The 481,779-nt window shown below is 38.2% G+C and overlaps 1 protein-coding gene and 2 pseudogenes across 32 annotated transcripts; 1 reads left to right on the top strand and 2 right to left on the bottom strand.

The window, feature by feature from the left end:
* The first annotated feature begins 4,853 nt into the window (after positions 1-4,853).
* Positions 4,854-465,000, top strand: KDM4C (lysine demethylase 4C). Of its 32 annotated transcripts, XM_072728375.1 has the most exons (25): positions 40,584-41,562; positions 50,455-50,544; positions 50,653-50,804; positions 82,820-82,979; positions 89,283-89,458; positions 100,353-100,467; positions 128,128-128,321; positions 143,683-143,732; positions 164,081-164,184; positions 168,084-168,221; positions 274,818-275,011; positions 278,312-278,550; positions 280,916-281,229; positions 286,487-286,595; positions 316,701-316,882; positions 318,526-318,739; positions 320,756-320,832; positions 344,967-345,022; positions 347,169-347,277; positions 403,554-403,739; positions 422,460-422,510; positions 424,790-424,960; positions 455,923-456,042; positions 459,274-459,366; positions 463,919-465,000. In XM_072728375.1, the coding sequence occupies exons 4-25, from the start codon at positions 82,836-82,838 to the stop codon at positions 464,093-464,095; spliced, it is 3,213 nt and encodes a 1,070-aa protein (XP_072584476.1). In that variant the 5' UTR covers positions 40,584-41,562; positions 50,455-50,544; positions 50,653-50,804; positions 82,820-82,835; the 3' UTR covers positions 464,096-465,000. The 32 variants fall into 32 exon arrangements, with proteins under 32 accessions (XP_072584487.1, XP_072584484.1, XP_072584477.1 ...); XM_072728383.1 differs by lacking the exons at positions 40,584-41,562; positions 50,653-50,804; positions 422,460-422,510 and adding exons at positions 4,970-6,168; positions 14,982-15,068; XM_072728385.1 differs by lacking the exons at positions 40,584-41,562; positions 422,460-422,510 and adding an exon at positions 5,077-6,168.
* On the bottom strand, positions 90,384-91,632 carry LOC112921899 (prolyl hydroxylase EGLN2 pseudogene; annotated as a pseudogene).
* Positions 327,270-327,843, bottom strand: LOC112921981 (proteasome maturation protein pseudogene; annotated as a pseudogene).
* Positions 465,001-481,779: the final 16,779 nt, after the last annotated feature.

Here is a 481,779-nt window from a genome sequence, read left to right as displayed (position 1 = left end):
TGTGTGTGTGTGTGTGTGAGAGAGAGAGAGAGAGAGAGAGAGAGTACAAGCAGTGTGAAGGGCAGAGAGAGAAGCAGACTTCCTGCTGAGTAGGGAGCCTGATGCAGGGCTCAGTCCTGAGACTCTGGGGTCATGACCTGAGCCAAAGGCAGACACTCAAACAACTGAGCCACTCAGGTGCCCTCATGAGTGAGGTTTGGAAAAAACAGCTATTAGTTGATAATGTTGCAGTAGGATGGGAATAGAATGGCAAGGGCTGGTAGGGAAGAATGCCAGTGGGATCCCCAAGCAGTAGACATTCCAGACAGCAAGAGGGATGAGTGTTCAAATAGCGGGCAGGCTTTTGGGGAGCAAAGAAGATATTATGATGAAGTGACAATAAACATGAGTATTAAGCTGGGAAGAAATAAGGACAGGTGGCTAGATCCAAAGACTAAACAGAGATGTCTTGTAGCAGAAGGAACACCTGTCACCTGTTATAGGTGATTGGTTTAGAAAGGCTTTTGCCTTATCTAGATACTTGAAGAGCCATTAAGGGGACAAAGAAAAGAAAGCTTACTGACACTATTACTAAATCATACTTAAATTTAAAAACATAGGCTTTTTCATTCTTATATTTAAAAGTGCACATTTCAAAAGCTTACATTGTTCACCAGTCTCATTGTCTCATGGGTAATGGGCCTAATAAATAATCCTAAATTTCTTCAGTCAGAATTGTTGGCTTCTGTTTCTTTAAGTATACGGCTTAATATTTCATCACTTGGAAATCACAAAAAAGAACACGTGGAAGTTCACAATTGAAGTAGCAGTTTTTAGAGGATAATTTAGGTCATGCTCAAATAGAGCTCTGCAAATTTCTTATTGCACTTTTTCTCATTTGAGAAAAAAACTAGTTACATAAACATGAAACAAACCCGAAATCTTGAGTTTCATAGAGCTTCATTGACCCAAATAAATGCATTTATTATTCATATCATTTAATGTAGTAATATGTTTTGAGTTATACAAAACAGTCTTCTGAATATCTACAGTGTAGCAGTTATTTCTAATCATTTACTCCTGGAAATTCACAGGGATGAGCAAACATATTTTGCATGCTGTAGGATTTTTAAAAACCATCTTGGCAAAACTAAAATAAAACCAAGTGAGGTAATCATTTCACGGTATATACATATGTCAAATTACTGTTCTACACCTCAGATGAATACAGATTTCTATGTTGATTATATCTCAATAAGAAAAAATAAATGAGGGCTTAGGAGTATAGTTGGAAAACACTGTAAAGATCCTGGAACTAGGGACGCCTGGGTGGCTCAGAGGTTGAGCATCTGCCTTTGGCTCAGGGCGTGATCCCAGGTCCTGGGATCCAGTCCCACATCAGGCTCCCTGCATGGAGCCTGCTTCTCCCTCTGCCTGTGTCTCTGTCTCTCTGTGTGTCTCTCATGAATAAATAAATAAAATCTTTTCTAAAAAAAAAAAAAAAGAGATCCTGGAACTAAAAATCATATAATTTTCCTAGCTAAGTGTTTAGTCTGTCTTGGCATAACTACCATGAAACACTCTAATATTAACATCAGTAAATCATATTCCAAGAATATAGTAGCTAATGGTAAATGGAGCTGGAAGTTCATCACAGGCAGAGATTTTTACCAAATCAATTAAAAAGTGTCAGTTTGGGATGCCTGGGTGGCTCAGCGTTTGAGCGTCTGCCTTCTGCCCAGGGCGTGATCCTGGAGTCCAGGGATCGAGTCCCGCATCGAGCTCCCTGTATGGAGCTTCCTTCTCCCTCTGCCTGTGTCTCTGCCTCTCTCTCTCTCTGTGTCTCTCATGAATGAATAAATAAATAAAATCTTAAAAAAAAAAAAGAGTGTCAAAGTTCTGTTTTTCTAGAAACATCAAAAACTATCATAATGTGTTGAATATTGACAGTGGTTCCTGAAAAATGTTTAGAAGTTAAATTCCCTGGTTCTTTAATGTAATTGTATGTAGAATATTGTGGAGTTACTGAAGAGAATCTTCTCACATCAAAAGCAGATTTTCCCCAAATCTACCTTAGTTCCTTAAGGACCCTGACATCCTAACTAAAAGCAGGGAGAAAGGGGTGCCTGGGTGGCTCAGTTGGTTAAACATATGACTCTTGATTTCAGCTCAGGTCATGATCTCAGGATCATGGATTCAACCCCTACATCGGGCTCCATGCTCAGCAGTCTACTTGAGATTCTCTCTCTTCCTCTCCCACTGCCCCTTCCCTACTCATGCTTTCTCTCTTAATTGAAATAATTAAATAAAATCTTTAAACAAAAAGCAAAGGAGAAAATATACAGGGTCATTTCTTCTCCAGAGATTAAAATATATCAACTGAAGGCAGAATATGAGAATTTATTACTCTTCTGTAATATTTGTGTGCTAAGACATCTATCAGAGTTAGATAACAAGCTGTCATTTAATGATGCACAATACTTTTCCATGTCAGCTGGGATTAACATTCACAATTGTAAACTAGGGAGGAGCAGAGATTGTGGTCATAGGCATAGTGCAGTGTAACTGTTACAACTCCTTTGGAAACAACAGAAAACCCAACACAAACTGGCTTAAGAAAAATAATTTATTGGTTCACATAATGCAAAATTATTTTTAACAAGAAATAGTTTTTAAAAATAAATGATTACTGTTTCAATGTCTATTTTCCAGAGTCCAGTGGACTTCAAAACATTAAAACCTGACTCTGTAATTTGCTATTAGTATTATGAGTAACTGAGAAACTTTTTTTTTTTTTTTTAATGGCCAAAGAGTCATATGCTCTACCAACTGAGTCAATCAGGTGCCCCCCAAATTTTTTGTTTTTGAGAAACTCCTTTTTTACAAGTAGTAGTGTCTCTGAGGTAATTTCAGAGGTAATTCATCTACATGATAGGCTTCAAAATGATCACACCTACCCTGCAAATATAGTTCATTATCAGAACTAAATGAATTATTCTATCTGGCAATAATATTGTTAATTTTAATTACAATTCAAATTTAATGGTAATTCTACTTCAGGGACATATTACAGTTGTCTGGATCATAATTTAGTTAATTTCCTAATTGGCCTACTTAAATAGTCAAGACTGAAACAAGTACAGTATATAACATGTTATATTTCATATAGTGTTGAAAATGCTCCCATTTTTAAAAAACATTGTGTTTGATGTGCATAACAATTCAAGGAGTTCAACACAACTGGTGTAGCACCTTCAATTTTCAGGTAAGGAAACAGAGACTCAGCTATACTTTGTTGAGCAGTTGTAACTTTATTTTTTTATTTTTATTTTATTATTATTATTTTTTAATGATAGTCACAGAGAGAGAGAGAGAGGCAGAGACCCAGGCAGAGAGAGAAGCAGGCTCCATGCACCGGGAGCCCGATGTGGGATTCGATCCCGGGTCTCCAAGATCGCGCCCTGGGCCAAAGGCAGGCGCCAAACCGCTGCGCCACCCAGGGATCCCCAGTTGTAACTTTATAAACAGCACACAACTGGTAAATAGTGGAGATGGGTCCTGAATAGGCCTTTGGACTTCCAGTGGTTTCCCATTACACCAAGTGTGAAGAGTACCACTTCAGAGGGCAGGTCCTGGCCCATGTGACTTGGAGCAAATTAATCTCACCATGCCACAGTTTATCTGGAAAATGGGAGTAATAGCATGTACTTCACTGAAGATAAAAGGTGCTTATCTTGCACAGCACCTGCAACAGTGTCTGGCAAATAACAAGCCCTGTATAAATGTTAGCAATTCTACCACTATCGCCTTAACTCCTAATGAGATGGAGGTCTCATACACTTTATTAATAATACACCCAGAGGGGATCCCTGGGTCGTTCACGGTTTAGCACCTGCCTTCCGCCCAGGGCGTGATCCTGGAGTCCCGAGATCGAGTCCCAAGATCGAGTCCCAAGATCGAGTCCCGCATCGGGCTCCCTTCATGGGGCCTGCCTGTGTCTCTGCCTCTCTCTCTCATGAATACAGTCTTTAAAAAAAAATACACCCAGAGATTTTGTAAGTGTGGTTAAGAGAGCAAACTGTATTTTTTACTTCCAATATTCCCACTATTTTTGGTTTAATTATATTCCCACAGTGTCTTTATAACCAAGTAAACGTGGCAAACCTGTGTTAGAACACTTCCCTGGGATGGAGACCACCAAGACCCCGAGTTACTAAAGGAGCTGCAATCAAGGGGACACACCGATCAACGTGTGATCACTTTAACGTGGAAGATGCTGGGTGAAAGCGCCGGCGAGACCTAGCTGCAACACTGCAGACTGCAGGGTTTCAATCCTGCTGAACTGCTCCATGGTCTGTCTCCGCAGGTCTGGGCACCGGGACTGGGCAGAGCTTAGTGCAGCAGGCTAGCCTTGGCCCGTCGCCGGGACCAGGAGCCACCCCCAGTTCTAGTCACGCCGGTGCAGGCCAAACCTGGCGCCGCCTCCGCGTTCCTGACCAACCCCCGCCCGGTTTCCCCAGGGGCGTCAACCGGGCCTGGCGATCTAAAGTCTCCAACAGCGGGGGCCGGACGCTCTCCGCGCTCCCCCGTTCAGGGCAGAATAAGGGCAATTTCCCCAACAAACGCAGCCATTGCTGCCAAGTCCGGGATAAGGGGCGGGCGGAACCTCGGTCTTACCGCTTGGGCAGGAGGACCCCAAGTGGAAGGCCGAGCGGGAGGCCACCGCACGCGCTGAGCCGCAGGCCAGGCCGCGGGCCGCCCGGCGCCGGGGGTGGGGCTAGGCCGGCCCCGCCCACTGCGGCGGTTCTGACGTCACCGGCTCGGGCATCCCGGCTGTGGCGTCACTGCGTCTGGCGTCGCGGCTCCGCCGGAGTAGGCGCGGCCCGGGGAGCGCGCGGGTCAGCCGCGTCGGGTCCCGCCCGCCGGGTGGGGCGTCCGTGGACGCGCTTCCCGTCGGTTCCTCACCTGGGCGGGAGCCAGCGCTTCTTACGTCCCGGCGCTGGGCTCCGTGGAGCGCGGACACGGCGGCGTTGGACGGAGGACGTGCCCGGAATCCTGTAGGCCGCGGAGGCTCCCGTGGCCCGAGGACCTGGGCCCGGCGCTCGCCGCTGCGGTGGCGCGTCCGGCCGTGCGGCCCCCGTGCTCGGCCCACCGCAGGCCGCCGGCCGCGCGGAGGACGCCGCCGCGGGGGATGCTTCCGAAGCTGGCCGCGGCCTGGCCGTTGGCACCTGCAGTGCCCGCACGGTGGCCAGTCGCCATTTCAGCCCGAGTCTCGGCCGGGCCTTCCAGAGAATCGCTGCTGGGGTGGGTGGGGTGCGGGCGTGGAGGAGGCCTCAGGACAGTTTCTGAAGCCGACGACCTTCCCAGAGTCTGGGGGCGTCCGCAGAGAGGCGGCCCCCCAGCGCCCTCCACCCCTGGGACCCGGCTGCTGGCCGGAGCTTCCAGGAGGCCATTACCCTCCTGCTAGTAAGACTTCGCGGTGTTGCGTGGCACTTAGTGTGGCCCACCTCCGCCGCTAGGACAGCTCCCCGAGCTGAAATCCTCCTTCCATCTCCTTTTCCACGAGGCAGGCTTTAGGCTGATTAAAACACACACACACACACACACACACACACCTAGGTTCTTAAAGTTTAGTGGAGAAGCTGAGTTCAAAATTAAATTTGGAATATTTCAGGTGGCTTAAAAAATATTTGAGCAGTGTAGACATTGTGTAGTGAGGGTTGGTGCAGTTGGTAAGATAAATCTTGATACCCTATGAAAGTGTCTGTGTATCTTCAGTGGTTTTTGACAGCTGTGCAGTCACACTTGTGATTGATGAGAGCCATGTACTTTTGGACTCTTGGATCCTGCAGGGCAAGAAAATTTGACAGAATAACCTCTCATCTATTCACAAACATATATTTCCAGGAGAATATAGTGTATTATTTAGCAGTCCTATCTTTTGAAAATGCAAAAGAAAAGTGGGTACCTAACGATAGTTCTCCATTGTTGGAACTGGAACAATATTGGGAAGCTTGCCAAAGACACTTAGAAACCGCTCACTGCGCAGACCGCTGAAGCGCTGGTCTGTGACCTGAAGGCTGTGGAATGTGTGAAGTGTTCTGCATTCACACAGAAAAACGTGAAGGACGCATTTGACAAAGCACTGTTGGCTGCCTTGTAGCCCCTAGAACCGAGAAATAGCTGCAGGTGAGTACTGCTCTGAAAGTACCTCCCAGCACTTTCTGCACCATTATCATCAGACTAAAAGCAACATATAAATCAAATTAAAATTTAAGATTAACATATAAATTCAAATTTCAATTTTGCGGGGCCTGCCTGGCTCAGTTGGATGAGCGTGTGACTCTTAATCTTAGGGCTGTGAGTTTGAGCCCCACGTTGGGTGTAGAGATTACTTAAATAGATTATTTTATTTTTTTTTAAGTTTTTTTATTTATTCATGAGAGACACAGAGAAAAAGAGAGAGGCAGAAACAGGCAGAGGCAGAAGCAGGCGCCTGACGGGCTGGATCCCAGGTCTCTAGGATCACACCCTGGGCTGAAGGTGGCGCTAAACCATTCCCCACCAGGGCTGCCCAAATATTTTTAAAAATAAAATCTATTTTTGAAGTTACAGGGGGAGCTGCTCCATGTTGGTTCCCTAATGACCTTATACCGTTTGTTACTCTGTCAGCCTTACTTGACACTTTTGGCATCCAACCTGGGGCTGCTAAGGTTAGGAAGCCTTTGAAAGAAGGAGCTACTTGGGCCAGGGTAAGGGCTATCCTAAGGCTCCCTGGAATGTATACTATTGTCTAAGTGATGGACAAGAGGGGAAGATGAGCCTCTTCCCTGCTCTTGTCATACTTGTCTATAAACTGTTGTGTGTTGGGTGAAGTCATAGGAGAAGACTCTCCAGGATATGATAGTATATGTTTCCCGTTAGTGAGTATTTGGAGGCTCAGAGAGGTGTCTGAATAGTGCCTTAATTGTTCATTTGTTGAAACTGAGTGGACAGCCACTTAAATCTGAAAGTAAGTACAAACCTGTGTTTACTGTGTTTGCTTCCTCGTGCACCTTCATCTCTCCCTCCCTCTTACCCTGATCTCTACTGCTCTCAGAAAGTTCTGACCTGCACTCTCTGCCCATTGTCTTTGGGCAGCTGTAATAACCCCTGAAGTGCCTGTGTTTAACTCTTTGGTTTCTGTTTCTCTAAAAAGTATCTGAATTCAGCTGATAGGGTTTGGATGAAACTTAAAAAAGATGAAAAAGCTAATAAGTGAGTGCTCTCAGCCAATTCACTGTACCATTGTGAAAATATAATTTAAATGATATATTACTCTCTCATAGTATGGATGCATATAAATGGTTAGGGAGAAAAATGTTCTGATATCCAAAGTTTCGACTGTGTATATAATGTGTCTATTGGTTGACAAATCAAAAGTTTCTGCGTTCTGTTAGCAGATGCTTGCCAGCATGTGTGAGTAATAAACCCTTACAAAATTCTGGGCCTGCTTACCGTAATGTTTGGGGCCTGTGGGGGTGAATTTACCACAGTGCCTTCTAGCAGTCAAAGAAAAAATGCTTCTCACAAAGTAAAGGACTGTATGATTCTGTGAAGCTGCCATGTCCTGTCAAATTTGTAAGTCCTGCTAGTAGTTGACCTGCCTATTTGGTAAAAGAATTCATATTGTTTTGGCCTTTGAAACTTGCCTATGTAATATCTTATTCAGTGAACAGTTCACACACCCAAGTGGTTCTAATTGATAACTTCTGGATTATACAGTGGGAACAGATGTGTATGTGTAATACTTCTCTTGAAGTAAGGAATATTCCCATTGGGGAAATGCCACAAATAGAATGGCACTAGTGGGACAAATATATAAGCAGGAGCACCCCTGGATCTTTCAGCCTAGGTCTGAGATGCTAGTACACTAGTAGAGCAGGATAGGATGCCAGGTGAAGGGAGGAGGGGGGTGAGGACATCGCTATACTGATTAAGGAGCTAGTAGAAAGAGGATACATGAGGAAACTATCCCGCAGAATGTACAGACTGCCCTTCAGCTTGGGCTGCTTTGTTCTAATTTGCCATGTGAGCTCTAAGTGATTGACAGTTACATAGACTAGGCGGTGGCACTGGCCCGCAGTGCCCACTCAGGGTTTGGACACAGCAGTGGCTTGACATTGCTGCCTGGTATACTCCATTTGAGGGGCAGTTACTGGCATGTTATTGAGTGCTGGTAGACACTGAGAAGGTAACAAGCCATAGCAGATGTTATTATATTCCGATGTGCCCATTCTGGAATGAGTTAAAAATGAAAACACCAACAAAGTGAATGTTGCCTAGCAAGGATGCATTATAAAATGGAAATAGTGTATCTAGGAAAGAAGGAAGCTTCCTATTCCTGCTATAATAAGTAACCCCAATTTAGTGGCTTCAAACAACACAAATTTGTTGGCTTATGGCTCTGAAACCCAGAAGTCAGAAATGGATTTCAGTAGGCTGAAATCAAGTGTTGGTGGAGTTGCCCTCCCTCCAGAGGCTCTAATGAAGGATCTGTTTCCTTGCCTTTTCCAGTTTTTGGAGAGTCTCCTCATTCCTTGGCTCATGACCCCTTCCTCACATTCTAACCTCTGGCTTCCATCATCCTATCTCCTACTCCCTCTTCTAGTCAAATCTCCCTCTGGCCTCTTTATGTAAGGATACTTGTAATTGCTTGTGATTACATTTAGGGTCCACACGGATAATCCAGGTTAATCCTCCCCTTTAGATCCAGTTCGCTGTGTGTTTTTTTGGCTATGCTACAACTAAAGTGAAGGGGAATAGGTACAACCTGATGATACCCTTTTTTGGTCCCTCCTCCAGGTGGGAGGAGGAAATTTCCAAAGGTGAGCCTAAGAGGGCCCCAAATATTAAAAGTTTATATTGGTATTTCCTCCAAGTGGGAGGGGAAAATGTTAGATCAGTTCTTAGGGTTGGAGTAAAGCAAATCAGAGGGGGGAAAAGGGGAAAAAAAAACACTCCAGCTATTTCTTCAGTTTAGTTGCTATCAGTATTTGTTAGCCATAACCCCCACCCATTCCAGCCGATTCTTCCTCAGTAGCTGGTAATGCTAATCCTGTAAATGTTAAAGTTCACTGGTAGAGGGTTGAAAAAATTCCATTTAGAAGCATGAGAGGGCAGATCTTTTAAAACGTAGCTATGTGTTTTGTGGCTGTTGCATCTGATGGAGTATAAAAATCGATGTACAATGTTATGCTTATAATTTCATAAGTGCTAGAAGGATCATCCCAATCAGGGAAAGCTGCAAAGAAAAAGTGTTACTGGGACACATAGATAATTGCTTTTGGTCACTGGTGGGTGGGTTGAAATTAAAAATTTTTGAGTATTTAAAACTAAAATAAATTCCTATAACTGAAGATATTTACTTTATTTTTTGCCTATTGGAACCTCTGGATAAAAGGAAACAACATGAAAAGAGAGGCACTCTTTTACAAAGCAGATTGTAGATGCTAATGAGCTTTTGTCACATCAGATGTCTGATTTGTAAAGGCTGATGATTTTCCAAAGTGATATGCATTTTTTAAAGGTTTCGTTTATTTATTCATGAGAGAGAGAGAGAGAGAGAGAGAGGCAGAGACATAGGCAGAGGGAGAAGCAGGCTCCTCACAGGCAGCCCAATGTGGGACTTGATCCCCAAACTGGGATCACACCCTGAACCAAAGGCAGACGCTCAACTGCTGAGCCACCCAGGCGTCCCTGATAATGCATATTTTTGAGTGGTTCTGTTTGGATTCTAAGCCTGATATAATAATAAGGGTCTAAGAAAGGCTTGCTTGTCTGACTTGGAACATAGCAGTTTGGCCTTACAGCATCTCAGCTTTGCTGTTGGCTCTTTTGGGATGCTATTTACTGACTCCAACCTGAAACCCGATACTTCTGGCTTGAGCTATTTCAACCTCAGGCCAGCTTTGCCAAAGTAGAATCTGACAAAGTTGCTCTGCTTAAAAACAAAACCCAGGCTCTGGGACAGTTGCGGATTCAGGACATCACTCTGTGGACTAAATCGCAGACACATCTTGGATGCTGGGTGGACCATCTGGGTCATAAACACCCAGAGAAAATGTCTTATTTCTGATGGGACGATCTGAAATTGAACTCCTGCATTGGCAGCATAAATCTGACACTGAGACTGGACTGTGGTCTTAATTTACAATTACTACAAAAGCTGCAAATTGGGAGAAGGGCACATCACAGGGAGTGTGACCCCGTACTCAAGACTGACAGATGAAACCCCGCACTGCGTCTCAGGCCTATTTCACTGCTGTTGACTTGTTTTGGCTTTACAGATTAGTTACATTTTGCAACAGTGATCTGATAGCCTGACTCTGCATTCCTCACCTTTCTTTTGGTACATACACCTTCGTAAGGCAGTTCATTTATTAAATGCAGCTGTCCCTAGAAAGGGATTGATGTTTTCTAGGCTTCTCCTTAGATAAATGATCAGGACAAAGAAAGGATGGGAGGTTTTATAAACTCATGAAAAAGAATTTTTTTAATTCAAAATTTCATTCTGGACAAGTCTGAATATGATGTCTTTCTGGTTCTTTTTAGTTAAATCATATAAAAATAATTTTGTGAAAATGCTTTTGTGTCTCTTGCATGCAGCCCTTCCAAATGAAAGTCTAGATGAGAATAGGGGATGATTGAAAAAAAAGTTATTATTGCTGAAAAGGACACACATAGTTTGTAATAATGGAAGAAAAAAAAATCCCAGGACCTGGGGTGTGGGGTGGGGGAAGGGCATAATGTTTTTATGTCTCTGTTTTTCGGCAATGTTCCTGCAAGCTTTGCCGTCTTCCTTTTTTTTTTTTTTTTAAATTAATTTTTATTGGTGTTCAATTTACCAACATACAGAAAAACACCCGGTGCTCATCCCGTCAAGTGTCCACCTCAGTGCCCGTCACCCATTCCCTTCCAACACCCACCCTCCTCCCCTTCCACCACCCCTAATTCGTTTCCCCGAGTTAGGAGTCTTTATGTTCTGTCTCCCTTCCTGATATTTCCCAGCATTTCTTTTCCCTTCCTTTATATTCCCTTTCACTATTATTTATATTCCCCAAATGAATGAGAACATACACTGTTTGTCCTTCTCCGATTGACTTATTTCACTCAGCATAATACCCTCCAGTTCCATCCACGTTGAAGCAAATGGTGGGTATTTGTCGTTTCTAATTCTTTGCCGTCTTCCTAAGGGAAAACTGTGTGCCTTTTCAAGCTGTGAGCCCTTTGAATTCTAACTTCTTGTGGATCCTAGCTTCAAACTTGACCAGCACCGACCATGAGATGGCAGGGGGGTGATCCCAATACCAGCACTTTCCTGCAAAATACCTGCCAATGTTCAGGTTGAACTGATGTTATAGACACATAAAACTGTAACTGGCTGCCTCAGGTAGTCCCTCTGAAACCATGGACTGAACTGCATGATTTGGACTAGACTGAGAACCTAGAGTGGGAGGCCCCACAGTGGAAGGCCATGTTGGGAGCTCTGTTGATCTGTCCTGCCTGGTATGTCTGCTTAGCATACCCCAAGAGTTGAAAATTCTTTGTTTCCATGCATACCACATGCATCCTCTAGAATTGTGTTTCTTGTTTGTGTGCCCTTACCTATCATAAAATTGACTCAGCCCTGGAAGGCTTTCAGGTCAGCTTTAATTTATTGGCTATGCCTGAATTGATGCCTTGGTCCAAGTTAAAAAAAAAATTAAAACAAACTTAAGGATGAAACCATTTGGCTTTCTCAGATCTGTATAGTTAATGGGATTTGTTTTCACTGGTTAAATAAAGGACCTCTAAATTTAGGGCATAATTGAGATCAATATTGCAGGTTGCTTTTAAGGGCCTACTGATAATAGTTTTGCTCTAAAGGTGCCTTGGCAAAAAGCCTTCTTATTCTTAGAAAGTCCTGCTTACAAGGTTGGCCTTTGGCTAGGTGTCTGAAAACTGTGTTTTGGAAGGGTTCCCACCATTTGCAGGGCTGATAAGAGTGACTCACTGTTCCTAAACTGTGCAACCAGTCTGGTTTATGCTATATACCTGCTTTCCTCCTGGAGTCTGGAATTTTGTTACATGGGAGGCAGGGTGCCTACGTGACCAGCCCCTGATAAAAACCTTGGGCACAGAGTCTCTAATGAGCTTCCCTGCTAGACAACATTTCACAGATGTTGTCACAGCTGGTTGATGCGGGAAATAAGCATGTCCTGTGTGACTGTACTGGGAGAAGACCCTTGGAAACTTGTGCATGGTTTCTTCTAGACTTCAGCCCATTGTGCCTTTTCCATTTGCTGACTTTGTTTTGTATTCTTGCACTGTAATAAAGCTTAGCTGTGAGTACAACTAACCACATGTTGAGTGTTTTCTGTTCTCCTAGTGGTGGGTGGTTTTGGGTTCCCCTACCTACCTACACAGGATTGAACTATGATGTTGTAGCTGCACAGCTCTAATGAAAACTATGCATGACAAAGGGAACTCTGCTCACTGGGCACAGACAGGTGTGAGTTGTGGTGCTTGCTCTAAGAATGCCTCCCAAATGATACGTTTTCATTGAGTCATGACATTAGTCAGTAGGCTAGCAGTGTAGTCTCGGACATGACGTAATTGGATGATCAGGTCTCAGGCTTTGTGGGACCATACATTATGCAGAAAATTGCACAAGACCCATACCCTCTGTTCATAACCTATGTGGACGCCTATGGAAAAGGACTGCTGGAGGATAAACATACATGGAATCAACAAACTGATTTGACCTGAACTTCTCAAGTGGGGATTATAGCCACCTGGATACACTGTCACACGGGGCATGACAATCCATCTACAAGTGAGGGCTGGGCCTAAAAATAAACTCCAGTGATTCTAACACCCAAGACCAAGGAAGCCTAGCACCCAAGCCCAAACTGCTAAACGACACACTCAAGTAGCCAATGGAACTCATGGACACATAATCTGTGGCAGTGGTCTTGGCAAATGGACTATGTAATTAACCCTCTCTTCTTTTTTTCCCTTCTATGTATGCCTCCTGGAGAACTGGGGTACTAGGATTTGTGAATAGCAAAGAAGAGCCAGGGGATGGAAGAGTCTTACTTAGTGTCTGTTTTCTTTTGCTGCCAAGCTAAGCTTGCAGGATTTGGGATGTTATTGGATGATGATAATGATCATGGATATGACATGAAAACTCTAAAGTGCACCTAATCTGGACCAGAAGATGGGAGATACTCTAAGGTGTTAAATGGTGGACAATGAAGAAACTGCTGAGCTACCTAGAAATGAACCTGGGCGTGTAGTGTGAGTAGGATGTGGGGAGCACTGGGTGACATTATTGCTGTGGGGACTAATACTGAGCAACTATCATGGCTGCAAGGGAGGGTTAGGGTTGGCGAGGGACAGACTCCCTCAGTTCTAGTCTACAGAGTATCTGGCCAATTCAATGCTGACTGTCACTGCCACCCTCAACTTGACCAATGGCCAATGGGGAATCTTAATCTGAGAACTTTCGGACACCTCCGAGTAGCTGCTGACCTCAGGAGGTAACGACCTGTCCTCAAGACAACAAGATCAGCTTCCTGGACTACTTCATGATTTCCATTAGTCTCCTCCTATTTACATACTATTGTACCTGCTTTATATTTAACTCTTTGTTGAATCTACATGGCCTGTTAGGATATCTGACGGGGTGGCCTATATTGTAGAGTTCTTGGTTGGTGATGTGAAAGGATAGGGGGTAGAATTGTATGGAAACCGCTCTGTGCAAGTGTCCTTTACACAAGGCCACAGACAAGGCTTACTCTCACTTCAGTTAAATTTTAGTAAAGTCCCCGTCATCCTCTTAGAATCTGTCAAAGAATAAGAAGAATGGCAGGCTTGTGAGGAACACAGCCATTTTTTACCTACCTCTTTATCTTCCCTGGAGGCAATGAGACAATTTCTCATTGCCTTCCAGGTTCTAGTAAGGCATAAGGGTTTCTGCCTCAAAATTCTCCTCTTCCCCTTACTTTAAGGTACAGATGGATGCTATAATACTCCAAACTGCTGTGTATGAAATTGGATCCTCAGAAACAGAGCTCCCCATTGCTTATGTTGCGTTGTTATCTGACCTCTTTTGTTTTGGTGGTGTCTGGTGGGGCAAGGGACATAGAGAGCTGGCACCTTAGCTGATCTTACTATTGCTGTCTGTGTAAGAAATAAACTGCCTCATCTAAAAAGGGTTCATTGTTTCTTTACCAGCCAAATCTCTCAGCCTTGCTTGACAGCAATCATGACAAATGCTCTGTACCCACTTATATGCACTTGTGTGAGAAAAGGTCCAAGGCCTATATGTATGGCTTCTTTCCGCCTCCCATCTCAGTTTAAACACTAGTTAGACTGAGTAATTATGTCAAAAAAGTGATCAGATTTAGTTCTGGTTTTTATTGTTACAAAAATTTTTTGTGTTTAAAAGTAAGGCATGCTCATGATGACTTTTCAACAGACTAATTCTAGGCCCCAAGTTTTGAAGCTGCTCACCAGTTCCTGTCTGGAGAATAATCTGGGACATCTTAGTGTTTAATTTTTCTTTTTTGGCAGTGTGTGTGCTGTTTTATTGTTGTTCTTAAATCTTGTTTTTTCATTCATTAACCAGTGAGCAGCTTCTAAGTGGAGGATAGATTGATTCCATTTCCTAGGTTTAGTTAAGAAAACACAGGCCTCACTTGATTCTCTTGGAAGGAGATTACAAATGCCTTCTTTAATAACATACACTGTTGGGGCCTGAGTGGTACAGCCAGTTACCTGTCAGACTCTTGATTTTGGTTCAGGTCATGATCTCAGGATCTTGAGATTGAGTCCCTCACCGGGATCTGAGCTCAGTAGGGAGTGTGCTGGAGCTTTTCTTTCTCTTCCTCTTCTCCTCCCTGTGCAATCTTTAAAAATAATAATAATAACATACACTATTTTTTTGAAATTTGCCTTTTCTCTCCATCTTTGAATAGGTATTTGATGAAACTCATGAAAGTGAGTGGAACCTGACTTGTCCCCTTTTTCTAGGATGCAGTGCAGAAGTGATTGTGACTTTCAAGGTAATTTGTTTGCTATTTCCTTATTTCTTTGTTTGCTATTTCCTTATTTCTTTGAAGTGAATTTCTAACTTTGTAAATTGATAATGAAGAAAAATATTAACCTTTTGAAATGTACCAAATGAATTTTTTTAAGTGTTATTTATTTAAATAATCTCTACACCCATCATGGGGCTCAAACTCATGACCCTGAGATCAAGAGTCAGTCGTATATTCTTCTGACTGAGCCAGTCAGGTGCCCCAAATGAACTGACTTTTTAATTTATTTTTATTTTTATTTATGATAGTCACACACAGAGAGAGAGAGAGAGAGAGAGAGAGAGAGAGAGGCAGAGACACAGGCAGAGGGAGAAGCAGGCTCCATGCACCGGGAGCCCGATGTGGGATTCGATCCCAGGTCTCCAGGATCGTGCCCTGGGCCAAAGGCAGGCGCCAAACCTCTGCGCCACCCAGGGATCCCTGAACTGACTTTTTAATTTAAAAAGTTTTTCCTTGTCAAAAGAAAAGTAGATGTAGCAACCATTCTATAGTTCCCAAATGTATGTATTTGTATATTAATTAAAATTCTGTGAGCACACACAAGAAACTAGTAATAGAGGTGAGGGAATTGATTGGTGAAGCTAGAGTAGGAACAGGGTATATGTAACAAGACTATAGAGTTCAGAGGAAACAACCAGATTGGACAATGTCTATGTATATCATTTTATAGTTTAAGTTTTTTCAAATGGAAATTGTAACTCACAGTGTTGCAGCCACCTGCCCCTTGTTCTTATGTAAGAGTCTAACATCCACAGAGTTTAGGCAGAAGGAAAAGTCTATAGGGTGGGAGGACTTTGCTGTCTAAAGTTGGTGCTTCAAAGGAACCACTTCTACCCCCACAGTCCATAAGCAAGGGGCCACTCCTGACCTTGCCTCTCGACCTTGTCACCTACCATTCTTCCCTTTCCTCACTCTGCCCTAGTCCTCATGATCAAGCTATTCTTGGATCTGCAATTCAGGGCAATGTATTTCTAAGTTTTATCTATGGACCAAAGATCAAAGTATTCAGTTAAGGCCCAGGTTCACATTATGTTACTATTTCAGTGTGGCCAGACTTATTTTGCTCCCTGTAAAATCTAGCTAACGAGTTTTCTTACCAATAGCTTCATGACTACTTGCTCATTCAGGACACATGGTCGCCCTTTTACCATCAACATTCATCTCTGTCAACCAAATCAGTTGGAAGAAGACCATTTGAGGGTTGTGGAAATTCAAGGTCTTTGGGATTGGGCACTAGTCAGAGGTCACACTGAAGAGAGCACTAAACACATCCCAGACATGTGAGGGCTGATCCTGGTAGTATTAGGAACAGGCAGCCTAAGGCTGTGGCTCATGTAGTAATGAGCCACAGAAAAGTTTATGGAGACAGTGATTAGTCCAGTGTTGTTGTTCATCTATAAAACTCCATTTTTAAGACACAGTGGCGAGGCTAGGGTTTTGAATCTTACTTCTTCCCTAGTTTATCATTCTCCAGTTGCTGGCTACTATTTATTGAGCACTTACTAGGTTTCAGGCACTGTGCTAAGCACTCAACTGGCCCTGTCCTATTAAATCATCACAAGCTGCTATTCTATAGAGAAGAAAACTGAGGCTCATGGAAGGGCTGTATGATCAAGTTTCCACAATTCACAAGGAGTAGAACTGGGATGTGAACCCAGGTCTGTCTGACATCAGGTCTGTTATTTTAACCAGTCTGTTCTATTAGAAACTACAGAGGAACCCCAGAGGAGCTCATAATCTGATAGGGAATTCAAGGGAGGCCTAAGTTAAGGCATAAGTATGAGGCATGGCCTCCATTTAATTCGTGTTGGCACTTATTGTTTGGAGCAGGCCTACCGTAAGAGCTAAAAACTATGGGTTGAAAAGAAATGATACACGTTGGTATCAGCATTCTGAGGGCTTGGTATGTTTACCTCAGTGACTTTGGTGGATGTATTGTGATGCAGAAGCAGCAGGGGAAGCTGGTACACCAAGGTCACGTGGAGAGATTCTAGAAATAATCTTCAGATGTACTGACACAGGTTTCACCCTTCTGTAGATTTCACTGCTGCTCTTTTGTTGCCCTCTCTTAGGAAGTGTTTATGGGCCTGAGAACCTAGGATCAATGTACAGGCAGCCCCATTGCAGTCAGCCTGGTTGCTGCAATTCTCTCGCCTCCATGTGTCTGTCCCTGCTGTGCCTGGATGTCTCCTTCCTGCCTTCCCAGTGTATTACAATTCTTCTATCTCACAATGAACATACACAATGCTTCTGTTTCTTAAAAACACCCTAAGTCATTTTCAAAAATAAAAACAGCACTCTCACCTTCAGTTTTAGAGGCAAATAGACCTGGGTTCACTCCTGGATTTTTCTGCTTCCTATCAGGAAACTTGCCAAGTTTATTTATCTCCCCTAAGACTCAGTTACTGTTCTCAATAAAGGGGTATCTAACATAGTAAAGGTGATATGAAATTAAATTATGTGTGTAAACCACTTAGGTCATTACCTGCCATATAGTTATTCCTTAATATATGTCACTTCCTTCCCTTTTCACTACTCATCCCGGAATGAGATAATCCTCTCTTTTACATCTGTTAAAACTTCACATATTTCATTTTCTACCTGCACCGTGGCATTTCTGTAGTCTTATTTTCCCCTTAAGACTACGGTGTCCTTAAGAAGAAAGGGTTGCTTCGAATGCATGACCCATTCCCCACTCCCCTACATCCACCTCCCTCACCCGCCATTTACACAAAGTTCTTTGTACACACTGTGTTCTTGTGAAAGACTTATTGAAAACATGGTTAAAATAAAAGGAAGAAAAAAATGAAAAGATACGAGACAGTTGCATTAAAAAATTGATTGAAAGCATAAAAATGATTTAGAAAGAGTTTTTAAAAGATTCCTAATTAATATATCCTCTCTCCCAAATTTCAATGATAAAATATAGTATATACCTTTTTTTTTTTAAGAAAATAAAAAATTCTGCAGAATGGATCTGGCTGAATTTCAGTGATTGGTATGTATTTGTTCCTTTTCTCCCCCTACCAAAATCTTCATAGATACTTGCCTCTTCTAATTTGGTTACCTGGCAAGGAAGTTTCCAAATACCTCAACTTTCATCTTAATTATCACCTACAAAGAGGAAATCAGAATTCTGTTCAACTGGCTAGGCTGCAGAATTGTAGAAAAACCCTAATTCATTTATGAGCCAGAAAATCCTGTCTAATATCTGCCACCTAGTGTGGGTTTTGTAAAATTACGCATATTGGACACTGTTTTTTTAGATTTTATTTATTTATTCATGAGAGACACACAGAGAGAGAAACAGAGACAAAGGCAGAGGGAGTAGCAGGCTCCACACAGGGAGCGCAATGTGGGACTCGATCTCTGGACCGCAGGATTATGACGTGAGCTGAAGGTGGATAGATGCTCAACTGCAGAGCCACCCAGGCGTCCCATTTTTGGACACATTAATCCCATGGTTATCAGTTCCCTCATGGACACAGGATTTGAAATTTTTATTTTTTATTTTTATTTTTTTAAATTTTTATTTATTTATGATAGTCACAGAGAGAGAGAGAGAGAGAGAGAGAGGCAGAGACACAGGCAGAGGGAGAAGCGGGCTCCATGCACCGGGAGCCCGATGTGGGATTCGATCCCAGGTCTCCAGGATCGCGCCCTGGGCCAAAGGCAGGCGCCAAACCGCTGCGCCACCCAGGGATCCCCGGATTTGAAATTTTTAAATTACCAAACAAAATGATTAATAGTAGCATTAAATTTGGTTTCCCATTTGGTTTTAATCTTAGTTATATATATAGAGAGATAGAGACAGAGACAGAGATGCTGGATAGATATATTGATATGCAAAGTAGAGCTTTTGATCAGCATGGCAAGGTGGTACAGGAAGCCTTTAAACATTAAAATTATCTAATAATGAATTTTTATAATTGGTAATAAAAGCGAGGAAATAAATTCCCTCTGTTTCTTTATTGAGAAATATCATTCCTACTATGAAAGAGTGAGTAGAAAAGTATCAGTTGTTGAGTACATTCTGTTGTTCCAGGCTCTTTATCTACTTTAATTTTATTTAAACCTCATCTTTTGGTCTTTGAGTTAAAATATTATAATACCTGGGGCACCTGGGTGGCTCAGTCGGTTAAGCATCCGACTCCTGGTTTCAGCTCAGATTGTGATCTCAGGGTGGTGGGATTCAGCGCAGAGTCTACTTGAGAGTCTGTCTCTCCCTCTGCGCCTTCTGCCCTGCTCATGCACTCTCTCTGTCTTACTCTCCAAAATAAATACGTAAATCCTTAAAAAATATGTTACATGTCCATTTTACATATAAGAAAATTGAGACCTAGAAAGTTAAGTAATTGGCTGTATATCACAGCTGGTTAACAAAAGCACTAGGATTTGTAACCATGTGTGTCAACTCCAAAACTCATACTTTTTCCATACTGCCGTTGCACTAGAAATGCCAAAAATAGTGTAAAAACCTCCATTCTATAGTGGTAATCCTCTTTCATTTCTGAGATTGGTAATTCCTGTGTTTTTTCTTTTTCAATCTTGATATGTTTATCAGTTTTTTAAAATTTTTTTCAAAGAACTACCTTTTGGTTATATTATCTGTATTTTTCGGTTTTCAATTTTCTTTCTGCTCTTATTTTTCCTTTTCTTCTGATTGGTTCGAAATTATTTTGTTCTTTTTCTGTTTTTTTTTTTTTTTTTTTTAAGAATTTCAGGTCTTTCTTTCTTTTTTTTTTTTTTAAAGATTTTATTTATTTATTCATGACAGACACACACACACACAGAGAGGCAGAGACACAGGCAGAGGGAGAAGCAGGCTCCATCCAGGGAGCCTGATGTAGGACTCGATCCCGGGTCTCCAGGATCATGCTCTGGGCCAAAAGCAGCACTAAACCACTGACACACCCAGGCTGCCTGCATTCTGCAAATTTTGTCATATATTTTCATTTTCATTATTTTAAAATACTTTCCAGTTTCATTCAAATTTCATTTTCATTCAAATTAAAATCTTAACTTGAGATTTCTTCTTTGATACATGAATTATTTAGAACTATGTTGTTTAGGGCAGCCCGGGTGGCCTAGTGGTTTTTAGTGCCACCTTCAGCCCAGGGTGTGATCTTGGAGACCCGGGATCAAGTCCCGCGTCAGGCCCCCCTGCATGGAGCCTACTTTTCCCTCTGCCTGTGTCTCTGCCTCTCTCTCTGTGTGTGTCTCTTATGAATAACTAAATAAAATCTTAAAAAAAAAGTATCTTGTTTAATATACAAGTGTTTAGAGAATTTTCTGTTTTCTGTTACCAATTTCAAGTTTAATTCCATTATGGTTAGAGAACATACTTTGAATGATTCAAACTCCTTCACATTTATTAAGATTTAGGAGCAGGGAAGGTGTGGGGGAAATTTTATTAAGATTTATTTTATCACACACATGCACACAAATTTGTTTGATCACAAATCTTATGTCTTGATGGATGTTTCACTTACACATGAAAGTACTCTGCTGTTGATGGCTAGAGTATTCTATAAACATCAATTAAATCCAGTTTAATAGTGTTCAGTTCTTCAGTATCCTTGCTGAACAACTGTTTACTGGTTCTATCAATTAATAAGATAGGAATGGTGACATTTCCAACTATAGTTGTTTATTTTTCTATTTTTTCCTTCCACTTTTGTCATTTTTTACTTCATATATTTTGGAGCTCTGTTGTTAGGTATACCCACACTTTGGGTTGTCATGTCTTCTTATTGAATTGAGTCTTTTATGACTATGTAATGTTCCTCAGTCGGGCCCAACACCTGAAACGGCTCCTAATGATTCCCACCTCCTGTTGCTGGCACACTTATATAATTCCCTCCCCTTTGAATATTGGCTGGACCTGTGATTCACTTCTAATGAACAGAGTATGGCAGAAATGATGGGCCATCACTTCCAAGATTAGTTTTTTTTGTTTTTTAAAGATTTTATTTATTCATGAGAGGCACAGAGAGAGAGAGAGAGGCAGAGACACAGGCAGAGGGAGAAGCAGGCTCCATGCAGGGAGCCTGACATGAGACTCGATCCTGGGTCTCCAGAATCACACCCTGGGCTGAAGGTGGCTCTAAACCGCTGAGCCACCTGGGCTGCCCCCAAGATTAGTTTTATAAAATATTGGTACTTTTTCTTGCTTGCACTTTCTCTCTGGGTTTTTTGTTTTTGTTTTGTGATGCATTTTTGTGAGCACCCTTATGGAAAGGCCCATATGGCAAGGAGTTGAGAGTGTCTGGCCTCTGGCAGACAGCCAGTGAGGAACTGAGGCCTGGGAACAAGGGAATCCTGCCAACAACATCATGAGTGAGTTCGGAAGCAGGTCCTTATTTGGTTAATGCTTCAAGTGAGGGGATCCCTGGGTGGCTCAGTGGTTTAGCACCTGCCTTTGGCCCAGGGCATGATCCTGGAGTCCCAGGATTGAGTCCTGCATCGGACTCCGGGCATGGAGCCTGCTTGTCCCTCTGCCTATGTCTCTGCCTCTCTCTCTCTCTCTCTCTGTCTCTCATGAATAAATAAATAAAATCTTAAAAAAAAAAAAAGCTTCAAGTGAGGTCACAGCCCTAGTTGCATTTTGCAACAGCCTTGTGAGAGACCCTAAAGCACAGAATTTAGCTAATCCATACTGAGATTCCCGACCAACAGAAATTGTGGGTTAATAAATGTGTATTGTTTTAAGCCAATAATTTTGGAAGCAATTTGATACAAAGCAAGAGGTAACTAATGTACCCACTTGGTAATTTTCTTTGTTCTGAAGTCTAGTTTTGACATGAATATAGCTATTTCAGCTTCCTTTAGTATTAGTATTTACATTTTTTCCACCCTTTAAATTTTAACATACCTGTATCATTATATTTGAAATGACTTTCCAATAGACAGTGTATAGTTGGGTCATGCTTATTTATTTACTTATTTATTACATTAAAAATTTTTTAAAAAGATTTTATTTATTTATTCATGAGAGAGAGAGAAAGAAAGAGAGAGAGAGGCAGAGACGCAGGCAGAGGGAGAAGCAGGCTCCTGCAGGGAGCCCAATGTGGGACTCTGTGGGTCTGCAGGATCAGGCCCTGGACTGAAGGTGGCGCTAAACCGCTGCGCCACCCGGGCTGCCCACATTTTTAAAATTTAAATTCAATTTGCCAACATATAACACCCAGTGCTCATCCCATCAAGTTGAGTCATTTTTTAAAAAAAAGATTTTATTTATTTATTCATAAGAGACACAAGAAGGCAGAGAGAGATACAGGAGAGGGAATAGCAGGCTCCATGCTGGAAGCCCCATGTGGGACTCCATCCTGGGCCTCCCGGATCATGCCTTGAGCCAAAGGCAGACACTCAATCACTGAGCCACTCAGATGTCCCTGGGTCATGTTTTTAAATCCATTATGACAGTCTGTATCTTTTAGTTGATATGTTGGTAGCACTTAGAGTCATATGATTATTGATATTTAAATTTCAACTCTTTATCAGTTTATTATTTGTTTTCTGTTTATTTTCTTTGTTTTTTATTCAACTCTCATCCCTTTCCTATTGTCATTTGAAAAATGAGAAGTTTTTGGTATTCCATTTTAATTTACTGATTGCATTTTTAGCTATATCTTTTTGTACAGTTCTATAGAGTGGTTGCTCCAGAGACTATGATGTATATATTTTTCAGTTTCCTTAGAATCAGTATTTTATCATTGCAAATGGACTCACCATTTACATTCTTTTACCTTTCCTCTTTTATGTTATGGTTATCTCATATATTACATCTACATATATTGAAAACTCATTAAGACAATGTTTTAATTATTGCTTTCAACCACCAAATATGTGTTTATTTATTTATTTAGTTAGTTTTTAAAGATTTTATTTATTTATGAGAGACACAGAGAGAGAGGCAGAGATATAGGCAGAGACATAGGCAGAGAGAGAAGAGGGCTCCATGCAGAGAGCCCAATGAGGGACTGGATCCTGGGACTCCAGGATCATGCCCTGAGCCAAAGGCAGACACTCAACCACTTGAGCCACCCAGATGCCCCCCAAACATATTTTATAATTACTTTGTTTTTTTAAAGATTTTTAATTTTTTTATTCATGAGAGACAGAGAGAGAGAGAGAGAGGCAGAGACACAGGCAAAGGGAGAAGCAAGCTTTATGCAGGGAGCCTGACATGGGACTCAGTCCTGGGTCTCCAGGATCACACCTTGGGCTGAAGGTGGCACCAAACCGCTGAGCCACCCAGGCTGCCCTATAATTATTTTTAAATATTTTATTTATTTATTTATTTATTTATTTATTTATTTATTTATCTATTTATTTATTTATTTATTTATTTATTTATTTATTTATGAGAGAGAGCAACTCAGTCAGCATCTCTGACTGGCAGAGAAGGGCAGAAGAAAAGGGAGAAGTAGGCTCCCCACTGAGCAGAGAGCCCAACATGGGGCTCAATCCCAGGACCCTGAGATCATGAACTGAGCCAAAAGCAGATGCTTAACTAACTGTGCCACTCGGGTGCTTCCACCAGACATATTTTAAAAAAATTAAGAAGAAAGTAATAATATATTCTATTTACACTTATGTTATTTTTCCTTTATTTCTGATGTTCCCAGTTCCCATTTGATATTATTTTCCTTATGTCTGAACTTCCTTCAGAAATTTTTTAGAACAGAGATGCCTTCTTGATGGCTCACTTGCTTAAGCATCTGATTTAAGATTTCAGCTCAGGTCATGATCTCAGGGTGGTGGGATTGAGTCCTGTGTCTGCTCTGCCCTGGGCATGGAGCCTGCTTAATATTCTCTCTCCCTGTCCCTCTGCCACCCCCTCCCTCATACAAGCTCATTTTTTATCTCTAAAACGAAAGAAAGAAAAAGAAAGAAAGGAAAGAAAGAAATTTTCAGAGCTGTTTTTTTTTTTTTTTTTTTTGTGCAACAAATTCTTTTAGTTTCCTTTATCTGAGTAAGTCTGTGTTTCATCTCTATTCCTGAAGGATGTTTTCACTTGATACAGAATTCTGAGTTGACACATCTGTTTTCTTTTTTTTTTATTCCTGGCACTTTAAAAATCTTATACTTCCTTCTGCCTCCAGAGTCGTTTGAATCTTTGTTTATCTGTTAGCAATGCATTATTATTAGTCTCTGACTATTTTCAAGATTGTCTTTAGTTTTCAACAATTAGATTGTAATGTATTTGAATTCATTTTCATTTCTTTTTTTAAATTTTTTTAATTTATTATTTATGATAGTCACAGAGAGAGAGAGAGAGAGAGAGAGAGAGAGAGGCAGAGACACAGGCAGAGGGAGAAGCGGGCTCCATGCACCAGGAACCCGACGTGGGATTCGATCCCGGGTCTCCAGGATCGTGCCCTGAGCCAAAGGCAGGCGCCAAACCGCTGCGCCACCCAGGGATCCCCATATTCATTTCTATTTTCCTGTTTAGGGTTTGCTCATCTTGTTGAATCTGTAGGTTCTTGTCTTTTGCCAAATTTGGTAAATCGTATATAGTAGTGCAGTTTTTCTCTTCTTTTTCTAAAACCCAATGATGTGAATGTTAGTCCTTTTGGTACTGTTCATGGCCCATGTACTGTAATGTATTTTCGTTTGTTTAAGTTATTGTATTTTCAGTTTTCAAAAATTTTTTAACATTTTACCTAATTTGTTTAAAGGATGGTACTATCTTCTAGTATATATAGTTTTTTTCTTTCAGTAACTAGGTTTGAAATGCCAGTTTCTCTTTCTCCTTATGTCTTATGACCCATTTCCACTACCCAAGTTGGGCGGATGCATAATTGTCTGCCAGCCATAGCTGGTGTTAGCTATGGCAAAGTACGTGCTAAAGTGAAATATCAAATACTAAATAATTTACCCCAAGCTTCCCCTGATTTCTGTAAATTTTCACCTCTTCTGAAATGTATACTCAGACATGTTTCTTCCGAAAGTTTATTTTTTTAAATATTTTATTTATTTATTCACGAGACACACACAGAGAGGCAGAAACTTGGGCAGAGGGAGAAGCAGGCCCCATGCAGGGAACCTGATGCAGGACTTGATCATGCCCTGAGCCTAAGGCAGACACTCAACCATTGAGCCACCTGGGTGCCCCTCTTCTGAAAGTTTAAATCTCTCTTCTGACATGTTTAAATATAGGTATTTCATTAGGGCAGTTTAAACTTTGGGGGGAATGTTTCAGTTTTACTTCAAATTTCATTATATGTTATCAGGAGCCTTAATTCTCATTTTTGAAATAAATTATAACTCTTTTACATTTGAATGTTGGGGCTTTTGCTCTCTGGTTATGAGGGTGACTGGGAAATGATAGCTTTTCAAGAGAACCTGCTAAAAGTATCCTCTTCATCTTTTTTTTTTCTTTTTTATTGAGATATAAGTGACATATTGTGTAAGTTTAAGGTGTATAATGTGTTGATTTCATAGTGGGTATATATTGCAATACGATTATCACTATAGCATTAGCTAACAGCTCCATTATGCAACATAATTATCTTTTTTTCTTTGTGGTGAGAGCATTTAAGATTTAATCTTTTAGCAAGTATATGGCACAAAATTGTTAACTACAACCACAGTACTATGTATTAGACCCCCAGAACTTATTCAGCTTCAAATTGCAAGTTTGTGCCCTTTGACCAACATCTCCTCAATTTCATTGCCTTCTTCCCAAATCTTCCTCCCCAAATTTTTATTTGACACATGTTTATATCTTTTATTTCTTTGCTGGTAGTTTCTGCCTTTCCATTCAAGTTTGTTGGCAAACTTTTTAACAATAGCTGCTTTAGAGTCTTTGTCAGATAACTCCAACATCTGTATAATCTCAGTTTTGGCATATATTCATTGTCATTTCCTATGTAAATTGATATTTTCATGATTCTTTTTTTAAGATTTTATTTATTTACTCATGAGAGACACATAGAAAGAGAGAGAGAGAGAGAGAGAGAGAGAGGGGCAGAGACACAGGCAGAGGGAGAAGCAGGCTTCATGCAGGGAGCCTGACGCCGGACTCGATCCCAGGTCTCCGGGATCACGACCCGGGCGAAGGCGGTGCTAAACCGCTGAGCCACCCGGGCTACCCTTCATGATTCTTTATATGTCAAGTAAGTTTAGTTTGTATCCTCTACATTTTGAATGTAACATTGAAACTTTGTGTCTTATTTCAACTATATAGTATGTTGATATTTTTGTTTTAGTGGGCAATTAACCCAGTTTTGTTCAAACACAAGTTCTATCTAGTCTTCTATGGGTTATAGTTTCTCTCTCTTTTTTTAATGTTTAATTTAGTTTATATTTTTATTTTATTTAAGTAAGCTCTACATCCAAAGTGGGATTTGAACTCAGCTCCAAGATCCAGAGTTGCATGCTCTACCAGCTGAGCCAGCCAGGTGCCCCTGTGGGTTATAGTTTCTAGGCCATTTCCATTTTCAAAGTCTTTGCAGTGCAGTTTGGATTTGTCCTGCATGTGACCAGTATGAAGACTGTTATTTACTTTAGTTGTCAAAGATTTTGGCATGCTTTTGACATGCTAGGATCAGATCCATGCCTATGCAACTCGGGGGTGAGCTCAAGAGTTCAGACACACTTTTGGGGGTCACTTTTCCAAAATCTTCCTCTTCTGTGATCTCTTCAGTATTTTTCAGTTGCCTAGGCTCCGCTGTGGTCTTCTCACCAGGAAGCAGGGCTTTATTTATCTTACTCTGCTGCATACTTTCTCTGAGCTATCCAGAATCAATTGCTGGCAAGAGAGGGGTGGGGGGCCAATAGTGGTTTGCTTTACTCTATTAGGATCACATATCATCCAATCAGATAGCATGTTTTTCCCTCTTTCAGAGTTTTAGGTGCTTGTTGCAACTTGTCATTATTAAGAGAGCTCTCTCCCTTTTCATCAGCTGAAACTAGAGGACCTTTAGAGCTATCTTTGTCCACATAGATGTGTCCCTCCTGGTTTTGCTGTGTTGAGACTAGGCTGCATGGGATACAATAGTAGGGGCTGGGAGGGGCAAGCGATGGCAGACTCAACTCAGTTCTCTGGTACTGATTTCTGTTCTTCCCTAATTCCTGCTATTATTTACTTTTCATAGTCTTCAGACTATTCTACACATTCTATCTAGGTTTTCTAGTTGGATCAGTGGAAAAGACATAGTAGAGTGTACTTACTTACTCCTTGAATCTGAACTCATGGTGTCTTTTTTATACAAATAAACTTGATACAAATTTGTTGAACATCTATTACTTTGTGAAATGAGCATTAATTTAATACTTTTTCCCCTAAACCCAACACTACATCATTAAATGTGTGAAGCAGGGGGATCCCTGGGTGGCTCAGCAGTTTGGCACCTGCCTTTGGCCCAGGTCGCGATCCTGGGATCCCCGGATCGAGTCCCACATCGGGCTCCTGGCATGGAGCCTGTTTCTCCCTCCTCCTGTGTCTCTGCCTCTCTCTCTTTCTCTCTCATAAATAAATAAATAAATAAATAAATAAATAAATATTTTTAAAAAATGTGAAGCATGAAACCACTGTATGAATTTCCATATCATAGAGTATAATGGAGATAAAATTTTTTCTAATCACCAATGTAATATATATGGAATTCAAAGATTTTGAAAAGTAAAAAAAAAAAAAAAAAGCACAATTTTTTTTTTCATTTTTATTTTTTAAGGATTGTATTTATTTGTTGAGAGAGAGAGTAAGCACAATGTGGGGAGTGGCAGAGGGAGAGGGACAAGCAGACTCCTCACTGAGCAGGGAGCTTGATATGGGGTTCGATCCCAGGACCCCTGGACCATAACCTAAGGCAAAGGCAGACAGAAAAGTACAAATTTAAAATGAAACATAAATCTCTGTAATCTCAGTACATAAGAGGAACCATTGTTAAAATTTGGATATATGTGTTACTAAGATTTAGTTCTTTGTAAAGATATAAATTTTAAATAAGGGTAGAAATATAGATGTTGTTTTGTTACTTTTTCTTTAACATAACAATATATTGCCCAGTGTTTTCTTTGACAATAAATTTATACTATAGCAAGCTTTTTAATGGCAGCATGGAATTCTATAATTTATTTAGCCAGAACAAAACTATGAATACTTAGTGTTTAAAAATTTTAGCTATCGGGGTACCTGGGTGGCTCAGTCAGTTAAGCGGCCAACTCTTGATTTCAGTTTATGTAATGATCTCTCAGGGTCCTGGGATCGAACCCCACATGGGGGGGGGGGTCTGCACTCAGCAGGGAGTCTGCTTGATGATTCCCTCTCTCCCTCTGCTCCTCCCTCCTCAAATAAATAAATCTTTAAAAAAATATGTAGCTATTAAAATAATGAGAGGGGATCCCTGGGTGGCGCAGCGGTTTGGCGCCTGCCTTTGGCCCAGGGCGCGATCCTGGAGACCCAGGATTGAATCCCACATCAGGCTCCCGGTGCATGGAGCCTGCTTCTCCCTCTGCCTATGTCTCTGCCTCTCTCTCTCTCTCTCTCTCTGTGACTATCATAAATAAATAAAAATTAAAAAAAAATAAAATAATGAGAGGATAAGGTCTCATACACATAAATGACTCTTACCTTGATTACTAGCAAAAAATGCCTAAAGTAGAATTGCTGGTTTGGAGGCAATGCACATTTTTAAGGATTTTGATACATATATCCAAGTGCTTTCTAGAAGAAGTTTGGAATGTAAATTGATATATATCTTATTAGGTGGGTTTTTCCCAGCTTTTTTATTTTTAAATTTTTATTTGTTTTTAAGATTTTTATTCATTTATTTGAGAGAGAGAGTGAGAGAGAGAGCACGTGCACGTGCATGAACAGAAGGGGCAGAAGGAGAGGGAGAGAGAATCTCAAGTAGACTCCCTACTGAGCCAGGAGGCTGATACGGACTCAATCTCAGGACCCATGAGATCATGACCTGAGCTAAAATCACCAGTTGGATACTCAACTGACTGAGCCACTGAGAGGCCTGCCTCTCCCTTTTAAAAAAAATTAATTTTAGGGCAGCCCCGGTGGCACAGTGGTTTAGCGCCGCCTGCAGCCCAGGGCCTGATCCGTGGAGACCCGAGATCGAGTCCCACGTCGGGCTCTCTGCGTGGTGCCTGCTTCTGCCTCTGCCTGTGTCTCTGCCTCTGTGTGTCTCAATAAATACATAAAAAATCTTTAAAAAAATAAAAATAAAAATTAATTTTAAACTTACAGAAAAGTTGCAAGACTAGAGCAAAGGACTCTTATATATCTTTTAGATTTACCTTTTTTGACATTTTGCTATATTTGCTGTATCTCTCTCTCCTCTCTCTTTCTCTACACACACACACACACACACACATTTATACTTTTTCAACTATTTGAGGCTGGGTTGTGTATGTCATGTTTCCTCCCCCCTGAAAAATTTAGTGTATTTCTAAGAAAAAGAATATTCTCCTACATAAATACAGTATAATTCTCAAACTTAGGAAATTTAGCATTGATAAAATACTTTAATTTTATCAATGCTCTACAGTTTTATCTGCTCTACAGTTTATATTCCAGTTTCTTTAATTGTCCAAATAATGTCCATTATAGCATTTATTTGTTTATTTATTTATCAGTCCAGGACCACATATTGTATTTAGTTGTCATATCTTTTCATCTTCCTTTGATTTGGAATACTTCTCTAGTCTTTCTTAGTCTTTCATGACATTAGCATTTTTGTAGCATACAGCCTAGTGGTTTTATAGAATGTCTCTCAGTTTGAGCTTGTGATATTCTTCAATAGGATGCTATATCCAGGTCTAAAAAAGATAAATGAAGCTGAAATAGCATCAAATGTGGATATAGCTTTCATCAAGAGACATTCTTGTAATAAAAAATGGTGCTGACAAAGGATTACTCAATATGAAAATAACAAGGGATCAAGAGGACTAAACAATATAGCTGCTAGATAATTAATCCTCTTATCTTAAGTATAGCTAATGAAATTAGGTTGACAAAAATGGTTTCATCAGCAGTAGGGGCTCTTGCCTTTTCAATGGCATCACTGCGGTACTTTGTTCAGGCAAAGCCATACTACCTTATATGCAACTATCACAGGCATCTTGGCAATTTAATGTATATCCATTTACTGAGTTAATGGGTGAAAAGCATTACCTAGAGTCTGTGTCTTTAGTGTTATGGTTATTTTATTTTGTTGTTTGTTTGCTCTCTTTACTAACAGGAAGCTAGAATGAAAGAAAATACAAGATTTTTTTTTTGAAGATTTTATTTTATTCATTCATGAGAGACCGAGAGGGAGAGGCAGAGACACAGGCAGAGGGAGAAGCAGGCTCCCTGTGGGGAGCCCAATTCGGGACTTGATCCTAGGACCCCCCTGGGATCACAACCTGAGCCAAAAGCAGAAGCTCAACCACTGAGCCACAAAGGTATCCCAAATTTTCTGCATTCTATATGGAATCTGTAGCTAATCTTTCTTCATTTGACTTGTGGAGGAATACCTAATAGTTAAGAGGCTCACTAACATGAATTCCTCTCCAAGTCTGATCTAAATGAACGGCTTTACCAGACAAATTATGTTGTCTCTAGGAAGAATGAGTGGGGAAGCAGGCCAACTTGGGCAGTCTCAAAAGGGACAGTTGTTAGGGGGTGCCTGGGTGGCTCAGTTGGTTAAGCATCTGCCTTAAGCTTCAGGTCATGATCTCAGGGTCCTGGGATTGAGCCCTGTGTCAGGCTTCCTGCTCAACAGAGAGTCAGCTTCTCCCTCTCCCTCTGCCTGCCGCTCTGCCTACTTGTGCTCTCCCTCTCTTTCTCTCTTAAATAAATAAAATCTTAAAAAAAACCTTATTTGCAAACAGAAGAACTCATTATCTAGTTCACATTTGACCTTCTTTTATTTTTTTAAGATTAAAAAAAAACCTATTTATTTAGAGAGAGAGACAGGCAGAGGGAGAAGCAGGCACCATGCAGGGAGCCTGAAGCCGGGACTTGATCCCAGGTCTCTAGGATCACAACCTGGGCTGCAGGTGGCAGCTAAACTGCTGCACCACCAGGGTTGCCCCACATGTGACCTACTTGAAAGACCAGGAGAAGCTTAACTTTTGCCAAGCAAGAGATCAATGGAGATTTTTTGGCAAAAGATCTGGCAAACATGAAGAGGGGTGCAGGAAAATGGAAGAAATTGAAGTGTGAAGCGTCTGTCAGTCTCTTCTGCTATAAGTGTGCTTTGTTTCTTTGTGTGTCTGTGTGTGCTTTGTTTCCTTAGCAAAGGTTAGCTCATAGGCCATTGATAAATAGGCCTATGCCAGTATAATAATAGTGGGTTCAAGTGGAATTTTTCTCTGCATGTCAATATTTGGGAGCAATTAAGGAAAAAAATATATAATGTAGGAGGACCTTAAGAAAAAGTTGAAAATTCTACGGAAGCCCTCTTTTTGGTGAAAAAAGTGGCTGCATTAGTTATATTTTTAGAGATCCACTAAGAGATTCGAGATCCCCTCAGAGTGCCCACCACACACTTCAGGGGAATTTTAACTGCTCCAGTAGCATGATTGTTAGCACTTTGGATAGGTTCTAAGTGGTCTCTTGCAATCCTATTTGCCCCCAAAGTCCTCAGTTGCACAGAATTTGAGATTGTTTTTGGAACGCATATTTGGAGTTACGTCTGAAACACCTGCAATTAGAAAGGCTACCTCTCAGTTTCTATTTTACTAAAACTCAGCAGACCCACTTTATCACCTCCCCCCGCCCAACCCCCCCCCAACCCCCCCCCAAGGCTATCCCTAGTGTCCACGAGGGCGGGATAGGCATACAGACCCTAGGAGCCACCATGCTCCAGGGAAGGGGTGGGAGAGGTAGAGGGAAGCCCGAGGGGCTTTGAGGCCTGGGGTCAGCAGCAGGGAGAAGGTGAAGCCCTAGGGCCCTGTGCTCTGGCTCAAGGCCGGGAGAAGGAGCAGGGCCTGCCCCCGCTGCTGCTCTGCCTTGGACCCACTGGTGTCCTGGAGCAGGGACGCTGGCGATGCCAGTTCCTCACATGTCAAACACCCAAGGGAGGGAAAGTCGCCTCAAGGAGGGACCTACTAGTAGTTTGGAGGAGTATCCCAAGAGTCGAGGGCTAAAGGAAATTTAGTCTTTTTTATGATATATGTTTATTCTCTCATATGGCATTTAAGGTTTTTGGTCACAGGAGACCCTTCACACTCTTGAAAACTGAGTATATCTGTCAATTAGATTTTAAATATTAGATTTTAAAACTAAAATTTTAAACACGGTAATACAGAAACCTACATTCCATTAGCCTTCACAACAGAAGTGAAATCACTCCTAATTGTAGCCTTAGAAAGTTCCCCAGGGAGTAAGAGTGAATAATGTGGGAAAGGCAAATAAAATCTTAGTTTTATTAAGAAAATATTTTTAGGTGAATCTGGTTGGCTCAGTCAGAAGACCATGTGACTCTTGATCTCAGAGTCCTGAATTTAAGCCCCACATTGAGTGTAGAGATTACTAAAAAGAAAAAAAGAAAAAATAATAAATTAAAAAAAGACAGTAGAATAAAATGTTTTATAATCTTGCTGATTCCTGAGAAGCTTTGCTCTCAACTTTAAGAACCACTGCTTTAAAAAATTACAGCTTAGGAACAGGGCCTTCATCTCTTCGACAATGTAGGCCTGTGGAACCCAGAGCAGGATCTGCATGGTTGGAGGAATCTAGGAGGGACCTGTGCAATTTACAAGGAGTGCTCTGGGATGTTGTCTTTGTCACTTGTCACTATAACATTTGCCCTTGGGTCTGTTCTTTCCAAAAAAAAAAAAAAAAAAAAAAAAAAGAGCAGAACATACCAAGTAACTAAACATTAATTGCTGAGAAGAATAAACTTAATTGAAAGGAAAAAAATTCCTGAAGAGGTGTCAGAATATCAACAAAAGCTTCACAAACCAAGAATTCACTTGAAGAGAACAGCCAACAAAATAGGAATGCATTTGTTTAATGAAGGACTGGCTAAAATCAGGAAACATTAAAAAAATAATATAAAGCCAGTGGGCAAAAATACTTATTATGGTATAAACTAAGAAGAAAATGTAAAGAAATGTAGGAAAGCTTTTTGAGTTTATAGAAAAAGAAGTAAGAATTCAGTAAACCTCTTAGAGATAGATAGCTCTTAGTGAAGCTATTAACCATTGAAGAGAAAGCTGAGTGTGGTCTCTGTCATACTACAGGAAGAGGAAGCTCAGGAAAACCTGAAAGTCTATTATAGGTCTCCAAAACACAGGAAATAATCTCTTGATTATAAAAGTTGTGATGCTAAAGTTTTGAATGATTGTCTTGAGCTGATTGATTCTGAGACTGAGGGAGAAAGTAATAGGAATGAAATTGTATTTTCTATTTTTTCTTTAAAAATTTATTTATTTATTTGAGGGAGGGGGAGAGAGAGAGAGAGAGAGAGAGAGAGAATGAACAGCAGAAGGGGAGGAAGAGAATCTCAAGTAGACTGTGTGCAAAGCTTGTACCTCAACGTAGGGCTTGATCTTGTGACTTGAGCTGAAACCAAGAGTTGGATGCCTAACTGATTGAGCTACTCAGGAGCTTCAAAATTGTATTTTCTGAATTAGATGAGGGAGAGCCTGGGAATCACCAAGGTGAGAAAGTGAAGAAGACAGTTCTATCAGGTATCTGTTGCTGTATATTAACCCCAAAACTTAATGGTTTAAAACATTGATGATTTATAGTTTTTTCATGATTTTCTGGGTTGGCTGACAGTTAATCTGCTGGTGTTGCATGCATTCAACTGGAAGGTGGTTGGTTTGGAAGGCCATAGGGGCCTCACTCATATGTCTGGCATATGGTACTGGCTGTCCATTGTGAGATTTAGTTCTTTTACACATGACCTCCTATTCTCTAGTAAGCTAAACTGGCATCCTTATATGATAATGTCAGGGCAGCATCATAAGATGAAAGTAGAAGCTGCAGTGTCCCTTAAGACTTGGCTTTGGAAGTCGCATAACATCACTCCTGCCACATTCTGTTGACCAAAGCAGGTCATAAGATCAGCCCAAATTCTGGGAAATAGACAACCTCTTGCTGGGAAGAAGAGTAATGTCACATTGCATAGGATCATGGGAGGACTTTGTGGTCATGTTTTGCATTTTATCACAACAGTAAATGGATATGACAAAGGCTCAAGCTACCTTAACTAGTTCAAGGAGAGAAACCATTTACAACTTTAGCTGAGTTACAGATGTCAATTATGCATGATTGAAAGAGAACTTAAGAAGGTGGAAAAGGATACTTGTTAGTTATAGTCAGTGCAAGAAAGTGTATCACAAAGCTGAGAAGTAAAAAAAAAACAACAAAAAACAAAACAAAGCTGAGAAGTGAACTCATTCATCAGACGATACGGTACTGACAGAATGTAAGCAGAAAAGAAGGATTAGGAGTAGTCAGGTACAGAGAACGGGAAACATTAAAATCAGGAAAATCAACAAAATAGAGGTGAATTGTAGTATGGGAAAATATACAGCAACATTTTATTTTGCACATGAATATCCATGATAATTAGATTCTTGTTTGTGATACAGAGAGCGATTGCTGGAGAGATGAAACAAGCCAGACAGGATTTATTTATTTTTTTAATTTTTTTAAATTTTTTTTTTTTTTTTTTAAGATTTTACCCATTTATTCATGACAGACAGAGAGTGACAGAGAGAGAGAGAGGCAGAGACACAGGCAGAGGAGAAGCAGGCTCCATGCAGGGACCCGATGTGGGACTTGATCCCGGGTCTCCAGGGTCATGCCCCAGGCTGAAGGCGGCGCTAAACCACTGGGCCACCAGGGCTGCCCCAGACAGGATTTATTTTTATTTTTATTTAAAAAAAATTTTTTTTTTTATTATTTACGATGGTCACACACACACACACACACAGAGAGGCAGAGACATAGGCAGAGGGAGAAGCAGGCTCCATGCACCAGGAGCCTGATGTGGGATTCGATCCCGGGTCTCCAGGATCGCGCCCTGGGCCAAAGGCAGGCGCCAAATCGCTGCGCCACCCAGGGATCCCCCAGACAGGATTTAATAAGAAACAAGTATAAAGAAGTTAGTAATACTCTGAAAATGAAGGATTGTTAAAGAAACTCCAAGATGACATTTTGTGGTCTCTTTCCAACTAATACATTAATTTCATTTCTAAGATATCAAGTGCTTTGTTTCCTATTGTAAGCAGAGACTAAACAGACTTTATAAAAAGTAGCAATACAACAGCTCCTGTCTCCCTCAGTGAAGGGATCTTTTAAGCTCATTGCCTAAGGGTGGAGAGGTATAGTACCCCTTGGTGGTGAAGGATAGCTTATGAAATTACAGGTACTCTATGACCATTAATAGAAGAGATGTGCTTAGACTGGGACCCGGATGCATTATTAATCAGTATCCACAAAAATTCCTCCCCATCTACCACAATGGTTAGCTTGGTTGACTCTTGTACAAATCCCAATCCTTCTCAGGTATGCCCATCACAAACTACCACCAGCAGGACTTCTATCTCCTCTTGGTCAGTTTGAACCACCTTTCCTAAAACTTTAGGAGCATAAAACTTTACTTCTATCCTTATTCATGGAAGGCCTCTACTGCAGGCCAAAGATAAACATACCTGGCCTCTACCTGAAATAATGGCCTTGTTCTATGGTTATTAAAGTTATAAACATTGACCTTTTATCTTTAGTAACATGTTTTTGATAATTACAAAGAATGCTTCTCTCAATATGTATTTTGATGTATATAGACATGCATTTCTGTTGGGTATAATACCTAGGAGAGAAATTACTAGATCACAGGGTATGTATATGTTCAATTTGAGCAAGTAATGCCAGTTTTCCAAAATGTAGTAAGTACTTAAAAGATATATAAACACATAAACAATAGCACCCTGTCTTTCATATAATATTAACTTGCTGAATATCCCAAACAATTTTTTATGGGAAATAAGAATTAACCTTCGAAAAAAATGAAACAAAGTATATGCATATATCAAAAAACCATTAGAATTTGTTTTGATTCTGATTGGGATGAATTCACAATAATTCCTCCACCAAATAAACCTTTTCTTTCTACAATACATATGAGAATACTATTTCCTAGCACATTTCAATAAAAGTTGAATGAAGTAATTAATAGGTTTTCTCCATAGATTGGTTTAGTACTCTGGAGTCTGTTGGTTCAACACACTGGAAATTATATGGTGTTTAATGGTTAGATATATGATAAGATAGACTTATTACTCTGGATAATTTTGTCATGGGGCTTCAGTGTAAGCCAATATATTTCCCCACTAAACCCTTTAAGTAAGTAAGTCTACAGACTAACACAGTTGGTTAACACACAGATGGCCTTATCATATGCTGTCATAAATGGACCTGCTGCCTTGTTTACTATCTGAAATGATTTCAGCAAGCTAAGGTAAGAAAATATTTACAAAATAATATTTAAAAAAATTTAACATATTCTTAGCCTGCAACTGAAAAGGGTTTGAAATATGAGTATGTTTACAACATATCTGGAAAAGCTAAAGAAATTACTTTTGTTAACAAAATTATTGTAATGGAGTGCTATATTTCTTTCTGATTTATTGACAACTCTGATTGAAAAAAGGAAATTATCTACATAAAAAAGAGTTAAAAAAAGAAAAATAAAATCCTTTACCCACTGAAATTCTTCTTCCTTTTTTTTTTTTTCTCCTGTTACTTAAAATCTTAGGAGTCAATAGGACCGAAAGGAAAAGAGGAGCTCAGTTTGCCATCCACTTGTTTTTGTCTTTAAGTTTTCCCCTTTTAATACAACAAAAATTGTTATGGAAAAGAAAGGGGAAGTTTTACCTTTTAATTTATCAAGTTAAATCAACCTAAGTGGTCCATTTGTCACAAGGTGTGTAAGAAAGTTGATATAAGAAATACACAAAAAAAAATTTAAAAAAGAAATGCACAATAATTAACATACTAAATGTTTAAAAAGTCCTTTTATTTTTTATTTTTAAAGATTTTATTCATGAGAGATACAGAGAGAGGCAGAGACATAGGCAGAGGGAGAAGCAGGCTCCCTGTGGGGTGCCTGATGCAGGACTCCCTCCGAGAACTTTGGGATCATGCCCTGAGCAGAAGGCAGACACTCAACTGCTGAGCCACCTAAAATCTTTATTTTAATTTTTTAAATAAAATCTTTTTAAAAAATGTCACACATATAAAAGTACACACATCGTAAGTATACAGCTTGATGAATTATCATGATTACTGTCACCAAGGTAAAAAAAAAAAAAAGCACATAACCAGCATCTCAGAGGTTCCTCACCTCTTCCCTCCCAGCTGCTCTGCCCCCTTTCTCCTCCTCAAATGCAGCCATTACTTTGACTTTTAACACCATAGAATAGTTTTATCTATTTTAAGCTGTTTTTTAAAAAATATTATTTATTTATTTGAGACACAGAGAGAGAGAGAGAGAGAGAGAGAAACAGGCTCCATGCAAGGAGCCTGACGTGGGACTCAATCCCGGGTCTCCAGGATCACACCCTGGGCAGAAGGTGGCGCTAAACCGCTAAGCCACTGGGGCTGCCCTTTATCTATTTTAAAATGTTATATAAATGGAATCTTATAGCATGTATTCTTTTGTGTCTAGCTTCTTTCACTTTACACTGTTTTTGTGAGATGTAGCCATTATCTTTCAGATAGCAGTAGTTCATTTATTTTCTTGTTGTTTAGTTTCTATTGTATAAATATACCAACATTTATACCTTCATTCTGTTGATGGCTATTTGGGTTGTTTCCAGTTTGAGACTTCACAAATAATGCTGCTACAAATTTTCTTCTCTGTGTCTTAGTGCATATGTATCTGTATTTCTATTGGTGTTTTTGCCACATAATCATCAATGTTTGTCTTTTTCTTTTTAGCCATGTTTTTGGTTGTGTATTATTGGTTCTCATTGTAGCTTGACTGTGTGCTCAATGAAGGCAAGGCCAGGTCTGTCCTGTACATAGCTGTATCACTATTCATAAAACATAGTACAAATAATAAAAAATGGCAATAATAATAAAAATCAGGATTGATTGAAACTAACATCTATGCTCAAAATTTGCAACTTCAGCTTATAGTTTTGTTAAAATGAATAGTTTCTAAATTGTGTTATGATTCAGGTATCATAAATCATTTCCAATGTTTTCCTTGATATGAAAACCATAAACTACTCACTCACCTATTCCCCTGACACCCACCCTCCCTAACACACACATGTATAAATTTAGGGCCATGGCCCAGGGACAACTAGATATATCTCCCCTTTAATTTTATCCAGATGTTTTGATAGGAAAATTAAATAATTTAATTAATAACTTTAAGTAATTTTAGGTATGTTTTTTATACTAAAACACGCACAAATATAATGGTATCCAAACTGATTGAATACTGTATTTACATAGGAAGCTTGAGCCACTTCAAAGTCTATCTGTATACCCTTGGCCACCATACTCTTCTCAGCTAAGTCTGAAAAGCTTTCATAATAGGAATTAATGAAGTGTTTCAATTGGATAGAATTATGGTTCAGTTTTTACATTAGGAGGATAATTTTGGCTTGCACTATAGAAGATGAATTGGAGGGGGAAGAGGAGGTGAGTGAAGAAGCACTGGAGGTAGAGATAGCATTAGGAGAATTATGTAATATTAATCCATTATATTATAATTGTTCATTATACTATAATAACCCATGTAAGAGACAAATTGACCTAAACTTCAAAGCACAGAACACAGAGAACAGGCACCAAAATTTCTAATTTTATTAGGTACTTTCATGTTCACTATGATTCTTTAAATCATCATCTAAACATCTAATTATTGGTTGTGGTTTGTATTATACCTGTATATACAACATACATATGTGATAGGATAAATATAAATGTTAATGAGCATTACTGATATTTAATTCCTTATATTTGCAAAAGTCGAATGAACTTCAATTCATCCAAAATTAGAGATTTAGTAGTTTATCAATTTACTTCATTATACATAAGGAAATTTACAACTGCTGTCACTGAAGTGATCTAAATAGTTCACGTAACATACGTGCTTCAAGGGAAATCTTTGTATCCATTATATAACTCCATCTTATTGCAACTGGAATTTTTAATTGGACCTAAGTAAATTCATCTACGATGTGGCTAAAGTGTTCATTACTGTGATTCACAATATATTGGTATTTGATACTTTAGGGACTCAACACTGCCACAAATCCATCTGAATTCCACTTCAATTTCCAAAACTGTAGAGTCATTAATAAATTCTCAATGCCTTCCAGCTTTTGAAGTGTTTTGGCATTTCCATTATTCTCTTTGATGTTCAACATGCTTGAAGTCAGCAAGGCTGGTATGCCACCCTACTTTTTCAGGTTAAAAAAGCTCTGAGATTCGATTTACTGTGTTCAACAAATGTTATTGGTGTAACATCATCCATCTGCAAACTGTTAAAGGGACCGGGATTCAGATTTCCAGTCTTTTTATTCTGGTGTACCAGGTTGCCAGTCTAATATAGCATATGGCTTCCTGGGGACCCTGATTTTTAGTAGCTATTTGACAAATTTCTTCACCAGTATACTTCAGTTTTCATATCTAGAATAAGGATATAGGGTGATCTGGGTGGCTCAGTCAGCTAAATGTCTGCCTTAGGCTCAGGTCATGATCCTGGGGTCCTGAGGTGAGTGCCGCATGGGGCTCCCTGTTCCAGAGCCTGCTTTTCCCTCCCTCTGCCACTCTCCCTGCTTGTGCTCTATCAAATAAATAAAATCTTTAAAAAAATAAAATAATACGTAGTCATTGAATTATTTTAAGGGTTAATTTAGCTAATATTTATGAAGCACTTGAAAAGTGTCAAGCTCTAAATAAACGTTGGGTTATGTATTGTTCTAGCGTATCTAACTGACTTGTAAGGAGGGTTGGGATTCCACATAGTTTACACATTTGAAAATTCCCAGTTGAATGTACATACTGGGCAAGCGCAGACGTGTATATCGGTAGTAGAGCATAAACCTTGTTTCTAATTTAATAACTAAAATGCGGTGGCCCAATAATCCCATTAGCCTTAGTACTTAACCACATTTCATCTGACCTCGATATGCTCTTCCCAGAGATAAAGGACTTCAAGGGTGTGGCAAGTGGACCCTTGAGATGTTTTTAAAAAGTAGACATCAGTGGATTCTAATAGGAAACTCAGAAGGGTAGACAGCCCGAGTGTGCTCCGAAGTGTCGCGGTCCGTCTGGGCTTAGCTGAGAGGACATTAGGGGAAACGCTAGGAGGGACCCAGCTGGGCACTCTGCAGGAAGTTAAAAAAAAAAAAAAATTGTTGAGCTCTGCAAAACATGTGGTGTTAGCCATCTGTCTTGGGCAGTACAAGGGCTTAAGGGCTGTGGGGCTCCTTCTGACACCGCGGGAGGCGGAGTTACAGCGCAAAAGTAACTGGTAGTAGCGGGTAATCGAAGTACGTTCCCGGGGTCCGGAGACACTCGCACTTCCTGGTACTACAATTGAGGTCAAACTGCTGCCGTTGCCGTTTTTGAGCACTTCCCCAGCCTCGGTTCCTGGTGTTGCCACCCTTGGGTGCCCTCAGCTCCCGCGCATCCCCGGGCGGGGCGGGCCGCGCCGCGCTCCACCGAGGTGCTGGAATCTGGGATGGTTTCGCTCTTCTAGCCGGAGGACACGTCTCCTGCCTGAAAGCTCCCGGCGGGAAGGTCGGCAGGTGGACCCCTCGGCCCCCTCGGGATCTCCCGTTGCTGTCAGGAGGCGCAGGAGCCCCGCCCGGCCAGGAAGCCGCTGTCACGGCCGCCCCGCCACGACCCGCGGGGCATCCGGAGGCCCCACCCACGGCGACGCTGCGCTGACGTCCGCGCGCCCGAGGCAGCCATAGGCCCGCGTCCGGCCCCGGACGACGTGTGGCGCGTGGACTCCGTCAGGTCCAGCCCCGCGGAGCCCGGCAGGCACTTCCGGGCGAGGTTCTGTGCACCTGTTCCTTCCTGCTGCTTAAGTGTCTGCCCCTCTGGGGAAAAGTGGGCATGTCCGTCCCCAGAGAACAAGATGCACCACAGCGAACCTAGATTGACAGAGGCACGGAAGACCAACCCCGAAGCTAGAAGGTGCTGCGCATCCTTAAGCGGTGTGGGAGTTCACGTGACTTCAAGTGCCGGGCCCGGCGGTCACGTGACGGCGCGCGCGCCCTCGCGCGGGGAGAGCCGGCCGGCGCTGTGCGCGCGCCTTCGCCGCTGCCTCCCTACCCCTCGACGGGAGGGTGAGGAGCGGCGGAGTCATCGGGCGTCCGGGCCGCTGCGCGTGCGCGGCGAACAGCTGTCACCCAGTGCGGAACAAGTCTTCCAAATTCCCCAAATCTCCCCGGGCCGGAGGCTGCCGTCTTCCTCCTCATCTTCCTCCTCTGGGCCGTGTCCCCGTCCCCACCCGCGCGCCAGGTAACCGCTTTTCCGACGTCCGGGCGGCAGGGGCGGCGGGGGAGGGGGAGGGGGAGGGGGAGGGGCCGGGCGGTCTTCTCGCCGCTGCCCCCGCCTGCCCGGGGCCGCCGCGGTGCCGGGGCCGGGCCGGCGGAGACGCTAGCCGGGAGGCGCTAGGTCCCCGCCGCCGCGGCTATCACGCCGGGGGAGGGCGGCCGGCCGCGTCGCGGCGGAGGGAGGCGGGAGCCAGTGACAGTCCGCCCCGGCCCTCTGGGGGTTCGGTCCCCGCGCTCGCCCTTCTCCCGGGGGCCGAGGTCTGGGGCAGAGGAGCGCGCGGGCGGTCCGGGGATGCCGGCTCCTTAACGTGCCGCTTCCAGCCGGGTCTGCGGCGGACCCCGGGGAGGCACGGCCTGCTGCTCCCCCCGGGGCCGGCTCTTCTCCGGACGGTCAGGACCCTGGGGGTGCGCGCGGGGGCCTCCTCGCCGGAGCACCTCGCCCCAGGCCGGCAGCCTCTCCCCGGGGTCGTCCTCAGCCCCGGTACTGCCCTTTTGGTTTTTCCGGCAAGGGGCCATTTCCTCCTGCAGAGCCTGAAGCCGCGATGCGGTGTAGACAGTGGGTGCTTAATAGGTGAGTGGGACGGCTTGGCGTGGAATGCCAGGCACGCAGGGGACGTGGCGTAGGTGGCAGTGTGGAGGAGGGCGTCCGGCAGGCGGGCCAGGGCTCGGGGTTCGAGCTTGGGTGTTTCCTCCCGCTTGGCCAATGAGCCCAGCGGGGCTCGAGCCCGACGCTCGCCGGGCGAGCTCAGAGCCAGTCTTCCCCTCGACTGCGCAGGCTGGCCTTGGTTGTGGCGATGCCCGGGGGGTTCTGGATGCCTGCTGCGCCTGGAGAAGAGAGGGCAAACTTCTTAAGGACCTGGTAAGCGACCCCTCGAGGCGGTTTATCAAGACCTGCTTTGGAAATGTAGGTTAGAAGTTGGCGTTGGTTCGCCCTTATCTCGGTGAAAGTTTCTGGTAGGCTCAGTTCCACCTAGGTTCGCACCGAGTTTTGCCCTGTTTCACCCACTTGAATTCGCTGTAATTTTTATTTTTAATCTTGGGAAATTCGGCTTCACTGTTTCTATGGTAACAGTCACTAATATAATTTCGAAGTGTTGTGGTTGAAAATTAGTGGCTTTAACTCTTAAAGGTCCATTTTTGCTTTGAAGCGCTTGGCTCTCCTTTACGATCATTACTCAGATTCTGCCTTGCTGGTCTCCTCCCAACCCCCAGTGCTTTGTTTTGGAATGCATAACAGGGCTGTTCCGGTTTTTTAGGCCCTCTTTCTCCCAATTTAAAGCGTTATGAAAAGTTTGCACACAATCTTTACTGCATTCAACCAACTGGAATAGTACAATTTATATTGGAGACTTGTTTCGTTTTATTAACAGGTTTTAATTGGTTGCTTTTCTAAAGTTAAAAATAAATGTTTTAAGCCTTGTAGGTACACAAATGCTTTTAAAAAATCCATTAACCTTTCTACAAGAATGGAGATTATTTTTTTTAAAGATTTATTTATTTATTTATCATAGACAGAGAGAGAGAGAGAGAGAGAGAGGCAGAGACACAGGAGGGAGAAGCAGGCTTCATGCCGGGAGCCTGACGTGAGACTCGATCCCGGGACTCCAGGATCCCGCCCTGGGCCAAAGGCAGGCGCCAAACCGCTGGGCCACCCAGGGATCCCCAGGCACATGATTTTTAAAAAGTTATTTAGATTTAAATTTCAAATTCAGGATGAAAATCTGGTATTTTGAGTTCTCTACTTGACACTTTCTGAATCACCCGGGACTAAGGTGCCTAACTAACCTTGAGTAGTCTGAATCCTTTTCTTTCTTTTTCTCATTGTTTTGTCATTACATCTTGATTGTTCTCCCCCCCCCCCCCTTAGGTTCTATGGGTTTTTTGCCTTTGCTGTATTTCTAACAATTTACCATAATGCCTGGCGGTGCTAGAAATATCCTCTCTCTTTTTAAATAACAGCTTTATGAAGATATAACTCACATACCATATAGTCCACCCATTTAAAGTGTATAATCCAGTGGTTTTAGTACCTGCATGAAATTGTGCAACTCTCACCAGAATCAATTTAGAACATTTTTAGCACCTCCAGAGAAACCCTGTTCCCATTAGCAGTCTCCAACTCTCATGCCTTCTAGCCACAAGCAATGACTAGTCTGCATTCTACCTCAATAGATTTGTCTATTCTGGATATTTCATATAAATATAACCATATAATTGGATTTGGGAGACTGGATTCTTTCACTTAGCATAATGTTTTCAAGGTTCATCCATCGTATACCATCTATCAGTACTTATTCCTTTTTATGGCTGACTTATATTCTGTCATATGGATATATCACTTTTTGTTTACTCAATTAGTTGATGGGCATTTGGGTTTCTACTTTTTGGCTATTTTGAATAATGTGCTATGAACATTGGCAAACTAGTTTTAGTGTGTATGGGTGTTTTCTTTACTCTTGGTTATGTACCTCATAGTGGAATTGCTGGGTTAAACCTTTTTTTGAGTGGGGATGAAGGAGGGATAGTTAGTTTTGAGGACCTCTTCTGCTCCACTACGAAGTCCATTTCTCCAGAGGCCAGAAATCTCTGTGTGGGACTTTGCCCTGTGGAGAGTGGTGTGTTTTTCTTGTCTGGAGGTCTTTGAGATCATCCCTTTATGTTAGCTCAGTTTTTCTTCATTTCTTGGATACTAATTTGTTATATATTTATCAGAGATGTGATAAAGCAGGTGTATTGCATACTATCATTAAACTCTGTCTAGTGCAGACTTTTGGTCTTTTAAAATTTGTGTTTTCTTCTGTTGTTATAAATTCAATACTCCTTTAGTATGAATTTCTTGGGAGTTGTGCAAGGGTTAAAGTCACTGTTTTTCTTCATTTGCTACCAATCTAGAAGGTTTTGTGGAACCTAAAATATAAATTTAAAATATTATTGTAAATAGTATAATTTATTATTTTCCTTAAAATATTGTATTGCACACCCCTAAAGATTCTCATTTCCCCACCCTCCACGCCCTTTGGAAGAAGATGCTGATCACAGCAGTCTGCACTTGCAGGGCTTAACACTTTTCTCCCTTAAGCATTTGGAACATTCCCATCCTTCTTTCCCTGAGGATCAAGTCCTCTCAGCTCTTTCAGTGAGGCTTTGCCCAGCCAATCTTCTTCCACCAAACTTTTCCCCCCATTTCCTCACTCGGTAGGGCCTGTGCCCTCCTCACATTCTTCTGTGCCCTCTGACCTGTGCTTCTTTGTCTGGTTAGTTCCATTTCATCCTTTAGATAGCTTACTTAGCTCAGTAGTTACTTCTAGCTAGTCTTCCCTCAATACTGTACCAACCATAGCAGTATTCTGTAATTTCCTTCATCATCTCAAACAATTAGACCATTAGCTGTGGATCACTGTTTTATTTTCTATCCCCATGTATGCACAGAAAAAGTTCTGTGGAAAAAAAAAAGTTCTGTGCAAATGTTGAAAGTGGTTAATTACTTCTGGGTGGTGGATTTATGGGTAATTTTTCTCTTTCATGTCTGTGTGCATTTTGTGAATTTTCTCCCATGTATTGGTATGACATTTGTGAACAGGGGAATAAAGAAAAATCATCAGTAATTGCCGTTTTTATTTTATTTTATTTTATTTTTTTTGCCATTTTTATTTTAATAAAATTCCTTCTAATCTTTTTGTTTTGTTTTAATAACCTAGGTGAGATTTTTTTTTACTATAGCTTCAAACATCAAACTTTTATTACATTTTAATTCTTTATCATATCTTGGAATAGTAGGGAATGATGACCATATTTAACCATTGGTTGTCTAGGGATGAAATTTCTTGTATTGAAATTAAGCTGATTTTAGGAACAGAATCTAGCTCTGATACTATGAGCATATGATAGTGTAAATAACTCAGTTTCCTTTTTCCCTGAGAAGTGTCCTTGCTATGAAACATCATAGTACGGAGTTTTTCCTTGCACAGTTGCTTGTTTGCATTCTTTATCTTATTTTTGCTAGGTGGTTTGTTCTGCCCAGTAGTGAGTATATTCAATAGATATTTTAACACCTGCTATGTGTCATGTGCAATGTTAGGTGTGGAGCATACAGCAAGTGAACACAATAGACAAGTGATTCTCTACCATTTCCTGGAAGAGGATTGTTTTGAGTATGAATGTGTAGTTACACTGTTGCTCTATATTTTCAGATACACAATGGCTTCAGCTACTGTGGTTATTTGTGAACTATTGCTCCATAGAATCTTAAAAATTTATTTTAGATTTTCTTGGGTTTGTAGTATGTATTGTTGAGGGTAAAGTTTAAGGGGCAGACCCTACATACGTAGGCTCTTCAAATGTGTGATATGGAGGAGGACATCCGTGTAATCACTCAATGTTAGTTGTAGTAAGTTCTACTATTGCGACCTCCCGTTTAGAAGCAAAGGCTTCCCAGATTATAAAGATTATAAGTATCACTGCTGTAAGTGAGATGAATGAGCCTATAGATGAGACGGTATTTCAAGTGGTGTACGCATCTGGGTAGTCAGAATATCGACGGGGCATACCCGATAGTCCTAGGAAGTGTTGGGGGAAGAAAGTTATGTTCACCCCTACGAATATAATTGTAAAGTGGATTTTTGCTCAGGTGTCATTTAGAGTGTAGCCTGAGAATAGGGGGAATCAGTGGGCAAACCCGCCTATAATAGCAAATACTGCTCCTATTGAGAGAACGTAGTGGAAATGAGCTACGACGTAGTACGTGTCATGATGTCATGTGTCATCAAAATCTCTTTGATGCTTACTTTTTGTATATCTCCATCCAGTTCTAGTTATTAATTTGACATCTCTACTTGTTAACTGTAACTAAGCGAACTGGAATCTTTCCTCTCAGCTCTGCTCCTCTGGGTTTCTCATGCATCTCATCCCGTTTTACTGCTCAACTGGGGAAACTTGCGAGTTATCCCAGGTAGCCTATGGTTTTTCAGCCCTCGTATCACATCCAGACTATTGCCAAACCTTGTCATTTCTGTTTCCAAAATATGTATTAGATCAGTCTAGTCTCTCCTTGGCATCATCTCAGTAGCCACTCCAGCCTCCTTCCTACTTCTGTTCCACTCATGATTTTTTTTTGTATATTTTTTTAATTGGAGTTCGATTTGCCAAACATATAACGTAACACCCAGTGCTCATCCCATCAAGTGCCCCTCTCAGTGCCCGTCACCACTCATGATCTTTTAAAATGCAAATTGGATCATTCTCATTGCTCTCAGGAGACTTAAAATTCCTGCATTATCTCTTCCTATCTGAAGCAACCCCCAAACTTTACTTAGATGGTTTTAGTTTTCCTAACTGCTCACTGGCTTTTCTTTTTCTCAAACTGTACAGGCCCTTTCCCAAAGTGTTGTTGCCAGGTTTTCTTCGCACTTTCTTTTTGGTACATCATTCTAGTCTTTGCTTGAACGTACTTCCTCAGAGAATCCTGACCTGTCATCCCCACCTCTTCCCCAATCTAAATCAGCTTTCCTCATGATAATCTACCTTAATTCCCTAATTGTTTCCTTCCGTATCATTTAGGCATACAGCAATGAACACAATAGATAAGTGATTTCCAACATTTCATGAAAAAGGATCATTTTGAGTGTGAATGTTTAGTTACACTGTTGCTCTATATTTATGTGATTATTTGATTGTTCCTAAACTGTAAGAATTCTACAAAGGGAGAGACCCAAGTATTTTTACTCACTTGTATCATACCAGGATACTGTTGTCTTAACACTATAGTATACTTCCTCAATAAACATTTGTTGTACAAATTAATGACTTCTGTATATATGAAAAAAATCAAGGAAATAAAACTAGGGCACACAGTAGGAAGTAATTTTACCCAACCTGACCCCACACACATACACAAAACTGAAACAAAAATTTCATGAAACAATATTTTCCCACCTGTGCTGTACTCCCATATTTTCTATTTTGCTCAATATCACATATAAATATTGATATAATCCAACAAATGGGGTAGGATTGCAGGCTGGGGTCCCAATAACACAGCTCTAAGGCTATACAAAGAAAATGCTTTGTTTACATTAGCCCCTGTCCCCCTTTTGAAACACAATTGCTATTTTCTAGTTTTTGTCTGATGGGAAGTCCAAATGTGTATAGCTTTTATGTACCATCCCCCTATCCTCCACCATTCCTATTAAAAGAAAAGACTCTTTTCTACTTTAAGAAAAGTAGAAAGCTAGTTCTACTTAGAAGTTCTGGTCTGATTTCAAAGGAGAGTTACTTAAGGTCAGATTGAGAAAAATCTGTATTGGACTTTATTTAGGTCTTAATCTCTAGGTTTCACTGGGCCGCTAATAGCCAATACTCTTCTACTGTTTGGCTAAGCTCATTGCAGATGTGCGGTATGAACTTCAAGGTTGGCCTGTCATCACTTTTATTTTCTCAGTTTGTTACAAATCAAACAAAATTCTGAAAATGATGGTAAGGGGATGAAGGCAAACGAGTATTTGTGAAGGTATGAATTAAGGAGCCTGGCTTGGTAAGGATGTCATGTTCAATGGATCATCAGAAGTGATCGCTAGAGCTGTGATTCTTTTTTACTCACTTTAACAGAGCCTTTGCAAGAAAGGCTTGGTGCTCTTTGGTCCCCATCAATGCAGTATTGATCTCTTATCTATTTTGCTAACAAAATATTAGAAATAACCTAAATATCTTGCATAAGGGCTATTTTAACTGCACACTGTGATGTGATATTTATAAGTTGTATGAATATTTTAAAATGTTAGAGTTACTCCAAACCTGTTTAATGAAAGAAAGCATTATAGAAAATTATATATTTCAAATGAGCCCAGTTGTGTTTAAACGTGTTTATAAGTGTACATATGTTAGAAAAAATACACTGGAATGCTAATTTGATGGTGGGATCACTGATAATTTTGATTTTCCTTCCTCAAATTTCTTTAGAATGAACATTGTTGCGTTTATAATCAGACTTCGTTGAAAATCCTGTACATTAACTTAGGCATTTGCAAATAGTAAAAATAATATCTTTATTAAGTGGTGGATAGAACCCTGGTTTCTGGTAGCTATGTTTTGGGGACCCCATTCAGGTGGGATGTACATTTTACCTTCACAATATGTAGTCTTGCACAGTGATGCATATTTCTTCTCTTAGCCTGTGAGTTTTTTTTTTCCTTTCCTGTCTACATTATTAAAGCCTGCCTTGTTTTTCTTTTTTGTTAAAATAGAATTCGATCTCTTCATGACCTACTTATGCATGTTGATAATGAACGTGTGTTTCACTGATGGTTGCCCATAGCATGACAATTTCAAAAGTTCTTTTTTTTTTTTTTTTTTTAATTTTTATTTATTTATGATAGTCACAGAGAGAGAGAGAGAAAGGCAGAGACACAGGCAGAGGGAGAAGCAGGCTCCATGCACCGGGAGCCTGATGTGGGATTCGATCCTGGAGACCCGGGATCGGGTCCCTGAGCCAAAGGCAGGCGCTAAGCCGCTGCGCCACCCAGGGATCCCAATTTCAAAAGTTCTAATATCCTTTATTAAATCCTGCTGTGTGGCATGAGTTAAAGTGATAGGATTTTGGATAACTAGGGATTATACAAGGATGTCTTCTTTCTGTTGAATTTGTCTAGTTATAGTAGGATTTAACAAATAAAATTGAAGGAAACGTATAGTGATAGTTTAAATGTATAATCATCACGTCAGTAAATTTTTCCAAACCTGTGTTTGAAATTGTTTAGTCTTTAAGCATTCATTCATACCTTAGTAGATTATGTATTTGAAAATATATTTGATAGCCATATAAGATAGGTATACTAAATATTTTTTTTTAAATTTAATTTTATTTATTTATGATAGGCACACAGTGAGAGAGAGAGAGAGGCAGAGACACAGGCAGAGGGAGAAGCAGGCTCCATGCACCAGGAGCCTGACGTGGGATTCGATCCCGAGTCTCCAGGATCGCGCCCTGGGCCAAAGGCAGGCGCCAAACCGCTGCGCCACCCAGGGATCCCGGGATACTAAATATTGATTTACTATTTTCAAGAGAAGGAATTGGAAACTTTAGAAATTGGAGAGAAATGTCAAAGTATGGACAGTTGGCTGGACCGATAGGACCTTTGGGGGTTGTGTGCATGTGAGACAGCACTTTTAGGAGATTTCATAGTTCTGTTCTCATATTTAGTATGACAGGGTCAGAAATCTGAACTTTCCCAGTTGATCTAGAGTATGCAGGCATTGGAGGACTAATGTCCTCAGAGTCACTCTCTAATTAGACTCATAAGAAGAACTAGGACCTGGATACAAAGCATGGTTGTTCCTTCTTCAGGGCTCTTTCTAGGAAATTTTGCTTCTTGGGAAAGCACATTGTTTAGTGACAGGCAGATTTCAGCAGATGGACATGGGTAGTGTTTTGAGGAGTAACCTAAACTGTATTTTTTATCTGCTGGGCTTCTCTGACCCTCCAGAGTATTCACCTTTCTCATCAGAACATTCTTCCTGCAGATACATTTTCTCCTGTTGAATGAGGTTAAAGAAGAAGTCAAATTTTTCCCTTTGGCTCTGTCTTTATCCCCATTTTTAAACTAGTTTTTCATGTCCTTATCCCCATTTTTAAACTAGTTTTTCATTTGTTTAAATTCCAGTCCTAAGGATATTTGTATCTGATTCAACATTAGTCTTGTTGCTTCTGTTCTGTTCTGAGAATGCAGCAGATACTTAGGACACCTCAGGATACCTTAGGTGTCTCTTTGAGGGGAAGACTGATGGTACAGAATTTTTTTTTCTTTTTCTTTTGCAGGCTGTATATCTCACCCATTTTGTTTTTATCTGTTTTTACTTTCAAAAGGAACCATCACCTGAAATTTGGACACTTTACTGAGAACTGTCAACATTCAGGGCAGCTTTCATTAGCAGGAGGAATTTGGACCTGACATAGGTAAACTCATTCTTTTTTGATAATTTAACTTATTAAAGATCATTATAGTATAAACGTATGTAAATAAATTTTATTTATTTATTTAGATTTTATTTATTTATTTGACAGAGAGAGCACAAGCAGGGAGAGTGACAGGTTCTGCAGGGAGCCCGATGCGGTGCTCAATCCCAGGACCCTGGCTGGGATCATGACCTGAGCCGAAGGCAGATGCTTAACTAACTGAGTCACCCAGATGCCCCAGTAAATATTACTTTAAATAGGTAATGCAACAAGGTATACAATTCAAAAGATATAAATGGGGGTGGGGTGCTTGGGTGGCTCAGTCTTGGTTAAGCAGCTGACTCTTGATTTCACCCTCCAAGAGATCAAGCCCTACATGGGGCTGTAGGTTTGCTAAGCAGAGAGTCTGCTTGAGATTCTTTCCCTTTGCGCCCTCCTGTCCTCCCCCCCACCATGAGTTTGCACTCTTTCTCAAATAAATAAATCTTAAAAAAAGAGAAGATATAAATGGGTAAAAAGTACATATTCTCACTTTTGCCATCAGCTAGCCAGTTTCCTCCTTTTGGTTAACCATTGTTCTACAGTTTCTTTTAGGACTTTTCAGAGATATTCTATACAGAATACTCTGTAAAGCTTATATATGTATATGTATACATTTTATTTTATTTATTTATTTTTTTTAAATTTTTATTTATTTATGATAGTCACACAGAGAGAGAGAGAGGCAGAGATACAGGCAGAGGGAGAAGCAGGCTCCATGCACCGGGAGCCTGACGTGGGATTCGATCCCGGGTCTCCAGGATCGCACCCTGGGCCAAAGGCAGGCGCCAAACCTCTGCGCCACCAAGGGATCCCATATGTATACATTTTAAAATGTAAATCATAGTATCTATACTTGCTGTTCTGAATATTTTTTAATTTAACACTAACTTGAATGTGATTTTTAAATTATGAGAACATGGGCAGCCCTGGTGGCACAGCGGTTTGGCGCCGCCTGCAGCCTGGGGTGTGATCCTGGAGACCAGGGATCGAGTCCCATATTGGGCTCCCTGCATGGAGCCTGCTTCTCCCTCTCCGTCTGCCTGTGTCTCTGCCTCTCTCTCTCTGTGTCTATGAATAAATAAATAAAATCTTAAAAAAAAAAATTATGAGAACATATGGAGCTCCCTCTTTTTATTTTTTATTTTTTTTAAAGATTTTATTTATTTATTCATGAGAGACAGAGAGAGAGAGGCAGGGACACAGGCAGAGGGAGAAACAGGCTCCATGCAGGAAGCCTGACACGGGACTCGATCCCGGGTCTCCAGGGTCACGCCCTGGACTGAAGGCGGCACTAAACTGCTGAGCCACCTGGGCTGCCTGAGCTCCCTCTTTTTAAAATCATTGCATGGTATTACATTTCGTACATGTACAGTAATTTATTTAACCAGTGCAATATTAAAAGTCATTTAGGTTGATTCTATTTCTATATATTGATCTATTTATATACCATTATCTCAATGTTTTATTTTTTTCCAAGACTCTTTTTTATTAAAAAAAAATTTATTTATTCATGAGAGACTCACACAGAGAGAGGGAGAAACACAGGCAGAGGGAGGAGAAGCAGGCTCCATGCAAGGAGCCTGATGAGGGCTTGATCCCGGGAATCTGGGATCAGGCCCTGAACTAAAGGCAGACACTTAACCGCTGAGCCACCCAGGCGTCCCACCTCAATGTTTTAATTGTTGTAGATTTATAACATGTTTTCAGAACTTTTCAGGCGATGCTTGTTTATTTTTATTTTTTTATAAATTTGTTTTTTATTGGTGTTCAATTTGCCAACATACGGAATAACACCCAGTGCTCATCCCATCAAGTGCCTCCCTCAGTGCCCGCCACCCAGTCACCCCCACACCCTGCCCACCTCCCCTTCCACCACCCCTAGTTCGTTTCCCAGAGTTAGGAGTCTCTCATGTTCTGTCTCCCTCTGATATTTCCCACTCATTTTTTCTCCTTTCCCCTTTATTCCCTTTCACTATTTTTTATATTCCCCAAATGAATGAGTCCATATAATGTTTGTCCTTCTCCAATTGACTTATTTCACTCAGCATAATACCCTCCAGTTCCATCCACGTTGAAGCAAATGGTGGGTATTTGTCATTTCTAACGGCTGAATAATATTTTTCTCTCATTATATTTGACTTTAGAATCGATATGTCAAGTTCCAAAAACCTATTGATAGTTTTATTGGGAATGTCTTTAGTTTATGGACTAATAGAGAAATATCTTTCAGATGTTGACTTTTCTCGCCTAGACATATGGTATGCCTTTCCATTTAAATGTTTTTTATAAGTCCTTGGAAAGGACATTTTAAAAATGTTTTTACACAGATCTTACAAATTTTCTTTAATTTTATTCCTTTTTATTTTATGTTAAAAATAATTTTCCTGTTTTACTTGGGACAATCTCAAACTTTTAGAAAGGTTGCAATTATAGTACAAAGAACTTTTACATCCCTGAAAAGTCTTTTACATTGCCTTCATGCCCCATTGCTTCTCAATACTTGTGTGTATTTCCTGAAAAGTCAGTTTCGTATGTAACCATAGTATTTCCATCAAAATATAAAAGTAACCATTGATAATTACTTTCATCGAATCTTTAGACTTTTTATATATTATCATTTGTAACAGTGACGTTCTTTGTAGCAAAGATATCCAGTCCAGAATAATGCATTGCATATTATTGTTTTTAGATCTTTTAAGCATCCTTTCAGTCTCAAATAGTCCTTAATCTTTCCTTGATTTTTGTAATATTGACACCTTTGAGGATTACAGGCCAATTGTTTTATAGACTCTTCCTTAATTTTTGTTTTTTGATATTTCCTTGTCATTAGATTCTTGATGCAGGAATATCACAGAGGTGGAACTGTATTCTTTTCATTACGTCTTATTAGGTGGTACACAATTTCATTTTGTTCTGCTACTGGTAATGTTTACTTTGATTGCTTAATATCTCCTATGGTAGAGTCTTCCATGCTTCTCCACTCTAAATTTTTTTGTTTTGGTTTGACAAACTATGTGAATACTTTATTAAGCTTTCAATTTATTTTTATTTATTAGGACTTATGGTTTCCTGTTCTAGTCAGTGAGTTATAATCTGTTAATATTATTATTTCTATTGATGCTTAAATTGTCAAAAGTTTGGCCCCCTGGGAATTCTTTATGCTGGTTCTGTGTCCTTCTGACATGTCCCAACATTCTTTGAGCATTCCTTCCCTTTTGGGCACAGTAAGATATGCAAGCTCATCCTGAACTTTTCCTACCCCATATATTTAGGAGCCAAGACCTAGGTGGTTATTGATATTGGGATGTTGCAGTGAACTGAGCTAGAAAATATGTGTATATCCAGATGTACACTTATGCATATTTATCGTACGTACACATGCACACACACAAAAGTTATATAACAAATGTATTAATATTGGAACATTGTTATACTCTGGAATGACTTTTTAGTCGTGGTTTATTATTTTAATGTACTCTTGGATTTTACTCCCTCATTTTTTTAAAAGAATTTTTTTTTTTAATAATTTTCATCAATGCTCATAAATAAAATTGTGCTGCACTTTTCTTGGGCTGTTTTGCAAGTTTTGTTACCCATTTAGGCTTGCTTTATAAAGAGTTCTAAAGCTTTTCTTTTTCTTGTGCTCAGAACTAGCTTAAATAGCATTGGATCATATTTCTTAAAAATTGGGCGTAATTCTGTGAAACCATCTGGGCTAAGAGCTGCAAGTTTATTCTTAATTTAATGGGCTTTTGGTTTTTTTTTTTTTTTTCTTGGTTGATTTTGTTTTTTGTTTTTTGTTTTTTGTTTTTTTGTGATAGCTGAAGAGCCTAGCAAAGAGGTCAGTTATATTTGGGGTCTGGATCTCGGGGCTACAAAATGTGTGGTCAATTCATTGCACCCTCTTATTGTTTGACTTCAAGAGAGTGATTTCCATTTCTGAGTGTTAGTTTCATCATCTCTCAAATGGGAATAATTGCAGCTGGCTAATAGCACAGAAAACTTTTAAGAATGAAAACGAAGTATTGTATGTTACAGCACAGTATAGAACCAAACAAATGCAAGTTTTTTTTTTTTTTTTTTAAGATTCATTTTAATAAGATTTCAGTGTTCAAAGAGTTGTCAATGTGGATAGTCTTTAGTATAAGTCTGTTGAAGGAGTTTGTTGCAGATGGCCCATATCACTCTGCAAAAGACCAGGCTATCCACAACAAAGAAAAATTATGAGTCCGTGAAACATAATGTGTTTATTTTTGTGAACATTAATGAGGGTTTGGTCTTGTATTTATTAAAACCATATTTTAAATCAAATAGAAGCATTAGGTAACAGGTTATGATTTTCCTTTGTGCTTGTATCATGTTTATATTTGTGATTTTTATAGTTTGGTTAAATATTTGAGATTTTAAAGAAACTTAAACTCATCTAGGTAAACATTGGAAATGTTTTCATGTATTTAGATGCGTTTACATGCTAAAGAAACCCTGTATTGATATTAAGATTAAGACTAAATGAAAAAAAAAAAAGACTAAATGATTTACAAATACCTGTGCAAGGTACTATGCCAACATTGCATACAGGATGAGAATATAGTAAATCCTTTTCTTGCAAGCTTGGTTTTTTGGACAGGTAGTTACCAAAAAATGTCCAAATTGCCATGGTTTTTAAATATAGTATTCCTGGGACTCCTGGGAGGTTCAGTCAGTTAAGCATCTGCCTTGGGCTCAGGTCATGATCCCAGGGTTTTGGGATTGAGTCCTGCATCAGGCTCCTTGCTCAGTGGGGAGCCTGCTTCTTCCTCTGCCTGCTGCTCCCCCTGCTTGTGCTCTCTCTTTCCTCCTTCTCTGACAAATAAATAAAATCTTAAAAAGAAAAAAGTAAAACAGTGTTTCTTGCATTCATTAATACTGGAATAGGCAAGGACAGTTCAGAGTGTCTGACATTTTCCAGCCGTTTTTTTTCTCCCCACTGGGTATAGCTGATAACGTGTATGGCTTATATGATTGTGAATCTTTAGAAATAATTTAAAAGTTTGCATACAAAATTACATTTAAATGTTTTCAAAATATTTCAGATTTTAGACGTTTAGATGTTAAGACATCTGTTAGTTTGAAACTAATAATAAGTGATTTACTTGGCTTCTCATAAGTTCTTCTGATAGGCCTAAATAGTTTAGGTAATTTCATTTGTAAATGTGAAATGTGCTTCACTGTGGAGCTGGTGGTAGTGATACGGGTTCCACCCCAGGCACTGAGCTGATCTGCTCCAGACTTTGTGCAGGTATTGCAGTCCGTAAGTCAGTGAGGGACTGGCCAGTACTCCTGCCAGGGTGCCGGGTGCTCAGGGGGCCATGCAGGCTTTTGGTTGTCACGATGCTGCAACAGGTGGCTCGGGTCTGGGTGGGCATTGGGACCTGGGCGACTTGGGTAGGTCTTCTTGCCTATGCCAGGGAGCATTTCCTTTTCCCAGGTCTTCTGATGGAGGAGATGATCCAAGCCCAGCAAACTATCTAGTTGGAATTCACAATTATGTGCAACGCAAGTTTTGGAAACTTGAAATCGCTTTATTTTCTTTTGCTGTTTTGTGTGTCCTTATTAATCCCCCTGCATAATAATAGGGATTTAGAAAGCGAATCAGGTTTCTAAATTCACGGTCATAGGAGAACAATCCTTTTTTTTTTTATGCATGCAGAAATGTTAGTTGGCATTGATTACATATTTTTTGCTCCTGTCTGGACCCATATTTTAGGTGTAGTTTTGTGGATTTTCCTAAAGTTGGCATTAGCAGAGAATTAGGTTTTTATTTTTTTTAAACTTGTATTTTAAAAAACTTCAGTTTCTCTTTTTAGCCCTTTTCATAAAGGTCATGAATCTCAGATACAAATTTTCATGTTTTATTTTTTATTTATTTATTTTTTAAATTTTATTTATTTATTTATTTATTTATTTATTTATTTATTTATTTATTTATTTATGATAGTCACACAGAGAGAGAGAGAAAGGCAGAGACATAGGCAGAGGGAGAAGCAAGCTCCATGCACCGGGAGCCCGACATGGGATTCGATCCCGGGTCTCCAGGATCGCGCCCTGGGCCAAAGGCAGGCACTAAACCGCTGCGCCACCCAGGGATCCCAATTTGCATGTTTTAAAAATGATTTTTACATTTTTCATAACTTTTAAAGCATTTTTTGTTCCATGCTTAGATGTTTTAGAGATTATGTTTGGCTTTAAATTTAAAATAGTAGATTTAGAAGGAGTCCAGCAGTAAAGAAAATGTTGGTCATTTTTAATTAGTATTTTCCATTCTTAAAAAATAAACAACGGCAAGATGATGCTTTCTTTGCCTTGTGATCATTGTCTATCAGATAATTTACTATTAAATGTAGTACCCATATTACTTTAGAATATATTTTTTACTTTCTTCAAAGGATTTAGCATTGTGTCTACATTTATACTTACTGAGTTTTTTCTTTTCTTTGACTCTATTCTCTTTACCTTGACCAATTGAATTGTAAGATCTGATGTGACATTTTCCTGCATTGCAATGTGAGAAATTGCTTTTATGAAACAGTACAAACTACTTCCTAGATAAAAAGATTTATTATTTAGAATTACTGCTGTTTGTAAACTTTCTTTTCCTCTGCTATTAATGATGCATTTATGTCCAAATTTTCTCCCAGATCAAAGGGTATTGGTAGGATACATAGTTCATATAGCTAGAAAAGATTATCTGAGTTCCTAGTGTACAAATGATTTTTTTACACAAATTACCTTTTAATGCCAAAATCATTGTTGATGTTATAGTTGATGATTATATAAAATTCGGTTATTTAGCCACTTGATTGTTCATTCAATCTGTAAATTTAAAAGTATTTGTAGTGTGTTGTGGGTTGTATAACAGTGAGACTAAGGGAAGGAGACCCAGGCAATTTATTGCCATCTTAAGTTTTTTTTTTTTTTTTTTCATTTTAAGTATTTGAATACAACTACATAACCCAATCACCGACTTTTCAATTTAAAAAATGTCACAAAAGATAGTTAGAAAGCACCTTAAAGCCCTGTGTTGAGATCTTTATTAGCCATGCAGATTTTAATTTAAAGTATATTTCAATTTTCTAGGTATTTTCAGAAACGTATCATTGGTATTCGTTGTTTCATCAATTTAAAAAAGGTTTTATGTAATGAGGTGTGCAAAAGACATGGTATAGTCCTATGAATTCACCCAGATATAATTGTGTAATTCTCTTGTATTCCATCTGCTTTCCTTTAGCAATCTTGTCCTGAATTTTGTGTTCAGTATTCCCTTGCTTTATCTCTGTATGTGTGTGTGGGGGGGTGTTTTAAGATTTAAAAGAATCCTTGTATATGAGGAGAGGGGCAAAAGGGGGCGAAAGAGGATCCCAATCAGATTCTCTACTGAACACAGAGCCTGATGCAGGGCTTGAGCCTCACATAAAGATTTTTGTTTTTTTTTTAAACTCTAAGCCCAATGTGGAGCTTGAACTCACAACCTGGAGGTTAAGAGTCATATGCTATACCAACTGAGCCAGCTGGGTACCCCAGTATTCTCTTGTTTTAAAAAGATGGATTTATTTTATATGCGTTTATCATTAAAGAAGAAATTTTTATTTTTTACATTTGTAAAAATAGACATACGGTTTGAATAGTCCAAGACTTAACTTTCTGAGGTACATATGTATGTTGTTGGGAGTAGCTTTGGTTTGTTCGTTTTCACAACCATATTCCATTGGTTGAGTATATTCTTCTCTATTGATTCTACTATAAATGGACATTTTAGTTGCTTTCAATTTTTAGCTATTACAAAAATGCTACTGTGAACATTATCATAAAATGTTTGTTATTGAACATATGCTATAGTTTCTTTAAGCTCCATAGCAGGGTTTTTTTTTTTTTTTTTTAAAGATTTTATTTATTCATGAAAGACGGGGGTGGGGGTGTGGGGGGTGTGGGGGGGGTGGGCGGAGACATAGGCAGAGGGGGAAGCAGGCTTCCTGCTAGGAGCCTGATGTGGGACTCAATCCTGAATCTCAGGATCACACCCTGAGCCAAAGGCAGACGCTCAACTGCTGAGCCACCCAGGTGTCCCGATAGCAGGGTTTTTGAACTTCTACACACTTGACATTTGGGGCTGATAATTCTTTGTTGTGGGTGCCTTTTTATGCTTTGTATGTTTAGCAGTGTCCCTAGCCTATACCCACTAGGTGCTACTAGCACTTCTCCAGTTGTGACAAATAAAAATAACTGCTGACATTGCTAGTTTCCCCTGGGGATAAAAATCACCTCTGGTTGGGAACCATTGTTACTTTTGACTAATGAACAATTAAAAATTATCTTAAAAATTTCATACATGGGGATTTTATCTTTTGATTTAAAATTTATCTTATAATTTATAACTTAAAAAAATTATAATTTATAATTTAAAAATTTATCTTTGAATTTTATAATTTATAAATTAAAAAATTCCTCTTTTTTTTTTTTTTTTTTTTTGGTAAGCATATATCCCACATAAAAGCTCTTATTGTTGGGTCCCTTGGTAATTTTTTTTTTTTTTTAAGTAGGCTCTACACCCAGTGTGGAGCCCAACACGGGGCTTAACTTACCCTGAGATCAAGATCTGAGCTGAGATCTAACCCACTGAGCCACCCAGATGTCCCAAGTTTGTTATCTTTTTGATTGATACACTGATAAATTTTAAAAGTATAAAAGAGTCCTCAGACTAAAAAGTTTGAGTAAACTGTTCTAGGCTTCCAAATTCCTTACTTACAGAGTAGGGTTAATAATAATACTTACCTTGTTAGGCCTCTTGGGAAGACTAAATGGGTGACTGTTTCCTATGTTAGTGGTGTTGTTTGCTACCTATTTCCTATAGAAGGATAGTTTACCTTTTTTTTTTTTTTTTTTTGATTCAAATGGCATTTATTTTCAAGGTCCATCTCACATTCACCTCTTCACTATGCTCTTCCCCACTGTGCCCAGTTTTTCTTTTCTCTAGAATCTCCTAGAGCATTTATATTATATACTCTGAAGTACATACTGCCTTGTATTGCCAACTTTGCTAGTATTCCTTAGCCTTCTGAATTTTCAGTTTCTGACAAAGGGGAAGAAATTCCTGGTCACTTGTCCAATCTTTCTTACTGTTGTTTTCCTTCTGATTTTGGTCAAGGTAGGCAGTTATCCTGGGAGGAATTCTTTTTACTATTGGATTCTGTACCCAGAGCTAGGTGGAAGCATATTTCAAGCACCCAAATCTCCCTTTTTCCCTCCTTGTCTATTTAATTTCTATAGTAAAATCTCAATTATACCTATAATTATCTTTTCAAAACTCTTTGACCTTGAGTCAGTTTGTTATCTTTTTAAAAAATTCATTTTAGGGAGAAAGAGAGTGCACGCACCCACAAACACTCACATGCAAGCAGGGGGAGTGGCAAAGGGAAGGAGAGAAAAGCAGATTCTTCACTGAGGGTGGAGCCCACCCTGAAGCTGGGCTCCATCTCCTGACCTGAGTCGAAATCAAGAGTCCGACACTTAATTGAGCCATCTAGGTGCTCCAAGTTTGTTATCTTTTTGATTGATATATTAAGTGCTGCCTCTGCCATTAAAAATGCAGAGATTCTTCCTTTTGCTTTGACTTGGATACTTCTTTAGGGATTCATCGGCAGAGTTAGGATCACTTTGTGGTCTTTTCTGTTATCTTTTCTGTAGCGGGTGTAGCTCTTTCAGTAGTCAGTGCCTGTGTTTTGCATTTTTGAGATGGCTCTCTTATTTTAACCTAAGATAAGACAGTTGTTTTTTCTTCCTTCTTATTCCCTCCAGGTCCTTGAAGTTAAGTAATTTTATCAGACAGATTCCTTGATTAATCTTTGTACTTAGCTATAGAAAGAGAACAATCACTTGAAGGAATGAATGGTTTAGGAGGGATAGGTAGTGAGATCTGAAAATCTCTATGCTTTGGAGGAAAATGATGGGACTAGTTATCTTACGTGTCAAGCTTTGAAGTTAGGTGATTTGCAATCGGAAGCCATTTTTACTAAGAGAATGGTTCAGTAAGAATGTTACCTTTGGAAGATTTATCTATTCAAGTAGAAGTTGGGGGTATTGTGGAGTTAAAAGCTTGGGAATCAAAAAGGTATTGATTAAATAGGGACTTGAACTTAACTAAGTTACTTGATTTTGGTTAATGCAAATAATTAGTGTCTTTCATCTCTTTGCACTTTGTTCCTTCCTCTCTTACATATAACATTGGGGCCATAAAAGACTTAGATACTGGTTCCCAGACTTCTGGATTTGAAAAAATAAGTTGGACTGACATAGGCCTTTCTTTCCTTTTTTTGGGTCAACTTTTAATTTTCTAAAATAAAAAGTATCAAAGAAAGCTTATTATCTATTGTTACTGTCCAAAAAATATCAAGAAAGTAGAAAGGATTCTTTAAGAATAAAAGCTGGAACTGTATGAAAAATCAGAGCACTTTCATTCCTATTTTTTGGAGGACTGGTTCACCAGCATTTAGGAACATAGAATTTGTTCAATTTCCAAAATTTAAGGGTTACTAAGACTTAACATGAACAAAGGTGTAGTGCTTAGGTGAAGTCACACTTCTAGGTATTGATGGAGGCATAGTTCAGCTGACTTCTGTGGCTGTGATCTAATCCACTGGTTCTTAACTATTTTTTGGGGTCATGTGTGATGTATTTTTGAGAGTGATAGGAACTTGTAGATCCTTATGATGGGGAAGGAGGGGGGACAAAGGACAAGAATAATATGAAGACTGAAGAGAGTACAGATGAAACTAGAAAAACAGGCATATGCATTTGAATGGACAGTTTTCCAGAAAAGTGTACATTTTAAAAACAGATTCTAGAAGCAGTAGAAATATTGTGACAGATGGTAACTACACTTATAGTAAGCATTTTATATTGTATATATTAAGGTGCAATCAATATTTTGTACACCTGAAACAAATACAATATTGGATGTCAGCTCTACTTCAGTTAAAAAAAAACACATTAGAACATGCAAAAAGAAGTAGTAGAAATATACCATTTAAGAGAATTGAATCTCTTCAATTATAGTTATATGTCTTATGTAGTTATATGTCTTACCCCAAAGAAAATGCCAGGTTTGATGGTTTTGCAGGCTAGTTCTATAAAGCATTCCAATAATTCTTAACTCTAACCCTTACAAAGTCAGAGTTTCTCTCAGGAACACTCCCTGGCTTATTTTTTCTTAGGTAGTAAATTTTAATGCTATCATTAGACAAGGACAGTGTGAATAGGAATAAGGAAAATTACAAGCCAACCTCACTTGTGAAAATTGTTTATGAAACCTTAAATGTATTATTAGCACGGATAATTTCAGTGTGTAGTTCTGATAATACAGCCTCAGGTTGTAATACAGGTTAGTTCAACATTAGAATCATATTTAATTGAAATAATAGATAAAAGTAGAAAACTTATTGCAACAGATAAAATATAACATTTATTTGTAACTTAAAAACAACAACAACAACAACAACAAAAACCTCCTAGAAAAAGGAACCAAGTAGAACTTTTGTAACCTGCTAAAGGGTACCTATACAGAGTAAATATTCTGAAGATAAAGGTTAGAAGCATTCCCTGTATATTAAGGCAGTCCACTGTCACTACTACTCTGGAGCACTAGGATGTCGTAGGTCAATAAGATGAGGAAGAGCAATGAAATAGAATAAGTATTGTGAAGGAAACAACAAAAAAGCACCATTCTCAGATATTTTTCATATGATAGTCTAGATAGAATCATTAATGAATCTATAGACGAATTATTGAAAATGAGATTATAAGTAGGTGATTGGGTATGAGATTAATTTAGAAATTAATGACATTTTTATATGCCAGCAACAAAAGGAAAAACTTGTAGCTTAAAAAACACCAAAATGAAAAATGTTATATTTAAAACAAATGCACACCCTATTTAAATGTTAAAACAAAGATAACTGAATTCTTAAAAAATTAAAGACAGGCTCTGGAAATATCCCATAGGAAAGGCTACTAAGGAGACTTGACAGCTACATGCATTTTCTTTTTTTTCCCCCACACAATTTCTAATTCTAGACTGAATCCCTTACTAGAGGGAAAATAAAGGTATGAAGTATATTATTCAGTTGCTTGAAAAAATTGGAACACAGAAAAAATTGGAACACAGAAAGTGTTGTATCTTCCTAAACTTACCAGAGTTGAAAATTTTATTGTCTCTATGCAAGAGAAGATCCCTGTTCTTAGGACATACACACTAAAGTTTTTAGGGGTAACGGACCACAATATTATGCAACTTACTCTCAAATGCTTTAGAAAAAAAGTTGTGTGTGGGTGATAAATATATGGAGAGAATACAAATTAATAAGGCAGCAAATAGGGTAAAAGATTAATAGATGAATGTGGGTAAAATGTATACAGGCTTTTTCTTTTTTTCTGTTCCAGCAATTTTTCTGTAAATTTGAAGTTTTTTTTTTTTTTTTTTTAAGATTTTTACTTATTTATTAGAGAGTGAGTGTGCATGTACATGTGTGCAAGCCTGGGGGTGAGGGTGGGGTAGGGACAGAGGGAGAGGGAGAGAGAAAATCTGAGGTAGACTCTATACTGAGGGTAGAGCCTAATGCTGGGCTTGATCCCACCACACTGAGATCATGACCTGAGCCCAAACCAAGAGTTGGATGCTTAATTGACTGAGCCACCCAGGTGCCCTTGAAGTTATTTTTATTTTTATTTTTATTTTTTGTTTGTTTGAAGTTATTTTTAAAGAGAAAGTTAGAAAAGATAACAATATCAACAAATATAAGAATAAATCCATAAAGCTTTGTGTTTTTCTTTAACTCGGAGTATAATCTGGCAATGTGGAAGAGAGAAAGGTAATAGCTGTGTTTAGTTGCATGGAAAGACTTAGACAATTTCTGACTTTTCATTATTATAAGACACAGACTGGTTCTTTCCTAAGGTATTGAGTAGTTTTTATTTTCATTAAAGATGTAAATAATAAAAAAAGATGTATACATCTATTTTATTTCTACTTAAAACTTACACAATCATTTGCCTATCTTTTGTTGTAGGGTAGAGCCTTTTCTTTGAGTAAGGGTTGGAGTCCTGCATTTCCTCTTTGGCATAAACTACACCCACAATACAGAATCTGCCACTTTCAGTTTCTGTTTTTTTTCTTTTCTTTTCTTTTCTTTTCTTTTCTTTTCTTTTCTTTTCTTTTAAGAGTGAGAGTTAAATTCTTAAGGTATTATGAGCTGGAATCCTAGATTTTACAAATCCCTCTACCCCCTAATCTTTTATGTTGCAGTTCCCATACTTCATTTGACATCACCTTTCCCTTTTTTTCTCTCCTTCCCTTTTTAAAAAATCATTTCATCTTTACTGGATCATTCCAAAAGATTCAACTTAAATCTTATAGAAACAATACCATTGTTGTATTCACACGTCATCTATTTAATTATTTCAGATAATTGGCACAACTGGCATAAACTGGATTGGAAATAAACACTTGATTGCTCAGCTTACAAATCAGCTGGTATTTAGACATAATAAACATAGTCTACTAGTCTCTAGTATACAGTGTTTTTTGTATACTAGAAAAAACTAGTGTTTTTTGTATACTAGTGGTGTTTTTCAGAGATAATATAGTATGTTTCCTTTATCTGGTAAATCTGTTAAGTAGAAGGTTATTGGGAGCTTCTACTCTAGTAGGCCAGTTAAGAGTAAGTAACTGGGTATCTAGCTAGTTTGTTTAATGGCTCAATTTCTAATTTATACTAAATATTACAAAATGAATTTTGAGTCATTAAAGTTAATTTCATTTAGATACACCAAGGAACCGATTGTTGGGAAGGATTACTCGTAAAAGGCAAACAGGTATGAATAAAACCTTCATTTGATTTACATCTGGTATTTGTATACCAGATTTCTTTTCCATTCATCATTGTTATCAGTTTATATTTGGTAATTTATCAGCCATGATTCAATTACAGGTAATGGCTACCCCCCTGGTTAACTTCAGCAGAAAGGGATTTGATACTGGAGCTGTTGAAGGTTGGAGAGCAGACTCTTAGCTGGGTCCCCAGGGACACATCCTCTGGAGTGTCTCCCAGAAAACCACTGCTGGAGGTGCTGCCAAAGGAACTGCCATTTCTGCTACAAATAGAGAATTGAAGAATCAGAATTGGGGATCATAGTACTGCAAATGAAATCTGGGGAGCAAGAGGTTGCTGCCGCATTTGTTGAACATGAACATGCCATCTCAGTTGGCATCTCTTCATACAGAGATCAGGAATAGTGCTAGGACTTGTTCTTAAGAGCTACATTACCTGTGCTAGCTCTCTTCCAGCCAGAAAAATGCCTTGTAGTCTCCAATTCTTTCCACACTTTCCCCAGTTCTGAATTCAAGTCTCCTCATACTAGAAGAATTTAAATCGTATCTGGAATGCCTGTTGCAATGTAGATTTCAGCTCTTCAGATTATCCAGTCTCTTGAAGGTGCAGACTCTTCAGGTGTTTACCCTATGACCTGCATTATGCCTAGGATGACTGAGGCTTGTTTTTTTTTTTTTTTTTTTTTTTTTGTTGTTGTTGTTTTAGGCTTGGTTTTTTTCCCCTTCAAATCTTTCTCTGGGGCTGTACGTACTCTTTATTGTGCTTCTCTCTGCTAATGTCCTTCCTTGGTCATTCTCTGTTTATGCAAAAGGAAGATCGTGGCTGCCCCAGCCCTTCATAGCTTCATCTGTTCCCCAGTTCTGAGTTTCTGGAGGAGTTATTGAGCTAGTGCAGGCCAATTACAGTATGAAGGATTGATTGCCTGGATTCATTGGTATGAGTGGGAGACATTCTTGAGGGGAGGAGAAGAAGATGGTTTCCATGGGCTGAGGGGTGGGAGTTTTTTATGAATGGTCTCATTACAAGGGCTAAGATATAATTGATTCTCATTATTTTCCATAAAGTAGTTATTTTCTATAAAGTCACTGAGAATGATGAATTAGTGAGTACTGAACCATTGCTCTGAGGGGAAATATAAGGTTAGATTCCCATGAAGCTTTCAACACACATTTTTTTCAACTGATCTATATATCACCTTACTTTATGTGTATTTTTTTAAAGACACCTTACTTAGTATATAATTATTGATTCATTAACATTAAACTCATGCCAGGAGCCCTATAACTGGTGCATAAAGTTATATAAGAAGTATGTTTGTCATAGGGCACATCATAGTTTTCTTGCACTTTGAAACTTGGGGGCTATTTTAAGCAGCTAAATCACCAATAAGAGCACAAAAATGCAAAAACTACTGGCACTAAATAGACTGCAAAAGTATGTTTGTTTATAGTTTGAAGGCTGAAATGAGGGAGTATTGCCCTGTTGGACCTCCGCTGAAGGGATGTGCCTGTTGGGTGATTCAGATATTTCATCATTATGCATGTCTGTGAATGACCATACAGGTGTCACAAGTATTGGTTTGGGGATTACAAATAAATTCTGGAAAATAGGTGAATTTGCTAATGCTGAATCAGGGATGATTGTATATATGCAGTGAAGGTGAGGAGAGCATTAAAAAATGACACTGTCAATTGGTAGGGAGTGTTGCCAGGAAAGCCTTCACAGTCTACATGTCAGACAAACTTTGAAAGATGGATTTTGCACTATTTCCTTAGCTCTTGCTATGGGACCTTATGCAAGTATTTTAATCTTCATCATTGGTGAAATAGAGACATTCATGGTTATTTTCAATGGAACTATTAGATTATTTATTTATTTATTTTTGAGCTTTTAGGTTTAAATAAAATACATGAATGTATTTTGCAGGTATATAGCTCACAGGACGTACTCAGTAATGTCGTACATGTGACGTGCATGTTTAGATGCAGTACACTGAAGGAGGGAAATAGCTTGGCACTATTGGGAACTTTGATTAGAATGAAACAAAGATTTCAGGCAGGCTAAAGGGATCTTTGAGACTGGGGGAGAAGGCAGGAGCTAGATCATGGAGGTTGCATCCATGCTGATAGGATACTGAGCTATCAAGGGATTTAAAAAAGGTTGGTATGGGGAGCCTGGGTGGCACAGTTGGTTAAGCGTCTGCCTTCAGCTCAGATCATGATACTGGGATCAAGCCTCACATTGGGCTCTCTGCTTGGCAGGGAGCCTGCTTCGCCTTCTGCCTCTCCCCTGCTGTGCTCTGTCTCAAATAAATAAGTTCTTTAAAAAAAATAAAATAAGGATGGCACGATCACTTTTGTGTTAAGAAATTTTGTTCTATGTTTTTGTGGATATATTAAAGAGCATTTAAGGAGTTGAACTAAAGATGAGTAAATCGGCAAAGACTTTTGGAGTAGTTTAGGAAAGAAAGGAGGACCAAAGCTTGATTTAGGATAGTAACTTTGGGAATAAAGACCAGAGAATGGATATAAAAGATGTTCAGGAAGTCAAATAGATAATAATTGGTACCCATATGGATGTGGAAAGGCAGGGCTGAAGATGGCTCCTGGGATTCTGATGTGGGCCTTACATTGGAGGGCAGGGCTTGTGGAGGGAATGCTCTCCTTTTCTGCTTCCCCCTCTACCCTGTTAAAGGTTTGGATTCTGCTGTTCTTGTTCTAAAGGCCCTGGTCGTGATCTGTGTTTCCCTTTATTGTAGTACCTTGCCTTTGTTATTAGAGCCTGGCTGGCTCTAAAGGCTCTGGTCGTGATCTGTGTTTCCCTTTATTGTAGTACCTTGCCTGTGTTATTAGAGCCATCTGTGTACTTGTTCCCTCTTGCACTTGTAAGTTCTTTGAGGATTGGTCCTGGTCAGAAAAAGGCAAGCAGGACTGTGGATGGATTGAATGACCCAAAATTGGGACTGTTGGGTTGAGAAACAGATTTTGGAGGAAAGATTGCTTTTTATCCCTATTAAGTTTTGAATTCAGTTTTGTCTCTGTTGAGTTTGAGGATCATCTCCAAATGGCTGTGCCTAGTAAGCACTTAGATTTACTGGACTTGGATTCAGGGGAGAGAGGTCTTTGTTTGCATTTCTGAAGCATTGGTAAGGATAGTTGGATGAAATTTCCCATGGTGTCTGTGTCTGATGGAAAGGGAAGACAACCACAGAAAGAATCTTATAGTATACCAGTAGTGAAGGGTTTAGCTTGGGAGGAACACAGAAAAGAGTTTGGGGTGGAGAGTGGAGTTAACCATAAAAGAGTCAGTGGAGGATGGTGTATGTGTGTGTGCCACCCCCCCCCCCCCCCCCAGGTCTGCAGAAGCTGTACAGTTTTAAAGGCTCCAAAGAGACTGGTAAACCTGCAGCCAGTTTTAAAGGCTCCAAAGAGACTGGTAAACCTGCAGCCAGTTTTAAAGGCTGCAAAGAGACTGGTAAGAGGACTAAAGATAACATATAGCATATAGCATATAGCAGCTAGAAGGGCACAGGCAAACTTTTCCAGGGTGATTTCAATGCACTGGTGGCTGGAGATGTCAGATTGTAGTGGGATTGATGATTGAATAGATGAAGTGGACAAAATGAGTTTAGACTGTTAGAACAGTTTAGACTGTTCTTTGTTGGGGTTTGCCTATGAGGGGTTGGAGAGAGAAGGCTGTAGCTGAAGTCTTTCTAGGAAGAGAGAGATGGTGTATAGAGAACCTTTAAAAATTACATGGGAAGGACACCTCGATGGCTTAGTGGGTCAGGTGGCTGACTCTTGGTTTTTGGCTCAGGTTGTGATCTTGCCCTCTGTCCACCATCCCCACCCCTGCACATGTGCTTGTGCACACTCTCTCTCGAAAACATAAAATCTTTTTAAAAAATTACATGGGAGAGATTTGAGAATGTGTATAGGTGGTGGTGGGTAAGAAGATAATAAAAGGTACTTAATTTGATTAATTTTTTTAAAGCCACCATGCCGACGTCTATGTGCTTACTATATAATGTAGTAGACTCTTCTATTTAGCTGCCCCATCACAATGCTGTAGAGGAGAAGTGGTTGGGAAACAGAGGTTTTAGTTTAAATAACTTTCCAGAGATCATGTAGTCATTAAGTAGGGGAGACAGGAGGGATTAGAATCCGTTCTGGGGGAGCCTTTGTTGCTCAGTCTGTAGGGCATGCATCTTTCAGTCTGAGGGTCATGAGTTCAAGCCCCACGTTGGGCATGGTGCCTACTTTAAAAAAAAACGAAAACCAATTCCATGGGGCTCTAAGTATGATCTTGCCTCTACCTGGCTGCATCTTACATGAGATAATCATAATTTGAAAGAAATAAACAAGGTGATTTACTTCAACTCCTATTCTAATAGTAATTGTTTTTAAAGATTTATTTATTTGAGAGAGAGAGAAAGAGAGAGAGAGGGAGGGAGGGAGGGTAAGGCAGAGGGAGAGAGAGAATCCTTAGCAAACTCCCTGCTTAGCATAGAGCCCAGTGCAGAGCTCAATCTCATGACCCGGAGTCAAAATCAGGAGTCGGACGCTTAACCAACTGAGCTACCCAGGCACCCCAATAGTAGTTTTTTGAAAATATTTTATGTATTTATTCATGACACAGAGAGAGATAGAGAGGCAGAGACACAGGCAGAGGGAGAAACAGGCTCCATGGAGGGAGCCTGACGTGGGACTCGATCCCAGGTCTCCAGGATCACGCCCTGGGCTGAAGGCGGCATTAATCCTCTGGGCCATCAGGGCTGCCCATGTTACTGCTCTTTTAATCTTCTTTTTTTTCTTCTTTCTTAACATTATTGTCTCTTGCTTTTCTGTGAAAACTTCCGGTGACCAGTTGTTGACACATATAGTTTTTACTCGTATGTATGATGCTCGTATGTATGATGTCCTTTTATTCTGTTACAATCCTTGTTCCCAACCTCTGTCCCACTCTCCTATCTTCTTCTTTCTTTTCTTTCTTTCTTTTTCTTTCTTTCTTTCTTTCTTTCTTTCTTTCTTTCTTTCTTTCTTTCTTTTTCTCTTTCTTTCTTTCTTTCTTTCTTTCTTTCTTTCTTTCTTTCTTTCTTTCTTTTTCTTTCTTTCTTTCTTTCTTTCTTTCTTTCTTTCTTTCTTTCTTTCTTTCTTTCCTTTCTTTCTTCTTCTTTCTTTTTCTTTCTTCCTCCTCCTCGTCATCGTCGTCGTCGTCTTCTTCTTCTTCTTCTTTTTATTTATTTATTTATTCATGAGAGACACAGAGTGAGAGGCAGAGACACAGGCAGAGGGAGAAGCAGACTCCATGTGAGAGCCCGATGCGGGATTTGATCCTGGGACTCCAGGATCATGCCCTGCGCAGAAGGGAGGTACTTAAGCACTGAGCCACCCCGGTGTCCCCCCACCCTCCTTTCCCACTGGCATTTGGAATGAAGAGTGTCTCACAGTTAGGATATGGTACATTGCTTTCTTATGTGGTATTTATTTTGTTCCTCTGGCCCCTTATTTCCTGACAACTGGTTTAATGGCTTGGTTTGGATTCAGATTTACTTTTTTTTTTTTTTAAGATTTTATTTATTTATTCATGAGAGACACAGAGAGAGGCAGAGACATAGGCAGGAGGAGAAGCAGGCTCCCTGCGGGGAGCTCGAAGTGGGACTCAATCGCAGGACCCTGGGATCATGACCTGAGCCAAAAACAGATGCTCAACCACTGAGCCACCCAGGTGCCCTCAGATTTGCTTTTTTTAGATAAAAACAATTAATAGGTGAGACTCTATATATTCCATTGCTTCAAATCATATCTGCTTATTCCAGTGATAATAATGAGATTGACTCCTCCATTATAAAACTTCCTGTTAACTTGTCACCTTGTGATTTTAGCATCCATTGATGATGTTTCCCTAGATTATTTATATTACTAAGGATTGTAAAAAAAAAATAGTGATTGTATAATTCTGTTATTTTTTCTATATTTATTAGTTGGAACTTTTCTATAAAGAAAAACTTTCTGCTATCAATTCTTTGCTTACCCTGAAACCCATTTGTTCTGGAAAAAGCAAGACAAGGGCTTGATTCCTTCTCTTTATTTATTAAGTTTTGGGGTAATATGTTGATATATTCCAATGGTGATTGATGCTTTTTAAAAAGGAATATTATATACTTATGGATTTAATAATTTTTTTTAAAGAATTTATTCATTCATGAGAGACAGAGAGAGAGAGAGAGGCAGAGACACAGAGGGAGAAGCAGGCTCCACGCAGGGAGCCCAATGTGGATGGATTTAATAATTTTTTTTTTTTTTAATTTATTTATGATAGTCACAGAGAGAGAGAGAGAGAGAGAGAGAGAGAGGCAGAGACACAGGCAGAGGGAGAAGCAGGCTCCATGCACCGGGAGCCCGATGTGGGACTCGATCCTGGGTCTCCAGGATCGCGCCCTGGGCCAAAGGCAGGCGCCAAACCGCTGCGCCACCCAGGGATCCCAAGATTTAATAATTTTTTTTAAAGAATTTATTCATTCATGAGAGACAGAGAGAGAGAGAGAGGCAGAGACACAGACAGAGGGAGAAGCAGGCTCCACGCAGGGAGCCCAATGCGGAACTCGATCCCGGGTCTCCAGGATCACATCCTAGGCCGCAGGCAGGTACTAAACCACTGAGCCACCCAGGGATCCCCCAGCTTAATAATATTTTTTAGTATATTTACTTCACTATGGACTCATAGTTTCTTACTTAATTGATTATAGTTCATTATTTATTTTGATGCTCAATTTCCCCCAGATTTAGCCAATGGAAGTCCTTTTAAGTTGGCTTTTATGTCCTTTTGACATGTCCCCCTTTGTTTTTTGGAGTGTTTCTTTACTTTCTGGCACACAACAAGATGTTCTTGGCCTACCTTGTGCTTTTTCTTCCCCTGCCCTGGAATCAGTCCAAGAACCCCTGCATCATTTTAGTGGGCAGTGGTATTTAGAAACCAAGATTTGAGAGCTCATTGCTGCTGTGGTATTACAGCTTCTAAGGCCTCTCAGTGGGGCAGAGCTAAGAAAGTATTTATACATAGACATGTATGTATACACATTCACACATACCCACAAACATTATATACACACTGTGAGCTTACACTGGTGCTCCCAAATTCTCTATTACTGAAGGTCATCTCTAGTTTCCTCCCACTCCATATATGTAAATTCCTTTATCCAACAGGGAGAACTTGGCTCCCGTTATTGGCTAGTGTATATCTAGTCTCCTGTCATTGCTGCTGCTGTGCTTGCAGGATGTTCTCTTCAGCCAGCCAGGCTCTGACATCCTGCCTGGTGCCATTGTGACTGTCTTCTCTAAAGTTCCCATGTCCTTTTGACATGACTCTCATCAGTTGTTGTTTTCATAACTTTTTATTTGGAAATAAACTCAGACTTACAGAAAAATTGCCTAAAGGAGAGCAAGCAAGATATTCCCCATACCCTTCAGACTTCTTAAGTGTTATAGTTGCTCTGTGCTTATCATTTACTTGTTTTTACTCTGTATGTGCGTGTGTGTATATGCATAATGTTTTCTGAACCATTTGAGAGTAACTTGTAATGCCCCTCTAACTGTAAACACATCATTATATACACCTAAAAACAAGGACATTCTCCAGCCAATTGCAGTTATTTCCTCATGATTAGATTTAGGTTATTTAACTTTTGGTAGGATAGTCATATAAGTGATGTTGTATCCTTCTTAGTACATCTTATCAGGAGGCACTTGATAACTAATTTTCTTAGTGATACTAGTTTTGAAGTGATATGTACTTTCATAGTCTTTGATAGCTTGCTTTCTTTTTGGAACAACATGTTTTAGTCACTTACACATTTCTTTGGTTCTTTTTATTGAGGTATGGTATTTAGAAACCATAATTTTTGTGTAGTGTGTAATTTTTGCTACTGTTTTGTTACTGTTTCCATGCCTTTTTAAGTGGGCGGTACTAGGAGATAAACATTTTAAGAGAAAACAAATCGTGAGTTCATATTGGTATTTCAAATTCTAGTGGTAGACTAAATTCTTATTTATTTATTTATTTATTTAATTAATTTATTTTTTTAAAGATTATATTTATTCATGAGAGACACAGAAAGAGAGAGAGGCAGAGACACAGGCAGAGGGAGAAGCAGGCTCCATGCAGGGAGCCTGATGTGGGACTCGATTCTGGGACTCCAGGATCACACCCTGGGCCAAAGGGAGGCGCCCAGCCCGTGAGCCACCCAGGCATCCCGAGATTAAATTTTTATGAAATTAAAGGATTTTGTATGATATCTATTTCTAATGAAAATCTTGATCCCTAATGACATTAGCATTATTACCTATTTGCTGTATTTTGTAGCATACTTGTCATAGTTAAAAAAAACCAACACCAATGTTACTACTAACAATCTGACAAATAAATACAATTTATATATATTTTAAAAACTGCTCTTTATTCCAGAGTACGACTTTTTAGGATCTACAGCCTAAATACTGTAATTCAGAGTTACTTAAGCGATTCTTTCCTTTTTTGCTTATGCCACTGACTTATTACACAGTTTAATTTTTCAGTTTTTAGGCCTGGCTTTTCTTTTTAATTTTGTTTTTAATTTATAAATCATTTACATGATTTCAGAGTTAAAACTACATATAGAGCTATTCTCACAAAAGTTTTGCTTCCATACCTGTCTCATTTCCCTATAGATAACCATTTTTATGGGTTTGATCTTGCTTCCTGTACAAAAAGTAGAATATTATAAACTCTGTTCTACATTCTGCTTTTTTAACAGTGTAGTTTGGAAATCACTCCAGATCTGTACTTAGAGATCTTTCTCATTCTTTTTATGTTGCCTGTACTGTGTTGTTGGAGGTAACATACTGATTTAACCAGACCTCTATTGATGGATACTTATGGAGGCATAAGAGATAGAGGAAGAAAAAACAAGAAATGACAGATGTAATTAATATCTGTGCCTTTGAAAAATTGATATAAGACTGAAATGGACATTAAAAATTAGATGTTATATGTTGTAAGATTTAGTGCTGGGAAGAAGTTTGGAGTCTGCAACTAGAATCAATTACACTGTGAGCATTTCATGTAAGGAAAATTGCTTTTCCTGACCCACTGAAATCTAGACCTGGCTATAATCTTTTTTTTTTTTTTTATTTCAAAATAAAAACTGTATTTTTGTTTTTCCTTTTTTCAGTTGTTTTTTGTACAAGAATTCATAATTATCATATAATAACTTATACACAATGGGATCGATCTCTGCTCTCCTTTCCTGTGTCACTTCAAGTCCACATGTTCAGGCTACAGTCCCCAGCATCATTTTTGGATAAATGTATTACCACAGTTTGATCTAAATATAGATACATTATATAATACTTGTCTCTGGGAAAAATCAGATTTTAATATTCAAACTTTTATTTATATAATACAGAAATGGAGAAAACTATAAGAGACACACAACCTAATTATGATTTGTAGATGACGATTTCTAGATACTCTCCTACTATAAATGAATAAAATAGTCTTAAGATTTTATTTATATGTGCACTTGTGTCCACCTTATCCCATATACTGTACACGTCTAATGACAATCTGGGAATTTAAAGGTGCAGCCCTCAAATTGTTAAATCACTAAAAAAAAGAAAAAACTTAGGCCCTATTGAACAAGGAAAAAACTCACAAAATTTCCAATTTTAAATTTATCAGTAGGAAAATATTAAAAATAATTTTCTGTATATACATATGGGTATATGTATATATTGTATATATTGAATTACACACATGTCTCACATATCAATACAATTCAAGTGGAGACATTTTGGTGAGTTATTTTCCCATTAAATGACAACTATGTCAAAATTTAAAAATATCTTATTACATCATTAAAATAATTCACTTACCATTTCAACAGCTTACACTGTTGTTGTTGTTGTTGTTTAATTTTTAACTCTTCGTAACTAAATTCCCTGATCCCTAGTATTATATCCCCTATTTATTTATTTATTTTTTTTAGATTTTAGTTTTTTTTTTTAATTTTTATTTATTTATGATAGTCACACACACACACACAGAGAGAGAGAGAGAGAGAGAGAGAGAGAGAGAGAGGCAGAGACACAGGCAGAGGGAGAAGCAGGCTCCATGCACCAGGAGCCCGACGTGGGATTCGATCCCGGGTCTCCAGGATCGCACCCTGGGCCAAAGGCAGGCACCAAACCGCTGCGCCACCCAGGGATCCCTATATCCCCTATTTAAATTAAAATCTGGTGCTCTGTTACTCAGGAACTGATGGATAAAATCACATCTACTTCAAAATTCCATCAATCAAATAAATTTTATTACCTGATTTATCAGAGAAATATCTCAACTCTGAGCTTGTGTACCTAAATTACCCTCCCTATAATAAATAGGTGAGGAAATATCATAAAATATATGGAGGTAACTTACATGATGTCATAGCACATATAATACACGATGATTAAGTGTCTGATATAAACCTTTCAGAGACACCTGAAAACTCACTTTAGAAACTAACTTTAGAAACAAACCATTTAGGGATCCCTGGGTGGCGCAGCGGTTTGGCGCCTGCCTTTGGCCCAGGGCGCGATCCTGGAGACCCGGGATCGAATCCCACGTCGGGCTCCCTGTGTATGGAGCCTGCTTCTCCCTCTGCCTATGTCTCTGCCTCTCTCTCTCTCTCTGTGTGACTATCATAAAAAAAAAAAAAAAAAAAAAAAAAGAAACCATTTATTTTTCACTCTAATATAAATTAATATGTATGTACTTACATACATACACGTACATATATAAAACAAAATTGTCTTGTGTTAATTTGCTGTTTGTGAGTGAAAAAATGGTTACAAATTGATTCATTAGCTTAATTTTGTACTTAACAATTCCATCATTTTGGGGGTACAAACAAAGTCAGTGCATTTGTAGACTCCATAGAGTCAGAGACTCAGGCATACACTTTAAAAAAGAACCCTCCTCAACATCACAGGCATTGTACAGCAAGAATATATGGACTCTGATGCAATCCCTAACTCCATAAGCAGGCTAGACAGCACTTGGCTTACTTTTAAAATAGCTTCTTAAAAGAAATCTATAAAGAAATGCATGTTTGCTAAAAGTCTTTTAAAATTACATCAAAACAACATTAAAACTTGTTCATTGAGAAGAGCCTATTGAATTGAATTCCTGTTTGAAATGCCTAGTTAACAGTTCAGAATATTGCCTTGTGAGGTTTGACTAGAGATGTGGTTGATGTGAAGACCCAGACAGAGTACACGGCTCCAATCCCCATAGTCCTCTGATCGGCTGTTTGATGGAAATGGATCCCCTTTAAAATTGCTATACACCTTAAAATGATCTGTAATAAACAGTTCCCCAATTACCATTATTAGTTGTAAATTGAAATGCATTGATCATTCAGAAAAGATTTCTTGCAAAATATATAAATAAATGTAACTGCATATTCTGTAAATATACTTAACATTGCTAGACCAGACCGTCAATGACGGGCTGCTGTATTTCAGTACTGTGTGTCAAATTTATTAGAAATTTAAAAAGAAAAATTTCCGAGGGACTCAGCTGCCTTCATTAGTTGGCTTTAAAATGTGTAATAAAATGGGAGACAATATCTTCTCGTAAATACATGGAATCAATATGGAAAAGTAAACTATACAGCAGACAAGATTAAAGAACACCAGAGTGTACCAGAGTGGTCACCGAGTGAAATATCTTGACCTGGCTATAATCTGACCCAGGAAAGGAATGTCTTACTGAGTGGAGCCAGGGGTGAATACTTAGTAATTTTAATGGTTCCATCACCCTCTTCTGCTTACTTAATTCTGAGAAGATGACAGCCTGAGTGCTCTAGTATCTGTTAATCTTGCCAGAACTTTGGCAAACGAGAGGAGAAGCCATGCTCAGTTTGCCTAGTAGGGTGACTTCTGCCTGTTCCCATTCACACAGGGTGGAAGAGGGGTGTGATCAAGATTGTGATTTGGTTGGTATAGATTGTTGGAGAGAATTTCCATGTTTACTTGGATCACCTCTCTTTAGGTACCTTCTTCTGGGGCCCATCCTATTATCTGTGCAGGAAAAGAAACTTTTGCAAAGATTGATTTGTTACCTTGGCTCTTCCATCCCAGATCTATCTCCCTGAGTCCAGCTTCCCGTTCTTACTTCTGGTCTCTTTAGGCTGGTGGAAGAAGGCGGACTGTTGATATAAACGGGACCAAGATGATTAAAGAAGAGCTGCCTGGGTCTCTGGGAGAGGATTGAGGCCTGGCTCAGGCAAAAAAATGATTAATAGGCTGAGAGCTTTTCTTTGCTATCCTGCTTTCCATTTAGGGCTCCAGGCCCCTGTCCTGGGATGACAGAAAAGGGCAGACTTTAAAGCCGGATGTCCTTGTTGTGGTTCAGTTCCTGGGTAGACATGCTGATGGCTAATGTGGCATTTTCTGGGTGTCCTGCCACTTTAACACCCATTTGACAAAGATGCAGGAGTCAGATAGGAGGTATTACAGACTTTACTATTGGTGAAGCTGGGATTGGAGAATGTGGCAGTCTACTCTGTCCCCATCAGTCCTGATGCCTGTATTAGTTTTCTAGGGCTGCCATGACAAATTATCACAAACTTGGATGGCTTAAAATGAGAGAAATTTATTCTTTCAGAGTTCTAGAGGGTAGAAAGCCAAAATCAAAGTGTCATTATGGCCATGCTTTCTCTAAAGGATCTGGGGATATCTGTGCCTTTGTCTTAGCTTTGTGTATTTGCTGGCATTCCTTGGTTTGCAGCTGTGTGACTCCAGTCTTCCTCCATCTTCACATGGTATTCTTCCCTCTTTTTCTGGCTCTTCTCCTTTTATAAGGCATCGGTCATATTGTACTAGGGTTCACCCTAATCAAACATGATCTCATCTTAGTTCATTACATCTGCAAAACTGTTTCCAAATAAGGTCACATTCACAGGTATTAGGGGTTAGGTTCTACTAAATCTTTTTTTTTTTGGGGGGGGGGCACAATTCAACTCAAAACAATGCCTGACTAAGCAGTGTGTAAGTAAAAGCTTACTTGGTTCACTGTGAGACCAAACTGGGTGAGCTGCAGTGTTGGAATGGAAATGTTAGCCTTCCAGCTATCTCAGGCAAGGCCTAAACCGTGCCTCTGGTGGACTTGGCACTTGAGAACTGAAGTAGAGCAGGGTAGACATAGCTGTTCCATCTGGACCTTGACTGCTCAGTTTTTTTTTTTTTAAATCTCACTATAGGGAAGGATGAGTGAGTGAGAACTGGAAAGGATGGTCTCCAGGGTTCCAGAGGCTCCACATGAAGAACTATGGGTGAATGTTCTCTTCTAACACTGGCATAGTTAGTAATTGTGCCTTGGTTCATTCTCTTTTTAGCTTTATGCATTATTTACTCAAAAGGTGAGTGTTTATCTCCCAGGGTTGCACTTTAAAGAGATCTTTAAGTGTTCTCTTCAGAGGTGGTTAGCAGTGCAGACTAGTTCTGTGGCAGACGTTGTCTAAGAAATTAATATTCCTAAGATAAGAATCATCTTTTTAATGCTTTCCACAGAATTGCTTAAATAAGAGAGCACAACTTGGAAATACAGGTGTACACAGGAAAGCTATATAGGATATAGATTTAAATTTAGCAGGAAAGCATCGGCCTGGCCTCAGTTTCTTTTTTATTGCCATATAAGATATACAGTTAAAATAAGAAGAGCAGGGGATCCCTGGGTGGCTCAGCGGTTTAGCGCCTGCCTTCGGCCCAGGGCGGGATCCTGGAGTCCCAGGATCGAGTCCTGCGTCAGACTCCCGGCATGGAGCCTGCTTCTCCCTCTGCCTGTGTCTCTGCCTCTCTCTCTCTCTCTCTCTCTCTATCATGAATAAATAAGTCTTAAAAAATAAAAAAAATAAAATAAGAGCAGATGTTTTTCCTTCATGATATAGTAAAAGTTTTCAGAAAGAGGCTTGGGAAAGTTATATAAGTTTGAATTAGTATTACACTTTTTTTCACTTGCTGAAAAATATCTTTAGCTCATTAAGAAACATTCTTAGTATAAATATGGCCATTTGTTTTAGGTGCTCTAAAAAACATTGAAGGCTAGGTCTGTGGAAGCAAAACAACAAAGTTGTCATTACAGCTATTGCTGCCACTCTTTTGGGGGACTCAGTCTCTAAGAGGTGTAGTATTAAAAGAAATGATTCTTGTATTATCATTATTGCTGAAAATCATAGGCATATTGTCCCCAAAGTATTTCTCTGAGTAGGAACCATTGCAAGAGCATTTTAAAACTACTTTTCGGGATCCCTGGGTGGCGCAGCGGTTTGGCGCCTGCCTTTGGCCCAGGGCGCGATCCTGGAGACCCGGGATCGAATCCCACATCAGGCTCCCGGTGCATGGAGCCTGCTTCTCCCTCCGCCTGTGTCTCTGCCTCTCTCTCTCTCTCTGTGACTATCATAAATAAATAAAAAATTAAAAAAAAATAAAACTACTTTTCTGCTTGGTTTAGAATAATAAAGGTAAAAGAGAAAGAGGGGTGACTGGGAATTTGATTTTAGCAGTCTGATTAGGTTTAATAGTGATAAATGTGAATTAGGAAAAACTCAAGGAAAAGAAAACTTATAAACTACCTTTTAAGGGTAAAGAATGTAAGGAAGCAACCCAAAAGTGAAGTGAAAATGGTTTTTAATGTCCCCAAATGGTCAGTATCACTAGTAATAAAGAAAATGAAACTTAACACCAGACTTTTTTGCCTGTCATGTTGGCAAAGGTTTGTGTAGTGGGATTAACATAAAGTAGGTCTGTATGTACCTGGTTTGTAGGTAGAACTAGGTTTGTGTAATCAGCAAATAGTGACACCGGGAGGAGGCAAAGTATCTTTCTTTCTTCTTTCTTTCTTTCTTTCTTTCTTTCTTTCTTTCTTTCTTTCTTTTTTTTTTTTGCAAAGTATGTTTCATAGGCGAGTTAGCAAACTAGGTCAAGCAATTCTGATTGCTGCATATCTTTTTTTTTTTAAGGATTTTATTAATTTATTCACGAGAGACAGAGAAAGAGAGAGGCAGAAACATAGGCAGAGAGGGAGAAGCAGGCTCCATGCAGGAAGCCCAAAGTGGGACTCAATCTTGGGACTCCAGGATCATGCCCTGAGCCTAAGGCAGACACTCAACCACTGAGCCACCCAGGTGTCCCATCGTTCTGTATTTTAGACCAAAAATCTTGACTTGTCTCTCTCACTTCCATTAGGAAATTTTATTCTGAATATATCTGTAATCTGACCACTTCTCACTGCCCACCACTGGTCCAGGTCACCATTTTATTTTGCCTGGATTGGTGTAAATTGCCTCTGTGCTTCCAACCTTGTCTTTGTTTGATACAGCAGCCAGAATGATGAGCCTGCTCACTGCTCTGCATAAAATCCTCCAGAAGAGTTACCTGAGAACAGTGTCATCTTGAATGGAAATATATTTTAGAGTATCAAGAATGGGAATGTACAAGAAGGGGAAGAGCACCAGATTACTTCCCCCAAACTCTTTTTTCCTTGTCTCCCCTCTCATCACTGTCTCTTGCTTTATGACTTCCAGGCACGCTCACATCCTTGTTATTCCATGAAGAGCCCAAGAGGCTCCTTGCTGTTGCCTTAGTCCAAAATGCTTTTCTTTCAGATATCTGCATGATTTATTCCCTCCTTCAGGCGTGTGAAATACCTTCCCTCACCTACCCTGTCTAAAATAGCTACTCCCTGGTTTCTTCTTCAGAGTGTTTATGACTTATTGTTTACTTCATTCTGCTCCTGTTAGGGTTTCTCTTCATTCCTTCCTGTATGCCTACTCAGCGGTTAGGCATTCAGTGCTGTTCACTGAGTGGCCAGATTTTGAGTTTCTTTCTTAGTGGCTTTTCCTCTGCTGGAGACCTGTGCATGTGACTCTTGTTCTTTGGCAAAAGTAAGGCTGCTTCCAGGTACCACATGTTCTACAAAGATAATCTGGGAACTTCTTCCCCTTTCTCACTGCTCGGATGTGTGTATTATATTATGCTTTACCTGTCAAGCAACTTGAATCTGTTTTCTAAGTAACTTTCCTGTGTATGAGATCAGTACTTTGCTTTCTCCTGCATTTGGTATTGTTTTGTGTAAATACTTTAACATTTTGGCATTTATTCCTTCATTCAATTAACAAATAATTATCATAGCAGATGTTACAAACCAGGCTGGATCCCAGACTGGAAGTTAGGGCTTAAAGAGACAGAGAGGGCAGCTGGGGTGACTCAGCGGTGGCTCAGCGGTTTAGCGCCGCCTTCTGCCCGGGGTGTGATCCTGGAGTCCCGAGATCGAGTCCCACATCAGCCTCCCTGCACGGAGCCTGCTTCTCCCTCTGCCTGTGTCTCTGCCTCTCTCTCTCTCTCTCTGTGTCTCTCATGAATAAATAAAAATCTTAAAAAGTGAGAGAGAGAGAGAGAGAGAGAGAGCCTTCTTTTCCTTTGAGGGTTTTAGAGTTCAGTGTATGATCATAAGTGCCAACCATTGGGACAGGCAGCTACTATAAGGAATGAAGAGAGGGTGGTCAAAACACACAGGATGGTTCACTTAGGCCTTCTTGAGAAAGGTTGAGAATCTTGACAGTGGCCAGGAGTTTGCCAGGTGAGGAAACAAGTAAAGGCTGCTCTGATGGGAGGGGAAGATTTAGGCAGCCTTCCCCTCCCATAAGAGCAGCCTTTAGTTTTTAGAGAAGCACAAATCAATGAGTATTGTTGGGCCTTAAAGTATAATGCAAGCCGTGGTGATGGACAAGCTCATGATAGTTAAGTAAACATTTGATCTAGGCGCTTCTAAGGGATTATGTGTGTCTTGTATAGAGGTTAAGCTTTCATCTTGCAGCCCATGGATTTGGGCATGTACATCTGTATAGGTGTGAAGGGAAGTGGTTGGGGAAGTAGCCTGGAAGGTTTTTCTTTTGCATGCCTCATCTCTGAGGCAAAGAGAATATAGAATATTTTCTGTCATGTATTAATATATCTGTATTCATGCAGATTATTTTCTCCCTTATATTTAAGTTCCCAATGGGTGGTAGGGATTCTCCTCACAGATACTTTGTGAGATAGATGTTTGTTTAAACCTTTAGTGAATGATGATCACATCTTCATCAGTAGTCCTCATCTGTTTATCTACTTACTATCCCGTAACATGTTTTTATCTTTATCTATTCCATCTTTTCCTAATTTTTCTTTTTGTCAGACAAATTAAGTTTATTAAAAAAAAAAAAGGAAAGCTTTGTTCTGAGAGTATTTGTTGTTTGGGTTGTTAGATGCTGGGCACTAATTGCTTCTGGAAGTGGAATGGGAATAAGACTCCTTTTTGAGGCAGGCAGGCCAGTGCTTCTTACTTATCTTTGCATTCTGTGTGTATTAGGTGTCCAGTACATGTTGAGGGCATCATCCTGATTATTGTCAGCAAGATTAAGTTTATATTTTTGTAGCACAGTCTGCTGCCTACTTTTTTCCTTTGATAGCCTGTAATCTTTTCTTTCTAAGCTCCAGGCATACTAAACTCTCTTTCTTTTTGCAATACTTGTAGATACTTTCACTGCTTGGAATGTTCTTTCTCTCATCTGGCCGACCTGTACTCCTCCTAATAAGTCTTAACTCTGAAGTCATTTCTGAGTAATTTAGGTGAAGTTAGTTACCCGTGCCTGTGTAGTTTTGTATTGAGGTCTGTTCCACCTCTAGATAGTGTGTTTGGATTTGCAGACAAATCTTACCCTTTTCTCTGTCTCCAGTACGTTAGCCCTGTGCTTGGTACTTCTGCTGAATGGGTAGTTTGTAAATTATTATAGGAAAGCATGGCAGACAAGTGGAAGCACACCTAAAATATACTGGAGATGCTGAGCATTGTCCATTCACTACTCATCCTAGGTTAGGCCTTTATACAGGTGCATCTATGAGAGTGTCTGTTTCAGAATTGGTACTTAGGAGAAACACCTTTCGTAAACTTGCAAAGTTAGAAAAATCATTCTTACTAGGAAAGATTTTAAGGAGGTGAGCAGTACAGTCAGGTCAGTGTTTGAATGCAAGGAATAGGAACTTGGGAGTTGCTGAGTAGAGGCAACTCTCCCTTTCCCTCCAGGGAGAGATGGGAAAGTCTCCCTAATGGGGTGGTAGAGGGAATGGTAAGTAACTAAAAGAAAAGAGTTTCTGATGGTGGGTGTTGCGGGGGCTCACATGCTATTTGGGGGAAATGACCACCAACCTTAAGCCCACAATAATTCAGTGCTGATGACTGCATCATCTCCTCTGCAGACACTGCCCAGCCATCATGGAGGTGGCCGAGGTGGAGAGTCCTTTGAACCCCAGCTGTAAGATCATGACCTTCAGACCCTCCATGGAGGAGTTCCGGGAGTTCAACAAATACCTTGCATTCATGGAGTCTAAAGGAGCCCATCGAGCAGGTCTTGCAAAGGTGATTATCTTCAGATCCTTTAAACTAAAACCAATCACTTGGCTTTTCATTTATGCTCTTAGTCTTCATGATATGGGAAATTGTTTATTCCAGAGGAAGATATTTGCAAAATTTGTTCTTGTTAATCCACACAGAATATTTGATTTCTTCAAAGAGTAATTGTCTTATTTTTCTTTAAACTATTTATGCTAGGTTGTGTTTTAGGGCTTTTTTTTAAACAAAACACGTGTGGCTCCTAGAAACCAAAAAGACCCATGTATGGGCTTTAGAGAGAGGTATGAAAGTATTCATAGATTTCATCACTTTTTAAGAGGACCATTATTAACCTGAAGCTTAACTACCCTGCTCACCTCCCTCCCCCATCCCTCCTCTTTTTCTTCTGTTTTTTCTTTCTCTCTTTCCCCTTTTACAGATATAACAGATTTATTGAGGTATGATTCATATACCATACAATTTGGCCATTTAAGTGTGTAAGCCACTGGTACCCATTGGCACTCATTCTCTATTCCCTGCTATCCCCTCACCTGTAGATGACTACTAATCTACTTTCTTTCTCTGTAGATTTGCCTATTCTGTTTTCTTTTCAAATACTTGCTTATCAAGTGTGGAGAGTACCTACCACTTTCCAGGTGCTAGGGTTGTGTTTAGGGGAAATGAGATAGTAGAGACCACATTTCTTCTCCTGATGACCTTATATTCTAGTGGTAGCCTCTTAGCATGGTAAGATAAGGACACTTAAGCAGAGACCCAAAGGATATAAAGAAATCAGCTTGTTCAAGATGTGGGGACAGAAAGAATAGTAAGTCCAGAGGCCTAGAGGCTGACCTGAGCTTCATGTGTGGAAGGAATAGGAAGGTGGTCTGTGGAGTTGGGTCTCAGTGAGCAGAGGGAGAGGTTGGCAAGTAAGGTAAGAACCCTGGAAGGGGCCAGATTGTACTGGGGTTATCTGGCCTTAGTAAGGATTGGGATTTGTGGAACTGCAGGGATTGGTATTCAAATCCTCCTGCATCTATCTGGACGCTCCTGCTTGTAACTCAGTTTGTGGATTGTGCTGGTATCTATCCCCTGAGGTCTATCATTTTGTTGTATATGGTTCAGGTCCCTCCTAGAAAAGATTTAAAATGTTGGGGATGAAAGTTTATTAGGGGTGGGTGAGAGAAAAGGAAGATAAAGAGAAAACAAAGAGAAAAGTAAAGAGATTTATAATGAATTTCTCCTGAGGAATTCTTAGTTTAACCTATTTATTAGTTCTTAAAAACACCCCATTTTGGGACCTCAGCACTTCAGATTATCTTTGATCTGGAGAAAAATCATCCTCCCCACCACCCCCTTCGAGAAAAATCATTCTTGAGTAGAAGAGAATATGATTTCAGAATTATTTGACACATAGTTTTGATCATAAACTAGCAGGGTTAACAAGGATTTGGGCTTTATTTGAGGAAGATTGGGGGTGACTGGTTGTCCCCTTCTCTAGGCTTTGAATGCAGCCCTTTGTCCTACTTTTCTCTTCCTTTTGTTCCTTGAAAACATAGATCTTGCTGTGTTCCACTGAGATTAGTGAGTGTCCTGTGGTAGGGTGGCACATTTAGTAACATGAGAAGAGGAAGCACCACACACCCTCATAAGGGAGTTGCAGGCTCACAGGGTACCCCTGTGCTGCTGTTGGCATTCTGTAGCAGAATGAAGTTAATGAGAACCACAATTAGTTTTCTGAATGTTGAACAAAACACACCTGAGTCTAGGGTTTTTTTTTTTTTTTTTGAGTGAGGTTTATAGATAGATACTCATTTATTCAGTATTGTGATAATTTTCTTTTATTTCTAGGAATGCAAGGAACCAATTTTTTTTGTGTGAGTTTTTTGGCCATTTTTGTTATCTTTTACATCATGTCACATAAAGTCAGTTTCACCTGCTTGCCTTTTTTTCCTGGAAGTTGTAGCAATAGCAAATGTGTAAAATTACACCAAATCAAGTTGTAAAAACCAAAACTGTATTAATGCTGCTAGTTTGCTTTGAGGGCAAGCCCTGGGGACAGAGTTACCCATAAGATTCTTTGTTAATGCACCATTTAATGAATTGGTCTTATTTTATGATTTGGAGAAAAAGGTTGAGTAGTTCCAGTAGTAGTAACTTTGGCCTTAGGTTATAGTCTGTCTTGGGTTTTTCTTTTATCGACATTTTTTAGATTTATACTTTAGATTTAACCCTTATTTCCAAAGTGAGAGATTTTACCTTGACTAACTTTCTTTCTTCTTTTTTTCTTTCTTTCTCCTTCCTTCCTTCCTTCCTTCCTTCCTTCCTTCCTTCCTTCCTTCCTTCCTTTCTTTCTCTCTCTCTCTCTTTCTTTCTCTCTCTTTCTTTCTTTTTTAAGATTTCATTTATTCATGAGAGACACACAGAGGCAGAGATATAGAGAGAGGATTATGATGAACCTTTATTACATATGAAGTGGGTGAAATTACTCCACAACAGTGATCTGGACATAGACTATCCTGAGCCACAGGCTATGCACATTACATAGTTTTGTGAATAGCTTGGAGAGTACAGATAGGAATCTGTCTTCAAGGTGTAAAGAAAGATTGTAAGACGCATTGCTCTTCCTCTTCCTGCTTCTTCCTTAGTAGGTAGGCAGTGATAATAGTGTATTTCAAGGTAAGTAGTCCAAATACAGATTTCAGTCAGAAATTATCTTTTGAGTATAGATTGCAGGCTGGGATTGGGGAAATGGTGATATAAAATAAAATGTATGTTTTTATTTTGTTATAATCAAGGTAAATTTTAGGAGGAATGGGTTTCTTTCCATTAGATTGATTGGATGTAAAAATTTAACTTTAGAATCTTTTAAAGTCCTAAATATGTTGTCTTTCCATTTCCTGCCATTTCATATGTAAGAAAACCTAATGTGTTGAGATTTAAAATAACAGTTCAAAAATAAGATATTTGTTATAGACCTGAATTTAAAAAATTCTAAAGTTCTGTGTGAACACTTACATCAAAAGTAAAGTTCTGTGTGAACACTTACAGACGCAAAATATTTATAAGATCAAGACCTGAGTGGAAAGCAGATGCTTAACCAGCTGAGCCACATAGAAATTCATCAGAATTTCATAGATTTTTTTCATCATCAGACTATTTCATCAGAAATAAGTATTTCTGATGAACAGAAAGTTAGTATTTACAACCCTTTCCCCTTTCAATATGTTATGAAGACAATTTGGTATGTTTATCCATATGCATTTGGTACAATTGTCCTTATTCTTTTAAAGTATTGAGTATGGGGCAGCCCAGGTGGCTCAGCGGTTTAGCGCCGCCTTCAGCCCAGAGTGTGATCCTGGAGACCCGGGATCGAGTCCCACATCGGGCTTCCTGCATGGAGCCTGTTTCTCCCTCTGCCTGTGTCTCTGCCTCTCTCTCTCAGTGTCTCTCATGAATAAATTAATAAAATCTTAAAAAAAAAAAAAGTATTGAGTATGTGTTTTCAATAGCATATAATATGTGGGGTGTCTATTCTCATTTTAAACTAACATATCTTGGAGGAAATAAAATGTGAAATATCTCTGTATTGCTGATGAAAATTAAATTAACCTTAGATTTGATAGCTCACTTTTGATTTTGGCCAGGGTGGGGGGATCAATCCTGTCATTTACCAGCTGGTATATTGGACAAATCACTCATTCTTCTACCCTGAGTGTTCTCATCTGATGAAGCTTGACCTAGGCCTTTTACAGAGGTACATTGTAGATGTGAATATGAAAGGCAAAACCTTAAAGCTCTTAGAATATAAAATAGAATGTCTTTATGCCCCAGAGTAGGAAAAAAAATTTTGTTTAAACCAAAGATCAAAGCAGTACCCATAAAGGTAAAAATGAACAGACTGGATTACCTTAAGATTAAGGATTTATGTTTATTAAAAGATGCCCTTAAGAAGGTTGGAGAGCACTTTACAGGTTAGGAGAAGATATTTGATACATATACACATATACGTATAGCTATTTACAAGTGTATACACACACACACACACACACACACACACACACACATCAAAGAATAACCAGGCTGTATAAAGAATCCCTAAACATTAATAAAAAGACCAACAATGCAATAGTAGAATGGGTAAGAGACTTGAATAAACACTTTACAATAGGAAATATTCAGGGAGTCAGTGAATATGTGAAAAAGTTTCTTAAGAAATTAAGAATGCAAATAAAATGCACAGTTGACTACTATTACACAACCTATAAGAAAGACTAAAATTGAAAAATGATCAACAATACAAAGTGATGATGAAGATGGGGAGCAACAGGAACTCTGCATACATTCCTGGTGAGAGTGTGAAATGGTACAACCACTTTGGCAAACATTTAGTAATAACTGTTAAATTTGATCTATACATATCTAATGTCCCAGTAATTTCACAAAATGTGTTTATTTTAGAGAACTGTGTGCTCATATGCAGCAGAAAGATGAACATAATGATAAAGCAGTGCAATTTGCTACAGTGTAAAAGCCAATGTAGACAGAAAAACAAGGAACACTTAGTGTTCTCCATTTATAAATAAATATTTATATGAAGGAGTACTGAGTAGGAATGAACATCAGTGAACTTCAGCTATGTAGACCATCATATTTGAATCTCACAAAAATATTGAGTGAAATACAAAATATAAACCTCAGAAAAGATCTGTATATATGGATGATTATATTTCCAAACATTTCAAAAACCAGTGCTAGGGATGCATACTCAGCATAAAATTATGAACCCCCCAGCAAGGAAATGCTGTGATAGTGGTTACCTTTTGGGCAAGAGAGAAATGTGTTAGAAGGATACTTGGAGATATATTTGCTTTATAATAATTTATAGTTACGTATTTGCAATTACACATTTATTAATGTGTGCTATCTATATTTTGCAATTGATTTTTAAAAGTTTATCCTAAAAAATTAAAACAATTTCTAAAGGTGAATAAATTCCAGCTATAAATCATGACTTAGTAACTTTGTCCCTTCTAATTTTTAATCATATGTATATATGTTATTGGTGTTATTGTTTACTGATCTTTTCACTGTTAGTAGTTTTTTTTTTTTTTACGATTTTATTTTATTATTTATTCATGAGAGACACAGAGAAAGAGAGAGGCAGAGACACAGGCAGAGGGAGAAGCAGGCTCCAAGCAGGGAGCCTGATGCGGGACTTGATCCCGGGACTCCAGGATCATGCCCTGGGCTGAAGGCAGGCACTAAACCGCTGAACCACCCAGGGATCCCCAGTAATTGTTTAAATACTTTTGGAAAAGAGTGATGTGTTGAACAGCCGCATACAGGAATATAAAAATTGATAAGACACAATTCTTTTCAACTTCATGTTCGGTGACATCATGTTGGTGAGCTCAAATTAGCCATGGTGGGTGTAGTTACATCATGGAAATTGGCAAGAGCTGCCAACAGGGTTTTCTCCACTTTCCAAGAAAACTGATTGTACAACATTTACTTGCACACTACTCTGCTATTTGGCATATTGTGTGAGAAATATTAAAGAAAGTAATACTGACTAAACATTTACCTATTTTTATCATATTAATATAAGCATTATTTGAACTTCAAATTATTTTGCTTCTATGCATCTCTGAATTTTACTCTTAAAATTGAGAGGGTTAATAGTAGGGATGTGTGGGAGGCTCAGTTGGTTAAGCTTCTGCCTTCGGCTCAGGTCATGATCTCAGGTTGCTGGGATCAGCCCCACATTGGGCTCTCTGCTCAGCAGGGGGTCTGCTTCTCTCACCCTTTGTGTGTTCATGCGCTCTCTCTCTCTCTCTCTCAAATAAAGTCTTTTAAAAAAAGAGGTTAATACCATCAACTAAAAATAGTTAATAAATGTATAGTATTTGGTTTAGAAGTTCTGTTTGGTATAATGCTCAATAAATTTTGCTGTTTAAAAAAATCGATAAAGTGAATATTTAGATTTTTAAAAAGATTTTATTTATTTATTAATGAGAGAGAGAGAGAGAGGCAGAGACACAGGCAGAGGGAGAAGCAGGCTCCCTGCAGGGAGCCTGATGTGGGACTCAATCCCTGGACTCCAGGATCATGCCCTGGGCCGAAGGCCAGGTGCTAAACTGCTGAGCCATAAGGTGAATATTTAGGAGAATGCAAGCATTTCCCTAATCTGAATCTTCACAGTTCTTTTATACATTTGTTATAGAAATGCTGAGTTGTTCTTCACTAGTATTCTGTTTGAATATAAAAACTAAATAACTACCTGGAATATTTTTCAGATAATGTTTTATTTTATTATTTTATTTTTAGGTGATTCCTCCTCGGGAATGGAAGCCAAGGCAGTGCTATGATGACATTGATAATTTGCTTATTCCAGCACCAATTCAGCAGATGGTCACAGGACAATCGGGACTGTTCACTCAATACAACATCCAGAAAAAAGCCATGACAGTGAAGGAGTTCAGGCAGTTGGCTAACAGTGGCAAGTGAGTGTATGCAATTTGCTATTTTTATTGTTTTCAAAGATATACACGAACGTGGTAAGAAACCAAGTAGACAGAAGAGCTTGTGATGCAAAGTGGGAGTCTCCTGCACATCCTCTTTCAGTTTTCATTTAATTGTTTCTGTTTTCTGTTCTTCAGGTTGTTGCTTGCTTACATTTCGTTTACTGCTAAAGAAATTGTTTCTCATCATCTTATTCATTATATCTGTAAATGGTTTTTTCTATTTTTTAGTATAGAGTGATTCTACACATGATTCATATTTGTTAGGCTTATTTTCTTCTTTGCGTGACAGTGTTTAAGTCTTTTTTTTTTTTTTTTCCAGCTCTGAGGTACCCTTTTGTTTTTCTTAGCTGAAAGGACTTTTTACACCCATGCGCCTCCTAGCACCATTTATCCTGCTCACACAGTGGCAGCATAGTCTAAAAGGTGCCATGGCCATAGGGGTTGGGGAGTTACTTCACATTCCTGGCTGGAGGAGTGAGGGGCTTGGGAATACTCCCCACCAACAAACCTTTACCAGCAGGAGGCCATGACATCCCAACCCCCAAGCCTGTGTTCTGGTTGGAGGTGGAAATGCCTCCTTCTAGCTCTCCGCACTTGAGAGGAGCAGGACCAGACGGTAAGTCGCCAGGCCCCTGGCTCCAGTGATGGTAGCTCCCAACCCTGTCCCCTGCCCAGGTCACAACCCTAGCTCCATCCCAGGACAGCAGAGGTCTCTTCTCCTTGGTCCTCAGTGTCGGACAGAGCCCTCTATACTAGTCAGGACAGAGGCAAAGCTGGAAGCAGCAGCAGTGGCAGAAAAGGAGCAGGCATCAAAACTGGTAGGTTGTGGGGCCAGCAGCATGGGGCCAGAGGCTCTCTTGAAGTCAGGACAAGCTGTCTGTCTTTTCAACTCTGGGGCTGGTCACTATGTGGGTGTAATTGGCTGTAACACAGGTATTTGAACACCTTTCTCTCTGGATAGTAGCTGATAAACTTGCTGCTGCCCACTTCTTGGCATCAAAATACCAGATAGTGATGGCATACCTGTGGTATAGGCTGGTGCCACCTCATGGGGGTTCTACTGGTCAGACCAGAAAATGAGCAACCCATCAAAAAGTGGCTTGATGTTGGTTATCATGGGCCAGCCCTCAGGGAGATCTACAACAGGCTGCCATGCACCTTGATGTCCCAGTTCTGATTCAGGTAATAGATAGAGGTGATACAGTGCCCATTGCTGTGGGGATTGTCCATATGCCTTATGCACTCCAGCCTATTGCCTGAGTAAGATACCACCATGGCCTTGGTGTGCCTGCTGATGATACGGCCACCCAGTACTCCGTGCAGTGGTGGATTACCACGTCCACATGGGCTATGAGGACCCCAATGCTTTGGCAGCTGGGCTCGTGACCTTCTACCTAGGCAGTCTGGCCCTGCAGATGCTATGTGGTGGGATAGCCTGCTGGCTCCCTATCTGCCTGTCACACCAGTGCCCAGGCCACTTCAGGGTCTCTACCTTGGCCAGCACATGGCCACCCAGTGCCACCCTCAGGAAGCTGTCCTTGACACAGATGCTGTAGTACAGCATACAGAGCACAATATAGTCCAGGGCCGGGTGCTTGAATGCAGTAAGCAGCACTCTCTCCTTTAGCCCCACACTGACTTCACCATTGCCACTGCTGCAGCCCATGGTGTCCTCCCCTTTGGCCTCTGCCTCCTGGTTCTATTGCCCGGGACAAGGGTTGCTTGCTTAGGTGCAGGGGCATCCCCACCATCCTCTGTCCATTTCCATTTGGGAACCTCAGGCCTGGTACCAGTTGCTAGCACCCCTTCATGACTAGTGTTGCAATGCCCTTACTCTACAGTGGTTGCAACTCACCATCCTCCTGCCTACTGAAGCCCTAGCACAGGGGGCTGGCTATGGTGGAAGTGGCTGTGGCCTTGGGGGTCCCACTGCCTGCCGAGGCCTTAGTAGGTACTCCTGGTTGGTTGTAGGAGGATACTAGGGAATAGGGCAGGTAATTCTCCATTCCAGTTCTGGCCCAGCCAGGATCCCACGGTGGTGACACAGGATTTGGCAACTAAGGGAGAGCCTGACTTAGGGGCTGTGGCTGCTGGGCTGTCCTTGGCAGTAGCATCTTCATCTCCCGGGCGTGGTAGGTACAGCTGAGGCCCATGATGCTAGCTACCCTCCTCTGCCTTCTCATCTTCCACTTGAAGCTGAGGTTGGGGCAGGTGTGCCTGGCATGGGGCAGGGTGAGGCAGAGCAGGCATCAGAGGCTCTTCTTGTACCTTGGGAGTGCCCACTGGTCGCCAAGCCTTGCTGCCCCTAGGGGCTTAGGAAAGGACTCGTCAGGGTGGTAAGCTTTTTCCTCTGCCTTCCACACCATATCCCTGACAGTGTTTAAGTCTAAGATGATAAATTATATATTTAGAAGATGAGTAATTTAAAAAGGAAGCCCTTAAATGATTTGAAGGGCCACCACTATTGTATTAGCATTAGTGTAATTATACCTATTGCTGTGTTACAAGTTATCCCAAACCTTATAGCTTAAATCAACAAGCATTTATTTAATAGCTCAGTTTCTCTGGTCAGTAATCCGAGAGTGACTTAGGTGGCTGTGGCTCAGGGTCTCTTATGAGATTGCAGTCAAGATGTTAGGTGGGGCTGTTATCATCTGAAGGCTTGACTGTGACTGGAAGATCTTCTTCCGAGATTGTTCCCCTTACATGGCTGCTGGCTAGAGTCCTGAGTTCCTTGCCACATGGACTGCTTCTCATGTTGTGGCAGCTGGCTTCTCCCAGAGCAGGTGAACCAAGAGAGTAACCAAGATGGAAGCCACATTATCTCTTTATCATCTGTTTCTTGACTGTCCCTTCTGCCATATTCTTTTTGTTATAAGCCAGTTGCAAAGTGCAGCCCATAATCGAGGAGGAAAATTAAGCTGTACTTCTTAAAGGGAGGAATTTTAAAGAATTTGAATATATTTAGAAACCATCATGGTTATAATTATTAAATTATCTTTTTTAAGATTTATTTATTTATTTTTAGAGAGAATGCATAAGTCCAGGGAGGAGGAGAGGGCGAGAGGGAAAGAGGGAGAGAAGTAGACTCCCGCTGAACACAGAGCCCAATGGAGGGCTTGATCCCAGGACCCTGAGATCATGACCTGAGCCAAACCAAGAGTCAGATGCCTAACCAAATAAGCCACTCAGGCACCCTTTTAAATTACCTTTTTAAAAGTTTCTGATACTCGGTGTCCATCGAAAGATGAATGGATAAAGAAGATGTGGTTTATGTATACAATGGAATATTACTCAGCAATTAGAAACGACAAATACCCACCATTTGCTTCAACGTGGATGGAACTGGAGGGTATTATGCTGAGTGAAATAAGTCAATCGGAGAAGGACAAACAGTGTATGTTCTCACTCATTTGGGGAATATGAATAATAGTGAAAGGGAATATAAAGGAAGGGAAAAGAAATGTTGGGAAATATCAGGAAGGGAGACAGAACATAAAGACTCCTAACTCGGGGAAACGAACTAGGGGTGGTGGAAGGGGAGGAGGGCGGGTGTTGGAGGGGAATGGGTGATGGGCACTGAGGTGGACACTTGACGGGATGAGCACTGGGTGTTTTTCTGTATGTTGGTAAATTGAACACCAATAAAAATTAATTAAAAAAAATAAAAACTGCAACAACAACAAAAAAATTATTCACCATGACCAAGTAGGATTTATCCCCGGGACACAAGGCTGGTTCAACACTTGTAAAACAATCAATGTGATTCATCATATCAGCAAGAGAAAAACCAAGAACCATACGATCCTCTTATTAGATGCAGAGAAAGCATTTGACAAAATACAGCATCCATTCCTGATCAAAACTCTTCGGAGTGTAGGGATAGAGGGAACATTCCTCAACATCTTAAAAGCCATCTACGAAAAGCCCACAGCAAATATAATTCTCAATGGGAAAGCACTGGGAGCCTTTCCCCTAAGATCAGGAACAAGACAGGGATGTCCACTCTCACCACTGCTATTCAACATAGTACTGAAAGTCCTCGCCTCAGCAATCAGACAACAAAAAGACATGGAAGGCATTCATATTGGCAAAGAAGAAGTCAAACTCTCCCTCTTCGCCGATGACATGATACTCTACATAGAAAACCCAAAAGCCTCCACCCCAAGATTGCTAGAACTCATACAGCAATTTGGTAGCGTGGCAGGATACAAAATCAATGCCCAGAAATCAGTGGCATTTCTATACACTAACAATGAGACTGAAGAAAGAGAAATTAAGGAATCAAACCCATTTACAATTGCACCCAAAAGCATAAGATACCCAGGAATAAACCTAACCAAAGAGGTAAAGGATCTATACCCTAAAAACTATAGAACACTTCTGAAAGAAATTGAGGAAGACACAAAGAGATGGAAAAATATTCCATGCTCATGGATTGGCAGAATTAATATTGTGAAAATGTCAATGTTACCCAGGGCAATTTACACGTTTAATGCAATCCCTATCAAAATACCATGGACTTTCTTCAGAGAGTTAGAACAAATTATTTTAAGATTTGTGTGGAATCAGAAAAGACCCCGAATAGCCAGGGGAATTTTAAAAAAAGAAAACCATAGCTGGGGGCATCACAATGCCAGATTTCAGGTTGTACTACAAAGCTGTGGTCATCAAGACAGTGTGGTACTGGCACAAAAACAGACACATAGATCAGTGGAACAGAATAGAGAACTCAGAAGTGGACCCTGAACTGTATGGTCAACTAATATTCGATAAAGGCGGAAAGACTATCCACTGGAAGAAAGACAGTCTCTTCAATAAATGGTGTTGGGAAAATTGGACATCCACATGCAGAAGAATGAAACTGGACCACTCTCTTTCACCATACACAAAGATAAACTCAAAATGGATGAAAGATCTAAATGGGAGACAAGATTCCATCAAAATCCTAGAGGAGAACACAGGCAACACCCTTTTTGAACTCGGCCACAGTAACTTCTTGCAAGATACATCCACAAAGGCAAAAGAAACAAAAGCAAAAATGAACTATTGGGACTTCATCAAGATAAGAAGCTTTTGCACAGCAAAGGATACAGTCAACAAAACTCAAAGACAACCTACAGAATGGGAGAGGATATTTGCAAATGACATATCAGATAAAGGGCTAGTTTCCAAGATCTATAAAGAACTTATTAAACTCAACACCAAAGAAACAAACAATCCAATCATGAAATGGGCAAAAGACATGAAGAGAAATCTCACAGAGGAAGACACAGACATGGCCAACATGCACATGAGAAAATGCTCCGCATCACTTGCCATCAGGGAAATACAAATCAAAACCACAATGAGATCCCACCTCACACCAGTGAAAATGGGGAAAATTAACAAGGTAGGAAACCACAAATGTTGGAGAGGATGCGGAGAAAAGGGAACCCTCTTACACTGTTGGTGGGAATGTGAACTGGTGCAGCCACTCTGGAAAACTGTGTGGAGGTTCCTGAAAGAGTTAAAAATAGACCTGCCCTACGACCCAGCAATTGCACTGCTGGGGATTTACCCCAAAGATACAGATGCAGTGAAACGCTGGGACACCTGCACCCCGATGTTTCTAGCAGCAATGTTCACAATAGCCAAACTGTGGAAGGAGCTTCGGTGTCCATCGAAAGATGAATGGATAAAGAAGATGTGGTTTATGTATACAATGGAATATTCCTCAGCCATTAGAAACGACAAATACCCACCATTTGCTTCAACGTGGATGGAACTGGAGGGTATTATGCTGAGTGAAGTAAGTCAATCGGAGAAGGACGAACAGTGTATGTTTTCATTTATTTGGGGAATATAAATAATAGTGAAAGGGAATATAAGGGAAGGGGGAAGAAGTGTGTAGGAAATATCAGAAAGGGAGACAGAACATGAGAGACTCCTAACTCTGGGTAATGAACTAAGAGTGGTGGAAGGGGAGGAGGGCGGGGGTGGGGGTGAATGGGTGACGGGCACTGAGGGTGGCACTTGACGGGATGAGCACTGGGTGTTATTCTGTATGTTGGTAAATTGAATACCAATAAAAAATAAATTTATTTAAAAAAAATAAAAGTTTCTGATATGGTAGTTAAGGCCATAGACCAAAATATTAATTTGAAGAAAAAATTATAACCTCAAACCAGCCAACCAATCAACCAACCAACCAAAAAACAACATTGTCTAAATTCTCTGGGTAGGTGTGTGTGTGTGAAATTAAGCTCTTTGGGTGAATTTAGTTGATCTCTTTTTAAAATTTAAAATTTATATTTGACATAGCACTGATGGTGCTTAAAGAATCTTAATTCTGTGTGTAAAGTTCCAGCTATGGAGCATTGTGGCTATTCCAAAGGAATTGAAATTTTGTATTTAATGTGAGTCCCTTCTTTTGAATTTTTGGTAGGCATTAGTAAAGTCTCATTGGTTCAGATCTCATTAATTGAGAATGTGAAATTTTTTATCATAGACTGGACTGGTTTGCATTCAAACTCTTTAAGGACTCTTTTAACAATTTTATGTGCAATGCTATTGAAACAAGATTATGGAAGCAAATTTACCCAGCTTTTTATATGTATTGTTATCATCTAATACCCCTTTCCAGAGTCATTCTTAAAGGGTTAATTAAATACATTAGTTCATTTAGTGGAACATCTGCTTGACTACTTTGGTATTTTGGGAGAGAATTTGTACTTGCAAGTAATCAGATTATACTTATTAGAAAATGTTTGTCAATACTTTAACAATCATAATTACCATAGGAGAAGTGCAAAGTACCGTGGGGTTTCAAAGGAAAATAAGACTTCTGCGGTTGTTAATCAGGAAATGAGTAATTTCATTTAGTAGGTGCTGTTGAGATAGATTTTGAAGGACAGAAATGCTTTTATCAGTTATAAAAGTAATACATGCTTATTTGAAAATTCAGACGTTATAGAAATACATAATTTTAACTCCCAGAGATGATCATTGTTAATAATACTATGGTAATTCAAAATATTAATGAGAACAGAGCTTTGAAGACCTTTTTTTCTTATCAAAGAGAAACTTCGATCGTCATTTCTAGCCCATGTGATTATTCTAGCATAGTATCAGTTTTCTATTTAGAGGCAATTTATTTTACTAGGCACTTATTTTGTTCGTATATCTGTTCAATTTTTACTCTTGTGGCTTAGTTGTAGATGAACTTTTCCTGGAAATAGCCATTTAGGTTACATTGTTTGTTTTCTGTACCAGTGCCTGGTACAGTATCTGATGTATATAGTATGGGCTGTTTCAGTATCTGTTGATTGAATAGTGTCATGAAAGCTAAGATATACTTGAAGTGGTACAAATTATTGGACATATTGCAATGATTTATTTAACAACATAAATTTCTTGATTTTCTGAGGTTTAAGAATGATTTTAAAAAATAATTGGCTCTTTTTTTAGTTTTGAAATATCTATTATGATATTGCATGACAGGTCTGTATTAAACAGGTCCGTATTAAATTTTATTTTTTGAGTTGGATTAATTTCATTATAATTGTTACAATATTAAAATACCTTTGGTGGGAATGCAAACTGGTACCTCCAACTCTGGAAAACAGGATGGAGGTTCCTCAAAAAATTAAAAATAGAGCGCCTGGGTTGTTCAGTTGTCTTAGCCTCTGATTTTTGGTTTCAGATTAGGTCATGATATTATGGTTATGTGGTCGAGTACCACGTCGGGCTCTGCATTGAGTGTGGAGCCTGCTTAAGGTTCTCTCTCTCCTCTCCCTCTGCTCCTCCCTTTAGTGCACATGCAGTCTCTCTCTCTCTCTCTCTGTCTCAAAAAAATTCTTAAAATTTAAAAGTAGAACTACCGTAGGATCCAGCAATTAAACTACTAGGTGTTTACCCAAAGGATATAAATATACACCCTGAAATTTATAGTAACGTTATTGACAGTAGCCTAACTCTGGAGTACATTGAGTGCTGAATGGATAAAGACACAGACACACACACACACACACACACAGGAATATTACTCAGCCATCAAAAAGGTGAAATCTTGCCATTTGCAAAGAGTGAATGGAGCTAGAGTGTATTATGCTAAGCGAAATAAGTCAGAGAGAGGCAAATACCATATGATTTCACTCATGTGGAATTTACGAAACAAGACAGATGAACATATGGGAAGGGAAAAAAAAAGAGGGAAGCAAACCATAAGAGACTCTTTAATGTTAGAGAACAAACTGATGGTTGATGGAAGGGAGTGGGTGGAGGATGCACTAGGTGGGTTATGGGTATTAAGGAGGGCATTTGTTATGATGAGCACTGGGTGTTGTATGTAAGTGATGAATCACTGAATTCTACTCCTGAAACCAATATTACATTCATTATGTGTAAACTAACTAGAGTTTAAAGTTTGAAGAGAAAAATAAAATTAGGATTCCTAGGAAAAAAAATACATTTGAAAATTCTCTTTTATATATTTTTATATTTCCTCTGCCAATTCCATGTGGGAAAGATGCCAGTGAAATGGGCTTCTAAGCCTTAATCCAAGGCTTTTGCTTGTTCACTTATAGCTGTACTCAGGTCAAATGGTGTGCATAATGGTAATGGGGTGGTCCTGAGATGGGGTTAGTTTTCACGGGAGGTGGGAGGCATTTTCCTAGTTTTTCTGTTCATCTGTTTTCCTTCATTCAGTACATGCCCTTGCTTAGGTGCACAGTCATAATGTGTTTGGTGTAAACAGTAGACAGGATAACATGCTCATTTGGTTAGTAACACAACTTAATCTGGAGAAAATCTAGAGACCTCCAACATAGTTCTACTATAAAGCTTTATAGAGGTGAGTAATACGCTCTCTTGTATTACATTATTGATCTATATTTTCTTCTAGGCTTGAAGCTGTGTGCTTTACATAATTATGTGCTGGAGTCCTCACAATAACTCAACTGTTATTATTCCTTTTTTATCGAGGAATAACTGAGGTCCAGAGAAATTCAGTCAACTGCCCAGGGTTACATAGCTTATACATGGTAGGCAGGCTGGTCCTGGAGACTCATCTTTTAATAATTGTAATACAGTGAATAAATGGTTCTGGAAAAAAGGAATGGTTGGATTGCTTTTGAGCAAATTGATACTGAATTTGTGGGACAGCTGTGATTGTTTGACAGTCCATTAGGGTAGGAATCTGTAGCTAGGCTTCTTTAGAATTGGGCACCAACAGAGTGAACTGGTCACTTTTCTCAAGTTTAGAATCATTGTTTCAAATATTCACAGATCTTATAATTTAACCTCAGTAGCCAACACTGAACCGTGTTTCTTTTTTAGAGTTATAGATTGTTAAAAATTGATCATGATTGAGTAGTATATAGTGATAGATTGTTTAGGTCTATTATAGTGAAAGACAATTTAGTTCTTTAGTATCCAAAATCCAACAAATATCTCTAAGTCATAATAAACCGTATCTCCGTTATCTTTTTTTTTTATCTGTCACCTGAGACTGACCTGTGGTTAGCTTGCCTAGAATTCTTATTACTTTTGGAACTTACTAATCAAAGTGGTGGAATATAGTGGAGTTAATGATGCTTTCATGCCTCTTCTTTTTATTTTTGGCTGTCCTGTTGAGATTCTAATGTTTTAGATAAATCGGCAAATTATTCTATATTTAAAATACAGTTGTTAATTTGGTATGCTTGCATACTGCTTGGGTAACTAACTATTTTGGGCATTTGGACATTGATTTGGGCATTGATTTTGATTGTTCTACAGCTATTAAATCTAAAATAAAATGTCAGTTGGCTTTATAGGGATTGCTGCTACTAAATACTCTTTTTACTGCTAAAAAGACTTTCATTACTTTGTTGATTTTTTTCACGTAGAAATACTGATATTTTTTGGTGTATGTATTAATATAAGATTATTTGTTCACAATCCAAATAATATGGAGAAGTAAATGCCTTTTGTAATTTCAATGTGAAAATTAATCATTAATAATATAGTATATATTTCTTTTTGACAATGTGTGCAATTACAGATATTTTTATATAATATTATCCTAATATATTCACCATTCTATAACATGCTTAATTCACTATGGAAAGATATTAATGTTAATATATAGAAAGATCTATCTTATTTTGTATTTTGTATTTTATTTAACTAAGCCTTTGTTGGACAACATTAAGTTTGAGTTTTCAGTTAATGTTGCAGCAAACATCCTAGCTCATGTTTCATTGTGTACATCTCTGCATTGTTAGATTGAATTTCCAGAGTTGGATTTTAGGGTTGAAGATACACATTTTTTAAAGGTTTTGATATTTACATTATACTCTGAGAAGTTTGTACTACTTTATACTTTCACTGCATCTGTGTAAGGGAAGTCTCATTCTTTCCTACCATTAATATATTGTGTTTGCCAATCTAATGGTTGCAAAGTATCTTATTTTGGTTTTGCTTTCTTGGATTTTTAGTGAAATTGTTTTTTTTTTTTTTTGGTCAATTTTTCTAGATGTTTTGTCTTTTTCATGTAAGTCTGTAAAATTTACTAGTATAATATAATTGGGTGAAGATTTTAGAAAACATTTTGAGAGATAATATAATGAGTTTTTAACTCTTCTATATTGGATACTTTCATCAGAGTATTTTCCTTACTAGTTAAAAATATGAAGTTATTATATAGAATTATTTAGGAATCTTAAGGGTATCCAGAGATCCATGAAAAATACATTTGTATATTACTTGTTAGATTTGATAAGATGAGGACAACATAAGTTGCATTGTTTTCATTTTGATAAAATTTTTAGAATATGATTTAAGTCATATGGGTGGGGAAAATCTTGTAATCATCATATTGATTTGTGCTCTTTTCATTTACCTTTTGCAGATATTGTACTCCAAGATACTTGGATTATGAAGATTTGGAGCGCAAGTACTGGAAGAACTTAACTTTTGTGGCACCTATCTACGGCGCAGACATTAATGGGAGCATATATGATGAGGTATATTTATACTGTAATGGGTTTTGTAAAGGGCACATTTCCTATTTTTGTTACCATTTTAGGTACTTGAGAAGTAGTACTTTGTGTGATCTGTAATTCCTCATAGGATAAGAGGAAATAATACATCAGTAGGATTTCTGCTCCTGGTATTTTTCAGATTGAAACCAGCTAATGGAGGGCAGCCCGGGTGGCTCAGCAGTTTAGCGCTGCCTTCAGTCCAGGGCCTGATCCTGGAGACCCGGGATCGAGTCCCACATTGGGCTCCCTGCATGGAGCTTGCTTCTTCTCCCTCTGCCTGTGTCTCTGCCTCTGTGTGTGTGTGTGTGTGTGTGTGATGAATAAGTAAATAAAATCTTAAAAAAAAAAAAAAAGAAACCAGCTAATGGTACAAATAACTGAAATTGGTCAACAGTAATATATATTTTGGAAAACACGAAGTACTATCCATAATACTACCACCTGAAGGCAAAAACGGTATTTTTTTTTTTAAAGATTTATTTCTTTATTCATTCAGAGAGAGCGAAGAGAGAGGCAGAGACACAGGCAGAGGGAGAAGCAGGCTCCATGCAGGAAGCCCGATGTGGGACTCGATCCTGGGTCTCCAGGATCACACCCCGGGCTGCAGGCGGCGCTAAACCGCTGCGCCATTGGGGCTGCCCCAAAAACGGTGTTTTAATACACATTCTTCTAGTAGCTCTCCTTTAGTCATTTAAAAAGTTATATTTGAACAGACTTATTCTCCTTTTTTCTGCAAATTGTGAAAAATTTTCTATTTTTAATCTAAATTTTTAAAAAGATTTATTAATTTTAGAGAGAGAATGCATACACGCATGCTAGGGGGCTAGGAGGGGAGGGAGAGGGAGAGAGAATCCTAGGCAGATTCTCTACTGAGCCTGGAACCTATGGGAGGTGGTGGTAGTGATGGGGACTAGATCTCAGGACCTGAGCCACCCAGGCACCCCGAGTTTTCTCTTTTTTAAAAAGTACATATTATAGTCTTTCTAGTTATTTTTCATAAGACCATAATACACTGGAACTAATCCAGTTCTTTTTGCCTCCTCCTAATACATGTCTTTTGTTGCTGTTGTTATTCTTCCTTTTTGAAACCTTTTATTTCCCTCTCTCATTGTTTTATTTTGGGAAATGTCTTACTGAAAGATTGAAGTAGTGCAGTGAATACTTGGTTACTCTTCACCTAGATTCACCAGTTGTTAATATTTGCCTTATTTCATTCATTTTTCCGTTGCCTTGCCATTGTCTGTCTCTTTCTCTATTTCTCTGCTGTAACATTTGAAAGTAGGTTGCAGACATTATGATAATTCTCCTTTAATTATTTCAGTATATCTGTTTTAATAACAAGGCAATATAACATTTGTATATCACTTAACATACAGATCATAGTCATAGGATCCTACTTTTGTTAATAATATATATAGATTGATTTTTTCCCCCAGTCTGAATGATCTAGTCAAGGATTTTTCTTTATAATTAATAACTGCTTTATAGGGTGATGGTTAGAGACTAGACGACTATTCTGTATCCTAACAGCCTTTCATCCATTGACTGTATATGCATTGATAATCTTTGCCGGAATCTATTATTATAGTATTTTTAAACTTCTTTTGTTTTGAAATATAAAGCAAGCTAGAAAATGCATAAAACAACTTAAAGCTGCATAAATTATTGCAAGGTAAACATCTGTGTATCATCACTGATCTCAAAGTTTACTAGCACCCTGAAGTTCACCTACATACCTCCTTCACTGAACATGGTCTCCCCTTTTTTTCTCCAAAGATAATTACTATTCTGACTTTATGGAAATCATTTCCTTCTTTTCTTTAAAGATATAGTTCATTATATCCTCTTTCTGAATTTTGTATAACTAGAAGAATCATTCAGTGTGTATCCTTTTATGTCTGGATTCTTTCATGTCTTATAAACATTTCTAAGCCTTTTCTTTTTTTTTTTTTAAGATTTTATTTATTTATTCATGAGAGACACAGTGAGAGAGAGAAGCAGAGACACAGGCAGAGGGAGAAGCAGGCTTCATGCAGGGAGCCTGACGTGACAAATCCACTGGTTTGTAATTACTGATCCTGGATCTCCAGGATCAGGCCCTGGGCTGAAGGCAGTGCTAAAACCACTGACCCACCTGGGCTGCCCTCTAAGCTTTTTCTGTACTGTAGCTATAGTTAATTCATTTTCTTTACTGTATGTTATTCTATTGTATGACTCTTACACATTGTATTTATTGTTCTGCTAACCTTCATGTTGGTTGCTTCTAGTTTTAGCTTTTATGCACAACACTCTTATGAATATTCTGCATATATTTATCTGGGCATGGAAGCATATGTTTATATTGGGTGTTTGCCTAGTAGTGGTTATAGGGTATGCACATGATTAGCTTTAGAAGAAAACCTTTTTCAGTTTGTACCTTCAGTAGCAGTGTTTTTGAATTCCCATTGCTCTGTATCCTGCCTAATACTTGGTATTGTCATTTTTTTAAATTTAGCCATTCTGTTGGGTGTGTGGTTTTAAATTGCATTATGATTTCTTTTTCCTTATGTTCATTGGCTGTTTGGATTTTCCCTTTTCTTGAGATGCCTTTTTAAGCCTCTTGAATATTTTTCTTTTGTATCATGCTTTTCATGGATATGTGGTAGTGGCACAATTTAAACTTTTCTAGATGCATTTCTTTTTTTTTTTTTTTAAGACTTATTATAGAGAGGGCGGGGGAGAGAGGAAGTGGGAGGGTAGGGGGTGGCACAGGGAGAGGGAGAGAGAAACTTAAGCAGACTCTGTGCTGGGCATGGAACCTGACATGGGGGCTTGATCTCATGACCCTGAGACCACAACCTGAGCCCAAAGCAAGAGCCAGGCACTCAATTGACTACACCACCCAGGTGCCCCAATAACAAATCTGTTTTTACATGTTCTGGTTACTTATATTTGGAGAAATGAGTGCCATTAACAGGCTTCCTTACAGAATATGGCATCTTGTCTTAAACCACTTTTGTGGGATTTCCATTGGAATGGGTAAGGTAGAGTAAATTCTGTTGGCATTTTATGCTTGGGACCTAGGGAGATACTAGGCTAGTTGAGAGGCTGCCAGGTACTCCTATCTTCATACCAGCTTTAAGGAAGCAATTGTGTATTGTTAATCTCATAGTTGTAGAAATGTGTAAACTAGGTTGTTGTCAAGTACAAAGTTCCCCTGAGCTGATGGTTTATTTTGTGCCATCTCTCTGGTTTCTTCTGTGTGGGATACTTGCAAGTTTTCAGGCTTCTAGGAGGAAAATTGAGCTGAGGAGTCATCTAGATTCTGGGCTGAGAGGTTGTATGTCTTAGTGTTCTAAAATAAAATAAAACTCAGTTTAAGTTATTTTTTTTAAACCATCCTTTGGGATTGTTCATGTCTTTGTTCCTTTTTGCATATATAATTAAGAGTTAGGAGCAGCATATTTAGAACAGTTTCCAGAACAATTAATATAAAAGTGTCCTGAACTAGCCTTCCATATTTGATAGTAAAATACAGTAATTATTGATGGCATAGAAGAGGCTGATGGACTTTTGTTTGCTTTGCTTATCAACTTAGTGCTTGTATTTGAAAACCAGTTATACATTGGCATTGCTTCAAGGGAACATTGACTTTAGACTTCAGATTTGAGTAACTTTAGTTATTAAAATCCAATGAAGAAAATCCACTGGTTTGTAAACATGCAGTTTTAAAGCATCATCATCGTTTCCACATTCTGAAGTCAGCAATCTGTCATTTTGGTAGGACCTACAAGGCATAGTGTTTTACGGAATTTGTGTAGGCTCTGTAGAAACATTTAGTAGCTCCAGAGTTGAGCTGACATTTTAAAAGCTTTTGTAGCATAAAGAGAGATAAGAGAGATGTTGTAAACTGCTACTGGTAAACAAAACCAATCACAGTCACGATACCTTAATTCAAACAAGTGAAAACAACTTGTTTTTGCCCCCTGAGGTAGATGGAGAGTAACAGGAGAAAGAGTACATTAAAGAAAGTGATGAAGAGTGAGTGTACTAATAACCCACAATTGTCAACAGCATTTGAAATCATCACAATGAATGTGCATTGAAAAAGCTCATGTATTGTTTTGCTCTTTACTGTTGTGCCCTTGAATTGTTTAACTGTTTGGCTCAATATTTAAATTGTATTGGGCAATGGAATATTACTCAGCCATTAGAAATGACAAATACCCACCATTTGCTTCAACGTGGATGGAACTGGAGGGTATTATGCTGAGTGAAGTAAGTCAGTCGGAGAAGGACAAACATTATATGGTCTCATTCATTTGGGGAATATAAATAATAGTGAAAGGGAATAGAAGGGAAGGGAGAAGAAATGGATAGGAAATATCAGAAAGGGAGACAGAACATAAAGACTCCTAACTCTGGGAAATGAACTAGGGGTGGTGGGAGGGGAGGAGGGCGGGAGGTGGGGGTGAATGGGTGACGGTCACTGAGAGGGGCACTTGACAGGATGAGCACTGGGTGTTATTCTGTATGTTGGCAAATTGAACACCAATAAAAAATAAATTTATTAATAAAAATAAAAGAATTAAATTGTATTGGGAACTGGTTTGGTATGGTTAATGGCATTATTTTGGAAGGAATTACAGTCATCAAATTGTAGTTCATTTCTCCTTCTAATTTCTAGTTATGGCAATTTCCTTTAAATTTGGTAGAATGAAAAACTATAACTTTTTTTGGTGAGACTGGGAGTTTTTGGAGAGGGTGTGCAGACATAAGAGAAACAGTTTGTGCAAGGTACAGAGATGAATAAGAATCCTCATTCTTAAGTAATTCTGTACGCTTAGAGGGAAATAAAGTGTAATGAGCTTGGCCATAAAGGCAAGTGTAGGGTTCTAGGGAGCCTGGAGAAGAGACACTTAAAGCACACTTGGCACTGAAGGAACACTTGCTGGAGGAGAGAGGACATCTGAACTTGGCCTAGATGAGTAAGTTTAAGTCAGGTAAAGGAGGCAGAAAGGAGGATGGGGCAGGAGCTAGGCAAATTTGAGGGTAAGACCAGTCTCTGTATTTTTACTGAATTCTGAGGCTTTTCTCTGAGCACCTTCTTGAGGAGGGTGAGACTGACCTGGAATATTGGGATCCAAGGGGAAGGGATTTGCCCCAAAGTAGAGACAGGGCTGTGGGTTTGGGCCAGATCTGTGGTGGCTATAGTGGCCCCTCCTGCTCTGATGTTTGTCTTGCAGCACCAGGCAAATCTCTTTCAGTGGCAAAGGAGGCACCATTTTAGTGATGAACAGGTTTGGATTCAACGCAGGAATTAGGGGCGAGGGTGTTCATGAAGGACTTGTTGAGAATAGTCAGCCCTAATAGTAAAGGGAGAAGGGCTTAGAGATCCCAAGGCATGAGTCTTGGCTCCTCTTTCATTCTGCTGCTTCTTTCAGAGTTTGATTTCCTTACGATATACTAAAGGATATCAGTCTGTACCATGGGCAGTAGCTTGTGGCAGTAGTAACAGTCAAATGATTTAAGCAAGTTACTATTTTTTAAATTGAAATACTAAGACTATCAAAGGCAGATGTATTATGTATTATGGCTTTCTTATTCTACAGTGGCAGAGTTAAGTAATTGTGATAGATATTGTATGGCCTACAAAAGCTAAAATATTTATTGTCTGGCCTTTTGCAGAAAAAGTCTGCCGACCCCTAATACAGAAGAATAATTATGTACTCGGGGAAGGATGCTCAAAAACCTTTTTAGATTGATGGTATATAAATAAAATTCTGATTGTTCTCAGGAGAATGAGATTCATATATATTGGCTACACTGATACCTTGAGACAATGAAATTGAGGTGTTTAGTTATGTCAGGAACTTTCTGTAATTTAAGATCTTCCTGAACTTTGAAATAGAGCAACTTGTGTGCTTGGGTGGCCGTAGATGACTCCTTGGTAACAGTAACATAAGCTTAAGAGTCCTAAGATCTGAATTTTTGTTGTTATACTTTACTAAGGGCTTGTCCATTATAAAGAAAGTTTTATCTAGCCTTTGCTAACTCTACATTTAAAAAGTTAGCTTTCTGTTAAAATAAGTATGAGAGTTTCTTCAGAAAACAAACACACAAAGAAGAAAAGATATAAAGAGAGAAGAGGAACAGGGAGAAAATATCTTGTAACTGTGTGGGATGATTCAACTTCGCTAAGGGACATGAAAGTCAACAGGTATCTGTAGGAAAGGCAGAAACTAGAACATATCTGTGATAGCCAATAGCCAAGTGTACTTCCATAGACCTTTGAAGACAAAATGCATCTCCTTGTTGTGTGTGAGAGTGAAGCACAGGTATCAACATTAATTATACTAGGACAGTGAGAGCAAGACAGTCAGGCTTGTGTTCTGTGCTATTTAGGGCTATGTTTCTAGCAACACCTATCATATAGTATAATGGTAATTGTCTTAATGATGGTAATGGTTCATTAAATAGAGGTTTAAAATGAAGTTCTGTATGCTTTGTGTAAGCTGGCTATATTATCTTCATAATTTGTGACACTAGAAGGATCCCCAAGAATATTGTCTGTTTTTAAAAGAGTCCTCTTTGCAAGATTTTCCCTTTGTTGAATGGTGACATATGGCTTTGTCCCTAAACCTCATCCACTTCCTCCTTTGCCCAGGTTTTCCGATTCTAATGTCTCATATCATCACAGGCAGTGCAGTTACAGTGGCCCCTTTGAGCTGATATCAGAGTGGTGTACCAGCAAGGACCTTAGCTTATCCACATTGTTATAGTTCTCAAGAGCAAGTTAGCTTTCTTTGGATGCTTTACATCCAGGTGCTTCTTTGTTCTGATATAAACCTATGATGATTTAACTTTAAGATGGACAATTTCCTTTGTGTGCCACCATTTTTAATGGTAGTTCTCTGCAGTTCACTGGAGGAAGATAGCTCATGTCAGTGTGAAGGGAAACTGCTTCACCTGTGACCTACAGCTTGTGCTGTCAGTGTTCATGAATTTCTCAGACGTGCTTTGAAATTCAGTTCCTCACCAAATCATGTTCTTCCCCCACTTGCAGCTGCTTCCAGAGCTTTGAAGGTGTCTGCTACCCACTCCTCTATCAGCCTGGTACTTAGTGGTCTCCTACACTGAGAGTGGCAGTCAGCCCACTGTACAAGGAGTTTCTCTAGTTTCTCAAATATTGTATTGGCTTAATTAGCTACAGTTAAAATTTCCAACACTGATATGTTTAGTAGATAAGGACATGTTGAGATCATGCCTAATGTGCTTCCTACCCTCAGTATGCACTATCACTCCCAACTCTTTCTGATGTCTGGGCTTTTCTAAGTTTCTTATGCTCACTTATTTTTTAGTTTGGCATTTCTACTTTCTCAGAAGATATTTTCATTAATAATGATGGGATGATGATAGCATTGATGCTCAGGACATTTAATATGGGCACAAGGCATAATTGGCATAATCTTTTAGGGAGAACAGTTGAGATACAACTGAACTGTTATCCACATTCCCTTACCTGGATTTGTATACAACCAAAGTGATTCTGTTGGAGGACATTCATTGTCATTATAGAGAGTTTTTGATGTGGATAGTGAATTTTGGGTAAAAAATATATATGCGGGTGGCACGGGTGGCTCAGCAGTTTAACGATGCCTTCAGCCCAGGGCCTGATCCTGGAGACCCAGGATTGAGTCCCGTGTCAGGTTCCCTGCATGGAGCCTGCTTCTCCCTCTGCCTGTGTCTCTGCCTCTCTCTCTCTCTCTCTCTCTCTCTCTGTCATTAATAAATAAAATCTAAAAAAAAAAATGCCTATAGCATATTTGGAAAATAAGTGTAGAAAATTATGGATACCTGTATTTGTGTGAATATTTCTTCCTCAGTAGACTCTTAGTCCAGTGATGGCAAGTTTAATTTCTCATAGACTCTCCAGTCCTAGCCCCTATCATAGTGTCTGCTGCTCATAATGCATTGGAATAGTTGTACAATTGATGAGTATATGACTTTTAAAAAATAGTGTGAGGACAAATCATGGAGTTTCTTGTATGTTTTTGGTTATCACTCTGTAGGTCTTGAACTGTTTGAGATTATTTTAGTAGGGAAATGATAGGATCAGAATCATGCTTTAGGAACTGTGATCAGATAATGGTCTATAAGATGGACTGATCACAGCAAGAGGTTTGGAAAGTACTTTGAAGAGGAAGAAGAAGGATGGGTTAGAGTAATCCTCCCCAGTATGTGTTTTTCTGAACACTAATACTCTGAGGCAGTGGTTTTCAAAATTTTGGTCTCAGGTCTCCTTTATACTTCTGATAGTTTATTGTGGACCTTAAATAGCTTTTCTTTGTGTAGGTTATATCTATCCTTGTTTATTTTATAAGAAATTAAAACTGAGAATATTTAACAGTATTTAATTCATTAAGAATAATCCATTATATAATAACACATATTTTTATTAAAAAATGATTATACTTTCCAAAACAAGAAATTTGGTGAAAGAGGTAGTAGCATTATTTTATATTTTTCAAAACTCTAACATCTAGCATAATATAAGCTCTCTGGATTCATATACTTGCATCTACATTTAGTGTGGTGATGTTAGGTAGCCTCTAGAAAACTTGACCCTCATCTCATGAAATGAGAAGAGAGTCACAATGAGAGTGAAATGGCAAATACTGTGTTGGTATAATTATGAAGTTTTGATGCCACAGACCTTAATGGGTTGTGGATGTTTCCCAGTGGTCCCCAGACAGCACTTGAAAACTGTGACCTTAAGATATTAGCTAAAGGGGTGCCTGGCTCCCCTAGTCTCTCTAGAGACAGTTGGTTGGGCGTCTGTCTTTGACTCAGGTCATGATCCCAGGGTCCTGGGATTTAGTCCTGAGTTGGGCTCTCTGCTCAGTGGAGAGCCTGCTTCGCCCTCTCCCTTTCACCCTCCCCCCTGCTCATGCTTTCTCTGTCAAATAAATAAATAAAATCTTAAAAAGATACTTAGCAAAAATTCCTTCTCTGACTTCAGTCTATATAGATGATGCAGGGATCTTGAGACAAAATAACGGTGTTCCATTCTTGTTACTGACCTTCAGGTAACTGTGTTTCTGATATATACTTCAAAGACCTAATCACATTAGGAGACAATGATGGTTCTTAACCTGGAAGCCATGGAGTTCTTTGGGGGAACATCATCGCATATATTTTGTCATATAACTCAGGCAAAATTTTACAAGTAGAACACAGACTTAGGGTGTGAACTCACGTCCTTAAGTCTCAAGATATATAAAATATTTTAAAGAAATTATATTTCTAAGGTTTGTTAGTCATCCAGGTATTTCTTTCTTTCTTTTTTTTTTCTTTTTTAAAGATTTTATTTATTTATTCATGAGAGACATAGAGAGAGAGAGAGAGAGAGAGGCAGAGACGCAGGCAGAGGGAGAAGCAGGCTCCATGCAGGAAGCCCGACATGGGACTCAGTCCCGGGTCCCCAGGGTCAGGCCCGGGACCGAAGGTGGCACTAAACTGTTGAGCCACCCAGGCCACCCCAGGTATTTCTTAATATAGAATTGGTAGAAAATTCAAAACATTTTGGAAAATTGTGGTAAGCCTTAAGACAAAAATATAGCATCTTATACGGTATATTTCTTCTTCAGAGCTGGGGAAATTTTTTCCTCCTGCTATTTTATGTATTGGGTGAATGGATGTGTGTTTGGGGCCCTTTTCCGATTTCTTTTGCCCGTTTTCTTTATCATCTGTGAGTATAAATATATAAAGGTTTTAGGTAAAAGTATCTTTTTGTTGATATTAATGTTAAAAATAAATGTAGAGGGGATCCCTGGGTGGCGCAGCGGTTTGGCGCCTGCCTTTGGCCCAGGGCCAGATCCTGGAGACCCGGGATCGAATCCCACATCAGGCTCCCGGTGCATGGAGCCTGCTTCTCCCTCTGCCTGTGTCTCTGCCTCTCTCTCTCTCTCTCTGTGACTATCATAAATAAAAAAAATAAATAAATAAATGTAGAAAGCATCATATAAGAGAAAAAAATTGCAATCACTTATAATCCTGGCATTCATAGACACTAATTGCCAAAAACATTTAGTGTATTTCTTTTGAATATTATTATTATTATTTTTTATGATAGTCACGCACAGAGAGAGAGAGAGAGGCAGAGACACAGGCAGAGGGAGAAGCAGGCTCCATGCACCGGGAGCCTGATGTGGGATTCGATCCCGGGTCTCCAGGATCACGCCCTGGGCCAAAGGCAGGCGCCAAACCGCTGCGCCACCCAGGGATCCCTCTTTTCAATATTTTTTCTCCACTTAATGCTTGAGAACTGTGTTTACTTGTTTGTATTTTTTACAGATACGATATCATAGTGAACATATTTGGTGTTTTTTTTCCTTTCCCATTTTAACACATGGTGAACTCTTTCCAATGTTAGATGTTCTTCAGGGTGATTTAATATTTATTTTATTTGTCTTATATTTATTGGTAGGATGGTTTTATTGGGTACAGGAGGGAAACATGAATCTAATAGAATGAAGAGAGTTGCATGCAGGCTCTGGAGGCCAGGAGGGTATGACAACTCCTGATCTCACAGAGGTCATTGTGGGGGTAGGCAACAGTCCACAGTGAGGTGGCCAGATTATTGTCAATGCAAGAGAATGGCACTTTGCCACAGACATTGGCTACTTCATTTCCTGCCTTTCCTGCATAGCATCTTGGAATAGAAGGCCATATTAAACTAGAATATTTGACCTATTTACTTACTTAGCCTGCTATTCCTAGCTGTGAATTTCAGGAAAGCTCTGTCTTTGCCTTAGAGTTTTCTTCTGTAAAGGGAAGTGATTGAATTACCTGTTCTCTGAGGTTCCTCCCATATTAAAAATGTTTATTTCATCATGAGCAACATTTCTTCAAGAAGGTGAACTGGATTCTTTGATAATGAAGTTTTATGAGCTCTAGATTTCTTCTGGTATTATATTTTTGTCAAGAGTCTCTGTATGAGAAATCTTTTGGCTAAAGCATGGGAATCTTTACATACTAAGATTTTATTTTTAATGGCATCTTTAGCCATATAATGATATATATATTTTTTCTTCTCACAATGGGGGAGCTTAAATACATTTATCCACCAGGTGGTGCACTTGGACAACAAATTTATCTAAGGCTGAGGGGTTTCCAAATGAGTTTAAATGGTTTAAACTGAGTCACTAATAGTTTCTTTCCATTTTGTATTTGTATCATGTCAGTATATCATTTTTCTTGAAATAAATAATTTGAAGTCAGAAGAACACACTATGTGTGTATTTTTTACATCCAAGGTAAAATGTTATCTTTCCAGAGTTTTGGTGCAGAGAGAGATACTGGCTTATAGGATTGTGGCTTTCGTATTTTAGTTTTGTGAAAGAAGGTTTCTAGTTAATCAAAACTCATTATCTGCCAGCATATTATGGCTGATCTTCAGTAAATGAAGTCTTAGCCTGCATGATCCCATCTTATGCCACCCAGACAGGAGAGGTGATAATACTTTCAATTCAGTAGTCATATTGCATCTAGAATGTTCCATCAGTTCTGGGAAGTATCTTTTTAGAGAGCTATTGCCAGACAAGCATGTCAGGATTATACAAAAACTGACGATAGAAGAGAGTTAAAGCCCAGATGCAGGGTGACCTCAGCATACACAGCCACTGCCCTCAAGTGTATTGCATGTGAGAGGGTTAGGTGGAACTGTGGGAACATCAGTTTTGTCTCTGGAAGAACTTTCTGAGGAACTCAATTGCCCCAGAGCAGACTAGGCTGGCACTTGACATAGTAGCTACTGATCTCAGCCATGTTTGTGGGAAAAACTGTCTTATCTTATTTTGGAAATGATTTTTGAGTTGGATAGGATTTGGATAGAATCAGTCATTTTTCTTTAAGTCTTTTCTTTATGACTCAACTGTTAAACTTCACAATTAAAGTATACTTTACTTACATATTCAGTACAGTGCAAAATTTATAAATCAGCAAATAGAGTGAGAGTCCCATGCAGCTGAGTGGTTTGTGGAAGTGTGAGAAGTGTCAGGATAGCAGATCTTTGCCAGTGTAAGGTGCTTACTACTAGTTAGTTGAAGGGTCTGCCCAAGGGATAAATAACATATATAGTGGAAACTAGGTTCCCCAAGGTTGGCATGAATACTATGTACCTTAAGATTAAAAAGAAATTAAGCTTCCTGAGGGTGGATGTGATCCCTGAGATTATGGTGAGAATTAAGGTATAGTGGCCATTAGACATATGAACCACTTTGAGGGATGAAGATACTAAGCATTCTGTGGGTACTAGATGATCAGTAGGCTCAGAAGGGCAGATATCTATTGGGAAAGTATTAGTGAAGCAGCAATAGGAATTACTGAAGGGGTAAGAACATGAAGCCCAGAGGTGAAAAACCAGAGTTTTATTGCTGAATTTGGTGATCATAAAATCATTGATGATTTCACCTAGAAGGAGTCATGGAAATCATCTGATGCAGCCAGCATTTTTAGATGAAGAACCTTAGGGTGAACTAGTATTTATCCAAGATTACACCTACTTAACTGGTAGAGTTGAGGCTCCTTTCCCCATTTTCTTTCTACTCTACACTGTTACCAGAAAGGATGATTAGAATTTTGAACTAAGTTCTGTACTCTAGACCTCTTCCTCTCTTTGGTTAATATCTTCCAGGATCTTCACTGGGTATTTAGTATCTTCAGAAACAAGCTTCTTCTGTTCCCATGGCAGCCCTGGCCTTGCCTGCAGTTTTATAAAATACCTTGATAAGGCATGTCCATTTGAAACTCCATTCCTACTTTGGCTCCATTTGTTCCCATTAAAAAAAAATGAAGATGAATCTAATCTAGATTTCATCTTTATTATGGCTTTTAAAGACATGGAAGCAGGTTTTTTTTTTTTTTTTTTAAAGAGGGATTTTATAAAGAATGGATTCATGTAATTTTACTGTGGAAAAGGAACTATTGATCCACACCTCTGCTTCTAGAATCTGTTTTAGAAATATGGGTCAGTGTTTATCAAAATTATTTTCCAGTGTTTGAAAAAATTATAGTAAAGAATGTAAAACAATGTGTATGTTACAAATGAAAATAACAATACAAACTGTTATAGACATGAAGTAATATATACAATAGAATAGGTGTTAGGAAAATGTTCATAATTTAATGGTGAGTGAATAAACCAAGGTTACTGTGTATACTCCGAGATAGATGCTGCAAAGGTGGTCCCAAGAGGGAAGTATATAGCAACACAGGCCTTCCTCAAGGAGCAAGAAAAGTCTCAAATACACAACCTAACCTTATACCTAAAGGAGCTGGAGAAAGAACAGCAAATAAAGCCTAAATCTAGCAGGAGAAGAGAAATATAAAGATTAGAGCAGAAATCAATGATATAAAAATAAAAAAATGGTAGAACAGATGAACGAAACTAGGAGCTGGTTCTTTGAAAGAATTAATAAGATTGATAAACCCCTAGCCAGACTTACCAAAAAGAAAAGAGAAAGGACCCAAATAAATAAAATCATGAATGAAAGAGAAAAGATCACAACCAATGCCAGGGAAATACAAATGATTATAAGAGAATATCATAAGCAATTATATGCCAACAAATTAGGCAGTCTGGAAGAAATTGGTAAATTCCTAGAGACATGTAAAGTACCAAAACTGAAACAGGAAGAACTAGAAAAGCTGAACAGACCCATGTCCAGCAAAGAAATTGAATCAATAATCAAAAATCTTCCAACAAACAAGAGTCCAGGGCCAGATAGCTTCCCAGGGGAATTCTACCAACCATTTAAAGAAGAATTAATACCTGTTCTTCTGAAACTGTTCCAGAAAATAGAACTGGAAGGAAAACATTCTCATTCTATGAGGCCAGCATTGCCTTGATCTCAAAACCAGACAAAGACCCCACTAGAAAGGAGAATTACAGACCAGTATCCCTGATGAACATGGATGCAAAAATTCTCATCAAAGTACTAGCTAATAGGATCCAACAGTACATTGATCAAGTGGGATTTATTCCTGAGTTGCAAGGGCAGTTCAGCATCTGCAAATCAGTGTGATATGCCACATTAATAAAAGTAAGGACAAGAACCATACGATGCTTTCAATTGATGCAGAAAAGGCATTTGACAAAATACAGCATTCTTAATAAAAAACCCTCCACCATGTAGGGGTAGAGGAACACACCTCAACATCAAAAAAGCCACATGTGAAAGACCCACAGTGAATATCATCTTTAATGGGGAAAAACTGAGAGCTTTTTCCCTAAGGTCAGGAATAGGACAGGGATGCCCACTCTCACCACTGCTGTTCAACATACTACTAGAAGTCCTAGCCTCAGCAATCAGACAGCAAAAAGAAATAAAAGGCATCCAGATTGGTGAAAAAATCAAACTTTCACTTTTTGCAGACGACATGATACTCTATCTAGATAACCCAAACCTGAAAATTGCTAGAACTGATATAGGAATTCAGCAAAGTTGCAGAATATAAAATCAATGCAGAGAAGCCAGTTGTATTTCTATACATTAACAATGAAGCAGCAGAAAAAAATCAAGAAATTGATCTCATTAACGATTGCACTAAAAACCATTAGATATCTAGAAGTTAACCTAACTAAAGAGGTAAAAGATCTGTACTCTGAAAACTATAGAAAACTTACGAAAAAAATTGAGGAAGACACAAAGAAATGGAAAAACATTCCATGCTCATGAATTGGAAGAATAAATATTGTGAAAATGTCTGTGCTACCCAGAGCAATGTACACATTCAATGAAATCCCTATCAAAATACCATCAGCATTTTGCACAGAGCTGGAACAAACCTAAAATGTGTATAGAACAAGAATAGATAGACTCCAAATAACCAAAATCATGTTGAGAGAAAAAAGCAAAGCTGGAGGCATCACAATTCAGGACTTCAAGCCGTAATACAAAGTTGTGGTCATCAAGACAGTACAATATTGGCACAAAAACAGACACATAGATCAATGGAATGTAGAACCCAGAAGTGGGCCCTCAGCTCTATAGTCAATTAATCTTCCACAAAGCAGGAAAGAATATTCAATGGAAAAAAGACAGTCTCTTCAACAATTGGTGTTGAGAAAATTGGACAGCCATGTGCAGAAGAATGAAATTGGACCATTCTCTTACACCAGACACAAAGATAAACTCAAAATGGTTGAAAGATCTAAATGTGAGATAGGAATCCATCAAAATCCTGTAGAGAAGAATAGAGGCAGCAATCTTTGTGACCTTGGCTGCAGCAGCTTCTTGCTAGACCTGTCTCTAGAGGCAAGGGGAAAAAAAGCAAAAATGAACTATTGGGTTTTCATCAGGATAAACAGCTTTTTGCACAGCAAAGGAAACCATCAACAAAATTAAAAGGCACCCTATGGAATGGGAGTAAATATTCACAAATGATATATCAGATAAAGGACTTGTATCCAAAATATATAAAGAACTTATCAGACTCAACGTCCAAAACCAAAAAAAAAAAAAAAAAAAAATTCCAGCAAAGAAATGGACAGAAGACATGAACAGACATTTCTCCAGAGAAGACCTACAAATGGCTAATAGACAATGAAAAAATGCTCAGCATCACTTGGCGTCAGGGAAATACAAATCGAAACCACAGTGAGATACCACCTCACACTAGTTGGAATGGCTAAAATTAACGACTCAGGAAAGAACAGATGTTGGCAAGGATGTGGAGAAAGGGGAACATTCTTATCAGTTGGTGGGAATACATATTGGTACTCTAGAAAACAGTATGGAGGATCCTCAAAAAGTTAAAAATAGAACTACCCCATGACCCAGCAATTGCACTTCTAGGTATTTATCCAAAAGATACAAACATAGTGATTTGAAGGGGCACATGCACCCCAATATTTATAGCAGCAGTATCCACAATAGCCAAAATACGGAAAGAGCCCAGAAGTACATTGACAGATGAATGGATAAAGAAGAAGTGGTATTTATATTACTCAGCCATCAAAAGGAATGAAATCTTGCCATTTGCAACGACATGGATGGAAGTAGACATGTTAAGCGAAATAAGTCAGTCAGACAAAGACAAATACCATATGATTTCACTCACATGTGAAATTTAAGAAACAAAATAGATGAACATAAGGGAAGGGAAGGAAAAATAAATTAGGATGAAAACAGGTGGAGGCAAACCATAAGAGACTCATATCTATAGGAGACAAACTGAGGGCTGCTGGAGGGGAGATGCGTGAGGGAATGGGGTCATTAGGTGATGGACATTAAAGAGGGCACTTGATGTAATGAGCACTGGGTGTTATATGCAACTGATGAATCACTAAATTCTATTCTTGAAATTAATAATACCCTATATGTTACTAAATTGAATTTAAATAAAAATTTAAAAAAGATGTATCCTGAAGATCTTGAAATGCCCACATTGGGATTCTAGCATTGTGTAGCATTCCCGTTGTAAATCATTCATTTGACCATGGGCAGAGAGGGACTAGTCTGGCTGAAATGGGGAGGTTGGGGAGCTGCTCCCACATATCAGCCTCCTAGAATGGGTTCCTCAAAGTGAGTCACTACCTGTCAGTGGGCTTTTGGGGTCACTGGAACAGAATCAGAGCAACTAAAACAAGAGTCTGATTTTAATTACATTCTAATTTAAAATATTTCTTTTTAGAGAAAGATATAACCAAGATTATATAATGGTTTTCTCTTATTTGCAGATTTTTTTTTTTTTTAATGATAGTCACAGAGAGAGAGAGAGGCAGAGACACAGGCAGAGGGAGAAGCAGGCTCCATGCACTGGGAGCCCGATGTGGGATTCGATCCTGGGTCTCCAGGATCGCGCCCTGGGCCAAAGGCAGGCGCCAAACCGCTGCACCACCCAGGGATCCCTCTTATTTGCAGATTTATAAGTAAGTTTGATTTCCAGATGTTCTGTAGTGAGAAAATGTAGTTTAATATTCTGGAAATATATTGTTCTTCCATTTTCATTGAAGGAATAATGTTGAGCCTGTGTATATGATCCACAATTTTACTCTGTGAAGAATGAAGATGAGATCATTGGAAATGCCTTTGCCTATTTTTATTTATGAATAATTAGAGGGAAACTCAAGAGTTCCAGCCCTCTGCCAAGAGTTATGAGAGTGTATTAAATCTAAAATTGCTTTAAGTGAGAAATTGCAGGGAGAGAAATGAAGCAAGGTGGAAAAGACAAACAATTGGGAGACACAGAAGGAAAGGTAGATAGAATTTCTATAGAAGAACTAGAAGAGACAGATTATCTAAATTGGGATTTTCCTGGAGTTAGTAATAAGTAGTAAAGAAGATGAAAATAGGTACTAAGTACTTAGGTATGCCCTGTCATAAAAGTTTATTATAGGATGCAAAGATTTTAAATACTGTGTTACGTTGCAGTATAATACACTTTAAAGAGTTGAGTAAGACTAGGGCTTGTTTAATCTGGAAAGTATGAATACATTAGTAAGTACTATTGTTTTTAATATCCCAAATGAAAAGTAACTTGTCAGGATCTGAGTATGGGATTTTACTGTTTTATTAAATATGGAGACATTTGATCATCTTTAAAGGAGAACAAGGCTTCATACGGTTCTGGTTCCTGTTAGGATTTTCTGCAAGGGCCATGTGTAAATGTGTAAAATAAATGTGAGAATTCTGTTTATTATTTCTGTGATTTTTTTTTTAAGAGAATGAAGATCTTTAAGTAAATGTATTAGTCCTGCTCTTGGCCTAAGGCAGTGTTTCTAAATCATCTTCTTGACAGGTAGCTCTTAAAAAAAAAAAAAGTAAAAAGCATAATCACCAAATTACTAACCTTCCTTTCCAGTTATTGGAGATAGAGGGAAGTTTTTCCCTCCTTGATTATATAAAACTAGGCTTTTTAGAGTTGACTTTCTGGCTCATTGTTTGGCTGTACGGCTTGTCTTCAGACTAGTTGAGCCATTGTGGGTCAAAGTTTTTATTCTTGCTCTTGAATGGCAGCTCCATGATTATGAGCTGTAAGATGATGGGCAAGTTATCTGATCTCTCTTTGCAGCAGTTTCCTCATCTATAAAATGGGACTGGTAGTAGATGCTTTTAGTGTCTGTTGCATAGGATAAAAATAACAAATGAAACACCTCAAGGCTGGCTCCACAGTAAATACTGAATAAATGTTAGCTGCTGTTGGTGGCAGTATTACAGCAAAACAAGAAAAAGATTCTGGGTCTTTATGAGATATTCAGTAGCTGATTCCAAGAGGGTTGGGAAGAATTCTGTTCTGCAGTTGTCAGTTAGAAAGTGAGCAGCAAGAGTGAAATACTTATCTTTATATATATAAATATAAATATAAATATAAATAAATATAAATATTTATATATATAATATAAATATGTATATATATACACACACACAAGATATGCTGTGAAAGCATATTGGTTTATAAATGTAAAAATATTTGGCAACTTTTGATTAGAAAATAATGAATAAAGGTGTATAGCAAAAAAATTTAATCATTGCTGACCTTGGAGAGACCAATTCCATATTTTATTACTTCAAAAAATGTTTAGCCTTTTTAAAAAATTTTTTTAAAAAGATTTTATTTATTTATTCATGAGAGACACAGAGAGAGACAGAGAGAGGTACAGACATAGGCAGAGAGAGAAGCAGGCTCCACGCAGGGAGCCCGACATGGGACTTGATCCCAGGTCTCCAGGATCACACCCTGGGCCAAAGGCGGCACTAAACCGCCGAGCCACCCGGGCTGCCCTGTTTAGCCTTTTTGAATCCCTTATGTAGAAATACTTGAACAGAGAGAATATATTTATTTTTACTCTCAACATGGCTGTGAAAAGTTAAATGAAAAATGAAGAACTTTGGGGCACCTGGATGGGACAGTCTAAGCGTCTGCCTTCGGCTCAGGTCATGATGCCAGGGTCCTGGGATCGAGCTCTGCATTGGGCTCCCTGCTCAGTGGGGCGGGTAGTCTGTTTCTTTCTGTCTCCCTCTGCCCCTCCGCACCGCTTATTCTCTCTTTCTCTCAAATAAATAAATAATATCTTAAATGAAGAACATTAAGTTCAGAAAAGGCTCATGTATTTGGTCATAGAATATTATCTTCAAGAGCAGGTGTAATAATGAAGGCTTTATAAACAGTTTTTAATCCTTAAATACAATAGGCATTTTGGTATTTTGGCCATTTGGAAAGTAAGAGCTGCAGTATCAGTAAAGATCTGAGATGTCTCAGTTTTGTAGATTCAGTTCAAATAGTTTATTTTACGAGCTTGTCTTTGCAATTCCATATTTTATTTCTTCAAATATTTCATGTTCTTTAATGTCTCTCCAGTAATTTTAATGTCAACAGCCCTTGCTGGGGGATGGTTTTAAATGTTTTGTCAGCTTTTTTTTTTTTTTTTTTTTTAAGATTTCATTTATTTATTCATGAGAGACACACGGAGAGAGGCAGAGACACAGGCAGAGGGAGAAGCAGGCTCCATGCAGGGAGCCTGATGTGGGACTGGATCCTGGGACTCCAGGATCACCCCTGGGCCGAAGGCAGGTGCTTAAATGCTGAGCCACCCAGGTTTCCCTGTCAGCTATTTTTTATAGCTTTGTCCATTGTTGCTTTGCCTCCCTGTATGTATGGTGATCTTTTGTTGTATGCTATGACTTGATCTTAATTTGTGAGAAATGTATATATGTCTAAATGGAGGATGCTTTTCTCCTAGGAGGACTGGGATTGCTTCTGCCTGAAGCCAGGGACACATTAACTTAACCTCAAACCCTTAATAGTCTAGACTTAGTGCAGGAGTTCTAAGCTCTCTGCAATCTTTTATTTGGCTGGGCATTTCTACCTTTTTCTTCTCTGCCCTTTTTCTTTTCATACTTATAATTACCTTTTTAAGGTGAACGGTCTTTTTTATGGCACTTTTTTGAAGAATTTTTTGTTTCTTTCAAAACTTGTTCTAAATTGGTTGTTTAGACTTTTTGAAAGAAAAGGCACTGCTATAAAATTGTAGATATTTTGGTGTATGAAAGATAAGAGGGAAAAGAGATCTATTCTATTTTTATTTATTTTATTAAAAAATTAAAAAATATGTAAATTTCAGTTAGTTAACATACAGTGTAATATTAGTTTCAGGTGTACAATACAGTGAGTCAGCACTTACATACAACACCTGGTGCTCACGTATCAAGTGCACTCCTTAGTCCCCTTCACCTGTTTTACTCATCTCCTATCTACCTCCCCTCTGGTAACCATCAGTTTGTTCTCTATAGTTAAGGGTGTTTCTTGGTTTGCCTTGCTCTCCTTTTTTTCTTCCTTTGCTCATTTGTTTTGTTTCTTAAATTCGCAGATGAGTGAAATCATATGGTATTTCTTTCTTTTTTTTTTTTCATATGGTATTTCTTACTCTTTTTCACTTAGCATTATACCCTCTAGTTCGTTTATGTCATTGCAAATGTCAAGATTTCATTCTTTTTTTATGGCTGGGTAATATTCCATGTGTATATATACCACACCTTCTTTATTCATTCATCACTTGATAGCCACTTGATGGACACTTGGATAATTTGGCTCTTGTAGATAATGCTGCTCTAACCATCAGGATGCATGTATCCCTTTGAATTAGTATTCTTTATTCTTTGGTTAAATACCTAGAAGTGCAATTGCTGGATCATTGAGTAGTTCTATTTTTAACTTCTTGAGGAAATGAGGTCTGTTTTAAACCTAAAAAGTTCAGAGAATGTGAGAGATTTTTATGGAAGGAAAGAAACAGAAAAGTCTATCATGTCACATTGTAGTTAACTTTAAAGCAAAATGAATTTGACATGTGTCTAATTATATTTATTTTGTAAAGATCTATAGGGAATTCTTAGTCTGTTTTAAAATGTGGACCAGAGCTTTCATTTTAGTTATAGAAAGGTACAATTTTCACACATTACTGTGTAAAATGGGTTGAATCTTGAAGTCTTTTAATGCACTAACCAAGTTTTTTGTTTGTCCATGTGCATTACCTTTGAGACTTCAAGGGCTTGTTAAAGCCATATAAATTAGTAGCACTAATTTATAGTAGCCTAGCTCTAAGTGCCCAGTGAATTAGTGGAGATTGGTGCATGGTCTTTTTATTAGGTGCTGGCTGGGCTGTGGCAGGGTCATTATAAGGGATGGTAGAAGCCAAATGAGAAAAAACGTATTCTTTTAAAAAATACTTAAAAATTAGTTTTTTTTATTTTATTAGTTTAAGTATAAAAATACCTAAAATATTTAAAAATACTGCATGGTACTGTGATAATGAGAAATACCATGTCATAATACTGAGTTATAAAAATGGAACCAGCTCCAGTATTTCTTAAGGAATTGATTACGAAGAACTACGATTTGTTAGACAATATATTTGCTACTGAGGAGACTGACTGCTCTATTCAAATAAGGAGGCTTAAACAAACAAACAAACAAACAAACAAGGAGGCTTGTTAAATTACTGAGCATCTTACCTCCATCTGTAAAATGAAGGTGTTTTGCTAGCATGGGGATTTCCTCAGTGCATGTTAAGTCTTTGCATTAATAAAATAATTACCAAGTATCTGCACAGTTTCAAGACTTGGTACTAGTTTTTTGGTAGATATCAGATATAAAGAAAATATTTTTCTTTTTTCAAAGCTTGTTTACTAATTTTTAAAAGATTTTTTGCATACATCACTTTGTTTCTTCTTCATAATCTGATGGGGGATGCAAATCTTGTTATTAGGTCTAAGAGTGGTCCCCAATTCTACACTTGATAGGCTTTGGGCAGCCCCGGTGGCCCAGCGGTTTGGCGCTGCCCTCGGCCCGGCGTGTGATCCTGGAGACCCGGGATCGAGTTCTGTGTTGGGCTCCCTGGGTGGAGCCTGCTTCTCTCTCTATCTCTGTCTCTGTCTCTGTCATGAATAAATAAATAAAATCTTAAAAAAAAAAAACATTTACAGTTGATAGGCTTTGAGAAAGGCAATTTAAATAGGTGCTAGCTCTGTCAGTTCTTGTAAAGACCAAGAGCACAACATCCGATTATAACTCAATGACAACATTTCTGTTAGAAGAAATAGCATAATTTGGCTTATCTGTATTTTTTTTATAACCTCATTTGAATCAGGGACAGACCTGAAAACTTTAGAGCCTTTAATAATTTCAGTATTTGCTTAGAGTCTTATAGCATCTAGATGGTGGATCTTCTTTTTTTTAATAATTAGATTTTCTGATGAAATGATGTTTTCCTCTTAGAATTCTTACATTTCAGAAATTTTTTGTTGGTTATTATGAGTCCAGCTTAGATCTGGGGATGTGCCACTGAAACTCAGGAGAGAGATTGGGAGCTCATAACATTGGAAAGTAGCCCCATGGGGATAAATAACATTGAAGGTGCTGAGGATGATGGCAGGAAATGGTGCTGAGGATGATGGCAGGAAATGGGGATGATGGCATTGAAACATGTGGTTGGATGTTGACAGTGTTGAGGATAGAATATAGAGTGATGACAATAAAGACGTGGAAAGCCCGAAGTTGAGAGAGTGATAGATTATTGATTTAGAACTAATTTTAGAGAACAAGAGCCATATAGATTCTTTTACTGTATGAAAGGTATCATAAAAATTTAATAAGAGAGTGTGTCAGTTTATCCAGTACTGTTCTGTAGCCACACATCTTTTGTTTGAAGAAAATGAGAAAGCAGTCTCTGAAATATGTAAAATAGAGTGAAGAAATTCTTGATCGGTTTGAGTCTTCAGTTAGAAGTGTTTCAGTGGTCATCCAGGGCTTTTTTTCACATGACTGTTGATATTGTAGCAATCTTGCATTTATAGGCAAGTGATTTTAGCTATTCTACTTTGTGGGCAAGCAGAATGTAAAGTCAGGTCGACTTTGGTGCATTATAGCTCACAGAATTGCCACCTGTGGATTTGGCAGGTGTGCATGGTGTGGCTAAATTCTTCCACTGCCTCCTTTTGCCCTCTTTTCATTCTTATCTTGGCTGTTGCTTCACAGAGGCTTGTCTGAAAAAGTTACATAGCTTTGTTTAGGACTGTTTTACCTAAACCTGTGTGCTACATCCCACTTGTCTGCAGTTGGTTATTCAGTTTTCTGAATTACTGTAATTACTTTGCATTTTCCCATTTTACTTTGTGTCTTTCTATTCATTTGCATTTTGGATTTCTCTATGTAATGGGAGGAAAACATGTATATAGCGAGTAGATTCCTGTAATGCCATTTGCACAGTCTCACTCTAGTTACCGGACATGTTTATAGAATACCCAACATAGTGTTGGGCAAATGTATGATTAGTTTTAAAAGTCTGAGCAGGGCAGCCCCGGTGGCTCAGCGGTTTAGCTCTGCCTTCAGCTCAGGGCGTGATCCTGGAGACCGGGGATCGAGTCCCACATCAGGCTCCCTGGCTGGAGCCTGCTTCTCCCTCTGCCTGTGTCTCTGATTCTCTCTCTCTCTCTCTGTCTCTCATGAATAAATAAATAAAATCTTAAAAAAAAAAAAGTCTGAGCAGTGTCTCTGCCCCAAGCTCATAATCACTAACTTTCTGTTTATTATAGCCTATGTCCAAAACTCCTTCCTTCTTCATCACTTTTAAATTATGGCAATAAATGTGAACTCTTTCATGCCTGCTATCTTTTTGCAGAAGTGGCCAGAGATGTATTTTGTTTGATCCACATGATTTTAAAAGTCGGTTAATATCACAAAAATTTGGATTTGCCAGATCAGGTTTGGCAGATCTAGCGCCTGAAATAGATAGGAGCTGAGTAATGGCTGTCCTTGTTAGACAGCACAGCATAGTAGATGTCCCCAGGTGGGTAGGGTCTCCCCATTTGGGAGGGTAGGGTCCCCAAATGGTCTCCCCTCCTTGGCTTACACTTGGCTGCTTCACTCACTAAGTTATCTGTTGGACTCTGGTTATGGTAATGAAGGTTTAAGAATTCTTTCAAACTGCCATCTGATTCCTGATAGGTGGAAGATACAGAGTTTGAAAGGAAAAATCCTTCATAAATTCTCAATTATGCAAATATGCACAAATCATGGACCAATTTTGAATTATTTTAGAAAACCTGACAGATACTGGGTAAATAGGTCCAGAATACTGAATGGGTGAATGCAGTGAAGGGAGTGCCACCTGGCAGGAAACATGTGCCCAGGCGAAGTCAGGTGAATTACAAATACTGCTCAAGTACCTATTGAAAGACATGTGGGAGAGAGAGCTTTATTTGAGGGGATAGAATCTGGGAAGAGCCATTTGTCTATGAACTTGGGCTGGTGTGCAGACTTTCTGCTAAGACTCAATGGCTGTAAGCTTTGAATATTTTGGTAAATTCTGACCTGTCTTTGTGGGGCTTGTTTGTAGATAGGGTCTTTGTGGAGACTGCTTTTACACTAAATGAATTTTGTTACCTCCCCCACAAGTAAAGCAGGCTTGCATTTTAAGCTTTTCCGGTGTTTGTTTAGGATGGCTGTACCTATGGGTGGGAAGAATGTGGGAACTTTATGTTTGCCTGTCCTAAATTTTAACTCCTTGGATCTTTGTTGAAAAGGCTGAGAAAAGACAATACATTTTAAGATGTTCAGAACTGGGAGCATAGAGTTTAGGCTCAGGAATCAGACTTAGGTTTATCTTTGCCACCTACAAGCTAGGTATATTAGTTTTTCCATTTGCTCTTTGGGTATAATGTTACCTATTTTACAGGATTGTTTTGAATAGGTTTAGTATGTATGTGTATTGGACTGGGGTAGAGTATGGTATAATAATTCATCTAAATGACAGACTAGATGTACTCCTTATCTAAATCTGTGAGGGTGACCTGGCTCTTCAGTGTTTGAGCAGAGCAGTTAGGTAGTTCATTCAATAGTATAGAAGTATAGAACACAAATAGGAGAAGGAATTTTGAAACAGTAATATTTATTTTTAGTCTGTTATGTCAGTTATTCTTAATATTTTAATAACTTCTTTAGTTGAAATGATATGACTTTTTATTTTATTAAAAGTTTAAAATTAAGTTTCAGCATCATGGCAACCATGGCTCTGTCCAGAAGAAAGTACTGCAGATATGCTACCTGCCCATTAATGAACCAGTAGTGAATTTCACAGGACTTCCCCCCCCCCTCCAGGACTTTATTATCACTTATCTCATTGTTTGGGGAGGCTTTTCAGTAATATTTATTAGAGAATAGTGGAAATGTTTATTTCATGGGTTCTAAGAAATAGTAGGTGTTATTTTCCAAAGATTTTGTGTCCATTAGTCTATTCAGTAGTCTGAGCAAATCTGAAAGATGCAGGAAGATACTGTTGCTCTCATGTTTTCATGAAGAAAGACTGGAAGCTCAGAAAGCCTCAGAGATTTTTGCCCTGGTCCGTGGCAGACCTGAGGCTGTAATCTAGGTCTTCTCTCAGCACTCTTACTTCCCTACCTTCTTCCCTTTAGAGCTGCAGGTCAAAGGATGTCAAGGGATTCATTCTCAGTTATTTCTGAAAGATAATGTCAGTCAGAAATAAAGATAAGAATTCTCCAAATGTAGGAATTTAGAGGAATAGTTTGTTCCTAAATTCTCAAGCTCATTCGGTTTAAAATGATTCCTATAATATGGTGCTCATTTATTACTTTAGACTCATTGCCTCAGTAATGACTTTCAAATAGGACTCTATTATTAGAGTGATTGGACGGAGATCTGATTGGACTAGAGTTAAGAGACTGCATTGCTATATATAGAGTGAGATAAAAACATTTTATAGAATTTGATTTAATTTTTTATGAGGTTTCACAAGTTGGAACCTAGGATCTTCTATAAAAAAGATACTACTTTGATCAATTTCCAAATAGCAAACTTGCCATTGTGGGGTTTAAGTTGTAGATAGAGTGGCTACGTAGGGGAATTTGGGAATTAAGTTATTCCCCCTGAGACTTTTAATTATGTTACCTGAGGCAGAGCTTCACTAACTGCTGCATCAAAAATTTTCTTAACCCAAATCTTGAGGAAGTACAATTAGTACTGATGAGAGAATCATCTAGAGACCAAAATGAAAACAGAACAACCCTGGAAGTTTTTAGTGTATAAGGGAAATATTAGATGTGGTCGTCTTTGTGGTCATTGGTGTAGTCATTGGAAAAAGCCTTATCGGTATACAGGAACACATTTAATGCCCCTCTTTAATAGTACCGCAAGGAGATTGAAGTCGATTTAAAGACATTGCAGTTTCCTCATGATTACATAGGAATGGGCCTAATTCCTAATGTTTATGTTTCATTATGAAAAGGTATGTAGGAAAAATACTCAGTTTGTAAAACTCTTAAGCAGTTGTGAGTTATGATTGAATAATTAGTAAGTTCTAATAAAACCAGAATCTTGGGGATCCCTGGGTGGCGCAGCGGTTTGGCGCCTGCCTTTGGCCCCAGGGCGCGATCCTGGAGACCCGGGATCGAATCCCACGTCAGGCTCCCGGTGCATGGAGCCTGCTTCTCCCTCTGCCTATGTCTCTGCCTCTCTCTCTCTCTCTCTCTCTCTCTCTCTGTATGACTCTCATAAATAAATAATAAAAAAATTAAAAAAAAATCCAGAATCTTTTCCTATCACCATAACTTTAGTATCAGTGACTCCATCCTTTTCTGTCATCACCATTATTGCTATAAAACTACATTGTTAGGGCAGCCCAGGTGGCTTAGCGGTTTGGCGCTGTGTTCAGCCCAGGGTGTGATCCTGGAGATCGGGGATCGAGTCCCATGTCACGCTCCCTGCATGGAGCCTGCTTCGCCCTTTGCCTGTGTCTCTGCCTCTCTCTCTCTGGGTCTCTCATGAATAGATGGAATCTTTAAAAAAAAAAATAGATAAATCCATGATCCCTTTAAAAAAAAAAAACTATATTGTTCCAGCAATTTTACTAAAGCTTGGATAAGTATTTTTTTATCAGTTATTTTGTTTTTAAAATTTCCCAGCAACATAAGAATATTTAGTTGAAGGAATAGTAAAAGTATAATGACCTGTGGTTTAAAAGAATGCTAAGAGTTTTTCCTATAATTAGAGGTAGAATTTTTAGGAAATGATATATCACATGCTAAAATTGAAATGGGGATGGATGCGGTGGGAGTGCATAAGATATATTTTGCCATTGGTATCTTGAAATGATCAGTCCAATGTTGAACATGACTTCTAAACTAATGTACAAATAAACTAAAAAACAAAAAAATACCTCCCCCCTCAAATAAAAGGCGTGCTGAAGATGGAAAGCATATACTCCTAGTCATACTCTTTCAATCAGTGATTTTTTGCTAATAGCACATGAGGGTGGGGCCTTAACCTGCACTTCCATTTGGAGTTGGTATGGTTTTGGTATACTTTCATATTAATGTTCACACAGAACCACATAATGCCAATAGTAATCTTGGATAATTACTGATTTATATATATAAATATAAATATATATAAATATATATATATATATATATATATATATATATATATATATATATATCACCTGAGTAATGATTACTTTATTTTTCATTTCTCCGTGAATTAAAATATACAGTGATAGTTTTGGCACATGATAGATTGATTAGTAAATGTTATTGTTATTAGTTTATTAATGTTTGATTTTTTTTCCTCTCTCTCTCTTGGTTCCAGGATGTGGATGAATGGAACATAGCTCGCCTAAATACAGTCTTGGATGTGGTTGAGGAAGAGTGCGGTATTTCTATAGAGGGTGTAAATACTCCTTATCTCTATTTTGGCATGTGGAAAACCACATTCGCGTGGCACACCGAGGATATGGACCTCTACAGCATTAATTATCTCCACTTTGGAGAGCCCAAGTCTTGGCAAGTTACATATTTAATATTCATTTGCTTAGGAGTTCTAAATTTGGGCAATATGAACCTATTGATGAGGATTTTCTTCCCTTTATCTGGTGAATTCAGATTTATATGAAATTTATATGAAAGTTTTTAATATAATTTATATGAAATTTATATGAAAGTTTTTCAGTGTAATAATTGATTGTCTTCCATTCTGCCCATGGTTTTGCTCAAAACCATAAAGCTAGTAGTTGACTGGTATGTCTAAAGTGGCTTGCCGACCATTTTATGGGCCATGGATTGATAGATATTGTAGTCCTAAAGAATTTGTTAGTCATTTTTACTTCTTTGAGCATTTGTTTGGAAGGTATGCTGGAAATAGTTAAGAGTGAAAGTTGACCTCATGTATGTAGAGTATTAGGTAATAGTAATGATCTGTGGTCCAGCCTCTTTTAAATAAATGACAAGTGTAGGAGAGAAGGGATGAATCAGGAGGCCTGTTACTGCTCTTTGGGTGATGGGCATGGCAAAAAGAATGTTATTGTTAACACGTGTTCTTAACTTGTAACTTCCTGTGTTTCTGAGCCTCTTTCCTCATCTTTCTGAGCCATGACTTAAAGATGCACCGCTTTGTATAATACATCATGTAGTACATTATTATGTACTTGTTAGTACATTTAACATATGTAATTGTTAGTTATCCTGGTATCCTTTGTAGTTAACCAGTTTCATGTTTTAAACTTGTTTTTGGTGGGTTTTAGTCTTAGGGAAATTTAAGTATCAATTAATTCTATTTTCTGTAATGCATGTATGTGCAGGGAAACACAGACAGAAGCTTATGCAAAGCATCACCTGGACCAGAAAGATGATATTTCAGTTGGATGTGAACATGATAGGATGCTCTTCAGGTGCTTGTGTCAGCCCAGTAGCTTTCTTGCCTCCAAGTTAAAAATAGTAGCTCTTTTTCCAAGTTCTCATGCTGATTAGGTGTTGAGGTACAGCAATTTGGGGATAATCTCCATCTCCATTTTGCCATTATTACTTGCTCTTGGGATTTTATCATGTGAGATGTAAAGTTGTAAATTTTCTCTAAAATTTCAAATTTGGCAAAGTTCCTAATCAAAAATGACTCTTACACTGTTGGTGGGAATGTGAACTGGTGCAGCCACTCTGGAAAACTATGTGGAAGTTCCTCAAAGAGTTAAAATAGATCTGCCGGGCAGCCCGGGTGGCTCAGCGGTTTAGCGCTGCCTTCAGCCCAGGGTGTGATCCTGGTGACCCAGGATCGAGTCCCATGTCGGGCTCCCTGCATGGAGCCTGCTTCTCCCTCTGCCTGTGTCTCTGCGTTTCTCTCTCTATGTGTGTCTCTCATGAATAAATAAATAAAATATTAAAAAAAATAGATTTGCCCTATGACCCAGCAATTGCACTGCTGGGGATTTACCCCAAAGATACAGATGCAGTGAAACGCCGGGACACCTGCACCCCGATGTTTATAGCAGCAATGTCCACAATAGCCAAACTGGGGAAGAAGCCTCGGTGTCCATCGAAAGATGAATGGATAAAGATGTGGTTTATGTATACAATGGAATATTACTCAGCCATTAGAAACGACAGATACCCACCATTTGCTTCAACATGGATGGAACTGGAGGGTATTATGCTGAGTGAAGTAAGTCAATCGGAGAAGGACAAACATTATATGGTCTCATTCATTTGGGGAATATAAAAAATAGTGAAAGGGAATAAAGGGGAAAGGAGAAAAAATGAGTGGGAAATGTCAGAGAGGGAGACAGAACATGAGAGACTCCTAACTCTGGGAAACGAACTAGGGGTAGTGGAAGGGGAGGTGGGCGGGGGGGTGAGGGTGACTGGGTGACGGGCACTGAGGGGGGCACTTGATGGGATGAGCCCTGGGTGTTATTCTATATGTTGGCAAATTGAACATCAATAAAAAATAAATTTATAAAAAATGATATTTAGTTGGAAGGCAAGTTTTAGGTGGAAGAGCAAAGTTCTTAGGACCTACAAGAAAAATCCAGGCAGCTCTCATTTCTTTTTTTTTTATTTTTTAAAGATTTTATTTATTTATTCATGAGAGACACACACAGAGAGGGGCGAGACATAGGCAGAGGGAGAAGCAGGCTCCTCACAGGGAGCCAGATGTGGGACTCGATCCTCGGATACTGGGATCATGCCCTGAGCCAAAGGCAGATGCTCAACCACTGAGCTACTCAGGCATCCCCAGGCAGTTCTCATTTCATAGGGAGTTGTGTGATCTAAAAAAATTAGGGGAAAATTAACTTATTTTAAAGGTGTTTTACTTGCACATTCTATTTGATAAATTCTTAACATTCTGCTCTCTTAATGGAATAAATAAAAATTACGCATTTTTAGTAGGTGGTTTAGGACTCAGAGAGGCTTTTGTGACAGAATGGTATGGCGGGACTATTCATTACATAGGTGTTTACTGGGGGCCAGTTTTGAGCACACACTTTAGGCCCCGTGGGTCTCCGTCATGTTTCTACAACACCACTGTAACATCTGTTGGAATGTCATCCTTTAGTAGTTTTGGGACTTAACTTTGAGAGACTTAGAGAAATATTTTAAGCAATCCATAGGCACCTGGGCAGTTTCTCAGCTGTGTAATTACCTACCTGCTCTTCTGACATTCAGTTTCAGTGTGAACAAAATTAAATGAATTGGGTAAATTCAACATGTTGGTAAAATCTAGTATATAGGCAACTATATACTATATTTTCCTTAAAAAATCTGAAAAGTTAGTAGCAGAACTTTCCTGGAGGTGTTTTAGAAGTCAGCTAATGAGAATGCCTGGGACAATAATTTGAGATTATAGTATTAGAGAGGTTAATTTTATTTTTTTCCCTTTATCCCCCACTATCAGAGGAGTTTATATGGTGTCTCTACTTTCTTATCAAGAAAGATGATCCTCCCCACTCCCCCCCAACAGAATTATGTTATCTCCTAAAGATCACTTAAGGTACAGCATTCTAGTCAGGGAAAAGACTGATTCTTGAGTCTTGTGGCTTTGTGAAAGAGTACCACTATTCATGAATGAGAATAATTATGCCCATTTTCAAAGAATTTCTTTCTGCTAGCATCTATATTTTCTGTAGTTAATTACTCTATTAGTTATTATAGACATATAGACTTAATTATATGCATTAATGGTAGATTTATAATATCACTATTATCTTTAACCTTGACCATTATTTATAATGATAAAATAATAAAACCCAGCAGTGAGTTATGACCACTAATCTACATTCCACCTTCTAAGATAACTACTGTAGGATAAGAATGATATAAATGACTCTAAGTATATTTCCCAGTAGATTTATGAAAGATTATATTAGTTCAGCATAAATAATTTGGAGATAAATTCTATTATCATTAAAATTCATTTTAGTACTCATCATAATATATTTTAAGTGAGCTTTGAAAGGTGGTAGAGGCAATACAAATTCATGTAAATACTGGGAGGTAGGCAGTGTCTGGTAGCATAGCTTAGATTCAAGGGACCAGCAATCTGGGCTCTACTCCTTATTCTGCTACTAGTGTTTGTGGCTTTGGACAAATAACTGTACTTCTTTGTTTTTAAATATTTTATTTATTTATTTTAGAGGAGGAGTTGGGGGAGAGGGAGATTATCCTTAACCAACTCCATTCCAGGACCCTGAGATCATAACCTGAGCTGAAACCAAGAGTCAGATGCTCAATGGACTGAGCCATCCAGATGCCCCAGTAACTATACTTTTTTGGACTCTGGTTTCCTCACCCACAAATGACAAAGTTAATCGGGATGATCTCTAATGTTCTAATTCTGTGATTTGTAATCAGAACCACAGGAATATTTTTACTTACTCTGTCTACAAAATGGGAAGATGAGGAGGCAACATAAGATTTTCTATGTGCATGCATATATATATATATATATGCACTGGTTTCCTTTTATGCTGTCTTCTCCTTGTTGAGTTGTATGTGGGATAGTTGCCTTTACATTTCTCCAGGGGTGACCTCGCCTGTGCTTGACATCTCTGACCCTAGCAATGTGTCTTTTCCTTCTAGTCTTATAGGTCGGTGTTGAACTTCAACAACTTCTTCTTCAATTCTACCCTCAGGTATCAAGTTTGGATATCATTTCAAAACTGACTAAGTCTATGGTGCTCTCTGCTGTTCTCTGCCAGTGTATTCCTTATTTTTTGCCCAAGGCTTTCTGAACCATATGCTGCCCATATTTTTGCACCTCTCAGGTGCTTCTGACTACCTCCTCACCCTTTCCTGTGTCTGTCTTGAAGTTAGGGTTTCTGTCTGCGTTTGAATTATCAGCACTTAACATAGGTCCTGGTTATAGGACTGAGGCTTTGTAAATAATTCTTGTTGAATCAGGAGAGTTTGGTTTGGAACAGTCTGTTTAAGGGCAGACAAGGAAATATATAGAGCACTTTATAAAGATTTTTATCTATAGTGTAGCTATTAAGAACGTTCATTTTCTTCCTGAGAACATTCATTTTTTTCTTTTAATCTCTTTCTGAAATTTCTGAGTAGCTACAGGTGCACATCTCCACGTAGAAGCCCTGAGACATATTTTTCTGGGCACTGAGTGTGGCAGATTTTGCTAAATAAGTGTTCATGAACACAGAGTTGTACTGAAGAGATTTTAGAAGAGGTTATGATTTATTTAAACATTTCTGGCATAAAGGTTTAGGGGAGAAAGAATGCTTTAAATAAGCAGCTAGAAAACTGCCTTAATAGTCAGTGGTAAAATGTTTATTTTCTTGGAATGAACATTGACTTTGAAGCTAGAAGACCTGTTTTAAAATCTATCACCAGCTGAATGACTTAGACCAAATCACTATACTTCTTTCATCATGATTTTAACTGCCAAATGGAGGTGTGATTTATTCTCTGTCTCCTTATGGGATTGCTAAGAGGGTCCAGGGATATACTTTGTGTAAAAGTGCTTTGTAAACTGTAAAGTACTAGAGGAATATTTCCAGTTACTATTATTTTAACAATCTCATGAAAATAAATCATTTTTCAAGCAATGACTTGAAGCCTGAACTTGGCATGATACATCTGCATATAATAGACTAGGGGTTTCAAGGATACATAAAATATAATTCTCCCTTTCAGGTGTTATATGTGTTAGTGGTTAACTGCTGGGAGACACAGAATTTAGATGGTACCTTGAATCCTTCTTCCTGAAACTGTGTCTGAACACAGTGATTTATTTGCTAGAGAATGAAAAAGGTGAGATTTAAGAGGACATGTCTTAAGCTATGAAAAGTTCTAAAATCAGGAAAGAAGTTTCTCCTGGATGTTTTTAGAAAAATTAAGAATGGGTTATAGTATTTTGGACTTGGTTTAATTTTATTTAGCTGTGAGATTTTGTAGAAGTATACTAAGAAGTGTCAGATTATTCAAGATAGGTAGTTAAACTTAGTTTGATGCTTTTTTCATTAGGCATGCAGTGTTGTGTGGTATTTAAGGGCATGAGTTTTTTATACCTGAGTCTTGTGTTTTGAGTTCTGGCAATATTTTTCTGAGCATGTGACCTGGGTAATTATAAACTCCATGCCTCAATTTCCTCTCCTAAAACACTCTGATAGTTCTAAGGTACTTGTGTGGATCAGATAAAATACAATATACAAGCATGTACCACAGCTTCTGATGCATCATAAGTGCTCAATCAATAACATTGATTGATATACATACAATTCACTTAATAAATATATATTGCATGTATTACATTTAAGACCTCATAGATCTTGTATTTATAAGGATTCTTGGCTCCCAGTTGAAATAGAAGGATATTTGCTAGTGTATATGGTTGGGATAAGCTAGAAGCATGGCTCAATCCAGAGATCAGATTCTCCTATTGGGTGTTTATCTTAGTCTTTCTGTGCATGTTTCCCTCTCTATGTCATAGTTTACCAATTACTTTGCCTAGCTTATCTTTTCTCCCCCATATTTCTTCCCTCCTTTTCAGTTTTAATTTTACTGTTTAGAAAGCATTTTGTAGAAAATACGTATTACTTAATATTTGTTTTGCCAAAATTATTCTTTGACTTGAGCATATAGGAAGAAGGTGTGTGTGTGTGTGTGTGTGTGTGTGTGTGTGTGTGTGTGTGTGACTGACTGCATATCTACAGATAGGCTTATAAATTGATTTATCTCTTACTTCTAAGATCTCAAATGTCTTCATGCTTTGTAAGCTTGTATTTTAAGGAGTAGGGCTTGACTACGGTAGTGAAGTATGTTTTGTTTGTTTTTGGTGACAACATTCTATTTAGTGAAGTCCCTTTTTTTAAGATTTATTTATTTTAGAGAGAGAGAACTCAAACACATGATGGGGGAAGGGGCAAAGGTAGAGGGAGAGAATCTCAAGGAGACTTCAACACAGGGCTCAGTCCCAGGACTCCAAGATCATCTCTTGAGCTGAAATCGAGTCAGATGCTTAAATAACTGAGCCACCCAGGTGCCCCTTAGAGAAGTCGTTTTACATGTGCTAGGCACTATGCTAATCACTTTAAGAAAACAGAAGTTTTCAGACTTTCTGAAAATTTCTTTAGAAGGTCAATATATAAAACTGAAAATGAAGGAAGAGCTGACCTGGCTGAAATGTGTTTGATGGGACACTCTCTCTCAGGAACCCCTTTCCTTAAGCACTTTTATCAAGAAATACTGGGTCCCAGATGGAGGATGGGGGGAGGCATAGAAAACAGTTTGAAAATCACTCATTTGATCCTCTAGTATTAGAAACATCATTTTACTGCTTACTGTGTTATCTCTTGAGTATTTTAGAGAAGTTAGTATTAAGGAGTAAATATTTCTTTTATGTTGCCTATAGTTGACATCAACTAATAATTCATAGTATCTTTTTCTTTTCAGGGAAAAAAAACCCCACCAGTATTGTGTAAGACACACTTAGAACTTAGAAATATTTCAGTGGATTAAGTAACACAAAAATATATTCTTTCTTGAAAATCAAGTTTTGTGCAGTTATTGTTTTTACTAAGTTCTAAAATGATTTAAGACAAAAAGTTACTTGATTTTTATGATTGCTTAGGATATTAATTTACATGTGTGTGGATACTGAACTGTATTTTGAATCCCAGATGAAAAAGAGTTGCTTACATTTTTTATTCTAAGATTTTATTTATTTGACACAGGGAGAAAGAGTGTAGTCATAAGCAGGGGGAGCAGCAGGCAGAGGGAGAGGGAGAAGCAGGCTCACTACAGAGCAGGGAGCCTGATGCGGGGCTCATGTGGGGCTCAATCCTAGGACCCCAGGATCATGACCTGAGCCAAAGACAGATGCTTAACTGACTGGCTACCCAAGTGCTCAAGTTGCTTACATTTTTTTTTTTTTTAAGATTTTATTTATTTATTCATGAGAATACACAGAGAAGAGAGAGAAGCAGAGACACAGGCAGAGGGAGAAGCAGGCTCCATGCAGGGATCCCGACATGGGACTCAATCCCTGGTCTCCAGGATCACTCCCCAGGCTGAAGGCAGTGCTATACCACTGAGCCACCTGGGCTGCCCAGTTGCTTACTTTTTTTTTTTTTTTTTTTTTTTTTAGTTGCTTACATTTTTAATGCTCAGCTATTTACTGAAACTTCTTTGTTAGGAATTTTTTTTTCCCTGCAGTTTCCCGACTTACAACTGTCTGTAGATGTGGCTGGTATTTTTCATTTAATTATTCTGTTAAGAAACAGGCTCTAAGATAGAATAAGGGTGGGGCTAAGCTCTTCCTTTGCTCAGGGGCTCTTTTAAAGTCTTGTAGGGCCTCAGCTCAAATACTTTGTTCTTTAGGCCATGCTTTTAGATGCCTGGCTTTAAGTGCCACCTCCTTACAGACATATTCATTGTAACTCAGGTTGCTCAGGAAGCCTACTTTGAAACTCAGATTTGTGTGCCAAATTGGACAATACCTGTGAGGGTGATAGAAGGCAGGACTGAGCGTCAAGGGAAGTTAAGTTGCAGTAGAGCCATGGGCAGATCACACAGGCAGGCACTGGAGCTGGCAAGTCCCTTCAGAATTGCTCCAGGATAAGGCAAGAGGATCAGGCTTTTACTTTCATGTATGGATCATTCCTTGGATATGGACCACTACTGCCTCCTGTTCCAGGGACCATGATATTTAGGGAGGGAACATGATTTTGGGTAAGTGTGAGGGCGTGAGGAGTCTTCCTTTGGAGAATGCAGTGAGGGCCTTATCTGGAAGGGGTAGCCTGGCACTTCTGTTTCTCACATACTTCTTTTTTTTTTTTTTTAAGATTTTATTTATTTATTAGAGACAGAGAGGGGGGTGGGGTGGGGGGCAGAGGGAGAAGCAGGCTCCACGCAGGGAGCCTGACGTGGGACTCGATCCCAAGTCTTCAGGATCACACCCTGGGCTGAAGGCGGCGCTAAACCGCTGAGCCACAAGGGCTGCCCCATACTTTTGTTTTTAAGAACTGCAAATGAAGTAAGCGACCTTCTGTTTTCCACAATTAACTAATAGGACTTTATAATTTAAAATATGAACACTTAAACTTTAATAAATGCACAATATTAAAACTTGTTAGCTTCATCAGTAATGTGAAAATGTAACATAATCACACATATAAAATCCACAGTTGTGCAGCCTTCTTTTTGACACAACTAGGAATATGCCATGACTGAAAAGCATATTGTAAAGTAACCACTTCGGAAATATTGAGTTTTGTGAAATATAAATAGGTACTTTACTTTTTGATTCATGAAGTTCTTTGTAAGAAGAATCAAAGGAAAACTTAGTAGTGGCTTAACGGCTTTGTTCTTTATATCTATATTTTATTTAAAATGCTTTTGTCTTAAAATGCTTTTGGTTGGTGCACATTGTAATTTTAGTTTGAGATCTCAGTGATTTTTTTGTTTCCAATTGTGAGCTTTAAAAATGGATAGAGGTAGGAAGGGTAGCTGAGAGAATTACTCTGTGTGAATATTGGCATTTGTTTTGTTAGCAGCCGGCAGAAGACTTTTTCTTCCAAAATTTGGATTACCCTCCAATAATTGCAATAGTCATTGTATATGTCCTTGGAGAGAGAGGGGTTTATTAGGCCCCTCACTTCATTCTGGTTGGCATCTTTGTGGTGATTGGTCCGGAAACAGGAATGGAATATGGGCCTGGAAAGCATATTTTAGGCTTTGGAGTCACATTGGTCTGGCCTTGGATGTCACCTCTGTTACCCTTCTTACTCAAGTAGATTAATCCTTCTAAGCCTTGTTTTCCTCATCAGTAAAGTGGAGGTGGTAGCAGTAGAACTTGGATTACAGGATCTTAGCACCAGGTCTGGTGTTATAAATGCTCGATAAATGGTGGCTGTGATGAACTGTTACAGTATTTATTGGTCAGTTAATCTTTTCACTGAGTTTTCCAGCCCTTAGTAACTGTAGAGAACAAGTCATGTAAAAGTGGGGAGGATCAATTTAGACTAGTTGTCTGTCAGAAAACTGTCCTTGGGGATGTGAGCTTGATTCTTTTTGGGAGATGACTGTAAGAGAAACAGCAAGAAGAAATGTAAACAAAAGAGGAACAAAGGGCTATATCACATACAGCCTTAGTTAAGGGAAGGGAGTAAAGAGCAGCCCTTTGTTTTAGGGCTGATTTGCCCGAGCATGGCATGGACCTGGAAGAGGTTTTGCCCTCTGTGTTCTGGGCTTGATAAGACTGCTGTGGATGTTACAGGAGGTGCCAGTAGCATGTTAGTGAGACTGATGGAGGGACTCAGGCGGCTATCTATGTCAGACAGCACAGTGACAGAGGTATGGGTGGAGCAGGTGGGGGAGCCTGAGAACATTTCTTTCTAAGCACATTAGTGACATCCCCAGGGTCCCCCTCCCTTCCCCCCACCAAGTTAGGGAGACTTACAGGGAGTGATCTGAAAAGTAGGAGTTTCTCTTTGAGAAGTGCTGGTAAATGAGCTTCTGATGGACTTACGGACTGAGCATATCTTGAAAAGAAATAGAGTGACCACTTCATAAGGAAAACCTGAATCAGACAAATGGACCTATTACATTTTGAAAAATACAGCCTTGCCTACTGACAGTTTGAAAGGTCAGCCTTATATTGTTCATCCAAGATCGTGTTTTATTACACCCATCAGGATAACATCACTTTAGGTGTCTTCTTTGAGTAAACCACCCAAAGATGTGCTTAGAGGGATTATGATATTTTCCTTGGCCCTCAAATTATATTTTTAATTCATAAAATTAGTTTTAAATAAAACATCATCCTGTAAATATCTAATTAGTGTGTTTGTAGTTCATTAGTGATTCATACTTTCTTAATATTAGCAGAATTGTTGGCAGTATTATTTTTGAAACAAAAACACTGTCTTAAAGGTTAAATGAACAATTAATAATTTCAACACACCAGTAAGTACTTGAGGGTATACAATGGTAGACATCTTATTTGGTGGGTTTCAAAGAATACAAAGAAGGGCAAGACACATTCATATCCTCAAAGAATGAAGTATTAGCTGCATAACCAAGCAATTGTACATAGTAGAGTGCCTGGTTATGAACTGGGTACTCACTATACAAGGTACATTAAAAAGGATAACTCTTGAAAATTTCTGGGTCATGGTAGGCATTCTCTCCCTCATAGAACTCAGTGGGTATCCAGTCAAAAGTGATTTATGCACACTGAACGGCAGCTGGCTTTGTAAAGTAGTAGATGATAAATATTACATGAAAAATATAACAGAAGGATGCTGGGATAAAGAAAAGGGTGAGATTGCTGAGATTTATAATGGTCAGTGAAAACTTCAAGGAGGTGGAATCTGGGCTTGGAAGGCTGGGATTTGAAGTGGAATGGAAGGGGCTGTTTGAAGCAAGGAGTGAGGTCAAAACCCATGTGAGTGATAGAATAATTCATAGTCCAACCTACTGAGAACAGACTATTTGATATTTAAGGCTAGAGCTAAATTGTGTGTGTGTGTGTGTGTGTGTGTGTGTGTTGAGGGTGTCCTTGAAAGATAGGCAATAAGTAATAAAAGTTCGGAATACTCTGGCTGCCCAGAGAGGTGCCGGCAGAAAGTTCAGTTATAGTGGGCTGGTTGGGGGCAAATCAAGGTTGAAATTGACGTGATGCTACAGGATGGATATGAGGTTTTGTGTATAGAGTGGATAGAATTTGTGACTGGCAGTGGAGACAGAGAGATTGAGAAATAAGGGAGAGTTGGCTGACAGTTCTAGTTTGGAAGGCTAAGGGAAAATGGAGTTAGGAACTGAAATAGGAATGTTGGGAGACAGAACCATTTTAAAGAGGGAGTCATGAATTTGATCTTGTGTTTTTGAGACTTCTAAACTGGGCCCTGGAACTAGAACTCCTCACTGAGGTCATTCATTGTAGTAAACCCCTCTGCGTCTGGGTCCTCCAACTTGCCTCTATTTAGTTACAAGTTTCTATTGTTACATAGATTTTAAAGAGGGAAGGAAAGTGACACGATCTGATTGGGCTACGTGGACTAGAGAGGGCAAGGCTAGAGGCAAGGTAATTAAGATACAGCAGTACTATGTCTGATAGAGCATGGTGGCCTGGATCAAGGTGGTGGTAGTGGGGATAGAGAAATAAAGGCATGGGATTCATGAGGTCTCTCTTGAACAGGTACAAGGCAGAACACATAAAGCTTGGGGATTGGTTGAATAAGGGGAGTACAACCACAGACAACTCCCACATTTTGGACAGTTGGTTGGATGGGGAACTGGAGGAGAAGCAGGTCTGCCAAGAAGATGTTGGAAATTAAGCTTTGGACAAATTGTGTTTGGGGGCTGCCAAATGGATTTGTTGAATAGCTGGTTCATTGTAGAGTTTCAGAGCTCACGAGAGATGCTTAAAATGGAGTTGTGGTTCAGCACCGCACAAGGAAGATTTTAAAGCCTTGAGTGAAGGTGGTTCCCTCAGGGAAAAATGTGGAAGCACTAAAACATGGAGTTGTAGAGAATGTCACTCTGAGGTTCGGCAAGAGCACGAGGTAGAAAATCCTTGGAAATTAGTTGGATTCATGAAAGCCAAAGGAAGTGAGTGTTTCAAGGATCTGGTCAAAAATTTCAGAGAGGACCAAGCAGGTAAGGACTGGAAAATGTGGCAACTTTTGTCCAAGCACTTATATCACGAATGATAAAAATAGGATTCAGGTTGCAATGGATTCCCGGGTGAATGGAAATGAAAAATGTGGGAGTATTTTTCTTTTGCCCATATCCTTCCTTTCCTCCACACCTGCTATTCTGGAGGATCAGGAATATGATTCATCACTTGAGAGTGGCAAAAAGTCAGGAAACACTGAGCATCCGCTTAACTGGTGCTTTGTTTTAGGGAAAGGACACTGGCCCTTGCCACTAAGGAGCTTGAGAGGTGACTGGGAGGCAAAAAGTTAAAAAAAAAGAATAAATTCTGAGTGTCATGGTAGAGGTAATACAGCAAAAGAGGAAGAGGGAAGATCTCCCTGGGGTCACTTAGCCTTAGCTTGGAAAAAGGAATGTGTATTTTCATTGACTGGACAAAGTTGAGGGCATGTAAAGCCAAGAAGTAGGGAATGGAAAATAGTGGAGATGTGAAAAAGCAAGGGCACTGGAAAGAACTTTAAATGATTTGTTAAAGCCAAAGAGCAAGTTTGATTGGAACATCAGAAAAGTGATCAAGATTGTGGCAGGCCTGTGTGTCCTTTAGAGCAGTTTGTCTTCTGTCCTTCAAGTTGCAGTCAGCTCTCAGAGGTCCAGGGCTTTGTCATGATCAGCTGTAGTTTGCAGAGATGACTATAGCACACTATAGTCATCTCTGGAGGGTAGTTTGGAAGAGTATGGGGAACAAACATGTAATGGTCATTTACACCTTAGTGGTTTTTAAAGGGTAAGCTGCATCAAGGGGACACACTTAATGCCTTATGGTCATGTATCCAGTGTAAAGAATGTTTGTTACATGTGTAATATATGGAGAGAATCTTTCTGATCATTAGCCTCTAGAGAAGTTTCATAAATATCCTTTTAGAAGATGACTTTACTCTAAGTGTTGGCTATGTGATTTTCATTGTTGTCTTGTAGACTAACTGGAAGACTATGTCGAAGCTATTCTTTATTCTTATGTGTATGCTTATACTTATGTTTATATTTACATTGGTATATATGTTTATATTTTCTTTAAGTAGATGGTTGAATCTCAGATTAATGAGCTTTAACTTGGATGCCAATTGTCAGAAAAGTGATTCTGGATGTGTATCTCCATCTGTGTCCAACCATTTTTGGGCAAGCATATATCCATTCCATGTGTGCAAGTGTGTGTATGTGTGTGTACTGCACACGTGTGTTTATGTTATGGGGAACATGACCCTCTTGTCTGGGGCGTGTATACACACACACACACACACACACACACACACACACACACATATATATCCCTTTTCTGGGTATATAAGATGACGTAAACTGGGGATTAAAAACTGGTAAGAAGTGGCCAGTGAATAAATAAATTGGATGATTGTCATTAGCTTATGCTAAAATTTTATCTCCCCAATTCAGTTGGAATAATTTCATTAACAGTGCCTTAAGGAGCAGATATATGGTTGAATTTTCTTTTAGAAAATTGCCTAGTTATATCGGATCCAATTAAGTTTTGCATATGTTATCAGTGGCATTAAATGCAACCAAGTGTGGTGTTAAGTAAAATGAGAAAAATTATTTTAGGAAAAAGTAACTTGTACTTAATATATATTGAGCTAGTTAAACATAGCAAATGTAGGTCTTAAGAATAACATCATTTTTACTTAAAACATGAAATGATCACTTTAACTTTATTTTTAGTATCCTTACATTTCCTCATTAAACTGCCCATAATATTTATTATTTGTGTAATAAATCGAGTGTTTTTTTTTTTTTTTTTTTAAGAGAGTGAGTGAGCAGGAGAGGGAGAGGGAGAATCTTTTTTTTTTTTATTCATGGTAGACATAGAGACATACACACACACACACACGGGAAGAGGGAGAAGCAGGCTCTGTGCAGGGAGCCTGATGTGAGACTCGATCCTGGAACTCCAGGATCGTGCCCTGGGCCAAAGGCAAGCACCAAACCGCTGAGCCACCCAGGGATCCCCTGAGAGAGAGAGAGAGAGAGAATCTTAAGCAGGCTCCACACAGAGCTACCTAGGTGCCCCATGAGACTGTTGTTTTAAAATATGTTAGTTCCCAGTAGATAAGTTCAGCTCTTTCACTTTTGAAAATATCAGGAACTAGAAATGAGTATTTCTGTTTAAGGGTGAGCATTTTTTTTTTCTATAATCAAGATTTTAAAAGTCATAAAATCAGGGGCGCCCGAGTGACTCAGTTGGTTAAGTGTCTACACTTGGCTCAGGTCATGATCTCGGGGTCCTGGGATTGACTTCTTTTGAGACTGCATCAGGTGCCCTGCTCAGCGGGGAGTCTGCTTCTCCCTCTCCCTCTGCTCTTCCCTCCACTCTTGTGCACACACTCTCTCTCTCCTAAATAAATAAATCTTAAAAAAAATTTTTTTTAAAGTCATAAAAGTCACAAACACTGCTCTCTTATCTCTAGTAAATTTTAATTTAAAATCTATCTGAGGGGTGCCTGGGTGGCTCAGTCACTTACGCTTCCGACTCTTGATTTTGGCTCAGGTCATGATCTCAGGGTCCTGGGAGCAAGCCCTGAGCCAGACTCTGTGTTTAGCGGGGAGTCTGCTTGAGGATTTATTTTCCCTCTCCCTCTGCCCCTCCCCCTGCTGTGCTCTTTCTCTCTGTCTCTGAAATAAATCTTAAAAAAAAAAAAAATCTATTGGAAAAGTATAATGTTCTTAGAAATGTTTGGTGGAAATGTGAATATTGGTATAATACTTTTCTGTTCTGTCTTGCTTGTCAATAAAAACATTTTAAAAGGTTAAAAAAAAGCACAACAACCTAGATTTTCTTAAAAACAAAGGCAAAACTAACCAACAGCAAAACATAAAACATACAACTAACAATAGCCCTGGATTTCTAGTGTGCTGTGAGTGTTAGAAAAGGAGGTCTGGTCTCCCTGCTATGGCTAGCTGCTTCCCTTGTCCCAGTAGTTTACTGGCCTTAGGCCTTTGTTCCCTAATCTGTAAAATGTCGTTGGGATGGTGAACTGGGGCACTGAAATAGGTGATTTCCAGTTTGTTTTTCTTCGGTTTAGTGTCCAAGGGATATGACTCTGCTATTGGTTTTCTAATCTCTGTTCATTTCGTTTAAGTGGAATTTGATGCCTTTTTTTTTTTTTTTAGTACAACATTATCTTAGGATACTAGTTGAGCAGTTATAAACCTAAAATTTTTATTTATGTTTAAAATTTTATGTTTACAATTTTAGGTATGCGATACCCCCGGAACATGGAAAACGACTCGAAAGACTAGCTCAAGGTAAACTTGCTTTCTGTGTTTTTCATCTGGGTAGATTCTTTGTTTTTGAGGTATTTTTACTTTAATGTCACTGTTAGTTTTACTCTTTTCAAGTTAATGACTTTTGAATGTTTTTCTAATAGAACAATTAATTTCTTTTTCACATTACCCTGTGAATATTCTTCCTAATAGGCTTCATGATTATTTTATTTTGGCTCCTTAGTATTTCATCAAGTGATTGTGCTTAACCTATTTTGATTATTTCCAATTTTTCCCTTTTATATAACTTTTGTGTATATAAAACTTTTATTTAACATTGTTGGGCTAATATTTTTCTTTCTTTCTTTTTTTTTTAAGATTTTATTTACCTATTCATGAGAGACACACACACACACAGAGAGAGGCAGAGACACAGGCAGAGGGAGAAGCAGGCTCCATGCAGGGAGCCCAATGTGGGACTCGATCCCGGGACCCCAGGACCATGCCCTGGGCCAAAGGCAGATGCTCAACCACTGAGCCACCCAGGGATCCCATTTTCCTTTCTTTTAAGTTACACTCGAAATAAATTCCAAAGAGTATTGATGCTGCATCTCAGGGTGCAGGTATTTTATGAATACTTTTCATGCTGTCATATCATTTCACCAAAGCGTTGTGTTAAATCTCCTTCTGACTCCTAGTTTGGCCCCTGGCCTTGGGATTGCTCTTATGGAAGTATTAAGATGACTGTCCCCAGATAACCAAATAAACAGAGTGTATGCTTTCTTAGACTGGTAAATTTAAATATACCTTACTGGAACTTGAATTTTAATTTTTTGTGGTTTTGTCTATCTTCATAAGGGCTAGAATGAAAGACTCTATTAATGGTTTGATTCTATACCTACTTGTATCTGCAGAAACTGCCTTCCTCTTTTCTGTCTTTTTTTTTTTTAAATTAATTTTTATTGGTGTTCAATTTACCAACATACAGAAAACCACCCAGTGCTCATCCCATCAAGTGTCCACCTCAGTGCCCGTCACCCATTCCCCTCCAACACCCGCCCTCCTCCCCCCTTCCACCACCCCTAGTTCGTTTCCCCGAGTTAGGAGTCTTTATGTTCTGTCTCCCTTCCTGATATTTCCCAACATTTCTTCTCCCTTCCTTTATATTCCCTTTCACTATTATTTATATTCCCCAAATGAATGAGAACGTACACTGTTTGTCCTTCTCCGATTGACTTATTTCACTCAGCATAATACCCTCCAGTTCCATCCACGTTGAAGCAAATGGTGGGTATTTGTCATTTCTAATTGCTGAGTAATATTCCATTGTATACATAAATCACATCTTCTTTATCCATTCATCTTTCGATGGACACCGAGGCTCCTTCCACAGTTTGGCTATTGTGGCCATTGCTGCTAGAAACATCGGGATGCAGGTGTCCCGACGTTTCATTGCATCTGAATCTTTGGGGTAAATCCCCAACAGTGCAATTGCTGGGTCGTAGGGCAGGTCTATTTTTAACTCTTTGAGGAACCTCCACACAGTTTTCCAGAGTGGCTGCACCAGTTCACATTCCCACCAACAGTGTAAGAGGGTTCCCCTTTCTCCGCATCCTCTCCAACATTTGTTGTTTCCTGCCTTGTTAATTTTCCCCATTCTCACTGGTGTGAGGTGGTATCTCATTGTGGTTTTGATTTGTATTTCCCTGATGGCAAGTGATGCAGAGCATTTTCTCATGTGCCTGTTGGCCATGTCCATGTCTTCCTCTGTGAGATTTCTCTTCATGTCTTTTGCCCATTTCATGATTGGATTGTTTGTTTCTTTGGTGTTGAGTTTAATAAGTTCTTTATAGATTTTGGAAACTAGCCCTTTATCTGATATGTCGTTTGCAAATATCTTCTCCCATTCTGTAGGTTGTCTTTTAGTTTTGTTGACTCTATCCTTTGCTGTGCAAAAGCTTCTTATCTTGATGAAGTCCCAATAGTTCATTTTTGCTTTTGTTTCTTTTGCCTTTGTGGATGTATCTTGCAAGAAGTTACTGTGGCCGAGTTCAAAAAGGGTGTTGCCTGTGTTCTCCTCTAGGATTTTGATGGACTCTTGTCTCACATTTAGATCTCTCATCCATTTTGAGTTTATCTTTGTGTATGGTGAAAGAGAGTGGTCCAGTTTCATTCTTCTGCATGTGGATGTCCAATTTTCCCAGCACCATTTATTGAAGAGACTGTCTTTCTTCCAATGGATAGTCTTTCCTCCTTTATCGAATATTAGATGACCATACATTTCAGGGTCCACTTCTGGGTTCTCTATTCTGTTCCATTGATCTATGTGTCTGTTTTTGTGCCAGTACCACACTGTCTTGATGACCACAGCTTTGTAGTACAACCTGAAATCTGGCATTGTGATGCCCCCAGCTATGGTTTTCTTTTTTTAAAATTCCCCTGGCTATTCAGGGTCTTTTCTGATTCCACACAAATCTTAAAATAATTTGTTCTAACTCTCTGAAGAAAGTCCATGGTATTTTGATAGGGATTGCATTAAACGTGTAAATTGCCCTGGGTAACATTGACATTTTCACAATATTAATTCTGCCAATCCATGAGCATGGAATATTTTTCCATCTCTATGTGTCTTCCTCAATTTCTTTCAGAAGTGTTCTATAGTTTTTAGGGTATAGATCCTTCACCTCTTTGGTTAGGTTTATTCCTAGGTATCTTATGCTTTTGGGTTCAATTGTAAATGGGATTGACTCCTTAATTTCTCTTTCTTCAGTCTCATTGTTAGTGTATAGAAATGCCATTGATTTCTGGGCATTGATTTTGTATCCTGCCACGCTACCAAATTGCTGTATGAGTTCTAGCAATCTTGGGGTGGAGGCTTTTGGGTTTTCTATGTAGAGTATCGTGTCATCAGCGAAGAGGGAGAGTTTGTTTTCTGTCTTTAATATGCAGAAGACAACCTTGCCATATCTGTTTATGCAAGGCAGAATCCGATTCACCCCTTGCCAATCTCATCTGTTTTGTTAGCCACCCTTACCAGGGAAGTAGTAGGCTGGTAGTGACTTATTTCTAAGGGAAAGTGAAGTTCCATCTGAGTGACAACTAGTGTAAAACCTTCTGCTTTTATCCAGGATCAAATCCTCAAGTGACCATTGTCCTTTTAGTCAGGTGCTGATCTATTTTATTGATGCTGTTAGGTTTGCCTTTTATTAGGAAAGGATTTTTGTTTCTGACTTACGTATGCTTTCATTTAATAATGAAATGGGGACACCGGAAAACTCCTTTCATTGACTTGACAGTTCTGAACAGAAATTGTTAATGATATCTAAAAGTTACTTTCCCCCAAATTATAGAAGAGTATTAGAAGGAACAGTTACAGTATCACATTTGTTAGAAGCATTATTATAATTTTGGCAGGCTAATGACTATAAAGTCTTAGTGTTTTTATAATCTAATACATTGTAATAATAATAACAATGTAATTGTAATCTTGAACTTTGTTAGGGACCATTTTTATGAATATTAAGGTGGATGAATCCTGGTTCTGAAGAATAGAACACAGCTGAGAAAATGATTACCATAATCCTTAAATACACAGGCATTGAACTTTATGCTAAATCTATATACTGAACTATCATCTTCTCTGTAATAATTATTCCACCATTTTCTATTTGCCTTACCACCAGAGAACTGGAGCTAATGTAAACTTTATAGTATAGAGCCACACACTAAAATTTCTTTATTTTTTAAAATATTTTGTTTATTTATTCATGAGAGACACACAGAGAGAGGGGCAGAGACACAGGCAGAGGGAGAAGCAGGCTCCATGCAGGGAGCCCGATGCGGGACTCGATCCCAGGACCTTGGGATCATGACCTGAGCTGAAGGCAGACACTCAACCACTGAACTACCCAGGCGTCCCTACACTAAAATTCCTACTATAAATTGTCTGCAAAAGCTTTGACATAAACTGTCTGAAAATGACAACACTCTAGGAAAATGGGTGCCATTTGTTTAATCAGTAAGTTGATAAACTTGAAGGATGTACAAGAACTTCAAATCGCACGTTTATTCAAAACTGTTTTGCAGGATTATTTTGAGAAATGACACAGGGAAAAGACCTATGAGACAGTAGAGGATTCCCATCCTGACTGAGCAGATGCCAGCCAAATTAATTGAATTCTGCTAAATAATTAAAATGATAAAATAATGCAGTAAATGTGATAGAACATTATAGGATGTCTAGGTCAAGGCAGCACTTGATACAGAAAATGAAAAGCAGCCTAGGATATTTTCCATTATCTTGTCTGCACATCATAATTATCACACTTGCCTTTTATGCATGAATGCTTTCATCTTTAGTTTCTATTGAAATCTTGATTGACTGTGGCACCTACAAATATTTTATCTAAAAGACATTAGGCTTGCATCTAATAAAGCTAGGAGTTTGATTTTGCCCTTCAGCTGCTTTCTCATTTATATAGGGTTTTTTTTTTTCAATATTGTATAGACATAAGTGTAATAAAAAACTCAAGTGAATTGTACCAATTTTTATACTTGTTATGTTTGCCTATAATGTCATTATATTCTTTCTAATTTTGGCTTGATACAATTGAATGGAAAGTATAAGGGAGAATAGAGGTATAATATTAAATCATGAATGACAGTTTTGAACATTTTCACTTTTTAGAATGTCTAAAATTCATCTGTTTTAGAAAGAAGACAGTATCTTTGCTGTTCTATTGAGTTAAGCAAAGTATGGATTAAAGTAAATTGGGGAACAACTAAAATGTTTTGCCAAGGACTGTATTCTATTAGTCTTTTACTGTGGATAAAATACCATCCAATATTAAAAAAATTGAAGATGATTTGCTGTGGTCAAAATTTTGGTTACTGGGAAAAGAATATATGTATTAGGGCTTTGTGCAGCTGAGTTTGGAAGTGTGAATAATCATTGAGAATTTTGTTTCAGATGGCAGTAAGGGAAGTGAATTCTTATACTTAGCAAGTATTTTAGTTGTGACTTATTTTAAAACAACATTTCACAAAATCAGAACAGAAGAGTCATGATTATGAAGGATTAATTCAGTTTTTAAAATAGTTTTGGGGTATGTGTATGTGTTTTATGACTAGTAGTCTTTTTTTTTTTTAATTAATTTTTATTGGTGTTCAATTTACCAACATACAGAAAAACACCCAGTGCTCATCCCGTCAAGTGTCCACCTCAGTGCCCGTCACCCATTCCCCTCCAACACCCGCCCTCCTCCCCCCTTCCACCACCCCTAGTTCGTTTCCCCGAGTTAGGAGTCTTTATGTTCTGTCTCCCTTCCTGATATTTCCCAACATTTCTTCTCCCTTCCTTTATATTCCCTTTCACTATTATTTATATTCCCCAAATGAATGAGAACATACACTGCTTGTCCTTCTCCGATTGACTTATTTCACTCAGCATAATACCCTCCAGTTCCATCCACGTTGAAGCAAATGGTGGGTATTTGTCGTTTCTAATCGCTGAGTAATATTCCATTGTATACATAAATCACATCTTCTTTATCCATTCATCTTTCGATGGACACCGAGGCTCCTTCCACAGTTTGGCTATTGTGGCCATTGCTGATAGAAACATCGGGGTGCAGGTGTCCCGACGTTTCGTTGCATCTGAATCTTTGGGGTAAATCCCCAACAGTGCAATTGCTGGGTCGTAGGGCAGGTCTATTTTTAACTCTTTGAGGAACCTCCACACAGTTTTCCAGAGTGGCTGCACCAGTTCACATTCCCACCAACAGTGTAAGAGGGTTCCCTTTTCTCCGCATCCTCTCCAACATTTGTTGTTTCCTGCCTTGTTAATTTTCCCCATTCTCACTGGTGTGAGGTGGTATCTCATTGTGGTTTTGATTTGTATTTCCCTGATGGCAAGTGATGCAGAGCATTTTCTCATGTGCATGTTGGCCATGTCCATGTCTTCCTCTGTGAGATTTCTCTTCATGTCTTTTGCCCATTTCATGATTGGATTGTTTGTTTCTTTGGTGTTGAGTTTAATAAGTTCTTTATAGATTTTGGAAACTAGCCCTTTATCTGATATGTCGTTTGCAAATATCCTCTCCCATTCTGTAGGTTGTCTTTTAGTTTTTTTGACTGTATCCTTTGCTGTGCAAAAGCTTCTTATCTTGATGAAGTCCCAATAGTTCATTTTTGCTTTTGTTTCTTTTGCCTTTGTGGATGTATCTTGCAAGAAGTTACTGTGGCCGAGTTCAAAAAGGGTGTTGCCTGTGTTCTCCTCTAGGATTTTGATGGACTCTTGTCTCACATTTAGATCTCTCATCCATTTTGAGTTTATCTTTGTGTATGGTGAAAGAGAGTGGTCCAGTTTCATTCTTCTGCATGTGGATGTCCAATTTTCCCAACACCATTTATTGAAGAGACTGTCTTTCTTCCAATGGATAGTCTTTCCTCCTTTATCGAATATTAGATGACCATACATTTCAGGGTCCACTTCTGGGTTCTCTATTCTGTTCCATTGATCTATGTGTCTATTTTTGTGCCAGTACCACACTGTCTTGATGACCACAGCTTTGTAGTACAACCTGAAATCTGGCATTGTGATGCCCCCAGCTATGGTTTTCTTTTTTAAAATTCCCCTGGCTATTCGGGGTCTTTTCTGATTCCACACAAATCTTAAAATAATTTGTTCCAACTCTCTGAAGAAAGTCCACGGTATTTTGATAGGGATTGCATTAAACGTGTAAATTGCCCTGGGTAACATTGACATTTTCACAATATTAATTCTGCCAATCCATGAGCATGGAATATTTTTCCATCTCTTTGTGTCTTCCTCAATTTCTTTCAGAAGTGTTCTATAGTTTTTAGGGTATAGATCCTTCACCTCCTTGGTAAGGTTTATTCCTAGGTATCTTATGCTTTTGGGTGCAATTGTAAATGGGATTGACTCCTTAATTTCTCTTTCTTCAGTCTCATTGTTAGTGTATAGAAATGCCATTGATTTCTGGGCATTGATTTTGTATCCTGCCACGCTACCAAATTGCTGTATGAGTTCTAGCAATCTTGGGGTGGAGGCTTTTGGGTTTTCTATGTAGAGTATCATGTCATCAGCGAAGAGGGAGAGTTTGACTTCTTCTTTGCCAATTTGAATGCCTTTTATGTCTTTTTGTTGTCTGATTGCTGAGGCGAGGACTTCCAGAACTATGTTGAACAGCAGTGGTGAGAGTGGACATCCCTGTCTTGTTCCTGATCTTAGGGGAAAGGCTCCCAGTGCTTCCCCATTGAGAATGATATTTGCTGTGGGCTTTTCGTAAATGGCTTTTAAGATGTCGAGGAAAGTTCCCTCTATCCCAACACTCTGAAGTGTTTTGATCAGGAATGGATGCTGTATTTTGTCAAATGCTTTCTCTGCATCCAATGAGAGGATCATATGGTTCTTGGTTTTTCTCTTGCTGATATGATGAATCACATTGATGGTTTTACGAGTGTTGAACCAGCCTTGTGTCCCAGGGATAAATCCTACTTGGTCATGGTGAATAATTTTCTTAATGTGTTGTTGGATCCTATTGGCTAGTATCTTGTTGAGAATTTTTGCATCCATGTTCATCAGGGATATTGGTCTGTAATTCTCCTTTTTGGTGGGGTCTTTGTCTGGTTTCGGAATTAAGGTGATGCTGGCGTCATAGAACGAATTTGGCAGTACTCCATCTCTTTCTATCTTTCCAAACAGCTTTAGTAGAATAGGTATGATTTCTTCTTTAAACGTTTGATAGAATTCCCCTGGGAAGCCATCTGGCCCTGGAGTCTTGTGTCTCGGGAGGTTTTTGATGACTGCTTCAATTTCCTCCCTGGTTATTGGCCTGTTCAGGTTTTCTATTTCTTCCTGCTCCAGTTTTGGTAGTTTGTGGCTTTCCAGGAATGCATCCATTTCTTCTAGATTTCCTAATTTATTGGCATACAGCTGTTCATAATATGTTTTTAGAATCGTTTGTATTTCCTTGGTGTTGGTAGTGATCTCTCCTTTCTCATTCATGATTTTATTAATTTGAGTCTTCTCTCTCTTCTTTTTAATAAGGTTCGCTAATGGTTTATCTATCTTATTAATTCTTTCAAAGAACCAACTCCTGGTTCTGTTGATCTGTTCCACAGTTCTTTTGGTCTCGATATCATTTAGTTCTGCTCGAATTTTAATTAACTGTCTTCTTCTGCTGGGGGTGGGGTCCATTTGTTGCTTTTTCTCTAGTTCCTTTATGTGTAAGGTGAGCTTTTGAATTTGAGTTCTTTCCAGTTTTTGAATGGATGCTTGTATTGCGATGTATTTCCCCCTCAGGACTGCTTTTGCTGCGTCCCAAAGATTTTGAACGGTTGTATCTTCATTCTCATTAGTTTCCATGAATCTTCTCAATTCTTCCTTAATTTCCTGGTTGACCTTTTCATCTTTTAGCAGGATGGTCCTTAACCTCCATGTGTTTGTGGTCCTTCCAAACTTCTTGTTGTGATTAAGTTCTAATTTCAAGGCATTATGGTCTGAGAATATACAGGGGACTATCCCGATCTTTTGGTATCGGTTCAGACCCGATTTGTGACCCAGTATGTGGTCTATTCTGGAGAAAGTTCCATGTGCACTTGAGAAGAATGTGTATTCAGTTGAGTTTGGATGTAAAGTTCTGTAGATATCTGTGAAATCCATCTGGTCCAGTGTATCATTTAAAGCTCTCGTTTCTTTGGATATGTTGTGCTTAGAAGACCTATCTAGTATAGAAAGAGCTAGATTGAAATCACCAAGTATAAGTGTATTATTATCAAAGTATTTCTTCAGTTTGGTTATTAATTGGTTTAAATATTTGGCAGCTCCCACATTTGGGGCATATATATTGAGAATTGTTAAGTCTTCTTGTTGGATAGATCCTTTGAGTATGAGATAGTGTCCCTCTTCATCTCTCACTATAGTCTTCAGGGTAAATTTTAATTTATCTGATATAAGGATGGCTACCCCTGCTTTCTTTTGAGGACCATTTGAATGGTAAATGGTTCTCCAACCTTTTATTTTCAGGTTGTAGGTGTCCTTCTGTCTAAAATGAGTCTCTTGTAGACAGCAAATAGATGGGTCCTGCTTTTTAATCCAGTCTGAAACCCTGCGCCTTTTGATGGGGTCATTAAGCCCATTCACGTTCAGAGTTACTATTGATAGATATGAGTTTAGTGTCATCATATCTATTCAGTCCTTGTTTTTGTGGATTGTTCCACTGAACTTCTTCTTAAAGGTGAATTTTAAGAGTCCCCCTTAAAATTTCTTGCAGAGCTGGTTTGGAGGTTACATATTCTTTCAGTTCCTGCCTGTCTTGGAAGCTCTTTATCTCTCCTTCCATTTTGAATGAAAGCCTTGCTGGATAGAGTATTCTTGGTTGCATGTTCTTCTCATTTAGGACCCTGAATATATCCTGCCAGCCCTTTCTGGCCTGCCAGGTCTCTGTGGAGAGGTCTGCTGTTACCCTAATATTCCTCCCCATAAAAGTCAGGGACTTTTTTTCTCTTGCTGCTTTAAGGATCTTCTCCTTATCTTTGGAATTTGCAAGCTTCACTATTAAATGTCGAGGTGTTGATCGGGTTTTGTTGATTTTAGGGGGGGATCTCTCTATTTCCTGGATCTGAATGCCTCTTTCCCTTCCCAGATTCGGAAAGTTTTCAGCTAGGATTTGTTCAAATACATATTCTGGCCCTCTGTCCCTTTCGGCGCCCTCGGGAACCCCAATTAAACGTAGGTTTTTCTTCCTCAGGCTGTCATTTATTTCCCTTAATCTATCCTCATGGTCTTTTAATTGCCTGTCTCTTTTTTCCTCAGTTTCCCTCTTTGCCATCAGCTTGTCTTCTATGTCACTCACTCGTTCTTCCACCTCGTCAAGCCTCGTCGTTAGGACTTCTAGCTTGGATTGTATCTCATTTAATTGATTTTTAATTTCTGCCTGATTGGATCTCAATTCTGCAGTCATGAAGTCTCTTGAGTCCTTTATGGTTTTTTCTAGAGCCACCAGTAGCTGTATAATAGTGCTTCTGAATTGGCTTTCTGACATTGAATTGTAATCCATATTTTGTAACTCTGTGGGAGAGAGGGCTGTTTCTGATTCTTTTTTTTGAGGTGAGGTTTTCCTTCTAGTCATTTTGCTCAGTGCAGAGTGGCCAAAAACAAGTTGTATTGGGAAAAGGAGAAAAAGAGAGAGAAGGAAAGAAAAGAGAAAAAGAAAAAAGAGAAAGAAGAAAAAAAAGGGGGGGGGAAAGAGAAGAAAAAGAAAGAAAGAAGAAAAAAGAAAAAAAAGGGGGGGTGGGGGACGCAATCAGAAATCAAGAAGAAAGAGAGAAAAGAAAAAAAAAAAGCACAAACAAAACAAAACAACAAAAAAAACAAAACAAAAAAAACACGGGGGAGTATCTTCCGATTCTGTGTTCTTTAAGTCCCTTGACTTCCCTTGGAACTTGTCCCTCTAGCTGGTCTTCTGGGGGAGGGGCCTGCTGTGCTGATTCTCAGGTGTTAGCACTTGGGGGAGCTGCTCTGCCCCTGCCTGGTGCAGGGCTCAGTGGGGGTTGTTCACCCCGTGAGGCCCCGGGAGGAAGCCACAGTGGCGGGGGCAGCTCTGGGACCCTGAAGTCAGCCCCCGCAGTAGCTCCGGGGCTCTCCGTCTGCAGGGCCTGGAGGCTCCCAGGCGGGGCCGCTGATCTGCTCAGTTCCAGGCAGGAGCGTCCTCGCTGTCCTGGGCCCTCCCGGCCTCTGCCTGTCCCGGGGGGAGGCCGGATCCTGGGCTGTGTCCCGGCGCCCTGTGCTCCGGGGCCTGCGCTGTTGGATTCGCGCTCCCGGCGGTGCAGCCTCCTCCGCGGAGCCGCCGCCCGAGCCCCTCCGAGCTGTTCCCGGAGTCGCGCCGCCCCCTCCGGGCTGAGCTTCTTCCTCCGCCCGAGCCGCCGCTGCCGAGCTGTTCCCGGAGCCGCGCAGCCCCCTCCGCGGAGCCGCCGCCCGAGCCCCTCCGAGCTGCTCCGGGTCCCGCCGAGCGCTGCAGCCCTTAGGGAGCTCGGCGCACTCTCCGGGGCGCAGTTCCTCTGTTACTGTCCCAGGGAGCCTGAGGGCATCCCCGCCTTTCTGGGGATCCTGCTCCAAGTCCCCGGGAGGCCTTTCCCCCGGGAAGGTCGGTGCAGCTCCTGCTCCTCCGGGACGGGGCTCTCCTGTCCTGGGGACACTTGCCCCGGCCTCAGCCCGGCTCCTCGCGGGGCCCCTCCCCCTTGGAGGCCTTTTGTGTCTTTATTTCTTTTTCCCCGTCTTCCTACCTTGATAGAAGCGCGAACTCTTCTCACTGTAGCGTTCCAGCTGGTCTCTCTTTAAATCTCAGGCCGAATTCGTAGATTTTCAGGATGATTTGAATGTTTTCTAGGTAATTTGTTGAGGACAAGTGACTTGGAGACCCTACTCTGCCGCCATCTTGCCCCTCCCCCGAAACAAGAGCCGACTAGTAGTCTTTAATTTAAGCCTGTAGAACAGAGATTCTTAGCCTAATTTGAAGAGGTTCCTGTTCCAGGAGGTGGACAAGGGTCTGTGGGTGTCTGTGGACTTCTGAAATTATATTCAGAATTGGTCATAGATGTGGATTTCTGGGAAGCCATCTTCAAATCTCTTCAGGGGTTTGACCTAATAGGGATTGTAAACCTGCTATCAAGAGACTAGAAGAGCAGCAATAAATAACAAGTCATTTTAATTTTATGAACAGATTCTAAATCGACCTGTTCTTATACCTCTGTCTTGGAATTAAGAAAATGTACTTTTATCTGCTCTCCAAATGATAAATACCTTATTCCCTTAAGCATTCATTTAGTTGATGGTCTGAAAATATTATATTAAAATGCCTGGTTTTGAAAGGCTAATAAATAAAAATATCCATGATATAAATAATCAATTTAAGGGGTCCTCTAGGCCATAAAAAGTGAAGAAGTTCAATGATATATTCTCTACCTTCATGTCTAACTTATTCCTTAGGCATGGAGATCAATGTGTGGTATGTCAGGATGTGTTTTTTTTTTTTTTTTTTATCTTTCTATCAGATGAGTTGCATTAAGAATTGTACAACAATCCCTAAGCTTACTTTCCTCAAAATTTAGTGTCAGATACCACTTTCCATGTTTAAATATATCGAATATTTTATGTCTGGCTATGTTCCTACTAGGATTTTATACACTGCTCAGTAATACATAACATAAACCAAGCTAGTGTAATGTAGGGTGAAAGACAGTTCTGAGAAGTGACAGTAGAGAATGTTAAGGAAGAATTCAGGAAGGGAATATCAGCAAGCAGGGAGGAATTACTATGGAGGGAAATTAAGAGTACTTTGATTCTGCGGATGGAAACTGAACCAGGAAAATTCTGGTTAGCTTGACCATGACCTATTTGAGCCCAAAGTATTTGGCCTGGGGAGTCTATGATCTATGCCTGTGTGGTCCATGTGTCATGTCAAGGGGGAAGAAGTGGGCTCTGAGACAAAGTGGTGTTAGGGATGCAGTGAAAAACCATATGTAATGACCCATACACTTGTTAAATTGGGTGGAAATTTTAGCTATAAATGTTCTCCCAGCTAGCTTGAAATGGAAAAATACTTGACCATTACATAGTATACAGTGTTCAGGAGATAAAATAAAGCAGTCGTTTAGGAGAACCACCATCCTTCTCTAGACCACAGTCTGTGAATTTCTCCTGGTGCTCCTCTGGAGTGCTCCATGGAGCTCTGTCTCAACTAGTAGTGATATTGATGGATCATGGGACACTTAGCGGAGTGAAGTCTGTTTTGATAGCCTATGGGACACTTAGAGTTGAGTGAAACTTGCAGTTTAATAATTTTCTATGCATTCCTGAGTAACTAATTGAGCATGAGTGGTAGGATGCACAGAGAGGTCAACTATAACTAACTTAAATCTCTAAAGTTGACATCTTAAGTAGGGATGTGGATAAAAATTAGTAGGTTTCTCCCCACATATTGTAGCTTATTGGTTCTTTTCATTAATAAGCTTGTTAAGAAATTTCATGTGTAAATTTAATACATCTATCTAGAGGCATTTCCCACAGAAGCAATCCTACCTCATCCTTTTTCCGTGTTCTTTTCCTTACCGTTTGTATGGTTGCTATACATTTTTAAGCCTGTTAGTCATATGAATATTGCAAAAACCAATATAAAAACTGTATCAAGGCATACTAGGGTAAATTTCAATTCTGTTGAAATGAAATTGCCTTAAAATCTATTGCTAATGTGGACATGTATTCTACATGTCTGATTTCTTCATCTTTCCTACTCCTTTCTTTACGTCTTTCCTAAGTGACTAATAACTAATTTAAGCTTCTCAAAACTGGTGTTCACAGATCCATAGAAATAATTACTAAACTTTGATATGTAACCTTTTACCAAGGCTGAAACTTTGGAGATTTAATGGCAACAGCATGTGTTTGTCATATGAGATCAGGATTTAAGAGGAATTCCTTAGTGGGCATCTGGGTGGCTCAGTTGGTGAAGGGTCCAACTCTTGATCTCAGCTCAGGTCTTGATCTCAGGGTTGTGAGTGAGTTCAAGCCCTTTGTTGAGCTCCACATTGGGCATGGAGCCTACTTAAAAAAAATTAAAGGAATTCCTTATTAACAGTTAAAATATTAGAAAATGTAAACCAGTTGATAGTTTGGAGAGATTTTTATCTGAAGGAAAAAACACATTTTTAGAGCGTATCTCCTCTACATCTAACATAACAGTTTAAAAGCATTTAATGATTATTTTGGGAGGTTAGAATAATTGAGGTATAATATACTTACAGTAAAATCCACCCCTTTTAAATATACAGTTCAGTGAATTTTGACAAAACTGCACAGTGGTGGAACTACCAACCTCATCAAAATATAGAACATTTCCTTGAAGAGGTGCTTTTGTTGGTGTTTCTCAGTTATTCCCTCCACATAGCTGTTGGCAACCTGTAATCTAATTTCTATTCCTAGAGTGTCATAAAAATAGGATATTACAGTATGTAGACTTTTGTGTCCTTTTTACTTATAAGAATGCTTCTTGCTTATGATCACTTTTCCATTGGATACAGGACATGCACCTGTATTTAGTGGATGCAGCTGGTCCTTGAGAGTGCTTATGGGATTCTATACTTCCCATGTTGCACAACTCCTAGCAGTACTTTGCTAGTCTTAACAAAGGTTATTATGGGGTACTTTTAGGACTTCGGAGCTCTTTTGGGATGTCTGGAGTACATGCTTTTTATCATGCTAGCTTTTCATCCTCTCTCATGTTGTTTGGATTGGAAGAATGGTTCCAAAGATCATCCTTCTTGCTTACCATTGTATAATATCTTAAAAAACAAACAAAAATATTGTCTTTAGTTAAGGAATTGGCAGCTTGGCAGTGCCTATCATTGTAGATAGTATAAATGAGGTATAGACTAAAAATTGAGTTACCTAAGCAGCCTATTATAAGTTTTTATTATTGCTTTTCCTTTTTCTTGGATTATTTAGTATATAAACTGTTTTGCTCCTTGGATCCTGTGTAGTATTGCAATTTGTTCTAATTTTGAGTATTTGTTAAAACAGATCATGTATTTTTATGATTTAACAGTTTAGTAGAAACATAGATTGTTTTTCCAAACTATTCCTTCAGGTTTCCCACTTCCAAATCAGATACCATTTCATTGAGAGTTCATTAATTTACTTGTCACAGAAACCCTAATGTGTTAACTTGTGGGGAAGAGTTGGTATAAAGGGAATTAAGTTGTAAAGTGGTGTCGTTACCAGTATCCATTGCTTGGAGTATGAAAGAAGGGATTAAGTTTGGGCCTTTTTACATTGAGTCCAATTGTAAGTGATAATTTGGAATCCAGGCTGAATTTTGATATTTAATTTTAAAACAATCAAGTTAGAGAACAGATGGAAGAATCTACAGGTGAATACAAGGTTGAAAATAAATCTATAGAGTTTAACTTAAGTTGTGCTTGACTGTTAGAACTCCTTTTTGGGGGAGAAGTTTGTTACTTGTGACTGGAACTGTTAGGTTTAGGTCAGAAGGCCCAAGGGAATGAAGCAGTTTTTAAGGCTTGGTGACAGCACCCTGAAGCTTTCTGGGTCTCTTGGGATTGTGATACCCCTTCTCAGCTAACAGGCTACAGAGATAGTGGAAAAGGAAGATCCATTGAACTGACATAATGGTCAATATGGTGGAAATGAATAACAGGGGTAAAAAGAATGGTTACTATTTACTGAAATTTACTTTGTGTCAAGTATACCAGCAAGGTTTTTTGTTTTGTTTTGTTTTGTTTTAATAGAGGTAAAATTCATATAACATAAAATAAGCTGTTAAACATTTTGAAGTGTACAATTCAGTGGCATTTAGTATATTCTTATAGTGCACATCACCTCTATCAAGTTCCAAGAGAATTTCATCACCTTGTATCTGTTCATTAGTCCCTCTCTTTTTCCTCCTACTTCTCCCCAGTCCCTGACAGCTGCTGATGTGCTTTCTCTCTAGGTATTTACCTATTCAGGATATTTCAGTATACATGGAATCATACAATAGGTGACCCACCTTTTGCCTCTGGCTTTTACTTTTCATGTTTTCCATTTTATAATATATATCAGTATTTCATTCTTTTTTATGGCTGAATAATATTTCATTTTGTGGATTATATCACATCTTGTTCATCCATTTATCAGTTGCTGGACATTTATGTTGCTTCCACCTTTGACTGTGGCTAAGTTTGTTGTACATTATCTTGTTGGATCCCCATAATGATCCAGTAAGGATAGCTACTATGAAACACAGTATGGAGTTTTTTCAAAAAATTAAATAATAACTACTGTATTATCTGACCACTCCTCTTCTGAATGTATACCAAAGGGGAAACTAAATCATTATCTAGAAGAGATATATGCACTCTCATGTTCATTGCAGCATTATTCACAGTAGCCAAGACTTAGAAACAGCTGAAGTGTCCATTGACATTTGAATGGATAAAACAAATGTTTTATATATGAAGACAGTGTAATATTATTCAGCCATAAGAAGCCATAACAACTGTAATGAATCTTGGGTACATTATACTAAGTGAAATGTGTCAGACAGAGAAAGACAAATACTGTGTGATCTCACATGTGGAATCTAAAAAAACTGAATGTACAGATACAGAGAACAAGTTGGTGGTTGCCAGAGTTGGTGGATAAAGGTGGAAAGGAAATGGGTAAAGGCAGTCAAAAGGTACAAACTTACGTTATAAGAAAGTTAAGTTCTGGGGATGTACTGTACAGTATTGTGGCTACAATTAATACTGTATTGTATATGTCAAAGTTGCCAAGGGAGTAGATTTTAAAAGTTCTTATGCACACAAAGAATTTTAACTATGTGAGATGATGGATGTTAAATAAACTTATTATGGTAGTTATTTCATACACAATATGTACATGAATCAAATTCTTACTCTGTATTTCTTAAACTTGTACAATGTTACATGCCAGTTATATCTCAAAAAAGCTGGAAAAAGAGAATCCATTAAGGAAGATAATTTTAGCAGCTTAACTATACAGATGAGGAAACTGAGGAGCTGAGAGATCACATGACTAGTCAGAGCTACATAAGTGTTGGAATTGTGTTTGGAATCCATGTCTCAGCAAGGCTCAACAAATTCTTAACAACTATTATTCTCTCTTGTTTTGCTGGCCATATGGGCAGGGTGAGGGTGGCTTTAAATATTTCAGACAATTAGGTCTTTAGTCTAAAACTTAGCTCTGCTATTTATACCAATGAAAAGGTGTGTGTTTGTCAAGTATGGTAAAGGAGTGAGGAAAGTTGGTGCTCAAGTAAGCATGTGTGTTAAGCACCAGTTAAGAGAAGATTGAGTAAGATTTATACAGGGTCCCAAAGCATAGTTTATACCTTGTAGTTTGCCTCTCACATGCTCCTACCAAAGTATCCCTACAGAATATGGGATTGAGGGTGCCTGGGTGACTTAGTCAAGTGTCTGCCTTGGGCTCAGGTCATCATCTCGGATCGTGATCATGATCAAGAGAGCAAATATTAGAGTAGGAAAAAACGATTCTGAAAGGTATATTTTAAAGAAGTAACTTGCCAAAATTTTAACACATACTATTTTCTTCTTTTTTTGTTGGTGACTCTGATTGTCTTAAGTTGAATTTTTACTTAAATATTATCTTTTCTATTAGAGTTACTTTTGTTGTTTTTTATGCAAGTGACTCCAAAATTGATTTTTTACTTATTATGAAAGACACTAACATTTCTTCAGTCAGTATAGGTCTGAGTTTTAAAAAATATTTTGTATCTAATAGTATTCTGGATACATTGGGTTGCTTATATGTTGAATAAGATACTTTTCATAGATGGTGGAGTGAGGGTGAATATGAGCCATGTATTCCTGCAGATATTTTGAGGTAAAATTCATTTTGAGACACATGCTTTGAACAGAATTTGTGCTGTTTATGAGGTGTTTTCCAGCAATGTAAAATACAATTCTGATAGCCTATTGTAAATATAAATTCTAAACCAAAGTTTTTAATAGATTGCAAATTATCTTCCTTCAGTGGTTTTCCAATTTAAATTAACTTATGACCAGTCACCATATTGTTCAGGTCCTGATTACAAATCCACATCAAAAGAAAATTAAATAGATGCCTCTTTCTTCATGGATTTTAATTTAAAACTCAATTCATTTAGGATGCACAGAGTTACAGATTTGAAAAGTTTGATAAATCCACTTGAATTGTAATATTAAAATGTTTCCATGGATTGTGTGTTTGCGGACCACCCTACTGTGCCTTAGTCTCCATGGTGGAAGACTCAGGACATCTTACTGTGTAGATATGACTATTACATTAGTGTGATATTTTTTCTCCATTCACTAAAATCTGCATTTAAAAAAATAGGGTTACTTATTTGGTATAATGTTTTATTTTCTGTTAATGTATAATATAAATGTTAACCATATACAGAGGGCTGCATCAAATGACCACTTAGGGCAAAATGATTCCTTTTATTCCCATTGGTATTGTAAGGAATGACAGACAGTATTTCTTTTTCTTTTCTTTTTTTAGAGAGAGTGCATGCGAGTATGGAAGTGGGGTGGGGATGGGAGGGCCAGAGGAAGAGGGGGAGAGAGAATCTTAAGCAGGTTCTATGCCCAGCACAGAGCCCACTTTCACAACCCTGAGATCATGACCTGACTGAAATTGAGAGTTAGACACTTAACCGTCTGAGCCACCGAGGCGCCCCTGGAATGATAGTATTTCTGTTGTTTCCTTTAGCATGTACTTTTAAAATTTCCAGCTATTTAGAAAATTCAGATGCAGATGCTTAAGCAGAACATACCCTTTTTTTTTTTTTTTTTTTTGCAGATGGTTTCTTATACCCTAATGGTTCTTTCCTGGCTGGTTGATTTGTTCTCTTCTGATGATCACATACTCCAATAAAATCTTGTTAACTTTAAAAATATTCTTGTGAAACACTTTTTTGAGGTTAAAATGGTTCATGGTTAGTTAATGAGTACTGGTAATCCTTTTGTCAGATTGGTCACATGCTTGAGCTATTTGGAGATAGTGAGCTACAGAGTTAGATAAGTAACATTTCCATTGGCTTTCTCTTCATTTTAAATAGTATCTCTGCTTCTTCCTGCTTTATTTATGTGTATCCCATTGTTTTGCTGGTGAGCTCTGTTCTCCTCCTGGATTCTCTTTCTAGGATTTTCCTCTTTAACATCTCTCTCTCTTTAAAAAAAAAAAAAAAAAAAAAAAAGATTTTGTTTATTTATTCATGAGAGACACACAGAGAGAGAGGCAGAGACACAGGTAGAGGGAGAAGCAGGCTCCCTGTGGGGAGCCCGATGTGGAAATGGATCCCAGGACCCCAGGATCATGTCCTGAGCCAAAGGCAGATGCTCAACCACTGAGCCATCCAGGTGTCCCTTCCATGTGTCACTTTCCTTTCTTGCTTTCTCTCTTGCTTTGGCACACTACTGTTTCTCTCTGAGTGAATAAGGTGAATAGCAGGGCATCATGTATGTTCATTTTCCTGTAGCCTCCATAGCTGAATTAATGAGTCCCCCAGACAAAACTGCAGGGATGAAGTCAGTGGTGGAGAAAAACGACTGTGTTTTGGTCCATGATATGTACTGTTGAGTGAAAGGGTTGCTGCATGTTAAGCTTCCTCATTTAAAGGACTCCTTAAAACACTGCTCCTACACAGACTGGTGGGACAGGTTTCCAAGCATTTGACGTGAGCTGGCCAGGAATTTGGTTCAGGAAATTGGTAGCAGTTAACCTATTTTTTTTTTAAAGTTTTTATTTAAATTTCAGTTAACATATAGTGTAATATTAGTTTCAGGTGTACAGTATAGTGATCCAGCATGTCCACCAGTGCTCATCACAACAAATGTACTCTCCTTAGTCCCCATCACCTATTTCACCCATCCCCCTTACCCATCTCCCCTTTGGTAACCATTAGTTTGTTTTCTATAGTTAAGAGTCTGTTCTTGGTTTGTCTCTCCCCACCCCCTTTTGCTTGCTTGTTTTGTTTGTTAAATTCCATATATGAGTGAAACATACCCAAAGAATACAAAAATGCTAATTCAAAGGGATACATGCACCCCTATGTTTATAGCAGCATTATCTACAGTAGCAATTAAGTGTATTAAATTGATCAGAAAGAAACATATAAAGGTGGGAAACTGCTGTTTTTTTCTCTTTGCCAGGCTTTGGGGACAAGTACATCTGGAATGATCACTTTTAGGAATCTTTTTAAAATGAGAAATTTCTTTATTCAAAAGTTTATTTACCTTTCCTAACCATCTTTATTATTTTATCCATTTATCAGATATTAGGCAGATTTTTTTTTTTTTATGATAGTCACACACAGAGAGAGAGAGAGAGAGAGAGAGAGGCAGAGACATAGGCAGAGGGAGAACCAGGCTCCATGCACCGGGAGCCCGACGTGGGACTCGATCCCGGGTCTCCAGGATCGTGCCCTGGGCCAAAGGCAGGCGCCAAACCGCTGCGCCACCCAGGGATCCCGATATTAGGCAGATTTAATTAAAATTTATTAGTTGAAATTTGTAAGGCTTATTAATTTTATATGTCATGAAAACAATTCTTGGTAGCTCTTTTTTTATAATAAAGGTCGGCCTTTAGTGATATAAATATGTATCCCATAGCTTTTAAGAATTCTGACTCTAATTTTTAGTACCAGGTTTTTTTTTCTGATGTTGGAGTTGGTCTATATTTGCATAAAACTGTCGTTCTGTGAGAATACTAGAATATAAGCTTTAAAACTCTCTGAAATTTTATCATAATTGGCACATTACTACTTATATTTATTGTTTCCATTTAGGTTTTTTCCCAAGCAGTTCTCAAGGGTGTGATGCATTTCTTCGCCACAAGATGACACTAATATCTCCCTCAGTATTGAAGAAGTATGGTATTCCCTTTGACAAGGTATATTAGTGTTATTCTTTAACATTCATTTTGTGTGTGTAGTATTTATATGTAAGACAAATTGTAAGACAAATTTAACACAAGCCAATATATCCTTGACTTCAAGTAGGATTTTTAGGATGTGGGAAGAAAAATTCAGATTCATGTTTTATAATGTAACAAGTAATAAAATTACTTTTATTTCAGGAAACATTTACTATAATTTTATGCTGGTAATAGTTCACTTGTAACAGTCCTAAGAGAAAAATGCAGGACACTCAACAAACTAAGAGGTAGCTCATCTACATTGAAGTCTTTTATATGAACAGTGTAATTTATGTATATGATCTCTTTTTTTAAAAGAATTCAGAACAGGGATGCCTGGGTGGCTCAGTCGGTTAAGTGTTTGGCTTTGGCTCACTCTTGTCAAGATCTTAGAGTCCTGGGATTGAGTCCCTCAGTGGGCTCTGTGCTCAGTGGGGAGTCTCCTTGTCCTTCTGCCCCTCCCCGCACATGTAATACTCTCAAATAAAATAAATCTTAAAAAAAAAAAAAAAAGAACTCAGAACAATTATCATTAGTTTGGTGTTTTAGAGTCAGTGATTATGATGCCAGAATGTTGCTTCTAAACACATTCAGACATAATACAATTGAGATTTCATTATGGGTAAAATTGCCTGATGATTTAATAATCAGATATTGCTGCTTTGGAATATTTCTGAAGATTAGGTTCTGTAAGATTCAGTACATACCAAGTTCCTCTTTCTTTGTGCTCATGGGTGGATATTGGGTCAGAATTATTATGGAGCATGAGAACTTTTATGTGAGGATGCTAAAATGAAGAAAAGCTTTTGACCAGATAAATAAAAGCTCTCTCTTAAAGGAGGATTTAGTAATTAGCTACTTGTAGAAACATTGAAAAATAGCTGTACTCTCTTCCTTTCTTTTTTTCTCATTTTTAATTTGACTTTCTTCCCATAATCTTGTGCTGTTTTTCACCTCAGAAGTTTTTCACCTGTGACTAAATTTTTGCCTCTTCTTAATCTCAGTCCCTTAAAGTACATCCCATCTCCCACCCCCAACTTTGTTCAAAGTGGAATTTTTGCAAAGACCAAGAGTCATTCTCTAACTTCGGGTAATCCCTGCTCACTCACAAACTGTCTTTGCTGTATTCATGCATGAGATGAGACATATTTGTCTTGTGTGACAGGGATGCTCTTACCACTGTTTTACTCACATAGTCTTAGCTACCACAAAAAGTGTGCCTTTGAGACATGTACTGTGGGAGATGTGCTTGTGTATGGAGAGAAGCTGATGGTGAACTGTAGCATGTCACGGTACAGAGGTAAGGAGCTGTGTCCCCTAGATGAGCCACTGCCACTGTGGGGCGCTGTCTTACTTGCTGATACCTCTGGGAACTGGACTTTTAAGTGTCAGACACATCATTAGTGAGTGTTTCTTTTACTTTTAGGTGTTAGTTTGATTAGACACTTTAAGTTGGAATTTTAGAAATGAGTGGACTAGAGTCTCCCATGGACAGGAAATCCTTTATGATTTCAAGGCTGGTGATAGATATTGATCAAGCTGGTCTTTGGGAGAGGGGATAATGTGATCTAGCGTATGGTGGGATTGTTTCATTTCCCCAGGTTGGAGGCCTTTGGAGCTTGTACCTCCTTTCCAATCTTTGGGGAGAAGGAAGCAGGTGCCTTTCATCCCATTCTGGGCTGTGGCTTCTCCATACTACTTGGTAAATCACCAGATGTACGAGGCTTTCCTTTGGTCTCTTGAGGGTGAGACATTTCATGGCTTCTGAAGATGCCAATGCCTCACCATCTGATTGGCCATTGCAGTTTTTCTTTTCTTTCTCTTTTTTCTTTCTTTCTTTCTTTCTTTCTTTCTTTCTTTCTTTCTTTCTTTCTTTCATTTTATTTTATTTTATTTTTTATTTTTATTTTTATTTTTTGGCAATTGCAGTTTTTCATGTGAAATATTGCCACTTCCTCTTCCGTGTTGATGAAGGATGTGTGATAACTCTGTGCTCCTCAAGAAGCTTATTGTCTGATGATGATAATGTACCATGGGAGAGAGTAGCATAGACTTCCAAATTAAACTTACATGTTCATTCCTGATTCTGTCATTTAGACAAATTATGTAATTTTTCTGAGCTTCCATTTCTTTAGCTGGAAAATGATGATAATAATAGTACTTAATAGGGCTAATTATGAGGATGAAAAAAGATGATCTGTAAGAGGGCTTTATAAGAACACATTCTTTCTCTTCAGTTTGACCCTCTTTTAGGCAATCATTTTACAGTAACATTATTTTCCTCCTCCTTTCAATGTATTTTCATATTATTGTGTGTATATATGTGTGTGTGTGTGTGTATGAAAAAGTATGTTTAATTGATAATGTCTGCTTTTAATTATGTGTACTTTCCTTTTCAACTTCTTTTATGACATGGAATTGTGATTATTTGGTCTTATAATAAAAGGGACTTGTTCTTTTCTGTTACTGTGCTTTCTTATCGATGTGTTACACAGAAGTAGTATAACCAACTTATATTTTGGCTAACTGGGATGGACTGTTGCTAGAAGTTACATGGAAACAAAACTTAGAGTCATTTTCAATGGGAACAGGTGCTCTTTTTCAACATGGTAAGAGCAGGATTTTTTAGGCAGAGTAGAGAAGGATTGTGGGTGGGATTCAATGGAGCAGTGAAGATATTTTCCTTACCTCAGTGGCAGCAGCCCTAGTTTCTTCACCTGTCTGTGTAGGGTTAGAAACAGTTGACCAGGTGAGTTTTATCACATAGTACAGGGAAGTGTGGCTCAGAGTGATGGAACTGGAACGATGTTGGACATTGATGAGCCATTCTTTGTGGGCCAGGTGGCAGTGGAGTTGCTGCCAGGTGTTCAGTAGAACACCTCCTGGGCTGGGGGAGAGGGTGATGAGATAAATTTCAGACATGTTGTGAAAGAAAATACGTCCATACACAACATTTTAGCATACCTAAAATGGCAACTGAATTGCATTTAGTACCTCTGTCTTTACACAGTATGTTTCCTGTATATTTATATTATATACCCATGCCCAGCCACATACTCATTTCTCAGCATTTCAGGACTGAAACCCGAACCATACATAATAAATTTGATAATCTGTTGTAGAAGAGGTAAATTAAAAACACAGAAAAATTTTGCTGTATTATTTTTTTATAGCTCAAGGTGTATTTTGTGTGTTTTGGTGATTATAAAAAGCCAAATATGTTTAACCTAAAAAATAGGAATGGGGTAAATATATTTTTCATGTTTGCTTTTAAATTCTAGCTGATATACCCCAGTTTAATTATATGCACTCACACATACCTATTTGAATAATTCTTTGATAGAAATTTTACTATTAAATGGAATAGAGTTAATTGAATGTTTTCTGAATATTATGAAAGAATAATTTGGTGAATACTACCAATTCTTTAGCAGTGGAATTCATAGTAAAGCCTATTGAGCATGTATTATTGGGGTTTTTATAGCTCTAGCTTTGAAAACATCAGTCAAAATAGGTCCTATTATAGGCCCTATTATATAACTCCAATAATCTGAATTTTTAAAATATTAAATATGTACATTGATTGCTAACATGAACAAATTTTCTTAGATAAAGATACTTTTGAATAAAATATAGCATCTTTGATTATGGATTCAATGATTGAACAACATTGCCAGAGGGTCACACCCTATTTAGAAAAGTCTTTAAAGTTTCCTGAAGAACTATTAATGGATTGGGTAAAGATCTGGGCTACTTCTTTTCTATTAGATAGCTCTGCTAGCATGGTACTTTTTTTGTAGGAAATATATTTTAATTGTATTTGCAATTTGGAAAGTCTTATAATTGGAAAATATTATATGTTTTCTACCCTACAGATCACTCAGGAGGCTGGAGAATTTATGATCACTTTTCCATATGGCTACCATGCTGGTTTTAATCATGGTTTCAACTGTGCAGAATCTACAAATTTTGCTACAGTCAGATGGATTGACTATGGGAAAGTTGCTAAATTGGTAAGTTATGCCTTAAGAATAAAGCATAAATTAAATGTGTATTCTGGTTATTGTAGAAAATCTAAGATCACATGTAACACTTTTTCTCTCATTGATATTGTGTGCTTCTCACCTCAATAATTTATTTGACTAGATATATTTATTTTACATTACCTATATTATCATTTGTAGTTATAGTTTTCTGTTTTGAGATTAATGTGGAACAGAGGTAATTTTCTACAACTGATGTTTGCTTTCTTTCTTACAGCCACCATTTCTTTTTTTTGTGAGATTTTCTAGTGGCTCCCTGTGGCTCCATGTTAGGTAGACTTGGCTCTCTCCATATTGAGTTTAGTCTATGGCTCAGAAAACAACAATGAAAGTGTATGTTAAAACTCTAGTAAGAGATGGAGGGATGAAGTAGGAAGACATGATTAAAACTGCCTTTAGTGCAAAAATGAGTTTCTTGAAAGTAATGTAGAACATACTTTAACAAGAAATATATCTTTATGTTAAATTTGGTATAAAATTTTGCATCTCCTGCTCAGTATATTTAATTTAGTTCACATACTGTACATTTTCATTCAAAAGCTACTTCTATTAAATTTAATCAGCCCTCCCCTGCAGTGTTAAATAGAGGACATCTTTAAAGAGGTGGTAGCTTCCATTAGGTTGCTTTCTTTTCTGTGGCTTTGAAGGCAGAAGTACAGGCTGGCAGAGGGCTACTTCTAAGTGAAACTAGGTTTTACAGAGTATGTAAAATTGACACAGATTTAGTGGAAAATGACACATACAATTTATGTGGCTGTATCTTGGCCACTGCATGGTATAGTGAGTATTATTCACTCTACATTGATAAAACTTGCATGTGGAACTATTGGGTGAACTTGGATAGAAATATATTCAGGAAAGAGAACACTAGGTTTAATTTATATGTGTATATAGAAAATTATATAATATATTAAAATAAAATATAGCCATCCCTTTGGCCTCCTGGGAAGCATTTGTATGAACTTGTAAAAAAGGAAAGCTCTTGCTATTAGAAGACTTTTTCTGTTCTGAGTAATTTCTATTTATGAGGGGTAATTTAGAAAGGAACAGAGCTGAACTACTTCTTCCTATTATGCATCTTACATATTATAATAAACCTAAAAAAAAAAAAGAAAACTCAGGGTATGTGCCTTGGCCAGCTACTTGGAGTCCTTTCACAGAAAGGTAATGCTTGTATCTGCATTGGAATAGAGGCATAGACCCATAGTTATAACCAGATATATTATTTTATGATTCATATCTTTAATCAGTGACATAATTAATCAGCTATCACAGCTGTTCAGTACCAGAAAAATTAGTTGGTGCTTTTTTACCATGGGTTTCAGATCTAATTCATGATATTGGCTAGACTAACTTCTCCCCAAAGCTAAAATTTCCTGGGTGGGTTTCCACATTTCTTTGTGGTTATAGAGTGGGACTGGGGTGTGGACCAAGGAAGAGAGGTTGGGTAGTGGTCCTCTCTGAAGTCATAGTGACAGCTGAGGATTATGGGACTGTTAAGCACACTATGCTGGAGGAGGAGGCAGGGATCTAAAGTCTAACTTTTCTTCTAGCTAGTCATATATCCTTAGGAAAGTCATTTGTTTATTTTGTTTGTTTCTATCTGTATGGATTAGAAATACCTCTCCACCCCAATAGATATGTTATGAGGGAGAAAAACCTTAGGTATGTGGATATCCACTCATGCTGTGTGGATTTATGTCATTCAATTTAGTTAAGGAATATGACTGTCTGGGTTCTTGTGTTTTGCTAGGTACAAAATTGTTCAATGACCAAAATGCAGTTTTTACTAGTTAATTAAAAATTGTCTTAATTGCATGTGTTTGAGATATTTTTAGGTGTTTTTACATTTTTTTATTTTTTGAGATATTTTTAGATGTTATCTCCAGGCTTTCCTTTCTTTTTGGTATGTGGTGCTGCTCTGAGAATGTATTTGTTTTCTATTGCTGCTGAAGCAAATGACCATAAAAGTAGTAGTTTAAAACAATACCACTTACATCTTATGGTTCTGTAAGTTTTAAGTTGCTATTAGTCTTACCAAGCAAAAATCAAGATGTTTGCAGGGCTGCATTTCTTACTGGAGATGCTCAGTCAGGTGATTGGCTGAATTCAGTTCCTTGCAGTTGTAGCACTGAGTCCATCTTCTTGCTACCTGTCATCCAGATCTTTGCTCCTAGAGGCATCTCTCAGGTCCTTCCATGTGATCTCCTACGTGTCAGAACAAGCGATCCACAAAATCCCTTTTGTCATGTGAGGTGACATATTCACAGATTGCAGGAATTAGGACATGGGTATCTTTCTTATTGGGAGTAGGAAGGTAAGGGCAGTGTTCTGTCTACCACAGAGAGTTCCAGGTAATAACTGACATGGGTATATATTAAGAATCTGCTTTGAGTAGATGTAACTAATTTCAGTTATTCTGTACAAAAATTGGAAACTAAATTTTAATGGGTACAGTTTTGAATGTCTCACTAAAACATACTTATGCTTTCTTACATTATATCCCTCAATTTTAATATTTTCTTGGCTATTAGTACATAAGTTCTCTTATTTTGTAGGGTGCTGTGATGACATTTTTGTGCCTATTTTGGTGTTTTTATCAGTTATTTGACACATTTTTATTGATCTCCAAGGCTATTTCTTAATTTGTGATTGGGCAGTTAGTTTTTCTGTTTTGCTGGGGACAGATGTATAATGGATTCATTATGAACTGCACTTGAAAGACTTTTAGCTTTGAGGATACCTGAATTAATTCTTAAGCTAACAAATTTTAGCCTTAATTTTTTGCCTTACTCAGTTAATTCTAAGTGATAGCTATTGGAATAGTAATTATTCACAAGTGATGATGACTTATGCTTTTAGGGGGGACATAATTTAAAAGATAATAGCATGCTGTTTCATAGTAGTTGAAGCAGTAGAGGGAATGAGATGTCCTTTATCTGTCCCATGGGGTTGATAGGAGTATGTAAAAGCTCCCAAGACAATGCCACTTTATGGAACAGAATTAACGTGGTACACAATGTAGCGGTCTCTACTTGTTATATTTTACTTATTACAGACCAATATTTCTAATTCAATGACTGAGAAAAGAGCTTTACGAAAGCCTATTTTTGAATTGAAAAAAAAAAAACACCAAAACATTAGATTTTGAAAAGATAACCCCAGGTTCATTGATAATATTGGAGATATTGGTGATTTTTTTTTAAGATTTTATTTATTTATTCATGAGAGACACAGAGAGACAGAGGCAGAGGGAGAAGTAGGCTCCCTGTGGGGAGCCTAATGTGGGACTCCACCACATGACCTCAGTTCACGCCCTGAGCCAAAGGCAGATGCTCAACCACTGAGCCACCCTGGTGCCCCGATATTGGTGATTTTTATTCAGAAAAATCCTGTATGATACTCCAGAATACAACGGCCTTGCCTTTAAGAGAACTCACCTACCTAAGAAGGGGGTTATGTAATTTCCCATTTCATTAATCAGAGATAAGATTTTCACTGAAGAAAAACTGAGAGGAATGTTCTAGGTAGCTACATGCCCGTTTGCCGATTGGGTTAGGCAGAGTTCAGCTGAAGAGAGTGCTTAGTGAATTCCTCCTTTGCAGTAGGAATTGTGTTACATGTTTGTACAAAGAAGAAAGATGTGTTTTCTTTGTCCTCAAGGAGCTTTTATAAAGAGCAGAAGGGCTTTTAATAAATCTCCATTTTCAAAACTGTAGTATGAGTGGAACATACTATCTAGTTATTTATTTTAGGCATCTTTATAGCTTTGAGCATCAGAGTAATGTAGAATGAAATGCTCTGTTTTTTTCTGATAGAGATTTAAAACTAGGTAACACTTTACAATTGAAATAAGATACTGGTGCATATTTGAGATGAATGTTTTCCATTTCTGGAGCATTCTCTCCTTCTGTTGTGAAATGGAGTCCATGATTACTTCTGTGCAGCAGCTGTGGCACTCACAGGTCTGCTTCCTGGCTAGGTTGGATCAAAGAGCTGGCCTGCAGGTTGTATTTCATTTTTCCGTTTGGTAGGATGAAGTGCAGTTGTTTTGATGTTGGGTTTGATGGATTTGTTTGCCACTGCATTCATTAGCTTCACATCAAAAAATTGACAGGCTGTTAAATGAAACTTTGGCTTAGATTTTCAGCTTGACTGTTTGGAGACATTTGTGAAGATATTTTGTTTTTGTGTCGCAGCAGCCTCAAGCACTGTGATTGTCTCGAAGGGAAGAAAAGTTATTTACTGTACTGATTTTCTTGAGTAAAAAGAATCATTGTCTTGGGGACAGTCATATCTAGCCTACACCATCAGAAGTAGTGTATTTATGACCATGTGTGCAGTGTGAAAGACTTATTGATGGCACTATAAATAATGTTATCTTCCTGGAAGAAAAGGTAGTGCTTGGTGGCTCTAAAATGATACCTCTATTTTGCATTAATTTTATTTTAAGTTATAATCTATTAACATGATATGCCAGAAAGTTGAAATATTGTACTGCAGAGCTGGGAATGTTCTCTAATGAACTTCAGGAGAGTTATTTCAGAATATAATTTTAAAGCATTCTGACATCTGAATCCTTAAATGTTTGAACAAGTTTAGAAATTAGAATTTTGAAATTGATTTCCTTTTAATGTAGAATGGATTTCAATTATTAAATTGTCTTGCATACAAAAGCTGTGATATAGCTTCATTCCATTTTATGTTTTAATTCTTTTCTAGAATTAGACTTTGTTATTCTTAAATCAGGTAGCACCCTTTCAAAAAAATCTTTAATCTTGGACAGTTTTTAAAAAAAGAATCAGGAATCATTTTAATGATGAGTCCCTATGTTATATTTTAATATGCTTTTAGATCACAGAATTTCTCTATTGTTAGAGCATGTGAAAGAAAGGAAATGTCGACTAATAGTCCTGCATTCTGGTTTTGAGTGTCTGATGTGGCATATGTAATATGAACTTTTATATTTATATGAGATATTTATATGAGATATATTAAATGAGATATTTTATAGTCTCATTTTCTCTTTTTACCTCTACTTTGTTTCTATTTCTTGGGTGCTGGTGGTACAACATAGAGTACAAAATACCACATAGAGAAACAGAAGCATATGAAGTCATGTCCTTTGGAGCTTGTACTCTAACTGAGGATTTAGTAGTTATATACCTGGAGAGGTATTAAGAAAGAAAATATTCATATTATATCCCCATTTTATTCTAATAAAGTATTAAATTGTGGGATTCAGAAAATCTGAGACTTCAAGTCATGTAGTAGAAAGCCAGTTGATCAGTATATATTGTGTCTGCAGGACAGATATTGGGGGCTCAAGTCCTCAGAGCTGGGGAGCCCAATTTTATTTATTGCTAAGTTAAATTTGCTGGATTTTAGGATTTGAGTTATATGGTTTATGACACTGATATTTAGTTGCTAAACTGAAATCAAGGTAATATCTGTTTTTGAGGCTTTAAGTCAGTGCCTTAAGAAAAAGTAAATTGGCTTCTTTGAATAACTTACATACTCTAATAAGAAAAAATTAATTTAAGTTATTTTGCTTTCATATACTTTGGTAGTAATGATTGCTGAGATTGTTCATAATATGCTAGGCCTTGTCCAGGGCATGTTATCCATATTACTTCATGGCATTTCTGTGATGGTGCCAGTTAAGAGATAATCTGATGCCTTCTGCCCTCTACCACCTCTTTTCTCAAATGAGGGGGAAGGAGAAGAGGAATGATGCATAAAATGAGGATGATGAGGCTGGGATCAGAGGCAGAAGGTTGACCCCTAGGGTGCTATTCTTTTCTGGACTCATCTCCCTGGATACATTGGATTAAATAGGTGCCAGTCCGCTACATGATTTGTGGGATCACTTTCGAGATTCTTGAGTTGTAAGTTGTGAGGGGGAGCTTATACCCTAACTGGGGAGTTAGAACAAAATTGAGGGCACATCTACCTTTTCTTACGATTACCAAGGAACCAGATTCTATTGCAGGACTTTTGAAACTTTGGGATTTTTTTTTTTTAACCATCTTTTACCTTTTCTGTATTTATTCAATGTTTATAGTAGTAAATACATAGCAAAAAAAATCTACAGAAGACTGTCCCAGATAGGTATTTGGAAAAGAGAGGGAAAGTTGGGGATGTGTATTCTAGCTAGTGGTGACCCAGAAAGAGAGGTGTGGGAAGCATACCTGGGGATGTTTGAGGGAAGCAAGCTAGCCAGCCCCTTGCAGGAGGAAAGGGATGATGGGAGAATCAGCTGGGCTTTGGGTACCGCCAGAATTTATAGCAGTCAGATAGCCTGGTTCCCAACAGCTTTCATTCTTTCCCATGCAGCGTTTCCTGCATCCCTCCACCCACATCCACAGCTACCACTGATGAAACAAATAGTGGTTCATCTAGTAGAGTGTTGTTACCTTCCTTGAGGGATCCCAGGGTTGATGTAACTGCTCAGCAGTGTCCTGAAGTCCCCTGCTCTTCCTGTTCTTCTGTTTAGTGATCTTTGTTTTATTTTTAAAGATTTTATTTATTTATTCATGAGAGACACAGAAAGAGAGGGGGAGAGAGAGGCAGAGACACAGGCAGAGGGAGAAGCAGGCTCCATGCAGGGAGCCTGATGCGGCACTCAATCCTGGGTCTCCAGGATCACGCCCTGAGCTGAAGGCAGACGCTCAACCGATGAGCCACTCAGGCTTTCCTGTCTTACTGATTTTTGTGGGAGGGTGTTCACTAGTGTTTACTCCAGGCATGTTCTCTCCAAGGACAGGAAGGAAGAAGACAGTATGAGAAGGTGGCTCATCCACCTTCCTCTCTTGGGGAGGAAAATATTTCCTTGAAGTCCACCTGAAAACTTCCTTTTATATTCTGTGGCCAGCCATAACTGTAAGGAAGGCTGGGAAATTAAGTAAATGACAAGTTCCTGGCATGTTTAAGTCCTGTTTGTGCTGGGTGGGCCCTGTGCTATGGTTAAGGAAGTAAATAATACAAGTGTGATCTCTGTCTCTTGGAGCTAAGAGTCTGTAGGAGCTTTTCTTAACCCTGTGGGGCTTTGGCCCCACCCAGACCAGTAGGATAATGATATCTCTGGTGAGTAGATATAAGTATTTGAATTTTAAAAATCCCCCTAGCAGAATCTGGTAGATGCTTTGGGTTGAAAATCTCAGGTCTTTAGTGAATTACATAGACCTTTGTTGTTTGGATTGAGGTCCTTCAACATCATATAATATTTTTTTTTTATCTACTGAAAGATATTTTAGGTTCTAAACCATCAATGTAGAATCCATTTGTAAATTGGAGATGTATAATAATTTTCAAGTATATTATTAATAGTCCTTTTTCTATAAGAATTAATAGGTATTTTGGGCATATCTAGAATTGGCTGTTTCACGGATTTTGTTTGATTGTGCCCTTCAGCATTTTTAGAGGAAAGAAGAAAGTATGTTGGAAAAGATCTCAGAGGAGGATGAGTGTTAAAGGTAAAAGACTACTGTATATAGCTATTTCTAAGATTAACTTACGAGCTTTTTTCTAGTGTACTGGATTTATAACTATTTTGGAAATTCTTTTTTTAATCCCCTCTTAGTTTTTCCCACTTTTTTCCATTATGTAAAAATAGTATAAAATAAACTCTTTATCTCTAATAATAATATGATTATACAGTAGTGTATTTGGGTTATCAAAGCTGAATATAAATTATCAGAGAGGTAAATACTCTATTTAAAATAATATGGAAACAATTTTATCTTACTCCCTCCTTCCATAATCCTTGTATCTCTTTTAAGCTTTATTTTCTTCTTACTACTCTCTGGCATACTGTGTATAATATCCTAATTTGTTTGTCTCCCTTGCAGTAGAATAAGAGCTCTGTAAGGGTAGGGAGTAAAAAAATTATTAGTACCAAAAATATTATTAGTATCATTTTGTCTTCTCTACTCAGCACCTACTTGGTGCACAAGAAATAATTTGTTGAGTGATTAAGTGACTTCTTGCCCAAGGCCATTTAGTTAAGAACATCATTACCAGGATTCAAACATAGGAATCTTGTCTATATTTTGTTTTTTTCTTATGTAGACATTGTTGTCTTTTTCACATTTTAGCTAACATTCATTGACTGCTCTGTTACACAGTTCAAAATGATTACAAATGTAATGTATAAATTTATTACATTTAAAAATTTTCCTCTTGAGAACTTATAGCTTTCCAGTTTGTATCTGAAATCCATTTTCTCTCCTTCACTTATCACATCAATTCAGATGGTAAAGCCTAAGATATCATGACAGAAAAGGAAATGGTTTGCAAAGCTTGGGCATAATGCAAGAAAAAAAAAAAAACATGGACCATTTGAATATAGTCAATCCTCCCTCTGCCACCGATAATCACTCTACCTTGTTGAGACTATCATCTTAAAGTAGTGGTTCTGTTCCTAACTTTATTTAAAATCTGTAGTTAGACATATGATCACACATGAGGTGGGAGGCAGCTAATATCAGTACTATAGTATGACCAATGAATAAACGAGGAGGAACACCATTTGTAGCTTGTGGGGTTGGATTTGAATATAGGCACTGCTGTTTGCCAATGACTGACCCTCTTGCTGGTGGTTTGATTCACTTGATAACTTTATGATCTGGTTGCTGACTGTTTGCTCTTACATAATGGCTATCTTCAAAGGATCTTTGTAGTCTCTTGATAAAATGTGGTAACTTAAAGAAAAAGCTAGTTAAAGGAGTACTTGGGAAGAATTCTTCCACTGGGGTCTGAGCCCTTAGCCCAGCTACATACTGATTTTTCTTTCCTGATGGAAGAGCTAAATATGAATTAGGAATTCTTTTCTTTTCTTTTCTTTCTTTTCTTTTCCTTCTTCTTTTCTTTCTTTTCTTTTTTCTTTTCTTTCTTTCTTTTCTTTTCTTTCTTTTCTTTTCTTTTCTTTTCTTTTCTTTTTTTCTCTTCTCTTCTCTTCTCTTCTCTTCTCTTCTCTTCTCTTCTTTCTTTCTTTTTTTTCTTCTTTTCTTTTTGAGAGAGAAAGTGTGCCTGTGAGTAGGAGTTGGGGGAGGTACAGAGAGAAAGGGAGAAGAATAAGCAGACTCTGCTGAGCGAGGACACATAGCTCCTGGGCAAGGACGCATGGCTCAGTCCCAGGACCCTAAATTTGTAACCTCAGCCAAAGTCTGATGCTTAACCAACTGAGCCATTCAGGTGCCCCCATGAATTAGGACTTCTTAAATAAGGCATACCAGCCAAAGTCATTGTTCCCTTTCCTTTGAGATACTCTTCTCTGCTGATACAGTAAGAGTAACATGTGTAGATGTTTCATTTGAAGCTTTGATATTGGAGTCTTGCTTACTTGATCATTTGATAGGACCTCTTTGAATCAAAAGAAAGTTTTAATGGGATTTCACTGAGGGTCAGTGGCTATAATTAGACTCTCATCTGTAAATACATAAATCTATCTTTCCTCTGCTCTGAGCAAGGTAATAGAACACACCTCTTTAGAACTGCTTGTCATAACTATACCCTGGAAATTCCCCACAAAGGCTGTAACCCTGGGAGCACTTTCTGTCAGCAGTAGGGACCATACTCAGGCAGAAAGCTGAAAGTAATGAAGGTATATAGCTGGACAAGGTTTTGATATTTAAATATCAAAGGAAATAAAGAATGGGTGATGGAACCCATGATTACTCTTTATTACTGTTCTAATAGTGCTGCACCTTTGTAATGAGAAGAATCAGAGTGTTAGCCAATTCATAGAGGAAAGGTGGCCCCAGTTAGGCAGACCCTGAAATAGGATCATGTAATATAGAAGCTCAGTACTTAGTTCTCTCCTTTTTTTTTTTTTTTAAGATTTTATTTGTTTATTCATGGGAGACACACAGAGAGGCAGAGACACAGGCAGAGGGAGAAGCAGGCTCCAGGCAGGGAGCCTGATGCGGGACTTGATCCCGGGACTCCAGGATCACACCCTGGGCCGAAGGCAGGCGCTAAACCACTGTGCCACCCAGGGGTCCCCTAGTTCTCTCCTTTGTTTAGCTATGCCTGTTATTTTTAATTTACTATAATTTTATCCCCTGTAAGTTGTGGCCGGTAATAGTTTTTTGCTTCTTTTTAAAACAAGAAAGGCAAAACAAAAGTGTCTTCTGAACACTCTGGATTCTATGGAGGGATGATTTCCAACATGACAGCTTAAAGCACTAATGAATTCTTTGTGGCACTATCTACCAAATTGAGTGCTTACAGTTGATTGTTCCAGGCATTATTTTTTGACTTCTATTTGTATTGGTTAATTTGCATTTTTTCATATGCTGCCTTTAAGTGAGGACAGTATCAATACTTGTATGCCTTGTTGCTTCTTGGGTGTAGCATTTATGATGGTTTTATCTGTCTCTTTTGGTTTCTGTTTAATATTTTTATTTTTATTCTACTTGAGTATGAGCAATGAATAAATGGTTAAGGGAAATTTCAACTTAGAGTTATATGGTCATTTAAAAATATGAAGAAATGAGGGCTCCACAGTAGGCGTGGAGCCTACTTAAAAAATATGAAGAAATGAAATCTTAATATTGGAGAATCATCTGTTGGATAATCAGACATACTAGTATTTTGAGGGGTTGGGGATGAAGATTGCATATGTACATATATTTATTATTATTGCTATTATTTTATAAGCTTTTAGGAAAAGGCTAGAAAAACATTTTAAAGAAGAAGAATTTAGCATGTGTTAAGTTCTACATGTAATATCAAAGTTAGTTTTATAAAATTAATTATAACTTGCTTCTCCTTTCAATATACTTAATTAGAAATAGAACTCAAACAGTTATTTAGGTTCTGTGATTGGGTAGGAGTGCTGTGTGAATCACACTAAAGGGAATGACGCAGGGTGTGGACCTGGTAGACCCTCTGGAGAGTAATATACTTTGTCTTGAATCTCAGGCTGTGTATGTAATTACGCGGAACTTCATTTTCCTCCTGTAGAAGGGAAGCATAGTTGTGTAGTGGTGACGGGATGCAAGTTCAAGGTTTAGTCGGACTGATTGAAATTCTGACTTTTACTTTTACTAGCTTTGTGATTGGAGTGAGTACTTAACTCACCTGTTCAAATTTCCCTTTTCTCATATGTAAAATGGAGATTATAGCCTCTTTATAGTTGTTATGAGAAGTAAATGCAATTGAATTTGTAAAGAGCCTTGAAAAGTTGTGATGAGAACTGAGTAGATATATGTGCATCTTTCTTCCAGAATTCCAGGTCTGACTGGTCTAAGGGAAATCTATCTGTTTCTTTTTCCAGTGAAGATGGGTCAGTTCAGTTGGCCAATTGCTGGCCTTAAAGGAAGGAGGGTTGGTTGGGTTCATGGGGATGGAGGAAAACGCTAGCTTGCCTCTGAGAGTGTTTGGAAGCTCATCTCTCTAGATGGCCATGAGACAGCATTGACGCGTGCAGCCTGCAGTCATAAGGGGACTGCTGATCTTAAAGATCAGAGAGCTGAAACAGTTCTGGTTAAAATCTAAGTCTAGAGAAAGCCGGCTTTGTCTCAGAGTTATTTATCATAACTTCGTCAGAGATATAAGTGTTCATTTCTCCATCTCTGTTATAATTCCTTCTCTAATAAGAGTTTTGATGGCAAATTCTTTTTATTAATAATAAATTTATTTTTTATGGCTGTTCAATTTGCCAGCATACAGAATAACACCCTGTGCTCATCCCCTCAAGTGCCCCACTCAGTGCCCGTCACCCATTCACCCCCACCCCCCGCCCTCCTCTCCTTCCACCACTCCTAGTTCGTTTCCCAGAGTTAGGAGTCTTCATGTTCTGTCTCCCTTTCTGATATTTCCTACCCATTTCTTCTCCCTTCCCTTCTATTCCCTTTCACTATTATTTATATTCCCCAAATGAATGAGACCATATCATGTTTGTCCTTCTCTGATTGATTCATTTCACTCAGCATAATACCCTCCAGTTCCATCCACATTGAAGCAAATGGTGGGTATTTGTCATTTCTAATGGCTGAATAATATTCCATTGTATACATAAACCACATCTTCTTTATCCATTCTTGATGGCAAATTCAAGTGCTGGTAAACAAAATCCAACTCAGTGACACAGACATGTGTTAGAATTCTGGTTCTGTGTTGGGCTACTGTGTAACCTGCCTCTGTGAGCCTCCGTTTTCCTATCTGTAGGGAGGGCTTTCACCCTTGTCTCATCAACCTGTGGTGAGGATGGCAGCCATAGCTGGTGCAGTCATTTAGCAACATGCCTCTTTCAGCATTTAAAAAAGCGATCCATCATGGGTCATTTCTAAGGCAGGGAACTCCCTGATACTAATTTGGAGAAGGTTGGCAGAGTTCAGGCCTGAGGTGCTGAGAAACTGTGGCTGTGGGGATAGTATTTGCAGGATGAATGGTAACAGCAGTCTGGGCAGATGGATTGCTTTATATATTTCTACTGATTTCTCACATTCATTCAACTCTTACTTTCTGCCAACACGAGGGCAATATGAAAAGAAAAGAAGTGACATCACCCAGCAGTAGCACTTGGGCTTCTGTGGGACAGACTGCTAAGGGGAGATATTTGGAGGGGCTGTTGCTTATGTCTTCAAAAGCATACTCTAGCTCTGGAGCCCTGTGGTGAATCTGAAAAATCATGTGTTGTAAATCCCTGGAAAGAAAACCATCATGGATATTAGAGATTTCTGTTAAGATTGACTCTAGTCCACACATGGCTTTCATATACTCCAGGTTTTTATTTGAGTTACAATACAAAAGTAGGTAGTTTCCAGCAACTTTCTAAATTTTCCTAACAGATGTTTTTATAAGGCCTAGTAATAATTCCAGTGATTCATGGTAGAGTATTTCCAGTTTTTGGGAATGTATATTCTGGGTCAGTATTAATGTAAGTATTAATTTTTATAAATCAAATTGTTCTGATGATTTTCAAAACCTGTTTCTTTGCAGGTAAATAAAATTAAAAAATTGTTTAAACCTCAGTATTATTCAAAGTAATAGTGAAGGATTTCTTTTTTTTATATTAGTAAAGATAAAAGGAAAATTCCCATTGCTCATGAGAATGTAGTTGCTAGAGTGGGCACTCTGCACTTCTGTTAAGTGGCAGTGTAATTGGTATAAGCATCCTAAAAAGCATGTAGGTAGTATGTATCAATAGCCCTTGACATCTCATGCCCTTGACCTATTCTGACACTCCTAGGAAATAATCAGAAATGCAGGAAAAATTTCACTGACAAAAATGATTGTTGTAGTACAATCGTATCAGCAAAAATTGAATTATAACTAAAATGTCCAGTGATAACTGGGACTCATTGAGTAAATTATGGTGTGTCCATGTATTAGAATCCTTTTAATTTTACAGAAAATCATTTGAAAGGAAATAACTATGGCCCTTAATATTATTACCCAAATACTCATTGTTAAAATGTATAAAGATAAAAGAAAAAATTAATGTGTCCATATATTTTTAAAAAACATTTATTATTTATTCATTTATTTATGATAGACATAGAGAGAGAGAGAGAGAGGCAGAGACACAGGAGGAGGGAGAAGCAGGCTCCATGCAGGGAGCCTGACGTGGGACTCGATCCCAGGACTCCAGGATCATGCCCCGGGCCAAAGGCAGGCGCCAAACCACTGAGCCACCCAGGGATCCCCAATGTGTCCATATATTAAAAAACAATTAGAGTACAGAAAAATATCTAATGACACCCCTTCCAGTCCCTTCCCTAGAAGTAAAGCTTGTGAATAACTTGTATATCCCTTCAAGAATATCAGTATAAGTCTATATATATCTTTTAAAAAATCTACACAAAGTTGATTAATATTGTAAACATTGGTTTCTAAAGTCTTTTAACATTTTTTCCTTTTAATGTATCTTTCATTTATACCAGTAAAACATTTTTAGAGTATAGACATTTATTAGGAAAATCTTCTGGCTTGTCCCCGTAGAGTATGACAGGTGGTTTGTGGTGGATTTTTTTTCTGAGGGGCATCGTAGAACTACAGTAGTGCATGAGAGTTCATTGCACAGATCTTGTTAACAAATCAGGACTTCAAAAATGAAAGTCTTCGTTCTTTGCTCAATTTCATTCCCTCCATGCAGAGCAGATGGCTATGTGGACCTGGTGCACTTGCACGTTTCCAGTCCTGTCTTTGTTGATGAGCCCTGCCTGCACTGGCCATCTCAGTGTATTTCACCACAGTTCATACTGGAAGATAGTTAATGCCATCATTGTTTTATCGAATAACAGCATTCTTAACTGAGTTCTCAGATTTGAAGGATTAGATTGGTCATAAAAATTTTAATGTTTCTTTAGAATTGTATTTCTTTGGCCTCATAAAGGATTCTCCCAGTGAATTTGGAATACATGACAGGAAAAAGTAACTAAATAGCTTTTGTCAACAGTTCTGTGATAATGGGAAGTTGAAATAGGAATGATGCTAAGTGGGGATAAACCCAGCCTGGTTTCTAAATATACACATAGGCAAAAAGAGCTACAAAAAATAAGAAAATACCAACTGCAATAATCATAAAGGAGACTCTGATTTAAAACATGCACATGACGTATAACAATCAGGAAATTATTGCCCATTGTTGCAAGAGAGCAGATGGTGCTTAAAATACCCCTTAATTTTATGTCATTCTTAAAATCAAACAACCAAAGAGCATATACCATCTATATTTAAAAAGTCTACTGCAAACTTTTCTATTTTGGGGGGTATGCTAGAGTTGAGTTAAAGAACAACAAATGCAGCATTAATTTGTTTATTATTGGAGGCTGTCTTGGCAGGGATTGAAGGGATAGATGAAAGGAAAGATTTCTAAGAAAGCACTATTCCAAACCCTCCTTGCTCCGTGTGAAACTTTTCTCTGTTACATATTTTCCCCCTATGTGGCTGTGGTAAGTTACTTGATGCTGAATATTGAAAGTTCTGAAATGTCTAGATTATGTCTCTAAAATGGCATCCATTTCGATACATGGTTATAATTTTTAGAAAATGTATTTCATGCTTTAGTATTTCACATTTGATTAGAAAGAATGTTGGAGAGGTTTTCCTGAGTTTTGGTGCTGCTAATACCCAAGACCTTCATAATTAATGCTGAATCCTAAGCCCTAAAATGTTTAGTTTGAATAGGCATGATCAAGATATCTTACTAGATAAGCTGCTGTTCTTAGGTTTGTGCATAGGTTTATACTATAGTGTAAATGTTAATGGAATGCTTCTTAGAAGGCATTTCTGTGGTATAGATTCTTTATGATCAATTAGTTCATGGTATATTTTTGCCCGGTTACTATACAGATGTGTTTGCCAGTCCTATTGAGATGAATGGTGTCTGTGGCAAAGCTAAATCAGTCTGTGATTTATGCAGCTACTCAGTGCTGGACTGAAAAATATTAATGCTGAGCACAGATTCTTGTTCAGTTCCTGTTACACTTTACTTTTTGATCATATTGGCGATCTTGCTAGTCAGATAGCATATGCAAAAATGAAGAAAAGGAGTTGGAAGTGCAGATCCAGATTACTGAAAGTATCCACTTTCTGACTTGTGCAGTGGAGAACCTGAAGTCTAAGTACTGAGTAACTGATGTGATTACTTATAAGATAATTTGGACTGTGTAATTCATTGCACTTTCAGAGGAACAGTGTGAGGTTGGGAAAATTTATAAACCTAGAGTTTCAGTGGGCATATGAAGAGTTTAGTTTTATTAGACTTATATAATGTAGTTTGTGTTGATTTCATTATAACAGAGCCTCACCCTCCTCCACACCCCCCTTTCTTTTCTTCAGTTACCTTCTGGAACTGATGGACACCATAGCAGATTGAATCAAATGTATTTTCTGAGACTTTATGATTATTTAGTTTTGAAGTAAATAAACGGTGCTTCTTATTTATGGAAACTCCATAGGTTAAATCCAAAAAGGCACAACTATGGAAGGAATTTTTTTTCAGTGAATGTCATGTGTCCAGCTCCCAGCCACCTGTTGTCTCAATTACTCAGTAGAGTCTGTGGACAAAGTGGTCCTCAGTGGGTAAATTAGCAGTTCTAGATCTTCTGCTTTCATGGGTTTGTCTCTGAAGCAAAGACAGAGAAAATGTTTCTTTGCCTGCCATTCCCAGATAGGTTTGAAACCAAATCCATATGAAACACAATGGTTTTGACTTGAATCAAAAGCTGGAAAACCAAAGGGTGAGGAAACCAGTCTTGGGGAGATAGACATAGGACACAGAGGGAAACAGGACGCAGAGGGAAACAGGGCGCAGAGGGAAACAGGACACAGAGGGAAATAGGCACTCAACAGAAAGTCAAGACCAGCGATAGATTAAATATTCATTCGTTCACTGAACTATACTTTTAACAGAGGATGATAGACTTTTGGGACTGGGCAGTTTGTAAGCAGGGAAAACTTATTAAAAATCAGTTTCAATCTGCAGGTCTGTGGTTTTACAAAGCAGGTGTGTGGAGATGTGCAGACATTAGAGCATGTGCTTCAGTAAATTTAACAGGAAGGAACCTGATGACAGCTAGGGTGTTTGTGATTGTGCTGTTCATTAATAAACCTTCAGAGTAAATTTATAACAAAGTGAAGGGAGGAAATATCTAGCCTATTTTATGCCATTTGTATCTTATGGTTTAAGCCCACAGAAGAACTAATCATAGAGTTGTATGGATTACTGAACACAAATGAGGAAGGTTGAACTTGAAAATGTGCTATTTATAGAGTTATTTGTATTTTCAGTTGGGGATTTTAATTGTGGTATAAAGAGTCATATAAAGAAGAAAGATCGATGGGATGCTGTATGGTTTAAGTGTGTTGTTCTTAGGGTGACATGCTCACTATTTCCGTGAGGTTTCAATGGTTCTTTAATGGAGGGTGAATGTTTTTAAATAGGCAAAAACATAAATACTCACATAATGTTTTTCGCAAATATATGGTGTTCATTTTTCCTCTGTATAGGTATGTTTAGCTTTTGATTTTTAATGATTTCTCTCTGAGTCACTGAAGAATTACCTATTTTTATATAGTTATCGTGTATAGTTGTAGACTCATGTGAATTTTAAAATCAAGTTGCGTCTAGATGTTAGCTTGGCATACTTTTATAAAAACAATACTGCATAGTAGTTGTTGGTATGTGTGATATGTGTATTTTATTTCAGGGAGACAATATGAGATTTATGATAAAGGTCAAGAATTCTAGAAACCGTTCTTGTAGCCAATTAAACAAAGATATTAATAGCACTCCCCTTATTTCCCTAGTTTGAAAGTATTGTTACTAACAGTAGAGGATCAGTTCGATTTTTGGAAAATCCCTACTATATAGCTGTTATAAACAATGGTTAAATCTATATGTACTGATGTGACAAAGATCTTCAAAATATATTGTAAAGTAAAATCAAGGTGATAAGTATTCTGTGTAGTGTGAAGTGAACCTTTTAAAAAACTATTTTAAAAACATACAAAAACAAATGGAAAGATACAAATGGTTAACTATGACGGCCTGTAGACAGTGGAATGAATTCAAGGTGTATAATGCAGGGACACTCATCTTTTATGTACTCATGTTGGAATTGTCTTTTTACAAGGCTGTTTTTATGTATTATTCTGTGCTATTTAAATCTAATAAAATTATCTTTATAGTTTTCAATAGTGTTTATATAAAGGGGTCTAAATATATCTTACAGGTATGTGGTACAGATGTCCTGAAATTTATCTACTTCAAGATAGTAGATAGCCAAAACTTGTAACCAAAATTTCACTGTAGGGGTGATAAATATGTGCCTGTACATGCTCATAGTACTTTTAAGGCATTTAAAACTTTATCCTGTAGTTATTGAATGATCTGTAGGGTGATATTCATCATTGATTCTAAAATGAAAATAAACAGCATTGATATACATTATTTAAAAAATTGCTGGGGCGCCTGTGTGGCTCAGTCAGTTAAATGTCTGCCTCAAGATCCTAGAGTTCTGAGATTGAGCCCCATGTTGGGCTTCCTGCTCACAGGGAGCCTACCTCTCCCTCTCTTTCCTGCATGTGCACATGCACACTCTCTGTCTCTCTCAAATAAATAAAATAAATAAAAAATTGGTGAAAGAATGAATATGGAAATTTGCTTTGAAACCATTTGCAGATTGAATGTAATGTTCTGTATTTGTTGTAGTAAAAGCCTGAAATTGTATATTAGCTCTTGCTAAGACATGTACAATGTGTGTGTTTATCATTCCCGTATAACCAAAACTCACTATTAGACTCTGTAAATTGTATCGTGGACCACGGTGCTTAAATATTAATGTCTTTCATTACTTTTGTTGTCAAATGAGAGATTCATGGACAGTGTGTATCATTAACCAGCAGAGGGCAGTGTCTCTTCACAAATATTTTCCTGCTAAGTCTTTTGACAAGAGTGAGTTTCCCTAATAGCATTTGACCTAATTTGACATATGGAGGCTTTGGAGATATTCATGGATTATAAATCTGTAATTGATATGTTTCATATGAATAGAATGTGATAAAAATGAATGTAACTTAATGTAGTAAGAGATATTTGTACTATTTATAATCGTTCTAGATTAGTTTCTTAAATGTTCATTTTATGTGTAGGAAGTGTGTGCATTTAGCCTAAAATATCATCAAATTGAAGTACTTTTCTTTGTGAAATAAATTTATAATACGCCTAAGTCTTTTGCAAGCTGTTCATGGGTTTGGTCCTTACATGTTATAGAGTGCAGCTGCTGTGCAAAGGAGCAGTGTGTGCTCACACACACACAGCACAAAAATAAAATAAAATTTATTGGTGGAAACTTGCAAGATGACAAATAGCAGTGTGTGCAGGACCGCCCCCCCCCCCCCCCCCCACGTCTCATTTCTTCCACAGTGAGGTGGACTTGAATGGGATATAGCTGGGAAAGGGCTTCAGTGGAAGGACCCAACCTAGACCCCATCATGTCAGGCACTTCTTATTTATAAGGAAGTGGGGGCAGAACACATCAGTGAGCCTCCTGGGTGAGGAAGTAGTCTTTTTAGAAATGGGAGCTTTACCAAACATTTAGGGACAGAGTATTCTCCTGAGATAACTCAGACCTGTGGGGCTTGCTCTTTTGCTAATAAGCTTTTGGAAGGTGAAGAGTGTAAGGAGCTTAGTTGGGGACATTAAGTAGGATTTACTTGTGAAGAATAGACATTTAATTTAGACAGTTTGAGCTTGAATCCTGGGTTGGTCAATTATAGGTAGTATCATTTTAAGCAAGATTTCTGTAAGTTGGTATAATAATACTACATTATAGATTAGTTGTAAGGACTAAATAAGATAATTATTATAGTTACTGGATTAGTGACTCCTACGTGTCAAGTAATAAGTTTGTTTCTTCTCTCTCTCCTGAAGTGTTGACATTTATTAAACTTTTAAAATCAGTTTGGCATCCCTATCATTTGAAATTGTGCTGTGGCAGTACGTCAGTACATTCCAGCATTTATCTTCCCAGATGTGTCCCAGGAACTAGTTGTAAGCCAATACTCCTGTTCCATAATGACACTTCTGGTGCAGATCCGATGTCCTATCACTGTTGGGCAGCTACGACTGATATACATACCAGCCATGCTATTAACTGTCCTTCAGAATACAACTATGGAAGTACCCAGTGGGGGAATGCATTCTTATCATCTGGGTTCAGATGGACTTTAAATAGGTCAAAATATTTATTCTTTGGTTTTCATTTGGGCTGTGTCCAGAGCACACTAATGGACTGTAGTTCTGGAATAAATTTTTATTGAGTCAGTTGTACAAGAGAGACAGAAACTGTACTACTGGGAGATAAGTTCAAATGCTGAGACAGCTGTTCTAAAATATCCCATGTTCTGTTCTTTTTTTTTTTTTAATTGACCTCCTTCTTTGTAAAATAAAGCAAGAAATGAAACATTTTTGAAAATGCAAAAAGCTTGAATGTATTTGTAAGTAAAAAAATATAATTCTTTAATATGCTGGGTATGTACACACAAAGGAAAAGAGTTTGCTCTTTGTCCAACCCTAGCTTTGCACTTATGGAAGGGGATGTCCTTAATTCTGTGGCTGTGACTAAGAGAATAGATATACATATGCATGTAGGAAAGAGGGCACAGAGAGCTGCAAAGATCAGTACTGGCTCTCTCTAACGTAGACCAGAAAGACTTGAGATATCAACACATTTCTTTACTCCTGCAGCTCACCAACCTGTCCATGTCATAACTATCTGATCTAGTACATCCACTGGCATTGATGTGTAATGGGGATAGAAATTTTATTTTACAAATTCAAGCTATTCAGTAATGGCTATGAAAAATCACCAGAGATGTAGATGGAGCTTTGCCACTGTCAGGTATTTCAAAGATTTCTTCTATTAAATGCTGTACCCAGAATTATAGAATATTCTTCAGTTTTTTATATAAAAATACCTTAAATATAATTTTAATTAAAAATAGCATGTAAATAAAAATGAGGTAAAGACCTTAGGAAAATTATGTAAGATGAAATAGAAACATAAATTGGAATAAAAAGAAAGGCTTTGAAATAAAATAAAAATCATTCCAGGAAAAAATAAAGAAAATTAAAACTCGGGTGCCTGGCTGTCAGTTGGGAGAGCATGCAACTCTTGAAATTGGGGTTTTAAGTTTGAGCCCCATATTAGGTGTAGAGATTACTTAAAATCTTAAAAAAATTAAAACTCAAAAGTATGTTTTCATTTGGATTTTTAATATAGCAGTAAATCATTTAATGAAACAGGTAGATAAATATGTGCTCACTTTTTACAAACTTCAGTATTTTAGGGTTTGACAGAGCAAGAGGATGAAGGTGGATGGCAAGTAAAGGGAAATAAATTGAGATTTCTGTCACATTACAACAAAGTTTTACACGGCTAATATATCATGTTAAACATATTAGAAGAAAATATAGGAGAATGTTTATCTGATCCTTGGGTTGTGGAGGACTTTCTAAGTGGGGTACCATTGGTAGATACCATGAAGGAAAAGACTGTGAGATTTGAATTGCATTTTGAAAAATTGCAAACAAAATATATAAGTACTAAATACCACTTGCATTACATGAGAGATAGTGGGTTAATATTTAGCTGTAGTTGTACTACTTAAACTACTTATTAAGCTGCAGTTGTAATTAATTCCTAAATGTTATTTAAGTAAATTAATTGAAAACCTATTTAGTCAAATATTACTATAATTTGGGGCAGAATGTAAAATTTACAAGAATATTTAAAATAAAACTGGATATTTTAAGGAAACTTGGCACACCTGAGATGGTGATTAGTGTTTACTTTTATATGCATGGGGCGAGTGTTTCTTTGCCACTCAGTGTATTTTATTTAGTGGTCAGGTTTGAGAAGCAGTGCCATTGAGTATATGAAGAACCTCTTGGGGGTGCCTGGGTTGCTCAGTCAGTTAAGTGTTGGACTCTTGGTATGGGTCAGGTCCTGATCTCAGGGTGGTGGGATCTGCTCCTTATGGGCCTTCCTGCTGAGTGTGGAGTCTCTCTGAGATTCTTTCCTCCTGCCTTCCCCCATTTGTTTCCCTGCCCCTACGCTCCTCACTGCTCCCCCAACATGTGTATGCACTTTCTCTCTAAAACAAACAAAATCTTAAAAAAAACCCTCAATTTTTAAAAAAGATATATTTATTTTAGAGAGAGAGAGAGAGAATGAGGGGGAGGGATAGAAGGGGACAGAGAGAGAATCTCTGAGCAGACTCTACTCTGAGCACAAGCTGGAGGCAGAGCTCAGTTCCATCACCCTGAGATCAGGACCCTAAGGCAAACCAAAAGTCAGGTGCTCAACCAGCTGTGCCACCCAGGCACCCCAGGAACCTTTCAATCTTAATTCATTGGTAATTACCATAGTTAAAATTCAGTGAGTCTTTACTTTGTGTCATGTATAAATCTTTACTTACACAGATTCATCTAATTTTTACAACTCTTTTATAAGAGTAGTAGTATTACTACCCCCATCTTGTAGAGGAGAGATATGAGATGCAATTGAGGGTCAGCCCACATTTAAATTAGAAAAATTGGGGATGCCTGGGTGTCTTGGTCAGTTGGGCTTCCCATTTCAGTCATGATCAGGGGGTGTAGGAAGTAGCCCCATGTGGGGCTCTGTGGGGTGGAGGTGGGGGGTGGGGCTTGCTTGGGATTCTCTCTCTTTCCCTTTTCCTCTGCCCCTCTTCCACTTGCTTGCTTGCCTGTATGTGGGCTCTCCTCTCAAAAAAAAAAAAAAGAAAAAAAAAGAAAAAAAAACTGAGTAAAAGGCAATTCATCATAGAAGAAATATAGCAGCTAATAATCACATAAGCTTAATCTAATGTTATTAGTATTCATAGAAATGCAGAAAGGTGGGTGTTGTTTCTAACCTCTCACTGGCAAAGGAGACAGATGGAAACATCCAGTGTTGTTAATGCCTGTGCAAATTAATACAGCTGCCAGGATGTGCAGGCCATCAGCCTTGGAAATAAGTGTGTCCTATGATCTTGCACTTCACATCTGGGAATATATCCTGTGGAAAAAGAGAAAGTTGTACCAGGATGTGCTTATTTGGATAGTCCTTACAGTGTTGATTATGAAACTGAAAAAATGATAGTAAGTAAAAGTCCAACACTGATGGATGGTTGAATAAATTACGGTACATCCATCCATGATGTGCTGATATGCATAAAAAATGATATAGTTGTGTAATTATTGATATAGATATGTGTTTATCATATACTATCAAGGATTAAAAGCAGATTACAAAGTTGAATATTTTCCTTTTTATGTTTAAAAGTACACACATAACTTGGCACCTAGTTGGCTCAGTCGAGTGTCTGACTCTTGATCTCAGCACAGGTCTTGATCTCAGGGTAGTGAGTACAAGGCCTATATTGGGCTGTGTGCTGGACATGGAGGCTACTTGAAAAAAAAAAAGAGGGATGCCTGGGTGGCTCAGTGGTTGAGCATCTGCCTTTGACTCAGATCATGATCCTGGGATCTGGGATTGAGTCCCACATTGGGCTTCCTGGGGGGAGCCTGCTTCTCCATCTGCCTGTGTCTCTGCCCCCTTCACCCCCCCCCCCCCGCCCATCTCTCTCATGAATAAATAAGTAAAATCTTTAAAAAAAAATAAAAAAAGAAGAAAGCGCACATATATTATAAATTATAGAAAGATATTCATTGAGTTTTAACATCATTTTGAGGGGATTGCAATTTTATTATATTTCTATAGCAACTATTACATTGTGCAACTAAAAAATTGAAAGTTTGTTTATAAAAAGAAAACATTGTATTTTTAATGTAGCTATAGATTTCAAAGTATGAATTTACTTAAAATTAAGTGTAGATCTGCTGGTGAAATGCTTTTAAAATGGAGGCAAAAAGACAAGAGCAGTAACTTAGGAAAATAAGATGAAGAATTTAACAGATCAGTGTATACATAATTGGCTAGATTTGAGGCTTTGGGGTAAATTACCTGTCTTCAGCTTCAAAGAGAAGTGTAACTATCAATAGTCCCTGAGTGCATAACTGTATCTAATATTTATAGTGATGACTGTGAGCTGTTAAGTTAATGATTTTGATGTATTGCAAATCCTGATTAAGAAAGTAAACAAGTATATTAGGGGATGTTAGAATTAATAGTGTCACATAGTTGAAATTCATGCCCATCTTCTCATGGTACATTTTACTTCCTACCTGTGCTAGATAAATCAGGCATGTTTAATAATGTTAGCAATTGAATACAAATATTCATATTTCAAGCAAAAGCAGGGATTTGACAAATCTGGATCTCTAAAATAATTTATTGTATCTGGAATCTTAATTAAATTTTTTGTTGTTGTGGAGCTTTTTTTTTTTGCGATATTTGAAAGGTAACTGTGTGTCCTAGCTGGCTGCTGCTTGTCCTGCTCATAGGCGCTGAACTAGGGAGGTGGCAGGGGCCTGATACTGCCCCTGGGAGAGAGGAAACCTCAACCCAACCCCTCTCACCATCTCTGAGCTCTTAGGTTGATATAACTAACTCTTCTTCAGCGCCTTTCCCCAGCTTTTGTCTGAAGCTTTGGGTCAGGTTCCTAGTTTAAAAGTCTGTGAATGAGTAAGGTGGAAACCTGGTTCTGAAATTCCTTGCTGGCCAATCCTTCTTTTTTCACGGGTTTCTCCAGGAAGTTGGGGCAGAATGGGCAGGTGAAAGGTGACCTTTAGGAATAGGTTTTCTCAAGGCACAGGCAGAGTAGGGAAGTGCCGGCACAATGCTTTCCTGTGACCTGCCAGCCTTATTCCTCCTCCTGCTCCACCACAACTCTTCCCTTCCTGCCATCCCTCACTTCTTTATAGCCCTTTTCTGGGAATTGTGCTGCTCCTTCCCTGTTTGATGAACACTGTACTGCAGAGCTCAGCTATGGCAGTCAGCATTCTTGATCCCTCATGTGCAGGTTAATAGGCCTATTTGTCTTTCGGGGTTATTCTGCAGATTACATGCAAACAGGTAGTACTTGCATTCCTCACAATGTCCTGTGAGCTGCTGTTTTCTGAGGCAGAGTTATGGGAGCCCACATAGTCCTGGAGTTCACTGCAGAAGGAAAACAGATACCTTGGCCAAGCACAGCACATCAGAATAGAAATGCAGTTTAATGTATGTGAATGGAGTAGGTTGAAGGTGCAGAAAACTTGTGTACAACATAGGTCTCTCTCTCTCTCTCTCTTTTTAAAAAATATTTATTTTATTCATGAGAGACACACATAGAGAGAGGCAGAGACTCAGGCAGAGGGAAAAGCAGGCTCCAATGCAGGGAGCTCGATGTGGGACTTGATTTTGAGACTCCAGGATCACACCCTGAGCTGAAGGGAGACGCTCAGCCACTGAGCCACCAGGCCTGCCCATTGTTCCCTTTTTTATCTGAAGGATATTATGTTTGGGCATACCTTTACCAGTGGTGTATACTGAGACACTGAGTGTATATATTGACAGCTTTGTGTGTTAACTAATTTTTGTTTGCAGTAGTCCAAAGACATTTCTGCTTAGGGGAGGAGGTGTTTCTTTCCCCATTAACTTGATTCTAACCAGGATAACATATAGTATGTTCTGAACTGCTAGCAACCCTCAGAGGTATGTGGGTGTGTTCCCTGTGAGATGCAGTGGGATTTTAACCTTTCTTTTTGTACTGATTTGATTTAGAAATAAGAAGAAAAGAATACATTTTCTTTTTTTTTTCTTCAAGATTTTATTTATTCATGAGAGACAGAGAGAGAGAGGCAGAGACACAGGCAGAGGAAGAAGTAGGTTCCCCACGGGGAGCCCAATGTGGGACTCGAAACCAGGACCTCGGGATCACGATCTGAGCCAAAGGCAGATGCTCAACCACTGAGCCGCTCAGGCACCCCAAGAATACATTTTCTTACCAACATTTCTACTACTAATGTTTTAAGAATTATGAAGTTCTGCTCTTGGAGTTTTTTCATTGGATAACTTTTCTATTTGTTGCAAACTAGTGGATATTTTCAGTATATTGAGAAATTTAACAAAACCGTAAAAACCAAACACAATACTGGCTATTTCAGTCCTTCTTCTGAAAAGAAATGGAATGTGAAGATTGAAATACTTGAGATATAGAAGTAGTTTAGTTTAGTAACTGACAATTTCATTTCTCTGTTGTTTTATTGTTTTAAAGATCTCCCCTACCTGCCTTCCTTTCTCCTTTCTAGAGAGTGGGCCCCATAAACAGAGGGAGGGGCAGGGGGAGAGGGAGATTGAGAATCTCAGGTGGATCCTGTGCTGAGCCCCACTTGGGGCTCAATTTCATTACCATGAGATCATGACGTGAACCAAAATCGAGTTGGATGTTCAACCCATCAAGCCACCCAGGCGCCCTACTTCTGTGTTTTCAAATAAACAAGACATCAGCACTCATACTAGGAAAAGTAAATGTTCAGATTTCGTAGTAGGTAATACAATTTGATTGTATTCTTTTAAAGTTAGGTGCCGCAAGGGATATGAATTGAAAAATAAAAATTCTTACATGAAAATGTTTCCCTAGTATTAAAATTTAAATGCAAGCAAATTGGTTTAAACTTTAAAAAAACTCCAACTGTTTAGGTATGCTTCAAGCATATAGTGAAACACACACATTTTTTTGTAATGGAATGTAACGTTTATGGAATCTAATGCACTGTCTTAGGCTCATGTTTGCAAAATGGATTTTTATGAAGTATATTCTTTTTTAGTCCATGCTTTGTTCTAGCTGGGGATGAGTATATATGATCATATTCAAAATGCTTTCCAGTGGGGTTGATGAGAGGTAGGTAAAGTTATTTGGCACCTCCTCTTCCATATATGATCATTGGAGCTCACCTTCCCTCATGGCTAGGCAGAGGCTCCTTTTAGGGGAGCTATCTCAGCTCCATTGGTGCTCTCATAACCTGTCTTGGTGCCTGCTTGTCTGTCTGCCTGCCATCCTTTCTTCTTTTCTCCCTTTCCTTCCTTCTTATCAGTGAAGCTAACACTTGGGAAAAATTGGGCAACATTTACTGTATTATGATAACATATAGAAGCAGAATTGAAAATTCATGCAGTTACTATTAAAAAACAAACAGCTGTATTTGACATCCCTTGAGGCCTGCTGATATCAATTTTGTGCAATTTTAATTGAGACATACTACTTGTTAAATGTAGAGAAAAAAGATAGCATAATACTTGTATACAGGTAATAAATTAAAGGTTGAGATGCAAAGAACTTTTTTAGGAATGAAAACATTTTCTCCTTTTCCATTTGAATTTTGTTACATCGTCTTTATTTGCAATTCAAAGCCCAGTTCTGATCTTTGTTTATGACACTTATTTTCCTATTCTAAATAGGTTTGTCTAAGAAAGTAAGAAAAGAGTGTGTTGTTTCCTGGCCCCCTGTAATAATACCTTTATGGTGTGCCACCTACTTTTAATAAAATTACTGTTTATAATGAGGAATGCAGAGGTATTGGACTAATTTTTGACTGCCCTTTAACATTAAGAAACAAAATTATTCAGGCTTCTTTTTGTGTCTTTTTGAGTTTGCTGCTTAACTTATTTTTCTGTGTTGTAAAGATTTTTATTTATGAGCATAGACCACAAATATGAAATTCTGGAATTAATTTAACATTCTGAAATCATCTAGAATGGTAGGATTTTTTTTATGAAGTGCTTTTTAGTTTAGGGAAGTTATAAACTTTTTTTATTGTTTTTAAGATACATCATCTTATTAATTTTCTAGAGTACATCATTTCTTATTTTTTTTCTTCTGGCAAGAAGCATATTATCTATTCCTGCTGTTTAGATTTTACAAAAGAGGCGTTCTTTCATCCACCTATGGAGCATGTGTTAGGGTCTTTGCATCTTTGTTAGGGGGTTAGGGGATTGCATGGTAAAAGGGGTAGGAAACAAAAGAAATTGACCTTCCTTTGAAGCAGTCATGTTCTGTGTATTCTTTTAGCTATGGCCATTATGAAGAATTGGAGATGCTTGCCACTTTGAGGTTGGGGATTAAATTCCCTTTCAATTCAAAAGAGATAGAAAATGATTGTTATATTCTGGTCATTAAGAAGCCATTGTCCTCATTGTACTTGGCATTTTTTTATGCTGTTTCATTGCCAAGATTTGATTGTTTTTAACTCTTTTAAAGATTTATTTATTTGTTTTAGGGAGAGAGAGAGAGAAAGTGCAAGAACCCACATGTATGAATGGGGGGAGGGGTGAAGGGAGAGAATCTTTAAGCAGGTTCCCTGCTGAGCTCAGAGCCTCAATAGGGGTTCAGTCCCAGGACCCATGAGATCATGACCTGAGCTGAAACCAAGAGTCAGATGCTTAACCATCTGAGCCACTCAGGCATCCTGCATTGTTTTTGACTCTCAAGAAAACAACAATATATGGGAAAAATCCATTTGTCTCAAGAATAAAGAGACCTCTTGATTATTTTCTTTCCTTGAATGGTGCAGCAAGTTACACATCTTCCTTGGACCTTATTTTAGCTTTAATCTTGGTAGTTATACATTGCATTCAAGGTATAGCTCTTGAAGAACAAGGAAAGGGCCAAACATGTTCAGCCTCCATTCTAAGCTGTTGGTTAATAGAGCTTATGATAGTGACAGGATCTATGCTGGGTGTGAGAAACCACAAAGATAGCTTTTTAGCATTCGAATATGTAACAGGCTGGGCTGCTTATCACTGATTAATGCTATAACAAAGGCACAAGGTAATACAGGGAATGCTGGATGGGGCAAGTTTAATTCCAACATGGCAGGGATCTGGAATGTTTCACGAGAGAGCTAATATTTGAGCTGGTGGAGATTGGATGAGATTTTTCAAGTAGTGTTAGGTCAGACGTATGTGTCTGAAAGAGGTAATCAGCAGCTTGAGTAAAGTCATGGTAGGATGTTTTTGACAGTTCTCTCTCTGTGGTTTGAGATATAAGTACTTTTAGAATGGTAGGAATAGCCAGGCTATGAAATACTTTGAATATTATATAGAGAATTTAGACCTTTTTATTCTGTGTGATGGGGAGCCATTGACCATTTTTGAGAAAAGTTTCAATATGAACCCTTTATGAAACACAACGGTAAAAATACAACAATAGGTATGTTTACAATTTTAAAAGAGAGTTTTTCTTTTTTCGCTAGTTCTTTTGGCCAAATAACGTTTTGACATTTATTCAGCAAATAAGTACTAAGTTCCAGTTACATGTAAGGTAATTTATATATGGGAATAAAACATGAATAAAACCAGATCTGGCCCATGAAGAGCTTTTAGCAGGATGGTTCACTTTATTTTAAGCATTGAATATTACATGCCTATTAAGAAGACTGTTTTAAAATAAGGCTGTATTTAGAAACAGGCCCATAAATACAGAGAACAGACTGTATTGGTTGCCAGATGGGAGGAAGATAGAGGGATGGACAAAATGGATGGGAGATACAGGCTTTCAGTTATGAAATGAGTAAGTCACAGGGATGAAAGGAACAACATAGGGAATATAGTCAATGGTATTGTCATGGCATTGTATGGTAACAGATGGCAGTTACATTTGTGGCTAGCATATTGTAGTATATAGAGTTGTCAAATCACTGTATTGTATATCTAAAACTAATGTAATATTGTTTGCTGACTATTCTTTAATTAAAATAACTAAAATCTGCATTTTTAACAAACTTTGATCACCTTTGAATATTTTCGGTTTTGGCCAAAGGACTTTATTTTTTTTTTTTTAATTTTTTATTTATTTATGATAGTCACACAGAGAGAGAGAGAGGCAGAGATACAGGCAGAGGGAGAAGCAGGCTCCATGCACCGGGAGCCTGACGTGGGATTCGATCCCGGGTCTCCAGGATCGCGCCCTGGGCCAAAGGCAGGCCCCAAACCGCTGCGCCACCCAGGGATCCCTGGCCAAAGGACTTTAAAGCCGTGTGTTTTCCTATGCTTGGTGGGTGGCCAAATGATTGTGGATTACAGTGGTAACATCCCAGTTCCATTTATTTTTTCTCTGATTTTTGGGATATGATATAATTGGAGTATTCATATATCATCCATTGGAGAGATTAGTTAGGGCATCAAGTTTTTATTTGTTTAATGCAAGATGGTTAAATCATTCACGGTAATACGAGTTATTTTCATTGGTTGAAGTGACTTGGAGATGTGAGAGATTAGGAGTGAAGTGGAGGACTATGGGAAAGCTGTTCAGAAAGGTGTGAAGTCATTGCTGGAAAGCTCCTGCCTTGACTTCCTCTCTTCCAGTGATCTTGTCGCCATCCTACCTTGGTTAGTCATTCTTGTAGTCTTACTATATTCCCTGTCTTGTATTCCCAGTTTCAGGCATCTCATCCTGTGACATCCACCCCTTGTCTCTTCAGCTCATTCCTCCCAAAAATCATTCTTATTATCCTAGTAACTGTTATTTCTCCTATCTGTAAGACTCTTGTAATCCCTTTTCTCATTATACTTATTACCCCTATTCTTTGCTTCCCTTTTGTTTTTTAAATTTTATTTATTCACAAGAGACACATTGAGAAAGAGAGAGAGAGGAAGAGGCAGACACAAGCAGATTGAGAAGCAGGCTCCATGCAGGGAGCCTGATGCAGGACTCGATCCCGGACCTCCAGGATCAGGCCCTGGGCCAAAGGCAGGAGCTAAACCGCTGAGCCACCCAGGCTGCCCTAAATTGTGTTATTCTTTAATTCGCACATCACCTAACCTATTAGCAGCATTTGATACAATTATGTTTTGTTCTCCTTGAAGTATTTTTTTCCCCTGGTTTCTGAGGACACTGTACATTTCTGATTTTCCTTCACATTACTCAGTTTTTTCTTCTCAGTGTCTTTTGTTGATTTCCTCTCTCTCTCAAACATCATAACATTAAAGAACTCTAGGGTTTAGTCCTTAGGTTTCTCTCTTCTGTCTTTACTTGCTCCCTTATGATTGAATTCAGTCTTGCAATTTTAAATATCATCCATATGCTGATTTCTGCTCACTACTAAATTTATACCAGTAGCCTGGGCTTTTCCTATGAACCCACAAACTCCTGCCAAGTAATCCAAGCTGATTACTCTATTTGAGTGTCTAATAGGCTTCACAGACTTAAACAAATCCAGTAACTGCTCTTACTGGTTTCTATATCTTATTTAATCACAACTCTGTTCCTCTGTTGCTCAGACCCAAAACTCTGGAGTCTTTATTGAATAGTATTTCTTTCTCTTTGGTACATATCCATTATCTCCATAATTCTCTACCTTCCAAATCTATCTAAAAGTGACCACTTCTGACCACTCTAATCATTACTACTCTGGTCCAACACTATTATCATTGGCCTGTATTATCCCAGTGATTCTCAAAGTCTCCCTGCTCCTGTCAATTCTTAATTTAGAGGCCAGAGGGATGCCTTTAAAAACCTTTGTTCAGGTTGTACACTTCTCTGCTTAAAATCCCTTTTCCGTGACTTCCATTTCACTTATATTCATATTTAAAGATGTTACCAGGTACACAAATGCTACATGATCACTCTTTAGCCAATATACTGTGTCTCCAGACACAAGTAGTCCTTACCTCTCTGACTCCTCTACTACTTCTCTGCTTCTTGAATGGTAAGCCCCATGCTTCTGTACCAAGGAGCAGGCGTGAGGGTAGGGCTGGGATGAGAATGGAATGAGAATGAGGACCCTGTGAGAGCAGTTGCTTCAGACCATCCCTCCAGGTAGTCTCCTTTGGATTCTGGTAATTGTTCCCTTCTCAAGGCATTTGAGACCTAGCTTTAGTGAAAATTCTGCTGTTATCTAGCCCCAGGTCCTACTCTGTCTCTTCTGTTTTTCTATGCCCTGCCTACACCTGTTCTGTCCCTTAATTCAGTCCTTCTCAAATTATTCCAATGTTTAACATTTTACCTGTTTTCTGCTGGGGCCAACTCATACTGTGTTGACCCAGAAAACTCTTGTGGATTTTGTGAGGGGGGTTTTTATTAAACATAAAAACTAAAAATATTTTTCCTAAGAACTATTCTTTCTTTTGGTCTCTGATTCTGCTTTGCCATTAACAGACACAAGATAGGTTGTATACTGTATCTATTTTTTTAATTAAAGGTTATGGGTGGTAGAGAATTTTGTTAATCAGGGTAAGGCCTTCAGCTCATACTAATGTGTCTGGTCTTAGTTATTTCTCTTTAAAAACATATTTTGGTACCCAAGTGGGAAAGTTGATGTTTTGTGTTAGTGAGTCTTAGGCATCCTACTTTTGAAGTTCTGAAATGAACCAGGGATATGACAATGAGCAAGCAAGGAAACCTGTATTCTTTTTACTATTTAACTTTCTAAACCTTTTCTTGAGGGTTCAGTATTCCATTTTGAAGCTTGTGAAGTATAAGTTCTTGATGACAGACCATTCATTGTTTCTTCTTTAAATTCTTCCCTGGATGCCCAAGTTGTGCTTCTCTGGGACTTATTATGATCATATGTCAACACTGCAGGGCTGTCGCTGTTGGTGGCACTTCTCATATGATAGCCATAGAAGGGCTTCTGATGGAATAAAATTGTGATATGAATAGTACTGTAGGATGTGGTTACCATAGAAAAATATGTGGATCAAATAAAAGAGATACAAACTTTAATAATTAGGCTTACTTGTTTTCTTTTACCTAGGATAAGCTCCTATTCTAGAACTCTCTTGACCTAGTATAGTGAAATGGTGATTTATCATGGGTTCCTTCACTGTTGGGAAAATTGCTATTATAAAACATGTTTTAAAATAAATTTTTACAGTGGGTCATTGTAGTTCCTTATCTCCCAATTGCTTATCTTCTTATTCTCCCCAATTATCATGCAAATTATTTGTTTTTTACTGAGAATCAGATCTCATTTGAGATTTGAGATTTCTTTAGTTGCTGTTCAAGTTTAAAGTCAGGTTTTGTTTTTGTTTTTGATTTTGTGGTAGTTGAAATGATATAGTACTACTTATTGATAAACTTAAAGTTTATATTTGATAAAAGGGTGTTAGGATGTGGAAAGGTGCTGTTTTTAAGTTGAGCTGCAGTCAGCCTGGGGTATTGGGATTACCAGTCACTGAAGTGGAACTTTGCAGATGGATCCTTAATGGACCCTGAATTTCCCTTCTCTGGATAACTGTGAGCAGTTTTTAAGACCAGCCATTGTGAATGATAAAATCTTGTGGTTAGAGACAACTGTATGGGTAGCATGTCTTCATTTTGCTTTTACAAATGACCTTGTGACCAGCTGATGACAGTAAAAATAAAGTCCTTTTCCTTGATGGTGATTTGTTGATAAACCAGGTTTCTCATCCTTGTGAGCAAATTACCCAGTGCAGGTGGGTATTAGACATTGGGTTTTACAAGAAAATATTTCTCAAAGCTGTAGGCTTCAGCTGGGAGAGGTGTCTGTGGTGGTAGAGACAAAATAAAACTGGCCTTGTCAGAATTTGATAGACAGTTCCAATCATGTCTTTCAGCTTCAATTTTCCCATTGCTTATATGTGAATGTCTGTAAAATGTGTTGGTATGGAATTAAATGAACAAATATAAGGGGTTTATAAAACTGAACAAGTATGAGATGGTATTAGAGAAGGAGATGTAGAGAGAAAATCAACAGAGATATCAAAATAAAAATGAAGGAGAGGGAAATACTAGATGAAAGGTGGAATCTTATTCTTTGAATGTTTGCTTTGAGTTTTTGCTTTGGTAAGATTTTGTAGCCATGGTCAATTTTTGCATAACCAAAGTTATTTCATGAGTGGCTCATAACAACATTTACAATAGGAAGCTGATTATTTACCCCTCAGGGAGAAGCCACAGGATCTTTCCAGTATTAACTTAAACCCTCCTTTATGTCTCATTCTGCACTGTAGGGGTGAATAGATCTGGTGCTAGAACACATGCTGGGAAAAACAAATCAAATGCCTCCAAACATTCTTTGTCACAGACGCAGATTAAAGAAATGGATGTTTAGAACTGTAAAACAATTGGGGTATGTTCAGTAGTTCGCAAATTATTAGAAGGTGCTCCTAATGTTGCGACTTACCTGAGAGACTATATTATAGGGATTTAGAATTTGTAATTTAGCATTGTAAACCCTTTTTAGATGATCTGGTCATTTTCAGTTGTATTGTTGCCTCTTAATTGTTGCTCAATTTTGTATTCATAACATGCCAGTATTATTGGTACATGCAAATAAATATATGGGTGTTCATTTTTCTTAATTATTATTTATATAATTGATGGGAACTATATTGGGTGACTAGTTTTTTGGTAAAGTCAGGGCAGAATTTTTTACCATTACCACTAGAAGAAAATAAACTCTTTAGGCTTTATACTTAAGAACACCCCTCATCATTTTTACCCAGACTCTAAGGTGATGGTGATAGAAGAACACATTTTCTTCTGTCTGATGACAGCTGACATTAATTAGAATATGAGATCTATCACCTTTACCCCCAAAGCAAGAAGCTTGCTTTTGAGGTGGCCATCCATCCTCTCTGGGGGCTTCCTGGCCCTCACTAGGCATTTTTTTTTCTTTTAAAGATTATTTATTTATTCATGAGAGACACAGAGAGAGAGGAGCAAAGACACAGGCAGAGGGGGAAGCAGGCCCCAGGCAGAGAGCCCAACATGGGACTTGATCCTGGGTCTTCAGGACAGGTCCTGGGCTGAAGGCGGCACTAAACCACTGAGCCACCCAGGCTGTCCCTCTCAAGACATTCTGATTGTTATTTTGTCTGACTACTCCATTGAAACTGCTGGAGTTATTGGCCTGTACCTTACCCAAACCCAATATTAGTCTTTGTTCTCATTTTACTTGACTTTTCAATAGCACAGGACCGCTCTTCCCATCTTGAAAAACTACCTCATCTTGGCACCCATACCCTCACATTCTTGGAAAGAGTTGCAATACTTACTGTCTCTATATCCTCACCTCATAACTGCATCTTTAGCACACTCACACCAGGCTGTCAGCACAGTTTCCATTAAGGTCTTCTCTGGGCCTGAGCTGTCAGTTCCACATCCTCATTTTATCTAATCCCTCCATCCTTGAAACATGATCTTCTTTTCTCCTCATAACACCATACTTACCTGGTTTTCTTCCAATTCTCTGGCTATTTCTCAGCCTCCTTTATCAGGCCTCTAAATATTAGAAGGTCACAGAATTCTGCCCTTGGCCCTATTCTTTGTCTTTAAGGTCTTTATCGATTTAGTTGTCTTACCTATACTAGAAGGTAAGCCCCTCGTGAGCAGACACTTTTGTTTGTCTTGTTTGTGCTATATCTCCTGTGCCCAGAAAAAGCAGAGATAGTCCAGGCTGGCTGATTGGCTAAACTTTTCATCACTCCTTTCATAATGTGGATTTGAGTGTCCTAGTTCCCTATAGTTTCCCAAAGATTGTAGTCAGTACTTCTGTGATCATCCTGAGCATTACTTCAGGATCTTGGAATACCATTCGTACCTCACTTACCCATGTTCTGTTTTTTCTTTTCTTTTCTTTTCTTTTCTTTTCTTTTCTTTTCTTTTCTTTTCTTTTCTTTTCTTTTCTTTTCTTTCCTTTCCTTTCCTTTCCTTTCCTTTCCTTTCCTTTCCTTTCTCTTTTCTTTTTTTCTTTTCTTTTCTCTTTTCTTTCTCTTTCTTTCTTTTCATTCATTCATTCATTCATTCATTCATTTTTTATTTATTCATGAGAGATATATAGAGAGAGGCAGAGACACAGGCAGAGGAAGAAGCAGGCTCTATGCAGGGAGCCTGATGTGGGACTCAATCCCAGAACTCCAGGGTCACACCCTGAGCCAAAGGCAGATGCTCAACCACTGAGCCACCCAGGCATCCCCCATGTTCTGTTTTTCATTAAGGATATTATCTCTTTGTGGCAGGCAAACGCTTGGGTCTTTTGCTGTGTTGTTGGTGCCTCTTTCACGTCCCCCGTGATTAGTTACTTTGATTGTTGCATTGTTGCCTACCCATTTCTTTCCAAAAATTCACCTTTAACCACTTTGGAGTTTGATGATTACCCTTGGCCTACTTAAAATCTGTCAGATTATTCTGAGAATATGAAACTCTGAAATTCCTTTGTGAAAGGATTTTGAGCAAGGAAGCTTAACTGCCAGCATTCTTTAAGTCTCTGTTTCCTGAGACACGTATTCAGGGCCCTCCAGAGCTTGTTTCTAGCCCATTTTCCAGATTGTTGGCCCAGCGCTACCTATACCCTGTGCTTTAGCAGAAGTGAGTTACCTTATACCCCACACCTGTGCTGCTTTATCTCTACTTTGCCTTGTGCTGTTACCTAAAATATGTTCTTTATCCAAATTCTATATACTTCAAGGCCATTTCAATTGCTTCATTTTTGTGAAGATTTATCTGCTTACCCTAAGCTTGAAGTAATCTCTCTCTACTGTGAAATCCCTAGTTATCTTTACCTTAATTACAGTGCTTAGACTTTTCTCTCTTGTATTTGCTTATGTCTAATATCCCTTGTAGGTCATTGAAGACAAATGCATGGCCCTTGCCTTTTGTTCAATAAATATTGAAGGGATGAAAGAGACTTGAACTCATTTAAAGAAACTAAATGCCCTTTTACTATTTACTTACATATCCTGAGTGTCAGATCTCTTTTAATTGTGTTTATTCTTCCATTTCCAAGTTAATAACAGCTAACATTTGAGTGTACTGCTTTACTTTTCACAAAAAAGTGTACATATTATCCTGTTTGACTCCTCCTCCCACCCCCTACAACAGTTCAGTAAGGAGATAGTGTACATAAGCTATAGAATAAGATGGAAATTGAGATATAGAGGCTGTTCCTTTAGTTAAGTGGCTACTTTGGCTACTCTGCCCCAGTCATTGGTCCAGAAATTTATCCCTTCTATTTAGTTGATTCTTCGTAGCGGCTCCATTTTATGGGGAAAGAAACTGAAGCCCAGGAGTTACCTGTTTCGAAATTAACCAGCTGATATCTCAGATTTGCAACCCAAATTTAAGGTATGTAAGAAGGAAGGGTATTTTGTGGATGCCAAAAAATATATAAGAAGTCCATCTTTACTATTGTAAGTTGTAGAGATTTTCTTTCAGATGTTTTCTTTAGTTTTTAAGGATTAAAATAGACTTGATTTCACAACCCTCTGCCACTTCTTTCTTTTATGGCTCATATGAGTCCCATTTCTGAAATGTCATTAATTTTACTGGCCCCTGAAGAATGTTACTCACTCTTAATGAGTCCTGAGGGTTTTTGGCATATTAGTCTCATTTTAACTCTTCCTGGTATAATTGGATCAATGTGATGCTTTTGACTTAATTGGTTTCAGTTTGTCAGAGGAGAAAGACATTTTCCTTGGTGCTTTGCTAAAGTATCTGTGTCTCCCAAAACTCCTCACAGAAGTAAAATTATTCAGAGTCAGCAGTTCTTGGGATCTCCTACAGGCCAGATACAGCTACTAAGGGGAAGTACTCCAAGGCAGCCAGAGGTAGGTTTTTGGGGATATGTGTGTTGAATTTTCACATCCTCAAAATAACTTCTGCCTCATTCTTTCAGTGTTTACAGAATTGTCTGCACAATATCCTTTCATTTTTTTTTTTTTATTGAGCACCTAATACAGAGAATGCCTGGAAGATAAATCATAAATCGGCTATTTGGTTTAATGGCATTTATTAAAAATATATTTTAAAGGGATCTACACAGTATAATTACTTATATGTCTTAGGCAGTTAGTATTCCTTTCCTGTAAAAAGATGATAAACCTAATCCAGTAGTTCTTTCACTTTCATGTACAGAAGAAACCTGGAGTACCTATAAAAAATGTAGAAGTTGGCTTCCACTCTCTATATCTGCATTTCGTAGCAAGCATCTTAGAGTATTCTGATGCCTGCAGTTCTCTGAATATGTATTGAGATACGCCTCTGCAGTTTTGTCCTTTGCCTGTGACTACTGTCTTATGCCAGAATCTTTCAGGATAACACTGGCAATTACAGTTTCCTGACTCTGCAGGTGTTTAGATTACTTTGTCTCTTCTTTTGTTGTCCCCTCCACCCCCACCATTCCCCCTTACACACGCTTTGGGCCTTGATCCTCTGTAATGAGTGCAGCAGGCATTGCTGGATACTTACCTTCTTTTTCCATATAGTACACCTCCACCCTTCTTCTTGCCACCTCCAGTGTGAAACTACCATTACCTCATGATGGTGAGGTTTATAGTTGCTTAAAGTGGACAAAATAATTTTCATGAGAAATATGTTGGTTAACAGTTAGTGATACACAACAAATAGAGTTTAGGATTTAAAGTTAAAAAAAAAAGGTCACAGTTGTAGTGCTTTATTAAGAAATAAAATTGGTTAATAAAGATACTTTTATGCACTCAATAAATAGCCCTCAAGTAAACATTCATGCTTAATTTCCTCCATATTAGTGAATACTGTTCTTGAATATTAGCCTTCTTGGGGTGTCAATAAGCACTGCTCATATCTTAATGGAAGTCTTATCTGGGAAAAATGTTTACTGTGGAGCTATATATAAGAGTTATATCAGTCTTTAAGAAAATGGCCAATTAATTCTCTGAAGGTGCTGCCAATTACAAAGAAATCTTAAGGGATAATGTGACCAGGGCCCTGGCTCAATACTGCTGGGTAGACAGAGATGCATGAGGACAGAAAAGGTACCTGAGGGGTTAGCAAGGAAACAAGTTCCCATATGTATAGCCATCATTATTAAATCACTCATGCCCTGAAGAAGAGTACAAGTACTATGAGAGAGATTCTGCCATGGTGTTTGGGGATTGGGTAAGAGGGATGGGTTGGATGCCACTAGGAAAATACTTCATGAAATATGTTGGATTCTAACAGATATGTAGGTACTCAAGTGGTGGGGTCAAGTTGTCCATCAGACAAAAGCTATAGCCAGAGTATGGAGAGGGGAAAGTATGGGATGTGCCAGTGAGCAAGTGGACCCTCCTGGTTCTCTGATGCATAGACTGGAAAATAAGATTTGGGATCATATTCTTATGGCCTACAATACTGGGCTTCAGGAAGAATCACTGAGTAATCCATAAACCTAGGAATGCCCTATCCCTCATTTTTTTTTTTTAATCTCTCAGTTTAGGGCCCTCAGGAGAAAGTTTGTTGAAAAAGTGTACATTTGGGGAGAGGTGGGGTTGATGGCAGCAGAGTAGGAGGACTGCTCATCTCATCCCACAAATACAACTAGCTACCTATCAAATCATCCTAAATGCCCCAGAAATTGACTTGAAGACTGGCAGAAAAAAGCCTCCACAGTTAAAAGGTAGAGGAGACTCCACATTAAGAAGATAAGAAGTGTGGAGATGCAATTTGGGAGAGAGATGGATTGTGGCCACTGGGAAGGGGAGGGGAGGGACCCACAGTCACAGAGAAGGGTTAGAGACAGACTAGTTCACAGGGGAGTGCACAGGGAAAATAAATCCCCATAGTAATTGGATTGGAAAGTGAGAAGGACCAAATTTTTTGAGTTCTACCAACTAGTGGTCCTAAAAGCCTAGAATTCTAAAGGTCACTGGGCTTGCCTTGGGAAGAACATGGAGGGCATTGGGAATGCTCTTGGAAAAAAGGCAAGCGAACAACTCATGGACATATAGTGTGGAAATAGTGATCTGAAGAGCTCATGGGTCACACAGTGGGGAGGTTATTTGCTCATATTAGAGCATGTCCCAGAAAGGCAGTTTTCACAGATCTCTCCAGGAGCAGAGGAACAAGCAAGTGCCGTTTTCCTTCCCCATCACTCAGCGTAAGCACTTGCTACCTAACTTGCTTACTCCAAGCCTCCCTTACCCCCCTTACCCTCCCACTTTGGTGGAACTGCCCTTCCCAGCCAGCTTGCCTCAGTCCCAGTGCAGCGATCCTCTCTCTGAGAAGAACAGCCCAAACCCCCACCAAAACCCTGTCTCATGACCTGAGAACTTTATGGACCCTCAGTTTCAGTGGTGGTGGCAATAGGTCTCATTTCACAAGCAGACTAGAGCACACCTGATTAAAACATGCTACATTCAGGCCAGGGACCAAATACTGCCCACAACAAGCAAAGAGTCCTAAAGGATAAAATGACCAGGACAAAACAGCAGAGCGCATGTAGCATACATTGGAGACACTACTGGAAGTGCCAGGCACTGTGGAACAGGGGACACTCCACAGCAGGGTACAATAGGACATCTTCATAAGGCCATTGCCATCAAGAACAGGAGATGTAGCTGACTTTCTAAACACAGAGAAACAGGCACAGAGACATAGACAAAAAGAGAAGACAGAGGAATTTGTCCCAAATGAACAGGACAAGGCCATAGCCAGAGATCTAAATGAAACATATAAGTAACACGCTTGATGGAGTATTTAAAGCCATGATCACAAGGATACACACTGGATTTGAGAACAAAGTGGAAGACATCAGTGAGACCCTTAACACAGAGGTAAAAAAGAACCAATTAGAGATATAGAGTGCAAAAAGTGAGATAAAATGAATAGCAAGCTGTAAGAAGCAGAGGAACAAATTAATGATTTAGAAGACAGAGTGATGGAGAGTAATCAAGTTGAAAAAAAGAGAAAAAAGAGTTATGCAAAATGAGAATAGACTTAGGCAGCTCAGTGATTCCATCAAACAAACATTTGAATTGTAGGAAGCCTGGAAGAAGGAGAGAAAAGGGGAAGAAATTTTATTTCAAGAAATAATAGCTGAAAACTTTCCTTATCTGGGAAAGGAAACAGATATCCAGATCTAGGAGGCACAGCAAACCCCCAACAAAATCAACAAAAGTAGATCCACACCAAGATATATTGTAACTAAATTGTGTTGTATATAGTTACAAAAAAAAATTTTTTTTTAAAGCAGCAAGACAAAAGAAGATAGTAACATACAAAGGAAATGCCATAAGGCTATCGGGATTTTTCAGTAGAAACTTCCCCAGCCAGGAGAGAGTGGCATATTCAAAGTGCTGAATGGGAAAAATCTGCAGCCACAAATACTCTATCCATTAAGGCTGTCATTCAGAATAGAAGGAGAGATAAAGAATTCTCAAAAATTTAAAGGAGTTCATGACCTCTAAACTAGCTGTGCAAGAAATATTAAAGGAGACTCTGAGTAGAAAGGAGAGACCAAAAGTGACAGTATGAAGGTAGGAAGCAGAAAAGCAGTAAAAATGAGTATTTCTGTAAAACACCTGTCAAGGAACTCAGAAATAAAAGGGACAACATATCCTTGACACATGGGGAGGAGAGGAGTAAAGAATGGGTTCAAACTAAATGATCATCAACTTAATATAGACCGCTATATGCAGAAGAAATTATTATATAAACCTAATAGTAACCATATCAAAAGCCACTAACATGCAAAGAATAAATAGAAAGAAATCCATATATATATATATATATATATATATATATATATATATATATATATAATCACTAAAGAAAATCATCAAACTGAAAGAAAGGATCAGAGAATATTGTCAGAAACAACCACACAAAAAAAAATAAAATGACAATAAAAATAAATCAATAATTACTTTGACTATAAATGGAGGAAAGGCTCCAATCAAAAGACAAGGTGACAGAATAGACTAAAACAAAAACAAGATACATCTATATGGCCTTCTACAAGAGACTCATTTTAGACCTAATCTGCGGATTGAAAGTGAAGGGGCAGAGGGGTGGCACAGTTGGTTAAGTGCATTTTCGTTTTGACTCAGGTTGTGATCTTAAGCCCTGTTGGGCTCCACATTCATCATGGAGCCTGCTTAGGATTGATTCTCCCTCTGCTCTCCTGCCATGCTCATGCATTCTCTCTCTCTCTCTCTCAAATAAATAAATCTTAAAAAGAAAATGAGAGAATGGAGAAACATCTATCATGCAAATGACGTCAAAAGAAACCTGGGGCTAGCAATATTTATATTGTACAAATTAGACTTTAAAACATAACAAGAGACAAAGAAGGACACTATGTCATAATAAAAGGGATTATCCAACAAGAAGATAAAACAATTATAAATATTTACGCACCCAACTTAGGAGCACCCAAATACGTAAAATAGTTAATAACAACAGAATTGATTAATGATACAATAATATTAAGGGAGTTTAACATCCAACTTACATCAGTGGACAAATCATCTAAACAAAATCAACAAGGAAACAATGGTTTTGAATGACACATTGGACTAAATGGACTTAACATATTTTCAGAAAATTCCATCTTAGCACAGAATACATATTCATTTCAAATGCACATGAAACATTATCCAGAATAGATCATATATTAGGGCACAAAACCAGCCTCAAAAAGTAGTTGAAGTCCTACTTACTATGCATCTTTTCTGACCACAATGCTATGAACCTAGAAGTCAATCACAGGAAAAAATCTAGAGAGATCACAAATACATAGAGGGTAAATAACCTGCTACTATACTGTGAATGGATCAACCAGGAAATAAAAGAAATTGAAAAGTACATAGAAACATGAAAGTGAAAACACAATGGTCCCAAACCTCTGGGATGCAGCAAAAGCAGTTCTAAGAGGGAAATTTATAGCAATATAGAACATCAAGAAGCAAGAAAAATCTCAAACAACCTAACCTCACACCTGAAAGACTTAGAAAAAGAACAACAAACAATACCTAAAACCAAGAGAAGGAAGGGGAATAATAATGATTAGGGTGGAAATAAATGGTATAGAAACCAAAAATACAGTAGAACAGATCAATGAAACCAGGAACTGTTTCATTGAAAAACAGTAAAACTGAATAACCTTCAGCCAGACTTATCAAGACAAAAAGAGAAAGGATCCAAATAAAGAAAATTATAAATGAAAGAGGAGAAAACACAACCAACACCACAGAAAATACAAATAATTATAAGGGAATATTATGGAAAACTATAAGCCAACAGATTTGACAACCTAGAAGAAATGGGTAAATTCCTAGAAACATATAAACCACCAAAACAAACAGGAAAAAATAGAAGATTTGGACAGACCAATAACCAGCAAACAAATTAAATCAGTAATAAAAACTCGCAACAAACAAAAGTCAGGGTCAGATAGCTTCCCAGGTGAATTCTACCAAACATTTAAAAAGTTAATGCCGGGATCCCTGGGTGGCGCAGCGGTTTGGCGCCTGCCTTTGGCCCGGGGCGCGATCCTGGAGACCCGGGATCGAATCCCACATCGGGCTCCCGGTGCATGGAGCCTGGTTCTCCCTCTGCCTGTCTCTGCCTCTCTCTCTCTCTCTCTGTGTGACTATCATGAATAAATAAATAAAATCTTAAAAAAAAAAAAAGTTAATGCCTATTCTATTCAAACTAATCCAAAAAATAGAAGAGGGAGGAAAAATTCCAAATTCATTCTATGAGGCCAGCATTACCTTGATACCCAAACTATATGAAGACACCAGAAAAAAAAGAACTACAGGCCAATATCTCTGATGAACATAGATGGAAAATCCTCAACAAAATAGCAGTAAACTGTATCTAATAATACATTTAAAAACCATTCATCACAATCAAGTGGGATGTATTCCTGGGTTGCAAGGGTAGTTCAGTATTCACAAATAATCAACATGATACATCATCACATCAATGAAAGAAAAGATAGGAATTATATGATAATTTCTATAGATACACAAAAAATATTCAACAAAATATAACATCCATTCATGATAAAACTGTCAACAAAGTAGTTTTAGAGAGAACATATCTCAACATAGTAAAGGTCATCTGTAAAAAATCCACAGCTAATATCATTCTCAATGGGAAGAAATGGAGAGCCTTTTCCCTAAGGTCAGGAACAAGACAGGGATATCCAGTCTCACCACTTTTATTCAACATAGTACTGAAAGTCCTAACCATAGCAATCAGACAACAAAGAGAATAAATGGCATCCAAATTGGCAAGGAAAAAGTCAAACTTTCATTATTGGCAGAACACTATAGACTCCACTAAAAAGTACTAGAACTGATGGATGAATTTAGTAAAGCCGTAGGACACAATTGGTAACAAAATCTGTTACACATCAATACAGTAATAATGAAGTATTGGAAAGAGAAATTAATAGTCTCCTTTACAATTGCACTAAAAATAATAAGATATCTAAGAATAAACCTAACCAAAGAGGTGATAGACCTGTACTCTGAAAACTATAATAAATACTGATGAAAGAAATTGAAGATAACACAAAGAAATGGAATGGTATTCCATGCTTGTGGATCGGAAGAAGAAGTATTGTTAAGATGTCTATACTACCCAAAGCAATCTACATGTTTAATGCAATCCCTACCAAAATACCAACAGCATTTTACATGGAGCTAGAACAAACAATCCTATAATGTGTATGGAACCACATAAGACCCCAAATAGCTAAAGCAATTTTGAAAAAGAAAAGCAAAGCTGGAGGCATCACAGTTCTGGATTTCAAGTTATAGTACAAAGCTGTAGTGATCAAAACCATATGATACTGGCACAAAAATAGATACAGATATTAGGGGCAGCCCCGGTGGCACAGCGGTTTAGTGCCGCCTGTGGCCTGGGGTGTGATCCTGGAGACCCGGGATGAGTCCCGCATCGGGCTTCCCGCGTGGGGCCTGCTTCTCCCTCTGCCTGTGTCTCTGCCTCTCTCACTCTCTCTGAATGAATAAATAAATAAATCTTAAAAAAAAAAGATACAGAGATTAGTAGAAAAGAATAGAAAGCTCATAAACACACAATTATATAGTCAATCAATGTTTGACAAAGCAGGAAAGAATATCAAATGGGAAGAAGTCTCTTCAGCAAGTGGTGTTGGGAAAACTGGACAGCAACATCCAAAAGAAAGAAACTGGACCACTTTCTTGCATCATACACACAAATAAATTAAAAATGGATTAGACCCCTACATGTGAGAATTGAACCCATAAAAATCCTAGAAGAACACAGGCAGTAACTCTTTGACATCAGCCGGAGCCACTTTTTTCTAGATTATGTCTCCGGAGGCAAGGGAAACAAAAGTACAAATAAATTATTGGGACTACATCAAAATAAAAGTTTTTGCATAGTATGGAAACAATCAACAAAAAACTAAAGGGCATCCTGCAGAGTGGAAGATATTTTCAAGTGACCTATCCAACATAGAGTTAATATCCAAAATATATGAAGAACTTCTAAAATTCACCACCCAATTAAACACACACACAATTAAAACACACACACAATTAAAAATTGGCAGAAGACTATGAACAGACATTTCTCCAAAGAGTACATATAGACACATGAAAAGATGCTTATCACTTACTATCAGGAAAATGCAAATCAAAACTACAATGAAATACCACCTCACACCCTAGAATGGCTAAAATTAACCAGACAGGAAATAGAAGTTGGCAAGGATGCAGAGAAGGGGAACCCTCTTACACTGCTGTTGCAAATGCAAACTGGTGCATCCACTGTGGAAAAGAGCATGTGGGTTCCTCAAAAAGTTAAAAATAGAGCTACTCTGTGATCTAGCAATTGCACCACTTGGTATTTACCAAAAGAATACAAAAACAGGAATTCAAAGTGATACATGCACCCATGTGTTTATTGCAGGCTTATTTTCAATAGCCAAATTATGAAGCAGCCCAGGTGTCCATTGATAAATAGATAAAGAAGAGGTGATATATACACAGACACACACACAGACACATTAGAATATTACTCCACCATTGAAAAGAATGAAATCTTGCCATTTTTAACAATATGGGTGGAGTTAGAGTGTATTATGCTCAGTGAATTATGCTAGAGAAAGACAAATACTGTATGACTTCACTCATATGTGGAATTTAAGAAACAAAACAAATGAACAAAATGAAAAAAAAAAAAAAAGGGACAAACCAAGAAACAGACTCTTAACTAGAGAACAAAGCAATGATTACCAGAGGGGAGGTTGTTGGAGGGATTGGTGAAACAGCTGATGGTGATTAAGGAGTGCACTTTTTTTTAAAAAAATTATTTATTCATCACACACACACACACACACACACACACACACACACAGGCAGAGACACAGGCAGAGGGAGAAGCAGGTTCCATGCAGGGAGCCCGATGTGGGACTCGATCCCGGGTCTCCAGGATCACACCCTGGGCTGAAGGTGACGCTAAACCGCTGAGCCACCTGGGCTGCCCCGGAGTGCACTTTTGATGAGCACCAGGTGATGTATGGAAGTTGAATCAGTATATTCCACACCTGAAACTAATATCACACTATATGTTTACTAACTAGAATTATGATAAATGCTTTTTAAAAATGGCACAGGGAGTCTAAAGTAGAGAGAGATGCTACAAAGTATACAATGGAGACAGTCCTGTCAGTTGCTGTAATCATCTTCAGTCTTCTTATTTAATCCTTGTATCACTTGTTTGAGGTTAGAGGCAACTGAGGCAAGGAGGTGAAATGTCTCCCCCTGGTTGATGCACACCCAAAGGAACAGATCCAAACTGCAGCTTGTTTGTAGCCATTTCCACTAAGTCATTTGTTCTAAATCTTGGAATGATTTTGTCTGTAGAGGACATTTAACAATGTCTAGGGACATTTTTTAATGTCTCGAGTGGGGAAGTGCTACTGGCATCTAGTGAAAAGAGGCCATGGGTGCTGCAAAGCATCATTTGATGCCTAGGACAGTGCCCTCCATCAAAGTATTATCTGGCCCCCAAATGTCAACTGTGCAGTGATGGTATTAACTCTACCACCACACTTCATAACCACTCTTCATCCAGACTTGTCTTAAGTTTCTGTCTTAGCTAAAGAGCTAATTTAAGAAAAAGACAGTTTATCTTATTCTTTTTTTTTAAATTGTACAATATATGTAGTGAGTTCATTTACATACATTTTCAGTAATAAAATATCAAAGTATTTTAATTCCATAAGATATGTGTATCTCATATACTAATACTATATTTAAAGGCAGCCCCAGTGGCGCAGTGGTTTAGTGCTGCCTGCAGCCTGGGGTTTGATCCTGGGGACTCTGGATCGAATCCCACGTCGGGCTCCCTGCATGGAGCCTGCTTTTCCCTCTGCCTGTGCCTCTGCCCCCCCTCCCTGTGTCTCTATGAATAAATAAATAAAATCTTAAAAAAAAGTAAATGAAAGGCATAGCAGCATAAATTGAATCAGCTCTTCTAAAGCACATTTTGGAATTTTCCTATGGAAACAGTAGGCATTAGGATGTTAAATTTAGAAAGTCCTTAGTAGATTCTGACAGATAATTATGTCAACAGGTTCTAAATCCCTTGGTTTCCTTAATTCTGCTGATGGTGCCTAAGGGAAAGATAAATATCAGCATTACCTATTTGAAGCATGCTACTTGTGCTGCTGGAGGAGGAGCATAGCTATCAATGGTTGACATTAAACAGATTTAAGAAAGGAATGGCTTGGACCACATTCAGGGTTGACTTTCCTTATGGAAAAAAGTGATTCTGATGAACAGTGTTCTTCCTCTGGGAACTTGGTTCTGTAAATAACTTTTAGGCTAAAGTTTCATGAACAAATTTTACAAAGAATGCTACATTAATAATAAACTTTAAAAGGGGAAATAAATTCCCTGCCAGTGCAATTGACTTTGATGGTAATTCGCTTAATATTTACTTATGTATAGTTTTAATGGACATGTGAGGCAGTGTATAAATCTCAAAAGAAAGAAACATTTTGGTCATGAACTCAAAAGCTTAGCAGTAAGGTAAAGATAGAAGTGATGGCAAGGATTTTTGCATGTTTGTTTTTAGAGTGAATGGTACTGTGAATTATAATTTTTTCAGATCTTCCCTATTGTAAAGTTCATTGTTAAAACCAGAGTTGGATAAGTTTTTTCTAAAATTAAAATTTCAATACTGGTATATTTGAAATTTTTATAGAGAACTATAGAGAACTATAATTGATTATGACCTGATCCTTTTCTAGAATTTAAGATTTTATGACCAAGTTGAGGCTAATTGTTAACATTCAAGATTTTTAAAAATAATATTTTAAATATTTGAAGTGTGCTTGTTTTCCTACTTGAATTTCTTTTAATTACAGTTTTTTATTCCAAAAATCATCCAGGACTTCATTTATTTTTTTTAAACAACTGTGGTATAAAACAAAAGAGATTATAAAAGGGCCATTAAATATATTGCATTAATGTATCTCTCTGTAGTTTGTGTTACTTCTCAGCATAAGTTCTTATAGGTAATTACTTGCTGGACAGGAAAGAAAAGTCTTGATTCCTGCCAATAAGGAATGTATATTCCAGATATAAAGCTTGAATTTTTGATGATATTATGAAAAGTGGATAAATAATAATGATTTTCAAAATCTCAGCTTCTTGTTTAATAAAACCTATTGAATTACATTGGCAGACAAGTATACTTACGTTTAAGATTTCACATATTTTATTTGGATTAAAAAATAAATTTAATTTTTTTGGCTTTGAAATGAAAACTAGAATTACTTAGAGCCAGAAGGTAGCTCCAAAACATGATGTTTATTCAAATCCTAGAGAGAAAGGAAATAAACCCATAAACAAGCAACATTAGAAAAAGATACTTTGTGATTTCAAGCTATCCAGATATGTGTTTGTGTGTTTTCTTTTAAAAGTCCATCACTCACTAAACTGGTGCTTTTACTTAAGTTAGAAAGATTCCCCTTAGTTATGTAACTTTGTATCTATTTTTAAGACTGTATATGTTGTAAAAATTGGAGACTTGTGGGTATGTGTATACATGTGTATGTATAAGCAGTAATGCTTCATTTGATTTTGATTTGCTAAACAGTGCATAGATACATTTATCCATAGATAACAGGGTGTGAGAAAAAGACATTACCACCGGATATTTAGTATTTTCACTTTTTATTTCAATGATGTCATCATCTCTTTTGAGATGATGTTGAGATAATAGCATCTTAGGATAAACTGAAGGTTTCCCAGCTGAAATTACTTGGCCCATTCTGTTGCGTTTTCTTGCATTGCTGCTGGTGCTGTAGTTGACTGGTTTAGGTTGAACACTCAAGCCTTCTCTGATGGTTGAGAATGACTCTTGTCTTGACTATTTGGAGAATGAGAGGGTCTATTCGCTGGAAGCCAGTTTGTAGAAAGTCTCTGTGGGGGAACAGTATTTTGGAAGGCACAGAGTGTTAGTGATTATGAGCAAAGGCTTTGGAGTAACTCCTATTTCTGCCACCTGCTCATTGTGTGGCCTTATTCAGGTACTTACCTGTTTTGTGCTTTAGTTTCCTTATCTGAGGTAATAATACCTGTTTCACAGGGTTATTGTGGGAGGTACCTATGTAAGAGTTTTAGCACAGTGTGCAGCATATAGCAATGAGGAAATTTTAATTAAATGCTTGTTATTATTGATCTGATGTCAGGTACAGATTCTAGACCCAGATCTCCACAGTTACTTAAAATCATTTGTCCATTTTGCTATGTAGACTCTATGGAGATCATAGCTCCTTTAATCAGAGAAATCAAAAAAGCAGAATACTGTAGCTAATTTATTATCATAGTAGGAAAGAGTAGAATGAAAAGTTTGTTGATGTTTATTGTATTTACAAGACTTAATGGTCTCTTAACTACCTAGCTTTCAGAGTTAAAAAAAGAAACAAAAGGTTTCTGGGTTTTAAGAAGAAACATTGCAGGTTTTTGAAAAGAATCCTCCTCCTTCTCCTCCTCCTCCTCCTCATCAGCAGCAGCTAGAGTTATTCCGGCAAAGGCAGTAACATCTGTAATTTCTTTTTATCAAAAGTCTCTTGGGACGCCTGGGTGGCTTAGCGGTTGAGCATCTGCCTTTGGCTCAGGGCATGATCCTGGGGTCTTGGGATTGAGTTCCACATCAGGCTCTCTGCATGGAGCCTGCTTCTCCTCTCTCTTTCTGTGTCTCTGCCTCTCTCTCTGTCTCTCATGAATAAATAAATAAAATCTTTAAAAAAAAACCAAAACCCCAAACTCCCAAAAGGCTCTTGCTAGCCTTCTGGTTCAAAATACCTTTTAGGGAGATAATTTTTGTAGATCACACTTGTAAACGTAATGAGTTTAACATTGATCAGAAAAAGTAGAATTTAAGTGGAAGACTGTAACCCTGATTTTGTGTTTCTAAGTGTACTAAATATTAAAATGTATTTGTTTGACTTAGAAATTCTACATTAGTAATTGAAGATCAATTTTTTTTTGTGTGTCTGATTTTTTTTTTTTAAATTTTGAATCTCAACAAGGCAGTTTAAATTTAGGTGCTGTCATGAAGGGAGGAGTACAAGACCCTGAGATTTTCATGGGAGGTGAGGAGGAGAGACTCTCTAAAAACAGCCAAAAGGATGGGACCTAAGGAAGTTGGAACTGGCAATCTGCACATAGTTTTTCATATTTCCCCTTATTGTGTGTGTGCTTTTTCATTTTTTTAGTTGAGTTTCAGAGTTAAAGTTTGAAAGTCTGAAAACAAAAAATGCAAATCAGCTTTTAAAAATACATGGTCCTTGGTTGGTAGAAAGGTAAATAGTTGAACAGTGCCTAAGAAATTCTCCTTTATATTGTACATAGCAGTATACTCCTGAGGAGGTATTTATCTTGCAGGGTTACTTAGCACATTCAGGTTTTGCTTTGGGGATAATGCCAAATATTTCATCTTATTTGTAACATAGTAGGCTTATTCTTGTGACTGAAAACAATTTTCCTGTAGTCCTCAATGTCATTGGGTATTGTTCTCTCTTGTAGCAGAGCCAGCATGTTATCATTTTAGTTTCTTTCAACATTTTTACGAATTGCCAACATATCTCATCTACATTAAACAAAACAGAGTAATTTATCCTAGTTACATACATAGGGTGTTCTCCAGATCTCTTCTGCCAAACCTCTAGCCAGAGGTTTCCATGTTTGCTTGAATGATGTGTATGTATGTGTAGGTATATATAATTTATTTATTTTTAATTCTTTTTTTTAAAGATTTTATTTATTTATTCATGAGAGACAGAGAGAGAGAAAGAGAGAGAGGCAGAGACACAGGCAGAGGGAGAAGCAGGCTCCATGCGGGAGCCTGACGTGGGACTCCAGGATCCTGGGTCTCCAGGATCAGGCCCTGGGCTAAACCACTGAGCCACCCAGGCTGCCTATGTATATATAATTTAATACGCAGTTGACCTTTGAACAACATGGGGGTTAGGGGTGCAATCCCCTGAGCAGTTGAAAATAAATGTATTTATTTTATTTCCATGCCATAACGCCCATTTTAAGAGTTACTTATAATCCAAAGAATACTGCAGCTAGAAAAGAAAGGCTATGCTTTTTCGAAGAGAGTAAAACTCAGGTCTAAAAGTTTTTCAGGAGAACAAAATGAAACAGTAAGTCTTTTGTTCTTTTGTAAAGGAAGTTAATATTTTCTTTGCTCTTTCTATCTAAAGGCTGAAAAGATAGCTTAACAATGTCAAAGAAGGGGAAAATTGAAACCAACCGTACAAAGCTGTTTTGGGAAAGTACTTTAAATGAGAACAGTCATCCAAAACTCCACTGATTTTTTAGTTGGCTAAGCCAAAGCTGGCTCTGTCTTAAGTCTGCCTGATTTTTATAGCTTCCCCTTGGGAAGCCAGAAAACTCCAAGTCATCACAGCACTGCAGAGCCTTTTGAAGAGCTGTGTGTGGCTTAGAAGTTTATTTTTTAATCTTCTATCATATATTTGGGATGGTTTTACTTTACAGAACTTGTGCTTTTTTTTTTTAATTATTTAATGGAGAGACAGAGAACACATGCAAGAGTGGCAGGAAGGGCAGAGGGAGAGAATCTCAGGCAGAGTCTCCGCTGAACCTGAAGCTGATGAAGAGCTTGATCCCATGATCTACAGATAACGACCTGAGTTGAAATCAAGAGTTAGGTGCTTAACTGAGCCACGCAGGTGCCCCACAAAACTTGTGTTTTTATAAATTTTTGGAAGAAGGAGAGTCTGAGTAAAGAAGAAGGATAGTTAAAATTGTTTTTCTTATATACACTTTTATTTTCCAGATATACCAACAATAAAATGGTAGCTATTTCATTGGAGTTAACTTACTCATGTTTCATTTAATTAGAATACTACATAAACCTGTTACTCAAAGTGAAATTGTATTATATTTTTCAGTTTTGTCATTAGCTTCTTTCATTCTTATGTAAAATTTAGTGTTGTTACAGTTTTATTATAAACATTCTTTAGAGGGTGTTGATGTTAAATTTATTTATACCTCATTACATTGAGTATAGTTTCCCAGAAACAGAATAGATATTTTAAAGGTGATGCATAGGCATCAGTGTGTTTCTAGCAGATGAATGTTCCTTGATGTTTTAAAAGTTAATCATATTTTTAAAGATAGATTTGAATATTAGTATGTGACAGTCAACAAGTGACTCCCATCACTTCCTGTTCTCTCTCTCTCTTTCTCTCTCTTTCTCACACACACACACACACACACACACGCACAAACTCTGAGGAGGAGATTTAGGTTTTATCCTCTGATGAGAGATCACATTTCTTGTTCCTGTCACATGTGCTCTAAACCTAGAGATAACAGTTCTCAATCTGAGTATCATTTGAGCTTCAAAATGTGAGCAATTACTACCCATCATTGTCACTATGGAGAACAAGATGAGTATAACTTTTAAATGTTTTTGTGGGAATCATGACAATTTTCAGTTCCACCCCCACAAAAATAGGACCCAAATGCTGGAGAATTAATACTAATGCAATAAATATTTGAATGTGAGAGACTTTTTAAAAAAATTTTTTTTTATTTGTTTATGATAGTCAGAGAGAGAGAGAGAGGCAGAGACACAGGCAGAGGGAGAAGCAGGCTCCATGCACCGGGAGCCCGACGTGGGACTCGATCCCGGGTCTCCAGGACCGCGTCCTGGGCCAAAGGCAGGCACGAAACCGCTGCGCCACCCAGGGATCCCTGAATGTGAGAGACTTAAAATCATCTGCAAGGCAGAAATATTATTTAAGTCATTACACCTTTAAAATTTCATAATTACATTGAAATAATGGGGAAAAAGCATAGCCAACATTTAAATACTTGAGTTTTCATTTCTGTTATATATTTTACCAGCATCTTGGTTAAATGAAATATTCATTTTTCTAGGCATATAAATATCCATACATCACTAAATATATAACTGTACCACTTTTCTTCCCCAGAAATTATTTTATTATCTTTTTGGTTTCTCTTTGGCTCTCATCATTAGGTGAGCTTTATATAGTACTTCATATCTTACTTGATTTGAAACTTCAAAATATTTATCCTGTTCAGACTGATAGATACCCTCATGCCTGAGAGGAGAGAACGGAGATTTCTTTCCAAACTGAGTCATATATTCTCAATGTCTTTCCCCACCCCATTTTCTTGATCTTCACCTGTGGAGTTTCTTACTCTCTCTCCATAAGCACATCTGGGCTTAGTTTCCAAATGGTCTTCAGCTCTGAAACCAATCCTGTACATGTTCATTAATAGTGGGTTTCTCTCCTCAGATGACCCATATTATTTCCTCACAGAAATTAGTTTATTGCCTTGTGATATTGCTGTTCAGTACATGATTTAAAATTTTAATTCCATGATAAAGTTTTTTTTATGTTGAGTTAAATTATAGTATAATTAATTAATTAATTTGATGTAGTAAGGATGAAAGTACTTTTCCCTTCTCTACTGGACAGTGATCAGTAATTTGTAGGACTTGAAAGGAACTAATATAATGAAGATGTGAATGTAGATTTTATTCTTCTTTCTCTGATGAATGGTGTCATAGACAGCTAAGAAAATGCGTTCCTATTTTAGATGAGACTGATGAAGAATGAAGTTACTTTATTTCTGTGAATTTTATCCTAAAATATAGGTTGGGTATAATTTCTTGTTCTGTGGACAGATCCCTAAAGGAAGAATACTTTATCTTTTTATTTCAAGATTAGGATGTGTAAAATTTTGCTGTTTTGGTGTAGCATGGGTCCAGCATAAGATACTAGATACATTTTCTATATTCTATTTGCAGTATCTGCTATGCAAAATTGTTTTGTTTTGTGATAGTTAATTTTGCCTCTGCTTCTTTTTGTAAGGTTGTCCTTGCTGTCTTCAAGAATAGTTTTCTCTGCTTCCTGTGACTTAATTTTATATTTAAAATACTATTTTCAAAAGCATTTATTTTTAGAAGTAAAAGTACAATAGCTTAAACTATGTAAAACAAATTCGTTATGATGTTAATGGGACATATTCATGGAGCAATAGAACACAGGAACTTAAAAAAAAACTACATGTTTCATGGGACAATAATCTAATTTTTTTTTCCCTTGGGTGTTATCAGGAAAGCAGAATATGCTTGTAGCTAAGAGAAGCAAAAGAGAGAGAAATGGAATAACATTATCAGATGTATCACCGTTACCCTCATATTCATCCTTGTGGCAGCAGAGCCAGAGATGGCTGACTACTCCTTGCCATGATCATTCTCAACCTGAAATCACAGCAGATTCACCAGGAGCCCGGCAATCAGTACCTAACAGTTATAGGCCATGATGAAGTATGTATATGCACAAGAGAGGTTCACAGTGTTTTAGAAATGTTTGAATCGCATATATTGTCAATGTTTAAATTATCAGGAGGTTTCACATAAAACTGGAGTTACAGGTTCACTGGAAAACTGGGATGATTGGAAAATACTGCTCTGATACTCCTGGGCAGTATTTGCCAGGAGCCAAGCAGAGGCTGTCTTCTTCAGACCATGCAAGCCTTCTCCAGTCCCCCACTTCTCAGCTTGCTCTTCTCCAGTCAGACACAGAGGTATTTCGGGCCCTACTGCTTCTAGTGTCTGCCCAGGTATTTGGTGGATGCCCTGGCCTGCTGCATTTATTTACGTTACCTGCCTGGTTCTGTGGCTATTTGAATTTGCTCCCTTCCAACTTTGGTGCTCCTTCTATCAACTAGATAGTTAAATACAGGTGTTTTGGACTGTTAATGAAATCTCATTCTTTGAAAATTGATTTTCTGTGTTTTGGACATGTGATAGTAAGCAGTTGGGATTAAACTAAAAAAGCCTATACAAGAAACAACAAATGTTGGCAAGGTTGTGGAGAAAAAGGAACCCTCATTCACTGTTGGTGGGAATGCAAACTGGTGCAGCCATTACAGGAAAACAGTATGGAGGTTCCACAGAAAATTAAAAATAAGAGTATCATATGATCCAGTAATTCCACTAGTGGGTATTTACCCAAAGAATATGAAAACACTAATTCGGAAAGATATATGTGTCCCTGTGTTTAGAGCAACATTATTTTCAATAGCCAAATTATGGAAGCAGTGCAGGTGTCCATCAATTGATGAATGGATAAAGAAGTAGTGGTGTATACATATGTATATACATATATATACAAGGAAATATTATTTAGCCATCAAAAATAATGAAATCTTTCCATTTGCGACAACATGGATGGATCTACAGAGTATAATGCTAAGTGAAATAAGTCAGTCAAAGGAAGACAAATAACAGGATTTCATTCATATATGGAATTTAAGACATAAATGGATAAAATAAGACAAACCAAGAAACAGACTCTTAAATATAGAGAATAAAGTGATGGCTACCAAAGGGGAGGTGAGTAGGGGGCTTAAGAATATACTTATCATGATGAGCACTGAGTGTTTGAATTGTTGAATCACTGTATTGTACACCTGAAACTATAACACACTGTATGTTAATTCTACTGAAATTAAAATATAAATAAATAAATAAGCAAATAAGCCTCTACTGAACACCTGTGTGCATAAGATATCTGTGTGCATAATAAAGCTTTCCAAGTTCCAAGGAAATTAAGAAATGATGAAAATTCTAATTATCTTTCCTTAGAATTTCTGGAAGGAGAACTCATTATAATGAAGTTGAATATTAGTGTGTATACATAGAAGTTTGTTCTTTTTGCTTTGATGCTGCTGATGGATTTGCCTTCCTGACTTGCACACGGATCTCCTTCCTATGTTCTTCTTATCTGCAATGGAGTGAGCTTGGCAGTGTGGCACAATGCTGCTCTGAACCTGTGTGACCCCTGTTCCTTTACAGCCTCGAATCCGGGTGACAGCATCCCTTTAAAGGGATTGTGGATATTAATTTGCAGAGTAGTTATTCTGAATGTATATGCTTTCATCTCCTTTAGGACAGGTTTGGCCATATTGTGTTTCAGGGAAATATTAATTACCTAAAAGTTGCAGAGAAATAGTAAACTAATTCTTAAAGATGAAGCTGCTTTCTTGTAATTTAGCAAAAATATATCTACATTTGGTTTCCTTTTCCCTTTATTATGTTTGTTTGCTGTATTAATTTTTCTCATTTTTTAGACCTAGAGCCTTTTTTTTCCTTCTGTAATTATCCCCACCGCTAGTAGCCACTAAAACTTTTGGAATCGGGGATCCCTGGGTGGCTCAGTAGTTTGGCCCCTGCCTTCCGCCCAGGGCGTGATCCTGGAGTCCCGGGATCGAGTCCCACGTCGGGCTCCCTGCAGGGAGCCTGCTTCCCCCTCTGCCTGTGTCTCTGCTCTCTCTCTCTCTCTCTCTCTCTCTCATGAATAAATAAATAAAATATTAAAAAATAAAACTTTTGTAATCTTGGTTAGGTACAGAATCTTATGGCTACTTCTTTTACATAAGACGGTATCCATTTACATTTCATGTGTCCTGAACTTCATTGAATTTCACTCTGCCATTAGTCTTAGCATAAACTGTGGCTCATTGTGCTTTTCCCTCAGTTATATTTCTTTTTTAGAATTTGTGAACTCATGACTACTTTTTCCTTTGTTTTAGATCTGTGGATTTTATTATTAATTGATTACTTTTGTAAGTGAAAGTCTACCTCTGGTGACAATCTACTTTCTTGTGACAATTTTACCCTGTTATTCTATATAGTGAAATCAAGTTCAAGATGAGGAACATAGAAGCATAGGGGGGAAAAAGAATATTCTAAAATACTATGCAGTGATTACCTATGTGATAGAATTTCAGGAGATTTTTAATCTTTTTTTTTTTTTTTTAAGATTGTATTTGAGAGAGAGAGTGCGCACACAAGCACAGGTAGGGGGCATAGGGAGAGGGAAGAACAGACTCCTCACTGAGCAGAAATCCTGATGAGAGGGTTGATGTCAGGACCTTGAGATTGTGACCTGAGCAGACACTTAACTGACTGAGCCACCTAGGCACCCTAGGAGTTAACAAAGTATTTTGGTACTCATTGTCATTGTGAAAATTCTGTTCTTTTTCCTCTAAAACATGTGGGTTACTTTTGGATAAGAAAATTAACTTGGATATATTTTCTGTAGATGCCCTCTAAACCAAACCATCAGGAACAAGCTCATAGTCAAATAAAGTAGAATCTTTTGCCTCTTGCACAACATGGGGAATTATGTATACTTAGTAGAGGCTTACTGTCGGATTTGGGATTGTTTAGGTGATTTGAGGGAGTTCAGTGGAAGAGTGGTCTCCAAATAATTAAACAAATCATTTTTACCTGACACTCTAGCTGTGAAAATGTATGTATAAATATTATTTTGGGCAGCATAAACTCAAAGTGATTTTGAGATTGCAAAGCATCTAAAAGTACCATTGGTGTGTTTTGTATTGATACTCATTTGCCTAAGTGTTTTTTGAACTCAGGATTAAGAGGAAAATGGTGTCAGATTAAATTAGCTAACTTAATTTTAACAAAGTCATTACCTTTTAAGTAAGATTTACTTGCTACGATTAGTGATGTGCCTATTAAATTTATTAATCTGAAATTAGATGGTTTTGAATGCTCCTTGGAAATGATAGATATATGTTTAATTATCTTTTCAGATTTTCCATATGGCTTAATCTTCTATTAAATAGAGTGAGTTTTAATCTAAGATATATACTAATATTTCTTGAAGATCGCAAAAAAGAAAAAGCAAAAAAAAGTTTTCACATGTTATGGTCTTGAATCAGGCAAAATGTGTTCTTATATTTGCTTTCAGGGATATTAAATACATTGAAAAGGAGATTTTCCTGGTCTATGTAAGGGAATAGAGTATCTAAATGTACTTAATGTCATTTAAGTCAGAAGCATCACAAGTGGAACCAACAGATTTTAAGATATTTTTGATAGACATATCTTTTCTATTAGTATTAAATGGCAAAATTTACATCATTCAAATGAGAATTTGTGGCAAATGAATGATTTTTTAATGAATTTCTTAGTACAAATGAATTATGTCTACTTATTTGCCATTGGATGAGCATGATCTTACTGTGTTGCTCCTGTTACCAGCAGTGCAAGTCATTACTAATGCTTGGAAAATCATGAGGTAGTTGTAATTAATACTGTTGGTACAGCAGTTTTAATAATCTATCTTTAAAGAATGAGCCTAGTGGCTCAGTTGGTTAAGCATTCTACTCTTGGTTCTGGCTCAGGGCATGATCTCAGGGTGAGGCTGATCCCTGCACCAGAGAGATTTTCTCTCTCTCTCTCTCTCTCTCCTTCTCTCTCCCTCTCTCCCTCCCCACCATGTGCTCTCTTTCTCTCTAAAATAAATAAAATAAATCTTTAAAAGAAAAAAACCACACATTTCTTTTGTCACAACATGTTATTCATAATATAATGATAGGCAGATTTTTAGGATTGATGCCCAGATTTGGGATAAACCTCTTTCATTTTTCTTTCATATGCAAGCTGTAATATTTCCAGGTTTTTCCAGGTCTTTGTGAACGTGCATGTATACATGAATAAATACATATTGAATATATATTTTTTGAATTGGTGACACTCATTAACCAATGTGTCACTGAAGAGTTACATTATGTGTTATACTTTAAAAAAAAAGATTATTATTTTTATTTGACAGAGATAGAGAGCACAAGCAGGGGGAGCAGAGGCAGAAGGAGGAGGAGAAGCAGGCTCCCTGCCAGGACTTGATCCTAGGACCCTGGGATCACGACCTGAGCCGGAGGCAGATGCTTAACTCACTGAGCCATCCAGGCACCCCTAGTTTTACTTTTTTGTTGTTGTTGATGACAGTATTTCATGTTCAATCAGAAAACTTATATTTTTCATTCTTTCTCATTAAATGTATTACCAGGTAATCCTAAAGGTTTTTCACTACTTTTATTTAAAATTTTACCTCTCATCTCAAATTAAATGCATCTCAACTTGGCTCCTCTTGACCAGATCCCAGTTTTCCAGCAACTACTCTACTGCCAACTGATATAATGTAAAGTGAGGAGGAGGAAACTTAAATGGAGGAGGGCGCATTGCCTTTAACAGAAGCAAATGAAAATCTTTTACTATTGTAAATTAACAAACATAAAACCATGGGAATGCATTTCTAGGTTTTTCCCAGGACAATCTCTGGAAGATGTTTATATTCACTGTGTTGGGCAAGTTTTCTCTCAAGAATGTCAATTTATAATTTCTGCAGCTATATTTCTTTATGTCTGTTGCTCTGTACCCTTAAATAGCTTTGGGTATGAACACTATTTTTTTTTTCTAATTTTATTGAGAAAAAATGGAAATTGCTTCCATTTGCATTTCTTCAGTTCTATAAGAGATTGAACATTTTCATCTTTATTCATAATTTTATGTTTTAAGAAAATTCCTCCTGTTTGTCCTTTACATTCTATTTTCTTGTTAGTGCTTTCTTGCTGTTATATGAGTTTTGTATTTAATTAGGGAAGGTCATATCTGCCTGTTTTCATTTTTAACCCATATGTTCAACATTTGATGTTTTGCTCAAAAAGGCTTTCCTTACTTAGACTATTATAGCCACAGTCATTTAGATTATCATTTATTAATTTTATAATTTCTTTTCTAGACTTGATTTCATTGTATCGTGTGAGGCAGAGAGCAAATAATTTTTTTTAAAAGATTTATCTACTTATTTGAGAGAGGGGGAGGAAGAGAGAGCATGCATACAACAGGGGAGAGGCAGAGGGAGAGAGAGCCTTAAGCAGACTCTTGGGAGTCTAGCACTGGCAGTGTCTCACAACCCTGAGATCATGACCTTAGTCAAAACCAAGGGTCAGGCATTTAACTGACTGTACCATAAAGGTGTCCTGCAAACTTAATTTTTTTCCATGTCTTTTTGTTTCATATTGTTTACTTGAAATTGTGTTTTAAGATAATTTTTAACCAGTTTATCTCTAATCTATTTATCATCTTCTAATATGGAGGTTTGTTAGAATCACTTGGAGAATTTTTAATCAGTATTGGGACCTCATCCCAGGATAAGAAAGTCTGAATCTCTGGGTGGGTGGACTATTAATTGGTATTTTTTACAAACTTTTTAGGAAATTATATGTGTCAGGACTGACAGTCACTGCTGTACACTTTTATAATAATTTGCATTTGTGTGGGGGTTTTCATTGTTTTTATTGGTCTCTCCATCCCATACTTGTTACTTATTCATTATAAATTTACTCATTCTTATGCTTCCAATTATAATTTGATTTCCTTTTTATTCTAGGAGAGGTGCTATAGCATGTCTTATTCAATTGAGCTTGAATTCAGCTTTATAAAATAAATATCCATTTTTATGGTTACCTCTGAAAGGAAGTAAGGTTACCTGATATTAATTGCAGTATCAGCCTTTTGAATTTGTAATCTTAAGAGTTACCAATTGGCTGCATTAAAGAAAGTTAACTGTTTTATGACTTACACAGAAATTTATTTCTTTTTAATATGAGTAACTTTGCAAAACTGCCTGAGTTCTGTAGCAATTATTTGTTGGCATTCATTAGCTTCAGCTAACTCCTTGGAAGAGATGCAGCAGTGGTAGTAATTTCTTATAGTAGATTATTTGATAATGTAAACAGTAGAATTTATGTTTCATTTGTCGCTGGAAGTCAGCTTTCTTTTTTTAAAGATTTTGTTTATTTATTTACGAGAGATACACAGAGAGGCAGAGACACAGGCAGAGGGAGAAGCAGGCACCATGCAGGGAGCGCAACATGGACTCATCCAGGGTCTCCAGGATCATGCCCTGGGCCAAAGGTGGTGCTAAACTTCTGAGCCACTCAGGGCTGCCCCTCAGTCAGCTTTCTAAGAACTTGAGGAATGTCTTGGGAACTGAGTGGGGTCAACAATGCGTATTTATGGTGGAGGCTGTTGAGTATCTTTTATAACCAGAATTGACCCATTTTAGTTGAGTGCTATATGTCATTATGATGGGGCAGTGACACATAGGCATACAATTTAGAAATAACGTTGTTATTCTAAAACACTACATTAAGAATTTGACTATCATTCGCATATTTTATACATTTAAGATTAAATAAGTGTGTAGTGTAGAGATGCTCAAATTCATTTACAAATAAAAACATTAGTGTGATTTACTTAAATTTAGCACTTTAAAAAAAGATTTTATTTATTTTGAGAGAGAGAGCGCGAGCCCGCGCGCTTTCTCGGTTGCATGAGTGGGGGAGGGGCAGAGGGAAAGGGACAAGCTGGCTCTCTGCTAAGCAGGGAGCAATGTAGAGCTCAGTCCCAGAAACCTGAGATCTTGACCCGAGCCAAAGGCAGCCACTTAACCAGTTAACCGACTGAGCCACCCTGGTGCTCCTTAAATTTAGTACTTTGCGTGTACTTTGTGTATAAATTGGGAGTAAAGTTATAAAAGCAGGAACTAGCAATATTATTTAAATGGTTTTTGTGTTATTACACAGTTTATGAAAATTGACATTTTGTCATTTTAAGCATATATGTTTCCTTGTCTTTATCCTTTTAGTATTAGCAGTAAGGTAATACGATTTTATGCTATTATTTAGTTTATATTTTAAGAAATATAACTATAAAGATGAAAATTGGCTTAAGACACATATTGCTGGTGATTGGTCTGATCTTATGAAAGGAAATTTGAGAAAATGTTTGAAAAACTTAAAAAAACGTACATTCTCTATGATCTGGTATTTTACTTCTAAGAATTTGAGGTAAGGAAATAGGAAGAAATAGGTACAGATAAATGCAAGATTTTATTTGTAATTAAAACAGCAAAACAAAACCACCTGACAGCTGACAGTGTCTAGCAGTAGGGGATTAGTGACATAAATTATGGTGCAGTTACCTAGAATACTATGGAACCATTCAGCAGTGTTGTTAGGTGAATATTTAGTGCCATGGGACCCTGTTCAGTATGTCTTAAGACAGGAATCATGTGAAGTACTGTTCCCATGACAGAAGCACACTTAAGTGAGTATAAGCAAAGTACATTAAATGTTGTACTTCCTAGGTGGTTATTATTTTCCTCATGGTATCCTTTGTTACTTTCAATATTACTCCAGTGAGCATGTTTAATTTTGCATTTGGGGTGGGGACTGAACACATTTTAAAAAAATTTTTTGCTTCCTGAGATGACTAGTACTGGCATTTTTATATGGTGTCTTTATAAATGGTTTAAGGCATCAGGATGAATATGATAATATGTAACAAAATGTAGTACATTATTAGAGCCATTTTCATGATTAATTGATACTTTTGTATTTTAGATGTTAGAAATTTTTTGCCAACTTTTCTCTGTGAAATAACTGGAATTGGTAATAGATCTTTTTTGTTTATTTCAGCACATTTTATGAATGGATATTTATTATGAAAAACATCAAATATCTTCTTTTCACTAAGAGTTGACAGCCAGAGTGTTCTCACTTGATTGAACTGATGGCATATAATAGTCTGTTTATTTAATAACTTTAGCTTACTCAGCCATTTTGAACCATAATGGAGTAAAGACTCTCTGCCTTCAGTTTTTGAAGATAAAATTGAGAGATTTAAACACGATTATTCTGCTTTGACCTATGGTTTGAATTAACTTGGCTGTCTGCATTCATTTTCAAGAGATGCACTCAGTCCTTCAAAAGCAATAATCTAATCAATCCATTTGTTTTTCAAATTACTCTGGAGATAGTCCTAAGCTACCTAAACTATCAAGCTTTTTTTTTTATTAGAATAAGAAATATAAAATTGATTTTGATACACTTTGAAAACAGTATGTATTTAAGAGAGCAACACTTTGTTTCTAATAAAAGTCTCAGTGTATGATGTTACACAAACATTTTGCCAATTCATCCTGACCTTTGCTTGATGATCCTCAGATATGATTAGTGAGCTTTGAGAGAACTGAGAGTTTTTCAATGTTGTTATCGAGTTAGTTCTGGGTGATAGTAAAATGCACTAATTTTGTTAGTATGCCACCATCTCACCTTGCTCCTGTTGTGGGCACCATATACAGCACACATAGGCTGTGGGGAAGTCTGCAGGCAGTATTTCCCAGAGGCCGTACGCGTTCTTCTTACCCAAGCATATATACCTCATTCTGTTTTCACATCGAGCTGACCAGGCAGCACCCCTCCTAAAGGAATTGTTCTCTCCCTATCTTCAATCCCTTTATTTTTTATTGGTTATGAATCAATGTATCTTTCAGTGTCTAAATAGCAAACGTACCCTTCTTCATGCAATATGGCTTTTTCCTGAGGCTTAATTTCAATCTTTTTAATACTTGGTCCTGTAAATGCCTTTGGGCTACAGTTTTTCTTTTTTTTTGTTCCTAAAAAAGGGGGGTTGTGCTTTTCTCTGGGCTTTCTTAAAACTGCAGAATTCTTGCACATATATTGAATAAAATTAAAGATTCTATGTGATAATGAACTATTCTGGTAGCTACACTTGCCAAGCTAGATAGGCACAATGCACAAGACATGATCTTTTATTCTTCCTTTCAGGAGTACTTAACTTGGGGTCCAAGGAGAGGACTGTAAGCCCTATAAAGTTATGAGAAAAATTGTTACATTAGTTTATATGTGCACTTTTCTGGAGTTTGGGTCTGTGGCTTTTTATCAGATCGTAAATAGCAATTTCTACAAGATTAAGAATGTCTACTTTAAATGATTTACCATTTTAAGTGATTTTCAAAGAGTAGCTAAGTCCAAAAGAAGAAGAATCAAAACCAGTAGTTATTAGTTCATTCAGAATTTCTTAAGTGGTCAGAATTTTTACACCTTCTTCCTAGTTCATGGGTTTTATAATTTTTTATTTTTTTATTTTAAAAAGATTTTATGTATTTATTCATGAGAGACAGAGAGAGAGGCACAGACACAGGCAGAAGCAGGCTCCATGCAAGGAGCCTGACATGGGACTCGATCCCTGGTCTCCAGGATCACACCCTGGGCTGAAGGAGGTGCTAAACCACTGAGCCACCCGGGCTGCCCTATTTCATGGGTTTTAGAACTTGGGGAGAAAATTCTTGTTCTGTTTAATTTTGGGTTAACTTGGCCAGGGACAGAAAATGGCAGCTTGAGAACTGAAGGCTGGTCCTAATTATTTTGCTTTCATTTCCAGTTACTCAGGAGACATTAGGGAATTTCTTTCAAAGAGTGAGAATTCTTAATTTGCTAGTGTGAACCATCATATACTTATGGAAGTTCAATGCTAGATCATTGGGCCTCCCCTTCAGAATGGGTGAGTGCATGCAGGCTGCATGCAGGCTTAAAAGGACAGTGCTGGTAACTGGATAGTGGCAATCTCCAGATTTCTAGTATATAGCTTATGTCTGGATGCCTCCCTATGTTTTAGTAGAAATTCTTCTGGCTGGGAGGAATGGACATAAAATTTTAGGAGGATAATTTTTTGGTCGGTGATATGAAACAAGAAACAAGAGTAATCATTCAGTTATTTAGGTAGGATAAAGCACAGAAAGTTGAGAGGCTCAATGCACACAGTTGTGTATGTTGAAACATTTTTATTTTTTATCTCTGAATGGAGGCAAAGCTGTCCACCATATTGTTCCTTGTCCTTGTTTTGCCCTTTCTTTTACATAGAGGGCAATGGACCATTACTTAGGTTCCACAGAGCTGTGTGTAAAGGCTCCTTTTCCAGAGCTGAGCAGGGAGGGCTTTGATCTGGATTCACTTAATCATTCAGTTTTCCCATTCTTTTGCTGGCAGATTTGTGTGGAATTTGTGCTACAGTCTTACCAAGTATGTTTCCTAGAAAGGAAAGTGTGACCAGCCACTAATTAATGGTGCAATGTTTCTTAAAATCTAGCACTTAAAAAAAAAATTCCAGCTTCCTCTTGTTTTGTAAAACAGTTATAATCTTTTGGCTTCTTTCCACATTGTAGCCTTTAACTTGGGTTATATACCAGAGCTGTACCACTTCTGACTGTGCTTTATTTCCAGAGCCTCCTTTAGTTCTTTCAAAAATGGTGATGTGGGGTGCTGAAAGCTCCTGTCTTTTAATTTTGTGTTGACTGTCTAGTTAAAGAGTCAAATGCCACCTCATCTATTTTTCTAAGTTATGGGTTGGTAAGTTATGGCCCCTGCCATTTTTTGTAAACAAAGTTGTATTGGGATACAGCTATTCATATTTGTTTATGTGTTATCTATGGCTGCTTTTATACTACAATGGGAGACTTGAGTAGTTGTGACAAAGATCATATGGTTCACAGACCTGGGAATATTTACCATGTGTTATTTTTCAGAAAAAGATTTCTGGACAGTTGTTTCTGTGAGATCTGACTAGGCTCAGGGACCTAGCATTTTCAAATGTCTACATAGCTTTAGGTGGAGAACCTGCTGGTGTGCTTGTTGGTTTCAGAGATAGGTTTCTTTCCTTTAGCAGAGCACATGAAGTGGTGTCCCTTTTTTTGTCCACAGACCTCATTGGGAGCTGGTAGTGCTCTGAGGTGGTGTTTCTAGTACCACAACCTTTTCCAGCGTCCTCAGTCATGACTGTAGTTTTGAGATGGTGTTTTAAGGGATAGGCTGTTTTGAGTCATGCTCCTCTTCACAGTGAACACGTGTTGTACTTTCATACATGGTTAAGATGGGCAAGGGACCTGCCAGCTTTCCTGAACTCACTTCATAGAAGGGCTGATTAGCATGAAGCATGACCTCTTGTTTGTGATATTTTTCAGGCTGCAGCATGGAGAGTTAGAAAATAATGACTTTGTTATAGCCTCTTTTATTTGTAATGCCCTGAAAACACATGTGCAAATTCTCTCTGGCACACAGCTGCTTAGAAAGATAATGCTCTGCAAAATACCACCAGTCATCACTTTTGATATTTATTTGTATCACAAATCCTTTAATATATTTTATTATAAATGTTTCAAACTAAATCCACCATTCATTTTCTTTACAAAATGAGTAGTTGCAAGACTGAAATCTATGGCCAATTTTTCATGGAGATTTTTAGATTTGTCTCTCCATTCTTCATTGCAACCTTTCTTTTGCGACCTTATTCTTTCCAAGCAAAGAAGGACTGCATTTTGGCCAATTTAGAGCTTGTCAAAATCATGATGAAATTAGGGTAAAATTTTTTTCTCTACAGTAATGGCAGTAGCAACAGTGGTGGTAGCCACATCATCAAAGAATATTTGTGGGTCATGATCCCACTGCAATGATTAGATATGAAACATGGAGACTCCTGTTTCTCAGAGGACCATTTTATTTTGTGCATAGAATCACGGTTCCTTCCCAGAAGTGTCTTGTGTTGCAGATGATCTCTGTCATGTATGCCTCTGTGAATGGGTATTTATTCTCACAAAGTTGATATGTGGTATGAAAGCTATTCTCTAATCTAATCTGTGCCTCGATTAGAGAAAATGTGGAAAATGGAACCAGGGTGTCCATATTACAGTGAAGCCATGTCAACTGAGGTGGCATGATGATGGGTGGTATGTGCTTAGTTTTGGAATCTGAGAGCTTGGTCCATACTCTGGCTATGCTCCTTACTAACTGGACAGCTTTATACAATCCACCTAGCCCTCTGAGCCTCACATTCCTCTACAGTAAAGTGCACAAACTTGGAGTACATATTTTTATGATTGTAATAATAAAAGTATCATCACTAGAAAGCTACAGAATCCATGTGTGAGGGGCACAGAAACGTTGGGTTGTCATATGGTGTGATCTCCAAGTATATTACTCATCCAAGGGAAAGAACGATTGTGGATGGGCATGCATTAGTTGCATTCAGCTACTCCTGATTTTGTAAACAACATTTGGGACTTTTAGCAAATAGCAAAGATGCCTTTTTTTTTTTTTAATTGTTTGAAGATTCTCTTTTCATAGCAGGGCAAAGAAAAATTTTCTCCAACTAGATGGTTCCAAACTGATTCATAGTTCTGTCCTTTCCTTGTCAACTCCACACTTTGTCAAACAATTGACAACAATAACACAATTCAAAAAACTACTAAAAGAGCATTTTCAGTAGAAATTACCTAATTATTGTGACAGTAGCTAAGAAAAATAATATAGCTCTGAGTAAGGTATCATTTCTTCTCTTGAATAGTTCGGTTATAAAGTTTATGGTTTCATATGATAACATCACTAGAGAGGAAAGAATAGGGTTTTCTAGAAGGTATTGTACAATCTTAGGGGGAAATCATAAGATCCCTTTTATGCCTCTTTTTCAAAGCCTAACATCTGGAATAAACCATTCATAGTCATTCCGACACCTTTTTCATCCCTTTTTAGAGCTATCCAGGAACCCAAAGACCAAATGACTTGGTCTGAGATAGCTCTATTCCAGATACTTTCTCTAAAAGAAACAGGTAAGAAGAGGAGAGCTGGAGAGCCCCCAAGCTTTCTTCCTGGCTTTATAGTTTTTGAAAACACCTGCAGAGTCCCACCTTCCAGTCTTGGGCCTCTTATGTTCATCTTATGCAGTAACAGATGGAGGAGAGGGTGTCAGTTGCCCCTTCTCTTTTTGGAGTGGTGGTCTGTCTCATTGCATCATTGTCATTTTTCTTTTGCATTTTAGATGATGATGTCTGTCATGGGTTCCTAGAGAGTATGGTCTGTATTGTTATTTCTGAATTTTTACCTGCCTAATGAATTTTAAGCATTCTGGTTTTTTCTTGTTTGTAGTTATTGTAGCACAATACCAGCAGGTAACAGAGCCACATATTTACTCTGAAAAACTGGAAAAGCCATTTCATGGGTTTTTACACTGGTCAGATTTACTGAAGAAGTGCACAGCTACTGTCATTTCTAGACTTGTTTAATTTATGAGTTCCTATTAGAGTTCATAAGACAACTCCAAGAAGTGTAAGTGACTTGTAATTTATAGCCATGGTATGTTAATTCTGTGAAATTGTAGTCTAGTTAAGCTAAATGAATTATGACTACATTCATAAGTTGTTTATATCAAACAACATGATAGATATATATGTCTTCCTTTGAATCATAATAAAAGGAAATGCCTGTCAACCTAATTTATCACCAGGCATGTTCATATTTAAAGCCTTTTTATAGTGAAATAAAAGTTTGACCTAAAGATTATGGCTACTGCAGACTTGACAGCAGCTGTACCCGAGGTGTGAAACACTGCAGGGCCCCGACTGCCATTGATAAATGCTGGGTAGCTTGTATGGAAAGTTGTTGCACGAGGCGAATGTTCTTAGAGGTAAAAATGACTGAAGTAGCCTTTCTGGTCAGAGGTCTGAGAGGTCATCTGTTGCAGGTAGTCAGAAGTTCTTGTTAGTGAAGAACTTTCCTATGTCATATGGTGGAACTGGAATCTTGGCCAGTGTGCCTTCCTCCATTACCTCTCTGTTCCAGGGCAGAGCTGCAGTTAAGGACATTAATCATATGATACGTGTACTGTGTCATTCCAGAGCATCTTTGAGGCAGTAGCAGGAAGAAAAAGAAACTTTTTAAAGAGTGTCAAATGATGGCTTAAGAATTCACACTGACATGAATTTTCATGTACACATTGCAATCATTTGTCCCATAATTGAGTGCCCACTGTGTGCCTGGGGATACGGTTGAGCAGAGTTCTGCAAGTAGTAGATGATCCTTGTCCTCTGGTCATCTAGACTAGTGCAAGATTTCTTGACCTCAGCACTATAGTCATTTTTAGCTGCTACCTGACCTCTACCCACTGGATGTTAGTATTAGCTCCCAGTGGTGACAACCAGAAAAGTCTCCAGGCATTTTCAGATGCCTTGGTCGGAGGGGTGTGTGTGTGTGCAGGATACGAGGTGTGGGAAGCAAATGGCCCCACAGCTGAGAATCACTGTGCTTGTGGGTGCACAAGGGGTGATGTACAAGAAAGAGGTGGGAGCTGTGGCTTTCAGAGCACTTTCAAATTCACTGTCTTTCTCTGAGGCTGACCCTGAACCACATTACGGTGTCTTTTACCTTGCTCAACAAGTTTGTTTATGTTGTCAGAATTGCGACTTTTTAAACATTTGAAACATTTTTTGTTTACTAAAGGCAGTATATAAAATACTTTTTAAAAGTTAAATGTTGCTAGTGCTGAATAGCCACAAAATATCAAAGGATGGTTTTATAATTATCTGGAAGTAATTATGTAGTACAGTCCTGCCATCATGTTGCCACATATGTGCAGTACTGGACAGGGGCTGATGAATCGATTATTTTATACTAGCATAAAGAATCAGGTGATTTGCTTACAAGTTTAGCACATCAGCTACTGAAAGGTACCTTATGCTTTTTTTTTATCAGAGATGGAATTGATTGTACAAACTGTCAAAAATTTATAAAATTCCTGAATGTATAGAAAGTCACATTTTCAACTGTTTCTCCACAGAAAGAATATATCATATTTTTTTTGTAATTTATGAACTCTTTTCTTCTTTCATCTTAAATAAACATAAAACCCAGCTAATCTTTTTAACGGTATTTAACGTTACTCTTATGTCATCTGTTTATTGCCAGCTATTTTTCCATGTTATTGCTTCTCCTATATATAAGTACCATCATTTAAAAAAAATGTATTTATTTTTAAGGTGGTGCAGGGGGTTGGGCAGAGAGAGTGAGAGAAGGAATCTCAAGCAGACTCCCCACTGAGCGTGGAACCCAACTTGAGCTTGATCTCACCACCCTGAGATCATGACCTGAGACAAAATCAAGAGTTGGACACTTAACTGACTGAGCCACCAGGTGTCCTGAAATTGCCATCATTTTAATCTTTTCCCCTTACTAATCCAGGAGGTTTGAAGGATTTTGTCAATGCAGTACTCCTGAAAAGTGTATGCATTAATCAAAGACCATGAAGTAATTGTGGGCATTCTCAAGTTCACTTAGAAATCAGCTGTTAGCTAGGTTATGTTTGCTAGCATTCACTCTATTATTTACTTAGGTCATTGGTGGGGGAATGTGAAGTCATGGTGAGATACAGGATGAGCACAGGTGGTGCTATGTATATGGTATAGAAAAATGAAATACTTTGATGGAAAAAGGGTAGTAAAGGACTGAAGATTATTAGGTATTTATTTATTTTAAAAGATTTATTTATTTATTTATTTATTTACTTCCTTATGATAGAGAGAGAGAGAGAGAGAGAGAGGCAGAGACACAGGAGGAAGGAGAGAGAGAGAGAGAGAGAGAGAGAGAGAGAGAGAGAGGCAGAGACACAGGAGGAAGGAGAGAAGCAGGCTCCATGCCAGGAGCCTGATGTGGGACTCAATCCCGGGACTCCAGGATCGCACCCTGGGCCAAAGGCAGGCGCCAAACCGCTGAGCCACCTAGGGATCCCCTATTAGGCATATATTTAAATGTCTTCTACCCAATAAACCTCAAGTGAACCTACATCAACTTCCTGAATTAGTAGTCTTTACATTATAGCACAAGTTCCCCTCCCTGTAGCAGTGTTTTATCTAGTTAGCAGTAGGGTAAGAAAAAGTTGTATCTTATGGATTTGAAGATCAGATATAGATAACTTTTCCAGTTTTCTAGTGTTCAGAAATACAACCTGAACTTTGGCACTGAATCCATTAATACTCAGATGAATTAAGGATAATTGAGATTTTCAACTTAATGTGGTAGTTATGTGATTAGGTCATATGAAGGTGATACTTTATGTTTCTTTTCTAAACAAAGTATGCATAATGTTCATTTTAATAAGTTTGATTTTATTGAAGGAAAACAGTGCTGTACGTGCTTTTAGCATTGATGTTTTTGCATAGTACATCTTCTGTAGGCAACGTGGTAGATTGAGTAAATAGGATTCTTATTTCTTTGTTCTATTAAGGGGGAAAAAAGGATAACTGCTTTACCGACTAACCTTAGTCTTGACATAGATTTCTTTGCTTCTACTTCAGCAAATCCTGGGCATCAGGATAGTAATATATAAAAGCAATAGGTAGTATGAAAACGTTAATATATTTGTTTGTTCTTAAAATCTCATTTGGTTTTCTCAGTTACTAAAAAAGAAGACCTCAGCATCAAGAATTAGTTACTGAGATTTTCCTTAATTCACTATACAAATGTGAGAATTGCAGAACTATAATGTAAAATCCTAGACCTTTAAATATTTTATAGGATACTTACTCTCAGTAGCTTTTTTTTGGACATTATTTTGATAATTAATTAGTAATGAATTATAGAACCAGGTTACCTGGGTGTGAATCTTGGCTCCACCAGGGACATTGGGCAAGCTACTTAACCTTTCTGTACATTGGTTTTCTCGTTTTTCTAATGTGGGGATGATAATTATACCAGATTCCTATAGTTGAATTAGTAAATGTCATGTGTTTATAACAGTGCCAAGCATTTAGTTAGTGCACCATGGAAGTGAAAAGAAATAAGTAAGTAAATATGTGGAGACAGATGTTTTCTTTAATGTTAATAATTTATTGTTGAAATATATCACAGTATGCATTTTTTGTCATTCAATTTATTAATTCATTCAAAAAGTATTTATTGACCACTTTGAGAGTTGCAGTGATGAGCAGGATAAGCATAATCTTTATCTTCTCACAAATAAGAGTTAGAGACTGGCATTTATAATTACACAACTAAGTACTAATTGCAATTGTTATTTGTGCCACATATTCATGGCATTGGATTGTTTGTAGTAAGGGGAGCTGACCTAGTCTATATGCATTTAAAGTAAAATGTGAAGGATGTTAGCTAGTTAAAGATGGAATGAGGATGTTTCTAGGAAGGGTAACAATACATAGGAAGATACATAATCTCTCATAGGAACAACAGTGGAGAAGAATAACTTCTGAGTTGATAGTAACGATTTCATTCTTTCTAAATTTATGAGATATTCTCTTTTCCCTATAATGTGCCCTGTTATCTGTCCTCCCACACATTGTTCCAGAGCACCATCCCTTTTTTTTACCTCTCAGTCTTCCTTGACTCCCTAAGCATCAGTCTATACATTCTTCTGATTGATGGTACTTCCATCATCCTCTTGTTTCTGTGAGATATTGCTTTTCCTTTTTTAAATCTTTTTCTCAAAATCATTTTTTCAACTATTCCTAGTCCACTCTTTCTCAATCCAGGAGTGTTTGTTGGGGAAATGATTAAAAAGAAAATTCATTGCAGACTTTTGGAGCTAATGATTTAGATTTTTGAACACTAGGAATATAACTCTGTTGATATTTTATTGACTAAGGAAATTTAAGTCTCCACTTACAAGAATCCGCACCGGATTCTTCCTGGAGGGAAAGGCGCTGAGCAGGGAGCCCGGGCAGAACCGCAGGAGGGGCTGTGGGGCCTCCAGCCTCCCGGGGTCACTGATAGAGGACGTGTGCCCGGGGGAGGGCGCCCCACACCCCGCGGGCCGAGCGCGGTAAAGGGTGGGAGCACCCGGCGGGGCCTCGGGGAGCAGCCGGTCGGTCAGGCGGAGGCTCCGGGTGGAGGGGGCTGCACCCTGCTGCCTTTGGGAGCCGCGGCCCCGGGAGCGACCCCAGCAGCGCAGGCCCTGGAGCCCAGTATCCTGCGCTCCCCCCGGGACAGGGGGACGGGGAGGGCCCAGGACAGCGGGGACGCTCCTGCCACCACCGCCAGGCGCCCCCGAGCTGTGCGGGTCAGTGCCCCCCGCCCCCGGAGCATCCAGGCCAGTGCGGACGGGGAGCTGCGGTCGGTACTGCGGGAGCTGACGCCAGGGCTGGGGACCTGGCCGCCGCCAGTGGGGTTGTGCCCCTGGTGTCACCCTGTGCCTGGGAGGGGCGGGGCCACCAGGGGACAGGGGCCTCACGGGGTCAACAGCTCCCACTAAGCCTGGCATCTAACAGGGGGCAGGGCAGCTCCCCCAGGTGCACACACCTGAGAACCAGCACAGCAGGCCCCTCCCCCAGAAGATCAGCTGGAAGGACGGGGGAAGAGCAAGTTCTTGACCCACCAGCGCTGGAAAGCTCAGGGGAAGTCCAGGGATTTACAGTATATAGAAACAGAGGATGCCCTTTCTTTTTTTTTTTTTTCTTCCTTTTTCCACTACAACTTGTTTTTAGCCACTCTGCACTGAGCAAAATGACTAGAAAGAAGAAAGCGCCACAAAAGAATCAGAAGCAGTACTCTCTGCCACAGAGTTACAGAATTTGGATTACAATTCGATGTCAGAAAGCCAGTTCAGAAGCACAATTATAAATCTACTGGTGGCTCTGAAAAAAAGCATAAAGGATTCAAGAGACTTCATGACTGCAGAATTTAGATCTAATCAGGCCTAAATTAAAAATCAATTAAATGAGATGCAATCCAAACGGGAAGTCCTAACGATGAGGGTTAATGAGGTAGAAGAATGAATGAGGGACATAGAATACAAGTTGATGGCAAGGAAGGAAGCTGAGGAAAAAAGAGAAAATCAATTAAAAGACCATGATGAAATATTAAGGGAAATAGATGACGGCCTCAGAAGGAAAAATCTACATTTAATTGGGGTTCCAGAGGGTGCCAAGAGGGACAGAGCATAAGCATAATTGAACAAATCATACCTGAGAACTTCCCTAATTTGGGGAGGGAAACAGACATTCAGATCCAGAAGATAGAGAGGTCCCCCTAAAATCAATAAAAACCATTCAGCACCTTGACATTTAATATGAAACTTGCAAATTCCAAAGATAAAGATAAGATCCTTAAAGCAGCGAGAGACAAGAGATCCCTAGCTTATATGGAGAGAAATGTTAGATTATCAGCAGACCTCTCCAAGAGACCTGGCAGGCCAGAAAGGGCTGGCAGGATATATTCAGAGTTCTAAATGAGAAAAACACACAGCCAAGAATACTTTATCCAGCAAGGTTCTCATTCAAAATAGGAGGGGAGATGCAGAGCTTCCAAGGTAGGCAGAAACTGAAAGAATATGTGACCATCAAACCAGCTCTGCAAGAAATATTAAGGGGGACTCTAAAAGAAAGAGGAAGCCTAAAGAAACAATCCACAAAAATAGGGACTGAATAGGTATTATGATGACAATAAATTCATCTTTCAACAGTAACCCTGAATGTGAATGGGCTAAATGATCCCATCAAAAGATACAGGGTTTTGGACTGGATAAAAAAGCATGACCCATCTATTACAAGAGACTCAATTTGGACCTAAGGACACCTCCAGCCTGAAAATGAAAGGTTGGAGAACCATTTACCATTCATATGGTCCTCAAAAGAAAGCTGGGTTAGCAGTCCCCATATCAGATAAATTAAAGTTTATCCCAAAGACTGTAGTAAGAGATGAAGAGGGACACTTCATACTTAAAGGATCTATCCAACAAGAGGACCTAACAATCATGAATATTTATGCTTCTAATGTGGGAGCTGCCAAGTATATCAATCAGTTAATAACCAAAGTAAAGACATACTTACATAATAATACACTAATACTGGGAGACTTCAACACGGCACTTCCTGCAAATGACAGATTTTATAAGCACAACATCTCCAAAGAAACAAGAGCTTTAAATGATACACTGGACCAGATGGATTTCACAGAAATTTACAGAACTTTCCATCCAAACACAACTGAATACACATTCTTCCCAAGTGCACATGGAACTTTTTCCAGAATTGACCACATATTGGGTCACAAATCAGATCTCAACTGATACCAAAAGATTGAGATTGTGCCCTGCATATTTTCAGACCACCAGGCTTTGAAACTAGAGCTCAATCACAGGAAGAAATTTGGAAGAAACTCAAACATGTGGAGGTTAAAGAATATCCTGCTAAAAGAAGAAAGGGTCAACCAGGAAATTAGAGAAGAATTAAAAAGATTCATGGAAACTAATGAGAATGAAGATACAACTGTTCAAAATCGTTGGGATACAGCAAAAGCAGTCCTAAGAGAGAAATAAATTGCAATACAAGCATCCCTCAAAAAATTGGAAAAAACTCAAATATACAAGCTAACCTTGCACCTAAAGAAAGTGGAGAAAGAACAGCAAATAAGACCTACATCAAGCAGAGGAAGAGAGTTAATAAAGATTTGAGCAGAACTCAATGAAATAAAGACCAGAAGAACTGTAGAACAGATCAACAAAACCAGGAGTTGGTTCTTTGAAAGACTTAGTAAGATAGATATACCGTTAGCCAGCCTTATTAAAAACAAAGAGAAAAGACTGTAATTAATAAAATTACAAATGAAAAAGGAGAGATCACCACCAATCCAAGGAAAAATAAAGGATTTTAAAAACATTATGAGTCACTATATGCCAATAAATTAGGCAATCTGGAAAAAATGAACACATTTCTGGAAAACCACAAACTACCAAAACCGGAACAGGAAGAAATTGAGGACCTGAACAGGCGACTAACCAGGGAGGAAATTGAAGCAGTTGTCCAAAAACGTCCAAGGGACAGATGGTTTCCCAGGGAATTCTATCAAACGTTTAAAGAAGAAACAATACCTATTCTACTAAAGCTGTTCCAAAAGGTAGAAAGGACAGAATACTTCCAAACTAGTTTTATGAGGCCAGCATCACCTTAATTCCAAAACCAGACAAAGACTCCACCAAAAAGGAGAATTAAAGACCAATATCCCTGATGAACACAGATACAAAAATTCTCAACAAGATACCTGCCAATGGGATCCAACAGTACATTAAGAAGATTATTCACCATGACCAAGTGGAATTTATCCCCGAGAGGCAAGGCTGGTTCAACACTCATAAAGCACACAATGTGATAGATCATATCAACAAGAGAAAAAACAAGAGCCATATGATCCTCTCAATAGATGCAGAGAAAGCATTTGACAAAATACAGCATTCATTCCTGATCAAAACTCTTCAGAGTGTTGGGATAGAGGGAACGTTCCTCAGCATCTCAAAAGCCATCTACGAAAAGCCCACAGCAAATATTATTCTCAATGGGAAAACACTGGGAGCCTTTCCCCTAAGATCAGGAACATGACAGGGGTGTCTACTCTCACCACTGCTATTCAATATAGTGCTAGAAGTCCTAGACTCAGCAATAAGGCAACAAAAAGAAATAAAAGGCATTCAAATTGGCAAAGAAGTCAAACTCTCCCTCTTTGCAGATGACATGATAATGTACATAGAAAACCCAAAAGACTTTACCCCAAGATTGCTGGAACTCATACAGCAATTTGGCAGTGTGGCAGGATACAAAATCAATGCCCAGAAATCAGTGGCATTTCTGTGTACTAACAATGAAACTGAAGAAAGAGAAATTAAGGAGTCAATCCCATTTACAATTGCACCCAAAAGCATAAAATACTTAGGAATAAACCTAACCAAAGAGGTAAAGGATCTATACCCTAAAAACTACAGAACACTTCTGAAAGAAATTGAGGAAGACACAAAAAGATGGAAAATAATCCATGCTCATGGATTGGAAGAATTAATATTGTGAAAATGTCAATGCTAACCAGGGCAATTTACACATTCAGTGCAATCCCTATCAAAATACCATGGACTTTCTTCAGAGAGTTGGAATGAAACATCATAAGATTTGTGTGGAATCAGAAAAGACCCCAAGTAGCCAGGGGAATATTAAAAAAGAATACCAGAGCCGGGGGCATCACATTGCTGGATGTCAAGTTGTACTACAAAGCTGTGATCATCAAGACAGTTTGGTACTGGCACAAAAACAGACACATAGATCAATGGAACTGAAGAGAGAACCCAGAAATGGGCCCTCAACTCTATGATCAACTCATATTTGACAAAGCAGGAAAGACTATCCACTGGAAAAAGGACAGTCTCTTCAGTAAATGGTGCTGGGAAAATTGGACAGCCACGTGCAGAAGAATGAAACTAGACCTTTCTCTTACACCATACCCAAAGATAAACTCAAAATGGATGAAAGACCTAAATGTGAGACAAGAATCCATCAAAATCCTAGAGGAGAACACAGGCAACACCCTTTCTGAACCAGGCCACAGCAAGTTCTTGCAAGATACATCTATGAAGGCAAGGGATACAAAAGCAAAAATGAATTAATGGACTTCATCAAGATAAAATGCTTCTGCACAGTAAAGGAAACAGGTAACAAAACTAAAAGACAACCTACAGACTGGGAGAGGATATTTGCAAATGACATATCAGATCAAGGGCTAGTATCCAAGATCTACAAGGAACTTATTAAACTCAACAGCAAAGAAACAAACAATCCAATCATGAAATGCCAAAGGACATGAACAGAAATATCACCAAAGAAAACATAGACATGGCCAACAAACACATGAGAAAATGCCCTGCATTACTTGCCATCAGGGAAATACAAATGAAAACTACAATGAGATACCACCTCACACCACTGAGAATGGTGAAAATTAACAAGAAGGGAAACAACACATTTTGGAGAGGATGTAGAGAGAGGGGACCGTTCTTGCAATGTTGGTGGGAATGTGAAATGGTGCAGCCACTCTGGAAAACTGTGTAGAAGTTCCTCAAAGAGTTAAAAATAGATCCTGCTCTGTGACCCAGCAATTGCACTGATGGGGATTTACCCCAAAGATCCAGATGCAGTGAAACAGCAGGATACCTGCACCCCGATGTTTATGGCAGTAATGTCCACAATAGCCAAACCCTGGAAGGAGACTTGGTGCCCATTGAAAGATGAATGGATAAAGAAAATGTGGTCTACGTATGCAATGGAATATTACTCAGCCATTAGAAATGACAAATACCCACCATTTGCTTCAATGTGGATCGAACTGGAGGGTATTATGCTGAGTTAACTAAGTCAATTGAAGAAGGACAAACCTTATGTGGTTACATTCATTTGGGGAATATTAAAAAAACGGTGAAAGGGAATAAAGGGAAAAGAGAGAAAATGAGTGGGAAATATCAGTGAGTGTGACAGAACATGAGAGTTACCTAACTCTGGGAAGCGAACAAGGAGTAGTGGAAAAGGACTTGGGTGGGGTGTTGGTTGACTTGGGCACTTGACAGGATGACCACTGGTGTTATACTATATGTTGGCAAATTGAACTCCAATAAAAAAATATACAAAAAAAAAAAAAAACCTTAAGTGGTTTTAATAGCCATATGAAAATAAAATTTGCAGATTAAAAACATGGAGGTAATACATTTATTAACCTTTATGTTTGATATTTTAAACATGTTAGTTGACTTTCTTTTGAACATATGTGAAAATGAAAATTTGAAATGGTCTTCTGTTTTGGCAAATTCTTAAATAAAATGTTTTGTTACTAATTGTCTTATAAATTTATCTTTTATATCTGTATTTGGTTCACAGTATATATCTGCCTTACCTGACAACCCATCGCATTGCATTCAAAATCAAATGCAAATGGTTATACTTTGTTTTCAACTATAGATACATTTCCAGTAACAGTCTAGAGAACAGAAGTTAAAAATCCTTTTTTGCATGTAGATGATTTTATCATTTCTTTTTAGCATAGATTAAGTGTGTAGTCGATTCTATTTTAAGATTACTGTTAATGGGTAAACATTCTCAAAAGTTGCATTGTTTCAACTCTTACTGGTGTAGAGAAAATTGGGCTACCTCTTTGATGTATAGCTTCAGATATTTATTAGATATTTATTATCTGTCTGTCTATATTAGTTCTCTTCTCATATTGTCTTGTCTCTGGTTTCTTCTGTTGGACCTGGCTTCCTTCTCAGGCAGTTATTCCCCATGGTGCAGGAAAGAAGATTGTTGGCTTTTTCTATGCTAATACGGTGATCCAAGGTCTGAGATTGAATCCCATTGGCCTAATTTGGGTCATGTGCCCATCCCTAAGCCAATCACTATTACCATTAGCATGGTAAGCTTTATTGACCAGTCTAGTGTCATCTAAAAACATGGCCTAATTTTGGAGGACATTCAAGGTGTGTTCTTTTTTAGTCAAAATATCCTAATGAAGAGAGAAGTCTTAGTCAAATGCAAATACAAATTAATAATTTAATTCTGCCATACCAATTACAGTAAATTTTTTTGCAAAAATAAAAGTAAAAAATAAAAAAAAAAACATGTTAAATTCCACAAATCTTGACCAATGGTGAAAGTTGAAAACTTTTTTTTTCATATTTTTGTGCTTTGTCATGTAGCTGCTTCTTTATGACATTCAGTCACTATAGTTGTACTTATTTGTTAGTCTCAAAGTGTTTGTAGAATGACTATAGCTATAGCTTGTTATTGTGGACATAATTGCAGCAGCACAGTATTAAATTGAATCAAAAATGGATGTAATTTTTTATTTGATTAGAGAACTGGGTCTTCTGTTGGTTTTTTCAATATACATTTCACAGAGAGAGGAAATGAAAGCCTGTGGTAGGATAGGCTTTGTGATTTTCTGCATGGTGAAAGGAAGGATTGCCATTTACAGTCTTGGGCCAGGGATTATGTGGATCAGGTATGGTAATTTTGCAGTAAAATGGATTTCCCAAACAGAATTAGAATAGTGGGAAGCCATTTTCAACTAATTTTCTATTTTCTTGGACAAAGTAAACAGGCAAAGGGTGAGTAGAACTGGTGTGTGATAATTGTTCATTACTATAAAAAGTTGTCCTCCACTCCTTCCTACCTGGCCCCCTAGCACACTTCAGCCATAGTTCTTGGATCGCAAAGTGAACTAGGATCAAAATGGTGAGTTCCTGCACTAACCTTGCTATTCTTGGTGCTGTACCTGCCTCTCCCCTTTAATTGGATCATTCTGAAACTATGAGAAAAGATTTTTATATTTTGACTTAATAGATAGTTGCTACAGCTTATATTTTTTCACTATTGAAGACAAAACATTCCTGTTTTTTTTTTTTTTTTTGACAGCTTATGGATGGTTATAGGCAGGCACATCTGAGGAAATAAGTGAGTTTCTTATTTCACGTTGGTTAATAATTTTTAGATTGATCATTGCATAAACTGTACAAATGTGGAGCTTTTTCTGGCAGAAATGTGAATGGAATTAGTTTAAAGTGGTCTTTACTTTCAAGGCCTGGCAGAGCACGAAGCTGATATAGGCTGTATTTATTTTTATTTTTATTTTTTTAATTTTATGATAGTCACAGAGAGAGAGAGGCAGAGACATAGGCAGAGGGAGAAGCAGGCTCCATGCACCGGGAGCCCGATGTGGGATTTGATCCCTGGTCTCCTGGATCACGCCCTGGGCCAAAGGCAGGCGCCAAACCGCTGCACCACCCAGGGGTCCAGGGATGATTATTTTCTGGACTCAGTCCAGTTTGGATTTAAATATATTAAGAGTACATGTGAATATGAAGAAATGTACATCATTAAAATTACATTTCTCATGTCGCTCTTACATTTAGACTGATTAATGAGTTTCTGTAGAGTAAAAATAGAGCACATTCACCAAATCGCTTTCTAGATTTTATCAGTGGACACATTGCCCCTGGGGTAGTGAAAGAATTCTCTTGTCCACAGCTTGTTAATGATCCATTACAGCAATGACAATGCTGCTTTTTTTTTTTTTTTTTTGAATTAATCAATTTCTTAGAGAATGGACCTGGACTTGTAGTTTGTAGCTACATGCCATTTCCTGGACAAAAAAAGTACTTTTAAACATTTATGCCATGTTTCTCATTAGTTATGGAAGAGTCCCCATATTTACTAATGAAATCCTTTGAGGTCTTCTAATCACAGGTTCTACATACTGATCAGGTAATTCAATTTTAAAATAAGTTAGGTAAATAGAAATGAAGCAAATCATTAAATAATTCAAATATTGTGAGGTCAACATTAGATTTTAATTTTAATTTTTGTCTTATTTCTTGAGTTACTGTCAATACTCTAGTGTTTTGGCAATCATTCAACTCATATTCTTGGAACATGTACTATGTGTTGGTGATGGATATACAGTACTAAAATAGATCTGAAGCTGGCCCTCCAAAACATAAGTTCTAGTGTGGGAAACAGATGTTAACTATAATAATCACACAAACACATATTTGTAAATCATTGTAAGTGATTTGAAGGAAAAGACCAAGGTGCTAGGAAATGATATCCTTTGGTTTTGAGAGAAACAGAGAGATCTAGAGTGAGGAAGGAACTTTATGTCACTTAAGAGAGGAATCCATCTAAAAGGAAAAACAAAACAAAATAAAAACTTCCTCCTGTTTTGCCCACTTCTGGTTGTACCCACTGCCCCATGCTCTCTCCCAGTCTGACAAGGAAATATATTAGACAGTTTCTTACATGTGTATGTTTGTTACAGGTAAGCATATGTATATATTGATATATGATCATATATATGTAAAACCTGTTTTCTCCACCTAATGGTAATGCTTTTCTATGTCATTAAATGTCTTCTCATAAGTAATAGAAAGATTTCTTTTAAGGAATATTCTGTTGTTTTCAGAAAGTGTTTTTTCCCCATTTTTTAAAGATTTTAAAAAATATTTATTTTTAAATTTTATTTAAATTTAACTTGCCAGCGCATAGTATAACACCCAGTGCTCATCTCGTAATGTGCCCTCCTTAATGCCTGTCACCTAGTTACCCCATCCCCCCATCCACCTCCCCTTCTACAACCCTTTGTTTGTTTCCCAGAGTTAAGAGTCTTTCATGGTTTATCTTTCTCTCTAATTTTTTGCCACTCTGTTTCTCCCCCTTCCCTTATGGTCCCTTTCACTATGTCTTATATTCCGCATATGAGTGAAACCATATGATAATTGTCTTTCTCCGATTGACTTATTTCAATCAGCATAATACCCTCCAGTTCCATCCATGTCAATGTAAATGATATTCATTCTTTCTGATGGCTGAGTAATATTCCACTGTGTGTGTGTGTGTGTGTGTGTGTGTATGTGTGTGTGTGTGTGTGTATACCACATCTTCTTCATCCATTCACCTGTTGAAGGACATCGTGGCTCCTTCCACAGTTTGGTTATTGTGCACATTGCTGCTATGAACATTGGGGTGCAGGTGCCCCTTTGGATCACTATATTTCTGTCTCAGGGGTGAACACCCTGTATTGCATTTGCTGGGTCTTAGGGTAGTTCTATTTTTAACTCCTTGAGAAATCTCCACACTGTTTTCCAGAGTGGCTGTACCAGTTTGCATTCCCACCAACAGTGTAAGAGGGTTCCCCTTTCTCCACATCCTCTCCAACATTTGTTGTTTCCTGTCTTTTTAATTTTAGCCATTCTCACTGCTGCGAGGTGGTATCCCATTGTGGTTTTGATTTGTATTTCCTTAATGGTAAGTGATGTGGCACATTTTTTTATGTGCTTATTGACCATGTGTAGGTCTTTTTTTGAGAAATGTCTATTCATGTCTTTTGCCCATTTCTTGACTGGATTGGTTGTTTCTTGGGTGTTGAGTTTGATAAGTTTTTTTTATAGATCTTGGATACTAGCCCTTGATCTGATAGGTCATTTGCAAATATCTTCTCCCATTCTGTAGGTTGTCTTTTAGTTTTGTTGACTGTTTCCTTTGCTGTGAAGAAGCTTTTTACCTTGATTGAGTCCCAATAGTTCATTTTTGCTTTTGTTTCCTTGCCTTCATAGATGTATCTTGCAAGAAGTTGCTGTGGCCAAGTTCAAAAAGGGTGTTGCCTATGTTCTCCTTTAGGATTTTGATGGATTCTTGTCTCACGTTTAGATCTTTCATCCATTTTGAGTTTATCTTTGTGTCTGGTGTAAGAGAATGGTCTAGTTTTATGCTTCTTTATGTGACCAATTTTTCCAACATCATTTATTGAAGAGATTGTCTTTTTACCATTGGATATTGTTTCCTGCTTTGTGGAAGGTTAGTTGACCATAGAGTTGAGGGCCCATTTCTGGGTTCTCTATTCTGTTCATTGATCTATGTGTCTGTTTTTGTGCTGATTCCGTAGTGTCTTAATCATCACAGTTTTGTAATACAGCTTGAAGTCAAGCATTGTGATGCCCCCAGCTTTGGTTTTCCTTTTGGTCATTCTTGTGGCCTTTCCGGGTCTTTTCTGGTTTCACACAAATCTTAGGATTATTTGTTCCAACTCTGAAAAAAAGTCCATGGTATTTTGATAAAGATTGCATTGAATGTGTAAATTGCTGTGGGTAGCATAGCATTTTTACAATATTTATTCTTCCCATCTATAAGCATGGAATGTTATTCCATCTCTTTGTGTCTTCCTCAGTTTCTTTAAGAAGTATTCTGTAGTTTTTAGGGTATAGTTCTTTACCTCTTTCGTTAGGTTTGTATCTTATGGTTTTGAGTACAATTGTAAATGGGATAAATTCCTTAATTTCTGTTTCTTCAGTCTCATTGTTGGTGTATAGAAATGCAGCTGATTTTTGTGCTTTGATTTTATATCCTGCCACATTGCTGAATTGCTATATGAATGAAAGAGGAGAGGTCACAACTATTGTTCTAGCAATTTTGAGGTGGAGTCTTTTGTGTTTTGTATATACGGTATCTTGTCATTCGAAGAACGATAGTTTGACTTCTTTGCTGATTTGGATGCTTTATATTTCTTTTTGTTATCTGATTGCCAAGGCTAGGACTTCTAGTACTATATCAATAACAGTGGTGAGAGTGGGCATCACTTTCATGTTCCTGACCTTTGGGGGAAGCTCTCAGTTTTTCCCCATTGATAATGATATTCGCTGTGGGCTCTTCATAGATGGCTTTTATCTTATTGAGGTATGTTGTTCCTTCTATCCCTATACTCTGAAGAGTTTTGATCAGGAATGGATGCTGTATTTTATCAAATGCTTTCTCTGCACCTGTTGAGAGGATCATATGGTTCTTGTTTTTTCTCTTGTTGATGTGATCTATCACGTTCATTGTTTTATGAGTGTTGAACCACCCTTGCATCCCAGGGAAAAAATCCCACTTGGTCATGGTGCATAATCCTCTTAATGTATTGTTGGATCCTATTGTCTAGCATCTTGGTGAGAATTTTTGCATTCACGTTCATCAGGGATATTGGTCTGTAATTCCCCATTTTGGTGGGGTCTTTGGTTTGGTGATCAAAGTAATGCTCGCTTCATAGAAACAGTTTGGAAGTATTCTTTCCATTTCTATCCTTTGAAACAGCTTTAGCAGAATAGGCATTATTACTTCTGTAAATGTTTGGAAGAATTTGCCTGGGAAGTCATCTGGCCCTGGACTTTTGTTTCTTGGGAGGTTTTTGATGACTGCATTAATTTCCTTTCTGGTTATTCGGCTGTTCAGGTTTTCTATTTATTCCTGTTTCAGTTTTGGTAATTTTTAGGTTTCCAGGAATGCGTCCATTTCTTCCAAATTCCCTAATTTCCTGGCATAGAGTTGCGCATAATACATTTTTAAAATTGCTTGTATTTCCTTGGTTTTGGTTGTAATCTCTACTTTTTCATTCATGATTTTATTAATTTGAATATTTTTTTCTTCTTAGTAAGTCTGGCTAGGGGTTATATATCTTATTAATTCTTTCAAATTACTAGCTCCTGGTTTCATTGATCTGTTCTACATTTCTTCTGCACTCTATTTCATTGAGTTCTGCCATAATCTTTATTATTTCTCTTTTCCTGCTTGATTTAGGCCTTATTTAATGTTCTTTCTCCAGCTCCTTTTGGTGTAAGGTTAGCTTGTGTATTTGAGATTTTTCCAATTTCTTGAAGGAGGCTTATATTAAAATGTATTTTTTTCTTAGGACTGCCTTTGCTGTATCCCAAAGATTTTGAACAGTTGTACTTTCATTAGTTTCCATGAATCTTTTCAATTCTTCTCTAATTTCCTGATTGACTCATTCATCTTTTAGTAGAATGCTCTTTAACCTCCAAGTGTTTGAGTTCCTTCCAAATTTCTTGTTTTGATTGAGTTCTAGTTTCAAAGCACTGTGGTTCAAAAATATGTAGGGAATAATCCCAATCTTTTGGTATCAGTTGAGACTTGATTTGTGACCCAGTATGCAGTCTATTCTGGAGAGAGTTCCATGTGCACTTGAGAAGAATGTGTATTCTGTTGTGTTAGGATGGAATGTTCTGTATATATCTGTGAAGTCCATTTGGTCCAGTGTGTCATTCAAAACCCTTGTTTTTTTGCGCATCTTTTGCTTTAGAAAATCTGTACTTGCCTGAGAGTGGAGTGTTGAATTCTCTACTATTAGTGTATTATTATCTATCTTTACTTTGGTTACTAATTGGTTGATATGTTTGACTGATCCCACATTAGGGGCATAAATATTCATAATTGTTAGGTCTCCTTGTTGGATAGACCCTTTAATTATATACAGTGTCCCTCTTCATCTCTTACTACAGTCTTTGGTTTAAAATCTAATTTATCTGACATGAGGATTGATACCCCAGCTTTCTTTTGAGGTCCATTTGAATGGTAAATGGTTCTCCACCCCCTCATTTTCAGTCTGATGGTGTCCTTAGGTCTAAAATGAGTCATTTGTAGACAGCAGGTAGATGGGTCTTGCTTTTTTATGCAGTCTGATTCCCTGCATCTTTTGACTGGATCATTTAGCCCATTTACATTTGGAGTAATTATTAAAAGATAGGAATTTAGTGTCATTATAATACCTATTAGGTTCCTGTTTTTGTGGATTGTTTCTTTGGGCTCTCTCTTTGCTTATAGGGCCCCCCTTAATATTTAATATTTCTTGCATAGCTGGTTTTGTGGTCATATATTCTTTCAGTTTCTGCCTATCTTGGAAGGTCTTTATCTCCCCTTCTGTTCTGGATGATAGCCTTGCTGAATAATTATTCTTGGCTGCATGTTCTTCTCATTTAGTACCCTGAATAGATCATGCCAGCCCTTTCTGGCCTGCCAGGTCTTTGTGGAGAGATCTGCTCTTATAGGTTAAGAATCTCTTGTATTCAGCTGCTTTCAGGATTTTCTCTTTACCTCTGAAATTTGCAAGCAACACTATTATATATCAGGGTGTTGATGGTTTTTTGTCGATTTTAGGAGGGGTCCTCTCTGTCTCTTGGAAATGAATGCCTGTTTTCTATCCCAGGTAAGGGAAGTTCTCAGCTATGATTTGTTAAAACATACTTTCTGGTCTTCTCTCCTTCACATCCTCTGTAATCCCAATTAGACAAATGCTATTCTTCTCAAATTATCACTTAGTTCTCACAGTTTCTCCTTATGGGCTCTTAGTTTTTTTTCTCTCATCCCCAGCTTCCTTCTTTTCCATCAACTTTTTTATGTCACTTATTCTCTCTTCTACCTCATTTACCCTAGCTGTTAGAGCATCCAGCTTAGACTGCATCTCAGAGTATTTTTGATTAGACCTGATTAGATTTCCTTTCTGCAGTAAGATTCTTTAGAGTCTTTTATGCTTTTTTAAAGAGCCACCAGTAATTTTATAATTGTAATCATGAATTCTATCTCTGGCATCTTACTTAAATCCATATCCATTAGATCTGTGGCAGAGAGTATTACTTCTGGTTCTTTTGTGTGAATTCTTCCTTCTAGTCATTTGTCCAGTGCAGAATTGCTGTATGAATGAGCAGAGCAAAATTATCAACCTCGACCCAAGGAAAATGTACCCTAGACAATCCTGAAAAGGTCAGGGACCAGAAAATAAAAAAAAGTTCATGAAAGTGAAAAACAAATTTAAAACCTATAGTAAAAATTTAAAAAGGGTGGGTAGGGAAATGGTAGGGGATAGAGAATATATTCTCAAAGAGTGGACCAAGATGGTTATCCTCTTGGTTCTGAGCTTTTTCGTCTGTCTGTAGTTTAGAAGTTGCTAAATTCCAAATTTATATAAAAAAGCAAAACTAATAAAGAGAAACAACAGCATCCACAACAAAAACAAGAAAAAGGAGAGCGGATGGGAAGGAAGAGAGAATATAATCTCATAGAGTGGACCAACACAATCATTCACTTGGTTCTGAGTGTATTTTGGTCTGTATGTTAGAAGATACTATATTCTAAATTGTAAAACAAAACAAAACCCAACGAAGCCCAAAATTTATATATATACAAAAATTTAATTGAATATATTGAAAGTATGCCAAAAATGAAGAATATATCTGACATGTAATTGTAAAAATATGAAAGTCAAAAATTAAGAAACTTAAAAATGAAGAGTTGATAGAATATTATAGTTAAGATGAGAAAAAGAAAGAATATTGGAAATATTTAACTTGAAAGATAAAGGAAACATAAGGAAAAAACATTGAGTTCTATATACTATTTTCTGTCAGTCCTGGAGTTTTCCAGCACTGCTTGGTCAGTAAACTTGCTCCTCCCCTGTTCTTCCAGCAGTTCTTCTGTGGAAGGGGCCTGATGGGCTGATTCTCAGGTGTGTGTGTGCCTGGGGGAGTTGCCCTCCCCCCTGCCAGGTGCTGGGTTCAGTGTGAAGCTATTTGCTCTCTGAAGGAAGCCTTTGTTCCCTGGAGGTCCCACCTCTGGTGGTGGCCAGATCTCCAGCCCCACAGCCAACAGCTCCCCTCATGTCCCACACTGTAGCCTCTTAGTGCAGCTGGCTCAGATCCTCCTGGAGTCAGGCGGTGTTGGGGAAGGCACTGATTGGTACAATTTGAAGAGCTCCCAGAGTGTGGAGAACTTTTGCGCTGTGTGCTCCCTAGGTCTGTCCCCCCTGAAGGGAGCCGGTCATAGTCCGCTGCTGTCTGCTACCTGGCCCTGGGGCAGAGAGTGCTCACCTGCTGAAGTGCACACCCACTCCACCTCTCCTTGATGCCTGTGGAGGGTTGCTGCATTCCAGTCCTTTACCGGGATTCAGTAGGCGGTGGTCCCCATCCATCCACAGGCTATAGTTTATGGCCCAACAAGCTGAGCAGTCTCTGGGGCTTACTTACCTAAACCTGTTTCCAGTTCCAATGCCTGGGAACTTTGAGGTCTCAGGCACCCCTGTTCTTTCTGTACTTCTGGGAATATTGAGACCTCACTGCCCCTCCTGCGATTCTGCCCTGTTGCACCACTGAGCACTTTTCAAGCAGGGAAGACTCTCTCAGGAGCAGATTCCTAGAGGTCTTGATTTTGCACCTCAGGGCTATATCACTTTCCTGCAGCCAGCTTTCATAGTCTTCTTCCCTCTGCCATTTATCTTCCCATATATCCCCTCCTTTTCTCCTCTTCAAACTCCTACCTTGCAAGAGGTGATCACATTTCTATCTGTAGTGTTCCAGCTGTTCTTTCTTTACATCTCAGGTGAATTCATAGGTGTTTAAGATGGTTTGAAAGTTATCTAGCTAAATTTGGGGACCAGATGAAATGAGGATCCCTAGTCTTCTGCCATCTTGCCCCCTTCCCCATTTTTTAGCTTTTTGATGAACACTACTAAGGTGAATATTCTTACACATAAGTTGGTACATTAAGTAATCACTATTTCCTTATGATAAGTTCCCAGTTATTATGTTACTGGTCACAGATTGTTCATATTTTAAAAGGTATTACGTATTTTTGTTATGTGCTGCTAGATTGAGGGCATGTTTATTCATAACGTCATGGATTGATTTAATCCAACTTTATTTTTCTTTTCATGAGTATGAAGTCAAGCAATTAACAGTAAAGTCATGGAGGTTAGTTCTGCATGTTGGATCCCTGTTGGCCATAATCTGATTTAAATCCTGTTGTTCCCATCTCAGTTCTACAGAATAATAATGAATGTCTTTTTATAAGAAATCTTTCTCCATATATTTTCCTTTTGATGGTGTTCTAAATTTCATCAGGTAGAAATTGAAGAAACATTTAAAATCCATTGTGGTTTTTTCTACCTTCTCTCTTTTTTTTTCTTGTTCGTGTTGAATATATTTACTTTTTTTTCTGCTTTAAATAATTTCAGAAAATTAATAACAGAGAAAAGATAATAGCAGTGCCAGACATACACTCACACTTGAGTGAAAACACAGGAATTGCCAGATAAAATGAATGTGAAATGCTGAATTACTTACTTATAGTGCTACTAGGAAGTGTCACTAAAAAAATATGTGTTGTTAGTGAATTTTAATTTAAGAAATCTTATTTCCAACAAAATTATTTGTTTTCCTTATAATATTTGGTTTAAAATTTTTGACCATATTATTAACATTAGGAAGCCTGAAATATACTTCTTCCAAAAAGCATTAATTTTTTGTTTTTGTTTTCATCAAGTTGTTTCCTGTTTTAGAAATAGTACCAAAGATTTTTTAGGTGGCAAGAGACATGTATCAGAATGCACTGAGTGTGGGATGTTTATAACATGGCTTTAGATAAACAAAGGTTTTATTTTTTTTCTTGAGACTTGCATTCAAAATTCAATATGACATATAGGATTTAAAAATATGATAATCTAGAATTTATTTGAAAGTTAGCAGATTATTTTTGTTTTTTTACCAAGCAAGAGAACCCTTAATGTATACTATTCAGAGCTTCTATTCTGGGGACTGTATTATGCATGTATAGCCATTTCATTAATTTTTTTCCTCATTTACTCCTTCCTTTTATAAAAAACAGTATTTCTTCATTAATATTTTCCTATATTGATATTAATCATGTTTGAACTGTGCAAAAAATAGGGAAGAAGGTCATGGGATGCTGCCTTCATCTCCAGTTCTGCAGAAGTGGAGATGAAGTGAACATCATCTGTATCACTGAGGCAATTGGCTTTGAACATGGCCAGCATTCTCTTGTGAGTCCCAGAAAATGACTAGTTCAGTGTTCAGCCCCTTGCATTACTCAGCATGTTCCTGTGAACTCAGTGGCTTCTCAGTGATTGGGAAATTGAAAATCCCATGGTGGCTGGTAGGTAGGATGAATGTTACATCATTTGAAACTTTTTCTTTCATTCACTGCCCTTGTGACATCCAGCAACTCACTTATTAGCCTTTTTGTTGCCTAGTTTCTTATCCATGAATTATGATGATTGGAGAAGATGATTTACTTTTTAAGATTCATTCCACGTGTAGGATGATCTTTGAATTATGTACAGTTAGTCATGTAGAAAGTAATATCTAAGAGACTCTCAAAGTGGAAGTCAAGGTATCTGAGCATTATAAGAGAAGGATTATATGTTGTATACTTCCATTCCATTTCTTATGGTTCTAATATGTGATCTTACAGACTTTTATGAGCAAATATTTATATTCATAAAACACTTAGATCCCTAAGAGTTTACAAAACCAGCCCTATTTTTATCTGATCTTGCCCAAATTTATCATCCATAAAAAATATGAAATGCAATACATGAATTCAGAACAGAATAACTTCATCTATCCCGTAATGCTAAAGAGTTCAATTTCATGCTGTGTTTACCTGGCACAGCAGGAGAGGATTGTTTAATATCTGTAACTCTGAACTTCCACAATCTTTCTATCAGATACTCAGGTATGTGTTGAAAGCCAGAAATTCTAAAAATGATTTCTACAGAATCTTTTGGAGACCGCTGGAGCAAACTATTTGAATCCATTCCCCCCCACCCCTTTTTTTTGCATAGTTTTTCCTTATGTGTTTGAACAGTAGTCCCATGGGTCAGAAAGATAAAGTTTCTAGTCCCATACCTTAAATTGCTTTATAATTGCCTTACTTTATAAAGGATACCTATCTTGGCATGGTGAGGCCTGAAAATATTCAGAAGAAATTAATCTGAACCTATTAGAGATAGAAGGAGTGAAGGAAATGTATTTTGGAAAATTGTTAGCTAGTCTGGATAAACTGTCAACACAGCATGATATCATGAATAAAAAGCAAAAATAATGAGACCCAGACATTTGTTCTCAACTACAATTTCAGTTTGGTTTTGGGTCATAGAAAAAAGTTTGAGATGGAAAAATATGTCCTACATTTAATTTTTTTTTTTTTAAGATTTTACTTATTTATTCATAGAGACCCAGAGAGAGAGAGGCAGAGACATAGACAGAGGGAGCAGCAGGCTCCTCCTAGGGAGCCTCCAGGACCCGCCCTGAGCCCGAAGGCAGACATTCAACTGCTGAGTCACCCTGCTCCCTGTTCTACATTTAAATTAAAAACTATTTAAGTTATATTCAAGATGGTTTGACTTTGGAATTTCCACAGTAGAATGAGTTAAGAGTATGGAAGTTGTTCTAGGTTTGAATCAGGCAAAGGCTGTATTACTTGTTAGCTGTGTGACTTTGGCCAAATTAATTTAAATTCTCTGAGCCGGTTTCCTCATATGTTAAAGAACAGGTAATTTATTGAAAACATATTTTAAAAATATTTTAAATATTTGGTTCTCTAGATACCTAGAATGCATTTTTTCAGTAAGACAATAAATTCAGTGTATATTTTCATGTTTAGAATGAAAGGGAGGCAAAAGTATCTGAAAAAACTCACAATAATGATTCATTGAAATTAGAATAAGAACTTTGGTTCTGGTATCATATTTTTTTATTATGACTGTGAAATATCTTTTTGGTCTTTAGGAAACTCTTTTTTTTTTTTAATTTTTTTTTTATTTATTTATGATAGTCACAGAGGGAGAGAGAGAGGCAGAGACACAGGCAGAGGGAGAAGCAGGCTCCATGCACCGGGAGCCTGATGTGGGATTCGATCCCGGGTCTCCAGGATTGCGCCCCGGGCCAAAGGCAGGCGCCAAACCGCTGCGCCACCCAGGGATCCCTGGTCTTTAGGAAACTCTTAAAGCTACTCTCTTCTTTATGTCTATGAGAACAAAACATTTGGATAATTTCTGTGGATATGTATTCTGGGACCTCCAGAACCCTCAAGTATATTGTGTACCTTGATAAAATCATGATTCTGTAAGCTCAACAGACCAGTCTGGGGGGGAAAATGAGGGATGGTTAGGCCTCTTGCAGACCTTGCTTTATTAATGAATATAAGGACAAAAGAAGTGGCTTTCTCATTCTTTATGTACTGACTTTGTTGATTAATATCGATCTTAGAATTGTGTTTCTTTTTCCCTCTGTTCAGTCAGTATAAATGTAATTCTATAGTTTACTTTTCATGTACTTGGGTAAAAGACTTTTATTTGCCTTTGACTGATATTACTATATGAAATGTAACCCAGGAAATCAAAGTGATATTCAAATATTATTTTTCACTTTGATTAGCTCTAAATATTTAAAAACTCTGTTTTGTGTGTTAAAGTAGTTTTTTTTTTTTTTAAGATTTTATTTATTCATGAGAGACACACAGAGAGAGGCAGAGACATAGGTAGAGGGAGAAGCAACTCCCTGCTGAGCAGGGAACCTGACATTGGGCTCAAACCCAGGACCCAGAGATCATGATCTGAGCAGAAGGCAGATGCTCAACCGCCAAGCCAACCAGGCATCCTGTTAAAATAATTCTTATAAATTGTTCGGGTAATCATAATAATTTTCTCCCAGAAGTACATGGGTAAGAGGGTACATGTACAAATGAGTAGTAATTGAATAAGGACATAGATGGAATAAATCAGCATCATAATTAACATTATATGTGACCAATGGATGATAGGTCAATTTGAGTATACAGTGATGGGTGTAGAGTGTGTTCTATAGATAGGAACTTGCAGGAACAGAGCATTTTTCTGTTCTATGATTAATTCAGTTTCCTGCAGTGTTTTTCTTAGCTTTTAGTTAAGCTGTTTAAAGACTCTTATGGCTCTAACACCTTGGAAAATCAACTCTATAAAATAAGTGAGTACAGACTAAAACTTAAAAGATGTCTTTGCTTGGAGTGCCTGGGTGGATCAGTTGATTAAGTGTCTGCCTTCTGCTCAGATCATGATCTCTGGGTCCTGGGATTGAGCCTGATGTTGGGTTCCTTGCTCAGCAGTGAGTCTGCTTCTCCTTCTCCTTCTGCCTTCCCCCACTGCTTGTGCTCTCCTTCTCTCTCTTTCTCAAATAAATAAATCTTTAAAAAATTTTATTTGCTTTATCACAGCATTTTCAATTTACTTAAGTTTTCCTTCTCTCTTTTTTTTTCTTTTTGGTTTTGGGGAAAAGAGGCAGGTCACAATTATAATTACAGAAAATGAGCTCAGTTAATCAAGTATATTTACATAGTTTTTGATGTTTAAACTCCTGTGAGAGAGGTAGGAAAGCATTTTTATATTAAGAAACCAACTCAGTTTTTTCCAACTAACAAGCAGAAGAGCTGTAGCCCAGTGCAAGTTTCAGCCGACATATAAAGCAATATGGCCACTGCTTACTAATTATATTAAACATAATCATATTCATTACTCTGGGAAAATAACCAGAATGAAGTTCTTAATGTCTGATTTCTTTAGCTCAGCATAATGTATATTAAATTCATTTGCATTCATTACATTGATTCTAAATTTCCCTTTTTCTAATGTACACTTAGTTTTGAGCTTATGAAGAAATGCTGGTCTGTTTGGGGGTACTCCAAAGAAGGTGAAGTTTTGTTCAGATTTGTAACTGGTATTGGAAATTTTATAATAAAAGAGTGAATGTGCTATAGAAGTAGAATATTTACTCATCTTTTGGAATTTTTTGAGGAATTTCAATATGAACAGATCCCTTTATATTTTTACAGTTAATCAGCACATTACTTTAAAAAAAGTTTTTATTTAAATTCTAGTTAGCATACAGTGTAATATTAGTTTCAGGTGTACAATATAGTGATTCATCACTTACGTACAACACCTGGTGCTCATCACAACAAGTGCACTCATGAATCCCTGTCACCTATTTCACCCATCCTCCCACCCACCTCCTCTCTGGTAACCATCAATTTATTTTCTATAATTAAAGGTCTGTTTCTTAGGTTTCATCTCTGTCTCTCTTTTATTTTTTCCTTTGTTGTGTTTCTTAAATTCCACATATGAGTGAAATCATATGGTATTTGTCTTTCTCTGATGTATTTCACTTAGCATGATACTCTAGCTCTATCCTTGTCTTTGCAAATGGCATGATTTCATGTTTTTTATTATGGCTGAGTGATAGTCTATTGTGTGTGTGTGTATATACTAGCTAGGCTTGAAAAAACATAAAAGAGTATACAGTGTATTGAGAGATACACTCGAGAATCCCTTTCTAGAGAAATAAAAGAACTAAAATCTAATTAAGTCAAAATCATAAAGGCTGCTAATGAGATGCAAGAAAAAATAGGATGAATGAGGCAGAAGAGAGAATTAGTGATATTGAAGTCAAAATGATGGAGAATAAAGAAACTGAGTAAAAGAGATAAAATAAACAACTACTGGATCACAAGGGGAGAATTTGAGAGATTAGTGATACCATAAGGTGAAACAATATTAGAATAATTGGGATCCCAGAAGAAGAGGAAACAATATTTCCTGCCCCTAATCTGGGGAAGGGAACAGGTATTCAAATCCAGGAGGTTGCAGAAACCACCCTCAAAAACAATAAAAATAGGTCAACACTCTGACATAAATAGTGAAAATTACAAATCTCAGAGACAAAGAGAAAATCCTGAAAGCAGCTCAGGACAGGAGGTTCACAATCTACAAGGGTAGAGATATTAGATTGGCAGCAGAACTATCCACAGAGACCTGGTAGTTCAGAAAGGACTGGCATGATATATTCAGGATGCTTAATGAGGAAAAATGCATCCAAGAATACTTCATCCAGCAAGGCTGTCATTCAAAATAGGAGACTTTAACACCCCACTCACTGCAATAAACAGATCATCTAAGCAGAAGATCAATAAGGAATCACGGGCTTTGAATGACACACTGGGATCATTGGGATCATTCTTTGCATATTTTCAGACCATAGTGCTTTGAAACTTGAACTCCATCACAAGAGGAAATTTCGAAAGAAATCAAATACATGGAGGCTGCAGAGCATATTACTAAAGAATGAATAGGTCAACCAGGAAATTAAAGAAGAATTTAAATAATTCATGGAGACAAATGAAAATGAAAACACAACTGTTCAAAACCTTTGGGATGCAGCAAAGGTGGTTGTAAGAGGGAAGTATATAGTAATACAACCCTTTTGCAAGAAATAAGAAAGGTCTCAAATATACAACCTAACCTTATACCTAAGGGAGCTGGAGAAAGAATAGCAAATAAAGCCTAAATCCAGAGGGAACAGAGAATTCATAAAGATTAAAACAGAAATCAGTGAAATAGAAACCAAAATAACAGAAGAGATCAACGAAACTAAATGCTGGTTCTTTGAGAGAATTAATAAGATTGATGAACCTCTGGCCAGACTTATCAAAAAGAGAAAGGACCCATATAAATAAAATCATGAATGAAAGACGAGAGATCACAACCAACACCAAAGAAATACAATTAAAAGAACATATTATGAGCAACTATATGCCAACAAATTAGGCAATCTGAAAGAAATTGATGCATTCCTAGGAACATATAAACTACCAAAACTTAAAGAGGAAGAAATAGAAAACCTTAACAGACCTATAACCAGCAAGGAAATGGAATCAGTAATTAAAAATTTCTCAACAAACATGCATCAAGGGCCAGATGGCTTCCCAAGGGAATTCTATCAACCATTTAAAGAAGAATTAATACCTATTCTTCTGACACTGTTTCAAAAAACAGAAATAGAAGGAAAGCTCTCAAACTCTTTCTATGAAGCCAGCATTATTTTGATCCCCAAACCAGGTAAAAACCCCACCATAAAGGAGAATTATAGACCAATATGCCTGATGAACAGATGCCAAAATTCTCACTAAGATAATAGTCAGTAGGTCCAACAATACATCAGAAGGATAATTTACCACGACCAAGAGGGATTTATCTCTGGGCTGCAAGGGTGGTTCAACATCCACAAATCAATCAATGTGATATATTACAAGTAATAAAAGAAAGGATAAGAACCATATGATACTTTCCATTAATGCAGAAAAAGCATTTGACCAAAGTACAGCATCCTTTCTTGATTAAAACTCTTCACAATGTAGGGATAGAGGGAATATACCTCAGTATCATAAATGTCATAGACCAAAAGCCCACAGCTAATACCATTCTTTTTTTTTTTTTTTTAATTTTTATTTATTTATGATAGTCACACAGAGAGAGAGAGTGAGAGGCAGAGACACAAGCAGAGGGAGAAGCAGGCTCCATGCACCGGGAGCCCGACGTGGGATTCGATCCCGGGTCTCCAGGATCGTGCCCTGGGCCAAAGGCAGGCGCCAAACAGCTGCGCCACCCAGGGATCCCGCTAATACCATTCTTAATGGGGAAAAAACTGAGAACTTACCCCCTAAGGTCAAGACCATGACAGAGATGCCCACTCTCACCACTGTTGTTCAGCATAGTTCTAGAAGTCCTAGCCGCAGCCATCAGACGACAAAAAGAAATAAAAGGCATCCAAATCAGCAAAGAAGACGTCAAATTCTCACTCTTCACAGATGACATGATACTCTATCTAGATAACCCAAGAGACTCTACCTTTAAATTGCTAGAACTCATACAGGAATTCAGCAAAGTTGCAATATATAAAATCAGTGCACAGGAAGCAGTTGCATTTCTATATGCTAACAATGAGACAGAAGGAAGAGAAATTAAGGAGTCGATCCCATCTATAATTGCACCAAAAACTATAAGATACCTAGGATAAATGTGAGCAAAGAGGCAAAGAATCTGTACTTAGAAAACTATAGAACACTCATGAAAGAATTTGAGGAAAACACAAAGCAATGTAAAAACATTCCATGCTCATGGATTGAAAGAATAAATATCTTTAAAATGTCTATGCTTATCAGAACAATCTTTACATTCAGTGCATTCCCTATCAAAATACCATCCACAAACTTGGAACAAATAATCCTAAAATTTTTATGGAACCAGAAAAAACCCTAAACAGCCAAAAGATTGTTGAAAATGAAAACCAAAATTGGTGGCATCACAATTCTGGACTTTAAACTCTATTATAAAACTATAATCATCAAGATAGTGTGATAATGGTACAAAAACAGACACGCAGAACAGAGAACCCAGAAATGGATCCTTAACTCTATGGTCAACTTATCTTCCACAAAGCAGGAAAGAATATCCAATGGAAAAAAGATGGTCTTTTCCACAAATGGTGTTGGGAAAATTGGACGGCCACATGCAGAGGAATGAAACTGGACCATTTTCTTACAGCATATACAAAAATAGAGTCAAAGTAGATGAAAGACCTAAATGTGAAACAAGAAGCCATCAGAATCCCAGAGGAGAACACAGGCAGCAACCTCTTTGACCTTGGCCACAGGAACTTCTTGCTAGACATGTTGCATTAGGCAAGGGAAACAAAGGCAAAAATGAGCTATTGTGACTTCATCAAGACGAAAATCTTTTGCACAGCAAAGGAAACAGTTGACAAAACCAAAAGATAACCTACAGAATGGGAGAAGATATTTGCAATTGTCTTACCAGATAAAGGGCTAGTATCCAAGATCTATAAACAGCTTATCAAACTCAACACCCAAAGAATAAATAATCTAGTCAATAAATGGACAGAAGGCGTGAACAGACATTTCTCCAAACAAGACATGCAAATGGACAACAGACACATGAAGAAATAGTCAACATCATTTGACATCTGGGAAATACAAATCAAAACCACAATGAAGGACCCCTGGGTGGCTCAGTGGTTGAACATCTGCCTACTGCTCAGGGCCTGATCCCAGGGTCCTGGGATTGAGTCCCACATTGGGCTCCCCACAGGGAGCCTGCTTCTCCCTCTGCCTATGTCTTTGCTTCTCTCTCTGTGTGTCTCATAAATAAATAAATAAATCTTTATAACAAAACAAAACCACAATGAGATACCCCCTCACACCCATCAGAATGGCTAAAACTAATACATCAGGAAAGAATAGATGCTGGTGAGGATGTGGAGAAAGGGGAACCCTCTTACACTGTTGGCAAGAAGGAAGTTGGTGCAGCCACTCTGGAAAACAGTGTGGAGGTTCCTCAAAAAGTCGAAAATATAGCTACCCTATAACCCAGAAGTTGCACTACTAGGTACTTATTTACCCAAAGGATACAAATGTAGTAATCTGCAGGGGCACCTGCACCTCAATGTTTGTAGCTGCAATGTCCACAGTAGCCAAGCTGGAAAGAGCCCAGATGTCCATCGACAAATGGATGGATAAAGAAGATATGGCATATGTATATACATGAACACACAATGGAATACTACTCAGCCATCAAAAATGGAATCTTGTCTTTTGCCACAATGTGGATGGAACTAGAGGGTATTATGGTAAGCAAAATAAATCAATCAGTGAAGGACAGTTCTGTGATTTCACTCATATGTGCAATTTAAGAAACAAATCAAGATCATAGGGTAAGGGAGGGGAAAAATAAAACAAGACGAAATCGGAGAGGGAGACTAACCATAAGAGACTCTTAATTATAGGAAAGAAACCAAGGCTTATGGAGGGGATGGGCATCTGGAGATGAGGTAAGTAGGTGATGGACATTAAGGAGGGCATGTGATGTAGTACCCAGGGCACTGGGTATTATAGAAGACTGATGCATCACTGAACTCTACCTCTGGAACTAATAATACACTATATTTTAATACATTGAATTTAATTAAATTTAAAAAATTATAATGAGATACCACCTCATACTTGTACAAATGTCTGAAACAAATAATATAAGTACAATAGGTGTTGGTGAGGATCTGGGGAAAGGAGAAGAATCCTCTTGCTCTGTTGGTGGGAAAGCAAACTAGTGTAGCCACTGTGGAAAATGGTACAGAGGTTCCTCAAAAAGTTAAAAACAGAATTACCCTATAACCTAGCAATTGCCCTACTTGGTATTTACTGAAAGAATATAAAAATACTAATTCAAAGGGATGTATGCACCTGATACTTATAGCATGTTAAACGCTTTTATGCATTATTTGTGTCTAGTGAACAGGTAAAGAACAAAGCTCCTTAGGCAGTTTTTGTAGTATCTTTTTGGTCTCAATACTTCTACAAATAGTAGAACAATACCTTGTCGGTACATACTGGCTTCACTAACTGCATATTGGATCTGTTTTCTAAAATTGTCTTTATTTAATGTTTCTTAATAACTCTTTAGTTGAAGCCACATTTCTATTAAAATAGAAATTTGATTAAACTTCATTAAAAAATGTGTGGTTTCTCTGTTGGAACATAATACCAGAAAATACTCATCAGAAATTTTAACCTATAAATCTGAGTGCATTTTGCAAAATATTGTTCCTCATTCTTAGAATGAGAAATAACTAGGTGTAAATGTAGCAGAAAACATCCTGGGAAATTTGGAATTCTACAGATTTAATGAATGAACTGTGGACCTTTTTCTTCTGTAAGTTTGATATGATACAGTGGAAACTTTCCATTTATATTGAGTGGGTAGATGATTATGTAGATGTAAGTTGAAGATGGAAATTTGAGAGTACTTACAGTTTCACTAGTAACATAATTTGTTTTCATGCTACTAAGTTTTCCAACAGGTTTTTATTTACATGTGTAAAGAGAGAAGAGTGTTTAGGGTCTGGTCATCCACATTGAAAATGGATAAAATACTCTTAGAATAGGGAGAAACGAAAGAGAAGCAACCTTGGTAGATTGTAGATCAGCTGGTCAAAAACCATGGTTAAGAAGGACACATTACAGCCTTGCCAATTTAATATCTCCTCTCTGTAGTCTTTCTCTTCTTTCTGTACTCCTAGAATTGTCTAGCTCCCCCTTTTTTTCAATGAAGTATCTGAACTTACTGAGCACTAAATTATCTGTTACTATAAACGGTAGTTTGATAATTTAGAATAAAATTACATGTTAGGTCTAGTTACTGATTTGGGCCTTAATTAGTTATCACCATAAGTTACAGTTTTGGCTAAATAAGGGATTGTTGTGCCTCATACTTAGCAATGTCTTCGCTACTTAATGTAGAAATAATGAATAATTTTTGTCTAATTTTGTTAATAACACATTCTTCTTAATTCTTACTGTCATAGCTAAAAAAAGTAGGTTGTTAGAAAACAATGAAATGGAAAAGATCTCTCTTCCTTGTTCTTTATTTATGAAATATTCTTTCAAAGGACAGCTTATAATGTACAAACTTTTGGGTTTCTCTAAGCCAGTGACAGTGATTCCATTGAACATTTGTCAATTTTACATTTTATGTACATTCCCATATTTTTATAGATTATGTAATATAGATATATTTGGAGAAATAGACATTTTTTGCTATCTGTTGGATAGGAAATGGGGGTACTAGATTTCTGATCTTATAGCAATTTGGTTGTGCCTTAGAGATAATTAACTGATAACTTTTAATAATATTTGGGGGGGCCTAGATTTTGATATAAAAACAGGATGTTTAAAACTAGCTTTTCAAATTATTGATTTGAATTTCTGAAGGAAATGGGAAATGGGCCTGTGTTTTTAAAATGAGTCATTTTATTTGCCTTTTAATTTTTTTTATCACTCAAAAACTTTATTTAAAAAATTTTGCTTTCTAATTCTGCTTGTGTCTTCTATACTTCACAGTGATTTTCTGCTCTTAAGGAAAGTACACTTGATATTTTCACTGACACACTTAGCACTCATGGAACCACCATAGGCCCTGCTGACATGTTTTTTCATTTTAGACAACTTTGTAAAAACTTTAGATCTCACAGCACTAACTCCTCAAAGCTGGCCTAGGCATATGTCACATGCCACATTCCACATGCAGATTTTGGCACTTTCCCAACTTTCTTGGTAAAAAGGTAAATAATTCTATTACCAAAGGTTTGGGACAGACTACTTATATTAGAGGCCATATTGTAGGACAGGCTCTGACAGTATGTCAAACACTGGGCCATTCTGAATGCCTACAAATGAGATCCCTGGAAGATGAAAAAGGAGTGAGTCATTTTTATTGTTAAATAATATTTTACATCTTAGTGTTATTTTACAAAGGACAGTATTCTTAGATTTAAAGATATACTAAGAAGTCCTGTGTTAGCAGAAAATGACAATATGTACTTCATTTGGACACTAATAAATCTTCAAAACAAGATTTTCCATCATTGGCTCCTTCCCACTTTTTGATTGTCCTAATTTAGTAAATCTGATTCATCCTATGTATTGGGCCCTTTTCATAATTGTTGGGAAATTAATAATTTCTAGGAAAGAGAGTAATTCTCTTTAAATTTTAAACATTATTTATTCTCACTGTTCTATGATATTTTATAGTTGACATTCAATGGAATATTGTATGTGAGAAAGAAGAGAACATATTTTTTTATTTTACAGAAGTTACCCTTTAATGCTGTGATTCGATGGATATTATCTCATGTCTCTTAAAACTACATACATGGAGCCACCTAATACCAATCTCTTAAAATGAAAAGAAGTTCTCTCCTTTGTTGTAGTTACAGTGGAGAAGTCACATGAATTCCACCTCCACCTCCATCTTACTCTACTACAGTACCCTACCTTTGGCACCAGGCAGGTTTTTTTTTCCTCTCATAAATGCTTGACTTCAACTGTGCCTTCAGTTCCGTGATTTTTTTTTTTAAGATTTTGTTTATTTATTCATGAGAGACAGAGAGAGAGAGAGAGAGAGAGAGAGAGAGAGAAAGAGAGAGAGAGAATGGCAGAGACACAGGCAGAGGGAGAAGCAGACTCCATGCAGGAAGCCTGACGTGGGACTTGATATCAGGTCTCCAGGATCACACCCTGGGTTGAAGGCAGTGGTAAACCACTGAGCCACCAGGGCTACCCAGTTCCGTGATTTCTTAAAGATGGAAAGCCAAGAAGTTCAGTGTGACTGCAGAAATGACCCAGTCAGGAGCTGAGTGGGCACTGCAGTGATTCCACCCATCATGATGACCCAGTCTTCTTACATTATCTCTCAGTTAACTAGAAGTCCATGATTGCTCTTGATTCTTCAAAACCACTGTGCTCTTCTCCTTGACACTTATGACCATTTGTTAGACTTGGTAGCTTGATTCTTATGGCCTCAGTTGATTCAACTTTCTCAGTAAGGCAAAATTTAATAATACTAGGAATCCCTATTTTCTTGTGGTCAGACCAGTATAAGACTATTTGTGTAAGATTTATCCTATTTTTTTTTTGTAAGTAGGCACTGATAATCACACTTAGAAGAGTCTAAGTAAATGTTTTTCAAGTATGAAAAGTTTAATCTTTTTATCATCCTCCTGGGGGTAGTTAACATTATTATGCTCAGTTTTTCAGATGAGGAAACTGAGGCACAGAGAGGTTCAATAACTTGAATAAGGTTACACAGCTAGTGTTGTGGGGTTGAATTCAGATTTTTAAGTACCATACTATGCTGGATCATAGTATTCTTCTAGTTCCTCAACAAATTGATAGCATTTTTTTTTTCTTTACCTAATCTTCTAAGATACAATCCCAGATAGAATTTTAAAGGAATAATTTAATATATTTAAAGGAATGATTTGCATAGTATCTTTTATACCTTAGAATAGATAGCAATTTTTGTGGGGTTTTTATTCTTTAGAAGAACTTAACATGAATGTGTTTTCTGATTGATTTAATCCCTCAATTATGTATCTTATAAAAAATGTGTGATAGCATCTTTCTGTACCCCCAGTATATTAATTTGTTAAGGCTGCTCTGACAGCCTGAGGAAATCCTATTAGTTCAGTCCTTATTTTGGTGACTTTGCCCTTAGAGTCATTCTTCATTTTATTCTGTCTCTATTAGCCCTTTCAGTCCAAGCTAGCAGAATTTTTGCTGGTATAAAAATCTTGAAAACTGTGTTGGCTTTCTGCGCAATTATGGCTCTCCAAGCCATCAGACCGGGAAGCCCTCCATATTTCTCTCCAGGATAACCACATCTCTAGTCCTGGCTTCCACTGAGATGATTGAGGTGATCCATAATTCACATGCTGAATCTCCATAGCAGGTATTTGTCCCACAAACCATTGGCCCGGTCTCCAGACCATGCTTATGTGGATAGGCTGAGATTTTCCTTTTTGCTTAGCAGTTCCTTTATCAGATAGTTTATTATTTCCCTCTCCTATTTTATGATAAACAGCAAAGAAAACAAGGCTGCACTTTCCATACTTCCCTTGGAAGTATCCTCAACTACATATTTAAGCTCATCATTTACAAGTTTTACCTGCCACCCAACAGAAGAACTTAATTCTGCCACTTTGTAAGAGGGATCACCTTTCCACCAGTGTCCAATACCATTGTCCTCATTTCCATCCAAGACCTTGCCAAAAGCACCTTTAACAAAGTTCGTATGTCTAGCAGCCATTCTATTCATGACAGTGTATGTATTGCTTATGATGATGGAAAGTTTCTTTACTCTTTTCTTCTCCAAAGCTACTTCCACATTTTTTAGGCATTGGTTACAGCAGTAATGCACTTGCCAGTATCAACAATTTGTTATTAGTCTTCTAAGGCTGTATTCATTTCTGAGAACTGCTGAAACAAAGCACCACAAACTGGATGGCTTAAAATAACAGAAATGTATTGTCTCAGTTATGGATGCTAGAAATCTAAAATCAAGGTGCCAGCAGGTCTGTCCTCCCTCTAAGATCCTACCAGCCTCTTCCTGGTGGTGGAAGTTAACCCTCTGTAGTCTTTGTTCTGTAGACATATTACTCCAACCTGTGCCTTCATCTTCAGATGGCCTTCTCCCTTGTGTGATTATGTTTCTTCTTTTCTGATAAGGATACCAGTGCTATTGGTTAATCCAGTAGGCCCACCCTATTCCAGTATGACCTTAAGTCATTACTTTTGCATTAACTCTGTTTCCAAATAGGATCACATTCTGATATACTTGGGGTAAGTACTTCACCATACCTTTTGAAGGGGTCACAATTCAACCTGTAACACCCTCATAATAACCACAACAGCCATATCAAGTTGCTACTAAGGTATCCTTTTCTTAGTTCCTTCCTAATTATTTAATTCATATAAATAGACTGAGAAGCAGAATTGTTTCATTTTTTCACACCTTCAAAGCCTCCCTTATCAGACATTTGCACATGAAAGTAGTTTTTTCATAACTAATTAACCATCCTGTGTGTCACAAAGGAAATATGTTAAGTAACACCTCAGTTTGGGTATTTTAAGTATTAACTTATTTTTTATCATTTATTTATTGTGGTTATGTGACAATTCCAATTCTACAATTGAGACAACTAACTTAGTATTTTCTGTCTTAGAAAGTTGCATTTTTAAAGCATTGTCATCTTTAAATTAGACTGAAGGTTTTCAGTATAAATAATAGTGTGAATTTGACTTCTTGCGAGACAAGAGCAAATAGTCATGATTCTTAAGTCTTTGGGTGGTGAAATAAGGAAGAATTCAATGCATACAGACTCCTGACAATTCTCTTTAAATTTGGACTTAGCATTTTTTAACCAATATGTGTAGCAAAAATAGCCATTCTTATTAGTATTTTGACTTGATATCACAAATAGTTTGCTTGGAAAGTATTATCTGTTACTTATTATTGTTCTTAGTATTAATATGTAGCTTGCAAGTTTCTTTATTTCTAAATGGGACTGTTAAGGTCATACTTTCCTACTAATAAATTTATGTAGTGCATTCTCTCCTGAGGATTTAGATGATTGTTACTATTTGTCAGTACTAACAAGAATAGATTTCTCTGTGCTGCTGAATTTTACTATTTTCGACTCTGATATTGTTCCTTGCATTATTTTGGGTATTTTTGACTATTTCTGAATACTTTATTTTGGAGATAACACTTAATCCTTTTTTAGTGAGTCAAGCAATCAGCTGAGTGGTAGGTCTTGTTGCATGTTTACAAAATCTAGGACTTCTGGGAGAGGGGAAGGGGAAGTAAGATGTGTAAGACAAAATTCTCCCTTGCTGGGACGCCTGAGTGGCTCAGGGATTGAGCCTCTGCCTTCAGTTTAGGGTGTGATCCCGAGGTCTGGGATTGAGTCCTGCATCAGGCTCCTTGTGGGGAGCCTGCTTCTCCCTCTGCCTGTGTCTTTGCCTCTCTTTCTCTGTCTCTCATGAATAAATAAATAAAATCTTAAAAAAAAAAATTCTCCCTCGCCAGAGAAACTTAATTGTCTATGTCCCTTACTTTTCTTCATAATGCAAATATTGGTAACACTTAAAGAAAATAAGAAAGTTTCTGCTGATGAATCTGAACTTCTGTTTATTCCTTCAGTGGAAAGATTGTATCTTAACCCAAAATATCCTAAAATTTCTCACATTCCATTCCAGGCCAAGATAATTATAGCAAAACGTTATAAAACTCTCTCTATACTTAACTAATGATAGAAAGCAGAGTTGTAGGTAAACAGTACTGCATTCAGAGGAATAGTTGGTACAATTTATAGTGGTTAGGACGAAATTTTTTTTGTTTTTTTGTAATAGCAGAAGAATGAGCAGGAAGGCATTCTGGTAGGAGCAGAAGTACTGAGTTAAGGAAGCATCTAGTGCATTTGGGCTCTAATGAATATGGTCCTTGGGTTGAAGAGGAGTATTCATGTTGGCTTGGAAGGGAGAGAACCTTGGAAATCTCACTGACAGAGTCAAATCTTGGATCCCTTGAATGCTATACTCAGGAGTCTAGATTGTCTTCTAAAAGCAGAGCAACATAGATTTCAGCTTATTGAACTCAGAAATGATATGTTATATTTGAGGGGGATTAAAGTGACAGCTATAAAGATGAATTGGTGCTAGGAGTGACTATAAGCAGAGAAATGAGTTTGCTTTGTAATGCTAGGGTTCAGTGTGTGAAAGTGAAGATGGAAGGACACAGCTCTAAGGGCCTAATGTAGGAAACATTTTAAAGGAAGAACTAATTGTAGATGATGACAGAATTTCTAGGAGTGGAGGAAAAGGGAAGGACTGGGAAATGTTGACTATGAATGTAGGAGAATGGAAGAATCATGGATCATCGATAACAGAATGTTTGTTTGCAGTTAAAGAAGTTATTTTAGTCAGGTTGAGTGTAAGGTGTTTCCTGAAATTTTAAAGCATTTATACCTGTCAAGATTTGAACTCTACACATAGTACAGTCTGGAGATTAATTAAGATTATTAATTGAGATTATTAAGGCTTTGAAATCAATTTGGATGGAGATGATAATTTTATCACCAGTGTATTTGAGAGACTTACTGTTTCAAAGCTGTTGTTGAGTCAACCAGTCTGTCACCAGGTGTGTTAGGGATTGTCTTAAATGATATCTGCCTTGTTATATGGAATGTCAACCTAAACATTAATTTAAGCTGTTGAAGTCTTTAAAGGAAACTTGTTTTATGAGATGGAACTGCTGAGTATATATTCATGATAATCAAAGTTGGAGTATATTTAAAATAATCTTTTCTTTGAATTTCTCCCCTTAACACTATTCCTTCTTCTTAGTTATATATTTAAAATGATGATGGTGGGTGTCTTATGGATAGGACATAGAAGAGAAGTCAGTCATTTGCTCTAATTATTGGTTAATTTGTGAGAATATATTTTGGTTGAATTTTTCTAAACAAATATACATTGGCTACTTTTATTCATTGCAACTTAGGTTTTCAGCTTTATAGGCCTTCCAGCATTCAGTGCAGTGATACACATACGATGAGAGGGCAATCCTTTTGTTGCAGGCAGCTTTCAAAAATGTGCTCTTGCCTTTTAGTTGTTTTTGATACAAGTTCTTGATGAACTGTATAATGCATTATGTCATCCTATTTTTTTTTAAATAAATTAATTTTTTATTGGTGTTCATTTTACCAACATACAGAATAACACCCAGTGCTCATCCCGTCAAGTGCCCCCCTCAGTGCCCGTCACCCATTCACCCCCACCCCCCGCCCTCCTCCCCTTCCACCACCCCTAGTTCGTTTCCCCGAGTTAGGAGTCTTTTTCTTCTCCCTTCCCTTATATTCCCTTTCACTGTTATTTATATTCCCCAAATGAATGAGAACATACACTATTTGTCCTTCTCCAATTGACTTACTTCACTCAGCATGTGTCATCTTATTTTATCATTTGTAAACATGAATGTATAGATTGTCACCTCCATTCAGAAAAAAATTGAATTTATCACTCACTGCATATTTGAAAGTATAAAACATTATCCTCAGGTATGTAGTGAGTATTCATGTATGGTACATACAAAGCATGACTCAATGTGACTTTATGTAGTTGGTACAATGTTTAAAGCACTCCAACCCTGTTTTGCTTTTCAGTGCACCTGCAGGAAAGACATGGTGAAAATTTCAATGGATATCTTTGTGAGGAAATTTCAGCCAGACAGATATCAGCTTTGGAAGCAAGGAAAGGATATATATACCATTGATCATACAAAGCCTACTCCAGAATCCACACCTGAAGTGAAAGCATGGCTACAGAGGAGGAGGAAAGTAAGAAAAGCATCCAGGAGGTAATGATTTCTTTCCCACCCCATTGCACTTGTTGTACTTTCTCAATGAAAATGGGTCATTGAATGTGATGGTCTCAAAAACTATTTATTTGCTTTTTCCTGTTTTTTCATCATAAATTTACTTAATATCTTATTGAAAATTTGAGGCATAGTATTTATAATTCTTAAGTATAATAAATAAAATATAGGAAGGGGTGTATAATGTGCTTGAGAATATATCTGACATGCTGTACGTGGCAAATAGAAGAGTCCTGGAGCCTCCTACACCCCTTACACTAATGTACAGTAAGGTTGTATTACGTTGTATTACTGTGTTTTATTCATCTCCATATTTTTATAAACTTCAGTAACTTGATGTCAAACTTTCTCATTTTGCTACTGATTTTCTGACTTTAGTTGTTTTCTTCCTCATTTGTCAAACATTTGAGATACTTTACTCATTGGGATGCCTATATTTTGCTACATTTTATACATATGGTTTTATTCTTTAACGAGATGTGAAGCAGAGCACGTGATATTTGACATGGTTGTCCGTGTGAACTTTTTTTTTTTTTAAGATTTTATTTATTTATTCATGAGAGACAGAGAGAGAGAGAGAGAGAGAGGGAGAGAGAGAGAGAGGCAGAGACACAGGCAGAGAGAGAAGCAGGCTCCATGCTGGGAGCCTGATGTAGGACTTGATCCTGGGACTCCAGGATCATGCCCTGGGCTGAAGGCAGGTGCTAAACTGCTGAGCCACCCAGGGATCCCCTGTCCATGTGAACTTTATTCTGTATTCCATTTTTGTGTCCAGGGCCATTTCAAAAGCTTTTAGGTCATCTTTGGGCATCTTGCTATTTTAAAACCCATTGAATGGAGTGTGTGTTCTGTTGCTCAGGTCCTTAGGCAACCTTTTTAGGCTCTTATATTTTCTAGGTTTATAATATACTTTTATTTGCCAATATTACTCATTGTTTTTCTTTCAGATTGTAAAAGTAATATTTGGCATTGGAGAATATTTGTAAAGTAAGGAAAAGAATAGTGAAGGAATCCCAAATCACGCATAACGTCACAATCCAGAGATAACCAGTGTTAACATTTGGTAGATATCGTTTACATATGTATTTACTATATTTTAGAATATATGTTTCCAAAATTGGGGCCATGCTCTGTTAACCCTTTGATGACCAGTTTTATGAGTGTTTTTCACGTAATTAAATGATTTGTTACAGCATGACACTTAATGACTGCATGTATTTAATCCCCCATATATAGGTCTATAGCTCCTTTCTAGTTTTTTTTTTGCCATTAAATAAATAACTGTAATTTTAAATCTTTGCCCACACTTCTGATGCTTATTTTCTTATTTAATGTTTATTTTCTGCTATTTAAGAATGGTAGTGAGTGGAGGAAACTTAAGAACATGGAGTCAGATTTCTGCATTTTCTAAGAGATATACCTGAGGCACAGAATTAGTAGCAGAACTAAAACTCAAGTGTTCTTATTTTACCTTACAGTTTACAGCAGTGATTTTAAAACTGTTAGTTTTCAAGTCAATTTAGTAGGTTAGGAACAGCATTTTTAATTTAGGAAGCAAAATGGAATAAAAAGTATTTTAGTCCTTCTCTGTGGTAAGGGTATTAATTCCTGACATGTGAGCATGTATGTATGAGTGTGTCATGTCACTCTCTAAAATGTATAACATATAATGGGTTGGTTGTATTAAAAAAAGTTTGGGAAATACCGATTTAGAGAATCAATGCCAGAAAGGCTACCCAGTGGGAGAAGGCAGTAGTCAATCTGAGTTCAGAAGAAAAACCAGTAGAACATCTTGAGACTTGTTCTTTAATGGACAGAAAACATAATACTTTAATTAGGTGAATGAACTGGTCTCCTAGTTACTAACTACCGTGGTCCTTTTAGGTTGATAAAGAACAGATCTATGACATTGAGCAGATTTGAAATGCCTTTTAGTAGGTTAAAATAATCAATGGACTTTGCTCATCCAGTTAGAAAGCAATCATCATGGTAAGGGGCACTCATTGATTATGCTCAGCCTTGTGGCTTGGCATTGCTGCTCTCCCTTAAATAATACTCTATCCAGGAAATCCAATGAAGTGAATGATTCACTGAAATGTCAAAGAGATATTAGCCATCGTATTTTATTTTATTTTTTAAAAGATTTTATTTATTTTTTCATGAGAGACACACACACAGAGAGAGAGAGAGAGAGAGAGAGAGAGGCAGAAACATAGGCAGAGGGAGAAGCAGGCTCCCTGTGGGGAACCTAATATGGGACTCCATCCTGGGATCATGACCTGAGCCAAAGGCAGATGCTCAACCACTGAGCCATCCAGGTGTCCCAGGCATCTTATTTGACATGTACTGTGCTATTTATAATGTGAAGATTTCCAGCATGGCCAATGCATGGGTTTTCAGTAAAAGTGATAATGGTGATGATGGTATTAGTACTGCCAGTAGCAGAGAAAGCTAATTTACATAGGTTATCCTTGGCTACCCCTTCATTTCAAAACCCTGCCCTCCCTGACTTCCTGTAGTGCCTAGTGAGGCGTGTGTGTGGACATGGAAATACATGTTGCTTAGATTTGAGTTGTAATTAAATGATAGTGTTTGAAATGTGTCTTATACAAAAGGCATCGACAACAAAGCCATCAAGTGACTTTCTGGAAAATACTGAGAAGAAAAAAATTAAAATGGTGTCCACTCTGAAAATAAGAAGTAGATATAAGATGCTAAATACATATAGTTAACCTGCTTTTTCTCTTAATTTCTTTGGCTAATGATGATTTGGCATTTAATTTTAATGATTTTCATGTGTACTTCAGAATTATATGAAACTCAGGAAAGTGTATGGCCACTAGTTCACCTTAGGATGTAAATAATCTACTGAGATTTTAATAACAGCTTATAGAGATCTCCTCTTTTCCTTTTCCTTTCTTTATTACCTAAAACTATTTAATGACTTTATTATCCCCCATGTCATTATTTTCCCTTTATTTTCAAACTGATTTTAATATTGTTATTACAATTTTAGCAATGATATTTCCCCAATAATGTTTAATAATCAATTATTTACAGTTGTTTTAATTTTCATTTTTAGTGAATTGTTATTAAAACCACTAAGATTTCAATTCTAAAATTATTATTTATGAATATTATTTTTGCATAATGCTTAAAAAGCTATCAGTTTTTTTCCTTCTTTTAGTAAATGAAAATAGCATTTGTATTGGTATGTGTTTTATCTTGTCCACTGCAAGCATTCTGCTCTCACCACAGTTTCTCTTAAATCTGTGTTAATAGTTTCCAGTGTACTGGTTCTCATTCTAAGAGACTTAAGAATGAGGAGGATGAAGAGGTGTCACCTGCAGTCGAGGGGGCACAGAGCCTCTCCCCTGACACAGACCCAGATGATCCCAAGGTCAGTGAAAAACCAGAAAAAGCGGTGAGGATGGGGAACACAGAAGCACCTTCAGAAGAAGAAGCTTCTCCTAGCAGGAAGCAGCCAGATCAGAATTCATCAGATAATATCAAACTCCCAGGTGAGAAACTGAATGTTAGGTTTCACATTTAAGTATTGAGATGGCTGATCTGATGCCTTAAATCTGTGTTCTAGGATAGGTATCTTACCTTTCTACATAGCTTAATCAGTAAAGCATCTAATGCTATGAAGTAATAGAAGGCCAAGTGAATATTGGATCACTGCTATGTGTGATGGAATGATGAGACAGCCAGCAGTGCCTATTTGATTTAATAAAAAAAAATGCTAAAATGAAAAAAATTTTTGAGGGGGGCGCAACTGAATTTATAATGCACAATACATTCTTGGAAAGTTTCTCTTAAATTCACATGGAATAGTAAAAACCAATTATAGATAATTCTTTGCAGGTTTTTCAGCTTTCAACTTAATTTTAAGAAGAAAATAAATATTAAGATTTTAAAAAAGAATAACAAGAATCATTCAGTTTTTGAAATGGTGTGTATGGTCCCGTGGCCATTTCTCTAAAGTCATCACTTTCAGTCTCAACTACTTTGCTTTCTTCCCTTTTATAGTAGATTTTTCTGAAACTACTGTAATGCTTTACCTCTTTAATATTTGTTGGAATTTTTGTTCTTTTACTAATTGAGCTAATTGATAATTTCTCATCTAGTCTATATTTCAACTGTGGGACTCCCCCAAATCTGACCATCCACCCCTTATTCCTTCCTTGTTCAAAGTTCCATCATTATCTCTTGACTGGACTGTTGCAGAAACTGCTTCTTTTCTGTTCTTCCGGTGTCTACCCTCTACTCATGCTTGTCACTTCTGCATAGGGCAGTAGGAGTGATCCTTTTAAAAGATGTAGGGTAGGTCTTGTCCCTACTTTCTTTTTTTTTTTTAAATTTTTTATTTATGATAGTCACAGAGAGAGAGAGAGGCAGAGACACAGGCAGAGGGAGAAGCAGGCTCCATGCACCGGGAGCCCGATGTGGGATTCGATCCCGGGTCTCCAGGATTGCGCCCTGGGCCAAAGGCAGGCGCCAAACCACTGCGCCACCCAGGGATCCCCCCTACTTTCTTTTTACTCTTATTCTTAGAGTAAAAGAAAAAGTCCTTATCATAGTCCTGTTTTGATTCTCTCTTGTGTCTCCGTTTTCACTACTTTTTGCCCTTCAACCATCTGTGTTTAAATAGTTTAAATAATAGACTTTCTTTTTAGTCAGTTCATACTGTATTGGAGAGCTAGACAAACATGCAATTACAATCCAGTGTGATAAATACCATAATAGAGATGTATGTCTTAGGGTATTGCTGTTATACCAAGGAAAGACTACAGGAAGACCAGAGGCTGGCCTGGCAAGGTTTGCAGGACTAGGTGACACCTGAATTAATTTGTGATGAATTAATAGAAAATTGCAAGGTGGAGAAGGTAGAGAAAGAAGTAGCAAGCAGTGCAGAGAACACAGTTGTGCTATATATATGGATTTTTAAAAAAAGATTTTATTTACTTGAGATACATAGAGTGAGAGAGAGAGCATGAGTGGGGGCAGAGAGAGAGGGAGAAGCTCAGGGAGCCTGTAAGCAGGGAGCCCGATGTGGGGCTGGATCCCAGGACTCCAGGATCATGACCTAAGCTGAAGGCAGATGCTCAACTGACTGAGCCTCCCAGGCCCTTCTAGATTTTTTTAAAAATAGACCCTTACTGTAGTCTTTAATCACACTGGATTTAATTAGATACTTGATGGATTACTGGGTAATTTAGGCCAGGGGAACCCAGTTTTATTCTTTTGCTGCATGGTTCCTTGTATTTTGACCTCCAGGGTTTGAGACCTGGCAGGAGACTTAGGCACAGAACTGGGCTGTGTTCAGCACCAGAGCTAGTGTATGGTAGGTGATATGATGCCCACAACTGTTTGTAGGGGAGGGGAAGGGTGCCCAGAGATGGCAGTGAGGGCACGTGCTCGCTGTGTCGTTTCCTTTTATATTCCATCAGCCTATGGTGCAGGCTTAGTGTGGGACATGCTTCTTACTGGGATCTGCACACCCTTGTATATGTTCTTTCCATATGTTCTCTGAGCCGAATGTTTCATTAGTAGAAGCTATTAGCATCATGTTTTGGAATATAATCCCTATTTTTAGATTTCAATTTGCTGTTGCTTTGGGTAATTATCACTATTGCATTGGCTTTTGACATTGGTCAAAGCATAATCCCTTTTTAATCTCATATTGTCGGTAAGTATATTCTTTACCAAACTCTGAGATCTCATGGTAATAACTATGAAGGCTCCGTGGTGCCATGGTGACTTTCCCACTCGTATCTGTGGGAGTTTAGAGAATAAGTTGAAAGATAGAAATTTAATTGAGAATTCTAATTGAGTAATCATGCAATGTAAGATTTGTTAACAGCCTTTTGTTTCACTCCTCAGGAAACAATTGCTTAAGCACGTCTATAACAGAAGAAATAGAAACTAAGGATAACCAAGCCTGTGGTATAATCCTACCTTCACATCCCAGTGAAGCTGGTGATTCCCTATCTAGTGGCCATGTGACATCTAAGGAACCAGACCCACCCAAGCTTCCATGGCCAAAGTCACCTGAGTCATGCTCCTCAGTGGCAGAAACTAACAGTGTGTTGACAGAGGGAGAAGAGAGTGATGTGGAGAGCCGCAGGAGTGGCCTTGAACTTGGGGAAATCCCAGCGATCTCCAGTGGGGAGAGAAATGGCCTCGAACTCCCTGGAGTATGTGGCAATGTCTGTTTTTACTATATTTATTGTGTGGGGAGAGTACTTTCTGGAAGACCATGCTGTGCATCGAAATCTTGCTATAGGGTAGAAATAACCTTTCACATTAACAGGTCTGAGTCATACTTCTTTTGATGACTGGGAGGTAAGCCTTTTGTGACTTTGGGCTCCCATGGTGATAATTCAGGTAGTATGGAATTTTTGGCTACATGCTGTAGTTTAATTTTTGTTCTCTTTACCTTTTCCTAAAACTGAACTTTGTTTTTTTTTTTTTTGTTTCTTAATTTTAATTGTCATGTACATACTTATATATTTCTTATTTTTGATTACTTTTTAAAAATTTTTTTTATAAATTTATTTTTTATTGGTGTTCAATTTGCCAACATACAGAATAACACCCAGTGCTCATCCCCTCAAGTGCCCCCCTCAGTGCCCGTCACCCATTCTTCCCCATCCCCCGCCCTCCTCCCCTTCCACCACCCCTAGTTTGTTTCCCAGAGTTAGGAGTCTTCATGTTCTATCTCCCTTTCTGATATTTCCTACCCATTTATTCTCCCTTCCCTTCTATTCCCTTTCACTATTATTTATATTCCCCAAATGAATGAGACCATATCATGTTTGTCCTTCTCCGATTGACTTATTTCACTCAACATAATACCCTCCAGTTCCATCCATGTTGAAGCAAATGGTGGGTATTTGTCATTTCTAATGGCTGAGTAATATTCCATTGTATACATAAACCACATCTTCTTTATCCATTCATCTTTCAATGGACACCGAGGCTCCTTCCACAGTTTGGCTATTGTGGACATTGCTGCTAGAAACATCGGGGTGCAGGTGTCCCGGCGTTTCATTGCATCTGCACCTTTGGGGTAAATCCCCAGCAGTGCAATTGCTGGGTCATAGGGCAGGTCTATTTTTAACTCTTTGTGGAACCTCCACACCGATTTCCAGAGTGGCTGCACCATTTCACATTCCCACCAACAGTGCAAGAGGGTTCCCTTTTCTCCGCATCCTCTCCAACATTTGTGGTTTCCTGCCTTGTTAATTTTCCCCATTCTCACTGGTGTGAGGTGGTATCTCATTGTGGTTTTGATTTGCATTTCCCTGATGGAAAGTGATGCAGAGCATTTTCTCATGTGCATGTTGGCCATGTCTATGTTTTTCTTTGGTGATATTTCTGTTCATGTCTTTTGCCCATTTCATGATTGGATTGTTTGTTTCTTTGGTGTTGAGTTTAATAAGTTCTTTATAGATCTTGGAAACTAGCCCTTTATCTGATACGTCATTTGCAAGTATCTTCTCCCATTCTGTAGGTTGTCTTAGTTTTGTTATAATTATAGATTCATATGCAGTTGTAAGAGATAATACAGAAAGATCTGGTGTCCCCATTTCCCCCCCAGTGGTACCTTTTGGAAAACTGTAGTAGGACATCACAGGGATACTGACATACTGACATTGATTATAGAATGATTCTCTTACCTGTAATATTAACCATACTGGAAATGATTCACATGCAGCTCTGACTGCCTCCTGCCATCACTTAGACCTCTGGGTTGCAGGCTTCCCACAGGCTCTAGTTTAACTCACCTGGTCTTGCTTTCCCTTGTCTCCTCTTGGGCTCTGATTCTAGGATCAGGTTGACCTTTCTGGTCCCACCTGCTGCCAGAAACAAGCGTTTTGCCTCTCAGAAAACTCAAGACCCCTCTTGATTGCCAGGCACCCTATTCCAACTCCTTACAGAGTGCCTCCCTGTTCTCATATGTTCTTGTTCATTTATATGCTTTCATATATATATATATATATACACATATATATATATTAAGGATTTTATTTATTTATTCATGAGAGACACAGAGAGAGAGGCAGAAACATAGGCAGAGAGAGAAGCAGGCTCCTCATAGGGATCCTGATACAGGATCTCAGGATCTGGGATCATGACCTGAGCTGAAGGCAGACGCTCAACCATTGAGCCACAGGCGTTCCTATATTATATGCTTTCAGTATAAACTGTTGCTTTAATCGTAAGATTGTGAATGGACCAGGCAAGCTCCGATTGTGCGTAGTAGTGTCAGAATTCATGGCCCTGTGTTGACCTATACAACTGGATGAGAGAATTTGAGGACACAAGTAAGAAGAGTATCAGTTGTTGGAGCTGACAAATTGAGCTGGTCACTGGACAGACCCATTTCTTGCACATTTCATCTCACTACAGGCATTGTCACATGTTTGAGTTACAATGGAGATTAGATGAAGAAATCTGGGGATAGTCATACTAGTTTTAAAATATCAAATAAAATATAGATAATTTGCTAATTTGACCCAATAACTTTTACTATTTTATGCATGATTGTGTATCCTACTGAACTATTAAATATTTATCAAAAACATAAGAGAAATAGAAAAATAAAAAATGATCTAATTTATTTGAAATGGTTGCTAAGGGAAATTTGAAAATAGTATTCACATAATAATAAGCAAAATTTACAACTTAATTTCACATGGGGATTAAGCTCAGCTAAGCAGATACTGGGGTTCTTTGTGGGATGGTGAATGAGTCAAATGCCTGTTTAAATTTACTCACATTCTTTAAATTAGAATGGAACCCAAAGTAACTTTTCGCTTTCCTTGTTTTCAGTGTTGGTGTGGTGGTGATTCTACCCTCAGTGCCTTTAACTTTCATCCTAACCTTTTTTTTTTTTTTTAAGATTTTTAGTCATTTATTCATGAGAGACACAGAGAGAGAGGCAGAGACATGGGCAGAGGGAGAAGCAGGCTCCATGCAGGAAGCCTGATGAGAGACTCAATCCTGGGACTCCAGGATCATGCCTTAAGCCCAAGGCAGATGCGCTTAACCGCTGAGCTACCAGGTTATTCCAACCTTATCATTTCACTGAGCAAACGCTCCCAGCTACTATGGAGGCCCAAGTGACTTGGTTTGCTCCTTTGCAGAATCAGCTGTGTGATACTCTCTTCTCACACTGTGGTGTCAGGCAGCCCTTCAGAGCAGTACAGACCCACTTTGTTCTCATGTGGTTTTGACCAGTGTTTTTTAGTATGAAATGTAATGCTGTGTCTATGCGTTTAACACTTTAGTGTGACTTCCCAAGAAATACTATTTTTTGAACAGTGTCTGTCTATAACTGGGCTCCATGTTCTTCCTGCAATAAACTGAATATGTTCACACCTTACATGCTGTTCCTGTTGCCCTAAATCCTTCTCTGAGCCCAGACAGCTCCCTCAGTGCACTCGAGACTCAAATGTCTCCTTGTCAGAAAGGCCTTCTCTGATGACCCTGTGTAAAATAGCTCCCTCCCATCTCTTTCCATTCTTTTGTTCAACCCTTTTTTCTTTATTGCATCTTTCTCTTTCTTTCTTTCTTTTCTTTTTTCTTTCTTTCTTTCTTTCTTTCTTTCTTTCTTTCTTTCTTTCTTTTTCTTTCTCTTTCTTTCTTCTAAGATTGATTTATTTGAGAGAGAGAGAGAGAGAGAACTTGTGTTTGCACACATGAGTGGGAGGGGCAGAAGGAGAGGGAGAGGGGATCTAGCAGATTCCACACTGAGTGCAGAGCCCGAAGCAGGGCTCCATTTCACAACCCTGAGATCAGACCTGAGCTGAAACCAAGAGTCAGAGGTTCAATGGATAGCGCTACCCAGGCACCCCTACTACATATTTCTTAATAATACCTAGTAAACATACTTCTTATTGTTTATTGTCTATGCCTTCCTCTTTTGTAATGCACATTCCTTGAAAGCTGAGACCTGGGGTAGTTTTTCCTGCTGTAGCTCAGTTCTAAGGAACAATGTGGCATATAGTGAGGACTTGATAAATATTTCATATTAATTTTTAGCTAGAGGGCGTTAGTGGCTCAGTGGTTGAGCATCTGCCATTGGCTCAGGTCTGATCCTGGGGTCCTGGGATTGAGCCCCACAGGGACTCCCTGCTCAGCAGGGAGTGTGCTTCTCCCTCTGTTCTCTGCTTATACTTTCTCTCACTATCTCTGTTGCTATCTCTGTCTCTCTCCCTCAAATAAATAAATAAAATCTTAAAAAAATTATTTTAGCTAGTATGAACCACAGATAAATCTCATCCGGTATTACTTTTTTCTTTTTTAAGAGGAGGGGGCATGGGAAGAGGTGGTGGGGAGAGAGAGAGAAAGAGAATGAGAGAAAGAATCTCCATGCCCAGTACAGAGCCTAATACGGGGCTTGATCTCATGACTCTGAGGTCATGACCTAAGCAGAAATCAAGAGTCAGACATTGAACTGACTGAGCCACCCAGGTGCCCCTCATTCTGTGTTCTTTGACATCCTTTCCTTAATCACAGTTTTGATGAGAATGTTGTCACACATTTTCTCATAATCCTGTTTTGGTGTCCGAAGCTGGTGTAGTTTTTCTACTTCTAGCCACTACTTTTTCAGCTTACCAGGGACATTTCTGAGACTCCTTTCTTCCCTAGTCAATTATTGATGCAGATCCATTAGTTTCAGACTCTTTCTCTGAGCATCTCCCTCCTTCCATCTCTTTTTCTCTCTCTGTTTCTGATTGCATGGGCAAGAGAGCTTATAAGTAGATGTTATCTGAAGATGTCAGGGTATATGTGGTTTTTCATATACCCTTGGAAGGAAAATATAGTTTGGAGAGACCAGACAAAAAATTTTATGTAAAATTTAAGTGGTTTCAAGATGACAGTAATGTACCATATTAAAAAAAAATCTTTACATTTCTTACTTGATCCTCAGAGAAGTGGTCATTCATTTCTCAGTGGAAGGAAGTATACAGACTCACTTTGGCAGTATTGCTTTCTGGGTAAAGATAGAAAGCAAAATAATCTGCCAGATTTTCACACGTGGCCAGTACAAGGTGACCAAATGCCATAGTTCTATGTTGTTATGATTATATAATTCTAAATATAGATTAGTTTGGAAGAACTTTTGAAAACTTGGTAACTGCTGGGTTCATTGCAAGTTTGATAAGCGTACCCTATACCATAGATAGTAGTTTAATATGCAGTGGAAGGACAGTTAATTGATCTCTTGGAAAAATAACTAATAGTATGGGTTCCTGTTTCTTTTGACTTATAGGTTTTGTTTGTTTGTTTGTTTTTTAAATAAAGGACTAATTCCCCAGCACATAAATAAGTATAAGAATTCTTTATAATTAAATTGTCATAAATCACTGTGAACCATAGTTTTTCATTCATAACAAATGTTTAACTGTGAGTGTTTCTTTTCCATTTTTGTTCTGTGACCAGAGAATAGAAGGAGAAACCAAAACTGCTAAAAGTTGGCGCCATCCTCTTAGTAAGCCTCCAGCAAGATCCCCACTGACTCTGGTGAAACAGCAGGCAATAAGTGATGAAGGTGAGTTTGTGATGTTTTGCAGTGTTTATTCTGTGTATACTATGTGGTATGCAGCATTTATTCTGTTTGTTATAACAGACTTGTCTAAAAATTACTTGGTAGAGAAGAAATTTGACCAAATTGTAAAGATATACATAAGGAAATCGTAAGTAATAAACAGTTTACATACAAAAGGAATTTGGATTTTAAGGGTAAATTCATGCTTCATATAAGCTGGCTATGTTCCTAGTCAAAGTTTTCCCATTTTATACGATGGGATAAAATTGGTCTTTTCTGACATTTGCCTTAAGATACTCTAGAGGAAGTTGAGAACCACTTCTCTAAAGGTGTCAGATCACAGAGTTACCATGCGGTAGGTTTCTTTGCATTGTCTTTATTTTTAACTTGAGTTCTTCAATATTTTTAACACCATCTTGAATAAGAAACCATGTGCAGTGCCCTCCATATCCTGTTATGCCTGGTTTGTGGTGAAACATCCTTTCTCCTTAACTAGATTTTACTGACATGGCTTGATGTGAAGTAGTTTCATTTACAACCAGTTACTATTCCTGGACATATCTGTACTTATCTGTTTGTTTTATCTGGCTACCCTTTTTACTTCTCTTTCTCTCTTTTTCCAAAAATGTCTTTTTGTTGCTTTCAGTTAAAAATCAGACCACTGTCTCACTGTTTCTTCCTTGCAAGCATCTCATAACACATCCGGGGAGGGGGGGTATGTGTGCTTATTTTTCTTTTCTCTAAAAAGATTGATTGAAATAGGTTTTCTATAAAAAGCCTTTCTTCAAAGTATTGTCCTTTACTGGTGCAAATTGTTAACGTCATGTGCTTGTGATGATGCTCTCAATGGAGTAATATGAACCTTGGGTTCAGGCTTCTTGTTTGGTTTGAATACAGTCAGCAGAGTAGACATCTGTAGCAGATTTTTTTCTTTTTTGCTGTCTACTTTTATACCCTATGTTTAGTTAGGAAAAAAGATCATCAGTGTAGGGAATCAATGATTGTAGCAATTTCTGTAACACCAGCCAAAGGTGAAATTCTGTATCTAGTAATAGAAATAGTGAAACATATTCATGTTTATTTCCATATATCATCATGTTCATTTCTTCTTTCTCCTGCTTTATTGTGCTCAGCACAAACCATTTTCCTCTTAGTGTCAAAATAAAGGACAATTCTGTATAAGGTAATTACTGCTTACCATACATTACTTTTGAATTTTAATTACCCTTCTTCATCATCGGCTGTGTTTAGTGTAGCTTTTTGGAAAGGAATGGATTATACTAACACATAAGGAAAACTACTTTCTCCAGTTTCCTTATTTTGATGCAAGCCATCATAAATTGGCCCAGCGTTTCTCCATGGAGAGCACTTCTGGTTTCAGTCAGTACAGCTTACAAAATTTTTAAATGAATTGGTTTAACAAAGTCATCTCAAGAGTTTAAGGTTAAATGTCTTGCTGAAACATTGGGGTGTTTGTACTTTTTTGCAGTCATAAGCTCTGTATTTTAATATGTTAAGGACATAGTAAAGAATCCTCTGAGGATTTTTGAGAATTGAAAAGAAAAAAATCAGAATTTTAGTGATGTCTAAATATTTTTGCAAGTTTCCATACTAACAAGGGGGAATATCCCGTGTCCGGGAGTAAATTATATTTGACCCTTAAGCAACACAGGTTTGAATTGTGCAGGTCCACTTTTCGGTGAGTTTTTTCCGATAAATACAGTACAGTACCGTAAATGTATTTCCTCTTCCCTATGATTTTCTTAATAAAATTTTCTTATCTTATTGTAAGAATACAGTATATAATGCATATAATATACAAAGATTGGTTGTTTATGTTATTGGTAAGGCTTCTAGTCAACAGTAGGCTATTATTAGTAGTTAAGTTTTGGGGAAGTTCAAAGTTATATGTGGATTTTCAATTGCATGGGGATTTGGCCACCCCAACTCTCAAGTTGTGCAAGGGTCAAGTGTATTTATATTATGGGATTCGTGAATGTTACTTCTGTCTTTTGCCTCTGTGTCTGGTACAGTTGGAAGTGAATGAACATCATTATTAGAAAATGATGAACTGTGGGATTAGTGCTCATTTGGAGTACACAACTCCAAATCCAGCTTCTTTGTGAATTTTTCTACCTTGACCACTAGACTCCTCTTGCATTCCTCATATACAAGTAGGTGTATGTCAGTCAGGAACATAACTACATTAGAACATCTGAGAAGTTGTATCTCTAAAACAGCAAACAGTGTCTTCTGCTGGTAAATGAACATTTCTCTATTGAAGCTGGAATTTGACTCCCTAACAGAAATACAGCAAAGGGGAAAAATATTGATCCAGCACCTCTGGGAATTTATGTGTAGCTAGGAGCTAAGAGTCACTGCTAAATTGCTCTTCTCAAAGGACAGTGAAGTGACTCTTCGATATTTAAATGATCTGAAACTATAGAGACCATTCTGGTAACTATAGTTAGTGGCAGATCCAGTAATTACAGAATCAGCAAGGATTTCCAGGCTCTCAGCTTGTTCTTTTCTGGAAGATTTTCTATACTTACCAGCAAAACAGTGTTGTTTGTGGTAGAGCAGAGAGGGTATATATAAGAAAATTATGTTTAAAATATACATAAAAGCCTTTACATAAAAACGGGTATCTAATTCTTTTTTTTTTCTTCTTTTTTTTAATAAATTTATTTTTTATTGGTGTTCCATTTACCAACATACAGAATAACACCCAGTGCTCATCCTGTCAAGTGCCCCCCCAGTGCCTGTCACCCATTCACCCCCACCCCCCGCCCTCCTCCCCTTCCACCACCCCTAGTTCATTTCCCAGAGTTAGGAGTCTTTATGTTCTGTCTCCCTTTCTGATATTTCCCACACATTTCTTCTCCCTTCCCTTCTATTCCCTTTCACTATTATTTATATTCCCCAAATGAATGAGAACATATAATGTTTGTCCTTCTCCGATTGACTTATTTCACTCAGCATAATACCCTCCAGTTCCATCCATGTTGAAGCAAATGGTGGGTATTTGTCATTTCTAAGGGCTGAGTAATATTCCATTGTATACATAAACCACATCTTCTTTATCCATTCATCTTTCAATGGACACCGAGGCTCCTTCCACAGTTTGGCTATTGTGGACACTGTTGCTAGAAACATCGGGGGGCAGGTGTCCCGGCGTTTCATTGCATCTGTATCTTTGGGGTAAATCCCCAGCAGTGCAATTGCTGGGTCATAGGGCAGGTCTATTTTTAACTCTTCGAGGAACCTCCACACCGTTTTCCAGAGTGGCTACACCATTTCACATTCCCACCAACAGTGCAAGAGGGTTCCCTTTTCTACGCATCTTCTCCAACATTTGTGGTTTCCTGCCTTGTTAATTTTCCCCATTCTCACTGGTGTGAGGTGGTATCTCATTGTGGTTTTCATTTGTATTTCCCTGATGGCAAGTAATGCAGGGCGTTTTCTCATGTGCATGTTGGCCATGTCTATGTTTTTCTTTGGTGATATTTCTGTTCATGTCTTTTGCCCATTTCATGATTGGATTGTTTGTTACTTTGCTGTTGAGTTTAATAAGTTCCTTATAGATCTTGGATACTAGCCCTTGATCTGATATGTCATTTGCAAATATCCTCTCCCATTCTGTAGGTTGTCTTTTAGTTTTGTTGACTGTTTCCTTTACTGTGCAGAAGCGTTTTATCTTGATGAAGTCCATTAATTCATTTTTGCTTTTGTTTCTTTTGCCTTCATGGATGCATGTTGCAAGAAGTTACTGCGGCCGAATTCAAAAAGGGTGTTGCCTGTGTTCTCCTCTAGGATTTTGATGGAATCTTGTCTCACATTTAGATCTTTCATCCATTTTGAGTTTATCTTTGTGTATGGTGAAAGAGAGTGGTTTAGTTTCATTCTTCTGCATGTGGATGTCCAATTTTCCCAGCACCATCTATTGAAGAGACTGTCTTTCTTCCAGTGGATAGTCTTTCCTCCTTTATTGAATATTAGTTGACCATAAAGTTCAGGGTCCACTTCTGGATTCTCTATTCTGTTCCATTGATCTATGTGTCTGTTTTTTTGCCAGTACCACAGTGTCTTGATGACAACAGCTTTGTAGTACAACCTGAAATCTGGCATTGTGATGCCCCCAGATATGGTTTTCTTTTGTAAAATTCCCCTGGCTATTCGGGGTCTTTTCTGATTCCACACAAATCTTAAAATAATTTGTTCTAACTCTCTGAAGAAAGTCCATGGTATTTTGATAGGAATTGCGTTAAACGTGTAGATTGCCCTGGGTAACATTGACATTTTCACAATATTAATTCTGCCAATCCATGAGCGTGGAATATTTTTCCATCTCTTTGTGTCTTCCTCAATTTCTTTCAGAAGTGTTCTATAGTTTTTAGGGTATAGATCCTTTATCTCTTTGGTTAGGTTTATTCCTAGGTATCTTATGCGTTTTGGTGCAATTGTAAATAGGATTGACGCCTTAATTTCTCTTTCTTCAGTCTCATTGTTAGTGTATTAGAAATGCCACTGATTTCTGGGCATTGATTTTGTATCCTGCCACGCTACCAAATTGCTGTATGAGTTCTAGCAATCTTGGGGTGGAGACTTTTGGGTTTTCTATGTAGAGTATCATGTCATCGGCGAAGAGGGAGAGTTTGACTTCTTTTTTGCCAATTTGAATGCCTTTAATGTCTTTTTGTTGTCTGATTGCTGAGGCTCGGACTTCCAGTACTATGTTGAATAGCAGTGGTGAGAGTGGACATCCCTGTCTTGTTCCTGATCTTAGGGGAAAGGCTCCCAGTGCTTCCCCATTGAGAATGATATTTGCTGTGGGCTTCTCGTAGATGGCTTTTAAGATGTCGAGGAATGTTCCCTCTATCCCTACACTCTGAAGGGTTTTGATCAGGAATGGATGCTGTATTTTGTCAAAAGCTTTCTCTATCTAATGAGAGGATCATATGGTTCTTGGTTTTTCTCTTGCTGATATGATGAATCACATTGATTGTTTTACGAGTGTTGAACCAGCCTTGTGTCCTGGAGATAAATCCTACTTGGTCATGGTGAATAATTTTCTTAATGTGTTGTTGTATTGTATTGGCTAGTATCTTGTTGAGAATTTTTGCATCCATGTTCATCAGGGATATTGGTCTGTAATTCTCCTTTTTGGTGGGATCTTTGTCTGGTTTTGGAATTAAGGTGATGCTGGCCTCATAGAACGAATTTGGAAGTACTCCATCTCTTTCTATCTTTCCAAACAGCTTTAGTAGAATAGGTATGGTTTCTTCTTTAAACGTTTGATAGAATTCCCCTGGGAAGCCATCTGGCCCTGGACTTTTGTGTCTTGGGAGCTTTTTGATGACTGCTTCAATTTCCTCCCTGGCTATTGGCCTGTTCAGGTTTTCTATTTCTTCTTGTTCCAGTTTTGGTAGTTTGTGGCTTTCCAGGAATTCGTCCATTTCTTCTAGATTGTCTAATTTATTGGCATAGAGCTGTTCATAATATGTTTTTAAAATCGTTTGTATTTCCTTAGTGTTGGTAGTGATCTCTCCTTTCTCATTCATGATTTTATTAATTTGAGTCTTCTCTCTCTTCTTTTTAATAAGGTTGGCTAATGAATGGTTTATCTGTCTTATTAATTCTTTCAGAGAACCAACTCCTGGTTCTGTTGATCTCTTCCACAGTTCTTCTGGTCTCGATTTCGTTGAGTTCTGCTCGAATCTTTATTAACTCTCTTCTTCTGCTGGGTATAGGATCTATTTGCTGTTTTTTCTCTAGCTCTTTTATGTGTAAGGTTAGCTTTTGTATTTGAGTTCTTTCCAGTTTTTGAATGGATGCTTGTATTGCCATGTATTTCCCCCTTAGGACTGCTTTTGCTGCATCGCAAAGATTTTTAACGGTTGTATTCTTCATTCTCATTAGTTTCCATGAATCTTTTTAATTCTTCCTTAATTTCCTGGTTGATCCTTTCATCTTTTAGCGGGATGATCCTTAACCTCCACATGTTTGAGGTCCTTCCAAACTTCTTGTTGTGATTTAGTTCAAATTTCAAGGCATTATGGTCTGAGAATATGTAGGGGATGATCCCAATCTTTTGGTATCGGTTCAGACCCGATTTGTGGCCCAGTATGTGGTCTATTCTGGAGAAAGTTCCATGTGCACTTGAGAAGAATGTGTATTCAGTTGAGTTTGGATGTAAAGTTCTGTAGATATCTGTGAAATCCATCTGGTCCAGTGTATCATTTAAAGCTCTCGTTTCTTTGGCGATGATGTGCTTAGAAGACCTGTCGAGTATAGAAAGGGCTAGATTGATGTCACCAAGTATAAGTGTATTATTATCTAAGTATTTCTTAACTTTGGTTATTGATTGATATATTTGGCAGCTCCCACATTCGGGGCATATATATTGAGGATTGTTAAAGTCCTCTTGTTGGATAGATCCTTTAAGTATGATATAGCATCCCTCTTCATCTCTCACTACAGTCTTCGGGGTAAATTTTAGTTTATCTGATGTAAGGATGGCTACCCCTGCTTTCTTTTGAGGACCATTCAAATGGTCAGTGGTTCTCCAACCTTTTATTTTCAGGCTGTAGGTGTCCTTCTGTCTAAAATGAGTCTCTTGTAGACAGCAAATAGATGGGTCCTGCTTTTTTATCCAATCTGAAACCCTGCGCCTTTTGATCGGGTCAATAATCCCGTTCACGTTCAGAGTTACTATTGAGAGATATGAGTTTAGTGTCACCATGATATCTATTCAGTCCTTGTTTTTGTGGATTGTTCCACTGAACTTCTTCTTAAAGGGGAATTTTAAGAGTCCCCCTTAAAATTTCTTGCAGAGCTGGTTTGGAGGTCACATATTCTTTCAGTTCCTGCCTGTCTTGGAAGCTCTTTCTCTCTCCTTCCATTTTGAATGAGAGCCTTGCTGGATAAAGTATTCTTGGTTGCATGTTCTTCTCATTTAGGACCCTGAATATATCCTGCCAGCCCTTTCTGGCCTGCCAGGTCTCTGTGGAGAGGTCTGCTGTTACCCCAATATTCCTCCCCATCAAAGTCAGGGATTTCTTGTCTCTTGCTGCTTTAAGATGTCTTTATCTTTGGAATTTGCAAGCTTAACTATTAGATGTCGAGGTGTTGAGCGGTTTTTATTGATTTTAGGGGGGGATCTCTCTATTTCCTGGATCTGAATGCCTGTTTCCCTTCCCAGATTAGGAACGTTTTCAGCTAGGATTTGTTCAAATACATATTCTGGCCCTGTGTCCCTTTCGGCGCCCTCGGGAACCCCAATTAAAGGTAGGTTTTCCTTCCTCAGGTTGTCGTTTATTTCCCTTAATCTATCTTCATGGTCTTTTAATTGTCTGTCTCTTTTTTCCTCAGTTTCCCTCTTTGCCATCAACTTGTCTTCTATGTCACTCACTCGTTCTTCCACCTCGTTAACCCTCATCATTAGGACTTCTAGTTTGGATTGAATCTCATTCAATTGATTTTTAATTTCTGCCTGATTGGATCTAAATTCTGCAGTCATGAAGTCTCTTGAGTCCTTTATGCTTTTTTCTAGAGCCACCAGTAGCTGTATAATAGTGCTTCTGAATTGGCTTTCTGACATTGAATTGTAATCCAGATTTTGTAACTCTGTGGGAGAGAGGACTGTTTCTGTTTCTTTCTTTTGAGGTGAGGTTTTCCTTCTAATCATTTTGCTCAGTGCAGAGTGGCCAAAAACAAGTTGTATTGGGAAAAGGAGAAAAAGACAGGAGAGAAAGAAGGAAAGAAAAGAGAAAAAGAAAATAGATAAAAGGAAGAAAAAAACAAAAAAAAAAGAAAAAATGAAAGAAGGGGAAAAAAAGGGTGGGGGAAGGAAACAAATGCAAAAAAAAAAAAAAAACGGGGGGAGTATCTTCTGATTCTGTATACTTTAAGTCCCTTGACTTCCCCTGGAACTTGTCTGTCTAGTTGGTCTTCTGGGGGAGGGGCGTGCCGTGCTGATTTTCAGGTGTTAGCACTTGGGGGAGCTGCTCTGCCCCCTGCCTGGTGCAGGGCTCAGTGGGGGTTGTTTACCCCGTGAGGCCCCAGGAGGAACAACCGCAGTGGCGGGGCCAGCTCTGGAGCCCTGGAGTCAGCTCCCGCAGTAACTAGGGAGCTCTCTCCGTCCGCAGGGCCTGGAGGCTCCGGGGTGGGGCCGCTGATGTGCTCAGCTCGGGACAGGAGCGTCCTTGCTGTCCTGGGCCCTCCCAGCCTATGCCTGTCCCTGGGGGAGGCCAGATCCTGGGCTGTGTCCGGGCGCCCTGTGCTCCGGAGCCTGCGCTGTTGGATTCGCTCCCGCCCTGCACCCCCCTTCGCGGAGCTGCCCCCGAGCCCCTCCGAGCTGCTCCGGGAGCCGCGCAGCCCCCTCTGCACGGAGCCTCTTCCTCTTCCAGAGCCGCCCCTGAGCTGTTCCCGGGGTGCGCAGCCCCCTCCGCGGAGCCGCCGCCGGAGCCCCTCTGAGCTGCAACCCTTCGGGAGCTCGGCGCATTCTCCCGGGGCGCAGGTGCCCGTTAGTATCCCAGGGAGCCCGAGGGCATCCCCGCCCTCCTGGGTCCTGCTCTAACTCCCTGCGAGCCCCTTTCCACCCGGGAAGTTTGGTGCAGCTCCTGCTTCTCCGGGCCGGGGCTCTCCTGTCCTGGGGACACTCGCCCCGGCCTCAGCCGGCTCCTCGCGGGGCCCCTCCCCCTTGGAGGCCTTTTGTTTCTTTATTTCTTTTTCCCCGTCTTCCTACCTTGATAGAAGCGCGAACTCTTCTCACTGTAGCGTTCCAGCTGTTCTCTCTTTAAATCTCAGGCTGAATTCATAGATTTTCAGGATAAATTGAAGGTTATCTGGGTAATTTGGTGGGGACAGGTGATTTGGGGACCCTACTCTTGCGCCGTCTTGCCCTTCCCTCCTAGTATCTAATTCTTCTTTTTGTTTTTAGTGAAAAAAATCTTAAATGTGTACTGAGTATTTTATTATTTATAATTGAAAAGAAATTTCTAACCTGCCTCTGGTTTCCTTTTAACTGAAATGTTTTTCAGTTGTATTTTCCTAAGTTAGCTGTACAAGGTGATCCTGAAACATGGATTAATACTCTATATTTTTTCTGTTTATTAAAATAATTAATAGAAATGTTGAATTAAAATGTAAGAGAGAAGACTGGATGGGTCATTTTTACTTTTGAAGCATTTCCTTATTCCTCCTCTTATGATATGTCAACCAACATAATGGCATATTCCTGTTCTCCAGTTTCAGCACTTTGTGGTTGAGTGCCGCCTGTAGGGAAGGAGAGTGTGCATGCAGCATTGGTGAACTAGGCAAGCTCCAAGAACACTCTTGCCTGGCCTCGGTACTAGGAGTGAGGGAATGGACCCCTGTAGGGTTGCAAGCTCAGAAATCTTCCACAATATTTCTTTTTCCTTGGTTGGTGAAGATGAGGGCTCTCACACATTTCCCTTAATATTCCAGCCTCGATACAGGATAAGTGACTTTAAGGCCATCATGATCCCGTACCAGCTTCGCTTTTCAGCTTCATTCCTCTCAACTACCCTCCATGAATCCTCCTTTTCATTCATTCAACATTTTTCCCTTCTGAATGTAATCTACTGCTTGTTTACTTCGATGCACTTCTGCCAACTATTGCTTCACCTGTGCTACTCTCTTTTCCTTCTTGAACCAATCTCTGCTCACCACTTATTCCTCCTGTCCATACCTCTGCTGTCTTGTTATATGTATACTTAGCTCTAGTATACCACCAGTATGCCACTTGTCACTTTATATTATGCTTCATTATTTGTCTGTCTCCCTGCACTCACTCCTTTAATCTTGCCTTCCCAGCCTAGTTTAGAGTTAACCACTGTGGCTTAAATCACCTGTGGATCCAAAAGCAAGAAAGCCCTGGTGATCAGTAACTTTGAAATTAGCTATTAGTCAAATACTTTAATATGATATATGCTGTCATGTTAAAGGAAAATCTAAGTTCTTGTCCAGGAAATATTCTCTATATGTGTATGTGTATAGGAAAACACACAGTTTTAATTAGCTGAATACATGTCTTAGCTAACCCAGTTTTGTATTCCGACTGTATTAGTATCTTCTTTACCATTGTGCCAAATCCTAGGACATGCTCAAAGTTGAAATGAAACTGCCATGTTACAGACATGGTTGATGCTTTGGAGACCTGAGGGCTCCCAGAGTAATGATATCCCAATGGGGCAGTTGCTTGTCTAGCACTGCAGTGTGTATTTGTATTTGTTACTTTTCTTCCTAGTTTGAGGTCATTCACATTCACAAATGTCTAACTCCTCGTGTGTTTGCTGACTGGGGTTTTCATCAGCAGCACTTTAATCGTGCTGACAGATTCCAAACCTCCTCCTATACTGATATACTGAACATGAATTTTGTCAGTCGCCTTGCCTGACCCCTCATGGTTCATTCTTTGTTCTCTGAAGCTCTCATCCTTCATATATGTATGCATTTCTTTTAAATTTACATTTGTAAAATTTCCAGCTTTTCCTACTATCGACTTTTATGATGTTTACTGCTTTTGTACTTTCTGTGCACCTAACTCCCTTGGTGAGTTGATAAGGTTAATGTTTCTCAAGCAAGTGTGCACTAAGGGCAGCCCTGTAAACGTATAAGAGGCATCATGAACAAGGTAGTGGCTGATACAGTAATATTCCATATAGTGATCTCTACTGCTGCTGGTGGCAGTTGAAGTTGACATACTCATGCTGTCAAGTGGAGTTTTGCTGGAGAGTTTGAAAAGTAAGTTGAAAGTTTATTAGAAAATATATACGATTGTTATCAGGTGATCTTCATTTTGTTTTGTATATTGGTAATTTTTCATTTTCAAACACATTTTTTTTAAATTGGGCAGAAAAAGTATTTTAAAGAGACATGGAGTGTCAAGGTGTGATGGATTAGATTACCAAATAATCCTCCATTTGCAAAAGAACCAGAAATAATTGATAAAACAATCAACCTTGAATGCCTGGGTAGCTCAGTCGGTTAAGCCTTTGGCTCAGGTCCTGGTATGGAGCTCCACACTAGGCTCCTTCCTCAGGGGAGAGTCTGCTTCTCCTTCTCCCTTTGCCTCCCCCCAACCCTTGGTTTGTGCTCTCTGGCTCTCTCTGTTAAGTAAGTAAAAATAACTTAAAAGAACAACAACAACAAAAATCAACCTTCCACACCCATGGAGGGACAAAGCCATATCAAATGTTTGTCCCTGCCTACAGTCCTGATCAGCTGGCTGCAGCTCTCTGTGAGCTCTGAGACCTCCCTGCTTTGATAGCTGTGTTTACACAGTACAGCTGTAGCATCATCAGCCACGTGGAGTTGTTTTGAGAATTAAAACATTGTGTGGAGCACTCAGAGCAGTGTTTGCATGGAGGGAATGTTTGTGCTTATTGTGATATAATCCTGAAGAATAGGTAGAAGGTTGATAGTGGAGCTAATCCAGGGGGGATTCAGAGAGAAACAACCTCACAACCTCACGTTGGTAGAGGAGATCTCCTGCTGTGGCTGTTTGGGGTAAATATGCTGGGAAATAGGGAACTTCATAGGATCCCGCAGACACACAGAGCTGACCATTAACAGGCAAAGGATGAGAGGGCTTGCTACCTGGGTCTGGGCTGGAATGGGGAAAGGGGATAGGTAATAAGACAAAGTCATCCTAACAGTTCTTAACCATAGGACTGCCGTCACATGTGTGTCTTATGCTAAGTCAGAAATTTAAAGTCAAAGTGGGTCTTTACTGTTGTGTCTCAGGCATCTAGCAGAAACAATTACAAAATCTTTTGAACCCACTCTAAAGTGGAATCTGCTTTACTACTGGAAAATAGACTCTGACTAAAGTCCTGGCCTAGATGTCCCTTATCAGTTGTTTGGGGTTTTTGGTTTTCAAAGATTTTACCTATTTATTTGAGAGAGAGATAGAGAGCACGAGTGGGGGGAGAGGGAAGAATAGGGAGAGAGAGAAGCAGACTCCCCCAGAGTGGGGAGCTCAATGCAGGGCTTGATCCAGGACCCCGAGATCAAGACCTGAGCTGAAGTCAAATGCTAAACCCAGTAAACCACCCAGGCACCACCCACCTCACCCTTTCATCCCCGCTTTTTTCAGTTTTTTGACTGATTTTGGCTTCTGTCTCTACTTGGGTGAAATATGAGAATTTGCCAGAAAAGATTGGGATTTCTAACTTAGGGGCTCAGGAATGGATTTTTGGCATTTCAAATACCCTAAAATGACATGTGGTGATATGTTGAGTTCATCCCTAGTGGACCAAATTTTTATTTCTAATTCTTCAACTATAATTTTATAATTTATAATTATATAGAAAGGTTGAAAGATCCAGATACTCATCTGTAGCATGTTTACCCAACTACAAAGGTGACCGCACCTACAAGGAATTGACAATATTCAGATTAAAGCCCTGCCATGGCTCTAATTTTCTCTAATCTCAGCTGTCTGGAAAGCTCTTTATAAATCATCAATTCAGCAAGTGCAGTACAGTAATGAGCTGCTAAGCATCTCTTTGAAATTAAAGACAGCTTAGACCTTGATCCCTATCTCTGTAATGTCTGAGTGCCTTGAGGGTTAGATTAGGAGTGTATTTCAGGCAATGTTACAGCAATTTATTTTTTTAGACAATCTGTCTATATTAATATTATAATTCATTTAGTAATGGATTAAATATTTAAATATAGAGATGGAAGGGATAGAAATTGCTGCCTTACTTACAGATTATTCTTGGTGTTTGACAGTTATTTAACCCATTTAACCTAGATATTCAGTTATTTTAAAGAATAAAATGTATACATCTAAGCATAATTAAGCATAATTAATCTCAGAAATGAAAATCTGACAAAATTTGATTACTTTCCCAAGTGGTTTTCTCTGTTTCACATTCCTTTTGTTAAAATGCTCATGTTTATGATGTAGTTGCGTGCTGAATCAGTCTGAAGCACATCTTCCCACAACTGGAACTACCCACTGATTTCACTTCATTAGAGATTTTTGTTTTCTTCTGGCATTGCTTGATAGTTCCTGTGATATTTTCTGAAGTTTAGCCTTTGTCATTCAGTCATTGTAAGTGCTACTAGTGTACGAACTGGTTCCTGGGCACTTTGCATTTGTTCCTCTAACAAAAGGACATTTTTTAGAATTTACTGTTTCACTTACCTTTGGTAAGTTGTTGTTTTAGGGGAGAATTATGCCTTTTAGTCTCTGGCATACTGTAATTCCCTCCTTTCTAACAGAATTGGTATAGATCTGCCAGTCATCATTTTATTTCTTTTATTTTAAGGATTAGTGGATATGTTGACCAAATATAATAGTGATGCCTTTTATTGATTCAAACTTTACAAATATTATCTAAGTACTAAGTTAGATAACAATTGGGACACCTGGGGGTGGTTCAGTGGTTGAGCATCTGCCTTTGGCTCAGGGCATGATCCCAGAGCCGTGGGGTAGAGTCCCACATCGGGCTCCCTGCATGGAGCCTGCTTCTTCCTCTGCCTGTCTCTCTCTCTCTCTCTCTCTCTCTCTCTCTCTCTGTGCCTCTCATGAATAAATAAATAAAATCTTTAGAAATCAATCAATAAGATAACAATTTTATTTTAAATATTGAAAGCACCCATTTGTTTATTTTACCAGATGGTAATGAATACATGACTATTAATGGTGGCAACCAGAAACCTTGTTCTGGTCTTTCCTTGGCTGTTAATAGCTATGTGGCGCTGGAGAACAAAGTCATGTAATCTCTCTAAGGCTTATCATGTTCTCATTAGTAGTCCTAAATTTTCTTTCAAACCCTAAAGTTTCATTCAAACTTGAATATTATGAATATGTAATAGAGGATACTATGTAGTCTAGTCCCTTGCCCCATGTTAGCCTTTCATTGAAAAGCAAAACATTGAAGTATAGGAACATCCCTCAGCAACAGTGTTTCCCCTATGTAAAAAGTTCCCTGCCAGTTTTAAAAAACAAATGCGTTTTATGACTGACTGTTGCATGTCATGCTCCAAATGTTATTAATTTTTACATAGTGATCTCTTTCTTCTCTTTGTTCCATCAAATCTTATTTGCTTGAGGTAATCATAATAAGCACAGTTGTATTTTTGTCTGTTTAAGCAATAAAACAACAACTTCAGCAGATTACTAAGTAGATTCGCTAGGAATGTCTGTTGATAGGTCACAGCCTGTTTTCCTGCATTATGTGGACATAAAACATTAAATGTTGTTGGCACTCAGATTTAATGGATATTTTATCTAGCACTCAGCTGAGTAATAATTGTCAGGCATTCTCAGTTTAGCTTGATTTCTCTGTCAGTAAATTCCATCGGAAGCTCCAATGGTGTTGACTTTTATTGCAGAATGGGAGATAAAAATAAAAAAACACCTTGCTTTTGTTATGCTACTGGCTTCATAAATGTTTGATTGAATTAGAGGGAAAAATGCTAACTTTTAACTTATATGATTGCTTTCTGTACTTTTTAGAATCAGTGGCTGGCATGAAGTCTTATGATGAGGCATCTGAGTGTGCTATAAGCATTGGGATTGTAAAATGATAGTCAAGACTTTGATTCTTTTGAAATTGTGTGTTTTGTTCTTAAAGTCTAATAGAAACATCTGAGGATTATCTTTTGGTACTACATAATTGTGGTACATTCCATTCTTTAGAAAAATATTGTATTAGGTTGAAATGTTTGAAATTAAAAAAAAAAAGAAATGTTTGAAATTGTCAATATTTTATTTTTTATCTACAGAAACTGTAACTTCACACAACTTAATGTATTATTCTACATTTCCTTACACTTGTACACAACCCCCTTTCCCTGGAGACAGAGATGTCTTAACCCTGTAGGCCACTCGATTGTCCCATATTTTGTACCATATTTTCTGAATTTTTATTGCCACCTTTTGTTTGATTGTAAAGCTAATTATGACGATCAAGAATAAGTATGCAAAATTTACAGAGTTTACATAGACTAAAATTTAATTTTATGATTACTTGGTGGTCTTCATTTTCTTTCTTTTGCCTCTGACTGTTGAAAACTTAGTCCTGAGCTGGCAGTGTTCTTTCTGCAGGCTGATATTTGGGGACCATTGTCCTGCTTTTAGGAGGGGAGTTTTCATTGCTGGGGGTTGGGAGTGATAGCTTAAGTGACATGTGAGTGAGTGATCAGGAAGTGGCCACTCTGTCATCATTTCAATTCTGTATAGTGTTGTGGGTTTTTTTTTTTTCTTTTATCTTTTCTGCTTATGTTTTCGTTTTGGGGAAACATTGTCAAGATTGGACCATGTAGCGATTTTGCCATGCTAATAAAAAGGAGAAAAGGTTTGCTATAATAGGTGAACATGTTTGAATGTTACTCAAGTATTTCCATAATTGTTAATATCTTTTCTTGAGGAAATATACTTTATAATGACTGTAAGTAAGTTTGCCTAGGGATCTAGAGTAAGAATCTTCTTGGGAGACAACAGTGAGTACAGAGGCCCCCAAGAGGCACTGAATGTGGCATGTTGGAAGAGCAGCAAGAAGCATAGCTGATAGGATTATGTGGTGGCTTTAATTGTGGAGGCAGAATAAACATTTGCCACCTTGTCATCTTGTTATTTCTGTGCCTTCTTTCCAAGTAGTCAGAGTGCCTGTTTCTCTAGTAGTTGGCATAATGGCCACTCCACATGAAGTTCTTATTTGTCTCCTAAGCAACTGTTTTGTTTAAAATGCCAAGCAGTTCTGCAGTGCTTGGGTCAAAATGTCTCAGGATCTTGCTGTCCTTTATGTAGATGACCAGGGCTGACTTTTAGCTAAGGGGAGCTTTTGTTTTGCATGTAAATTGCAACATGCTAGTGGTTCTTTGCTTTGAGATCTTGTTCAGCCAGTTTTTGACTTTGTATTATAGATGCTTTTAATAAAATAGTTTAGGAAATTGGAGATTTCTCCCATGGGAAATTTTGAACTCTTTGAAGGTAAAGGACTGTTTTTATTGCTTATTTTCAGCATCTGTCCTATTACCTAGCACACTGTGAGTTTCATAGGCTCAATTTTTGACCTGTCTTTGTTTTGTTTTGTTTTAAAGATTTTATTTATTTATTACTGAGAGACACACACACACACAGAGGGGGAGAGAGAGAGAGAGGCAGAGACACAGGCAGAGGGAGGAGCAGGCTTCACTCAGGGAGCCGGACATGGAACTCGATCCCGGGTCTCCAGGATCACGCCCTGGGCTGAAGGCGGCGCTAAACCGCTGAGCCACCCAGGCTGGCCCTTTGACTATTCTTTGATATGATGCTCAGAAAATGCTCCTTGTGCTACCATGTTGTCAGCTAGTTTTCGAAAAGTAGGGCAGTTTTCCTTTAGGAGTTTTCTTGTTCCCGTCCTGACCACAATGTGAGAACTGACCATGCCCTAACTCTTCCTGTTGTATACATTTTTGGCAATTGTTATATATAATTCTTGAAGATAGATTATTCTGTTGAGAAAACTGAGCTCAGAGACTTTAAATCACTTGTCCAGGGCCACGAGGCTGATAATTGGTAGATAACAGGCTTTAAATCCTGTCTCATTTCTAAGTTTATACTCTTTCTACTTTATCATGTTAGGAACCCCTGGTAACAGCCCCAGTCCTGAGAAAAGAAGCTGAAGTGAACACATATAAAGATGTGTTTCTAACTGGCCATCTGTTGGCAAAATAGACCATTCAGAGTAGTTCCTGTTGCTGTCTCTGTGTTTTGTAAGAATGTGTACATAGGTGAAATATAAGCTAACATCCTCTAACAAGTTTAAGTAATATTGATAATTGTGGTAAAGTTCTCCATGAAACCCACCTCCTCACAGGTACTATAAGTATCAGGGCATTTTTGTGTAATAGGAATTTTAAAGGAGTGTGCTTTGGAATGTTTCTTTCTTTTTACAGATTTATTTATTTGAGACAGTGGTTGGGGGGGGGGGTGAGGAGCGAAGGGAGGGAGAGATTCTCAAGCAGTCTCTGCACCGAGCACAGAGCTGGATACCAGGCTTAATCCCATGACCCTAAAACCACAACCTGAGCTGAAACCAAAAGTCAGATGCTCAACTGACTGCTTCACCCAGGTGCCCCTATTTCTGTTGTTTAAAACAGTGTATTGAACGAGTTGGAATGTATCCTTTGAAATGTTTTGACATCTCTGTTATTGTAATGTTAAGCATAAAGAATAAAACTATGTCAATCCATTTAGTTTAAGAAGTGCTTTAGAACTGGGGTACCTGGGTGGTTCATTTGGATAAGCATCTGACTGTTCGTTTCAGCTCAGGTTATGATCTCAGGGTCTTGAGATCAAGCCCCATATGAAGCTCTGCACTCAACAGGGAATCTACTTGAGTTTCTCTCCATCTTGCTCTGCCCTTCCCCCTGTTCTTTCTCTCTCTCTCTCTCTCAAATAAATAAAGATTTTTTTTTAAATGCTTTAGAACTAAAATAATTCTCTGTTATCCATGATCACATTAGCATTTTAGGGGATTTCATTTTTCCTTGGTATATAATTTAATTTTTCCTCTATGTCAATACTTCCCAGGAAAACCATACTTAAAAGTCCTATAATTTTTTTTTGTATATTTTTTAAAGATTTTATGTATTTATTTGAGAGAGAAAATATGTGAGTGAGAACACACAAGCAGGGGGAGCAGCAGAGGGAAAGGGAGAAGCAGACTGCCTGCAGGGAGCCTGACATAAGGCTTGATCCCAGGACCCCAGGACTATGACCCGAATCAAAGGCAGACACTTAGCAGACTGAGCCACCCAGGCACCCCTCTTTTGTACCTTTGAACACAGCTTTACAAACCTTTGAAACTCAGTGATTCATAAAATCATTGAAATTCAGTTTGTGTACAGATTATTAAGTAGTCTGTATAGGAACAATAAACTACTCAAGTTTGAATTTATTTGTTTGAGCAGTTCATTTATGCCCTCTCTCTTCTTCCCTCATCCTCCTCCCCCACAATTTCTTCTAGGATATTTGAAACTATATATAATGCCTTCCAGACTGAGATTTAGCTCAAGTACCTGAAAGTTAACAGATGCTATTGTGCTCTTCATAGCAGAGAATAATGCTCGAGCAGCCAAAACACATCACTGGAACATAACCCCAGCTGCAAAATGCTTGGTAAAGGGAAAATCGTACTATAGTAGAGTAGATGGCTTTTCCCATCTGCTGGATTCCATCAGTAAGTCCTGGCAACAGCCCTTCATTCAATAATGGCCCAAATGTTTTTCTGTTGAGAAATCTACTTGCACTTACTAAGCGAAATTTGTCAAAAAGACTTTACAGAGGAGTGAATAAATCTGACATAAGTCTGCTTTTAAACTGTTTTCCCCAATTCATAGGAGCTACCTAATATTATTCTGACTGCGGGTTTTTTTTTAACTTTAAAGATTGCATATTTTTATAATTACAAAAACTTAGAGATTCCCTTTCCTTTATTCCACATTTTTAAATATATTTTTATAGAATTGACATTCTCTCTATATATAATTTTGTGCCTGTTTTAAATTTATTAATGCAGTATTCATATTCACTTACTATTATATATGTATTCATATTTATTATATTTCAGTAATGCTCTTTAAAAGCATCTTTTCTAGGGGCACTTGGGTGGCTCAGTTGGTTAAGAGTCCAAGTCTTGATCTCAGCTCAGGTCTTGATCTCAGGGCTGTAAGTTCAAGCCCCGCGCTAGGCTGCAGGCTAGGCATGGAGCCTACTTAAAAACCAAAACAAAACAAAAACCCATAAAACATCTTTTCTAATGCTGGCATAATATGGCCATGCCATAATTTATTTATATATTTCTAAATGAGCACTTTTAGGGGGATACTTTTGGAAAGGACATTAATCTTCTTATCATGAATAATATTTAGTGATGTTTTTGAATGACTAGGAGAATAAGGGCATTTTTTCCCCCTGGAAATATAGATCTTTATATATATATATATATATATATATATGTATTCGATATATATATATATAGAAATGTTTATATAATAAGAGGTAATTGAGTGCCTGTGTAGATTAGTTCTTCCTCTTCCAATCTGCCTTGTCATGTTAAAAGTTTAATATTTAGGGCATATATTTTAGGTAATTTTCTGGATGAAAATTTTGCAGATGATGTTTGCAAAGACTCTGCTGCAGACCCCATAGATTAATGCTGGAGACCCAGAAGGGAAGGAACCATTGTCTGTTGAAACAGTAGGTCTTACATAGTAATGGGTAGCAGCATTATGGCTGGTATCTCATGTAACCTATTGTTTGTTCTCTTTAGGTAAGAGTCTATTTTCTTGGTTTGTGTTTATTTTCCTTTTTCATTTGTTTTGTTTCATAACTTCACATATAAGTGAAATCATATGGTATTTTCTTTCTCTGACTTATTTACCATTATATTCTCTAGGTCTATCTGTGTCATTGCAAATGACAAGATTTCATTCTTTTTTATGACTAATATTTCATTATATATACCACAACGTCTTTATCCATTCATCTATCCATGGACACTTGGCCTTCTTCCATATTTGGCCATTGTAAATAATGCTGCAATAAACGTAGGGGTGCATATATCTTTTGAATTAGTGTTTCGTATTCTTTGGGTAAATACCTAGTAGTGGACTTACTGAATCATGTGATAATTCTGTTTATAATTTTTTGAAAAATCTCCTATACTGTTTTCCACAGTGATTGCACCAGTTTGCATCCCACCAACAGTGCACAAGGGTTCCTTTTTCCACATCCTCACCAACACTTGCTTTTTGTGTTTGCTTTTAGCCATTCTGACAGATATGAGGTGATAGCTTGTACTTTTTATTAGCATTTCCCCGATGATGAGTGATGTTGAGAATCTTTTCATGTGTCTGTTGGCCATCTTGGATATCTTCCGTAGAGAAATGTCTGCTCATGTCTTCTGCCTAGTTTTTGATTGGATTATTTGTGTTTTGGGTGTTGAGTTTATAAATTCTTTATATATTTTGGATACTAACTCATTATCAGATGTGTCATTTGTAGATAATTCTTCCATTCAATAAATTGTTTTTGAGTTTTGTTGATTGTTTCTTTTGCTGTGTAGAAGCTTTTTGTTTTGATGTAGTTCCAATAGTTTATTTTTGCTTTTGTTTCCCTTGCCTCAGCACACCTATCTAGAAAAATGTTGCTATGGCCAATGTCAGAGAAACTACTACCTGTGCTCTCTTCTAGGATTTTTGTGATTTTTTATAATTTTTAGGAACTTTGTCCATTTTGCATTAATGGCTTTTATGGAGGCTTGATTGTTCACATGGTTGAATAAATCATCATTATTTGGCAATTTAACTCCATCCCCAGCCCCTCTCCCTTCCACTGAGGCCAGAGGTGGGGCTGAAGTGCCAACCCTCTAATCATGCCTTGGGCTCTCTGATAACCTGCACCTATCCTGAAGCTATCTGAGGGGCCCCCAGCTACCAGCCTGATTAGCACACAAAGGATACTTTTCTAGGAGTCTTCGAAGTTCTAGTGTCAGGAACTAAGAACTGAGACCGAATATTTCACACAATGGTGCTCTTCTCACCCATATCACTCAGGAAATTCCTAGGGTTTTAGAAACTCTCTGCCAGGAACTGGATCAAAGACTAAATATGTTTCTTTTTTTTTTATCACAATATCACACAAAGTATGATTTGAATAGCAAACATGGAGGAATATTTTGGAGGTGCATTTAAGATACATTGATGAAGGATGGGGTGAGTTGTAAGCAGACTGTCTATGAGGGGCTGCTTATTTTGATTTTATCTAAGTGGCAGAAGTGTGGTTGCTTCTTAGTGCTGTCACATATATAAATCCAATACTGTTGGTTTACCTCTTAATTCTTTCTAAGCACTATTCTTGGGTTCTGTGTGCATATCCATTTGTACTAGTTTTCTCCAAGAGCTTTTATGTTTGCTAGAAATATTCAGACTTAGAGGCAATGTTTGATTTTTTTTTATGTATAAGTAAAAAAAAAATTTTTTTTTTAATTTTTAAAAAGATTTTAAGTAATCACTATACGCAACCTGGAGATCAAACTGATGACCCCAAGATCAACACTCATACTCTCTACTGACTAAGCCAGCCAGGAGCTGCTAATTTTTAATTTTGTAAGTTTTTATTTTAATTCCAGTTAGTTAACATACCATGTTATATTAGTTTCATGTATACAGTATAGCGATTCAGTATTTCCATACATCACCAGATGCTTATCACAACAAGTGCATTCTTTAATCCCTATCACTTATTTCACCCATCTTTTCTGGGAACCATAATTTTCTTCTCTATAGTTAATATGTCTGTTTTTTAGTTTGCCTATCTCTCTTTTTTCCCCTTTGTTCCTTTGTTTCTTAAATTCCACATGAATGAAATCATATGGTATTTGTCTTTCTCTGATTTATTTTGCTTAGCGTAATACACTTCATCCACATTGTTGCAAGATTTCATTCTTTTTAATGGCTGAGTGATATTCCATTGTAGATATATACCACAGCTTCTTTATTCATCAGTTGATGGGCATTTGGGTTCTTTCCATAATATGGCTGTTGTTGATAATATTGCTATAAGCATTGGGATACATGTGTCCCTTCAAATCAGTATTTTTATATCCTTTGGGTAAATACCTAATAGTGTGATTGCTGGATCATAGAGTAGTTCTATTTTTAACCTTTTGGGGAACCCCCATATTGTTTCCCAGAGTGGCTGGACCAATTTGCATTCTCCACAGGAGTACATGAGAGTTCCTTTTTCTCCACATCCTTGCTGTTTCTTGTGTTTTTTATTTTAGTCATTCTGACAAGTGTGAGATACCTCAATGTAGTTTTGATTTGCATTTCCCTGATGGTAAGTGGTGATGAACATCCTTTCATGTGCCTGTTGGCCATCTGGATGTCTTCTTTAGAGAAATATATGTCATGTCTTCTGCCCATTTTTTAAGTTGGATTATTTGTGTTTTAGGTGTTGAGTTTCTTATGTTCTTTATATATTTTGGGTACTAATCCTTTATCACATACGTCATTTGCAAATATCTTTTCCCATTCTGTAGATTGCCTTTTAGTTTTGTTGATCATTTTCTTTGCTGTGCAAAAGCTTTTTATTTTGATATAGTACCAAGAATGTATTTTTGCTTCTGTTTCCCTTTCCTTAAGGACCTATCTAGGAACAGGTTGCTATGGCTAACGTCAGAGAAATTACTGCCTGTGCGCTAGTCTAGGATTTTTATGGTTTCAGGTGTCACATTAAGGAATTTAATCCATTTCAAATTTATGTTTGTGTATGGTGTAAGAAAGTGGTCTGGTTTCATTTTTTTACATGTTGCTGTCCAGTTTTCCCAGCACCATTTGTTGAAGAGACTGCCTTTTCCCATTGGATATTCCTTCCTGCTATGTCAAACATTAAGTAACTGTATAATTATTGCTTTATTTCTGGGTTTTCTATTCTGTTCTATTAGTCTCTGTGTTTTTGTGCAAGTTCCATACTGTTTGGATTACTACGGCTTTGTAATATAACTTGAAGTCCGGAATTGTGATGCCTCCAACTTTTCTTCTTTTGTTTTCCTTTCTTTTTTGTTTGTCTTTTTCTTTTTTAAAAAAATATTTTATTTATTTGTTCATGAGAGACACACACACACAGAGAAAGAGAGAGAGAGAGAGAGGCAGAGACGCAGGCAGAGGGAGAAGCAGGCTCCATTCAGGGAGCCTGATGTGGGACTCGATCCTGGGTCTCCAGGATTAGGCCCTGGGCTGAAGGCGGACTAAACCGCTGAGCCACCTGGGCTGCCTTGTTTGTCTTTTTCAAGATTGCTTTGACCATTTGGGGTCTTTGGTGGTTTCTTTCTTTCTTTTTTTTTTTTTTTTAAAGATTTATTTATTTATCATAGACATAGAGAGAGAGAGAGAGGCAGAGACACAGGCAGAGGGAGAAGCAGGCTCCACTCCGGGAGCCTGGCTCGGGACTCGATCCTGGGACTCCAGGATCATGCTCTGGGCCAAAGGCAGGTACCAAACCACTGAGCTACCCAGGGATCTCCTCTTTGGTGGTTTCATACACATTTTGGATTTGTTTATTCTTTTCTGTGAAAAATGCTGTTGATATTTTGATAGGGTTTGCATTAAGGGTATAGATTGCTTTGGGTAGTATAGACAATTTAACAATATTTGTTCTTCCAATCTGTAAGCATGAAATGTCTTTCCATTTCTTTGTGTCATCTTCAATTTCTTACCTCAATATTTTCTAGTTTTCAGAGTATATAGGTCTATCACCTCTTTTAGTTAGGTTTATTCCTACGTATCTAATTATTTTTGGTGTAATTGTAAATGGCATTGTTTTCTTAATTTCTCTTTCTGTTGCTTCATTATTAGTGTATAGAAATGCAACAGATTTCTGTACATTTATTTTTGTATCCTCTGATGCTGTAGAATTTATTTATAAGTTCTAAATGTTTTTTGGTGAAGTCTTTTGGGCTTTCTATATAGAGTATCATATCATCTACCAGTAGTGAAAGTTTGACTTCTTCCTTGCTGATTTGGGTGACTTTTATTTCTTTTTGTTGTCCAATTGTTGTGGCTAGGACTTCCAATACTATGTTGAATAAACGTGGTGAGAGTGGATATCCTTGTCTTGTTCCTGACCTTAGGGAAAAGGCTCTCCATTTTCCCCCACTGAGAACGATGTTAGTTGTGGGTTTTTCATAGACGGCTTTTATTATGTTGAGGTATATTCCCTCTAAACCTACTTTGTTGAAAGTTTTTATCATGAATGGATGTTGTGCTTTGGCAAATGCTTTTCCTGTGTCTGTTGAAATGATCATATGGTTCTTATTCTTTCTCTTACTGATGTGATGTATCACGTTGAAAGATTTATGCATATTGAACCATCCTGGCAACCCAGAAATAAATCCCACTTGATTGTGGTGAATGATTTTTAAATGTATTGTTAGATCTTGTTTGCTAGTGTTTTGTTGGAATTTTTGCATCCATGTTCATCAGAGATACTGGCCTATCTATAGTTCTCTTTTTTTTCTGGTGTCTTTATCTGGTTTGGGTATTAAGGTAATGCTGGCTTCTTAGAATTAATTTGGAAGTTTTCCTCCCTCTTATATTTTTGGGATTCTTTGAAAAGAATAGGTATTAACTTTGAGAAGAATAGGTATTAAATGTTTGGCAGAATTTGGCTGTGAAGCCATCTGGTCTTGGACTTTTGTTGGGAGTTTTTGACTACTGATTTAACTTCTTTGCTGGTTATTGATCTATTCAAATTTTCTTTTCTTCCCATTTCAGTTTTGGTAGTTTATATGTTTTTAGAAATTTATCCATTTCTTCTAGGTTTCAAATTTGTTGGCATATAGTTGCTCATAATATGTTCTTACAATTGTTTATATTTCTGTGGTGTTGTTACTTTTCTTTCATTTTGGTTTTTTTTTTTATTTGGGTCTTTTTTCTTTTTTTCTTAAGTCTGGCTAGAGATTTATCAGTTTTAATTTTTTTTAAGTCAGCTTCTGGTTTCATTTATCTGTTCTATTGTATTTTTAGTTTTATATCATTTATTTCTACTGTAAGCTATTATTTCCTTCCTTCTGCTGCTTTTAGGTTTTGTTTGTTGTTCTTTTTCTAGGTTCTTTTAGGTATAAAGTTGGGTTGTTTATTTGACATTCTTATTACTTCTTGAGGTAGGCCTGTATTGTTATAAAAATCCTTAGACCTGTTTTTGCTGTGTTCCTTATGTTTTGGACTGTTTAATTTGTTTCCATGTACTGTTTTATTTCTCCTTTTATTACCTCATTGAATTAACCCCTATTTATTTGTTGTCTTTTCAGATTTTTTTTTTTTATTGTGGCTGATTTCTATTTTCATAGTGTTGTGATCAGAAAAGACATGTGGTATGACTTCAGTCTTTTTGACTTTCTTGAGATTTGTTTTGTAGCCTAAAATGAGATCTAGTCTGGAGAACGTTCCATGTGCACTTGAAAAGAAGATATATTCTCCTGTTTTAGGATGGAATGTTCTGAATATGTCTGTTAAGTCCATTTGGTCCAGTCTGTCATTCAAAGCTACTGCTTCATTGTTGATTTTCTGTTTAGATGATCTGTCCATTGATGTAAGTGCAGTGTTAATGTCCCCTATTATTATTGTATTATTATTAATTAGTTCCTTTGTGTTTGTTATGAATTGTTTTTATGTATTTGGGTGCTCCCCCATGTTGGGTGCATAAATTTTTATAATTGTTTTATCTTCTTGTTGGATTGTCTCCTTTATTATGGTATAATGTCCTTCTTTGTCCCTTGTTACAGTCTTTATTTTAAAGTCTATTTTGTCTAGTATAAGTTATTGCAACTCTTGCCAGAAAGAATCTTTTTAATACTATTAAAAATAACTGTTTCAGTGTATTGTGTGCATGATCTAGGAGCTTGGTATTTTGCCTTTGGGCAAGTTCTTTTATCATGTAATTCAAGTTACTGTTTTTGTGGCAACTAAAAAATTTCAGAGCAGCTCTTTTTTAATGTCTTTTAAAATTTTTATTTAAATTCAATTAATTAACTTATAATTAATTAACATATAATGTATTATTGGTTTCAGAGGTAGAAGTCAGTGATTCACCAGTCTTATATAATACCCAGTGTTCATTACGTCACATTTCAGAGCAACTCTTGAAGGCAGTAACATTTTCAACAAGTTACTTCACTATATTTATCCAAGGTGGTATGTGTTTTCCCTGTTCCCCCATGGTATAGTGGTTGTTAGGGAACTGGCTATCCAGACCACCTAAGCCATTGCTTACATTTACTCAGGACAAAGCTCCTAAGAACATTGTGTCTAGAGCTGTGTTATAAACTGCTTCTGTGAATTCTGTGTAATAGCTTATGTAAATTTCAGAAGCTACTGTATGTTTAGGCTCATGGCTTTTCTTAGCAGTATTTCGCTCACTACAGAGTAATGGGAACGTTTTTGTAAGTTTAGATTGTGAGTAAGAGACTCACTAAGAAGAAAAATGAAGTGCTGGTGGCATTGAATTTGTTTTCTACTATAGCTAACAAATCTTTCAGACCTTAATGGAGGAACTGAGAGAAAAGGATGCCTTCTTCCAGTATTGACATGTTTTCTTTTTGTTTAAGCATCATATATCAATTAAGGAAAACAGTTTATGGAATTCTGGCCTGGCTGTGAGAACAGAGCCTGCACCAGTTTTATTAGGGCTGTATTTGTTCAACAGTAACTCTATGATACTAATATTTTTGATGAATATATATATCACTATGTATATGTTAATGATTATCAACCTTTTTGCTCTCAGGACCCCCTGTGTCCTTAAGTGTTTTGAGGACCCCAAAGAGGTTTTGTTTAATCTTGTCATGTCCTTTCTCTTCCTATTCTTTTTCCCTTCCCTTCCCATGGGTCTGGTTTTAAAGTATGTGAGGAATGTCCAGCCACACACAGATATGTGTTTGGAAGGGGTACAATATTTTTATAACCTTTTCAGATAATTATGGATCTTCTTCTTTGACACTACACCAAAATTTGGCATATGTTAGTTTTTAAAAAAGTAGTTGCAATGTGGAATCTGAAATCACATCAATGAACTCTTTGTACTTTATTGATAAAAATTCATTGGTCTGTCTTGCACTCTGAGTGACTCTTTTACACATGCATGATTTTGGAACATCATGTGTTGGTAAACAGATCTGAGTTATATAGGTCTCTATATAATATTTAAATATTATGATTTATATCATCACTGTTAGTACCATCAGAACCAGCTTTAAGTATTGGGAAGCTGTCAGGATTACAATAGTGGATACATGTTTTCCAGAATTTTAATTTTGATTCATAAACTTGAATTTACCACTATCAGCAAACACTCTGAATAGTTGTTGTTTTTTTTAAATGACAGGCTTTCTTTTTTCACTTATGAAAATTCCTTCTAGACCCTAATTTACCATAGTTGTCTGTTAATTATTCTTTCAAGGAAAAATGGTGTTTCATGAAAGAGACAATTTACTCAACTTACAATTCAACTAGTTGCACATATGCTTTTCCTCAAGACAAATATTGAACTTTATTGTGCAGTTGTACTTTATGCATATATCCCATGTTTATCACAAATTTAACAAAATTATTGCCAGGTTGACATAGGCAAATAACATCTTCATGTTATTTTGTAAAAGGCGAAAGATTTATACGATCTGAAGAGAAACCAGAGTATCTTCATGTTATTTTGAAAGTAGTTTTGACTCTACAGACTTTGTGAAATGTGCTGTATGTGTCTGGAAGTCCACAGACCTTTGAGAATGACTGTCACACTATTGGCCCTTCTTTTGTTCTTGTTAGGAATACAGTAACTGCTAGTAATGTTTTCACAGATTTCCTAAGCTTTATGCACTTATACCAAGGGATTTTTCATTTGTCTCACCCTCTCCTGAATCTATAGCAATCTATGGCATTCAGGATGAGACTCAGAGCTATGCACAATCTTCTGGTGGTTGCTATGCTGGTATAAAAAAGATATGATTTTAGTAATAAAAACATTATTATTGATTAAATGCCTACAGTGTTCATGTCTTTTTTTTGTTTGATAATATCTACCCTTGCCTTTTTCTTTTACAAGGATGTTGTAAGAACTAATTTGATATTTATTTATTTAGAGGGAGGGGAGAAAAGGGGTGAGGAGGGGCAGAGAGAATCTTAAGCAGGCTGGAAAAATTCTATCCCGGGACCCCGGGATCAGGACCTGAGCCAAAGGACCTTAGCTGGTTCAGACTCTGAACTGCTAAGCTACCCAGGCGTCCCTGTTTTTGGTTTTCAAAGCTAAATTAAAATATGAATAATATCATATATTTAAGATTAAATGTACCCTATTTTCCTCCTCATAAAGTATTGTAGCACTTAATTGATAAACAGATCAAATGAAAATAAAATGATTAGATGGATTTTACATAACAATATATACAGTTATGTCATTTGGGACTTTACAAAGAATTCCAGCACTTTCAAATATAAAAAGTTTTACAGTATTTCATTTTAATATTAAAAAGAAAAAAAACCTCTGAAGTAGGTGAAAAAGGAATTCTTACTATGTGAAAATCTATTTTACCCAAAGCCATATAGGCCTCTGAATCAAAGGGTTTGAATTTAAAGCTAGGTCTCTGGACTAACAGTTCCCTGTACTTCATGCTGCATGATTTTGCTGCCATGCTGCTTTTAACTAATGATATTACATCATTACAGTGCTCACTATGTATTCTGGCCCAGAGATTATCCAAACAAGATAAATAACTTGTTGGAGCAGAGTGCAACCTCATCTTTGGGGAAGGACATCTGTTAGAGAAGGATTCTCTCCCAGGTCTGTTGAGAAAGTCTGAGAAAAGCTCCAGTTGAATCAGGCTATCCTAGGTCCAGTGCCACGGCTTGCATTACCCTCCTGCTCTCTGGCTTCCTTGTTAGGAATTGTCCTTCTCCTCTACTTCTTTTCTGTTGTTAGGCTTTTGAGAATTAAATAGTATTTCCTCTGTCCCTGAAAATATTTTGAGAACTCCTCAGGTTAACTTATGACCAACCAAAGGGGTAAGAGCATCATCTATCTTGTGTGTTTCAATCTTTTATAATAAAGCAAGTGATATGATAAATCTACTGTGGAAGAGGGAGTAGCTATTCAAACTCCAAGGATTTCTTTTTGTTTAGATCCCATTTTTAGCGTGTATGTGGTAGATATTAGCCTGTGAGTTAAGGACTTAATGGTATTTCAAATTCCTAGTCAACTCCTCTCCTCTCATCTTTCATTTGTCAAATCTAAGTCTTCATAGGAAGTCTTCTGTTCTGTATTGGAGGGAGACTGAGGTGGAAACAGTGTATGTTTAGTGTCAGATTACTTCACTGCAAACAGAGGCTAAGGTTCTTACCTTTTGTTTTCAGATTCTGCTTGGCTAAGTACTAAGCATTTTCCATTGTTGATAATAGTGATAATAATAATAATGATAATAGCACCACCACCACCAACATGGAAGCAGGAACATTTCCTTTCACTTCAGTTGGCATTTGATGTCTTTTGAGTTCTTTTCAGCTTCATAGCTCTTCTTATTTTTCCATCTAAGCAAATCTATTTTGACTTTTTAAAAATGGTTAAGTCAATAAGGCAAGGGCTGGCACACCCTGGTTCATAGAAGCCCCTGTGCTTGGGACTTGAGGACATTGCTCCCCAGTATTTATTTATAAGACTATGACAGCTAGTGATGAGGAGTTTTAGAATGTGTCACAGCTGAAGATGTTAAGTCCTAGATGGAGCTGTGATTGCTGCCACCTGCTGTGATATACTGTCCTTTGGTATAGGCATTAGGAATTTTTTCTCATAACCTGTTATGTCTTTCTGTATTTTTCTGGCTTTCTATAAAGTTTTGTAAAGTGCTATTTTTGTGGAGTACATCTCTGCCTCATTCATGTTAACAGATATACATATTTAAGAGATTTGAGCCTCTGGGGGTGTTATATTGAGCAAATAAGATTTGAATAGGAATTCTTTTCCATATTCATATAATGGCGCTGTATTGCTTGGCATGTGATAGGTGCTCTGTAAATGTTATTGTCATGATTTCTCAAACCCAAAAGTTAATTAAATGAAGTTCAATTAATAAATATTTATTAAGCCATATATACGGTGTTAGGTGAGGAAACTGAAAATACTGGTAAGGCAGTTACTGGGCCAATGAATTTCTCTGGTAGCTGGAAGGTAATTTCACAGATACAAGCTATTTTCCCATGGGAGGTGTTTATGGTAGCAGTACAAATACAGAAGTAATGAAGTTGAAGGAGGGAGCAGTTTAGTTATTCCTGGCATGGATAGGGAGGCCATCAATAGGAGGCTCATTGTCTGGCCATCAGATCTGACCTTGCCCTTGAAGATGAAGAGGATGATAAGGACATTTTTTGTTGTTGTTGTTCTGCTTCTCTCAGAATGTATTTGAAAGCTAAAATAAGTTTCCTGTCTGACATTAATATCAATGATACTTTGGAATGTTTGCTTCTTTTATAACCAGGTTGTTTTGGTTTTTCCCCTCGCTCCCATGCTCACTGTGTTCTCATGCCTTGTTTTTCAAGAATTGCCTGAGGTTCCATCGATTGAGGAGGAAGTGGAAGAAACAGAGTCTTGGGCAAAGCCTTTGGTCCACCTTTGGCAGACGAAGTCCCCAAACTTTGTGGCTGAACAGGAGTATAATGCAACCATGGCCAAAATGGAGCCACACTGTGCCATCTGTGCTCTCCTTATGCCATACTACAAGGTAATAAGGGTGGAGGGGTTACTGTCACTGCTACACTTTCTGTATGGCTGTAAAAACACAGATGAATCATTGTAAGGTGTGTGTACACATGAAAAGGGAGATATCAATACTTATATAGCTACATGGCCATTGTAGAATAAGGAATAAAAGTTCTGGGTGCTACTTGAAAGACATTTCTCTGATAGTGCTTTATCATTTTAAAATAAATGGTTTATTTGTCAGTCTTGGTTCATGTCAATCAAGGGGCAGGCAGTTCCAACCTTTTTCATCAAGAAACACAGAACTTAAAGCTTAATAATAGTAGAAGTTTTACAAAGAGAGAACTTAGACTTAGTCTCTGTTTTGTGTTTGAAAATATCACTCTGAATACTATGTCAGCTCTGGGCCCATGTTTAAAATGTCTGTCTTTATCTTACCACGTGGAACATGCATGAGGTATAGCAGGACTCAGTACAAACTGAATTGTTTAGTTCACCCTCATCAGCCACCTATGCATAGTATTATTTTCAGTGTTATCCTTATGTAATACTGATGGCATTTTAGCTCACTGAGGGGCGCATTCTCTAACATTAACCCAGACAGTGATTTTTAGGAATCTAGTAAGGGTGGAACTTCGTGACCTATTTTAAGATAAAATATATTATAAAGTGTATTGATGTGAGCATTGTGTTCTGAGTTATATTCTCAATAATGGAACCAGAAGTATTTTATTTAAGATCGCTTCTCTTTTAGAGCCCATGTAAAGTAAATGCTTTTTTGTTCAGACATTTCAGGGCATGAAATTATGTGATTTGCGACATTATCAGATCTTTGTAAACAGAGGAAGTAAACTTAACACACTGTCTTTGATGTGACCCTTGTGAGTGACAAACTATTTTCTGTTTCATCATTGAATGTCTGTGTTTCCTTGGAAAAGCTTAACTTTTTTATTGACTCTTATTTCTATATCATAATCTTCCTGTGTATTTCCCCAAAATTAAAAGAATTCTCACTAAAATTATAAGATACAGGGGAATTTATTAATATAAGATCTCTGGAGATAAGATAGTTCATTAATTAGAGTTTCAGTTAAGCACTGAGTGTTTTTCATATATTTTGGTGAGATGACAATTTTGTTTTGCATTATATATTCTAATTTAGTGACAATTGCCATTTTCCAGATATTTCTGTCTTGATGTTTTAAAACTTTGTGGTGAGGTAAAACCTTCAAAAATTCTCTTAAAACTGTTACACAGATTAAAACTGAGGTATTTGAAAACACTCCTTCAAGTGTAACCAGGTGTAAAATTCTTCAGTAAATGAAACCAGGTTGGCTAACCTGGTGTAAATAAAGAAACAAAAATTCCTCAGAAAAATTGATGCTTTCCCTGAATGTTTATGTAAGAGTATAGTTTAGCAAGTTCTCACTTTTTCATACAAGCAGATGTACAGAATGTCCTCCTGTCTCTACAGCTTAGCTTCTGGATGAGAGCCTGAAGAGGAACATTGATAAAAAGCTAATAGTTATATCAAGGAAAACAACAGGAAGAACAGAAGCTGGAAGTTAGTGCATGGAACAGCTGTTAGTGGATTTGAGTGACCAGAACAAATGATGAACTTTTTTTGCATATTTTTCACTCATGTGGGAATATTATGTTTTTCAGCCAGATAGCAGCAATGAAGAAAATGATTCTAGATGGGAGACAAAATTAGATGAAGTGGTTACTCCGGGAGGAAAGACTAAGCCCCTCATTCCAGAGATGTGTTTTATTTATAGTGAAGAAAATATAGAATATTCTCCGCCTAATGCCTTTCTGGAAGAGGATGGAACAAGTCTTCTGATTTCCTGTGCAAAGTGCTGCGTACGGGTTCATGCAAGTAAATGAATCTCTCATACATCAATCACTGGCTTTTCAGTGCTTCACATAATCTTTGTTTCTCACCCTTTTGTCCCCTGCCACATTGAACTATTGGCACTATTACATTGAACTATTGGCATTCTTAATGGTTAGATCATTCTTTTTCACATTTCTTCTGATGAAAGTATGAGTAAGTATAATAATCTCTTTTTCTACAGTTTTGTGCAGGATCAGTGGAGAGCAGTTTTGTGTGTTTGTTTTTTGTCCAGATGTTGGGTCACTATGGGGCTCCTTTCACACACTTGAATTTTACTTAAGATATAGTTTGTAAAAACTTAATTTTAATCTCTGGTGTTGATTCATGATTATTTTTCTTTGTACTTTTAAAGAGAAGTGAATATTTGATGATTTGGGGAATTATTGTTAAATTTAATTATAGAGTTTAATTTTTATTCTTTGTAAGGGTAAGGAGATATCTCTTGCCTTCCATGGGAGAACAATCATTATAGTTGTTTTCCCCCAGGACTGAGATGATTAAGCTCCGTACCTGTCACAATTTTATATTTTCACATCATGGGATAAGTGGCAAATACATTTTTTTTTTATTGGCCTGCCATGTAAATCCTCTAAAATGTGAAAAAGGATCTGTCATATACTACAAGTCTATGTTAAAGCATTTTAATATTCCAGATCTTACCAAATCATATGTCATGTTAACATACTTATGTATGGTCTGTCTCTGTCAGTGTAGCATGAATGGTTATAATAATAGGTATTTTCTTCTGTATACCCCAGAGAAACACCAGTCTTACCTTAGGGCTGAAATAGCCTCGCTATCATTTATTGATTGATTAGATACTGTCAGCTTCCCCAAGAGGTTTGAACATAATGTGTTTGAAATATAGCAACCTTTTTGTTGTACTTATATCAGTCTGTAACACAGACATATATGCATTCAATCTACATTATTATAAGTATATAATAGCCAATGCATCATTTCACAAAAACTAGGATTTAATTTTGATTCCCAAATGTACAGGCTATACAATTTAGCTATAGTATTTCATAAACATGTGCTTGAACTAAACATTTTATTTTATTTTTTAAAGATTTTATTTATTTATTCATGAGAGACACACAAGAGAGGCAGAGACATAGGCAGAGGGAGAAGCAGGCTCCCTCAGGGGAGCCTGATGCAGGACTTGTTCCCAGGACCCCGGAATCATGACCCGAGCCAAAGGCAGACACTCAACCACTGAGCCACCTAGGTGCCCCGAACTAAACATTTTATAGTTTTGGTTAACTGTGATAGGCTTTTGTTTGGAAATTACATTTATGTTATTTTCTCTTTCATTTAAATGTTATAGAAATTTGATATTAAAAATTACTTCTTTAAAATTTCAAAGCCCTTTGAAAGGCAGTCACAGTTACACATTTGTTGGTACTGTATAATTGCTGCTTGTATTTGCATCATCAGGTATCTCCTTACCCATTTATTTGAGTCAAGCATATATTGAATCTACAAATAGAACTGAAGATACCCCTTCATCACTAACCATGAATTGTGCATCCTCTATCCCAATCACTGAGATTAAAGCTTATGAAATGTAGTTTTAAATTATATTAACTTGCAAAATATGTCAATTTATTTATTGTATTATTTTAAATCTTCCCCAAATTTTCCTTTATGAATTGCAACTTATTTTGAAATATGTTTTGTATGAGTAAAGGACTAGACCCAACAAATTAGAAATTTAATGTTGCCCATTCAAGAATTATCTGAGAACTATCGTAAGCATTAGTAATGATTAAGACCTATGCTCTCATGTTTCCTGGGACTGAAATCCTATTAGCTATGAGGCATGAGAACCAAAAGTATCTTAGAGACAGCCTTGCTTATATTTTGTTCTAAGCAGTGAGAATCAAAGATGGTATTATGGTAGGCAGTTCTAATTTTATTTATTCAGTGCTAAGATGTATAATATTACCAAAATGCAAAAGACCTAATTCGTGGATCCATACTATTATTTTATAGGTTGCTATGGTATCCCTTCTCACGAGATCTGTGATGGATGGCTATGTGCCCGTTGCAAAAGAAATGCATGGACAGCAGTAAGTGGCCTATTTTACTATCTTTTAACACCTCTTCTCACTCTCTCCACTGTGGACACATTTAAATCTAGCAATAAGATAAGGCTGTACCCATGCTTTTATGTGCACTTCTATTCTTACCTATATTTCTAGTCTTTTCAGATCATCCTCTCTGATGGCTCTGCTCATCATAGAAATATTAAATAAATTTCTAGGTGTAACTCCTCTACTCAGGAGCCTACAGAGACTGCCAGTTTATCAGATCAAGTCTAAAATATTCCTTCATCTTTCCTGCCCAGATTTATTTTGCAATTCTCGAAAATAAATATTCTAGGTAACAGTGAAGGTCAGGATCTTTGCTGGCCCCTGATGAAACCGTGCTCACACATAACTTTCCCACTGATTCATTCATATATGCATTCTTCAATAAACTTTTGGGTCTTCTCTGTGCCAGGTGATACGTGAACTTGGAACAGAATCTTTCAACAACAAATGATACCTGACTTAGGGCACACAGGTTTTTCCTCATCTAAATTGTTTTTCCTGACAAACTCTGTTGAAACTTTAGCTTACATCCAAGCACTGAGTTCTATTCCACTAATCTACCATATTACCTATTTTTCCATTTAGTGTTGTGCTACCTTGATATTTCTTAAAAATTCTGTTTCAAGAAGCATCAGAACTTTTTTGAAAGTTAGGACCTGTTAGCTCTCAACATTGTATCCCTCACTCTTGATCTTAGAGGAGATAATTTCATTTGTAATAGTAGCGTTTGCTTTATTTCTCAATGATCTCTAATGACAATGAATTAAATTTCTTTGCAGCCAGAGTTAAAAACCTGAAGGACAATATAAGGAAAATGCCTTGCATGATAAAAATTTATGTCATGATATGTATATTTAGCTCTCCGTGTTGAAAGAGACATGTGGTGACTATAAATTAATGATGTCTGAGAATGTATTTCTGAATGATTTTATTGCTGGCATTCACTTTAGATAGTGAAGGAAAAATGGGAGAGAGTATGGACATTCTTTATAGCCCAAATAATCTGATCTGTTTGGTGTTAGAGATAATGTCCCCAATTTAAGAAATCTTTCATTAGTGGGCCCAGAAAACATTTTCATATTTCCTTTGATGTGATTATTATATTAATAAAAATTTTGTAAATACAGAGTATCTTAAAATCAGCCAGGAAGTCCTGCTGTAATAAGTATATTAAGTTCTTATTTACCATGCAGGTCTTATATTTATTATGTGAGTCCAATTAAAGCTATGTAGAATTAGTCTGGCCAGTGATGTCCTCTCATTCACCCTGAAGTGTAGGTTTAGAGATTAGAGACATTCTAATCCAGTTCACCAAGGCATGAAGAATTCTCTGTTCCATCCACAGTTACTGCTTGACTCCTGTGCTCACATTCTGAGCCATCCTGTTATTCAAGGTACCATTGTCCCTTGCATGGCAGAGCCAGGGCCAGGCCTAGGCTATCCACCCTGATTCTAAGACTGCTTGTGATGGTTTATGCTGCTTTCCTTTAGCATGTTTTAAGAAGGAAATACTAGATTAATAACTCTTTAGAATTTAGAGCTGCTATTAATCTTAACCCCTCACACTCTTAGAAAATGCAATATGTCTTTTGTATTTTATTATTGATACCATGTAAATCTCTTTCAATTTGCAATAGAAATGGAAAATCTTGAATACAGTTTTACAATAATTTTTTTAGACCCATGTTATATCTTATTTCTAAGTAGAAATATCTGAATTCCCAGTGCACCAATTGGGTTTTTAGTTTATCCATTTAAGTGAACTTTTGTCTATGAAGCTTGATTCCTGTTTTTTTCTCCTGAGAAATCCGTGAATTTCAATTTAAGCATTGCAGAGAACTAACTGATAATATCAATATTTTGGCTTTAATTCCCTTATTTAGTGCAGCTATGAAGTGTTACAATGTTAATTTTTAGTAGACAAGTATGATTCTTTGGATTTTGTGGCCTGAATGATTGCATTTTTTTGAAGGATTTTATTTATTTAAAAGAAAGCACAGAGAACGAGCAGAGGGAGAGGGAAAAGCAGGCTCCCTGCTGAACAGGGAGCCCTAAGCGGGTCTTGATCCCAGGAGTCTGAGATCATGAACTAAGCTGGAAGGAGATGCTTAATCAACTGAGCTACCCAGGCCCCCCAATGATTGCATTTTAAAAGTATCTTTAGACTTAACATCTTCAGGAATCAATCTCACATTGTCAGTTTTAGGTTCCAAGAAGCCTTAGAACTCCTTCTAATGGAGGCTCCAAAGGAGCTGATGGGAATCTAACAGTGCAGGGGAAGTCAGATGACATTTCTAAGCTGGTTTGTACTTCACTATCTCTATTCCTGATTATTTCCTTGGATTTTCTTTTTAAATGTACTTTGTGAAAGTAAGACTTATTATTCATCATGAATGCAAAATATTCCAATAATGTATTTTGCTTGGGATGTATATTTATACAACAGATGTGATCTAGCTAATTCTGTTTCCTTTTATGACAAGTACTTTGCACATCTGGAGGGTAAGCAGAGGTTAACCTGAAATACCTTGTATTTATCTTTATAAGGTATATGTGAGAATTGAGTGTGGTGGTTCTGTTTTTTAACGATTCATTTTAAAGAGTTCCCATTGATAGATAAATGGGTAAAGAAAATGACATGTATATATACAGATACACACTGGCATTTCATATTCAGCTATAAAAGGACCTTGAGAGCACTATACTAAGTGAACTAAATCAGAGAAAGACAAATACTGTATACTCTTTTTTATACATGGACTCTTAAGAAACCACACTGAACTCATAGGAACAGAAAGTTGATTGGTGATCATGAATGGGGGGGGCACTGAGAGAAATAGGTAAAGGTGTTTAAGGATACAGACTTCCAGTTTTAAAATGAATACATTTTTGGGAATCTAACATACAGCCTAGTAATTATAGTTAGAAATACTTTACTGTAGTACTATACTTGAAAGTTGCTAAGATCTTTAAAGTTCTCACCACACACACACAAACACACACACACACACAAAGTAAAAAAAACTATGTGAGGTGATGGATGTGTTACCTAATTTTATTTTGGTAATCATTTTTCAATATATATACGTAAATCAAAACATCATGTTATACATTTTAAACTTACAATGTTATATGTCAGTTATATTTCAGTAATGCTAGGGGGGGAAAGGGGGCTATAATAGTAACTGTATCATAGAGTTAAGCAGCAATAATTTAAATTTTGGAAGCAAAGACATTGTGGGGATTATTTCATCTAACGTTAGATGGTAGTTGGTTTTGTCACTGTCAGCCCTGGCAAGGTAACTGAGGATGTATGCAAGGTAGAATCAATGCTCACAGACCAGCTGTCTTTTCATTTACCAGTTCTAAAGAGGGACATCACTGGCCCCAACTGTTAATGATAGTTTTTAAGTAACCAGAGGGCAGACTTTGTCTCATTTACCTCTATAGCCCCCCTAAAGGGGGCTGGTGCAATGTTGCATCATTTCTGAATGGGTGAAGCATAAAGTTAGAAGACTGTGACCGCAGAGATATAGGGCCAGACCTTTATTTGTGACCTTCAGTGCTTCCACTGTTTACAGAGTCTGGCTTCAGTCTCACTGGGTCTCATTTTGCTACTGTTTCTTTACTGTGTCCATTTGTATCCATTAAAACAAGAAAAAAGAAGCCTTATTTTAGCTTCAATGGAATGTGTTGGGGAAGAGGTTAGTTACAAATTTTGGATTGTCCCTTAATTTAGATTCTGGGATCCTGGCTCTATATCTAAATTCAAATAAAATGAAATAAAGAACCCCTCAAATACTGTCTATCCTGAGACTCATGTTTAAACCCCATCATTCTAACTAAATATCATTGCTTTGTGCCTATTTTCCTATTCAGTACTGCTAAGGTAAATAGATAAAACTAACTGAAAGCTATATTTGAGTTTATGACTTATAACCCAACTGTATTGGGTTATTTTATTTTCAGCTGTTTGTTTTCAACTTTTTTGTGGCTATTTATAAAATTGACTTTGGAGCAGTTTTTACTCTGTTACAGCATGACTTGAGAGCACATGCCAAGCATTACCAAGTTCTGATTTTAGGTGTAGACCATCAATACCCTAATTCTAGCATGTGTTTCTTATTATTTTGATTTTTAATATGAATCTAATCACTTTTGACCTAAATTGCTATAGTTTTCTCTAATCTGCTTGTCAGTTTCCACTGTATAATGACTACATGTTACTACTAATTAAAAATGCTAGTATTCTCACTGTAAAAATACAAAATTTGTATTGCTTTCTTTGAGATTTTTTTCCCACCATTTTCTTTTCTATTCCTACACTGAAAAAATTTTTTTTGAATCTGGGTATTTCTGTGAAATACCTGAAATCTCCTTTAGGGATACACTTCTGATTGTGAAGAAAGATGTTAGATGTCTAGAGTGGGCTGATAACCTAAATGCTTACTATTATTCTAAAAATAAAAAATCCATGTGCTTCATATTATGTAGAGTTAAAATAGGATTTTCTATATTATCATCTGAAGAGTTTATAATATAGAATTCTAAAGAGTAAATAAATATAAGCAGTTTAAAGAGGTTAAGAAGGAATATGGATAAGATTTTCTTTTCTTAAAATTTAAGGATAATGTAGCTATCTGGTGATTCTGTATAGGTAATTTGGATGTTTCTTCAGGGACCTCTCTGGGGATAGGGGCTGAGAAGTTTTGTTTTAGTGCCACGAGTGGTGGTGAAAACTACATGTAAGGATTGGTAACTTATCATGGAAAGTCACATCATGCTCCTATTTATGACTTTGACAAATCGTAAGTTGCCAGTCTTGTGTCTTTGGTGGCGTTGAACTTGTGCTTTAGTTTTACATTGTCAGGGTAAAAAATTTCAAATAAAGTGTGTATCATTTGTGCTATGTCTTACTAGGGAGCTTTTTTATTACCTTAAGTAATTATGGGTGGGTAGGTAAACGTAGTAGCTCACATACTTATAATCTAAACAAAATCTAAATTAAAGAAAGATTTAAAAGCATTATAATGAGAAGGAACTATTAGAGATTGTATCTAAGGTCTCTTCTGACCCTGAAATCCCTCGATTCTGTGTTGCCTTGTATTTCCATTTTGCTCTAATGATCTTTCCTTAAGAACTGGGAACGTTCCAGCATACTAAATTTATTGTGCACTTCTTAACCTAGTCAGAGGTGTTGAGTAACAGAAAAGTATAGGAATAGAAGTGGTATTGGTAATTATTGGCCAGATCTGTGTAGTTTTTATGAGCTAAAGGAAATTTTTAACAAACCGGTGACTTCAAGGCCTTACTATAACCATATCTATTTGCTGTTTGGGAATACATGAAAATATGCATTATCCTTTCTTTTTGTTTATTTCAGTATATCCTATTATACTTAATTTAGGATAATTCGTTTCAATATTTTTATTTGAAAGTAATCCAGTTTAGAAAAAAAGTAGCTGTGTATTATATTCTTGGGTGAACATTGCCATTGTATGAAGAGGCAGATGTTGTAATGAAAAGTTATAAAAACAGACACTATTGGTTGGAGTTTTCATTCTTTGTTATGAAATGCACAAACCAGGCAATTTCGCACATTTATTATCTATTCAACAGTGTTTATTATACTATATAGAATAATGAAGTTGTATTGTTTATGTGTAACATAACCTATCTATAATATAGCATTTTTTTTGCCCCAGAATTGTTCCAGGAAATCAAAACCCAAACATGAAATATGTCTTCACATTTATTCACTATGCTCTTTGTTTTGCTTGTTTGTTTGTTTTTTTTAAATGGAGTAACAGATATGAGCAAGCTGTATCTTGATGATGATTTAGGATTTGCATTTCTTTTCCTCTTATGAAGAATGGAATATACAATTGCAATGATTAAAAATAAACATTTTTTAAAATTGCTTGACTGTAGGTAAGCCATAGCTATAGATTGGATAGTGGTTGCCATTCATGCCCTCTGAGACTGAACATAGCTATTTTATTTGACTTCTGAAGGAAAATGAAGTCTTTTTCTAAAAGTTCTAGAAATTCCTGGGGTAGTGGTGTTTACAAAACTCACTCCCACGGAGTTGCTAAAACTTGTAGACTGAAGAATCTAAGCCATTGTTGGAGTGTATTTGTCTGAACTCCTGATCTTTGGAGTGTACCTTAGTTTACCTGTCAAGTCTTAGGTAAAAACGATTGACCTCTTAGAAATGGTAGTTCATCAGATCTTTGGGAAGAATGAGTGCCAACCCGTGTAACTTTCTGTTTATTCTGCTGGATGATTGTTGGGTGGGGGAAAGTGGTAGCCTTTGGTTCCCACATTACATTGAGACTGGGTTCTATAGATGGAGGTGCATCTACATGAAGCAATGCTCACTTAGTTCTTTTTTTTTTCTTCTCATGTGTCAGTACTTTTAATGTTGTATACGTCAAATTATAGTAAAAAGATGACTATAAACAACATGCAGCCCCTCTATTTTCATGAACAGCACAACAGATTACAGTAAACTGAGTTTATATTCCACCATCAAGTGTGGTTCTCCCATTAGTTCACTTTGTGACGGGTCATTAAGAATATCTTCAAATCCAGTAGTCTCATCATTACCCCTTAAAATATCCAATGAAAGGTTTGAGCTTGGAAGAAATTGAAGACGCTGAACCTGCTGCACTGCCTTGAATTCCATTTGTAATTTTAGTGGAGCAAACAGACCCTGGATATTTCTTAGTGTAGAAAAATTCATTTTACCTTGGATGAGCTGGAAATTTTTTTCTGATAATTCAAGAGGATGACTGGGCAAAAAGTTCATTTTTCATACAAGGGAGACCTTTTTGAAGAAGATCATGCTGTTCAAAAGGTCCACTTGCTGAAAGTTCAGTAACTGGAATACTGTCCTTCAGCTGAGATCCAAGTCCTCTGGCATTCATCTTCACTTGCTCTGTGAATAGCCACTGGGCCCTATTACCATCAGCCCGCCCCGCCACTCACTTCTGTTTCCCTAACTTAGTTCTGTTGAATCTCAATGTAGTGCTTTCCCTCTTTCTAGAATAGGAGTTCTCTTAGGCTAGAGATTATTAAAGATAATTTGTGTGTTTAATGTTTGTAACCTTTACTACATAACACAACCCTTATTTCTCCCCTTCAATTCCCCAGATAAAAGTAATGGTACTGATAATAGATATTAGAAATTGCTCTTATTATGCTCTTTGAAGTCTTTTATTTTAGAAAAAGTAAAGTTTTATTTTTCAATTTTTGACCTACAAATTCAGAAAAACTATTGGTTTAAATGTAAACTAATATAAGCAGCACACAGCTTCTATAAAATATAATACTGACAAGGACTAAAGAATTCTTCATCTCTGTCAGAAATCTCCTTTTACAGATAATGAACCAGGGTTCAAGAGAGTAAGTCTTTTACCCCCTGGATTGCCCCACAATATGGTAAGAGAGCCTGGATTCAGGGCAGTACTCAGGCTTTCAGATTTCCAGGTCCAGACTCAGTTCCTTATTTTTAGAGTGAGAAGAAGGCTGAGCAACTGGCCAGTTTTTGAACAGTGTTTTTGAATGATACTTGTTTCCATTGAAAGTTAATCCAGGACTAACTTTTCATATACTTACACTAGAATTAGTTACCTGCTTAATGTAGGTTAGTTAGCATTACTGGGTGGTTGAGTAGAGCAGTTTCTTTACCCTTTCATATTTACTCTAGTTTCTGCCCAGAGGACCTTGCCCAGAACTGGATAATCTCCTGAATCCAATTTCCCAACTAACAACAGCATTGACATTTTTCTTTTAGGAAGAGCTCTGAAGTGGCTTTGTAGATCAGAGCCATTGATTTTTAGATCAGATTGGCTTATGGCCTTGAGAGGTCATGGTGGCGCTGCTACTCCCCATGATGTGTTTTATGCTGTATTTTTTTTATTCCATGAGATACTGTTAAGTCCAGGTGATGGGAGGCTGTCAGCTGAAAGGCTGACTTTGATCCTTATATACAGTAAAACTAGTAGAAAGAGAAAGCTCTATTCTTGCTAAAGGCAGAGTGTTCACAAGTGGGTGGTGGCTGTTTGTAGCCAAATGGTTGCTTATGTAATTACTCTTCTCCATGGAGGTGTCCCTGTAAGCCACTAGCTGGCACCACAGTCTCCCATTCGAGAGGATACACTTGGGGGTTAACAATTACCTCTTGCCTCCTGAAGAGGAAGATTATTCTAAACAGGTGTGGACTTAAGCCTTGGCTCACAAAGGCCAGAGTGGTAATAATTATTTTACTTTAACCAAACAGAACAGCACGTTTGAGGGTATCAGTTATTCTGACAACATAGCTATGATGTGGAAGCCTTCCTGGTAGGGAACTGCTTACAAACTAAAAAGTCACAAATCATTTTTTTCTGTACTTTCTTCCTTTCAATAAACATCATTTTCTTCCCTCCCTCCACTTGGTAATGGAGAAAAAGAAAGAGAAGTCTACATAGCTTATTGTAAGTGGAACTATATTCATAAATAGCTTCTTGATTGAGAACAAATGCCTCATTAATCTTAAGTGCTTCAACCAGAGAGCACAAGTAAAGTCAGGAAGAATAATGACTGACATTATGGGGAGCATAACATACTGTACTACACACCAGGATGTGCATGCCCGGAGGTCACTGGGCTAGAAGGCACATCTCCCTAGCAATGAGGGAAGGGATCCTTAGGAAAGATGGAGGGGGAAAAGTGCAGTGTAGGCATTTCTCATGTGTAGCAAAAATTAATCCAGTGTCAGGATGAAGAAATCAAGTACTTTGCTATTTGTTGTAGGTCATGCTGGGAAGAAAGAATAAAGCAGCTGGGTTTTTATTTGAAAGCCAAATGTTGTACAGTTTTAACGAAGATATATATTCAAGTTGAAGTACTTTGCTCAGGTTCCCGGAAATACAATTACATAAACGCATTAAGTTTCATGTAGATGACCTCTGACCAGTCTTAAATTATAAAGACACTTCTTACCACTGAGCATGTGCTTGGCTTGCTACCGGCTATCAGATAGGTGCCCTACAAATCTCAAAAAAAAATTTGTATTTGTGTCATCATTGCAATTAGAAAGATAAATCCAGGGAAAACATTGAATTTGAAACAAGCGGAGTCTGTATGACTTTATATTTTTCTGTTACGTTCCATTGGTTCTGTGATGACATTTAAATAGTTGCAATATAGTAAGTGCACTCCCCCCCAGATGTCCACTTCCTAATCCCTGGAACCTATGAGTGTATTTGTCATATTGCATAAAAAACAGAATTATGGTAATAGGTGGAATTAAGGTTGCTAATCAGGTGACCTTACGATATCCGAGTTTACCCAACACAGACAACAGGGGTCGTTGACTGTGGAAAAGGGTGGCAGAAGAGAAGGTCAGAGTGAGGTGGAGTGAGAAGCTCTTGACCTGCTGTTGCAGGCTTTGCCAATGGAGGGGGGCCATGGAAAGGGCCTCCAGGCCACCCCTAAAGGTGACACGGGGCAAAGAAATGCCTTGTACGCGAGATCCTCTGGAAATGAATGACCCTTATGATAACCTTGATTTCAGCTAAGTTAGACCCATTTTAGACTTCTGACCTACTGAACTGTATAAATTTGTGTTATTTTGTCATTAAGTTTGAGATAATTTGTTATTGCAGTAATGAACTAATAGTGTTCAGTAGAACGACAGCCTTTGAAAGGGTAATTCATTTTGTGTTCACTCTTAACTGGCATTCCACTAGGTAGGTTACATTCTGATGTCCTCTCCCAGTCTGAGGCATCTTTCTCAGACTATTTTCTTCTGTCTTACTAGCTCACACTCTCTAGTTCCTGGAATCTAGCAATCCTTTACCCTACTGTGACTCCTAGTATTGCTTCCAGCTTTTCAGGCTTTCCCTCCCCTCTTGCTCTTACTTCTGTTTTTAGCTACTATGTTTCCTTGCACAGGCTTTCAGTCTTCCACTTGCTGATTTTGTTATTCTCCCGAGGCACAACTCAACCTGCTAAATCCTCTTATCTAATCTGCTGTGCAACTGCAACCCCTGTTGCTGAATATGGCTGTGGAGAAACACCCACCATGCAGCAGACTGCTCTTGCTTTCAGTTCGTAACTATTGATGTGTCCTTGGTGATGCCAATAATTCATGTTGCCTCCCCATCATGCATTCCCTCTACCACTGTCCAGGTTGACTGTTTCATACCTGTGTCACTTGAAGCTTCCCATCTCTCTCCTCCATTCTTAATCTCACTTTGTGAATTCACTTCTTATTTCACAGAGCAATAGGAAGCCATCTGTGAAGATCTGCAAGTTCCCACCTCCATCCTATCTACTATATCTCTGCTCCTACCTACACAGGATCATAGTTCCAATGATTCATCCCTTTCTTTCCCATACCAGCAGGGTTCTCCTCTCTAGGTGATTTTCACGATCATCCAGATAAGCTGCTACTTCTTCCATTTTCAAATAAAGCAAAAAACCCTCTCTGGATCCTTCTCCACAGCTTTTTTTTTTTTTTTTTTAATTAGCAAAGCATAACATTTATTTCCTTGACATTTGTCTTCCAAAGAGTTCACAGTGTTTCAGTGTCAGTTGAAACAGGGGAAGAATCTCAGGGAAGAATCATTCACATAATAATAGGACCCTTGGTAATAATGTCTCTCAGTTCTTTCCAAATCCATAAAGATGCATTTCCTGATGAGTGACTGAGCCTGTGGTTGTGAGTTGTCCCTTCTGATGTGGACGTGGCCCCCAGCGACGCCTCCAGAGTCCTCCAGGGGGTCCTGAGGAAGCCGGGCTCCTGTGAGCGCGGACGTGGCCCCACGTGTTCCTGAGTCATAGTCAGCGGGTTCTGAGGAGGCCGGGGCTCCTGTCACCGTGGATGCGGCCCCCAGTGCATGCCCCTATGTATATAGCATGCCTATTTCTCCATGCCCCTATGTATAGTAGCATTCCTTAAAAGACTTGTCTTTATTCATTCATGTGTTTATTCTTCTCTCCAGTTCTTCTCTCCAACTTCTTTCTTAGATTTATTCTAGTCACAGGCTTTGCCTACATTGTTGTAGAAATTTATGTTCCTCTAGCTGTCAGTTGACTACTGCCTCCTCTTTGAAGCACTGTCTTCTCTCGGCTCCCAGGACCCTACACACTCCTTGTTTTCTTCTTCCTTTACCAATTACTTCTTTTCATTCCCCAGACCTCAAAACATGGGCCTCTTCTTTTCCACTAACTTCTTTCCTGGTAATCTCATCTTGTCATAGTTTTGATGCTTTTAAGCAGCAATTAGTCATTGGTGGCCTGCATGTTTCAATGTCTAGCTCAGCCTCTCCCCGAAGATGCAGAGCACTATGGCCAACTTCATGAGCATTGTTTCTTTTCACGTGCCTGATAGATAGCTTCAGTTTACCTTGTCCCAGACCAAATTAAAGATCTTCTTCTCCAGGTGTCCTGTTTCTAGGCCTTCTCACTGCTGAAGTAAAAAACTCTAGGGTTAGATTTGATGCTTTTCTTCTTATACCCACATCTAACAGTGAATTCTATCTTGGCTACTTTTAAAATGAATTTGGAATTCTGGTCACTTTTTAATTGCCCCTGCTCATGTTACCCAGACTAATCTCATTACCTCTTTCCTGGATTATGGCAGTAGCAAACTTCTCTTTTTGTTTGTACCTTTTTTTTTTTTAAGATTTTTTTAAATAAATTTATTTTTTATTGGTGTTCAATTTGCCAACGTACAGAATAACACCCAGTGCTCATCCTGTCAAGTGCCCCCCTCAGTGCCCGTCACCCATTCACCCCCACCCCCCGCCCTCCTCCCCTTCCACCACCCCTAGTTCGTTTCCCAGAGTTAGGAGTCTTTATGTTCTGTCTCCCTTTCTGATATTTCCCACACATTTCTTCTCCCTTCCCTTCTATTCCCTTTCACTATTATTTATATTCCCCAAATGAATGAGAACATATAATGTTTGTCCTTCTCCGATTGACTTATTTCACTCAGCATAATACCCTCCAGTTCCATCCACGTTGAAGCAAATGGTGGGTATTTGTCATTTCTAATGGCTGAGTAATATTCCATTGTATACATAAATCACATCTTTATCCATTCATCTTTTGATGGACACCGAGGCTCCTTCTACAGTTTGGCTATTGTGGACATTGTTGCTATAAACATCGGGCTGCAGGTGTCCCAACATTTCACTGCATCTGTATCTTTGGGGTAAATCCCCAACAGTGCAATTGCTGGGTCGTAGGGCAGGTCTATTTTTAACTCTTTGAGGAATCTCCACACAGTTTTCCAGAGTGGCTGCACCATTTCACATTTCCACCAACAGTGTAAGAGGGTTCCCTTTTCTCCACATCCTCTCCAACATTTGTGGTTTCCTGCCTTGTTAATTTTCCCCATTCTCACTGGTGTGAGGTGGTATCTCATTGTGGTTTTGATTTGTATTTCCCTGATGGCAGGTGATGCAGAGCATTTTCTCATGTGCGTGTTGGCCATGTCTATGTCTTCCTCTGTGAGATTTCTGTTCATGTCTTTTGGCATTTCATGATTGGATTGTTTGTTTCTTTGGTGTTGAGTTTAATAAGTTCTTTATAGATCTTGGAAACTAGCCCTTTATCTGATAGGTCATTTGCAAATATTTTCTCCCATTCTGTAGGTTGTCTTTTAGTTTTGTTGACTGTATCCTTTGCTGTGCAAAAGCTTCTTATCTTGATGAAGTCCCAATAGTTCATTTTTGCTTTTGTTTCTTTTGCCTTCATGGATGTATCTTGCAAGAAGTTACTGTGGCTGAGCTCAAAAAGGGTGTTGCCTGTGTTCTCTAGGATTTTGATGGACTCTTGTCTCACATTTAGATCTTTCATCCATTTTGAGTTTGTCTTTGTGTATGGTGAAAGAGAGTGGTCTAGTTTCATTCTTCTGCATGTGGATGTCCAATTTTCCCAGCACCATTTATTGAAGAGACTGTCTTTCTTCCAATGGATAGTCTTTCCTCCTTTATCGAATATTAGTTGACCATAAGTTCAGGGTCCACTTCTGGATTCTGTATTCTGTTCCATTGATATAGGTGTCTGTTTTTGTGCCAGTACCACACTGTCTTGATGTTACCCAGGGCAATTTACACGTTTAATGCAATCCCTATCAAAATACCATGGACTTTCTTCAAAGAGCTAGAAGAAATTATTTTAAGATTTGTGTGGAATCAGAAAAGACCCCGAATAGCCAGGGGAATTTTAAAAAAGAAAACTATATCTGGGAGCATCACAATGCCAGATTTCAGGTTGTACTACAAAGCTTTTTTAAGATTTTTTATTTCAATTCTAGTATATGGTTAACATGCAGTGTTCTATTAGTTTCAGGTGTTCGATATAGTGACTTAACAATTTTATACATTACTTAGCATTCATCACAAGTGCACTCCTTAATCCCCATCACCTATTCACCCATCCCCCTAACCACCTGCCCTCTGGTAATCATCAGTTTTCTATAGTTAAGGGTCTGGTTGTTGGTTTGTCTCTCTCTCTTCCCCCACCCCCTGCTTTGTTCATTTGTTTTGTTTCTTAAATTCTACATATGAATGAAATCATATGGTATCTTTCTCTGACTGACTTATTTTGCTTAGCATTCTTTACTTCTGCTCTTGGACCTTTATCATCCACTGTCAACACAACCATGGGAATGATCCAGTTAAAATGTAGGTCAGATTATGTCCTTGCTGTGCTAAAATTTTACAAGGCCTTGCTGTCTCAGTCAGAATAAAGTTGTTGCCTTTTTTCATGGCCTTTTCATGCCTTATCAGTTATTACTCCTCTTAAATTTCTGATCGCCCTTTCTTTTCGAAAAGGCCAGAATCTGCTGGCATCACCTTTCCCTGGATAATTTCGTAGCCCACTCCTATAGATAGCACTAGGCATCCTCTGCCATCTAAATAATCTACTGGTTTAATTTGTCTGCTGTTCCAGCAGAAGGTAAGTTCATTGAGGACGGGATCTTTGTCATTCACTGCTTGTTGCCCAGTGCCTGGAATGGGATGATTAACCAATATTTGTTGAGTGAATGTGTATTTTTACTGACAGTACAAAATTGATGTGGGCATTTAAATTGGAGAATTCACTTGCTAGTGTGAAATTCTTTGGAGCCTGTGGAATTTCCATTCAAAAGATGATTCCAGAAAACCTGTTACTCAATTTCCTAATCACTCAGAATTCATGCCAGCCCTGTCCTTATATGGGATCCTGTCCTCTCCTCAGCCCTGATAAATGACCACATCTCCAGAGATGGTTCTTCCATGTTTTGTTGATCAGCATTTTGTAAGTAGCTTTCTGTTAATGTGATTAATTACTCTGTTTTCCCAGCTCAGACAGTCCTATTTTATGGTTTTGCATTTCTGTTTTGAACATGTCAGATAAATAAGGGTGTGGGAGGTACTTCAATTTTGTAATTTTTCTATAGAACTGAAAATGGCTTTAATGGCACTTACGGATATGTCAGCTAAAATGAGAGCTTCTTATAAGGCAGTTTGAGAATGTTGCTATTGACATTTCTTTAACTGATGTTTTATAGAAGAGCCATTGGAACCTGATTTCCCTCCACTGCGAATAATGAACAACTGCAGTAGCTGTATTTTAACAATGTCCTTCTCACAATTGTTGTTAATGTTGTGTCAGCACTTTGATTATACACACTTTTCCATGGTTTAATAACTGAGCTGTAAATAAATCATGCCATGTTGTAAATTGGTATACTTGCTATTCATTGCAGTGGTGATTTTTTTTTATGAAATCAAATTTTAAAAATACTTGGTAATGCAGAAGGGGATCTTGTGAATGGTATTAGGTGAGGAAAAGGGACCTAATCAGGAAAGGTGCAATGTTCAATATATGGTCTAATTCATACTTTTTCATTCAGCTTTTAGCTACCCTGGGTTGGCGGGGGTAAGGCGGCATCAAGGACTAAGTACAACAGAATGGCTCCTTTAATGCTATACTTGGTAGAAAGGAATAAGAGCTGTCTTATAGAGTAATCATGTCGTGACAGGCATTTTAGTATTTGTTTTGTTTTAGGAGACATTGGTTCACTAGCAATAAATATATCTAAATCTTTATAACAGTGAGTCATTCTACACTGGGTATTGTTCTTGGAAAAGGCATGCTCATTAAACATGAGATAAAACAAGGTTGGCAATTAGCTCTGACTGTTGAATTTTATTTATTTATTTTGTTCTCTTTGGGTGTCTCCAGAGGTTAGAATAGAAAGGAGTTTCGATACACTGAAAGACTGTAGAAGAAATTATAGTGTTCATTTAAAACTTTAATTTTAAGTACAGAAGATAGGATAAACCTCCAGTTACTTTAATTTTAAATTACACATATTTAATAAAAGTTTAATTTCCTTGTCTGTGGGTTTTCTTTTTTTTTTTTTTTAATGAGAGTACTAAGCATTGGTAAGATGGTCTTCCATTCCTAACACTTGAATTCTCAACTGTCTTTTACAGAAAACTACTAATACTATTTAGTCAGTTGTATTTGCAGATCTTTTCAGGACATACAGGAATGTAATGGCTTGCTCTTCTTGGGGTACCCAAACAGTATCATAGTTTAAAGTGCTGTAGTGTTTTCACGTAATAATACATTGTATGATTCTTAGTAACTCAGTATTTATGGATTTACCAGATGTTTTTCCTTGCTATTTTAAATTTCAATCTTGACTGCATTCTTAATAAAAAATCCAGACATTACAAATAAAATCTAAGCAACAGATAATTCCTGTTCCTCCTGGAGGTAACTGCTTCCTATTATAAACAGAAATGAAATGATTGTACATTCTTCCTTTTGTATCACTATAAATGTTTATCTAAGATAGATGCTAAGAAATTGAATTGCTGAGTCATACTTCATTTAAAATTTTGATTGATAATGCCAAATTCCTATTCAAAGCCACCATAACATCTCATATACCCCAAGACCATATGTTTTTTGATTTAAAATTCTGAAAGTTATATCTCTCTTTCATTTTTTTACCATTTATTCTTGAAGTTGGGTATCTCACATGTATTCATTGGCAGTGAAGCATCTTTGAATCAATCTTTTGCATGAAAGTGTGGGTTTTTTAAAAAATATCTTTCTGGATAGTAGTCTTTGTTTTATATTGGAAATATTTTCTTGTCTTATGTTAATTTATGTAGCATTTTATCCTTCAGGATATTAAAATGTTGGTATAGTAAAAATTTATTAGTCTTTCTAATATGCCTTTTTTCTTTTAAGTGTTATATTAAGAAGTCATATGTGTCCTAAACTCATCAATATATTTGCCTACAATTTATTTTAATGCTTTTATCGTTCTACTTTGTTTTTGAGTTTAGGTCTATACATCAATTGGAATTTGTTTTTATGAATCAGAGACTTTGTCTCACACACATATTTCAGTATTCAGTTGAATACATTATTGAATAATTTATGATATTAATTTTTGGTTATTTAGCTCTTTTAAAACGTTTTATTTATTTATTTATTTATTTATTTATTTATTTGAGAAAGAACGAGCACAGGAGAAAAAGAGAGCACAAGAAAGCTCCCACTGAGCAGGGAGCCTGATGTGGGGCTCCATCCCAGGACCCTGGGATCATGACCTGAGTCAAAGGCAAATGCTTAACCTACCAAGCTAACTAGGCACCCTTCTTTCTTTTTTTTAATTCTATCTTTACTTAAGAGTAATCTATTTAACATATTCTTTAAGTTTTCAGTTTCTATTTTTTTTGTTATGGAATTTTTATATTGTCTTTAAAAACCTGATCTGTCATTTACTTATAGTCTTTAAGCACAGTTCTAATACCAACATTTAATTTTTAAAACATTATTAAAGGCCTACATCTTGTGCCTAAGATATTGTGTATTTAATTTCGTATTTTGTTTCTTCTGCTCATGGAATCATATTTTCTTACATGTTTTTTGAGTTTTGATTGTGAGCTTATATTCCTTAGAACTTGATATTTGGGAACTTCTGGAAGCCTTTGTGATAAGTGATAAACCCACCTTCCAGTAATACCATCCTACTTTATGAAAAGTGTAAGAACCTTACAACAGTGTGATTTCATTAAGCCTCTTTCCCATTATGGTCTTATCTTACATTTACAATTACATGCATTATAATCTACAGTATTGTCATTTTTATTTGAAATAGTCAAGCTTTTTTATGGAACTTAGAATCTCTTTGTCTCTTGCTCTCTTTCTCTTTTTGTGTATGTTTTGAAGATACAAAAATTTATTTCATATTTACCCATGTATTTACCCTTTGATGTTCTTCATTCCTTTGTGTCAATCCATGGTTCAGGCTAGTGTCATTATCCTTTATTCTTTTAGATTTTTTTGTCCTGGGATTGTTTTTATTTAATTTTCATTTTCAAAGGACATTTTACTTGGAAATGAATTCCAGGTTGCCAGCTCCTTTTTTTTCGGTATTTGGGTAGATATTGTTCCATTGCCACTTGTTTCTGGTTAAATATTAGACATAGTTGTTTACTCAGTGTGTTTTTTTACTCTGGTTTTAAGATATGTTCTTTATATTTGGTTTTCACAATTTTGACTACAATGTATTTAGATGTGTTTCCTTTGTATTTATCTGTTGGGGTTTGCTGGGCATCTTGGGTCTGTGGGTCAACTTTTTTTTTTCTTTTTTTCTTTCTTAAAGAGAGGGAGTGGGGAAGGGCAGAAAAAGAGAATCTTAAGCAGATTCCATGCTCAAGTGGAACCTGATGTAGGGCTCCATCTCACAATCCTGAGATCATGACCTGAATCAAGGTCATGAGTCAAGCTGAAATCAAGAGATGGTTGCTAAACTGAGCCACCCAGAGGTGCCTTGGGTTGACTTTTTTTTTTTTCTTACTGTTTTTGGAAAGTTTTCTACCATTTTCTCTTCCAGTATTTGTTCTCATCCACTCTCTCCTTCCTCTCCTTATTAGACTCCAATTATATAGAAATTGAACAGGTTATTTTCTCTTGGATCTTTCTTCATCCTCTTACCTGCTTTTATTCCTTCTATTTCCTACTCATATCTTCAGAGTCATTGATGTTTTACTATCACAGTTCCAGACTGCTTTGATATCTATTGAATTCAACATTGTCATTGTCATTTTTTCATTTCTACCATTTCTATTTGTTTATTTTTTATTTATTTTTTATTTATTTTTAAAGATTTATTTTTATTTATTTATGAGAGACATAGAGAGAGATAGAGAGAGAGGCAGAGACACAGGCAGAGGGAGAAGCAGGCTCCATGCTGGGAGCCCGACGCAGAACTCAATCCTGGGTCTCCAGGATCATGCCCTGGGCCAAAGGCAGGCATGAAACTGCTGAGCCACCCAGGGATCCCCTGGGGTTTTTTTTTTTCTTTTTTTAAAAATAATTTCCGTGACTTTGCTAAAATAATGGTATCTCTTCACATATGTTGTCTTTTTCATTAGCTCCTTTAGCATTTTGAACGGAGTAATTTTAAACTCTCCATCTAATAATTTCACTAACTTGTTTATTTTTGTGTCTAATTTTATTCTTTCCTTTCTTGATCACAAATCATGTTTTCTTGTTTTTTAGTGTACCTTGTGCTTTTTTTGGTTGTGTACTGGATATTTTGTCTTGTACCAAATGAAGTTAATATTATATTCAGAAAGGACATAGCCCTTTGTCAGGTTTCTGGGGTAGGAGTAAAGTCAGTCTGATTTATAGTTGAGCTAGGTCTGGGCTTTGTTGCAACTTTAGTTTGACTCAGTCCACTCTAGTTTCAGATGTTTTGAGGATAAGATCAGGATTTTCTCTTTAGCAGTGTCTGTTCTCTGAGCACCGTGGAAACTCTAGCATCTGTCTGCTTTTCACAGCTGAGTTGACAGCTTTTAGAACTATAGAAGATCTCTCCTTGCTTTAGAGCCAAGCTGCCTAGATTTGGGGTTCCTAAAGAGTTTTCTTTTCTCTCCAGGTCTGCTTCTTGCTTTTTACACCTCAGGAGTATTATTGACAGATTCATATTTTGTTCTCTCCTAAACTACTACACCCAGATCATTCGCTGGCAATGTTATGTATAAGTTGTCTAGAATCACAGTTAACTTTTCACATATCTAACCACTGTTATTATATTTATTGTGTATTTATGGAATGCTTTACATTCATTAACTCATTTGGGGAAGTAGTGTTTGTCCCTCTTTTATAGATAGGATATCTGAGGCAAGGTCATGCCACTAGTAAATGGCAGAACTGTGATTTTGAACACTGGCCATTTGCACTTTATTAAATACCAGCATATGGCCTGGTTCTGTAGTATTACTGTTATTCTTGTCAGTTAAATTGGATTCATATAGCCTGAGATTAGACTGCACAGACTAACTGAAATGTTACTTTTTGCCTAAAATGGTATCATTCTTTAAAGGAAGAATTGGAGATCAATTTAGTGATCGCATACCAGTGAAAAGTTTTATTAGCTAGATGAATGATAAATGGGAATAATAAATTATTATATAATACTTGCTGCTTGCAACACTTTTTTATGATATGGGTTCTTTTGAGGGGATTAGTTAAAACATGAATTCTTAGTCATTTATAGAAATGAAGAAATGGGGACTCAGTGATAACCTTTTATCATTGTCTTCTTCATAGTGTAGTTAAGCACACACAGGCCTTCTCTCCTCCTAATTGTGAGCTCTCAGGGCAGGCAGTTTCCTCTTTATTTGGGCATTCTACTTTGAAATCTTGTGCCTTGCTTTGTTCCCAGAAGCAGAGGATGCTAGAGAAAAGGAATATGGACTTGTGCTCACACAGATCTGAACTTGAACCCTAGTTACTCCTGTGTTGGTAGTTTAGGGTTGGAGAATTATAGCCTGTGGGCCAAACAAATCCAGCTGATCGTCTGTTTTTGTAAATAACATTGTTATGGGAATACAGCTATACCCATTTGTGTATATGCTGTCCTACAATGCCACAACTCTGGTGTACAGCCTAAATTAGTAAATATCTGGCCATTTACAGATGAAGCTTGATGGCTTCTGGTTTGGATGATTTTAGACAAGTTACCTAATCTCTTGAATCTTAGTGTCTGCATAAGTGAAGTGAGATATAAATTGCCTAATAAGTTCAGTGTCCAGAGTGGACTCTCACTCCCTACATTCTTACTCAGTTCATTCACTGAATTAGAAGATGAGCACTAGTACAATTAATGTATTTGGTAGGTATCAACTTTTATGTATATCAAGCATTGAATAGATTCTTAAGAAAACTTGAGCTACTTTTCAGGTAAGAACCTTTTAAATTTTAGAATTATCATTTTTGTTCCCTGACAAAAATGTCCTGTCTGATACTGTCTTTTATTGGGTTATAAACGTAGGCATTTAGTGCAAGTTAATTTACACATGAATGGATTGACAAGTTGATGTGTTTGTGCTTGTGATAGATCAAGTAGTTTGTACCATGTGAGGGTGGTGACTCAAAACAGTGACATAACTGGACATGGCTTATTTCTTTCCTACTTTTTTTTTTCAAAATTGAGTGAACTGAACAGAAGCCATGATATCATGTAAATCATATAAGTAACTCCCTGGCCATGAATATTTTTGTCTTTTACTAAGAAATATGCTTTATTCAAGAGAATCATGACAAAAATAACTCCATGTCAAATCACTGTTTATTTTTTTAAAGATTTTATTTATTTATTCATGAGAGAGAGAGAGAAAGGCAGAGACAGAGAGAAGGCAGAGGGAAAAAAAGGCAGAGGCAGGCTCCACAGGGAGCCTGATGTGGGACTTGATCCCCATCCTGGAACTCCAGAATCACAACCTGAGCCAAAGTCAGACGCTCAACCACTGAGCCACCTGGGTACCCTCAGATCATTTTTCTTAACTCTATTGTAAGTCACCAGAGCCTGCAACTTCCTTTCCTTAGTGTCCTAGTATGTGGAAATGATGTTTACAATTTTTTAATCCTTTGATAATTTTTAAGATTTACTTTTTGCCCTATTTTGCTATTTTCTCATTTGTTTAACAAATTCATCTGGAGGATGTATTCTCTCTTGGGTATCATAATAAAGAAAGAGTAACCTGGGCAGCCCTGGTGGCTCAGCGGTTTAGCGCCTGCCTTTGGCCCAGGGTGTGATCCTGGAGTCCTGGGATCAAGTCCTGCGTCGGGCTCCCTGCATGGAGCCTGCTCCTCCCTCTGCCTGTGTCTCTGCCTCTCTCTCTCTCTCTCTCTGTCTCTCAAGAATAAGTAAATAAAATCTTTAAAAAAAAAAAAAAGTAACCCGATGATATTCTGATAGTACTCACTGAGCTTAGTTTTTCAGGACAGAAAAAAAAATTTATATTTATATTTATATTTATTATAGTTAAAAAGAGTAATGAGTGAGAAGTAACCATACCAGGAGATTAGGAGACCCTTCTTTGAGGAATCAACATTTAGGCTGAGATGTCAAGGATGTGTTCAGTGTAATAAATAAACAATGGTGTAGGGTGTGTCTGATGTGTCTGGGGGCACAGCGTGTCTATGTGCGGAGAGTAGTTCAGTGTGAGCATGGACAAGACCCAGGCCTGATGGTCCTGGCCTTCTGGAGCCACATTAAGTACTGAAAAGCATTAAAACTCACTCTGGTGGGTTCCGTGTTGACGTGGGGTGGCTGTTGTAGTAGTTTAGGTCTGCTGAAGGATGATGGGGCTATCAACTAATGTGGCAGCAATGATGATGGAAAGAAGAGGGCAGGTTTGGACATGGGATTGACAGAACTCAATTGATTGGATCTAGTATGAGAGGGAAATTATGTCTTCCAGCATGATCTAGAAAGGATGGTTAATGCCACTGATAGGAAACAGCGGAGAAGTACAGGCTTGAGAAGGAGACATGAGTTCATTTTTCATATGTGTCTGAGATACCTGTTGAGTGTCAGATATATCAGGAAATTAATGTTTGAGTCACTCACTGGCCTTTTGAGAGTCAGGGAAGTGGATCAGATGCCCAGGAAACAGGTGTGGATAGAGAAGTGAATGGGGCCTCTTACAAAAACTCCAGTGTTTAAGAAGTGTGAAATAGAAGCCTGTTAAAGGAAATGAAGAATCAGAAAGAGGTGGAGAATGACAGTGTTGGTCATAGAAACCATGGGTAGAAACTGTCAGGCATGATCAACAATGTTGAATGCCTCTTACAGGTCAGGTGAACCAAGGACTTGGAATTAGCCGTTAGATTTTGTGACATGGAGGTCACTGATGATCCCAGAAAAAAACAGTTTCATATTATAGCAAATGGAAGTCTTCTCAACCTCAATCTCGAGTCTGCATTCTGTTTGAGAGGACTGTTTCCTCTCATTGTGATGGTGCTCTGCCACATGTGTACCTTTTAATGAGCCTTCTCAGGTGCTTTCAAGCAGCTTCCATGCTGCTTTGCTTTATTTAACTCTGTGCTAGCTTGTCCCTTTAGGGTTCTTCTCACTACTAGTTTCATTAATCAGGCATCTAAGGTTCTTAGTGTCTGAGTTCCTTACCATCCTCACTCTCCTTTGCTGCATTCTCACTTCAATACTAACATCCTTTTATAGTCAATGAAAATATTTGACCTCATGTTTTGTTTTCATTTTCTCTCTCTCTGTAAAAAGTGTATTAAATTACTGGGAAAATACTTAAAATCAGTAATATTTTATGAAATTGTTTTTTTTTATGAAATTGTTTTTGAATAATTTGGATATTATTGAATAACTTGAATTACTGAATTTCCCATTTTTAATATTTGTACTGAACTTTTTTTACTTTCATTGTGTGCTTCATCAAAACTATTATATCAAGGGCCTCTAGAATCTGGCTTGGTTATAGAGAAAACCCATCGAGTTATCTCCTTGAACTGGGTTTATAATGGATTCAGATATTATATATATATACATACACAGGGCAGCTTTTGCTACTCTAACCTTTAACAATGACCCAGGAAATTTCAAATAGTGTGCAGAGACTTTCCAGACATATAAAACCATTGAACATTTCTGGTTGTTTGCATTTTGCTGCCTATTAGGAGTTATGCAAGTATATTGACTCTCCTCACTTATTTTGGTATTGTGCTGTTCAGAAGAAATAAAGCTATAGAGTTTGATTGTCATTATTAATAGTAGTTAAGTTAAAGGGATTCTCTGTAAAGTTAGGCAAAACTTTAGTTGAAGAGGATCAGCTTAGAGAACAGTTAACAGGATTGTATATGTGTAGCTTGGAGAGGGAAAAAAACAAAATAACCTACAGTTGTTTTTAAAAAATTATTAATGCAATAAATTGGGAGGATATCTATTAATCCTTGAGGTTGAAAATTTTAAAAATTACTTAGATATTTAATTTAAAAATTCTAGGTCAGCAAAAGGCATTGCATTGCTCTCTGGTCCTGTTTTCTCATGGACTTTTCATAGGATTATAGTAAGAAATTATAAATAGTCTGTATTTGTGGTAAAGGGAGCCAGTCGTCTTGGGATGTGGCAGTCTGTGCCAATCTAAAACAAATAAAAGTGCCCACAATATAAACGTATGTGGGGAGAGGAAAGGAAGACATTTCATGGTGCTTTTATCTGGGGCTGGATAGCCTGGGCTTATCAGTACAATTTTTCAAACACCATTTGCCCACCCACAGAAAGACCTGAATGATATTTTTATGAAAAGTGTATCTTTCAAAAAGAGCTTCCTGCTAATCCTTATTGCAGAATGAAGCCTGCCAGTACTCTATTTTGTAGCAATCCCGTATACATGAATGGATTCCAGAGCATAAGAGAACTCAGTCATTTATGTATTCTCTGTACTAGAATTCTAGTACATACTCTCCAGGCTACCAAGTGCTCTCTCTGTATCACAACTTTCCCTCAGAGATGGCAAATGAACATGATACCAGGGTAATGATGATTCCCTCTAGGAAATACACACACACACATTTTTGTGTGTACCCCCACTTCCCCCCATTCTTTTTCCTTTCCTTGCTTGAACTGCTCAGAAATAGACCTTCATGAAGTTCCCAATGGTTTTAATTTTAAAATAAAAAATTAGAATTTATGGGAATATTTAGATAAATAGTAATGATGTCTGTTAAATAATAATGATGTCTGTTAATTGTGTGGTATTTTTTTTCTCTCCTAGGAGTGCTGTCTTTGCAATTTGAGAGGGGGTGCTCTTAAGGAAACAAAGAACAATAAGTAAGTAATGTGTTCAATTTTATTGTTTCCTTCTGCTCTCTAGGGTTGAACCTTTTGTGGGGGGAGACACTTTGCTTTATTACCTCTCATTATTAGACACATTGTTTCAAAGCTTTTGTTGTCCAGATCTGAGGTTGGGATTCTGTGCATGTCTTCAGAGACTATTACTGACAGCGCATCACCTCTTCTGGTTGAAGATGGTCTAAGTCTTGCTTCTGTCCATGTCTTTCATGCCAATGAAGAATAACCCATTCTTGTAATAATGGTACTTCTAAACTGAAGGCAGCTCACATCATCTAGCTGCCATTGGAATCCTGGTGTTTAATGTGATGAATCCTGTTAGTCTAGTAAAAACAGTATGTCTGAAAACAGTGAAATTTGTTACCTTTGGATAAATCAAATCAATCATAGACATAACATTAAAATAAAACAATTTACTTTTAAAACCAGCAAATTAACAAAGTATGTATAGTAAAATAGAAACACAGGGAGAAAAACAGTGATTTTATGATTTAAAGGGAAATATGAAGAGAATCTTGAGAGTCATAAGTGAACATAAAGGTAATCTGGTTTTTACTGTTGTTGAAATATATTTTTGAATGAATTTTATTTTCATGACCCAATTTTAGTATTTAAAATGAGACCAAAGCTTAATATTAAAGGTCCTTTTGGAATGATAGCGGCAGAGATGGTAAGTTGGCATTTAAGGATTGAATCAAGCCCCAAGCTATGTTTTAGTTGACTGGCACACCATTTTATAAATTTGATCAAAATTTTAAAAGTAGATTTTCTACTAAAATCCACTTTTATCTGTATTTGAAAAATAACTGTGCATCTCTCTATGGCAATAGCATGTTGGGATGAGGACCTGGCCTAAATGGGACAGATGATCCCCAGGTTATTATGAATTATCAGTATATTTGCTTACCTCCGGCCTGGCCCTGGGGGCCAGGGGTTGAGACCTCTGGTATAATATAATGATCAAGTTGGCATAACTACATGCCTGAGCACATGTTTCAAATTGCTTACAAAGAAGAGTGAAGACATTAGTCATTCCTGTGTTGATAAAGTTTAGTCTGATAGACTTATTTTTGCTTAATTTTGGGTCTTCCTTTTTCAGTCTTAGTTAATGTGATTGGCACTTAAACTAAGGAGTGTTGCTGGTCTAGGATATTGCACAGGTCATGCAGACTGTGAGCTGCTTTAGGTGGTTTCTGTATAGACAGAGGTGATAAGAACTTCTCTTCCTACCCCTGGGCTAGGACAGAAAGGTAGAGGGTTTACTATGGGATTATAGTATTTATTTAGATTTGAAAGAGTGCCTGGAGGGGGTTGACACTTGTCCTTTGTTCTTGTGGTCTTTAAAGGCAGGATGGAGTCTTATGTTGCTTGGATGACCTACTCTTTGACTTAAAAATGGGTTGATGGATATGATAATTCCTTCAAGATACCTTTAAACCGCTAGAGTGTTTATTTTTACTTGGGGCATAACATTTATGAGAAAGTAAATAGTGTTAATGGGGACGTTGTCATTTTTCTGAGGTAATTCAGAATTCGCAAGGAGATACTCAGTTTTAGGTAGGAAATGAGGGAACAAGCTAAATTTCATTCCTCCTTATCTGTGGGTTCTTTTGGTTGTAGTAGGATTGCAATGAGAAACAATTTAATTAAAGACTTAATCAGTGTTAATTCTTTTAAAAGCCTTTTACTGTTTGTTCTAGTTTTCATGACATTTGTATTATATAAGAGATTATATGCTATACCCAATTCATACCTTTTATTAATTGAACTAATCTTTTGCCACATATTAGCTTAAGTATATTAAGCACCTGTTGTATTTCAGTACCAAATGAAATGGCAAATCTACATTTCAGTATTTTGCAGAGCCAGTGTAGAAAAATACTATATATTGATAGGATCGAGTGCCTGGTCTTCCTCAAAGTCTTCATGTTGCAGTGGTGGGCAGATGTGGTACTGAATCCATCCAGGTATCACCCAGGGGGTTTAAAATTCAGAGTCTGTGTATGACAAATTTAGGCTTTTGACTTTCCTTCTTGTATATGTATTTACTGAATTTAAGAATTGCCGCTGCCTAGTTGAAGGACACGGGAGCTTTGTTTAATGTCTTGTGTCCCCTCTCCTGTAGGTGGGCTCATGTCATGTGTGCTGTGGCTGTCCCAGAAGTCCGGTTCACTAACGTCCCAGAAAGGACACAGATAGATGTCGGCAGAATACCTTTACAGAGGCTAAAATTGGTGAGTGGAAAAGCTGCTTTTTTACCTCATACATCAGTGTTAATTTCAAGTTCTGAATATTTCTTTTAATGTCACATTCTCAAGATAATTTTTCTCTTAGCTTCATTTCATTATTCTACCCTTTTTTCCGTTTAGCTTAAATATACTTATCGGTACATACTCTTTGCCTGTTATATTGTAAGTATGATATAACTTTCCTCAGTTCTGTTTGAAATGAGGTGAAAGAATACTACTTTTTCTGGATTAGTGTGAATTTTTAAGCCATAGACTATCTGGTGAGGTTTGTTAGTAACATACTTAAACTATCTTTAAATTGTTTAGTTTTTCTCTCTGGCCTCTTTTTGTTGGTCTTGACTTAGCAGATTCACTTAACTTTATTTCATCATCACTTCACCAAGAGATTTGTAGAGAAATGGAAAAACTTTTATTATTACCAAGGGATTTTTTTCATTTACAAATAGATGCAGGTCATTTAATTTGCCGGACTTTTTGGCTATTTATCTTTGGACTTGTTTAGAAACTTTCATAAAAGTTTTCCTACTGGTTCTCTTTGTTAAGAATATTTTTTATTCCAAGGATAGACCTCTCACTCCTCAACATTGGAGTTCTGTTAAAGCGTGAGCCAAAAAAGCATTAGTTTAGGCCCTTAAATTTCATATTTAATGATAATTTTATCTAACATTACATTGCATTATTTAAAAATATTGGAGTGCGTTTTACATGTAGACTTTAATTTCCTAGAGTTTTTTCAGTACTTGTTATTTTTAACTTGAGGTCTTTCCATTATAGAATATTTTGCACACTGTAGCTATAACTTTAATCCAACTATTAGCTTGTTACCAGTCTCTTCCCCATCAGGGAACTGGGTGTATTGTCTCTGGACCTCTGTCACAGGCATTCAGAGTCTAGTCTACAGTCTTTCATTCTCAGAGAAGGGAAAGTACACATTGTTGTTTTCCATTATACCTGCATCAAGAATTTCACATTGCTAAAAAATATGTACTCCTTTACGGACCTGAAGATTATCATTGGAAGATGTGAGTGGTAGTACATGATGCTCAGGATGTGGTAATGGAAGTTTTGTGAATGAAATGGAAATAATGGGTCATTTAAATGGTCCTTTAAAGCTCACAGTGACTCAGAATAGAGTAAAAAGTTCTTCAGCTCCTAACTTCTGTAGGAAAGTTTGAAATCTTATATTGTGGCCACCAGTTTTAAAAAACACACACACGCATACCAATGAGAAACAAACAAACAAACAAAAAACATTTGCCCTAATTAGGACTGTGAGGCAAGATATTTAAAAAATGTTGAGTTCATCACATGTTGAAGAATTTAATGTTTAGTGTGACGAACATTAACAAATAACTTACGTTTTAGTTTTTATCTAATTTACAAGTAGTATGTATTTGCAAAAATTCCAACACTGCACTTAATCATTTTTGGTTCTCTATTCTGAAAGATGACTTCTGTTACTAGTTTAATGCTCTTGATACTTTCCTTTAAGAAACTACATCCTGGCTAATCTAGTACATGAATGCAAATTTACTGTTACTCACACCAGTACCAAAGGGGTTTTAAGGGAACAGCAGAGAAGAACATGGGATCATTTCCATGACCTTCAGAAAGTTGTATTTAGAAATTTGACACCCGGAGTGCCAAAGCTTATTACTGTTTTCTTTTCCTCTGCCTTACCTTGATTATATATATCACATATTCCTTACAGAATGTTTTACATCCTTAAACAATTGATACCTTGAAAAGCATATGTTTTGACTGAATTTAAGATCACCTAAAGTCTACTTCTAATGGCAGTGCAGAGCTGTTTATTGACATATTTGGTTGAAATTAACATGGTATAGATAATTTTTTTTCTGTTTTTAATAGTTTTATATGCATGGAGAGTTTCTTGGTATTAAGTGGTCTTTATCAAAATGCTCACAGTAGTTAAGTGGGAAAATACAAGGAGAAACTTCATTTTGGGGAAAAGTATTACTCAAAAATTCTGTTAAAATTTGAAAGTGAGAATAACCAAAAGCCTAGATGACTTTTTTACCAAGAATCCGCAAGAAAGCACTATCACTGTGGTGAATCTTCCGTTGCACAAGCGTCTGTGCACCGGTTTTTCTCACTTAGTGATTATACTTAGATGATCTGGCTTTGAATAACAAAATTTACAAACGATCACTTGTATGTGGTGTGGGATGCACCCTTCCAAGAGGTGGGATGCTCTGTCCTGTATGTACAGTCAAGGACATGCTTTCCTGACATTAGTATTCTTTTGAAGTTTAATCTATTGGTACATGGCCAGTGTTAAATGTCAGTATCAATTTGTTTCACCAAGCAATTATTACTCTACCTTGCCAGATATTTAATGTACATTTTCGAAGACAATTATTCCTGTCTTTCAGTGTCTAACAATTTAGATGGGCTTTCTCAACTTTGCCTCTATTGACCTTTAAGACAAAACAGTGTTTTGTTCTGGGCAGCTGTCATGTGCATTGTAGATTGTAGCATCCCTGACCAAACAGACAATGCCAGGTACCTTCTGGGAGGCAATATCATTCCCATTTGAGAAACCACTCACTGGTCTATAGGGAAGACCTACACATAAAGAGAAAATTTTAACTTTTGTCATTTTCAGGCAGATAATATCTTGATTAAAAGAAATAAGTTGGAGACTGGAAGAATAGAAATTCTTAGCTGTCTTTACAGACAATCCTAGAGGATTTTTTTGCAAATTGGTTGAATTTGTCAATAAAGTAATGAAATTTATATATGTATATTTACTGTTGTATGATTATTATATAATCTGATTATTTTAATATTACTTGATCTTATAAAAATTGAACAACCTTGAATAGCAATCAACTGATGTGTATGTGTGCGCGCCTCCCCACCACCGCAGAGACACAGGCAGAAGGAGAAGCAGGCTCCATTCAGAGAACCCGATGTGGGACTCGATCCCGAGACTCCAGGACCATGCCCTGGGCCGAAGGCAGGCACCAAACCGCTGAGCCACCCAGGGATCCCTTTTTTTTTTTTTTTTTGACATGATAATTTGGAGTAAATATTTATGGAATAAAAGGCAGAAAATTATTATTTATTATTTCTGCTTCTGACTTAAAATTATTGTGGCTGGAGAGTTTTATCACAGAATATCAATGCCTTCTGCCTTTTTATGGTTTCCTTTTAAAAGTTTGGTGGTAAACTTATTATACACAACTCTTTGTGAGCTAGCTACTCCAAAGCAAGCTTTGACCCAGTAGCAGCAAGAAGAACTCTGAGCCTCTCCTCAGTGCCCACTGGGTGGTGCTGCTGTACCAGTTTTTCATCCCATTGCCCTGGAATCACCTCCCTAACAAGTGCCTAATCAGAGTCCTGCCCACATTTGTAGAGGGATTGTGTGTGTGTGACAGAGAGAGAGAAAGAGAGAGAGAGAGAGACAGAGACAAAGAGATGGCACCAGGAAAGGGAAAGTGCTCCTGGCTGTGCAAAGTGCTGAATTCAGAGGGCAATTTTTTTAGTTCACTATTTAGCTATGAAAAGAACAGCTTTCCCTTGGGGTAAGTTAGTGTTTTTCTGTATAAGTAATAAGCATCACTAGTAACAGCTAGTAACTGCAAGAGGCTTAAAGAACAGTTCATGGCAAACATAAGTGTAAAATATCTTCTGAAATATAAAAGCTGTATATTTAAAAAATGATCTTAGTCTTTCTAGAACATGGAATACTGGAATTTATGGAGAAGTATTTGAATGTTTTGTAATACTGTTGTTAGCCTTTTATTTATTCATTGGTTCAACTTGCAGCTTTTGAAATACCTCTTTGTGCAATTATTTGTATAGGAAGATTTTTTTTTTTTTGTATAGGATATAAGAAGATTTATTTACTTTAGTAGATTTTCCCTCTGACTTATAATGACCATTATTTTTTTCAAAAGAGGCAGCAAAAGGAAAACAACTTTTTCAGTGTTCATCAGTGGATTATGTTGATCCTAAAATGGTATGTGCTTTTATGAGGAACCTTTATCTCATCCAGCCACCTTGTTTGGTAACATCACAGGTGTGGTCTTTGCTCATTAGATAACTAAATGGACAAAAATGGTGACACTAAACTTATTTTCAAGATAATATTTTATTGTCTATGTATTTTATTTTGTGTGGTTGATAATTTTAAATACTTTAATAAAATACATTAATTTTTTTAAAAGCTAAACAAAATTTACAATACCTTCTCCACTCTCCAGTGAACATCAGAGCATTGGTACCCGATAGAACAAAGAGTGAGGAGGATGCTGAGGACATTCCTACCCCCTACTTGATCAGTGTGCTCAGGGACAGCCAGGCTAGGGGTTTGTTTGAAGTCACAGGCGATTGGTATGCCTCAAGACAAAAAAGAAAACAACTGACCCCATGTCATACAGATTTTAGAATTTACTCAGTCATTTCCTTTTCTTAATTTCTTTTATCTTGTTCTCTCTACTAATTTGTTTGTCTAGCCAGCCATGGTCATAATTGAACCTCTGGAAGAGAAGCAAAACTGTGCAAAGATGAGAACACAAGAGAAGGAAATAAAGATAAAACATATATGAAATTAGAATGTCTTTTTTTTATAGTTTCACAATAGAAAAAGATGCAGGTAAAAATTATCAGGAAGAAGAGTTAAGGACAGGAATTTAGAGAGGACAAACAGTATATCCTTTTTATAGTAGAATTACACAGAAGCCAGCAGTATTACCTGCTGCAATAAAATTCAGCATCAGTATTTTCTTTTGGAAGCAGATCACCAAAAAAATCTTGAAATTTGATTATAAAATTTAAGGGAAGAACATTTTAAGAACTAACAGAAGGAGTAAAGCAGCATGAAGTTCTGATATTTGTTACAGACTTACCATGAATATCTACTACCTATATCGATCACTTCTTGAAGATTAAATTAATTATCTGTGGAATTGATATAAATAAAATAGCAAGGCAGGTTTGTGGATTCTAAGAAATCTTAGAAAATTGCAGCACACCTTTAATGCAGCCATTAGTTTAAATTTTTTTTCCCTATTTGTAGAGAAAGTTCTCAAATAGAAATGTAAGAATTTTAAATTTAATATTTTAAATTACATGCATCAAAGCAAATGATGTTTATCTTGTTTGCTGTCATTGCATAAAAACCTTGGCTGTTCTTTGACTCCACATCCATCCTGACAGTGGCATAGTACAGTGCCTTTGGTTTCTGTGTGAGTGGACATTCCTAAGATATTTACATTTAAAATCCTATTTTTGCAACCAAATAGAGGGAGAAAAGAATTTTGAAATAGCTGGAGTTGCCCCCAGGCCTTTAGTGACCTCCAATATGTATTTGACGAGGGAACCAAACACAGGCACAAGTGTTCTCTGAGTGAAGAACATTATTTGAAAAAGAATTTACACTGCAGTGATGACTGAGCTACAAGCCTTTCAGTATCTGGCTGAGACAAACTATTCTGCTTAGAAGCCTCTGTACACTTTAAAATTTGTACCTGAAGGCAAATAATAGTGAACTTGAAAGCCAGAGATTATAGTTTTGAAAGGTACATCAATTCTGAAAATAGAGTGGTTTCACTGTGGTATTCCAGCTGAAAAGTTGAATCAAGGGAAAAAATACATCCAGGCTTCCTATTTCTTAGAATAAGGTACTTGTTCTTTTGCTAACTGGCTAATGTTATCAGATGTATTGAATACTAAAAATAGAATTACTGAGAGGTAGAGATGGGGTCTTGTTTATGTGCTGTAAGATCACACTCAGTCCTATTTAGTTAATGCTATAGCAATGTTAGAGATCAGCTTCTGTTTCCTTCTAGAGAAATCATGGGTATATTTGACACGGTCTCTGTTAATGCATTCTGGGAAATGTAAAGACATAATTGATTATCTTTCATTGCTTTAAAAGAAAAAGTAGCACTGAAAAAGCAACCAAAAACCATCGTTATGTTCCACATTAACACGTGTACTGTTCTATTCACATCTTCAGTTATTTTTAAAGACAAAAAGGAATTCTAAGAGAATAATAAACATTGACCATGATGAGTGACTTTATTGTTTAAATGCAGTTGAGGAAAAATTTGCTCTTAATAAAGTGAACTACCAAAGGAGAAATGAGTTCTACTACAAATGTAATAATTGTATATAGAGTCATATTATTTAATAAATTCAGTATGAAATTTATAATACCATTAAGGCCCTTCTTCAAGATTTCAACATACATTACATCTTCAACATGGTAAGATTTTTAAATAAGTTTAGTGTAAAAAAATGTACATTAGTAGCTGTATAGTACTTAACTGTCAGAATGATTTGCTACAGGGACCAGATCCTATTGCAAGCTGTCAAATTTGTATATTGCTGTAATACCAAACCATAAAATCTTTTGAGTAAAATGGAAAATGTCAGATAGGCTTGACTAGAAATAATATACTTTCTGAAGGCTGTAGACATCTATAGGAGAAAATGTGTAAATGCATGAAATGTTATCTTGTTACTATGGATTTTCTTTATCTGCTGAAAGAAAACTCTGAGGCAAAAGGAAATTGATTGGAATCTTTAAATTTTTAGTTTTGAACTCATTTTTCCTGGGGACTAATTTTTAAAACATTGTTAGATAAGTGGAACTTAAGATAATTCATGTTTCAAGAATATTGTGAATGAGTAATCTTATTTTTTAGCTTTGCATTGCTGAATGGTTCAGTTTTTTTGTTTGTTTGTTTGTTTGTTTTTTGTTTTTTTTTAATCTTGTCTTTGTGACTAGTGATTACTGACAGATCTTTTAATTGAATTAGTGAGCTCTGGGGTTGGGGTTCCAGAGATGGGATCACCCCCTTCACTCCAACATTGACTGGGCCAATGCCAACAAACACATGCCAAACCAAGGCAGCTGCTAGGTGGCTCTTAAACAATCTAGGGTTTTGTTTGGTCAACAGTGATTGACGGAGCGTTATAGTATTTGAAAGGTATAGTCATTATTATAAAACAGTGGATTCATTATTATTTATTGGTCTAATATTTTAGTACAATTTAGGTTTTTTATTCCCTCAGAAGGGCATTCTTAAAATCCACAAAAATAAGTTATGGAATGTATTTTGTATAAAGTGAATCTTTTCATACTGGTAATTAATTGCATATCACTGGTGTATTTTAGGCATGTGCTCTCAATTTAGTGATGCCATTTTCTAACATGAGCTCATGCATATAGGTATCAGCACAATTTTAGCCAGCCACAGTTTGGACTTACTGATTTAAATATGAAAGGGTCTTGTCATTCATCTGTATTACTGGTTGGATCATACAATTCTAAGTCTCTGTTACATTGTGATTAAGACTGCTCAAGTCTAGTGTCGTCCACTTAGGCAAGCTTGCCATATAGATTAATCTGTCTTAACCTTATCTATAAACTGGGGTGGTTGTGAAGATGAAGTAAGAAAATGAAGGAATACAGTTGCCTTCAAACTAAGTCATTGCTTATGGCTAATGATTCATAAATCTCTGTGAGCTGCCTTTTGGGCCAATCAGGAAACAGAGCAGATAAATTTTTTTTTAAGATTTTATTTATTTATTCATGAGAGACACAGACAGAGGCAGAGACATAGGCAGATGTGGGACTCAGTCCCAGGACCCCAGGATCATGCCCTGAGCCAAAGGCAGACGCTCAACCACTGAACCACCCAGGTGCCCCAGATAAATATTTCTAAGGGGAGAGTAGGTTCCTGGTGCTCTATTGTATATGTTTATTCATTCATTTGTTCAATAAGTATTTATTTAGGATTTACTATGTGGTTAGGTGATAGATTTTATTTAATTTCTACTTTTATAGATATTACAGAATGGAAGTTATTGAACATTAGACAAACAATTGCAAGGCAGCGTGAGAAGATCTGTTGTAGTAAAAATCTGGAATGCAATGGAGGATAAATTAGGGTTAGCAATACAGAGATGGAGAAAAGCTTCATGAAAGAAGCAATGCCTAATAATGCTTAATCTGAGGCCTGAAAGATGAGAAGAGCTAGCTGGAGGAAGGGTCAGTATGCTTAGTAGCCTGGAAGTGGGAGAGAGTTGTAAAATCTAGGAAATGAAATTTCAGTAGAGCTGGCTAGAGCATTAAGTATCAAGAGGGAGAGGGAGATAGGAGTCTTGAGTAGAGGAAGCCTCAGATGATCTAGAACTGGGTTGTCCAACATGGCTACTTCTGGCTGTTGAGTGCTTGGAATGTGGTTAGTGTTCCTGGAGACCTGAATTTAGGCAAGACGGCTGAGGGGGAGGGTCCTCAACTCACCTGGCCCCACCAACTTACCTAGATTACTTTCAAACCTTCCTGGAAACCTACGAATTTGACCTGAGATTTAAAGAGAAAACAGCTGGAACGCTACAGAGAGAAGGGTTTTCTTTTCTAAGGAAGTAGGAAGGCGGGGGGAATAAGGAAGAATCCAGTGGGGGAGGCCCCGAGGCGCCGGGCCGAGCTGCGGTGAAAGCCTCCGCACAGGGAGGCCCCGCCCCGGAGAAGCGGGAACGTGGAATCCGCCCCGGATTCTTCCCGGAGGGAAAGGCGCTGAGCAGGGAGCCCGGGCAGAGCCGCAGGAGGGGCCGTGGGGCCTCCAGCCCCCCGGGGTCGCTGACCGAGGACGTGCGCCCGGGGGAGGGCGCCCCACACCCCGCGGGCCGAGCGCGGTAAAGGGCTGGAGCGCCCGGCGGGGCCTCGGGGAGCAGCCGGTCGGTCAGGCGGGGGCTCCGGGGGAGGGGGCTGCGCCCTGCTGCCTTCGGGAGCCGCGGCCCCGGGAGCCACCCCAGCAGCGCAGGCCCCGGGATCCTGCGCTCCCCCCGGGACAGGGGGGCGGGGAGGGCCCAGGACAGCGGGGACGCTCCTGCCACCGCCGCCGGGCGCCCCCGAGCTGTGCGGGTCAGTGCCCCCCGCCCCTGGAGCATCCAGGCCAGTGCGGACGGGGAGCTGCGGTCGGTACTGCGGGAGCTGACGCCAGGGCTGGGGACCTGACCGCCGCCAGTGGGGTTGTGCCTCCTGGTGTCACCCTGTGCCTGGGAGGGGCGGGGCCGCCAGGGGACAGGGGCCTCACGGGGTCAACAGCCCCACTGAGCCCGGCACCGGCAGGGGCAGAGCATCTCCCCAGGTGCACACACCTGAGAACCGGCACGGCAGGCCCCTCCCCCAGAGGACCAGCTGGAAGGACGGGGGAAGAGCAAGTTCTCGACCCAGCAGCGCTGGAAAGCTCCAGGGAAAGTCGAGGGATTTACAGTGTATAGAACCAGAGGGGGGATCCCTGGGTGGCACAGCGGTTTGGCGCCTGCCTTTGGCCCAGGGCACGATCCTGGAGACCCAGGATCGAATCCCACGTCGGGCTCCCAGTGCATGGAGCCTGCTTCTCCCTCTGCCTGTGTCTCTGCCTCTCTCTCTCGCTCTCTGTGACTATCATAAATAAATAAAAAAAAAAGAACCAGAGGGTTCCCCCTCCTTTTTTTTTTCTTCCTTTTTCCAGTACAACTCGTTTTTTACATCAGTAAATTTCCAATTTTTTTCTTTTCTACCTTAACTACAATATTTTACCACCTCATTTTTAAGATTCTTTCCTTTTGACTTTCATATTTCTACAATTACAGGTCCTAGATATATTTTTCACCTCTAGATTCCCTTCAACATACTCAACTTAATTTTGGGAGATATACAAGATATGTTTTTTGTTTTGTTTTGTTTTGTGTTTTTTGTTTTCTCTGCCTCATTTTGTTCTACAATGACGGAAGTTAATACCTTCTAAAACATGATTAGCATGCCCCCAGAACCAAGTAGTATACTGTGCTGGTTCATTCTGTGAGATTCCTCATTCCTATTCTGCCCCCCTCTTTCATCTCATTTATGTTTTGGTGGTCAATGTTGGGGCCTTATACAAGTTTTGCTGGTTTATAAATTTGGGCCTGAGCATCTTCTAACATACAGAACTTTATATACTCAGAAACAAGGGGATCCTCTAGGACCCATTAGACTACATTCTCCCTCCACTACAACTTCATCACCACCACCATCTCCAGTACCCGTCCCCCTTTTTTTCTTCTTCTTTTCTCTTCTTCTTTGGGATTCTTGGCCTTTTTCTTTCTTTCTTTTTTTTTTTTTTTTTGGAACTTTGTTTTAAAATTTGTTTTTCACTTTAGTAGTCCTTTTATTTCGTTCTGATCTTTGTTTTCAATTTCTGGTCTCTGATTTGGCAGAATCCCCTGGGTGAAATTTACTTAGGTCATGGTTGATATTCTTGACTCAGCCCACTCATACTGCCAGTCTGCACTGAGCAAAATACTAGAAAGAAGAACTCATCACAAAAGAAAGAATCAGAAACAGTACTCTCTGCCACAGAGTTACAGGATTACAATTCAATGTCAGAAAGCCAATTATTAAGCTTCTGGTGGCTCTGGAAAAAAGCATAAAAGAATCAAGAGGCTTCATAACTGCAGAATTTAGATCAGGCCGAAATTAAAAATCAATTAAATGAGATGCAATCCAAACTGGAGGTCATAACAACAAGGATTAATGAAGTAGAAGAATGAATGAGTGACATAGAAGACAAGTTGATGGCAAGGAAGGAAGCTGAGGAAAAAAGAGAAAAACAAAAGACCATGAGGAAAGGTTAAGGGAAATAAATTATAGCATCAGAAGGAAAAATCTATGTTTAATTGGGGATCCAGAGAGTGCCAAGAACAAATCTGAACAAATTATAGCTGAGAACTTGCCTAATTGGGGGAGGGAAACAGGCATTCAGATCCAGGAGATAGAAAGGTCCCCACCCTAAAATCAAAAACCGTTAAACACCTGACATTTAATAGTGAAACTTGCGAATTCAAAAGATAAAAGAAAATCCTTAAAGCAGCAAGAGACAAGAGATTCCTAACTTAAATGGGGAGAAAGATTAACAGCAGACCTCTCCACAGAGACCTGGCAGACCAGAAAGGGCTGGCAGGATCTATTCAGAATACTGAATGAGAAGAACATGCAGCCAAGAATACTTTATCCAGCAAGGCTCTCATTCTGAATAGAAGGAGAGTTAAAGGGCTTCCAAGATAGGCAGAAACTGAAAGAATATGTGACCACCAAACCAGCTCTGCAAGAAATATTAAGGGGGACCCTGTAAAAGAAAAAGGAAGCCCAAAGAAATAATCCACAAAAACAGGGACTGAATAGGTATTATGATGACACTAAATTCATCTCTTTCAACAGTAACTCTGAACATGAATGGGCTAAATGATCCCATCAAAAGATGCAGGGTTTCAGACTGGATAAAAAAGCAAGACCCATCTATTTGCTGTCAACAGGAGACTCAATTTAGACATAAGGACACCTCCAGCCTGAAAATGAAAGGTTGGAGAACCATTTAGCATTAAAATGGTCCTCAAAAGAAAGTGGGGGTAACAATCCTCGTATCAGATAAAGTTTATCCCAAGGACTGTAGTAAGATGTGAAGAGGGACACTATCTCATACTTAAAGGATCTATCCAACAAGAGGACCTAACAATCATGAATATTTATGCCCTTAATGTGGGAACTGCCAAGTATATCAATCAGTTAATAACCAAAGTAAAGACATACTTACATAATAATACACTAATACTGGGAGACTTCAACACGGCACTTTCTGCAAATGGCAGATATTCTAAGCACAACATCTCTAGAGAAACAAGAGCTTTAAATGATACACTAGACCAGATGGATTTCACAGATATATACAGAACTTTGCATCCAAACACAACTGAATACACATTCTTCTCAAGTGTACATGGAACTTTCTCCAGAATAGACCACATACTGGGTCACAAATCAGGTCTTAACTGATACCAAAATTTGGGACTGTCCCCTGCATATTTTCAGACCATAATGCTTTGAAACTAGAACTCAATCGCAAGAAGAAATTTGGAAGAAACTCAAACACGTGGAGGTTAAAGAATATCCTGCTAAAAGATGAAAGGGTCAACCAGGAAATTAGAGGAAAATTAAAAAGATTCATGGAAGTTAATGAAAATGAAGATACAACAATTCAAAATCTTTGGGATATAGCAAAAGCAGTCCTAAGAGGGAAATACATCACAATATAAGCATCCTTCAAAAAAATTGGAAAGAACTCAAATACACAAGCTAATCTTGCACCTAAAAGAACTGGAGAAAGAACAGCAAATAAGACCTACACCAAGCAGAGGAAGAGAGTTAATAAAGATTCAAGCAGAACTCAATGAAATAGAGACCAGAAGAACAGATCAACGAAACCAGGAGTTGGTTCTTTGAAAGAATTAATAAGATAGATAAACTTTTAGCCAGCCTTATTAAAAGGAAAACAGAAAAGACTCAATAAAATTATGAATGAAAAAGGAGAGATCACAATCAATACCAAGGAAATACAAACGATTTAAAAAACATATGAGCATATAATCATATTATGAGCATATAATCATATTATGATTTTGTATCCTGCCAATAAATTAGGTAATCTAGAAGAAATGAACACATTTTTGGAAAACCACAAACTACCAAAACTGGAATAGGAAGAAATAGAAAACCTGATCAGGCTGATAACCAGGGAGGAAATTGAAGCAGTCATTAAAAACCTCCCAAGACACAAAAGTCCAGGGCCAGATGGCAACCCAAGGGAATTCGATCAAATGTTTAAAGAAGAAACAATACCTATTCTACTAAAGCTATTCCAACAGGTAGAAAAGGATGGAATACTTCCAAACTTGTTCTAGGAGGCCAGCATCACCTTAATTCCAAAATGAGACAAAGACCCCCACCAAAAGGAATTATAGACCAATATCCCTGATGAACACCGATGCAAAAATTCTCAACAAGATACTATCCAGTAGGATAGTAGGAACAGTACATTAAGAAGATTATTCACCATGATCAAGTGGGAATTATCCCTGGGATGCAAGGCTGATTCAACACTTGTAAAACAATCAATGTGATAGATCATATCAACAAGAGAACAAACAAGAACCATATGATCCTTTCAATAGATGCAGAGAAAGCATTTGACAAAATACAGCATCTATTCCTGATTAAAAATCTTCAGAGTGTAGGGATAGAGGGAACATTCCTCACCATCTTAAAAGCCATCTATGAAAATCCCACAGCAAATATTGCTCTCAATGGGGAAACACTGGGAGCATTTCCCCTAAGATCAGGAACACAACAGGGATGTCCACTCTCACCACCGCTATTCAACATAGTACTAGAAGTCCTAGCCTCAGCAATAAGACAAGAAAAGAAGTAAAAGGCATTCAAATTGGTCTAGAAGAAGTCAAACTCTCCTCTTCACAGAAGACATGACACTGTACATGGGAAACCCAAGGGACCCCCCCCCCCAAGATTGCTAGAACTCATACAACAATGTATGATTTTGTATCCTGCAGTGTGGCAGGATACAAAATCAGTGCCCAGATCAGTGACATTTCTTTCTTTTTTTTTTAAATTTTTATTTTTTTATTTATGTATGATAGTCACAGAGAGAGAGAGAGAGAGAGAGAGGCAGAGACACAGGCAGAGGGAGAAGCAGGCTCCATGCACCGGGAGCCCGATGTGGGATTCAATCCCGGGTCTCCAGGATCGCGCCCTGGGCCAAAGGCAGGCGCTAAACCGCTGGGCCACCGAGGGATCCCCCTCAGTGACATTTCTATACACTAACAATGAGACTAAAGAAAGAGAAATTCAGGAATCAGTCCCATTTACAATTGCACCCAAAAGCTTAAGATACCTAGGAATAAACATAACCAAAGAGGTAAAGGATCTATACCCTAAAAACTACAGAACACTTCTGAAAGAAATTGAGGAAGACACAAAGAGATGGAAAACTATTCCATGCTCATGGATTGAAAGAATTAATATTGTGAAAATGTCAATGCTACCCGGGGCAATTTACACATTCAGTGCAATCCCTATCAAAATACCATGGACTTTCTTCAGAGAGTTGGAACAAATCATCTTAAGAATTGTGTGGAATCAGATAAGACCCCAAATAGCCAGGGGAATATTGAAAAAGAAAACCAGAGCCGGGGGCATCACAATGCTGGATTTCAAGTTGTATTACAAAGCTGTGATCATCAAGACAGTGTGGAACTGGCACAAAAAGAGACCCCTAGATCAATGGAACAGAACAGAGAATCAAGAAAAGGGCTCTCAAATTTATGGTCAACTCATATTTGACAAAGCAGGAAAGACTATCTACTGAAAAAAGGACAGTCTCTTCAATAAATGGTGCTGGGAAAATTGGGCAGCCACATGCAGAAGAATGAAACTAGACCATTTTCAAAATGGATGAAAGATCTAAATGTGAGACAAGAAACCATCGAAATCCTAGAGGAGAACCAGGCAACACCCTTTCTGAACCTGGCCACAGTAACTTCTTGCAAGATACATCTTTGAAGGCAAGGGAAACAAAAGCAAAAATGAACTATTGGTACTTAATCAAGATAAAAAACAAAAGAAACTGTCAACAAAACTAAAAGACAACTTATAGAATGGGAAAAGATATTTGCAAATGACGTATCAGATAAAGGGCTAGTATCCAAGTTCTATAAAGAGCTTACTAAACTCGACAGCAAAGAAACAAACAATCCAATCGTGAAATGGGCAAAAGACATGAACAGAAATTTCACCAAAGAAGACCTAGACATGGCCAACAAGCACATGAGAAAATGCTCCACATCACTTGCCATCAGGGAAATAGAAATCAAAACCGCAATGAGATACCATCTCACTGCAGTCAGAATGGTGAAAATTAACAAAACAGGAAACAACAAATGTTGGAGAGGATGTGGAGAAAGGGGAACCCTCTTGAACTGTTGGTGGGAATGTGAACTGGTACAGCCACTCTGGAAAACTGTGTGAAGGTTCCTCAAAGAGTTAAAAGTAGATCTGCCCTACGACCCAGCAATTGCACTGCTGGGGATTTACCCCAAAGACACAGATGCAGTGAAACAACGGGACACCTTCACCCCAATGTTTATAGCAGCAATGTCCACAGTAGCCAGTCCCTGGAAGGAGCCTCGGTGTCCATCGAAAGATGAATGGATAAAGAAGATGTGGTCTATGTATATACAGTGGAATATTACTCAGCCATTAGAAATGATGAATACCCACCATGTGTTTCAACCTGGTTAGAACTGGAGGGTATTATACTGAGTGAAGTAAGTCATTCGGAGAAGGACAATCATCATATGGTCTCATTCATCTGGGGAAAATAAATAGTGAAAGGTATTAAAGCGGAAAGGAGAGAAAATGGGAAAAATCAGAGAGGGTGACAGAGCATGAGACTCCTAACTCTGGGAAACGAACAAGGGGTAGTGGAAGGGGTGGTGGGCGGGGCTATGTGGTGACTGGGTGACGGGCACTAAGTGAGGCACTTGGCGGGATGAGGACTGAGTGTTATGCTATATGTTGGCAAATCCAACTCCAATAAAAACATATACCAAAAAAAAAAAAAAAACCCGACCTGAATTTTAATAAGTTTGGAGTTTTTTTGTTCTCATTCACACCTACATAAGTTCCACTGCTAGACCAGCTGATCCTCCACAAGATTAGGCCCAACCACAGATGTGGAGCAATAGCATGCAGGGGCATCTAGCGAAATACGCCTCTCTTGCACAGTGCTCCTTGTGGTTCTGCTTCTCCCACCGAACCCTAAGACACTTCCCAATTAATTCCTACTCCTCTTATGTGTCTTGAAGCAGGTGGGCAAAGGGTAATGTTGGCAGGAATTGTATTTTGACACTCCTCTTTTATTTCAAATTTTATTTAATTTTAAATAAGCTAAATTTAAAAACTGAGACAGCATAAACAGACAAAACACAACTATAATCTTGGTAGTTTCAAACATCCTTGAAAATTTAGTATCATAATTGAGATGTGTTGTAAGTGCAAGTACATAGCAGATTTTAAAGACAGTATGAAAAAAAGAATGTGAAATATCTCATTAATATCTAGATTGGTTACATGTCAAAATGATAATAATTGTGGATTTCTTGAGTTAAATACGATATTCTTAAAATTAATTTCACCTGATTGTTTTTTATTATAAAATATATTTAACATAAACTTTTCACTTTAATCATTTTTATATGTATATATACATATATGTATATATACACATATAAAAACACATTTATATACATATATATGTATATATATATTTATATATGTATAGTTCTGTGGCATTAAGTGTATTTACATCTCATGCCCCCGTATCTTTAGAACGTTTTCATCTTTCAAAACTAGGCTTATTCATTGAAAAATAATTTCCCATTCTGCCCTTCCTCACCTCTTTTTTAATGTTGCTCCTAAAATATTAAAAATTGCATATGTGGCTCATACTGTATTTTTTGTGGACAGTACTATCCTGGAGGATTTTGCACTTCATTTTTAATAAATTGGAGAGCCTTTAACGTGTGTTAAGACATGGAATAGTATGATCATATTCATATTTCAGAAGGGTATTTTGCTTCTGGTGTGAATATATTCAAGAAAGCAGAACTAGAGTTTTAGTACTCATGTGAAAGATGATTTTAGCATGGACCTGGGAATGGAAAGAAGTAAACAGATCAGAGGCAAAGTAAGCTAGGTGTACAGGAAGCTGGGGTTCTGGCATAAGTAGCTTGGGGAGTGGTCATGCTATATACAGGGCTTATCACCGCTGGAAGAAGCATGGAGTTTAGGGGGAAACACATTTGCACATACTTAATCTGAGATCCTTGTAGTTTGTCTGAGGTGGCTCAGGAGAGAGGTGTGCCAGAATCCTGCTTCTTGTGGGTACATAGCTATTTAACAGCTTGCTCCTAGACTGTTAGGGCTAGAGGCATGTGACAGTCAGTGACTATTACTGGTCACTAATTCATGGGTCGTGAACAAGTGTGCTTTGTCTGGATGTGCATTTGATTCATGATAATATTGTATCTGCCACTCCAAACTCTCTCTCTCTCTCTCTCTCTTTTTATTTATCATGAGAGACACAGAGACGCAGAGACATAGAGGGCGAGGCAGGCTCCCCGCAGTAATCCCAATGCAGGACTTGATCCTGGGACCAGGATCATGCCTGGAGCTGAAGGCAGATGCTCAACTGCTGAGCCACCCAGGAGTCCCATGCCACTCTAGAGTCTTTCTTGTTTAAAGTGTAATAATCAAGTAAGACAGTGTCAGCCCCGGAAATTTCATTTATGTTCTCTCAGAGCAAAGAGAAGAAATATGTTGAGAATGAAAACAAAACCTATAGAAATAAAATAGTCTGATTTGCAAAAAGATGAGCAAGAAAGAAAGTGTAGTGTTCTCAAGAAAGATAAATGTGTCCTGCAACCGACAGAAACATATTCTACTCTGGGATGTTAGTGCCGCAGTATGAAAAAGGATGTGCTGTAAGAATCACATGGGATGGCACAAACCCATGAAAAGTTATTCATTTCAGGATTGCTTTTTGTTGTAATTTCAGTTTAAAATAATCTTTTCACTAATAGTTTTTGAGATAAAACTACCTATAGCATAAAATTTTAAATTGTGGATTTTTTTCATTCAGAATATGAAATGTAGTCCATCTTTGTTTAGAAACAAAATATTTTACTTTTTTTAAAGCTTTTATTTATTTCAGAGAGGGAGAGAATGCGCTCTTAAGCATGAGCAGGGGGAGGAGGCATAGAGTGAAGGGAGCTCCCCACTGAGCAGGGAGCTGGATGTGGGGCTCCAGCGGGACTCATCCCAGGACCCTGGGATCATGAACTCAGCTGAAGGTAGACCCTTGACACACTGAGCCACTTAGGTGCCCCTAAAATATTTTACTTTAAATAAATGGAAAATGTAGTCAAATAAGTTGACCACCTTTCATTACAGGAGTAGTGCTTAAGGTTAATTAAGGCTGAAACATTATTTCCCTAGAGCCATCTCTTGCTCCTATAATTGATTTAAAATTCATCGATTTTAAAACATTTATTTCTATAGACAAAGCAAAAAAATATTGTGAAATCTTTTCATTAAATAGCAGATATTATTCATTAAAAAGAATCAGGACATTCTGGCAAAAGTATAATTTTAATAGACTAATGAGCTTTCTGACCAGAGCCAACTGAGCCTCATCTGATTTTTACAGTGATAAATTGACTGTGTCAAAATTTGCAATCTAGTCTGGTGAAATATTTTACTATGAAAGTTTAACTCTCATTTTTTATTTATGAAAGCAAGAGTAGTGTCACACTGCTTATAATATGCTGACCATTTGGTATGATTTATTTCAATGAGTGTCATTTGTTGATGTGTTTAGTGATTGTTGACCTATATTTAATTCTGAAACTCTAAGTAGTATGAAATGTAGTAAGTCAGCTGCTGTCGTTAAAAAAAAAAAAAAACAAAAAAACAAATCATCATGCACAGATCTATTCAGTTGTCTTTCTTGGTTTTAATGATGTCATAGCTTTATATTTGACAGCTCTTGATTTGGGGGCAATGGAGGAGTAACAGATTTCTTTATTTGTTGTGGGAATCTACTTAGAATAATTTCTATTACCAAACATATCTTGAAATGTAATAAAATAATCTTTTATTTCATAATTTGGGTATTCCATCTTGTCATTTTCAAGGCTTTGAGGAAAATTATGGAATAAAGAGTATTTCTTTCATTTATTTATCAATCTTTTAGTCAGTACTTACAAAACTGATCATACATAACATTTGGTGCTCAATGAGAGTGCACAAGATGGATAGAGTCATTCCTCTTTTGGTGTTTACATTCTGGAAGGATTTAGATGTAGAACTTCCTAGGATGTGGTTTGTTTTTTGGGTCATTTTAGAAGGCATAAGGGAAGGCTAGAGTAGAGCATTCACCTAAGACATTTCTTTACAGAGAGTGAAATAGGCGTGTCTGTTTTTTAATGTCAGGGTGTTTATCTTGTATAGATAATTTCTAACAAATAGACAAAAATATTAAAAATGTACATCTTTCAGATATGAGATTAGTTTGAAATCTTTTTAGAAATAAACATCTTTAAAAACATAATTTTAAAATGGTATATGTTAACATAAAATTTCAAATTAGTCATAGCTCACAACACAATGAAATAAGAATAATAAAACATTCATAATAATGAAAAATTCTTTAAAATATTTACTGTTTCAAATACCACCATGTCTGGGAGTTGTTGTAGTTTAAAGAATTGAAGGATTATGTTGCTACTACTTTTATACTGCACAGTAAAAGGCACGAATTCAGTGCTGTTATAGAAATTTGCTTTAATATTTCTCTAGGAAGAGGCCAGTCAGAGAGAATTATGTTTTGGTATTACCACCCCTTTCTTAATGTTTCTCAAAGAAATTCATAAATATTTTTCATTTTTTTTTATAAATATTTTTCAAATAATAATTTTAGTTGGCAGGTCAGCTTAGAGCTAAGAGGGAGATTAATGGTCCAAATGTTTTTAGACAACAACAACAAAAAATTTAAATACTTCTGACTCTTAGTTACTGTTTCTCTAAGAATGCTATTTTTATAATGGGAAAATGAAGAAGCCAACAACATGAAAATCACTCCTTTTCCTGGCGGGCCTAGCAGTTAATATATGTGCATTTTAAGGCTTCTCAATTTGACAGGGGCAATCACCATTTAATTTCAAAATTCCATTTATCTTAGTGATAGCCTTAGAACTACTGAGTCTTCTTTTCCTGACTGTGACAGCATTACTGCGTCTCTCTGCTCTTTGCCACACACTGATTGGGGGATCCCTGCCCCATAGCTACAGCACATAATACCACTGCAATGTACATTCTGCATAGATACGGCATGACAGCCTTTTAACCTTAGCTTGCTGTGCATGCAGCAGGTGACAGCCCACCTGCACTGGGGAAAGCAAACAAGCAAGCATGATGTGTTCATCCTTAATCACATTCTGTTTCTCTCAGAGATGTCTCAGGGAAATGACAGGCCAAGCTCAGAGCTCAGGTTATCAGCCTGAGACACATAAGGTGCAAAGCATCTCCATAGCCGATAAAGCTAAACTGTACTATTTCACTTTGATTTTTTAATTTAATGTTAGAATTTTAATATAGAGGTCATGTATGGCTTTTGGTTCTTACTTTAACGTTTAGTTTCAAAGACTTATTGTTTTAATTATAGAAGTAATGTGTGAAAGTTTCTTATCAAAAATTAAGAAAAAAAAAAGAAACCTAAGTGTATAAAATACACAAATGAAGGTTATCTTCATCTCCATGGCACTCCACAGAAATGATCATGTTTCATATATTGAAGTAATGATTCTTGACTTTTTTCTATGGAGCCTGGATGGATACACCATTTTACTATCCGGTGTTATCAAGGGTGTGTTTCAATAGCATACTATATATATGATAGTCATATATAGAGAGAGTCCCAAGCAGACTCTGCACTGAGCACAGAGCCCAGCACGGGACTTGATTCTACGACCTGAGATTATGACCTGAACTGAAAGCTAGAGATGGCCATCCAGTTGACTGCACCAAAGTTTCATTTCTTTTAGGTAAATTCCTAGGAGTAGGATTGCTGGGCAGGATGGTTAATTGCATGTTTAGCTTAACTTGCTAGACTATTTTACAGCATATGTATGATAGTCAAACCCATGTATGTAAACTTGCTTTATAAAAATGTTAATCTTAAAGGTCGTTGTATTTTTCCTTTCGTTTGGTATATGAACCCAACAGTATCCCTAACATTTCACATGCCTTTGCTTATCTCACCTATTTTGAAGTTTTTTAGTTTGCATTTTTGAAGGATTTTTTAAAAATAGAATTCAGTTACCTGAATTGCACTAAAAGTAGTACTGACTGGCCCTCGTGAGATTTGGAATACATATTCTCATACATAAAACATTAAAAATGATTAAGTACCAGTAAAGTTCACGAATGTTTAACTTTTTAAAAGAAACTCTGGTTTTGGGATCCCTGGGTGGCGCAGCGGTTTGGCGCCTGCCTTTGGCCCAGGGCGCGATCCTGGGGACCCGGGATCGAGTCCCACATCGGGCTCCCGGTGCGTGGAGCCTGCTTCTCCCTCTGCCTGTGTTTCTGCCTCTCTCTCTCTCTCTCTCTCTCTGTGTGTGTGACTATCATAAATAAATAAAAATAAAAAAAAAGAAACTCTGGTTTTTAAGTAATTATAGATTCACAGGAAGTTATGAAGATAGTATATTCTTCCGTGCCCTTTCTTGCACTGTTGTTCTTTGGTTGCATTTTATGTAATTATAGAATAGTATCAAAACCAGGAAATTGATATGTGTGTATAGTTCTGTGCATTTTTATCATGTTTATAACAAAAAAATGTAGTTCTCTGGAAGTGGTTAAAAGGAAGATTAAACAAAAATATTAGCAGTGAAATGTAGCTTATAGCATATGTGAAAGTAAAAATAACTCTTGACACTTGACATAAAACCGTATAAAAATTGTGCAAAAATTTGATCTTACACTTCACCAGAGGACGCATATGATTAGCACTTAAGTGTATGACAAGATGCTTAATGTCTTTATCCATGAGGTAAAGCAAGTAAAACCACAATGCGATGCCATTACCTATCTGTGAAATCATTAAAATCAATACAACTGACAACACTGAGTGGTGATGCCAGTGTGTAGCAACTGGAACTCTTTTATGTTGCTGGTGGGAATGCAAAATGGTACAACTGTGCTGGAAAATAGTTTGGCAAATTAAGTTAAACATGCAGTTAACCATCCTGCCCAGAAATTCCACTCCTAGGAATTTACATAAAGAAATGAAATCTTGGAGGACTTGTGTGGCACAGTTAGTTGAGTGGCCAACCCTTGGTTTCAGCTCAGGTCATGATCTCACAGTTGTAGGATGAAGCCCTGCATTGGGCTCTTTGCTCAGCATGGAGTCTGCTTTGGGTTCCTTCCCATTTCCTCTGCTTCTCCACCCCCTCCATGCTCGCTCATTTGCTCACTCTCAAATAAATAAATCTTTAAAAAAATGAAATTTTATATCACACAAAAACCTGAAAGTGACATTTGTAGTGACTTTATTAATAATCACCCAAATTTGGAAATAGCACAGTGGTTTTCCATTACTGATACTGTCAACGTGGATGACTCTTAAATGCAGCATGCTAGGTGAAAGAAACCTGACTCAAAGGTTCCATACTGTGTAGTTCCATTTATATTACATTCTGGCCAAAAAAAAAAAATCCAAAGCAAAACACCGCCCCCCCACCCCTACCCCCCACCACACACACACATCTGTAAGGACAAAAAACAGATTAGTGCAAAGACTGTACAGGTGTGGAGTGGTTGGCTACTGAAGGACCCAATGGAGTCTTTTGTGCTGGTAAACTGTCGTATACCTTAATCGTGGTGGGTGTTGCATGGTTGAGTTGTTTTGTGGAAATTTATAGAAGTGTACACGTGTAGGGGAAATTTTACTGTAGTTAATTACATAGTAATTGAAAAATTATGTGTAAAACCTTGCAGGGCTCCTGTTAGGTGTTGATGCCATGTGATTTCTGCCCAGTGTTCTGAATGTCAAAATGAAGAAATTCAATGAAGCATGGCTAACTTTGAGTTTTTTAAGGTAGCCAAATGCCTTGTCATCTAGTGATGAGCATGAATGGATGAATGATATTCCCACTGTCCTTACCTACTATCCAAAGAAACCATAGCCAAGAATAAAAATTATGTGTAAAATTTTATTTTTAATATTACTAGATTGAAAGGGTACCTGGCTGACTCAGTTGGAAGAGCTTGCAACTCTTGGTCTTGGGGTTGTAAGATCAAGCCCCATGTAGAGTGTAGAAATTACTTAAAAAAATAAAATCTTAAAAAAATACTACTATATTGACTACAGAAATGACTAATGAAACTTATGATAATTCAATGGCATAAGGAGAAGGAAAGTGTGGCAAAGAAAAACAGGAGAGAAAATGAAAGAATGGAGATGACAGTAGAAAAAGAAAGATTTGGGGAAGTAAGAGGTAAAGTCGATGACTGCTCACATCCCATCCCAAACTCAGTGTTTACTCACCTTCTTGACAATATTGGATTTTGTGGCTGGAACCTCCCTCCATTCAGGAAGTTTTCATCTGAGGTAATTATTTCCATAGCTAAAATTCTGCTGGCAAAATCATTCCTAAGAAAGGTATTAATCTTAGTTTCCACTGCTTCATCAACATAATCCTTATCTCATTGAGGAGTAAATGAAATATTTGCTATGTTGGCACACTGGCTGGCACTGAATTTCAATAATTAACCATCATGAAATGGTGGTGTCAACTTTTATTTAATAGACGAGAAATCAGAGGTTTAAAGTGGTTATGTTATATAGGTAGTAGTTGAAGAGCTGTGCTAAACCTGACCTCCTGACCCAAATCCCACTAGGCTATATTCACCACTGAGTTAGGTAGCTCCTTGATCTTTTCAAAGGCTGAAAACAAGGACAGATGTGCTGAAATTAGTTGTTTCCAGTGTTTTCCTTGAAAATGATCATCTCAGTTTAGGTATACAACCTGGTTTTTGTTTTATTTTTTTTTTTCCATTTTAGAGGACATTAATTGTGTACAGTACTATAAAATGATGTCTATATTATTTAAGTCCTTGGGAGAAATAGGTTGCAAGAGAATCAAGAAAGTATTCTTAAGTTTAAAAATGTTCTTACATAGTGCCATTAGCCTTGCAGGGCCCATCAAACTCCAGTTCACTCTTGCTTAGTGTCAGATCTGTTGGAAAGCTTTGACAAACAGTTGGTACATCAGAGACAGCTAAAAGCCTCAGAGAGGTGCGTAGACACACGTAAATCTATCATCTAAATAAACTCCACTAGTGGCAGGTGTCTCAGAACTCTAACTCATGGTGATGTGGGCACTTGGGTTTTGTTAACCAGAAACCGCATTTTAACTTTGACAGCTTTTAAAAAGACAGTTCTGGAAAGGGATTTGCTATCTGAAAAACTGCAAGCTAATCTTGCCCTCAAATGAAAAAGATTGTACTGGAGCTCACTTTATAGAGAGGAGAGGAATGTCATTATTGGGTTTATTTCCTAACATCTGAATCTTTTACGTGTACAAGCAATTTTTATGTAAGCTGTTCTTGGAGCTTAACCAGAATGAAAACTTTGGTTATATGTATACATATATTTGTGTATGTATGTATTATGTATGTAAATTAAGATTTGACCACTTTGTTTTTATGCTTCCAAAGCCCACTTTATGTCCTTTATGTTGAAAAAAATGCAGATAACTTTTGAAGCATTCCAGGTACTGTGTTAAATTGAACACAAACATTTCATCTATCCATTCTTTGCGATTTTTATTATTTGTGAGTAATCCTAAAAGGTCAGATCCTTGTAGTTAGTAGTTTTGCTAACTGTTTTGTAGCTGCCATATAAGGCATCAGCCAGTGACCCTAGCTTTGACATGTGGACATAACCAGCACTGACATTTGAATATAACCTTGTTGCTTCTGTACATTAGAATGCATATTTTACATGGCAAGGTATGTGTTTTATGGGTTTTCATGAATTTGAGGATTTGCAGAAGTCTTGGGACATCTGACAGTATCTTCTGTACATACTAAATAGATGATTTCCATCCTTGAGAATGAATCTCTTTACTTTGTTTTTTTTTTTTTTAATTTTTATTTATTTATGATAATCACAGAGAGAGAGAGAGAGAGAGGGGCAGAGACACAGGCAGAGGGAGAAGCAGGCTCCATGCACCGGGAGCCCGACGTGGGATTCGATCCTGGGTCTCCAGGATCGCGCCCTGGGCCAAAGGCAGGCGCCAAACCGCTGCGCCACCCAGGGCTCCCTTTACTTTGTATTTGTGAGGCAATGAACAGAGTACCCTCTTTTCAAGCAAAAGAAGGAATGTGAAACAATTTTCTCCCCAAGTAGACCTCAGAAGAATGCACCCCAGTTGTGATGGTGACATGATACAGAGTGAGGAGACTGTCAGTGAAATAATTCTGCATTTGGGTATTTTGCCAGTGCCCCCCAAAACAGATCCCAGAGCTTAATACCTCTTTGTATGTAATAAATTATTCTAATTCCTTTTTTATGCTGAGTTTTTAAATGTCTTTTTTTTTTTTTTTTTTTAAATTAACAGACCTGTATTGTCAGTTTTATCTTACTTATCAGGAAGGACAAGCTAGCTGGTAGAGAAAAGAGAGACCCCTTCTCATGGACACTTTAGTTATTTTTAAAGATTTTTATTTGAGGGATAAATTATATCTGGGTGCTATGATTTGTCTGGTTACTATTCTTAAAACAAGTCAGTCCTCACTTGTCCTTCCTCATGGAAAGGAACAGTAGCAGAATAGCTTGTGGTTAAAAAAACTGATAAGGCATGTGTACCTCGTACTTTGCCCAGTGTCATCACACATGTCACCCTTGTGGTCTTTGGCATTTCTATATCCATTTGTTATTTGTTTCCCCTTTACCAGGCCCTATCATAGGCATCCTACTGTAATGAAATAATGGTAAAAACAAGCCCACACCCCCCCAGAATTCTTGCTTTCAGAATTTATGCTAGGCTTTATTCCAACTAGAAACAGATGATTTTAAGGTAATTGAGATCTATGATACTTCTTTTATGATATTCATGTAGGAAGTAGTTGAACTGGGATTAAATTCATCTGTATTACGCTAACACTCTTGCTATGTGCACTAATATTAATGTGTAGCATATTGGGCTTTTAAAACTTGTGATACATTGAATTTTTTAGGGTAGATTAGGAGTCAAGACACTGAAGAACAACAAAAATGAACGCTCACTGTGAAAATGGCCGTTCAATAGGAAGTAGAAAGTTTAAGATGCTGTTTCTCGTCCTAGATGGGAATAGCCAGCATAATTTCTAGGATGGGGACACAATAGCCTGTGTTCCTGCTTGAGACAATCCATGAATTTTTTTCTAAGATAATATGTCACATGTCATTTCCTCCTGGAATCTTAGGACTTTGTGCTCAGTTATTTTAAGTTGTGTTTTTCACCTACGGTGTGGCTAAAGCTACTTCTTTTGACTAGTATACTTTTCCTATCCCAGAATATCTCTTTTCTTTTATAATTCAGTCCAACAAAAATCCTATTACAGCTTCAAAAATAATAATCAGAATCAAAATCTTTCTAAGGTACATGTAGTTAATGATTTTGGAACATCCTGGGGTCAACTCCCATAGCATGGAGGCATTCTCATAGGGACTTCAGAAGTAGAGCTGTTAATCCTATAGCATATCATATGCCCAGAGGCTTCTTTCCTGGGGAATGCACTTTGTATCTCAGCCTGAATCCTGCTTTCCTGTAGCACGTTAAAGCAACTGAACATATTTTGAGTTTTGGTGAAACTGTCACCATTCATCAGAGTTCTGTTTGGGAGGATATATGTTTTTTTGTTTGTTTATTGGAGTATAGTTGACACACAATGTTATATTAGTTGTATAATATAGATGTATAACATATCTATTCATTATACTATGCTCACTACAAGTGTAGCCACCATATAATACTGTTACAATATCATCAACTATATTCCCTATGTTGTGCCTTTTATTCCTATCACTTATTCATTCCATCGCTGGAAGACTGTATCTCCTACTTTTATGTTCACCCATTTTACACACTCTCCCACTAAAACATCAGTCTGTTCTCTGTATATATAGGTCTAATTCTGCTTGTTTGTTTATTCTTCTTGTTTTTTAGTTTCCACATGTAATTGAAATCATATGATGTTTGTCTTTCTCTGATTTATTTCACTTAGCACAATACTTTCTAGGTCTATCCATGTTATTGCAAATGGCAAACCTCATTCTTTTTTATGGCTGAATAATATTCCATTGCATGTATGTACCACATCTTCTTTATTTATTCATCTATTGATGGACGCTGAGGTTGGCTATTATAAATCATGCTGCAATAAATAGATGGTGCATATATCTTTTCAAAATGGTGTTTTCATTTTCTTTGAATAAATATCTTATAGTGGAATTTTGGATTATATGGTATTTCTATGTTTAGTTTTTTGAGGAAATTCCATATTGTTTTCCACAGTGGCTGTACCAATTTACATTTCCACCAGCAGTGCATGAGACTTCCTTTTTCTCCACATCCTTGTCAACACTTCTTATTTCTTGTCTATTTTAGCCATTCTAACAGGTGTGAAGTGTCTCATTGTGGGTTTTTTTTTTATTATGGTTTTAATTTGCATTTTCCTGATAACAAGTGATGTGGAGCATCTTTTCATGTGTTTGTTGGCCATCTGTATGTCTTTTTTTGAAAAATGTCTATTCAGGTCCTCTGGTCATTTCTTAAATTGATTTTTTTTAGTGTTGAGTTATATATGTTCTTTACATATTTTGGATGTTAACCCCTTAGCATATACCCCTTAGCATTGCAAAAATCTTCTCACATTCTGTAGGTTGCCTTTTAGTTTTGTTGATGGTTTTATTCACTGTGCAAAATGTTTTTATTTTGATGTAGTCCCAATAGTTTAGTTTTGCTTTTGTTTCCCTTACCTAAGCAGACATATCTAGAAAAAAAGTTGCTATGGATGATGTCAAAGAGGTTACTGCCTGTGTTCTCTTCTGGGATTTGTATGGTTTCAGGTCTCACATTTAGGTCTTGCATCCATTTTGAGTTTGTGTTTGTGTATAAATTGCATTTTGATGAGAAAAAAAGTTTAAGAAAAATTAGATGTGCAGAATGTTCCTCGTTTTTGTTGTTGTTGTGTGTGTGTGTGTTTGTGCTTAACGAACAATAGAAAGACTCTAAATGCCATATTGTTAAAAAAAAATAAATGCCATATTGTTGCCTCCAAATGGCAGGATATATTAGGTGATTTTTTAAAAAAATAATTTGACATACACTTTTGTGTAATTTATTATTTTTTCTAAGAACCTTTGTCTTATAAAATCAGAGGGGGAAAATAAAGTATAAATTGGAGAACATGTTATTTAAACACCTTGGTCTTTTATATGATTTTTTTGTCTAATGACCTCAATAGGAGAGATACGGGACAAACTAGCTGAGAGAATGTCTACTGGTGTCTTCCCTTAGTTTTTAAAACACTCTGATCTTTTTTTCTTTCCATTCTGGACACATCTTTTTCTTAGTAATGTTGACAGCTCCATATTCATCATCTTTTTTTTTTTTAAGATTTTTATTTATTTATGAGAGAGAGAGAGATTGGCAGAGACACAGGTAGAGGGAGAAGCAGGCTCCATGCAGGGAGCCCGATGTGGGACTCAATCCCAGAATGCCAGGATCACGCCCTCAACTGAAGGCAGGCGCTAAACCCCTGAGCCACCCAGGCATCCCCATATTCATCTTCTTATTAATGGTTACTTTCAACATGGAAGGTTCCCTTTTAATATTTTTGGTAGTAATTTTCAGGGAATCCTTGTTTTTATTTGCTAGCTAAGACCAAGATCAGTATTTTTTATGATTTTCATTTTTATCTGTCATTTGAAAAGTATGTAGCATAATTAAATTGAGTATAAATTGCTGTCAGCCTTTTCTAGAGGTTCCATATCCCCAAAAATAACTTGAATTCAAAATGTACTGAAATTTCTATCTGTACTTACTGAGTTCTTAATATCCTGAAACTAGGCTGTTTTTGTGTGTCAAACATAATTTACATGTGTATTTGGAGTCCCCAAACCACCCCCAAATTCAGTGAATCACTGGAAGGACATAGTTGTGCTCAGAACCGTGATTACAGTGAAATGATACAAAGCAAACTCAGCCAAGCTAAAAGGTATTGGAGATAAGGTCTGGAGGAAACCAGGAGGCAAGCTTCTAGAGTCCTCTCCCAGTGGAGTCACATAGTACTCCTTAAGCCTCCCAGAACAAGTAGTGACAACACATGCAAAATGTTCCCAATCATTTAGAGAATCAGTGCCCACAGTTTTTACTGGAGACTGATCACATACATAGGCATCCTCTGCCTAGCATGTACCAAAATTTCAGACTCCTGGAAGGGAAGCAGCATTAACCATACTGTTTGTACTGTACAAACAGTGCGGGCACAGTGAGTCATTCTTATTAGGGAATGGGTGGAACTCTCCTGAAATTCAGGTTCTCACAACTGCCAGGGGCCAATCTTCTAAGCAGGATTTTCAATGAATAGCAGTCCCAGGCCAGCTATGTTAGCTTCTTTCTACACAACATGCAATAAAAAGCTAGAAATGCCCATTTATACTAAAGGCAAGAATGAGTTTGCTAGAGTAAGGAATGGCCCACTATGTCCATTAACCTGTGAGAGTGATTTTGGACATCTTCCCTTTAGCTCATTTTTCACCTCTGTAAAATACACTAGAACTTTGTGCTTTAGAATTCTGTGATCCTGGGGGTGCCTGGGTGGCTCAGTTACTTAAGCATCTGCCTTCAACTCAGGTCATGATCCCAAGCTGTCTTTGTATTCTCTCTCTCTCTCTCTCTCTCTCTCTCTGTGTCAAATAAATAAATAAATAAATAAATAAATAAATAAATATCTTAAAAAAGAAAAAATTCTGTGATCTTGTATGTTTTCTAATACTTTATATGTCAGGGACCCAAATTGGAGTCCATGTGCTATAGGGTTATATGAAGACTCTCCTAGAGGTCTAATGCAGTGATAGTTCTGAAAGAATTAATTACCAGATACCCAACTTTTGTATGTACTCTCTCCTTATATTGATCTGTATGAGAACAGAGGTTGGAAAGGGCTGCTGGTTCTCTTTTCCTCCTGTTCTTTTTGCTTTACAGAAAATTGCATTACTCCCAAGTAGATAAAGGGACAGATCCTGAGTATAAGTCTTAAGAGAGAAAAACAAAGATGGATTAAGTAGTAAGTGCTGAAGAGAACAGCATATTATTTCACCTAGGCCATAAATTTATTGAGAAAGTTGTGACCTTATCTACTAGCTGCCTGTTAAAACCCACAGTCTTCTCTTCCTTGGTCCACACTACCCAGCCTCCCTTGCAGGAGGCTCAGCCAAAGATATGGGAGCAAAAATGATAGATATCACTTCCAGGTTTGGCTTCTAAACACTCCCACATGTTCTCCTCCATACTGTTTTCTGGAAGGGAATTAATGCAAATTGAGACCCCAGGACTCAAATGTTGAGATGGCAACACTTTTGTCTCTGAATGACTGTGGAGAAATGCTGCCCCACTAAACTATTTGCCAGCCCAGTAGTGTTATGTGAGCCAAAAATGAATGTCTGTTAGGTTTAAGGCATTATATAGTTGAGGCCTATATTTTACCCTATATATTTTTGACTACCTCTTAGAATTCAGAAATGAGATGCTTGATAAGGGAATACGTATTAGTATATTTATTTTATTTTACAATTCAGACTTATTCTGAGAGAAAATAAATCCATTTTGTTAGATTGGTTTGGTAATGAGGATTGCCTTTGTCTATTGAATTTTATATGTATATACATGTATATCAGATACTTAACATAAATTGAGCTTAATCTGCAGTCTCAGAAGTTTGAAAAAATATATTTAAAGCACATGTATAACTTAAAATTCTATGCTGGGAAATAATATCTTTTAATTTTTTTTAATCCTAAAATAGAAAAAAAAATTTATAAGAGTTAACTTTAACATATTCAAGGAAAGATGTAGTTTTCCAAAAGTCTTTTGGGGAATTATAAGCAAAAACATTTGAAGACCACGGTTAACAAGTAGTTTAATTGAGTCTTTGTTCACCTGATTAATAAATAGGTAGTTATTCACTTGTGTAAATGAGCTAAATGTTCAGGGCAAGCCTAAAGCAAACAACAGAGACTGATGCTACAGCTTGAACAACTTCTGCTGTTTTAAGTCTTCCAAATTACTCTCTTAAAATATTTGTAGATCTCATCAGGCAGGTGAACGGAAGGATTGAGTAAGTGATCTTCCTATAAGAAAAGTGTATGCATAGTGGGATTACTTCACTTAGTGCTGCCAGTAAACCTGAAGTTTTATTGTTCCTTCTCTTTTCCTGAATCTCTTTTATTGCCAAAGAGACACATAGATATGGGTTGGACCTCGGGACTTGGGCCAAATGTTTGTAGGGAAGAAATTGAAGAATAACTCGGTGACTAAAGTGCTAAGGGAAGGACTTACTCTAACAGAATGCAATTTCCTAAATTTATGATTTGGCAAGCCTGATGCTTATACAGTTTTAAATAACTTAGGGGAAACATTCCTACCTGTGCCCCATACAACAACCAAACTCACTGCAAGCAAGGAACAACAGAGGGAAACCTGAACATGTGTCCTCGGCGCAGATGTATAAAAGATCAGAGGAAATCATCAGCTCTCACAAGGTGGTATAAAACCAGTCACTGAAAGTGTCTCTAGGAGTATGTTACTGGCATTCATCCACTTGGAAGGTTGTGGCAGCCATAAATGCCAGAATCACACCTGACATTTCTGTTGAAAAACATTGAACACACCCCATGGGCCCAGAGCCTGCAGGGGTAATGGGGAAATCTGAGAAGTAGAATAACTTCTTTGCATGAGGAAATATGAAGATAGACCTCTTCATTATTGATGGAAGAAATGCTTTGGGTTTCTGGTCTCTGCAAAACAAGTGTCTGTAGCTCTGGAGATGAGTGCAGAAGAGTAATCATTTGAAGGTAGACCAGATGCTAATAAGGAATGTTACTTCAGAAACTCAGGGGACAAGATGAATATTCCAAATTTCTTGCATTCCTTTAGAGATTGGATAAGGGCAGGAACTAAAGATCTAATTACTGGCTAAAGGGACTTTTTAGGAAGGTATTTGGGTAGATGATGTTTAGATATCAGGCGCCTTTCACTTGGCTTGGTCCTTCTCCCTGTGAATGACATCATAGTGGTTCGAGAATGGAGTCATCAAAGAAATAACTTCAGAGATTTCCTTCTCTGGAGATTCTGTCCTTCCTCCAGGGAAGAGACTGTAACCTGTTTGTCTTTTCATCACTAGAGCCTCAAGTGGGGCCTGAGTCCATTCCCAGGAAAGGTTTAAATGATGAATGAAGGAACCAGTTAGAAGATTTTCCTCCAACCTCACCCACTAGAATGACACAGAGGGACTCAGACCAACGCTCCATTAGGAGTAGTGTGTGCTCACCTGGGTTTCATTTCAGAATTCCTAGCAAGTAAGATTCAGGAAGAATTAGGAGGAGACCCAGTCAGGCATTGTCACTGATATTATGATCAAGGTAAGACACCAGGGGCAAAGGCGTCCCATTTAGAGTGATTTCACAAGTGCTCACTGGATCTTCCAGAGCCTTGTAGTTTGAGTCCTCTCTGAGGTTGATGATGGAAGGGATAGTGCTTCTCTTGTTCCATTTGCAGAGGCAGAGCTTTGACTGCTTCTTGCATGTGAGTCCCAGCATGCCTCCAGAGGACTGCAGATAGTCCTTTTCCTGTGAGAGTCTGCTTTGCCTCTGTAACCAGCATTGTTTGCTGACTTGACACTTCATCTGGAGATTCCTGGGTTGTCAAACTCCGCTCTGGATCTCACACTGCTTCAGAGCCCCTTCCTTGAGGGCAGGATGATCTATAGGGAATAAAAAGTGAAACAAGCAATTTTGTCAAGCATTTGCAGTAGCAAAACAGAGCTGACAATAGGGGCTTATGTCTGTTGTTCAACAGAATGAATGATCAAGTTGTATGCAATAAAAGGAAATTGTCAAATTTAGGAGAAGTGATAAAATATAGCATCAAACATTACAGGCATTTTCCTTATTTAATATTTATATTCCTTGCCATTGTTAGGGTTCAGTCTCAAGCAGGGATGAGACCTGCAGTTCCCACTTCTGTGTTTTTCTGAAAAAGCACAGTATTAATTATTTATCAAATAAGTGGAGTTCTCTCAGTTCACCTGCCTGCAAGTGCTCACAGTGCACGAACATTTCCCCCCATTCCGAGTCAGTGTTTTGTGTATAGGTTTGTGTGTGTTATTTATATAAAACACACAAATAAAAAATATATATTTAGTATGTGTGGATTTATGCCTTTGTGTATGTCAGGGGAAGGGGATTGGTGATATTTATTCTATGTCTTAACTAGCTCAAGATCATTAGAAGTCTAGATTAGCATTCTGTGCAAAGGGTAGAATACCAGGAGGGATCTTTTTGTCCTGGTTCTGCTGCTGGCTATGAAACTTAAGGCAATGTACTTAAATCTCTTGGTGTCTACTGTTTGCTACCTGTAAAATGAGATAATCATATCTAACATCTGAAGACAATAATGAATCATGAATTATCACGTGGTAAGTGCCCAAGGCAAATGGAAGTTAAGGACCTTATGAGACAAGGTGATATTGTTTAAGTAGTAAAGGTATTAGATTATATTCCTTCCTTATCATTCCTTCTCTCAAAGGAAAGGTGGGAGAGGTCTTTCTACTGTACCTCTATGAGAATTTGAGTCCAGGTCATTAAGGGATTTTTCGATTGCGAGAGGGTTGAATGAGTAGAAGCATTATGTTGAGACAGGACTAAAAAGCCTTAGAGAATATAGGAAGAATTCAACTGGCAGCCCATGGTATAGCCACAGCAAAGAGTTACTCAGATCATCACCTTTAGGTCCCTGTAATCAAGTGCCTAGGGAAGACAAGGCTCTAAGTGACCCAAGTATTTAGTGCCATGAGCATTTTAGTGAAAATAAGCTTAATGGAGTTAGTTGGTGGCTTCTAATGTACTGGGGAACATAGGGAAAGAAAATAATGAGCATGGGGCTTTTAATTTAACGTCAGTGGTAATGACCTGTGTGCTACTAAACTGAAGCTTTAGGAGCCCCTGTGTAGTGCCACCATCTGTGAGAATGGCATGGTTCTGTTAGGGGTTGTTCCCTCAGCCTTGGTGCCAGATTAAAGAAGGCCCAGAGCAGAGTCACAACCAACATTCAACATGAGCAAGAAACAAACATTTTGTGTTGTTAGCCACTGAGGTTTTAGAGATTGTTGCTCCTGGAGCATGAAAGATGATAATATAAAATCTGTTATCATATGCTTTTGGAAAATGCTCCCATAGAGTCCTATAGTAGGGCTCATTCTTTAATGATTGTGGACTTGTTCTTTAATAATTGTTCCAAGCATTGATTATGTCCCAATGCAGGTCTGCTTGACCATTCAGGAAGCTGCTACCGTAAATGCTACCCAGTACACATTGTATGTACTTTAAATAGCCATTCTACTTACGAGCTGTGTGATCTTGGTTAAGTTTCTGAACTGCTCTGTGCCTCAGTTTCTACATCTGTAAAATGGAAATATTTTTGTTGCTTATCTCATGGAGTTTATTTTTTTTTAAATTTTTACTTATTTATGATAGTCACACACACACACACAGAGAGAGAGAGAGAGAGAGAGAGAGAGAGAGGCAGAGACATAGGCAGAGGGAGAAGCAGGCTCCATGCACCGGGAGTCCGACGTGGGATTAGATCCTGGGTCTCCAGGATCACGCCCCGGGCCAAAGGCAGGCGCTAAACCGCTGCACCACCCAGGGATCCCTCTCATGGAGTTTAGAGGATTAAGTTTATATAACATCTTCAAAGCAGTATCTGACATGCAGTAAATATTTATTAAATGTATCTGTAAATATTTAATGAGTATTTACCATGTTCCAGATCCCAAGCATAAGCAGTTACTTATAAGCCCTTATACTTAAGGGTTTATAAACATGAATGAAGATATATTGGTTCCAATGTTTTTGGAGCTCATAGATCTAGGTAGAGAGATCTGTTAAAAAATGATAAATCATTAAGAGGTGTGGTACTGCAAGAATATTTATGAGGGAGACTGAGCTAATTTGGAGAGTCAAGAATGGATGGCCCTGAAGGAATGACATTTAAGAGATAGAAGATGAGCAGGTGTAGCCATGATGGAGGTAGAGATGGGGGTAGTGATAGATTCAAGGACCCTAGAGGGGAAAGCAGCTAGGCACATCAGGGACCTGAAAGAAGCAATGAGGCAGGAGCGGTGGAGGGGACAGGGCCAAATAGAGTGAGGCCAGAGCCCTGGAGCTGTGTGACAGAGGAGAGCATCGCAGTCTTTGCGGGCATCCTGGCCATGGTTGTGTGGCCCTGGGCAAACACCTTCTCCAGGCCTGTTTCCTCATTTCTAAGGTAAAGAGTCCTTTTGTTCCAAAATTAATATTCAAGGATTTTACTTGCCTTTTCCTTTCCTTGTTTCAAAGAGCCAGTGAGGCTGTCCTAAAAGTTGTTTCTAACAAACTCATTGTTTAGAGAGAACTAAGAAGAACAATCAAAAGGAAAGGAAGAATAGATTCTTTCTGGTCTGATGCTTAACCTGACTTTTATGTGGTAAAATCCAGAGTCATGATGACTGACCCTTGAGCAGCTCTGGGTCCCCAGATAACATTTAATCTTGCTTGAGGATGGCATCATAAGGAAATCTCCTACTAGACGTCAAAGGCAGGAGTTAGGTTCATGGTCCCCTGTCCCTCCTCTGCTCATAGGATTGTGGGCTTTTAAGAACTTTTTTCTCTTGTTTTTTTCTTCTCCGACTGCATGGTGAGATAATTTTAGCATTTATAGAAAACGGTGCTCCCCATTGAGTTTATATGTTAACCCCTCCTGAAGTGAATGGAGCATGCAGTGGAAGAAATTCATTTCTTCTTTTATTATTTTTCATTAAAAAATTATTAGTCTCTAGTACATTTGAATCCCAGAGAAAACAGGAAAGTTTTAAAATGGATAGATACTTCTGTATTTTGCAACTTCTCTAGCCCTAATTGTGAATTTTTTAGGCCACATATGACTTTGGTTGTGTGTCCTCTTGTGTACCTTGATTGCTGCAACAGTAGCACCAGGATAGTATTACTTTGTTGAGTAACTATGCTTTCTGTCCCAGAGGGGAATAAATATCCACATTTTTGTGCTGTGTTTCTCAATGGAATTTTATGGAAATGTGAGGTTCAGCAGGGGTGTGGGGGGAGACCATGGAGTTGGGAGGGTCCACTTTGGAATAGGCTGCTCTGAGACGCCCACCCTCTTCTCAGTTCTAGTGCTCCCCGCCCCACCTGCCACACTGTCCTTGAGAAGTGAGCACTATGCTGGGCGCCCCCTGTTGAGCTCTTTCTCCTGTCTAAGCTTCTGTCAGAGTGCTCTTCATGTTGGGTAATTGTAGGTGCCCCTAGAAGGCCCCTGGGATCATGGACTGCAGGATCACCTGGCAGGTACCTTCAAACTAGTGCACATGTCCCAAGTATCTTCATAAGGACAGATACAAGGAGAATTCATACTTTCCCCTAAAGTTCATCTGCCTGAGAGCAGGCCTGCAGTCTACAGGGTCTCCTGGTTTCCTGTCCCTCCATCACTTGACTCACCCCCATCTCTAATCTAATGGTGGGACCCTGCTCCTGCTCCCAAGTTGGAAGACCTCTGGCATGCTAAGCAGAGGAAGGGTGCAAAATATTGGTCTTAGTAAGTAAAATTGCAAAAGCGATGAATGTAATGACAGGTTAACACCTGTTTACTTGCCACTTACACAGCTCCTTTACTTTGGGCAGAATTGAAGGAGTACCCAAAGGATGTCAGCTACTAGATATTGCTGGATGGTGGCTGGCACACATTTGGGCATCTGACTTGGAAGGAGTTCAAGAGAATTGAGGCATATTGCTGCAACAAAACTCCTGCAGTGCTACTTGTTGATGTGAATGCTTTTGCTAAAAAAAGAAAAATGCAATTAAAATGACACTTGAAATTTGGCTCACTCTAGGAGTGTGTGAAATATACACAATTTACATATGTTAGTTTAAAAAATCTTCATTTGTTTATCTGGTTAAGAGATACATTTCCAAAAATTTTTACTTTTTAAATAATTGCCAATATTATAATACATATGTAGCTTTTAGTTATAGTTTTTTGTTTTTTTTAAAGTGCAATTATTCAGGTCAGAAGGTTTTTTTTAAACTTAGAGCCTTGGCAAAGGAAAATTAAAAACTCAAACCAGTGAATATGCATATTTTTTGTTATACAGAGGATTATGATAGAGTGATCAATAAAAGAGCTTTGAGCATAAAAGTATCATCAGATAAAATTCTGTGGAGAAAGAATATAGGTAATGTAAGTTACAAGAAAAGAAGGAATGCTATAAAATCTGTTAAAGAAGCACCTGTTCTTTTATGTTTTTTAAATGGATGATGGAGTTATCAAATCACCATGGTTTTTAGAGACGTGGGTTTTTTTTAATTTAAAAAATTTATTTATTTGAGAGAGAGAGCAAACACGTGCACACTCAAGTGGGCAGAAGGGCAGAGAGAGGGAGGCAAGCAGACTCTCTGCTGAGCAGGGAGCCCAAGACTCATGGAGCTCCAACCCAGGACTCTGAGATCATGACCTGAGCCACACCAAGAGTCAGACGCTTAACCAACTTTGCCACCCAGGCTCCCCATGAGATGGGTTTTATTTCTAAATGTGAATATTTAACACACACGAATTATGAATTTTATAATTATTTAAAGTCATAAGAAGTTTTATGTCTACTTAAAATTGTGCCAGGCAATACATAGATTTCCAAGTTGTATCTGCTTTTAGTTTGTGAAGGAGGCTGGTCTGGGATGCTACAGTGATTTCAAACTCTGGCTTGGGAGCACATACGAACAACACAGATTTCTGAGCTCCTGTTCAGACTTATGAATCAGAAATTCTGGTTGCGGGGTTATGAGTGGGACCTTACATGACTCCCTGATTGCCAGTGGATCCTAGGATCAGTGTTTGGCTCCCTTGTGTCCACTTGATTCTACTTTCAGGCCTGAAGTTCCTATCTAGTCCTCCTGGGAAAGACTCATGAAGCAGCTGGTGACTCATACTGTTGGTGACTCATGTATGCAGGTCATGCAGTGGCACTCAGGTGGGAAGAAACCATGATGACAGAAGTTCCTGAGGAGGCAAGAATGGAATGGGGACCCAGAACAAAGGCTATTTTGTCCATTCACTATAGAGGAGGTTCATATCCTATCCGTAAATGATCCTTGCAGAGCTCATCTGAAATGACATTTCTGAGCTCCTCTTCAATAACTTGCAGTTCTTTAGACTGACTAGTCAGGATTAATACTGGCCCAAGTTCTACCTAGGATTAGTCAGATAACATTGATTTGAAAATTATTTGACTACTAAAATTTGAGTCCATAAGATAATCATATGCAGTCAGTGATTTTTAGCCATCCTTCTGGATCTTTTGCTTGTAAAAAATTTCCTCAGGATATGAGATGTGGCTATTATTAGGCTATATGAAATAGTCTGAAGGGTTTGACTTAATGCACTAAATTTGCTGCACATTGCTAGGGGTGCATTGTCTTTCTCTGTTCTTTCTTTTATGTGAGAAATTTGTTGCTATTTCCTGTGTCTCAACAAGATAAATGAACTAATTTAAAATATTTTCCACGCCTCATCTGTCCACTCCACAAGCTGTCAATGGGCTTGGATTGGGAGCTTGCATGCCAGCAGTCCTCAGCTGGGAGTATTGTTATTATGAAAAAAAGAATGTCGTTTCCATAGCAGCTTGGACTGCCTTTGCAAGTGTGCTTTCACATTCTTGCAGGATTGGGTAAGAAAGTCGATATTTGGTCGAGCTTTCTAAAGCACGTTTGCTTGACTTAAATGAAGTCATTACATTTCTTTCTTTTTTTTTTTTTTTAATTGAAGAGGTGGGAGAAAATTCTCAAGAATCGATGAAGGGAGAAATTTTCACAAGTTAAAAACTGAAACAGAAAGGAAGAAGAAAAATATTAGTTAATAAAATTTAGAATTATAAAAATTAAAATTGGAAAAAGTTACTACTGTTTGTCTTCAAGATAATGTTTCTAATTTTACATATTTTACAGGTTGGATAATTTAAAAATATGATGGAATTTTCACAGGTATATTATTTTTTACAGTCACTTGAATTCATCATATATTCCTTCATAGCACATTTAAAGGAAAAATTATATGCAGAACATCACAACGGCACACAACTGTAAGACATTTTCATCCTCTTTTGCATCAGGATCGAGCTCTTCACAGTATTTACTTATTGGTATTTGTAGAAAAGGCTGAGCAAAGAAGTGATAAGTTGGAGACCATTTTTACTGTTTCTGAGATAGTACAGACGGGTTCCTTTTGGATTTTCTGAACTTTTTTCTACTTAATAATACATTTTAATGAGTCTTTGGGGGAAGTCATAACTTTACTACACTGCTTATCACAGCCGCCTGCTCACATGACAATACTCTTGTGAGGTATAATATTAAAATCATCTCTGGCTAAAAGTGGATTTTGGCTTTTAGCCTAACACTGAGCAAATAACCTTTCCAGTGCAAGTTAAATGTTCCCATAAGCTCCTTAAAACCAAATTTTCCTTGTTAAAAAAAGTTACTGAATATAATTCCCAGAGGGTAGGGGATGGAAGCTATTTAAATCAGATTTAAAAAAATCCTTCCTGTATTTTGCTGGCTTTGCCTTTCTTTTTTTAATGTTAGGTACTTCTTTGCTAGGTTGGTTTAATGTGAGAGGTCAGAATTCTCCCAAGAAGGTTGATGGTCCATCAGATGGGTGCAGTTCTGTAGTTTGAACTGTGGCTTAAAGTAGAATGCCAATGCCTGCCACCCAGTGCCCATGTCTTCCCTGAAAATCTTTGCAGAATCTATCTCAAGCCCCATCTTTGTGCTTGATTGTGACCCTGTTGCTGTCCAGAACTCTGAACCTCCAGATCCCTCATAACACAAGGCCAGTCTTTCTGTGGTTTCCCCAGTAGGTCAGCCTTAAGGTAGATGAAAATTTGATAGATGCACTTATAACCTCCTCTGAGCTTTCTTGGGAACTTTGACAAGTACATTCTTTCTCCTAAATATAACACACAGCTTTTAAAATGACATTTACCTCTTCTAGGACCATTTTTGACAGTGGCATGTAATAGTTTTATTTTTATTTTATTTGAAAACATCATTTGGGGTTTTATAGAAAAAATAAAATATTTATCTCCACAGCTTGTTATCAGCAGGGAGGATAGGCATTCTTGGATGGATGGAAGGTTTATTGGTGGAAAGAGTCAAGAAGCTATTTTGTGATAAAGTATTTCTTTGCATTTTTTCCTCTAGTGAAGAAAATTGCTTGTGGGTTCTTGCTTTAAAAAAAAAAAAATAATCCCCCTGGTGCTGCTTTTAATTTGATCAGGTTTAAAATGTTTTCAGAAGGGTTAAGCTTCCTTTGCATTCGTGTCTGGTGTGATCAAATGTGAAGGAATGGCTTTGGAATGGGCTAGATTTTTTTTTTTTTTTTTGATGCTGTTTGGCCTTTCTACAGAAGGTACAGTATAGTGGGCCAGTCAAAACAATAGCACCAGTTTTACTTGACTTTGAGGTATATAGTGTATTCCCTTCCCACTGACAGATTTGACTCCTGTTGTAAGAATTTATGTTTCCTATGCTATATATCCAGTGTACCCAACTGTCACTTTCAAAAAATAACCATACCCCACAATATCAACCCACTGTCATGATTTCTCATATATGGCTACTGATAACTACTTTACCTGCAAGGGGTATATCCTGTTCTTGTTCATGAGGTAAAAGTTTGCAAGATAAAATATAATTTTGCTAGTGCATAGAAGTATTTTATGAACAGGTGGACTAAGTTGTGAAAGACCATCATAAAGCCTAAAACCTGGGGGAAGAAACCCAAAAACTTCCACTGTTTAGAGGCTCTGTTTTTAATTTGGTTCTCTGCTGAGTTCATGAATATTTCAGGTGGACCTGAACAGATGATTCTTTTTTCCCTGGGAAGAAGATGGTTTTCAGTGGAAACTTTCAGTCTGTCACTTTTGTGGGAATGACTTTAACCTAATACAGAGTAGAGGTCCATATCCACTCAAGAGAAATAGGAAAACCCTGTGTAACACTTTGACAAACTTCACACAAGTCTAAGAATAAAATAAAAGTTTTTCCATCCTACTAATATAGATCCTTTGTTTAACTGAAAAACTTAAAACTATTTAAAGAAAGAATTTTTCCCTTCTAGAGGAAGCAGGAATGCATGCTCCCTATACTTGAACAAGGGTCTATGAGCCTAGATATCTAGCTTCCTATACTTGGAGGGGACATAGATACATATGTAAATAGATACATGATTTTTGCAACCCTGCTTTAAAAAATAGTTTACTAAACATGGCTACAGCAGAAAAAAATGAAAATACTTAAGAGCCCTGGATGCAAACCTTGAATCTGACAAGGAGATACCTCCCCCCTCCTACTGGTTCATAAAAATAAATCTGAAGGGCATACACTGGTGATAAAGAGTTAAGCTGTGGTCATCACACCTGCCATTGAAATGGGAAGCTAGAACTGAAGAATGAACATATTGGCTCAGAGTTGGGAAGATGTTGACAGAAAAAAAAAAAAAAATCACATGGCACTGATGGAGGCCAGGCCCAACAAGGGGACTTGCTACAGTTTAGTTTGAGAAGAGTTGTTGATGCTTGTCCCACCATAGGGCTCCAGCCACATGCTTAGCAAATGCTGCTACACTCTTTGTGAAGATTTGTTTAAAAATCACAGTCTTTTTGAACCTTGATGGTATACTCTGGTAAGCAGTGTGATTTGATGGTCTGCCCCATTTGTGTCATCTGCCCAGGTGCTTGTGCCTTTTGCTTTGGCAACCTGAAAGGAACTAATGTATCATCACATTTTCTGCTCCCACCCCACCCTATGCCCATCTTAAAAAAAAATGGCAAAGTTTGTAAACTTTAATGTTTAGTGAGTACTTCTGTACCCATTAACCCATTAATCCTCACAGTGATCCTACCAAGTGGAGCTGTAGAAACTGAGGGTTCGAGGCTAAGAGGAGCTCACTCAGGAAGGCTCTTCCTTAGTGGAAGAGCTGGAACTAAAAATCCAGCCCTGCCAGTGCCTCTACTGGGGGGTAAGAGGTTTGAAGCAGTCTGAAAATTGCTCAAAAACCAGCAAGCATGAGAAGCCCCAAATCTTAATTTATTACCAAAAATCTGGAGGCCTTGAACTATTTCTTCATTTTGCATTAATTTGACCAGAGCCAGTGAAAAAGATTCCAAAGAAAAATGTTTTTTTCTTTATAACTTAGCATTGAAAAGAACCGCTTTAGTCTCAAAATTATAGCACTGAAACATATATGTACATATATTGGGACAAAAGCAGCTTATATTTTTCTACTTTGAGGCTTGATGGACTCCTCTTGCATGGAGCAGCAAAGGGGCTCCCTCTTTCTACATAGGTGTATGCATGAGAGAAATGGAAGTTTGTGCATTCCAGGATGAACTGGATTATCTTCATCTTTTAAAAAAGTAACATGGATGACAGAAGACCACATTTTAATTTTACGATTGCCAGTGAACCACAATATAAGCAGTAAATGTCTTTTAGAGTATGAACATGTTCTTTCACACGTCTGCTTGGGTAATTCACTGTTCTGTTTGAGAGGATCTCACAGAAATAGAATTTTTAAATATTGAGAAATCCATTAAGAAATGGAGGGAGAATCAGATGCTCATTGTAAGAGCCATGCCAAGGATAACTAAGATATGGCTTAGCATCTGAAAAGTATTTATTTTTATCAGAATGAACTTCTAAAGAAGTTAATATCCTCACCCTTTGGCTGAAGAGTTCATTGTTGGGGTGGTCTAACATCTGTTTGAAGTTGGTCAGCCAGTTTTTCACGAAAGAAGAAACAGTATACACAATGTAGATAAGATATTGTCCTTTTCCTGAAGAAAACCTGCATGTCTGGAACTGACTTACTCCTCTACTGCAGCTGCCCCCTTTTTAGTTGACCTGTTCCTGGCTTGCTGCAAAAACTAGGAAACTGAGGGTAGTACAAAGTGTCTTTGGCTCATTTTGGGAGCAATTCTGAAATGATAGTAGAGGAAAAAATAGCTTGGAAGATATCACAGTTTATATCCTATCCTTTTTTTTTTTTTTTTTGAGATTGTAAAAACAATAAAACAACAACCTTAAAAATGAAAAAGAAAAATACAGGGTTCCAATAACCTAAACATAATGTTCTTCATTTTTACCTATTCATTGAAATCTCTGTTCATTTGGGTTTTTTTAAGATTTTATTTATTTATTTGACGGGGAGGGGGGAGAGCACACACAAGTAGGCAGAGCGGCAGGCAGAGGGAGAGGGAGAAGCAGACTCCCCACTGAGCAGAGAGCCCGATGAAGGGCTCCATCCCAGGGCTCTGGGATCATGACCTGAGTCGAAGGCAGATGCTTAACTGACTGAGCCACCCAGATGCTCCTGAGATCTCTGTTCATTTGTGTGTATGGTTGTAATCACTGTTCGTAGTGATTTTAGACATTTTTAATTGTTCTGTGTCAGGAATACTTAACTCTTCTGTTCTGTGGATTCCTTTGGCAGTTTTTGGTAGAGCGTATGGATCTCTTTACAGAAAAATGTTTTTAAGTATTCAAAATAAAATACACAGGATTATATAGGAAACAGTAATATTGAAGTATACTTACTAAATAATAGTTTAAAAATTAGCTTGTGATATGGTAACATGTGCTTTATTACCAATGTATTACATAACAAGATGTGACAAAGTCATAGTTACTTAGTTTCTGAGTAATTGTGAGCATAAATATTTTGGAATTGTGGATCTGAAGGTGGAAGGGAAGGCAGGAGAGTTGAGGAATGTCATCATGCCTGATGGTCTCTATCACCTGGGTGAAGCAAGAGGCTCATTTGTAGTTGTTAGAATGTGAGGAGTTGGGCTGGAGTTGGAGAGAGGTAGGGTCTTGGAACAGATAGGGCAGCACTGCTTAGTTTTTACTATGTCTCAGGTATATGCAAAACTTTTTACGTATGTCATTTCCTTTGACCCTGGGAACACCTTCATGAAGAATAGTGGCTGTCGTTGTCTCTACTTGACCAGTGTAGGAACTAAGGTGGGAGAAATTACCCACAAATAGATCATTCACTACCCCTCAGATAGTGAAGTCTGCCTGAATAATCCAGAAGCAGTATCCCTGATTGGCAACACAAATGAAAGCCTGCATTGGGGGCAGTGATAGGAATCAGTCCCAAACCTTTGATGGGAGTCCATTTTACTGCCTTTTGTTCACTTCCTAAATTGGGAAAGATAAAAAGAATTACTAAATGACTCTAAGAGCTACTTAAGATTAGAAATCTCAAGCTTGTCAATTCCAGAAAATAAATCCTCAAACTCACAGTTAGGTGATTTTTCTCCTGAAGCGACCATCATAGAAACCTGAGTGGAGCAAGACAGTGGGTTGGGAGCTGCAGAAGAGGGGATGGGCTCCGGACTGGACAGTCTGTGTTTACACCTTGAATCGGCTCTTCCCAGGACCGCAGTTGTCTCTGCTGGAGAGGTTCTTCCTCTGAGAAGTCACCTGGGACACATCTGCATGGCATTCATTGACTTTATAGCTTTCCATCACTGCTTCCTTGGGGTTGTTTGGAGACACGTTGGGGGTATTTTAACTTAAGCATAAATTTTCTCACTGTGGTCTAAGACTGGTGCAATTGAAATACAAGAGGCATTGAGGTTGGGGATGGGCATGGATAGGACAGTTCATGGGTGACAGTCTCTAATAAGGATCAGATGTATGTGGGAGCCTTGGGACAGCTGGTGCTCAGAACAGAAGTGTGTCTCAGCACAGCACCTTGTGTAGCCTTTAAAGAAAAATGATGAGGCTTCTGTATGTTTCCTTTTCCCAACTACTAGAATAAGTAGTACTCACCAAGATAAGTATATGCAGCAGTAGCGTTTATAAATGTTCACTTAAACTGTTAAAGACTGCATGTGGGAAGTTGGATAAAAGGTTGGTGCTTAGAACCTGACTCAGGGGGACCCAGTTCCCTTGTTACAGATGAGCATATGGGAAATGTTTATACTGTTCCATCCAAGGCCTCACCAAGGAATGTAATTTCAATAAATATACATAAAATGGAGATCTAAGAAACCATACACACACAGCTCTCGGTAACAAAACTTTGAACAAAACAACTCTGAAGCCTTTGATTGGGTTGAATATCTGCACTGTCTCAAAACAAATGCTGCTAAGGATAATTAGTCTCTGTCTTTGTTTTACTTATTTTTTGGTCAAATATCTTACGGCCTTCAGGCTTGAGGCCAGAAATAAATAGAAAAATGTTTTATAGTCCTTGATTTGATAATGCCAATACCAAACATATCTGATATTCATAATAAATAAAGTTTCTTGGGGGAAGGGGAGGGCTGTCCTTGGAGCACTGGAAAGGTTTGTAAGCCAGCCTTCTGAAATAGTGTGAAACAGGAAAATTGTGTTTCTTTTTAAATTTCACACTGAGAATTAAATGATTAAAATGTTATCATTCTGAACATTAATTCAGAGAGATGTAAAAGCAATGGAGTTTTGAAATCCACCTAATTTACAAGTAACTTTACAAATCTGTTTTTTTAATAGGCTAGAGAGCATATATCAGTGACTTTAGCAGGGCCTACTTGTACCAAGGACAGAGGGTCTTTTTAAAATTTTTAAGTAAATAATTCAGTAATTTTGAGTTGAATTAAATGCTTTATTCAGGGAGAGTAAGAATTCCTGTTTGAGCTCTTGTAAACAATAATTTCAAATAATGAAATTTGCTCTAGAAAACAGGTGGTCTTTAATATTAACATAAAAAGAAATAAAAATGCAAATATAAAAGTACTTAGAGAATGTTTATTTTGTGACTTAGGAGGCTTATTTTTGCCGCCTATCAGCTGAAAATGTTTAGTGACAATAAGTACTCAGAATGAGATTTGTCTAAAGCTCTCTGTATGCTGTAATTGTATGCCCCGTTCACCCTTTAAATCTGAAATAAACTTGAAATGAAGAATGAACCCGAACAGGCTGTTAGAGAAGTAGAAATAAGTGATTGATTTTTCTCAGCATAGATAACATTGCCTATTTTGTGATTCAGCAAATGTTGCTATATACTATCAGTGAAGTGCCTCTCTCAACATGAGATTGTGATGTTGCCTATAATTTATTTGCAAATGCTGCTTTTATGTCTGGGTTTTCTGCACAGCCCAAGTAGTAAGTGGAGAGGGGAAGGAAAGTTCTGTTTTCTGTTGAGGAAGAGTAGGAGAGGAGAGCAGGAAGCCTTCGGAGGCTAGCCTATTTCCCCCTGGACCTTCTCTCACTCTTGTTTAATTCTGGGCCCTTCCCCTCCTGTGACTTGCCCATGTTGTGCCTGTACCAAGCTAGCCTTCAAAACCAGGGCTATCTGATTTCTCAGTCCATGCTTCCAACTACAACAGAATACACATAGGGAAGTCAGGAGAAGTGTGGTGTTTGGTCAGGGTACTCCCCAGATAACTTGCTTGCACATTGTGCCAGGTGCCTTTGATAATAACAAGGTGAGTAAAATTTGTCCAACTCCAGGGGAGCAAAAGATGGACAAGCAGAGACATGCCTGAACAATAAGCATTTCTGGTCTTTCTGATTTTCTGGATGGGCTGGCCTGGAGAATTGCTTGGTTGCTTGAGGTTTAAACCTAAGTCACTCAGAAAATTGTCATAAAATAGCAGTTCTGTTTTCCATATGAAAATTAGTCACCACTATTTAGCGTTCGTGAGTCTCTCATTGTGGCAAGTGAAGGTGAGATTCATGTCAGATACCATCCAAGCAAGACCTTCTGAGATCATTTCTAGCCTGTCATTGCTCACACTTCTTCACTCAATTTTGCTCATGTTTCTCCAGCTCTGAGCTTTGTTACATCTATTATAGAATACATGTAACTTCATCTTTCCTCACGCTACTACATGTGCGCTGGCCATGACCTGCATCTCCTTCCTGGGTGAGCATAGGCATCCACATGCTCTTGCTAGCTTCTTGAGTTCTCTAAAACCCTGCCAGTGGCTTCTCTGAACCTTGTGGCAGACCCAGTATCCCTGTCACTCTGGGCTCAACCAGTGTGTGGCATGTCCTCGACACTCTCCAAGGCAGTGTCTGACCTGGTGCAAAAGCCTTGCACGTTGTCTCTAAACTTCCAAGAAAGTAATTACACGAAACTTCTGACTTGGGAGAAATCCCACTTTTACTTTTTTACAAGAGCTCTAGAGCTAGCCTGATGGAACTGATCCCATGGTGCCTGGACTCAGTGACTTGTGTCCTCAGTTCAGGGCAGGTGCATAGGTCACCTGCCTGAGCTTTGCTGCTGCATGACTTGAGCTGTCTAAGCAGAATCATACTTGCTTTCTTGTCCTGTACATGGTGTCCCTTGAGTGACTGTCATGAAGTTCATCTTCTCTTGCCCCTCTTTGAGACCTTCTCAGTGGAAGGATGGTGGAAGGTGCTGGGTTGGAGGAAGGTAACCAGCTAAGGCACACATGTTCATCTCACCTTGTTTCTCCAGCCCTCTCTTCTTATTCTGATGATCACTGCAAAGCTTTTGTTACAGCTATTCTTATATGCCGGATTAAGCTGGTTGAATACACAGATGGTATCTTTTTCATTTTAATATCTCCTTTCACATTTTGCAGAATGCCTTTTATATGAAAGATATTTATTAGGTATTAAAATAGCTGAAAGAATGAATTTTTAAAAAATATTTTATTTATTCATGAGAGCCAGAGAGAAAGAGAAAGAGAGAGAGAGAGAGAGAGAGAGAGAGATGTAGGCAGAGGGAGAAGCAGGCTCCCTGCAGGGAGCCCTGTGCAATCCCTGGACCTGGGATCATGCCCTTGAGCCAGAGGCAGATGCTCAACCACTAAGCCACCCAGGTGTCCCTGAAAGAATGAAATAATACATGGTATATAATAAGGAAACATTCATTTAGTCAGTAAGTATTTATTGAGCACCTGCTATGTGTAGTCAGTGTTCTGGTTCTAGGATTAAAAGGTGCTTCCAGAAGGATTCCTATTTGATGAATTTCCCTGTGGTGTATCTTCTGATCTAAAATAAAAAGTGTGACTGGGCTGTTGACATAGTACTTTTTAAAAGTCATTTGTTAATTTGTCAGTTTTTGTCTGAACTGCTATGGCTTGTCCAGTTCTAGACTTCTTTTATGTTTCTTATTTGAAATTTCCCAGGGTTGACAATGACTGTCTAGCCTTGTTTTGAGTAAGTGTAGCCTTTAATCTGATCCCTACCACCTCTGTCCATTTTTCTAGCTCTGTCTTTTGGCCTGGCTGAGCTCATTCCTCTGCCCTTTCCTCTTTATCTTGCTACTTGACTTTTTCTTAGCTTCTCATTTTTTGGGGGGTGAATCTCACCAAACAACAAGCAATGAGATAAATGACTTCTGATACATATCATAAATAAGGATTTAATTCAACACAATTGACACCATAGCCACATATTTTAATGCTCTGAACTTGAAGTGTAGAAATAACTTTTCATGAGGAGGGTGGGGAAACAGAGGACTTCTGTTATGAGCTGATGCATGAGTATTCAGATTGAGTTTTACTGTACCATTACATAGTGTCTGCTATTCACAATATCCTGAGATGCCTGAGGTCAGACGGTTCTGTGTAGTGTGCTGCCTCTCACAAAAGCAGCCCAACCCTATAGTGTCAGTCCACCATGGACCTTGGTGTCCTGTGTTCCCTCTCCCCTCCTTACCCACCTGCTCTTGAGCTTTCTGGGTAAACTGATTTCTCTTGGTATCGATCTGCCTCTCTCTCTGCTCCTTCTGAATCTTGCTCTCATATGACACCTGTTGCAGTCTGCTTTTCCTCCTGGCTAAGATGTTTCCATGTCTGTTGTCTCCTGGACTGTAAGCTTTTTGCTGTATGACTCAGACTGCATTATATCAGTGTTCCTCCAGTGACTGACGTAATGAATACTGATGAACAGAACATAAATTTTACAGATAGAATTGAAAGAGAACAGGAGGATTCTCCATTAAAACCTGTGTTTAAGGTCTTGAAGTAAAATGCAAGTTTCAGCCTCAACAGTACTGTTATCCATTGAGTCTAATGTTATTCCCTCTTTCAGTTGGGAATGTTAGTTTGCTGTGTAGCGCTTGGAAAAAGTGTCTTTGGATAGCAAAAGGAAAAGGGAATTAGCTAATATATCATTATCATTAGCTTATTACTTGTCTGATAGGGAAACACTAGTTAAAAAGCATTCGTTATCTGTTTTGGAATTACTTGCCTATTTATGGAAGAAAAGAATCATAAAATTGTCAAAACAACAGTAAAATCATACTGCAAATCATATTAAAAGAAAAAAAAAGGATGGGATGTACTTTGAACTTCCAACTCCTTCACAGCTCATCATTTCTTGATGCCCTTTGCCAAGCTGTGTGCTCAAGGAATCTAATGATACACAAAGCCTCATTGCCAGATACTTCATTAATTCCTCAACCCATTAGGAGCCTTAATGGCCTATGCCATTGGAATAAGTATGGAAATCCAGTCCCCCAAGAAAGTACAGTGCTCTATAAATCATACTCGCCCGAGGATTCTCTCAGCCCTTGACACAGAAGAATAGATGAAAAATCATTGTACTTCCTGAATTGCCTTATCCTAGAGGATCTCAGAATAATCGACATCCTTTAACCCTTTAATCCTCAGTCCATGGTTCTCAAAGTGTGGTCCCTGGATCAACAGCATCAGCACCACTGGGAGCTTGTTAGAAATGCAAATTCAGTGGCCCTACCAGGCACACTGAGACTCTAGGTGTGGGGCCAGCCATCTGTAGCTATGACTCTGCAGGCCTCCCTGCGACTCTGACTGGCTCTAAAGTCCCTGTGGAATAGTTCTATAGTGAGGGCTCTTTTTTCTTTGTTTCTTTCTTTTTTCAGTGTTTAGGAAACAGATGAGCAGGTGCATAGCTTCACCATGATCTACTTGTTTGGATTCACTTTAATGTAGCTATTACATCCCAGCCATCCTCCCTAGGAAACAGGAAGGGGGAAGGACACTTTATAGTCATTCTCTCCTGTGTCTTTGCTAGCATTTTCCTGCTGTGCTGGATAGCAGCCCGCCTCAACTTTGTTCTGAAGCACCCAATATGGTGCTCTTCTAGGCTGCCTTATTTGACTTCTCAAACTGCCCGATTCATTAACTGTCATCTACTGACTGGCTCCTCATCCTTTTCCTAGTAGGACAGTAGTACCTCCATGGATTGCAGGAAGAATGACCCTATCTTTCTGAACCTTTTCTGCTTCTGAATACCTGATAATCTAGCTGTTCACACACTCTCGGCTACCCCTGTCCTTCTAGAATCTGTGTTGCTCCTACCTCCATCCATTTTTACTAAGGCCGCTGCTAGAGAGGGTCTTTCTTACAGAAGACAGACTGTCCAACCTTGATCTTCAGTTAGCGGCTCTATTTAGAGGAAGACGTAAAATTTCTGTCAACAAAGGATAACAGAGTAAAAAACTCAAAATTTACTTTCCTCCAGTAGCTATTTTCCTAACCCAAGTCCTCATCTCTTGTGCCTCAATGTTTGTCACTTCCTAACAGTTTGTTTTCCCACCTTGATCCATCTTTGCTGTGAGAGTGATCATTCTTTTTATTTTTATTTTTTTTCTTTTTTAATTTAAATTTTAGGTAGCTTACATATAGTGTAATATTGGTTTTTCTGGAGTAGAATTCAATGAACACCCAATGCTCCTCATAACAAGTGTCTTCCTTAATACCCATGACCCATCCAGCTCATCCCCCACCTACATCTCTCCATCAACCATCAGTTTGTTCTCAGTCGTTAGGAGAGTGATCATTCTTAAATACTAATTATATCAATTCTCAGCCTATTAACTTCAAATATGTGCTCATGGCCTATGTGACAGGGGTCAGCAAACTAAGGTGTGTGCTTGCTGTTAGAAATAAAGTTGTACTAAGGCAGGAAACCACAAATGTTGGAGAGAATGTGGAGAAAGGGGAACCCTCTTTCTCTGTTGGTGGGAATGGGAACTGGTGCAGCCACTCTGGAAAACTGTGTGGAGGTTCCTCAAAGAGTTAAAAATAGATCTGCCCTACGACCTAGCAATTGCACTGCTGGGGATTTACCCCAAAGATACAGATGCCGTGAAATGCCGGGACACCTGCACCCTGATGTTTATAGCAGCAATGTCCACAGTAGCCAAGCTGTGGAAGGAGCCTCGGTGTCCATCAAAAGATGAATGGATAAAGAAGATGTGGTTTATGTATACAATAGAATATTACTCAGCCATTAGAAATGACAAATACCCGCCATTTGTTTCGACGTGGATGGAACTGGAGGGTATTATGCTGAGTGAAATAAGTCAATCGGAGAAGGACAAACATTATATGGTCTCATTCATTTGGGGAATATAAAAAATAGTGAAAGGGAATAAAGGGGAAAGGAGAAAAAAATGAGTGGGAAATATCAGAAAGGGAGAAAGAACATGAGAGACTCCTAACTCTGGGAAATGAACTAGAGGTGGTAGGGAGGTAGCAGGGGTTGGGGGTGACTGGGTTACGGGCACTGAGGGGGTCACTTGATGGGATGAGCACTGGGTGTTATTCTATATGTTGGCAAATTGAACACCAATAAATAAATTTATAAAAAAATTTTAAAAAAGATAGACATTAAAAAAAAGAAAAAATAAAGTTGTACTGAAGTACAGTAAGTCATCATTTGCAAATTATCTGTGGCTGCTTTTGTGCTACAGTGGCAGAGTTGAGTGTTTGCAACGGGGACTCTATACCATATAAGCCTAAAATATCTATTATCTGGCACTTTAAGAAAAAGTTTACTACCCTTGGTTTGTTTACACATAATACAGTGGCATATTTGGGTTTAGCTCTGCCAATATAAAACGTTTTTTCCCTTTGTGCTTGTTTATTCCGCTTCTGTTTCCTTCCTTTCGTGTCTTTGTTTGAACTTATTATTTTTCCTTATTCTGTTTTGTTTTTCACATCATTAGGTAATTGATACTTTTACCCCTGTCCCAGACAATTCAAGAACGTTAGAACATTTTAAATGTCCTTTGCCACTTCTTTATGTGCTTAAATTGTCATCTTTTCTAATTCTCTATATTTGAAACCCAGAAGACATTACTATTACTGTTTATAAAGTCAGTATTCATTTAGACTTATCTATATATTTAGCATTTTGGTTGCTCTTTACTTCACACATACATCTATCTCATCTTTGTATATGGAAAAGAAAAGAAAAAGGCTTTATGTTTGGCCTCACATTTGAATGATAATTAGGCTGAATATAGACCAAATTTAATTTTCCTCCGGAAACTGAAGACGTTGTTTTGTTATCTGTTAGCATTCACCGTTGCAAATTAGAGATCTAATGGTAATCAGATTTTTCTCTTTTCTTCTCTGGAAGATTTTGAGATTTTTCTCTTTTTATTTTGAGGTTAATATGTGTGTAGGTGATTTTTTTTTTTTTTAATCCTACTTGTTGGGCTTTTTTTCAAGTCTGGAAAATTTCTGTTATTTCCTCTTTTTTTATTCCTCTAAGATGCCTTTTAGAAAGATAATAGAACATCTGGATCTATTTTCCATTTTGCTTAGCATTTGTGTTCTATTTTTTAAAATTTTCTTCTGTGTTCTGTACAATCTCTAGGCTCCATATTCCAGTTGCTAATTTGACCTTCAGTGGGATACAATCCAATATTCAGCACATCTTGATTTTTTTTGACTGATATTTTGAATTTCTTTACTATGTAGTTGTTACTTATTTTCTAATTAATGAGGTATATTTTGGAATCTCTATCATTATATACACTTCACCTCTTTTCAACTCATTTTGGACTTCCATTTAACTTGACTCCTTAGGTCAGATATTCTTCTATTTAGTAATCATAGCACCTCTCATTTATTTTTGTTTTACCTCAAATGATTGTGATTTTGAAAATCTGGTTATATTTTAGTTGTGCATGGTGTGTACACTTTTTCCTTCTTCAGCCCAAATGAGAATCCACTTATCTTAGTGGTGAATAATGAGTCAGATTTTAGGATTGGATTCAGATCAAAGAGGATTACCTCACTGTGGTTAATGATTGGGCAGGATGGACCATCGGCTGGTCCAACAGTGGGGTAGTTTGTCTTTTAGGTTTTTGCTTCTACTCTTGGCATTGGCCTTGCCAGAACCATCTCCTCAGAGGTACCAACTAACAACTGTTTGCTGGGGATATGCTCCCTGTCGTTACTTGCAGTTTTTCTTGGTAGTACTATTATGGTTTTACTCTTTTTCCTTTATCTTTATGTAGGGATTGGAACTGGGAAAGTTGTAGCACAGGCTGAGTCCATCATCTTGATCCAATCAGCCATGTGTTTTCTGAAGGCCTTCTTGCCTTCCTGTCTTGCCTCCAGGCATAACTCATTGCACCAGTCATTCAGGTTCCATATAGGTCTTTATCTCTACTTCTTTCAATGTGCTTATTACATTTACATTGTACCATTGCTAAGAACTATTTGTCCTTGTCTTTGCCCTGCTGAATTAAGTTCTGTCGCCCAGACATGTGTAGGTATCAGATTGCCACAGATGTTTCATCCAGGATACAGAACAACTGGTTTAGTAGCAAGCAAGTGAAAATGGTGTTTGGAAATACAGCACAAACTGTACTATAAGGTACAGAATGGCTCCCCTAGTCCGTTTTATGTATTTCTCTATCTCCTCAAAAACCTGGTTGCTGTTTAAGTCAGACTTCCCAACTCTATGAATAAACATCTTCCAAAGCATCAAATTATAATAGTCTGACATTAGGTTGACTTTGTAAGGATACTGGTTGTATCCTTAGAAATGCCCACTTCTCATCTTCCTGGGAAAGGAGAGGCCTTCCCTTATGAGATTCCAAGAACTGAGTCCTCACTGGGCTTAAGTGTATTATCTCTGTTTCCTTTGCCTTTCCTGGAGGTCCTCTGTTTAATTAGGAAGTTGATGGTGGAAGAGGCTGGAGTTACCAATTCATTAATTAGCTTAAGTCATAATACTCTTTAGTACTCTTTTTTAAGCTTTCATTTATTCATTCATGAGAGACATACAGAGAGAGGCAGGGACATAGGGAGAGGGAGAAGCAGTCTCCCTGCAGGGAGCTCACCCAGATGCCACCCAGATGCCTCAGTCTTTCCTACTCTTTTTTTTTTTTTTAAGATTTTATTTATTTATTCATGAGAGACACACATAGAGAGAGGCAGAGACACAGGCAGAGGGAGAAGCAGGCTCCATGCAGGGAGCCTGACGTGGGACTCATTCCTGGGACTCCAGGATCAGGCCCTGGTCTGAAGGCGGCGCTAAACTGCTGAGCCACCGGGGCTGCCCAGTCTTTCCTACTCTTAAAAAAATCCTATTTAATTAGGAAAATGGGAAACCATTTTTACTTTCAGATCTGTCAATATCTGAACTTAGTCAAATGCTGCCCTTCAGGTAGTATGATTAGGCTCTTAAATGATTATCTGATTATGTCTGGGGCTCTTGATACGAGTTTTTCCTATTATATCTGCCATCACATATCTAAAAATTGGAATTGGCAAAAAAAACCCCAAAATACCAAGAATTACCAAGAATGTATTGACACTGATAGCAACAATTGCTAAGACACCTAGATATTAAATAATGCTTTTATTCAGATTATAATGGGTCCTATTTCAGTTCTGTGGTTCTGTGGTGTGTGTGTGTGTGTGTGTGTGTGTGTGTGTGTGTGTGTGTGATAATCAGCTAAGCCACATCCTTAACTCCCACTTAAAAGTACTTAATTGTACATTGAATCCGGGTGTATAAAAATGCCTGGCGTGTAGTGCCCTTATGGGGACTAGTGAGAAATAAGACTGCTCAGATAGACTCTAAAGGCCTATTATAAGCTTTTCCCTTCCATGTCATACTGTTCCTTCTTTCTGGAATGTTTTGGAGATAAGGAGAAGCCTTTGAAGGACATTTAAGCAGGGGGCTGACACTGGATTTATGTTGTAAAGAGATCATTCTGGCAGGCCTGTGGAAGATGAATAGAGATGGAATAAAAGACCAATAAGAAAGGCGTTACTATGCTGGGTACCATGGGCAGAGGCAGTAGCAGTTGGTATAGATGGGCAGGGAAAGATCAGAGCAAGACTAAGGTACAGAATCTAGAAGACTAAAGTTGCTGATCAGATAGATGTGAGGACAAGGAAGAGTTAGAAGTTAAGTGCACATTGACTCTTACAGGTATGTGATAAAATATTATGATCCCCAAAAGGCATTGAGTTTAAGTACCTTTTCTGTCCCGGGAAGGAAAATGTCCCTATAAAAGAAGAGCAGCTGTGCCAGTATTTGATCAGATTGTAGACCTTTTTCATCCTTAGGAATGAAAAGTCAAAGCTTTTTGATCATTCTATTTTTTCTGCTTTCTAAACCTACCCTATGTTGTTCTAGAACCATTTTTTTTCTAACCCTAAATAATTCACTAATCGTACATTTAGTGAAGCTGTTTGATTTTTTCCCATCTTTCATAACAAATATATTGATAATATATAGGGCTAATAGTATGCAATTTAATTTTTATTTTTATTTTATTTTATTTTTTTAAATTTTTATTTACTTATGATAGTCACAGAGAGAGAGAGAGGCAGAGACACAGGCAGAGGGAGAAGCAGGCTCCATGCACCGGGAGCCCGATGTGGGATTCAATCCCGGGTCTCCAGGATCGCGCCCTGGGCCAAAGGCAGGCGCCAAACCGCTGCGCCACCCAGGGATCCCCTGCAATTTAATTTTTAGATTGTGATAATAATTATTGCTTTTTATTTTCATTCTTTCTTCACCAGGCATAGCAGCTATAGAAACTTAACAAAATTATGCCCTTTGGGGTGATTTTCAATTTTCTCACTTTGGGAAGCCTATTTTAATGTCAATCATGAAGGGTTCAGATTTGTATTACTAAACACTTGAGCCTCTAGTTTCCACATTGGACCATTAACACTTTACAGTTCCTTGACTATCTCTGTGCTATTTAGGGTATTTCTGAAGACCTCATCTAATTTAGGAGAGTAGGTACCTATCTTCCAAACCCACATTTTATCTCTTAATGTACCAAGAGCCCTGCCATGCAGAAGGTAAAAGAGAAGTAACTGAAGCATTCATGGGTAATTTACAGGAGCACCCTTGGAGTCTTTCCTCACTGTGCCTAGAGAAGCATATGCAAAGAGTTTGGCTTTCCTAACCACAGGAAGTATTTCAACATATGTTTGTTTGGTAGTATGTGACCATCAGAGTATGTTTCATTAAAAGTATACAACTTATATTGTCACAGTTGCTCTCATCACTTGGTCCTCTGGAGGGTCAGGACATGTTGATATAATCAGTTCTGCCCCTCCAATAGCTATTATTCTGTGAGGCATGGAAGTCGGCTGAATTACAGAGTTTGAATTGATGTTCTTTGTTTTAACCCTCCAGAAATGCATCTTCTGCAGACACCGGGTTAAGAAGGTTTCTGGAGCCTGTATCCAATGTTCTTATGGCCGCTGCCCAGCCTCCTTCCATGTCACGTGTGCTCATGCTGCTGGGGTGCTGATGGAGCCTGACGATTGGCCATACGTGGTGAACATCACATGCTTTCGCCATAAGGTCAACCCAAATGTGGTAAGGTCCTTTCTTCCTTCCATGTTGCCAATACTGCATATATATTCTCTCCTGTACACTTCCCAGGGCTAGCGTGCTCTACTCTGTAATGTTACTCATTGTTGACATGTCCAGACTGTGAGTTCTCTGAGGGCAAGGATCATACGTTATTATTTACTAGTATTTGCCCAGGACCCATCAGTGTTGTGGTCCATGTACCTATACATTCTGGCCTTTGGGTTTTATTTCATCTCTTCTAGAAGAAACACAGAACAGTAACACAGTAAAAGGAAGGGGGCAAGTGATCACAGATATTTGGGGCCTTGCTGCCTGAGGTAGGATAAGCTAGGTGCAGCATGGAGGCCCTAAGAAGAGTGAGGACAATTTCAGAAAAGCAGAAATGTAGAAGTATAGAGGTCACTTTTTTCTGCCTTTTCTACTTCACTCAGGACTGAACCTTTTTCTGGACAAAGAATGTGCAAGTAAATAGCATGTGAATTTAACTATAGTTTCCCTGTTGTTGGTAAATGGAATCTTTCATTTGTTTTAAAAGTTTAGAAAAATTAGGACAGTGTGGAGATGGCTGATACGCCTTTGTTACTTTTCCAGTTAACTGTAATTGTTTTTGGCTGCCAACAGGGAGCAGCTTTGCTAACTTGCTGCCCTTTGCTTCCCTGGGAGGGCTGGCCAGACTATTTGCATCCTAACATACTTGTCCTATGTCTCTAATAATCTCCTGTGAGCAGCCTGCCAGGTAGTCAGTATGGACTTGGGGAGCCATGACCCATACACAATAAATCTCCTGGCTTTTTAATGATTCCAGCAACTTCCATTGGCGCCTTGAGAGATACTTGATGTTTGTGGGTTGGGACTTTGTTTGTATGTGTGTGAATGCACAAATGTACAAAATAACATCACCAACTGTCACATCTATTTTGAAGTTACTTTTCATGTTTTAGGTGACAAGTTGCGTATTCATTCATTCATACTTTTTCCTTACTTAGTTTCTTGAATTGATGGGTTTTTACTAGGAATAGTGTTATATATTCAGCAGAAAGTACATTTTAGCAACTTTAAAAAAATTATAGTAATCACACATTGCATTACTCTGGTGCTTTGCCATTTATAATGTGTGGTCAATAGCATTACCTCATTAGATGACACATGGGAATGCATTTTGAGATGTGAACCACCTCATGACCTCTCAAGTCAGAGTAATTTGTGTTCACACTTGGACTCTCCCAGCAACACATGTGCAACTTTGTGCACGTTCTTATCTCTGAACCTCAGCTTACTTGTCTACAAATAAAGGCATGCCTGTCTCACTATGTTTTCAGTCCATGACACAGAATAAGCCCTCAGAAAATGAAAATTGTATTATTACTTTCTCTTTCACTACTGTGGCTGCTGGCTTTGGTGCTACAGTTCTATATGAACTGGGCCACATGAGTAGTATTACTCATGGATAAGTAGTATTACTCAAGGATAAGAAACCTAAGTGCAACAAGGTTCAATTCCTTGCCCAAGTGGATTCAGTTAATGAGCAACAGGTGCTGGAATGTAAATGCTTTTTCAGCACATTCTCTATTATTTGTTGAATGACTCCAAGCCTTGAATGGTGCTAGAGGTGTTCATTTGAGGCTTTGCTTGGGATCACACATTCTTATTTTAATATTCCAAAGCTGTGCGGTTAACTGATGATTATATTGAAGTTGCTATTAAAGAGATCCAGATGTTTAATCAGGACTTCTTTCCTCCTAATTATGATGTGTGGTTCAGTCAGGTTTATGTTACTAATTGTTTCATAAATAATGACCAAAAGGAACATCTACTCTCCCCTATGAATCCACTCTAAGTTTGGTATACTTTGTGAAACATGGGGAAAACATCGTATAATTTATATCAAATGGCAGGTTTTCCTTATGAAGGTAAAATTTTAGTGTTTAAATTGTTTTTGCAAAGTTCTCTGGCAGGAAGCACTATGAATCCTGGATTTCCAAAATATATTCCTGGTAGCTATTACTTATTCATTATTCTTCAGTTGGACTTCAAGTATGGATTCTTACCCAAAATGTTTGACAACTAACCAGAAGGAGTTCATAAAATCTGGTAACTTTGGTTAAGAGCATGTGGATCACCTATTGCACTGAATATGCTTTACTTTTTCAAATTAATTCCAGTATTTCTCTTTGTGCAAACTGTATATGCCAGGGGTTATGCTCTCAAGAGTTGGAACTATAGTTTGGCTATATTTTCACCATACCTTGATTATTTGGGAGTAGTGGGCAATTGCTGAATCATAGCAATGAAAACTATAAAATCAAATTCAGATGAACTCGTCAGTCATTTTACAGAATAGAAGACACCTATATAGTTTAGGTGAAATGAAGTATGAAGCTACAATTGCATAGCTTAGGATCTGCATTTTTACTCTATGTTTTTTTTTCCTTTATTTTTTTGTTTCTCCCCATTTTTTGTTTTTTTTGTGGGTTTTTTCTGCACCAAAAGGACCATTTTAAGGCAACTTCTACTCTTCCTTTAATGCCAAAAATACTCTAGATATACTGGCTTTTTCAGTGTTATTGAACATAAAATCATTCTGGATAATAGTGTAAAAATCTCATCAGATTTATTATAATGCTTCTTCCATTAGATGATAAGCACCCTTTCAATTGAAAATGTGGTATTTTAGGGGAGCCTGGGTGGCACAGTTGGTTAAGCATCTTACTCTTGGTTTCAGTTCAAGTCATGATCTTGGGGTCATGAGATCAAGTCTCTTGATGGGTTCTGCACTCAGTGTGAGGTCTGCTTGGGGTTCTCTCTCTCTGCCCCTCCCTGCCACATGCTATCCCTCTCTCTCTCTCAAATAAATAAATAGGGACGCCTGAGTGGCTCAGTGATTGAGCATCTGCCTTCAGTTTAGGTCGTGATCCCAGCATCCTGGGATCAAGTCCTGCATTGGGCTCCCTGCAGGGAGCCTGCTTCTCCCTCTGCCTATATCTCTGTCTCTCTCTGTGTCTCTCAGGAATAAATAAATAAAATCTAAAAAATAAATAAATAAAAATAAAATAAATAGATCTTTTAAAAAAAGCTAGTATTTGAAAAAATATGTAGCTTCCAAAATCTTAAAGATATGAATATGTTACAGAAAGTGCACAGCTAATCCCTGTTATTTTAATCTAAATTTTTATATGTATTTTTTCAGTGTTTTTGTCAAGCATGCTGTTTGGCACCTGCTGTCTTTCAAATGTAAGATTTCATTTGTGTGTGCATGTGAATGTGTGCATGTGTGTTTATGTTGTAGTGTTGTGGCACTTGACCACCCACCCTTGGCCATGATTTAGTGTGAACTATTTCCTGGGTCTATTTCAGAAGGTTCTATTGGATGTATTGGATGTATTTCTAATCACTTATGTGGATGTTACACAGATGTTTGTAAGGAAAAAAACCAAAGAACACAATAAATCATAAAATGGTTTTGAAACTAGGAGCCTTGAAAACATATTCCTTCTTCAAAGGAAACAATGAGCCACTCTTAAAGTAAATACTTCCTGGAAAGTACAGCTACCACACAGGGTCTGTCTCCTCACACCTGAGTAAACTAGAGGGTGTTCAATGAAAGAGACACCTGAATAATGGAGGGCAATGGAGGTGAGAAGATGACATGTACACATCTTTTTGTGGGGGCAAATTACTTCCATAAACCTTGTTGGATTAGAGTATTCCATATATGCAGTGTTGGAGCACTAAAATCAGTTGCACTTTATACATTAGTTCATTACAATGAATAAAGCCTTTTTAATAAATACCTTGTATGAGGTACATCATTTTTGTCGGTGCCCTCTCCTCTTGAAAAATATGACATTTGAGAAGTTTGTTTCTTTCATACTTATTCTAAGTTGTGGCTATTAAGATGGAGACAGACACCTATTCAAAAAAGTGAAAGAACTTTTATAGAGAAAATATTTTGGGTATTATTTTATTCAATATTATTTTAACTCAATTATTTTTAATTAGGTCATTATTTTAATTAGATTATTTAGCTAGGTTTAAGTAGTATTTTGACTAGCTCTTTGGCCACCCATGGAAACTGCTTGGTATAAATTTGTTACAATAATGCTCTATGCTAAGGAATAGGATTAGTGGAAAAGAAAAAGAACTGATATTTACTGAGCATCTTTATGTCAAGGGTGTGTCAGATACTTCATAGGTGCACCTTACTTCAAAGCAGTGTTATTGATGTGGATAATGGAAAGTAGTGGTTATGTTGGCTTCCGTTTTGGTAGCTCCTACTCTTTTGTTATTCTCCCCTTCTGGCCATTCTTCATGTCTTATTCTGGCATTCATCCTTGTAATAGAACTTTAGGCCTTGTTTGGCACTTACTTTTTTCCCTCAGCCTTTGGGTCTTCAGGCCAGCTCCCCAGGCAAGCTTCAGTGAACCCCTTCTGTGTCATCACTATGTGTGGCTCTGGACAGGATCCATGTTGCACTGGATCTGGTGAAGGGCTCAGAGCAGCATGGCTATATAGCTAACCTTTGGTGGTACTGGAGTGAAATACCTGTCAAAATTAATAAAATCTTTGCTTGGTTTGTAAAAATAGCTCTCACTTTACCAACATGTAGAATGATGGATGATCAAAGCTTCTAAATTCTAAACTCTAGAATGGTTCTTAATCACAGGAGTATATTGTATAGCATAATATACTTCCAATATCAGTTTTTGAGAAAATGCATAATGACAAAAAACCTTCCATCTGATTAGCTAAGGACATAGAAATGTACTGGAAATGTTTTGATCAGGGAGGGTAGAAGTGCATGCAACCTATCCTCACAAAGCTTCCCTGGGCTTTGTTTCTCTAGTGAGTATACATAGTTGCCTGTGTGTATAGTGCTGCCAGATATGAAACAAAAGAGCTATCACTCTGCCACAGGCATTTATACTTTTATCCATGTCTTTTATTTTATAAAATGTTTATAAACATGAAGTTTTTAAGCCAGAATCAAGGTCAAGAAGGCCACGTATTCTACTAGAGGAAGAAGGTAGACTCAGTTCCCATATGGGTACTGGAGCAATATCTCCCTCCAGTGTTCTACGGTTCTAGAAACATTTTTTCCTGGAGTCTACCCCTGTATCTGTTTTATGACTCTTAATCCAGTTAGTTCCAATAGGCATTTTGGTTTGAAGACCAAAATTACATCTCACCATATGTTGCATTTTACTGTATGGTGCCCCTTGGGCCCTTAATGGGTGGTCATAGGATTATGTTTTTGTAATCAGGCAGCATTTATTTAATTCACATCAGTAGGTAAGACTTTGCTTGACTGTACTTTATATTATTTGACCCTTTTGAGCATCATTTTGGTTTATAGCCTTTTATAGACTGAATGGGTACCAACTGACTATAATTTTCTTCTTGTTGCTTCTGTCACACTTTGACCATTTGGAGCCTCTTCCAGATGAATTTATTTTCCTAATTTAAAACCACTTCCAGACATCTTTGAAATTGTTGTTTTATTTCAATAAGAAATAGCAAAATCATCTTGATTTCCTTATTTCAAACATGGAATCAATGACTCATCAAGGAGCCCAGGTTCTTTGTTATACGTGCTCTATTAGAAAACAAATTTGGAATGAAGGATGCTTTTGATTTGTTTTGTTTTAGATTTTATTTATTTATTCATGAGAGACACAGAGACATAGGCAGAGGGAGAAGCTCCATGTGGGACTCGATCCCAGGGCCCTGGGACCATGACCTGAGCCAAAGGCAGATGCTCAACCACTCAGCCACCCAGGTGCCCCTGAAGGGTGTTTTTTGTTTTGGTTTCATGAGAGCACCAGCTACTTTGACAATGGGGCCATGTTTGTGACAGAGCAGGAAAATAATTTTTTTTTTCAAAAGACCAAGGGTTTATGTTTATATGTCCAATTTTTTTCTGTCTTTAATAAGTTTATTTTTATATTCCAATTTGAGGGCTTATTAATATGCTTTTTCCTGTTATCATTAACTGGTCATTTGATGTCACATCATAGGTTGTCATACTACATGTGTTTATATTATGTTGCTGATAAAAATTTTAGGGGTCTTTGTTTTCTTTTCTTTTTTTGATTTTACCATTGGATCAAGTGTCATGGAATTGGCTTCAGCGGTTGTATGTCTAGACAAATCCCACTTTCAAGCATCACCTAAACACCTCTTATCTAAAACAACAACAACAACAACAAAATCCTGTCTTCCTTTAAGGAATAGTAAAAGCAATGAAAATATATGGCAGTAAGTATTATAACACCATTGATACTACCAATTATAGGATTTTCAAAAAAATATAAAATTTTGATGTTTTGTTTTGTTTAAAATTCTTTTAATTTTCAGTGGGCATAGAGCCCACTACCTTGTCACTACCCACTTGTCCAGCACCAGAGCTCCTTATTATAGCCCATTATTCTTTAGAGGGTGGCCTTTTGATTCTCAGCTCCCTTTTGTTATCCTTTCAGGATAGTCTCCAAACTTGAAAACGTTTTAAACTTTTTTGAAGAAAGGATGCAATTGGGGTGGAACCCTCATAAAATGTGACCCCATTCCAAGATTTTAAAATGAACTGAAACTAAGGAAATAAAGCCACTTTTTAAAGACTTTCGGGATTAGAGAGAAACTGTTTCATAACAGATTGGCCATGCATACTGCCCACCTCCCCTTTCGTATCTTAGCACTTATTTAGCCAGCTCATAAAAAATAATCTAGGCACAAAGGTTAGTTATGGAGAACTTCAGTTAGATTGCTGTGAAAGTGTTCAATTCAATATATAGGGGACCATGGAGTGTCTGGAAATAAAAACATAATTTTTTTTAACTTCTCAGCCCAACTTTAAACATTCTTCCTGACATGCCCTCATTCACACACCTGTTTTAAGCAGATGTACTTTTTTGAAGAAATGATGATAAACATTTATTCAACATAAAACTTGAATTGTGTTTTGAAGACTTTACAAGTATTATATCATTTAATCTTCAATACACAAAGCACCATTTGTAGCAGGTACTATTATTAATCCCTTTAACAAATGAGGAAATTGAGGTGAAGGGTATTTGAGTTTCTATAATATATATTACCATAGATAGTAAGAGGAAGAATGGTCAAAACCAGGCACCTGATTCAGTGCCCAGACTCTTAGCTCCTATGCTCTATTACCATAATAAGATAGGCTAAACAAAGATAGGGATAAAATGTTCTGGGAGCCCAAATAAGGAAGCCACTAATTCTATTAAAGGCAGTCAGAATTCACAGAGAGGGTTACAACTATGGGAGTTTTGTCTCTTCTAAGTGCGGCCTTCTAATGCCAGAAAGTTTGCTTTGGCTCCAATAAGGTTGACAAATCAAACTCAGCAATGAATTGACTCCATCCTTTCTTTTTCCTTTTTATTTTCCTTCCTTTAGTCTGGATCTCAATGCTATGGCTCAACTCTGTCCCTGTCCACTTTTAGTTTCTCTCCCAATCTTTTTTTTTTTTTTTAATTTATTTTCTCCCAGTCTTTTAAGGAAGGGAACTAGAATATAGCTAACACTCATCTAAAAATGATCTGAATGGTCTTTTTCTATCTCCCAGATTTGGGTGTCTTTGTATTTTGTTGGCAGTAGAATTGTTTTGGTGGATGTTTTTCTTATAACAGTTTAGAAATTGCTAACTCCCACTCTGTTTAGTTAGGTTTGCTATAACTACCATACTCTTCTCAGACTTGTGCACAATCATCTAGTGTTTGTATATGGTTTTTTATTCTACATAAATCATTTTCTAAATGCCCTGCTGACTTTGCACTGATATTGAAAAACAGTATTCTAGGGACACCTGGGTGGCTCAGTAGTTGAGCATCTGCCTTCTACTCAGGTTGTGATCCCAGGGTTCGGGGATCAAGTCCCGCATCAGGCTCCCTGTGGGGAACCTGCTTCTCCCTCTGCCTGTGTCTCTGTCTCTCTCTCTGTGTCTTTCTTGAATAGATAAATAAAATCTTTTTTTAAAAAAAAGAAAGAAAAGAAAATTCTAACCCAAGAAAAGATCTGGAGTAAAAAATTCTTAACAGTGATTTAAAAAAAATACAGTGGTGATTCAGGCCTGTGTCTGGTCAGTCTTCCTCAATCAAACATACAGTAAATAAAAGAAATCCCTTATCCTTTCATCAATAGAAATGTTTGGTTGCCATCTCAATTCATGTATCCTAGGTAACGGAAAGTTAACACCAGCTCTGTCTGGGAGGAGAAATATTTAGCAGAGACATTTTAGAATAGTTACATTGGGAATGAATCTTCCCCTTGTTTACTTTATTATGTAAAACCAGTGAAAACATCATTTTACTTAATTTTATAGAGAAGATGAAGTGTATCCTATTTCAAATTTTTCTGCCCTCTATTCAATACCCCACATTTAGTTTCCTCCTCCTACTTCTGTAGCCATTTCCACAGGAAGGGTGGGATCAGTGAGCACAGAGCTTCTCTCCCCCATGCGTTTTGTCAGGAGAAAAGGGCTTGAGTGGACCCGAAACAGAAGATGGGACGGCCCTAGTGTTTAGTCACTGGCCCTGGCTGTGAGGCAGAGAAGAGAGATTCCGCTGACACTCTGCCAGAAGCTCCTGGTTGTGCCCTCACAGACTCAGCCAGAGGCTCTTCTGCCTCAAATTGAGCCGTCTTCAACTTACTCTTCTGTCCTTCCCCCCTTTCCAGGTCTTTTTCAAAGTCTGACCCCTTATGAAGGGGCCGGTCCCAGGTCACACACCATCTGCAGGGGTTTTAGACCCATTTCTGATGCTAAGTGGTATTTCAAGGGGTTTTGAATCTTAGGGAAGAGAGAACAGATGCCTCCATTGCCGATTCCAGGTTTAATCAGCCAAGGACACAGAAACTGGTCAGAATGGGGAGACCATGCAGACAGAGCATACAGGATGTCTGGGGGTGGTGCTTCTGCTATACCTTGTTCCCTATTGAGGCTACCGAGTTGTGGCAGTGCCTGCATGGAGTTAGCTGCTGCTGCTGGATCTGAATAAAAGTCATATTTTGAGACCATGCAGTTGCTCTTTATTAAGGATTTATATCTCTCTTCTAGAAAAATTCACCTTTCAGAGTCTGGGCCTTTCCATTTAAGGAAATTCTTGCAAGCAATCAGTTCTTGAATCAGATACAGAGTCAGCAAGGCCACATCCTCATCTATGGATAGAGAGCAGTGTAAGGTGCCAGGTGGTACAGAGAAATATCTCTTCCCTTAGAGTAGCCTTTCTCCAAACTTTTATTTCTGATCCTTTAATCTGGTTGGATAAAAGAACATTATCTCAAATATATCTCCTGGAAACAACCAAATGCACTGGAAAAGTGTTAGAATATATATTGTGTGGGACATCTTATTTTACAAATAGACAGTACTTACTCTTGAAGGCCTGAGGAGCCCCTGAAATAACTTTGAAGCCACATGGAAGGGCTGAGGCCTTACATGGTTTTAACATGAGTGTTAATAGTTACCTTCTGTAGAGCCTTGATTAATTTAGATCTCTTATCTGACAGCTTTGGTTATCTTCATCTCTCTCAAAATGTGTAATAATGTGTGGCTTCACAGAAAAGAATGTATTGCTAAACTTTTTATTCTGGCCGCAAATGAATCCAGATTTTATTTTAAAAAAATCAAGAAAGATTTGCATCTTGGTGCAGGTGTTTGTTTTTTATCACAAAAGCAGACTCATCAGAATCCCCAGGAGAAACTTGTTGGTGTTGTCTTTCCTCCTTGGCTCTGTTATTCCCGTCACACAGCCTGCATGCAACCTGGGAGCCAGTCAGCAGACCTAGGCTTGCACTGCGTGGAGGAGTGTTTTCATGGCACAGTTGATAGTTGGCAACTTAAAAGTACCATACATACTGAAGAAATCAAGTCTTCCTCTCCAAGGACCACTTACCTGGTTTCATTTTTTAGTATAGGTAAGGTGTGTTTCCATGTAAAATGCTCGCTCACTTTTTCACAGAATTGATGTATCTCAGTACCCAGAAAATTTTAAACTTTTCAGCAATTTAGTCTTTTTAAAAAAAAATAATATAATTGAGGCATGCATTATTGTCTGATAGCTTGTTAAGAAAATTAAGTAGTGACACTAATCCCATATTTTAACATTGGCATTAGAGTGAAGCACCATGGATACAGTGGAGAAATACAAATGGAATGTGTCAACAGACAAAAGGAAAGGGTATTTGACATTCTAGCATCTTGTAAAGCATAAGCGGCAGAGTTTCTTAATTCCTTCATGTAGAAAACAGTAATTATATGCCATAGTCATAATGAAATCCATAGGTACTGACAAAATATAATGAAAGTGTAACTTTTTAAGACTATTAACTGCAAACAGTAGAAATGGCAATTAAATACGTTCCAACATTTCTATCTAAAAAAGTACTCTAGGTCAACATTATATGTCTACTTTCAACAAACATGATGTATAAAACTCTGGATTAACTAAAAAGCCATTGTGCGGTCTCTTGGCAAGAAGCCAGTCAGCCTGGGGACATCCAGCTTCTCTGTCCTTCCTTTCTACAGGATGTTGGTGGCCATCTTGGGGTCTGACAATTTCACACCTGGAAATCAGTACTACTTTTCTTTCCAGGCAAAATTAAATGGTTTCTTGACCATTCTATTTTCTTTCTTTTTCTTTTTCTTTTTTAGATTTACTTATTTATTTGAGAGAGATAGTGCTTGAGAGTGAGCACATAAGGTGAGGGGCAGAGGGAGAGCGAGAGTCACAAGCAGACTCCACACTGAGCACAGAGCCCAACACGGAGCTTGATCTCATGACACCAAGATCACAATCCTGAGATCATGACCTGAGCTGAAACCAAGAGTCAGATGCTCAACTGATTGTGCCACCCAGGCGTCCCTCTTGACCATTCTTTATCTGAAATTGGCTTGTTTTCTTTGTGAGATGCCATGCATTCTCTGTTTATCCCACATCATATGTAGTGGTCAGTGAAATTATAGAGGGCAGTATCCAAAGAAATATAAGAAATTACTGTTTCTACATTTTAAAATAAAGCATTCTTTTCATTTTTTCTTTGCAGTGTTACCGAGATGGCATTCAGAAGTCTTTGCTTGGGGCAGGAGGCAAGGAGAAGTGAAATGCTCTTTTTTTGTGGGCATTAGATATCTTAATCTATTACTTTCCATTTTATTTGGCCCTCCTTGAGTATTCGATAAGCCTTTGGGTTAAATTTGCTCCCCTCCCCTCATACTTTTCTCAGGAATTAGGAGAAAATACAGAATTTCCAAACCCTTATATTCAGTACTTTTCATTGTACCTTCAAATCTGTTATAACCATTATCATGTGTTAGACTGATGTCCTCACGAGATACTGAGAAGTAGCTTTGGCCGAGGCTGTGGGGACCACAGAGATTAACGTTAGCTGATATTTGAGAGAACTTGGGGGCCATAGGCATGAAACTGGAAAGGAAAGATTCCTGCTAGAACTTCTCAATTTTCCCCATCCCTTCCTGTCTCCACAAGAACCCCCACACGTCTCTTTTTTAAGCATGGTGTTGGGCACATAGATGCATTTAATTAACACTAGATAAATAGATGGGTATTCGTTTTCTTGATTAATAATGGAAAGATTTTGTGGGTTTATCCTCTTTGACTAACATTGGTGAGGTAACTAGGCAGATTCTGCACTTATGCTGTTGTGATGGGCAGTAGAAAGCTTCTGGCTGGCTTTTCTTCCACTGTCCCTATGGCTATTTCTCCTGAAATTTCAAAAGAAACTTAGGAATTTTCCAATTTCAAGATCTTTCTCTCTCTCTCTCATTCATCCCCTCCCTCACACACACACACACACACACACACACACACACACGCACTTTCTCTCTCTGTCCCTGTCTGTCTCTCTCTCCCCGCTTCTCCTCCCCCTTTCTCTTTCTCCCTTTACTTCTCTCTTCTCTCTCCTCCTTTCTCTCCCCCTCTCTTGCTCATGCTCATATAACTACTGTATCTTTATAGAACCACAATTGCCTTTCACACTGTCATTTTCTCTTCTGTTCAAGGGGACCACCCTCCTTTTTTGGGAGCAGTGTATCAATGTAGATAAGGTGAATAAAAAATAATATAATAGCTAATATTTGTATAGTGCCTTTTATAGTTTACTGTGTACTTTCATACATTACTACATTATCTCATTTGGTCCGCACAGTACCACTGCACTGGTATCATTTTTGTATGCAATTTACAGATGATGAAAAGGCACTTCAGAGAGGTTCACCACTCATTAAAAGATAGAGAGTTTCCAGGTCATCAGAGTCAGAGCATCTGTGATACTTCATTTAGACTACTGGTTTGGTAGTCACTTTTCCAACTTGAGACTATGGCTTGGATTAGCTTACATGACGTCATTATTTACCTGAGTTTTCTTCTTGGTGGCATGGAAAAACTATAAAACCATTTAATTAATCTGATTTATTTTGGTTTTCCTTGATAAGAACACTTTTCACATGTATTTTAGCTATTTTTAATTCATTTTCCAACTGTATTTGAGATTTAAAAATCCTTATTGGCAAGAATTATCATTTAGTGACACTTATTACTTTTCTCTGTTGAAAATGTCTCATCTGAAGTAACTTTTAAAAGTTGTTGTTTTACCTTATAACTGAGCCACTACTTTTCCTTCTCCTTCCCAAGTTATAATTCCTTCACCATTGTTTTTTTTCCAAGATTACTTTGAGTATATTAGTCTCTTCACATATTCATATAAATTTTAGAATCAGCTTGTTAATTTCTACCCATGCACATGTGCACATATACACACACATACACACAGCCTACTCTGAATGTCTGACATTTTTGTTGAAACTGTAGTTCTCTCCAGATTTTACTATTGCTACCGAAGAAGCCAGAAGAGTACCTGAAATGTAAAAGCCCAAGGCAAAGCATCTGAGGGCAGGCATCCAGGGACTCCCATGTTCAGTAGCAATGAATGAGGTTGGTTGTGACTTAGGAGGAGCTCATGTCAAGTCCCATCTTAGCAGTGGGAGGCTTCCAGCTCCACCAGCCTAACTGATGTGAACTTACCTGTCTGCTGTTTTTGAAGTAAGTTGTTTACTATTCAGAATAGAAAGCAAGTGGTGCCTACCTGTTGAGAGTTTCCTACATTAACCAAGCGAGCATCTAAAGATGGTTCTCTCCTGTCCAGTCCTCTTCACTTACCTACCAAACAAGACCTCTGAGGTGAGCTAATGACTCAGATGGGAAAGAATTAGTTTTTTCTCAGTATCTTCTGCAGCCTGTTAATTATACTTCTATAGACATTAAAGTGAATAAGACCTTAAATCTGCTAGGAGGGCAGCCCGGGTGGCTCAGTGGTTTAGCGCTGCCTTCAGCCCAGGGCCTGATCCTGGAGACCCGGGATCAAGTCCCACGTCAGGCTACCTGCATGGAGCCTGCTTCTCCCTCTGCCTGTGTCTCTGCCTCTCTCTCTCTTTCTCTCTGTGTGTCTCTAATGAATAAATAAATAAAATCTTTTTAAAAAAATCTGCTGGGAAACTGCTTAACACCATTTCCCACTGTATTATAGGTTTGTACTTTAAAACCCACAAGAAATAAAAATACATGTGAACAGACATGTAGAAAATTAAATACTTGTGACATTTTTATAAGTCTGCATGCGCATTTCTGCTGTTAGAGCAATTATTTCTCTATGAAGCCCGAGGTATTTAGGTTCTTCTGGGTAGAAGATTTTTACCTAGATCTTGTAATTTTACAAAGAAAGCTTTCATTATTACAAGGCAAATTTATATGAGTGACTTCTGCATGAGTTTAGTAAAAGAAGAATAGTGTGTATTTATTTACTCAGATCCCTCTAGGAATTAGAATTAGGGAGAAATAATTAGGTTGAGAAGGTGAAGGAGTTACTGAAAATAAATAGAAATGTCCTTTTTGGCCTGTTCATTGGATAAGTTACTTCATTTCTTCAACTCTCCAGCTTTGCTGGCTCTGCATGTACTATTTTATTCAGATTTACACCCTTCATTAACATTATTATGTAGATAGAGAACCCAGTCAGGGATTTTCCCTAAGATACTATCTCTGCCCATGATTCATCTGGTCAGATGGTAGGCGACCCTTCTTCAAGATGTAAATGCAGCTGAGCCTTTTCTGAGTCTGATTAGAGAATCAGTAGATGGATTTTCCTTGCTTCTGCCTTTGCTTGAGAGGGTCTTATGTGAACTAACTGCTCCCTGCTCTCAACCCAGTGGGGAGAAGTGCTATTTGATAATGCAGTGCACACTCCAACCTCAGTACTTAAGTCAGGTTCTTGTGTCACTTTAGGTCACCCAGAATTATTACTCATAGTGCCTCCATAACTTCACCCTTCACAGAGATGCCTTCATTCAGTTTCATTTTGCTGTGTCCTTTTATCTTCAGTGTATACAAGCACCATTAAATAAATAATATTGTTGTAATTTTTTATAAGGCTGTTAGAAGGTTGACGGCTGTGCCTTTAAATATTCCAGGTGGTAAAATCTTTTTTTATACTTTAGTATCAAGAAAAATTTGTCTCTTAGAGGATGAGGAAAGATTTACAGTTATTTTCTACTAACTCTAGCTACTATTTAAACAATTCTGTTAGTTTTGAGGCAGTGGTGGCATTAACAGTTTATGTGACTCTGTCCACATAGAAAACACATTACTATTGAGATCTCAAAATATTGCTTATGTTCTTCACAACTTTGAAACTAGAATATTAATAGGTATTAGACCTGCCACTAGACATTCGTATTTAATACATTATTAAAGAAGCAAAGATATTACACCACAAATTTGTTTTTCAGTATTGTTTCAATATAATTCATTTCTTTTGTAGTCTTTGTTGCTTTATTTTATACATTTAAATGTATAAACATTTAAAAACATTGTTTAAAACATTGTTCTGAGTAGATGCCGACAGGCTCACAAGGTAGCCAGGGGTAGGGGTTCACAGCACCAAACCCTGTTGCAAACAGCCTCCCTGATGGGTACAGGAGCCTCATGTGTCCTTCAGACCTGGTTCAGATGTTCCCTATAGTGAAACCTGTTGAATGGTCCCTTCCTGTGCTCATCTGGGCATTCTTGATGACTGCATTTTGGTCAGCTATGTCTCTCCTACCAGCCTTTAATCTATTTGAGAGAAGAGACTTTCTTATTCTTTTATTTTACTCTTCACCTAACAAGGTGCCTTACTTGTAATGAGCACTCAGTTATTGCTTATTTAAGTGCCACTTTTTTCACTCAGTGTCCATCCTTGCATTGCTTTTCCTCTTTGCAATACTTGCTAGCTGGTTCTTGGATCTTTGGCTCAGAATTTACTGCCATAGTATACTCATCAGGTAAGCAGCAATGATTTCTTTCATCCTGTTTTGTCAACACTGGCTTTAAATTTCTTGGAATTAACCTATTTGATGTTGGCATACCTTTAATGAGCCAGTCCAGGTATTAGGAACATAGTTAGACATCTTTTTTTTTTTCTTCAAGTATGACTATTTATTTCCACATCAGTAGAATCTTGGGAAAGTTAGAGTGCTATGTAATTAGGACTTATTTCTTTTCTAAGCCCAAACCTGACAGCAACATAGTGGGAAGAAAACTCTTGTACATTTAAACAATTGGATCCTATTATTTGGATCCTGCCCCTTAGGGGTGATAGGATGCGAGTATAGCAAAGAGTCCTAGAAAGATTTGTTGAAGGGTTTTGTTTTTGTTTTGTTGTTGTTCTTGTTTTTTTAAATAGAACCCCAAACCTGAGAAAATTTATCCATTTTTCTGAAACAACATGTCTTAGGAATCAATGATAGTTAAGTACAAAATAAAGGCACCTTTTTTGTTATCTCATGCCTGACCTAAATATAAGAAATACAAGTTAAGTCAGATGAGATTTTATAGCTAAATCTGTGTTATCATTCCACTTTACAAAGTGTTCATTTCAAGTCCTTCTTTTATCTTGTTTAACTGAAAGATAAATGATGAATGTTGTCTTTTCTTAATATTTTGGCTTCTCTTTTTTTGAGCATATCGGTTAAGTAGACCTGACTGTGAATTGGTTGTTATTAAAATAAGTTAGAAACTTGCAAGGACTTTTCGATTTTATTATATTTAGTGTTTCAATAATAATTAAAGAAATATATAATAGAAAGTACAGAGAAGTACATGAAAGAAGCAAATAAAATTCCATTACCTGGAGTTACATATGCTAGTGGTTTGGTATATTTTTTCTTAGTATTCTTTTTTCTTGGTTGTGTGTGTGATAAACCATCACAAATGATTAAAACAATGTTAAAACAATGACAGTTCTTTAGCTTGTGATTCTGTAGGTCATAGATTTAGGCTGGACTCAGCTGGGTGGTTCCCCTATTCCCAGGACAATTGCCTTATTCATGTATGGTCAGCTGCAGAACAGCTTACCTTTTCCTGTCAGGTTTCATGTCTAAGGCCTCAGCTCTGGTCCATGTGATCTTTTACCTACCAGTAGGATAACTTGAGTTTACTCACATGACAGAGTCTAGGGCCCCTAGAAAGAAACAGCAAAAGTGTGCCTCTTGAGCAAAGGCATTGAATTGGCATACTTCTGTTACATTCTTTCGGCCTAGGTAGGCTAAGGCATGAGGTAAGCCCAGATTTGAAGGGCAGGGAAATAGCGTCCAGCCCTTGATAGGAGGAGCTGCAAGGTCATTGAATAGATGTAAAAACAGGAAGGAGTGAAGATTTATGGGCATTTTTGCAATTTACCACAGTGTATGTATATGTGTTGTGTGTACGTACAGAAAAATGGACTGCATGTTGCAATTATACATCCTACATTTTTCATCTCCAGATAGGTTTCAAATCCAATTTGCTAATTGAACTCTGAGTAGACCAAGGAAAATGAATGCTTTCTTACCTGAGAAGTATCTCAGTGGGTATGTGGAACAGAGGACGTGTTCAATAAGCCTGAAAAGAAAGAAAAAGAAAATGTAACTTCTTTAGGCAAGTGCTTGAATTCCATTAGATCCATTTCCTGGTAGGTTTTATTTCTCCTCTGATTTCTGTCCAGATTTATTCTCCTCATTGATGATACAAAGGCACTCGAGATAGGAGAGTGCCTGCCTCTTGGCCTCATGTTAGCTTCTCATCATCTCTGAGATCTTGGAAAAGGCCCTTGACTGTGTACCACAGCTACTTCATCTATTTAATGAAAATAACTATCTCACAGAGTTATTGGGAGAATTTAATTAACACAGGTATATGGACGTATGTTGGTAACTCTACATGTATAATTGTGTCCAAGAACTCTGATGCTTTTGTGAAATGTCTGTAACATTTTCTTAACATTTTCTCCCATCCTTAGCATTTCAAACTGACTCTAGCTTTATTTAAAAGAAATTGTGCTTTTTCCCCTTAAACCACTGTTTGTTCATTTCTGTTTATTTATTTTTGTTCATTTCTGTTTAATGCATGTTGAAGGAAATTTAACTTTTACAACCTTAGCCTGTGTACTAATCTTCAAAATACCATAGACATTTCTATAATTTGATGGAGGCTTTTGCATCATGTTTGTCTTCTTTGATCAGAAATGACAATGTTAACATCAATAGATTCTTAGGCTTTTCTGACAGGAAATGTTTTTGAGAATGTATAATCAGTTAAGGGCATGCTTATCAATAAATAAATTTTCCCTGCAAAAATAATCAGAAATCCTATCAAAATAGCACTATGGACAAAATCTCTTTTCCTTAGTACTCCCCATGAAATGGTCATGCCTGATGCTCATGGAAATTTTTTTTAGATGAAAGTATTTACTTTTTGTGCTGACCATCTTTCCAAATAGCCAGTTGCATAAAATTTAGGTCCTAAATATGAAAAAGGTGGTTGTAGTCTAGAGTCAACCTTTCCTCTGTCAAATTTGTATCATTTTTCTCTTCCCCTGGCTGACAACTTCTTTCCAGACCCTGTGTATTTTACCATAAACCTTCTTTATTCCTTCCCTACCCACATATATGCCTACCCACCCCCAAGAAAGATGAACATCTTCCTAAACCTTCCCTCCCTTTTTTTTTCTTTTCCCCTTTCTGGGCTATGAATGATTAGAATTAGTCCTCTCCCATTTTGAAAATGTGTCTGTACCCATCCTCACAGTTTGTTCATTCATTTTTAAAAATTATTTGTTCTTTCAATCATTCATTCATTCATTCATTGTTCATCCTGCAGCCACAGTGTTGTACGTGCTGTTCTGGGTACCGTGAAGAAAAGACTTGTAGGCGTGGCACTGATGCATGGGTTTTGTCCTGTTGTAGGAGGAACAGTCAGTGAAAGTGTCATTTGGGCAGGGCTTTAAGAGAGTTGCAAACAAAGTTTGTGGGAGGATTGGAGGTGGGGGAGGAGGCCTCCTTGTGCCTTCCTTCCTGAGGACCATAGCTTTGTGCCTATGTTTGGCAAGAGTTAGAAGCAAAGGAGGTAAAGAGCAGGACACTGATGGTTTGGGGCTGGATTCAGCCTTGTTATGTGAAATCAGGGTGCTGCAGTCATATACGCCAATTACTGCAGATGGCAGAGAAGAGTGGCGTATTAACCTGGGGCTAGGGCCTTAGGTAGGTATGTTCTCCACTTATAAACATGAAACCAGTTAACAGTTGTTAAGAACCAATTGCCCATAAGTCTAGGTAGTTTATGTACTTTATCCTGTTTTTATAGGAAATCTTTAATGTAAGTATTATCCCTTCTACAGATGAACAAACTGAGGCTGATAAAGGTTCAAGATCACAAGATCACACAGCTAGTAAGTAGCAGAGCTTAGAATTAAAATCCAAACCATTTTTTCCTTTGAGGGTTAATTCCAATTTTAATAAAATATGCACAAAGGAACTAATAATACCATAGTAAAATACAGCACTTGCAGTCTTAAACAGGAGTGTTTTTAAGTCATTTTGACAAAGAGGAATGTCTGCAGAAAGCACAGCCATTGTCACTCATGGCCACTGTGTATGGTCACACATGGTCAGCTGTGACCTGTACAGTCTTAAGTGGTTGTGGGCCAAATGTTGGAATTAGATACCTGCAGACTGTGCTTTTTACTCATTTTCATTATGATATTTGAATTGTGTTCTTACTTTAAAAGTTTAGATGTATTTAAGGAGGTTGGGTAGAGAAATGAAACAGGCAACTAGGTAATTATTTCAGCAACTATAACATACTGTGGCCTAGCTATTAATGATTTTTACATCACAGGTGTCTGGCTGGCTTAATCAGAAGAACACACCACTCTTGATCTTGGGGTTGTGAGTTCAAGCACCATGTTGGAAGTCAAAATTACTAAAAAGAAAAAAAAAACTTAAAATCAAACAAATGATATCTACTTCAAGCATAGTGCCCTTAAATCACTATAGCCTTCTTACTGTTGTCCTTTGTCGAGATGTTTATACACCTAACTACACCTAAAGGCAAAGAAAACTTCCCCAACCAACCCAGTCTACACTGGGGAATGACATCAAAGAGGAAAATACCCTTTTATTTTGTTAGGCATGTGAGAAACTAGATGGCAGAGCTCAGTCTACAACTAGGAGACTGTAGGAATATGCTTGTTGGGAGGGAGCCACCCAACCAACCCAGCCCTCCATCCAAATCGTGAGCATTTGTCCTGAATTCCTTATTCCAGGCCCTCGTCTCCCACCTGGCCCATCACAGTAAGTTCCCCCCTCACCTTTCTCCAACTATGGCGATATAAACCTGGATCACTTTTATACTTAAACCTCTCAGTGGCTTCCTTCGACCCACAGAATAATGTCCTGACTTCTTAGAATAGCAAAGGGACTGCCCTCCTCTCTTCTTCCTCCCCATAGCCTGACTTGTGGGCCCCAGACCATTTCTGCCGGCTTCTTTTTTCCTCCCCTCCCACATAAGAGTGGATGTGTGGAGAGTAGAAGACTCCTGTTTAACAGGTGCCAGGTGCCTGCTAGTAAATGTGGAAGGATTACCAGAGCAGCTGAAGTCAGCATATCACCACTGTCACAGGAAAGATTGGATCAGGCACGACTCGTCAGTGGATGCTAAACCTAAGCAGATATGTAGGAACAGGATATTTGCATGGTATTAAAGGTTCTCTCACAAATTGCTTATTAGTTGTAAGGGAAAAGGGGGGATTATAATGTGGAGAAATTGGACTACAGTTTGTTTAGGATCAAAATTAACATCACCATTGAGAGGCAGACATCATGGACCTCCAGATGTGATATCCTAAGAATACAACATTATCTGTGTGGTGTTCTAGCCAGGAATGTATAGCTTGAATCTAATCATGAGGAAACATCAGGCAAATGCTGTATTAAAAAAGGAGGGAGAGGGAGAATTGTATTCTTCAGGAGTATCACTTATCGTAAAAAGACAAAGAATGGGTGTAGAAATGTTCCAGATTAGAAGGGGCTAAAGAGAAGTGGCAGCAAAGTACAGTACCTCCTGGATTTGCCCCTGAGAGCAGGGATGGGGTAGGGAGAGTTGGAGAAACTGTGAAGATCATTATTGGCTCAGTTGACAAAATTAGAACATACATGGTTGATCTAAGTATCATATCCATGTTAGATTTACTAAAGTTAGTAACTGTACCATGGTTATGTGAAGGGAAATGCCTATTTTTAGAAAATACACAGCTGACGTATTTAGGAGTAAAAGCCGGTGACGTTTGTAGCTTACTCTTAGATGATTCTGGGTGGACTGTTAATATTTATATAACAGACCCACATACAATTTTTATATATGTAAATATACATGTATATAAAATAGAGACAGAATATGCAAAAATGGGGAAATAGGAAAATGTTAAAAATATTGATATTGATAACAATAGGTAAATTTAGGTAAAAGGTCAAGAATACATAGGTACAACTCATATACTTGTAACTTTTAGGTTTGAAATTATTCCCCAGTAAAGAGTTTAAAAATTAGAAATATGTATCATGACCACATGAATTTTTTTTCTAAATAAATATATATTTTATTTTCCATCCCTACCTTTTATCTTTCTCCTGTTTCTTTTCTCTCCTTTATCTGTGCCCCTTCTTTTAGAAGTCCAAGGCTGGCGAGAAGGGTATCTCTGTGGGGCAGACAGTCATCACAAAGCACCGGAACACCCGGTATTACAGCTGCAGAGTGATTGCTGTGACATCGCAGACCTTCTATGAGGTCGTGTTTGACGATGGCTCCTTCAGCAGAGACACATTCCCTGAGGATATAGTGGTGAGTCAATTCCTGGGGTTCCTGCTCCCCAGTTTATTTTTGTATAACTAAACTAGCTAAACCTTTCAGCAATCTTTCTTTCTTTCTTTCTTTCTTTCTTTCTTTCTTTCTTTCTTTCTTTCTTTCTTTCTTTCCTTCCTTCCTTCCTTCCTTCCTTCCTTCCTTCCTTCCTTCTTTCCTTCCTTCCTTCCTTTTAAAATATTTTATTTATTTATTCATGATAGACACACAGAGAGAGAGAGGCAGAGACACAGGCAGAGGGAGAAGCAGGCTCCATGCAAGGAGCCCGATGTGGGACTCGATCCCGGGTCTCCAGGATCACACCCTGGCCTGCACCGGAGCTGCCCTCAGCAATCTTTCTTTTGGCTTTGGAGTAACTCACTTCACTTAATATTCAATTCAAGTGTGCTTTTTGGCACTGCAAAGAAGTACTGTTTTCCAGGATGCTCTTAGAGCTCTTCACACTACATAGTAGTCATGAGAACTTAGACTCTTCTTCCCAAATTCTTTTAATTAAATGAAAAGTGTATGTGGCCAGGAAACATAAAATGCAAATTCACCAATTCTTTTCTATTACAGAACATGAGCGTATATGAATTCCTTTATTACTTCTTTTTCTTATTTAACGGGAAAATAGGCTTTTATTAATCTGACCTGACAGTGACGTCTGTAATCCAACAGAAACATCTGTGCATGTTTTGTATGGGAATAAAAAAAGTCACATGGGAAAAATGCTGTGACTTTTACTGATCTTCTTAACTTGTCTGGTATAGGGCAGCCTGGGTGGCTCAGCGGTTTAGCACTGCCTTTGGCCCAGGGCGCAATCCTGGTGACCCTGGATAGAGTCCCACATTGGGCTCCCTGCATGGAGCCTGCTTCGCTCTCTCTGCCTGTATCTCTGCCTCTCTCTCTGTGTCTCTTATGAATAAATAAATAAAAACCTTTTTAAAAAAAAACTGGTTCAGTATAGGATGCGTAGGTGTGTGCATATGTGTGTCTGTCCCCGTAGTTAACACCTTGGGAATGTGTCTCATGGGCTTGCTTTTTAATGGGAGATTTCAGAAGAAGAACACTTTCTACAAAAGGTTTTTAGAAACCAAGTTCAAATCATATCTGAGACTAGGGTTGGTCTAGCAGTCATCTTTTTATCCCTTTTGTAGTAAAAAGAAATGTCATTTTGGGGGAGCCAGGCCTCAAAAGATGTAGTTGTAACCTCTGTTTTATCCTGGGTCTGTTGATGTTTTGTTAGAAGGGTATTTCTTAATGACTCTTTAATAATTATGTGTTATGCGCAATTGATAATTAAATGTAACCATAGGCGATTTCTCATAAATATTTCTAGAATTTTGTTTTCCTGGGGCAAAAGTAAGACTGATTCGGTCAGCTTTGTTATCCTTACTCTCTGTGCCATTAAGAGAGACAAATATGTAAACAAAATGACCTTATTTGAAAGATGTTAAAGCAAATGAATTTAAACAAATAAAAAATCCCAGGACTTGATTATACAACAAAAGGATGAATTGTGTTTCTTCACGGAATTCTACCTGGAGCTTCCCTTTATTGCAGTGCCATTGCCATTGATAATCAGCAGCCTATGAACAAGCTCTCCTTGTTAGAATTAGTTATGTCTTGAAGCACTCAATCCACAGTTACTGAGTGCCTGCTGTGTGCCAACACTAGGTGGTGGGAAAGATAATGAGAACATGTGATTCCTGCTCAGTCTAGGGGGTGGCGGGCTGTAAGTGGGTGCTTTCTATACCATGTGAGAAATGCAATAAATGAACCAAAATCAAGTTACTACCTGTTGGGTCCAGAAGAATGGACTCCATAGGATTAGTAAGGGTTGACTCAGACACATCCCACAGGCCAGGACTGCATCAAGAACATGTTGTGTTTGAATTTATTTCATCCTCATAGCCCTACATGGTAGGCACTGCTATAATTTACATTTTGCTGCTGAGGAAACAGGCATCAAGAGATAAATAGTTTCCCCAAGGTCACATATAGTTAATCAGTGTCAGAAAGAGTATTCAAACCCAGGATCTGGCTCCAGAGCCTCTGTTCTTAACCCCTGGGAAGAAAGGAGAAGGGATGTGTGAGGGCAAGAATGCAAGACACCAAGACCTTGGCTTTCAGCCCTGTGCAGGTACATGCTCACTTCAGAATTAGTCTCCTTTAGTGCAAACTGTGACCAGTGAGCTGGCAGGGTCAAGGAGACTGCTGGGCGTTCTGGGGTTGGATGGCATGGCAGACTCCTGAACACGAGTCCCCAGCCTGAGCAAATAGGTCTTTAGCCATGACAGTGTTTAATGAATCTTAAATTCCCTTTCACTTCACAAGTCTCCACATACCCAGCCAGTTGTGAGCTTTCCTAAAATGTCTTTAGCTTGTATATTGAAAAAGAATGTCTGTGATCCTGGAAGGTTTTTGCAATTCTAAAAAGTATCTCCTTTGACACCTTCTGTTTCCTCTCTCTGTGAACCCCATACAAGGATGACTTTAAGTATGTGTGGGTGTGTGGGTGTTGTGAGAAGAACACAGGCCCTAAAATTCATAGGATTGTTCAGAAGCCCTTGCTTTTAAGTCAGTAAGAATGAAGAAGCAAAATTCTTTACAGCTTGATTAACTATTACTTGGCATATCTGATAAGGATTTGAGGTTTAGCAGCAAGTGGTGCATGAGTGGTCACACCTGTAGCCTTGGAGGGAGGTGGGGGGAGCACATGCATGTGCCTGAATTTGTGTGAATGATAATTTCTGCAGGCAAAAATAAAATATTATCATCTGTGAACAGGTCTTCTTTCTTTCATCTGATCTTTTCGAACCAGTAGGGTTTGTGTGTTTATATTTGATATAATAAGTATATTAAAAGTGTGTATGTATACATCTTAAAAGTGTATATATATTAAGATTGTGTATATATATATATATGTCGTATATATATGATATTTAAAAATTTTTGTATTTAAATTCAATTTAGTTAACAAATAGTGTATTACTAGTTTCAGGGGTAGAATTTAGTGATTCATCAGTTGCATATAATACCCAGTGCTCATTACATCACATTCCCTCCTAATGTCCATCACCAAATCACTCCATCCTCCCAGCCCCCTCCCTTCTCCAGCAGCCCTCAGTTTGTTTCTGAGAGTTAAGAGTCTCTTATGATTTGTCTCCGATTTTCTTATTTTATTTTTCCTTCCCTTCCCTTGTGTTCATCTGTTTTGTTTCTTAAATTGCCCATATAAGTGATATATGATTTTTTTTAATTAAATAAAGAATTGGCCTTTGTGATTATGGAGGCTGCAAGGGCCCAAGATCTGCAGCTGGTAAGCTGGAGACCCAGGAGAGCTGATGGTGTGTTCTGAGTCCAAGTCCAAAGGCCTAAGAACCAGGAGAGCTGATGATGTAGTTTCAGTCCTGGAGCCTGCAGGCCTGGGGTCCATGGAGAGTGGATGTTTCATTTCAAGTGTGAAGGCAGGAAAAGCCAAGTTCCAGCTCCAAGCCAGTCAGACAGGAGGAATTCCCTCCTATTTGGGGAGTGGGGGGGGGGGTGTCTTTTCGATTCAGCCTTAATTTTTTTTTTAAAGATTTTATTTATTTATTCATGAGAGACACAAAGAGAGAGGCAGAGACACAGGCAGAGAAAGTAGCAGGCTCCACACAGGGAGCCTGATGTGGGACTGGATCCCAGGACTCCAGGGTTATGCCCTGGGCCGAAGGCAGGCATTCAACCACTGAGCCACCCAGGTGTCCCTTGATTCAGCCCTTAATTGATTGGATGAGGCCCATCCAAACTAGGGAGAGTAGTCTGCTTCACTCATTCTATCAATTCAAATATTAAATCAATCTAAAAACACCTTCACAGACTCACCCAGAATAATGTTTGATTAAAGATTCTTCATCACCTTGTCACAGGAGAAGCTCTGATTTTATGGCAGAATGTAGTTTCCTTCTCTATAAAGTAGCCACATTGTTTTGGTTGGTTTGTAGCACTCTGTAGATCCACCGCATTAGCCATATACTTTGTCTTGGTCATGATCTAGGCTTCCAACATAGCCAAGTCATAGATTTTATAAGGCAAACTTTTTTTTTTTAATTAATTTTTATTGGTGTTCAATTTACCAACATACAGAGAAACACCCAGTGCTCATCCCGTCAAGTGTCCGCCTCAGTGCCCGTCACCCATTCCCCTCCACCCCCCACCCTCCTCCCCTTCCACCCCCCCTAATTCGTTTCCCAGAGTTAGGAGTCATTATGTTCTGTCTCCCTTCCTGATATTTCCCAACATTTCTTTTCCCTTCCTTTATATAAGGCAAACTTTTAAAATTTAAAGGATTATCAAGGAATGGTTGGGTTCTGTGTTTCTCACTGAAATTGATGAAAGCTACATGATTAAATGCCCGTGTAGTGTAGTATGTCAACTAGACCAGTTAGAGATGGGAAACTTGATATGTTTTAAAATATAATGTAGTATATAATGAAGTATACATATAAATTATACTTATTCCTGTATATGATATAATGTAAATATGCCCACAGCACCATTTTTCAGGCCATTAGTTGCTGCAGTCATCCCACCTCTACTTTTGATCTCCATCTACACCAGAACTGTCTTCTGGTAGGGATCCTGCCTGGTGTTTTATTGGGGAGTTTCATCAGGAGATAAGAAAAAATGTAATTGGTTCATTGCTGTCTCCACATCTTGCAGATGGTGGCAGAACAATTATTTGGTGGAAATACCAAATACATTCCACATTCCTCAGAGAAATTAGCTGATATACCTGTGGCATCTGACACTGGGGTAGAAAATGATTTTTTCTTCTGTTTATCTGTAACTCTAGTCGACACAATGTGCTTATCAGGTGTGAATGCCTCTGGAAAGGCTCTTTCATCAAATGCAGTATGACATCAGTCTTACTGGCTACTGAAGAACTGGCTTCTCTAAGCTGTGAATACTTGCTGCCTAAAGTAGCTGTAAGGGTACAGCACAATTTCAGTTTTTTAACTTTGAAAATCAAATTGAGAAAATGAAGTTTAATCATCCCAAGCTATTTATTTATTGCATGACATGAATGTAGTCCCTATGTGGCCTGAGGCTTTAGTAAAGAAAGTCCCTCTGTTGTGGAATCATTGATAAACACAACAGAAGAGAAACCTCCAATGCAGGCTGGCCATTTTTGAAAATAAACTTGCTAGGCATCAAAATGCCTGTGCTAGGATTACATAACTAGAGAGTATTTGAACAGTAGGGAGAAGCATTCTTTGGACTACTAGGAAATTTCTTTCCATACCTAGGCACTTTATCTCTGTGATATCTAGAAAAATGTCCAAAATTTTTCTTCTCAACAATACACCTGCAGAATATGTGTATCAGCCCAGTTAAACTCAGTATGCAATCTGTAGCTGTCAAGGGAAGTAATAAAAGATGTATTGCTACATACCTCCATCTGTCAGTCTGAAATTGTGACACACTTCCTGATGAATTTTTTTGTCTCCTATTTTGATGGGAGTGAAAGTTACCCATTTGAGAGAACACAATGAGTACAGTGATTCCAGGACCTCCTTTTAGCTGCTCCTAAAACCTGGGATCTTCTAGCATGCCCATGTTGTCATTAGAGTGATGGCTGCTTCCTTTCGTCTGAGCTCATTTCGAGGGAGGGGGGTGGTGTGGCAAGATCTAGATAGCTTTAGGACTAGCACTTAACATTCACCACTGGGTGTGAGAAGAGAAACAGGGCCATTTAGAAATTTGACAGCGAGAGTCCATCACTGAAATTTCCATGAGGACTTGCTACATTTTTCAACCTCTGTTGAAATGTGAAATAAGCACAAGAACTATACTCTTCAGGATTCTAGGGATGGATTGTCTGCCCTTTCATTTTTGGGGGGGGGGGGTGCCATGCAAACTCAAGTTCTTAGAACTCATTTTTTTTTTTCTCAGTTTGCCTATTAAGGCAAATTGCTTCAACTTTCAAACCTCAGTTTTTCCCACTAAAAAAGGAATAATAGTTTTTACTTTCTGGAATTACTGAAAAAACCTGACACAGTTGGCACAAAACCAAATTTTGTAGGATATTAACTTAAGTCTGTAGAACATTTTTTGTTTTCCTTTTTCCTTCCCATTTAGTTTATACTGTCTTTTTCTGGTCTTGGTGAAATTCGGTTAGAAAGGATGTTAGGAGGAATAGAATTCTTTTCCTACTCGTTAGTTAAATGAGTGCTCATACACGTGATATTTCACTGAGTCAGCTTACCATTTCCATTGCTGTAAAGCAGTCTTAGCATCTTCAGACTTTATAATGACCTAATTCTCTATATTTATGCTTGTATTTTTCTGGATGTTTAAAGTGTTGTTTCAGTGGCTTTTTATAACAAACCCTGTTCCAAAGTAAGTTCATGCTCATTTTACAGATATGATACTTGCCAGGTCACAAAAAAAACAAAACAAAACAAAACAAAACAAAACAAAACAAAAAAACCTTTGAAAAAGCTATGTCCACACTTCCCAAACTAGGTGGTGATATAGTTAGGTCCAGAATGCAGGTTGTCCTCCTGCATCCCATTGTTTAGTGCTTCCATGCCTTGGGGCACCTTTCTAGGATGTCTGCTCTGTGACATAGCATACCTGTGGTAGAGCTCCTTGGATAGGCCCCTATCCTTGGATAGGCCTGGTGTGGGAGCTGTCAGTAATCAGCATCCCACAGGCGCCACTTGGAAAAAGTAGGTGTAAGGGTGACCTGAATGTTCTAGAGGCAGAAGAGAATATTTGAAGGAGTTTGTTAAACTTTGTAGTTCCCAGAAACATTTTATGCTATGGATCCTGGGAAGCATTTTCAAACTCATATTGGCTCCTAGATTTTAAGGTTCTCTGGATTTTTAAGTTAGGTGGAAATCTTGCCCCATCTCAGACCATCTAGGTTATGTTTGCTCCAGATTGATGCCCCTTACCTATCTCTTCCTTTGACAGTCTTTGGTTCTTCTAGAATCGGTGGAAATTTGCCAGCGACATCTCTGAGAACTTTTGTTGGTTTGGGATTCCTGCAGATATGGTCCACATGGCATTTAACTGTTCAGGAATGATACCCTTAGTTCTCTTTCTGGAACCAAGGAGCTGAGAGTATGAGGTGAAAGCTTTGCCAAATTTCCATAAACTTTTACTCCTTCAGGAAGCCTTTAATAAATGTTGTAAAAGAATATGTTATTAATTGGATTTTAATCTGTTTGATTTAAAGTTTACTTTTCAATAAATAAATAAATAAATAAATAAAATAAATTTTACTTTTCAAAGTCTTCAAATTCAACTGACAAACTTACTTATAAATTTAGTAATTTTTGCATAAAAATAAATGCAAACTCACTTGTTCCCTTGTATTATTTATATAATACATACATTTGACAGGTAAAATCCTAACCATTTTAAATTTAAGTAATCAAATTTCCTTGGACATCTTTTTTTTTTAATTAAAGATTTTATCTATTTATTTGAAAGAGAGCGAGAGAGATCACAGAGAGAGAGGGAAAAGCAGACTCTTTGCTGAGCAGAGAGCCCAATGAGGGCTTGATCCCAGGACCCAGAAAGCATTACCTGAACCGAAGGCAGATACTCAACTGACTGAGCTACCCAGGGACCCCTTTTCTTGGCCATTTTAACATGATTATAGATTCAATATAAATGACTCTTACAAATGTTGTGATTTTTGTAAGCACTTAATGTCCACAACTAATTAATCAGGCATTAGCTTAGTAGTTCATATTCTCCTAAGTATTTCAAACATCTCCAAAAAACAACACATAAAACAGTTCAATATTTACAAATAAACTACTACACCTTTATAAAAATGGTTTGTAATGGAGAGCTTGTATTTAAACACAATTTAACTGATAGGTAAGTAAATAGAATCTACCCAACTGAGGGGGAGTATTACTGTATTGGCTAGGAGTTTAGAAAAAATAATCAAAGAACTTCAAGGCCATTCTGAGGAATCGAGTGTGGCTGTACTTTTGAAGACTAAACCCACAGTTGCTGTGCAGGGGCTCCTAATTAAAGACAGCTTTCATCTGTTGATTAGCTGTCTAAACGGACTCCAAGTGAACGGTCTAAATAAACGGTCTCACCTTAGTGGGGGTAGGTACTTAACAGGCCCTGCTATTTTATTCACTTGTATGTAATTCTCATGTGGCTTTTTGCATGAGAGCCTGGGCACACCAATGGAATGTTGAAGCCCTTGTTTGAGTTGGACTCCCTTTCTCTTTTATAAATTGTATGTATCTCATTGACTACAATTCTGCAGCCATCATATTGACAGCTTCCATTTAGCACTGGTGATCCTCTGAAGAAAAAAGTGTGTTATCACCCTGATATTTTATGTAGGAGATTAACTAGTTGCCCTGAAGGCACAATGTCAGTTACATTTTCCTTCAAATATATACTTCTTTCACTTGACAGTGTTTCTCTTATTTCTCTTTTGGTAATTATCTCAAGGTGATTGGTTTGGGAACTTATTCCCAGGAGACAGATTCCTGGTATTTCCTTCCCATCCTTTTCTTTCTAAAGGGGCTCAAGGTTTAGAACATCTCATCTTCAGTCTAACAAAATCAAAATAACTACCTTGAACTTGAGGGCAATGTTATTAATTTCCAGGACCTCACCATCTCTTCTCAGCTTAGAGCTTAAGCCCAAGAGTGTCCGGCACCATGAATCAAATCCACCCTGTGTTTGGGAATATCCAATTATATCATTCATTCTTTTCGACTTACTTGTTCAGCACTGTGCTAGGCACCACGGGGAATTCAAAGATGTATCAACCTAGGTGCTAGGTGTAGGAGTAGTCCTGGGTATTCTGGAGGCAAAATAAAATACCCAAGTGGGTCTGAAATACTGAGAAAAAAGTTGTTCCCAGAAACATTCCATACTATGGGATTCTGGGAACCTCCTCAATTTTCAAGTCAGGTGGCCATGCAGACAGTACAGTGGCAAAGACCAGGTTGATAAAGAGGCCTTACCTCTTATCAGTGAGGCCACTTCAGCTTTGGGAATTCAGGCCCCATCCCATTCTAGCCCCTTTGTGTTAATTTGTTCATCACTGATGCCCCTTATATCTCCTCCCTCCAACAAGGAGCTGATCTGAAAGATTTTAAAAGAAAAATACCCGTAAAGTTACTGTTAAGTTCTGAGATGGAAGCAATCATGATGGGCCAGAGTGTTGAGGAAGTTACACAGGGGAGGAGAGAGATGAGCTGGGTTACTAACTTTTAAGAGGTCTTTGTATATCTTAGACACAAGTTCTTTGTTAGATATTTTACATTTTTTTTCTCCTGGCCTAAATTTCATTTTATGAATATAACTTTTTGTTTATGCATTTGCTGGTTGATGGACATTGGATTACTTCTGGTTTGAAGCTATTATGAATAATATTGCTATGAACATTTGTTTTCAAGCCTTTGTATAGATGTGTGTTTTCATTTCTCTGGGATAAATATTTAGAGGTAAGATTATTGAGTTGTATGATGAGTATATGTTTAGCTTTATAATAACCTGCCAAACTGTTTTCCAAAGTGGCTGTACCACTTTGTAGTCCCACCAGCAATATCTGAAGTTATAGTTTCTCTAAATCCTCACCTACACTTGGTATTCTCGGTCTTTGGATATAACTATTCCAGTGGGTATGTAGTAGGATTTCAATGTGATTTTAGTTTTTATTTCCTTAGTGACTAATGATTTTGAGCATCTTTTTAAGTGCTTATTTGGCATTCAGACGTCATTTTTTTTGAAAGGCCTATTCAAATATTTCACTTTTTTTATTACATTGTAAGGTGTTATTTTTATATTCTACATATGAATCTTTTGTCAGATGTGATTTACAAAAAATTTCTCCCAGTTTGTGTCTTGCCTTTACTTTCTTAATAGTGTCTGCAGAGCAAAAGTTTTAAATTTTGATAAAACCCAGTTTATCATCAGTTTGTTCTTTACAGATGATGTTTTTGGTGTCCTGTATTAAAAAATCTATGGCTAATATAAGGTCACAAAGATTTTTCTCTTAGATTCTCTTCTAGAAATTTTATAGTTTTAGGTTTTACATTTAGAACTATGATCCGTTCTGAGTTCATTTTTGTGTGTGGTGTGAGGTCAGAATTCAAGTTCTGTAAACTCCCAAGTTCTGGGAACAACCATGCAACCTAACTTAATGAACTCCTGTAAGGATTAAATGAGAGAAAGTCTATAATCATTATGGTGCAGCACCTTATACATAGTAGGTGCTCAGAAATGTAGTTCCTTTCTGGTAGTTCCTTTCCACTTAACTTTCTCAAAATTGTGCTGTAGAAGGGAAAAATCCATACCAGCTGTTTCTTTTAATGTTCTGAACTTCTAGAATGCCATATGACCAGATCTACTTAATATCAAGAATATTTTGGACATGCGTATTATATACGACTTTAAAAATTTAATTTCAACATAATTTTTATATTTTAGAGAGAGCATAAAATATCAAACAGTGGTTCCTTCCATGATGAGATTTTAAATATGACTGTGCTTAGATCTAAACAATACTTGATATATTTCAGATCAGTGTTTCAAACCAGGGCATATTTTATTTTTCCAAAGAAAGAAGGAAGGGAAGAGGAAAAAATTTTTGTTAGCTATGTAATGGAAATTAATGAAATGCTTACTTAAAGAAGAAATTAAACTCCCAAGTTTTCCATTTTAACTTGAACTCGTTTGTCATAGTACTTATCCAAGTTTGATATATGACATTCATTAGGCTTTGAGTTTAAAAACAAGGATTATGTCCGTTTGAATTACTGTTATATACTTTATTCTCAGTACAGGACCTGGTTTATAGTAAGATAATAAATAGTTGTTGAATTAAGGACTAAATAATATTAATAGCCAATACGTATTCAAGTACTAAGTTTATTATTCCAAGTCATACCTTAGACAATTAGTATGTTATTTTAAAATCCATAGTCAATGTTAAGAATTGTTTTTAAGGGCAGCCCCGGTGGCGCAGTGGTTTAGCACCACCTGCAGCCCAGGGCGTGATCCTGGAGACCCTGGATCGAGTCCCGCGTTGGGCTCTCTGCGTGGAGTCTGCTTCTCCCTCTGCCTGTGTCTCTGCCTCTCTCTCTCTCTCTCTGCATCTCTATGAATAAATAAATAAAAAATCTTAAAAAAAAAGAATTGTTTTTAAATTTGAGTCAACTTTTATGTTGTAACTTTCATGTCCTTCCCAGGTAAAGATTATTCAGTCCTTAGAGGAGAGCTGTACTCCCGCAGTAGTCCCTGCAAAAACCCAAGCCTTTAGTGTTTGGGCTTCCATATATGATTTCTTTGAAGAAAGAAGTCTCTAGCCCTGAAAAAATTTGAAACCACTGGTTCAGATGAAGTAAATTTTATGTTCTGTGAAAAAGGGCTAAGAGAACCGTGGTATTAATGCAGCTGCTGTTACCTGTGTCTACCAGAGAGCAGGACTATTGGGAAATGTCTCTAGTGGTCCTAACAGGGTGACTGCCCCATGAATATTCGGCTCCAAACTGTGAATATCAGTGACATCATTTCTAAATCTTAGAGTAGGGCTGAATTGACTTCCATTTAATAGAAAATATAAACACATAATGAAAATTCTTCATTTCTTTTAATAAATATGTGGCCAGTTGTCACTGTTGCTTCACATCATAGTATCAGAATGTCACCATTCATTATTGACCTTCTATTCCTCCTTAAATAAAAATGGCACACTAGCTGTTTATGATGCAAGGTTTCAAACTTTAAAATTTTTCCTTGCTCTAACTTCCATTTTGATCTCAAACCTTGATACTGACCCTACGTGTGGTATGATCATGCATGCTTTATAAATGCCTTAAATTTTCTGGATCCGACCCTTCCTATAACACAGTGGTAAGCACAACATTCTGCATACTATTTCTGAAATATACAGCTAACACTGAGAGCTTCCTGAGGCAAATAGTCAACAGGGGGATTCCTATTTACAAGCCCCTTTACATTATCTTTCACCTTTAGCCAACCCCAGGTGCTAACACACTGGGATATAGCACATAAATTGGTATCACATCCCAGAAGATATTGAGCTCATATATCAACAGAGTTTATGTTCCTATATGACCATGGGGTTTAAATTATTTTAGTAATAGAGTAAACTTAGATTATTATTTGACAATAAGTCAATACTTATCCAGAAGTCAATGCTATCTATTTATTGATGAACTGACACTGCTCTCAATTTATTATTTCCTTTTCACACCTTAGTTGAAAGAGGTTAGCTGATTTTCATGGGTGAGAGAGAATAGGTAATAAATCTTGCCTCGTTTTACTAAGTAAATGATATTTTGAGGTTAAGTATGTGGGTTTACCCTTATATTTTAGATCATGTTTATACTGATACTTTAGGGAGAGGAAAAATGATGTAAGGAGAGAGAATAGAGTGTGTTTTTCCTTCAGTTTCTAATCTTTTCCTCAGAGAATGTTCTTCACTGAGAAGTGAATGGAAAACTTGGAAGCTGTGACCTGCTATAATATTTGTTGGTTGCATGTGTTTCTGCAGATCAGCTGCCTTGTACCATCTGATTTCTTGGCTTCTGTAAATTAAAGGATGTTATGTTTGCAAGTTTCCTATGGTTTAGATGTTTTATCCAGTACCATTAAACATAAATGTTATAATAGCACAATGTGTTATATAATGTTTTATACATGGCTTTTCAGATGCAAGCAGGGTTTTCCAACAGTAATTAATGCTGATGTGATCGGTGCCTGAAAAAGATGCCTTCTGCAGATTGATGGCTAACAACTCAGTTAAAAGGGAAGAGGGTTGTTATTATGCATATTTCTAGTAGTATAGTTACAATGATATATTTATAGGCTACTGTTTTTAAAACATGCCTTTTATTTACCCTTTTTAGCCTTTAATTAAGAATAAATCTGACCTAATGATTCATTTTGTGATACCTCCTTTTGGGGGGAGTAAAATATATGATTTAATCTTCTAAAGCAGTTTACTTCATTTATACCATAAATGTAATGACTAGCACAAAACAAGTCCGGCTGTGGTGGTTGCATTCTACACAGCCAATATCTGCACCCTGTTGAAATAGTGACTATAAGAGAGCTGTTGAGAGAATGTAAACGTGAGCACCATTGACAGTGAGATTCTGTAATGAGTTAAGACATATCCTGTGGAGATTATCTCATCATTCAAAAAGCCTTTTACCAAGCTGCTAATAGTAATCTTTATAACTTTGCTTCCTCTTCTTACTAGATATTTTGTTCCCTTCCTGGGCGAGGAATTTTTAAAATGATTTGTGTATGAAATTTAATACTTAATTTTAAAATTTATTTCAATACTAGTAAACTCCTCCCCCCTTTTTATTAAAGATTATTTATTTATTTATTCATGAGAGACACAGAGAGGCAGAGGCACAGGCAAAGGGAGAAGCAGGCTCCATGCAGGAAGCCCGACATGGGACTTGATCCCAGGTCTCCAGGACCACACCCTGGACCGAAGGCAGCACCAAACCGCTGAGTCACCCAGGCTACCCCCTTTTTTAATTTAGACAGAAAACTCTACCCCATGTCATTAATTGTGTTTCTGTGGAATTTTGTTTCACGTTATGTTTTGCTTTTGTCTTTCTATGAAGTTGAAAGGGCAAATATCTAACCAGTGTCTGCAAGTGGGTTCCCTCCAGGGGAAGACTAATAAGGATGGGGAGACAATTTTGTTGGTGCTCCAGCACTTTTTCTTCTACAGGTGTGAGGGGCTTATGTGGATGTGGAAGGCTGGTGCTCCCCCAGGAGGCCCCTCTTCTTACAGAGAAGGAACTCCTACAGGGCCAGGCCTTTGATTAGCCGCATCTGGATACCTGCATATGGTGATTTATGGATTCCCTAGTCAAGGAATATCTTACTCTTCAGTAAGTGGTAGCCTTACCATAAAGATATGTTTATAGTGAGCTTCTATTACATACCAGTCATTTTGCTAGCCCAGGAAACATGATGGTGGTAAGAAATGAAATTAAAATGGTTTTTGCTCTTATCAAATTTACCATCTAGAGGGAAAGAGTAACCTACAACAGTCCCACTAATAAAAATGTACTTAAAATTGAGATGAGCCATGGGATGATAGGATTATAATCCTATAGGAATATGTAACCAAAAATACCTAATACAGATAGGTGATCAGTACATTAAGTAGACAAAGGACAGAGGTTGAGTATACCAAACAAAGTATGCACAAAAGCTGTTGTAGGAAGGAGGATGACCTGCTCAGGTCATTGAGAGGTCAATGATAGCCTTAGAGAAGGAGGAAAGGACCAGACTAGGTTAGGTTTTGAAAAGTATGTTGTAAGATTGGGTCTTTATTCTAAGAGCAGGGAGAAGCCATTGATGTTCTTAAGCAGAATTCTACATAAAGAAATTGTTACAAAGTATTTTCTTTTGCTAGAGTGGAGAAGATGAATTGGAGATGCTGGGAGGCCAGTTAGGAGAGCGTTTCAGTAGATCAAACAAGAAATGATGTAGCTTGGACTAAATTAGGATCAGTGGAAGATTTGGAAAAGGACTCAGTGGTGACCTGATACTGGGACTGAGGAAGAAGAGAGTCAAAGGTGATCCCCAGGGTTCTGACTTGCTTAGCCCAATGGAAGGTTACACCTGTCAAGGAATGTTGGAAGAAGTCCAAGTTTTAGGGCCAAGATTATGAGTTCACACTTGCAAGATCCCTGGTTTGCATAGTCTAGGTTTTTTTTTTTTTGGGCGGGGGGCTTTGTTTGCCTCAGCGTTGAAGAGATACTGAGTAAAAAGGCTGTGTGCCACAGTGTGAGGACAGACATTGTATATTTTAGAAATGGTGTGGTCAGGCACTTCCATTTTCCTCTCTCAGTGAACACATTGTCTCTTGCACACATACACACAATTACCTCTGTCTTGCCAATTTGATAAAACAGTGGATGTTTGCCCAAGTCATTCTTCAACATGACAATGTGGCCACCAAAATTGATGTCATGTTTACCTTTATGGTAAAGGGCAAAAATGATACAGAAACATTTAAATTGTGCATAAGTGCACATATATAGACTTTGACCTCACTGTAGATATCATCCTAACTTTTCTTAATCCATAGCTCCATTCTGCACTCATTTACCTGATTTTGCTTCCTCCAACCACTGTTCTCTGTGAATGTAGCCTGGGTACTCCCTCTTCCAATTCTGGAACTTTTAGGTCCCTTTGCCTTCAGTGGCTGTGCCTCTTTTCCCCAGGGCTCTCACATTATGAACCAGTGTAAGGATGATGCAGCTGCTGTGTGCCTTGTGAATAGCTCTCATTTTCTGAAGGAGATGGACTGCATGGCCTTCTAGAATCTTGAACATCCCTCATTTTTTAGAGGGGAAAGGATCAGTGATTTACATTAGCAGACAAAATATGTTTGGTTGTCAGTAATAAGGGTTAGCAGCTAATATTTAACAATCACATATGCACACAAATCACAGTATTTTGTATAATGTACACATGGTTGGCTAAAGTTCAAGAAATACAGAAGAATATGAAAAGAAAAGTACAAGTCTATGCAGCACCCCACATCTAGGTACAGCCCCACTTACTGTATATCCTCCCAGGATTTTTTAAATGCATATACAAGCTTTATGAGTGTGTACGTACATGCAGATTTTTGTTTGAGTGCACTAGGCATAATATTGACTTGATAAAGCTAGGAATTGCATCCAACAGACTATTCATATTACTGCTAATTGGTTGTTAGTGATGGATTTTAAAACCATTTCCTGGAAAGCCATCTCCTTTTCTCTCCCTCTACTTCCATATGTACTTTTTCACAGTATCATTTCTGGGGTTTTACCCATACTCACTCCCTCTTAGTTTAACCTATAAAAGCCAGGCTCAGCTGTTGTGGTACCAGCATCATATCCACTGACTCCCTCTTTTAGATGCCCATATACCTCGTAATATACCATATACCTCCTCCCTTTGGCATATTTTTGGTTCACGGTTGCCACTACTTGCAAATCTACATCAGTTCAAATCTGTGGGTGTATGTTTCAAGGAAAGTAACAAAGATGCTAAACAAAACTTTAAGAGTTTTTTGGGTAGGAGATTGAAAAAAAGACTGTATCATAATTGAAATATTAATTGACTGCTCCAGTGTTCATTAAGCAAGTCAGATGTTAGCAAGAATCAGGCCTCAAATAAAGATTAGTAGCCAGCATGAAAAGAACAAAGAGGTTCCCAATTCAAAGGTTTGTTAACTATCAGAAAGAGGGCACAACAGAAGCCTCAGTGTAATGCTGAACCAGGCATTCCAGGCTTGAGTATGATCAGTAAAACTAAATTCACTGACCGTTTCTTTCTTTTTTTTTTTTTTTTCACTGACCGTTTCTAATGTGTTTTTAAGTCTTTGGATTAAAAGCTCTCTTTTGGATAAATCTGACAATAGTGTGTTATCTATATATCATTTTCATTCTTGTCTGGGAAGGTAAAAACAGCAAAATTCTCCCAGATTTCACATTAAGATTATTTTGATTTGACAGTCTTTTGACAACACAAGAATCGTTTGGGGAGTTTGTGAAATTTCTGACTTCCCTTTAAGAGTAATAGTGTTGAGTAAATAGATTGATTCATTATCCTCTCCTCAGCCATCTTTGTCTTACCATTTGTGACAGACTAGTCTCTGCAGAAATAGGTTGGTAGTAATTACGCACATCCTGTTCTTCATAAGATAGTCTCTTATGAACATGATTGTTTAAGTTTATGCATTCATGTTAAATCTGAAAAGAAGGACATGTGAAATTAACAGAAGACGTGGCTTACGTGGGAAGTATTTATAGAATGGGGTTGCTCACATTTTATTGCTATGCTCAGGCACATTTGCAACTTTGAGGAAATTCTGGATTGCTTCATTGGTAGATACATCTGCTTCAGGACTTGTCTGCCTCTGAATTTAATATAATACAGGCTGACATTTTTTTTTTTTGACAAATCCTATTCTCACAAATCCTTTCATTTGCCTTCACCCCTTCGTATTTCTCCTGTTTAAACCCGAATGTGGAATCCTCTCCAGATGTTACTCATTTGCTCAAAATCTTGCACTGCTAGGCTATAAAATGCAAAATTAAATTAAATGATAGCCATCTCTTGGTGAGTTGTGACTCCATGCAAGTCATTTCACTGTTCCATCCTTCTTTATAAAATGGGGACATTGTCCTAAGGAAACCTCTTAGGCCTTTTCTGAGTCTGGCAGGGAAGAAAGCAATGGGTTATCCTTAATGATTTCTGACTGTAAGTATTAGAATGTGCCCCTGGCCTAGCTGTCCACTCTTTTGCACACACATTCCCCTTTCCTTTTTTTTCTTTTGAAGGTTTTATTTATTCATGAGAGACACACAGAGTAGAGGCAGAGACATAGGCAGACAGAGAGAAGCAGGTTCCATGTGCAAGGAGCCTGATGTGGGACTCGATCCTGATCCCAGGTCTCCAGGATCATGCCCTGGGCTGAAGGCAGATGCTCAACTGCTGAGCCACCAGGCTTCCCATACATTCCCCTTTCCTGTCTCTGGGTCTCAGTGGCCACCTCAGTGTCCATTCCAGGCTAGCTTGGGTGAGGCCCAGAGCTGGAAAGTGACTGTTGATTTGGGCACACAGCTGTACATCACAATACAGCATGCCATTTATATACTGCAACATCATTTGGAGACCAGAAGACCAAGCTCTTCTTAGGTCTCGGTCCAGGAGTAATTAATTCTTGACATGTTTTTACAACACCTTGGTATCATTTTGCAGTTGTACATTTTACCACAGGAGTTTTGTAAAAGCCTTTTCCACACCACTAGGCTTTCCATGCACTCGTCTCTTTCATTGTGTCTATGCTTTTTGCTTCACCCAATGGCGAGTTATCCAGTTGGTTAAGTTAAAACAGACCTTCTTGTATGCCCCTCAGAGAATGAGGTTGTACTATATGAATAAGTTTCCTTGGGGTGTTGATCCATAAAGATGCTCCCTTTCAATTGCCATGAAAGAAGCCAATGTCATAAGGAGCTGAAGGAGCATAGCCACATAGAGACTGAAATTAGATTAACGGAGAAAATAACTGTCCATCTGTGCCTGATTCTTCTCCCCATTCATTGCATACTCCATTTCCAATACTTTGATGAGGGAGGACTGACACTTGACAAGAATTTGAGAAATCTAGATACCATAATCCTACTCCACTGTAACTTCAGTGAGGCTTGGACAGGGCGCTCACTGACAGAATCTTAGCCAGGGATCTCTTATCTAAAAGCTCTGCTAACCATTGGACCAGTTCAGGGCTGCTGCATAAATAAGATAGGATAAGGGGTAAGTCCTCTTCCACCACAGCCTTTAAACCACCCACTCCCTCCCCTAACCCTCTTCTGTGATTCTCTCAAATTCCCGCCCCCTGCAGGAAGTCTCCTATATCATAGCCCTGATGACTGATCCTCAAGTCCATTGTTGAACACTACAAGTGACAGGGAGCTCTCTACCAATTTGTTGCTGTAATTATTGAGAAGCATTGATTTCTTTTCGTGGAGCCTAAATGCTGCCTCTGAGCCACCCCAAGAACCAGTTTTAGTTCTTGCCCTCTAGAACAAAACAGCTCATTCTCTACTCACAGCTTTTTACCTATTTGTGGAAATCTATCAGGTTCCTCCTGAGTCTTCTCAAATCCAAAGAAAATTGTCCTCCTGCCTCACCACCTAATACATATTTACTGTGTGAAGCAATGAGTGATCTAATGAGAAAGTGGTTTTCAGAGTGCTCTTCTTCCAGGACATCCCTTAGGATGAAATTCTTTGGACCATGTCCCACTCAAAATGTTGCTCTCAGATGTGAGAACACTATACCATAAACCCAATCTGATCATGCAATCATGACAACAACTTGTTCTTTTGATCTAGCCATTGAACACTTACCAATGCACCTAGAAGGAAGACTAGTGAATTATTTATGTAGTTATTAAAAATCATGTTTTCAAAGGATATTTAATGTCACAATATAATAAATGGAAAAATCAATATATACAGTATGATCCCAATTATATATAAAAAAATAAATATGTAAAGGAATAATCCTCAAAGGAAATGCATTGAAATGTTACTGATTATCTCTGGAGAATGTAATCATAGGTGGTATGACTTTCAGTTTTATCACCTTCTTATAGTTTCCATATGAGCATGTTTTATTTATATTTATTTATATATATATAATTTTTTAAGTTAAAATATTTTTTAAAGATTTATTTATTTACTTATGAGAGACACAGAGAGAGAGAGAGGGAGAAGCAGGCTCCCTGTAGTGAGCCCAATGCAGGACTCATACTCAGGACCCTGGGATCATGACCTGAGCCATAGGCAGATGCTCAACCACTGAGCCTCTGAGGAGTCCCTTAAAAAGTTATTTTTTTTTTTTGAAGATTTTATTTATTTATGCATGATAGTCACAGAGAGAGAGACAGAGAGGCAGAGACACAGACAGAGGGAGAAGCAGGCTCCATGCAGAGAGCCCGACGTGGTATTCGATCCCGGGTCTCCAGGATCGCGCCCCGGGCCAAAGGCAGGCGCCAAACCACTGCGCCACCCAGGGATCCCCTAAAAAAGTTATTTTTAAAAAAAGATCTGAACCATTCCAAGAGCTCCTTATATTGTGACTCATTTTCCCTGGGTTTCTCTATCTGGATCCTTTCAGAATCTTCTGTCAAAATTTCATTTTGGTTCTCCCATCTCTTGAGGCATCTTGAAGCTCTCTGGAATATGATAACCACATAGTATGCTAATAATCATTCTGTTAAAGTAATTTGCATCGTAATTCTATGACAGAGGAGTTCTTACACTTACCTTTTTTATTTATTTTTTTTAAATTTTTATTTATTTATGATAGTCACACAGAGAGAGAGAGAGAGAGAGAGAGAGAGGCAGAGACACAGGCAGAGGGAGAAGCAGGCTCCATGCACCGGGAGCCCGACGTGGGACTTGATTCTGGGTCTCCAGGATTGCGCCCTGGGCCAAAGGCAGACGCTAAACCGCTGCGCCACCCAGGGATCCCTTACACTTACCTTTTTTAAAAATTTTTTTATTTTAATGTCTGTATTTCCCACTAAAGAGTTGCATGAGTAGAAAGCCACATCTGTTTTTCTCAGTGTTCCTAGAATACAAGAAGTGCTTGAAAATTAGATGTTGAGTGAATGACTGCCCCACCTGTCCACTTATTGGCCGTGTGACCTGGGGCACATAATTGTGCTTCTTTACCTAGATGGGAGACGACACTTGCTTACTGACCCTACTAGGTTGTTTTGGATTTCAACTAGGATAACCTTGTCTTATCATCATTTGTAGTAGGTTCTTGGCTTCTCAGTGCATCCTGTCTTCACAATTTTAAATCTCAAGGATCATCTGCTCCCAGGGTTTTCTGTCCTCTCGCTATCATCCTCCAGCTGTTCCTTGTTGATAGGAATTAAATCTAGTTACAGTTCACTTCAAACTCACCAGCTGCCAGTCACTGTGCTGCTTTTCTGTTCTGTTCTCCTCTCCTTTTAAATATATTTTAGCTCTAATTCTCCCAATAATCCTTTAGGGTTTTATTTTTATATGCATTTGATTGATGAGGAAACCAGTGCATAAAGAGTAGCTTGGGTCCAGTCACTTCTTTGACCCCAGGATTGGAAACAGCACTTTGTGCCACATCAGTGCAGCAGTTCCCAAGCCACCTGCTCTGGGAAGTAGAACATAGGCTGTGGATCCAAATGAGAACCTACAGAGGCTGGTACTGGCTAGGCACTGCTCCTCTGACTGCAGAGCCCCTATTATGGTGTGTGAGCACAGGAAGGCCTTCTTGGGATGCCATAATGCTTACCCCTACCTTCCCTTTCCTTTCCTCATCTTTTTTCAGCTTTTGGAACTGACATTTATTTTTAGAAAACATGCCAGAGAAATTCACCTCAAGACTGTCTTTCTGTTTTATGACATAAATTTTTATTGACATAATGAAATATTGTGTTCCCTCACGCATTTTAACCTTTGCCAACAACTATAAAAAAGGGGGAAAGATCTGCCCTATAGATGGCAACTTTTGTTTGAGAATGAAGAGTTACAGTCTTGGGGTGCTTATGCCTTAGTGTCTGTAGGAAAAACAGGAGGAAGGTGCGGTCAGTCCAGAGACAGTCCTTATAAATGGTGTTGGCTGTCTCTCCACAGTGTCAAGAACTTGATGTGTAGCAGACAACCATGCAAGCCTGAGCAAGGGAGTTGACACCTGTTACCTTAACCTTCAAATGGAGATAATAGTAAATACTAGGATTATTGTTGAAATCATTTAAATATAATGTATAAAGCAATTAGTATGGTGTCCAGCACATAATAAACACACAGGCAGGGATGTGACTGTGTTTCTGGCTGCTATTGTTGGTGGTGGTGACCAGTAATTTTCAGTAGCCCATTGGTTAGAGGTCCCAAAGCATAAAATTCCCAGAAACACTTAGAAATGATATAACCTCCAAACCTTTATAATAGGAGAGGTTATTGGAAGAAGATCTAAGAAGAAGTACCAAAAAGCTTTAAACATACAAATTCCCTTTTCAAGTACTTTGTGTATCTGGGGCCTTTAGAAAATGAGTGTGAAAGATTTCCTGTTTGGGGTTCCAAATGGGGCATTGTCCCTGCAATCATTAGTGACATCTTTCCAGAACAATCTTGAGAGGTAGAGAAAGGGATCAAAGCTACAGCTCTGTCCTCCTGACTTGGCCACACCACTCAACGAACGTAGTCAGTGAGATAGCTTGACCAACTGTCAAGCATCCAACCCCACTGGATGCCCCAATAAAACCAAGCTGCTAATGCCAGAGCCTCCAACAGTGATCCCCACAAAGTGTTACTGGGGCTACCAGCTTGCTTCTCCCTCTGACATCTGTTTTTAAGGACTACATTGCTGCTCTGACCACAGCTTACAAAGTGTTCACTTTACCTAGCCAAGTACATCCAGGAGAGTCCTACTTCAAGGCTCTATAATTAATTCAGTTTATGTGGAAGGTGATTGAACTTTGAGAGGAAGACATGAGGAATTTTGGTTAATCACTAGGAGAAAGTCCTTGACACAGTTGATGTCATAGGAGCGTGAGTGGTGGACACAGAGTCCCCTCTTCCCAGCCGCTTAACTATTATCATATATGGTACTTCATATTGTAGATATTCATGTAAATATTTGAATCCCCAACTGGACTTGAATTCCTTGAGAGAAAGGACTTCAAAAGGACTCTTTTTGTCTCAGTGCTTTTTTTCCCCAGTGCTGATCTAAGGACCAGGCACAGAGGATCTTTTTTTTTTTTTTGGCACAGAGGATCTTAAATGCCAGAGGGAGGGGAGAAAGGCTCGGTAGGGGGTGGGTCTCTCTCAAAGGTGGATAGTTGGTGAGTGAATGAGCCTTTCAGTTCTATTAATCCCCCTTCAAGTCCTAAGAACCCCTTATTGGCATCTTACAGCCACCTCCCTTACCTGTCTCCTGTTCCTCTCTTACATGCCCTTGCTATTAGGTCAGCTCCCCGGTATCACCTCTGGTTCTAGTTAATGACTTCTCTTATGCTGTCTCACTTTAAAAAAAAATTAGAAAGATAATTTCCAAAACAAAATGTCTAACTTTGTATTTTCTGTGCCTTTTAGGCTTTTGTTTTAGGCTCTTGCCAGAATCTCATCTATTTCTAATAATTTAAAGATGTGACTTCTTTTAGAAATATATCGTCTGAGGCTTAATGCTGTGGTAACATTCAGAAACAATAAAACAACCTTTGTCTCTGGCACCTCAGCATTCTTACTAGGTTTGGTATCCACTCTTGGCTTATAGCAAAAGGGAAAGTGTATGCTAAACTTGGCCCTCAGGAATTTACCAAATAAATATCAGTGTTTTTTTGTTTGTTTTTCTGTGGAGAAGACACTGTGTTTTAGGAGATAGGTGTGGTTAAATGTCAGGGCATTGGTAAAAGTGTGACTGTGGGGAAAGAATCTAGCTGTTTGAGGGGATTATGAGGCATTGCACTAGTTTAACAACCAGAGCATCTCGGGAGTGAAGAAGGGCCCTTTGTATGTGTTTCCCTCACAAAAGAAAAAAAAAAAAACTATTAAAAAGGAAAGCTGGACATCAGTATTGGAGTTTTCACAGAATGATGAGTATCAGCGTGGAAGCAGGTTGGCTTGATTCCTTTGTCCTACAGGCTGCAGTGACAGTGTCTTATAACTAGGAAAGGACACTGATGAGATACCTCAGTACAGGGGTATTCCACATTTTCTTTCAGGTATGTTAGATGTCTCTACTGTAGAAAAGTTACACACAGAGGATGCAGCTTGGAATTAATTTTTCCTTTATATGTAGAAGGTATAGTGCATTCTGGAGATAATCTCAAGCGATGTTCATCAATTTGGCCAAGCATTAGATTGTTGGGGAGTGCATTGAGCTTGGACCCTACATTAGATTGACTGGAATCAGAATTTTCTGTGGTGCTTAAGATTTACTGTACTAGAGAAATGAGTCTGATGTTGAATTTTTCAAAGCTTAATGAAATTAACTTTTTAAATAGTTTACATACCATTATACCAACTTATTCCTGTTCCAGAACTCTAAGAATATAGTCAGTAATTTGGGCAAAGATTTATAGAGAAAAATATACAGTAGCGTTATAGATGGTAGGAGAAAATTGGAATGACCTAAATATCTTACAGGGGGAGAGTGGTTAAATCAATTGTGGAATAGCCATAATGTTGCATGTATTCACCCAGTAAAATGAAGCTTTAAAAGGATAATAACTAAAAATATACTCATAATGTAATTATAGGCAATAAATGGCAAGGCACAAAATTATAAATGTACACAAATGGACAAATATCACATTATTTTATTTATAATGAGGTACTTAGAGATAGTCAAGTTCATAGAGACACAAAGTCGAGTGGAAGTTACCAGGGGCTGGGGTGGAGGGGGAAGGGGAGTGAGTGTATAGTGGATACAGAGTTTTAGTTTGATATGATGAAACATTTCTGGAGGGAGGGTGGTGATGGTTGTACAATGGTTGTACTACATTGTAAGTATATATTAAGCCACCAAAATGTGTACTTAAAAATGATGAAAATAGTAAATTGTATGTTGTGTCTATTTTACTCAATTAAAAGAAAGACCTCTTCCCTCCAAATGCTGTGGAATGAGTGAAGGGACATGCCATTAACTACAGTCTTAGCTCTTCACAAAAGGCAGCCTTGTCTCCCTCTTTGGAGAGCTCAGTTGTGTTCAATGTGAAAGAAAATTGTGTAGCTATGAAAAAAATTTTGTATGTATAGGAGGGTCTACTTTTTAAAAAACACAGAAGCATAGAGATAAATCCAAATAGTAACAGTATTTACTTTTTTAAAAATTTTCATTCCAGTATCATTAATATACAGTGTTAAATTAGTTTCAGGTGTATAATATAGTGATTCAATTCTGTATGTCACTAAGCGCTCATCATGGTAAGTATATTCTTAATCCCCTTCACTTATTTCAGCCATTCCCCCCACCCACCCACCTCCCCTCTGGTGACCATCAGTCTGTTCTCTATAATTAAGAATCGTTTCTTGGGGGCAGCCCGTGTGGCTCAGTGGTTTAGCGCTACCTTTGGCCCAGGGTGTGATCCTGGAAATCCCGGATTGAGTCCCACGTCCGGCTCCCTGCATGGAGCCCGCTTCTCCCTCTGCCTGTGTCTCTGCCTCTCTCTCTCTCTCTCTGTCTCTCATGAATAAATAAATAAAATCTTTAGAAAAAAGAAGAATCGTTTCTTGGTTGTGTTTCTTCCTTGGTTATTTGTTCTAGTTCTTAAATTCCATATATGAATGGGATCATATGGTATGTGTCTAGTGTTTACATATTTTTGGATAAATATCCAGTAGTGTGTGCCAGTTTGTATTGCCATCAACAGTGTGCAAGGGTTCCTTTTTCTCCACATCCTTGCCAACACCTGTTGTTTCTTATGTTTTTTATTTTAGCCATTCTGACAGGGTGTTAACCTTCTAGGTGGTGGAAATACAGGTTATTTTTGTTTTTTCTATCTTTTAAAATTCTGTGATTTCCCCTAATGAATTTATAGTAGATGCTCAGAACAAAGAATTATTAAGAAAAATATCAAAATCTCTTCTTTCTTTGTTATCTCCACATGAAGGGTGATATTAAATATGACTTCTATTTAATAGTCCAGAATTTAATCCATCCAAATGTGGTGTGCGCCCTTCAAAAGTGTTTCCTACCACTGATCAAGATACTTGGTGACTTACCTTTCTGGCCTGCGAAACATTTGTGGATATGCCTAAAGAGAGTACATCTCCAGATTGTGGTATTTAATGAAAACTTACGGACAATCACAGATGATCTACGGCCAAGCCCTGCAATTAGGAAGGTGACAGTGCTGTGACTATGTTCCTTTACTTTTTGAAAGATGGCTTTCCCCATAAATGCTTTGAATGAACATTGGGTGGTCTGGGAAGCCCTCCAGCTTTATGTTCCACCAATAAATGAAAGGTGTCATCTCTGCTTTGTGAGAGGAGGGATCTGCCATCACCCAAACCAGCAGTTCAAGGTTGTCAGTTGAAGCAACAAGAAGCGACTGTAAATGATTTAAGCACTAAAGAAATTTAATGGAAAGCTATTAGGAAGCCCACAGAATCTCTAGGAATGCAAAAGAACAAAGAGAACTGATGAAGAGAAGGGAGGCTCTTCAGTTGGAACATGGGCAAGACCAGGCTACAGATCCAGTCCAGGAAGGACACAGCTGCTTCCTCTTGTGTGGTCAGCCTAGCCCTAGGCTCTGCTTCTGGTGTGTGGGTGCCACTGCCACCTTCAGTGTTCTCCCCTCTGCTGCTTCCCTGCATCTCTCATCACAGGGCCTACATTCTGAGCAGGTGCAGCCAGTTGGCGAGGCCCCCATCCACGTGGGCTGTCAGGGAAGCTGGGTACAGGAGTGTCTGGCATTGCCCAGTGTCTGTAATGGCCAGCCAGTTCTGCCCCCTGCTGAGACTCTGAAGGGGAGATGCAGGTTCAGATGCCGGGCAGCCAAACGATGGATCACTCACTAGTACAATTAGTACGTGGCTATCAATCAGTCTTGTTGATCCCTGCCAGAGGCCATCAACAAGCAGGTGATTATTCCTCTAAATGCCAACAGCTGCTGGTATAAGTTTGCTTCCGGTCACTTAAGCACTTTCCCCAAGGGGGACTGTCAGGCTCCAAACTATATGCCGATCAGCTACTGGGAGTCCAAATGCCACATGTTCCTGTGCTGCAGCTGGACTGATGGGCAGGGTTGCCTGCTCTGTGGTTTATACTTGTTAGGAGTAGAGGTGGGGATGGGTCAGGTGGAGCATGGTGAAACAGGCAACATCCAAGCATAGCAACTTGTAGAAGCCCCTTTCAAAGGCCATAGTAAGAGTTCCAAGAATGTAGTGACTTCAGAATTCAAATAATCCGAGTAGCAGTGGGGTTTTCTGCATAGTTGGTGGAACAAGGTTAGGAATCAGCCCTGACTTTGGCAGCAGTTTGAGGTGACACTGTACTCTTGCCTGGGTTGATGACCATCCCAGTCCTTTCATCAGAGCCCTTTAATCATTGCCAGAGGCCTGCTATTGACTGTGATTATGATTTCTGTCTTGAATTTTCACGTCATCTATTTAATAGTCTAGCTACAGGCTAACTGGCAGCTCCAGACACTAGTGTCCCTGTGGACGCGGCTCTGGCAGGCTTTAGGGGAGTTTACACATCCCTGGAGGCAGTACAGCAAATGGTAAACAGCTATTTATGTCAGGTGAAGCCAACCTGCTTCTGAGGGTCTAGACAGCAACTGAGAAAAATGCATTAGTCAAGGTTTTAATGCATATAATTTTCCAGCAAAGGTGCTTACCTGCTCCAGCAACATACTAAGAACTGCATTAGGAAAGCCTCGTTAGCATTTTATATCCTTTACATCCTTTAATAAACCACAATTCTAGAATGCTTTAAAAAAGTCACCTGGGTCACATAGAGCTATGGAGAGAGGGAGACTGGACTTGCCATTTTTAATGTGTGCCTCCCAACCACGGAGCTCTGCTCCTCATGCACAGCCCAGGGGGATGGGAGCCACCTGAAGACCTTTACGAGAGGGGCTCTCCACAAACTGAATCGCCTCATGATTTTATTTTTCAGACTTTTTATTTTTAAGAGAAACTTTTTAAACATGAAATCTTATTAAGAGTATTCAATCAATAAATCTTATTCAATCTATAAATCAAATAGAATTTCTTTTCTGGTTGAAGTGATCATGGCAACCAAAGCTCACACTCCACACGGGTTGCTCTTCAAGGGCCCTGAGGCACTAATGCCATAGATACACGGTGCTCAGCGTGACTGGCCTCCAGGTGTGGACAAGATGCCCTCTGTCCCTGGCTTGGGGAGCTAGACATTGTTTGCTCCTCCAGTGTCTCACACAAATAGATACTGGATTAGTGATTCTGACAGTTTGGGAAACTCCTGCTTTGGAGGGACCAGGGGGACCTCAATATTAAACCTTTAAGCTTCTCTTCATCAACCCACATGCTTCTACTTCCATTTCTGTTTGAATGCTTTTTATTCCATGTAGTCATAAAAAGTTTCTGGCAAACTCATAATTTTGAGACAGCTGGTGGTTGAAACCATTTCTCTATGGAGGAAACTAGATGTTACAGAAATAATTTTTTTTTTTTTTGTGCTTTACTATGAGCTGCCTTAAATCCATTTGGAAAATAGCTGGGGTGTAAATAGTGAATAAGACTAAATGAAGATATATGCAAATCAGAATAAAACCACTTCCAGCTAACTGATCTGGTGGAGGATGAGAAGGTAGCCATCAAGGCTCAGAGGGATTCCTGGTGGAGGATGAGGAAAGGAGATTCACAAAACAATCTTGTGTTGTTATATAGTTGTTTTTCTTTATTCTTCTACGAATAAAGGAAAAAGGAGTTCTGAAAGCAAAACTGAGAAAGCACACTGAAGTGTCCTTCCTAGATTTTGACATGATAGAGTATGAAGTGATTTTGTGTGTGTCAGTGTGTGTGTGTGTGTGTGTGTGTGTGTGTAGCTGATACAGAGAAAAGTTAGGTAGAGGCAGGCACTGAGGTCAGGCACTTTCCATGCCAAATTAAAACTTGTGAGTAAAAGGTAAATTGACAGGTACCAAGTAAGACAGGTATTAAACTATATCTCAGACATTTCAATTTTAACACCTTTTAAAAAAAGAATTGTCTCTCACTTGGTAGAGTTGCATCTGTTTATTAATAAAGCTATATTTTTATGGTAAATGCTCAAGTATCTTCGTACTCTGCTTGGGCCACACTTCTATAGCCATTGCTATACCTTTGGTGATACAGTACTTAAAATTGCAGGGCAGGATTTGTTATGGAGGATTCTTTTACAGGTTAGAAAATCTCTGCCAAAGGTTAGATCTCTAAAACAGAGGACCTAAGCCTCCTACTTGGCAGTTGTTTTTGGTGGGAGAGTAAATGGGGAGTGCATACTCTATGTTCCCCAAGGCCTTTAATTCCTTCTCTGGGGATTGAAGGAGGGCCCAATAAATAGAATTTATCCTGCCCAAGAAAAAGCAAGATAGACATTGGAGTCAGGATTTGGAGATTGAAAAGATCTTCATTACTAATAAAGGAGATGTTGTAGTGTGCGGTTTATATCTGTGGGCAGACAGGGTTCCTAATACTACACCTGAGGATTAGACCTCCTAGTGACAGGGGTGTAGGACACCCCAGCTCCTTTTGGTGGAAGGATTAGAGCAGAACTTGAGTTCTCTGTCCACAGGGTGGCTCCAAAGAGAAAGGGAACAGGAGGAGGAAAGCCAGTGACCAAACATTCCTTCCTGGCTCCCAGCCCCTGGGTGTCTCAGCATGTCTTTTTTACAAGGTTCCATCTATTGTGTAACTTGGGTCCCAACAGCTTCAGAGTAGTAGTGGTAAGCATGGTGTCTGATAAGTGTAACTGTGCTTCCCCTGAAAATACCCACCTGAGCCCCTATGTGTTTGCTGGGTGCCCCAGGGCCCTGTGGTGCAGAGTGTGGAAAGTGCCACCTCATCCAGAACTCAACAAAATTATACCACTGCTTGTCCTCTTGGAAGAGTGGATGAATAAGAGTGGAAAAGTAGCCAGGAACATTACCCCAGTGGGGCTCCTCCACATGGAAGAAAACTTTAGGAGAAGGAAGACACCTATTCTTGTGCCACCTCCCCTGCTGCCCACTCCTGTCACCAAAGTTTCCAGGTTTCAGCTCAGTTACCCCAGAGCTGATGTAGCTTCCCAGCCTAGGAGACTGTAGAAAGTGGAGAGAAGCTGCACTTTCCAGCATTCTTAGTACCAGGTACATCTCTGGAAGGGAAATGATGCAGAATGAGGTGATAACCCCAGGGGCATATGCGGAATACATTTCTACAGCCTACCCTTTCAATTCTGCATGCCCTGAGGTCAAATATTATGAAGGAGAAACTTATTTTTATTTAAGTTAGATGCAGACTGTCAATTCTGTAGAGCCTCCGAACACAAGTTTTTCTTTACCTATAGCTTTAAAAGGGAGTCTGCAGTGGGAAAAGTGAATAGTTAAGCCTCTCATATATTATCTGAACCCAGCAATAAAATGGCCACTCCTTTATAATGCAAAATTTCTGTTAATAATGAAAAGTAATAGATGGTGGATTTCTAGTCATAAACAACTAAATATTTCCTGTGTGTGCCCTCATTGAAACCATAGAACCATGCCCAGTCTGCATTTATAGCTTGATTGGTCAAGTGTGCATTTCCATCAGTTCGATTGGCCTCATCAGTAAAATACCAGTATTAGCAAAACACAAATTGCTAAATGTGCAAAAAAATCACCAAAGAGATCAAGTATTTAATTCATTTGTATTAAAATTTTACTATGTGATACCCAATACATACAAATTTAAGAGTTTGCAAACTATGTCTATGAAAATATTTTACTTGACCTTGTGGATAGATAACTCAAGTTCTCCTCTGCTTCCTTCCCTGCCAAATAACAAGGCAACTTTGAGGATGGACTTCAGGGTTTGCTCTGAACTACCGCCTTAGGAGGGGGTACTACTGAGTAGAAGACATGAAGTGAAAAGATTGGTTATGAGGTGCCACCGTGGATGCCCGTGGAAGGAAGAGGGTGGTCACTTAATGGGTGGCCAGCAGAAGCATGCCTCTCTGGGGAGGTCAAAGGGTCTTCTGAAGAGGCCTGCTGAGCAGCGCACACCCCTCCCAGCCTCACCTCTTTATGCTGCAAGTGTTCCTACCTTTCCTTTTCCCTTGCTGCTTTGTCACAGCCTGCTGGCTAGAACATCACTCTGTTCCTCCCTGGCCCCATTTACTCCTGTATGTCCCAACTCTTACTCTCCTATTCAGCTTCTCTCTTCCAGAGATTCTGACAACTTAAAGGAGTCCCCTTGGAGGCTCAGTTTCCTTGTCAGTAAAATGGGAATAATCAATAATCTCTGCCTTCTTTGTGTAGTGATTATAAGGATCAAGTGAGTTGTATGTTACAGCATTTGGTTAACTGCAAAAATGCTATTATAAATGTCAGATGTTGTAAATCATGGGCTAGTCTCTTCAGCTAAAGAGTTTCTGCGCATATTTTAGTTACCCTCCGAACGATTCTTTGTCAAGTAGCAAATGTAAATGCTGCTGTTTTTTTCCTGCATGGCTTATGGTGGCTCCTTTGCAACTTTATGATGTAGGCTGAATCTTTAAGTACTCCTTTGGCTCATATCTCTTCCCCTGAACACCCATGCAAGATCATAATCCATAAAACACAGAGGCAATAACTCCTTTTAATTGCCAGGAGTTCATCATTTGCTAAGTTCTAAATGCAGTCACTTAGACACTTGCCTTGAAAAGCCTGTCTATTTCTTCCACAGAGCCGAGACTGTGTGAAACTGGGCCCTCCTACTGAGGGAGAAGTCGTCCAAGTCAAGTGGCCTGATGGCAAACTCTATGGGGCAAAGTATCTAGGTTCAAATGTTGCTCACATGTACCAGGTGAGTGCTGTCCTGTGGATATGCTTGATGGGATGGACAGGAGAAGCCAAAGGGCAGATGTATATGTATTGTCCTGCTGATCAATAAGCCACATGAATTTGGAGCACCTGTTATTTTATAAAGGCGGCAAAGATTTGATCTCTAATGACGCAGATATTTGAGTTTTATTATCAAGTTCAACACTGGGAAATGAATAGCATGTGAAGGATGGGTTTAATTGTAAAGAATATAGATAGGCTACAAAGATAAGTGGCTGGATGCTTTCTTGTGTGTACATCATATGGAGAGAGACTGATTGGCTGATTTATCTCACCATAAGCCAAGACAGTGATGGCTGTTCATCAGCCAGCAGCCCATGAATTGGTGGATTTTGCCTGAGAGACAAACCCCCATTGGGTGTCTCCTCAAACCTAAATCAGTCATGCATGGACACAGTCATGGCCACCTAAGCTTAGAGGAGTGCTTATTTTATGAAAAGTACAGCAATTGGTTGGATATTCACTCTACATATTACTAAAGAGTACATATACAATTGAATGATGAAAATATTTTATCCCTATCAGAAACGAGAATGATTAAACTCTAACAAGGAAAACGACATGGACGGCAGCTGTGTATTTATGTTCCTTCAGGCTTTAAAAAGGAGCACCCTGACTAGAATCAATATGTTGTAGTACTTCCAGTAGCCCAGTGGCAGAAATCAACATTCTCAAGCTAAGCAGTAGAGTAAAAACAGGAAGAGTGAAGTAAAAGAAGAAAAAGTAAGAAGGTTCAGGCATGTTAAGTTAAAAGCAGCTGGTGGATGATAATACTGCCAGTGTCAGCACAGAAATTGTTCAAAGACTGATAAGGGGCAGAAGGAGTACATTTTAAGTACTAGAGCACAATGTAATTAAAGGAGTTGGAAGAAGTAATTAAAGGAGTTGAAAGAAGTTTCAGGAAACTTGAACATTTTTTAAGGTCTAGAAAAACCCAAGGTGAGTAGGGTGGGGAGGACATTTATACGTATGGTGTGTGTGTTTTTGTGCGCGCGCGCGCGCGCTCACACGTGTGTGGTAAAGGCTATATCCCCCTTTGTCCTGTGTTAAGTTGCAGACTCAGATCATTTATAATACGGTAGGTGCTGGAGCTTCTTTGTATCAGAATGTCCAGAATTAGGCAAAAATCAAAAGACAGACAATTAATATTGGAGACTCCTAGAAAAGAGGCATTACTACATCATTCAAAAGAAAATAAATATAATTAAACAATAAATGCAAAAGTGAAGCATCTTACACGTAGCAAAGCTAGTAGCTACATGAAAAGTATAACGAGGACATGCTGAAATTCAGGCTAATTAGTAATCAGTGTATTAACTTCAGTTGAATTTATGATGGCCTATCAACATAGAACTATAGGCATATTTATAGACTCAATGAAAAAGTTAAGGCTAATATTAAAGTTTTCTCTCAAGTACAAGTAGTTAAAAATTCCTCATTAAACCAAGTGCCCTTTTGAGATCATTTTTTGTTTTGTGTCTAATTATTCAGTCTCATCACTGAATGAGCAAAGATGTTTATAAAAATAGATATAACTGAAAAAATTTCTATTTCACTGTGCTAAATATTCTGCATATGCACTTTTTTGACCCTCACAGTAGACCCTCAAGATAAATGTTTTTGACTCCTATTTTTACAAATGAGGGTAAAAAGGTTACATGAATTTAATAATTTGTTGAAGAGCACACAGCTGGTAAAGGGAAGGGCCCAAGTTTACTTTCAGCTCTGTCCCATCTAGGGTGAACAATTATCCCAGCTTGCAAGGGACTGTTCTTTAGTGCTAAAATCCTGCATCCTGGGAGACCCTTTGGTCTTGGAATGATTGGTCATCTCACCATATTCCTTTTTAGTTTTAATAATTGCCTTTCTCTCTTTTTAGAATCTTTGGAAGATCTAAAACAGAAGAAACTACTTGTAGGTACAAGTAGTTCTAGTTATGCTATCAAATTGTATAAGTGAGATGACACCTTGGTCTAATTAAATATTAAAGAAACCATTCTGCTAAAACAAGACCAGGAAGAGAAGCCTCCCCATCTCAGCCTTCTGGCAAGTAATGGGAAGCTCTCCTGTGACCAAGACCCAATTCCACCCTGTTGTTTCAGCTTAGTCAAATGTGAGCAGTACATGGATAAGAAATTTAATTATATGTATTATCCTTATTGTAATATTTTAAACTCCAGCAGATTTTTTTTTTAATTTACATAGTATAGCTGCATAGTTTTACTTATCTTTTAACCAGAAGTGCAAGCTTATTTTAATTGCTTTACATGTAAAGATTTCAGATAGACAACTTGGGGACTTCAAAAATATCATAAATGGTTCAGGGTTAGATAGATATTCTATCCTGATTGCATCCCCTTTGTTGTTTGCTCCTGATGGTCATATGTGGTTAAACTTAAACTAAGAATGATCACTTTGAATAGGGAATTTGATGAATTTCCCCCAAATGCTCTAGGTTTCTGTTAGCCAGTGTCACTTTTCTCTGACAAAACCTCCTAAAATGTTGAAAAAACTGGTTATAAAATTGTTTCCTGCCATTCGATTAGCTTGAAGAAAAAGTTTAAAATTTTCATTTTAGATGAAGGTTTTCACAGATTACTGTGGTTTACATGTTATGAGGTTGAGAACCTGGGATTTTCCTGGCCAAATGGTTGAATTTGACAAAAGTGAGTTTTAAGAACTTGAGAAATTACTTTCTGGGAGGATTATTATACAAGAGTAAATATATGAGTATATCTCCCTCATATGGTACCAGAGCCTTTTAAAGAAACAAAAGGTACCAACAAGGCCCCACCAGTCTTAATGCAAAATTGGCCACAATCTCATGTTCTGAGAAATCATTTGAACAGCAGCTATGTTTCTTTGTTTTCACTTTGGGGGTGAGGATAAAGTTTTCATATCACATCTTCAGAGACACTCATTTTCAAGAATTTTGATCTGTTTGAAAACCTACAATGTTCTTGGTTTGATAAGGGAAAGAACTTTTTTTCCTTCCTTAGCTGTTGGCTGGTTCTCTTGTTTGTTCTGCTTGAGTGCTTTTTTTCTTTCTTTTTTTTTATGTTGTTAATTGGAACCTTGAGAAGAAAATGGTGAGTGCTTCTTTGTTTATGAATGTGTGTGTGTGTGTGTGTGTGTGTGTGTATGTCTATACGATACACACACATACGTATCATGATGTCTTATTTCACATTAGGTTGAATTTGAAGATGGATCCCAGATAGCAATGAAGAGAGAGGACATCTATACTTTAGATGAAGAGTTACCCAAGAGAGTGAAAGCTCGTTTTGTAAGTGCGGGCAAATATCCCTCAGGGATCTGCCATAGGAATCTTTCATCCTCTGTTTCCCAAGCCCAGCAGTAAACATACTTAGGTGGAATGATTTTCAAGAAAACCAGTGCAACTTTTCCCTTACTTAGGCAAACCTCAAATTTGGCCCTAACGAGGAAACCAGTGCAGGTTCCTTGTTTTGTTTTCTAATGAGATCAAATGATGTTAAATTAATGTCTGTTGCCATACCAAAACAGTTGTTGAATATGTCCTCTGTGCAAGGTACTTGGATCATACAAAGGTACCATCTAGACATTTATAATCTTATCAGCAGATGAAATGTTAAAGGAAGTTTTCAATAGTAGATGAAAGGGGACATAGTAAAAAAATAATAATAAAGGGGACATAGTATAAGTGAATATCTGGTTTTCTAGAGCCTTATCATATATTGATTAACATCCCGCCAGAAACTCATTAATGTTTGTGTCAACTCATAATTAAAGTAGGCTCTCACTTTTCTAACTAAAGAAATAAAAAAAAAAGCCCAAAAACTAGATGTGGGAATACTAAAGCTGTTTTTTTTAAATGTTTTTAGTTTCAAGCTTTATACATGCCATTAAAAGACAAACATGGACAAATAATCAAAACTGAAGCTGTTAAAAAATATAATTCACAATAACTTCGTTTTCATTATTGTATCATAAAATATTTAGTGGACCCTGAAATGAAGTCAATTTTACTCATTTAGAATTGCATCTACCACATTTACAAAATGATAAATCCTAAACAGGGAAATTTGAATGAATGGGATTTTTCTGACTAAAATGAAATTTTTTTCCAGAATAAACGATACCCTTAGTTTTCAGCGAATGCTTATGGTATACTTTTCTGCAGTGATAGAGTTAACTTAATTTGGAGAATCCTTGGATTCCTTAAATCTTCAGTTGTATATTTAGCTCCTTTTCCTTTCAGGTGAGGTGCTGGGAACGGGGTAACTGCACCAGGTATCAACTCTCTGAGTGGCATCCTTGAGAGGAAGGTCCTTCAAAGTGAAATAGTCAAGAGCAGTGTGATAGTAACAGCACTGCTACCCACCCAACGAGCAACGTGGCACAGAGGGGACCCACACACCTGAAAATAGACTAACCACCAGATAAGCTGCAGGGAAGAGAAAATCAGATATTCCTATTGTAAAGACAATGGCTAAATCCTAACAAAGATCTAAAAAATATCTGTTCATGCCCTACATCTTAAAATCTCCTAAGAGCAACCTTCTTCTTCAAAATGCTAAAGATGGCTCCTCTCATGCTGTGCTCCTGTCTGCCATTGATTCTCCCTCCTCTCCCTGCCCTCCCTTGTTCCCCCTCCTCCATTCATTCATTCATTCATTCACCCAGAGGTTGAAGGGTGGGGAATGGAGTAGGTAGTCTCTCTAAGGCTCTCAGGTCTTTGATTTTCTAGTGCCTGTGTGATTAAGCACCAGCTGGGTCTTGCAGATTTCAAATACTATTTCTTAATCGTATTAAAAAAATGCTTTCTGCTTTTTGCTCAGATCATAATCTCTCTGTTCCATAATAGATTTGTCTCCAATACCAGGTTGCCTTCCTACATAGCTTTATTTGAACCCAGCTCCTGAGTTTCCTAAGATTCTCTGAACAATCATACCAACATCCAACTTTTTTTAATTCTCAGAGAAAATTTCTGAATTAAAAGTAAGTCAGTAAAAAATATATAAATCACATATACTATCTGAATGTAACCTGTTATGTCAAACAATTAAACCTAGTAGAGGGCAGCCCGGGTGGCTCAGTGGTTTAGCGCCGCCTTCAGCCGAGGGCCTGATCCTGGAGACCCGGGATCGAGTCCCATGTCAGGCTCCTTGTGTGGAGCTTGCTTCTCCCTCTGCCTGTGTCTCTGCCTCTCTCTCTCTCTCCCCCCCCCCCCCTCTCTCTCTCTCTGTGTCTCTCATAAATAAATAAAATCTTTAAAAAAATAAAAATAAACCTAGTAGAAAATATCTGCAAGAACAAAGGTTCACAGTCACTAAGTCCGATTTGCTATCTCTGTTTTCAGTGAATCAAAGACTTACGTGCACCTGTTATATAGCAAACCAGCCTTTCCTTCAGGTTAGAATATAACCCTCTGACCCTTCATTGGTCTGTGACTGCTATTTTTTTCCCATTTGGTGAAACAAATCTAATCAGAAAACTCATTGATGGAAGATATTTTATGATTAATCTCTCTTGTTTTTTTAAAGGACGGGTGGCTTAGCAGCCTCACTGCTAAACAGGAGGCCTCATATTTTAATGACTTCTGTTCACCTAGACACACGCTGACTTGGGAAGAAATTTTTCAAAAGAGTCAGCAGTCCACCTCAGTGATTTTTGCGGGGGTTCTTTCCCACTAACTTCAGAAATGGCCCCATTACCTTTTATTGTCTCACAGAATAACCATGGCAACAGTGCATAATTAAGTATTGCTGCTGGTAAATCGGTTTTATTATTGTATTTGAGAGGCTGACTTTTGCTGTTCTCGCACAACGGCAACACTCTCATAGATGTTTTATTTTTCTCCTTTGATAACTTTAGCACTTATAAAAGGGAGAAATACTCAGAGGAAGTACTTTGCCAAGAATGAATGAAACAAAAATGTTTTCTCCTAATGGCAGAGGGTGCTCAACCAACCCATAATCTTTTAGTTATTTTATTTCCGATTGAAACAAGGTAGTGTCAGGGGTGTCCATGCAGGTAGCCTGTTAGTTACCCTGGATAACCATCTCATGAACTGACCAGGAGCATGCCTACTCTGCACTTGGTTCCATTTTTTAGTTTTCAATCTTCTTTGTAGCTGTTTCATTGTTTATCTCTTTTCCACAATTGACCTGTGTTTCAAGTCCTCAAAGCTGTACTCTGCTTGTGTCACCAACCAGGGGGTGGCCTCAGGGACAGTGAGATGTACCGTGTATTGGCATCATCTAGAGTGATCTACCTCAGTGAAAACCAGTTGGAAATACATTTTAGGAAACAAGACAATAGGGAATTAGGAAGCAAAACTAGTGTTTTAATGTAGCCTTTACCTGAGCATAACAGAAAAAGTTCACATTCCTTCACCTGGCTAACAATTAATTGAACTACGACTGAGTGCCAGGCATGTTACTTGGTGTGGAGAACCTGTAAAAATCCATACTCACTACCTAATATCCTCACCAACAAAGGGTTCAAGAAGTCACCAGTAGGGAGAAACCTAACTGCCCTCATGCCACTGCGTTGACACTTAAAGTCTTACAGGAACCAAAAGAAGGGCCTGCACGTTTGCCTGTGGCAGAGAAAATAGAATAGCATCCCTGCAGAGGGAAAAAATCCATCTAATAACAGAAAGGCATATGCCAGTAAGGTGTGGCAAGGAACTGCAAATAATTCTGTCTGCCCAGAACATGGGGTAGGATATTACCACGCTATGTAGGTCTAGGGAGCCTGGGTGCCATCTTAAAAGGCTGCAAAGCTATTGAAAGATGATAAGCAGAGATGTCATATAATCAGTTAGTGTGTAGAGCACTTTCTTCTCATGGTTCTGTAGAAAATATCCTGGGAGTATGGCATTTGCCGTGGTGGTTTAGGGGAGGAAATGTGAGGCCTTTGCCATGGGCCAGCAGGGATAATGGAGAAGGGACGGAGGGCTTCAAGGAACGTTTAGGAGGGGCTAGAGGCCATTTGCAGTGACTTTTTGGTTTCTGATCAGTGTAGTCACATGGATAGGATGGTTATGCCATGTATGGAGTAGAAGGAAATAGTAATGGGGAGGGAAGACTTTGAGTTCAATTTAGAGTAGGTTGATTTGAGGTGCCCCTGGGATCAATACACCAAGATGCCTGCTGGGCAGTTAGACACAGAAGGAGGTCTGAAGCAGAGTGAGAGATGTGAGTATCCTTGGCAGAGACCCAGGGATGGAAGCCATGAGTGTAGGCATGAGGGCTCAGGGAGCAGATGTCAAGAAAGGCACAACATCAGGAGCATTGGAGTTGCACAGAGCGTTAGAAGGGGGAACACCAGAGACACCACAGTGAGCACCTAGAGGACGAAGGAGAAAGGCAGGAGGAAAGGCTTATAAAGTGTCAGAGAAGAGAGCTCCCAGCAATACTTGGGGGACAGAATAGTCAAATACATGTAGGATAGAAAGGTGTGAGAGGAACTGGACTGGAGTTGGGATACTTTCAGGGCAGTTGTATGGGCAGAGACCCAGAGGTAAATAGGAATAGGATGAATTAGAAATGACCATTGACAGATTGGTCAAAAACCGAGTCGAGCAAGAGGCAGAGAGGGAAGATGGCCAGTGAGGGAGATGTAATGACAAGACTTTAATCCTGCTTCTGCTGCAGGAAGGTCCCTGGGGGTGGGAGATCCTGAAGAAAGTTGAGGCTACATGGAAAAAGGAGCCCGGATGGAGCAGGTGGGAAAACCTGGGCTAGTGGCCTGGCCTCTGCAAGCCACCTCAAGCTGGCTGGAATCAGATTTTTGTCCATTCTTGTCGTCAAATGCCGTGCTTTCCACAGTGTGACGCTGGTTCTTTCTAGTCCACAGCCTCTGATATGCGATTTGAAGACACATTTTATGGAGCAGACATAATCCAGGGGGAAAAAAAGAGACAAAGAATGCTGAGCTCCAGATTTAAGAATGAATATGTGGATGACCCCGTGTACCGCACCTTTTTGAAGAGCTCTTTTCAGAAGAAGTGTCAGAAGAGACAGTAATCTCCATATGCTGCTGCGCTACAGGCAACAGAGCAATTTGGGCTGGAGAAGGAAAGATGAAGGGACAACTTTGGGGCCACACAGTGTATTTCCCTGGGGTAGGTGATAGGGTATGTCTCTGACGGTGGAAAATTAGGCTCTACGGAGTTTGGTCACCCAAACCATAGATTACAAGTGTTACTAATTGGATACAACAATCTGAAGCCATCCCCTGGTCTTGCTTTCCACTTGTGAGCAATTGTCTTGTAAGATCCCAAAGAATTTTTCTAAACGAAAGGAAATAGTAGTGAATTACCCAGCAAAAAATGCCCCTGACAGAGGAGGTGGGTCCTAATTAGGCCCGTAGTCAGGAAACACATGGAGACCTCTCCCCAGCCCCAGCAGGTGGGAACCTTGATACCCGGGTAGGAGGGTGATAATTTATATATTTTCCACAGTCAGGGAAGGACTCACACTTACTTGTTTTAAATGGCAGTTTTTATAAAACATTTTTAAAACACAAATGGCCTGTATGGTAATGAGACTTACCTATGTGCTATCTGTGATTTCCCTTGTACAGAACTTTTACATTTTTTATATCCCTATTACTTTTGATTGTGTCTGATGAGAACTGAGTTATTGGCCTTTGTGAAATTTCTGGCTCTTGAGAAAGAATTCTTATGAATTGTATGGGAATTTTATATATTTAAAGAGGGAGATCTGGGGCTGTTATTTTTAAACACTTTTTTTCCATAATATTCTGAGTAGATATTTATAAAATATATTTCTTTTCATTATGTGTTTGTAAAATTAGAGTTTAAATAAATATGCTTTGATGCATAGTTTTCAACTAATATGATTTTTCCTTTTTAAAACAGCCTGAAAATGTACTAGTGTTTAAAAATAAAAATTTCCACTTTCTCCAATTCTGTCTTCTGACTTGCTTTTTTGTTTACATTTGAATCAACAGAAAAACAAGTTTTCTTCTGGAGCTGGCTAAAAAGTTTGTCAGGCCCTCTTCGTTCACAGACTTTTTACATAACTGGTCACATTGCCAGACCTTTCAGACTTGTCCCTGGGCGTAAAGGCTCATCTGCCTGCCTACAGTGCTGATGGAAGTGTTTTTCCTTCAGCCTCTTCTAGGCCTTGAAGGACTCTGAGCACCTGGAATCTGGAGCATTTCTCACCCCAGATTTCTTGGTCCCCAGTTACCTTTAGAAGAGGCTGTATGGCCTCTCCAGTCCCTCTTCTCACTTTATAGATGAGCTGTGGAGGACCAGACCGGGAAAGGATTGCCTAGGGTTACGGAGTCCTTCGTGGCTGCTTCAGTTAGCTATGGTCACAGTCACTGTATTACAGACAACTGCATAAGCACTTGTTTGGCTTATAAGCCAGCAGGTTGACTGATCTAAGCCGTGCTTGGCTCAGCAGCTGTGCTGACCTTGGCTTGGGCTAGCTCACGTGTTCTGCTCCACATGTCACCCATCATCCCAGTGGACCAAATGAGCTAGCTCAGGTATGTTCTTACATCCATGGCAGAGGCCAGAGAGCAAGGGAGCCCAGCTGAGGAGCACACTTCGATCCACTCTCTGGTGTTGGTTAACATCCTATGGGCCAAAGTCTAGAGCCAAGGATTGGACAGCACTTCAGGGTTCCATTGCAAAGAGTGAGGATGTATCATGTTACTGAGTAGAGAATAAAGAACTGAATCTGTAATAACAGAACCACAGTTAAATCTCAGTTCTCCAGACTGCCCGCTGGCCAAGTACTTATTTTCCAGCGTGCCTCATGCCTGAACTCTGAGTTGGGGAAGAGCCCACCAGTCTTACTTTTATAGGGATTGAGCACTCACATTCCCTACCAGTATCATCATATATTTTACCAAGTAATCAAGCTTGTGTTTTCTGTCTCTAGGTTTTGAATGGAACTGACCTGTCTTCTCCACGATATGCCAGGAAAGTAGGTCTGTGTAAGGCATTAAGAAGAATTAATCTAAATAGGATCATTCGTTCTGTACAAGTTTGCCTGTCAGCAAGATTTCTGATTGGCTGCCACAGGGAGGAGGAAATGTGCAGAATCTTATGTGATCTCAAATACAGATGTTTTTTACAGGCTCACTTAACTAATGTTCCTATAACCACGTACAGCTGTATATGGCCTCAGCAAAACAGTGCAGGCCACAGACGCACCCTGGCTCCTGAGAAAGATAGCTTTGTTTCACTGCATTCTGCATAAAGTCATTATTAGCTCTATGACCAGACAGGACGTTAAAGCTTTTTCACTTACTGTATGACACTTCAATTGTAATTTTAATTTCTTTGCATTACACTAACTGCATTTTTAGTGTGTATGTGTAGCATGAAATTGTTGAAGGCTAGCTTCTGGTATTAAAAAAATTGCTAGCTGTGACAATTCTAATGTAAATCTAATTGCAATCTCTTTCTCTGGAGGTTAGGAGATTAATAAAAACTGCCTGGCATATTTCATAACATTTTAGTTCCTTTATGTGTGTTTGAAATGAGAACAGTGTGATTCTTGTCAGTTTACTTTTATTAAGGCACTTTTGTTTAGTTCATCTAGAGAGAAATCACAAAGCATCCACTAACATACATATGGCTTCTTGGAATGAATTATAAATTGCTACTGGTTGATAGTATATGAACACATGTAGACTCGGAATACAAACATATGTAGGAGTGAATGGTCTGGCCCTTCTCCCTGTGCCCATTGGATGTGAAGCAAAGCTGCAGTGCATACAGTGCTGTAAATGACTGGGAAGCTTTGCGAGTAATCATGCTAGAGCGGTATATATTGCAAAATGACATTGTGCACTTTTTTTTGCCTTTATGTAAAAGGGATCTGAAATGAAACTATGTTTATTTCAGATATTAATCAGCCCCATAAACTTGAGGCTAACTAGAGGAATTCTCATGACATGAAGCAATTATAATTGGCTGGTTGAAAAACTCAGTTGTACTACAAACTCCTTCTGAGAATTCAGATTTGCAGTTGTTGCAAATGTTGCTTGTTCTTTGGCCCAGTCTGTTGTAAAGACATAAAGCACTGACTGGTGGGGAGAAGGATTCCTGGCCTCTGAGGAGGCCTGAACTCTCCAGCAAGTGGATGGACAACCCAGAAAGAAGTCCATCCTCCAGAAGGTTCAGGACCCTTGAAGAAATTGAACTTCATCACGAGCAGTTTATATTAATGATGTATTGAGTGTCTGTTGTGAATACCCAGCCTGCTGAGCTACTTGGTGGTGTTTGTTTACCTTATTTAACCTCCCCAAGAAATCAAAAGTAGCATTCCCCACTTTCATGGAGGAAAATTAAGGCTTAGAGAGGTTAAGTAACTTCTAAATCACTCAACTTTCTCGATGCATGAAGAAAAAGGGATTCTAAATCTGACCCAAAGAAAAGACATTGGATAGACAATTCTGAAACTCAAAAGACAGGTTAGTGCTAGAAATGTAAATGAGAAAGGCATAATTTTTATTGGCAGATGTTTAAATGGAATCTACCTTCTGGCAAAGGCAAAACCATAGGAATGGAAAAAAGATGGATGTTTGCCAAGGACTAGAGGTGGGGGGGGGGCGGATGGACAACAAAAGAATCTGAAGGAATTTTTGAGGAGGTGGTGGAAATATTCTTTTTCTTGATTGTGGTGGTGATAACCGGACTGTATGTTTTTCAAAATTCATAGACCTGAACACTGAAATAGGTGGATTTTACTATAGGTAAATAACACCTCAGTAAATCTGACTTAAAATCCAGGTGAAGACTGGGCAAGACTGAGCATGCCCTGTGAGAATAGACAAGTGAGTAGAGAGCAGAGCCCTGAGACAGCTAAACAAATGGGTAGGAGAGGAGCCTGGGAATGAATGCTAAATGGGAAAACCAGGATGCTCCAATGTCCCAGGCATCAAGAAAGACTGTTCCAAAAGAGGAGAGATCGGCAGAGAGAAAATGCTGCAGAGTCCAAGGCCATGTAATTGTTTATTAGGAGGCCTCAGCGACCTTGGTGAGAACAGTTCAGGTGGTTTCAGTTGAGAAATCTATTAACATTCACATTGGTGTTCCCTACTGGACAGGCATCACCTCTTTAGCCCACGTCCCTTCCTCTCTCCCCCGCCCCTTCTCTCTCCTTTAAAGATTTTCTTCTTTGTCTTTAGTTTTCAGAAGCTTGACAATAATGTGTCTTGGCTTTGATTTCTTTGTGTTTATTTCATTTGGGCCTTGCTTAACTTCTTGGCCTTTCACCAAATTTAGGAAATTTTTGGCCATTATTTCTTGGAATATTTTTTAAATTCCACACTGTTCTCTCCATCTGGGACTTCAGTGACAGAAATGTTGGGCTTTTTATTGTTATTACACAGGTCCCTGATGATTTTTTTTTAAGAAATGAAAAAAATTTTTAAGGGTTTTATTTGAGAGAGAGCATGAGCAGGGGGAGGGGCAGAGGGAGAAAGAAGCAGACTCCCTGCTGGAGCTCAACTTTTTGCAGTGCTCAATCCCAGGAGCCAAAGGCAGATGCCTAATCAACTGAGCCACCCAGGTACCGACCTCCTTCCCACCACCACCCATGATTTTCTTTAAGTATATTTTTCTCTCTGTTAAGATTGGGTAAGTTCTCTTGATCTGTCCTCACATTTACTGATTCCATCCTCTGTCATCTCCAAACAATTATTGAGCTCACTGAATGAGTTTTTTATTTTGGTTATTATATTTTTCAGCTCTATACTTCCCATTTGGTTTTCTTTTATATCTTTTTCTACTTCACTGAAATTTTCTATATTTACATTTGTTTCAAGAGAGTTCAGGATTATTCATGGAATCATTTTTCTGATGGCTACTTTAAATCTGTGTCAGATAATTCCAACGTCTAATTCATCTTGGTATCTTGGTATTAGTGTGTGTTGATTATCTTTTCTCATTCAATTTATTGTCCTGATTCTTGTTACAACAAATGATTCAATTATAACCTGGACTTTTTTTTTTTTAAGATTTTATTTATTTATTCATGAGACACACACACACACACACACACAGAGGCAGAGACACAGGCAGAGGGAGAAGCAGGCTCCATGCAGGGAGCCGGATGTGGGACTTGATCCCGGGTCTCCAGTATCACACCCTGGGCTGAAGGTGGCGCTAAACTGCTGAGCCACCTAGGCTGTCCTAACCTGGACATTTTGAATATTATGGTAGAAGACTTTTGATTATATTTAAATCTTTCCTTTCTGCAGGGAGCTGCCCTGTTTTGGCTTAGTGCTTAGGTCCTGGCCTACTTCTCTGGGCTGTGGTTCCAATGACAATCTAGTTTTCAGAGCCCTTCTGGTCTGCTTAGTGTTTGTACTGCTCAGAGGCCACTCTGTAAACCAGGGTACTGTTCTACACCTTAGTTCAGTTCTCAAACTTTCTGGTGAGTTAATGCAAATCAAATCATGTGTGTAAGTCAGCAAATTCTTGTGCATATTTATAGAATTTCATTCTCTGATCTCTGCTCTCTAAGATTACCCTTCCACTCACTAGCTGAAAACATGAGGAACACTGTCTCCTCCCGTTGGGATGGCCCACTCAGTCTCCACTGATAGTGTGCTGACAGGGAGGGAAGTGCCACCCAGGGTGGAAGTCCAGACTCCCCACCCAGTCTCACCAGCACAACACAGAGTGCGACGGGGGAATACCACCCCGGCTCACTTGTTGCCACCATGTGAGGGACAAAAACTCAAACTCCCATTTGGTCTCTCCTAAGACTATCCAGGCAGGGATCATTCATTATGTTTGGATACAATATTGTCAAGAAGATTTTCTTCCTGTTATGCTGCTCTTTTCTGGGTCCTTTGACTCTAGGGAGCAGATTTTAAGTGTTGTTCTTGTTTTGGTTTGGTTTTCCCCCTGTGCACGTTGGTGGTTCCAGTTTTCAGACTTCTCCATTTCCAAGTCCAGGATATATGGGAGATAAGAAGAAAACCCAGAGAACACATTCTTATGCAATTCTTAAATCCTGAAGTTCCCTAGGTAGTCTTCTTGCTTCTTTCAAGATTTCATAGTCTTCTTATGATTGTTCTATTATGTCCATGACTTTTAATTATACTTAACGAGGAGGGGCAGGGAGAACTAAGGCTTCTGCTCCTTTTCTAGAAAGAAGAGTCCTCACTTTTTCTTTAAGATGAGAGAAAATAATTCATTGCTAACAGCAGGGGTCTAGAATTGAAGATCTAAAGAGAAAAATTGATGGAGGAATCCTGAAAGAAGGAAAAGAGATGGAGAGCAGAGGCAGAATGATTGGTCTTACACACGGAAAAGGAGATTTCATCCATGGAGACTGAATTCTTGACTATAAGCAGAAAAGACAGATTATAGAATTGTCTCAGGAAGGGGCTTTCCAGTGTGTTTGGTGTATGGAAAATGGTGTGAAAGAATTAAGGACACTAGGAATAGTTTCTTCCTACCCATCAATCTGGGTTGAAAAAGAAAGGTAGTTGATGCCAAGAGGAAATTGGGAGAAAACAGAAGATGTAGGGAGTGGATAGCTGTAAAAGACTAATTAGTACCCTCCCCCTGCCAAAGATGCCCACAGTCTGTGAATATGTTACCTTACACGGTAAAAGGGACTTCGTAGTTGCTATTAAATACTTTGAGATGGGGAATTATCCTGAATTATCTGGATGTGTCCAATATAATCAGAAGGGTCCATACAAGAGGGAGGCAAGAGGTTCAAAGACTGAAAAGCAGATGTGTTGAAGGAAGAAGTGGGTGAAGTGATCTGCTTGGAAGACAGAAGCAAGAGCCAGAAGCCAAGGAATGCAGGTGGCCACTAGAAGGTGGTAAAGGCAAAACAGATTCTCCCCTAAAGCCTCTGTAAGGAACCAGCCTTGCTGACACCTTGATTTTAACTCAGTGAAACTGATGTCAGACTTCTGGCCTCCAGAGAGTTAAAAAAACACATTGTGTTATAAGCCACTAAGTTTGTATATTATGTTATAGTATCAATGGGAAATTAAGACAACTGCTATACTGCAGGGCAGAGGTTGAGAAAATGAGAGGAGGTTTTCAAGATCAGAAGCGCTGGGGAGAGGAAGAGGAATTAGTTTATGATTTCTACAGTTGAGTACTGATAAGTTTCAGGGTATGGTCACAGGAATGCAGTGGAGCTGAAAGTCATTTCACTGAATCAACTTTTTTTAAGTTTTTAATTTTTTTAAATTGATAATGCATATAACATAAAATTCACCCTTTTAAAATGTATAATCCAGTGGCTTTTAGTGTATTCACGAGCTTGTGCAGGCATTACCACTTCCTAATTCCAGAATTACTTAGTTTTAATTCAGTGGTATTCGTTCTGTCTTCATATATTCTAGCATTTTAAAGAACATTTCTGAAACTGAGAAGCATAAGGAGAATATTTTCATGAGACTATATTTATTTTGAGTATGAAGAGTTTTTCTGGACATATTTAATATGTTCAGTGAATAATGTGTGTATATATTAATATTTAATATACTCACCCATTTGAGAAGACTGTACACACTTGGCCAAATGAAGACTTGCTAGTTTGGTTTGGCCAGGTTTGTGAATGTGGTGGTGGTCATGGTGGGTCTTCTTGGTAGAAGACAGACCACAAAAGGGGAAGGCACAACCCAGCCTCAGAGTGTCCTTGACGGTGGGGCCCAGGAGACTGGGGGTGGGAAGTGTGGCCCTCAGCTCCAGCAGGTGCAGGGAACACTGGAGCACAGTCCTTCTGCAGCAGCTCTTTGGAGGAAGATGAATCCCTGGCCCGACATTCACTGATGGGACTTCCATAGCCTACTAGTCAGTCCCCAGGTCCCCTATGGAGGTCAGTTCTCTCAGTTCACTGCAACTTAGTCCCTTACAGGAATATTACACATGATCTAGTCACCCCTGTCCCTCCTGGAGCCCTTTATTCTCCTGAGTGACTGTTCTTTTGCTCCCAGATTTTTATGGGACTCCTAAATCATTGAGTAGCAAACTTGACCTGACCTGAACTAATAGGAGGCTGTTTATATTCTTTATCTCACTTAATATGAATATTCAAACATAGTACCATAGAATAGTCATGTTGGGGGGTAGATAATATGGGATATTAGGTATGAAATTGCCTTTCTAAAATAGTAAAATACTAAAAACTGTGAACTCACATGAAATAAATCTAGCCCTATGGATTTTGGATAAAGATGTGGACCTCTTATTTTACACCCACTATTCACCCCTTGCTATACAGGGCCCTATTCATTTCCATATTCCCTGAGATTTCCTGCACATACAGACCCTCACGAAGCTTGGTTGAATGCCACTCAGACTTATGCTGCCCCTGGGCCGGGGATTGATGGCATTTGTTTTAGGTTTGGATACTAAGTTAACCTTACCAGACTTGAAAGTCTCACTACTACTGACCAGGGGCAGACTTTTTGCCAACCGAGGTTAACTGTGAACACTGGTGGGCCCTGAGGAGGGAAATGGCAGCATCGTGCCATTTGATGGCTGCCAATGGAAAGGGCCAGGTATTACCAGAGGGTGGGAAGGCTCATTCTCAGAGGCTGACTCATACTACCTAGACAGGCTGCCCATTGCTTCTCCGACTGTAGAGAATAGGTTCTTACTTAGGCCAGGAAAAGGCATAGGATAGGTTACTTAGGTAGGGAGAAATACTTGTTTGCCCTGAAACAGAGATTTGGACTCTGGGGGGAGGGATTATCTGAGGCCTGTAAAGGCTGAAAATTGAAATGTCTGCTTCTGCATCAAGGCTTTGAGACACCACCACCACCCCCGCCCCCTGCCTATCACAGGCTCTCACTATGTGACTCCAGTGTGATATGATTATGAAGCTACTTATTTAATGCCTCCTCCCATCAAAGGCAGAATGAGAAAAAAGGCCCCACAATAATTTCTGCATATTTTGATAACAAAGGAAATGGTTGTTGATAATAAAAAATGCTGCTCACAAATTTGCACCCTTTGTTGCCGTTTATAAAAGAGACCTTGTAGCAAGAGCTCATTAGTAGCTGAACTTTATTTTGTCAAAGGAAATGGAGTCAAGAGAGATTATGTTTCATCTTTAATATGGCTGTTCAACAATGCCATTATCCTGAATTTCAGATTAATTTAATTGAACCTTAATGAACAAAATTAGTTGTTTGATGCAATTAGGATCCCATTTCAATGGTTTAGAAAATGAATAGGATGGGAAATGTGGTTGACTTGATTTTCCTCAAGACTGATTCTCTAGGCCTCTTTCTGCCTCTGGGTCTTCTCCCTCGACTGAATAAGAGACTAATATTTTTACAATTTAGGAAGACTTTTGAGTTGCCAAGTTTTTATTCCCCAGGCACCACAAAATGCCTGGGACCTTCGGTGGGTTGGGGGGGCAGGGCAAAGAGAATTGGCCAATGGGAACCAGTTACAGAGAACTAAGGCAGAAACACTCTCCCAAGCCCAGGTCGCCCAGCTACTTAGACACCTGACATCCCTCCCCTTCTGATATGAAAAAGCAGTTATTGAGCAGCATCTAGCAAAAGGTGAGGAGGGATGGGCTTTACAGTCAGGCAGATTTGGGTGCAAAACTCTTCTCTACCACTTAATAACTTTGTGACTTGGTATTTATCTCTTGACATTTGAACCTCAGCTTCTCTGTCAGTATAATGGGCATAATAATACCTATTTCTTGACAGTGATGTTAAGCATTCAGTGAGAGAATATATGTCAAGTAATTCGCATATTGCCCAGCTTAAAAAGTGGGAGCTGTTATCTGTTATTAATATTACTATTTATCATCACTACCATCACCATCCTCATTGTCTGCATCTTCATCTTCCTTCTTACAACCTCGAGCGTCCTTGCTTCATGTGCTGAAGACCGTATAGCCCAACTAACCTGGATTAGTGTTTCTGGTTGACAAAATCTTTCCCAAGTATTATCTCACTCAACTGGGAGAAGGAGGTGAGATGAGAAAACCAATTTCCTTAGACAGCTGGGAAAGTTGGCACTTATCTTGGGGAGAGCTGCAGGAGCTGGTAAGGGTTGATATAGGGGAAGAGCACGATTGCATGAAATTCCTGCAGAGAGTCACAAAACACTGCTATCAATTCCCCCGTGAGTGATATGAGGGAATTTGGCCCTCCTTATGGACCTTTCCAGCTCTAAAGAGCTTACGATTCTACAACTACTGCCACTTTTCCTGCCTAAAGGACTATGTTCCAATGAGCCAGCCCTTCCAAGAAATTCTTCTGACTTGCATCAGGATTGCTAAAGCTTCCTGCAGAATGTTCCCTACCAGTGTGAGTGCTGACTCAGTGCTCTGGAATGTGGCTTCCTGAGACGCAGCAGAGGTGAGAGTGAGGACCAATGGGATTTGGCACAATCTTAATAAACATAACCTTCTCTGTGCAACACAGCATTGACCAAGGTGAGGCAACAGAAAGTCAAAGAATTATTCTTGTCTCCCTTAGTCTCATCAGCCTGAAGGTTTAAATGGGTTCTCAGTGAAAACTTAAAAAACAGTATACTTTTAAGTCCAAGATGCTATTGCAATATTCCAGTCCTCCTATCAAGTGATTCCCAGTTATTTCTGAGAGTCCCTAAGGAGCATCTTGATGTGCTCATAAATAAATCCTCTTGGTTTCCACATGGTAGCTGCCATTTTCCTTTGTTCTCCAATATGACTTCAATAATGTCAGCATTCTCAGCTGTCATGGCCCTCTAGGCGGAGGGAGTCTTTCTTCTGTGTCCTGTTGATAATGCTGAAGCTACCCCCATGTTATGCCCAGAAACCAGCCACTATTGTAATGTCTGAGATGCAGTGAGTTATGCTGGGGCCCCAATGCTGCCTGAAGTTGGGGATGGTAGAGCTAGGACAGCCACTATCTTTCTAAGCTGAGGTTGACATCCAGTGACATCTCTGTGCTAGCCCCACACTTCCCTGAAGCAGAAAGAGTTGTCATCCTGTCCTGGCGTTTCCTGTGTCTGTACTCATCTCATAGTGCAACTTCATATGTGCAATTAACGCATCATGTACACTGTCTTTTTTGGGGCTTGTTTCTTTTAGTCCTTGCTTTTGTAAGGGATTAGGGCTCCATAGGGCTGAAAGTTGGGAGCTCTTAAAAATGTGAAGAACAAGAAAACACTCAGATTACGTCAGTATTGGTGGTTTTATCGCAGGGTTGAGAGGATGCAAAACGCAGCCATGGAGCTGGGCCCCACGGGGTTCTCAGAAGAATCTGGGTCTCATGGATATGAACATGGCTGGGAACTGGAATGTTCTTGGCCGGAATGTTCTTAAGACCTGTTTATTCTGTTGGCCCTCACTCTCAGTTCACTGATCTTTTATTTTTTCTATCATCTTCAACCATCTCTTCTCACCTCCTTCTAAGGCCTCTGCTGCCACATGGCTTTTGCTGATGGACTTCACTATTTGATTTTTTTTTAGCTTCTCTCCCCAGTAACACTGATTCTCCAAATGCCCAGGCCAAAATCATCAGTAGAAATAAATTTGATGAGGACATGAATTTTATTGATATATTCACAGAACTTAAAAAACTGGCTCTACCAAAATAAATGTATATCCTAGGAGCAAGTTAGTTAGGCTATCTCTACACTGTGGATTTTTTTCTTTTAGCCTTCAAAATGGTGATGATAATAGTAACTAACTTATAGGGTTGTTATGAGAATTAAATACATTGATATTTATAAAATTTTAGTGTCCGGCACAGAACACATTCGGTATAAGCATTTGTTAAATACAACTGAAAAAATAAAATGTCAGAGTACCTGCCTGCCCAAGTCAGTGGAGCATGAGACTCTTTATCACGGGGTTGTAAGTTCAAGCCCCTAATTGGGTATAGAGATTACTTAAAGATATAAATCTTTTTTCAAAAAAAAAACCAATAAAATGTCTACACATAGTTGGTGCTTAATAAATATTTGTTGACTTGATTAAATAAATTTCTTAAAGAATCAAATTGGCTTAATTGCTCCTTCCCTACTTGAGAACTCTTGTACTAGGCTTCCTCACATTATCCTTTTAGCCTGTATTGACTACTCTTGGGTTAAGCTTCCACTCCAGGCCATTTGCTGTGCTAAGAGTTTGAGGTTTTGTGTTACTAGTGAAATGACATATGTAGAAGGAACTCCTTAAAAGAGATCTCTGGAAGTTGTAGGTACTCTGAGGCATGCCTGTCTGATCTGGTGAGGACCTCACAAAATACTCAAAGCCATCCCCATCCTCCACTGGCTGAATTATTGTTTCAAAATTCATGTACCAATTCCTTCCTTGGGGCAATTCTTTCCCAGAAGGGTTCTTGTCTCTTATGCTAAAATGTGTATGCTGGTCTCTCTCTCATTGGTCTGCCAAATGGCTCAGTCTTCTTTTACTCTCAGTGGTAAATAAAATGCTGAGACTCTTGCTATACAACTCTCTTCTCTTTCTCCCCGTCCATTCTTTGGCCTTATTCGGCTCAGGGACTTTCGAGTTCTAGAAAAGAGGCCTCTTCCACTGTGAATTACTGTGCATTTGTATACATATACTTCCATTATGATGCCTAATGCTCCTTTTTTGACCTAAAGATATTTGTAGTTTATATTTTCTGGCTAGAGCCACCTGAGACTCAGGAATAACATTTTTGGGGCTGCCAATCAAATAACAAATACAGCTGCTTATTATTCTTTCCCTTTGGCTCCTAGGAGAGCGAAGTTCTATACAAGGTCCTAAGTTATCAAGGAAGAAGTTTTTCAATTTAATTTTTTCAGAAAGTTATGTCCCTGAAGTCCCACAAGCTGAAATGGAGCAACTGAGGGAGCTGGCAAGGGAGTCTCCATGATACAAGTGGGCAGCCCAGGTAATGAGAGCAGAAGTGAGCTCTGCCAAGGGCCACAGGGAAGAAGAGCAGAAGGGAAGAAACTATTAGCTTAGACTGTGATGGACTGGATGGCTGCTGCCTAGACAGCTAAATTGTTACATTTCAAGAACTGGCATTTGATTATCCCCACCTTGAAGACTGGGGGACCCTTCTAGACCACTTCCAGGTCCTTTAGGGCAGTGATTTTCAATCAAGCTATATGCCAGAGTCATCTAGGGAGCTATTTTAAAAATCCAGATTCTTAGGCCACACTCCAGACCTTATAAATCAGAATCTCTGGAGTTAGGGTCCAGAAATCTTATGATTCTTTATTCCTCCACAAATGCTGCCAATGTAGACCATCATGGGCCAATCTCGGGATTATGTGGGAAGTGGATGTGATCTTATTGGGTCACACACCATTCTGGGTCAGTGACAAAAGCAGTAATGTTACCACTTGGAGAAAACATAGATCTAAAGAAAAGCATAGCTTTTTCATTTTTAAGGCCTGGGTTTGAGTCTCATCTCTGTCACTAAGCTGGACTCCTCTGCATAAGTCATTCAATCTCTGTGAGCTTCAGTTTCCTCATTTGTAAAATGGAGATAGTAACACCTGCTTTGTCTACTTCTTAGAATTATTTCAGGGACCAAAGAAGGTAAATACATGGAAATGCTTTGAGAAATGAAAAACAATATTCAAATATATGATCTAGAACTCTATAGAGTAATGCTATTGTGCTCTTCTGATGAACTTGTAATGACTCTTATGAAACAAATACCACTGTGCGATACCTCCTCTCAGTCTGCCCCATGTACAAAAAGTGCACAAGCAACAAGTTTACTTGAACTTAAAAAAAAAAGATTTTATTTATTTATTTATTCATGAGAGACACACAGAAAGAGAGGCAGAGACATGGCAGAGGGAGAAGTAGGCTCCTCTCAAGGAGCCCGATGTGGGACTCAATCCCAAGACCCAGTATCATGCCCTGAGCTGAAGGCAGATGTTCAACCACCGAGCCACTCAGGCATCCCTTATTTGAACTTTTTACACTGTATTTATTTGGCCCTATCAACAAGAAGCAATTACTGGCCAAGATATGGGAACAACCTAAGTTTCCATTAATAGTTGAATGGGTAAGGAAGATATGCTATGTACATACAATATAATATTATTCAGCCATAAGAAAGAAGGAAAGTTTGGCATTTGCAGCAACATGGGTGAAACTGGAAGGCATTACCCTAAGTAAAATAAATGAGGCAGAGAAAGGAAAATACAGCATGGTATCACTTATCTATGGAATAAATTCTAAAAAGAGCCAAACTCATAGAAACAGAGAATAGGAAAGTGGTAGCTTGGGGGTGGGGTAATAGGGAAAGGTTGGTAAAAAGGTACAAACTTTAGCTATAGGATGAATGAGGTTTGAGGATCTAACATAAAACATGGTGACCATAGTTGATAACAATGTGTTAAATCATTGAAATTTGCTAAGAGAATAGAACTTAAATGCCCTCACCAAAAAATTTAAAAATAAGAAGATAAATATGTGAGGTGAAAGATGTGTTAAGTAGATGGTAAAAATCCACTCACAATATATATGTATATCAAATCACCATGATGGACATTTTAAATGTTTTACAATTTTAGTTGTCAAGTATACCTCAATAAAGTTGAGGTCTGGGCTGGGGGTTAGGGGGTTGGGTTGGGAAGCAGTTGCTTGATTCCCAGATGAAGATGGGAGAAAGGAGCACATGCATTTACTCTCTTCCCTATTCTTAAGTTTAGTGAAGTTATAGTAAAATGATTTTTAATGATATAAAAACACACAAAAAAGCAGAGAAATGAGAGAGAAGACAGTATTTTTTTAAAAAATGAAAGCTAGAAAACCAAAGGACGGATAAAGATTTTGTAGACTTGAGGATGTTGAGTCCTAAGCTGGCAATGGCAGAAAGCCATAGAATAATGCCATTTAAATACGCAGAATGCTCCTGTCCCTGAAAGGCTCAGGAATTAGTGATTCCACATACATCTAAGAGTGGGCATGAGGGTAGAGCTGAAAATAGAAAAATTGTTGCAAGGTTAGTTAAGTACAAACTAAGAAACAATGCAGTGGACATCTCAGCATTCTCCCCAGAGACTCAGGAATTGGTGATTCCATTTGTCTGGAAGTAGGGGTGAAGATAGAACTGGAAATATGAGAATTGTTCAAAGATTATTTAAGGAGACTCTTTTCAATCCCTTGCATCGGGAGGACCACCTTTTTCAGCCCCAGGAGAAAACTGGAAATATAATTTCTGCAAAGTATAAGACAGAGAACTGTGGGCTAGTGAACAAGAGGCACAACTGGGAGCAGGACCATGTGGGAAACAAGAAGATTAAATGAAGGATCACAGACTGACTGAGACTCTGCTTTCTTCACTTCCTTAGTTCCCAATGTACTGGCAACTAAGCTTATAGTCTATAGATAGGAGAGTGGGATCTAGCCCAAGAGAAAAGATCTTAAGATTCTTACAATGGAGAATTCCATGACAAATTGGCCAAGACATTTACCTGACAGAAAAGCCCAGAGTTGGCAATTCCTCCGCAGATGCACTGAGCTTCTATCTCACTTGTGTGTGGGGAGAATCTCTAGAGCATTTTATATGAAAGTCATAGACAAAATGAAACAAACAAGAAAATTGTATTCAGGAAAATTGACTCTACTTAGGGTAACTTAAAAACAAACAAAAAATCCATTTAAACCTATCTGCCATTAATAGCCTCTGGAAAACAAGAAGGAGACACTACAAAAAGAAATATTCAGAGAATCTACAAGTACTTGAAAATTGGTATAAAGTTAAGCAAATCTCTAAAAACCAAAGCAATACAAAAGACAAAAAGATAAAGAGCTAGTCCTGGAGGTTAAAGATACAAATAATTGGGGTTCCAGAAAGGGAAAACAGTGAAGAAATCACTAGGGAAATAAATCAAGGTATTTCCCCAAACTTAAAGACAGAAGTTTTAAATGGTAAGGATCAACTAGGTTCAGCATTCAGAAATGAAAAAAGAACCATACAAAAGTCATCACCTTGGAATTTCGGAATTGTAGGTAAAAAAACTAAGAGCTCATGTAAGCTTCCAGATTTTATATAAAGAATCAACTCTTAAACTGGCAGGAAACTTCTCGGCAGCAATAATGAAATCTAGAGGACAAGAAAGTAAAGAGGCAAAATTATTTCCAATCTTGAATTATGTAGCCAGCCATACTATCAATTTAGCTTGGGATAGAAAAGATATTTTTGAGATTTATAAACACCTAAGTAATTTATCTCTCATGTGCCGGTTCTCATAACATTACTAGAGAATGGGGTCTACCAAAATAACAGAGTAAACCAAAACAGAAATACATGGCTTGCTAGTTATTCTTAGTTTGCTTCTTCAGTCCTATTCTCCATCTATTCTTGGTGCCCCTAGGAGACTGATCTACATTACTGTACTACATTACGTGGGCTCCCTTGCTGGGGGATTTATAAGTGGGTTTGACCACTAGAGATGCTGGTAGGAGATCAGCAGGAAGAAACTGAGGTGGTAGTATTTATTCTCCATGCCTCAGTTGGTCAGAAGCTGTCTTCTGCTTAAGACCATGATTCCCATTGGGTGACCCCTCCACCATGGCTCTTACTAGGTTCAGACAACAGTTTCTTCCCTTTGCTATTATGGCATTCTACTCCTGCTGCATAGATCCTGAGATAAACCATTCCAGATTTCAGCAGGTCAAAAGGCTCTGGGAGAGATTTCATTAAGAAGATGAAAACAGAATCCTTAATATGCTTGAAGGTATTGAGGGGAGAGATACACAACTGGTGGGCAGATTTGGGTTAAATTAGTGTCAAGAGCATAAAAAGCAAGCAAATATAAAGCAATACAAATATTAAATTCAGGGAAAATAAAAAGTTTTGCTGAAAAGGAAAAGTAATTGTTGAATACTACATGGCTCTGCTACACACTTATAAAGTAATAATAACATAACTGAAATTGATCTAATTAAAATCACAGTAGGACTTGGGTTAGAGGGAATAGAGGGAGGCAAGAGATTTTGTGTTGGTTGCTGAGAGCTTGTGGTAGTGTTGGTGGCCAGTGGGATTTATATTCTTATCTTCAGTGGCAAGTCAATACCTAGAAATAAAAGCCAAAGAAATACTATAACATAAATGGTATAGATAATCTACAAGCAGATTATACAAAAGGATCCATTAAAAGAGGTAAAAATAATTGCCTTTGGGGAAAGAATAGTGAGGTGGAGAATTGCTGGTTTTATTTTTATTTATTTATTTTTAAACAAGATAGGCAGACCTATTGCCTCTGATATAATCAGGTATATATTTGATAAAAATAAAACTGATTTTCCTTTCTTTTTTAAAAGATTTTTTTATTTTATTCATTTGACAGAGAGAGGGAAAGAGCACAAGCAGGGGGAGCGGCAGGGCAGAGGAGAGGGAGAAGCAGGCACCCCGCTGAGCAGGGAGCCAGTGATGACATGGGGCTCACTCCCAGGACCCTGGGATCATGACGTGAGCCAAAGGCAGACACTTAACTGACTGAGCCACCCAGGCGCCCCTGATTTGTCTTTAAAAAGGAGGAAAATCAACTAACTTTTCAATTCTCTCTTTTTATTTCTGTCGGAAATACTAGAACTCCCTGAACTCGGACACTGCCTTCTAGAAGAGCAGAACTTAAGAACAGAAAAGGTCCAGGAGCAAGGAGGTAGAGAGGATGGGAAAGTTTTGTGTGGGCTACTATTCTACTGCGATAGTGAAATACTGGCCAGTGACAGAGAGAGGGAACAGAGGGAACCTGCACCCAAGGAAGCTCAAA

Source organism: Vulpes vulpes, chromosome 12, assembly GCF_048418805.1.
Source record: "Vulpes vulpes isolate BD-2025 chromosome 12, VulVul3, whole genome shotgun sequence".
NCBI classification, from domain to species: domain Eukaryota; kingdom Metazoa; phylum Chordata; class Mammalia; order Carnivora; family Canidae; genus Vulpes; species Vulpes vulpes.
This window is presented reverse-complemented; position numbering and strand designations above follow the sequence as displayed.

Excerpts from the sequence above, each read along its gene's own strand:
- KDM4C (XM_026001365.2), top strand. The coding sequence starts at position 41,177 with ATGCACCACAGCGAACCTAGATTGACAGAGGCACGGAAGACCAACCCC. Across the intron at positions 41,563-82,819 it reads CGTCCCCACCCGCGCGCCAG|ACACTGCCCAGCCATCATGG; the intron begins GTAACCGCTTTT and ends TCTCCTCTGCAG. Across the intron at positions 286,596-316,700 it reads GCAGGCAATAAGTGATGAAG|AATTGCCTGAGGTTCCATCG; the intron begins GTGAGTTTGTGA and ends TTGTTTTTCAAG.